The sequence below is a fragment of the Chlamydotis macqueenii genome, chromosome 8, assembly GCF_036417535.1.
Source record: "Chlamydotis macqueenii isolate bChlMac1 chromosome 8, bChlMac1.mat, whole genome shotgun sequence".
NCBI lineage: Eukaryota > Metazoa > Chordata > Aves > Otidiformes > Otididae > Chlamydotis > Chlamydotis macqueenii.
The window spans coordinates 33,969,083-34,456,669 of NC_141563.1; the positions used below are offsets into that span (position 1 = coordinate 33,969,083).

The 487,587-nt window shown below is 41.2% G+C and overlaps 9 protein-coding genes and 1 long non-coding RNA gene across 29 annotated transcripts; 3 read left to right on the forward strand and 7 right to left on the reverse strand.

Annotated features, from left to right (window-relative positions):
- Positions 1 to 67,406: 67,406 nt before the first annotated feature.
- Positions 67,407 to 81,769, reverse strand: OMA1 (OMA1 zinc metallopeptidase). The gene is made up of 9 exons (XM_086753882.1): positions 81,427 to 81,769; positions 80,178 to 80,700; positions 79,522 to 79,750; positions 78,291 to 78,464; positions 78,094 to 78,201; positions 76,665 to 76,793; positions 74,517 to 74,591; positions 72,480 to 72,629; positions 67,407 to 67,724 (listed from the first exon to the last, which is right to left on the reverse strand). Exons 2-9 carry the CDS (start codon positions 80,678 to 80,680, stop codon positions 67,506 to 67,508), a joined length of 1,587 nt encoding a protein of 528 aa, XP_086610008.1. The 5' UTR covers positions 80,681 to 80,700; positions 81,427 to 81,769; the 3' UTR covers positions 67,407 to 67,505.
- Positions 81,770 to 82,941: 1,172 nt separating this feature from the next.
- Positions 82,942 to 95,825, forward strand: LOC147600003 (uncharacterized). Its single transcript, XR_015259147.1, has 7 exons — positions 82,942 to 83,117; positions 84,019 to 84,086; positions 84,605 to 84,713; positions 87,384 to 87,541; positions 88,032 to 88,157; positions 90,040 to 92,196; positions 95,244 to 95,825. It is a non-coding gene; the product is annotated as an uncharacterized LOC147600003 (long non-coding RNA).
- MYSM1 (Myb like, SWIRM and MPN domains 1) lies at positions 86,942 to 111,760 on the reverse strand. 8 transcript variants are annotated; one of them, XM_086752958.1, is made up of 21 exons: positions 111,687 to 111,760; positions 110,000 to 110,075; positions 109,723 to 109,793; positions 108,595 to 108,672; positions 108,432 to 108,458; positions 107,844 to 107,922; positions 107,076 to 107,174; positions 105,729 to 106,492; positions 104,562 to 104,692; positions 103,285 to 103,388; positions 102,286 to 102,363; positions 101,335 to 101,423; positions 100,978 to 101,032; positions 100,843 to 100,893; positions 100,032 to 100,106; positions 99,577 to 99,765; positions 99,212 to 99,344; positions 97,231 to 97,336; positions 97,049 to 97,109; positions 96,019 to 96,202; positions 86,942 to 87,191 (listed from the first exon to the last, which is right to left on the reverse strand). In XM_086752958.1, the coding sequence occupies exons 1-20, from the start codon at positions 111,755 to 111,757 to the stop codon at positions 96,038 to 96,040; spliced, it is 2,502 nt and encodes an 833-aa protein (XP_086609084.1). In that variant the 5' UTR covers positions 111,758 to 111,760; the 3' UTR covers positions 86,942 to 87,191; positions 96,019 to 96,037. The 8 variants fall into 8 exon arrangements, 7 of the variants coding, with proteins under 7 accessions (XP_086609084.1, XP_086609085.1, XP_086609083.1 ...); XR_015259146.1 differs by lacking the exon at positions 86,942 to 87,191 and adding an exon at positions 92,744 to 93,607 and having other exon boundaries at positions 95,678 to 96,202; XM_086752959.1 differs by lacking the exon at positions 86,942 to 87,191 and adding an exon at positions 92,744 to 93,607.
- A 115-nt stretch (positions 111,761 to 111,875) lies between these two features.
- Positions 111,876 to 413,950, forward strand: FGGY (FGGY carbohydrate kinase domain containing). Of its 6 annotated transcripts, none has more exons than XM_086753837.1 (20): positions 111,876 to 111,913; positions 143,185 to 143,320; positions 145,005 to 145,126; positions 194,827 to 194,891; positions 274,119 to 274,200; positions 293,149 to 293,361; positions 294,969 to 295,080; positions 296,873 to 297,024; positions 305,727 to 305,815; positions 329,932 to 330,047; positions 341,755 to 341,883; positions 346,810 to 346,913; positions 368,467 to 368,574; positions 371,973 to 372,034; positions 377,120 to 377,267; positions 379,006 to 379,080; positions 382,738 to 382,858; positions 386,089 to 386,183; positions 412,953 to 413,014; positions 413,707 to 413,950. In XM_086753837.1, the coding sequence occupies exons 6-20, from the start codon at positions 293,161 to 293,163 to the stop codon at positions 413,786 to 413,788; spliced, it is 1,656 nt and encodes a 551-aa protein (XP_086609963.1). In that variant the 5' UTR covers positions 111,876 to 111,913; positions 143,185 to 143,320; positions 145,005 to 145,126; positions 194,827 to 194,891; positions 274,119 to 274,200; positions 293,149 to 293,160; the 3' UTR covers positions 413,789 to 413,950. The 6 variants fall into 6 exon arrangements, with proteins under 6 accessions (XP_086609963.1, XP_086609961.1, XP_086609965.1 ...); XM_086753835.1 differs by lacking the exon at positions 111,876 to 111,913 and adding an exon at positions 137,717 to 137,837; XM_086753839.1 differs by lacking the exons at positions 111,876 to 111,913; positions 143,185 to 143,320; positions 145,005 to 145,126; positions 194,827 to 194,891; positions 274,119 to 274,200 and adding an exon at positions 275,652 to 276,509.
- Positions 113,413 to 115,674, reverse strand: LOC104478879 (CARD- and ANK-domain containing inflammasome adapter protein). Its single transcript, XM_010119371.2, has one exon. The coding sequence runs from the start codon at positions 115,672 to 115,674 to the stop codon at positions 113,413 to 113,415; it is 2,262 nt and encodes a 753-aa protein (XP_010117673.2).
- On the reverse strand, positions 135,322 to 137,402 carry JUN (Jun proto-oncogene, AP-1 transcription factor subunit). Its single transcript, XM_010119370.2, has one exon. The coding sequence runs from the start codon at positions 136,932 to 136,934 to the stop codon at positions 135,990 to 135,992; it is 945 nt and encodes a 314-aa protein (XP_010117672.2). The 5' UTR covers positions 136,935 to 137,402; the 3' UTR covers positions 135,322 to 135,989.
- A 1,819-nt stretch (positions 413,951 to 415,769) lies between the features above and the next one.
- LOC104481208 (E3 ubiquitin-protein ligase RNF170-like) lies at positions 415,770 to 437,019 on the reverse strand (the record flags this gene model as incomplete). Its single annotated transcript, XM_010122329.2, has 5 exons — positions 415,770 to 417,115; positions 418,192 to 418,302; positions 418,790 to 418,863; positions 422,955 to 423,063; positions 436,939 to 437,019. Coding segments are annotated over 5 exons (681 nt in total), but the record flags the coding sequence as incomplete, so codon positions are not given.
- A 1,583-nt stretch (positions 437,020 to 438,602) lies between these two features.
- HOOK1 (hook microtubule tethering protein 1) lies at positions 438,603 to 466,136 on the forward strand. Of its 5 annotated transcripts, XM_086753331.1 has the most exons (23): positions 438,603 to 438,717; positions 444,115 to 444,200; positions 445,826 to 445,898; positions 446,214 to 446,264; positions 447,707 to 447,839; positions 448,754 to 448,821; positions 449,765 to 449,827; positions 450,744 to 450,827; positions 453,020 to 453,064; positions 453,708 to 453,874; positions 454,479 to 454,619; positions 455,768 to 455,969; positions 456,552 to 456,662; positions 456,908 to 456,995; positions 457,080 to 457,140; positions 457,747 to 457,887; positions 458,532 to 458,619; positions 459,412 to 459,446; positions 460,048 to 460,130; positions 460,538 to 460,638; positions 460,990 to 461,091; positions 461,533 to 461,601; positions 462,585 to 466,136. In XM_086753331.1, exons 1-23 carry the CDS (start codon positions 438,667 to 438,669, stop codon positions 462,741 to 462,743), a joined length of 2,202 nt encoding a protein of 733 aa, XP_086609457.1. In that variant the 5' UTR covers positions 438,603 to 438,666; the 3' UTR covers positions 462,744 to 466,136. The 5 variants fall into 5 exon arrangements, with proteins under 5 accessions (XP_086609457.1, XP_086609453.1, XP_086609454.1 ...); XM_086753327.1 differs by lacking the exon at positions 453,020 to 453,064; XM_086753328.1 differs by lacking the exons at positions 438,603 to 438,717; positions 453,020 to 453,064; positions 462,585 to 466,136 and adding exons at positions 441,925 to 442,089; positions 461,702 to 461,893.
- Positions 466,137 to 468,982: 2,846 nt separating this feature from the next.
- LOC104484601 (cytochrome P450 2J2) lies at positions 468,983 to 475,159 on the reverse strand. 4 transcript variants are annotated; one of them, XM_086753119.1, is made up of 11 exons: positions 475,064 to 475,159; positions 474,378 to 474,676; positions 473,618 to 473,777; positions 473,316 to 473,465; positions 472,570 to 472,730; positions 471,985 to 472,161; positions 471,590 to 471,725; positions 471,158 to 471,345; positions 470,522 to 470,660; positions 469,679 to 469,850; positions 468,983 to 469,134 (listed from the first exon to the last, which is right to left on the reverse strand). In XM_086753119.1, the coding sequence occupies exons 2-11, from the start codon at positions 474,567 to 474,569 to the stop codon at positions 469,032 to 469,034; spliced, it is 1,578 nt and encodes a 525-aa protein (XP_086609245.1). In that variant the 5' UTR covers positions 474,570 to 474,676; positions 475,064 to 475,159; the 3' UTR covers positions 468,983 to 469,031. The 4 variants fall into 4 exon arrangements, with proteins under 4 accessions (XP_086609245.1, XP_086609247.1, XP_086609249.1 ...); XM_086753123.1 differs by lacking the exon at positions 468,983 to 469,134 and adding an exon at positions 469,193 to 469,416; XM_086753121.1 differs by lacking the exon at positions 475,064 to 475,159 and having other exon boundaries at positions 474,378 to 474,713.
- A 2,846-nt stretch (positions 475,160 to 478,005) lies between these two features.
- On the reverse strand, positions 478,006 to 486,707 carry LOC104478964 (cytochrome P450 2J2). The gene is made up of 9 exons (XM_086753124.1): positions 486,489 to 486,707; positions 484,713 to 484,875; positions 483,921 to 484,061; positions 482,115 to 482,275; positions 481,128 to 481,304; positions 480,436 to 480,577; positions 480,080 to 480,267; positions 478,670 to 478,808; positions 478,006 to 478,205 (listed from the first exon to the last, which is right to left on the reverse strand). The coding sequence occupies exons 1-9, from the start codon at positions 486,693 to 486,695 to the stop codon at positions 478,027 to 478,029; spliced, it is 1,497 nt and encodes a 498-aa protein (XP_086609250.1). The 5' UTR covers positions 486,696 to 486,707; the 3' UTR covers positions 478,006 to 478,026.
- Between the last annotated feature and the right edge of the window lie 880 nt (positions 486,708 to 487,587).

A 487,587-nucleotide genomic window follows, 5' to 3' on the forward strand; every position in this document is an offset into this window, starting at 1 on the left:
TCAGGTCTGCCAAAACCCTTTGCCTTTCCAGAGATTGTTAAGAAGCCACAGCTGGGAAATAGCTCTTGCCCACACCTGCACATCCTAGACCTTCACCTCCATCCTGCTGCAAGAGGCTGTCCTTGATGCCACACACTACAGGGCGTATAAAAGGATAAAAAATCCCGCTAGCTCCAGCTGTCTGTCTCCCTTCACATCAGCAGTTACCCGTGCTTCCTATTCACCACGTTGATCCTTTCGGTGGCAGAGCCAGAGATCCATCCTATTTCATCACTCAGATTTTCACAGGGAAGGCATGCACCTTGGTGTCTGTTAATTAATTTCTACCTCATCCAAAATCAACCAAATCAGACTCTCAGAATACACCGTGATATTCAGCACAAGGTGCATGTCAAATCACTTTCTCATCTGGAATTCCTGCCCAAACGTAAAGCAGAACACAGATCACCTTATCATATAATTTCTGTGGCTTATCCACTTATCTAACACTTCATGAAATGAAAGCCAAAAAAATTAAAATCAAGGTACACTTTAACAGGAAGTAGTTTGCGCTGATTTCTTCCCGTGAATACATTCTTAACTGGATTTCCCCCTTAATTTTAAATGATAGCTGCTCCACAGCCGGCTCTTACCTTGTGGTGCAACTCTTCTGCATCTTTCCCTGTAGTAACTTGTTCTCATAGCCGTAACCCTGGGAATATGCCGGCATGTTAGCAACAACGCATGGTTATTGAGGAGCGGAGGTTAAGAATACTTTGAAAGGCTGAGAATCCCACCACGCCTGAAAAGGGAAAGGAAATACACTGTTTATCCTTTAGTTAGCAAGATGAGTGCTTGGTCCCCTCTGAAGCCACAGTTGTACCCCCAGCCTCGTTACTGGTGCGCGTGTGTGCCGGAGAACTGAGACCGGAGCTGGGACGCACTGGGGCAGGGAAGCGATGTAGCGACAGAAGGAAACAAATTGTTGGGATCTTGAAGCAATCCTTCACAGAGTGACAAGCGTAGGATCAGACCCTCTGAGATCCACCTCCAGATCTCAGCAGGAAATGTTAAAGGCAGATGGACGGTGCAAGAGATGCCTGCTCTTACAGCAGCATTTACTCCTTCTTCGGGGAAAAGGTAGCAAATTGCATAGCAACATTCCTCAGGCTGGACCTGGCCCACAAGCTACGAGGCAAGCTATGCCATGTGTAACATACCTACGCATCTAGCTGCTCTCCGTAGCAAAACACTCCAAGTGTGGCAAAGTACCAAGCACAAGCACTTACCCTCAAGGAAAACAGAACAAGGGTCTCTGAACAGGAACCAAGATGATGGGTGAGCAAACGTTTCTCCCCTATTGCCTTTCCGTGAGGAAGAGTCAAGCGTCATCTCACTGCAGCACTGTGAGAAGCTAAAGTTCCTAAGATTTCTAAAACTTTTTCAAGACTGAAGGGTGACATACAAGTGCCAATTAGCATAAATCCCACTCATCTAAATACATGTTTTAATTAAAATCATTTTAAAAACCCTTCAAAATAATCTTTTCCTGAGGTCAATCAACATAACAGCTCTTCATCCTGACCCTACCAAGACTGGCACGTTGTTTACGCTCTGTTTGCAGTCCCATTGACTTTAACACTACTACTGCTAGAAGAAATTGCCATTAAGGCAATGAAGCACTGTCGCTTTGCGGCGCTGTAAAAGAGATCGGGTGCATCTTCCTCACTGCGCATTGAATAATAAAGGAATCAGCAAGATGGCAAAACTGATGCCCATCCCTCTGCGCTCATTCCAGCCTCTAAGCCAACTCCTCTCTTGTACCGGTTTCCCCTCCCGTGTTATTTTTCAGCTGCGTGGATCCCCAGAGAGGATCACTGCACAGCTGTGCCACTGTCTGCGCTGAAATACCAAGAGGGGCAAGGTCAAGTGGAAAGGTTAAGGGCTGCTTAACCCTCAGGGGATGCTGAGGGAAAGCTCCCCGTGGCTGTGGCCTGGGTTGCTGTGTTTCAGACGCTGGCCTTGCTCCCTCATGCAGATGAAGTCCAACATTGATCTTCTTTACTTTCAAAAGAAAGAGAAAGAGCCTAACACAAAAATAATACTCTCTCCTTTCAGAGTGAGCTTTGGTAATGAAATTAGCACTTCTAACACAAAGCTATAAAGAGTGACAAATCTCTCTTGCAATTCTTAATTTGTGTTAACCCTGTGACTCTAGCAGGTCTGGGGCTCCTGACATTCAGTGCTAATGCATTTAGCATTAAACATACGCGCTAAGCACATTAGAATTATGCCATGCTAATGGGAGCATCCATGGCCTGTCAGACAGGGCGAGTACCTGCTTCACTTGGGTGTTTACTTTCGGTATTTGACTTCAGAGGTTTAAAAGAAAGAGGAACAGATGTAGAATAAATTAGTATCACAGAGTATCCAGTTGGTAAAATATTACTCCTATAATATATTACAAAGTGCACTGTCAGGCAAAACCACGGTATACTTGTTAACACCCATTGATACAAACATAAGTGTATTGCAGCATGCAACACACTTAGACAAATTTTCTTTGTTATTCCAACGAATAGATCCATACAGTGTCACATATATGATGATATCAAACAAACATCCTAAAATATTCAGGCTAAGTAATTCCAGATCAGATATAAACATACATATACATACCAAACACACACACCCCCCAGAGTTACATACGTTTAGATCATCGCTCACAGGCTGTACTGGAAATGACGCTTGACTGGAAAAGGGACAGGTTATCCATTATCCGCACCAAGATTTCACTGACAGTGGGGGTGGGGAGGTCAGTGCTGCAGGTCCCATCTCCACTGCTGGTTTATTTATCAGCATCACTACGCAAAAACATAATGCTCTAGAGAGTTTGCGTTTGCTTTTTAACTTTATGTAATTAGTCACCTAAATTGTTAAGAATTAAGCAGAAATCATCCTGGTAGCCACAGAAAATGTTCAATATTGTCCTCTGGATTTCAGGTTACAAGGGCAATAGAGATTTCATTCCAGAAAGAAGCTGACACCTGATTTAGAGTTGTCATACAGACAGATTAGGCAAATGTCTGTGGGAGCAAAATACAGGGCACAGCAAACGTTCTGCCCATGACATATTACGAGGTTTGCCCAGGGCAGCAGAAGCTGAGAGCTGACAACGGATGGCATCTGGATTTTCAGAACAAACCCCCAAATGTTCCTTGTTATTCACAGCTGACAAAGCATCACTAAGACATGCTGCTTTTGATTTCTACCTGTCAAGCTACATTCCAGCTCCTGTGATGCATCCACCTGGAAAACTCAGAGAGACAATTTTATGATGGGAGAAATAAGACAGCAACTGAATCTTTGCAAATGAGAAAGCACACAGACCAGTCTGTGCTGTTTCCTCCGAACAGCTTTCCCCACAAGCCGTCCAGCGGCAATGCCTTGCGTAACCTGACTCCTCGCTTTCTTCTCTAAAACGCTCTGTTTATGGTGAAATGCATGTCCAGATTCAAATGCTCAATAATCCAGCATTAAAAGAGCGTGACAAACTTGAAGGGAAAAACACAGAGCTGGACTTGCGTGGTACCTCTCATTGCCTTTGCTTCCCCACCATCCCTCAGCCCACAATCCTGAGGGAAGTCCACGGAGAGCAAACAAAACCACAGCCAGTAGGAGCAGACAAAGGCAAGCAAGCATCACAATATCTGGTGGGAGGACTCTGCCCCACACCACACAAACCCAGAACTATACAGGGGAGAGATATTCTCTTTTCTTCAGACAAACCAGTGTATCAGAAGGAAAAAGTCTTCCTTCTATTTTTTTTAGCAGGAAAGTATCTGCTGTGTGAAATGCCCCTGTTTGTATGCTCTGTCCCTGGCCCCACCCTAAATACATCTTTTTAGACAGACACACACCGGGGCAGAGAGCATCTCACATACAGTGCTTGGTACAACGGGGCTCCGTTCTTGGTGGGCTCTGAAGAACAACCACAAACATGATCAGTAATAAAAATCCCCACTTAAGCTACTGCAGGTATTTTTAGGCTAATGCCCAGCTTAAAAGCATAATTCATTCACAACAATGAATAGAGCCAGCAAAGCATCAGTAATAATCCTCGCACATTACAGCAAGCATACTGAGACGTTAGGATAGCACGGTGACGATAACTCCTCCTCATTACCAACTGCAAGCTGCAATCAGTGTGAGATATCTTTTTCAACTTCAAAAAGCACACAGTTCAGTGCAGGTAGGGATAAAAGACGGAGACGGATGCCTTGTGCTACTGAATTTAAAACTAGGGCATTTACTATAAGCAAAGAAAGGCAGCCTTTGGAAACAGTTGGTTAAAATTAAAAAAAAAAAGGAAAGAAAGGGGAAAAAATCACCTGCTAGTTTCATACCATGGAAAAGAGTAACTCCGCAAACTCCATGAGTCAGCGTATCATCAAGTAATCTGAATATAAAAGCAGGAGCTCGGCAAAGAAGTGTGAATGCTTCAGTAATAATCCCCCTTCACACTCCCTCTCGCTATTTTCCCTTTCATTAGCAGGCACAGTGTTTCCCATTAGCTTCTTGCTTCTGTACCTGCTTTAGTTTCCACCAGGAATTTCCGCTGACTGCCTATCGAGCAGCCCCTCTATTACCCAGTTTCACGGCCTTCGCTTCATTTCTGCGAGTCAACCGCATTAGTAAATACCGGGTGTGCAGGAAATGGAGGCTCCATGTTTAAAGAACCCACTAAAATTGACTCCAAATAGTCAAGCCGTAACCATAACATCCTTCCTCTCCTCAGGCACCTCCCCAGGCACCACACATCACCTTTGCTCTGGCGCTTACCTCAGAGTAACTTTGTGCTGGAAGTGCAACCAAATTATTCACGTGTGCTGGAGAAATATAAAACACTAATTGAAACACTGCAGCTGGAGAAGACTCTTGTTCTCTCCAGTCACAGGTGCTTTCTACCTGCTCCCTCTCAAAATTCTATTTCTAAATAATTCATATTTTTCATGATAGACTCTTCATCCAGCCAGAAAACCCAGAAATTTATAGACTAATGGCTAAATTCAGCCTCCAGTAAGTGGGTTTCAGTAATGGCGTGGCACAGGGAGATAAATTACACCTGATGATGAGGTCCAAGGAGTGGGAGATGTGCTAACGGAGCACCCCGTAACCACGGGAAACACCCTGCGCCCAAAGCAGCCCGTGCAGAAGGAAGACAACAGGATAAAACAAATTGCCCTCCCTGTTTGTAATGCCTAGAAATTGCCACCGCGCTATTCTACCACATACATTAAACTAATTTTTAAAAAGTTAGAAACTGCTAATCTCCATTAATTTGTCTTCTTCCTCACTTACCCTGGGACTCAAAAGGAGGAAAGAAGGAGGAGGTCATTAGAAACTGCGGAGCTCTGAGGATGCTGAGAGGGAAGGGACCAGGAAGAATAATGGGATGCAGGTCTGGTCACCAGCTTGGCAAATGAGGTGGCAACTCCAGCAGCACTCAGACACGCAGCTGAAAATGCCCTGCAGCACTGAGACATTCTGCAGGTACTACGGAGAAAAGGCAGGAGGGATATCCAGCTACAGCAGTACGCTCTGCATCTTTTCCAGCGGCGGGGGGGAGTCTATGCCCTGCCCTTAAAAACTCTCGTCCCACAAGTGAGGCGAATCCCAGCAATTGAGAATACCTGATTTATAACAATTCTGGGCAAGAAGCATTTGTGCGAGGAAGAAACGACAAAAAAATGAAAATGGAAATGCCGCACTGCATAAGAGGGCATTGTGGTTGTTTATGGCAGGTCACTCACGCTGTAGAATAATTGGAAAGCCCTTGTTAATTGATTTGTATCATTTATGTAGGCCAACTTCAGTCATTTTCATATTGGCATCAAACTACTGTATCTGGGACTTCTGTTAATGGCATCTTCTTGGATACGACACATAAATGAGTATCATCCTGTCTGCAGAAGCAGCAACAATAGACAACACCGTCAGCCCTGTCACAGAATCAAGCATTTTCTAAGAGTAATGAACAGCTTTTGAAAAACGTCATGTAAGCGAGTAACTGATTAAACTTCATGCTGAAACGGAACATGGGCTGCTTTGGCTAATCACTGTTCACTGGCTCTGTCCAAACCCCAGTCCTTCATTGGGCCAGTGTAGATAAAGCTGAACGTACACCTGAAATTAAAGTGATCTAATGCATACCAGTAATTGCTTCCCCTCACTTTCAGCAAAAAGCTATAGATTAACTTGTTAATTCAAAATGTGGCACATATTGAACAGCCTTCTCTCTGCAAGGATGGTTTCAGAAAGCTCAGAAATAAACCAGGACAACATTTGTTATTGAATCTTTAAGATTTTCTGAAGTAAATAAGAATCTGTGCAGGTGCTCCACGACTTTCAGCTTTAACTTCCTAAAGGCTGTGGATTGAATTTGATGAGGTCAATTCAACAAAACGTACATTCTCAGCTGTTTCTTTCTCAAAGAACAAAGAGATATGCAGCAGGGAGGGAAAATCTACAAAACACACAATAAACAGCAAATGCAAAAAGATAACAGGCTTAGATGCTATCAGAACTTAATCCTGGATTCTATGCATCTGCATTCCTCCCTCAATACACTACAGACCACTATGAGAAATTTATTTCTTCTAGACCTAAGAAATGGAAGGGGAAGATGATTTATATTCCTGCACTTGGAGGTTCTTGCAGAGCTGTCTCATAGAATAAGGAGCATCTCTGTGCTAAAAAGTTGGTAGCTGGAGAAGAAACACAATTATAGACCATCAATTCCATAGGCAATGACTTGAGTCCATACCACTGTCTGTAACTCAGTTGTGCCATCATACACAAACCAGCCACCCCAGTAGACCAGACACTCCCAGCTGCTGAAGGCAGTTGTCAGGGTAGAGCTGAAGTGAAGAGGCTTTCCTCACATGTTGCTGCAGTTTATCATTCCCATTCTTCGACTCTTCAAGGAGAGATCTAGCCATCTCTAAGTTATGCTTAAAATTTGCTGGAATGTATAGTTTGAAGAGCAGAATAACAGAGATAATTTATTTCTGCTAATAAAGCAAAGTGATCTGATGACTTAAGGCATGTCAGTAATGTAAGAATTAACAAACCCCAGAATTTCAAACTGGCCAACAACTGCTCGGGGAATTTACCCCTCAGCCTGCACACCTGTGCTGAGAGCTCTCCCGGCAGAAATTTCATTCATTTCTGTACTTTGTGCTGGAAAAAGCAAGCAGGAAGAAACAGGCTGCACTTTTTCCGTGCATTATCAAAAAAAAAAAAAAAAAGAGCACTGACATTTTCTGGTTTTGTGTCTAAACTTGCAACTGTTCTACATATGAGATAGGATTGAAATCAGCATTTAAAAAAGAAAATGAAAAAGGTCAAAAGTAGGGCTTTCACCAGGTTATGAGCTGTCTGCTGTTTGTGAAGGAAGAGGCTGTCTGGCTGCTGGTACCTCTGTAAAACTAATCCAGGCAAAATGTAGTCAGGCTTTTGTTGTAGCCTATTTTGCACTTAAAGAATACTCACTGTTTGCTCTACAAATTTGTCCTTTCTCAGAGCATGTAACACTTTTAAGGCATAAACCAGGGTGCATAAAGATGATACTCAAAGGCTCGGTCTTTTCTCATAACTGATTCAAGTGAACAAAACCATCCTCATTTTCTCCTCCCACCTTCAGGTTTCAAGTAAAACCACACCACAGAACGTCACTCCAAGCCCTCCTTTTCTCCTTCTCTGATCAGCTCTTCTGCTGCCCCTAAATACAAAGTCCAGAAATCCCTGCTCAATCTTGGTTTCTTTATTATCTTCTTCATTTCATGTGGGCAGTGGAACTGCCCTTGACTTGGCTGGAACAATAACCCAGCACTTTGCTGTGACCACTCCAGTTTCTATTCACCTTCTCTTTGAATTTACATGCACACAATGGATATTTAAGCCCACCACCATTCATCACATCCCTTCCACCAGAGACACAGAGAGCAAATTATTTTCTTTCTCTCTGCAACAGTGACTTATCATGGCCCTCTTTAAAATTACTTTTTTGAAAATAGCATCATAGTTTCCTTGCGTGTCCACGCCTTTAGGGTTCATGGCTACATCCACTGGTCTCCACAACTGGGCACATCTGCATGGTTTTAGGAAGCACCAGCATTACCTCTGAAGCTTTTGAGACTGCCTCTAACATCTCAGGCTTAGCAAGGTGATCAGCAAATTTCAAAATTCTTCTGTTCAGAATTTAGAAAGCAAAACCTGATCAAATCCAAGTCACATGCCGCAAACATATCTGTTCCACTGGAGACATTAAGACTGTTGCCTCTATTTCCTTTCAGTTAAGAAGATGATTTAAGCCTAACTGTCCACTGATTCTTGTACTCTGAGCTGGATGCTTTAACTATACCAATTTTGGCAGGTTTGTTTTTTTTTTATAAAGATTCTAACGCTTATTTACAGCAAAACAAAATTAAAGTTAACAGAAAGATGATGTTTAGTTAAAGGCAGTGTTTAATTAACCTGCTGAATTGGAAGCCGTGGGATGCTGAGAGCAGAGCACGGTACTTAGAAAAGCTCAGTGAGATGTTTAGCGTCGACTTCATATACAAATACACGAGCTAGAACAGCGTTACAAGAGTGACTGGTTGGTATTTATATTTCAGGGGCGGAAGACAAACACCAGCTGGGAGCAAAATCATCTCCGTCGTTTTAAACTGTTAAATGCATCATCAAGGGTTTCTGCCTTTCTCTCCAGCATTAGCCAGTGACGGAGATTAAATGGATCATTGATCTGTTCCAATATCGAAAATTGGCCCAGGACATGAAGACTGCCCTTTTGCTGAGAGAAACATCTCAACACCTTCTCTGCACAAGAACGTAAGTGAATTTCAAGCCTTGCTTGGTAACCACATACACTGACCAAAACTTAATTCCCCGCCCCTCACTCCTACCTCTTTCATATATCTTGATTTTCTCCCCCATTTGTCTCTGGAAATTTCTGAATTCATCTCTTCAGCTTTATGAATCAGACCTCAGAGGGCAAGAAGATGAAATTTTGATGATCTAAATTAACCCCTTTGATATTGCAGCTGCTGCTAGAAAGTAGAGCAGACCTTATCTCTAGAGTTGCCAGTCATTTTGTGATATTTGCCTAGAACTAAAAAAAAAAAAAAAAAGACTGCTAATAACAGTAGGATCCAATTAAAAATTCATTTATAAATTCATTGCAAACAGGGAGATGACAGGGAAATGGTTAAGCAGATCAGTGTTGGCCACACAAACTGGAACATTCTTACAATTTCTCCATGAATATCTAAAAATGAACATTTTCTCTGCACCTTGTCCCTGAAATACATCCTGAGGGTTTCTAATTGATTGATAAGCCAGTGCCAGCTTTCTTCTCAAACAGGCAAGATCACTTACCTCAAAATTTAGGAAGCATAAAAAAATTTCCACACCATTTAAGTATATACTTCTTTTTCCCTGCTTCTACACCTTTCTCCTCCCATCCTCATCTCTCGCTCTTTTGCAGGGTAATAGCAATCTTATATCCAAAAATCCTGTTCTAAACCCTTTCCTTTGTCTTGTGCATCCCCTCCTCCCCTCCACGGTTTAGCATTCTGCACTTGGAGCAGAATTCTCCCCTAGCTACAAATTTTAATATGCCCTGATTTTTCCATTTCTAAATTTGATCCCAACTGGAAACAAAAGCAATTTTACAAATAATAGGAAAGCCTGAGGTTTGGTATGGAAAAGCTGAAATGGGCAAGGGGAAGATGTGATCTTTCTGTGATGCAAATAATGTTCTGCATTAAATGTGTAACCAAAAATAAAGCTCCCTGGGGTATGTTTGCTAGTTCAGACAAGAAGAAACATCTTTAGCATATAAACACAAAGTGTAGATGGAAATATTTCTCTGTGTGAAAATAACCAAGGATATAATTAGCACAGTGCTCGGGCTCAATCGTATTTTTTTAAATAGTTCAACTTTCTGCTGTTTGCATTGAAAATATTGGCGTATCAGGGTATTTGCACAAGAGTAGCACTGTGTACCATCCACCACAAAATGTAACTGGGAGAAATGTTAAACTTTTTAAATGCCTTAAACATACAAATGTAAGAAAATTATGGTAAAAGATGAAAATCAGGGCCAATTCTCCTGCCATAATGCAGATGTCCACAACTAGCATGAGAGTTCGCTAACTGTGAATTCCAAACAGAAGGCTTGGAGAAAGCTAATACCCAGCCAGATGACTTCCAGCACCTCTCAGATAAGTCAGTCAAGACCTTTGGAATCTCAAACTATAACTTCATTTCTCAGGGCTGGAGAATCAAGGTAACCTCTTACCTACAGACCTTGGACATCTACCAAAGCAATGAGCCCATACTGCTGTATTTTCCTCAGAGGCAATCTGCTTGTATGAGATCTGAGAGAACTTAATCGTCTGCTAGATTTGCTTGAAAATAGTTGAGGGTTTCAAAAGTTTTCCAAGAAAGACCAATAGATCATGGATACAGAGAGAGAGAGCCAACATGTCTCATTTTCTTATAACACTAGACTAAAAATTGAAGTCGCTAGCCTTTCTGATCACAGTCAGCCCTAGAATAGTCAGACCTAGGAAGGAAGCAGAACCCAGAAAAAGTCTACAAAAAGCATCAAAACAGCAGCTCAGAAGTATGACTTGTCACAGTCAACTCCTTTAAAGTCTAATCCAGACAGCTGGAGCTGATCATTTAAATTCCAACACTTCTGAGTGTTTAATTCTTCAAATAATGAAGAAGGATGTGAATCACGGTTCTGTACAATTCCGTCTGAGTCAGTCTGGTGCAAGAATAGCCTGTCAGTCCAAAAGGACAAACACCCAAACCAGCTTCTGACAGTCCCACGCTCACCTCCACCAAGGCAAAATCAGCAGGAGGAGACCAGTGAGTCCCCACTACAACAAAAAATCACCTGTGAGCAGCTGAGCAGTAACTCACCTGGGCAACGGTTAACTGGGGACAGGAAATTTTGCTGATTGACTCAGGGATCTTATGGGGAACCATACACACATGCTCACCTTCAATTTTGCAGAAACTTGATATGTTGGTTTTCTTAAACAAGGTCACTGACTGTACACATAAGTGAGGCGGCATTGCTAGCTCATATATTTATACTGGATGAGAGCGGCGTTCAGCCTGTCGGTGCAGATTGTGCATTCTGCATTATGGTAAGAAAGAGGCTTTTATCTTAATGCTCCTTGTAAAAAAAATCAGTGTCATCAAAGACGACATACAGATCATGAAGGACATCAATGTTATTAAAACTACCTTTTAAAGAAAACTAGAGTGTAAGTAGTGCTGTCTAAATGAAAATCCTTGTTGCTAGGTAAATATAGGTAAATGTAGAGGAGACATCTATCAGTTTTGCCAAAAGAGAGACAGCTATTACAGAACCAATGGAATTTACACCATTTCCAGCTGCCCGGTGCTGGCCGCTGCCAGGGAGAGGATTCTGGCTGAGAATGAACGCTGAGCTGCGCAAGCACTGACAGTTCCTATACTCCAGCGCTCAAGCTTCAGAGCTTAAAAAAAAAAATGTCCTTAAAGCACTTGGTTTTCTTTGATGCACATTTCCCACTCAAAATACCTGTCTTACCATCTGTCTTACACCAAAGGATATCCTGCCATTTCCTCATTAAAATAAAGTAGAATTATGAATGAGTACATTCAGTTAATACATATTCAGCCCATTTGTTCAACAAAACCCCCAGATTCTGACATTACATCAGTTTAATTCAGCTGTGGGTCAGATGCATGGGACTTGGATGCGTATCTTTATTTTAATTCAGACGTAGCGAGCATCCTTTGCTGAAAGAAACTCCTTTTGCAACATGTCAGCGGGAGACAACGTAGCCAGCTCCATAATTATGTACTTCGGGACAATCACATAGCATTATATACAAAATCACCACACTGCTGGGGAAAAAAAAAAAAGCCTGAAATGCTAATTAGTTCACAAATTAACATTGATTTGATTTAGCGTTGAATAAGGGTTTGCAGCTTATACTTAGGAGAGAACTTCACTTTCAGGCATGCTCCGACACTCGTGTTTTGAATAACACGCTGCAGCCTGTACCAGTGCGCGGCGGGTTCATTATCTATGTATAAAGAGCCACGACTCACTCAAAATAAAATCAAGCACAGGGACCAGCGTAATGTCATCCAGCGATACAACGCCCCTCGGGACTGCGCTACCGAGTCAGAGCGGAGTGTAACAATCACCTGTCTTTGTGCTGCATCATGTTGGGGAAAAGCCAGCAGATTGTATTTTCAGTATAGTGCCCTTTCCTGTCACGGGTGTCAGTACTGACAGGTGAAAATCAAAATAATAATATGTATTCTAATAACATTTTGAACTCCTAAGGCATCTTCATGGAAATAACTCAGCTTTCAAAAAGCGCCGATGATTTCAGTCCCAAACCACTCCCATGCAGGCAGGGAAATAACAGCCTCCCCGTTCTGTCCTAATTCTGTTCATTCCAGGGGTGTTTTGACATTTACTGAAACACACTGATGGTTTCACCCAGGCAAAATGAAGCAGAGGAGAGTTCAAAGGAGAAATTTTAACGAGAGCTGTTTGAGCTGGGACAGAGAATATGAACATTAGTACCGGCTGCTCCAGCATCTGAACAGAGGCAATGCTGATGGAGCTCCTGGAGCTCCGAATCCAGCCATGCACACAGGTCACCTCCGCTCAGAACGGGGCTGCGAGGGGAGCGACTGCCGCTGCTCTGGCTGCTTACAAGGCAAATTTTGCAGAAGAAGAAGCTGCGGTTAAAGAAAGTCCCTTCAACTTTGGACATGCCTGCGCTGCCAAAGGGAGCAAGAAGCTGCTTTCTTAAAGGTGGTGGCCTGGGGAGGCCAAGACAACGGATTGTGGAGTAAAGAGTAAAAACAGAGCAGTCCATGGAACTGGTCATTCTGGTGAAGGGTGCGGCAGGAGTAAAAGATGCCAGAGCTAAAGGGAAAGCAGAAGATGGAGACTGACTGACAGAGCTGGGCAAAGCACCATCAACTTGTTTGAAAAGTTCCGACTTCCAATACAAGTGGAGTTAGAGAAAATATTCCTGTGGGACACCTTGGTAGGGGAGTGAGAAACTAAAGTATTTATCTTCTAGACCAAGGAATGGGAACAGCTGTAGAGGAGCAAATGAATATAATCTGAATGATCAGTTTCTAAGATTCCAAGAGCTCCTTATCTTTTTCTCTGCAGGTTTGTGTTGGTATTTGCATTATCTTCTTTTGTGCAGTTTGTAAGCGTGAACACCTATAAGCCTATCTCATAACATTCGGGTCCATTTCTAAAGCTACAACAGTGACCAGAACAGCCTGCAGACAGAAGTCTTGGCAAGCACCAGCATCAGTCTTGGCAAGCACTTGACCTAGAACAAGTCCGTGTCCCAAAGGAATGACCCACAGGGTATGCAGGACACGAAGCCCATTCCAGCAAAGGAACACTGCCTTCCCTTCTCAGCACTACAGAGAGGACCCACAGATCCCAGAGGATGAGTCGCAAGCTTTCCAATAACTGTTGTGACCAAACAAGCCTTAGGGCCATGCTCTCCTGAAGGACAGAAAGGTTTTAGTCTGCATGACGAGTATCATCAGCTGACCAGGAAGCCACATCCCTCCTTCTGTTGCTTATCCACGTAGGTGCTCCCTCCACAACACAAGTAGCACAGTGGAAAACACTAGACGTTCACTTTTACAAGGAAAAGGAAGCAAATATCAGATTTATAAGGATATAAAATGAAATTACTTGGCTTAAATGTGAAAATAAACCTAAACACAAATACTATGGTTTTAAATCCTACTTGAAAACATGCTTCCTTATTTCTTTATGCTAACTTGACACTTATTAAGAAAACATGGACTGGGTATAAAACTGTTCAGTACAACAGAGTAAATGTTAAAATCAGGACAAAAGAATCCAGGGATAAATTTATATTTGCTGGGATGAAAATCTAGATGCAAAATAAGTCTGACATTTTTGCTATTCGCAGCAGAGGATTAATTTTATTAAATAATTTCACAGTTTTCTGGTTCACTGAGTGCATATTTTCTGATAACTCCCCAAGAAGGAAAGTATTTTGTATCTAGCAACTTACACCAATACATTGCTTCACTCAAGCAGCACTTGACCTGCAATACACTTATTCTCTTATAGTTCATTTTTTTCACCCTGTTTGGTTCCATCTCCTCTGCATTTGCTTGACCTAGCAAACTATTCAGTTCAGAAATACCCTACTGCGCATAATTGCTGCGTGTCACAAATGAATGTCTACAAGAGACCACTCCCAAAAATACATAAAAGAGAGGAAGTCATTATTAAAAAGGTTAATATTCTCAACTGCTGCTATCAGTTTGAATATATAAACTCAAGACCTCTTTTTGTTTCTTTTATGCAAAATGTCAGCTCCTGTAGACTGTTGCCCTCTGTGCCCCACACTAAACATGTTACAACTGCATTATCATAAAGCATTATGTAAAATAAAGTGAGATTAACTTTCAATTATTTGGGTCAAAATTTATTCCAAATTGAAATTCATTTCCCTGCAGTGAATCAGGTCAAAGAATAAAAGCTCTGAGAAGCAGGATTTCAGACCTTGCACTAACCCACAGACAGTGTCTCCACCACTTGTGACCAGCACCCATGGCTTACAGATGGCTCGGCTGATATGAGCCTGGCTGTCACCTTAATGCGTGCATAACCTCTCGCTCTGAGATAATTTATATACCCCTCCCATTTTCAACAAAAAGGAGCTCCATACCAATGGCAGGAACTAGAAGGCATCTGATTTTTTCATTCGCTACACATTAAATGTAATTGCTAATGCAGTAGTAGCTGTTGCATTAATAAACCAATTAGAGAAACCTCTTCACTCCCTTCTCCCCTAACCTGCCTGCAATGAGTCATTCTTTCAGCAGTGGTCTACAGTTGTATTTTCTGCCAATAAACTCAGGATTTCAAGAGCTGTTATTTACTGGATGGTCACTGGAGATTTAGAAGTGAAGTAACCTTGGCTCCGATTCTATACATGCAGCACACGGCTAGATTTACACCCAACAAAACAATATACTCACCAACCACTGAGAAGGATTTTCAATACAGAATAACAAATTTGACATCAAAATATACGTACATCTGGCACAGAGCAAACCTGCTCGAGCCCAGTCCCTTTCACCGGCGTGAATCACCACCCCGGCACCAAGCTTGCATCGAGAGAAAGGAGTGGCAATAAGTTGGCAGCAGCATATGCTGGAGCAATCTGTTGAAGCAGCCTTTAGGAGGGGAACGGGCTGGACTCTCTGAACTGTGTTGTCAGTCCAGCTTAGGACCAAACTCCGCTTGGCGGCTCTCAGTAAAGGCAGCGGGTGCCGTACGAAGGCGGCTCACAGGATAGTTCACCCACTGGAAGCCACCTCCCCTGTGATTCTGGAAGAAGGGCAGTACACTAGCGATGCCGTTCCAATTGCTGGCAGACAGTGACCTGCATTAGCACACTCCAGTTATGAGGAGGAGCAGCGGCACGTCCCTGTGCCAGCAGGAAGACAGAACAGCCTGTAATTCCTCCAGAATGGGCTCTCCTCGGAGCAGAAAGGGATCAATCATGGGACAGAGCACAGAGGAGCTTGTATGCACACAGCTGGAACTCTCAGGGGCACCAGGTGCCTTAACCTTCACAGGTGCATTTTCCAGTGAGTCAGAAGTTACACGGTAAACACAATTTTAAAGAAGTAAAACTTAAAGGAGTCCAGTAGTTGTGCAAAGAGCTTGGCTCTGTCAGTGTGGCTGCATCATCCTTCTGTCCTCCGACTGGCATTCCACATACAAAGCCCCAAGAAACTCTTCTTGAACTGAAGAATTAATAAGATTGCTGGCATTTTAAAATGTCAGTCAGTTTTTACACAAGCTCTCTGCCTGTGGAAAAAAAATGGGAGAGTCACAATCCATAAATGTCCAGCAGGAGTGTCTCTTTTTAATGAAAATGTTGAGGATTCATTTAGAGGATCCTCTGGAAGGGACATCTCTTGCTCTGCCGTCTGGGGGTTGCCCCCAGAGCTCCTCTCCAGCGTCAGCAGGGATGTCAGCTGAGACAGATGATAAGATTAAACGCTATCCTCCTCCCAGGGTAGGCATCACCCCTCCCCGCCTCTCTGGGGAGGCTCAGCGACGAGAGTGCAAGGATCTCCAGGGCTGAGGAAACAAGGAGGTCAGCAACTTCTCTTTGGCAAATATCTGCCTTGGAGACAGCACTACATGTCTGCACTGCTGCCCCTTGTTTCCGCGCTGAGCAGGACAGGTCCTGAAGCAAACGTGCTTTTACTGCTTATCCAAATGCTGTGGGAATGGTAAAGAGAAAAGAGCAGAGGAAATCTTGTCTGGCCTTTAAGCCTTCACTTGAAATTTGTGTACCAAAATTCTAGATATGATGCAAGAGGCTCAGATGTACAGCTCCTCTTAACCCCAACCAAATTCATGCCTCTAGACATATTTTTAAAAAAATATTATCTGATAATTGCAGATGCTTACTACTAGTTTTCTTGTAGAATCCTTCTTAAAGTCATACCATCAGCAAAGCTCTCAGAGCAGCCTGTCAGATTATGCCTCTGTCCCGCAGGGAGGCACGTTATCAAAATAATCTCACCTTTTAATTCCTCCTGTTTTCATTTTTTCAAAAGCCAGCAAGAACGAAAACCAGACAAACAGCAAGAAGCAGCAAGCATTGTCCAAGTTCATGGCAAATATGGACACAGATTAACTAATAAAAAAATGTCTCTAACAGAGTCAGGATATTTAAAAGTAAATATGTATTCAAAGTCAGCTCAGACTCCACAGCTAATCCCGCAACCACAGGGGTTCCTACCTGAGTAGGGATCTGCTGATCTTGATTGCTCCTGTGACCTTTCCTGCCTGTGCTCCAGTGCCACATGGTGAGCAGAACAAGCTGCTTTCGCGCTGCATGAAAGCTGCAGGGTTAACTCTGGAGGCAATCAACACATTTCATCCTTGGCATGACTGCGCCGGAGTCTATCACGCTGCCGCTGGTTATCAGGAAACCCGCTCCAGTCCCTAATTTACATATGCACAAATTAATGATCCTTATAATTTTTATTCTGATAAATGGGCGAGCTCCTGTAATACATGAGAATTTAAATTGTCACACTCATTTTAGGCTTAAATCCTATCCAAATGGGCACAGTAAAGCAGTCTGGCTGCATGTGTAAAAAAAACCACAGCTTTCATACCCAGGCTCTCAGAGAAGCCAGGGCAAGGGATGGAGATCAAATGGCTTCCCTCTGAGCCCCAGAGGAACTTTTAGCCAAACCTGCATTTATCAATTAAGTTAACTGCTCTCAATATAAATACTCAATAGGAAAAGGAAATTTGATCAGTGGTTCCTGCAGCCACCTAGGAATGTAACATCACACACCCCTACTCCAGAGGATTCCTTCACGGGATTTGACAAATCACTTCCGTTGCATTCTTAGGCTATAAAAAAAAATCGCTTGTTTGTCTTTAATACAAACTAGTTCTTTGTCTGTAAACTTTGGGCCAACAAAATTTCCTTAGAAATAGAACTAGATGAGGAAAACTTTGCTTAGCGTGGCCATGATAAATCTGCAGCAGATAAATCTGTCTCTCTTGGGATTTTACACCATGAAAGCTGTGTCTGTCTTTGTTTGGTGAAAACGATTATTTTCTTCTCCATTGGCAGGCACCATAAAAACTAAGTGTCTGTGTCTCATTTAATAAAACTAATATTTGTACTCTGTTCCTGTACACATACATAGGAAGAGGCTGTGCAAGGCTTCTACAACAGCAGTGACATTAGCGTTAGCTTTTTCCTATTCACTATCATTTGAGCTTTTTCAATACCCTCAGCAGCATCTCCCTACCTGACAGCCAGCTACAGCATCTAGGGAAAAAGAGGAAACACAAAAAGCCCCACAAGAGGCTGGCCAGAGACAAGCCAAGGCAATAATATTTTATAGAAAATACAAAACATTTCTGAGTTTGGCTTTAGGAATACGTTTGTCCCCATTTACAGCCCACCACTGCAGCAATGATTGCTAATAGACTTCTGTGAAGAGTGAAAAATTACGTTGATTAGTTTCCAGCAGTGCCATTTGCCTTTGCGAAAGAGCCTGAAGTAAAATGAGCGTGAGAGTTTGTCCACGCTGTGCGAAGGGAAGAATTCAAATTCCACAGCACGCTGGGGAACCAGACACAAAACCAGTACCTGTGACACGGGCACCCAGCTGCGTGCATGTGCACCGGGCAGCCTGTTTCCTCTGTGCAAGCTCTTAGCTCTATTTATTGTCCATTTTAACCTGGGAGGGGTTTTTTTATTGATGTTCACCTCTTTTTAAATGATGGCAGCAAAATCTGCTGGTCAAATGGTCAACTGCTTAATGCAAAAACACTTCTTGCCAACAGTGAAATGCTAAATGCAAATAAACCCACTGTTCATGCAATCCTGCCTGGAAAAGGCAGATTGGTATTAATTTCTTCTAAGATACACAGGGAACCGATAAAAAAAAGATCTCCTCTAATTGCCCCAGACATATTTTCACTTCAGTCACATATTTACCGGATGTACTGCTCAGGATGTACAACTTTGAACTTTCCTTCAGAAACCTTAAATTATCAGTTCTCCCACCTCAACGCTTTTGAAGAACCTGCTGTTTGATCTGCCTGTAACAAAAACCTCACCCCAACAGAAAGACTACACGCTGTCTCAGAATAATAGACAAGGATACACTTATCAATGGCTGAAAAGCGCTCAGGCGTGGTGATAAACAGTATTGAAATGATTAGGTAGGCAAGCAGGTACTATATACTAACAGGATTCATAACCATCTCACTAAACATGACCTTTTGGGGCTTGTCTTTGCTTTCATTGCAACCTGCTGCCATGCAGTGATGGCCTCAGCCACTTATTCAGCAAAAAAAAAGCAAAATCAAGACTCGCTTCTCAAACATCAAAAAGTGAAAAATATAAACCTCTTTTAAAACTTGCAGAAATGCTTTATCCACTGTGTGGAAGTGATGTAAAGGGCTTTTTAAAAAGAAAAGCTTCTTAAAAAGATACATTCACCATATCAAACCAACAGCACAAAAGGTCCAACAACTGCCATAAGTGTGAAATATCTGAAGAAATAAAGCTGCGGTGCCAACACTGCCAGCGACTGGAACTACTAACGTCCAACCTCAGCTGTGTAACAGACACCAGAAGGAAGCTTTGCAGTAATGAGCAGCTGAGTGATCTTCATTCCTATCATACAGCTCTCATGCACTGGGAGATGTTAATTCAGCCCATCTCAGCCATATGTAATTTAATGATAAAATGTTTTATTTCTCAGCCCATCCTCAGAGCACAGTGAGACTCTGACAGTCCTGAATTAGCTGTGGGGCCACACATAAACATCAGCAATGCCACCACAGCATCGTTTCCCATCCTGGAGTTTGTGCTTATGGGACAATCTTCCTATGACGTGGGTGCTCTTGTCCTTGTCACCCTGCTCAAGAGGAACATTACTTTGACAGAAAAGAGAAGTGAGATACTCACAAGCATCAGGGAAAAGTGAGTGGTCCCTGTCCAAAAGCTGGTATAGTTGGAGGATTCCCCTTTCCTATCCCTCTCTTGTCCTTTAGCAATGTGAGGGTGGCTGGAAAATAAACGGCATCCTGCTCTAGCTCTCTTCTTCCTTGCTTTTATCTTTGACTTTCAGCTGTCCTGCACCACGAGCACAGAGTGCAGCAAGGAATGGAGCAGGGAGGACATTCCCCTCCATGAACAAGTAAGGCACTCCCATGGAAGGCCATGGAAAGAAATCTCTCAGGACTAGAAGCTCTGGGTTAAGAAGATCTAACTCTTTCCTCTTTGTATTGCCATGTGTATGGTTCTCTACCTTAACCCCGTACATTTAATTTCTGGCACTACCAAGTACTTTTTTGTAATAAGCCCTTTCTAAGAATTGTTGCCTTCACACAGACGTACAAACAGAAGCTAAATATTCATCTATTTTCCGTCCTACTGTCCATGCTTAACAAGGTAGTTTGACAGGCAAACCGACAATAAAAGTAATGCAGGGTTTTTCCTTCATGCCTGCCTACACACCAGTCACTCCACGCCCTGGAAAAAAAAGACATTTGCTACCTGCTGTGCTGGTCTGCCTCCTTCCACAGGGTAACTGCCTTGGAGACAGCTGATGCATTTGGTTTTGCTCTTCCCTTGCCCTTCACGTCGATGGGGTGTGATTTGAGGTGCATTTCTGAGTTATCTCTGGACAGGGCACACACATACGCACGCATGCACTACATACATCAGCACACACGTATTTATGTGCTGTTGTTGAGCTGAATTGTCCTCAACTTTTCAGGATAAATGCGTACTTTGAGTCTGATTTTCAAAGGTAACTCGTCTTTAAACACACATTTGCACGCAGAAACAAACACAACATAATAGTGTTCATGTTTATAGCCACTTCACCAGACTTAGACACTAATGCCGTGGCAGGGAATTGGGTTTGGTCAGGAGTTTGCTAGATGGAAAACCCAACAAAGCAGCAGTTGCACGTGAAATCAGCTAAAAGAAAATACAATCTGAATATACATCACACACTCAATCTAAACTGCACAACCAGGGACAAGAATTTTCAGAAATCTTTAAGGAAAGATTACAACCAAGCTATTCTCGGGGAGATTTATGGCTTAAGGTTCCTGTTTCTAGAGAGAGTGACTTGACTGGTCAGGGGTATGTATGGACACAGAGATCAAAATGGCAGAGAAGTACGTACAAATGGAAAGCTGAGAAACCTACGAGAGGAGAAAGTGGAACGGGGGCTCCGTGCGCTGCCTGGAGCTGCGATTCCTGTTACCATTGCAGATATGTTTGTTCAGCAGATAAGCAACCATCTGAATCTCCATTTAAGAATGCAACTGGTATTTTTTCACATCTGACTGCCTGAACCCAAGCAGCCAGGTCGTAATTTTGAACTTAAATGTGCCTGGCCTCCCTTTTGGATGCCAGAAGCGGTGGGCAAGAAAGATAGCCAGTGCCTTGGGAGGTCAGACCCATACAGCTCACAGAGTTAAACAGAAATGCGACTTAGGTGACCTGTGCTGGAGCCCTGCCACTGAACCATTTTTGCTAAGGTTATGAGTTATTTATTTTTAGAGAGATATGAGGTTTTGGGGAAGGCCTCTGCCACCACCAGTTGTTGGGCAGGCAGATGCCTGCAGCAGAGCAGGGTCTAATAAGCAGTGACCACAATAACCTCTCCTACAGCGCCCACGGGCACACACAGAACTGACACCGGGACATTTGCATTCTAACCCTTGCTCTGCTGTTGTCCTTCCTCATGGCCTCATTCTACTTGTTTAAACTTTGGGTTTTTTAAATAATCTCTGGGATTATTAAAAATCAAGGCCTGATGTGAGAGGTGGCTTTTGCAAATGTTGGTTTTGCTCTCCTGCTTCACTTTTCCTGTCTGTGAAATGGGAACAATACTTATTTCACAGAGAGATGACGCATCCGATGCACAAACACTGCAGTTACCTCACGTACGAGGCCACTCCAAGGGTGAAATGTCTGAGTGTAAACACTACTTTCTGAAAACATTCATTAGCAATGTTTAATCTAGGGGAATCTCTGTGGCCATATGGGCTCCAACAGCCTTATTAATCTGCTTCATTAGTGCCAAGCAGAAAGTTGCATTTATTAGACTTTTTTGAGAAAAGGAGGGGTTTTCCCTTTTCAGTCCGTGCTTCTGTTTGCAGGATTCTCTTCCCCATGCCCCGCGTACCTGCGCCTCTTGCTCTGTACCTTCCCAACCTCACTGATGGTAGCCTGCCACCTCATTTCATTCACCTCTCCTTTCCGAGCGCATATTGTCAAACATGTTTTTCCCTGCAGCAAGGCTTAGTCATAAAATCATCTGGAACTTTTTACAGTGCCATTGCATTTGCATGCTAATCAGCAGAGTCTTCATCTCCGAGCCCAGAAGAACGATCGAGCTGCAGGCTTACAGAAACCCTTTGCTGGCAGGGTTGGGAATCCCTTATTACTCCCCAAGTCTCTCCCTGAGCTTCGTTTAATCTATCAGGATTCAGATCTGGCCTTTAACCTCGTTCACCCCCTCTCCCCCAGTCCTGGCCAGTAGCACAATTTGACCTCGCCAGCTCAATGCCATGGATTTTCTGCCTCCAGATGTTCCTTTCTCTTCCCCTGGCTACTACAAGGATAAGATTGGATTTCTCAACTCATGGGTGAAGCCCTGAAAAGAAATGACCATTTTAACAACTCCTGCTCACTGATGTTAAAGTGATGATATCATTTCACCATCGTTCAGGCCTCTTTTAGATCCTGGCACTTACCAAGCTAAACAAAACCCACTTTGATCACTTCTAACCAGACGATAAATACACATATACACAGGTGATGCAAAATCCATCTCTGCATGAGATCAATAAACACTTTGTTGAAATGTTGTCCAATTTAATCTTTTTGCTGATAGAAATGATTCAAAACATTTAAAGGGAAGGGGAAAATTTCCATGTCCCTAGTATAAACCTTGCCTGATTTCGTTTCAGTAACAAACGTTTGTGCTTCATTTTCTTTAAATATTTTATCTGGTTACATTCAACCACCATTTAGCAGCACTTTGAAAATATATTTGAAGCAGTCATTTCTGGCCTTGAGTTTCGTAACTAATGAGTTCAGATTACAAGATCTGAACAGAGATCTGAATTTTCAAAAGACCTCTGCTTGCAGAATGAGGAGCTTAGGCTCGTCTCCAGCACAACCAAATGTAAAGAAAACCAGTCTCTGATCCCTACAGCCCAGAAAAACTGGCAGAGTGCAAGTTGCAGCTGCTTTGGGCTTCTTTCAGTTTGCAGAACATACGCAGGGTGCTGAGGACTGCCCCGGTGGCTTTTCTGAATGTAACAGCTAAAGGCACCCTGGGTTACGCGTTTTAACACCGTCTGCATTCCTGGGTTCCCCAGACTAATAACGTGCACGGAGCTACTTGCACATCTTTGTTTCATTAATAGATCAGGAATTTAAATGAGGGAAGACAACCTAGCAATCCAGCTGCGGTCTTGGGATTCTTCAGTTTCTGTCTTCTTCAGTTGCTGTGGACTTCCACTTCATCCAGTCTCTCATCTACAAATGAAAGTAATTTTCGGAAATAGCACTGGAGAAAGGTCCAAGCACTGTAAGCACTAATGTAAATTTTCCTTCTTTTCTGCTGGAGGAAAAATCCTTGCTGACAACAAAGCCTCTTGCTCCCCTGGGTGAATGTAGCTCTGGCTCTGTCTGTTCAGACTGACATGAAGATTATTGCTTGAGATCCCGCTCTTTGTGCTGTGGACATCTGGGACGGGGATTAAAGCCACTGAGCTCATCTGACATATAAGAGACCACTACCACCTTGGAAAAGGGTAACAGACACCATCTGATCGCTTGCAAGGCAGCTGCCTTAAGGATGAAAGTTAGTGGAACCAGTTTATGGTTATTTAACAAACAGATCTGTAATTTCAGCAGGACTGAACAGACACATAGCAGTTTCCTGTATACAAAACAAAACCTTTAAAAAGCAACAATTTTACACTGGAAATGTTAAAATTAAAGCAGATCCACCTTAATACACGTTTTCCCTTGGTGCATGTTGAAAATAGCTTTTTCTTTTAATATATTTGTGCAAGACTTTAAAGGTGACTTCCACAGTACCTGTCCTAGATCGTTTCTGCCCCTTTCCTGACTTCTGAGAATTGACCCAGATGCTGTTTCAAGGATTGATAACCAATATTTGTAAACAACAACTGACCACATGAAAGAGTCCAAACTCTGCAAAAACCAGGCACAGGCCCTAAAAAACATTAGCGGCCCAGAAACAGATGAGGAATCCCACCGACCCTGACTTTGAAAGCGGCTATCCCCTTCCTCTCCTCTGGGGTAAAAACTGCTGTCTTCAGCCTTCTCAACAGGCAAATTCATTTGAAAATGGCTACTTGAGGTTTGAAAGCTGGTAACCTTAGGGAAGAAGTATGGTACTTTTAAGTAATTTTAAGTATTTCCTCGTGTATTTTCAATCCCAGCAGCTGACATCCTGAACTGGTGTGTAAAAGCTAATGGACTTCAGTTGGCACCCAGCTGAAATAATAACCATCCCTTGAATATAAAAAGTAGGAACTCAGAGCATCTATAACAAGTGATTTACCTTGAAAATTAGGATTCTTGTAATTAGCATGCTTTTTTTCCCCACACAGCAGACCCCCATCTCTAAACACATTGGGCCCAATTCAGCTTTCACTTACTCTGTGAGGCTCAGTGGTTTTATACAGGTGGAGGCATGGGGAGAATCAGACTTGCTGCATTTAGCTTTAATTTTAAAATAAATGAATTTTCCAGAACAGTGACAGTATTGACCTTACATATTATCCAAATAGAAATTTTAATGAAACAAGTATAACACTGAGTATAGCCATAATAGATATGCAAATATTGGTCTTTTCTTAAAGGTCTCCCTATCTGGTCACATGGATTTTTCTTGCGTATGGGGGGGTGAACGCAGAGAGCATTTATTAGAAGCAGAGAAGGAAAGGATGGCTGCACAGCCATGGAGAATCAGGCCATCAATTAGATTCTCATTCTCATTTCATGAGAGTTCTCCCTTGAACAATGATCACAGGAGAGCTGTAAAATTTGCTCCCTTCTTAATTTCTTCTTGCTGTGTGACAGCATCCACCTTTGCTTTCCATGGGCACTCAAGAGCAAGCCCTGCTCCAAGGTAGGCAAAAAAAAAAAACCCATGCACATTTTATTTTAATTGTGCTTGACTAAACAAGGTATAAGGAACAAATCATATGGATGGTGGCTCATCCAAATGTATAGAAGCCAATTAAAAAAAAAAAAAAAAACAAAACACAAAACCACAACAATGGTGTCTCCCAAGGTTCCCAGCCCCAGCAGACTGAAATTGCATTTTGCTTACTTTAAAGCCTAAAGACACTGGAAAGCGAACAGAAGGTGGTAACTTGGCCTAGATTCATGCATAAGAGCACAAAGGTTATAAAATAGAAGGGTTGAAAAGCAATCAGAGTCACCAGCTGAGAGAGGTTTAAAATATCAGCCTAAAATCACGAGCTTCAAAATAAAAGTCAAAAAAAGAAAAGACCTACTGAAAATAGCGAAAAAATACATTATCTAAAATCACATTGTCTGTCTACTAGCCAAAATCAAATTACCTCCCTGCTACATCTGCCTAACATTTTATTAGACCTTATTGCCTAAGGCAGATGGTTAAAGGTATTTAGGCACCTAAAGATGCGGAGAGGTGCCTACTGAGATTTGTCACTCTTCCTAGACATCTAGCTCCCACTTACATTATTTCCGTGCACTGGCCTGACTGCACGCAGAGCAGTTGCATCACTCAGCATCTCTTAAAATCAGGACCTCTGAATGAGGTTGCCCAAAAGCTCCCTTCCCCAGCTTTCACTTTCCACAAAAAACTTGGTGGAAGCATTTCCTGGTGGAACCTGTGAAGGCTAGAATGCTCCTGAAGTGGTACCTGAGTTGTCTAGAAGACCATCTTCTCCCAGTCACAGAAGTGGGGCACTTAAAATCTTCCTCTTCAAAAGAGGGGTGCTACTTAGTGCTGAAAGATGGGTGTATTAAAACAATCCAGTTTTCGGCCTCTTTGACTCAAGGTACAGATTTCCTCTGGGTTACTCCAGCCTAGACAGCAATCCATGAACTCCAACTGCTACCCAAAGTCTCTCAAACCCGTGTAATATAAAACTAATCAGTAATAACTATAATACTGATTCATTCTCCCAAAATTCACTTCTAAATGCTCATGCTCCCTCCATACACCAAACTCACCGGCCATTTCTTCACTAGGCTGTGAGTCCCTCTGGCTGTTTGCTTCCTGGTGAACACCCTGCTCTCTGGTGACTTCTCTGGTCACGTTGCTCAATTCTCCTCTTTGGAAGTCTCCCAGGGTCCCTCCTGGGCTCAGTCTCATGGCTCTCTCTTGCTGTTCCACTATCACCTCTCTGCTGACAACTCACAAATCTGCTTGTCCAACCCTGTCCCACACACATAAATCTCTTCAGCACATCATCCAGCATAACCCCCTTGCCAGCTCAAGGGCAACTTGGACAAAATTGAGCACCTTATTTCTTATATCCTCCACCCTCCCCCTTCCTGCCTTTCTCCATTATTTTCTTAATTCCTCCTCCCTCTCCGCTTCTCTCCCCTTCTCCCAGGCCAGCAATGTCAGCACTACCTTTTATTCTTCTGCCACCTCTTTCTCACATGCAAGCTGACAAGATTTAGTGAACTCTCCTCTCCATAATATTTGACCCTTTCTTTCAGTCACAGCAACTCCAACTTTGCCTGTGCCCTTTTCATCTTCACAACTTTACTCTTCCACAACTACAGCCTCCTTCCTCCCGCCAGGCTGCTTTAGATCCATGATGTTTCCTCTCCAGCCCGTCAGTCAGAACTTGGAGTTCCTTCTGTATATTGTCTCATTGACTTCTACCGTAACAACTTTCCCGTTGTGTGTCTACAGCTCTGCCTACGCAGAGAGCCTCCCTTCTCCTATTTTCCTTTTTGTTCCTTCAGTTTGCCAGCTGGGGCAATCCTGGCATCCATGCCTCACGCTGTACAGAGCACATTCTCTGTGCTTCACAGGATCCAAACAACAATGTGCCTTTGTCTGTCCAAAATAGAAAAGCCACAACAAAGGAAATTTTGTTTTATTTGGAAGTGTGTGTTAAATGGATCTGTTTAGTCTCTCCAGAAATCCTTTCCTGAAGTATGACAGCCCGTGTTGTTTGGAAGAAAATGTAATGCTGGCAGGTGAGTTTTATTGTAAGAATTGTTCTTCAGTCCTGCAAAATGAAGGTAACAATGCGCTGAGACTTTCCTAGCTGTAGAGCTGCAGGTGCTTGGCATGATTCCATGTGTACCCAGATTTGTGTTTAAACATGAGTGTTCTGTCATGGCATTTTTGTGCGGAAAGGAGAGGGGAAACATTTAAGGTGCATCTGAGTCAAAAGAAGGGCTCCAGCACCGTCCCTGGGAATCTCAGCACTGACAAAAGCCACACTCGGCATCCCTTCCAAGAGCAGACTGCTAGCGTGGGGCAAGGTATACAGAATTTCTTGGAGCAGGGACACAAGAGACTGGGTCTCAAAAATGTAGATGAAAAGGGACATGCCATAGCTCCTCCTGTTTGGTCAATCAAACCTTTCATTTCTTTGGCTATTTTTACAAGATCCTGAAAATAAAACATTTCGTTCCAAGGCCAAAGAGAATGCTTTGTATTGTACTAATTAACTTACTGGGTTTCATTTCAGGATGAAAAACATCAGCTCTGCTTTGGTCTGATCCACACCAAATTTACTTACTCCAAATTTACTCTGTGGTTGCCAAACTGAAAAGCAAATCCTCAGCCCATTAGATGAAAGCTGATGTGTTTTTCTCCCATTCCTCAGTAAGAGTAGTTTCAGTTGGGCCTTTTAATCTCAATGGTATAAAAAATACTTTTTTTCTCAGTTCTGTCTGGATGCCTTCCAAGTGCCTCTCATTTTTCAGACTTTGAGAAATAAAAAAGGACCCTGTGCAGAAAACTATTCTCTAACCTCTCCTTTGAGTCCCTTCCCAACACAGTCAGTTCACTGGATTCTCGGTGCTCTTTGTATTTCCCGGTAGGAAATGGCCTGGAGTCTCACGTTCCCCTCACATGCCCTAGGAATTCCTTCTCCTTGTTCGGGGCATTGAGCTGAGTGCTGTAAATCCTGTGAACCTTCCCATCGATGTCACTGGAGTTGATGGGAACTCATTTCTGTGGAAGGCACAGTGTATACAAATCAACTCTTAATGCAAGTAGGTTTTAGCCCTTTTCAGTGGCCATCCAAGTGTGTACCAGCCTCTCCAGAAACATCAGCAAAGGAAGAAGCCCTCCATTCCCACAAAACAGAAATCAAAGAAGCAGAATTAACAGCAGGGAAGAAAACAAAGCTGGGTGCTCCCACAGCCATTGTTACACGCGTTCCCAGATCCTGCACAGGTCACAAAGCAAAAATGAAGATGTTTTGCACAGACAGGTGCAGGCGCTGCTGTGATTAATCAAGCCATAATTAGGGACCTGTCAGCAGGCGCTAAATATATGTTCTAGGGCTTCAACCCTCTTAGAAATCTATGGACAGAAAACTTGCCAGGCAGGAAATTTATAAAAACAGTGAGTCTTTGGATGATGAATGCATACAAGAAAAGAAACTTTCAGCAGGCTATGATAATGACAAGTCTCTCTATTGCTTCACGTCTATAATTTTTTTTCTTTCTATTTCTCGGCGTTTATTCAAGTATTTTAGTATCAATTGACCACATAGTTTAACAGACAAATCCGACTCTCTTTTCAGTAAAACGGGCAGAATTTCAGCACCTTCAGAGGAGCAGTGGTTTTACTGGTTTGCATGGAGCCGTGTACCTGCAGCAGACTGTGGAAGCATCAGGGGGTTCAAACACACTCTGAGAACAAAATGGGTCCCCTCTTCCACTGCCCTTGCCTTACCTATCTTTGCATCCAGGCAAAGGTGAAGTATCTCTGTTTGACAGTGAGCAGAGGGTAGAAGTTCAGTGTCATTTTATAATCCACACATGAATTAGTGCAAAGTCAACGCTTGAGATATTGTCCTTATTTCTACACAAATGTAAGATACGGGCCTCCCTTCACAGAGTACGGCATCCCCTGGGGCTGAGCTGGGCAGTACCCCTGCTGCAGAAACTCAGGTGGTTGGTGCCCAGGGGGGAAGAAGGGCAACTAAATCCTGATCAGACTTGAGAAGGAACATGAGATAGGTCTAGGGGAAGCCCACTAAATGAAACAAGGTTATCAGGAGAGTTTGTGTCAGCTAACACTGCCCTGCTCAGGATAAAGCACCTGTGGGGCTGATGCCACTGGTTTACAGCCACCCCTCTGACAGATTTTCAGTCTTCACACGGATATTCTCCTCGCTCTGTTCCATACAGCACATTTCTGCCTCTATACGAACTAATTCCTGTTATTGTACGACATTTCTTTCGGACTGCTCTGAGATACATACACATCTCAGTTACAGCAGCTCACAGGTGAGCTGTCAATAGCACAAAGGCGCAAAATTATGAAAGTCAGCGCTTAACAAAATGTCCAACCATCAGCTCCTCAGTGGGGTTTTGTAGCAGGTGCTGACTTTCCCACTAACTCATGTTGCTAATTGGAGAGGACTAGTTAGTTTGAAGCTAGCTCAAGTATGTCTTTGTGAGCTAAAGTCACTTTTGCATAGACCTTTGATATGAAAACATATGCTGTCATGTGTGCTGACACCATGATTTGCAAATACAGAGGCTGTGGGTGATGTGATTAATATTGGGATTGTATTGTACAATGCTACACTATGTAACACTACAACATTAAATAAAAAGGGATTCCAAGAACTAAAATGCTGCTCCGGACAGAAACCTACCTACGGACTGATGGTCTGGAAATTCCATAGTTTGAATCTTTCTGTATTTCTTCCTTGCAGTGATCAACTGCTCTATCAAATTCACAGCATTTTCTTTCAACTGGATATTGGTTACAATTTTTTGAGGAAGGCAAAATGTTAGGTGTCTGACTGAGCTCGGTGTTATTAAATGTGAGGGGAAGTCATCTAACGTCTGTTTAACTGTAGCTGCCTTTGGTGAGTAATATTGATGATTAATCAATTGACCAAAAGGGACAAGCTGAGAAGGGGAATAAGGCTGAATCGATGTGCAGGAGAGGATGTGAAGTAAGATGGACTCTGAATCGATGGTGTTGCTACTTGCTCAGTTAGGCTGGTGATTGGGATGTGCCCTCTGCATGAGCTCACAAGCAATGCAAAGAGGTTGCTTCACAACAAAGACATTTCACTGCTTTTTATTTATATTGATTTCCCAGCGAAGTGTGTCAGCATTTGGGATTCCCACAGAGCTGGGAAGAAAGATCAGCTTCTTTCCTCAGAGGGTCAAGAAATCCTGAGTGATGAATCTTGTCTTCTCAGAAAAAGAGACAGGAGCAGAGGTTTGGCTCCAAGTTGCCTACTAAAAAGGCATTAAAAGGGAGGAAAATATAAAAGTATCTGAAACTGAAAAGCTGTGATTAGGAGGAAGGAGTACGTAAAAACAATCTGAGCAAATGAAAGGCAGATTGATGAGGTCAGTGCTATACGGAGTATTATCTGATATGGTTACATTTTTTTATTTATTTAGGGGTTTTGTAGTTAAGACAGGTGCTTTCTGCAGACACCAAAACATCACAGACATACAAGCTTTCTTCATACCGTGCGCCCAGCTAAGCAGTAAACCCATGAGCACAGCTGGAAGAAGTGCTGTCCTCTGCTAGAAGGAATGCACAGGGCTCAGCTGTGTGGGAGTCCTTGAGTCCTTAATGGTTGAAACATTGAGTCCTTGATGTTTGAAAGAGAAAGTCCTGTACCCTAGTGACCTGTAGTTACGGTGCCAAAGCAGGAGGGAAGGGTGCTCCTTAGGGCAGCACTTCAATTCTGAACCACTATATATTAACTCTGAAAGATGTGAAGCGGTACACGGCTCTGAAGTTGTTTCAAGACTTTTCCCTCTTTCTTACCGATGGGGAAATTGGATTAAACGTAGAATAAACGGCAAAACTAAGAGCAGCCCAGACATCCAGGCTCCTAGACAGTATGCAACCAGCCAGACACTGCCAATCCCTGCAGCACCAAATTGGAAAGAGCATCAGTAATACTGATAAATCCTTTAGATATTGTTAGAAATGAAGACACTGTTAACATTGAACTCTGCCTTGCTGATTTCCTGTACTTACTGTAAGACTTGGTTGATTTAAAGGAAAACGTGTGTTACACTGCAGGTAGAACAGGCTTGTGTGTAAATATGCTTCCCAGAGGAGCTCATGAGAACAAGCAGAAAGGGCTTGGGACTTTTCCCAGATTCTATTGCCAGGTGATTTTCAAACTCTGGATAATCCTGAGGACTCACACATAATTTAAATCTCGCAGAGTTTGTGTGTCCATGCCTCATTAGTATTACATGGAATATTTCCCTGTGTCAGTATGTGGTAATAGACAATAAACTTCACCCTTTAAGCTGCTCCTGAATGTCGTAACATAGCCACCTATCTTACAAATTAGAACAAATGAATATGTATATTTTTCTCTCTTTTCTATTTCCCATCTGCATGAAACATATGCTACGTACAGTGATTCCAAAAGATCAGAACGGGGTCTATAGTCCACATGCTAAATTCATTATAAAATATGCATGATAAAACCTTGCCGAGGAAATCACATCTCAAACCAGGAAAAAAGCCCTCCTTTTTAATGAGGGTTTAATTAATGTCAGATGGGCCCAGTTGGTAACATTCTTGCCTCTGGTGTAGAAGGTCATGGTTTTGAGCCCTACATTAGACTCTGGGCTCATAACCAATGCTGACACTGCAATGTACTTCTGCTACACTGTTAGAGGTTCTGACCTTCAAATGAGGTGTTTAAACGAAGATTCCTCCTGCTAGTCTCTGGTGGTTCTTCCAGCTGGAAGCTAAAGATGTCCTGGCGCTTTTTAAGCAGCACAGGGAATAGCCCTTGCATCCTAACTTACCCTTGCTGAATAAAGCAGGTTAAAATATACAAAGCTGCAACTGTCAGCCGTTACTGACAGTTGACAATACACACTAATGAGACCGCTGTTTATTTATGTGCTGACTCCACTTACCATACAGGAAACGCTCACTGCTTTGTCATAAAACGGTGAAGGACTTTTTCTCAGTGCTTGAACAGGAGAAAGGGAGGGAAGACATTAAAATAACATGAAAAGGGTTGATTTCCAAAATGAGAATGCCCTGAGTATTTTCCAAGAAAAATGGTACCACTTAGAATAAGCTAGTATTTTAGGCAAGGAGAGACAGAGGAAATAGGAAAAATGTGATGCTTATGAAGTAGACAACAGCTGTTTCAAGACTTCTCGTAAACTGTAAGTTGCATTAAAATCAAGACTGACCTTCAGCAGCAATAGGGTTAAAAATCTCAGGGACATTATTAATGAAATAGCAGTCAGACTGGTCTTAATCTATGTGATCCTGTTAATCAGCTGAGTCATCACAAAAGACATCATAGGAGCGCATCTGGAAATTAAGATCTTTATGATCTGTCCATTCAGACCATCACATATGATTTAGAACTAAATACCAGAACTACTCCATTTCCAGCCTTGCCAGTCCTCCTAGCCCCTGCCCTCCTCCCCTCCTCCCACCACACACGTTATTTTAGAACCAAAAAGGTTCTGATTTTAGCTCCAAGGCAAGGCTCTTATCTAAAGTAGAATTAAATTTGCACCCTAAAGGAGAAGGCGCAAATACATTTCTTAAAAATAAAGTCTCTATGCAAAGTATTACACTAGTAAGAGAGAAAAAAACAACAGCAAAGCTCAGAACTTAATGTCGGTGTTTCCCATGTGCCCCACTGAGAACTTCTGCGACGCCCACTTAAAAATATTAGATATCTAAGCTACTGAACATTCAAATCTAATAGCAGTTTCCTAACATGAACCTTATGGTTTGTGCTTCTGAAGTACCTGGTGTCTCCCGAATGGCAGTCACAACGCTGTGCTGTAGGACAAATAATCCTAGCAGAATACCACCCAGCAACATCAAACTTTTTCTACTTACTCTAGCTTGGCTTGGGAGGAAAATGAAATGGGTTACACAATAAGCTTGTGTACACTGTGCCTCCCCCAAAACAACTTGTTGAGAATAACCGAATACACTGCAGCAAGGCAGAGCTTTGCTTATCTACAATCCGGTTTGTGTCTGGGTAAATAAAATACAGTCAGTTCACATACAGAAATTTAATTGGATTTATTTGTAAGACATTCTATCTGCTCCTTTTTGTTCACTCTGCTGGGCCTACTGCCACTTCAGCAGAGAAAAACTGAAATGATGCCATCTACCTTTACGAAATTACATCCGAGATATTTACAGAGGCTCACTTCATGAAGGTGGCCTTTTTTATCCGTCAGTAAATCGTTTCTGGTCTTCAGGTAACAATTTTAAAGTTAGAAAGGCCTGAAAAGTAATTTATGGCTCTGAAAATCAGAGAAACTTGAAAAGAACGTATGTTTTTAAAGAAGGAGGTAAGCTATACTCGTACGCCGAGCTCCCAGCCAGCCTCCCGCGGGTGTTCAGTCGTAACGGGTTTGTATGGTTGTGGTATTCGAGACCCTGAGCAGTGACAGCATTCTGACTTCTCACCTGGCTGATACCATCTGCGGAATTCTAGGTATAGTTGATCTTTTCTTGGAGCTGGAAAAAGGTTGTTTCCAACCATATTTCCTGTGATTTTATGTGCAGTGTAATGTTGAATCAGCTCCTAAAAAGGTACAAGGTTCAAGCACAGAGCTGTACTGCGTGAACAAGGAATTTAAATGTCCATATAAGAAGAAAAATGAATCCTTGACTATTTATGCTAAACTGGTTGAGCGCAAGTGGCATTATTGCTGTCAGAGAAGAAACTAAAAAGCAGGTTGCCAAAGCCACATACTGTCCCTTTGAGCAAGGCATGCACCTCATAGCATGGGGCAGGATTTGGCCCCTGGCGATGAAAATGCTGACTGGGCAGCTAGCACGGGCACCTCGTGTGGGATTTCTCTCACCTATTTTCAGTCTAACCTCAACAGGGCATGAAGTCTAAATTAGTTGTCTAGGCTCTCACTATACTTAGTGAAGAGAGCACAGGTTCCTCCCCAAAACACTCTGCAGTCTTAAAATGAGTGGGATGAATCATTCAGCTGCCTATTTCCACCTCTGACTCCAGAGGGAATTAAAAAAGGTGAACGAAGACTTTAATGACAAGTCTGAAAAGAGCTCATCTCATGTCCTTGGTCTGTATTAAAGAGATGCTATTGAAGATAAGGCAGGAAAATATCAGTAGAAAATGTTGTCCTTTCCTTGTACTCTTTATCGCATAATAAATTAAATGTAAAAATTAAAATTAAATACTAGAAACTTACAGTATTCTCAGATTTGGACACTTTCCCCTTTCAACAGTGACTCTCAGACTAAAGCTGAGGGGATCACTAGGGGCTCACAGATCTACTTTAATCCTTACAATGCAGTCACTTTTAAGTGATGCACATCCTGCTAAACTCCAGCCGGGGTTTCCCAAGGCTTTTTAGACATCGTAGCTATAGCAACAGGAACCCAAACAACTCTGTTCCCTACATGACATGACTTTGTTGGGTGTTTCTTACAGTTGGAATTCAGCTGTGATCAAATGTACAGGTGACAGCTCTGCTGAGGAGGTCTAACACACGCCCAGCGGGACCTAATCAAGCTGCAAAGTACCCTGAAGAGATCAGAGCAGTGGGAGCCGTAGGCAATATAGGCGAATTCAGGAGCGACGCCAGCCCCACACCACACGGTGAGGAAATCAATCGCGCTCTCACAAAATAAAGATTAGAAATAAGAGTTTCTTCCTCCATCAAAGTGAGTAACATTAATCTTTCTTATTGTGTTCTTTTATTGAAATGTGCTCTGGCTTTTAATGTGGGTAGATGCTACGTTTGTTACAGGGACATATGGAAGCGCAAAATAATATTTCTTTGGTGAAAATGTATAAATGGTTCAAGAATCTCTGCTTTGGTGACTTTTTCTGAAGGCCACCCTCCTCACCCTGTTGTCATGGCTCACTGGCACTACTTCCAGCAACGAGCAAGGCAGCGTCTTGTGTTCATCTCTAGGGAAAAGATATTTATACAAGTATTGATTGAGCAGACTGAAGGGCAGGCAGACTGATAGCTGGCCGCAGTAGCAAGACGGCTTTTATAGCATGGCCCACAAGCATGACAGTGGAATCTTTTTTATTCCTTATCATCACCTGTCAGTGTATTTTAAAGTAAAGCTACAAGATTTTGCATTTGATTGCCACAGAGCGTTTAGCGTCTATAAGCCAAAATAAAAATATATTCAAAAGCATTTAGAATAAACGAAACCACAAACAAAATCCGAAGTTACTTAATCATTCAGCCACTCGCTGGTATTCCTCTAACAAACCTCCAGTGCCTTTTGCTTAGAAATTATTCTAAAATGGAAGCCCATTTTGCAGCTGAGCAGCTCTTCCCAGGCTGTGGGAGCATGGCCAAAGGCTGACAAGTTTCCTCTCTGGAAGATATGGTCACCTCTGGAAAGAATATAAGGCAAACAAATGAAAGACAGCATTCCTTTTTTTTTTTTTTTTTGTGAGCAGAAGACTCTGTTTTCCACGGTTTCCATTTAAAGCTCTTTGTTTAGAATCAAATGGTCGCACATTCAAACACCCAGGCCTGACCAGAAGTCTGGAAAAGAGTGATCCTTTTGCCTCTGTTCTTCTCCTCATAATGCAAGGAGATCACAACCAGCAAGGTCCAGGATTAAATCCTAAATTGTACTGAACATCATCATCAAAATGACATTTTTTTAAATTTTCATTTTAAAACTGCATTTTCAAGAACAAATTTATCCATCTTTCAGTTTTAAAAATGTAAATCATTTGGCTAATGTGATAATTGTTTTTAACTCATTTTTCCTTTCTTCTGTTCAGGGGAAACCTGAAAGTTCAATTATTCATCTGGTTCTAGTTTTCAGAGCAATAGCTCCCAAGTAGCAAAAAAGCCCATCACTCAGGGGATTTAATCTAGAGTCTGGTGTGAGAACAGGGACATAATAAAGTTCTAAAAACTCAGCCAAATAATCATATTTTTTAAGCCCTATTTTAGAAATCTGGATCCTGAACAGTAGGTAAAGATGTGTAAAAGCGGTACACAGTACAGCAAAGCAGCTGACATACTACAGGATGTCCTAGAGTATTTCTAGTCCGTCCCAAATTACAAATAAAGATATGGTGGTGTCTGACATCACCGTTGCATAAAAACTACTGACCAAATCTCAATGCATTCAATTACACAGCTTTAATATAATGTCTCAATATAGATTCCACAATACAAGGGCATGAACCCACTCATTAAGCGTAAGCACTACCCAGCCTGACTCTAATGCAGCAAATAATACCAAATTGGTCATAATTACAACATAAAACTCCTGTTATGTTGTGATTAATTTATTCTTCATTCCTATTTGTAGCTAATGGAAATAACTTGCACTGATAAATAATTCCCCAAAAGTTCCCTCCAGTGAAGAACAGAACAGGTGTGGCCCATGTCCCCATTATCTAAATTGTCCTGGAGATGAGTTTTTATTTGCCATAAATGCTTTATGCTGCATCCTTTACTACTGTATTGTTCATTTTCTAGCAAAATGTGAGGCACGTAATCTCACATGGGAAAAGGCTGTAGATGGATATTAGCAAGGATTTTTCTCCTTTTCCAGTCAGCCTTTGGGGTTTTCTGGAAGGCAGGAACGAGTGCAGTTACTGAGACAAAGTGGCAAGACCTCCGAGAAGCAGGTAGGAAATATTTTTCCTCTATTGGGAAATACTTCAAGATTTTTTAGTTTTGTCAATCCAGATAAGAATAGAAAGTCAAAATGTGAATTATATATGAAAATAAAATCCTTTTCAGCCCTGTGAAGCATTTCATTTAGATTTTAAATATTGTCTAAAGTTGCTCCAATAAAAATTTCAAAAGGAGTCATCATTTCACACTAAAAACCCCCAAAGCCTATACATTTTCAAAAGTATTCTATATTAACAGTTTTGGGTTTATCCTCAGAACTTTACCGTAAAACCAACTATGCTCTAATAAACCGCCACTTCATAAACTTTACCTCATGCTACTTTTTGTCATATTATGAAAATATAGAAGTCTTTAGGTAATTTGTTAATGCCAATCATTCCTTAAGGTACCCTCAAACTCAGCAACAATTTGAACTTCTCACTTTAGTCTTCCTCAAATGATTTAACTCTTTAATCTTTAGGCAGCTCACAGTGGAACAGTGCTTCCCAGGGCAAGAAGGTGATTCACTCACTCCAGGAGAAAGTTCTTGACTTAATATTACTTCATTCTGACAAAAAACACATTAGACCTAGCTCAAAGCACACTCAAGTTAGAATGTTTTTCTATCTGATTATCAGGATCTAAATGAACTTTCTGAAAAAATAAAATCGAAAAAAAATAAAATAGAAATCTGATGTTTCCTAACAAACAAGGAACCTTCAGTGATGGGGCTCAGAAAACAGTTTAGACCTTGCAAGGCACTCTCAGATCTCCTGGTCTTTCTCCTATCCAGCTCAGATCCTTTTCCTTCCCCCATCCTGAAAAACATGTGTAAACAACCTTGCCTACCCTTAGCAGTGCATCCCAGAGTCCATCCCTGTAGCTGGCCTGCAAACCTGCGCATCTTAGCCACGCTGCCTTTGGAGGCAGGTAGGAAATAAATAAGTTGCAACAACAAAACTGGAGTCCAGGATCCTGCTCCAGTCCTACTGAAATCTGTTCCTTGTGAGGGTGCAGGTCTCCTGTATGATCTTTTGCAGAATAACTGACAAGAACAAAGCCCACAATTATTAACCTTTCCACTTGTTCACATAGTTTATTGTGACAAGACAATGCAATAAGCTTGAAGGTAATCAAAAAGCAATTTTGTAGTAGTGAACTTAAAATGACAAACCTTTCCTCTTCTAAATAAATCACCATTATTCCCACATGGTCCATGCCTGACAAGTTTGTTTCCTTAGTAACGGAGCACTTAAACAGGGTTTGTGTGCAAAGATTATACCTTTAGCCACAGGAGTGAAAGAGGAGACAATAGGACAAAAAGTGGTCCACCCACCTAAGTCTGTGATTTAAATATTTATCAGCTCGGGGATGACAGAAGACAAGGATGTGCAGAAGCCCAGGCATGTCTACTCGCTGCGCGCCTTTCGTGCGTTTAGCGGAGTCTATGGAGTCTTAGGGATTTTCAGACTACGGTGCCTAAACTGAATTTAACACTCCTTGATGTTTGTTCAATAGCTCACCTAATGTTGAGGTCAGCTGTCTTATAAATTATTGAGCAGATTAACAGTGTTAGGACTACAATATAAATAAAGGGTGTGCACCAGACAGAGAAGACATACAGTGTGTCTGGCTCAAAGACAAAAGAGTGAACAGACAGAAGAAAAGATTAATACGCTCTGGATACATTTAAGAGCTTTCTGCTTTGTTTCATCAGTAATTAAATGACTGATTGCTTTGTAATAGTAACTGTGTTTGACTCTGGCTACGCAAAACCTGATGTTATGCAGTACGGAGCTCAGGCCACTGTTGGAGAAAATCCTTCAGCCCACTGCGTTTGTCGATGCCTAATAAATTCCTGGTTCTCTTACATCAAATGTAGACAAGTCAAGTAAACACTGAGCGGGCATGCCTTTGAAAAATTTAGCTTGCTCTGTAATTAAACAAGGACAGCTTTTTTAGCAACAAGTTAAGTTGGTGCAAAGCAGATTGATTGCAAGTCTTTTAGCAATTTTTAAAATATATTTTCCCTCTTGTCAGCTGATGGGTTTCAAATTCCCCTTGATGAGCAAATGCCATAAAAGGCTCTACACAGCCAGCATATTGCTAACTCTCAATCAGATATTACATAGCCTATCATTTTTACAGTCCTAGATTCAGCTACCAGCCGTGGATACACCAAAACCACAGAGCCATTGTCTATAAAAAATCCCCCGTGTATCCAGAATACAATGCCCACTTCCCTTCTCACCTGACCATTTCAGCAGCCGTCCCGAAGAACCAAATCACAGTAGTTTGTCAAGTGCCAAGTAACTTAATGTGTTGGAAGACAAAGAAAAGAAAATGGAGTGTTTCTACTTCTTGCATCAACATCAACACTTGGAAGGCAGCGTTGCCTGCTAACTGTAAGTAGCAGAGGCCAAGATTCTTTCTGCAGAGAAATTATCTGAATAAGTTTAAGCCCAGATTCAAAACTTAATTTCGAATAAACCTGGTGAGATTGTAATGGTGATGAATTATAGCTGTTGTTTACAAGTAAATTTTCTCAGTATATGAAAAGGGATGTTTATAAATGAGTATCAAAGTTGTGATTTATAAATAAGTAAGGCAGTATATATTCTAGCAGACATAGCTTATTTTACATTTCAATCAACCAACATTCATTATGACTTGAAGTATTATTCATCAACACTTCTAAATCACCAGGAAGAACAGAAGTATTCACTCGTTTCCTCGTGCTTTCCAGCAGCCACACAGGTTGCTCACAGGTCTGAATAGGTTCCTTAAGGTTACGACATATGCTGCTGCTGCCAGAACTATTGCAAAACACTACTGGCCAAGAGGCGACAAGATGGGCGATACTGAAGGTCACCTGCTAGCTGACTGTAATGAACGAGGGGATGAATATTGATAGTTAAGCTGCATTTTAGGAGAGATTTCTTCTCTTCATCAACGTCATCTGAAGTGCAGCGACAGGAAGCATTTATGCAATTCACTTTTGTTCAATCAGGAGGTTTCTCGAAGTGGCCTAGAAAACAAGGCTCACATGACAAAATGTAAGAGCTCTAGATGAAATCCAAAGAGCCGGTGGTTTCATTAGTTACTGAGAATTACCAAGAACAGTTGAGCTGAACCATTTTACTTACTTTGTTACTGGCTTTCAAATAGTGACCGCAACAGTGAGTCAGAGATAACAGTAGCGTAGGAATGTTAGTCCCCCAACCAAAAAGCTCTTTTCATACATCTCCTGCCTCCTGAGCACCCACTCTCCCTCTCGCATCTTTTAGTGTAAACAACATTCAATATTGAGATGTAGGAGGAAAATCAATACAGAGTCTTGCTAGTAAAACAATTTACCTCTATGCATGGGAAATAATGAGCCCTATTCCTTCAACTCTGGAAATTAGCCTGTCTTTTTTAAAATGTACTGAAATATAAGCTTGCTAAATCTAAATTATCGGCTTAATAACATATTTGCCCAAACATTCTTGGATGAAATATCAATTTGGAAGAGGCGCCAGATTAGATTCATCAGAAAACATGTTGCAGGGTAATTTAGAAAATATTAAAATGTCAACTTCTCTCCAGTCCTCCCTCTGAAATGCAAGGGAGGATATTGTTCAGCTCAATAATGCCATAGTGCTGTTTTCTTTTCCCTTCCCCTCCATTATGTTCTCTTCTAATTGTCTCCTGATACAGGAGAGGAGCAAAATGATCCATTATTACATGTTTTTGCTGAGTGCTTTGTATTTACCCTCTCTGACCGGGACTGAAACTTTCCCCCCAAGTACAACTTTCATGTTCCCAAACCATGTACAGAGATTAAATTCTGTTGTTCTACACACTCAGTGAGAAACGAGCAAAATGAAAAATGGTTGCACAATTTTTAAGAACTAACATTTTGATCTTCTACCTGTGACAACCCAATGTGCATCAAGTCTTTCAGTAAGAAGGTAGCATTCTGCATAACAGGACTGAAGTGGATAGATGTATTTGCAAAAAAAAATTTCCTGTTTGCACCAATTTCAAGAACTGCAGTGCGGATTTATGCATTCTCTACTGGCAATCTGCATTAGCAATAATCAGATGAAAAAGCACGAGCCTGCAAGAATGACATTTCCTTCTGCACTTAAGAAATCAGGTGTGTAAAGCTATTTCCTAACATTTAAAAAAGTTTTTTTAATCCTGTCTATGACAGTCAAAGGTACCTGCAAACTACATATTTAACCTGTGGTTTAGAATGCTTTTTCATTAACAGCTAATAAGTTGACTTGGTTTATTTATTTACAAGATTTTAGGGAACAGGATAAAGTGAATCTGACCAAAGAGTCCAGGTTACCATTCTGACTCTTCTATACTTTTCCTGTGTGATCTTTGGTGGATTGCTCACCTTATCTTTAAACATGAATATTTATACCAAGTAACTGTACAGAGTATTCAGTAAGGGGAATGACCAGACCACGGAACTAAATCTTTAAGCATGGGAAGGATAACCCACATTCAAACATCAAGGGCATCAGAAAGCCTAAGAACTATACCGGCAGGATTCAACCTCTGACAGGTAGATCCTGAAACAATTAGGAAAATAATAAACTGGATTAAAATACTAGGCCTGAATCTCTGATCCTTTGACTGCAAACTATTGATGCCAGTAACTTCAGTGTCAGGAGAGATCTCTCATCTACATATTGACTGAGCCTATTCTCACTTCGCTGATAAATCCTGGAAAGATTCTGACTCTGGGATTAAGGTACCTTTCTACCTGGCAGTGGCAGTGCCCCTTCTTAGACTAGACTCCCAAATTTAGTCTGTACTAGACTTGAAACTTGGGTGCCCTGCTCCAGCTCTCATAGGGCCACAGTCAAAGTCTTCTATTTACCCACAGAGACTCTGAGATCTTCTGCAAAGCCGTGCTTTAGATCTCAGCCATCATAACTGTACTTCACAAGAAATAAGAGCTGGGAGAGGAACTGAAGTTTATAGACACATCGGTGGCATCAGGCTATTAATTACTTACTGTCTGTAAGTCTCTTTGAAATGCAATGTGTAAGCTCTAAGCATTATTAATAAATTCTCAGTTACCAAGCTGATGTGCAGTTCAAATGGTTAGAATAAACTGTTATTCTAGTCATTATTCAAATCACTAGAATAAACTGTAAAATCCTAGAATAGCATTACTGAGTGTCTGGCTGGAAACTAATGTTTTACGACTGAAAATAAAATCCTGGTAATATATTCTAAATGCAACTGATATGGTGGTGTCCATCTGAATTTGCAGATACCTTGAGACAGGAATTCTCAGCAATGTGAATATCGCTGGGGCTTCAGCAAGGGCTTCAGCACTTGTTACTTTGAAGGTTCATCAAGAGGACTAGCGTACGCATGGGAGAGCACACTGACGCTGTGCAGCCAGCCCAACCCAAAGGGACAATTTTCAGCTGGTGAGGTAAGTCCTGAGTCTCCCTGCTGCTCCTGAAGTCAGCTCAGCGAGCACAAACCAGAGGAGGATGCTGCAGCACTGCCTCTGTTAGGGAGCACTGCAGCAGGGAAGAATCAGGCAGACTTACGAGGGCTGGATCATTGCAGAGACCTATCATCTGTAGACTTCGTGATGCCCTAAATTGCTTTAGTAATCACTTTAGGTCCAACTGCTTTTAGTGAGTACTTCACTCTTCTGTGCCAGCATTTCTTATGCAGATATACAATTTTAGATGAATTTCTTGATTAGCAGCTCATAGTTATCCAAGTCCTTTGCTCATCAGTAGTGTGACATTCACAATCTGCCAACACACCACTCTGGGAGATTAAGTAGAATAGATTTTAAATGGTATGTTATTGACATTTCAATTATTTAAGCTTCAGTAGAAAGTGACCAGATGAGGTTTAGATTATATGATCCGTCTCACAAAAAAAAAGTTCTGCCAGAAAGGAGGAGATGAAAAGAAGGGGTAAGGGGTGGCTCAGACGATAGATCATAGCTGAGGACAAGAGGTAGACAGGTTGGATAGATTTGCTAGGGGGTTAGGTCCAAAAGCGCTTTACAAAATAGTCAAAGTGATGCAACTGATTTTTCTAAATACCTCAGGAAGACAAAATACCTCAAGGAGGAAGCATGAAGCAAAAGGGCATTAGCAGCAAGTGTGAAATGAAAGGGCGTTATCAGCCAAAAAAGTACCAGCACAAATCAGCCACCAGCAAAATCAGTAACCTCATTAGGTGGTTTCCAACCATGAGAAGACCAAGATTCCAGCAGATTTCCAACCTAACTATTTGTGGATGGGATTATAGCACCTGCTTGCCAAAGCCAGCAACAGGCAGGACTCAGTGACTTCAGAAATCTTTCCTAGCCCTGTTTTCCCAAGGAACACAGCACTCCATTAAAACCAACCATCACATTTCTATTACAAAAGTGTAAGATATAAAAATGTAAGATGTAAGGAATATATTCCTGCTCATAGAAATTAACAGAGGATATCCCAGGGTTACTCAACATTCTGTGTGACGGCACCTGCATCCCGGATGGAAGGCCCTGACCATAAAATGTCAAAACCACTGAAAGTCTGTCATGATATGAACCTCTCATCCAGCAGTCTGCTTCAGTTTGCTTAAATCCTCCTTGTAAAGATTCCGTGTTGCAGAAGGTCAAAACAGCTGGCCAGCAACATTTGTATTTTTATTAATACTTATATTATCACAATACCCAGAAAGAATGAGGTGGACACTCTAAACAGGAATAAAATGTATGAGGTTTTTGATTTTCATCTACTAGGGTAACCTTTCCATTTCCAAATCAATACAGACACACTGAACCTCTTGATAATGACTGCAGAGTGGGGAAGAAGCAGTGAAATATTCTTTTTTTTTTTTTGTATAAATAATTATAATTACCTGATCTAGTTGAAGATGTCCCTGCTCCTTGCAGGGGAGTTGGACTAGATGACCTTTGAAGGTCCCTTCCAAGCCAAACCATTCTATGATTCTATAATTAAAACTGTCACTGGTAAGTACTGAAAACATGACGGCCAAAATGTTCAGCCATGGATGTCTTATACCAGACATCTAAATTAAAATCCAGCCAGATAAGCAGGGTACTATTTTCCTCTGAGCGTCTCTGGCCTCTGAGGAGCTGATCTATTCGAGAACTTTGACAATGACCTCATTTACAAACAACTGCAAAATCACCTGTCTTCAAGAAAACGCTTCAGCACATGCTTAAGTGCTGATGTAAACTGGGACATTATTTGGGAAATTAAGCAGAGTTAGGTGCCTAATTTAAGCACACAAGTTAAAACATTTTGGCATAAATTATGCATTTCTGTAAAGATACCCTCTCGCACATAAACAACAAACCAGGCATTTTTCTTACATTGTAAAACTTCTAGCCAAAGTGTGAAGATGAGGATAATCTCTTCAATTTTTAGAGAACATCTGAGGCACATTTACTGCCAGACTCGAAGAATGCTCTGCCAAGAAAAAGCGAAAGATTTTCCAAATTTATTCCTGGGGAAAAAGTTTGTCATGTTACCTGAAGCCGTGAAAAGAAAACAGTAAATATAATGAAGCATTAACACCCATCAGGCAGCATGTTTATAGGCAATTGTCTGCTTCACACACCTTGAATCGTATAATGAGACCAAGTGAGTTTTACTACCTATGAAGTAGAGTAATCATCCTCAAATGAGCTGCCTGGAAAGTATTATTGTTGTTATGAAATTGAATTTATATGTAAAAATAACAAAACAGATCTGAGTATTAAGTAGGTCCTTATTGACACGACTGGCAACAATGGAAGCCAACCAGAAATTGCCTGTCTGATTTATCACAAAAGAGAGTGGGATCTAGGAAACCACTTTTTTACTCTTCCACAGACCCTGAAACAATTGCTTTTAACTTGAACCTTCCTTGATTCATCACCCTTATGGCACCATGAAGTTTCCATTAGTAGCTATTTGCAAACTTCTCCCTACCTCAAAATTAGTAAATTCCTCTTCACTCTTAGCTCAAACTGAATTCTTAGAAGCCTTAAAACAGGGTTCATGAAGCAGACAGTGAACTGACTGCCAACTAGAGAGGCTCAGTCTCAGAAGAGTGCAGAAAGCTCACCTAATGTCCCCATCTGGAGAGCCAGAAGCAGGCCACAGACAGCAATTCAACACCAATCCAAAAATGACAGCATTACAGGAAAATGAAAGAAGAGTGTAAAACAAGCATCAGACATGAATATAAGACAGATTTTGGCTACAGGATCAGACATCACTTTTACAGCTTTCTCCAGAAGGAGGACTGTGATGCAGGGGTGATTAAATGAAGGGGTCTGTTTTTGACAAACCAGCAGCTCAGATGCTGAAACCGCTCTTCTCCTCCTCCTTTCCCCTTGATCTTTCTCTCCTGAGGCTTAGCCAGTTGACTGTTCAGCCGGTTGGCTCAACAAAACAGATCTCCTTTCCATTTTATGGAGAGCCACAGATTTCTAGGTTTGAAGATTTTCAAAGGTAGTAAAAAAAATCAACCACTATTGCTCACTGTAAAGATGGATGGTTGCAGCTCTGAGAGCAAGTAATGAATGTGGAGCTCAGTGACATACCCCTTACGATCCGTGAGGAAGAAAGCTTTCCAGACCTAGGTCCTTCAATCCTAACACTAGCCCCTTTCCCGTCAGACTCTGGAAGATCTCTGGGCTTGCACTGCTGGAAAAAGACATTGCTAGGTTTACATGAAAAAGTGGGCAAACGACGGTATTTCGCCCCACATGTGGCACTCTGCACAATTACAGATTTTCTTGATAGGAACAGAAAAGGAGGAACCTGAGCGTTTTGCGAGTTAGGCTAGCTGTCATATGTAAAGATCTCATACATGCAGCCCAGAGGATTTCTTTTCCTAAGCAAACTTGCAATCATCTGTCTTTTTAAATAGAACTTCTGTGACACACAGAGAAAAATCAGACAGCGATGCTGAAAGCTTTCCATGCTCTATTAATTTTATTATGTAAATCCACTCCCAAATTGATATTTTCATTCAAAACTAGCACAAGGTCCGTCATTATTCCTTGATGTAAAGGGAAGCAAAACAAGTAGCATTCAAGTACTCTCATTCGGGTTATTATTTTAATATAGCAGTATTGTCTGTAAGTAATTTTTAAAGCATGTTTGCATAGCAATTCTAGGCTGCTCCTTCCCAGAGGCTGTTCAGCTTTGTCAATATTTATTACTATTGCTTTTGTAAATACAACAGAAAGCAGAAATGTTTGACTTTAACCTAATAAGCAGATTTTGAGAAATGGACCACAAAATCGCTTTTCTGCTTTTTGAGCTCTCTGTCTCTACACCCAATAACACAGCAACAAAGGGAAAGCAAAACTCACAAAGACTGAAAACCTATGGCAATATGCGCAAAGCATCCTCAATATTTTAGCATCAGCTCTACTGCCATAGCTAAGTATTAAATAGTTGGTTAAAACCTGCTTTTAAGGCAATTAATGTAACACAAGCTCACCTAGTCCTACGGACTCACAGGCAAACGTACGTATTTCAGCTAACTGCTACGTTCCTTAAGCACTTGGAAGAAGTGTTCCACAATGGCATGGTCTATGAATTGTACTTGATCTAAAGACTAAACACAGGGTTTGATTCCACTGTGAATACTGTAGCTCAATTACTCAGACCTAAACAAAAATACAGAAGACCTTAATTGGAATAGCCAATAAATCAAGTCTTTTTCCCTACAGAAATGTATTAGTCGTGTTTTCTCCAAAATATTATCAAATTATGATTTATAGTACAGAAGCACCATGCATTTTTTGGTAATTTTTTTTTACTGAACACTCCAAATAAATACACAGCAAGAATTAATTCCCAATGCAAATAACTTCCAAGTGAAAAAGACAACAGTGGGGAAATCAAAGCAAAACAGTGGGGATGTGATTTGCTCTAGCCAGGAATAGACCCATGCACCAGTTCTGTGCACTGTTTGTGACAACTTGGGGAATCAAAGTACAGCTTCTGAATCACATTTGGCAGTTTAAAACTCTCACAGATTTATCGAATCATGGTTTGCCACAACACACAGGTTTACCATTTCCTGGTGGAATTTACCACTACCTGGCAGAGATCATATCACCTCTCTGCCAGACTGAGGGCACTAAAACCCTTCATGGCCCTGACCAACCTCACCTGGGGCTTCCCCCCACAACCATGAGACCACAAACTCTATTTAAGCTCCTTCCTGAGGTGCGTTGCAGCAGCACTGGTTTCCAGTGTAACTGCAGCTGATCCCGGCCTTGGTGCTCCTTGATCCGAACACCAACCTGCAGCCCAGCTCCCTGCCTTGACCTCGGCCCTGCTTCATCCCTACGGGCCTGTGTGGCAAGCGCTAATCCAGTCCTGTAGATGGACTTCCTGGCTTGATCACCATGATGTCTCATGGTCCAGACGCCTAACTGGACCTGGCATCTGTCCTATTTGCCTGGCATAGGTACTGTGGGATGTGGCTCTGGCTGGTGAAGCCCCTGCTCTGCTGGTTGTTATTGGTCTTAGCTCCCTATCCCTCAGGCAGCTGCTGCCTTTGCGGTTCCCTGGGAGAGCAGGTAAAGATGCTGTAATAAAGCATTCATTAAGATATTAATGATGTATGTTTAAGTGGCAGTATTTTCTGATAATAGATTGGCTGACACTAAGACAAGAGGGTTCTGTTAACATCCTCACAGGTAAGAGGAGTCTGGAAAATGGAAAACTTGAACCCCAGAGCCAAGCGAACACTGCCTCCAATATTGTCATTGCTATTTAGAGACCTTATAGGTCTCTAAATATTCAGAGCTGCTGAGCCAAACTGGAGTTTTTTTGAGGCCAAACCTGAAAACTTCCTATTGCATGTGGGAAAGGAAAGGTTATTTCTCCATGGAACCTGTCAAGGCTGAATCAAAATGATCAGGAGCGAAAAAAAAAGAGCTAGGATTCATGAAAAAGTCAAAAGCCTGCATCCAACTTGACATTTCACACTTTTGACAGGGTTGTTCACTTTTCAAGGTTCACTACACATTTTCTGACACACAGCAAAATTCCAGTTGGGGATGGAGGAAGATTTTTTTAAAAATCACATGCAAAAATATACGTCTCTATTTGGCACTGGGGAACTCAACACGATCACGTTTTTCACAGTTCTGTTTTCAGCCAGTTTTGAGTAGGGCTTAGTTGCTTATAGTTGCATTTTGCTTATCCTTAAATGCTATGAGCATGTTTTGGGTGTCTGGATTTTATGGCTCAATTATTTTACTATGGAAAAACTACAACAGTGTCCCTGTTTTACCAGAGGAAAAAGGCAAGTAAATTTTCCAATTACCAAGGCAATGTAGCACTTGGTGTATATCATTATGAAGCCGTTAACAAAAATGTTACATTTTCATTAGCTAAAAGGCTATTTATCCCTAATGAGTTGTTAAAGACTAAGGGTAAAATTCTGCTTTCAGTTACACCAGCGTAAATCTGTAATCCATTTGAGTGCCTCTGAATTTATATGGGTGTCACTGAAAGCAGAATTTGGCCTGAATGCTCTTGGATTTGACTTTGTAATCTGTTTCCACTTTAAGAAAGTCATTATTCACCAGTAAGAACCAATCAATAACAGTAATACTGGGGGAAAGGAGAAATCAAAATGATTTTTTTTCCCCCTTATGGTTAGTTTAGAACACAATACATCCATTGAAATACAAACGATAGCCTAAAATATGTAAAGCAAGAACATATTTCAAGACTGCTTTGCAGTCTGGATTCTGCTGCACATCTGAATGACAAACATAAAATAGAAGCTGGCCAATTTCTAGGGCTTCCATTTTAAAATAGCGGCAAGTAACTGGCAAGCGGCAGTCGGCCAGCAGTAGGAATGTGTTCTGGGACCAGTAAGAGCCTTCTGAACTGTAGCCTACCGCAGCAAAGCACCTTTGGCACAATACTCTCTTATTAAACGTTTGAGAGAATTTCTGAATCCTGGCCTTTAAATTGGAGAAAACTTACATTTGGTGAGAGTTTGCCACTGGCTTCAGTGAAGCAGGAATCTTGCCTTACAGGATTTATACTGAACTGATTGTACACGATAGATTTATATAATTCAGCAAATCACAGCTGTGTAAGGGCCTTACAGGCCATAGCACATCCACTGAAGTCTAATATGCTATAACAATGGTGTTTATATGGCTAGTACACTTAAATGTTTCAAGTGTGAAGATTTTGAAAAATGAATGGAAATTATAATTTTGAAAAGTAAATGTACAACAATGGCAGAGAATCTGTACAAATTATCTGAAAGTAGTTAATGTGCTGCCTCCTGTGTGGGAACATGCTTCTGCTAGGGGCTGACTACAGGAACTTTAACAACAAAGTGTTTATTGACAGCTAGTGATATTGTACTGTATGTGGTATGGACTAGTGATCTTCACAGTAAACATTGTGGCTTTATTTTTCGCCAAATTTCTTCATGTTGCTTCATAACTTCATAACATTGTACCTGACTATACAAAAGCTACCTCTGGTCCCCGAGGTGAACTCATACAGCTGAATGGTAACTGAACTTCTATAGCTATTACTTCTGCATCCCATGTTTTTGCTGCAACTCTTCTTTAAAATATTTGAAGTAATAGCTAAGATTCTAGGGCAATGATTCCCTACTGATGCAATACATTTCTCCCTAATTTAGCATTACATAAACAAAGGTACTCTAGCCTTTATAGCCGCAAAGGTAACACGTGAAAAAACAAAATAAGTTAAAATGAAGGACTCAGCAATCATAGAGATGGGCATGAGCTGAGACTGATCACAAGGTAACATTTCTGTAAAGCCTAACAATTAGATTTAAGATGTTAAAGTATTAAAGAGAAGCTGCAATGGCCAAGATTTTCAAAATCTTACAAAGATCAACTTTCTTATGATCTGAACACTGTATTTCACAACAACATTTGTTAGGAGGTCCGTTCACTCTACAGATTACTTAAGCCACAGATATTTGACCGCTCTAGGAATCCAGGTTGCTTTTTTTTTTTTGGTAATCTGTGACTCTTGCAGAGGGCAACATAGCCTTTCCTCTCCCAGTCTGACCTCTTTTCAGCTCAGCTGTTCTTTCTGTAAGTTTTGGAGGCAAAGATAAGTTCTGTTTGCTATACTGTATTCTTGTACAGCAACAGTAGTAAGTGTAACCAGAAAGCATCAAGTTCTTGCTTGCCCCAGTTTTTTAAAAACAGCAGATCATTGCTAATTTTTCCTGTCTTCCATGATTGATTCATCTATTCCTTTTATCTACTTTCATCTGTGAAAGTATTTGCCATCAGTAAACAAATAATATAAATATAATTAAATACAAAAGATAAAGGAGATGCCTTGCATGGTATGAATTATTACCCAGCAAGGTATTATAATAAGCATGAATAAAACAACACTTACTGTAAAAGAAGTAGAAACATGCAGCTGTATAAACATTTCTCAGTATTAGTAAAAGCTCACTCTCCTTTTCTTTACCTAGTTGAATTTGACTCTATAATCCCATAAGCCACTAAAACCTGGAGAGTATAATTCAAAGTAGAGTCACTGAGGGCTAGCATTAACTCACGTTACATGGCAGATAGCTACAGGTGAAACACTGATCTACTGTGAAACACAGCCTTTAGAAAACAGAGTCCAGTCTGCATGGAGCTGATGGGAAAAAAAAAAACTTTTCAAGTATGAATTAAGAGAGGAAGTTCCTGTAGTGACAATGTTGCAAGATGAAGAGCCCCAGCACCTTCCTTCCAAAATATTCTTACCTTCTCTTGTTTTGGTCAACAAGAACAAAAAGTTGCAAGGAAATAGCAAGGGACTGATATCACGATACCACCAAACACACTTTGGTCCTTGTCAACATCAATCAGCTCTGCTGTTCACAACACAGGTATTTTCACATTCTCTGGGGGTAAAGAGGCGATTATATCGCTTTCATACTCCTGGGCTGGAGCACAACTGAAGGAACTGGTTTTCCTGGGTTATACAGGAAGCTGGTGACAAAACAATGAAATTAACCTAGGACTCTTAGGTATAGTCCCTGGCCTCTGAACTATTTATTCTTCCACTCTTTGGGGTTAAAGGGTGGGAAAGCAGATCTATTTCTCTGATAGTCTCTAAAAGAGAAAAAAGGAACCCAGTACGTGGGTTCATGATGCTTCATTTTGTCACTTGTGTTACTGGATGGTTTGTCCCCGGCAGCACACAGGTTAATCTGTCACATTTTCAATCTTTGTTGAAATTCTCTATTTCTTTTGTTTCCACTTGCTTGTTTATCCATTTTTTATCCTCACTACCTCTGTTATCTAGGGTGCATCCTCTTCTGTTTATTAGCTTTTCTCCCTTTTAGCATTTTCATCACATCTTTGTATGGAGTCGCACTGTAGCAGAAGCCAGTTAGAGGAACTGTGCACTTACTGCTGATGTGTAGTCTACACAGAGGATAAGATGAATCCAACTCTTCTTTCTACGTTGGCTGTCTGAGTAAGGGACAAATAAGGACTCCAGTGACCTCCAGCTCTCATGGCTAGCTGGCTAGTACTCGTATGTCGGGGTTTAAAGTCCTAGGAGAGGACTCAGCCACTGTAGAATCTACTTTCAAATTCAAAGTGGAAAAAAAGCAGATTCAGTCTTCTGTCTAAAAGGAGAATGACAATCTCAAAGCCACAGGGCATAAAGCTCAAGCCTTAAGTGTTTCCAGGTTGTGACGAATATGAACATCACAGCAAATCTGCAGATACTCTTTGGAGAGCGCAAGTGAAAAGCCAGTCCACAAAAGTGTTACTGAGGACCTTGTTAGTAAGCAAAAGTCCTTTAAAATCAATACAAAATGTCAATCATAAGAAACACATTTCAGAACTTCACTTGTGCCTGATGTGAAAAGTGAAGCTTGGAATCAAACCACCAAACTAATTGTTATTTAAGACTTAGGAGATTTGGCCCCAGAGCTCTCAAGTCAAAGACTAGTGCAACAAATACTCAGTTCCACATATTGTTTGTCTTCCTTCCCCATTCAGCTTAACTTCCAAGTCTCATCTGACCTTTAAAAAGCATTCATTTCTTCATCTCTAACCTTAAAGAACTTGCATCAGTTCTGCATAGGCTTCCAAATGCCCTCACCACTTCATCAGTCAGAAAGACTCGTTCCAAAGCATCATCCCCATCCCTTTTAGTTTGTGTCTTTTCATACTTACTTTCCCATTAGTCTACCGGGCAGATTAAAAAGCAGGCTCCACTGGCAATATCCCTTGCAGAAGTCCATGAAATGAAACCTACTATTTCCCACAAGGATCCTAGCACATTTACTTTAAAATTTCAGAGGGAAGCTGAATCCCATTATTGATATGCCACCGATTTATATAAGGAAGGCTCAACACCCAGATATCATTTATCTTGGCCTAGTGTTTGGAAAATGAAGCATTCAATATTGTGTCCTTTGACAAATGTATATAGGCCCTGGATCCCAGAGGTAGCTCTAACAAATGGTTTTACTCTTGCATCATTCTAGAAATGCCTAAAACCAGCAGCTTCACGGAATTGCTTTTGTAGGTTCACACTAAGTAGTCTCACTGCTTCTGGGGAGAATTAAAACCAAACCACTAAGCCTCGAGCTCAAAAGCTGCAGAACTCATTTATTTTTAAACAAAATAATTAAAAGAAAAACACTAACAACAAAGACTTCACCTTTAGAGTCAAACAGCCTAATTGAATTTGTCCCTGGAAATGTTATAGCAGTAGGGAAAGAAATACACACTAAAACCAGGGTTTCCCTTCCAAGTAAATGTTCCACCAAGAAATGAGAATCTCTTTATTCGCTTTGGATGCAGTCATGTGTCTAATCTTACCATAAATACTGTATGACTGTGTTAGGCTGATTTAATGGCAGCTCTATAAATAAAAAGCCCCTTGACCTGAAGTACCAGCTCTGCTGCTGCCGTGAAGTCAAGATGCTTGCTGGAGCTGAGGGTGCGGGGCAAAGTCCCAGAGCTGCATCCTGGCTTAGACCTGCTACTAACTGGTGAAACTTGGGTCTCTCCTTCCCCGAGTGGCTCACGTTGAGCTAGAAGAGGGTGGTCTAGCACAAATTCTCATGTGGCAGGGCACAACTTGCGAGTTGGTTATGAAATGCAGGCTGCAGACAGATGTACAGGAATTGCCATTAGGATGTTGACATTTAGAGTTGGAAGTGCTTTGCGTTACCATGGTATTTGGGGTACATGGGGCACTGCAGTAGCTGTGTTTCTCAGAGGATGCTGGGCATCTGCTTGTTAATGTTTAGTTGTTCTTGGCTCCCGAACAGCCAGGTGGTAGGTTAGAGTCACCCATACTCCATGGCACCTGGGGGATGGACCCATCCTTCCTTGCTCTGCCATAGGATTTTCCAGCCCCCAGCTTTAATCATCACTAGACACCACAGAAAATTCTTCACTGGCTACAGCCATGCAGAAACACAGCCATAAGAGAACTACCCCTGCCTGTGTCCTTTCCCACCTACTGCTGACCTGCACTATCAGCTTTCCCAGAGATCTTATTTCCCGTAACACGTGCTTCCTGCCAGTGAGACAGTGAACGAGGGTCAAAGTATACAAAAAATACATTGCATTATCAGTCAGCAGAACAGGACCGGGCTCAGAAATGGAAGCTGAGCTTACTGTGCAGCACACCCATGTGTCTAGCCAACTGGCTAGCTCGGGTAGCGCTGCTTGACTCTGTCTTGACATTATCGCTAAATTCTCCAGGCAGCCTCAGTACACCTCTGTGGAGATGACATCACGGTATCAGAATGAAATGAGACTATTTAAATGCAAGACTGTCGTGGTGCTAGTACAATGCGAAAATGAAACTAACTCAATGTAACCCCACAGGGAGCAAGTTACAGTTTGAGAGAGAAATAAAACAATGTAAATGCATGTTACGCTGGACTTAAAGAGCCCACTGAGGGCAGGGTCTGTTGCTGAATTTGTTTGGGCGTTCAGCTTAATTTGTGCCATATATCTTGAGCCGGATGCATTGTTTTACTGAAGAGCTATTAACTAAAATTAACATGCAGGAAAGTATGTTCTCGTTCAGGTAGGGTTTGACCTAAGCTGTGAAAAGCAAAGACACTCTGGAAGTTTGGCATTTCATTCCTAAGTGGGAAATGTCACCGAAACAACTCAGTGATGCAGAATCACACACACAATTATGAGTACTCTAGCACAGTCAAAGAAAGATTTTGACAAACTCATTGGAAACTAAAATGGAAAAAACATAAATGATAAGGGAATGTGGGGATTCAGTCTGAATCGAGGCTATCAGGGTAGGGAGAGGGAAGTGAAAATGCAGTGTCATCATCAAGTACTTGAAGGGTGTGAGGGTGTGAAAGGGAAAAAAGCTAGTTTTAGTCCTTAGGGGAGCCATGCAGGTGTAACGGCACACAATTGAGAATAAGAATTATCAGTTTGATTACCAGAAACAGTCTTGCATTAGTGAGATCCGCCGAGCTGTGACAGGGTCTCCCCTGGGAACAGGTTTCAGCCGGATAGGTGTGCTGGAATTCCTAGTACACAAATACATGTTCGTGTGCCACTTAGCGTAACAGCAGTGACGTACTCAGGAAGCACACACTGCAGCTGTCCTAAGCCATAGCAACAGAAATAGATTAAAAACTTGGCTTTTTGACAGCCACGCTGGAGACAATGTTATGGACAGTTCAGCAGATATCTTGAGGTCTCAAGGTCTGCCTAGGCAAAATCTTCAGCTGGAAAAAGGACGTAAGCAGGTAGGCCCGGAGGCATGGTTGTCCTCCCACTACGGCACATCCATGGCTCACCTTTTCCATACACTTAATATATGGAAAATTAATATATTTAATAATAAGAAGAATGCAAGTAGATACCAATTTCACAGATGATCACAAACCATAAATCAATTAACGAGCAACAGGTCTACAAGACCTCAAAATATTTTATTATCATTTTTTAAGAGCCTGCAATTTATCAGAAGTCTCATAGGAACAAGAAGGGACACTAAAATTTCCCTGCTACTTCCCAGTGACAAACAGAAGGGATGGAGACATACACGACTGAAATTACTTAGGCCACCCAGCTACCCATTTAATAAAAAGAATAATCTTAAAAAGACAGAAAATAAAACAGAACTCAATTAGTCTAGATTAGGGATCAAAGATATGATACATGTTAGAGCAGTTTTTAGGATACAGAAGAGTAAAATAACATTGAAAATGTGTTTACTGTGCAGAGTCATCATTATGAAACTCCTTGACTCCCCGCAGAGAACGAAGAAAAAAACTACAAGGAAACACAGCAGGAGCTGAAAGCACTAAACTGGGCGGGGGGTGGGGGGGGAATCCCTAAAAACCCAATCAACAACAAATGTACCCTCAACTCACGCAGTTGTTTGGCATATGAAAGAGCTTGATAAAACATTCTGGAACTGGAGCAAGGGGTCAGCTCAGGTAATGTGACTTTGCTTGTTGTGCCTAGACTTTGTCTAGACCTTAGCCCACGTTTGTGATACAATTTCCATGTCTTTCCTGCAGCTCCTTAAAGAAATAGAGTAGACCATGACCCAGGAGAGAGAATTCCAAAAACGGTGAGTTGACGGGATTGCCTGTGTCTTCAGATATCAACGGACAATGAATACAAAAATTTAAAACTACCGTGCTGTATGCTGGTGCCTACCATCTAACTTCAAGAGACTCAAACTTTCCCATTTCACATCTAGATTTCAGGCCTCCCTTCTAACCAGCAAGGCCTGTTATCAGGAATAACTAGTTTATTTCCAAGCCATCAAGGGATCGGGCTCTGAGAAGATCCTGATCTCTGGGTACGTGACAGTTACAAATGATCTGTGCAGGCCCTATGACAGGCTGCTCACTTGGTAACTGATGAGCTGGTGTCCCAGAGAGCAGAGCCCATGTATTTAGCAAATGACAGAACTGCTATGTTGATCGAATCTATGTGGATAGTAAAGAAAAGCAAATACAGGCTTTACACTAAATGCCCATGATGGATAGATTCATCTTGCTGTGTGCTACTCTGATTCCAATGTATTCATTCAAACTACACATGTAATTCAAAATTTTCCTTGAATTTATTCTTGTTTACAGGAACTCTGAAGCTCTGTGCTTCCAAGTGTTTGTAAATGACAAAGTACTACACTCTGCTTCAGGGAAGGCTTCAAGTTCATATCCTGAAATAAGTCTGTAGCAGGCTCTTGCTAGCTGCAATAAACAAAGAGTAGCCTTTGATTTGTCTATGTGATAGCGTAAATCAAAGAAAGTAGAGGGCACTTATGAAATGAGGACGGGTGGAGAAGGTGGCTCTGTTTCTTCCACAAAGAAGGCCAAAATCTAATTGGCTTCGAAAGAGGAAAAAGCTCAGACCTCCCACCTGGAGGGACCCCAGACAGTTCACCTTTGTGTTCCACAAACAGTGTGCAAAACCACACATTTTATTGTCAAAATTTATCAGAATACTGAGGTTTTAAAAATTGTTTATACTAAAGGAGAGAATTCTGCAAGATTTTAAGTTTCCTAGGTGACTAGTTTTGAGTCTTTGAAGCCCACCTGTGGGGGATAAGAGATACAGATTCCCTTTTTTTTTTTAAACTCCTTCCTTTCTACAAATTACACACAACTTTACTAGGCACATGTGCACTAGAATCTCTAAAGCCTCAGGAAGCCTCAGCAAGCTGTAGTTTTGCCAAGGTTTTTCAGGCTGCTGGGCTTGTGTTTTTTTTTTTTTTTTTGTATTCTCTATTTAGGTAATTCTATTAGATAAAAAAAAAAAAAGCCAATTAAATTCTCAGTATCGACAGTTTCTTTGATGCATTTTTTCTATTACCTTCTCACTAGGTTGGTCTGATGGACTGGAGCAGACATGTAAAACATGATCTGAGTCCAATGAGGTCCTGCAGTCGAAACCTATCAGCATACTAATCCCAAAATCTTCTATTCCATATTCAATTTTTTTTTAGAAGATGCAGGATTTCCTATTTAGCCCTTTAACGTAAAAAAAAGATATAGAGTAGCCTTGTCTTACTGAAAATACAAAATCACCCCTATCCGCTTCCAAGATGGGTTTCAGAATTCAGATTTGCACAGGCCAACCTGCCTGTCAGTATCTGTGACCTGGCAAAGGTCGTTCTCTTGGCGGATGAGTTTTCTGACCTTCTAAAGACGGGGGAATCAAGTTCAATAAGCAGCTTCAACAGCAAGCCTTTCATTTCTGACCTCCAGGCTGGATTACTGCAACTCATTAGACTGTTACAGTGAAACATGCTAATAGATTGCACATTAAGAGCCATTGATGTATCAGCACCTGGGGTGAAAGCTTCTATAGGAAGAGTTCAAGATGCCATGCATTACTTGCAGCCCCTGCCATACTCCACAGGTTAAGCCACTTCATCACGCCTAGGCTCTTAACTGCCAAAGCTTTTCTTCTTATTTTAAAACAGAGGCAGGAAAGAGTCATAGCTAGAGAAGCTATCTGGATTTATCCTTACATTTTTCACAAGCAACCAAGGTTAAAAGAGAAAAGCAGGGAATAGGAAAAAAAAACGTTAGATGGAAGAAGCCTTAGAGGAAGACAGAGGTCACAAAGCAGCTCTGTCTGGTGTTAGAGAGGAAGAGCTGTGCTTAGGGCTTCTGCAGCAGAGGCTTCTGCAGCAGAGGCTTGCATGCATGTGCTTTGTTCCTGTTGTTCCAGGAGGCAGAATTGTGTACACAGCCTATAAAAATGACACCAAGTCCCAATGACTGTAAGGAACATTTTACTGATGTAGGGAAACCTGTAAACCAGTATAGCAAAGTGTTTCAATGCAACACTACACATGGCAAAACCACATTTTTATTAGTGTACTAAAATGAAGCAAAGCTAGTACAGATGTTGGAGGGGGGTCCTCTAAACCAGCTATGCTTTTATTATGGTATGTTGGTGTGATCCCTCTGACCATCAGCAGTCTTATCCGTTCACACCCATACCCGACAGCTACACTGGCAGATGCTGGCAATGAGTTACAGCCTGACTCCACAGCAGCGGCAATAACAGGAAAACTTTAAACAAATCTGCTACTGCTTCTCTTTGCTAACGCTGTGCTCATTTTACTAGCTGCCCTTGTTATTCCCATCAAATTCAAGGTCCTCCTTCTTGAAGTCCTAGATGTATCAGCGCATGATAGCCATTAAGAAACATCCTCCAGATGTGATGCCTCTTGACGTATATGTCCCACAGGCACTATGAAACATTGAAACGATAAAAGTGAAAGTCCAGAGTTAAGAGATGGAGATTTCTTCAGGGATAGCCTGACGGATTGGCACCTGCTCACAGAGAAAAACCAATAAGTCCATAGATCTCGATGGCTTCCGCAGCCACACAGAAAAGTCATTTCAGTGGATCCTCTCTCTTGCAATAGCAACAACAAAGATAAGGAGAGGTCAGCTTGTCAAAAGTAAGTTGGTATTAAAAATAGTTTGCCAGAATTATAAAAGAAACCAAAACAGCCATGAGGAATTGAAGCTGAGGCACATTTAAATACTACACCCTGAGACAGCCATGAGAAGTTCTCTAATACCATACAGGGACATGTGTAATATGTACGTGGTGTTAGCTATGCCCACAAACACCTCCAGTCATTAAAGCTGCAGCCGAGGCAGGATGGAGCTGTTACAGAGGTGCGGGAGTAGATGACGATGCAGGCTCGGCAGCATTCATGAGAGCAGTGGCTACTAAAGATGGAGTAGTACTCTCAGTGCAGCCCCAGGACACGCTTCCCCTAGCTTCAGCTAAAATATAAGAATTTGCCTTTCCGTGCCAGAGGTCACAACGCACCATATTGCCCAAGACTCTGTCCATCACTGTTATTCACAATCATGAAGGCTTTACAGAAAGCACTAAAGCCTTCCACAGATTTAGCCAAACTCTGGCTTAAGGGTTAGGGTGTGATCAAATCGGGCCATCACGCATGACACCCTGAATGAGTGTGCAGTATGTAAGGAATACTCAATGTCTACAATTCTGACATACAGCAGCAGCAGTGTGCAGTTACTTCAGCTTGGTTAAAAAATAATACACATCATCTGGGGACAAGCTAGCTTCCTTGTCACCAAATCATCATAATTAATTTAACCACTATCATTACAGCTGAACTTTCCAGCCCAGTCAAATGAAGTAAGTCAATTCCTTCTGTGTACTTTTTTTGGATGTTTTCCTTCCTCTGTGGCTAATTATTGAACATTTTTTCTAAGCCCTAATTCATGCCTCCTTCCTGCTTACTGAAGATAAAATGTCATCTGTGCAGGAGCTCATAATCAGCTGATTCTGACAAGCAGAGGATAAAGCACAAAAGGAAGAATATTGTTTTAAGGAGGGAGAAATCCAGATCAAACTACTGGGACTTTTGCCAGTGATTTAAATGCAAACGGAACAGAAGCCTCATTGCCAACAGTGAAAATTGGACCCTGTTGCTTCTCAAGGGTTTTGTGTCCTTCTAGCTTGTTGGCTGAAAAAAAAACCGGTGAAACACAGACCAGTACAGCCTCATCTGTATAATCAAAGTAACGGGAAGGTGATACAGCTGAGGATACAGCAAATAAGAGGCCAAAAATCCAGCTGACACAGTGCTGAGGTTCTGATTGCTTTGAGAACCATTTGCCATTTTGTTAAAGTGCTTAAAGAAGATACAGAGACCTTCTCCAGGCTCAGAATTTGAAGATACTCTTTGTATCATCGCAGTCTCTAAAATCCAGCTGACACACGTCCAGGTCCTCCAAATCCTCAATTATTTCCCTTCACCATATTAGTTCATTAAATACCTCACATGGAGTCGGGGGGAGAAAGAGAGAGAGAACATGAAGCATTGAGACCACAAACCAAAACCAGAGTGCTCTTATTTCACCCCCTCGTGAACAAGGCTTGGCTGATGTGAAGGAACTGCTATCTCTTCCCCTCTCTGTTATCCCTTATACTCTAAAGCCAGAATTCTAGAGAAGAAAATAAAACCAGCCTATCCTAATATTTCCATTTTCTCCTCCCCTTGCATACATATCCATCCTGATATACACTTTCCATCTCATAACTTTAATGAATTTATTCTCTCACATTCCTGTTTTACAAAAGAGAAACTTACACACTAAAAAGCTATGTGACTCTTGCAAGATGACATAGGAAACTTAAATCTGGAGTCTCCATTCCTTAGCTAAGAACTTTGCCATTAGGCCATTCTTACATTCTATAGTCAAACAGGCTCTCCTATCCCAGGATGGTTGTGCTGGGGCCCGAACGCACCAGCAGGCCTTCACTGCCCTGACCAGCCTCAGCAGAGGGCTCTGCACAGGTACCCACCACCCAGGGCTCCGTTTCAGCTCAGCCCCCAGGCCTTGAAGAGCTTGGCTGACGGTAAGGTTGTACACAGCCCTGTCCCCTGCTGATCCTGGCATATTGGCTGGGCCCCCCCCTCTGATCCTGGACCAGATGTGTCACCTAGAACTTGTCTGATGGTCACTGGACTGTCAATGAGACCCAATTCTACCGCCAAGCCTGTGCTGCTCACCCTGCTTGTGAGAAGACTAGCTGGTACCGTGGTCACCCTCAGCTCCCAGTTCACCTTCCCTCATGGAGCAGCCTGACTCTCTCTGCTCCCTGACAGTCTGTAGGGGGAGGAAAGAAAAAAAAACAAGCCTCAGGACACCAGAAACACAGGCAGAAGTAGATCTCTTATCTCCTTAGAGCAAAGATCCTGCTTTAATCATTAGACAGAGATAAGCATGCCATCAGAACCAAAATAAAATGCTCTGTCTTCATTTGTCACCCTACAGTAGGAAGAAAGCAGACCAAATTTGCGACAGGGGCTTAAAATTGTCTATCACAAATGCAAACCCAATGGTGCATAGTTAATTTTTCATGTATAATTTTTCACTCACTCAGTCACTCCTTTCTGATCACGTCTACTAAAGGAAAGTAAGGCTGGCCAGACAGCACTGTCTGTAGTTATTTGCTATGCAGATAAAGAAGAACCAAAGGCCTTCAACAGAACCACATGAGACTCGCTGGCTCACAAGGATGATATTTCAAGTTTACTCTAGGGAAGAGTCACTGCAGTTAACAATGAAAGGGAAAATCACCTTGATAATCCACCAAAGCCAGACTGAAAACGAAGGTGTTGCAGTGCATCAGTTTCAGGACCAGCTCAGGCAGCCCAGCTGCCATCTTGTGGCTAACAGATCACACTGCTGCAGCTTGGCTACATTATTCCTTCATCGTTTACTCCTTCATTATTTATTCCATACACGGATAGAATATATCTGGCAACAACATATCCCAGGAAGGAATAAGGATTCTCTAGAGTCCAAATATACAATATAGATGAACGTTTCTAGAAGGGAAAATGAGATAAATATAATAAACTCAAGTCTTAGATTGTAGACAGTAGGAGGAGGGGGAGCATCTGGGTTGGGGCAGGTGCCATCTGAATTTGGGTACTATTCTGTACACATTGATCTGACAAAAGAAAACCAACTTCAACATCTACATTAAAAAACATCCTTTAAAATTTTGGGGAAAATATTTCATTTGACAATTGGGTCAAATACCCAATCCTTTATGCAATTTTAGAAATTATGCAGCGAGGGAGTTAAGAAATACTTTTCCAGCAAATTCTTGCCCCTTTTGTGGCCCCTTGGGTTAATCTCAACAGCACAAAAGGAAGAATATTGTTTTAAGGGGGGAGAAATTCAGATCAAGCTACTGGGAATTTTTCCAGGGATTTCAATGTGAACAGAATAGAGGCCTCCTTGTTAACAGTGAAAACTGAACCTGGTTGCTTCTCAATTCTTGCATCTCTTGTGGCCCTTGGGGTTAACCATAAAAGCCATTTGAAAAGGTCAAGACTGGTATTTGAGACTATGAAGAACCTACAATTAAACTTGCACAAGAACTTTGGAGCTTCCTACAAGTTTATCAAGTTTTCAGCCCATTTATCACTTTCAATAGATTCTGTTGCTGATGCATGCCTCGCCTGACACTTTTTTTACATCAACTTGATGTTGAAATGTTGCTTTGCTCATCGTACTTCTATGGCACTTGAAGAATTTTCTACATTGAATTGTGTAGAAAAAGCATGATAAGAACCTGAGAGAAACTGGAGGGCCTTGACCACTATGTCACTCATGAACAGGTAAGAAATACAGCCAACTTTTAATATTTTGGTGGATCTCACCTTGGAAAACAGGAAACACCTGCCATTAGATGGAACAATGAAAAGGCTGTCCGCAGTATGTTCCAATACAGTAATAACAAACACATCTTTCCCGTGAAAATCTACATGTCAGTGAAAGCTGGAGGAAAAAGTAGGCAAGTCCGATTGTACAGCATATGCCACAAGCAAAACTTTGAGTTCCACTAGTTAAACAAACTGTTTTTAAGATGATCTATCAGACCTTCTTTGTATTTGTGCCTCCACTGACTTTCACAGGAAGGGAGCAGCAAAACGACCAGATACCAAAGAGTTACTACCTTTCTCTTTGCCTGTTGCCTGCAGTTCCAGCTGGAGCCGCTGTCCTGAACTGTTACACGGAGCTGAAACAGGTGTCTTCAGCTAAAAGATTTGCAAGCTGAATGCTACAAAATAAATTTGTTTAGCACATACTTCGGGTTCTATCACCAAGAAGTGCTGTCAGCCAGCGGTGTTTTTATCAAGCTAAGATAGAGAAGACAACTGTATCAAATAGAAAGTTATTTTTCAAACATGTATTTTCACATGTTTTGCTGGTCTCCAACAATATGAAAAGACTGTATTAAGGACACCATACAGGTGACTTAAGTTACACACCAGGTTTCTTCCAACTGTTGTCCTACCAAATGTTGGTTATGATTTGCTAACTAAACCAGTATTGTCAGAATCCCATTTTAAATTGAATTTTTTTAGTAAGCCATAACACAAGGTTTAGGAACATCATTTTTAGAAGGTGATGGATAGCAATAAATAGAACACAGCTTGAAAAATGTTTATGCTTAAAATACAATGAATAATGCACATATCCTTTTCAACTTTCATGCTCTAGTCAATGTATTATAATTGAGCTCTACTGAATTACTTTTCTAGTGGATAAATACTGTACACGCTGTAGTGTGAAGAGACATCATGTAATGTATACTAATTAAGCCATTAGATCTGTAGAGAAGATCGTATCTGAAATATCAAATTAGCAGGAATTAAACATCTCAAAGGATTAATGAAATGTTATGGAGCCATTCACTTCCAGGTCAACAGGTTCAATTTCAGCTTAGTTTAATAGTTATAATGAACTCATGTGCTGGAGATAACAATTCTCTGTGTCCATTCACAAATCAGAGTAAGAAGCCCTAGCTCATACCAAGCAGCTTTAACCAGCAACAGCCGGAACAAGGCAGTGAGGAATATTACGCGAGGCCTGTATTTGGCATGTAGCCTTAGGCTTCAGGAGATCAAACAGCACATTTACTGGACGGCTGCAATACATGTAGGCAGCAATGAGGGACACCAGAGACAGTCAGTCAGTTCTCTTTACGCATCTGACAACAATTGCCAACCCCAGCAATAAAGTTATCACAGGCAGAACATTCAACTCCATCTTTTATTTGACTCAGTTAAGGGTCCATTCAGCTTATCCTGACTCCTCTCTCAGCAGCCCCTGCTGCTTGTAGCAGAGACACCTGCAGCACAAGAAGAAGATGGGGTGGGGGCACGGGAAAGGAAGAATTGTAGCCAACTTTTATGCAGAGTTATCTTACAGCTAACGTGACAGTAAATACACGAGCCCTGATTTTTATTTGTGGAACCACAAATTTGAGATTAAACTTTCTTTGAGATTAAATAACCACCACGCCGACTGATTTAGGCATCAGCTCCTTAGTGATGATGGGCAGTAAACAAACAATTAGCAGTTTACACATAAGAGAAAGTAGTTAAGAAATAATTACATGAAGAACAAATAACTGTATCTTAGAGGTACATCCAGCCTCTGCAGATATACACCAAAAGGTGACAAACTGCAGAAATGTAACAATCACCCAAAGCCTATCACTTCAACTTGCTATGAGGACTCTGGTTTTAGACACACAGACATTACGCAGTGGGCCATAGTAAGCTAAGGAATGATTCAGAATGCCAGAGTTCTAGCCACAGAGCTTTTTTGGCTTTGCTAAAATCACTGTCTTACTGAGCTTCCGTATCTCCAATAAAACTGTTACAAAGTTCACCTATGCAGGCATTACGGAAAAACTTAACTAGTATTTATGAAGTGCTTCAAGTGATCTAGAGTTACTAATATCAGTCCTGACTGTGGGTGACTAAACCACACTCTGCAATATGGATTGGAAACCTAAAGAAGCCATAGCGTAGTGCGGACAGAAAAGTCTCATCCTGCTACCTCTATTACCAACCACGCTTTGTCATCATGCTGCTGCCCCTTCAAAAGCTCCTAAGATCTGGAAAAACAACAAGTATTTTCAGCAGAGACAATTCTAATGGCAGTAAAACAACTTTCAACAAAGTATTATATTGGAGATAGTTTTTCAACCCGGAGTATTGAGGTACGAACACCACACTGAGAAAAACAAAAAGCTGTGGCAGCCTACATAATATATGAAAAAAGCATCAAGCTTGCAGGATTGTTCTCTTTTTTTTAATGACTACAAACAGAATTCAAGAACAATGAGTATTCTAACAGCTGTTTGCTTTGCTTTCCTGGCACTTATGTATTTCAAGATGGGTGGTTTTTTTTTGTTTTTTTTTTTTTAAAAAAAGTAAACATGACAACCCAAAAGTTATAAGGAGCCATTTTTACTACAGGACTGCCTTGAATGCACATCCCCTGCTTATCAAATCTCTCAATGCTCCCACTACAGTCAATGCATTAAGAGATTTAGTGACATTTGTACTATCCACAGTCCTTCAACAGGAAGCTGTGAAGTACAGCATGCAGTATTGGTGGTGGAAACGCAGATGCATTTTTACTGATCTACCTTACCTTCTTCACTTTAGCCACTGTTCTCCCTCTTGTACGATATGCATCTTTCAACTACGGAATTCCTCCAACAACATTTCTACATCTATTTTTCCTATGACATACTAAGTTACACAACTGCAATGAAAAGTTTCTACAGATCATCAGGAGCTTGCAACCATAGCATTTTCTTAAGAAATATACTTTGAAATTATAACTATTATTAATAATATTTTATAGTTCATATAATATTATAAATAATAATGCATTATTATACACATACACACAACTTAAAGTTATTATGTGTTCTTTAAAGTGCCATTTTTACTATGACTTCCCAAACCTTTGGAAAGCAACATTTTTGTAATTTTTCTGTTCAAGAAAGAAAAAAGAAAATACTTTGACAATGTAAACAGATGTAATGTATAGTACTCAGTAACAATTTAAGGAAAAAGTGCCCTACAAGAGGCAAATGAGCACAAGGCATTTTCTGTGTTGGACACAAGAGAATCAGAAAGAAGAAACCCCTCCCAAAGCACTTGAGAAAAATATCATGGATAATTCAGGATGCAAAGTAAAAAAATTAAAAAAAAAAAAAATTCAACACCACATTTTGGACTTTGAAACGATAGTGTTTTACCGAAGAAGCCTAACTCTTGTGTTTGTGTGTGTACTTTATATATATATACACACACATACGTTCGTGTGTGTATGCATATGTAAGGTTTGTAGAGAGAGATCTGTTTTATTAGACCAATATAGTTTGCAAAAACATAAGCCCCTGTCAGTCTAATATAAGCTATTACCTCTCCCTTGAAATTTTTTGTCTCACATCATCACGATCACGGTTACAAGACCATTTACGTACAAATGTTTAAAATCTCCTTTCGTGAACTTAAAAATGACATCTCCAGCATTCCACTGCAATACTTACGTCACTTAAAACGGACAGCAGAAACATGAAACTTGTGTAGTTTCATACTTCATCTTGAATGCTCTAAAAACACTTCTGTGTTCTCCTTAGTTCTAACAGACACAAGCATCAAGTTGCACGTCAACCAGGAGCCCTGAATCACAAAACAAGCTTTGACACAGGAGCAAGAGAGAGGCAGCACCGCTGGGGTCTTGGTGTTGCAGTATAAACTAGAAGGTCCACAGGGAAATCTAAATGGTGTATTTTTCTGTTTACCTTCGGGTGACAACGTCCAAATACTTCAACACATCACTGAATGTCTGCTACAAAACCTCCTGTCACTAAGAATAAAAACGGAAGGATGAATAATGGTCAGGCTGGACTTTCTGCCTCTTACCAGGAGTAGAACAGAGATTCAGAAACAGCTTGTAAGCAATATGCAGCCAATCTAGACCTATATAATCAGACCTAGAATCATCAACGTTACAGACACATCAGCTTACCTCTGAATAGAGATAAGTTAGGTAGCTGCTGGTGTTTCTCAAAGGACCCTACTTTGTCGAGTGAAGTCAGTAAAGGAATTACTTGTTTCACAATCTTTTTTTCAAACTATATTCGCTGACAGAACTGAACGGATTATTTTTTCCTTTTTAAAAGCTTGCATTCTGCTTTAATTAAAGAAATATGATAAAGTCTGCCCCTCTCCATATATAAAAATTAACGTTTCAAAATACAATACACTGTAAAATATTTTGAATGTCCCTTTCATGTAAAACCCTACCATATATGAAACAGCTTCTTGTTTTAATACAGGTGAGTAACAAAACAAAACAAAAAAATCTAATAGCAAGTACATCTTAACAGAGAAAGGAACAGGATTTCCTTTTTATTTTCATTCACTAATGCCTCTTTCTATGTCTTCCTGCAAGATCAACATTTCAATATTTTCAAATTGCAAAGCAAGGATAACTCAAACAGCTGCAAGTAAAGATTAACGTGCTGGCTATGCTGGCTAGTCCATCAAGAAAGGCAGAGCTTTCCCTATATTGTGCGTACTGGTGTCCACAGTATAAAACGTGTGGCTTCAGGGGGACTGGGGGGAGGAGCTCAGCATTAGATGCCAGTCTCCTGAAAAGAAGACACCTTTTAGGATAAGGTACAGCTGCAAAAGCTGTGCAGTCAAGAAATCTTGTTGTATCTGTCTACTACATAAAATATCTCCACATCAGCAATTACTTCTATCCAAATGGATATATTCAAATCAAATGCCATCCCAGTAAAACTGGTCTCTGATGAAGCACTCTGACCACTTAAAAAAAGACAACAGTCATCCTGGCAAAGCATTCTAGTGCTACAAACTGTGATTCTTATATAGTGGGTTTTTTTCAGAAAAAGAGTCTTCACAGAAAATTATTTAACTCCTTTTTTTAAATTGAACTTTGTGCAACCCTTTCAGTTTGCTTTGAAGAAAAATGTTGAATCAATCCATATTCTAAAATGCCTTAGAAATAAGAAAAATCCCAGCAGTAAATCCACCTAATTAAATGGGGGTGTATCTAGCCCATAGGCTATTACCGCATCTCAGCTTAATATTTTTAAACATACTATATGTGGCACAGGCGGTAAGCTCTCATTATTTCTCAAATGAAGCTGAACAGCTCTAACTCAAATTAGAGCAAGATAAACCAGACAACTTAAGTGATGAAAATTGTACTTTTTCCTCTGCTTTAGGGATGCTTCTGGCTCATTTGTCCTCTGATCAAGGTGAGTCTGATAAAGCTGAAAATTACACTGTGTGACTGGATTGTATGAGATTATCTTTCCCCTGAGAAGTGATTTATTTTAGCAGCTCTTGATGAATAAGAAACTTTCTGCTCCAACATGCTGCTCTTCTTGTGTGGGCATGGTTCCTTATTGCTTTGAGTGAGAGATCACATAAAAGAAACACAGAATATGAGTGGCTACATCCTCTTTATGGTTAAAAGAAATCTGTGTTGTAAGACAGACCTTCAGGGACCACAAGTTTCATAAAAAGTGGAAAATTATAATAATTAGTTTGTAGGTTTAACTGCAAAAGTTACTGGCATATCTTCTACTTTTTGAGTGTGAGGAAAATCCAGTTTTGGTTTTAAGAGATCTTGCTTTGTAGAATTTGGGGTTTCTTGATCTTTAGACGATTCCAGTAGATGTTGCATGTTAAGTCTGAAAATGAGGCGAGGATCTGGTCCAGAAAGAGATGGGCAATTGCAGTTCTCTCTTATTTTAAGAGCCTGTGAATACATAGGAAAATAAATCAAGCTCATTTAAGTAAGAAAAACAAAAAATGTTTCAGTCAGCGATTGGCTTTCCAGTTAAGGTCTGCATTTGCACATAAAGCTTAGCAAGTATAATACTGAGCCTGAGTTGTTACTGAACAACTTTCCAACAGAAACCAAGAATTCCTGAGAAGAAATGTAGCAATATGGTAAAACAATGGGGAAAAAAAAAAAAGAAAGAAAATAATTTTCTTACAGACAGTCTTTCAAAGAATGAATACTCTAAAAGGTACAGCAAAAATGAATAGGAAGTTCTCCAACTTTTACCTTTTAATTTACATTCACATGTAAAAAAATGACTGCATGAAGAAAAAAGGGCTGTGAACAATTGAACTCATCAGATACGTTCTATTATTGCAGTATAGACGTCTGACCCGAAAAAGGAGGGGAAAATCTCCAGTAACGTAATGGACATTTAACTGTTCTGCACAGAGACCAGATGGTTCACCAGTATAGTTAAGGCCCAATTACATGAGTGATCTCATCTCCAAGAAGCGTTTGAATACACAGCTTTCAAGTGTTCTGAGAAAACAATGCCTCTGGAAGGTAAAAATTTATCTGGATACAAAGATTTGCACTAAGAGACCAAACTTCAAATTACTCCTGGTCACTGAGTAAGAGCCATTGCTTCCATTCTACAGATGAGAAAACAGAGGCACAAAGGAGCCAAAGAATTTCCCAGAGGATCCAAATCCTTCAGCGCAGGCACACTCCCCCCCCGCCCCGCAGTCATTCTGCCTTGTGGGCAATCTGAGAAAGGGATGACAACGGAGGAGTCTCATGTCTCACAGGCACTGTGGAGAAACTGATATTCTGTATTCTTTCCCTGGCTCAGTTGACTGCTGCTGTTTTGTTTTGTGCCAGGAACTCTGTAACATCACTGACATGCCAGTAACAGGCTGAGCAGCTTACAATATAATTTTTCCTGAAAGATAAAACAGCCTAATGTGGTCAGGCATACCGTACTTCCAAAATCACTAGCAACTTCAAATCTGGTAATTTAATATTGCTCAAGTAACTAGGTTTTGACAGTCTAGGTGAGAGGACAAGTAAAAGCATTCTTAATGAAGCACATGTGTATTGATATTATAAGAACATGTTTCATTGACTGTTTTTACCGAAGAGTGTTCTCCATAAAGACGACAGACAGAACTGAGACAAGGTTAGCTAGCCAGACTGAGTACATAGATTCACCTGGGAACCAGAGTATTTTAATGCTGTTCTTTTCAGGTTAACCTTAAGAGAGAAGTACTCCTGTTTAGAATAAAGACCACCTGCACGCTTACTGGTTCAGGAGATCTCAAATAAAATACAAGAACTATTGCTTGCAAGTAACAAAGGTGAAGCTGTTTTTTCTTATCAATATCATTGCAGTCACCCCCTGCAATGTCCTGGGAGGAAAGAAGGCTTAAGAATTAGGGAGGTCCACCTCATCCTACTGCTTTCATATAAAGCCTACCAGCAGAGACAAATACAGAAACAAGTAATTTTTAGCTCTCAGTATTAATCCTTCACCACTGTCACAGATACCAGGCTAACTGCTGCATCTTGAGCCCTTCGAGTCTTTTGGAGAGCATCCTACCTCTCAGGCTGCCAGCTCTCTCAGTACCAACGCCACATCGTTCTCTTGTCCGCAAACCAGGCCAAGGGTTACGGTCTCCTTGTACTAACTGTGATTACCTCGGCAGGGCTGACTTATGCTCTGACCTTGCAGTTCTGACAAAAACTAAGAAATAGCACAAGCACGAAGGGAAAAAATTGAGGGGGGGGGAGGGGGAAAGCCAATCAAAACACTGTGGAGTTGCAAAATGAACTACAATGACCAGGCATAGGGAAGACAACAGGTTCTACAAATAAAGTAGTAGTAAAAAGATGATTAAAAGATAGATAGATTTGTTACATGATGGAGAAGAAAAGCAAATTATACATAATGCTAATACTACAAATCTCCCACTGCTTCTGTTGGCACAGAAAATAAAAATTGTGACAATATATTTAACAACTTTATGGGGAGGACAGAAACACAGGTCAGTGTTTTTTATTCTTATTTTCCTTTAAAGTTTTCGCATTGATAGGACTTAATCAATATATCCTAGTACTAGAATTATGTGAAGTAACCTTCACATCATAAACAAAGGGCAAATATACCAATCCATTTTTGAAAAGGAAGCAAAATAAATGTATCGTCAATATCCAAAAGGCAGCAAACTGTGGAATAAGCAATAACTGCACAAACAATAAGAACAGTAATAAACAGCCAATGTGGATTTGAGAAGAGGTCTTGCCAAACTAAATCAATTAACTTTTTTTTTGACAAGTTAATTGACCTAGCAAACAAAAGAGAAGCAGTACAGGTGACATATCCTAACTTAGTATTACTCTCAAAATGATCTCAACATGGCATTTCCACAATAACAAGTGGGAAACGGGAGTTACAGTGAATAAAAAATGGAATCTAAGCCAACAACATGATGCCAAAAAAAGCAAGTGTCACGTTAAGATGATTTTTTTGTGTCACAGGTAAGGCTCAGTAGATAACCTTCTGCCTTATTCAGTATAGCTGAGGCTTCAGCTGATGTACACTGCTCTATTTGAACAGCATACTAGGAAAAAGGTAGACAAACTGTAGCAAGTCAGAGAACATTAAAATAAAAGGTTCAGAGATGAACTAGAGGATCCTATAGCTTCTCTCTGGCACTGCACTTCCACAATTTTTCTCTGCAGAACAACGGTAAACATCCTTTCTGCTGCTACAAAATTATTTTATTTTTTCTGAAAATAAAATGCATAGGCCTTCATTGAGGATCTCACCACCTTCCATATAGGAATTCTGGAGAATTCAGTTTTCTATTTAACAGTATATTCTGTCTTCCTAGTTTACAATCCAAATCTCTCCCAGGCTGTAGGGGAAATCCTTTAAAAACACGGTAAATCTTTTTACTTTATTTTATTTCCTCTCCAGGACAGTGCCACTTTGTAATTGCTTCTAGTTCTCTTATTTACTAACTCCTCAGTTTGGCTGTAGCTTCCAACTTGTCCAGAAAATCAGATGCAATACCTTTAAAACTCATTTGATTTGCTCCTTGTATTTTAATTACGTGAAAAGAGGATCTCTGTGATACTCTGAATATCTAATGGCTGTTAATATATGGGAAACATACTGTTCTAAAAGGCTTTAAGTATGTGAACAATGAAACAAAAAGGCACTGATCATGAACAACCAAGCCCTGGGATTCCCTTTAAATGCCCGAGATCCAGCTTCAAGAAGGCAGCTCTCAGATGACAGGTAGTCAACACTTCAGACAAGAAGCCTCCAGTAACACCTCTACATAAACCTATCTAGTAAATTTCTGTTAAAAATAGGAAGACTTTGGCCCCTGCTTTCTCATTCTACTCCAAAGAATGTTTAAGGTAAAAGGCAAATGAAAACATCTCCTCCTCAATTATCTTCTGGAAGAAAATTTCCTAGCGTCCACCACTCTGGGAAGTGAGAGTGGCTATAAAAAGATGAAGGTTTCTTCACTTGCTACACTACAAGAGGTAAGATAGAAATAACATGACTGCCAGTTCTACACAGTTGCTCAGTTATTGTAACTTATTTGCTGAGTCCTGTGGTAGAACATAAGAAGTAATTTATTTCATTATCACTTTATCAGCCAGTGAATAACTGTACAAAAATAAAGGATCCTCAACCCTCCATGTTCAATCTAACTAAAATTGGGGTTCCACAATAAGTATAATTTTCGATTCAGCTGCTCTAATGTGTTAAAAAAATCCATCAGAATAGTCTCACAATCTGTTTTTGCAAAGTGCAGAATCTGTGTATATTAATTTAAAATATTCCATCTAGCCAGTCTCCAACCGCCTACACCTAATGTTGAGTTTGATTTATGCCATCATTGAGAATACTTACTGCATTCATTCTCATCAAAGGATTCATGCAAATCTTTTTTTCTCCTTTGAAATCAGCAAACACCTCAACATTTTAGTGCACCCTCTGCCAATCAATCTCCAACTGTCATTACAGTTCAGAACTGAGAAAGACTTAAAGTGACTGAGAGTTTAAAGAAAAAAAAGAGGAAGAAGAAGAAATTACCAATTGCTTGTAAGAAAGGGATTTTTGCAAACACAGTTTAGCTTGCTGAAAAATAGCGCTGTTGTGAAGTGCTTTAACGCTATATTTTAAAAAGAAAAAACTAGGCAAAACCCAATCCATGTTATTTTTCTGTAGTTAAACTCCCTATTTAAAGAAACAGTAAACAAACTAAGATTACTAAACTTGGAACAGTTCTCTTTCTTAAGCTACCAGTGAGTTGCACATCAAATTAAGAGAATCCCCAAGTAGCTATCCACTCGGCGTTCCTCAGAGAGGAACGGCAAAATGGCAAAAAGAGAAAAGAATGGATGAGATCTGTGACAGTGTCACATCTATACCAGGAAGGCCATTCAAAAGCAAAAAATACTGCACTTCGATCAGGAATAGGAAAAGAGAAAAAAAAAACTGGAATATAATTACATTTTTCCTGTGCTATCTTAATTTTTTCTCAATTAATGAAACCTTTCAGGTTGAAAGCCTGGTAACAGAAAGTTTCTGTAAGGATAAAGAGAAAGATAACCACAATGCTAAGAGAACAGATTGTGAATCAATACCAAACTAATTCCAGCAACCTTCCTAAGAGAAAAAGACACATTTCTTTCAATTCTGCTCACCTCTGGGATAAGCCGGTCTAAGTGCTCAGCTCTATTTTCATGAGAGGGGTGTGTGGAGAGCCACTCTGGTAACTTGGGCTGCCCTTGAATGGTTTCTGCTAATTCCATTTGTTGCCAAAATACACTGCTTGCTCTTACATCTACACAAGCCTGAAAACAGGAAGGAAATGTATACACCACTATAGTTTTAAAGTAACAAGATACACATTCTAATGGATATTGAATTACAAAAGACATCTTAAGCTTTAAATCTCTAAAGCCTGTTTCGATGGTCCCCTCCATAGCTGACAGGAAAAGGCTGTTCTAAAATATCTAAATGCAGTAAAAATTCATCCAGATAGACACTGGATTTATTCCTTTTAACACTTCTGTAACTCCACCAATCTTAAAAAAAAAACCTTACATTTCAATTAGACAATTCAGGAGAAAAACAGACTAACAATTTCTGGCATGTACTTGTTCTTTAAAAAAAAAAACCTCATCTGTTTATTCTAAGTTATATTTGCTAGACATAGTACAGTAGAAGAACAAATTAACTATCTCCACAGATTTAGGCAAATTTACAGGAAGTTTAGACTAAAAAATATAAAAGTTATAATAATTCATATTTAAATATCTCTAAAAATGAACTGCAAATATTTTTTCTGTAAGCAATTACACTGCATTTTTCAAAGGTGATCTGTGTAATTCACAACAGATTAAAATAGTAATTCTGCAGAATTACTCTCCATAGAAGTCTATATTTACATGTAGAAAGTCACGGAACACTAACTTGAAGAATGGCATTTGTATATCACCAACAGACTCATTTATATTTGCATTTAGGTGGAGAAGGAAAAAAAGAACAAGATTTCTTACATTAATTTTCATTTTTATAAGAGAAAAAGAGACAAGTACTTGGAAGGTAAGAAAATTACTTTTTTTTTTTCCCCCAGAAATACAGAAGTGGTGCTTTATCCTTTGAATGTATTTCTTAAAATTGTTATTACAAAAACATTATCTGCACAAGCAGAGAAATACTGAGATATCACTTTTGCTCGCTTCTTTCTGGTACGGCCCTACATCTTAGGTGTTACAAAGCAGTGAGCACCCACACAGCAATTACATTTTTTTCATGGATTGCATTATTCCCTTAGATGACTTTAAGCTACAAATGCACCTTCAATCCCAGAATCCAAGTTAATTTAAAAAATTCTTCCATAATAATTATTAAGAAAAGGAAATTTTCCTTAAGAAATACTAACACTAGATGGTGCTGCTCTCATAGTTTTCTAACATTCATCTAGCTCTATTGCACATTGCCAGAAATTATGAAGTTTAGTATCTCTAATTTAGAATTAAAACCCACAGGGACAAAAAAAAAAAGTGACTGAAAAAACAAATTCTGAAAAAAATGCTACATAGCTTCTGAGCAAATTTTTGTTTCACATTACCAAAGCTGTATTATTTTTATGGCTGCATTTAAACTAAATCTTTAAATACTCGAACAATATTTATATGCTTTGTAATTATCAGCAACCACAGAAAATATAATCACAATATTAAAGGGTTCTTAAATTTGACTGAATTGTTACGAGAATAAATATTATAGATCAGTATATTTCAGGTGCACTACAACATAGTAAAGCATTCCCCAGAACTTCTCACAATAGAAGGAAACCAAGTGAAACAAAAATCTAAAGCGTAATTTATATATTTACATACAATTAAATATATCCTACTCATGAAAGCTCACTATTTGGCATTCTCCTCTTTATAAATATGTAGCTTTTCTTCTAATAGTAATAAACTACATAGAAAGTATACTGTGCAGTTAATAATGCACAACTTGTCAAACTTGAATTTTATTACATACAGTTTCACCAGAATGACTTTGTCTTTCCCTACAAACTATTTTATTTCCCACCACTTCATCAATCTGCATTTCTCCCCGCCTCCACAGTTTACCTCTGTATGAAGTGTGAGACTCCGTCTGATTAGAATGGAAACTGAAAAATGTCTGTTAAATTGCTAATAAAACAAACCAGCTGTAGTTACCTTTGCTGCCAACTGAAGTCCCACTTTATCAGCTTCAGCCTCCAATGTTCTGCTGTACGGTCTATCAAACATAAACTGCAAAGAAACACACCAAAGCTCTATTTCTTGGGTTTGAATGTGTACAAAGCTAGAGCATTGTAGTTATTTTTGTAACCTTTTCATAAGAAATGGTGTTTATCTAACATAATCTTTAATTCCATTACATGTAATTCATTGATCCTGTGTCCAGTGGAAATAAATTCAAATTATAGATATTTTCATGGCCCCTCTCATCAGCCAATCTCACAGCATTCTCCTGCAACCAAAGGGTCAATGACAACTTTAAACTAGAATTTTTTTACTTCCCTCTTATTTGCATTAAGATGTTCATTGTAGCAACCGTATGTAAAAAATTCCAGTGGCTCCCTTAAACTTTTACGACGACTGTCTTTAAACCTGGTACGATCCATTTTGTATGGTAAATAGCCCTCAGTATGGAATGTAGCCATGAACATTTTCACGCAGAAATCACTCCTTTCTCTTGATTATTCCCCAGCACAAGTTGCAAATTGCCCTTGAGAAATCAAACTGGAAGATAAAAAGCTGACCAACTCGTCTCCCTTTTTAATAGGGTATGACACTGTATTAACACACACTAAGAGAGAGTGGTAGTTTTCTCAAACAGTTATTTAGCCATATATAGCAGGATCTCCTGGCATATGAAATTCATGTAGATTTGGGTAGCCTTGCCCTAGTGCATCAGGTTACAGTAAATGCAAATCAGGACTCGTAAAAACAGTCTGCTCCTGCAGAGCTCAGGAACATGTCACAACATTCTGGTCTGGGCATCGATTAGGAAATTATCAGCTGAAGAATGGGGATGTCCAAGGTTACTGAAGAGAAAAAGGTTTTATCAGCTTTTTATCTGGTTATAAAAATATGTCCTCCTTATAAGGTCCAGGGGAAGGAAAAAAAAAAAAAAAAAAAAAGACAAAACAAATGATGAGCACCAAAGAAGTGGTCCAATCCCTTGAGTGCATAATGGTTTCTGTAACTTTTTGCTTCTTTCTAAAGTATTACTGGTAGTTTTTCTTTACTAGCTCAAAAGTAAAAGCCAACCAAATCTGATTCTCTACATGTTTTTTAGTTGCAGTTAGCCTAGAAAAGGAGAAAAGGTGCTGACAGGGAGTTAAATCCTGCTGTCTAAATGATAAGCAGTCTCAGCACTGATTCACACTGTGCTTTTTCCAAATTCAGCTCTTCAAAATGCTGGCTAGCATTCATCAATGTATTGGTTTCTTAGCTACTTGTACAAATATCCAAGCTCTTTAGAGATAATTTATGTTCAGAATCCACACATCTACCCATTAGCATAACAACTACCAAAACAGATTGGTTATGTTTAATTTTATGGTTTTGAGGAACTGGAGGAAATCTCAGGAAAAGCACCAGGAGAAGTCAAAAAAACCAAATAGCTCTTTCACTTAAATTCAGATTCAAGTTTTATGATGTAAGCAAAATTTGTTTTAAAAAAAAATCCCACTTTTGTAAAAAGAAATGGATCAGTAACTGTTCGGTGGCAGAGAGTAAATTAGACTGCTAAAAAAAAGACGGCACTACAAAGCCTCTGAATTTTACTGTATTGGAATATATGATGTCTAAAAAAATTATTTCACTAAGTTTTATTATAGCACCGTTTATAAAAGTGTTTAGATTCTCAATTTTCTTATCTTGGAAACCATTCTTACCACTAACAACATATTTAACTAATTCAATATATTTTATATGGCTTAGAAACAATTTAACAACTACTCAAACTAAAAACATTGCGTTTCAGCATATACAAGTTTAAAGGGTGAGCTACATTTCAAAAAGACAATCATCTAACTTAATTGGTAAGCAGGTACTCAGAGCCTGTTCAGCTAAATCCAGTCATTCAGGGAAACCTAAAGTGCTTCAAGATGGCAAATGAAGATCTATCAACTAAAGCAGATGCAGATTTATAAAAACATATTTAATTCAAAAATATAATCAAATATTAATTTCTGCTTATAGTATTTATCCTCTTGCCTTTTTATGCAAACACACTATTTAGTGGTACTCTCTCCCCAAGATTAAAAATGTTTTTCCATGGAGCTCAGGAAGAATAACATGAAACATCAGTCTTACCTCCTGCAACTTGCTCTGAATCCACTGGCCAACAACTGCCAAACTATCACGGGGACAGATGGCCCAAATCATAGTAAGAAAGATGAGTGACAGAAAATCCAAGAAGTGAACCAGGCTGGCTTTCTCTGCCTGAAAACAGAAATTGTCCCACTTTCATTCCTTACTGTCTGAGGTTTCTTTAGAACATAACAGAATTCAGAAACACTGTGAATTTTTTTTTTTCTATGCAGCCACAGGAACAAGGCAAACACAGGCTTGCCCCCTTGCACAAAAAAATCCAGTTGGATACAGGGTACTTTCAGTCTAGAATCCACACCAACTGCAAAAATATGGCTAGAATGAATACATTTTAGCTGTTTCCCAATTTGAGAGATTCAAAGCTTGAGATAAGGTGATGGCGGCATGCAGACAGAGTTCTTTAGTAAGAAGGTCATGAAACAGCTCAGCTGGAATGAAAAATCTATAAAAATACCTAGAAGACTGTTATTTGCATTAATTTGAGAAGAGACAGACATCAGTCAGATAGGAGCACTAATGGGACAAGGGGACACTAGACACAATATATTTTTTTTTTATTTGCTGTTGCATTCCCTTAATTCCACAAACTAAGAGAACTTGAAGAAACAAATTTATATTCTTCTGTTTTTCAGAGCTCTATTTGACATGCAACAAATTGATCAGAGCACTTACAAGTCAGATCATGCAAAACTTTCCTCTGTGCCAGTTGGGTGATACAGGTTCCATACAAACAAGGTAAGTTCTTTTCACTATTAGAAACACTTTTTTTTTTTAGAAGTTTAACAAGTTAGTTGGCTCAATTGAGCCCACGAAACTATGATGCGAACTGTTGCTTATCCAAAATTATACAAGATGCATTAAAGCAATTCTCCCATATTTCCACTGCCTTTAAAACGTATTTACCCCTGCAATTTTAGCAGGATCTTTATATTTACAAGTTTCTCACTATGTCTTCTCAAACTGATCGACAGGCAATTAATACAATTTTTTAAAATCACATGCACAGAAATACATCAATTTGGAAGCAAAGAAGCACTTTTTAGAAAATCACAGCAATCTAGAATAGTATGAGCCATATTTCCATACCATCCCCTTTTTTCACAGTTGTGCCTACAAAGCACAACAAAATTATTACATCCATTCTGTTCAAATGGCAAAGAATGACCTATTTCAACACATCCATGTCAGCACTAGCAGACTTTGTGCTAACACTGACTACTACAGGACTTCTGACAGTTATTAAGTACTACACAAGTAATAAGGATATACTGTATCCAAATGCTCTCATTTCAAACTCAATTTTTCATTAATTAGAGTTACATTGAAGCTTTGGTTGGCAGTGATGATAGCAAAAATCTTCATTAAAGTAATCAGAATTCATTTAAGAATTTTAGCAGCTTTAAGTACTTACTGCATGTTCCAGCACAACGTGAGCTATTTCATGTCCCAAAATGAAAGACAGCTGATGGATATCAGAAACTGCATTTAGCAATCCAGTGAAAACAAACACTTGGCCATTCTGTAAACAAAAAGAAAATGAAAAATAAGACACATATATAAAATGCTCTTTCAATATTACTAATAATTTTTGTATTAGGTTCAACTTACTGGAAGCACAAAAGCATTTACACTGGGTTCGTCTACCACATGGATAACCCACCGGAGCGCCGAGATCTGTGGGATGTCCTTATTGCTTTCAGACAAATGACCAACAACTCTCTCCACAACCTGATAGCACGCATCTGTCTCAGGCAACATTTTACTTTTTAATTCCTCCATCCACTGAAAAAAAAATTAATTGATTGCCATGCAGAACAAATACACAGTAAATGACTAATTGGTAAACTAACTCAGTGGCTACATATAACTTAGTTATATTTAAGTTTTAATACACTTTTATTTCATATAGCCAAAGACAATATATCAAAGTTCAGGCTTTCAGACCCACAAGTTAAGGATTAATAAACTTAAAAGCAAGTAAACTGACCACAGATCAAAAATAAGATACTACAAACTTGGTATTAGAGCCTCCTGTATGTGGGATTTTCATAATACACAGTCAAGCTTGGCATCACAATTTGTCAAACCTTTCTATACCATCCTGAATTTCCATTCAAATTTATAATTCTTCTGTATCTCTGTATGTCTCTTGTAATTTGCAAGGTGAACAAATTTATACAAAAGATGTAATTTGAATATATCCTTGTACTTTTTTTTTCTACGTTCTTATCTCACATTCTCTGTCAGACAGGAATACAGTGACATTTGTATATGGATTATCAGGTTTCACTGGCTTTAGAACAGAAAGTCACAGAACTTAAAGTTACAGAAATCAGTGCAATGGACAGTTTAAAAGAAAGCAATTAAAGAAAAAATGAGCTGTCCAATGAAGTAGAATTGAATGCAGGTGGAGAGTGCTACCTTACAAAGTGACAGCTTAGAAGAGAGGACCTTAAACAAGTGCCAACAACACAGAAAATGAGACAGATCTCAGCATATTAGCTACACTTTTATTCTTTCTAACAGATTTCTGTATTTCTTGTTATATTACAATAACACAGTTAGAAATGTTTGCTACGTACATGTAATGTGCTCTTTAACTATCACGTGCCCTTGAATGTTTGCTGATGGAAAGGGAACTCTTAAAAAGGATGGAGACAAGAGGAGGGGGTAACAGATTAGGCTGCTCTGCAGGGTTCTGAGCATGAAGTTCAAAACTTATCACAGACACCACAACCTTTGTTTGCTCATCTCATCATTAACTGGACTATCTCATTGCTAAAAAAAACCCCAACATTAATAGTTTTACAGTATTTTGACTTTTTCTTCAAAATCTTACCATATCATATTCCAGCTGTGACAGCTCTCTAAAATGCTCTTTTCCAAACACCAACAGTCGAGTGCGCCCAGTGATGGGTGTCTCCTCCAAGTGAGTAAAATAAAATACAACAAATAAAACTCCTAAGCTACTGACACCCAGGAGTATCTTCCACTTATTTTTTCTTGCACTTTCTTTAAAAAGTTCCCGTTTATTAGGAGGAAGTGCCTTCCACCAATTTCTTATGCTCCTGTAAGATACAAGAAGTGTTAATTCAGGACATAGTTTAAAAAGGAATTTGTTAGTGTCCGTCTTTGCTCTATTCTTTATTACAGTCTCACCTCATGTAAGAGGTTATGAAAGGTTATACCGTAATTGGCTTCTACTCCACTCCACTTCTTCCCTCCCACAGGAAAAGAAAGAATGCCCCTTGGTTCATCTCCCCCTACTACAAGTAAATGAGAACGAGAGGAGCAAAAGCTACCTCTAACACCTCTGATAATAGCAACAATTTCATGTTGAGCAAACTGTCAGTCTAAGCCTCAGTCCTACAAAATTTTGCACCAAGATTAAAATGAAAACCACTACAAACACACCTACCATTCTCCACAAACTCATGCACACATCTTTGCATAATAGGGTCTTACACTGAGAGACGAAGTAAGATACTATTTTACCTGCCAAGAATGATAGCAAATAATTTCTGAGCTGGCTTAACAATAATCCAGAAAAGAACCGGTGCAGCCTGAAATGATGGCGATGTATGAAAAGACCTGGTGATCTGAACGTTCCAAGCAGAATGACATGGGAATTGTCCTACAGAACTGATCTGGAGGGATGTGATCTTCTTCCCCAATAGTCGAGAAGACTGGAAGCAAAATCTTCTCGAACTGTGCTGCGCGTTCTTGTACACTTCTGTATTTGGGACATTCAAAAGACACCTCAGTCCTTTACTGATTAAGTTTCTATAGGAGTCAGGGCTTCCAGACAAAAAACAGTTTCTAATATTTCCATTCAAATTCAGCCTTTGGCATCCATCTCGTGTACAACTGACTTGAGTTCGGCAACATCCTGCGTAAGATCTGTAGAGATTATTGCACTTCCTCTGCTTGGTCAAAGAAGCGAAACAAAAGAAAACACAGTTCCTGCCCAGCAACTTTGTACCACAGATGATATTCATAACTTCTTTGGTTGGTTACCCTGAAACAAAGAAAAAAAATAGTAGAGAGGTATTAAAAAACCACCCAAACATGAAACTCTTTACTTCCTTTCACCCGAACAGATCCATGTATTTGCCAACAGTTGCATTGCACAAGAGAAGTCACAGTTACAACTGCCTCCTGTTGCAGTTTTAAGGTACCAATCTACTTTCAACTGCGGAAAAGGCCATGTCTTTGGATAAAGGCCATGTCCTGAGGATAAAACAAAGTGTGGGTTTTTCTATTTCACTTTTATGACCACCAAATCAGAATGACTGTAGGTGTTCCCTGTGGAAGGCGTGTGTGTATGACCACCTTTCCGAGCTGGGCTCCTTGCCATGGGTGCCATACTGAGGAAAAACCAGGATCTACTGAGCATTTTGCTGAGACTCTGCTCTTGAACGCAGGGCGCACATCTGCGGCACTCAGCTTAGAAATAAAACGACTCAACACAGGAAAGCAAGCGTCTCCCAGCTGGTAGCCTCTCACTCCCGGGACGCTGAAACGCCTTTCCGCGGGCAGGCCCCGCCATCCGGCCAACCCCGGCCCGAGGGGCTCCGCGCCGGTTTATTTTCACCCGCTGGCTCCACCAGCGGCCTCCGCTTCCCGCCCCCAGCATCGCCGCTCGGCTCAGAGAGAGGAACCGCACCGCCGCCTCCACCCGCCTCTTCCCTCTCCTCCCTTTCTGGCCGCGGCCTGGCGCCCCGAGCCGCCCTTGCGTGCTGACCTCGGCTGCCGGCCCTCAGCGCCCGGCATCCCGCAGGCGAGCGGTCCTCCCGGGTTCGGTGCTGGCGCGACTATCGTGACACGGGCGGACGCGAGGAGCCGGGGGGGGGAGGGAAGAGGGAGAGGTGTCACTCGGAGGCACCCGCCCGGAGCGGGGCAGCAGCTGCGGCCTTGGGGTCTGCCACGGGAAAGACCTCCTCCCCCGGGCTCCCCTACTCACCCCCCCGGGAGGCGGCGGAGGAGGGGTCAGCGCGGGCCGACGCCGTTGATCCCCGGCCGAGGCGGAGGGCGGGAGGCGAGGCGGGGCCGGGCCGGCGCCGCGCCCCTTTCCCGCCCCTTTCCCGCCCGCGCTGCCAGCCGCCTTTCGCGCCCTCTCGCCGCGGCCCCTGCGGAGGCTCCGCCCCTCGTGCTCGAGGTGAGCGGGGCGGCCGCGGCGCGCGGGGCAGCCATTTTGTGTCGGTCCCTGGAGCTCTCAGAGTTCGTTGGTGTTGTGCGTTGTCCTTGCTTGCTGCTGTTTTTGGAGACCTGAAGTCTCCAAGGGCTTCTTGCTGCCACAGAGGGCTGGTGACACTGCTGTGGAAGGGAGCAGCCAGCTCTACTGTAATGGTGGTATGTTTGGTGATGTTTGGCTTTTCCTGAATCCAGGAAACTGGCAAGCTGCTAACCTAAGATGTAACCTGATATGTAACATTTGGCCTCCTCATCTAGCTGACAGTGATGTGGAAAACAAGTTATTTGCTGAATGAAAGGATGGGACGTGTAGTAATTATGGGGCAGTGCAGGCTTCATACTTGGTATAGTCAAAGGCCCACTCATTGTAAAAGGTAAAGAAACACAGGTCTTTGCCATCAGGAGTCACATATTCTGTGTATGAACACAGTCAAGTATTGTTCAGTGTTCGCTGAGATTACTCAGGCCCTGTCCTGTGACGGTTCTTGGGCACTGATGTCTGCTGCCAAGGAAAATACATACCAGATTTTGGAGTCTAGGCCAAGAAGAACACTTATGTTGTGATAGGTAGAAGTCTATTTTCAGTAGACACAATTCCTTTAAGAGCTGCCTGGCATCCATTATTATAAGAGGCATGAAAAGTAAAATCTGTCAGTCAATTAGCACAGCATTAATTTTTGTGATTGTCAGCTCCAGTCAGAAAAACAGCTGAGCTGTAGCAGGAGAAAAGCACTTCGTCTAACCTAAGGCATGTCCCAGCTGTCAAGAAATACAAACTGAGATGGAAGCTCTCATTAATGTCTCCTGATACTTAATGTCCTTATTTCTTAGAATTTGTATTTGCTTGCTTTTCTTGGCTTCTTTATCTAGAATTCTCCATTCCTAAGCCAAGCATGAAGGCATTCTACCATTTCTTCTGTGGAGCAAATGTCATCCTTCCACCTCACAGAGTCTCCACTGTATTTCAAGTCTGCTGAAAATGCTGGGTTTTTTCCTTTGTGTATTTCTTTTTGCTATTATTTGTTTCTCCAATTGCATTATTTAACTCTATCTGCACAGAGCCTATAGGAGCTATTTCTGCATTCCTGACGTCCCTAAATTCCTTTTAAACTCAACGGATGTTTTGAGTGTGCAAGGACGGGGCTAAAAATTGTACTCTACGTTCTGCACTTCCAAACTCTCCCCAAGTGGTATTCCTTATAATTAAAACTTCAAAGCAGACAAGCAGCAAATACGGCACAGGTAATTATAGGATCTCTCTATCAGATACCAACACTAAATGTCTGTCTGTATGAAAATGTGGTAAACAGTTGAGTAATTGGATAGTTATAAAGTGGTGGTTTTTTTTCTAAATAGATATATATAATTAAAAACATTCTAACTAGTCATTTATACCATGGTTCCTCTTTAATTTAAATGAATATATATACATGTAACTGTTTTTTTCTGAGGAAATACAAGTAAACTTATTTTGTAGCTGAGATTTTGCTTACTAGCTTCCTCTCTTCTTCAAAAAAAAGACTGCAATTCACATTTGTAAAGAAGACCAGAAGGCAGTTTTCATGCCTTAGGACTGCCTAAGACCCACTTAGAGATCGTAAGTGATGTATAGATTTTCTAATGAACCTCAGCATGGCACTGAATTTCATTGCTGAAAAACTGATACGTAAAGTGAGTTCAGATTGTGAATCATTTTTACAACTGTCTTCTTTTTTTTTTCCCCAAAGATGAAATGCATATGAAACGCCTGTGAACTCAGTACATGGTAGGATGGAGCTCACAGAGTCATTTATCATTACTTGTCCCCAAATCTTTGCTTCAGGTTGATGTGGAGGAAACCACTTAACATCAAAACCCCTGGACTGACTAGAGAAGACCATGTTGAAGTTTTTGCTTTTCTTATACACCGTATGAAGACACTATCCAGTAGTCCTTAGCATAATTAATGAATTAACACTTCAACAGGTACAATTTTCCTGTGTAGATATGTCCATTAGTATTTGTGTATCTCTCTGTATAAGAAGTTGCACTGAACTGAATGAGATTTTGTATGTGTATGAAATTATTCACACAAGCAAATGTCAAGTCCAATAGAAGTAATGAAAAAAAAAATTAACTCTGGTTTTTTTTTCCGTATATTCAGGTGGAAACAATTTGGTACTACAGTCTCCCTGCTACCAGATTTGATCATCACAATTAAAAAGTTGTCAGGTAAAAGTTGTCAGTCTTCAGCTGAAAAAAAAAAAAAGAAAAATAAAAAAAAAAATTATAAAAGAATAAAATATTTGGCTTTTATATAAATCTTCTCATATATAATGAGATTTCTCCAAATCTCATTCACTAGAATATCCTCTCTCGATCCACTGAGTGTATTCTATTGTGTACTAACTGTCCCTTGCCCTCCCTTGCCCCACTGACATACCAGTTATATGCTATTTAAGAATTTGTTAATAACTCTTTCTGCTTGTTATCTATGTCGCTGATGTAAAAAAAAAAAAAAAAAGTAGATTCAAAATCCAAAAATGGAGTTACTCAACCACACAGAAGTTTGCTGCAAACCTGTTCCTCTAAAAGTTGTTACACAGTTCAATACAGTCCTTTCTTTCCAAGACACATGTGAAGAGGTTGTAAGTAAGGAATGGTCTTGTCTTTGCTTGCTGTTTTACGATATTTAAATGAAAGACTCTCGGTAAAAGCTATAAAAGATTATTTGATCTCTTCCTACTAAGGAGTCTGTTAGTGCCACTGGCATTCCTGGGAATCACTGCCAATCCGACGTTGACTTGCACTAGTGTTGAGTACCTTGCTGGGCCAGGATGCTCGTCAAGCCAGAGTTAAGTGCATTAGCTGTTTTTCTTCTTCCCTGGGGTAAAATAAATGTAGACAAGATACTGGGAGTGAAAGGAACCACGTGTACGAACATTCAGATTAAATACATTTTAGGAACTTCTAATTTTGAGAGCCTTAAGATGAAGTGATGAAAATGAACTCTAGCATTACATATTGCTTTCAGCTTGCGAGATCTGACAACCATTGCACTTTAGTGGGCAAGTTGGCTGCGTAGTAGTTGCAAAACAGGCTATTCACATAATAGTTTCTATTCTGCTAGCTTCTCATTCTTTCACATAATTTGTAAACTTCTTTTAAAGCAGCTGACTTGCATAAAAACATACATGAAAATAGTAAATTCTTGTGCTAGCTCTTTGAAATTCAAAATTTATTTGGAGAGACTGAAAAAAGGGAGCATTAATTAACTTTCTATACTTCCCTGATTTTGCTTAAGTCCTTCAGCAGAATTGAGACAATTATAAAGCTCTCTTATTTCCAACAACAGAAAAGAGCACATGAAGATAGGAAGAAGAAAGGAGAAGTCCACAGACCTGTGCTAAAAAGTGCTGAAGAGCGCGTCTGCACTGCATAGCCACATCCAATTACTTCCTAGTTGGTCCACTTAGTTTTTTGAGGGTGTAAAAATGCTGAGATTTCTAATTTCAAGCCTTACAAAGCCAGACATTAGCTGAAAAGGGTTGGGTGCATATGCCACATTACTGTTAGGCTCACATGAAAAAATCTCAGTGGAAAATTAGAAATGCATTTTCATTCAGTCTTTCGTTTAGATAATACAAAGTCCTCCTAATTGTTTCTGTGGTGCTTGATTTGTGCTGGAGTAGGAGTGTAAGAGTGTTATCCCTTGGGGAACAGGGATCGTCAGGAAAATGAGATGTGAATCTTGTCAGGCTGCCCGGCGTGTATGAAATTTTAACTAGATAAATCCCGGTACAAGGAGTTTTGTTAGAACTGCTGAATAATAATTGTAAAAGTTCTGGACATTGATTTCTCCTGATCTGATAGCAGTTGTAATGACTTAAGATTAATTTTAGCATTAAAAAAAGAGATAATTGCAGTTCTTAAAACCCTGAGGCAAATCAGTGGAAATGCTTTGGAAAGGATAATTATACCTGCACCAGGAAGACGATCTGTTTGATTGCATTAACTGGCCCAATTAAGGAGAAGCGGAGAAAGGGCCCATTTGTTACTTCTTTAACTGTTCTCTGAAAAAGTGGTTTCAATATGTGAGCAATAGAAATTGATTTGTTTTTTCTGAGGTGATTCCCCGAGATCTAAACATTTTAAAGACTATTGGGGGGATCTTGTCTGTAGTTGTCACTAAATGCGTAACATCACAGACACGCTGGTGTTTTACCATCTAAACAAGAAGATAGAGGCTGGGTGTGTTTATGCGGCAGGCGCTTTGTTTCACATCATTAACCTAATCTGGCAATAATCCCAGTCTAAACATCCATAAAGAGATTATTCCTAATCGGGGGAAGATGAGACCAGAAGAGGATTCTTTTTTGTTCCAAAGCAGCAGGAGTTTTGGGCTATTTTACCACTGATAAGAGCTAGAGCCGGCTGCAGGCTGGCTGAATGCAATGCGGGGTCTGCTGCCACAAAGCTTTCCCCAGGGGTTGCCTGCTCTGCCGTAAATAGTGGTGTGTGTGTCTTTACGTACAGGTGTGCGCACACACACCAGTCATTTGCAAACTACTGCAGGGATTTTGTGTCAGTGCGTTGGAGAATCCATACTTGTGTATGTAAGCAGGCATGGATTTTACCAGGGGGAATAGAGGGAACAGAGTTTAAGAGGGTTTTAATCCTTCCATGAATCCTTATCTTTCATTTCCTTGCTGTAGTGCTGGCAGTGCTTCTGGCACTTTCCTCAGATCTTGAGTGGTTAAAAAAGTTTTAACTAAAAGTTAAAAGAGAAGGCCCAACCCCACTTCATGCAGTTGCACAAAGGTCGTGGTGCTGTATGGAGAGGGCAGCACTATCCCCTTCAGAGCCGTAGCACGGTGTTGGGATTTTTTTATCTGCCAGTGGTTATTTTGAGCTTTCTAAGGCAGCCTTTCAGCAGCTGGAATTTTATTTTCAACAAATATTTTTTTTTGTTATTGTTGTTATTTTCAACAGCAGACGGCTCTACCTTCGTTAAAGGAAGCATGGCCTCTGTTAGATAATACAGGTGGGTAATAGCACAGAGGCACTCTTTCATATCAGCAATGCCTTTATTTCTGTCTCTGCTCACCAACAGATGCATAAATACATATGTATTTATACATACAGAGTATTAAAACAGCATTTCAGAACAAAACAGTCCCCTGAATACATGTATGCCTGAGCAGACCCCACAGAAACCGATCCCAGATTGATGTTAATCACGTTGTTCAGGGCGCTGCTTGAACGCTGTCAGCCGGCGCCGTCGAGCGCATAAAACCACCATCACTGTCAGCATGCTGGCTGTGCCCACAGATCCCACTGCGAGGAGTGGAAAGCCTGCTTACTTAAACACATCAAACACACACACCATTACAACAGGGTGATGTAATCAGGAAAAGAATAACTAGGAATTTCAGAATTAGAAATTTCTAAATTAGAATGAATAATAAAAAGCGTTTTAATTTTGCAAAATTTAAAGCTGACAAGGAGTTTTTTTCCCCTTTCAGTGAGAGAACATCAGTGGACAAGAAGTCAAACAAGCCTAACATCATGGATTGTTACAGTGAAATACTTGATTTAGCATGTGCAAAAACGATATTAATATATAGCCTGAGAGGTGGTCTGACTGGAGCAGCAGGAGAGAAATGAGTGCTTAGCAGGAGCAATGGGTATGTTTGGTTTATTAAAGTCCAGATCCTACAGTAGCTTTACATAGCTTTACTCAAGTAGAATGATCTGATCCAAAGAGAGGTTTTCTGAGCTCTGCACTGCAATTAATCTTCCCATTCTTTTGATTAATTGCAGACACATACCTTATCGCTCCTATTAAATGACCCTAGTGCATTCCCAGTCCCCTAGCAGCATGCAGTCTGCTTGTGCTTGATGACTAGCAAGGAAATAACTGACCACAACCCATGATTTCCTAGAGGCAGTCCTTTAATGAGTTATAAAAATAGGAATGGCACCACAACAGCCTCTCTTCTCAGTCTCAGCTTCTAAAAAGAAAAGCAAGAGCCAAAGAAAGATGCTGAAACTGTTATCTGATTAGATTTTTTCAACAGTTAGTCACTTTTGCCTCTCCTAATCAAAATAATGTCTACATGTTTATATTCTAATACAAAATCTCTTCATTCACTATGATTTTTTTTCTTATGACAGAAATGAGAAAACTGCAGTGAGTTTAAAAGAATGTTGAAAGCCACAGTAGCTCTCCAGAAAAGATGGCACATCTCATGATCTTGGACAGCACCACCCTCTCAAACACATAGCTTTTATCAGCTCTGCGTAAGTTAAGAAAATGGTTAAGCAATGTACTTGGAAAATTTTCGTTCTGATCCTACGTTTCTTCAGCACTGAGGGCTACTCAGCTCCAGATTTTTAATTTAATCCATTTTATAAAAGCCTAATTGCAAAATTGTGTGGAGTTAGGCTAAGTTCTGAATTTTCCTCTGACTTGTGGGAATTCAGCCTAGATATTAAATTCTCACTTCATCTTCCATCACATTGTATATATATCAATGTGTGTATTTGACTGAAAAACAACCAGCTGGGAGGTGTTCCTGTAACACAATAAATTATAGACGCTGCTCCAGAGTTTTTGAGTGTTTTAATATGCCTCATCCTATGTATCCAAAGCCCAAATTGTCCCAGCAGGTAAGTGAACAAGAATGAGGTTCAATGGAGATGGCATATGTTGAGCCAAAACTATTAAACTAACACCCTCCCACTCCCCTCAAAGAGCAAGTCTTTTCCTCTTCTATTATAAACAAAGGCAGAAACAGAATCCAAGCATCTTCACTTTTATCCTTGTATCCTGTTCATTCAGTAGAATGAGAGATGCATATTTAATAGTTTGCCCGAGAAGTAGCGCATTACTGACTGTTATTAGAATTACAAACTAGTAACGTTGAAACTAATTAACAGAATAAAAGAGCTGACCCTGCTGCAGTGCCTGCGCGTAGCGGTCTCATTTTGAACGTAAGCAGATTAGACTGATGGGACTGCAAGACATCCGTATACAGAGCGGAGAATATAACTGCCAGTATTTCAACATGTAGCAACTAGCATTATTTTGTTTAAAATGCCCTTCATGGTGGATGTGACCTCCCAAACAAGGAATGCAGCAGATGAGGAGGTAGCAAAGAAGTCCAGTTCTAGTGTCTTGGCCCAATTCCAACTTCACTAATTACACTCTGCTCTTAAATTCCCCCTGCAGCTCTACGAGAATAAAGCTCTTTTTCAGCTTGTCCCGAAGCATTGTGTAGTATTTCTGTGAAGCTGTACAACACTGAAAAATATCTCTTCCCATTAAAACTGCAAGGGGAATTTAGGTAGACAGAAAGCTATTACCAGAGTTTGAATTTGGGCAGAACACCAAGGTTAGCGTACACTTGCATTGAGATCAAGGGATCTTTGCTGACGAGGAGTGTCAGCCCATTGTTAAAGAGCACAAGTGGGAATAGCTCGCTGTGCTGCCTGAATACAAACTGGGAAACCGGAGGTCTCCACATCTGGAAGTGACTGCAGGAATGTTTCCTAACAAGTGACTCTGTATAAAAGCCTCTGGTGCTGTAGAGTAGCTTACCACAACCTTATTTGGTTATTTAGTAATATTTCTGAAATTATTTGTTGATAAAAAAAAAAGTTCCAACAACTTAACCTCCCCACCCCTGAAAAAAAAAAAGTCTTTACAACGGAAAAGCAGCTATATAACCCAGTTTACTCCAAGGCAAGTATTTGAGTTTCAATAATATACCAAGAACCATTCAAAGAGTATTTCAACAAGCTGAACCTGGCCTGCAGTACTAGTGAAAGCGTTCTACGTTATGCTAAATAGACAGCTGTAACAGTTTTTTTAGCCTCTAAATTGGGACTCATTTAAAATATTTAGGTAACTGACTCTCAAATTAGTTTATACCCCAAACCAAAAAAGTCACTCTTACTAAACTAGAATAATTTAGAACAATCACTGTAGAAATTCCTGTAGAAAGGAAAAAAGACCTCTTCAAATCCTTCCACATACACGGAGTTTTTTTGCTACTCATATTTTGTGCCTTTTTTTTCAGATGCCTTTCTTTTTTTTCTCAGATCAGGGCAGTTGTAAGCTTCGTGTTCTTATTTCACTCATTTCTTTAATCTCAACTTTCTCATATTTTCTTGTTTGCAGCCACCTCAGGAAAACCAGCCCAGCGATTCCAAAGCCAGCGGTCAGTATCACTGCAGCACGAATGCCACCGACCAGTTGTCTCATGCAAAACCCTGGTGGCTCTTCATCAACACAGTAAATCCTTATCTGTTCAATATCCAGAGCATCTCCATTTACAGAGACAGTCGATGTACTGTTAGAATGAAATACAGAGTAATCTTTCAGATCTTTTTCAAAGCGATAGGCTACATCAGCTACATCACACCTAGATTTCTCAGAGTCGTGCTGGTTCAGGCAGATTTGGGTAAGTGGGGAAGCATTCCTAACGGCTGTGATGTACTTGGGGTGCAGTTTGTATCGGCTCTCAGACATGTTTCAGGGCATTTGCTGCATCAGGAACATCGAAGGTGCTGGACTTTTTTTTGTGCTTCAGTTCATAGAACCATAGAACAGTATGGGTAGGAAGGGACCATTAAAGGCCATCCAGTCCAACCCCCCTGCAAGGAGCAGGGACATCTCCAACCAGATCAGGTTGCTCAGAGCCCCGTCCAACCTGGCCTGGAATGTTTCCAGGGATGGGGCCTCCACCACCTCTCTGGCTGACAGTGTTCCACCACCCTCAGCATAAACAGACCCTTACCCCTCATCCTATCACAACAGGCCCTGCTGAAGAGTTTCTCCCCATCTTTCCTGTAGCCCCCTTTAGGCACTGGAAGGCCGCTCTAAGGTCTCCCCAGCACCTTCTCCAGGCTGAACAGCCCCAGCTCTCTCAGCCTGGCCTCACAGGAGAGGTGCTGCAGCCCCTCCACTTCCTGCATGGTTTTTCCTGTGTTTTCCATCACCCAGCTTCTGTATCATTCCACTGTTACGGACTTCCTCCTCTCTACTTTCATATATTTATAAAACAAACCCTTTTGCAGTTTTATGTATACTGCCTGGAGTAGCTGCCAATTCAGGAGGAACGACGGTTCTTAAAAGAGCTCTACTTAAAAGAGCACAGGAGTGCAGTCTCACCTTCCAGCACAGAAAGCTGCTCTCCCCCTTTTCCTTTGGCACACACTCATCCCAAGGCGGCGCTAGGAATGATGATTTTCATGCTTGCGTTACCCTTACAAAGTTGTTAGCTGTTTCTGAAGAAATTTTTCAATCTGAACTTTGAGGAATGCCTTTTGCAGCACACTCCAGAAGCTCCCAAGTGTCCTAATGATCTGCAAAGCACGAGTTACCATTTCCATGTGTTTTGGCAGCAGCTGAAAGATATTTTCTAGTTTGCATTAAGAAGTCCCATTTATCTGATTTGTCAAACACTGTCAGACGCTTTATAAATCATTATTTTGGGACCAGTAATGACCACAGAACATTCTCCTCCAACACAGCTTGCACCCTGCCTTGCAGTCAGCTCCTTTTACCTGTGCTGCTGTGTTCCTGAGGGCCTGCCTGGCTTCACATCAATGCAAGCTGGTCTGCTTGCAGTGACGGCTTGCATCTGTGCGAGCGGCAGGAAGTTACCCTGCCTGCCAGTGAGTATTTATAACACAGTGGAGGTTTAAAATCACAGCTCCAGATGTAAACACCCTCTACCGCCAGAGAAGGGCACAGTCTGGAGTTAAACTTTGCAGCTAGAGCTATTTCTGAATAAGCCACAGAAACACACACTACTTGAGGGAGCAAAGAGGAGGCAAATTCTTCAAAGTAACCCTGACTCAGTCATAGCATATTATCACACCTCTCCACTTCCCCTTCCTTCAGATAAAACCAACAGTAGTTACCTTTCTTAGGAAATAATTGAGATCTTCAGCTAAAATTCTTATTAAAATTGCTAGGTATTTCATGTTGTCTTATTGATGGTTCTTTGACAATAGTTTAGTAGCTCTTTTCCCATTTTTAATTTCTATGATGTCATTCATTTACCTACAATAATCTGCTTTTACAAAAAAATTTCACATCCCTCCTTCAAAGTCAAAATCCACTTAACTGTCACCTACATACTCATATCTCGTCTTTATTTCATTTAACATTATGAACTTTAGAGACAGTTACTTTTGTTTTTCTTCTCTCTGGAGGACAGAGCCTCACGCCCAGCGTCGGTGAAGCGATGGCCCTTTCTGTACGGCTGAGAGCTGTGCTGCCCTCGTGCTCAGAAAGCGCCCCATGGCCAGGCAGGCTCGGGACTTTGTGGTAAGTAGTACTTTGCTTTTATGATTTTCACAGACATTCATGGTTGGTTTCAGCCTCCTATTATCATTTGACAGTTTCCCCTTCTTATAGACACTTAGTGACGTAGAGAAAAATAAAGCGGTTTGTCAGAAGTAATATATGGGAGAAAAACCACAGGTAACTAAACAAGATGGTTTGTTTTCCCTACTGGGGGAAGATTCTCACTGCTGTTACCTTAATTAAAAACTGCAGTCATTGTCTCTTCCCTCAAAGGTGGCCAGAAGCACAATGACGGTTTTACAATACACCCATCACCAAGCAAAAAGCGTAGAATGGTGGCAAGAGAAGGGCAAAGAGGGAATAATTTTACGTTTCCTTGACAGAGCGGCATAAAGTGTCAAAATAAAAGTGCATTTTTCCATTGACTTTGTTTTGTACTGGTGGATTTTCTCCTCTGTAAATAAGGAGAGAACAGACTTACTTTAAAGACAAAAGTATTTCCAAATATCTATATACATATATATATAAATATATATATGTATGTAATGCCTATATGACACAAAAAAAATGAAAAAGTATAATTCCTTTAATCCATGCAAGGCTGTAATGGCACTACAAGAGTTAATTATTTAGAACAGCAGGCTGTAAAAGGAATAACCCTGTAGGAAACATGGAGTGCATTACTTCTTTAGTGATCTCTGCTTCCATGGAAACAATTTCTCAGCACAATTCTAAATCTCATAAAATAGGGCACTAGGTCATGTAAAACAGCAAGGCATTTCCCATTAAACAACCAGAATGCTTTTATCTAGGCCATTAAATACTTTGTTTGGTATCAAATATGATTACAATGTTCACCAAGATGTTAACAGCCAGCTACTTCCCATGCGCTGGCTCTGTGGGGCCGGATGAAGTCACCCTGCGCGCGTCCCGACGTCCTTCGCCTCCTCCGCCGGGTTCGCAGCACCAGCACAGGATGTTTCCTTCCCCTTGCAGTCACCGGCTGCGCTGCTCTGCCCCACGCCGCCTTCCGTGCTGCCCGGTACACCTCCGTGCTGCTTGCTTTCCACCTCCGTGGCCTCTCTTTCCCCTGCACAACACCATGTCCTTGTTGCTCAGTAATACCCAGCAAACCAAATTCTCTGCTAGCACAGCAGGAGTTTATCTGGCTCCTGCTGCTGGCAGAGAGCTAGAACCCACACACTTGAATCAAATTTGGGTAACGAATGTTGTTGTTTGAGAGGTAATGTGATAATCATCTTCAGAATTCCCTGGAGTTGCCCAGGAAAACAAACCCAGTCCATTACTTTAGTGATCCTACAGCCAGGGTTATCTCTGTGAAAGTGTGGAAAATGCCGATCTACCATCTTGGTGTCCCCGCCACAAAGTACCAGTGGAGAATTTTCTGAAGGAGCTTTTTCTGAAGCAGAGCCTTTGTAAGAACAAATGAAAGAAACAAATCCAAGGTACGTGGTTATAAAATTCAATCCCTAGCCAGAAGTTCACATGCACGAGTAAGAACAGTTTTGCTCCTAGTTCCAACTTTTTTTTTTTTTTTGTGACAGAGCTCCCTCTAGTGCTGTCCCACTGAGCTGAATCCCTTTGTTACTGGCGCTGACTTGGAGTAAATAGCGGATGTTTTCATATCAAAAATATGGAAGGCATCTGTCAATACTTCATACACAGTCTTTATTTGTAGGCTCCTGTACACCATCAGTCAGGAATATCAAAGCAGCAAGCAAAAGGAAAAGAGTATTTACTATCACTGGCCCCACTGTTAACTTTTTCTGGGTGGTTGGTTTGGGGTTTGGTTGGTTTGTTTGTTTTCCTCAACTGAGTTGTTCTTGGAAAATTACTTGTTTAAACAAACAAAAAAAAAAGAAGAAAAATAAAAGAAATAGGGGCCTTCCCCTCCTCTCCCCTGGAGAGAGCTGAACCAATTTCAGCTTTTAGTACATACATGTATACTGTGTGATTTTTCTAGAGAGTAACCTATGCCAAACCGCACAAGAATACCTTACACTGCAGGGCACTCCACAACTAAGTAGGGAAGGAATGCTTTCTTACCAAGAGTGTAGCTGAAACTAGAACTAGAGAAAGCCATGCAATATTTTTAATTAGGAAGTCCCAAAGATGACATTTTAGAATACACGCAGACTGAATCACCATGCCTTATGTCGATGGATACACCAAGTTTGTAAGTTAGACAGAGTAGTGGGATCTAAAGCTGCGCACCAGCAGATCAGAACATAGAAGACAGCAGAGAACATTCCCCAATGTTTTTAAGTCCATAGCTCTTGAATCTGCGTTGGGAGAATCACCGAGTATCCAGGGCTCGTATGTTCGTATGATCAAGGCTCTGCACCTTCCACTGAATAACAGAGACTGACATTTTGAGGCATGACAAAAAAAGTGATTTTAACTTCCTGTACAGAAGGTCTCTCCTTGGGATGCAACTCTACAATTTTAAAGCTTTTCAAACTCTCTATACAAATGAAAAGCTGAAGTTAAAAATGTAAACATATAAAATCTTAAAATGCCATTTGTTATGTAGAATTAGATATATACACATATACTTTTTTTTTTAAAAAAAAGAATTAAGTCCATTGTCACCCCTCTAGATATAAATTCAAGGTCTTGCTTGCTTCATGTTTTCAAATATATTTTGGACCTCTCTGAGAGACTTTGCCCAAGATAAATCTCTGTATATCTAATATCTATAATCTAATACCTGTATACAAGTCAAATTTCCTCACAATATAGAAAGCAAAATTTAAAGCACATTTTTTCTATAAAGATTCACAGTGATACATCGCTCATGAAACATTTCCAAGTTGCAATCAAGAAACTTCTCAATCAAGATCTGTTTATGACCAATTTATCTGAATCTATACTGGTATGAAATCATAACCGAAGAACTGATGCAAAACAGTATGTTTTCTTCTTGAACTGCACGTTATAAGAAGACTCTGAATACAAAATTTGGTGGTTTTTTTCTTTAAAAAGACAAATACTTGTCTGCTTGTTGCACTCAGTTTGCCATCAGTCAAGAGCTCTTGTTTCCACAGGAAACAGTGGCAATTAAAAGTGGACAAATCACAATGATCTGGCAGAACAACCTAATATCTCCCCATAGAATGGAAGATCAGAAAGACTGCAACCTGTAGTAAGACAGGAGTCATCATTTCCACTGGAAACAAGCACAACTACTACTGAGAAGTCATAAAAACTTGCCAGCTTTTCCTCCCCAACAGAGAAGCAAAATGGCAAAGAACACGCCAAAAAGCTACCTGGCCGTAGGGATCAAGGCGGGGCGGGAGCGGGAAATCGGATGATGTGTGAAACTACAACTGAATAAAACTTCAGACTGGATACCAGGGAAGTTTGAAACCAGTGAGCTACAGAATTTTCATTTCAGTTACGTTTCTCTTTCGTTGAGTTCATCCAAACTTACAATCCCTAAAGCATTAAGAAACAAATTCATTCAGAGTTGGATGTGTACCTGTAGGAAAAAAGTCAAAGAAAATTCCCAAACTGAAAGACTTGAGAGAGTCTCCTTGAAGACTGAAGCACAGTATTCTTGCCAGGCTGACCTTCTTCCCGACTGGCAGACTGTTGGTCAATCAATCTATTCTGTGGCACTCCTTTTTTACAAAACGTTAGTATTAAGCGTTCGTTGTGTAGGCAGGTCACACACACTTTTTCAAAGTAAGTTCAAACCGTAACAGTTACATGACACTGGATTCTGTAACAGCTCCTATTAAAATGGATAATAATTCTGAAAGAGTTGACATGATAGGGAGGAGGGGAAGAAAGTGAAAAAATAAACCAAAAATTCCATACTTTTGCTTTGTTAAAGCCATCACATTGGCAATTCATTTGAACATTCATTCTCATTTTCTTCAGCATTACATTTTTTCTCACTCTTGTATGTGGAAAGGAATAAGTTTTCTATCTGAGTCAAGAACTCTTCAGCAATGAAGCAGTTCATTACGTTGCCCAAAGTCTTCCTCATGCACTCCAAAAGCTAGTCAAAAGAAAGAGAGATATTTTAAAACTGTCATTTTTCCAGTGTTTATTTTTTTCCCTTCTAGCTGCTAAGTATTCCAAAGGGATTTTTATTTAATTATTTAGGATTAACACTACAGAAAGCGTTCAACTGTACGATACAAATTTTAGGAAGCAACAGTCACACAGGAACACTGGGTGATTTAAAACCAATTATTTAGAACCAATTATAAACAGCTAAATTAAAGAGTATTCTACCAACTCCATTTCAGATTTAAGTTGTTTATAAGCAAAGTCATGTTGAGAGAAAAAAAGAAATAGACGTGGGTAATTATTGTGTGTATGTTGTCTGTTTATCTTTTGCTTTGGGCAAATTTTTTGTCTCGTTTATGCAATTAATGTTTCAGCTGTAGTTATTTCAAACTCCATAGCAAGGACTACACTGCCTGGAAAATTAGAGAACCCCCTTGGCATGACAGACATGTCCCAGCTCTGCTTCACTGACTGAACAAAGGACTAGGAAGCCCAGATCTTCCCTCCAAACATGCAGTTCTCCACACTGAAAGCATGCAACGTGCTGAGACGAGCCATTATTAATTGGACATTCACACTTCTCCACACTCAGGTTCAAACTTGGTATCCGCACGTAACCCTTGTTCCCAGCTCTCTCAAACCAGCATCCTTACTTTCATTCTGTTTGTAAGTAAATAAGCTGCACTACAGAAGAAATTCATTGCCATTTGTTTACATCTCTGATTTGTAAAAATGTAACTCCAGGTGACTTCTGATGATACAAAACAGATTTGTATTTAAAAAAAAAAAATTTCAAGTTTAAAAAGCTAAAAATTAAAAGAAGAAAACTTACTTTCTGCAAACAAGTCAGGTCAGAATCTCTATGGAAAATTTTATTCATGGGGACACTGCTGCTGAAAGAAAAACAAATAGCACTGCTCTAGAAATCCGACACGCGTCTTTATTGAAACATCAATAATAAACATGCAAAAAAACCTAAAGTGGCTACTCTTTATAGTGTAAGTAGACAAATACCTATGGCAGAATCTGTATTTTTCAATTATCCATCTTGTTTTTTCAAATATTAATTCCCACTGAGGTTCCTCCAACATCTGCTGTACTTCAAATTTGTAGGGCAGGCCTGTAATTAATTAAATAGAATTATTCAGCGTTTCTGGTACACTCAACCTTTTTTTTATTTCCACTTCTTATTTTTTTAGTTTTAGGTGCAATCCCTTCCTCCCCTGTAGCTGTTCATAATTTATTACTGACTGCAGACACTTGCAGTTCCATTACTTGCCAACATTAAGGTTTGGATTTGGATTCCAAATGTAATTTTGGTGGGAACAGGGAACAAACCTGTTCTCCTCCCTACCCTCACCGATTCCTCATGCCGTAAGGAAGCACACATAATCTACAACATAACAGAAAACTGGCAAAATAAATTGAGTTTTTATAACCTAGTCCCACTTACAACTTTTTTTATTCACTTAATATTCACATACATCTTAGGGAGACTACGACAGTGTGTTTTCCATGTATGAAGTAGCTGACTTGTTCTAGATTTCAGAGGAATTTTGCTCCTAAAAGAAGAAATTCTTCTAGTTCATTGCAGGTAGAGGAAGAGGAATTTAGGAAGTATTCTAAAGGAACATCAAGATGATAAGAATTTAATGAGATGAAACGCATGCTTTCCAACTAGACCTCACCTCAGAGTAAATGAAACGCAAGCAATAAACACAATTTGCTATTTGAACACATCTCAAATGTGAGAAGTGTCCAGTGCAGAATGCATTTCCAAGAGTAAGAATTAATCTGTAGAAATATTTATGGCTCACATGAAATACTACTTTTTGTTCGTTTGCTCAGTACTAGAGTGCTACCGCCACGGTATAGCATTTCCAAAGAGCCATTTCAGGAGATAAACATAAATATTAAGTCATCTCAGACAGAAAATATATGTGACCAAAACAATGTCTACTTCCAAGGGCAGATAAAGCTTCTCAGCATTTTAACTCCACGCTACAACGGAAAATGAGGATAAAATCTCGGTACTATCAGTACGGCAAACAGGAATTACTGCACAGATGTGGCCGCCACTTCCCTTCCCCTAGGACTACGCAGCAAGTCTGCAGGCAGATGGTCTCCCTTGCTTACTTCCACAGGAAAAAACAAAGCGGGAACAGCGGGGTCACATGGCTGCTGCTATTGCCTTGCCAAGAAAACTGGAAAACCCTGGAGTCTGGATGCAAAAATCCAGACTTAAACAAGGGGAGGGAGGAGGAGAGAGAAGAGGCAGCTACCACTGTTATCAGGGGAATTCTCCTCAAATTAACATCAGGGAACGAGCAGAAGATCTGATCATCACTTGAAATGCCATAAATTTTATATGAGATGTTCTTAACTATTCAAGAAAGGAAAACATCCTGTGTTCATGAAATGCCAATGACATTTTTAATCAAGCACTTGTTCTCTTAAGTTGGGATTCATGCCAGCACAGCATTTCATCTTTGCTATCTTGTCTTTTCCTGGACAGCTGGCAAGTCTGATCCTTGGACCTTCTGCACACCAAGTTACTCAAATAAGGATTTTTGGCCGCTACAGCAGCCAGTCCTGTGCTATTATACTTCTGTCTCCTCGATCTGAGGATCTTTTCAGAATTTTGTAACGCAGAAACGTCTAAGAAATACACGCAAAGCAGTTTCTCAGCTATTCATATGGATAATGGATGTAAACAACAGTGACCTTTGTCCCAGTCTTTAGCTTTCTTTCACCAACTTTGGGAAATACTAATAGAAAAACAATTTTTATCTATTTATACCTGTAAATTATTGTCATGACAGCATGGACTACTTGCAGAATTATTCTCTAAGTGAAATTCCAGGTTCTGTACAGCACAAGTTACTAACAGAAATATATAAATACCTATTTCTCACGTTCAAGAAAAGACATTTTTCCCCTTAGAATCCAAAAGGAAGAGAAAAATTAGGACAATGTATAAAATATCAGTACTTACGATAGGAACCATCAGAACTGATCTCATCGCTAATGACGAGACAAGTCATCTGAGAATACGGGAGAGGATTATTTCGGTTGTAAGGACTTATAATCATCCCGATGAACATGGCACCACCCCTGGAGAAGTAACTCTAAAAAAACCAAACACACACAAAAAACCCCACATAGAATACATACAACCTTTTTCACAACAGCATTCTGAAATTTAAAAAAATATAATTTATGCCTATTCATTAGTGAATTGATTTTGAGATGCATTAGAGCAATAATGTGTATTAACATTATAAATTCCAGGGAGGGTTTAGGGTTGTTGCGGTTTTTTTTTTCTATTTATTTATTTCCAGTGCACAGCCCAGCCAGTACCTGGTATTTAGCCTGAGTGTCGATATCCCGTATGGAGGGGTTGGGGTCGAAGGCCGGGTGGGAATGGTACCACCCAATAACGCTGAATCCTCTGGCAGCCAGCGTTTCCGAGGCCTGCGTTTGAGACACTGGATCCATCTCGCACTGCAGTCCTGTACTGAGACTGTTGCACGGCTCTGCTGCACAAACCTGTTGAAAAAGTCTCCAGATGGATAAATGCAATAAATCTCCATCAGTTAAATAAAATTTAAGAGTCATACAGCAGGTCTTCCCCGTGATAGAGTTGACAGGCCAACACTTGAACATAACTCTATCATTTCAAGACTACAGTCAATAACTTCAACTTAAATATATTTAAGTAGTTGCCCTTCAGAAATAACATTTACATCTATTCAGGTTACATATATTAACATAATAGTTTTATTACTTTAGAGAAAGTATAAAGAGATACTTACTTCTACAATTTTATCAGCTTCAGAGTATCTTCCACCTAGCAGCCCTATTACTTCTGCCATAGACACATGAGAGTGCTAAAATGATATTAAACAGTTATTAAAGTTCAAGTTGTGTAATTTCTCCTAGTTTTGACCTGCACAGGAATGAATACATTGGCTTCACAAGTCAGTAACTTCTTTATGACATTTAGAAGGACAGCCAGAGATTCTCAAACACCCAGAGTTCCAATTTCAAGCAAACAGAGAAGATTATGTTTGCTCATTACGTACACGCATGTAGACAGGGCATTTGTGTAACACTTCCACACACAAAGCAACACTAGCTTCAAAAACCGAAACCGGTGCAATGGTGTGCTGTGCTGAAAAACTCCACCAGTTTTGGTACCACTTGTTGTCTTTGAAAAACCACACACTGCTTTATAAACACAAAATCAGCTCTCAGACTAGTAGAAAATGAACTAGCAGATATTATTTCTACATGGCAGACTAATTTAGAGATTAGCTTTAAGCAAATTATACTTAACGTATGACAGAGAGTAGTAAGCACTAACACTCTTACTAGTGTACAACCATTTACTGTCCAGAAAAACTAGCATAATATAAGACAACATTCATCTTCAGGGGCTTTATTTAATACTACATTCTCAGTTCTAGGTCTGTATGGAAAGAAGTTAATGTATGTACTGTATTTCTCAATCTTCTTGTGTTGCCCAATAAAAAAAAAAAAAAAAAAAAACAAAAAACTATCCACCAAACCAAAACCCACAACACATACATTATAGCTTTCAGAAAGACAAAACTTAATCCTCACCAAATCCATTATTAAAAGTGCTTCGGAAGACACTTTCACCTGAAAAGGTTCCTGAAACAATAAACGCAGTAATGAGTATAAGAAAAGTGACCTAAGTAACAAAGAAGCCTTGATTATTCACTCATAGGGACATACCTGTTTTTCTTCAGTGAATAAACAGCACGGTATCAGCTGAAAGGGATCAAAGGAACTATAAAATGAAAGAAAATTTCTCTAAAGATGTTGGACAGTCAGGAAACTTTTCAAGTTTCCCACTGTCTCCTTGACAGAGGAGGAATAACCTTTTCTTGCTGGATTTCCTCACCCCACACTAGGATGCCTTCCACCAAATACAAAAACTTCATTACTCATGAACTTCAACGGGGAACATTCGAAATGCATACATGTCATTTCAGACTGTAATGATCTGCAGTTTCCAGCCTGACACTACCCAAGACATTTGTTTCACTTCTAGCAGATCCACGTTTGAACATGATGTACATCAACTATTACCTTTTTATTTGTTTTGAACTTTTAGAAGATTTTGCAGGTTTCAGTTTTTCTTCCTCTCTTCTTCTTGCTAATTCTTCAGCAGAGAGATGCTAAAAAATGTAAAAAAAAAAAAAGAAATCTGTCTTGATGTCTTAAATGCTCATTCAGTACTGATTCCAAAACCAGTCCAGAATCAATTCTTGACATCAGTGTCCTCCTGATATGCTATCAATTTGTGTGCGTTACAGGACTACTCACGATATAGCCGAACAGCCGCAGCAGAATCAAGCAATGTGCAATTAGTGACCATCAGAGATATACAAAACTACCAATGAGAGAATTCTTACATTCCCCAAATTGATCCAATTCAGTAAAATCACAGCCCATATCGCACCTATGCGTAAATGCAAGTGTGAAAACTAAGGAGAAATCTGCCGTTCCGATCCATGGCCAGAATATATTATGACCCCTCTTTAGGGATGAGTGTTTTCAAACTTCATTTCAATCCAAATCTGTATTTTGCAGAAAGTGTTAGAATTATTAACCACAGTTCTTGAAAAATAGGTAAGGCATTATAACATCATGGCAGTAATTGTTACAGACACTTATTAGTGAAGGCTGCAAATTTAAGTGGTTTCCTATACAAGAATAGTACTCTACTGTTAGCGTTGCTAAAGCAGTTCATTGAAAACAAAGGGTCATGAAATCTGCAAGAGCTTCATAGGCATAAAACAGCACAGGGTGATACGTGCTCACACCATGAACACCTTTGGAAGCACCAAAGTACAGCTGTATTTATCAGCAGCATAAAAATGTAACAGCTGCTACGTTATTTTCAAATTATTGCTTCCACAAAGAGAGGTTAAGTACCTCTTCCACAACTGTTTCGCTTGTATATCTGATGCAACACCACCTGCTAGCAATTAGCAAGAATTAATTCTGTAAGGAAAGTTTAACCCACAGAAGAGTTACCTCAAACGTCTGCCCTTCCAAATCTTTTGCATCACACCAGTTTCCCCAAGGGTCTCGCACTCGCCGTCTCCTTGTACGCTGCAGCAAGCAAATCAACATGAGAGAAGGATTATGCTCCTGAAAAAAACTGCATTTACTTCATTTAATCATCCAGACGAACGTAGTACAAAAGGTTACTGCCACATGAATGTTACTAACACTGTGACGTATTTCCAGAAAAGAGAAGAATTAAGCAGTTCACAGTCTATCATGAAATATCAGCAGTGAAGTTTGCAGTTTTTAAGGCTGTAAAGCATTAACACCTGGCTGATGCTCCATGAATCATCAACATCTCTGACAGCAACGGTGCGTTATTATCCAGCTCTGAATTATAACTCAGACAACACAAAAAGCTATAAAACCAGTATGTTTACATCTAGTGTATGCTACCGTTCTTTATATGTCAATTTATTTTTTTATTGGGATTGATTTAGTTTTCCTCTTATCAACTGATTTATTTTGCTATGAAGTGTTTAAAAAATGCTACATTAAATGTGGATATGAAAATTAAATCTGGCAAGCCTTGGTAATTCATGTAGTTATCAATGAGTTATAATATAACTCTCAGTAAGACATATCATATACCCAGTATACTTAACGGTTAAAACACAAGCAACTTAACCACACACTACCAAAACACTCTGCTGTTTTCTGGCTAATAAATTGTGGAGGGGTGGGGAGGAAGGGGTTGGGGCTGCAGGGAAAAGACTGAAGCACAATCCCGGTGAAGTACCTGTACATAAATCAGATGTGTAAGATAGAAGAAGTTAGGGCAGATGCCTGCCACATAGCAGAACTTGTACTTAGACTGACAGTTGAACTACACGGCATTCCAATGAAACTGCCATCTGAACAAGCAACGAAATTTCCTGAGATGACCTTGTTTGACAATGAAAATTGAAAAGACGTTCTCCATTCTGAATGTTTTTTGCTGCCCCCACCACCTTCACCAAAACGTACCATGGATTGCAAGCGCTGAGCAAGCTGGTACGCTTCCACTGTGTCTTTGCCTTCTTTGGACCGTGTTTTATCAGCTGGTTGGGGTCGGTTATAGACAGCCTGTTCTACAGGACACAGAAGAGAGATACATTGTACTTCAGTAAAGTAGGAAGCCACTCATTTCTGGTACAGAGCCAAGAATTACACAGATAAGCAGTAACAACAAATGCCATAAAGAAAAAAAGCAACAGAAAACTCCCCCAGTGAAAAGGCATCTCTTGATGGTCATATTACTAATTATATAGCCCTCTCCCACTACGCAGCATTTTTAAGACAGGAAAACCTCCTTCCTTAAATTATTTCAGACAAAATGTATCTGCAGGCCACTCCTCCTCTCCTAGGTGACTTCAGCTTTGGACCACCCACTCCAGAGAGAGGACACCAACAGTAACTTACAGCTGTATACATACTGTTAACATATCACCTAATTTAAACATTTGAATCTTTTAAAAACTAGCCCTGAGGATGAACACTTTTTTTTTTTTTTTTTTAATTTAGGAAATAGTTATAATTCAATATGGGAAAAAAACCCAATAACTTGAATTCTGTCTTAGGTAGGAGGAGTGCAGAATTTCAGATACAGCAGATTATCGGAAAAAAAAAAAGCCAATACACAGAAAAGCACAAAACAAAAAACTGACCCCACCAGCTGGTGTGCAGTAAACGTAAGGGATGGGGGAAAAAAAGAGAAGAAAAAAAAAAAAAGAGAAGGTCTTGTATAAAACCAAAAATTCATAATCCTGTAAGTAGGTTACAAACTCCTCTAAGTTTCAAAGCTCGTGAGAGACAATTGCTCTGAAGGTCCCTCCTAGTAAGGATTAACTCGTATCCTTCCGTGTGGGAGCTGTACACCCAAACATTAAGCAGTGCTTCAATATTGATACCAAAATAGGCTACGGCCATGTAGGTTGTAACAGGACTATCCTAAACATAGTCCAAACAACGATTCTCTTCTACAGAACTCAAAGGTAACAGTTACTATTTAGAACATTAAGAGTACAGAGAAGTCGGAAGATTATCCACACGGATGCTTGATCCCAATTAATTGCAGTCATCCGTGCTTCAAAAAAGTGAACTTAAGGCTCTTCTTTTAAAGACACATATGCTAGTGTTAATGTTTACCCTTCACATGAAAACACTCATTTTAATTAAAAAAGCTGCCAGTCGACAATAGATGTGTTCAGCAAGAACTGATTAGAATTTAAGTTCTGAATTTATTCCAATAAAAATATCTTTACCACAGCCAAAGTTAATTGCTCCTATTAACTCCAAGTACGTGTGGATCCGTCCGATGCAGTTAACATCACCGCAGTTCTTAAGGCCTGGACGTACTGAAGTCTTATTCAGGTATTTGGGTTTACATCTCTCCCTAAAATCAAGTATACCACATTGTATAACACATTAATACTGATGCAGAGTGAAACTTATGTTCCATGCATTAAAACAAACTCTTCAACACAACTGGTACCAGGAAGCAATGAACTGATACTGTCAAACTGATATAAAGATGTCTGCATTAGATTGGTCTAAATAGCTCAGATAATCACAGGCTTCCCTGGTGCAATAAATAAGCCTGTTTTCACTCTCTATGCACTTATTACTCGCTTTTAAACTGTTACTGAATTGTTTCAGTTCAACGCTTCTCTGGTACGGAATTTTAGAGTTTCTTCGCAACTAGAATAAGCTGTCAATACACAGGATAACTCAATGAGAACAGAGTTAAACTCAGAAATTCTTTCTGCTTAAAAGCAAGCTAACCAACGCAACAAGCACATCAAACAAAAGTATTAACAGAACAAACTGTATTTTGAGCCTGCTTCCACAAATCACTAAGGTTCCTTAAACTGGTTCTTTGGAGATGGAATATAAAATATCCAAGTGTACAAGCACGACTCCAAATTGATTCTTAATTGGAAGTATTTTTTTGGTCAGCATTATTTGCACTATTTCTCCTACCTGCCTTTCTGTAACAGCAATAGTACAATACTACGGACTTCATTACGGAATTAATTTCATCAGTTATTTTGAGGAACCATTTATTAAAACCAGATATGCATTCTTACATATAGGATGACAAAAACTGGAAGAAAAGAATGGGACCCAAATGGATGCAGCTTGTTCTGATACAGGGCACCCATTTTCATAATACTTCAGAGACTTTTCATTGCTTAGCTTCCAGAATGCCAGAAAAAAACTCAAAGAAACAAACAACTGGGAAGATGTGAAAGAAGCATTAATAATGAGTGCTGTTCACTGGCAATCTTTATAATGCTACCATAACATTAATTTTACTCTTTTCCGATTAAGAGTAAGCTATTGGTACTACGTAGTATTTTAACTACAACAAAGCAGTACATGAGTCATCTCAATCACTTATTTCAGTAAATGAAATTAATGCATCTTACCATTGATCCAAAATATAATTCCTAATTTTCAAATAACGCTCTGGTGTTTTGGCTTGGCGCCCTTCAAAAAATTCAGGAATAGCTTGCTTTTCTTCTTCCAGAATGATGCTTCTGTCAACCTCCACTTCTTGATCAGGTGGCTTAAGCTCCGCTGCTTCTTCTTGATGATCTTCATCCACTTGGCAGGGAGAAGGAAAAAGCAATCCATTATCGGCCAGGTCTCTCTGTTCCTCATTAAGCTCCTGATCAGTTACTTGTCTAGTACCAGGAGATGTTACTAGTGTGCCTCGGTCAGCTTTCTCAATAAAATTATTGTATTGCTGGTAATTTAAATTCACAGATTTATCACCGTTCAGGTGCTGAGAACATGTTGCTGCAACACCTGGAAATACTAATGCATCCACTGTATCTTGCTTGTTATGTTGAGGATCTTCTTTAGATAACGGAATCGCAGAACTGTGTCCAACAGATGAAAGAATGCGTTCCATTCCTTTCGTTTCTTCAACTGGACTTTTTGAAATAACAGGTAATTCAGATTTTCCAGTTTCTTGATGGAAGGGAGGAGAAAGCAGTTCATCCACGTCATCAGTTATGTCTACTTCTTCATCATCTGACAGCTTTTCAATTTTCACTGCATTTAGATTGGGGTCTGCACGGCCTCTCAAATTTCCAGACGACCATGCTTCTACCCGTATCCCATCTTCAACGGGAAGACTGCTGCCACACTGACTTTGCTCTTCTTTTTCAGAATCACCATTTTTTGCCTTAGGAAAATAAAACAACACTTTTAGGAGGGAAAAACGAAACAATCCCCTCTGCCACCCAAATAGTCAGAACTATTTTCATTGAACAGCAGATATTCTTAAGTTTTTCTTCCTCTTCTTACCCTTTTAGTATGTTTTAATCAATTGCAATTCATGTTTACGCAGCATTATAGGTATACTTCTAGCCCAAGTGTAAATTAACATGTATTTCCATTTAAAAAACAGACAGCAGTTATTTCTTCTTAAATGCCCTGTGAAGTCTCAAATGGCGCTAAAGCTAAAACTAAAATACACAGCTGAAAGAGCTGTATAGTGGAAAACAAGTATTTTCAGGCTAATATCCAACAGCACAAGAGACTATAATTATACTGCATTTATTATTTAGTTATACTAGGAATGAAAATACTGAAGTCATTCTAGGAATTTGAAATCAGGTCTGACTTCATATTTAAATCTGCAAATAAGCGTATTCCGCTTCTCTGAATATGCGAATAAATAGAGCACATACTTTTAATCAAGCTCCATGTACAAGAGCATACTTGTCAAACAGCCGTTTTGCTAACTACAGAGATACTCCATTTACCTTGTTCTTAAAATACTGCCGAGCGTAGCTCTTTACTTGTAGAACAGTACGACTTCCAATCAACTTGGCGATTTTCGTCCACCGGCGGCCAAATTTCAGCTAGTACAACAAAGAACATTTACGTTACCTGAACTCTAACATTCCAAACATTGCACTTTATGTACAAAGAGGCGTTTAAAAACCTCAATTATTTGTTACAAACGCACAAACAGTACAGCAAACTGATGGTAAAGAACCTCGCTACACATATTCTCCCAAGAAGAAAGCTGCATGCAACAGTAAGTTATTGCTATTCTTAACTAGAGGATCATCTTCATCCAATTCAGGCACACTGTAAAATACTAACCCAAGGAATCCTACTGAAATGAATTTGTACTTGGCAAAGCAAACATTCAGCCCTGCATAACCGTGTAATCTCTAAAGACCTTACAACAGCAGCTAAGGGATTTCACATTATTAGCTGATTTGCCTTAAGCACACGCTGCATCTCCTGTACTTAACTACAGCATTATGACTGTACAATTCATAAAGCTGCATATTTGAGCTACGTCGTGATCTCAAATTGTAATCAGCCTCAGATGAACAAAACCATTTTAGGGGATTCATCAATATAAATCTGATTTATCATTAGTAGATGCCAATTATTTTTAACACATCAAAAGCAGAAGCAGATAAATATAACATGCTCATTTATATTTATTGTTGTTTTGTTATTTAAGATAAACTAGTGATTTCCACTCAAAATAGTATATATATAAACAAACTTACCAGTCCTTGTTCAAACAATTCTTTTTCTTCTGATGTCCACTTTAATGAGTAGCTAGCTGATTTCGTAGGTGATCGCACCCTAGGAAAACAGGAAGCAGAAGTCAGTCCTTTCTTAAAAACATGCATTCTCAAATCGCGGTAACTGAAGACAACTTCTGACAGGAGGACTACTCCCCATCTTCTGTAAAACTCAAAGTATTGTTTTAAACATGAATGTGGCCGATAAATAAAATACTGAGAATCACGTCAGCTTCTCCATCACACAGGAAGATTCAAGGCAACACAACATTCATCAGTAACTAACAGTACAGAAATACACAGAAGCAGCAAATAGAAAAGTTCAAGCAAGAAGGACAACTAGAATTAACAGGGTTTTTTTCATAAGGACCATTGCGCCACAAAAAACAAACTAGTTTACTACAGGCCTACTATTACACACGATATTTCTTTGCGTTGAATGGTCTCTAAAATAATTTTGTACAGCCAAACAAAAGGAACTGTAACTTTTTTTTTAAATAGTGTCCAGGAACTTAACAAAAATCAGATGCCACACTTAAAAATGCAACCCGATCATTAAAATGTACGTACATGACTTTTCCAGTTTTCTTATGTGGGCTGCAAATAAAAAACAAAGTGAAAATAAAAATTAGTAATTGTGATGCTGTTGCATATCTCAGCAAATAACCTTATTTTGAAAAGCCTTTTCATTTCTTCTCATCTAACTGAGAATTCTTCCCAGAACATCGCTTACCTTTTCATAGATCTTTTCTCCACTTCCTTTTGATTGAGCCATATTTTTTCAGAAAGTGATTTATTAGATAAATAATATCTGAAATAGTTACTAAGTAAGTTTTCAAAGCATCAGAGTAGATACTTGTACATGTGAGAATACTAATGATCACATAAATTATAGTAGCTCATAATGATTCAGCTGTAGAAACAAGTACTGCACTGCTTTCAAAACTGAAATACACACAATTTCAGACTCCTACTAATTTACTACAGGAGGAAGCGACATTTGACTTCTGAAGCCCATGTTCACTTTACATGCAGCAAACTAGGTAGGTATCCTGTTTCTACTACAGCATTTTTCTTTTTTTTACTTAAAAACATACTAAAGGAATTTTCATTGTACTGATACTTTTTTTCAAAGTAAGCCTCAATAATTAATTCTATTAGAAAAACTTTAATTGCTTTTTTTTCTTGTTCCTCTATTACTGTATATTACTGCAGTCAATTACAAAAAAAATTATGAAAATAAATTAGCCTATGATTACTATTGCTATATCCTACCTAGTCTGTGAGGTCAATTTATGCCAGAAACACTACTACTGGTAAGATTATTTAAGTCAACACTGCTTTAAAAAGCTAAAAAAAAAAAAGAAGGAAGAAAAGCAGCAGCTGTTCCTTCCCCTTTTAATCTCATATGCTGGCAGAAGTATGAACACAGCCAGACAAAATCAGACAGCAAACCAGTCCAAGGGAAGAACAGTTCAGGAGAACGAACTAGCTATTTTTAGCCAGATCAGCTGTTTGATCAGGTTCTCTGTGAAGTCGCACAAATAGCTGCATCAGCACGATGCCGGAGGTGGCACTGAACAAGCAGCTGAAGCAGGGATGAATATTGCTATTTTTGGTGCCAGCGCCAGCCTGAATCCAACAAGCTTTGGAGTAATTTTCTGAAGAATCAGAAGCATCGGAGGAAGCTCCAGGTAGCTACATGATTCATTCAGTGGTCCTCCTTGATTTCTGCAATCTCCCTACAAGATGACAGTACTTCAGTCACCTTAACAAGAAAAGATTTGTCCAGTGCCTTTGGAAACAGGAAGCTTTCTGTTGTCATACAGGAAAACATATAAGCAGATCAGCAAAAGGATACTCTTCTTCCAGCAACATTTTCTCAATGACAGCCCTGTTCTCTTCACTTATGCTGCTGTCCAATGTCCATGGCTGCAAACAATACAAATACATTTTAATATTTGAATTCTGTCACACTGTTACTTGAGTATCAAGATTCAATATACAACAGTTTCTAAAAGTAAGCAAAAAACACTGTTTAAAAACCTAAAAGAGCACGTACATGGAGGGGAGAGAACAGAGAAAAGTGAAGTTCTGACAACCTTGCTAGAAGTATCACACATTTTAAAAATACTTACGAGATTGTTATCAGTTCTCCAAGATGAATCAAGATAGTGATCCTGCAGCAAGCCTGATGCTGTGTTTTCATGATCTCTGAAAAAGATTCCAGTGTTCAAAACAACGCAAACATAATAAAACAAAATGAATACTGTAAGAGTGGAAAATAATGTGCAGTAAATAATAAAAACTTTAACAGATGATCGAATTAAATACTAAAATTAAAAAATATATTGCAGACTATTAGATAATGTTACTTTCTTATAATATTCCATTAGACATAGTATAAATCTCCCTCAGTAAGTCACCTTTTTTAGTAAACTCTGTAGTAACTCCTCATCTATCTCACTGCAGACTGTACGACATATCAGTGCAACCCTGAACAGTAAAAACTCACATCCAGAAAGACAAAGCAAGAGGTACCATGCAAAATACACATAAATGAAAGAAGGCAGTTTTATAGACAATGAAAACCCTCTATTTTTAAATGTAAAAGTGTCACTGAGTTCTATCATCTCCACTTAACATTTCTATATCTTTCCCCCCATAAAGAAAAATCTCTCCCTTCTAAAGAAAAAAATGTTTTCCTCCCAAGGAAAGCTCCTACTTACACAAGGTTGAATAGAACCCTATCATACAGGATCGTTAGTGCTCCTATGGACTTCATCCAGGCTACACTTGATCTTTTCTGTAAGTAACTTATTACTGTTAGAAATCTGTCACTGATCAACATAATTGATCACCTTTCTTCTATTTTAGTGCAGCATAAAATCTCCTTATAAATTAATGTAATTTTTTTTGGTCATTCTTTGATTCCAGAGCATTCGCACTTTTCTAAAGACTAATTAGCCCTATATGCCTTGCAATACTACTAAAACTAAATCCACCTACTATTCCAAACTGCTTTGTGATAGCAGTTCAAACACCTACTTACAGGTAAAGACAAATCCTCGTGTACAGCCGGAAACTAATGTAACTCCTGCTTCTTTTGGAGCCCACCGAGAAACGGGTCGGATCAACAGTCCCTTTGCCCAGCACTCTGCCTCCAACAGTGGCAGCGGCAGATGCCGCTCCCGGCCAGCACACAGGCCCAGCCACGGTCTCCGGCACAATGCTCTCATGCTCTCTCAGTTGCTAGATGTGTAGTGCAAGAATTGCTGCCCATTCGCTTCAGCACCTGTTCACAGATCCCTTACCTGTCAATTTCTTGAGCGAGTTTTCTGACCCTCCCCATGTTCAGTTTTTCAGACCTGTCCGCCCCTACAAGTTCACTACCAGTTACACAACGCAGCACCTTCTGTCTGTGTATTTTAAAGCTGTCTCACCACCAAGTACCCTTAGTTCGCGTGCCGCAGGATCCGATAACAGCAGTTCTGCATTCCCCACGCTTCACTGATTTCATTTTAATGATTTCTCCCCGCGATGATCCTCAACATTGGCGCCCCCCCCCCACCTCTGGGCCCTCAATGAGACTCCAAGGTCTCTCCCCCGAGGCTCCCGGCGGCGGGAAGCACCGGCGGCGGCCGGGGTTCCGGGCGAGTGCGGCCGTGCCCGGGCAGCCCCCTCAGCGAAGGGGACGCTCCCCCGCTCGTCGCCCCCTCACGCAAACCCCGGCCGCCGCGGCCACACAAACCCTGCCCTCAGCGAGGCAGGGACGCGCTCCCCGGAGCGGCAGAGCTGCCAGCCGGCAGTACGGCCCTCGCTCACCCCGCCACCGCCTCTCCAGGCACGGTTGCCGAGTCCCCCTCGATGTCCACTTCCAGCTCCTCGGCCGCCATGACACCGGCCCCGCCGATCTCGCGAGAAAGGGCGGGGAGCGCCGCGCCGGCGACCGAGCATGCGCGGGGGAGGAGCGGCGCGTGCGCAGCAGCCCTCAGTGAAGCGGCTGCGCCCTGAGGCGAAGCCGGGGCGGAGGCGGAGAGATGGCGCCGGGGGTAGGCGGGGCGCGCAGGGGGCGGCCGAGGGCGAGCCGGGCCCTGAGGCGGGGGGCGGCGTCCCAGGGACGAGCTGAAGGGGAAAGGGGCGAGTGTCAGGCGGGGATGGGAGAGCGCGGGGGCTGAGGGGGGGAGAGTGAGAGGCGACAGAGGGAGGCGGAAGCCCGCCCCGGGCCGCCGTGCCCGCTGCTGCCGCGGGCTGCGGGCTGGGAGGGCCCCGAGCGGGGAGCCGCGCCTGAGGGCCGCGGTGAGGCCGGGCCCGTTGGAAGTGTGACCGAAGAGGGATGGGATTTGGGTGCATGGTGCTGCGGGTGTCGGGGTTGTCCCCCTCTGTGCGCTCCCAAGTGTCTTTACCCTCCCCTAGAAGATGACAGCAGCAGGGTGTTGTGTAATGTGGCTATAAAAGTCGCGGTTTTATCCACCCGTGTTCTTAAATCTGTGTTTCATTTCTCAAGAAGTATTTGTCCCTTCGTGGTAACTGGGCGTCTAATTGTACACTGAAAGTGTGAAGAACTGTGAGGGCTGACTGTCATTATATAGAAAATTACCACAAAGAACCTTTCGTCGACTCAAAGAAGTGTTTCTGTTTTAAGAGGTGACAGTACAAATATTTCGAACCAATAAAACTCTGTTGCAACCTTTTTATTCTGAACATTTCATCTTTGTGCTGGAATTTATTTGAAAGTGAAATTAATAAACAACAAATATGATAATTTTCATCATCTATACTTAAAAATGCAAAAGCTGGACAAATAGTATGATGAAAGGTAGAAAGAATAATCATTGTTATAGTCTCGTGGTCTGTCAATGCCGTGTCGTAGGGTATAACACAGAAATCCCTCTAAAGAGGGTCCAGCCCCGTACTGAATGTCAGTGTAGCACATAGCAGTGTCCTGAAAACAACATGGTTGTGTTAGCAAAGTTTTGGGCGCACGCTGCTCCTCTGGTTGGCTTATACCAAGCCTCTTGATAGAATTTATTAGCGTGGGGAGTGGGTCTAGTAAATCTAGATTAGAGCAACCCCACGCTAGTAAATTTGCAGGGAGGTGGCTTCTGCTTTCCAGTTAGCTCAGAAAGCAATAGTGCAATCAGCGTAAATTAAGCTAATACTATATTGCCCTGGCTTTTTAAAAATATGATTTTACCAAACAATGCTTAACTATGTTAATCATACAGGCTAATATTCACAGATATATGAAAAGTTATTTTCTAACTTTTTTTTTTCAAAAGTCTTGATTTATACTAGAGGAGGTCATATACAATGTGTTTAAGACTGGTGCTTTTAAAATAGGTTCCAAGTATGAGATTTGTGAGAGATGCAGAAGACTAGTTGATACTTAGAAGTTTAACCGTGTCTTAAAGACCCTTTTCCATGGCTGCCTTTGATTGCTAACTTAATTCTGCCGGCCCTAACATAATTCTCAATCATACTGGGCAACAGCACTATCCAAACTACATTAAATGAGAATTCTGCATTTAAATTTTTTTGCTTTACATCTTCATTTTGTTATTAACATTTTCTTTTTCAAAAGTGTTACAATTTGAGCCTGATTTTCTGTTTTACAAAATTCTGCTACTTGCAGTGGGGTCTTTTTGAGACTATTAGCAGCTAGTAAATTTGCTTTTTCTCCTTGTGACCAGTTTACGAGAGAATTTGTAGCACTAAAATGACCAGCCTTGCACGCACAATGCAGTGGAGTATCCCTGCTGCTGTCTGAGGCATTAATGGCTGCCCCGGAGCTCAGAAATAGATTTATCACGTCGCTGTGTCCATATTCCGCTGCAATATGCAGTGCAGTCTTTCTCCAAATGTTTCTGTCGTCAATATTTTTATTTTTCCCTGAGGTCAGAAGAATTTTTACGAGATCTGTGTTGCCTTTCATGGCTGCGTAGTGCATCGGAGTACATCCGTCCATGTCCTTAGCTCCAGATCTTCCTTTTTTAGCTAACAGAACTTTCACGACACCGAGATGTCCTCTCACAGCTGCAGTGTGCAGAGGAGTCTTTTTCTCCTTATCTTGTGCGTTGGGGTCAGCATTAGCATTCAGAAGCATCTCTACCATTGTTTTGTCTCCCCTTTCAGCAGCAAAATGTAAAGGTGATTTTGAGTGCTTGTCCTTAACATTAACGTTTGCTTTGTGGTACAACAGCTGTTGGGCAACATCAGTGTTACCTTTTTGACTTGCAATATGCAAGGGAGTAACAAACTCTTTAGTGACAGCGTTAATTTTGGCCCCAGCGTTAACTAAAAGGCCAACTGATGCTCCTTTATTGTGAAGTGCAGCGACATGGAGTGGGGTTTCACCGGCTTGATTCGTAAGGTTAACTTCCATCCCTTTGCGCAGAAGCAGGTTTGCGATGGAAGCAGCCCCAGCTTGAACTGCCAAATGCAAAGCCGTCTCTGAAGCAGGAGTCCGTATTCCAAAGTTTGCTCCCTTTTCGATTAGAACTTCTGCTGATTCAGCTTTGCCTGTTTCACATGCCAGGAGTAAAGGAGTGTACTGCATTTCATTGTAGGTGTTTATATCCGTACCTCTCTCAATTAAAGCTGCTACAATACCGTGCAGATTTTTCTCTACAGCTCTAAAAAGAGCTGACTCCATTATGTCAGACGACAAATCTTTAGAATATTCTAGTAGTATTTTGAAGATGGATGGGTGGTTGCTGTTGAAGGCTCTTTCCGCCACGTTGGAATCAACACTGGCTCCAGCTTCCAGCAGTACTTTTGCAGTATTTTCAGATCCCTGAGAAACAGCATAACTGAGAGCAGTCTGTCCTCTTTCATCCTTTCCATCAATGGAGGCCCCAGCCTTTAAAAGCATTTTTGCCAGATTGCTGTCATCTTTAAGAGCTGCCATGTGCAAAAAGCTGTGCTGGTTCCTGTAGCGTTTTGCCTCTTCTTTCAGGAGCATCTTCACTATGTGGCTGTGGTTACTCTGTGCAGCCAAATGAAGCGGTGTCTTGCCTTCCGTATCCAAACTGTACATATAAGCACCGCATTGGAGAAGCACTTTCACTGCATCACCATGGCCTTTCTCAGCAGCCCTGTGCAGTGGTGTTCTTCCTTTCTTGTCCTTCACATCTATCTTTGCACCTTTGCTGATTAAATATTCCATTATCGTTAGATGCCCGTTAGCGACCGCAACGTGCAGAAGTGTTTCACTAGAAGAGTTCGGTGCATTAATATCATTATCTTCCAATGTCTTCTCTAACTCAGAGAGATAGCCTTTAGCAACTGCATCAAAGATGCCAACATCAGCGTGATCTTTTCTAGGTTTTGCTGCTCTTGAAAGTTGAGTTTCTTCTCCTTTCTTCTTAGCAGCCCATTCTTGCTTTTTTCTTCGAGGACTGTCTTTTTTTCCCTGGTGCCGTTCACTGCTATTTTCAAACCAAACCTTGTCTTTTTCGAGTAAATACCCTACCAATTGTCTTCTAGCATCTCCAATGCTTTCATTTACCTCACTGATGTATTTTCTCATCTTGCTATAAAGTTTTGGTTCCACTTGCTTTAAGCATGGATAAAAAAAGAGCCTGCAGGCTCGTTCACCTTGAGAAATCAGCATGTCTAAAACGCGAGAGTTCTTTTCTGTTCGTGTCCTGTAGAAACTCATGACCATCTTTTTTTCTGGGGTAAAAATACCATTGTCTGTCAGCCAGTTCAGAAGATAATCTGGGTTGTTTATGCCTTCTACTAGCTCTTCTCTTTTAGTCCTTAGGACTTCAATTGCATATGGATTTGTAAACAGGACAGTTGAATGCATTATCGTGTTGATAATCAAAACGTGAATTGAGCTATTTTTTGATGTCTGAAGTGAAATACGAAATAGCAAAGCAGGATCACATCATTTCACACATTCTTTTCACAGAACTATGAACCAGCAGCCGTTGTAGTTCATTGATAAATCTTTAAAGAATGTGAAGGCAATCAAAACTCCCTCACCTTTGGTTTTCTAGTTGTTAGAAGTCCTTTGATCTTCTCTGTTCTTCCTTAGCAACAAGTGAAGTTCAGTAACAAAACAAAAATCTGTGATATATAAAGGTATTCCACTTGGAAGGCTTCTTCCAGGATTTTTCTACGGATAGTTAGGGAGAAAAAAAAATGCTTTTGTGAATCTGATATCTGAATAGAAGATACTGGTTTATCGAGTTCCTCTGTTCCTCTGGCCAGCCTGTTATTTGTAGGTGCCTAAATGACCCGTCTATTAAACATGACGAAAGGAAATTCACGGCATAGTTACTGTTGCCATGATTACATACCTTGTATGATCTTAAATGAAAGAGTACGCACTGCCAGCTACACAGGTGAAAGCCCTATAATGTAATGAAAGGAAAACATGAAGACCTAGATAAAAATGAACTGTATAAGCAGCTAGTTATGAAAAGTGATCCAGCCTTTCTAATATGAGTTACAACTTCGGTCTATGAAGTATATTTCACTTAAAGGCTAATTAGCTTGTCATTCCTGCCGTAACCTGGAGTCTGTCTGGAACTTAATTCTTTTACATGAGGTGGTGGATCAGGGCGTGTGATTCAGTATGCAACATTTAAAGTATAATTAAATAGAGCTTCAAATCTGTGAGTATGTATAAACTTCAGGATGGTTGTAGGACCTTTGAATCTAGCTGTAATTAATTTAACTTACTGGTGTTAAAATTCCTTGTGGAGAGAAGGATATAAAATAATAATCATCTACATGTTTTGAAACCAATTGAGAGAGGAACTGAGATTACAGAGTTCTGTAAGAGCTGGAAGTAAAATGAGCTGAAAAGCTGAAAGCTTCACCTTATTTAAGCAAATGGGAAATTTTGCCATCCGTTTCTTAGCTCAGCGCCCTTCTTGTTGGGTCCTGCTGCCTTTGCATGTATTTTCTTTAAGAGCATGTACAATGCGACTGATAAGATTTTTAATTTTTTTCTGTTGACTTTAGTTTTATATGTAAGATTGCAAAGCTCGTTTTATTAAAAGAAAAAATTATTGAAGAAATATCCAGGAAAGGCAAGACTTTTAATATATATTTTGAAAGGCAGCCAGTTACCAAGTCAGCAAATTTGACAGCCAATTTAAGAGCCCACTAATTCTTCTGAAATGCAAAGAAGGGCACTACACCAAGAATAGCAAAACCTTTGTAATTTAGTTAATGATTGTTAACACATAACATGGAAACCTATGGTTTATTGTAGGGAGTCAGGAGGTCTGAATTGTGTTCCCGGATCTGCCAGTGACTCAGTCTGTGATCTGCACATTATTTAGTCTTCAGATTTGACTTAACAAAGTACTGAAGATCTGTCTGTGTCTTGAGTAAATCAATAGTCCTTACCTAAAGTTGGTGAAATAAGATCATTATGTCATCATTATTATTGTTCCTATGCCACACAGAGATAGCAAGACTTGATTACCCACACAGGAAAGTTTTGAGTTCTAGCAGTGGAAAATGTAACGTGAGTGCCGAGAAGTATCATTAATATAAACAGCACAGGAGTTTTTGGAACTCCTGAAAAATTTAAAAACAGCAATTGTGATGTTCTTTAAGAGTCTGTAAGAATGGCAGCGATTTCCTAGGGTGCAGAATACAGAAATCTTAGTAGTAAACTGTACAAATGAAAGGGTGCAGTACTCCTGACTGGCCTTGAGGAGGAACATTTGAACAATATATGCAGGCAGCATCTCTTTGTGGCACTTTACTTTGGGAAAATAATATTCAGCAAATTACTTGTTACTAGGTGCAAATCAGTCTTCAAAATATAATTATGCATTTTTTATAAGAAGTTCTTCATTACAAGTATGTGACTTATGAGGAAATTCTGTCTTAAAACAAGAATCACAATTGACAATAAAATTGTGGAAGCTAGTTGTATGGATTCATTTTCAGAAATTCTGTTTTAAAAGCCTTCATTTTTTAATTAGCATTTTAACTACTTTTAGAATTAAGCCTTTGTTCCAGCAATGACTTCACAAAAATATTAAAAACCTGAACAGTTGAGAAGAGAGTCAGAATAGGCTATTTGAAGCATGCTTTTTGTTTATGGCTTTTTAACTTAGTAACTCCATTTATTTGACATATAAATGTTTTAGAGAAGGAAAAAATATTTAAGTTCCACACCTCTTCTCCTTTAATTTAGTGCGTGAGACCACAAACGCCGCAAACGCGTGGAATCACCAGGAAGCTCTTCATTAAAAATAAGAATGGCAAAATTTGATGTTACTAAAGATCTAAGAAAAGAAATAAATTGGAGAGAGGAAGAGGCAAATCTTTGGCCTTCTTTGTTGTCTTTTACATTGGTTTGTTGTCTGAGGGGCATAAGGTGATATTTTTTCTGCTGGCTTCTTTAGCTCCATGTATCCAAGAACTGTTCCTTATTAGGTTATTTTGGTAAGAATATGATGGGTTTTGCTTCTGTCTTCTTTGTCAAATATCTTCAATAGTGCCATCAGGGAAACTTCACGCTTTAGTGTGCTGATTGTATTTTAATTCAGTGTGTTGTCAAGAAGCCTGAAGTGAGTAGATTGTGGTGGCATAGAAATACTGAAAATCTTCATGTAGACCACTTAAGCTCTGATATAATTGTTAAACATAGAAGTAAGACTCTGTGTATGTAAGATTCCCTTAACTCTGCTAGCTCTAGGTATACTCAGCACTCACTTTGTGGGAGGATATAAACTGAAAAGAACGGAGATTAGGTAGAGATTAGATCAGGCTTTAAAAGGGCAGGTGATGCTACCGAGAGGACACATCTCGGTTTTGGCCTCTGCTGAGTAAGTGTCCACAGAGGGAGCGTCTGCTCACAGTTTTAACCCAGCTGTAGCTGGACTGAGAAAGGAGGCTTCAGCCAGTTATTTCTGACGTGCAACCTCAGTTTTGCTACTAACTTGTGTCCTTGGGCAAGTCACTTAATCTCTGTGCCCTGTTTACACAAGCATTAAAAAAGGGAATTTTTTTCTACCTCACAGACCTATCCTAAGTGTTTATTAATGTTGGTGCAGTGCTTTGAAGTTATAGAGTGCTTTGAAGTTTTTATCCTTTGAAGTACTGTTTTCTGACTTCTCAAAGATGAACATTTATTTCTTAAATTAACACGTGCCCATATTTTCTAGCTTATTTTATGTTGCCATGTCATCATCAAATATACATTTAATTTTCTCTATTTTAATTTCTCAAAGATGAAAGCAACCCAAACTACACCTTGCACGTTGCTCGATGAATGTGCGAGGCGGTGTGGCCGAGGGAGTGAGGAACCCGTAGATGTCACCATTTCTCCACCCAGGCTTTCCCTCTCTGAGCCCGGAGCCTGCAGCTGTGGTTACTGTCTTCTGCTGAAACGGCATGTAATGCAACTGAAGGACTTCCAGTAACTTCTCATGTTCTCTAGGGCATTTTCTTGATAAAACTGATGGAAAGCCAAACAATAATAACACGATTTCACTCACCGTGATATTTTTATGTTTCCCAATGTGGACTTTAATGTCATTTAAGACAACTGTTTGCAGTAATGCCAACTGTTTATTGGCAACATATCTCACTGTAGAATAAATAGTCTGTAAGAGATAATAAAGCCAACATCATTATCTGAACATCATGAGGGATGGAGAAATAGATCTGGGTTATCAAGGCGTTCCCATTAATAAACATGGCTCAGGAATAAAGCTTTGTTTTGGCTAACCAGATATCTAAGTGTGGCCTAGCTGGTTGAGGTTGAACTATATTTAGGTATAGCTAGATTGAGGAACAGCAGTGTTAGAAGTGTTCGTGATGATGATTAGAGTGTATTTGACTTATTATAACACTGGAAGAGAAGCTGACGAGTCAGCATGTCTGCAAGAGAGACGAAATGTAGTGCTGAGTTTTGCCTAAAGATTAACTGCAGTAAATTAGGGAAGTCGAAAGGGGAGCTTTGGCACTGAGTGATCTTATTTGTGTTAGTCATATTTCTGTAGAGAGTAGGCTTGGGGCCTTCCCGGTGCTGAGAAATCTCTGCCCTGGCTGGTATTTCAATGCGAGGTGCCGTCCCCTGAGCGGTACTGGCACAGGCAGAGCACGCCTAGCGTCAGGGGCCTGAGCGGGGGCTGCTGCAGGGAGGGGAAAGCTGATCTGTCCAGTCCCATGTTTTGCATCTCAGACGAGCGCACTGGGCTCCCATCTTACCGTCTCTGCAGCTCCGGCGTCGGCGGGGTGTAACCGCCCCTGCGGAGTCCTGTGCCAGGCCCGATACTTGAAAGAGGTACCTCACAGAAGGCAGAGCTTCCCTGCTTTGTCCACTCTTCATGGATGCTTTCAAAATCCTAAGCAGTAATACAACAGCTGATAGAATAATTCAGGTATTTTATTCTATTTCCAGTACAAGTCAAGGTGTTATCCCAACACTACAGTACTATTTCCTCAAGTATAAACAAAGATCGTATTAAGCGCTGCACCCATACAGTGCAAAATGTTGTTTCTTGCAAAGATCAGTGTGTATTTTTTGAAGTTCCCAACTTGGAGTAATTGTAAACGGATAACACCCAGCTGCAAAGTGCCACTGATGGCTGATAGAGCAGGCTGGCTGTCTGGATCGAACTGTAGGAATGAGGCTTACCGTACGTAACTCAGCCAAAGTGAGGTTTCAGATTATTTTTCAGTTTACCATGCATGTATTAGTGAAGTTTAAGAAGAGTGACCAGACTACTTAGAATCCATTTTTTGCCATTCAGGTTTTTGAATAATTAGATTTTTCCAATGTTCATCATGGAATTACTTACCAGGTAGTTTTCTGAGAGGCAACATAGTGGAGGTAGAAGGAAAAAAACGTTTCGTATTTGGCTTCACAGAGCTAAGGAAAAGCAGTGTTCTTGTTTCAGAACATCATAAATAAAAGAAAAGTTGATTTGAAACAAACAGAAAAATGTCAGTAATGATATGGTGAAATATCTATTTAGTTACTGTGATTTTCATAGTGCAAATTAAAAAAAACACTCAAATTTATGTGTCTAAGTGATGAGTATTACTAGTTATTTGTTTTCATACATGTTTATTCTGCAGAAGTCTTTACTGTCACAAGCTTAATTTGATTTTAGGAACTAATTTGCCTGTTAATCTATTGACTAAGCTTGTATGGACTTTGATTTTACTAATGAGGAGATACCATTTTCCAACTCATTGGCTTAAAGTTGTATCAGTGTCATTACTTGTATAATAATTATCATTTTAGAAGTTTAAATGTGTCCTTTCAGACCAACGCTAATAGAAAGCAGTTAGGGCAAGATGCTAGCCCTCATATCATTAGCATAAAATATAAATTATGTGTAAGTAAGTATTACGTTACTAAATGCTGAGGCAGCTTCAGGGATCAGCAAAACCAAATGGAGAGAGGGCCAGGGGTTTTCTCCAAAATGAGCAGATTTTTTTTTTCCGTTTTAAACCAAACAAGCCCTTGTGGTTTTGAGTCAGGAACATACACTCTGTCAGTGAAATCTCACAGAAGGAAAGACTTACAGAATCTCATCTTAACTGTTGAAGACCAATGTCCTCCTTACACCCCCTGTACTCACTGGGCTAACCTTACGGGCAGCGTTACTCCCAGAAGGTGACTACTGCCGTGCCACCAGGTCTCCCACAGAAGACTTTTGGCCACATTTGCTTTGTAGACGTAGAGTAATTGGTGAAAAACTATTCTGAATTTACACCAGTACGCCAGCAGAATTTTGTTCTTCCTGATTATAAAATGCTGTAGACGTGAATAGAGACTAATGTGACTTTGAAAGGAAATAATGTTTTCCCACATCATAAACCAGTTTTAACTGCTGTTATTTATTAAGTTATTACAGTTAGATGTCAAGCATCAGAGACAGAAAAGACATTTACCTAAACAATGTCTTGCTAATGAAGTCTCTACACACACACTTTGAAATTTTGCCCTCTCTGAGGAATCAATTTACAGTAAAATGTATATAAATATTATTTATTATGTCAAAAGAATTTTCTAATCTATTTGTTTTAGTACCACAGCTGGTTTTTTTCCTGAACTTGAAGGAATATAAAACTTTTTTCAATTCAGTGTGGAAAACAGTATCAATGTTTTTTGTACCAGTAAGAAAAGTTCTTCAGACAATTCAAATTACTTCAGGGGCTTGCTTGAAACCACTTTATTTAAAAAAAAAAAAAAAAAAAAAAAAAAACTAATAAATTTGTATTTTTTCCTTCCCTTTTTTTTTTTTAAAAAAAAGATACAGAAGCATTTAATTTTTTTCTTCTATTTACCTTTATTATCACTCATTTGTACTCCATCCTGACCAATTATTTAAAATAATCTTGGATTTTTACTTACATTCAGTTTATGCTTGTTGTACAACAAAATGAAATTTAACTTTCCTAGTATAGCAGTGCTGGAAAATCATAGGTGTGTAATTGTGTCTTTCTTATTAATGTTTTAATCTGTTCATAATTCTATAACCTGGTGAGTACCTTTTGTTTAGTTTCACAGTATTTCTCATTGCTAGAGGGTTTCCTGAGGTGTATAGGGTTGATTCTTTCACGTGTTATCTCCTCTTTCCAGTTCTGACAGTTTCTCCTGTCTTCTGTTTGAATCTGTGACTGACTATCTTGGTTCCTCCAGAAAGTACGTGTCTTCTTATACGTCAGGATCTGGATTCCTGCACCCCACATCAGCTCCAATTCAGCAAAGTATATAATTATACCTGTAACTATAGAGAGGTGCCTCAGTAGAGCGTAAGTTTGACTCCCAGAAACTTTAGGTTTTTTTCTGAATTCTGAATTATGCTTTAGCATTGAGAAATTGATTCATTGGAGCACCGAATCAGGACCTCAGCTATTGTCCTGTCTGTCTGACTCCATGAGAAATACCCTTGTTGTTTTGGATAGAGCCCTAAATCACAAAATCCTGACAACTCCTCCAGATTCATGAGGTTTGCTTTCCTTGGCATATCCCAAAACATCCTTCTCTGTTCAGCTGCACCTGTGATATTCCAGCAGCTCTCTTTGTTCCCAAGCCATTATGTCTTCCTACTCAAATTTCCATTCAGAGAGTGATTCATGCGGCAGGGGAAAGGCATGACCTAGCTGCCCCCTCAGTTTCCATCGCTTTGCAAATCATGTGCAGTCTCATCTGAACCGGAGCTTTCATTTCAGACTTCTCTATTCCCATTCCTGGAACTAGTTCTTTTATTCCTTGCTCCTGTAGTCTGCACTGTGAGGAGAGAAATGTTTGCTGCATAAAAAGGCTTGGTTTTTTTTTTTGGTTTTTGTTTTTTTTTTTTTTTTTTTGGTCACAGGAGCAGTGAAAACACAGCAGCATGGATTTTCTTTCCCTTAGGAATGCCTTTTCTCACTGCAGATGAATACATATGGTTGTTACCTGTGCCGTAGCAACTCTGTGGATAAAGCACAAGCTTGACTCATTGTACCAGCATAATTTTGTTTTAATAATAGGTTTTATCCTCTGAATGTTTGGTTCTGATGTCCAGCTGGAGAGAATTGCACACCTCCACCAACAGTCTTTACAAGAGTGCATGCTCTTCCGTCGTTCTTTCTAATGGTTTTGATGTCTTCCATTGTCCCCTGTACTGCTTTCCTCCTCGTCCTTTGAATAACGTTACTAGCTTATGCCTTTGGGAGTCTCCTCTTCCACCACGATTTCTCCATCATCAAACCCACTTATTTACAACTCTGATCTCCCTTACTGTGCAGTAGAAGCATTCCCTATTTGAGAAAGATTTTAAGGTTTGGGGTTTTTTATTTGTTTTTGTGGTTTGTTTTTTTTTTTTGCCTTGCATAAATGGAAGTTCTGGGTTTACAAGACTGTCAGGATTAAATTATATTCTCTGAGACTCCTGGGGACTCCTGCCAGGTGATGTGGAAGATGCTGAAGAGGCATCCAGACCCATTGTAGTGGGTATATTTTCTGCTGTTACGGTTCCCAGTGAAGCAAACTCTTTGGCTCACTATGTATAGCGTAATAGTACACAGAATAGTAATCTGCCTGCTAGGGATTTTAGAAGATCCAGATTAAGGAAAGAATAGTGATTTTTAACAAGTACTTGCATGGTGAATTAGCTACAGTAAGTAAAGAGATGAGCTAGAGAATCAACCTTCTTTTTCGCTTGACATAGGGAAAGCTTAGTTACAACTAAAAGTTAATATAGCGTCCTGAAAATGGGATCAACATGACCGTACAAAATTAAAGAGGGGTATTGTAGTGACAGCTCAAGCTATATTAGTAACTTCATGTTTAATTCAATAAAATATCACTATTTTAAATTTATCAGAAGCAGCCAGAACTTGCAATAGAATTCAGGGCAAACCTGCTAGAGAGTATGCATGGCCACGGTGTACTTGCTAGAAATACGGGCTTAATTGCAGCAGGTTACATCTCAGATTTGCACTTTCTGTAGTGTTTTGGTTTGGTACCTGTATTCCTTTCTTTTTGAATATTTTAAATGAAAAAAATATTAAAGATCTTTTGCACTCTGTAGACTTTTTACTTCCTGTTAGTTTATTTTACAACAAGTTGCATTGATGTTATCTAGGTGTGGCTTTCAGTTTTGCATGGATTGGCACCAAAACCACCAGGATGGTCGTTTGTTCCCCCTTCCCCTCTTTTACTCCCTGGCGTAATTTCCATCCAACAGAGCTTTTCAAAAATAAGGAAGGAAAAGGCCTTCCTGTACAAGCTTCCTGTGAATCCTATCCAGATATAAAAGGCTTGTGTAAAAGCTTGGCAGGCAGTCCCAGCATATGCCACTTAGTGACTTCCTTATTTTCTGCTATCATTCCACATACAGCAAATGAATCTGGAAATCAGAGTAATTTCCATTCATTTTCAAATAAGAAATTTTAAATGGTAAATTTCCTATCTCTGCGTAACACCCACATTTTAAATTAAAAGTTTTGAATGCTGACAGCATTAGTCATAGGAAATCCTGTATGAACATCCAGCACTTAAGCTGGACCTTCCCCTAGATCACGCTGTAGAAGGCGTTTACAGGAAAATGTTTGGTTACTCTTAAATAGTGTTGATTTTTAACCCTTTACATGCCATTTGATCTCGTATGACTGCTTTTTTTCCTACAGCCCATTTCCCATTTTCTTGTGGACAAAATGGTATCGAAAACCTACGTATTTCAATGGTAAAATTGTCTGTATTTTAATAATGTACCAGTAGCATTCTATGGATACATAGGTACATGTGTAGACCCTCCCCCATGAACACTAACAGTCTTCAGTGTATGCTATTCAGAAGAAGAGTAATTTGAAGGAAAAAAAATATTGTTTTAGAATATTATAATCGATATAAGGGAACCAAGTGCTTTTAATAGCAGGATGTAGAATTTCTTTAAAGTTGCATATATATGGGGGGTAGCAGAGACCTGTCACCCATCCTCTTCTGCAGCTCTCGTTAGAAAGGCGGCTGTCACGCAGCATAATAAGCAGTTGGCGGAGGTAAAATTTTAAGTTAGGTGTGTCAGCTGAGATTCATTTTCTGTTCCTGACATACATGCTGTCTTGGATAAAAGTGAGGCAAAATAGCAGGTTACCACAGACAGCAGTTCGCCTGCACCCTAGGCGCTATGGCAGCAGTCTGTGGATGGCAGTGGGACTGCCGCTGCGCGGAGAGCAGGGTTAACTGGGCGTGAACGTCAGTGTCAGCAGTATGTTACCGCCTTAAAGAACAGACTCGTGCCATGATGCTGAGGGCAGATATATTAATATTCACGTGTTAATTATCAGCATGAAACAAACTGGATAGCTCAGTAAAAAAGGAAAGCTAAAAAAAGCCAATACAACTTTGTAAATTAAACTATAACACGGTCAAGGCATGAAAGTAACATATACAGATATGCTGCACAGGATCGTTGTCGTATTACATGGGTGAACCAACTTTGATAGTTTCTTTGTCTTTATTTAAAAGGAACCATCCCACAGCGGACATTATATCTCTTAAAAAAAATAATAAATCCGAGTTATCATTTTCATTTAGTGGGAAAATGCCACACATGTTGAGTTACTGTGGAACAGCTGGCTTAAATTAAGGTTTCAGACTTAAGGAAGGAATCCCAGGGCATAAAGTATCAAACAAAAGCTAAATTCAAGATTAGGATGAGGCTTGTGATGTTAGGCATGGCAAGCGTATATTCAGCAAATGAATTTAAAGAATCATACTTTTTTTTTGTAATGCCATGAATTATAGTGCTCCAATTTTAGATCAAAATACAGCGATGTTTAAATACAGTTTAATATAGTTTAATAAATGAGTCAAAATAAATTTTAATATACAGTTGTTCATAGGTGAGAGGCTTTAGATTATGCAAATACTGATAGATGACAATAAAATAAATAGAAAGCCATTAAAAATTCTCCGTATTGGAGAGCTCTACTTTTATTCTGACTCTTCTCAGAAGAGTCTGCATTTATGTTCTGTCTTCTGAGAAGACTCTTCTCTTGAATTTCAAGAGCCTTTCATGTATTTTTGGAGCTTCATCATTATAAATAATAATTTTTGGTTGTACAGGCAAAAGTGATAATTTTTACTGGTTCTGGCTACATGGAGACTTTATGTTTGTTTTCAACCTATACTTATAAAACTTCTCCTTTTTAACCCATAGACTCGTGGAGTCATAGAGTCCTTTAAATCAGAGTGTAGATCTCCATGAAGTCAGTATTATTCTGAAGATCCAAACCAGAGGGAGGATTTAGGCCAAGACATAATTCTTTGGTTTGGGGCTTTTTGGTTTTGTTTTTTAAGCCAAGGCTTGGACTGCCTGGAAGAAGGAGAATTAAGTTCAGTACTTCTGCTCTGTAGATCTCCCTTGTGCTTCACACAACCAGCAGTTACGGAAAATCATGTGTGGGACTATAAAGTGGTTCCTCATGTAAAGCTGTGGATGGAATTTGAACTCAAATTTGTTCCTTATTGTGCTATTATCTGCTGTAACATAGGCTGAACCCCAGAAACACTGAGGAATCTGGGTTTTGTATGTTAGTTGCTAGGTCTTGCTTGTTCCTGTGTCTATACAGTTGTACAAGACAAGGAGTTTTATTTCTTCCTAATGCCCTTGGATCAGTACTGCCGCCACAGAAGTTAGGCCCTCCTGTGGAAGTCGTTAGTAGTGAGCTTTCGCAGGCTGATGGGCCTGCACACTTTTCCTTCTTAGATCAGACTGTGGACATGTCAAAACACTTAAAACTAAATTTCAGGAGAGAATACCATTAGAAAGGCTACAGAAAATCAGATGGCACTGTTCTTCGACTGAGCTGCTGGTGTTCCTAATTTGCAACAGATTTGGGAATTGAGCTGTTTCTGACAGTAAAGGAATAACTTCATAAGATCTTTCCTTCCCTGAGCTTGTTACTTGGTTGCCCTTATCACCATACTTTGTCAGCGTTACCTTTAAAGTTTGATTGGAAATGTAACTGGCTTTGCTAGTAGCAAACATATTCTAGATACCAACTGTGAGAGCATTTTGTTAACCCAGTTGTCACATTCAACCCACAGGCACATAACCATGGAAGCAACAACAATTAACATTAACATAAAACCCAAGCCTTTCTCTTATTGCCAGTCTGGCATTTCCTGCCCAGTGAAAAACACAGGAGCAATTTCTGCACGTAAGAATGATAACACAGTAAACAGAGGGGACCAAGGAAATAGCTTGAAACTAATTTTGGGTGTGCTGGTGTATTTTGTAAGTAAATTCAAAACAGACGTGGAAGCCAATATCAGGAACATGTGCAAGAAATTCCATTTATAAGGCTTTGAATAATAACTTCACTGCCCTCTTAAATAATTTTAAATATATATGCGTAAAGTTAGTCATCTAACAAAAACAGCTTCATAAGCAGGTATTCCAAGGACTCACAGTTCTTGTTCAAGTAAATGGCTGCATGAAAAATGTTCACTGTGAAATTCAAACCACGTTTTATAGGTTTGTCCATATGGGAAGCTGAGCTTGTTTAACCTAAAGTGTGAATTCAAATTAAGTTAGTAAAACTAGTGCAAAATCTGCCTGGACATTTTTGTAGTGTAATTTAAATTGGGAAGAATGAATTTAAGAGTTCTGACTCAGTCTCTGGTAATTTGAAGATTGCTGGTGAGCATTTCTTCCAGAAGATGCTTGTACCTGCATTTACGTTCCACCTTCCCTGTCGTCCCTCGTCATTTCAGATGTTTGTAGAGCCGTGTGGTTAACAGAATCAGGGAAGCAATGCAAATTAAAACAAGTATCCTGCAATATTCCAAAAAGTGCTACCAGCACAAACGAAGGAGTGGAAAAGAAGAGGCAAAGGAGGAGGGAAAAGGTGGCTGCACAGGCTGGCACCAATGTGAAAAAATGCTTACACACATCAAAGTGGAGCTCCCTGAGGCCAGGAGGCAGATCTGTCAGTGCTCGCCTGGCAGCAGCAGCCCTTGTAGCAGCAGTGGCCAGCTTTTTAGCTCCTGCAGTCCACAAACTGGCATATAAACCTAAACTGCTTTATTAGTAGCTTCTTAAAACACCACAGCTAAAGCTGCTCAAGATCATGCAGCAAGACCCTAAGTTATATCAAAAAAAAAAAAGTAAGACTGTCCATACTTGTGTACTAGCTTGAAACAATGAGTTTGAAAAAGCTAAAGCTATATAACTTTCTTATGAAAATAAAAGTTTAGTCTGAGGCGAAACGAATTCCTGATAGAAAAAAAAGTCTCTTGGGACAAAATATTTTGCCCTTGCTCATTTTCCTTCTTTCTGCTCTGGGAATTCTGATGCCGCTGTTTCCCAACATAAGAAGATACTATGATTTTTAAACATGTTTTCTTTCCAATATTTATCAGTGGCTTGATTTTTTTTTTTTGTCGGGGGCACTTCCCTAAGTATACTAAACTTAGGTGGTTTGGGGAGTGCAGAAGTGAGAAATAAAATTCAGAAGTCTCTAACCAAGCTGATGTATTAAAAGCAGAGATAAATCTGCATAGAGAAGAGAGGCCAGCTTTTTCACGGATCATAGCCCTGAAAAGTGATGTAGTGGGAAATTAGACAAAGATGTGCTGCTACCTGCAATACTGCACTGGAAAGATGCTGCTTAGAAAGCTCTGGTTCAAGGAGAAGGAACTTGGGCAAAGGCCACTAAATTCTGCTTTACATTCCTTAAAGAAGTAAAGTTTGCTGTTAATTTTTCAAGAGTTAGCTTTGGTCAGTAACCTTGTTGCAGACTAACTGTAAACTCTTGCTCTGTCAGTCCTGAGGTCAGCTATGGTCACTGTGTAGCTTTACATAGTTTTTATGTAATTTTGAATATAAAAGCACTTTGTTAACTAATTAGAATTTATGTATTTAGAAATACTTTATCTGGTTCAGTCAGGAAACAGCGAGAGCTAACTATCTGTATGATAGCAAAGCCAAACAAGAAAACTGGAGATGGATTTTGCCTTAAGAATTTGGGTTCTTTTTCTGCCCTTCAGGTATTTGGGTCAGACACTTGGTGATTTTTCAGCATGATAAAGATCATCTCTTGGTTGGGGCCCTGAGACATCACTAGAGGGTTCATAGTCTTGCTTTTAATGACTGCTTCTAAGGGGTTTTGCACAGTTGATGTTTGGGGATACCTTAGTGTTTGCGTAGGGAAAAAAAAGAGTGTACATTATGTATATGATGCAGTAGAGTAAAACTTTGCATACGGAAGTTTGTTCATCACTAACACGTGGTGGATGTTTGCAGAACTTTTATGTTTAGTAAAAGGAAGTGTCTCCTGATTCTAATCAGGTAATCATTACACCCTGGTTTCATCCTATCTGACTCCGGCTCCTAAGTTAAAAAAAAAAAGTAGACTGCTGAAGCATAGGCATTTCCAATTAGCAATTTAGTTTACCCAAATTGCTCTCTGAAGAGGCCTGTGCTTTTCTGTTACCCATAAGGAGAACCTGTAGTGCCTCCTAACCTAGATAACTTACCTAGATGTTAGAAGTTAAACTGAATAAATCCTGAGCTATGTCTTTAAAGTGTTACGGCTTCATTAAAAAAGGAATTTTTGTGTTCGATGTCTCAAAGTGAAAATAAAACAGCCAGAGCTTGCAAGGTGGGTGCAGCAGCTCACAATTTTAATACTGTTAAAAGTTTTAAAACTACTTTTGGACACCAATGAAAATGAAGTTTTCATAGTCGTGGTCACACAGAGGTCAGCAACTTTGAGAATCGCATCACTTGAAATAGGTAGGCTCCAATTTTGGTAGTTTTTTAAACCTAACAGTAATCTCTTCAGTGGAGATTCAAAACTTCTTAAGTGATCTCTTTTGGATATGACTGCTATGTGAATGGCTTTGTGAGTCTGAATGGCAACATTCACTGGGATGTTGCCTGCATCGTGCATATTTTCATGACTTGCTATCTGATACTTAAAAGGCATGATAACAGCGGACGTCTAAAAGTCATGCCCACTAATGCATCATTGTGGGTGAGAATTCAAAAAATAGCCATGGACGCTTGGCTTTGCACCCTTAGTGTCCTCTGAAATAACTGTGGTTATTCCATAATTAACATGATGCAGGATCTCCCTACTCGTTGTGGTGATTATTTTAAGAATTCAGGGAAGCTGTTAAAATTAATCTTTTTTTTTGTTTTTGTTTTGGTACGTTTGCATGACAGCGGGTTTCATCTGAAGGCTTTGCTGGCTACTACCCTGTCTGAGCAAAGGCTCCTGTCGCAGGCATCTGTGCAGCTGCTTCCAGGACTGTTTGCTTTTGAGCTCCATCTGCTGGAAATGTGTCCTCTTTCCCACATCTTTAGTGGTGGTATGCTGCCAGGTTTCACTGGAATTGGTTTTGATTTGAAAGAGAATAAGGAACAAAGTTCACAGCTCAGAGGAATTTCTAGCAAGTCGCTGGTCCTTTTGTTTAAGGAATCAACCTAAAGATTGCTTGGAAATTACAAGGCTCAAAACACAAAAGGATTGTGAGACTGAGGAAAAGAAATAATAGTTCTTCCGCTGTTTACAGAGGTAGTTTCTAGGTATTTTATAGCCATCTGGATGAATCAGGTCAGTCATAACCTATCAAGTTCTGTACGAGATTTCAGAAATAGGTTACTCGCTTTACTTATTTTTCTGAATTAGGTTTTTGTTTTCTTTTCCCCTAATTTCTGTTGTTACTCCATAACTGAGAAAATTAGCAGCGTTTTCAATATTTAATTAACTTTTTAAAAAGCCATTCTTCCCCATTGTAACTGTGTTTCTAGTATTTCAGAATATTTAAGGACAGAAGGGACCGTGATGAATGTCTAATTTGATTTTGGTAGTTCCATTGTTCCTTACAAAAATGTACTGCAAAGAATGATGTGCAAAATTGGAAAAGAGAGCCCTGCTGTGCAAAACCACGCTAAAACTGTTTAAGTAGTGAGAGGCTTTCATGGTAAATTATATGATGACTTTCTACAAGTTTTCTTTGTAAGAAGCACCATTCTCTGTTTGTGTCAACAATAATGTCTATGCGTAGAATTAGGATTGCCACCAGCCCTTGGGTGCAGACGCTGGTGTTGGCAGTGCGCGTAATCCTAAAGAGCAAGCTCTCCTCTGGAAGATTTACCTTCTCAAAAAGCAAACCACCTACATTTTGAATTTTCCTTTTCTTTAGTGGGAAGGCTTCCTCCTCCCTGTCCCTAAGCTAATGCTAGGTGTTACTAAGGAATATTCTGTTTCATAATGGGTTTCTGTATATGGTAATTTCAAATATTATTTCCTTGCTGTCCATCTGCCTGTTAGCAATATTTTGTGTTTGCTTATGATGTTTACAACTTTTTTTTTTTTCTACACAGCAAACTTTGCCTGAACTGGTTTTAGCTTCTTGATGTGGGTAACTCTACGCTGTTCTACCTTGGTCTTGGGAATAGGCGTAGAGAGGAAGAGATGCAGAACAGAGAAAGCGCTAGGCTTGATATTAAAGATAAGTGTTCTTTTTTTTTCAGTTCTACCTTGTACTTCTCATGGACACAGTACACCGCACTCCATGGTGTACTCCACAGATGCCCAAGCTTGTTCCAGCCTGAGCGGGTCCATCTGCCTCCGCAGTCTCTTCAGCAGCGCTGCCCAGGGTAATAACCCCAGAGCCTCCGTCAGGGTTATTTGCTCAGGCAGAGCACTGAGCGCTGTGCTGATCCAATTCTGTAACTTCCAATTTTGCCACTGGTTCAGGCTCCACGCTCCACCGCGCAGCGTCCGTACGTGCTGTGTGATACTGGGTAAACGATGTGAGCCGATGTGAGCAGTAAGCTGGGTGTCTGTAACAGGGGTCTTTGCTTCCTGCAGAGTTGTAGAGATAAGATCATTAATGTACATGCAGCAATGTACTTCTTTGAAAGGCCAATTTACTTTTTCAGAAAGTAATTATTATAATTGATTTCTGAGGCCTCTGCATGGGCCAAAACTGTCAGTCATTTTTCACATAGGTTTGGAGGGATATTGTCTATATTTCTTGGCAGCTTCCTTTAGAATGGAAAGATGGCTAAGGCGTCTCTTGGTCGCGAGACTTCATTGTTAGATGGGTTTGCGCTGCCCTAGGCTGGTGTTTGAAGTGCCGCGTTTTGAGGTCAGTATTTTGTAGACCTACAGACACGTAGGCAATTCAAGGATGGGCACTCTATTAGTAACTATAATACTGTGCTGCTGTGTTGTGAGATTGAAGCTGGCTGATACGTAACTTTCCCACTGCAGAATAAGTTAGATTGTTACTGTTATTTCTGTAGTGACAAGTACTTTGGATTTAAAATTATTCAGTGAATAATCATGGTCAAACCTCCCTTGTAGCTCATTTCTGTCCATGGGAGAGAAGTGTGAGGGTTTTGTTGGTTTTAGTACAGACCCAAATTCTAATTAATATTTCTGTGTCCCAAACATGTTGTTCTGATTAGAGGCTCTTTGCCTAGGCATTTCTGTGTAGCCTGCCCTGTTTGAAACCCTGCCTTTTTCTGACTTCACTTCCTGAATCCGTTGACAACACTCGCAGCCAAACAAAATACATGTTCACAATGCTGTTATTTGCAAAATATTCCCTTGTGAGTACAGCTGGGGCAACAAAAAGAGAGTTTCTCTCTAAGTCTCAAAGAGAACTGACTATTCCTTATAGAAGTAAGGCACATAATGCATTAGGCAATTTTAATCTCGGCAGTTAAGTAAGTGTTAAAGGTTTGCATTTCACCACGTACAAAAGCGTGCACATCTTTCATTACAGTTGTGCGTATTGATCACCGAGTGATCTCGTAATGTACTACGAGTGCTGAATTTTAATCTATGCTGAAGTGAACCAGATAGCAACAGGCTCAGAGCCCACCACACTGTTTACAAAACAGATGGAGGTGGAGGGAATATAAACTTACTTTGCCCTGTCTTAGGCCTGATCCTCAAACGAGATGTGGGACCAAAGAAAGGTTTCATCTAAATCACCCCTTTTCTTGTGAAACTGCATAACTTGCACTAAAAACCAGCTGGCTGGATGGTAGACTCTCTGACTGGGCACCAGTACCTCCCGAGCCGGACCGAGTCAGGTAACTTGTGCCACGGAAACCAGCTCGTCAGGCGATTCCCACTTAACAAGCAGTGCTATTACTCAGTAACTTTTTTGCCTGTGCTGGAGAATGTCGTACTTGCGAGAGAAAACACGTAACTGCAATGCTACACGTCTGTGTGTGCGTATTAGGATAGGGTGGAGCGGACTGTCACTCAGCTGTATTTAATTAACATAGTATTTTATATAATGTATTTATTTTTTACGTAATTAGGTGATTAAGCAAAATGCTTGCTAGTAACATCTATTCCATAACCCAGCACTGTTGAGAGTTAAACATGCACCTTTGCGTGTAATTAATCTCCTTGCCCTGCTTATTTTGCTAGTTGGCACTTGCTAAATCCCTGTAAAACCACACCCAGCAGTGCTGTGTATTATCCCTCTGCTGTCTATTCCTACATATGGTCAAAATCAACTTACCTTCCGGGTTGCTGACATCAGCAAAATGTACTCTTGGCAAACTACAGTATCCTCCTAGTAACCCTTTGTTTGGTTGGTGTTACTACGATTGTATTCCTCTGACAGCAGCAAACACCATCTAAACAGTGCCTACCTTGACACTTGGATTGTCATGTGGAAGGAGATTACCATATGATCATATTTTAAACATTAAAACAACCCCTTCTATGAAAAAAAAAAGCATATAATATGGAGGAAAAAAAAAAAGTTAAGAGGAAAGATGCTTCCATGCTTCCTGTAAAGAACTGACCCAGAGTAGTTGCAAGTTGCAGGGTATCATTTCGATACCAGTAAAGGTATATCTATCCAATTATCTAGTCATCTTGTAAAGTGACCTTAAACATGACTGTCACATCAATTAAGATTATGCTTATTCCTATTTTAAGGAAAAAAAAAAAGACATTTTTAAGACTGCCTGCTCTAAAAAGTTAGTAATCACTAATAATGAATTTTGAGTATTTTCTAGTTGTCTTTTCGTAGCATCTATTTCCTCTTAGATGTTTGGCTCTAAACAGCAAGCAGGAAAACATCTGGTGTCCCTTCAAATATATGCTTATTAAACTAAATTAACTGGGTAAAGTGTTGAAAATCCTGGTATAATAGTTGTGTGTCCCCCCCCCAATGACTTAAGTAGCATGTTTCTAAGGTATATATTTGTATTATTGTACTAAAAACAAATATTATTTTATAAAAAACACATGGGAAGTGCCAGAGAAGTTATTTTCAGCAAGCTGCTCAAAACAAGCAACAGGAGTTGCTGTTTTTCAATAAGCTGCTCTTTTAATTTCCCACTAGGTTCAGTTTTCCCAGTTTTTCTATTGCTAAAAAGTTTAGAGGCCCTAGTAACACCTAAAAGGGAAAGGATTTCAAGATAGGGAAAGGGTTATAAAATTATTTTACTGTTCACAGCAGTATTGTTATAAATATCATAAATAAGGATCACCTGCTACCAGGAGGGGTTCCTACATAGGAATAAAGGGGAACATTTCTATTTTTGACATCTAGAGCATGTTTTGGTTTGTGGTTTTTGGGTTTTTTTTTGTTTTTTTTTTTTAAGTACAATCACTTGCCTTATCTTCTTGAGGGCATTAATTTAATAAAAGGCATGTCAGATCAAGCAGTTGCCCCAATTATGGAGCAATTTCATGTACTGGCTTTCTACCACTGTACGATCTGCTTGAAGTTAGCTGTCTAAACTGAGCCACTAAAATAGAGCAGGCAAGCTAGTCAAGTTACAACTGGGAACTACAACTTCAGAACAACTCAAAAAGTCTATTAGTTTGGTGATCAGGATTTAACATCTCCCTCTCCTCCTCACACATTCTCCAGTACATGCCTGCAGTTACACACTAAGTCTAACATAATCCCTACCCTTTAGAGATCAGCTAAAGGGCATTTTCCAATGCTAGCAAAAAAAAAAGTGTGAGGGGAAAATGCATTTTAATTATTTTATTTTTCTTAAATATAATATAACCTTCTAGAATTTTTCCAGAAACAGAAACATTAAAAAAATTATACTTTATTACAAATGGTAAACTCAGAGTGCTAAAAAAAAGCCTCTTATTTACAAACAATACTGGGCAGTGCCCAAATAAACAACATAAAAATAACTTACAAAGTCATGAAGTAGTTTATTGACATTAATCAACTTTCATAAAATAAAATAAAAAAGATATGTACATACACAATTTACTTGAAGGCAGGCAGAATAGTTCTTTTTTTGTTTATCAGCCTCCCACAAACCTCCCTCCCACTTTTTTTTTTTCTTAAGTAATACTACATAAAGCAATCTACAGTTTCTATTGCAGTTTAACCTTTAATACTGAATGATCATCGAATGTTAGGTCCATGCAGGTCTTGGTCAATGTTAAACGAAGATCTGACGTCTCATCTGAGCAGGAACAGCACTTCTCGGAGCAGTGCTGGCCGCTTCACTACTAACTCAAGCTGAGGGCTTGCCAGTCTTTCCACACATGCGCTTTGCAGAGCACAGGCAGGACTCAGCCTTTCAGCTTTTACCATTAGCTTTACGCATCTGCCACTTTGGGTTGTTTTGTTTTAGTTATACCACAATATCACAGTTCTCACTGAAGACAGTCTCTTCAAAACGTTTGCAACTGTTGTGTTAGCATTAGCTGGCACCCGCTGTTGACATGGTTCATGACCTTCTGCTTAAGCTGTGCAACCTGTTCTCTGAGCATGTTGGCAGTGGATGCCAGCTCTGAGTTCTGGGCTTTCAAAGTTTTCACTTTTTCTTCCAACCTGGCAATCCTTTCCAACTTCCTTTTCCGGCATTTGGATGCCGCAATTCTGTTTCTCATGCGTTTTCTCTCAGCTTTGATTCTCTCCTGTGACTCCATGTCAATAGGAGACAGGGGAGGGGTTTCCCCTGGCATTTCAGGTACAGTCTGAGGCTCTTCTTTCAAAGCCTGAAGCCTGGGATGCTGCACGGGCATCTGGGGGTTTATGTGATGCTGAGGCGCGTAGCCCATGTTGTTTGCGTTGTAGTTAGGTGCGGAGTTGAGTGCGTTGGGGTTGAAGTTGCTGAGATTGGCGTACACCGGGGGCTCGCTGTGCAAATTCGTGTTGAAACTACTGTTGCCGGCCATGGAGGACACAGGTGCCATGCCGCTGTTAACAGGTTGAGCAGCAGAGGTAACGCTGGGCATGGTGTTCTGGTTGTGCAGTTCGGCCAGGGCTCTCACGAAGCCCTCCGCGAACCCCTCTTGCTCGTCGGTAACATTTTTGGGGCAGAGGAACTGCGTGGGGGTCGGCGTGGTGGTGATTAACCCGTTGCTGGACTGGATGATGAGCCGCTCCAGTTCGGGCGAGGCCAGTTTCAGGAGTCCCACGTCGGGGGAGGTGAGGATGTCGGCGTTCTTGTTCCTCAGGTGCGGCTTCAGGTTGCTGGATGGGTCGGACAGGTTCAGCGTCATGTTCTGCTTCAGCACTTTGGCGTTATTATATCCATACCCGCCGCTCTCCGGCGGCACGAAACCAGCGTTCAGGGCATCCTCGTAGAAAGTAGGCTCCATCTTTGCACTCATAGAACAGAGTCCGCGGAGTGGCGCCGGGAGCTTGCGGCAGCGCTGAGAAGCTGCCCGGCCGCCCCTTGCGCCCCGCTCCGCGCGGCCACCCCCAACCCTCCCGGCCGTGCAGGGAAGGGGGGGGGGAAAGGAAAGAGCCGGAGCCTTACTTCTCGCCGAGGCGCGGAAGCTTCGCCGGGGCGCGGAGGCTCCTCCCGGCGCGGGCCGGGCCCGCGGTCCCTGCCGCCGCCGCCGCGCTGAGAGTCCGCCGGGCCTGGCGGGGCGGCGTGGAGTTTCGGCGGGGCGCCTGGCCGCTGCCCTCCTCCTGCTGCTGCTGCTGCTGCTCTCGCCGCCGCTGCGGGGCCGGGACGCTGCTCCGCCGACCACAAGTACTTTCCCCGCCTTCCTGCGCGCCCTCCCCGGCTCCGCGCTGCGCTGCGCTCCGCTCGCCTCCCCCCGCAGTCGCGCTGCTGTGTTGCTGCTGCTACCGCCCGCCCCGCGCTCTGAGCCCGCTCCCGGCGTGCAGCCCTTCACTTATCAGCGAGCGGGAGCCCGCTAAAAATAGCCCATGATGTCACCCCGCGGGCTCCCCATTGGCTGCCGCCGCCTCTCCCGGGGGAGGCGGGACGTTGGCCCGGACCGGTGCATATCAACCGGTCGCCATGGTCACCCCGCCCCTAGAAGCTTCTCAAGCGCCGGCGCGGGGCCTTGTGGGATGAGGTAATGCTGGCGGCGGCTCGGGGCATTGTGGGCTGACGTATTGTTTTTGAATATCTGGTTACCGCGTCCGGAGCGCGAGCGGGGTTGGCCGCCGTCGGCGCCGCCTCCCTAACGGCCGCGTACCAACCGCCCGCCGGAGGGGCGCGCCCGGCCCCTTCGCGCCGCCCGCAAACCGTCGTCTCTCCCTGTCTGTTCTCGCGTCCGGTTGGTTTGGTGTTGTTTTTTGTTTTGTTTTTTTTTTTTTTTTTTTTGTCGGCCGGTGCCTGCGGCGGGCTGGAGGCGGAGCGTTTCGGCCTGTTCCCCCGCCTCCCTCCCCCCTCTCCCCCCGCCCGCCGCCGGTGGTACGGCCCATCGGGTGGCGCTCCGGGGGAGGCCTCACGTGATTTCCCCTCCGCGCCGCTGTCCCCGTCCGCCCGTGCGGCTTCCAGGCAGGGACGGGGGTGGTGCCGCGGCCGCGCGCGGGGCCAGGGCGGGCACCAACCGCCGCGGGGCCGCCCCCGCCCACGCGCCCGCCGCGCTCCCCGCCGAGGGGCCCAGCGCCTCCCCTCCGCTCCCCTCCCCGCCGCGCCGGCCGGGCGTGCCTGGGGCTGGCGGCGGCCGAGGCCTCGCCCGCCTTCCCGCCGGGACTGGCGGCTCTCGGGGGGAACCCCGCCGTCCCGGAGCGCCTCCAGCCGCTCAGCCGCCCTCCTCCAGGCCTGAGGGGCCCCCTGTGGGCCCCCTCCAGCCCGGCGGTAGCCGCGGGGCTGGGTGATGCGGGTTTCGGCCGATACCGCCTGATCGCTGTGGGGGTGAGCGGCTTTGCCTTACAGTGATCGGGGATGTCGATTCCCGGTCTCAAAAACGTTCCAGGATAACAGAGAGGGGGAAAATGAAACCTGTCGGGGAAAAAGCCTGGTGCCAGATTGGGCTTCCCTAAACTCGCCCTCCAAAGGGAGGGGATGGCGCTGGCCTAATTTTCGAAAGAGCGCCCTGGTATTACTGTGGAAGTACAGGTTAGTCGGGAGAGAAAATATAGGCTGGAGCTGAAGGATCCCAGTCGAGGAGAAAAGTCTGTGCTGGCACGTTCGCCTCAGAGCAACAGATGGGTGATCTCTGGTTCGCCATAACCGCTCAGGCCGAACGAGGCGTGCTTCAGTACAGCACATATCCCTAATAAAAGGGTGTGCCTTGCTGCCTGGGTTCGTTTTTCTTACCTTCCCCCTCCTCACCTGGCCCCACACACACCCTTCTCTCAGGGAGGTGTGGGTTTGTGAATGCTGACAGGCAGCTACCTTTGGAATACAGCTATTTAAGGAGAGCCGGCGACAATATGGCTAGGACGGGGACTGGAGGGCTGTCGTGTTGTGTCGTGTTGCCAGCAGTGCAACAAGTGCTCCTCACGCTTGCGACGCGAAGCTGCTACCTGCTGTTGAAGGGTGGTCCAGCTTTTTGTGTCAGTGAAGAACTTGGTCTATCAGGTTCCATCACTTTTTACGATATGTGAAGCTGATAAACTTATGTTTAGGTTGAAAATACACTTTCAAAGTCGCCAGTGCTATTTTTTCCTAGACATAATGACATAATTACCAGTTGCAGTATAGAAAGCAACAATGAAGCAAACAGGAACACAAGTGGCTGTGAAAGAAAAGTGAAGGTCTAGCTCCCCTGTTTGAAATTGTCGCTTTTTTTTTTCCTTCTTCATTTTCCCCAATGTTCCCTCCTGACTTCTGCCCCTGTATTTGTCTGACCACGCAGTGGGCGCTGGAGTTACTTTATATGCTAACTGGAATTGTGCAAATAATACATGCACTTCTCTGTACATTTGTGTTAATAGTCTGTGGCACAAAATACAAAGTTTTGGCCGGGAAGCGGGGACTCCCTCTATGCTGTTGGTATACACACAGCCTTCACATAGGTAGCATCTGTCTGTGTTGCCGGTAACTCGAACTACTCAACTGCTGCTGTAGCTTCAGCTGCAAGCAGTTTAGCCAAACAGCAGTAAATTATTGCATATGCGTAAGAAAATACCTGAAATTCATTAATGCAGTGAATGCTAGAAGCAGTTGTTTAACTTGTTTTTAATCTTTACGTACAAGATAAATAGAGGCCAGTGACTGACTTCTCTGGCATATGAACCAAGGGGCATCAAATGAAACTGGCAGGTTCATAATAAAGCAGAGAAACGTCTTCACAGAATTGCAGTTAAGCTGTGGAACTCCTTGGCAAGAGCGCTGTGTGGACTGAGGGATTTTAAAGTGATTAGATGAGTTCACAGAAGAGAAATCATTTAAGGGCTGTAGAACGCAGTGCATCTCTGGCTCTGGAAATCCCAAAGTTGCAAATGGCTTGTGCCTGGGAGAGCATCCGGAGGCAAAACTGCTGTGTGCGTGCCCTGGTTTTGCGTGCCTCTCCAGGTATCCACTCCTGGCTCCTGTCAGAGATAGGGCGCCTAGTCGGACCTGATGTGGCAGTCCTGGCCGCACTAAAACTCCCCCGAGACGCTCCGTAAATGATCTGTCTCTGTGGTGTCAGCATGGAGTTTTGATGTCTATGCAAGGAAGAAATTCTGGATAAATGTAAGACATTAATTTAAGTAGTTTGCTGTGCGGAGGTTCTTGTTGTGAAATAAGAATTATTTTAAAATTAAGCTAAAAAGTTTTGGGTTTTGTTTTTTTTTTTTCCTGGTTCCTGTTACATAGGAAGCCATGCAAATAATTTGCTTTAGTCAGGTTTCTGTATAAATTAATACTAATTAAGTTTGTTCTGATTAATTATTGACATACTTAATTTGTTTGAGTTTTGTTGTTTTATTTGATCTTTTGGGGTTTTTTTTCTGTGTGTTTCTTTTGTCCTAGAAAGCCAAGTTCAGACCACAAGGAACATGGTCAGCGTAGCTTTAACCACTCGATTTAATACATATTTGTGCCACCTGAAAAAATGTGATTTTATAGTCTGTCAGTTCAGCCCCACTGATATCAACGCAGGTTTTTCATTAGCTTCAGTGAGTGTTGGATCAGGCTGGATTCAGGGATTCATTTAATGTCATTTAATTTTTTTTTTTTTCTTTTTAATCCCTCACCCACTTTAGTTTTCTACTTCCTTCCTTTTACAGAGGTGGAGTTTCAGGACTAGACATTCCAGTTTGCTAGAGACGTGTTGCTACTGAGGCCTGTAGCTATGGGGGACACCCATCAGTCCACTCATTATGTTAATTGCTACTCATTTAGAGGTTATTTGGTGGAGGCTGGCAGTAGGCAGTCAAGTTGGTCATCAAGGTTGTGCGTAGCAGGAGAGCTCTGAAATCAAAGACAAATGCTCTTTACTGCTCCGAGAAGATTTTCTACTGAATTCGGGATCAACTGGTGAGCGGGTGCTTCCGGAGGTCTCGGCTTCGATTTCAGCCGAGCGCCCCACGTTCAGCACCTGGGACTCTGTGAGTGCCGCGGGTCAGAAGTGAACAGAGACAGTGATCCTTTCTGGCCATTCGCCAGGGAGCTGGGAGTTTTGGCGATTATGCCCTGATTTATTAAACAGCTATTACTTTAGGGCTTTCCCCCCCTTTCCTGATGTCCTTAAGGAAATATCCCTTCAGTAGTATGGAAGAACACTTATGGACCCATTTATAAACCATAGCCATTTACACGTCTCAATAAACTAACTTGTGGGTAGGGACTGGAAATGAACTGTGTATCTCTCTTGCTGTGAGAGGCAGATGCTTTGAGCAGCAGTAATGCAGATTTTGATTTATAAAGTTCTCTAATCAATCAATACAAGACTGACTGAGGCAATCAGATAATCTGAGTAATTAAGTGGCTTTTCAGGGACAAATAAAAATTTCTTATGCATGCCACATCTGTCTAAATTATATTTGGTGTCCAGGAATAAATGGGTTCATTGTTTTGTTTCACTCCCATATCACAAATGCTTTTGGCTTATTTCTAGACCATTTGGAAAAAAAAAAAAAAGGATAAATGACAATTTCTGCTCTTTTATATTGGAAACAGTGCTCGCAGAAAGAAAATACTTGTTTCCATATATTTTTTCTTTAAACTTAGATCTATTATACCATCTTGCTTTTTCCCTTAATCAGAGATGTTTACTCGATATTTTTGTTACATAGGCAGTTATTATATAGACTTTTTTTTTTTTTTTAACTCCATGCTTTCAAATGTTATATCCTGCTTCACCTCTGCATGAAGTGAATAACAGTGGGAACTACTGGGTCTTCTCATACTGCTTTTCATAGAGCCCGTTTCCCCAGCTAGGGGAGGCAAGAGTTTGAAAAGTCAGGAGCAAGTGTTTTTCTTTAGTTTAGTACATCAGGGTGTAGTAAAAGAAGCTGGGAGTGAGAGGGCACAAGGAACAGATTTTCCTTTGGCTAAGTGGAAGTAACATAATTCACAGGAGCTGCTGCTCCCAGTTCCTCCTCGGTTCCTCATGGTGTGTTTTCGTAGTCGGTTCAAGTCCACCTAAGTCTGTAGTGCAAAAGAGGTGCCACCTCATCCACCCCCGGCTTCCATGGCCTCTCCTTTTGCTCTTTCCTCCTATTAGGGATCATGTGGCCAGGTAGAGAGCCAGGAAATGAATCTGGCTGAAGGCTGAGCTGAAATTGAAAAAAAAACATATATATATATTCAAGCATGTAAGAGAGGGATGGGAATGCATAGGCTAGGGGAAGAGCAGGACTCACAACTTGAACTGAAGGACCCTGGAACCAGATTTTTACTGCAAGACTGAACGCTAGTCTTGAGCTAGTCTTCAGTTTGTACATGAAAAAGGTTTCTCAGAACTATAGGGACTTGTAAATGAATATCATGTCCATCTCCTCCACCCTCAATTAGTCATCGCATAACCAAGCTATACACATTTCGTCCTTTTCATCTTTCTTCTTGTCGAGCCTTTTAGCTTGTCCCCCTCACCTACTCATCCCACCAATCATTTTAATTAATCTCTGAATTTCTTTGAAACTAATAGTTTGTGGAATGGAGGAAAATGAGTAGGTTAGAGAGACAAGATTGTGAATGATGGAGGTGGGGCAAACTTAGACATTGCAAGACCTGTTGGGTTACCTCTGGGGCAGGACAGCAACACTGACTGTAAACACAGAGAAAGACTGCAGAAGTCAGGGAGGAACCACTAAAACATTTTCCATTTTCTTAAGAATGCTGCCTGAGCAATTCAAACCATGTGCAGCAATATATGAATTAAAGATTTGATATGGTTGTCTCTAAAGTGGACAGGATGATCTCCTCTTTACCCAATAGTTATTTATACTAGATTTCTCACTATTATTTTTCCCATTCCTAGCAAGCTTTATAGAGGACTTCAGTGGTCACTGCAAGTGCTCAGAAATATATTTTCAAATAAGTAATGAACTATATTTTTTTTCATTCAAACAACTATGTATTTTGTAATTTTTGATAAAAAAAACTGACCAAATAGAAGTTGACTACATTGTCTAGGGATGAGTTTGAAAGGAACCCTGGGGCCTTGTTCACCATACTTTTTAGGATGTTACAAATCTGAATGTTACACCATTAATGTCTCTCCGTTCATTATTTCTATACCATAGCATTACCGGTGCTCCAAGAAATCGAGAATTGGGCAGATTTCCTGTCCTGTGGAGTTTACAGTCGGAAAAATCCTCTACACACAAAGAAGGCTGGCAGAATAGCAGTTGATCCGCAGTGGGAGCCCAAAGAGTGAAGGTAAGCAGTAGAGCAGGCACTGGAGGATGTGTGGCATATGGGAAGCAGACGGCTGCGCTCAGCACTGTGAGCTGGCAGCAGGAAAAAATTTACTATACAAATAGAAGCATACTAATGCTGAGTGGTGGGGAGGCAGATGAACACCTTTGAAAAGATATTTACTGCGTTTGGAGACAAAGATCCCGCTGGAAGCGTGCATTTGTTCAGATATTACTGAGGTGCGGGTTCGCTGTGGAGAATTGAAGTTAGCTTTCTGGCATTTTGATATTTCAATAAACACATATTAAAGTAGTGGCAAGAAAATGCAGTGATTTATGGTTGCCAGTTAGGACTGAAAGCCTCAGAATAACTGGATTTAACCATTCAGAGCCCTTGGTAAAATAGCTCAATTTTGATGAGGGTTTCAGAACAGATACAAAATGCTTAGATTTTTAATTAATAAACAATCTGGCATCCTGTCAAAGTTGACACCTCATTCTATCTTAGCAGCTGTTGGAACAGTAGGCTCCTGGCAACCTGGGATAAAGCAGTGCTTGCAAGAGGAGAAGGAAAGGAAGCAAGTCTGTGTGAGACCAAAAATGCCTGGTGTAAGGCGCTGTAGAACTCAGGGATTTCCAGGGAGCGATGGAGCTTTCCTTCTCTGTGCTGTGGGTTCAGGCTTGGACATGGACAGTGAGTTTCTGTTACTGACTGTCACCAGCGGCGAGTGGCTGACAGGTGAAAGGACACCTGTCTGAATTCAAGTTGTATTTCTGACAGTAGTGGCACTAAACAGTGAAAGTAGGTCCTGCAGGTTGCTGCTTCCCAGGGATTATAGCGGCGGAGCCTGTGGGGAAGTTTACAGAGTGCCTGCTCATGTAATGCAAATGGAAACACTCACTCTGGGTGACAGTCATTTGTGTTGGAGTCATGGTGTGGGAGCAGTTAGGGTTGCCAAATAGCCAAGGAGAGCATTGTAGGGAGGAAAGGGCACGGCCTGTGTAGGACAAAACCTGAAAGCACAAGCAGAGTTAGAGAGTTCAGTTTTGGAGAAGATGCTGCTAAACTGCTAGTCTTCCTCAGTCCCATCTGATTAATAATAAACATCCTGATCTCTGATCAAAGCTGATGTATCACAGAGTGACTGCGTAGGTGTTCCCTTCTGATCTGGGCAGCCCTGTCCCCTCACAGGATGGGAATGTCCTGGTCTTCTCCACAGCAGCCCCTGAGGACTTCCACAGGAGAACCAGGATACTCAAACCCCTCAAAATTGCTCTTCTTTTCTGTTTTCTCTGTTTTCTTCAGTAAAAATTGTCTGCAGTTGCTGACACTGCAGTGCCTGTATGTTCCCTTGTTTCGGAAGGAAGCAGAGATGGAAAGCGTAGTCCAGAATCAGTATTGATCCCTACCTGACATCTTGGTTTTCACAACAGGGTCAGGAGCGCTGCTCACACACGTGCTAGCGGAAGTCCTGCATGAACAGCCAGCAGTGCATTTGGCAGACGCGCTGGTCAGCTCACAAGACTGTTTGCACAGTCTGTTGAGAACATATGAAACATATAAAAGGCTATAACATTTGAATATATTGGAAACAAGAGATCAAGGAAAATTTGTGGGATAAAAGGACAATAATAAAGCAAAGGCCTAAGGGCTGTGATGGCTGCTAATAGAAATTCAGATATTTTTTTTAATTTTTTTTTTTCAGGGAGCAGAACTAGAAAGACGTTCCAAAAATGGCTGTATGGTATTTAGAGATCTGGGTACCAGCTGCAGTGTGCACATATTTGCAGAGGCTTCTGTTCAGCTAAGGATGGGCTGTAGACTCAGGTAAGTCATGTGAGAGAGGTTAAGCACGCGTGTTGTAAGAGCTAATGGTACAACGTAGCCTTGTTTTCTCTATAAGCATGTTTTATGCTGATGTTTTCCAGTTATTGCGTTCCTTACAGTCAGTATAGGAAAAGGTGTGTGGCTGGCAAAACTGCAAGCCCGGACAAAGCAGTTCTGGGTGTGGATGCTTACAGCCTATTGCCAGGTGCTTCAAATAGGCATTTATGTCAAAGATCTGAGGTCAATTCAACGATAGCCAATTACAGCCCTACGTTATTACATAAATATTAATAAGAACAGTGGCATATTTCACATTTGTATTATTGGTCTGCAAAATATTTACCTAACCCTGTAGCACTTGTGGTGGGGAATATATATCCCTTCAAGACAACAAAGAGAATTTACAAAGCAAAAATTTGTTCACCTCTTTAATGTAACCTTGTGAGTTTAATAAGTAATCTTTTTTTTTTTTTCTGTATGCCAGTAGAGAAAAACAGAACCAGTAGAGAACAGAATAAACTCAAATGGGATAAAACTACAGTCTTCCCTGGTTTTGCCTCCCTGCTGAATGATCCTTAATCATTTTTTGGATCTCTGTGGCTTGGTTTCCCTGCCTGTAAAATGGGCATAATGAAGTTCTAGTAAAGCATGCAGATCTATGAGGAATAAATGCTATACAAGTGGTATAAACTATTTTTATTTTTTTTAAAAATGCATTAAGGAAAAAAGGTACAGAAAAGGAAAGGAATTTCATCTGGAAGAAGATCTAGGATTAACATATTGTATAAAATATTTGTTACTAGCCCCATTTGCTTTTAGGATATCAACCATTGGCATTTTATTGGTTCATCAGCCTTGTACTGTGTTTTGAATCTGACCCAGGACTGTGTAGAAGAATATACTGGCACTTAGATTTATGCTATTTTCACTTTCTGGTCACTCTTTGACATTTTGACAAAATATCTTCCGGTTGCTTTGGGCTTGCTTTTTTTGGAGATTTTGGGGTGTTGTGTTTTTTTTTTTTTTCTTTGCACTTAGAGTTGGAGTTGTTAATGTAAAAAATGCTGTGTAGGAGGAAGTATTACATGTCAGCTTCCCAAAAGGGGGAAGCTGAGGTACAGCGATCAGCACCTCTCCAGAATCACACAGATAGTTTATTTGAAGAAAAAGCCTTGATACTTAGTCCAAAACTTTGACAAGAAGATAATAATGTGAAACACAGGAACTGTTCTGCATTATACGCCCCTTGGGAAAGCGGGTGAGTGCAACAGCCACTCCCTCCTCACAGCAGGGGGTATTGCTAGTGGGGAGGTGAAGCTTACAGCCCCCTTGAACACTTCCACCCAATAAATCTGCACCTAAGCTTTCTTCCCTGGTTTTACACATATGTTAAGTTTTAAAATGCTGTACATACAGCAGTCATTTTTTTAAGGAAAACTAAGGAGCGCTTTTTAGCAGTCGTAAATCAGCACAATTTACAATGTCTGTTGGTTCCCCAAGTGCTGTCGGCCAGCACTGCTGACAAAAGAGGCAGTCCTGCCCTCTTCCTGCTCCCACGCTGTCCCCTCCCTTGTGCTGACACAGCCATGAGGTGAAGTGCGTTGGGAAATACATCCCGTTCAAATTTATCCCACCAAAAAACCTGAATGGCTGGGAAGAGAGGCATGTGCTTCTTTTCAGGGTACCACCAGCATATCCCAGATTAAAGTCCTTATGGAACTACCGTGTTAGTGCAATTCACTGGTCTCTGTGAAAGCCAGGAGCTTCGCTAGTTTGTCCCAACGGCTTCTGGCTAAAAGAGAATTGCGCTGCAGCTGGAAACTCAATCAGGCGAGTTTCAAAACATTTCATTCATACGTGGTCCTCAGTTGATTCTTAATACACCTTTGCTATAGTCCGTAGTGCTTCATGAGCCTTGTCAACATTGCAGTCGGACAAAGGCTCGTCTCAAGACTTTGTGTTGTGTAAATAAACCTTGTGCCTAGCAGGGTGTCACTGAGTTAATGTAAAGCCTGAAAAGGGGAGGGCGTGGGAGCAGCATGCCAGTGTTAACATTCTGTTTTCTGCGCAGGATTGCAACAGGATTGCAACAGCCCAGCCTATCTGAGCCGCTGCACGTACCGTAAACATGTCTCTGCACTTGAATTTGATATGGGTGGTGATAGAACAATATACCTTTCTGGGAAATGGTAATGGACAGCAAGATTTTGTTTTAAGGAAATTCCGAATAAACAATAGCAGTTTTCTTCTTAGAGTGCTGATTCTTTCCAGGTGGCCCACCAGACAGGCAAACAAAGGAAATATATATGGCAGTATTCACTCAAGGGTTAAAGTTTCAGGGTAAGGAGGAGGAATGTCCAAAATCCCATGAACTTTAACAGTTATGCTTTATATCTTTGTGGTAGCTGTGACTCCTTTTTTTGCTTCTCACAGATCAGTAATCAGGGGACAACTGCCAGGAATAACCCCCCTGGTAAAAATATACAACTATTTCTGAAACAAACAGCATTTCATATGCAAAGCTGTCTGGTAAAGTGCATGCTCAGGGTGCTTTTTCAGGCCTCATGGGAAGTTTTACAAAGAGCAAGCTACCTTTTAGCAAGTGCTTTTCTGTTAGTTTCAAAATCCTCTGTTGCTTTTTTTCTAGAATGTTTTTCCTACAAAATGTGATACAAACCATAAGAAAAGTCTCAGTAGAGCTCACTGCTCCCCCTACCCTCTTCTCTCCCTCCCTCCTCCCCCGAACAGTGGGAGCTCCCAAAAATATGTTAGTATCCTGGAGATTAAAAAGAGTGTCTTTAATTTGTATTTGTCTTGAAATAGCTCTGACTTTCACCGCCTTGTCCTCCCCTTTATTGGGAGTACATGTGTGAGCACTCCCTCTAATGTTGTTTATATGCTCGCTGTCAGGTTCAATAAGCAATTTCTTAGCAGGGCACCTTCCCATGTGAAGGAAATATTTCCAGTTCTTGTCTTAGCTCCTGCTTCTTCCATGCACAGTGTCTTTACAAGGCACAGCAGAGAACAACAGAAATGGTATCAGTAAATCTTACCTGATAAATGGAAATTAACTCTAGAACCTCAGGAATCTACTGGCAGCTTAGATGTAGGGCAGCTGTTTGTGGAGCATTTTATAGGTGTTCCAGTTATGCGAGTTTTGCGGAGTGCCTAATTTAAGTTTAGGCATTTTATGAATAGTGGATCTGGAAAATTTTATAACTGTAGTGCAGCAATGCACTTCTTACGTAACACTGAAAATAATGTTTTAATCCTGTTTAAGGATTCTCTATGTCTGTAGAGATATTGCTAAAGAGAATCAAGATAAAATGTAAATGTGAATATTTGCTCCTAAGGCAAAGAAAAATTAGCAAGCAGACAGATAGAAATTAGAAATTTAACTAGCTTTACACCACGGGTGCTAAATCACGCTGGAGGAGGCTCAGGTCTAGTCAGTGAATGGCACGCCCACTGCTAAGTTGTGGGACCAAGGATTTCCCCTTCATGAATGGGTACAGATAAGTAAAATTTCCCAGAGCAGAGAAACATGTTAAAGTGGACAGATTTTCATCTTTGAAGTAGAAGAGATACTTTCATTTTCAGTATCTCCATTAGAGCTCCTTTTTGCAAGACCAGGAGTGTTAATTCTTGTGTCTGAGCCAAAATTCCAACCTAAGCAGAATGTACTCATCTAAATTTCCCTTTTGGTTTCATTTGGACAAGGTATTCTTTGGTGTAGTGTTGCTGTGTACTGTTACAGCAGTTGCTGTGTTGGGAGCTTGGGAAGGCGCCCGCGTGGAAGAGGTTACATAAAAACTAGACCATTGTAAGCTCCGAGAAACCCCTGAGCGTGATGATTAAAAAGAGAAAACAATTAGGGAAAACACATCAAAGAGTCTCAGTGAGAGTCCTAAAAGGAAAAATACTGATTATATTTGTTTTGATTTTGTCTTACATGAAATAAAAGATGTGTGGTGTGTCCCAGGTCGCCACCCCAAGGGGTGTGTACTTAAAGACAACAAGAATCAGACTCCAAGACTTCGATGTGGTTTATTTTGGTTGCAGGGCTGGGAAGATAAGATATAATTGTACCATATACATAGTGGTGCTGTCAATCTGATAGATTGTACTTCCCATACCCCCCTGACCACCTTGCCTACCCTCTGCCTGCTAATCTGTTTCTAGCAGGATAACTCCTAGCTTTCTGACCTTTTGAGAAACTTTCAACTAGGATTTTTAAAACAGTCACAAAAATGTTTTCTTTTTCCAAATGTGCAATTCTTCTCTCCGATGAAAGCGGTCAGAGGCATGAGATGGGTAACATTGATTACTAAAGCTGGTGTGCAAGTTCAGGTTCAATAAATTCTGAATCTTAGGGGCTGAAAATTATTTAGAATTCCATTCTGGGTCTGGGAATAAGAGTAGACATTTATTGACAGTCCTGTTGTTCACGCTCCACCAGATTCTAATACTGTTATTTTAGAACAACGTTAGATTCAGTTTTTAAAATTTTTTAGACTTGGTCTGCTCTGGGAACCATGTTAGAAAAAGTTTGAACTAATAAAATATGCAAAATGTGGTTTTAGGGCTCTCCTTTAATGTGGAAAGGCGAAGAAAGGTTTTAGTTGGTTATAGCAAATCCAGTAAGGGAACGGTTTACTTAACGCTCTCAGTTATTTTTTTAATGTGCCTTTTCAGAGCTTTTCAGATGGGTTTTGTTCATATGGACTAGCATATTAAATAATGTTTTCTACTGATACATACTTTTCAGTTGTTACTCTGACTTCAGTAGTTGTTTTCTGGCACACTGGTACAGTAGATCCCAAAAAACTAAAGGAAAATAAATGAACAGGACTTTGGAAATGGGAGAATATAAACTATGATCTTTTTAGATTTAGGATTTAGGTAGGAAGATTGCATCTGAGTTTATTTCCCCATGAATTTATCTAGCAGATATAAATTGATGTGGCATTAAGAATATTACAGATTCTTGTTTGATATGGCTGTGTATATTGTGTGACTTTTTAAACTTGAGCAATTCAGCCATCCTAAGAAGATGGAAGCCAACAAAAGGCTTTATGCTGTCCTGTTGAGAACGTCATCTCTCTTCCTGAGTCTGTGTAGTGTTCCTGTGTAACGTAAACACACACCCAGTAGGGGCATGTATCTGACAATGGCAGAAAAGGTGCTTCTCTGGTTGCCATATGTTGATAATAATTTTAGAATTTTTTAATTTTCACATTTGGAAAGGCAGTAGCAATAGTGCATCTTATTCTTATACATCAACATAAATAGATTGTAAAAAATGGAAGATAGAGGCACACACTTTGTGCCAGTTAGGTGATACGTTGACTTTCCTCGTTATGCATATTCAGCTTCAGCCTTTTTAGAGCCCTCATGAGTTTGGGTCCAAGCTGCTGAAGAAAATGTCCTGTACTTTATGCTTTTAAGTAGAAACAAGAGGATGCTCGAAACAAAACATTCTAGATGAGAAAACCTTGCATTTCCCTTGCGTCCTTCTGCCATCTTAATTTGGTGACATGCTGTGAAATCCACCTGTTTTCCTGCCTCGTGAATGAGCCAAACATGAGAAACAGCATGGAGAATGGGTGTAGACAGCAACACTTTCCCTCAGACCTTAAAGATGTTTTTTTTCTGTGTCTGGGATGTCCTGCTCTTGTGCATTAGGTAGATGCACTTTTTGTTCAGATCAGAAGTCTAATATTTTTTTCCCTTCTTAAAGGAAATATTAAAAAGTCACTGTGTTTATATTAACAGTGGGCCTAGATTAATTTAGTTTTGATCTGATCCTCCCAAAACATCAGATCTGTTTGCTAAGCTAATAGAAGTGTAATGACAGGAGCAGCAGTGGCAAAAACCTTTTTTTTTTCCCTCCTTTTTTCTACTTAATATCAAAGCTAAAAATGTGGTCTTGATTTATATGCAATATTACTCATTCGTGTACTGCTATAGCTATATAATAATACATCCAAAGCTTAGCACAGTTCATAAACACAGAAAACTTATGGAACTTAATAGTTATTTCTGCTGAATCTTTTTTCTTCCCTGCGTACTCTGTCCTACCTTTGTTACTCAGGGCACTAATGCTGCATTAATGTGAGCAGCAAACTGCTGCATTTATCTTCATTTTATTCTTCCAAGCCACAGTAACGTGCTGGAACGAAAGCCATTGACTGTAGCAAACCTTCTTAAGTCTTTTAAGGGCATCCATCTGGATGGACTTTGTGGTTATCGAAGGGCTGATGCTGTAAGTATTCATTCCACTAATGGTCTCATTGATTTTTATTTGCACAGAGTCTCAGTTTGAGTAAGAATTTCAGAATATATGCTGAAGTCAAGAATTACAGGCGTATTTTAAACTAAAAAAGAAGTTTCTATATCTGTCTTTAGGGTGCTTAATCAAGGCGCTAGCTTAAGTAGACCGTTCAGTCTCCAGCAAAGCAGATGAGAAGTGCAGTTGGTAAGCACTGTTAAAAACCAGGTGCATAAGTTTGAAAATGTTGATCCAAATCACATTATTATAAGTAGTAGGGAAATGTCATGACTTACTGAGATTAAACAAAGACCTGCTTAGAATCTTGTGACTTCAGCTCATAAATGGATTTCATCACTCATTACAGCTGCATAAACAAATGCATGTGGTATATATGCATGTTTTGTTTTTGGAAGTTGTTGTTTTTAAAATCCCCTCAGAGTTTTTTTAATTGCTTCTAATGAGCCAGTGTTCCCTAGTTCTGGAGCGATGCCTCGTGTACCTGAGCAGCGTAGCACAGTCATTGCTTTTAAGGGAATAGTTTGCCTGCTTTTCTCCCTTTCTGGCAGCTGAACTGCTTTGGCAAGCAAGTTATTTTAAAGGAGAAATTTACAATATGAAACCTGATGTCAAAACTCTTATTCCTTTTATGAAAGTAGTCTTACCCTCGTGCTCCTTTGGAGCTATAGAAATGTAATCCCAGCCCAATCAACAATTGGAGAAAGTCCTACATAGTGCCTGAGCTCACACTGAATAAGTTGTCATGTATCTAGATATTTTTCAGTTGTTTAATATAATTTTTCATGTTGTCTGTGGCCTCATTTCTCCTGACGGGCCTCTCATAAGAAGTCCCAGAAATGGATCTCCTGTGATTGTCCACGGCTAATTAGTACTTCCCCCATGTTTTCTTGCCAATATGTTGCAAGTGGGAGGTAGCAAGATTGATCAAAGTTTTGGTCTTCCTGCTGTGATCGTTACCTGAAGGCACTAATGATGGGAGTAGTTTGTGACGTAGAGCAGACATAGTCCAGGTCAAAACTCTCAAGCCATTCTTGTATCTCTGGGTTAAAAGTTGCTGCTTTCAGATAAACCTGTGCTATTCAGCATTTCAGGGCAGGCAGTTATCAAAGGTTAACCTCAAGAAACTAAGATGGCAAAATGTATGGGTGATTCTTTGAATTTCAAGATGCCATTTCATATTCAGAACTGGGATGCTGTATTATTCCTGGATGGATACTGTCTCATTTTAATTTTACATAGTAATTTTTTTTAACCATGTATAAGGGAAATTTACTTTTTTTTTTTTTTTCCCCACCCAAAGAAAATTATTCAGGGGTACTCCATTTTTGTTCCCATTTTCTGAGAAAGATTTTAAAGTAAAATTTAAAAATTTATATTGTTGGGAAAAAAAGTACTTTTTTCCTATTTTACTCCCAGGCTCCTCTTTTTAGTTCTAAAAACTAGAGTCAGGAAACTAAAAGGAGCAACAATATGGGACAGTTCATGGTCAGGGGTGCTTACATATATATCCTGTGTGGGTGGATATAGGATGAAGTGGTTTAGTTTGTTTTACTTTCTAGAAAAATAAAACGGGTAATAAAAATAAATATAACTTAAACTGATTGAAATTAAAATCTTTCTGATTTTCTTTCAAGTAGCCTTAATTTTTAGGCAACTGAGGAGAAGTCTTAATCATGGGTGTTTCTAAAGCTTGCTTAAACAAATTGCTAAGTGTCTGAGGGTTTGTGTGTCGTGCCCCTTCTGTTAAATTCCTCAGAAAATCCAGTTACTCATCACCTCTGAAAACCTGCCCTCTTATGTAGGTAACTAAAAGATGTCTCCCATTAGAGACCCGCGCTCCAAACTGTTGCCTTGAATGCCTTAAAATGTCACATTAAAATCGAGTACGGTTCACCCACAAACCATCTGGCTTTACAGATCTGAAAACACTCTTTCAATTAATTAAGCTTCTCTGCTTCCTAATAAGGCCTAGTCGAGATGCTGGGAGGCTGGAGATGGCAGGGCTGTAGGTCAGCACCGAGCAGGAGCTTAGCCACGGGCGAGGGTCCCCCGGCCGGTGGCCGGCCAGGCGTCGCCGGGGCGCCCTGCCTCGCCGTACCTTGCCGCACCGGCTGCGCAGCTCTAGGACGGGGCTGGGGAAATACCTGGCTTTCTCCTTATAAGGCCAGCGAGCTGCTGCGGGAGCCCTGTTCCTGCCCCAGCACTTCCCAGCTCTGCTCAGCCACAGTCCTAAAAAGGCAGTTCCTTGCTCCCGCTTCCCACAGCCCCGCTCCCCGGGGAGGACAGCCCTCCCGAGTCAGGCGTTTTACTTACAAGAGGAGCCGGACTTAGGGATTTTGCTGTTGCTTCTCAAGGAAGCTGTTGTGTTTACAAGCACTGCTGGGATTATCCTCTTGTGCAGTGAATAAGCAGTGAATAATGAAAAGTATAATGGAGTGCAGTGTCTGAGCCTGCAAGCCTCTCCGCGCAGGCACATTTCTGCAGAGGTATAGATCCCTGTAGGGTCCTGCGCAGGGAAAAGGAGGTGCACGGTGTCTTGAAAGCATATTAGGTTATAGTTTTAGAATAGAAAGTACTCGGCAGCAACATGAGCTCAAAGCAATTCCCGTCCTTTTTCCTCCCTCCCCTGGCTGCTATTCCTGCGCTGCCTCTTTGCTTGTGCTTGCTCAGTTCTTTGTGGGGGCCATGCTGTGTTCTTGGTTTGATTTGTTCTGAAAGCCAGAAAAAGAGTTTTCTGCTCAGATTTACAGTGTTGCTTCACAAAAAGTTGTGCTAGTGTAACGGAGTGGGTGGTGGATAGGAAAGAGGGGAAAAAAACCTTAGTTATTAATGCTCCATGCTCTTCCTAACATGAAAGCAAAGCTGCTGTACTCTCCTCCTGATTAAAAACTCTTCAAATGCTGAATATTTTATTAGATATTTTACAGGTTTAATTGAAAATTTCTGAAGGATCTGATTATTGGCTTATTTATTTCCCATGCCAAGTTACAAGCTTAGTTACAGTCTGATAGATTTTTAAGGACAAGTTCTTTACTGGAGCCAGGTTTTGGAAAGGCTTGAATATGCTAATTCAGAAGGGTTTTTTTTTTCTTTTTATTAAATCAACAAATCACCCTAGCTTAATCTGAAAAAAATAGAGGAGTGTTTTTCAAATTTAAGATCTGTGAAATTCTGGCATGTGCAGTACACCGACTGGTCACATACTCATTTCAGAGAGGGGCTTAAAATAATTCTTTTTTAAGGGGGCTGTTTGGGAAAAGTCCCTGCATAGCGTGTTCTTTTGAGCGTGCGAGACGTTGGGGTGCAGCTCACCGAGTTTGAACATATTGTACTCGGGCACAGCAGTTTGTCTCTTCACAGCCACATACTTCCTCAGTTTATCGGACTGCTCCTGGCAATTCTGTTCAACCTTTGGACTTTATGGCCTCTCTCAGGATGTAGCGTTAGTTCCCTAATATCTCTTCTCTTGTCTTTTGCCAAGTTTCCAGCAGGCAATGAGGCTGTGACAAGCAGGGTCACAGGTGTTGAAGGAAGTCAGCAGCACAAACAATTATTATTACAAAACTGAATTCCGCAGTTACAAGGATGAAATACTGCTTTTCTTTGAGTCTGTCATACCACCCCCATCTTCTCCTTTTCTGAGATTATAAGGTGTTTTCTAGCTCGTTTTCCTTTTATACCAATGCTAGGTGTGTGCCTGTGGATTTAATAGGTGGAGTTAATAGTACTGATGGTATAGATTAAAAAAATAAAAAAAAAGAGAGAATGCCATGCAGTCATTTAATACACATTGTTCGCTGAGACCTGTTGTGTATTGTCTCATGTCGTTTTTATGCTGCTGGTTCCTTAAATATGTCTGTCACGTAAAACACGTCAAAACAAGCTGTTCATGTGTTGGAATGGTAGCAAAGGAGATACTTCGGAAGAAACAGAGATCAGACAGTAAGGTAGAGGGTGATTAGGGAGAAACGTTGATTGAGCAATAAGGAAGAGGGTGATAGCAGCTCTCGTACAATGAGGCAGGAGATGGTGTGTCTGACCAACAGCTATGGAATTTGATAATTTAGGAGGAAAAACCATTTAGAGCTATAGGTTTTGGACACTAAATATAGCAGGGGAATGCTTAACAAAATCTTGGTTGACAAAGGTGCTCCTGTCTCTGCCAAACAAAGTTGGGGGCAGTCAGAAAGATTGTGTTGGACTGTGGGAAATAACCACTCACTAAAGCAATTCTTCCCCTTAGCTTTTTTGGCCGGCTGCTGGTAGTGGTCCCAATATACACTGTGTGTCATGTTTTGTGACCCAGAGCTTTGGAGGATGTATGCTGTTGGGAAGACACACACATGAGATGATGGTGGGAGAACTGCCAGAAGCACAGTAGTTACTCTGAATTCAGAAAGGGCTCATGTGTAGTTTTTCAAGTGAAAAGCAACTTTTCTGCAAAGTGTCCTGTCTTCCATGCTGTATCATTAAAGCAGGCTAAACGGTCAAGTTCTTTTAGGAATTTTAGAAAAATTTAGAATTTTTTTAACTGTTACAAAAGTTCTCTACGTACACGAAGCACTTGAACGCATGCGAACTGCAGTCGATCTGAGTTAACAACCCCCATTTCATGCTCAGTAGCTCCATTCTCAACCTGTGATGGGGTTGCTTTTCTTAGTCCGAAATGTAGCAGCTCTGCATGGGGCTCTCACTAGTCCTTGTTTATGTACAAATTTATAGCAGAGCAACTCTGGCAGCTTTAGTGATGTTAATATTTTTTTTTTATAGACTATTCCAGCTGCGTTCCTTTGTCTGAACACAGTTACAGTAAAATCAAGGACATGTTCTCCTTCCAGTGCATGAATTAAGTTGAACTGAAGAGTCACACTTCAGAAAATATAAACCTACCTACTTCAGAAGGTTTCACTGCTTTAACCATACTGATAAATCAGTGAAAACTTGTCAATGTTTTGAAGGTGAAATTTAGAAAACCCGAGGCCCTTTCAATCACAGAGGTGGTCTGAAGTCCCACTCTCTAATGGGACCCTCGTGTTAGCCCTACGTGCAGCCTCAGCCCTTTGTTCATTCTCTAATAATCAATCTCCAGTTAATTCAGTGAGACTTGTTGTGGAAAAAGGTGACTAAAGCTATCTGAATTTGCCCTTTAACCACATGAGGAATTCAACTACAATTCTGATAACACAGATTAAAGCACACTTCAGAACAAATGGGTTTAACAACCTAGTGTTGTTAAAACTGTGCGTATTAAATGTAATCTATGCTTTTAAATGGGACCTTTATCAGGAAACGTCACTAAGAATCTAAGGAATCTTTAACAAATAGCTTATTACTTCCGGGGATGGGCTCTGTAGGTAGTTTATATAAAGCTAACATTTCAGTATTAGTGTATTTGGTCAGGAAGCAAGTACACTTTCATAGTAAGTGTATTTCAATGAAAACAGTACAAGCTTGTGTGTTCTAAGCTGTCAATGTCGTGGCCACTTGTGAAAATCAAACTTACAGGATTTAGAGAATCAACCATCACAGCTCAGCTTACTTGTTATTGCTTTAAAATAATGTTGGAAATCAGAGGAGTTAGTACTGGGAAAACATTTATTGTTAATTGAGTCCTGGTAGCCTGTGGATCATATTCTTAGATATTTCTAAAGCTGCTAGAATTTATTTTTCACTAATTGTAATTCCTTCTGTTTTCATACAAAAAATGAACTCTTCAATGTTGCAATAGACATCCTAAGGGCGAATGGACTCGTTAAAGCCCTGAGTAACCTGGTCTGACCTCATAGCTGACTCTGCTTCGAGCAGGAGTTTGAACTAGGTGTCCTTCTGAGATCCTTTTGACATGAATTATCCTATCATCTCACAATTTGTTGAAGTGATTAATGCCATTTTTGTATCTCCTTTTGGAGTATCATACTTTGAACCTTTGTGGGATGGTTGTTTTTCAGAGAAGGCTATAACACTGAGCTCTGTCACCTGCTTAACTCTAATCACGCGGTCAGTCCCACTGAAGTGAAATGGTAAGCAGATGTCATGCTGTCCTTTAAACGTGGTTACTTAACCAAGTATTCCACTTTGCACGCAAGATAGCACTTGCCACAGGTCAGGGTGTTCAGTGTGTCGCGGGAGCTAGACCACGTATGTATTATCCGCTTTTTCAAAAGCTTTCATTAAGAATATTTGATCTGGCCTGCCAAAAACTTAGCAGTGCATGATTAGGCTTTTTAAAAATATCACGACTTCAGAATTCATTTGAGCTGGAAGGGAAAATACAATGTCATCTCCAGGCACGTGAGATATCTTCTCTATATTCTCCAGGTTATACAATTTATATGCCCTTTGCATTGCAGAAGGCAAAGTAGCAAAATATTGTCAGGGTGCATAATACAACTCATGGGGCCTGAGTTTTTTTCGTGGACCCTAAGAGCAACATGTGGTGATACTAAAGGAATTTACCAAAAGGAAGATGGCATTTTCTAGGGCTCTCGTCACAAATGGGTACAGCCCAGCTTTTAAAGGTACTAACCAGAAACACCTTGAAGTGCTGGGCTGTAAACTACAGCAGACAAGCAGCTGTTGTGCAAGCTCTTTGATTCTTGTGGTGAGGATGGGAACCTTAAAAATTGCGTAGGGTAGAGAGCAGGAAATGGGAGCCATTACAGCTGTCCTAAGGGAAGTGGTTCCACTCATGAATCACTGTCCTGGTTTTGACGTACTGTGTGGGAGTGGCGTCCTGTCCCAGGCGGATATTGCCAGCTTCTGGGGCCTGGCAGGTCTAACTGCTGCAGGGGGAAAAAGGGCGGGAGACTTGCAGTTCCACCAGTATCAATGCTCCACAGCCTGCTAACCATCGTTTGGGCAGCTGAAGCAGGGGAGAATCAGGACAAGTCAAGCCCTGTATGTCACATGAATTAAGTGATATGGTCCACCGCTAGTAAGAAGATGACCAGAGAGTGAGAAGGACTGCAGTCCCTTACTGAAGAGATTAACCACATGCCACGTAGGCCTTAGGTTATCCCTTGGAGAACAAAAGCTCCTACTGTGTGAGACAGCCCAGATTGCCAAGTCTTGCCTTTTTTCCTCCCCCTCGCCCTCCCATGAGTCACACGGCTCTGGCAGAAGCTGGAGCCCCTCTCAGTGGCACAGGAACCTCCTGCCCTGGCTCGTTCTCCTTCCTATCCTAGAGGAAACCCTCTCTGTAGGCTCCTGGGCCCTCTCTTGCTGTGCCAAAGAGCGCCACACCCCAGTTTCTTCAGGCCTTCTTGTCAGGGCACTACTCACTTACTCATAACGGATACAGACATGGAAACCAAGCAGTCCCTCCTCTGCCTGGTGGCCATAGAGGCTTTTTCAGTGCTGGAAGGAACATGCCCCTTCACTTTCTTCTGTCTAGTCCAAAGCCTCCTACAGCAGCTGTTTCTATCCATTCTCAGGAAGAGAAGGAGAAAAGGTGAGACAGATCCTGGCAGTTGAATGTTGCTGTTATTTATCCTTCCTAAGCCCTCTAATGAGATAAATCCCCAAACCACTGTTCATCCAAGGCTTGTGTGTCTTTTCCATAGCAGCACTAGCAATGGCTCTACATTGGTAGCACAACTCTGCTCTTTGCATTTTGAGAGACAGTGAGTGTGCATGATGGATGATGTGGAGAAAGGACAGAGCTGCCTCTCCCACTTTGGTGTCTTTCTGCACTGATTAAGTGCATCTTCTTCCATCTCTGCTGCAAAGATGTGCAGAGCTGTACCACAGCTCACTCACTGATGAGCAGATCATTTAGAGGTTTCTATTGTTCATAAACCATGGTGGGGAGAAAGCTAACATCTGAGTCGCCAAGGCTTTGGTAATGGTGTGGCTCACCAAAGATCTTTCATCTGAGCCCTTATATCTTGCTAAGAACTCATCATCTTAATCATGGAGCTAGAGGTGCAGCAGCACAGGTAATTTTGGGAACTTAGGTCTTTGATACAAATTTGAGTTAATTTTATGATATTAGCAAGCTGATGCAATGGAATTTTTGTATCATGAGATGTCTTTGCAGCTACAAAGTCTGTCATTAAATCTTAATGGCAATCCAGGAAAGCGCTTGCAGTTTTGGACAAAAGGTGGCACTTACCAGGTAAAGTTAACAAGGGAGTGAAAGTCTCTCGACCTGATAGGAGTGACCTGGTCTATTGCTCTTTCGTGGATGGACTTCAGCTTTTTCTGCTCGTATGTCAAGATAGCCAGGTGTAAAGTATTTCTATTAGGGAAGTTAAGTGTTCATGTTGAAGTAGCTTGTGGCCTGAAACGATAACCCCTGCTAAGGGCCTGAATTTATTAGGTCAATAATTAGCTTATTAGCCTGTGTAGGCTTTTGAATTTCATATTCCATCTGACTTGCATCTAGTGAGTTCAGTTTAGTTTGTAAAAGACAGTTCATGTATACCACGAAGGGGTTGTAAAAAGATTTGTTGAAGACACAAAGGGAGAAACCTCACATAGGAAGTCTCCAGCCACGTGGGAGGGGAGAAGAAATGGATGTACCTTTTCCACAGAAGTTAGGTTTAGCTGAAGGGCCAATCTAGTTCATAGAAAGCAAGCTGGTCTGAAGGAGCTGTGTGGTTCAGAAGAAAGTCCTTGCATCTGCCTGGGTCCTGTGCCTTCACAGAGGATCTCATATAACCCAGATAATCTGCTAGAGCTGTAAGGAACCTGAGACAAGGTAATCTGCACACAGTTGATTTCTGTATTTTCAAGAGAACCTTTGCACATACTTTTAAACTCAGAGCTAGTCTGCTTTGCTGGGTTTTCACTATCACACAGGCCACCAGGATTACACAGTGAGCTGGGCTCCTTCTCCAGCTGGGGTTACAGGGGACAGTGTGTGCAAGTTGCAGAGGAAACATCAGGGGCAACAGAAGACCCCTGGATGAAACAATTGGACTCTAATTCTCAGGAAGGAGCACTGGGAAGAGGATCCACAGTGTGTGCTTAGAAAAGCCAAACTAGGTTGATGCTTGGATTTTACTCACTCCAGAGGCTCACCACACATTGTACCGTGTGGGTTTGGAAGTCGATTACATGTTCCAATGGGGAAGCACAGTCAGATCTGTTGTCTAGACACAGTGGTCATCTCTACTTTTGGGGGTGGGTGTGCAGTATCTTCTGAAAGGTAGAAGAATACTTGCAAAAATGTGATCTATTCAGATGGAAACAACTTATTTTTACAGACATCTGATAATAATTTCCACAGTCAAATATGATTTTTACTTTGGAAAGTGTAAAGAGATTCTTCTCCTTTAGGGTAGACTGAAAGAAACTCAAACCCCTGACCATCCCTCAGTAACTGCCATTTTCTTAGACAGCTGTAGCATGTTGGAAGTGTGTCCTTCGCAATAAAAGGGAGACACCTTTTAATTTCTGTATAATTAAACAGCCTTCCCAAAGTAATAAAAGGGCTGCACAGTGTGTTGAATCAAACTGTGTACCTGAACACAAACCCCACCAATCCTACAAGTTATTTTGTATTCGTTATGTTTTTGTTAAAGAGAAAATAGTCAGTAAAGTCAGGAGGGGAAGTGAAATTGCTTGCTACCAAGTTTTAGTTGTTATTTTTAATGTAACAGTACCCCTTTCCTGGATGGGAAGTATGCATGAGGTGACAGGTGGGTGCAGAGAGGGCACTAGGAAACTGGGAGGGTAGGTCAGGCCACTGACCCTGGGAATCAAGCAGGAGCTAGGGCTAAGATTCCTAGTAAACCTTCAATTAGATATTCAAGCTAATGAAAGAGAGGCTTAACCTTAAAGATGTCCTCTTCCTGGTGGTTTCTTGGACTCCTGGATGCCATGGCTTGTGGTGTTACAAGCACAGATGTGCAACAGCAGCCTTGATGTATACAGTATATACAGCTCAGCTATCTGTCCAATATCACTGGAGCTTTAGAGTGCACATGGGCTGAATTAGCATTTCTGATTAACCTCTGCTTTTTGTGCAAATGTTCCAAGGTGTTAATCCTTACGGTCATGTAATGAGCTAGAAAAGCTTTAGGTTGAAATCCAAGCAGCGTCTTAAAAAACAGCTAATGTTTTTGTCATTGTCTTGACTGATAGGCTGGATCCAACTTGGTCTGATTATTTTACAAGTGAGAAATGTGCTGAGACAGCTTGTACGTTGTGTTTTATCTTCCTAAAGAATTTTTACAGCCTCTAGTTACAAGCTTCAAAATTCGTATAGGTTTATAACTGAAAGACTGGCAGATGTTTAACTGTTGTGGATACAAGCAAGGTTTAAATACAGCTGTTTATACGTCACATGCTGGTGCTGAAGACCGATGCACTGGAGTTGGCTTTTAAGGATACTAGCACCCTAAGAAATTGTTTATATCTCTCCTGCCTATTCTTTGTAACTCTTTGTAATGCTTCCAGTGAGTGCAATGATACACTTAGATAGAAGAGCTGATCTACTGAAGCCTTACCCTAGAAGTGAACTCCACTAATCAACTGCTCATGACTCCAACAGATGTTTCTGTTTTTCAGACAATTGGAACCTCATGTTCTACTTAATTTTTTAATTTTTTTTTCCTTCTTTTTGTACTAGCAGCAAATGCCCCGTCACACATATGAGCTTCAAAAACTTGTCACATGATACCAGGAACAAATTGTTAAACCAGTCAGCAAAGTTCAGATTTGAAGTGGTGGTCCACTGAAAGCAACTGGATCTTAGAAGCCAGAGGAGTGGTTTATGGAACTACCATGCTGTGGTTTTGTGGAAAATGCCAATACTCTATTTCAGCCTCTCGTATGGAATTTGGAAATGTCAGATGAACTCAGATCACAACTGTTTTTTTCAAAGACTGAATCACTTTAGCATGTGGAGATAGAGTTAAGTGATACTTTTGAGGATATGAGTATTGTACTTTTGAAACGACAGAAACGGGATGAGAATTGTTTACATGATGTTGTTATATAAGGACTTATCTGCTGCAGCAGATCAAAATCGGTGAATTTTCAGACACAGTGGAAATACGGATGTGAAGAATTAACTTTTTACTTTGGTTTGTTTAGTCTGTTGTCTTTAACTTACCATTCCATTTTTTCTAATTGATAAGCAACCAATGAGTCCTTGATTATTCAATATCTTCGTATGATGTGGGCAGAAGGAAAAATAATGTGGGTAAAAGAATGTCACTCCACAAAGATGCAGTGTACTCCACTGTCAACAGAATCAGAACTACTTAGTGGAAAGGAAACACTGGTTAAAAGAGTACAATGGAACCATTACGAATTGTAAGCAGTGGAGACACACTTCTTTGGGATTAAAGCAACTCATTTGCAAACCATTTTTCTGTTAGCAGTGAGCAATTAACCATGACCTTTCCCTTACCCAGGGCTCAGCCATGCTGGACTGATTCAGGAGCCATGGCAGAGCGTGGCTGACAGGCATGACCAGGAAGTTTATCCGTATTCACACTTCACTAGCCAAGCAGGATCCTGACCAAACGTGGGATGCCATAACCAGAACTGGCTCCTTCCACCCTTTCCCAAAGTAAATACATTAACTTGCTGCTGTTGCTGGCCTTGATTGTCATGATAAATGCAAGTACAAAGAGCAGTGGGAGTTGCAAGCTGTTTCATTAAGTGAATGGAAAAAGGTGAGAGTGAAGGAGAGGGACTTAACTGCCTCTGCGGCCACTCATAGGACACTAGGTACTTCTGAAACATTTCTCAGCTGATAAAGATTTAATCAGTTAAGAATATGGCCAGTAATATGCATTGGGCATCTTCAAAGTTGTTTTCAAGCAGTGATATACTCTTCCCTTTGAACATTGCATTCCTTCCTGTTATTTTAAAGCCAACTCCAATGTCCTGGTGCTGTTTGCATGTATTTGCTGGAAATGGAACTTGAGTTGAGGGTCTGGAGCACAGAAGGATTTCTGTCTGCATAGAGATGCTGTATTTTTTTCATGGCTGTGGATGAGATTTCTTCTTTGCTGCTTGTGCTCTCTGGGTAGAGGAGAAGGGAACTGAGAAGCCCATAGAAGACAGGTAACAGAAAGCCAGTGGGTGATCCTCTTTAGAACCTGTGCACAGAGTGATGGCAGTGGGAGGAGGGGAATCATAAGAGGAAAGAGTCCTCTAAGCCAACGGATGACAGGACTTCCAGAAGAGCTTGATTAGAAGTGCTGAAGTTGGCTGGCAGGCCATGATGAGAAAAGATCAAGTATTGATTTCAAACTTTGGCAAGTGCCTTTTGAAACTGAGAGAAGAATGATTTTGGTGGAATTAAGGAGCAGGAGGTGGACTGAGCAGAATCTGGCATGAGGCTGGAGGAGGAGACATCCAGATGTTATTGCAAGTGGTAAGCCCAGTGATCTTAAAGGAGGTGATGGGAAACGAGGGACACAGAGTGGGCAGTACTGAAAAAGGCAAAGCTGGGCAAAGAATGGATTTGGGTTCTTTTCGGTTAGCAGAAATTTGTCAAGCCATGGGGTCTGCCTGAAGTGTGGCTTTGCTGCTGTTTGAATGCTGGGTGCTAACTTGACCAGACCTACTCTCTTGCGCTGTTCTCTCTCTGTTCTGGTAGGTTTAGCCTGCTGAAATCAATGCAAAGAGTCCAACTGATGGCAGTAGTATTGGATCAGTCTATATGATTAAAAATAACTTTTCCTTTTGTGTTGTTCTCTGACATGTTTAGGAGAGGTACACAGTCAAAATGTATCTAAAGGAACAGGTCCAGAGGTAATAGCAGTGAATAGAGTTGAAACTTCCAGTAAGTCTTTTGGACTTAACAGCTTCCACAGTGGTGGTCACGTATCTGGAGACTATGATCAACGTTGTCCCTTTCAAAGTGTCGAGAGAAGATAGCTTGTTACTGTGCTAACCTTATCTTTGAAAAAAGACCTGTGGTATGTAGAGAGATCCAAAATTTGAATGGCCAGTGAGAATAATTCCAAGTGGTTCCTCAGCCTTCAGATAGTTCCCAGACGTACAGAGATGAGAGTGAAGATACATGGTCAGGCTAATAGAAGCATTTCCACCCCCTTCTGGGGCAAGAGGAGTCAGTAAACCAAAGCCAACTTTGCCTGTAACCCTAATTAAGGAACTCCTGTAGATTTTTGGATGGGTGTAAAAAACTCTGTTACGCCCTACCCTGCTTCCAGCCTTGTGGCCAGGGAGATGGAGAGATTCTTCCAGGAAGAATTTCCAAAAGTCTTCAGTCTGCTGTAGGGTTGACTCGTAGTAATCTTGTGTGTGTACGTGTGTGCGTCTAAAGCACGTAACCTGGGTGAACGGGTCCCCTTGAGAGGGCGATGATGGGAGATCTGCTCTGGTAGTAGCTGCTCTGAGCAGTGGTTGTGTGGGCTGTCCGGGAGAGTTCAGTCCCTGGGGGTTTTCGGTCTGGCACCTCTCGCTACCGCGTTCATGCGCTCGCTCACATACACACAGTGCCATCAATGAGGAGTCATCTGCCGGTTGCACGCCCACAGAAGCACATCAGGAAGGAAACGACTGGTCTCTCAAAGTCGGGAGTATTTAAAAAAAAAAAAAAAGCAAGCAGCAGGCAGCCTGCGTATTGTACCGATTCCTCCCAAACTGAAGGAATCCTTTGCTCCGTGATTCATGCTGAGCTGTCCTCTCCATCCGGCAGCAGCCGTGTCAGGCAGCCACCCACTTTTAACTGGGTGCCGGCTCTGCCGCTGCTGGCACCGGAGCCTGCAGCGTTTCAAGATTCTTTTGTTAGTCAGGGCACTGGCACTTCCTTTGGCATTTGTCAGCCTTCAGGAAGGCTTGTGTGCGAGTAGGGGCTTTTTTTTTTTTTTTTTTGTTATTATTTTGTTCATTTACACATTTGGAACCTGAAGGTTTGATTCAGCTGTCTTCCTTGCTCTCCGCTTCCTGTAGGTTGAAGTCTCTGTTTTCTGATGATTAGCCAATACCGGCTGTTCTGGCAACGAAGATGTCTCAAATCAATCCTATCCTGTCTGGCTTTCCAGGAAGAGAGCCGCCTCTCCCCTTGCTCTCGCAGCCCCTGTCATCCAAGATTGAAATTTATCAGAGCTGCTGCGAGCAGGAAGTAAGCTCCTTTACAACTTGTTCTCCACTGCTTCTCATTCGTTTTATTGTCTTAACATTTTCCAGAAAAAAAATGCAGAAAACAAACCTGCTTCCTCTTTAAAAGAGTTGTGCTGTTAACCTGTGAAATGCTTATTTCCCTGGCAGGCTGCTTCTTATCTTTACAGCAGAACCACAAGATTAAAATCAGTTAAAACTGAACTGAGATAATGAATAAAACACTGGAAAACATTTAGTCATCCTTTAGCATCCTGAAGATAAGGATTTCTACATATAGGCATCAAAGCTGTGATGAACACCGAGGGTGGGATAGGCTCAGGAGAAATGGAGTAAAGGGTGCTGCCTACAGACTTAAGAATGTGCCTGTGAGGAACTTCTGTGGGGGCCTAGGTCTTCAACACCTCTGTTAAGGTGCCTTGACTTTCCTGAAGAGCTGAGCAGCTGCTACTTCCATGCATGCAAAACTCACCTTAGAATTGCATTCAGGTAACAGAAAAGTGGTTTTCACTTATTCTATGTCTGAATTTAAATATGGATATATTCATGTTTTCTATATGTCTTTCCAACAGCAACATTGGAATTTTTTTTTTTTTTGGAGACGTGCAGAAGGAAGACACTCTCTTAATTAATATCAGACATTTTTGGTGTTATTCAGCATTAAAAATAAACCTCTGCCTTTGCCAGAAGTAAATTTGGCAATTGTGTGCTCCCTGCTGCAGGAAAACAATGTCTCTCTTTAGAGCTCAGACCCAAGCTTTGGCAACGAAATGAGGCCCAATGTCCATTGATCTCAATGGAAAACCTATTATTAGAAAGATGGCTGTGACCACATCCTGCCATCATTTTGTACTGGGAACCACCACTGAGGTCAGCAGGATTTTTGTGCAAATATTTATGGCAGGATATGGCCCACTTCAGGGCATTCTGAGGGTTGACAAGCCTTCAGCTGAGTTGTTCCTTCTTCATGTTGATCCTATCAGCCCACTAAAATCTGATCCATGAACAATCCAAAATCCCACCATCCAAGCTGGTGTTGACTGAAACCAAGTCAGTCGGTTTGTGCAATTTGAGTGCAGACGTGAGGCAAGACTCTGGCATTGCACAATGTCCTGTCTGATTGTGCTGTGCCTTGAACACCGAATGGGTTGTATCCTTCTGACTTCTCAAGAAAGCAGCGAGGGGTAATCGCTGCTGTGATAGATAGGCCTGTGGTTTCAGCAAGTGAAAACTGCTATTAATTGAATAACTCAAGATTTTTGTTTTCAGCAAATACTTTGTGCATGTGACTAGTGCAGCTAATTTCCTGCTTGCCAAATTCAGTTCTATCAACACTTATTGGAACCATGAGCTGGGATAGCAGAGGGAGCGCTCTCTCCTTCATCCTTTTGATATGGGGAATAAATGAATTCTTTTCAGCTTACTGTACATCCGTGTTTTCACTGGACAGCAGAAAACTGTGTCACTGACTCATTGTTTGATCTTGGGTAAATCATCTAATCCTGTCTATCTCTGTACCTCCGTGTGCATAAATAATGTAATGACTCTCATCTGTCTTTACAAGCTCTTAGAATAACTTTGGTTTTATAGTTTTAGCTTTACTTTAGTCTTTTCCACGATGTTTTATTGGTGAAAGAAGGAGGCTCTTACCCAAGTCAAAGCCAAAATGTTTCTTATCCCTGTCTGGGTGCTAAAATAATCAGTATTCACAGGCTTTTATAATTTACATAAATGATAGCATTTCAGCTAAAGTGTTGCTCATACCTGTGGGGCCAGGCTTTCACTTTATATGAATTTGACACTGCAGAAATTTCTCTGATAAAATGACAATCTGGCATTTTCAGCAACAGCTGTTGGAGCTCAGCTGGGCTTTTGGAAGGTGGGAGCACACCTGTGCTGTGAACCTGAGTGACATACTTCCAAGCTCTGTACACAGATTCCTGTAAAAGGTGAAATAGGCACAACAACGAATTGATGCTCACCTGAAAGAGGAGTTACACTATTGCCTGGTTCATATGAGGAGTGCATTTTAGATTGAAGTCTAAAAACTTACAAAACAAATCAAAAGCTTAATCATTTCCCTGTGTATCAACAGCTACGAAGAGAAAAAAACAAACCGAAACAACAAAAAACCAAATCCAAAATGTGACCTGAAAAGATAAATGGGCCATTCCACAACAGCAAGCCTGCAAGGTATTTTCAACCATCGACTGCGCAAAACGATTCTTTGCGTTATAATCTGCATCTTGAGGCACAGGACTGATGGAGTTTATGGCCTCCTCCTCCTGTAGTTATCTGCCTAAAGAAAATGTCATCCTAATGCTGGGAAAAAAGCCCTGCTAATAACAGAACTTTAGGTTGAAATGTATTTGTTTCAAAGAAACTGGTCTCTTGGAAACCTTGTTCACTCAGACATAAAACTTCTGGAGGGAAGAGACAGCAGGACATGAGGATCTGAGAGCAGAGGGGCTGGGTATTATTCCCAGTAAGAGCACTTCTAAGGGATGAGGGAGAGAACGTTTGTGTCTCTGCTTTTTTTTTTTTTTTTCACCTGACTTTTCTCTCTGGCTTTGGTGAAAAAAAATAAGTCTGTTATCCCAATGGAAGAATAAAACTAAAACCTCAAAAATGGTTGCCAAATAGAATTCTTGTTTTCCAGCCAGTTCTAGGCCAGAACATTTCTATGTTTGTGGAGGGCTGGACAGAGAGGTTTCCTCTTAAACAGGAAAATTGTAATCCTGCTACTGCCCCTCAGTCAGAGGAGATGTCTGGTTCCCCGGCAGAGCCTGCTGTGAAGCAGTTCCCATTCAATCCCACGCAGCAGCCGTGGCACAGGCAGTAGGTGCACTAATGGAGACAGCTTTGTGGTTAATGTGCTGAATCGGGACTCAGACGGGGTTCAGTCCTGGCTTGCCCAGAGATTTCTTATTTCATCTTGAGCAATGCATTTAATCTGTCTGTGCTTCAGTTTCTTATCCATGAGAGTCTGCCTGCATGAGGCATCAGTGAATTGCTTTAAGTACAGATGTGATACTCATTTAGTACAACCTGCTAAGCAAGGTAACCACTTTAAGGTTAGTTTAAGCTTTTTTTTTTTGGAATAGGTTTAAGCTGAATTAATGTAGCTAATTTTCAACTGAGAGTACATATTTTGCACAGGTGCATCTAAAAATCTGATTGAATCAAGATGCTGAAGCTGAAAGCTCCATGTGCTCCATGTCCTTGCAGATAAACCGTATTTTTTTTTCCTCTGAATCTTGTCTGGAGGGACAGAAGCTACTCTTTGTCAGCTACCTACCCAAATGGATCCTGGAGGTGTGAGTCTGCCAATAACTCTACCAGTTGGGACCCTTATCCCATGGGCTCCCCCGCCTGAAAAGGCCCGATACTCATAGATATTTTGGAGGGAGAATGAGATACTTGAACTTCAGGAGGGGCACAAAACCTTCTGATCAAGGTTTCTTACAAGGGTCTAATAGAAAGTGAAGGAAGTAGGGTGAGAGAAGTCTTGACATTGGTCTCTGTTATTACAGAGGATAAAATACTAGGAGGCTCCAAATTCAGTCATTTTATTGCGACCTTTTGAATGAAAATGTGCAGACTCGGTCTGCACAAAGAAGTCGCATCACTGAAATGAAAGGGAATCTTTTAGCTGCTTCCTTCTATTGTCTTGTCTTACTATCTGCTTTGCTACCAATGCTCTTTTTTTTCATGGAATTAACACCGTGTTTTGTGTTCCCAGGAATAATAATAGCAATAATAGAGAATTACTGCTTTGCAAATAATTTTGGAAAGTACCTACGGAAATCTTTAGGAGTGAAAATAGCTGCAATGGATGATAGTTGCTACTAGCAATGAAAATGTTTGGGTTAAGGGATATTAAAAAAAAAGCACGTCAGAGATGCTGAAATTTCATCTGAATAGATATATGCGTAGACTGAGTGCGTTATCTTCTCAGGCACTGGGAGGACAGAGAGGAGATCACGAATACCCTGAAGTCCTGACCTGCCTTTGTAAAATTCTCCTTACCACAGGCACTAAGTGTTCTTTAATGCAAGTCAAGCACTGCAAATGAGGAAAGAGAGAGAAATTAGTCTGAACAGGAAGCTTCAAATATTCTAAGACTAATTGAGTTTAGATAATTAAGGGGTTTTAGAGCAGTAATTCAGAGGAGAATGAGAGGGGAGGACAGTTTAATTGAGATTGCCTGTCCATCTGCGAATTCTCCGTGCAGCCTTCTGTGGCATGTCCCGCTTGTCATTTCGTTCTGACCTAAAGCAGTTTATGTCGTTTGAATTGACCTTATTAGTTGGCGACACTGCAGGCTTCCCCTTGCATTTCATAGCTATTTGCGTAGTGCCTCCGGTGCAGTGCATGTGTGACAGTTGTCTGTGTCCCCGTACTGGAGGAAATGCCCTTTGGAGACCTCGTAGTATGCTCTGGGGTCATGCTGGGAGCTGAAGGGATGAGGAGCAGTGTTTGAACACTGCTTTGTGATTCAGCAGAGGCTGTTCTGCGCGTATTGGAGCTACGTCTTCATCTCTGCTACAGCAAGGCAGCCAGAATTGGAATCAAAACCCAAACCTCTGCTGCGAGGAGCAGGCTGATGGTGATGGTAAGCCTGGTTCAGGGGTGAGAGGAGGTGGCAGCCAAGCCTCATTGCTTACCAAGAGAAAAGGTTCCCAGGAGCTTTGCACTGGCTGCCACTAAGAAAACAACATTTTAAAAAGGATATCATCATATATTCTGCACCTTAGGACCAAACATGACTATGCTAGCTGCAGTGCACACTATGGATGCCCTCCTGCTCTGCCACTCCCCGTGCAGATGCAGCTGGTTGATGTCTCACAGGTCAGCCTTGCCTGGTGCCTTTAATGGGCAGGGAGCATGACGGAGAGAGATCCCAGTGTGGCACCGCGAGATCTGGACACAATGGGCAGGAAGCAGACGGGTGAGACTGTCCTGCGGTGCAGGAGATGTGCTGGTGGTTGAGGACGGTGCCGAACTGCTCACAGTCGTCGACTGAGCTACTGCCTGGCAGCGTGGGCAAACCCAGAGTGCTGCTGGAGCAGTGTTGACATCTGAATTTTGATTTAGTATTGAATAAATGAGAAATATGATGCTAGAGCTGTGTCCTGCTCAACGATCCCTCTCTTAGGCCGTGTCCACCCCGCAGGCAAGTGGCGTGAATTCCGATTTTATGCTGGCAGGTGCCCGTAGACACTCCAGTGATTTAAACGAGGCTCGCCCAGCACCATGCCAAATGTAACTGAGATCAAAATGCTGTTAAAACTGCAGCAGATCATGTTTCTTAATTTAGAAAGAAGCTAGCAGATATTGAGAGGAAAGGCCTTGAAGCCTCTATGAGCACTGACAAATTGTGATGTGCTGCTTCTGCCGTGTTTGTAAATACAAGCAACTTGACTCTGTGCTCTGCAGGCTATTATCTCACTGTAAAGACCTCTGAGGATATCATAATGGCATCTGGAAGTGGATTGTCTGGGGCTTTCTTATTGTCTCCTTCTGCTCTTTTACAACTGTTGCAGGGGAGGAGCTGCAGTGAAGCATGAGAGGCCCTTTTCTGACAGACCGTCCTGCTGGCCCCAGGAGTCTGCTCATCAAAAATGAGGAAACAAACTCTAGGATGTTGTCATGGGGAGAGCTAGGCAAATGCTCAGTACTAACCTGCTATCATCAGGTGTTTTCCTAGTGATTGTTACTGCCCCTCTGGGGCTATTCAGATACGGGAAAGTGGAATAAATAATCAAAGAGGATGCTCCTAGCTGCTAATTTTCAGTCAGATTTGATACTGGTCCAAGATTTAACACTTCCTTTCTCTGCCAACCACATTCTAAAAATAACGTATTTTCAGGATATCGGAGACCACTAGAAACCTGTAGTATTTGGTATTTGAATATTGCCTTTCCTCTGGAGATCTCAAAGCCAAAAGTTGGACCCTCACCGTGTCTACTTGGAATTGGGGGAATTTGAGAGGTTTTTGGAGCTGATTGCGATGTAGGTAAACAGGAGACAAGATCTCAGAATGGCTCAAAAGGTCTGAATTTCCTTGTTGAGTGACATCTCTTTAAAAAAAGAAAAAGCACCTTTACCTTGGCAGTCTCGTGGGTCTTCTGTCTGTGCCTCAGAGCATGGTTAGTCGTTCGTGGGGCCGGGGGAGATGCACACAGTGCATGTGATGGTGATAATTACCTGAGAGGACAGTTCCCTCTGCAGAAAGGTTACAGCTCCCGGTAAATGTTGGGGAGGAGTTAGTTCACATATTATTATCAGGTTTTGGTGTTTGTTTGTTTGTTTGTTTTTCCCCTAGTTAAGCAGAGCTTTAGACTGCCTTCCAGTAGTCAGACTTGTTAACTAATACTTCTGGCACAGGGCATGTTTTTTTTTTGACAGAGGGTTTTCTTTTTTTTTGTTTTTTGTTTTCCTTCTCTGTACTTTATTTTTCTCTTTGGTCGTAGTCATTGGTAATGTAGAGATGGTGGAAGCAACTAAAAAAATAAAAGCACTGTTTGGCTGGAAGAAAAACAGAAGATGAGGTCTGTTTGTGTAGATCAGTTGTAAAGTCACCGAGAGTCAGGGGGTTCCCTGCCTGTTTCATAGGTTGTCTGTTCTGCCTTGAGTACTACAGTGTAACGTGTCAGACATCTTCTCAGGCCCTGGGAAAGCAGCTGCTTTTTCTCTGTTGGGAAAACAACACATAGGTGGTGGGCTTTAGCCAAAAGTGCAGTGAAAGAGCTTGAATAGAGACTGATCTGGAAAGCAAGCTGAGAGCAAGACCTAAGTTCCCCAAGGAAATGGGATTTATTTGGATTCTCTCCCCGAGGAGTCGAGTGCTTTTCTCCCAAGACTCAGAGTAGCTGCGGAGCCTCATCCCTCCTGAGCCAAAGGACAACTAATGATTTTTTGTGTTTGATAGTTTTGATTGCTCTGCTCATTTGGATAGTTTGCTTAAGTCTCTCAACGCATCTGTAATTTAATTGAACTGGCAGCGATAGTCACTTGCCTGGAAAACAGCAAGACCGTTCATCCCACGGTGGTGGTGGACACATTGAGGCCATGTGCTGTCGCTAAGAGCAAAGCAGATTTGGCTGGGAATCACTGTCTCTAGCAGCTCATGCATCAGTCGATGTGCATGTTGTGTCACCTCTCACAAAGGGAGGTGGATCAGACCTTGAATTACCACAGGTACTGGGGTGTTTTCATTACTGGGAAGGGGATGTTCTTACTCTTTGATGTCGGTGATGTGATGGTGTGGAGATAACTACAAGAGCCTCCTTACTGTGAGCAAGCGTTGGATTGTTTATTTGGCATAAAGAATGAAGTCACCTGCCTGATGAGAGATTTAGAAGTTAGGGAGATGTCAAAAGTGCCCACAACTATTTGATCTGCCAAATCTCAGGGAAGTTATCATTTCCACCCTGCTTGGGGAAGCTGTTTTTGTTATGTTTTAACAGGGTGGCTGTGCTGTATTGTCTACCTGACTGCACTGAACCAATTTGTTAGCTTCTGCTTGCCTTATCTCACTCCATCCTGATAGATGTGAACAAGTGCAGGTGGCTTATAGATTTTTGGTTTTTTTTTTTCCTCCAGTATTGATAATAAGGTACAAGTACCAGGTCTGGTTAGAGATATTTCATGCCCGATTGTTGCATCATGCGTAGTGACCTTCAAACTCTTGCTTGTGTGGAGACTGTGAGGACCTTTTGATTTACAGCACAGCTATTTAAGTGGTTGTACACCTTGGCAAGGGCCAAATTACTATTTCAGTTGACGTCTATGGGTGATGAGTGAAGAGACACATTTTGCACTCCTGTTGCACTGCTGAGAGATTTATTTATTTTTGAATGTTACAGATTTCATTTGAAGAAAAAAAAGTACTTTTTTTTTTGCCTAAAGAAGAAAATGCCTTGATAAAACATTTCTGTGTCTTACTTTACTTCTCACTCCTCAGAGGTTGCTTCCTGAAGGAATCTCTGTCCCAGCTTTTCCTCCAACTTCTGATTGTTCAGGGCCTTTCTCTCCATGTTAGTCATTTCTGGCTCTTGCTTGGGTTTCTTCCAGTACCCTTCTCTTCATCTCCACTGGAAAAAAAAAAAAAATCTTTCTTTTGCATCTTGACTCTCTTTTCCCCTGGCAGGAGACAAAAGGGAGGCACTGCTTGTGGAAAAGTAACCACTTTCAGACCTGTGAACACAAAGTGAGACTGAGAGAATCAGCTGCTCTCCAGATCTGGAGATGCTGCGCCTGATGTAGAGATGGAGAGATAGTAGATGTTTGGGGGATTCCTGCATTGCTTCTGGCCTGGAGGAGCAGAAGTGAAAGACAATACAGCTGGGGGGGTGTGCAGAATTCATTCCCCGTCTCTCTGTCTACACTCTCTGGCCTTCTCGGACGACGAGCAAGCAGGTGCCTGTCGGCTGAATTGCAGTGGATATTGCACAAGACACTGTAGGCTGGTGGAAAGACTCCAGGAGCCAGCTTCAGCCTACGGACAGTAGGTTTGACTCCCTTAGTCTAGACACTCTCACAGGGATTACGTCAACAATAATTTGTCAGTCTATTTATTTTCCAGTGGCACGGTTAGTATTTACTGGTGCTGAGATTCTCCTAATACTCTTCCATAGTCCATCATACAGGATTCACTTCTAGCAGAGCTGCTACCTAGCCCACAATTTCCATGGATTTTTTAATAACCTTAATGATACTAATGCTTAGGAGAAGGAAAGGCATCAAATGTACCTAAACATCCACATCCCACTGAGAAGCAAGAGCATCCTTTCCGTGTTTTGAGAATCTCCACTTCCAGCTGATGACCCAAGGCATTTTATAGGAATTGTACATATTCCAGTAGGTACATCTGGTGTGGGAGTAAGGTATGGGCACACATTGCTGTTGCATTAGGAGACAATTCCTTCAGTCTCAAAACCACTGATGAAACGAGTGTCACAATTCCAGTTTTTTACACAGCAAACCACCACTTTCAGGTACAGTAACTTGAGCAAAATTACACACAATCCCTAGGGAATGTAAATGCAGCCCAACTTTAAACATTCCTTTAGGTGCCTGGCATAAGAGGGCACTGTCTCTGGGTACTCCCTGTAGTTAATGAACAGATGACTCTAAGCTGCCTTTTGCAGAAGTTTTTCAAGTAAACTTCTGCTCTGAATCGCCCTCTGGAAGAGTTTTCCTCTTCCTGTGGTCTGGAGAGGAGGTCTGAATTAGGCTGTGTGAATAACTGCCTTTTTACTGCCTCTCTTCTTTTTGCAACTAGGATTAGAAGTTCAAGTGCTGACAACATTTTACACGCTAACTTCTGGACTCCATTCCCTCCAAAGACGTTGCGTCAAGTCTCCATAATACGGAGAGAGAGCGATTGAAGAACTGTGTATGTTAATGATCCGATATGAAATATCCTACATCTACAAAATGTAGGCTTCTTAGAATGTGCTTAATGTCGGGCTTGGGTTAGAATATGCAGCAGAATAATACAAGTTGTGTAAGACTTGTCTTTAATGTTTTGGTTCTGCCCCAAAAAGTACTGAGAGGGCATTAAACTGTGCAACTTGGTTGTTGAGGAGAGGGGAACCCCATGGAAAAATAAATCTTTAACTCAAAACAAAAATCAAGGAACTCTCTCAAGCTCAGAGGATCGATGTTGTTTTATTATTAAACCACTGTGCTGTTATTCCCATGGAAACAAAGAAACAAATATTTTGAGCTGTGTAACACCTTCCACCAAAATTCCAGTTAAGAATGTTTTGGAAAGTGTTCCTGTCAATGAGAGCCCTCCTGTTCTCTGAATGACTGCTTTGTGCAGTCCTGCACAGGCGACAAGGTGAAACTCCGCACTCCACCTCATCAACATTACTTGTCTTTACAGTTCTTTAAAAGGAATTAATTGCATCAGGAGGTCTTTGCCCAGTACAAATGAGAAGTTTGAGGCTGCAGCAGTGACCCAAATGAAATGTGTGACAGCGGCGGCATTTGGTCATTTGCTATTGGTTTGGGTGGGTTTTTTTAAATCCATAATTTTCTACAGATCAATCCTAGCAACATGCCAAGTGATTTCACCTTGAACCCAGCATGATCTGTTCAGAAATGGAAGGAAAAAAAAAAACCATGACATATAACTGACATTTTGGCTAAAAATCATATTTACTTTACCAAGATCATATGATCCATCTACTCATTACCAGTGGGAAGAAATCTTTCCATGCTGCCAGATATTTTTCACCTGAGGCACCCATCTGTTTATATTTGCAGGTTAGGGTAAGAGGAGGAAATCTGATCAAACTTAGCAGGTGCTCCTTTTTTTTTTTTTTTATTAAAATACTGCTATTGTCTTCTCTTTGTCTGCACACTTGCTTTCACTTGCAGGTCACACATTTAAACTATTTTAACCAGAAAGTTTTCTCGTTACCTTGTTTTCCAAACAAGGAGTTCAGTCCAAACAAGGAGGAGTAAAATACATTGACTCTGGTTTTCTGTGTTGGATTTTTTTTAGTGAATATAAGGTCAAAACTGTAATTAAATCTCTCTCCACTGGGAAAAGCATCATACTTCTCATTTCCAGCGTGGAAAATAGTTGGCGATGTCTCATTAAGTGCAAGCCCATTTTGCAACCTTTCCCTTGCTGGAAGCACTAATCACCTTTTTCTTGTCTGCCCACGTACCTATTTTCACACAGTTCACAGAAGTTTAATATCTTTGAAATCTCTTCTGCTCTGTTACGTGTCTTTGAAATCTGCTAGTTGCTTCGAAAGTTATTAAGGATGGGAGGGAGAAAGGACATTTAGATTCTGTTTGTGCAGATTAGGCTAAAATGTAATTTCTGATGTGCAAGGAGACATCACGAGGAATTTGACTGTGCTCCCCTTCTGAACTGGAGTTCATTATACCCATTTACTCTGGGTAATAGCACTGTAGAAGGATGCTAAAGCCCTCCAAATGTGAGGTAAAACAAATGTCTAAAACTCCCTAAATTTTAATGTCATTTTTCTAATATTTCACTCCGTAATAAACATTGACATTGTAATACAAAAACTGCTCAAAGTTGGAAGGCTTAAATTGTAACCAGCCCCAAAAAATCATCCTTTTCAAATTACAGGCAGGCTAAAACATACCAGCATGGGAAACCTTCCTTCGCTGTAGGGCGAGTGAACTGTTGGATGCCTTTGATGGACCACACGCTGTAATACCTTTCCGAATTATCAAATAATAACTCGGAAACCCTTGGCCATATGCTATTTGAACCAAAGTCAGAGGGCATATTTGGCATGTGGTTTGTGGTCCCTGGAATAGATGGTGACGGGTGGAACATACTGAAATGAGGGGCTGGGAAGTAGTGCTTTTTATTTGTAAAATCCTGCTTAAGATAATTAAAGCGGGATAGAGCAAAAGGAAGTTTTTTTGCCTAAGCTAGCAGTTATCTGCATATTGTGGCCTAGCACGTCTCCTGTCTCAAAGGAGGATGTAATTCAAGAAGTGTCCCTAGGAAAGGGAGAAGTAGCTTTTGTTCTCCAAAGCCAGCGTTGTCGTGATTGAGGCCACATGTTCCCTCACGGCCCCTAATCAGTTTGAGGCTGATTCCTATTTAGTTCCTTTCAACCACTGTTATTCCAGCTTTATGCTATTGTGAGTGCGCTCGTTCTCATCAAGTTGTACTGGAGCGACTCTAGCGTGTCAGGCTCTGCGTATATAGATACCGGTATTCTTTCTAACGTACTTTTGTTGCCTTCTGCTGGGTAATATTTTTCTACGTAATGATTCACAGTAACTGTGCCTCAGGCAGTGGCTTGAGCTAGGTTATCCAGCAAAGCGACACTACTTTAAAATATCGATTTTTGGTTTTAAAGAGATGTGTGAAAAGGGAGGGGTGTTCTTGGGCCGGGGAGAGTCTACACGATTTGAACATGTTGCAATACGGTGAAAGATAACCGTTGGAGAGAGACGTTGTGAAAAATCTTACCTTCTCCTAAGTGAAGATCCTGCTGATGGCAAAGGTATTGGTTATGAACGTTGGAGGAGGCACACTCGATTGATTAAAGTGGCTGTACATTAATATTTTATAATTACAGCTTATTTTTCAGACCTGTAATTTTGCTAGGAAATGCAGTTGGTACTGCTCCCAGTTAGTTTAATCTTTAATTTGTCTGATAATGGAGAATATTTTCTTTGTTGTGAATGTATCGCTGTTTTATCAAATACTAGTAATTAGATTTATAGAATTAAAGAATATTGAGTCTAATAAAGAGAATTCTTAACCCAGGCTGGAGGAAAGGTGAGTTCTAGTCCCTTTTCTCCAGAGGGACTTGAACCTTTACCTCAAGCTTCAAGGAATGGTCTTAATCACTACGTTTTAGGACTGGGTTTGCATTCTGAAGAGAGAATATTATATTTTCTGGATCACACACTGGAACTGGTCTCTTGCCCTCGAGGTGTGTGTCAGGTCCATAGGGCTGCTGGTTTACAGCTCATTCTCACTGTCTGGCTTCATGCTTTTTGAGGTTCTTCAAACAAGGGAGGCGTACGTGGGCTATAGCCCAGAATACGCTGAGCTGCCCAGTTGGGAAACTGGTCCAGATGTCCTTTCTGGGTATACTTTGATTAAGGGGCAAGCAGCCAACGTGTCGGTTGTTGGCTCCACAACATTTAAAAGATGGGTTTATTTGCCAAGCAGTTTTTTCCTAAGTCTTCATAATACTGAGATGAACTAAAATAATGCACTCTGCAATTGCTGCTATTAAACCCAGCATGACTGTATTTCAGCCAATGCATTTGTGTTTCAACCAATGAACTAATGATCAAATCCACAACTCCTAATTGCAACCAGTACATGGTGTACACATGATGCAGATGGCCTTGCTACCCTCTTAGCTTCCAATTAAAAAAAAAAAACCAAACAACAAAATAAAATTTACTGGTCACATAACCCTGTATGTGTAAGTCTCACACATGTCAGCCTGACATCATTAATGTGAATTTGTTGACTGGAGGAAGGCACTAGAATTTCCCTTCTTGCACGTTTGCTCTTCCTTCTGTTAGCGTGATCATTTGGAATTTGACACTGGCTGCAGAATTTGCAGAACTTACACATGTAATTTTTAGGAAGAAAACAGAGTTGCTATGGAGTAGTAAAAATGATTATTCCTCCTCTAGCCTAAGTTACTCACTTAGCAACAGTCCTAAACTCTATCTGCTGAGCCTGGATGGATGCTTCTGTGTACTTGTTTGCCTGTTAAAAATTTGAGAATATCTTTATTGTTTCATGGGTGCTAGTAGTAATTTTTGTAGCGATGGTCAACTGCGTACTTTTTGGATGTATTTTTAACATTAAAGATACTTTTGATAAGCTCTGTAGATAGAGGAAGGGGAGACTTTTCTCTTTCTCTTCCTCCTTAGAGGAAGGAGCAAGAGAGCCCTTTTCTGTCCAGTCCTAGGTGTTCAGATGCGCCTGCAGTTTTTACCTGGTTTTCTGTGATTAAATTTTTTTTGCTCAGTGCATATTACTGTGACTTGACCCAACTCTGTTTAGAGTTAGTCAGCGTAGATTCACTGAGCTTTGCTGACTGACTCCAGTTAAGGATCAAGCTTTTCCTTCTGAAATAAATAGTGATTTAAACCCTGTGACCAGTCTGCAGTGAGCTTTGGGAGACAAGATATTTTTTGGCTGGACAAGTCCCCACCTATCTTATTCCAAATATAATCCAGTGGCTTTTTTTTTTTTTTCCCTGAAGCAGATTCGGGAAAAGAAGAAGTAAGCAGTGGCACGTAGGAGGAAAAGCGGTGTTCGGAGTAAGCACAGGGATCTCTGCAGCTCTGAAAAGCAGGCCACCTACGTAGGGGTCAACACTGCTGTCGGAGTGCAGGGAAGAAGATACAGCATAAGCTATAATTACTGTAGTGAAATATCTCCCCATAAAATGTAAAGTGCTTTGAGACCTTGAAAATCTGATTTAGTTCTTCGTTTCTGCAGCACCTGAAACACCAGAGCCCTGATGTCTTGAGTGGGGCTTCTGGGTGCTACTGTGACATAAAAAGTGAAAAATACTGAGAAAAATGCTACTGGGACAAAACACGAGACCCTCTGTATTAATGACATTTCAAGATGCAGGAATCTAAGAACGTGTTTGACAGGCTGTCATTGTAACCACTGAAACCTTAAAGGTCCAATTAAAACCTCATAAAGGGTAATTCAGTGATGTTTGCATATGTAAAATAAAATGCTTTCATAGCTCAGCTTTATGAGCGTGTATGGACTCTAAGAATTCTGAAAACATTTGTGTATTTTTATGAATGTCATGAACTCAAAATTATTTAGCAAATTTTGCCACTTTTTTTTTCTCCACAGACTTTCACCATTGCTTACAGCCCAAACCACAAATAAAGCATTAAAATTATTGATGTGAGCTAAGCAGGAGGGCTGTTGCCAAAAACAGCAGTATTCACTCAGGCTGATTCTATGTAGCTCTGGAAAAATTATTCCCATGCTACAGCAAAGATCACATTTTTTCCTTTCTTCACTAATAGCAAAAATATTACCTTTCAAGTGGTCTGTTATTCCTGCAGCTGGGGGATAAGCAGGTTGGATGAAGTTTAAGGTAGCTAAATGAGCAAGGCTTGCCGATCCAGCCTCCTGCTAATATGGTGAATGATTTATGATGCTTTTCTCTCCTGGTGCCTTCCCACCCCCTATTTTTGCCTTCAAGATGACGGCAAAATGAGGCAAATGGGCAAATGAAACCTCAGATTTGACCTAACTGAGCTCCAGGAGCATTGCTCTTTGTTCTTTCCACTTTAATGAAGTGCCTGAGAGCGGTTTGAGTACTTGGTTGCCCTCTCAGAGGGTATGTTTGGAACGGATGCTCACAGTCCTGCCTTGCTGCGACCAACAAGACACTCTTACACCAGAAAAAACAAGGGCACTCTGAAGTTTGAAAAGAGTACAGGTACGCACACGCGTGAGACTTGTCTTGTATAGTGTGTCAGCATCCTCTCAGAGAGATTCAGTCTGTTTGGCAGTGATGGAAAGATGCTTTATTCCTGGATAAGAATCCCATGTGTGGTGCTCTCTTAAAGCCAGCATCCCCAGTTTGGAAGACCTTCTCCGCCATCCCCAGCAGCAGCATACAGGAGGCCTGGTGATGGTTGGTCCATGAATGTATGGAGGACTCTGCATCATGTGCTGAACAGAATTAAGTTCAAACTAGTAACGTATGCAACAGATACCCTTCTGCCCTTGCTGCATGTAGGGCTTGCCAGATACTTCGAGGTGGCTTTGCACAGGAGCTTATAGGTCTTAACTTCCATGAGGTTTCCCAATGTAGACATTGACGTGTCACATACATTAATATCGTGGCCTTGACAGTGGAGCTCTGGGGTGGAGGCGTATGAGCAGCCAGCCTTGGTGTGTGAAGCACATCTTCCACACCGTATCAGACCTGCTTTTCTGACTGTCTCCTTCAAGAGAGCACGGCACCCTTGCTGACTGGTCCCTTAGTAGTTTGTGATACTCTCATCAGGTGTCTGCAAGGGAGGAGCTGAGCTTGCACTTGGCATATGTGGTCTTTCAAGCCTCCAGAAGTGAAGTAGCTGTTTTATGGGGTTCAAACTGCAGCCCTGGGAGCTGTAGCAAATTGTACGTGGTCCCAGGCTGAGTCAGTACCAGTGGCAGAAAGAGCCCACCAGTGCTTTTTGCGGGGGGAGACAGGAGACTTTGGAAGGCAGGTGGAATTTACAGAGACATATAAGTGATCCAGTAAAGTGCTGAGGAAGAAGGTGAAACGTGTAAGGGAGAATTTTCTAAAAAGAAATATGTTCTATTGTTGAAGAGAATGAGAGGCAAAGAATTGGTATTATCCGTTGCAGTAAGTTCCTTTCGATAGGTACAACTTTTAAGGGCTAGCAAAATGCACTTTTATGCATCCCTCAGTCAGTGAGAGTGCTGCTTTCTGCACTGAGATGAACCACAGCAGATAGACTCAGGGGATTTGTTAGCTGATGCTCCAAGTGATTTAGAAAACGATTTGGGGAGCAAATTTTGGAGCTGGTATCTCTTAGCACCAAAGCCCAGGTTTGTCTTTCGGCAGATCTGTAACTACCTCACTGCCTGTACTGAGATGAGTACAACTACTTCTTATCTTGCCCAGATGATGTGAAAGGCTAAATTTGTTTGTGTGAGAATGTAAGTTTTTGAGATCTTAGCACAGTATCAGTACAGGCAATGATCACTGACAGTTTGAAAATCCATCCTTGAGTCCATGATTCAGAAATAAAATGATCATGAGCAAAAATGAGAAACCTGATATCCCTTTAGAGCTCAAGCACAAAGCGCTCATCCTGTTGATGAACTGTCAGAGATGGGACAGCAGAGAAAATGGACAAGTGCTGCACAGTGTTTTGGTGGTGACCCTGAGGCTCATTCTGCTCTGGGTGAAGCCAGCTAGGCTTTTGTGTCTGACTTCAGAAAATTCTGTGTTATGCTCAAGCTGCGGACAAATAGACAATGACTGAGAATGTGGTAAGCATCGCACATCAGGTTATGTGTGGTGAGATCGAGATAATTCCTACTCTTGCCGTGTGTAAAAGGTTTTCCCTTGGAAAATGGTAGCAGCAGTCTACAGGGAAGGTAGGTAAAGTGGGGGGCTCTGATGGCTGCACTGGGAGAGCAAAAGGAAACAAGGCAGATTTGGGGCTGAGGGGGAGAAAGGCTTACTGAGCTGAGAGATCAGTGCCAGTAAAGGTGGGACCTGCAGGAAAAGTGGGATCCTAGGAGAGATGCGTGCCTCCAAGCCCCGTTGCTAAATAATGTGGAAAGAAACACATGCACATCATTGTTGTAGGAGTTTTTCTCATTAGATCAAAAGGACAACATCACAGCAATCTGTTGCTTCTGCAGAAAACATAGCATCCAAGAGGAGGAGGAGACACATGTGGGCAGCAAGAAAGCTCTTGAAAAACAACTCAGGAGGCAGCATGGAAGAAACAGCTTTCGGGTGGGGTCAGAGCAGTCCCAGTGCAGTCAGAGAGGAATGAGAAGGCAGCTGAGTGGGTGAGGACAGACACCCTACTGAATGTTGATTGTGGCACGGTCTCCATCTGTCCTTCCTTGGTGCACCCACTCCTAATGCTAGGAATAAGCTGTGATACCATGGAATCAGGTTGCTGTTTGTAACGGTAAAACTGCTGCTGAGAAACACAATCTTTGTTTCCTAGTGAATGATAAAGAAACAATAATAAATGGTGTTTACAGGCCCAAGTTATTTATCCTTCTTTGCAGCAGTGCTCTTTTTCTCTACAAACTGTTTTGCTTGTGCCATCACAGCCTGGAGACCTCATGCGCTACATGCATGGGTGACTTACTTTTCTTAAGCTCCAGTGATTCCTGGCTATGAGACCAAGGCATGTAGATACCAAACAACCTCCACGTTAAATAATCACCACAGGAATTGATGCTAATACAAAACTACATCCAAGAATTCAATAACTTGCACTGCTGACAACCCAGTAGATTTTCAGCAATTAACACCTTCCTGTTGTGAAGATTCTCCTTGAGGACTGTGAAGTAAAATGAGTCTAGAGTTGGGTAAATTGTGTACTCCAGCTTAGGCATTAGCTTCAGAATGTAGAATACCTTCAATCTTGTTTAATTCTTGATACATCCATAAAAACTTAGTCTTTGTAACCTAATATATCTTCCCATCAAGAAACTAGACAGAAATACCAGATGAAAAAGAGGAGGTTTTTTTCCTTCCTTAGTTGCCTTTCAGACAGTAGGCAGAGGACAGAACTGTTCGGAATCAGCCATGCTATACTGCCTTAGCTACAGGGCCAGTACTCAGATGTCTGCAATACTAGCACAGTATGAAAAGCAGACAGAAAAATCAGACCAGCTTCCAGAACCCAGGTTTGCTGTTAGATTAGTTCTCTCTTGACTTTTTGTACTCGACACTTTCCTTACAACTGCCTTGATACTGAGGATGGCTCTACATTTCCAGACGTCTGAATTCTGTCCTGCTGGTAGAGTCCTGTTTCATCCTGCCTAAAAACCTCAGGAGCGGTTGCACAAAGGCAAAATGAAATGTTAGAAGTAAGTACAGAGATGTATTTTTATTTCAGCACTGAATTTCCTTTGGAAGTGCTGGCTATCGCCCTTGATATGAAATGACTGACTGCTCTACATGAGGATGCTGTCATGTTCCAACCCTGACTTTTCTGTGGTCCAGATTAAAGCCAGTCACCAGCAAAGGTGGGCTGCGTGTTCTCCCTAAGGTAACAGTATGTGAGCCTGTGGGTTTGTTTTAGCTATATGTAAGGTGAGAAAAAAGAAATTCAGAGAAAAAAAAATCGCTAAATCTTTATGCGTGTTTTCTTTTCGGAGGGAACACCTGTCTGGGGTAATCCTTCACTGCATGCATTCATGAGGAGTGGGAAAGCAGCTCTATTTACTTCAAGTTCATTAGTGGCAGACCAGCTGCTCAAATGAGCACAAAGTTTCTTTTTTTTTTGCCAGCTCCAAACAGATAAAATTACTACTTAGTAAATTCCACATAACCTTTAAGACTTTCAATCACAGCAGTAAATGCTACTGTGCCCCAGCTCCTGCTTTTACTAAATTGTATTATAAGCACCTTAATTATAGCGCGTGCTGTCTGATGGGCCACGGAAAAGGTCATCTTCCAAAGAGCATGTGATAACTGGGGTGGAGGGATACTGGTCATTTTTTTGTCTGTTGGGAAAGAAAGGGCTTTGCAGAGAAGATTAATAGTAAACAATGTTAATCTAAATGTATCTCAGACATAAAATATCACATTCCTTCAGGCTTGCCTTGTCAGGGGGTCCTGGCATTAACCATTGTACTGTGGGGATAGCTACACAAAGACAGAGTAGAGCTAAAACGGAGGTATGTTTTTGTTGTCATTTGACTGCTGAAGCTGCAGCAGTACAATGAGGTCTCTCGCTTGTGCTACTTTTAGCAGTTGAGTTCAGGGCTTCCAGGTTGAGATCTAGTTCAAGGGCAGAGAAGTGAACAGAAACATTTGCAGCGACTTCACGGTGGTTTGAACAAATTCTCCACGCCGCTGCAAAAGAGAAGAGTCAGACTGGGGTCTTACAGATGGATTAGTCCCCCGTTATAGCCCGTGTCTGCCTCTTTACTTATTTAATTATGTTTATAGGTCAGATCAAATATAAGTTGGAGGCAGCTTGCTTTTAAAGTCTCTACTGTACTCAGTATAGCAAAGCATCTGGCAGGACGATTTCATTTCTGACTCCCACTGTTAATGGCATGGCTCTGGGCCTTGGGGTAGGCAGGCTATCCTTATCACCTTGGCAGGCTTCCAGCTCCAAATAATAATCCATTAACGTCTGCTCTGCTGGCATTCTTGCCAAATACAAGGGATATCTTTTAAATAAACATTGGCAGTTCCCAGTCGGAGGAAAGAGAAAGGGAGTAGAGGAAAAACAATCCTTGACATTTCGGTGACTTTGCAGGGCTAGCTGACACCTGGTACCACCCTTATCTGCGGGTGTTTACGCAGAGCTGCAAAACACAGCTTCTTCTGTTGGCTCTTTTGCTTTCTTTAAATAGAACTGGAAAGACTTATAATGATAGGAGTAACTTTCCTGGATAGGCTCTCTTTTCTTTGTGTTTTTTTTTTTTTTTCCAGGCCAGGGAGACCCCTGTGTTAACATCTGTGCTCCTGTTTTCCTCTAAAGTTAGGCAAGAATAGTGTAGAAGGCTTGCGTGCCTCGTACTTTGCCAGCAGTATTTTTTTTCCCACAGTTTTCCTCCCTAGTGAATTCAATACAATGCAGATTTACTTTCATGGGGGCACTTTCCCACCTGACTTCCTATCTCTTCGTCCATCAAACCAAACAGCCACGTTGAGCTGCCAGCAATCAGAGCAAAACTGGGGCTCACCCTGTTCTCCGCGTTCCTTGGAAAGTGCTTTTTCTGTTTGTTTCAACCATTTCTCTTTCTTTCTCTGTAGCTGAACTCTCAATGACAGCTTAAAGTTTATTTTTCCAGCTGTTATGTTTTGCTTAATAGCAATAAAATTACTTGTTTGGATGTTTCACAGTATCAATAAATGAGCTGTCTAGATTTTATTTTTGCAGTCCAGTTAAGATCTGGAGTAGGATTCATTCTTCCAGAATGCGATTGGGAGACAGTAAGATATTTATTGTTCACAGAATAACATGGGGCCACAGCTAGAGTTTGGTACCCATGTCTGGAACTGGATTTCATTCCTGCTTGTTTTGCCTTGATTCACTGATTGCACTGATGCTACCTTAGTGTCTATCAGAGGTAGCTAAGGGCACAAACAAACTCTCTTTTATTCCATCTTTATAACAAGTTAAAGACTGGACAGTAGTTTGAAGGATTTGAAGTCTTGATTGTAAGAATATTTTAGTACTTAATTCTCTCCTGCTAATGACTTGGATTTGATTTGCAACTACTCCCTTGCCAAAATTTCCTCAAATTTTATATTGCACTTGCAGTGTTAGATTTTTCTTGCTCCTTTTCATCTGAGTGGTTGAGGCTATTCCTGTCTTTCCCTCAGTTTCAAAATAAACACCATTCCCACTCACGATTAAACTTCCTATCAGGTTAGCATTGTTCCTGATTTTTCTGATGTGCAGCTAAAAGTTTCCTCTCACCCCATCGCTTGTGTGTGGGATGGGGCAGAGCGAGGCTCCCTAACTGCTAAAGGGCACAGAGACCAAATGGCAAAGTGCAGAATCCATTTTTTGACCAGATCCTCATTTTGGGGCATTAAACATCTATGTCTCAATACTTCCCTTTTTGAAACACGGTGACATTTGATTATGTGAATGTGTTTTCAATGAAGATAACTTAATCACCAGCATTCGGAGCTTGTGTATCTCCTAATTAAAATGGAACCAATCTGAATCTCCCAAAATGAATCTTTGCTGTATTTTTAGTTCAATATTTTGCTCCACCCCTGGCCAGCCTGTATATGGTAAACCTTCTGCTATTTCCTGCTCAATTATTTAATGCTGGAGCCAAGCTAGTTTCAGTTCCTGAAGCAGAACCAAGCAAAGCAAATGTGGTTACAGTGGAGTTAGCTGGAAGCATTCCCAAAAGATAGCAGATTTACTCCCAAGTGCACACTGATCCACCTACGGTGGAAAAGAAACCTCATTTACAAATCATAACCTCTGCACTCTGCGTAGAATCTGTCCGGACACTTACAGGCCTTTGTTAATAGTCTGTACTTAAAAAGAATTATGAAGAAGTGTTCAATTCTTACGCTGTAGGCTCTTCACAAGCAGACTATAATTGAAAATACTGTTAAGCATCTTTGCAGTGAAAGTTATCCCCTCAGCTGTTGAAATATTACAGCTGAAGTGTAAAAAGGGAGCAGACAAGAGAAGAAATGTGTAATTTAGACTTCAGGTTAGTCCGTGAGGGCTTTCTCCTCCCAGGGAAACAGCATTGTTGGCCCCCTGAAGTACGAGGGTGAAGGGTAAATGATTGCAAAATTGCTGCATTCAGTGGAAGCTGTCAGTCTGTGCCAGGTGAGCTCTATATTCTGCTTTCCTGAAAGTAAGCCTAAAAAGCACTTTGTAGAGTACTCCGGTGGAGTTCTGCAAAACTCTCAGCAGTACCTGCTTCCCTTGGATGGTAGAGCTTGTAGGGCAGAGAGAATATTTACCATGGTTTGCCAAAGAAACATCTGCATTTCTCCTCCAGTAACTTTTTCACCTATTGTTCAAATTAGAAAGGTAGAGGCATTGAAAATAAAATCCTATATGTTTAGTGAAAATAAAAAAGTCGAATACAGTGCAGGGGCCCAAGTTGTTTCTCCCGCTGCTGTGTCTCCCCCTCTCCCCAGGGGATGACTGCAGTAGAGGTGAAACACTTACTGCACACTGGGGAATCCGTGTAGGAATTAGTCTCAAGGAACAAAATCAATGGCAAATCTGGCTTCGGCAGCCCTTCTATTCACAGAGCTAATAGCTTAAATAAAAGAATGCAGTAACAGAGGCGCTTTGCTTCAGGCCTCTCTCTTTTAGAGACTCTGTGAGTATTTTCTAACCCAGATTTCAAGAACAAGAATGTGTAGCTGTGCTGGAACAAGTGCTATTTTTAAGTTTCCTGTGGTTTGAGAAATTGTCAGATTTCTCTGTCTGAAGGATTGAGGGATCTAGAAAACCAGTTCTGAGTTTCTGGTATGAATGTTGAATGAATACAAAAATGAATAGACACTGATTTTCTGCATTGTGGCAGATGAAAGAAGATTAAAGATCTCAGCTATGCTAATGTCAATCCAGAGCAGCTCCAGCAACTGCAGGCTTTAGTTAAATAAATATTATTTAACCTAGTTGAGGAAAATCCCTCCACTACTACAAAACAAGTTTTTCCACTCCTACGGGTCATGACCGTATACAGAAGCAACCCACGCTGATAACCTGTTGCACAACTGATACTGAGTAAGAGTTTTCAAAGAGCAAGTCTCTGCACCTGCTGACCTCCGGTCTGTCTAGCAGGCCTGTTCAGGTTTAACTGATGCCAGCTGCCATCTCCTGTGTGTATCTCATCCCAGCCACTTGTCAGTTGTGCACGAGTGATGCCTTTTCTTGGTGCGAGCAGAGACGTATGTATGTGTATCGTAGTCAATGTCCCATTGCACGTGGGAAGATGCTGTCTCCTCACTTCACCGGTGACGCTGTGCCTTACCTCCTGCTCTGTGGGTTTTGTTAAGGCATTTCTGGAGTTCTGCTGGCTCTCACTGGTATGGCTGTTCCTATATTTCTGTGTTATCAGGTCTGGTATAATGTGTGTTAAGACTACACAGTAAAAATACTCTTTTTTTTTTTGTTATTGTAACACCATAGGTGCTATTTATGGGTTTGACATGCTCCCCTGACACAGCCTTTCTTGTTTCACAGCCAGCAGCGCCTGTGAACATCTTTCTTCTTTGTCTCTCCTGCCCATGTATTCCCATGCCCCATAAATATCAATAGCTCTGATTAAATAGAAAAGAGGCGCAGTGCCAGTACGTGTATATTGGCACAGAGGAAGAAGAGGACAGAGAAGAGGTACGAGTTTTGTTTTTATGCAGACTGAAACATTACAGTAGCAGAAACGATGGCACTTACAGTAAAGTCACAGTCTCCTGAATAATGTAATTCCATCATTGCCTGGAAACGTAGCACTTACACAGGGATGTATTTCACTCTTGAGTACAAGTATAGCATCTCAGCAAATGACTATGACTTTGTACATCCAGGAGATCGTGTTGGCTCATGCACCTTCGTTGACCACAAGACTTTTTTCCAGCAATGCTACTTGCACAGGCCTTCCCGGGCACCTTTGAACCAGCTTACCTTCCAGACCACGTGTCGCCTCTGCAGGCGGAGGGACCCCGATGAGGTTGCGATGGGAGTCTGCTGCTTGCTCTTGTGTAGACTAAGAGAAAGCACTGCATTGCTCCTTGCAATTCAGCAAGTTACTGGAGGCATACACCACTCTTTGAGGCTTTTTTTTGACTTTGTTTGATATTCTCCTCTCTGTTTCCTCATCTGAATGAACTTCAAGGCACTGACACCTTTCCCACATCCTCCGAGTTTGGCTGACGTATGACCTTCAGTAGTGGAGCACAGCAGCGGTCTCTTCTGATTCACACAAATTTACAAGAATCCAGAAGCCTTTCCTGGGTGACATTAGATCAAAGAAACCAGGAGGACGGTTCTGCCCATCTGGGGGCATGAGGCAGCAAATATACAACGCTCAGCAGGGACTTCTGTATGAGAAACATCATCTTTTATACCATACCATACACTGATCCTAGAAGCTTTAAAAATCCGATATGGGAATGATACACAAATGAGCAGTTGCATGGCTTATAAAATTCTGGTGTGGCTTTACATTGCAAAATAACACATCTGGCATCTAGCTGAGAGAGCTTTTTCACGTTTTTTCCCTAGTCAAAATGCTTTCTCCAGGGAAAAAATAAAAGTCAAATTGCCTGAAATGACATGCTTTCACTATTAGCTGTGTACAGCTATCTGCCCTATGAATGTGGAGAAAACATCACATACACAATCACCACATTATGCTGTTGACCAAAACAAAACTGGAAAATTTTAAGAACAACCGCTGTATAATGTCAGATTACCACAGTGTCTGGTTTGGGGAGCCTCCTTCTCTTCCTTCAGAGTTATTATGCCAACATATGAAAGAGAAAACTAAATGGAAACCAAGAAAGATATCATTTTCCCTCTTCCCACCCCCCTCCCTCCCTGCTTTCTTTTCCTGTTGGGAGTGTTTCTGTTTGTCGGAATAAAACGTTCCCGTTCCAGTATAACTCCGATTTCAGATTACTTGCCAGCCTGGGAAGCTGTTATGCAGGTTGCCCTTAAATAGCTTGCATTTGACTGCAGAGCACCTGTTAGTTGATTGGGAGACAGTAAAATTCAGGGCAAAGGCTTCCCAAACACAAAGGATTGCTTGTGGAAAAAGACCTTGTTGATCTTGGATGAAGTTATAACCACCGCTTGATGACTTTAGTGAGGCGCTGTATGGTGCACTAAGCCTGTACATGTGTTTCTGTGTGTGAAAAAACAACACCTGAGCTAAACAGAAGAGAACAGACCTAAACCGAGTCTCCTCCTAACGGTCTTTCTTCAGGTGTGTTTTATGGAACACTTTTGAAAGGACTTTTTGTGTAAGCCCCTTGGAAACTCTTTTCAAAGTCCCTGCCCAGAAGCCCTGGAGCCTGTGGGCCACCTTCCTGCTCGGAGCTTGCCTCTTGTCGCTCACATCTTTCCAGTTCAGACCTTGGTCTGTCAGGTCAGGTGTTGCAGATCCTGCAAGAGCCTTTTGCCTTGGTGGGAGGTGGAGGAGCTTTAAATAAATGAGAATTTTTACAGAAAAGTGTTCTCTCTTTATCCCAGTCACTCTTCGTTCAGCTGTTACCGCACACTGCTGCACCCTTAACGTTGCTTCGTGCCTCCTGTGTGCTCTGCTCTCCGGAGGCATTATCCCTTCTGTGAGAGTCAGCTTTGCGTTCTGACTCATTCACTATTGTGTTTGTGGTTAGTTTTATGGGGCGAAGCAACTGGGATAACCTTATGAGGATCAAAACAGAGTACTTTTAAGAGACACATGGTTACAGTATTAATTTTCAAATACGTTTAGGAATAATATTGACATTAATTTGTTCTTTACAGGAGCATGCTTGTTTTGAAAGACAGGAGAGCAAAAACTTTTCATGATAACATAGTTCATGAATGAAATAACTTATTCATTTTCAGAAATTTTGTTTTAAAAGAGCTACTCTAAACTGCCAGGATTCATGAAGCTGTTCCCTAGAAGACATCAGTCTAATCCAGAGCCCACTAGAGTCCATGAACATCTTTTTGGCTTGCTGACTTGGTTTCCAGTAAAGGACTGAGTTACGAAATTTGGTGACACCTCTTGGTCATGCTAACTTGTGTCTGTCGGATCTCCCCGCTCCTCAGGACCTCTCCTTTTGTGGTTCGCTTGTAGTCTTTGACTTTGGTAGCAAGAGTTGTTACTCACTGCGAAGCTTGTCAAAATTTCTGCAATTTAGTGAACTAGCACAATATGAGCAGCATCGCCCAAAATGCTTACGGTGAACAAAGCCATACTGCTATGTTTTTGGCAAACAGCGATATTCTGAATACTTGCAGGATCTCTTCAATAACGGTTGCATCCTCTCCCAGCAGCTCTCTCAGGTGCTGTTGTGCAGGCTGATGCGGAGGCTGCTTTGCGCAGGAGTGAGATTTGCCACTGGACAGGGCAGCCTGCTCCGTCTGTAGTGCCTGCAGGAACCAGGTAGGAGCTGGTAGTTATTCAAGTTACTTCATACCTTTCTTTTAACATTTCAACCAGAAATTAGTTATTTCTTAACCCCTGTGCAAGGCAGCTCTTCTGCAATCTTGCCAAGTTTGGGATTTACCACCTCACCACACACACACAATACCTTCTACCCCACTCCAAATGCCAGGAAGAACACAGTCCATGTATTTGAACGTAAGGCATCCAGGCTCAGGTCGAGGGAAAGCCAAGCAGTACACCGATCACATGCAGCAAGCTGATCTTTTGCTCCGGTTTTTGTTTTAAACCTGATTGTTTGTGCGGGCTGGATTCTGAAACATTTGGTTTGGAGCTGGACAAGCAGAACCGACAAACTGGATGACTGCCCGGTGTGCTACGACAAAGGCAGAGAAAGGAGCCTCTGGTATCATTCAAGTGCTTGACTGGTTTTTTCAGTAGGTATTTTTTCAGTTCACAGCAGGCCATTGACACTAGAAAGTGCAGCCACAGCAACCTCAGTGGTGAAACTGCCGCTGTTACAATCGGAGGGAGATAAAGTAAAGTATTTGTTGGAGTGGCAGTACCAGGAAACGGCTGAGACATCACATGACGGAGGATGTGCACTCTGTAGCAGAGGGATGTATTTACTTACAGGCTAGCCTTCCACCAGACTCGACCAAAGGCACATTTGGCTAGTTAATTTGAATTACCTGACCCACTTGCAGTAGGGAATTGTTATATAGATAGTACAGACCTGCCCCACCCTTAGCAGGCAGGCAGACTCTTTGCCAAAACGGTCTCGCTCAGCTTCGCAGAATATAAAATATTGTACCTTTCTAGTTAAAGCTGTTGTTGCAAAGACATTAGAAGCTGCTGCTGTTCCAGTAAACTGCTCCAGTTCTTGGCATTAGATCATTGTGGAGAAAGCCTTAAGGATTTACCCTCTTACCACCACCTGGAACACAAATCACACACAAAAAAATAAGACTGAAATTTTTCTTAAGGTGCAAATCACTTGCTTCTCCCACTGATGAGAAAAGCTCCCAGGCCTGTAATGAAAGCTGCACTTACTTAGCACGCATAACGTGCTTGGTAATTAATTATTGTTAATTGATGGATGAGTTTAAAATTTTAGGCAAGATGCTTGAAACATTATCTACAAGTTATCATTTTTTTTTTAAATGCTGTTGCTAATATAATAACTCTTAACTGTGAATTCTTTTCCCTACAAATAGATGAGATTTCCCCAAAATCTGTGGCCTGCACCAATGTTGACCTTTAGCATAACCCTGCAAATTATCACCAAAATACGATTTTGATCTTGCTTACAGCAGAATACAGTTGGAGAAAGTCCATGAAAAGACAGCAGATTTATACTGATGCAGCTAAGAGCAGGTCTGGTCCAAAATAGATTTTAAAGAAAGAGGACTTAATTCAAATTAGAATAATGATGGCCTTTGCTTGGGCTGTAGGAATACGTAATGATAGAAAAGGCAGAAGGGAAGAACTGCTTATAGAGGAGTCTTGTCTTCTACTGCACATATATCTCAGTTTAATTTTGCTTATATTTTGTGAGACTTTTATGTTATGTGAGGCTTATCTTATGTGAGACTTCAGATACTGATACTTAAGATGCTGGGCTGGGCTGGAGCAGTTCATTTAGCCGGAACTGAAGTGAAAATTTTATTTCCTTCTAAGATCACTTCTCAGAGTTAAAGGGGTAACTTTTCATTTTATAAAACCTGGGTGCGATCTTACTTGTCCTCCTCTACAAAACCAGTGACCGTTCGCTGAAGCTGACCCGATCGATCTGCATACGTGGGGCTCGTGTATGGCCGCTGACTTCTCTGCCCACCGCGTGCTCACTGCCTGGGTTGGGTAGGCTTAGGAGAGACCACAGCCAAGTTAAAAAGGATTTCTGCTCCTGTTCTTCTGGATCGTTAGCCACCTGTGTATGATTTTAAGGCTTTGGGCTCAATGGGGGATTTTAATGCACTATAGGCAAAGATGCATAAAGGACATAGGCACCCAGCTGGGATTTGGAAGCCTTAATTAGGATGATACTTTGCCTGCACAGTGAGTTGGGAGAATTCGGTGCCTGGTAATGGGATTCACATGTACCAGTACTCTGAGTGGGGGGATTGGGTCAGCGAGCTGGAAAAATGCTGAAGAAAAGGATAGGTTTCTGCACTTCACTTGGCACCTAAGTCCTTTTCTTGGATCTGACTCTGAATGCTGAAGTTTTAGTAATATGTACCAGTCAGCCTGTGTTTACAATTCCACTGAATTTCCTTAGGGAAATAAATCAAATTAAACTTTTTTTTTCATTTGACCCTGTTAGTGAAGTAGAAAGCCTAACACCAAACTGCACTGGAGGCCCAGCGCTATACTGGAGCCACACTTCCCTTGTTTCCATTCTATTTATGAATGCCCCTCATCAACTAATCACTGTTTGGCACAGTATTAAATTTAATCACTGAACTCCAAAACGTTGTAATGTGTCTACCTACTCCATGGTTCCATTTGAATGGAAATTTTCTATCTCGTTTAAAGACTATTAAAGCCCTGCCTTTCTTGTGCTGAACAAAAGGGTATTGTTTACTTTGTTTTTCGTTATTTTTGTATTCAACAAAAGATTATTATTCTGTCTCCTCAGTGCCGAGATTCTTGTGAACATGTAGACCTCCTCTCTACTTGCTTTTCTTTCCCATGGGTGACTACAAAATAGAAAAATTTCCTTCACACAGGAGCTTACGCTTGAAATGCACAAAAGCAAATGTTATTTGTCTAAACTTTCAAGGTTGTCCTAATGAAGGTATTAATTAAAAAGTTGATGTGAGGCAGAACTGAATCAAGAGAGAAAGTTACAAGGTACAGCAGCAGTTGCAATGAGAATAATGCACATTTATGATTAAGAATGAATCTTTCACGATATAAAAACATTTTTTAGTTAAAACTTTTTGACCTTTTAGGAGCAAACCCACAAACATGTAGTTGTTTGTTTGGATCCTATTATTGCCATCGCAATGTAACCTAGGGAGAACAGCTTTTTTGATCCTACAACTAGGCAGCCTGTGGGCAGGAGAGCAGAGTTCTCGCTTTTTGAGAGCTAGCAGCCCATTCACAGTGGGTTGACTTTCAAAAGACCCATTTATTGAATGACGCAAGGTGCAGATTATGACTCACTCCGCATAGGTTAACTTTGTAAAAATCAACCTATATTCATCTTCCTAGCACCTACACAGCTGCATAATGTATTTATTATCTCTAGGGTCCCATTAACCCTTTTAGAGGCTTAAAAGTGCTCTGTAATACAACCCAGACAAACTGATGTTCTTATCTAGTGCATTGAAGTTTTTCCTCTTTATCAGTGGTGACTAGTGAACAGCAGATTCTCTTCCCTCTGGCCAGGATTAGGTCACAGAGTGGCCCAGCAGGCTGATTTTGAACATTTCCTCCTGTTCTAACAGCCCTCATAAAAAATACAGTGATTGCTGCTGTTGTTTGCTGATACGTGACACTGTTTTCCAGATCTCAACCAGATGAACCAGGTACTCCTCGATCTCCGAGTCCTCTAATGCTCTTGCAAAGATACTGTAAGTAATCATTGTTTATTATAAACAGCTTTTTAAGCAGAAGTTTGGTGCTAGCCCAGTGCATTTTAGTAGTCTAAACATCTTGTATTTCCCACTTGTATCGCAACCTACTTTTAATGGTGGATTCAAGGGTATGGGAGCAGTTTTGCCATGTCTGCAAGGCCTTTAAAAGGACAGAACCACCTCTTCACCTTCTCCACCCATCTCCTTCCCCATCTTCCCTCCTTTCAAAGGGAGAACATCAGGAAGTTTGGAGATTCAGATGTGGTTCCTAGACCTGTGTCAATGAGGAAGGTCTACCACGCTGCTGGAAATGGTGCGCAGCCACTTGTTCCTGTATTTCAGCTCTTCTTCCTCTCAGGAAACCTTGACTTGAAGGGAAGGAAAACCCCAAATGACTTTTGTACATGTCATTCATTGCAAAAAATGGTGGTTGCTTAAAAAAGGGTATCAGCTTACGTGCATGGCTTCATTTCTCCACTTACTCCTCTACTGCACATGTTACAAATAATAACAGCTATTACAGGACTGGGTGGATGGGATGCACACTAAGAAATGAAGCATCTCTTTCTTTGAGAGGAGCAGTCCTAACTTAGCAGAATTTTCCTTGTCTGGTAGTATGGCTGGACCAGAGGAGGGACTGCACCTTCTCTTATTTCTGTGGGTGAAAAAATACTGCAAAAAGCCTTTCTCCAATGTTGAATCAAACACTGAAATTAATTTACTTCCTCTCTGTTCATAAATACTACCTGTCAGCTTTCTGCAAGCCACAGTATGCTAACCTATTTGCAGAGATTCCTACAGAAAGGCAATGGCAAAATTGTGTGTAAGATTATTTACAGCAAACTACTGTGAAAAATGAACGTTGGCCAGATACTTGTCTGTGTCTTTGCTCAGGGAACACGTATTACCCTGTGACTTTCATGGTCAATCACATCTAAACATATAATGTGAGTTTCAGAACACAGGTAGGCAGCAGATTGGAATTGAGTCTGAAGATATATATGCTGTTGTTTGTAAACCCGTAATAAAACTTATTGAGTACTGATGAATAATAGATGCATTTAAAGGAAATTATGGTCTGCTCCTGTTTAATCTTTGGGAAGAAAAAAGCAAATTCACTTATGAATTCTCTGAAATGGTTTATTCTTTAAGACAGAACAATGGAGGCTTGGTACGAAACTCACTGGAATCAATAAAAAGACCCCCATTTTATGCCCCAAGTTTGTATCCACACACAAGTCTGTTATGGCAGCTGCCACCTTTACTAACACACCGGCGTTCGGACCAGGTTCCTCCAGGGCTACAGCGGTAACAGCTCTTAAGTCTGTCTGAAAGAGTCTGATATTCCCTGTGGATCAGGCACAGAGGTGGACCTGTAACACCCACTCACCTGTGCGTTACGTCAGTTAGTCTAGTATGTGCTGTTCCAGTTGTAGCTCTTGTAAATTAAACAGAGAAATAAGCTGCTTTTTTTTTGCTTCATGCAACTGCTGAAATATGATCCAAGGCTCAGGTAGGTTCCAGCTGTGATCTTGCTCCTTGGTTATGAACATACATTTATGTTCTCAAGACATTAGAGCTCCTTCTACACAGGCAAAAATTGTAAAAACAAAATGAACAACGTTCTCTGTGTACAGTAGAGTTATTTAAAGTGCCTGAGGGTTTGAACATAAGCAGACACAGTGTTCGCATACAATATAAGCAAGACTTCTGGGTTTTGGCATTTAAAATGACAATTAAAAATACAGCAGGCGTGTTTCGGCAGCTTTATGGGATGCCATAAACATCCAGAAAAGGATTCCAGACAAAAGTAAAGATTCACAATAAGAACTGTTTGCTTCTTTTTGTTTCCTACCTTGATTTTTAGTGTGATGTGTTGTGACCAAACACCAAAAAAACTACTAAAAAAAGTAAAGGGCAGAAGGTGTCTCACTCATTGGAAGCTGTTGTACAACAGAAAATGCTGCTTTGGGAGTGTCAAAGTTTACCATCTGGATGGCTCTGTTTTGGTAGTTGTTTTATCTTCCTACTAAAAAGCCCCAAACAACTCTGGAAGGTGAAAACCAGAGACAGACACAATAGATTCAAAATCTCTCCCTGGCACAAGTTTGCATACCGTGACACAATCTGAATTTTCTTAGATATATCTATCACAGGAACGATGCTACTGCATAGTCACTCAGCTACTCCCCCTGTAGCCTCCTGACAGCCTGCTGTGGATTACAAAATTTTGTATTGTATCGTGCACCTTTAAGCAACGTAGTGTTTACAAATTTCTAAGGCACCTCCTGTTGTGAATGTTTTAGGCATTAAGCTAAGGTGAGAAGAAGAACCTGAATCTCAAGTTAGGGATTTAATTACAAGGCCTTTCTTCCTCAATGCTTTTTTTCCTACCACTTGTAAACCTTTTGACAAAAAGAGTTCCTTGTTTTTGTACCTGAATTTCTCCTTAATCTACTCCTTAATCTCCAAAATTCTTTGAAATGTTGTTACGACATTGGGTGGAATTTCCTCTGAGATGGTCAGCTCTTTCCTAGGCTTAAAACGGGAGACAAATTGCCGTTTGTTTTTAGGTAGTTCTGAAATCCATCTCTTCTCTTTATGACACTTCAGCAATATATTTTGTTCTGTGCATGTGTGGAAACCACATCACCATCAACGGACCCACCTAATGATGCTCAGCCAAAACAAATCCCCCCAGCTCTCCTGGGTTTCTCTCAGTCCCCCTCCTGTGACACCGTAGGAGTCATACATGGCTTCTTTTCTTCTTCCACTCTCACTTTTGCCTTCTGAAAAAAAGGTAAAGTTCTGTACAGTTTTTGAGGTGTTTGCAGGGAATTTACCTTCTTCTATGCAGGGGCCAAGGACAATTTAGTTTCTTCTTTCTTGTCACTGGACACCAGCACTGGAATCAGGGCTAAGTGAGAATGAGGTTCCTGCCAGCCCTGAGTTAAGCAACACTCGGCATTAGCCAACCAGTGTCTCCATCAGGGCAGGAAGTGCACAAACCAGTCCACAGGGACTGGGAAGGAGACCTCTGCCAGAAAAGAGGGAGATAGAGGGTATCTTAGGGTTACACTTGTTTCCTGTGGCTGCGCATTTGCTTTGGCTTGACTTTCCTTTCCCCTCCCCCTTACCACAATTCAAGACTAAATAGGAGCTTTTTTTCCCCCTCTACCTGTATTTCTTTCCTTTAATTAGGTGATAATTTTGCAATCTGAGGGCTTCAGAGGCAATCCCATTCTCTCTTTCTACCTTGCTATTTGTAACCTCTTGTTCCTGACCCTGCCACAGTTGCAATGCCCTGTTGTGAAACAAAGTTCAAAGGTCTTTTTTTTTGTTTGGTTGTTTTTTTACCTTGCATTCCTTCCCTTTCCCTTGCACTTCTGCTCAGTGTAGCCTCAGCAGCTCTTTTCCCCCCCATGAAGCATCAGGCACATCCCTCAGGCCTCCTGCTGAAATCTTCACCTCCCTCAAACACAACCTTGGGCTGGATCTCAGCCCTCATGCAGGTGAGCAGCACAGAACAAAGTTCAGTTCCACTTAAGAGCTGTTTAAGAGGGCGTGAGATAGGGTGCAATTTTAACACTCATCCTCTGTGCAGGATAAATTTGATGGTAATTGCGGTGAACTTTCTGGCTATGAGCAATGTTGTGTGCTTATTCCTTTGCAATATCAGCTATGCGACTTCTGCATTTATACGATCAACCTGAAACCCTCTTGGTGAACTAAGGTTTGCAATTGCTGCTATCACAAAAATCGTAACAGGAAAAGAAGTTGTGGTGTGTTTCCAGAATGCTGTCTCCAACCCATATACCTTGCTGAACGTTGCAGACAGCTTCTCTGGTGATGGAGATGTGGAGCTCATCTGAACACGGAGCAGACTTGAACAATCTCTTCCCACCTGTCCAGCAACACTGACTTGTTCCTTGCCTTTCATTTGTTCCTGCTTTGCCCAGGCTAGTCACGACCAACACGACTTCAGCTGTTTGGACAAGTGTCTCACAAGCCGCTGCACCTCGGTCTTACAAAATTTATCTTACTGTTCAAAACAATTCCTCACACTCCTTGACATTTACTCCTATGGGTATTTGTAGGCTGCTATGTCTGCCCTTACTTGTTGTTTAACTTAGCAATAAACATTTAGCTCTGTCCTCATAAATCATTTCCCCTCTGCTCTTTAGCTGCCTGTGCTCCTAAAACCAAAAATCTCAGACCCAGCCTACCCTTTCAAAGACTGCTCCACACAGGATTTTCTTGGTGGCACAAAATCATTGCTCAAGGCATGATTTCATTCCATGATCTTCTGCTGATTATACTGACCTAAGGATCTATATCAGCTGTTCTCTGGGTTTCTTTCCCATGTCCTCCCACATACTCTTAAGACTTGTTCTACCTTTTCCCCCAGCATTAAAATCACTAATTCAGGCTCCCTGTCCCTTCTCCCCAAGAGCACATCTTCTAGGAGTAACCGAGGCTGCAAGGAGTGTCCCTGCTGCCTCTGTTCCCACTTCCTTCATCCCTCACTCTTCCCTGAAGGACTTCTCTGCAGCCAAAAGCTGGTTCCCAGGGTCAGCTGGAACGTGGGCTTCCACAGCACGTCTCCTGGGATCGGTGTCTGGCGGGTGCAGCTCCCTGGAGCCGGGTAAGGAAGAGTAACTGGCTGGGTTCAAACCTCTTCTGCCCAGATCCGCAGCAGGAGCTGGTGGGCAGGAAGCTGGGGCAGGGAGCTTACTGGCCAGCTGGGAGAGCATGGGGAAATTCTTGCATTTTTGTCTCTCCTGTGTGCACTTGTCTGCATTTTCAGAGTGGCTTGTCTGGACTTAGTGCGTATGAATTTCAGGAGCTTTGTGGTGAGACCAGAATGTGCTATTGATTAAGGCATCTTTGAAGGTATCTGGATCTTAAAACAAATTAATTGCCACAAAATGCCACCACAAAGAATTCAGGAGAACCCTGAAGAAGGTGCATTTATCCAGTTTATGAGGACACTTAGAGTGACTACAGTAAGGATTGAAAATAATTAAGAGTTATGTAAGGCACAGGAATTACTTCAGGGTGAAAGGCTTTGACTTTTAGGGAGAAGAAAGCAACTTCTTGTGGTCAGATTTGCCCATAGCTGTCTATTGCAAACTTGCTTTTACTATTTTGTTAAATTTTTGTTAGTGGTTGCAACCACAGATACCAGAAGGACCAGAGAGATCCCTTATCTGGCTTAGGATATCATCTCATCAGCGTAGGGCATCCTACCATCATGTGGAAAGAAGAGTATTGTTCTCTTTTTTTTAGCTGGTAAAAACTGGGAAATTGCAAAATGGTCATGAAAGCAAGAGACAGGATGTGAAGAAAGACATTTATTTTACTAAGAACTCAAATTTAGACAAGCTTCAAGTCTATGCTGCATTTCTTTTCCACTTGCACGTTCATTTTACCTCCTCCACTCTCATCTCATTTGTTACTGTGTTAAACATGGCCGGTTACTGCAGTGTGTTTTCTTTCAGGACTTTTTGTCTCCAGGTTGGAAGAATGGTCCATTTGCTTTGTAACAGAAGAAGAGTCCGGTTCTAAATTTGGGATGACTTGTTCAAAAACTACTTTTCTTTCACCTCTGATCTACAGACCCACCCTTTAAAACTCGGAGTATTTATTTTGATTTTTCTGAAGACTGAATTGTCTTCTGACATGAGCAAGAGGTCCTATAAGACCATGAAATAAATTAAATTGTATCTGGGAAGTTTAGTCTTGTTTGATGGCTTTGTTCAGTTATTCTGTTCATTATCTTTACATAAACATTAAAATAATACAATCATTACATTTTCTCCTCTAAAATAAAGGAGATTCTTACAAGAAACTTAACTCTGCATATTTTCTTTGTTTTCATATGAGTTTACACATGCACTTTTAAATTTTTGTTGAATAACTTCTTTAACCACATTTTTCTCCTCTGTTTACATCTCTTCAGACACAAGGCAAGCACAGAAGAAGCATTCCAAGTGTAACCAGAAAAAAAGAAAAGTCTGGTTTCTCCTTCAGATCTTTATAATCATGGAAGCATTGTATGTCTGTTTAAGCTGTTGTAGAAAAAGCCACTGTTTTTCAGCAAATTGTATTACGGCTTAGAAAACCACGGCATCATTTTCTGAAATTTGATTTTCTAGATCCCAAAATGCGAAAGAAGAAATGCAATAATCCACTTAGAAGTGAGGGTCTTTCATTTCTGCTTGGTTAGTTGTTTAGTAAAAGTTTAGCTATGTAAACACTTATTCATTAAGAAAGATTAGTCATTGCCATGCTTTCTGATACTCTGTTACCAGCTTTCATATTATTATTCTGGGCCTTTCTCAGCAGATCCGTGAAGTCTGACCTCTCTTACTGGCTTCTCATATTCCTTCATTATATATCAATCAGGCTAGAATGATGATCTGTATAGAAGCTCCTGGAAATACATGCATTAAGTATTGAGACAGCCCTGGCACTTGCTGCACATTTGTCAGACTGAATCAGAAACAAAGCTGAAATCCCTTCCAAAAGTGAGGTTGAACATTTAAAATGAACCAGAGGAGATGCCATTGGAAGCGTCCATGTTATCACTACACTCTCTTCTTTTAAAAGCATGAATACTGAAGCAGTCTGTCTGATAGAAACAGGTTCTGCACTAGTATTGTGCAAACAAAAAGGGAAACACTGCAGTTTAAGAACAGAGTAATATCTGCAAAAATATGCTGTGATCCCTCTGACCTCGTCCCGAGGTGTGAGCATGTTATAGGGAGCAATGTGGCACCAGGCTAACACCCTTTGTGATGGGTGGGTGAAACAGTTTCAGCTTTCTCTGCTGCCAGAACATCGGAATCCTTGGTTGAAGGCAGATCCCATGAATTGCTAACTGGTCTCATGGCCACTGACTCAGGGCAGCGTATATAAATTGGGTAACTAAAAGCTAATGACCTCCCCTAAAACATCTCTCCTCTTGAGTTTGAATGGGCCATTTTGTCCCACGACTAATTGCCCGTCTCTTCACTTGCATTTGATCCAGCCTCCACAGAAGGCAGTAGGAGTTATTTTTTTTTTATTTTCCTGGGAAAGGAATTGGACCCTGGCTTTAGCAAGTTAGTTTCTCTGAGCAGACTGCTGTGCAAGGTGTTGCTTAATGGTGCAGTCAGAGCAGGAATTCTGCAAGAGCCACAGGCTGATGGTGATTCTCTCGGTCCCACTCAGGAGAAGACACTTGGCAGACAGAGCAGAGTGGGCTAATCCATCCTCTAACAAGCAGAAGTGCATATTTCTGTGGCTTGCTCTGCAAACACCATCCCCTCAGAGATGGTGCATTTAGAGCACCACGAGTTGAGGGAAGTGAAGAGTGTTTCTGTCTACTTCCCAGACCATTTCTAAGCAAAAAAACCCCAAACCCAAATCAATTTAGAATTCAACTGACCTGAACATTAAATAGAATACATTTTAAAAGCCATGACTTTTTTCTGAGTGAGGATGCACTTAGAAAATTCCCTTTTTTTTTTTTAAACCATGTTTATACTGTGAGTTGTGGACATAAAATATATTGCTACTTCATACCTGGAGCTGAAAAAGGAACCAAGTACCTCTGGATGTCAAACATGGCTTTAATCTCCTTCGCAGCTTGTTTTGTTTTGTTTTTCTCTGTTTCATTTCCCTTTGCGGTGTTAAGCTCTGACCCTGAAAGGTGAGGAAGTGAAGGAAATGGAAGAGTGAAATTTGGGGAGTCTGATGTTAAAAAGCCAAGGGAACCACGAGGCAGTCTGTCTGGTTGTGAGACTGAAATGTAAGTGGACTCCTCAAATTAATTGCTTTGGAACCCACTTACTTATGTATGTGGACTCCCTTAAGCATAAGCCTTACATTATGTCACTGAGCTGGCATTCGGGCTTGATTTATGTTGGCACAAAACTGGCTATAAATCGCACGTGTGTGCCCGTAGTAGCCCCTTTTCAAACAGAGCATGTTTATAGAAACAGGAAACATGGCTGCCGCAGGAGCGCACCCAGCCTCTGCTGTGTCAACAGCCTCACAAATACAGGTATCCAGGATCTGCACACTGCCTTCATTTTCCATGTATTTCAACTCCATTGGTAACTTGGAACACCATTACCAGAGATTAGTGGTTGGTCGATGGAGCAAAAATGACTTATTAGGTGAAATTCTCTCTGCGAAAGATGTGTATCTGAACAAGAGCCACAATCCACATTTTAATCTTTTTCTTTTGTGCTCTATCTAATCTGTGGCTGGTATTTCATGGTGATAATCTCTATGGTTTTTTTCCCCTTTGGAGAATGAGGACACACTGTATTAATTATATCTGATTCTGCAGTCACATAATTTATCTTTAAAAAGGTACGCGTTTTCCTGTCTGAATAAATGTGAAGCCTTCAGGTCATGTTCAGGGAACTGTAAGCTCTTCACTGTTCTTCATAGCACATTAGACACTGTTAAATATATATAAGCACCATTCAAGATTTCCTTTAGGAGACAGAAAGACAGACATAAATGAAGATCAGAAAGAGCAGAGCATTTCTGGTGACTGAAAAAAACATATTCTTTGGTTCCTCAGGTGCGTTTATTTGCCTGTATTCAACCTGTTTGTCTTCAACCCGTTTGAGTTGTGAGATGCTATAAATAGGCAGAAATAACCTTCTCTGTGATCCATTTGGCTCTGCTGTGCCTGTAGTGAAATAAGAGGGGTTTTATACTTCAGGAATGCAGCACCCTTGACATCTTGTCTGTGACACTGATGAAACCCTTCTGAGAAGGGGAGAGATGAAGGTGATGGAGCCATAAGGTCCCTATCTCCTCCATCTGGGTTGACCTGAAGGCAAACTAAATGAGCTGCACACTGTAGGAGTTCCCTTTCGCAACATCCCTTTCTTCAGACTTTAAAAAAGTCTGCAACAGAGACAGTGGTGTTGTGTACACAAAACAGTCTCCTCTGAGTTTCTAAGGAGAACCGATGATGCAGGAGGAACCCTTTTTTTCATGTGGTATACACCCTCCTCTTTCTCTCCCTCCCTTGGGAGAATCCTTCTGTTGGTATTTAAGCAATCCAGGAGATTTTTTTAGGGCATACCTCATATTGGGGGTTGGAAGAAGAAAGATCTTCTTGTTGTCTTGGAGAGACTGAGGGGAAACGCATGTGAATGCTAAAGCCCAACTTCCAAATAAGAAATGCTGTTTGTCAGTGAAGATTAGATTGAAAGAGGAACTAGTACCAAAGTCTTTTAAATGGAAATACTCTACCTCTGGCACCTTCAGAGCTGACAGAAGGCATAAGCATTGCTCACAGGAGCATGCCCTTAGCACAGTGAGCTGTAGCGTTAACCGAGTAACTGGGAGAGCTTGGTCTGTTAGAATCATAGAATCATAGAATGGTTAGGGTCGGAAGGGACCTTCAAAGGTCATCTAGACCAACCCCCCTGCAAGGAGCAGGGACATCCCCAACTGTTCTCAGACTTTGCTGAAAAATAGCAGCAACTGTGCTGCAGGTCTTGCTTGGTGGATGTCGGTAATCTCAGAGACAATTTGAGTAGGCTATAGGAGTAGGACTTTTGTATTACTCACTAAAGGCTTACACTCCCTTTGGAGATAGTATGGGAATGTGTTTTTATTTGGGAAATACAGTTCCCACATCAAGTGTCTTAGGACTTGTTTATTTACCGATTGCAAGTCAGATAAATTTGTCAAAACATTTGTAACCTACAGCATGAAAACCAGAGCCAAACAACCTGCACTTGCTGTTCTATTGCATGAAATATTTCAGGTCTGATTGCTGAGCGTAGCCCTTGGTGTCCTGGTATGGTCACTGTTGTTAGAGGATCGCAGGCACTAAAGACAGTAGCTGCAATGTTCTGTTGGGTTTGGGCTGGGACATCTTTTTACATCTTGTGTTGGAAAATCTCTTGCAGGTAGGTGCTTGGTTTGAATTGTGCTCCATTGCTGTTTAACTTAGGGTTAAACTTAGGGGCATACTGTCGTGTTTGGGACAATATTAGAACAGAATAACAGGCACACTTATCAGAAGGATTGGGAAACAGATACTGCAGTGCTGAGTGGGTGTCATAGGAGAGGGTTTTTTAACTTCCCTGGATTAGTGCCCAGCACAGGGTAGATGGTAGGAAAAATCATGTCGGCAGGGAATTGCACGTTGGGTCTCTGTGGGTGTGAGCTGAGGACGGCCCACAGAAGCCTGTAATCCCATCTCCGCTTTCAGGAATGGCAGGGACGGGCAGCACAGCCTTCAGGAACTCACGATGGCAAAAAGGGCTGTGTGGTCTGCCTCGTCAGACCAATATCCACGCAGCAGTGTGGCCTTCAGATGCAAAAAGATCTGTTTCTTAGAAATGAAAACATTTCTTTCTAACAGGTAAGTAACGTTTCCAGAGTTCTGCAAGTGCTCCAGCTGTTTGAGGGAAGTGTTTCCCTTCAAATTCATCGAAGTGCTTGTATCTCTCACTGCTCACTGTTCCTGTCTCACAGAGATCCACCGCCTCCGAAGGACTTGTATCAATGCAGTTTATTTGCATGAATAAGAGTTGCTGGCTCTAGCATTCGTTTTGTGATGTTTGTAAGGACTCTGAAAGTTGGGAGGTCTCTGAAGGGGCATGTTAGAAGGTTGCTGGGAACCAAATGACTTATTTTTGCACAAATACAGCTTGTGGTGTTGTATTTGTCGATGTATTTGTGTAGTGGGAGTGTGGTTTTAACGCTAAGCTTTATTACAACCCCTAACAAATTCTCATATGTTATAATCTGTATGCATACCAACTTTATTTTTTTCCCCTGTGTGTACTTGAAATTAATTTACATGATAAATGTAGAGCAATCAGAACAGGATATGAAACAGGAACCTCTGGAGTCAGCATGAGTAGGACACAGATGTAATAGCCTTCAAAAGCAGACGCTGCTTGCTGACGTTTGTCGGAAAGGGAATGGCCTGGAATCCCAGCCCAAGCAGATGTGTTGCAATAGGCAGAGGAAGAGATCAGTCTTAGTGTCCCTTGATGGCTTCTCCTGAAGATTTGAGGTTATGCCAGCTGCTGCCCCGACCACCAGTTTCCCTCTCTTGTTCCAGACTGGGTCTGGAACGAAGCATTTCTTCCCAGCCGTGATGTGTTTTGGTATCTGTGAAGTCAAGACTTGATGTGAAGCTGGACAGGGGAGCAGCAGCTTCTTATAACTGGACCTTGCCTCTATTTGGATAAGAATTAGCCAGAGGAAGAAAAACATTTATGCTCTTTTTGTACATAAAGTGAAGAAACTAAAGAGATTCACACTGAGATTTGCCAGCTGTGTTGATCACAGGGGTTTGCAGGCCACACTGCAAGTCCACCCTGGAGCATCTTACACTACGATTCAGCTCCAGCCTCTGGTCCTGTGCAACCTCCTCCCTTTCCCCATGCCCTCCCCCAGATCCCTCCATCTTCCTTATCTCCAAAACCTCTCATCTGACCTCTCCGTTCCTGGTTTCAGAGTGTCTCCTCCAGAAGCTGGACAAGTCGACAGATCTGTCAAGAGACGCAGGAGGGGAACCGGGGGTCATCTGAGTGTGCGGGTTATCAAAGGGGTTACTCTCAAGAAGCAGTATCTGTAAGCAGTACAAGTTATCCCAAGCTGGAGACAAGTAGAGGCTGGGCCGGTGAGTTCATCAGGGCCAGCTGTCTTGTGGATACGAGTGAAAGATGAGAAGTCTGAAAATAGTGGTAGAGTCGCCCTGAAGCCAGAAAGAGGTGCCTGTGATTGAGAAACATGGAAGGAAAGTTATTTTTTTTTTTTACGTATTTGGAGCCTTTGAATTAGCTTCCTTGGTAAGGAAGGGCTTCCTGGAATTCTTTGACCGGTTTTATACCCAGGAGGGAATTATTTGGCTCTGGATTCAACATATGGGATTTGACTTCGAGTGAGATTGCCCTGTGACAAACCCCCTCCAAAATATAATCAGCAAAGTTTTCCTCGGGTGCAAACTCTGTATCTGCTTCCAAGTTGGACTCCTGCTTGCTTATTCCTCGGCTGGGTTTGTCAAAACTTCACAACATTTAGTCTTGCTTTTCCTTGCAATGCTGAGTCACGCTCTGATTTGAGTGAGAATTAAAATGTTTGTTACTGCAAATTTTGCTAGCCTCTGTCTGAAATCCAAGTGAGAAAACCTGCCATGTCAGTTTGCTCAAAAATGAGTTTTTAAAAGAATTTTTATCCTCAATATTTTTATATGTAACACTTGCACGTATTTTGTTTTCTCTGTCACTTGTGGTCTCTTTAATTACACCATGGCAATCTGAACTGTGGCAGGATCAGACCCAGAAAAAGCATGACCAAAGGAAAACAGAAATTTTATTGGTTTTAAATAGATTTTTCAACATAAGAGGTAACTCCTCCAAAAAGGCAGCACAGCATCCTTCTGTCTGCTAAGTTTTCTCCCAGTACTGCAACAGAGTGTAGGATTTTTATGTCACCTGAGCTCTTTTTGGCTGTTGTATAATGCCCTGTTTGGGGTGTGTAGGGAGCACTGGTCTTTACTAGCTCTTTAGGGACTCGAGGTTTAGCTCTGTAGCTCCTTATTTCTGTCCCTGTCATCCTGATCGGGCAGGAAGCACAGAAAAGCTGCTTGGAGCGGATCTGTACCCATGGAAGCTGGATGGCAGTGCAGATGCATAGTGCACCTTTCCCTGAGAAAAAGACGCTCACTCGGTGCTGGAGGGCTCAAACATTGATCGCAGCTGAGGTAACAAGCTGGGGAACGTCAGCGGTGGCAAAGCTGTAGCTTCGTGGCTGGAGCAGAACGCAGGACACCCTGGCACATATAGCAACTGCTGGGGTACGTACGCACCACAAAGTTTTTGCAGGGTACGGGGTATTGCGCAAATGTAACCAAGGCCATAATTTTAAGGATTATACTCATGCACACAGAGGAAAATTTAGTTTTCAGAATTCTTTACTGGTGATGAAACATAATCCAGAAAGAACACTGTTGGGTTTTCTGATGTCAGTGGGAGCTGACAGAGTTGGCAAGTAGAAAAATTATCCTTCAATTATAGGCTAAACAAGTTTAAAAGAAATCACTGAGACATAGCTAGTATGGAGTCCCATATAGTTATTATTACATTTGCCTCTCAGAAAAAAGTAATGCTTAAAAGTCCAAAAGCTGTTCCCTCTCCTTTTCCCTCCTCTGAAAAATTAGTCTCTTTGTCACATGTAAGAGCTGTACAAGTAAGAGGAACAAAACATGTAGGTGTTCTGAATAAAGTCATTAAACAACATGCTATTTGTTAAGCACATCAAGTTCTGGCCAAATTCCTACTGTAGCTTTTCTGTTTCATGTGCTCAGGTGATAAAGAATGCTGCAGAACTTCCATCAGTGAAAATGTTATTTCTTGCCTTGAATCAAATTGTGACTCAGAATGAAAATGTCACTGCAACATCGCCTATCGTGAGACCATATGACCACTGTTTCCAAGCACCTTCTAATCAGGAGGGATTTTTGTTGGTGATACATGGGCTAAGACAGTCTCTGCAGGGCTAAGACAAGGATTAAACTCCTTTCATTGGAAAAGTCAGAGGTTGATAAACTACAAGTTGACAAATATTACATTCAGTGATTCTTCATAGACAGGGCACTATTAGTGAAACAGAAGCATTTCACGGTAAGAAGTTTATCCCCCCGGATGTTAAAATGGGGTGGAAAGACACTTTTAAAATTTTTACTTTATTTTCTTCTAGATAATCTTTTTAACTAGCTTCTTTCTGAATCTTCTGTGGTCTATGATATGTTAATAAGATCATATAATTCTGTGATATAGTAATGGTAAATTATACATAAATACAAACATTAAATGTTACGTATTCAGATATATAACATGGCACTGATTAGGCTGTGGTAGTTGCCATCAACACATACATCCAGGAGGAAGCATCCAGCCCCTCAGGCACTGCTCATAACACCAGGGAAGTTTGGGAACTTCTGGTCTTGGGGTTGAAGGCACCCACTAACGTTGTACTTTATATGCACTCCCACTCCAGTTTGAGTCTACCTACCTTCCCTGTAGAGCTTTTAAAATGCCATTACTCTGAATGATTCATCGCCCACGTAGGGAGGGAGGAATTCAAATCAGATGGAGAGCAAAGCACTCTCCGCTGGGAACAGGAGGAGATAGGGCTTCTGGCGATGGGAGAAGTGGGGGAGGAAATGAAACCGCTGATGGGGAGAATGGGGTTCTGTGGTATGGAGGGATATTGATGTCATTAAGGGGGACCAGAATGTGAGAGCAACAGAGACATTAGCAGTGGGGAAAAGGGAAATGGGTGTCCATCAAGCCCTAGCCCTAGGAAGAAAATGGAGGACAATACAGTGATGGGAAGAAAAAAAGCCTGGCTTTTTCCATGAGGATATTCAGCGTGCCTATTTGAGATACCACTTGTCTTTCTGGTTCATTTGAACACTGATATCCCTGCCTGGAAGAGATTATGCACTTCTGGCCGTATCCATGCCGGCCACGGCAATGGTATTAGCAGTGCCATCACCCTGGGGGTTGCTGGATGCCCTTGTAGTTCATTGCAGGAAGCGGGAACCACTGGTGGCACCTGGCACACATCCCCCCTCTGTGTGCTCTCTGGTTGCACTGGTTGTACAGCCGGGAAGCCCAAAGCACGAAGTGGGAGAGATCTGCAACAGCAAAGGAAGGAAGAAGGGCAGGTAGCTCTGCTTGCGTAGTTGGTTGAGGGTGTTTCCGTTATAGAGCTATCTGGTTTCAATGGATACTTTGCCATTATCTCTTTTGCTGTGAACTGAGCTGTTGCCTTCTGTTCCTTGCCTTCACTACAACTTGATTACAAGATACAATTTTGACCTCGTTGTGTTCTGGATTTGCTCCTGACCTGCTTATCATTCTAAAGGAGGGTTACTAGAGAGGGAGCGCCAGGAGCCGGCCACCACTGCAATTGCTATCATGACGTGGTCCAAGGCTCCAGGGATAAAATGGCCTATCTTTTATTTCTGTGTGCAAGCGTTACCACACGTGTCTACATCAAGCATCCACAGATCCAAGATAGGCTTTTGTAAGATGTTTCTGAGAGGCTTTTAAAAAAATTAATTTAGTGTACTCCCCATTTGCCTGCTTGTTTGCATGTCTTGAGAATGCAGATGGGTCATGCTTTCAGGCTCCTTCACGCAATCAAGTTTGAGAAAATTTTTTTAGACATAATTATATACCCTCAGGAGCTGGATCCCGTTCAACTTGCAGAATAAATCACAACAGTTAGTTGGGTTGTACTGCATTGAAAAAGTCCAGAGAAGAAATATCACACATTTGTAAAATGCCTCGCTAGCACTTGTTTCTATTGATTTATATATTTACACGTTTGTTTACTGCAAAGGTAGTGCAAAAGCACAGCCTGTTTTGTTGAGATAAAATCAAACCATGTCCATTCCTAGGAGTGAGAGAGTGAAGTCAGATCGATTCTGATTGCTTGATTTAGACAGATTTACCATCTTTGAAATACCACTGCTTTAGGAAGGAGAAGGTTAAAGTGGAAAATACCTGCTCTTCGCTATGCAGCGACACTGGAAGCCAGCCAACACGTCAGGCAACGTATTCTTCTGGTCTGATGTGCATCTCCTTCTGTCTCTGGGGCAGAGGGAGCACAGACTGAGCTCTCCACACTGGTGAGACACCAAGGAACTTTCCATGTCTTTGCCCCTCTTTCTTGATTCCTCTCCTTTCTGAGAAGGTTCAGAACGCTTCTTGAGTATATTCTCAGTGTTTTGAGATAACGTGTGAAAAGGAAACTTCTTGATTATTTTTTTCCCCTGTTAGTTGTCGGGGAAGTCTTTTATTTTTTCCCTTCTCAAATGCACATGACTGTCAGAAGTCGAGGAGCAGATAGGTAAGCACTAAAAACAAACCCAGAAGATCGAGCCATCTGGTGTGTGGAGGAGGGCCAACTCCTACGGCTCTGATCTCAGCACTAACGTACAGCATCTGTGCGGGACCGGGGACAGCGGGAACGGGGATATGCAGCGCAATTAGCCACATGAAGAGCTGGCACCTACACACCCCAGGGGATGAAGTGCCTGACGCCCAGCAGCTTTCCATAGCAGAGTGAGGAGCAGAAACAGCCTCAGGGCAGTGGGAAGAGGTCTGGGGACACACGCCTCTGTTGCAAGTTCCTTACTGGAAAGCATAGTTCATGGGCAAGTGGGGCCTTGTTTTAAATGTTGTTGTGTTTGTTCCCTGTAAAAAAGTGTTGTAACAAAAAAAATCAGAAGTGGTTGCTCAGTCCAGCTGAGTGTCAGCTTCCTTCCTCAACTAACCTCACGGGCACAGCATTCCCCCTACAGCGTTCAGGGCTGAGTGGAGGACAGAAATTCATCACTGTCTCTCTCGTGGGAGCTTCTTCAGGCTGTGTTGATGCCAGGGAAAACGGGCTCCCGGTATTATCTTTCTTGAGAGCTACAGTCCTGTAGAAAAACCAGCCCCAGACCAGTGTTGTTCCATGCTCTGCATTGCTACGCAGCAGCACCGCTAACCCTGAGATGAACTTGCTAACTTCTCACACATCCACTGGGCAAAACCAGTAGAGCTTCTGAAAAATACTCCTGTCTGCTTTGAGGTTGGATTCCATCCTCACTCTACAGCTACTACTGAGAGAGACCTGTTCTTGATGGGTGTGAAATGGATGATTTCTGAGCTTGAGATAAGATGAACTGTCGTAGAACCAGTGATAAAATTGAGAGTGCACATCAGGCTGTTAGAAGTGACACCCTACTCTGTATAAAGTCTTTGAGCTGCTGTTTTACCTCCCCTTCTTAGTGAGACTGATAATGCCTAGGGACACTCCTGAAGGCGTAGCATATTTGCAGCAGACTTCAAAGACAAAAATGGCTCCAGAGATGCAAAGCAGTATTACCTGCTGCTTTGGAAAGATGCTCCAGGTTTCTGTGAGGTTTAAAGCAAAGTAGAAAATTAAGCTGTTTATTCTACAATTCTCTGGAAAAATAAGTTTCTATAGAAACTACCACTTCAGAGGTATTTACATTTCTCTACTATGAAGCATCTTGAGAAAGAGCATTCCCTTAAATAGCAAATAGAAGTTGTTACATTTGGTATAATAAGATAATATTTACAAAAGACTGTGTATGTTCTAAGTATTATTATGGAGCTCCTGTATAAACCATGGATCCATTGAATATATTGTAAGAGACTCAAATCTCATAGGAAAAAAATGAGATGGTGACATGTAAAAAGAATGTGTAAAAATTATTTCATGCCCTCCCTGGTGATGAGTCTGCACTGAAACAGCGGATTGTGTGTGTGTATCCCTACTTCCATCCCGTGTCCATCCTTTTCAATGAACAGATAAACATTGCAAGTGCTTCATTTCTTGTATATGGGCGCACAGTGATAAATGAGATTACAACCCACAGAAAAAACACCACCTGCCAGCATCTGCAAGCTCAAGCTGAAGCTGATGGAGAATTTGGGTCGTCACTGCTGCATCCAATGGAAACTGTCCCTAGGGGAGAAGGTCTGGATCTGGTATCATGTCCTTATTCATCATGTTCTGGCTTCTGCAGACCACAGTGATTAGAATATGAAAGAGGAAAATTTGGTACTGGTTTAGGGGAAGGAGCCACTCTACCCATGTCCTGTCTTGAGGGGATCAGTCATCAGAGGTACTTAGGGAAAGAAAGGAAGAAACTGTGAATGTAGCTTTCCTTCCTGGGATGCCCTCCCAGCGCATGGCAGTCGGCCGTTTTCAGGACTTGCTGTGCTGGAGGTTGCATCCATTTAGTAACCATTGGTAGACCTAGGCTTCAGTGAGGATGATCTTACCCTAAAGTTGTGTCAAAGGAATTACAGTCAGGCTAGAAATGGGAAGGTACTGAGTCCTGAGCACATCCCAGCTCCCTCAGGAAAGCAGATTCCCTTAGGTGTGTTTCTTTGAAAACACATCTGAAAGATTCAGATGCCTGAACATCACTGATGTCTTCTTTGTCAGTTGGATACTTTGAAACATGTTCCCCAAAGCCTTTCATCAGTGCAGCAGCAGTGGAAGTGTATGCTCTGGATGTAAATTAATCACCCCGTTGATAAATAATGGCTGAAGTGGTTCTTGGTACCAAAACATCTTACGATGGCTGCTGCAGGTGCAGAAGTAAAAAACCCCTAGGTACTAGTGTCATCTTTTTAAGGTGGTAGTTTAAGTCAATTAGCTGACAAATGCAACCCCCAAATAACAGCCAATAAAAAAGGACAGGGCAGGCTGCTGCTTCGTAAATCGGATTTGTTCTTTGACAAATGACTGAATTACAGGTCTTAGTAACAATGAATGCAATGTATCAGTGCTGTCTTGACCCATTTACTAGATCATGGTGTCTCTCCCGTGCCTTTGTTTTGTTGTTTTTCTTGCCCAAGACTTCTCAGAAGCCTTGAATGCGAGACATAATAGCACAGATCCTGCCCCAGTAGCAAATTGTGCAGTCTTTTGTTTCAAGCACACAGCATGCACCCAGACTTGCTCATAAAATATCCATAGCAAAATCATGCGATGCCTGTCTCTCTTATACATTTTTAAGAGCTGTGCCCTAAATCCATTAAAAGACTGTGTGGCATGAATAGGAGAATAATCCTTCCACCCATATGGGTGAGAAAGGAGTTGAGATCAAGTGACCACATACAAAACAAACCATGTGAATTTGCTGACTTTCAGATGTCTCCTATGAGAAGCCAGTACCTCTTGCAGTCCAGCTCTTTTGTCTAAATTGCTGAAAAGTGTTTTGCATTATAGAACAGAGGAACTTACTACCAAAGAAGTGGAGCTGGCATAAAGAAAGGTCAGAGAAATAGAACTGTGCAAGAATCAGAAGACGGTGAGGACCATGTGTACCGATAGAGCACATTCGTGCTCAGGACAACTCAATTGAGGGAAAGTCGTCTTCATGATAAAAGTAGTTACTTTTGAACTATGAGGTGGTTGCTCGTACTTCAGAAGTGAGCCTTGGAAATCCAATTCTATGTATTGGAAAAAAATGGCCTTCTTTGTTTTACCCTTAGGAGAGAAGCAGGGAACCTAATGACACCCCACATAACCTACATGGATGTTCAAAGGAGGAGGAGGGAATGAGCCAGTCAGAGTGAAAGAGAATTGAGTGTCTGCTTCCTTCAGGCTCTTTATAAAATGACCTACTGCGCCTCTTACCAGGAGTCCTCTCATCTGATAATTTCTGTAGAACGGTAGTGTCTTTATTTCGGAAAATTTACACTCCACCTAAGTCTAGGTGTCAGATACTTCCTTTTCCTATTCAATATCTTGTGTCTTGGCGTCACTTCCAGGTGCCCTCAGAGGTACATTTCACCCTTTAGCCAGGACCATCTGCAGGATTTTAGGTGTATAAATGGGCCTCCTAAGCAGCTGGTTTTGCTTCTGTGTAGCTGCGGGGGGCTTGGGAAGGGATGGAGACATTGTTCTTACTAAGAGCAGGGTGCTGCGTTCCTGCATACCTCTATCCTGAGGCAAGTTACAGAAATAAATTGTGTTGGTATTTATTGTAAAATTTTACAGTCGTGAGGCTAAATGCAGATTTCCTTAATTCAGTGGGTGTGCGCTCTGACTGAATACAGCCCCACTAAACCAGTACCACACGTTGATTCCTTGGTGGGTTAGAAACTTCCAAGAAAGCAGCCCAGCGTTATCTGGGCAGAGAGTTTGAGAGGAAAAGTGGCTCCAGCATTCAGGAACTAATTTCTATATAATTTACTGCCAAGTGCTTAGGTCTCTTGAATATGAAGTGATGCATACAAGTCCTCTGGTATTTTTGCACACTTGAACCCAAAATCTGTGTGCTCTGTTAGAAGGAAGTAGAAAAACTCAGTAATGCATTCTTGAGAGCCTTGACTGAATGAACTGTGGGACTGCATGGCTTTCCCGTTATTAATTCGTCTTAGCTCGGAAATGGATCGTGTATTGACCTCACTACTCGTTGGCGTCACTCCTCTGAGCTTGGTGGAACTCCTTGAGTGAGCAGAACCTCTGTTTTCTGTTTAGAAACAGGCTAGAGGACAAAACAGCCTCCGTATACTCTAGGACTTCACTCTGAAGAAAATCCCTTTGACAGAATCTTCAGTAACTAACTTATCACACGACTTTACAAGCAAAGTTTACTGTAAATATTAATTTGGGATTTTTCTATCTTGGTCATCTGCCTTTTAAAATGACTTGTTACTAGAACTGCCTTTGCAGATTGTGATTCTCTTTTCTACTTTCAGTTTCCCTTCTGTCCTGCCTTGGTTGTTATTTACAACCAAGGTTGGTTGTGGTTTTCTGAAAATGTAGCTGTGATGTTTCCTGTGTTTTCTTATACAAGACTTATGTTAAAAAAAAAAAAAAACCCAAAGAAATGACCAACCAAAAATAACCTAGCTAAAATCTAATTCTTTCCCCCGTGTGTTTAGGTTGCTACTATTAAAGCATGTTTAACATACACAGTATAATTGCAAGATAATGTGTTCACCCCACACCATACTTGTGCATATTTTGAGATTTTTGGTAAGATTTTTCTCGTTAAGGAGTCCCACTGTATAGAGTGTGTTTGTGCACGGATCGGCTTGAACAGGTGGTCTGTGGATACTTGACCGTAACTGCAGGTGAGGAAGTCTTCGCAGTCATACTCTGCCTCCTTTGTTTGTTTTACAACTAGTAACCTCAGTTTGCATTTATGTTCCTGGATCCCAAGGAATGTCAGGAGGCTTCCATATCAGGTGGGAGCCCACCCTCCTGCTTTGACGGCTGGTGAGGAATTACAATTAGCAAAATACCATGATTTCTGCACTCTTCTCAGAAGAGATGTTATTATTTTAATACCTCATTCTCCATATTTCTACTTTGATGTCTTCTCTTTTTGTGGTTTCACTTTCATGCTAAGTTTGATCCTTTTCTCTTTCCGTTTTAAAATACTTCAGGTTACTTCAGGCACAAGTTTTCTTGGTCAGCAGGTAACTTCAGCTACTGTTGCCATCAGCTTACACTAAAATCAGCATCTGGGGCTCTTAAATGTGCTTAGAGAAGTTAGATTCCCAAATCAAGAGCATGGGATGCCCTAATTGCTTTTTTCTTCTGGGAGCTAACTTCTGTTTCTGTCTGGGTGTGCCTCAGTGCCTCATAGCTCACTGGAGCTGTGGACGCATCTCTGGAGGCCTGAAGCAGCAGCACCAAATCTGCCTTTGGTGCTGCTGCCGCCATCCCAGCAGATGTGATTTCACTGATGTTTCCTGGACCACTCAGTCGTGGGAGAGATGTGGAGTTCAACATCTTGTATGGGATTCATTTGTTTGACCATGTTTAGCCATATAAAAACTGTCTAGTCCAAGGTGGTTCTCTGTGAAGAAGAGCACCTTCAGAAGGTGCTTCTCCCATCCCTTCTAGAAACCTTTCCTTGTGGTGATGTGAGTTGTCATCTGAAGACGTCTGTTTCTCTGACTGTAGAGAAAGCCTGGCCCCTCACTGTCAGACAGGGAAAGGTAGATGAGATAAAGCCTTACTTTTATTTAGAGGAAAAACAAAAAAAGATCTTGTATGCCAGATTTGTACATCCTGTGGTGGAAACAGCAGCTTCTAGAGCTGTGCCCTCCTTCTCTTGGTGGTGTACTTAGCATTTCTGGGAATTTCAGTGAAAGGGCAGGTTCTGCCCCTCTTCCTCAAACGGAGCCATCCCCTGTTCCCTGGGCCAGGTTCCTGTTTTCTGTAAGCAAGTGTGGACCAAGCGGACATAAGTGCGGAGAGCCGTCTGCCCTGCATGCTCTGCACTGCCATTCGTGCTGCAAACCCTCTTGCCTTCACTTTCCTGCAAAGCTGTGCTTGCCGTTTCGGGCCGGCGGCTGCCCAAAACCCACCGTTCCCTTCAGCTCTCCTTTGCCTGTAACAATCTTGAACTTGTTGACCTATGTGCCTATTAATTATTGATGCACTGTTGCATTATTTAGGCTTGTTTCAGCAGATACATTATTACCAGACAGACTTTTGCCAGACAGGCTGATAGATAACATCCTAAAAAAAGTCTCAAGTTGCATTTGTACAATAAAGGACTGTAACTTCATTACTCTTCCCCCCTCCTCTTGCTGGCAAATTGTACTACGCTACCTTGGAACCTTAGTAGAAATCTAAGTCTAATAATGATCTCTTTAGCCAATGGGCTTTGCCTTGACTTTGTTGGAGTTGTGGTCCTGGTGTTGCTCAGTCCTCAAAAATACTGAGGAAATCTTCTTAACCAATCTGCTGAAGCTGTTTTGCTTAAAATACAAGAAATTGTTTTGTTTTTCAAGCCCTTGCTGTGGAAAGGAGAACTGATTTCTCCCCGGTTGCTACGAGCTGTATTGCAACACTGCAGAGACACCGGCATAGCTCGATGCGTATCTCCCAGGGAAACCTGCCTTTGATTTTTTTTCAAACCCCACTGCAGTCATTTTGTCGACGGATCCAAGAAGGCGGCGTATCCAAATGAATTAGCTGTAATTTAAAACACGCATGCTGAGCGTTTCGGAACCTTTGTACTGCAGGGTAGCTTCAGCCAAATCAGGAATAAACACAGTGCTTCACGGCAATCGTATCGAAACGACGAGCGCAGCGTGCAGTCACAGCTGACGAGCAGTGCCGATTACGTGACAAGCTCGTTAGCATCTGCGTACCGCCCTCTTTCCTCTTTCTCCGCTCGTCATGCTTCTCTCTGTCGCAATCAGTTTCTCCTCTGATGTCAAAATCCCGCTGCTTGATGCATCGTCCACACAGAAGCAGGAGACCAAAAAAGAGGAAGGAAGGCAGACGGAGGAGGATGAGGACAAGAAATGCAGTCTCGAATGTTACAAATCTGTCGGCTCGTTTGTTTGCCAGGGGCTTCCTCAGGAGAAGCAGTCAGTTAGCGGCAAACAATTTTGGAAAGACTTGGCTGTTGTTTTCAAAAGTGATCTAGCACCAGCTTCTTAATGTTGTGTGGGTACGTACCGCTGCAGTTAGACACACTGTGGCCTTCACAGAGCTGTGTGGCCTCCCACCGCCTTGGCTGCCCATGGTGGATTTTTTCGTCCTTTCTGAGTCGCTTCTGTCTCATTTCTGATTCACTGCTACAGCAGAGCCGTGTCGGAGCACACGGGGAAGCTCCCTTAGTTCAACCCCGGCTTGACCCATGTGTTCGGCCCCATCGCTCAGGGTCATCTCTCTCTTAGTCTTTCCTTACTACGTGGCCACGCTAGCATTTTCCCAGGCTTTCAGGAACACCAGCCACATGTGCTACCCGTCCATAAAAACAGGACCTCAGCCTCAAAGCCTGTGTTAATCCCTTCATTTCCTCCTGTCCAAGCACACTGTTTCACAGAGGTCCAGCCTTATTCAGCAGGAGGGGGTCTGTTCAAAAGAGATCCTTTAGGTTTCTCAAAAAATGTTAAGAGACCTGGACAAAACAATAAATGAGGAAACCTGTGCTGTTTCCTTACTGCTCCTCGGTGGTTTGTGGGTCTTGGTCAGCACCTTTGAGATGTCCAGGTTTCCACCAGCTCATGGTTTCTCCCCCAGCTGACACAGTCTCTCTTACTCCTGCTGACATTTTGGTGTTCTTTTTCCAGACCAGTTGGTGAGGAACTGTCATCTCTCATCTCCTTTGTCACGTATCTCCTTCGTCCAGCCTGTCCATCAGGCAATCCCAACCTTCCACTGGACAATCAGTTCCCACCTCTTTTAAGTCTGCACTTGAAAAATGGTGTTCCTGGGTGATAAGCATCTCTTTTTTTTTCCCAGTAGTCCTCCATTTGAACAGATGAGCATCAGAGTTTAGCAGCCCTCCCTTCTAGGCCTGGATAAGATGGAAGAATTCATCCTGTCGTGTGGTATGGGCTTTATCTCTGTGTAGGGACAGGGAAGTGAGTAACTCCCACGGTCACATTGAATTTTAAGTCTGCCATGAGTAAATGTAAAAAATGCAAGTCCCTAACACTGAATTCACAAAATCTCTGTAGACTTTCTAAATTATTTCAGGCTAGTTTACTGAAATTGAATTACATAAAAGTCATACAAAACAGCACATTATTATGTAAAACACCACAAAACAAGTGCTGTGATTTTAACTGAGTTGAACAAATAAAACATTAAGTGTCATTTCTGTTCAGGACCATGTGTTAGCTTTTGACAACAAAGAGGAAATAAATGAACCAAGTCACACAAAACATATGTCTGCAGAATAATGATAAAACATGTACTGTAGCTGGACATCTTGAAAGTGTGGTTTTAATTCTTGCTGCTGTTGTGGCTGGAGGCTTTTGCTGCGCAAAAAGGCTACGCTTTGTTCGTATTACAATAGAGAAGGATTTTTATTTGTACTGCATCAGGAATAACGTACTCCTCTTGCAATAACGTGGTGGATTCTGAATCCTTCAGCTGAGACACCTTCCCAAGGAGTGTTGGAAACTTGCAGAAAGACACTGTTCTGTCCTGCTGACTGTGATACGGGTCACCTACCAACCCACCCAGGATATGAAGGAGACTGACTTTGCCTTTGGTGTACAAAACCCTGAACTTTGCAACTGAGAAGTCCAAAGGAAGGGTCAGCATGTGACCAGCTCAATTTGAGTAGTCTGGTACCAGAATTTCTGTCACTATGCTCTTAGCGTTCCTTTGTTGAAAAATTCATGTGAGAACTTGTGTGTTTCTGTTCTCCCTATCGTGTGCAGACTGCATTTTGAGAAGCGAGGTTGTGATGGTGGCTCTTGACCACCATAAGAAGATGACAGTCTTGCTACATATGGGATAGAAAGGCACTTGCTTCTCTTGGCATGTTATGATTCATGCCAGGATTAACCAAAAAGGCATGCTCAAGGTCCCTCTGGTAGCTAAAAACCTGTCTATTCCCCAGATTCATCATTGCCTTACCATTTGCCATCCTACCATCTGCCTGAACTTGTCTTCTACAGCTGCTACCCCAGCCTGAACCCTGGCTCCCGTGAACTCCTCTTGGATCACAAGTACCCGTATCTGACAATTCTGCCGTTGCATCTTTGTCATTCTCCCGGCTGCGCAGTTGTGCTGCTTTTCTGTCGGCGTTCAGGGCATGGGCCAAGAGCGCAACATCTTAATTAGTTTTTTCTTGTTGAGCATGATTTCGTATTGTAGGTACACGTGTTTAGCTGTCAGCTTGATTCTTGCAACAAAAGGGAAAACAAACCAGTAATAAATAGAGAAGTTGCACAAGCCAGTCTTTAAATAATGGCTTTGGGTGGAACACGTGAAACAGGAGCTGTGGCTACAAAGCAGATTACTGCTTTGTATTCCTCCTGTGAACATGATGTAAATCACAGCTGCTTAAACTGATGCAGCAACCAAGGAGAGCATTGAAAGCCCGAAGACACCTCTGTATCCCTCCCGCTACTCCTGTTTCAGGTCTGTAGACTGAGAAGTGAAGAACTGAGCCCCAAGCTTTGTCCTCTTCCACTGAAGACTGGTTCGTTCTGGCGTCCTGAGCAAAAGCATTGCAGTTTCACACTCGTATTTCCTGATGTGACGGTCACTGATGCTGCACAGACTTTGAGGTCCCAAGTCACGAAGAACTGAGCGCTCAGGCCCTGACTTTTCAATACTCTTTTGAATAGCTGTGGGAAGGAATTTCTAAATATTTAAAGAAATCAGGCCTTAAAAATGGAGGCATGGCATTCAAAATATATGGAATGACTTTAAAATGGCTTTTAAATGTCTTCCATAATTTCATTTCTTTAAAGGTCTTAGTTTAGATTTAGAAGGTAATGACTCATTTTTGCAACATTTCATCTTATCACATGAAATTTTTTTTTTGGTGAAGGCAGGTTAATGTGACCAGTAGATGCGTATTCATCTATCAGTACATTTGTATTTAAATCAATGAGTAGTTTAAATGATTAATACCATTCCAGATTTCTTCAAACATCATCATTTAACACTAAGCCACAAATACCTTCTTTTTAAAATAACATTTTTTCAGATGTTTGTTTTTGAAACTGTGGTGGTACCTGAAATATGAACACATTTAGAGTGGCAGAATGTCCTCGTTTTTTTCTCTTAATATAAATGCTTCCAAAAACATATTGTAAATTTTAGATCTTGAAGCACCAAATTCCTCAGGATTCCTACATTCTGTCCAGATTATATCAAAAAAGGAAAAGAAATACTGAATTTTAGTCTTTCTTACAGAAGTCATTGACACAACTTGATCCGACTTCGTTATTTACATGCCAGTATCACAAAATTCTGGAAAGAATGAGAGAAATGGGTTCTTTGTGACAGACGTAAGAGGTCTGAAATACCATGTGCCAGTGCGATTCTCCTAGCCCGCAGCTCACGCTTTGCCGTACTTTTCCCTGAGGACTTCTCTGACTTGGGCAGTCAGTTATCACGATGAATTATTCTGATGCCCCACAGCTGACCCCAAGTTCTCCTCTTTCTGGAGGGCCTCACATGCCCTTCCTTGTCATGAGATCACATGCATTTTTCACCAGAAAAACAAAAACTTGGTGATGATTTTGTCCACAATTGATTGCTTAATCACCATCATCTTTTTTTTTAATGAAATGGTGATGTTTTGTAGGGCGGGGGGAGAATAATTTTCTGGGCAGTTCTTGTCTGAACTCAACCCATCCAACATGGATATAATCAAGATTTTACAACTACTTAAGTGGATCAGTGCAAGAAGAAGTCATTTACACTCCCCTGAAATGGGGAGCAGTGCATATGCACCATCATCAGAGATACTTGATTGAACGTCAAGAAGAGTGCTATTAAGCTTTTTGCATTAATTATGCTTAAAAACATCCCTCTAGTGATACTGGGGCTAATTTTTAATTGATACACTTAAATCAATTCCTTCATGGACAGACATTTGTTCATTATGAACTCGTTTTTACACGCGGCCACTCTCGGAGAAAGCAACCTAATATTGTTCCGTCAGCAGTCAGGTACATTAGAGAAGCAATTGCTATACGTCTCCTCCTGATGTGTTTTGACGGTACTCATTTCTTCTGGCATGCTTTTAGCTCCCAGTGATTCAGATGTGTCAGCTGCTATAGCCGTAAGAAAACATGGGTGATGGATTTATAACATCCAGGCTTCAACTTACTGACCTGAAGAATGGCTAAGTATTTGCTTTTGAAGCAAAATTGGTTTTATCCATACAAAAAAAAACAGTCTTCCTAAGTTCCCCTATCTGTATTTGAATGAAATATGTTATCCTGGTTACAATTCATGAGTCTTGTCAGGTGAAGTTTTCTCAATGAGGCATAGCTGGGGTAGCCACTGAATTTAGGGGAAGGAATCAACTTAATCTCTTTAAGTTGTCTTGTAAGGTGTCAATTGAACTGTATTGTATAGCGGTTCTGAAATGTCTCACTGTCTGTATTTAGGAGGAGTTTCTCTAGGCAGAGAGATGCTAGAGCTCTGTCAGGGCAATGGTTGTCCAAGTAGGGAGGCTCTAGAGATCTCCATCTGGCAGCAAATGAAATTTACTGTTGTTGTTGTTGTTATATTGTTTTTAGAGCAGCTCCCGTCCGAAATCAGGTCTCAGCATGCTACGTGCTGGAGAGGTATGAAGGTGAGCACAGCCTCTGTGAGCTTTATTGAATTTCCTGAGAGAAAAAAAAAAAAATCTGCCCAACAACGATCCCGTTGGATGAGGTCAGGAGATCTCAATTCGCTTTTCAGCCTGACTACAGATTTTTGTGTGTCCTTGGATTAGCTTTCTCAGTTTACCAGTTTGCAGATGCAAAATGGGAATGACAGTGTTTCCCTCACTGACAAGGAACAGTCCTGTACTCAGGTACTATCCTAAACTTCAGGATAGATCTGGGATGTATTCTTGGCCTGTTTTGTCTCAAGTGAGTAGGGTCTCCCATGTGCAAGTTAAATGGAATATCTCTCATACCATCACTTTTTGAGGGCTACCCGCATTAGGGAGGACAAGTAAAAGTGCTAGCATTTTAAAAATTATTCGTATGCTGCAAATCAGTTTAAGTGTTTTGAAGTTATGTAAGATTGTTGATGTTGGACAGGAGGAGTCAGATTATTTGGCTTTGAAGTATATCAGAAAGTAGCTTCTTCCCCTCCCTTCCCCGGCAACTACTGTAATATTTCTTCCATCCTACGGGGAGAATTTAGCTTCTAGGACAGGCTACCCCTGCAGCACCTTGAAGTGCATCTCTAACAGGGCCACGGGGATTTGGCAGTATATAATTCATAACCAGAAACGCTTCCCTTACGGACAGGTTCCTTGACACACCCCAGGCTGAGGGCAGACAGCTGTGGTTTTCCTTCGGCTTCGGGAGACTGGGTTAACCTTCCTTCACAAGTCCTAATGGAGGTATTTAGCTCTTGTCACCCCTGCTGCTGCAACGGGGAATGGAAAATAGATGTTATTGAGCGCAGGACATGCAGAAATCAGGCAGAAGAAGAGCAAGATGCCCCTGTGTGCTGCTGTCCTTGAACCTTCGCTTCAGCATTTAATCTTAAAATGCATTCTGCCCTTGGCCTCTGGAGTGAAGGTGCCTGTTACGAGAGTGGTTTCTGTGGTATTGACCTCTCTGGAAATATGGTGGATGCAAAGGTCACCTAGCCACGCTCAGACAGTCGATGGCTTTTGGTTGTGGCCACACCGGTCTGGATGTTGACCTGTCGCGGTGCAGCAGGAGAGCGAATAAAGGAGCTATTCCTTCCCGGGGCAAAATGAAAACATCTGGGGTCCTCACCCCAGAAGAATGGCCCAACAGAGAAAGCAGAGCTGCATCAAGGTGCTCAGCTTTGTAAGACAGTGCTGTTACTTGTCCGTGGAGGGGACTGGGAGCTGGCAAGGGGAGCGATGAGAGACCGGCGGCTGCAGAGCCGCACAGCCCAGCCCCTTGGCCTGAGGAGACAGCAGAGCCCAAAAAAGGCTGCTGCTGTTTTAGGAGAGCGGTAAGAAGCTGAACCCGCTTGCCTGTCCTTCTCCCAGCCCCCTCCCCAGCCACTGAGCCCTGGCAGCCTCCTTGAAGGGGGCCCCAGACTCTTCCGCGCGGTGCGAGAGCCTGCCCCGGGAGCTCCTACCTGCTCGCCTGTTTACAGTTCCCCAGCTCAGACCTGGTGTCTGCTCTCTCCTTTCAGCTCGCTGGCAGACAGAGGCCTCGAGGGGTTTGGTTTGGTGCCATCAGACTCCTGCTAGCTCTGGCGGTGATGTTCCTCCCCAGACAATGACTTCAGTAGCCTCCGGGCACCCCAGAACCTCCTAACAAAGATCTCTCGTAACTGCCTTATTAACTGATTGCTGTAGTAAGATAATAATTAACACCCTTACTTGTGTCTTAGCTCAGCCAAAAATATTCTCAAGTGGACTTAGAAATGCATAAAATGAATAAATGATTTATGTTTACTATTTTTAATGGAGCTACTTATTAGCAACGCTCTAATCCAGAGCGCTGTGAAAACACTCCTGATTTCGTTACAGATTTAGAAGGTGGTAATGAAAAGCTGTAGGGAATAAAATGGGAAAACACTCCCCGAGCCAAATTCTACTCTCAGTTGTATTTAAAGATCTTGCTGAGTTGAATCCTAGAGAGGATTTTGGCCAGAACAGCATTGAAACAGAGAGAAATCTCTGTCATCTACTCATTCCAGCTCAGCCATTCAGAACGTGGGCCGGCCAAGAGAAGGGTGCCTACCTACCCTGTAAGCACAGACACAGAAAGGCAAGCGCAGGGCGAGTCTGTCTGCAGCGGAGCAGCAGGGCCGTGTTTACGCACGCAGCCTGCCTGGCTGACTGTACACGGCAGGAGACAGCGGGGAATTTTACCACGGCAGCCTGAAGCGGTGCTGGCTTCAGGATGCAGGTCATACAGTGCCAGCATCTCTGACCTCGATGGGAAGCGGGAAGGGCCATGCGGCAAACCTTCACTAATTTATGTTGCCTCTAACAGTGATAAGAACACTAATTAGGAAGGCACAGTGGCCTTTGGAGAGAGCCCTGACAGAGGACTCAGGCGATACGAAAGCTGAGCCTTGAACTATTGCTGAGTGACAAGAAATGCCACCCTTCCTCCGTGTTCTCTCTACAAAAGTGAAGGCTCTGACCTTTGTGTTTGAGCTCCAGGTGCATTTAGGAGCCTTGACGTATGGGAACAGAGCATGTGAACTCTTCACAGTGTGTGGGTTTACTCTAATTGAAATCTTCAGCCACAAATGTTGTTTGCTATATTGTTCCTGAAACAAAGAGTTGGGAGTCCATCACAAGCTGCCGTGACACACAACACACACAATTCCCAGATTCGTTTGACCCACCATCTGAATCGCATTGTTTTATTCCAACTCGGAGAGAAGTCCTAAGCCCTGCCTCCCACTTCTGATCTCTCTTCAGTGAAGATAACGATGCAGGCGCGTATCCAGCTAATGAGTTTATCCTGAGATACCTACTGAGTATTTAGGAGATTTCTTTCTGTATGCGCTCTATCCTGAGAATACAACACATTTGCAAATACCATTAAATACCTGCAAATGTTTTTACTGTCTTTGCTGCAAAGCCATTGGTGAGAATTAACCATGTTCATCAGCTGAAGTTCCCAGAAGAATCTGAAATGCCTGCCTACACTGAAGGCATCTGATTTTTCTTCTAGATGGACGTGATTTCAGCCCTGTCTGAAAAATCCGGCCACTTTAAGGTGCTAGAAGTGCCACATCACTAGTTTTGCTTGAGAATTTTCCAAACTACCATTTTTTTTTTCGCTAATGTGTAAATGAAATATCCTGTGGATATTATCAACATTTCTTAGGCTGTCCTATCAGTCAGTCACATACGAGCTAAAGGCTACAGAACTACACTTGTCATGAAGAAATACGGCATTTTAAGATAACTACCATATCGACCTCTCTGATGTTTCTTAAAATGATGTATTGCTCTATTTTTTTTTTAAATTTCCAGAAATAAAAATGAGTTTGCTTCAGGGCAGAGACAGTCTTAGAGCCCGTGCTAATAAATCTATGCAAGTTTAGTAGCGCTTAATACATATTCTGCTTCAAGTGCTTTTTAAATGCATTATCACCTTTAAGTAAATACAGTGGAAGGCTGCCAACTGCCTGGATGCTGTTCTCCATAAATTTATGCATTTATATCATTAATGCAATGAAATGTTTAAACTTTCATTGAATTCTGCTAACTGATTTGCAGTTTGAATGGGAGTAATTTTATGCATTTGCCAATTACCATTTAAGTAGCTGCTATAATATTTCTGTTTAGGCAGGCAAAGCACACTCACCAAAATACTTTTCATCTAAATTAGATTTGGGATGAAGTATTCGAGTAATAGCAAAACAGAGGACATAGCCAAGCTATAAAAAGCTCAGAGTTGCTCGTTTCTGATATGGAACAATACTGAGCCTTTATTTTGGGGGGGTGTCTCAGGTTCTTGGCCTACTGGGCAAATCCTTCTCTGTGGCACGCTTGCGATGCAAGTGGGTCTTGTCAAAATTAGTGTCAATCTACCACGTGTTGCTGTTATGCTGAGAAACCATGGCTCCATTGCATGGCGTGCTGTGACAAATTCAGAAGAGAACCTTCGCCTCTGTGAGCCGATATCCTGAAGATGCACTGCCACTTTACGCAGCTCTATGTGGCCGTCCAGGGTTCAAGGTAGTGGTTTGGTGTCACGATGCCCCGTGTTGGCTGTAGACACCTCCCGCTCCTTTTGTTCTTCTCGGCTGCTGGCTGCCTCCCCACCCAGCTCCCCACCACGTCCTTGCTGCTGTAGCTGCCGGTCCAGCTTGAGGTACCAGGCATGGCAATAACCATTTTTTTTTTACTAAAAGATTTTGGCAAAAGACTAACATACATGTTAAAAATAGTCTCTAATTTATAAGTGAGCTGATGCATCTTCGTGGATAATAATTCCTCTTGAATTTTTACTATAAGAAAAAAAAAAAGAATATGTAGCAATCCTGTGTATTTTTCTGCCTGCTCTGCTCAAGTTTCAAGTTTAGAAACAAGTGAAGAATGGATCCAGTGCCTTGTTTGAAGATACAGAAAAACATTTTTCAGCTCCCACTTGGGTTTGGTTTTCGAGAGTGACTAATAAGAAGGTGGTGATTGCTTCATTAGCATGCACTGAACTGAATGCACAATATAATTATATATTTCAGTTGTAATTAGGACATCTAATTGATTTGTTTTAACTAAATTAACAGGCATAAGGGAAAAAAAAAAGATTTGTGGCAGATTTTGAAATGTTTTCCACGCAGCCAGCTGGGTTCAGCTGAGCAGAAATATCTGTTTTATTTCTGGATAATGTTATGAAGATCAAAAACCTTGCTGCTGAGAAACTGGTAGGAAATAATATTGCATTTCTTCAGCTCTCTCCTTTATATGATAAAAGTTTACCAGTTGAATTTCGCAGCATTTTTACGAGATGGTTATGGATACCTTTGGGGAGAGAAAAAGTGAGGGATAGAAATGACTCGAACAGGAGATGTTTCCATGCATTGCCAGAAGAGATAGAGTTAAAATGCGGATTTCCTTTTATTAGATGGGTTAATTGGTAACTCTGCTACCCATGTAGGCAAATACAAGCATTATTTAGAAACCATCTTCTTCCTCCTTTTTGGTCACCTACTTCCCTCAGATTTTTTTCCTGGTTTTGCAACCTGGCTCCATACTTCTTCTCGATTCTACGTTAGTCTAACGAGATGGCTTTTCAGTTCCTTTTTTTACCATGGAAGCAGAAATGCTGATACAGCATGAGAGAGGCTCAACATGCAGTATAGCTGCTAGAAATATTACAAGGCCTCTTCCATAATTTTTTACCAGCTTTTTGTCTTGGATCCTAACCCAAAAAGTGTTTACACTATTGAGTTTCTGTGTGAAACTAATTTGGCTTTTCATTTCTGTTTCCACTGCTCATACGCTATTTTGAATTTTCCTGATTTCAGTACAGCCGTGTTGCAAAAAGAAAGAACAGCCCCAGAATCTACCCCGTACGACTTGTCCTGAGAAAAACGCAGCAAATAAGCGTGGAGACAAGACATGCCTTGGAGGCGGCGGTGGTTTGCTGCTCATGCATATCTGTAGTAGCTGACTGTAAGAAATAGTTTAGAAACCTCTGGTGTGAGAATGAGGTGGGGCAGCTGAAAGCGCTGTGGTTCCTAAATTTATTCTGCTCTTACATTTACAAGAATACGTGGAATTGAGTGTGTAGCTAAATGCACACAGAATAGGAGAAAGAAAAACTAAAGGAAAGGCAGTAGCTGGGCACCCTTCTGGTAAAACCTGTTCTAGTTTTTAGGAACAGCTCATAATCCACTGTTTACAAACAGCCGTAACATCAATGTACAGCACAAGTGACTCATATTGAGACAAAACCGCAAAAAAAAAAAAAAAAAAAAAAAAAAAAGAAAGAAAGCAAAATCCCCAAATTGCCACTGAGTTCTGACACAGGGCACTAAAAATAGGCAAATTAAGAATGAAAGTCGCAGCACGGCAAACAGCTCCCCTCCATTAATGAGTGGTGGAGGGACTCTGCACTAAACGGCTGAGACACAGATTTTTCTCTGAAATGTTTTTCTTTGAAAATATGGTTTCATTTGAACTAAAAATTTCTTCAGGAACTTGTCAGAAACAATTTAATTTCCTTTAGATATCTTGAGGCAAAGAGATCCTTTGATAATGTCAATCATTTCATGTCAATATTTTCGGAACATACACTGCGTATTTTTATTTCAAATCATTGTTCATATTTACATATTTTTCAGTTTCTTCAAGAAATCTTTAGAAATATAAGTTTGGAAATCAGGATGAGATGGATTCATTTGATCCAATGGAAATAACTCACTCGACTTCACTTTTCTATTTTTAACGTCTTTAGGTGGGGAATAACAAAATTTACTGCAACCCTGATAACACAGCCTCAAAACCTATGAAAAAATATTTGCTTTAACAGCAATGAATATTACCAGGAAATCTTGAAATGCATAGTTTGTTCTAAAAACCATTTTGTGTTAAGTGTGTTTGCATTGAGAGGGTTGGCTGGATCATTATGGTTCTATTTAGAAACGAAAACAAGTTTTGAAATAACAGCTTCTAATGAAACAGTAATTGAAGTTTTTTTGCGAGCTGCAGGAGAAAGCCGAGTTCCCAAACACCCTTTAAAGCACAGGACGTTCTGAACTCTGCAGTCAAACCAGACACAAGTCGTGGGGGACATGCAGAGAAAACTCCTACATGTGCTGTTGATTTGCACGTGGTCTGCCAGGCTTTATTTTGCTTCGCTGTGAACAGACGGCTCGACATTTCCAACTTGGCAAACTGCGGCGGGAGCAGGGGTGTGCCCCTGCTTGGGCAGGGCCGGCAGCTGCATCTGGGCCCCGGGGGGCGGCAGGGAGATGCTGCGTGGATACGCTTACGGCTCCAGTGAGATCCAGAAAGCTGTTCGTTCCCGAGATGTGGATCCTGGTTCTGTTACGCCTTTCCTATCTCCACATAAAATCCTGGTTTTCAGACATTTGGAATACTTGTTGCTATAGTACGACAACAGGATGCACAGGAGCTTAGCATCTTTGGAAATATGGCCTTATATACCGTGTCGTATTTCCAGTTCCAACAGTAAAACGAGGAGACGGAAACTTCTGTTGTTTCTTGCCCTTCCCCATCCCATCAGGTTAGAGCGTTGACTGTCTCATGCTAGCTGTTATGAATCTAATCTCCATTTACATCTGTAAGGTCAATTATATTTTTTTTATTATTAATATATATTATGCTTTTGCAGAAAAATACAGCAAACAGGGAAGGAATTACATATTTGGATCATCAGGACATCGTGGTGAGTCACAGCAAGGAAAGACTTGGCCCATTTTACTGCCCTTTCTGTCACTTACTAGCCAAAATTCGTAGTTTCTAAAATATTGAAAGTGTTTTATATCTTTAAAGTAACACTGTTGTAAAGAATTTTTCTGAAACAAAATACACGTAGTTAGTCACTTGCTTCTTTGCACTCTAGGAAATCCAAATGTCGCATTTTTGTGCCACATTGCAACAGGAAGTAAAAAGGTCTAAAAACGGAAAGTGAAAGCACATCAGCCCATTTTGCCTTCTGTTTGGGGGGTAGATATGCAAACTTTAAAAGCACAAATAGTAATCAGATCTCAGCTTTTCACTTTTAATGAGTATAGGTTCCACAGCCAAAGAGTAAAATTAAAGAATAGTCCCATGTGCCCTTTTAAAAGTTTGACATTTACAGTCTTTTCTCTTTTTATTGTAGGAAACCAAGAATCTGTTTATTATCTGTTTATTATAAGGCCAAAACACTTTCAAATGAAATAACTTTGAATTAGAAAAGACTAAACCTCAAATTAAATGGGAGAGTTTGAATGCACTAGTGAACTCTTGCTTTCTGTTAGCAGAATACAAGAGTTTCTGAAATCTGAAGAGAAACGGATATAGGAGTAACGGTAGTAGTAGTAAATTGCTTCAGGTTTGGAGCAATATATATGTGGGTGAAGAGTGTTAGAGAAGGCAGTGAAGCTGGCTGAAGTGAGTTTCCTCTTCTGGAAGAAGCTGCAGTCTAAAGACAGAATCCATTAAACATATTAAGAAGTTATATTAAAACATATTTCTGTGCCCATGTGAGTAGACCTGCAGAGCAAACCACAGTATCAATTAGATGTAACTTCAGTGATGGCCTACCAATGTGCATCTAGCTGATGATCAGGTCTCAGTATTTCCCTGGGAAGACAGTAGTTCATCCAAAACATAGAAGGAACAATGCAGATGGCAGGAGCAAAGGGTTTGGAGGGAGTACCAGGGAGCCAGGCTGCGTGCCACGCACGCCGTTGTAGCTTTTCTGCACGTAGCCCTCCAAGCTGGTTTTGTGAGCCACTGAGTCTTTCACTGTTTGCACTTAGATACAACATGTGCAGAGGTATCTGCAACCCCCAGGCCCTCAAAATATACTTAGCCCACAGCTGACATCTATTAAGCCACCACTTTCTGTGGCTTGTCCTGTCTTGTGGCTGCTGAGGTGGGATGGGATGTGCTTTGCCTTTCATTTGCAACTTCTGTTCGGTCATGCACACTTTTTAGGCTGAAAAGAGTATGCTGTGAGATTTGAGCTTCTTGTAACTCGTTAATGGTGTTCTGAGAGAGGAAGGGCCGTAATGAGAACGTCATATGGCTGCTCTACCAAAGAGTACAACCTGGGTGTGGTTTAACAGCTGTGCAGAGGAGGTTCTCCTCATGTTGGCTTTGCTTTTGCAATGTAACCAGGTGGTTGAAGGAAGAGAAACATCCTGGATGTTGTGTTGGATGTAGCTTGTCTCTGTAATGACTGCTTTTCTCACAATTCTCCTTTATTTCACCAAAGTTTGGTGGGTTTTTTTGGTCCATTTTGTCAGAATTTGTCACAGAATTCCTTATGTGGCTTTTCACCACCTGGAACTGGCCTAGGTGGGTGCACATACATCCAATGTAAGTGATACCTTCATCCATCACGTGTGTTACAGTTTTCTAGTTAAAATAATGCAGATTAAGTTTTAATTGAAGGGGATGAATGAAAACTTTTCCTTGTCAGATAATAAAAATGTATAGAAGTAGTTTGGAACGAGAAGTCAACCACAAGAAAACCATAGTCAGAGCGGTCGGGAGAGCAGGAGAGTGTTCTGCAGGGGCATGGCAGGTTGCTGTATCGCTGATTTGTGGCTGCAGAGCGATGTGGCCACCAGACACATCTGAGACCATTTAACCTGCATTAGCTGGCACAAAAGCAGCCTGTTCCTTAGAAGATAACGACATACCTGAACATTGGACTCCACTACTGCTGAAAGCAAACTGTGAGCTGAGTTTTGCAGGCTCTTCGTGGCCAATATGGCCGTGTATTATCGTTCCTGCTAGAGAGATGCTAAGACTAAGACTACTGCCGAGGAACTCTGGGGATTAGAAACCTATCCAAAAGGTAGGATACTCATTAACTGGCTCCTGCAATCTTATCCTTTGCTTCTCTCTGTCCTCCAGGAAAGTTTTATTTGCTTCAAGCCCTTGGGTTTGGTGTTTCAGAAAGGAAAGGTGCTTGTCCACAAGCAAATCTAGTTGAGGTAGCTCATTTTTGGAGGTCTTTGGATAAAGGCTCGATTCATTTTTTTTTTTCAGGAGAACTCTTTAGTGATCATTTCAAAAAGCTTCCAGTAGCACCTGGCACAAGGGTTACTTGAAAATGCTCAAGGTCTTGTTAGCTTTGCTTATTTCCAGGGAAATGTTGAGTCTCCCTGTTATTGTAGCAAAATTTGGTTAAATAATAGTGTCTGCTTTCAAGCCGTTCCTGAAAGTGTTATATGTTGCTTCAGTAGTTAATCACATCAAGTACTTGAAACTGAAAAAAAAAGTCTATTTCTGGAGAATAGTGAGACACTACAGAAAGGAACAAATATTTGCATTGGAAAGAATATTATTAATAACTCATTTTCTTCCAAGAAGTGTAACACTTCAGTGCCTGCTGGTTTCTGTTGTTTAAACCAATGTAATAGTCTGTAAGGGTTAAGCTTCCTAACTCAATTATTAAGTGTAATTAAACTAAGAAATGCATAGCCAAAGACCCCAGTTTGCATTGAGAGATAAATGGGACCTGTAGCAGAGGGAAAACATGCTTTGTGAGGCTGGCTCGTGAAGTATTTTGCATTTAGCATAAAGAGTCTCCTGGCTATTCTGTTCTGTACGTGCCTGATCTCATTTAATTCAATTTACTTTCCTCTTGTGGGTGGCTACAGCACCTTTTGCACCAGCTTTAAGGGTTATAAATCCTGCATTCATATAGTCAGCTACTACTTTCCTGAGGGAAAACTTAGCTCTTCACGCACGCAAAAAGGGGTGCTTTGACCCGAGCTGAAGAGTTAATCTGATGAAAACTTGAGCGCGGCCTCGGCCGAGCCCTGCGCTCAGTTGTGGTATTGAGCCAGGGAAGGACCAAGCCAACGAGCATATTCTGGCATCGGCTCCTGGAGGTTACAAGAACCTTATGTATCATTTTATGTATTTTCTTTTCATGTGTGTATAATCAATTCCAGTGGCGAGGCTTGTGTTTTGGTTCGTACAGCCAAGCCAGGCAATTGACTTGGCTCCATTTTCAAACCTCTTGGCTTGCTAAATGTCAGAGCCTAAGTAGGGCTTCTCTTTGTACTCCAATCTCGTACAATTGGCCCGAGTTATGCGTGTTCCCTGAGAGGACATGCACGGCCGTGAATACAATTCCAACCTAGTCAGGAGCCAAACACGGAGGTCAGCGAAGCAAATATTTTTGTCTCCCCAAACTTACCTTTCTCGCCTCCTGGCACGGCTATGTGAGGCCCAAGCTTGACAAGTCTTCCAAGTCCCACATGCCAAGAATTGAAAATGAAATAAAGTAATAATGCTAATAGTGTAAATGCATTGACAGTCTCCGTTAAAGTTCCCCAGTGACTTACTGGATTCTTGCAGTTCTGCACCTACGAGAAACTGTAAATTCTCTGGAAGAGGGAGGCACTGGAGGAGTTTTTTTGTGATGGTTTCTTCAGAGTGCCGGTTATCTCAGATCTCCTTAAATAAGGTGGTGGAAGGTACAGACTCCTGCAAACAAAAGGGATCAGTTTGCCGTGAGATATTTAAATTTCCAGTAATACCTAGCAAACAGTGATAGTGAACAAAATAATGTTTTGGGAATTCATATTAAATACATTATTTTAGGTGAGTCTTTCAGGCTTTGACTGAAGAGACTGAGAGATGCAGTTCTGCAACAGTTTTACTGGAGCTTGGTCGGAGATGCTATTCCAGTCGCAGCTGAAGCGAGTCAAGAAACTATCACTCTCAAGACGAGCTAGCTCAAAAAAAGCCTAAACAATAAACCTTCTAAAAAGTATTTAAGCTAAGCTGGATCATTCTGACAGAGCCAGATTTGGGAGTGTCCGCACATATGGTTATGCGGCTCATGGAAAAGGGTGGTAACCCCTAATAGGGGGCAGTGGATAAACAGCTGTGGGCAGGCTGGAGGTGGTAACCTCTTAACCTGGTTCAGCTGCTGCTGGAAAAGCACGGCGCGCTGTGCCCTTTCTTACACAATACTGGGATTTCTTAACAGATGAATTCTTAGATCGAAGAGCAAGCTGCTGTCCAAGTTCACAATGGGATGTGCCGCATCCCAAAATGTATGCATAAATATACGTTCCCCAAACGTGTGTCCTAAGTGAACATTCAGTCCTGAAGAGCACCAGCACATAATACTGGCTCCGATTCCTCCCGTAGCCATCGCGGCTGGAGCACACTATGTTCCAAACAGCGCAGTTTGCTGCATGAGTCTCAGCTGTAGATCTCGAGCAGAGAGAGGCTTCTATTAAATGCATCTGTACTTGTGTGTCTTTGGTCTGTATCAGATTCTTCTTAGGTTACTTAAACTGCTTCCAGACTAAGCTCTCTTATGCCCCCACTGCTCCACGATACTCTTAACCCTCTCCTCACCTACCACCCATCAGTCAGGACAAGCCACTTGCCTGAACCCGGTACAGCACCCAGCACTGTCTCGCCTTGCGGGAGGAGACATTAATTGGTTAAACGTGAAGCGCAGGAGCTGAAAATAAGGCACTGCTCCACAAGCCTCTAAACATGAGGAGGAACGAAGGGCTGTGCTTTGCTGAAAGGTCACGGTGAGCTCACGCCAGCAGGAGGACAGCGTTTTGGGCAGGACTCTTGCTGGGTGGAGGGAGCTGCGTGAATCGTTCCAGGGCTGAACTGGCGAGAGGCTGCGCGGAGGGGAAAGCCTGACTGCACCAAAAGAAAAAGAGGTGGGAGGGAGAATTGGATATGAGGGCTCCAAAGTCTTGGGTTGGCTTAGATTTGATGCAAAGAGATAGAAAGATGTGGTTTACCGCTGGTAATACCTTTATTGCATTTCTTGCCCCTGGAGCATCTAAAAAGCTATAGCAGGGTAAGATGAGACCAACCGTAGGCTTCATTATGAGGATTTTCCTCAGGCTTTTTGTCCCACACTCTCTTAATCTCTGCTGCACTGCAGGACCACAACGCCTGTGATGATGTGGATCACAGAGACCCTGTGGCAATCAGTCCCAGCCCAACCTCTGAGAGTCCCGTACAGGCGGAGGCCTTGCTGCCAGGCCCCGGGCTCGCCGCACCCTCTGCTGAGAGAAGCTCCAGCTTTGCTGACTTCTGCTGTGTCTGGAATAGGGAAGGTCCCATGTTACACTGCCCAGCTGTCCTTCAGGCATCTCCCTTTTGTGCTGAGCTGCGTTCAATGCCCTGTCAGGGAAGAAGCTGTGCAGCACTGGGGCGTTACCTTGAGGTGCTGCCACTGGCACCATGTCCGGAGCTCAGCAGGTCTCCAAAATTCACAAGATGTGGAGTCTGTGCAGTCTTAAAAACCTACAGCCCCTCCATGGTGGAGCGGTTCTCTGGTATTGTCCTCCTGTACTCTTCTGTTTAGGAGAGGGCAGTCTGTCCATCAGAGAAAAATCTGTGAGTCCCAAATGTTATTAACGGTATGAGCCTCCCCTCCATGGCATCGTGAATGTTTAACAGTGCTGGGACAGGTCTGAGGAGAAGGGCGAAAATCAGACTTTAAATTTTATATTCACTTAAGGTTTGTAAGGTGAAGCTTGTGGATTTAGGTTTGGTCTGGTATTGCTGAAGAAGGGAGATACCCTGTGGAAGACCTTACTGTTCCCACCTGCGAGTCCCACCCTGGCCCCAGCCTGCGTCTTGTCCAGCACAAAGTGCCAGTGCCAGACCTGGCTTTCACTGGCTGGTATTTTTTTTCTCAATGATAGTTTTGGTGATGCTCAGAAAGATTTGTGTCGTTCAAACCCACTGCGCTACAGGACTTCCCCGGCACTGGTGCTGCTGGGCCCGAAGAGTGAATCGCCCTGGCCTTGTGCAGGAGCTGTGAGACCTGCTGGACCCTTTGTCCAGAGAGGATGGAGGATTGCCTGGAGTATTTTTATGTGACAAGTGGAGGAAGAGGACAGTGAAGCAGCTCTTGAGAAACCACGAGAGGAAGCTAACAACCAAGTGGGAGAGGGAACCAATATGAATGCGTTCAAAGGCCAGAGAGGGAGCAGAGGTTTATATGCGCTGTTTCTGAGTGCTGGCCATGTATTTACATCTGTACAGAGAACAGAAACGACACTGTACAAACCTTGTGTAGTTTTCCAACTTGAAAGGCTGAGGTCCAGCTTAGCTTAATTTGATTTGAATTATTTGATTACAACAGACTTTATACCTTCCAAAAAATGAAGAAAAACGTGGTCTTTAGTTGTGGAGGTACAATTTTATAGGACCAGATAGTCACCAGAGTGGCTTAAGAAGGGCACAGAAACAAATCCTTGGCTTGGTGGGGGGAGCAAACTATCAGGATAAAGCAGAGGCAGTTTCTTTTCTCTGCAGGGTGTCAGATGTATGTAGTTCTTGGCATGTTTTCTGAGTGATCTTAGCCTAGTGATATAAATTTTAATTGCAGCTTTAAATGATGCTGGGACCAGATGCGTGAAGACCTAAGAAACACTGTCAGCTCTGCTCACCTCCTCCCTGTCACAGCGTTGCTTGCAGAGTACAGAGGATGACTCTGGGAGAGGACATGGGTAAGGATCATTTGTTTTAGGGATATCAGCAGAGCAGGAAAGCATTATTCCCATCTGTTTGTTTGTATGTGGATCAGTTCTTAGGAAGAGCTCTTAGGCAGCCGCGTGGACCGTGACGATGCGTTGCGAGGCCTGGGCCTGACCTACCTGAGGCCAGAGGCATTGGTACCTCAGCGTGGCCAGCTGCAGTGCTGGGACCGAAGGACGTGTTTGCAACTCTCCCCAAGTACAAGCTGAGTTGTTCTGCCATCCAGCAACACCATTTTTCAAAGACACAGGAGAACCCCTCTCCGTGCTAGTTAGCTGCTTTTCTATGAGTCGTTGCTTCCAAGGAAAATGAAAGGCTAGAAGCTTTGGGAGAAGTTGTCGAGGGTGACGCTCAATGAAGCCACTGCCCGGCTCTTTCTTTTCCTTGCATTTGCATGACGGTTTCCTATCCAATGTAATGTTTTGGAGAAATTGATAGTTTTATTTCATACCTAAAATTTAATGGTGGTTGCAGCTAATTTCACACAGCAAATTAGACAAAATACTTGAGCTATTCCCACTGTCTGAGCTCGACAACAAATGAAAATAGCTTTTTGGAGGGTAACCTGAGAGTTACTGGAGAGGGTTAAACGTGTCTCACCGGTGCGCTCGGTTTGACAGGCTGATGCACTTTGTCTAGATGATAGATATGAAAAACTAATATCTCAGTTTTCAGAGGGGGTTCTGAAACCTAAAATCGAAACCAGATGTGCAACAAAAAAGAGCAGTGTATATTACAAAGTGTTGTGAAATAGCCCAAGGGAGGCAAGTAAGCAAAACCAGCCCTGTTCCTTAGCAACCTGCAAAACAAAACAAGTAATAGCTTGGTTGGCATCTGACGGGGCAGGTTTTGGTCTTTACAGTGGAAAAGACTGGAGAAAACCTGGAATAATTCTGGAATTTTTGGTGACCCGGAAACACCTTTCTTTTCAGGAGAGCGGTTACTTGATTTCTCTCCTCCCCGCAAATGTACAGCGGGTGACAAATGCCGGTGCTCTCCTCTTGTCTTCCCTGTCCTGCTACAGCCTGATGTGGTGTGGAACACAGACCTCCCTTTTCTCCCTTGCTTTCCCTCTTACTAAAGCCAATCACACCCATGAAAAGCGGGTGTAAAGTGAATGTAAAAGCTACCGAATCAAAATAATTTGGAAGATTTTGCCCAACTCTGAATGGTGAGATAAAGTTTGGTTCTTCAAATGTGGAGGAATATCTGTGTGACTTGGGTGTAGAAATAGAAAGAAGTGTTCAGTGAGTAAAAAATTAAACTTAAATACATAATTCATTATCTCCAAAAGAGCATTTAAATCAGTTTCTGGTAATGGTGCTCCTTTTTCATTTGATTTCATTCAATTTCTTAATTAAAACTAGTGCATTCTCTCAACCTCACAAATGAAAAATTCAAGCTCAGATCCCAAAATGTTATTAGGTAGGTTTAAAATTCAGTCCTGAAAGCCAGAGAAGCCCTTGCTCCTCTGTGATGGACACTGGAAAGCTCTGCTGGCACAGTTGCTGTGATGGGAATGGGCTTCTACATTCACACCTGCTCTACGATACCCATTGTAGCTGTTAGCCAGCATGGATCAACCAGTACTTCTGTCTGAGCAAATTCTTTCTGAGAAAAAGCTTTCTAGCATAGGCAAGCCATGGGGTATTCCTGTAACCAGCCCGACTCCCAGACCTACAGCTTGAAGCAAAACCGCAGCGTGCCCTGAGGTTTGTCACCAAATTGCGCCACGTAGAGTTTGTGATGGAGAGGGAAGGTGGGTGGACTTGACTCGACTTGGTTATTTTTAGAGAGCTTGAGGCTGCCAGGCAGCCAGATAATTTATTGTTTGGGGGTTTTGTTTTGTGTTGGTTTTTTTTTTTTAATTATTAGTTTAACAGAATCAATTTCTTTTGGAAACTGCTGTTTTGGCAGAATTAGAATTTTGGGGGAAGTTAATCTTGATGAAGTTTTCAACAGAAACGTTGATATTACTTGAGACTGAAATAGCGACTTTCATTCTGAGTCATTATTTCAGAGTTTAGCTCTTTTTAGTTTCTAAAAATTACTACAATATTAAAGATTAATTGTAGATAGGAATGGTTTGACATTATCAGATAGAAATTCTTAATTAACTAATTTTGATCCTTTCAGCTATAAATAACTCAGAGTTTCCATTCTGCAAAATATTTGATATTTTGCTTTTCTGTCTGATTAGCAGAAAAGCAAATGTCACTGTCAGAGTCGTCCATGGGGTGAAAGTCCCTTTTTTGTGTCTACCTTCAGTAAAGCCTTTGAGACGCTGCCAAGATGACTGGATCTGAACCGGTATCTTCAGAAGAAGGCATGGTTTTATTAATCTCGGGTGCAAAACTGGAAGGAAACAAGTTTGTGTCACTGACTTATTTCTCACATACTGAACTTGTCGTTTCTCTAGCAGTTCTGTAGGACATGAGGCTTCCTCAGCTTCAAAGTCCTGTTAGAAAGATGCAAACAAAAAATGATGGAAGCAATAGAAAGTGATCCCAACGTGATACCTGGAACAGGGGTCACTATCTAATCTGGCAAGAGAGTCCCTGGCCCAAGCCCCTCAATAGCAGGCATCAAAGTAAGCATGTATTGGGTAGAAGTGTACCAGTAAAACATTTAAGCGCAGTCCAGGTCAAACGTGGCCAGTCAGGTGCAGCTGGTGTTGCTGTGTACACTTCTTTTTTTAACCATGGAGACAAATGTGGGCATGCTTACCATTACTAGTGCCTGGGATCCACGAGGTTTCATAAATTAAAATGGTTCTTTTCAAATTGCAAAGGCTTTTGCCTTTGACGTACATCGGCCAATAAAATCCATTAGTGCCTGAATAAGTGGTAATCAGTGGTAAGAGTCACAGTCATTAGTGTATCTTAGCTCCCTCTTTGTAAATCACAGTTGGCAGCTGTGGGATTCTTCAGCAGCCCTTGACCAGTACCTGGGCCAGGAAGGAGAGGGCTCCATGGGAGCGTTTGGGCAGTGGCCGTTTCTAGTCGTCTTTTTGTAGGGTTGGAATGGGGTGACCCATCTGTGGTGAGCAGCTCATTATAGAGAATGTGCTTCAAGAAACTAGGAAACTTGAATAGAGGGAATACTTTGGGGGAGATGGCAAGGCTAGCAGTCCTAGGATATTCATGTCTCTTCCTTTGGTGTCCAAGATGCATTGAATGCATTTACACTGGTGAACTTCAGTGATACGGTGCTATCATTCACGCTTCCAAGAAAGATGAGCAGGGAGATAGCCAGACCCCGTGACTCTGTGTAAAATGGTTTCTCGGATTTAACGCCCGTGAGTCGGTTTTGGTGCTTCTCATAGGAACCTGTCCCATCCGTGAGAACATGCAGAGATGGACAGATGAGGAACTTGTAGTCACTTTGCAGCTGTGTTGTGTCACAGGATGAAAGTGTGCGAGATACAGATCAGATACAGCTGCTGAAAAACAAAGTGAAACAAAGCGTCTCACAAAGAGAACGGCTGCAGCCAGAGTTCATAAAAGGGCTCTATATGCTTTCTAATGTAATAAGCCTTTATTCTGCCTGGCTAGCCCTTTGAGTAATCGTAAGAGAAAAACTGACATCTCTTTTCAATAGGAAAGAAGAACATTTATTTTATTCCTAACAGTTTTAACAAACCTCCCCGTGATGAATTATATATTCATTGTAACTGCACGCTCCACAGCCACAAATTCTTGCAGTCTCTTTCCAGCTGAAAGCTCCAATAAAAGACTTCCCCAGATAAAGGCCAGAGGATTTAAGCCATGTTTTTTGTGCTTAGATTAATTCAGTTACTCTGATTTCTCTGGACTGGAGATTGCACAGAGCAGATGAGTCAAGAGTACAGTAAATGAAGTTAGAAAATATTTAAAAAATAGTAATTGTGGAGCCATGTGCCTCAGCTTCTACTAGCTTCCTTCCTTGATTTTTATTTTCAAGCATTGGCTTTTCATCTTTTTCAGTCTTCTTTCCTTCATGTAACACTGAATCCGGAGGCGTTGACAACTTTTTTTCATTCAGAACAGATATAAAAAGTCATATTTTTGGGAAAAAAAAGGTAAAAAAGGAGCCATTACCCCCAAAGAAGCAATCGTTTGCCTGTGAGGCTGAAGTTCAGCTGTGTGGGCAGGGAGGATTGTTCAGGGAAGCTGTATGCTCCTGGGAGCAGAAGCACTGGGGAAGAGCCAGAGAGGAGGCAGACAGACAATAAGAACTGGAAATAAGAACTGAAAATGCAGCGCAAGATGCTGAGGATAAAGGTACATGTCCACGGAAGAGGGGAGGAAACCAGGCTTTCAGCTGTGAGCAAAGAGCCTGACTCGAGCTGATCTAGTCCTGTTTTCTTCTGGGAAACCGGACCTCATAAATAAGATTACACTGGAGAAATACCTGACACTGTGCTGCGGCTAATGGAAACATCTTAAAAGGCTCGGAATATAGGCCAAGTATGTGGGTCAGTAGAGAAACTGCTATTTATATTTGGACCTGCCTATGAATGCAGTATAATATCCAGCTGTTGAAAATACTAAGAGAAGTTTCAGGAAAGTTTCTTAGTTACAAAATGCCAAAGATTTTGTTAGGTAATGTTAGAACTGCAACTTTACTTTCATCTGCCATGAATTCAGTGGGCAGCTTCTTAAAAGTTCCCATTTGGCAAGGTTATCTTTAATCTGGTGAGTAAAAAGGATCTGCTCCCTGAGTAAAAACCTCGCTGAATCACAGCAGAAAACCGAAACATGAAATAACATACACTGACAGTGAATTTTGCTGGGGATACCTAAGTATTTCTACTGACTTTCAGATTCTAAAAACGATCTCTCTTTACTTGCTGGCTTGTCAAATCCACTTCTGTCCTGGGAAAGGTCCCGCTCACCGGTTAGAGGATCTCGGGAATTTTCACGGAGTTTGACCGTGCGGGCTGCAGGCGAGCTGTATGCACATGCAAACGCGGGATTTTGAAAAGTACGAGTTCCCTATCCACAAAACACTCGTCGTAAATTATTCTTGCCTTGTAAAGAACATCTGTTATAGAATTTAGGATGTGATGCATCCCTTGTAAAAAGAGAGAGGGGGGAAATGGTCGCAGGAGTCACTGATGCTGTGCAATGGGTGTTCATTATAATTTCTCCACAAGTAAAAGCAGTGAGCGTTTGGGGAGATCTAGGGCTGAGCTCTGTTTTGGAACAGGCCGATAGCATCGGTGGGAACTTTGTGTTGGTGGAGTGGAGGACTTCGATTTTCATCAGAGCTGTGAGGTCTTGTTCCTTATTATAAAAATACATCACGCTCCGTTCTCTACTACATCCATTAATGCAGGACAAAGGCTGTTACTTACGGCCAAGCTGGGATGTAAGTTGTTTTTTTTTTCTCTAAATTCTTTTATGATCCAAATCTATAAGAAAACAGCCAACGTGTAATTCTGCACTCAAAGAAAATGACTTTTTTTCCCCAAAATGCAATTTAGACAGTAATTGGAGTTAGTAAAGCTTTGAAGGTGCAGCTGGAGAGAAAAGCCGAGTGCCATGTAGAAGGGTGTAGTTGAGTAAAAGAAAGCTTTTCCAGAGGACATAGGGGGCCTGGAAGGGGAGAAATTGGCCATGAAACCTTCCAAACAAGGCCAGAGTGCAAGTTTATTGCAGTCTTGAATGGCTTGCATTGCAGTGGTGGCTGGAGCTCATGCTGATGGGGCAAATTTTGCTCCCAACCATCTCTGTTGCTCAGCCTAACGTGTGACTCATCTGGAGCTGTATGGGTGCAACCCTATTTTCTCCTGGTAGTGTGTATGAGAAGAGTGACTGAAAGCAGAGTTAAATTCCTTGTATTTAGATATCAGCTCTCTCTGGAAGCCTTGAAGATCTGCAAATAAACCCTTCCTGGGAAGTTAGAACAAATGGAGAAAATAATGTGCGGGAGAGATCAAGTCACCAGAGCAAGATGACAGGGTGGGAGCAAGGTCTCAGTCAGGAACCTCCGGTTTGCTCCCAACCACAGTGCATGCTGTCTTTCATCCTGCCTGAAGGAAGTGGAAAAAATGATTTCATAATCCTTTGTCATGGGGTTGGGTATGCCGCAGGTCATGCGGACAAAGCCATTTGTTCAAGTAGCTTAAACTGCGGACTCCTCAAAAGCTGTTGAAATCTCACGGCCTCTCCTTCCTCAAAGGAGTAAAGTCCTGCATCCAAACTAAACATGGATGGCTCCTTCCCCACTTAATCTTGAGCACCGACCAAGACCTGCTTCCTTGTTCTCAACAGTGTCTTTTGTATCTGAGAGATGTTGCTGTCCTTTCTGCAGTGTCCTTTAAGCACAGTAGGCCAAGATGAACTAAAAAGCCATCTTTCACTCTGAAAATTTTAAATTATTGCAATTTGTCAAACTTTTTAAAAGCAGCAGCATTAATAATATTTGGCGTTTTGGCGGTTTGGCCGAGTCCCTCGCTGCTGGTGTTGTTGTTGGTGTGTCACTGTCAGAATTTTGTACTGAGCTATGGAACAGCTGTCTTGGCTTCCTTCCCCACTAAAACAACTGCTGCTTCACAAAGAACACAGATAATTTTGTCTTCCTTGATATTAACAGATCAAGAGAGGCCTTTGCCAATACAAACTCATCTTTTATTTTTACAGTCTGAGAGAGACCCTTGGTAGAATTTGTTGTTCCCTTTTATTCTGTATTTGGAGACTAGCTGACTTCTAATCTTTTCATTTCAAGTGGTGCTGAGTGGGTGGGACATGTAGAAGGGGGATAAAAACTCTCACAAAAGAATCAAAGTCCAAAGGAAGCGAGAGGCAAAACAAAAAGCCCTGCAGAAGGCACCAAAATGAAAGGCCTTGTGTAAAGAACAGTAACAGCACTCTTCATCTAGGTTTGAAAAGGCCGTAAGATGAGAGACGCTGCACTGAGATTAACGTTCATCTCCCGCCATGTCCACAAATTCCACGCTTGCGCGTGGGCATAATTCTCCAGATGGGAAAGGCTGCTGGTCTTGCTTTCAAAGCCAGCCCTGGCCGAAGGTCCGCAGTATCCACAGCAGGCCATCTTCCTCCTGCTTCACAAAGCCTCTCTGTGTGGTGACAGCGGTGTTTGCCACGGAGGTGTTCACGGCACAGAGTCTGCAGAGTGGGATACGGGGACGTTAACAGGGACTCCAGCAAGATGAAAATGCAAACCTGTGTATGGATGGTCGTTGGGCTTTGTCACAAGCTTCTGGTCCAGCTGCTGTCAGTGGCAGGCATGCTGGTGCGGGTGGTAGCTTAATACTCAGTGGGAGGCTAGGACTTGGTAATTGGCAGCATATTTTAGTAAATTAGTTAGTAGATCAATTGATTTTGGTTAAAAGTAAGACCATTTAAATTTGAAAATAGTGGAGGATGAGTTAGAGGAAAATTTTACACTTGAGTGAAATTTTGGGATGTGCAATAGGGATAATATTTGGTTTTTAATGTCATTAGCAGCAAAACTGTCAAATGCGTAGTGTTGAAGGGCTCATCCTCCAGATCCTCGGAAACTTTAGATGGTGAATCTCCCAGTGATTCAGAGATGTCTTAGGTTCTCTGAAAAATCTGCTAACCACCTTGAAGACTTAGCTTATGATAGCTGCGTGCTATTAATTTCCAGCAACTTGGTCTTTAAAAAAACCTTAAGTGGCTGTTAGTCTATCAGGCAGAACTAAAGTCCTTTCCAGAGCGCACTTGCGTCTGCAGGTTGTATCGCAGTCATCTCTGGTCACAGAGCAGGCTGCCATTGCTTCCTTCCACCTGTTTCTTCTGGAGTCATCCAGCCAAAAATGTGGTGCTCTTCCCAGATGTTTCCCTAATTTTGCATCTGTGCAATAAAAGATCAGGATCTCTGGGTCGTTGTTATTTGGACTGGTGGAAGGTAACCGTATGCTTCAGTGCCCCTTTGGCTTTATAGTGGTTTTTAATGGACGTTACTGCAATGCGGACAGTTTAGGGGAGCGGGAGTAGCGGAATAAAGAGGTTTTCAGTACCCAGGGTGAAATCTGGGGTTTAAAGTCGGAAAGGTGAGAATTTCATTCAAATTTAGAATTCCAAATTCAGGGCTTGGCCTTGCATATATATACATGCCCTGTTGTGCACCATAGGTGCTGATCTCTCTAACTGTGAAGGCTACCTCTTAGCAGAGCTGGTCACAGAGTATTATTTGCAAGTTATCTTCTTGGAGTGATGATGGAAGAAAAGCAGTACAGCAGCGTGGGGGAAATCTGCTCGTTTCGGCACGGTTAGGCGGGTAAACAGTAATACTTCTCACTCCCTTACTCCCACATGGATAACGAGCTGAACATGTACCATGAGTAATTTTTTTTTTTTTTTTTTTTTTTTAAGAATTGAAATTGACCCCAGATCAGAGCATCTGTACCGTACTTAATGTGTCATTGGAGAAACTGAAGGCTTATCGTTGAATTTGGGAGGTGGCTGCCTTTCTGTGAAATGTAAGAAAATGAAATTTGATGGGGAAAGGATCTAATGTGAAAGATATAAGGGATTCTTTTTAAGGGACTAGAGAGTGCACCTGGACAGTATGGCATGCTATAAAAACCTACAGGGATTGCAATTGAAATCCTTTCTTTACAGGCTGTTCAGCCTGGAGAAGAGGAGGCTCCGGGGAGACCTGATAGCGGTCTTCCAATACCTCAAGGGGGCCTACAAGAAAGATGGGGAGAAGCTGTTCAGTAGGGCCTGTTGTGATAGAACAAGGGGTAATGGGTTTAAATTAGAAGGAGGTAGGTTTAGATTAGATATTAGAAAAAAATTTTTTACAATGAGAGTTGTAGAGCACTGGCACAGGTTGCCCAGAGAGGTGGTGGATGCCCCATCCCTGGAATCGTTCAAGGCCAGGTTGGCCGGGGCTCTGAGCAACCTGATCTAGTCAGGGATGTCCCTGCTTCTTGCAGGGGGGTTGGACTAGATGACCGTTGAAGGTCCCTTCCAACTCTAACCATTCTATGATTCTATGATCTGGTGTTATTTTTGCATGCTTGGTTAAGATGCCCACCTATCAGATTGATATTTATTTAATGACTGGTGTTAGGTAGCAAATCAGCAGCACGTAGATTGTGTGATGTACTCTGTGTAAAGAGCAGTAAATGTTAGCTCAGTGTGGTGGTCACCAGCCAAAGGTCACCTTCTGATTGCAAATACCACACAAAGCTGTGGCAGTTGTTTTTTCCTCCCACTTAGAAAAGAAAGCTCTTGTGACAGCTTGCATACCAGAGTAGTACTGCTGGTGCGTTGTGACCCTTTAATGGCTTTACTATAAATAAAAGCAAAATATCTTCACGATATAATTCCTTCTGGAAATACATTGGTGATGGTTCGTTAAATAGACGTTTCACGGCAAGGTCAGGGTTCTCCACAATATTTGTGTGATACCAACTGCCTGAGTCTTCTCCAAGGGCTGTGCCAAACGGAAGAATTCATGAGGCTGCTCTTCTGCCTCTTCTCTGTGGGCTGGGTCTTGTCCCAACCCAGCTGGTCTCCAGGCAGGGAAACCTGGTAGAAGTGGAGACCTGGCTTCCACACCAGCCCTGTCCTGCAATGAGCTCCAACCACTTTGCTGTGTGAAGCTCAAGCCCGTAGTCAAGCAAGGGAGTTCAGGCATGGCCAAGATGTTTCTGTTTCAGCACGTCATCCCTCAGGACAAAAAAAATATCTAAGGGGAATTACTGTCCTATCCTCCTTGTCAGGACCTGGGGAGGGGCAGTGGAAGAAAGAGAGCCACCATCCATGGTCTTCTCACCCCTTTCCTTACCACTGTAAGTCCTGACCACAGCGTGTTCTCTCCCACGCCAGGTTAACCCTCCTGAAGACTGGTTGGTTGAGCACAGGATGCCAGTAGCTGGTGTACAGGACGTTCCTACCATTTCCCATTTCTCCCAGGCCTCTTCATCCAAGTTTGAAAAATCGAGCTCGAATCACTAACTTCGTATTTCCGATTCCTTGTATGTGCTATACCAGAGCAAGTTGCTTCTGGTACGGCTCTCCACTGAAATGGATATGCCCTTGTGAAAGCTTCTGCTGGGCTTTCAGGTCCATTTATAAACTGTCTTTCAAGTTTACAGTGGAAGCACTGACATGATTTCTGCCATGGTGGTCTGACCCAGGCACAGAAGGCATCACGTTGGATAAGCATCACTTGAGTAGTGTGCCTGAGCACATTTTATTGCCTAGTCTTCCAGTGGTGTCTAATAGCTTGGGTTTGTTCCTTCTATCAAATGCTTAGGCCTGACCCTTCCAAACTGCTTACATGAAATACAAATATTGAGACTTTTTAGAGCCTAGAAAATTATTTCGATGTTGGAAGGAAGCAAATAAAAAATGATAACACTTCAGCTGGAAATAGGAATAAGCAATATAATTGTTTCTCTTACCTTGGTAAATATTCAGGTGAAACAATTAGTTATGATTAGCTATACTTGTTGCCAAGCACTCAGGTTCTGGAGAGTAATTTTTTTTTTTCTTTGCACCTTTCAGGAGTATACGTTCATCCAAAAGCTAGCAAGATCCTCAGCTCCTTAGGTGCATTCAGAAATTGTCCTGCAAGTCTGGAGTTAGAAACATTGACTCATGAGAGACCTTAGGGGCTGAGTGGTTTGAAACAACATAAAGAACTCGAAGATAAGTTAATTAAATATACCGAAACCTCTTTCTTCCAAACCCTGCTAATCCAAATGACTTGGCCAGCAGAATGGTAATATGTTATCCCCTCTGCCACTCCTGCTGCCATGGCTACGTTTTGTCTTAAGTCAAAACTTTGGCTTTAAGGAAAAATAGGGAAAAAAAAAAAAAAAAGCAGCACTCTGGTATGTCTGACTACATACTAATATTAGCAAACATAACCTTGAAATAGCATTGACGTTCATTAATCTGAACACTGCTCCAGTCCAAAAACGCTCACTTTACTGACGTTGACTGCAATTTTCCTCACCACGCCGCTATCAATAGCAGTCTTAATACCAACCTTTGAATGTAGTAATTGCCTCAAACTGCCTTTAGGCAAATAAATAATTCTGTGATGCAAGATGAGGGAAAGGAGTTGGGTTTCTGAGTAGGTTAACTTGGACATTTTCCAGTCAGCAGATACGTATGTGCTCTCATTTAGCTGTGTGCAGATTTTCTGCTACAGGAGTCTGGTGATGCATTTTATGCCTATAGGTGGAAACTTAAGGCAAACTTGGGCACTCTGGGCTGTTCTTCAGCTGGTGAAGTCATCCTAGCTCCTCAGCAATCAAGAGCTCTTCCAGCTGACACCAGCTACTGCTCTGAGAATCTATGAGCTGTCTTTGACCTCAGAGCTTAGCTCCATCTGCAAAGTAGGCTTCATGGTTTCATGAATACATTGAAGGTATGAGGAAGGCTTCCTTGTGAAATTAAAAAGGAGCATCTCTTCAGTCGCTGAGAAAGTGAGAGCACACCCTTGTAAGATGTGCTTGTACATAATGTAGATTTTAAGTAAATGCTAATTGCTAAATTGTGTGTTACTTTGTCTTCAGAGTGTCTTCACTCAGCCCAAGAAAACAATCTCTAACACCTATGAAAGCAAAATTGTTAACTTCTTATGTACAACCATGTTTGTCCTAATTGGTATCTGTAAAGCAATTCTAGACACCCACGTACAGAAAGTTAATTTATTATATTAAGAATTATTATTTTTTCCTAGTGCTCTTTCAGCAGCAGGCTACATAAATAGATCCAGAACATAGCTAGTAAATTTAGAAGGGGCAGGCGAAGGGGACTTGGTTGTGGCTGGGTCAGCTGTGGTTGATGTCCTGGCTTCACCATGATGAATTTCATCAGGACAATGACAAAGCCCTGTACCCACATGCTTCACTGGTCCTTCAGAAACAGGCTGTATTCACTGCTGTCACCTACCACCTCCTCTGAGGAACCTCAGACCTGGGCAGAAGGGACACAAATTGTCATTCATTGCACAGCTTTCTCTTAGGAGCTGTAAGTCACTCAAGGATTACAAACAGGCTGAGCAAGATAAGGCATGCGTGTGGCATTCCTTATAGTTTTACCCAATGCACTCTAAATCAACTTTGTGGTCCCATTTTTTTTTTTTAAACTCTGGAAACTGGAAGACCTGATGGTTTCCTTAAGCTAAGTGCCTTTGTTGACACCATTGACTGGTAGACTGTTTTTAACAAGTACGTTAGGTATTTAAATTGCACTTTAAATAGAAATAGCCAGCTTTTCTCTGCAAAAAGATGCAGCAACTGGAACTTGTCCTCATCTATTGTTTCCTCCCTGCAGTATATAAAAATGATGAGGTGCCTTGTTTGAGCAAATGCCTCTTTCTGATTTCTATAGCTTGCTAATTTTTTTTTTTTTCTGCATTGGCTTTTGAGTCTTGCATCCCTAAACGGAGCATCATAGACGGCCATGAGTCACTGAACAGGAACTAAATGTCAAAGTTGAAATAAAGTTTACTGCCACAGTTGGTGTGAACAGTGTGACTGGCGGTGTGTCATTCTCATAGCATGGATGTCTGGGCAGGGGAAAGCTGGGTTGCCCCCCTCTTAGAGGAGAGCGTAATTTGACAGAGGTGTCACCGAATGCACAGCAGCGTCTGCTTTGATGATCTTTAAAACGCACTATTGAGGGATTCAAGAGGCCTTGAAAACAAATGCAGTGACCTAAAAGGATATGCAGGGCAAGGTGCCCTCCAAGCGAAGAGAGACGCCTCCGTGCCACGGCGTGACTGCGGACATGTTAGCGCCCAGCAGCATGGTGTGTCTTTTCCTGGAACAGCTGCATATGGATAACTGAGGAGATCTCAAACTTGAGGTGCCATGCAGAAGGGAAGGCTCTGCTGGGCTCTCTCCTGCGGCCTTTCGCTGGAACAGTATGTGAAAATTGTCCATCTCGCATCCTCATCTGACCTCCTCTTAACACAAACTGCTATAGCACTCAATGGGGAGAGCTAAAGGATCGTGACAGAAAACTCAACCAACTCTGCTCCTGTGCTAGGAACTAACACTCAAGGCACTTGCTTTGTCTCATTTCCTGCCATATTGTCACCCTTGTCATTATGGGCTCCCCTTCATGCAACTCATAGTGTTGAAGACAGGAGAAGATGGAGGAGCCACTGTGGCCTTGCTCATGACAGCAGAGACTGGGCTCTGCCACTGACTTACCCAGGTAGCTCCAGTAAATTCCTTCGCTCTGCTAAGAGTCTGGTTTGTCTTCTGAAAACTGTGTGGGCCTTTTTCAAGCTATTTTGATATCAATGGCTGAAGCCTGTTCTTTCACTATTAAGTGCTTCAGAACATGAAAAGTGAAAACGTTAACATTCAAAACAAGAAGCAGAAACAAAAAAAAAAAAGGTTGCAAAAATTCTTTGCTATGTAAATTGAGACTTCTTGGGATCAAGAATCACCACTTCTGAACACTGAGCAAGTGTCGAATGACAACTGTAAAGAGTCAACAAAGGTTTAGGACCATGGCTTTAGGTTGTGCCACTGTGGTGGGAACTCAGCACCTTTGATTTCTAGGGGTGTTAAAGGCACACAGCATCTTGCAGTTTGAATACCAGATTTTTCTCTTTTCTTATCTAGCTTTAAAGCTTCGTTCCCATTCAGCAGAACTCCATAAATAAATAAAATAACTTAAAACCCCCCAACAACTGACAAACTGTCCTCTTGGTATTTTTAAGTCTTTTAGGGGATCTTGTTTATAGAACGTTATTTATAGATTTTTGATATGCTCCCAGCTAACTTGCCTTCCTGGCTCTTTGCAGAAGCCTCTGCAGTACTACGGCACATAGCAGCACGCCAGTAAGTGTCAGCATTCCTCTGCAAAGTTGGCACTTCGGCAAGGACGTGCTAGGTACATGACCCAGCTCGGGAGGTACGTATTGTCCTACATAAAGTGCCAGTGCTGAGCCTGTTCCAGTTTTATTAATTCCCATTGCCTACATTGGGCAGATTGAATGTTATTATAGACAAAGATTCATTCTCCTCCTCATTTCTGCCTCCTGGTCATCATCCATAATACTTCCTAAGGACAGGAGAGAAAAACTGGGAGCAGTGTATCATAGAAGTCTGGGTCTGTGGAATGAAATTCAGAGCAAGAAGGAGAGTCATCAGTTGCTGAAGTTCCCCAAATCGAAGTGAATTAACCAAATCTTTTTAAATAGGAATGAGACAGAGTAGGGTTCACGGTTGGGAAGCATCTTGGTAGCATAGACTTGGAGGATGCAAACGGTAGAGATCTGTGATTCTGAAATGTGTCCAAATCTGGTCCTTCCAGTCGCAGTCGCGCTTTGTGTACGGGTTGTTTGCTACTTGCTGAGAGCAGGCTTGTGCCAAATGCCCCCGGTCTCAGAGAGCACGTAAGGTGCCAGGTCGGAGTCTAAGCATTGCTGACTTGCAGCAGCTGCAGCGTGGCTTGGATGCTGTCAGGATATTCTGCTTTGCTGTCAAACTCTGAATGTCACATTGACTCTTTGGGCACTTCTGGCCTAAAAGAGCAAGGGAGCGCTCCTGGGACAGAGTCCTTTCCATAGACTCAGCAGGAATCAGCTGTCACGACACCTAAAAGGCTGGAAGAGCCATGGCTAATGGTAACAGGGGTTGGGTTCAGCTGAAGGAGGCACATGTAAGAAGCAACTTTTCCCCAAACTTGAGAAAAGGTCAAAGCACGTGGAGCTGGCGCTCTGGGCCAGTCCTACTGCTCATAACTCATGTAACTCTAGCTGCATGAAGCCATTCCCAGCTTTCACCTCCTTTCCAGGAGAAAGTGAAACCGTTGCAACTTTGCACAAATACCTGGACATCACCCTTACCTTACTGTAGACCACTTAGACTTTCATCTCTGTCTCATCAGACCCTAAAAATAACTAATTTTTGTCTCCGAAGTCTTGATATCTCTCCAAGCTGTGCTCTTATTGCTTTTGGACCTCCGACTCTTGTGAGTCATATCTGCAAATTGCATGAGTCGGGTTTCAGTGGTGACCATCTCAAATTGGCTGGCCATTTAAGGTGGAAAAATTCACCGTTAGTTCATGCGTTTTTATTTGGTCTGTGGTCTCCGTGTTGACAATCTATGCCATTTCTCTTTTCTCTTATTTTTTAAAGTATGATGACATTCAGTTGTAAGTCTGCATTCAGGGTCACTGTAGGGAAAACCTTGCCCGGCTGATCTTTGAGGCATTATTAACTTAAGATGTCCTTAAAACAGAAAAATGAGTTTGAAGTTGTCTGATTTACCTAAAAGCGGTGGAGTTTGCAGGTAACAAGTAACGCGAGGTGCCTGAGTAGGCCTTGGCAAGCTGAAGGGCACTTGGCCAGCATGGCTGATGAGTATTGACAGGCACAAGCTGTGGGAAGCGCGTAGGTGCCTCCAGCTGCTGCCGGGACAGCGAGACAAGATGCACTCGCCATGCGGAAGGTAACACAGGAAACATGACGTTTCCCGGAGCAGTGGCGGGGAATGGCAAAGAGCGTCCTCTACGAGCTCAGATTTACCAAGAGGAAAGCATTTTGTCAGCTGCAGCTTCTGACAGAATGAGGATTGTGGGTTTTTCTGCATTCAAAACCAAATTTCGTTAAATTGGCAAGCGGCTACTAGTGCTAATGCGAAGAGTTCTTCCAAACTCGGAGAGAGGGAATTTACACCGTGCTGAAAACAGCAATGAAATCACGCTGCTTCCTTCCTCGCGCTGCAGCTCGCCTTTGTACCGCGCTTAATGTGTTCGCTGTTCCAGAGGAGACAGGGGACTGCTAATGCTGCTTGTCTGGAAGATACGGACGTAACATAAGACAGCTATGCAAAGGCTACTGCTGTCTTGCCAGTGATTTATGGTACGCAGGAAAGATTCTGATGTGTCATGCTGCAGGGGGAAAGGAAAGCGGGACCGGGGTCATGAACAAAAAGGAATTTGCTTATCCAATTTCCGTCTCTTTCTGAATTTGATTGGAACTCACAGTTGTCAGGCTGTGTTTAAGTCTTGTCTTTACCAACGCCTCCTTAACTGCGGAAGGTCAAAACCAATTATTGTTTTGCCTCCAGGGACTTTCCTTCTTCAGAGGGACCTTACAGTGGATATTCTTTAAACCCTTTTCCTTCCAATTAAGGCAGCAAATGCCTTTTTTTTAGAGGGTTTTTCAGGGGGTGGGGAGGACAGTAATCGGGAGACTGATAGATTTATCAATAGCCGTGAAAAACAAAGCCCGTATGTCTCAGGAAGCTTGAAGTCTAATTCTTTTCAATGACTTTTCTCACTCTGAACTTTAAATCTGTCATTTCATTACACCGGGAATGGAAAGCCCCTAATTTTCCCAGGCTACAGTTTTCCTCTGTTTTTTAACCCTCAAATACCATGTGGATCTGTGCCTCTGAGTAGCTCACATTTAAGTTTTTGTGTTGATAGAAATGTTTAAGTTCTCTTTTTGGTAGGAATTTACAGCTTTATGGACTGGAGGCAGCTGTGAGAGGCTGTCCCTACATCGGCAGCTGTAGTCTGACAAGTAATTAAGAAATCTTCCAGATCTTCAGTGTGGAAAGGAAGAGAGAGCTTTAGATTTTTTTTTTCTTTTCCTTTCTATTATGGACAGACCTGTTTTCAGTTTTATACACAGTCTCTCCTTCTGTTCCAATCCAGTGATACCCACTAAAGCCTGTGTCAGCAGATGGCTCTTAAAATTCACATATGTATCACAGGCTGCTGTGGTTATTCCTTTATGCATTGGAGGGGTTACACACACCGTTTCCCCTGTACTGTGAATGTACCATTTGTTGTGGGAGAAGTAGCAGCAGAACAGACAGAAGATAATGTCTCTTGAAAGAGAAAATCCAACCAGGTGCTTCTGTATACTGTAATGTTGAGGTGGCTGAGGTTGCACTGACTGCACTGGGTGCTCCTACAAAAATTCTCGATTGTGCACAATATTAAAGGAAGTCTGTTTGTCTGGAGCTGGCAGAATTAAGACCCTTGATTAAATGCATTCACAGCTTCCCTGAAGAATTGCAGAACTATGATTATGTGATTATAGGGCAGCTGTGGTCTTATGGACTGAGAATACGGACAGGAATCAGACGTGAGTCTTCTTGATCTGTCACGGTCTGTTTTGTAAGAGCAGGTCACTTAAAATGCTTTGGCTACCATTTGATAGACCTATTTTAGATGTGTACTTTTGGAGGACTCCACTCACTCCCTTGACCGTGTTACCCACAGAGAGAGTGTGGGGTGATGGGCTGAGCAGCTCAGGTTTCCATCCCAGATTCTTGCATTTAATCAGATAATTCCTACCCGCTGTGCGTAATGGGCCTGATGGGTGCCCTGATACTATGTGCCATTGGTTTATAAAGGGTTAATTTACTATGAATGTCGTAGTCATTACGTACAAAGTTGAATAAGTCTAGGGGCTGCTGATAAACGACTTACAATTTACCGTTCCTGTCTGCAACGTGTGTATAACAGGGGTTAGCCAGGTATTAATCCTCTCTAAAACATTTATAAATAAAACTCGAATACCGCGTGTGGCTGAAACACTCTTCGGTGTGACTCTGAAGGCAGAGGTGCAGAGCACTGGTTGCCTTTGCCAGGGTGCCTGCCTTTCGCCCTGAGATCACATCTGGGCAGGCACCACAGCAGCAGTACTAAGAAATATTTTACTGCTTGAAAAGAACGATTCCCTTCTTACCAGAGTCAAGAAAACCATCCAGATCTAATAATAACTCGCTAATCTCACCCCACCGGACTAGCGCAGATAGAGCAACGGAAATTTCCTTGTCAGCTGCTGGGAGAGCCTGTCCCCAAAGAGGGCTTTTCTTTTGATAAGGTGTCTCTCCCATCCCGCGCTGCTGACCCAGCCTGAATCAGCACGTCACCGGCCCGAGCGCAGGAAGATCCCAGTCTCAGCCGCTGAGTCACATGAATAACTGGAATAGTTCTGCAAAGCAGAATTAATTCCCAGAACCTCTTCAGGCATATACCAGCAGGCACATGCTTTGGCTCCAGCATTACTTTACAGCTCTGTGATGCAGCAGAAAGGACGCTACTGATATTTTCACTTGAGATAAAGCAGTTTACCTGGTGTTAGAGTGTTAAACCTTATAAGTTTATTGTTGACACTCTCCCGCTTCCAAGAAGATTTAAGAATAAGCCACGACATAACAGAGCTATTAGGGTTAAGCTCAAATCAACTGTGCGATGACTCAGAGCTTGTAGTCCTTTCAGACCAAGTGCTGGGGGGAGAAGCCGGTTATTATTAACCATTGAGTAGCTTCTGGTTCATGCAGACTATTTAGCCAGCAAAGATATCTAAGGACACTTTCTGGGTTTTTTGATATCTTCTACTTTGTCAAAAAAGTCAGAGTTACAGGAACAGTAAATCAACAGCGCTGAGATTCTGGTTCAGCACAGTCCTTAGACTGCATGCTTGACGTTTGGGCAGAGATACGAAATTCCCTATAGAACCTTTTAGTCCTAAAACGTGTAAATGCTGTCTGTATGTTAAGGAAATGAATTAGTCTAAAACTGGGAAGTGCGGGAAGAAGGCTCTGCAGCAAATGCAGAATCCAGATATTGCTCCCAAAAGTGGACTGGGGCATGGGGGCTGAAATAGGAAAGCAAGTAGGGAGTTAGTGGTTAAGGAAAATTTTGAGAGCTTTTCCTTTTACGCTGTATTTTGTATTATCTGAATAACAGTGACAGCTAACCAGGGGAATGAAGAAGAAATGCCACTTGTACTTCCACCTGCTGCTCCTGACTATATCATAAATGAATACAGGATAGTCTGCTCTACAGTCCAGTATCACTGATAAGAGGAACTGATTACAAGGCTTTTACTTAATTGTTCTAGAATATTAAAGTCAAAGTTTGTGGCATTTCTCTAGAAAATGCTGTAGTTTTTAATATATGTTAGTCTTTCAGAAAACCTTATGCGGTGTTACTCGTGACCCGTTATTTTCCAGAACCATCACAACACAAAATTTAGAAGTTCAATGTAATTGGGAAATATTACCGGAGAGGAGCTCCAGGGTCAGCGTGTAGAAGTCTGGATGTCTGTGCTTTGTATTTTGCCCACAAATGAAAATGGGCCGCTGGCTTGGGCTCAGAGGCAGTGCCTTTCCCTGTGGTGTACCTGAAACGAGTGCTCACCAAACCCAACCGTTATTTCTGACATCTGTGGCTTGTTTGGATGGCAAAATTTGTGATAACAGTCAGAAGAAAGTATACAGTCCAGTAGCCATGGAAACCTTGTGTTTTTTCCTGTTTCTTTTTCTACTTTTTCTAGTGAAGAATTGCTGCTGAATGCAGCTGGATGGCAGCCCGAGAGGCTGCAGTCCTCAGCTTAGCCACAGCACAGGGCAAAGCAAGTCCAAAGCAAGGAGCTTTCTCTTCGCATGTTCTCACCAAAGTGCTATTTTCAGTCAGCAACTTTTTTTTTTTTTCAGGAAGAGTAGTTCAGTGCCTCAGGAAGAGTGACCATTCATTCCCTAGTCTCTCTGGCTATGGCTAGAAAATAAAATAACCCAAACACAAAGTAGCGTCTCGTGACTCACATCCACATGATTCAACTCTTTCCCCTCATTCCTGCATCCCAAGCAGGTGGCCTCGTCCAGACGGCCTACTGGGAATAGTCCTTGGCCTTCCCTGTCTCCCAAGTGCGCCCAGGGAGATCCACATTGTCTAGGAGAGCACTAGCTAGGACAGGCCAGTGCCGTGTCAAGGAGCGTTCTAACGGCAACACAACCTGAGAGATCATGGTTCAAAGCTGTGCCCTGGTCCTTCTGAGTTTACAGTGTAGATACAACCTCTGTGGAAGCTGTAAGCAGGGAAGGCAGCTAGGGCCAGCGTTGGTTTTGGTTGCATAACACGGACATGAGAACAAGGCCAATGCTGGCAGTCTTCTGCTCCAAATGCTAGTTCACAGAAGGACACCTCTCAACCCAGGGAACCCAGAGGTAGAACAAGGATGTCTGGGATTTTCAGGGACTGTCTGAGGTCACCCGGATGTTTTTGCATCGTTTGTTGCTCTTGCATGTCAAGAGCTGTAGATATTGATCCGTTCTTGCTGCACTGAGATGCCACTCAGCTGCTAACGTTTGATACACCACTGTGAATTAAGGTGGTTTAAGCGTATCTCATACTGTCTAGATGTTGTGCAAGTGTTTGACTTGTCAACGCAATGCATAGGACAGACATACTGTCTGCTGCCAGTAAAATGTTTCTCAAATTTGATTTGCGCTATCATATTTTGCAACAAGAAGCACTTGCATGAGGGCTCAGTCCCAGGATTGTCCGTGCTTACAGCAGCTTTCCTGTTGACTTCAGTTGGTTCAGTATCAGGCCCCCAACATTTTCATTGTGACAGCAGCAGCGATGCTACTGAATGGGCTCAGCTGCTCTTACAATCACTGCTTTCAAAAAACTATTTGTTATTTTGTTGGGCTGGCCCAGTATTGACTTCTGAGAATCCAGTCAGCACCTTCACCCAAGTGAAACCAGTGCGTGGTTTTATTGTTGTCCTCTGAAGGAACTAGATGAGTCCTAAAACTGTACAGCTGTTTTTGTGTGATATTAAAGCGTATATTCTGTAGCTCCATCAAGGAAAGGTTAAACAAATATGTAACACGGTTCTGTTCAGTTTTGCCTTTTATTTATGCTCTCCTCAGGCAAACAGGAGGTTGATAGTAAAATCATGATTTTAGGGCCCCATGGTTCAGACAACAGATCTGGCTGAGCAGTAGAGCTCAGCTCATGTTCCAAAATGGAGCAGGACAGGTATTATAGCAAAGTCTCCAGAGTGCAATAGTTGGTGGAATGCTCTTTCTATAAAATTTTACAACCAGTTTATAGAATTCCACAGAGAAGATTGTCAAGATGCATTCTTTATTGTATTTCAGTCCAAATCTCTTGTGTGGATTCTAAATGTCTGTAATAAGCGTGCCTCTAAATGGACTTGTCCCTGGTCACATGGGAAGTGCGTCATGCCAGAATTGATATCATCATTGGATTATCCTACTTATTAGCACTTTGAATCTTCCTAATGCTCTTTGAAGTCTTCAGAGGAAGAGCTTCACGGGAATATTTGGAGAGCCTGATTCAGTTCTTAATTGGACTGACTCATGTTGAGTCACCAGGCCATCCATTAGCTGCATCCTTAAAATCCAACACTCAGGTTTTCAGAGGACTGTGAGGAAACCGGACACCCCCAGCAGCTGCTGAGGTTCCATACGATTGTGTTATCTACTTCCTTGTGCTCTCTGGAAAGTGCTGATTTCTAGTCCTCCAACACAGGTCTGGCTGCCAAGCCAGCCATTTTCTCTGTTCTTCTGAGACCCGGTTGACCAACTGCTTGCCAGGCAGCTTTTGAAAATTATCTCCTACTCCCAGGCTTCAGCATCACTGGCATCTATTGCGCACAAAGAGTTCACCACACCCACACCTTGCTATGCTGCAGGAAGTACTTGGCTAACAGAAGCAAAGTTAAAAATGCAAGAAGCATTTTCCTTTTCATTTCTAGGAAAGGCTTTTTTTTTCTCCATAAATGAGCTCCTTGAACAAAACAGCAAAAGGCAGTGAGTAAGGCACCTGATGACTAAAATAATTTAGGTTGTGGGAAGCAGCAGAATTTGATGTTGAATAAAAATCTGAGTGGGATTCATTTCACCTAACTGAAGCCATCTGAAGTTAAGCATTCAGCCTAAGCAAGCCATCCAACTGTTGATCTGTTGTCAATGGGGACGAGTAGGTACTCTGAGATGGTGACTCACCCTGTCTGTCTTTGTTCTGCTGGGCTGAAGTTAATTGCCCTTTGAAGTTGCTTCCTAATACCACTTCCTAATACTCAAGAAAATATGTAGGGAATCTGGGGTGAGTAGTTGAGCACTCCCAATTGATGTTAGACAGCTAAAGTTAGGTAAAACAGAGACTAGCGCTAATGCACTGCCATGTGCAAAGGAACACATTTAATAAAAGAGAACACTGCTTATAAGGCCAAAGTCTGGCTTGTATTAAAACAATCATGGAAATTGGCTAAACTGTATATAACCAACCAGATGTAACTGGTCCTGGAAGTACCGGCATGGACAGATACACCGATGTGGGATAGAGCATCTGCTCCTGCTTTGCAGGTGTGCCGTGGATGTGAACAATTTTTCACTTAACCTTGTTCCAGACCCGCCTATGTGCTGAAACTGTATTAGCAACTTTCTTTTCCATTATCAGTGGCATTTGTAGCAGATTTTTGGCTCATTACCACTCTTTTCGGGGTGGAAAAAAAGGAGGTATCTAATCTGTGGACCACCTTGTGAATCTCTGCCCTATGATGCCCTTTCCTGGAGAAAGACATTTGATTAATTCTGTAGCAACAAGACCAGAGAATGGATGAGAGATGAGAGAATGAGTAACTCCAGCTATTAGGATAATGAAGGGAAAAGAATTGCGCCACTCAGGCATAAAACTAAACTTGGCCAAACCAATACGTGTGTTCTGGACCGACTTTATTTTACTTCTTTTTGAGGATCCAGAGAAGGATCTACAAACCCTGCCAGCGTTTTCTGCTGAAATTTTCATCATGTAGATGCAATACGGGCCAAGATTTACAAAAAAAATCCCTACAAGGTGTTTGCAGAATTTGAGCCTCACCTGAGGCGTGATTTTGCTTTTTCATTTTGATAGAGTAAAACTCTAAAACTAAGAAAAATGAGTCATGACTTAGACTCACTAAAAAGACCCCATGAAACAATGTAAGTGATCTGTGACAACTCTCTCTGAGCAGCAGAAGGTTTGACTTGAGACTAACTGTGAGCAATTAAATATTGAATGTAATAAGAAGAATATTTCCTTTGTGTTTCTTACGACATATCATTGGCTAATTATATCATGCATCTATTGAACATGTGAAGCGTGCTGATAAAATGTTCCACTCCTAAAATTAATAAAAATATGCCAGAAAACTAGATGTGTTATGAATAATACTAGAAATGTTACAAATAATGACGACTATGGAGCCAACGGGCCTACTCCCACAAGTAAAAATTATCAGGCATGAATAAGAATCGCAGGATGACAACTGTAGTACTTTAAATCTTTGAAACACTTCACACACTTTCACCCTAGAGACACCTTGCAACAAAGGAAGAGGAGAGACGCGGGACCTGGTCCTGTACTGTTACGTCAAACGGATCTTTGCCGATGACTTCAGTAGGTCTAGGATCAAGCCGTATAATTTGCCTAAGGTTGAACTGGATGTCAGTGGCAGGATGAGCTCAGTCTTCTGGACTCCAGCCCTGCGTACTCTCCATGAGAGCGTACGACCACGTACATAGTGTTATCTCTTAGCGTGGTGGTGACCATGTCAATCACTCTTGCCTTTCAGTCTCATATCATTCTAATGTTAACGTGGCTAGACTTTAGGAACTAGGATTTTTTTATCTGTGTATACCTACACACACATCTACACTTAAGAGCTGGATGTGGAATGACCCCCTTTACCTTGAGGACCATGAAGACTAAGGCTGTTTTAAGGCCATCTTTGTGATGGCCACACTTATCCCTCCTTGGAGTAAGAGTAGTAGAGGTGAAATACGGCTGGGGTAGTCAGGGCTGAAGCAGACCAAAATGGGAAGGCTTAAGGGGAAGTGTAGAAGTTACGGCTTTTTTTTTCAGAAGATTGATAACTGTGTAATTCTGGAGTACAACCCGTGACTTGAAAAGAGAAGGGATTGGCAGAGATGGACTGCAAGGGGAAGGGGCAGATCTGGCCCTGGTTTCAGCTTGCAGTTTGGGCCTCTTCCTGCTGTTGTATCACTCAGTGACGTTTGGCATCCTGGTGCTTGCAGATTGTTATTCAGGAGGAAAATCAGTTGGGCTGACTGACAGTATGTTTAATGTGTTGTCCTAGGCATAACATTTGCTATGTAAGCTGAGGACTCGATGTAGACACCGTCCTTGCGTCTTGCCCACGCCTGCACACGCGTAATTCCCATTGATGTTGCTGATGATTGTTTGTGAAAAGGCCAAGTGAAGCCCCAAGTCATTTCACTTTGCGCGATCAACATTTCGGTCTGAACTAACAGCTGTATTCATGAGGACTGATCAAGTCTGATTGAAGGCTTTCCATAGACATTACAGGGCTTTGGGCTAGGCCCTAACAAAGACCAGATTTTAAAATTTATTACCATATTGCAAAAATGTTCTACATTATTTGCTTATTGTTGAGTAATACTTGATTTCAGAAGCTTTTTTTTCTTTCTATAGTAGAATGAGAAATCTGGAAAATCATCGTTTTATGAACAGGAGTCCTAAAAAATATTTGAGATATACTGTAACTTCTTAAATGAGAAATTAATCTATTAAAACCCCACAACATTGGACAGTCAGACAAAGATGTGCCAGGAAGGAGAACCAAGCTTTTCATGAGTTGTGTCCTTATTTTAGGTAACAGTGCCTTGTTACTGCTTTGTTCTTTGCCAGATTTTCTTTTTATCTTGCTTTATTTACTATGCTCAGCTTTCTCCAGAAAGAATGTATAACATGGAACGATACAGGAATGGTTAGAAAGATAGTTTAACATCATGTCTTTGTTCATGAAAACCATCCTTGAAAAAAGGTACGTGCTGCTAGATTGTTTTAGCCAAGTTTTCTAAGGAAACAAGACTCACGACCAGTATGTATGTGGCAGTCTGTTATTCCCTTTCTAGTAATGCTTAATGGTTTTGGCTGAGATTAACCAAATTTGACTGGGAAGTAGAGGTGCTCTTCAGAGGGCTTTAGAGAAGAAAGTGCCACCCCATACTGGTAAAGGACTTTGCACATGGAAAAAAAGTAGAGGTTTAAATTTTAAGAGATATATCCAAAGGAAAAGGCACAAAGATACAGAGGTAGCAGGAGAAGGGATGAGCGAAGGATGCTGAGAACACTGCCTGGATCAGATGGCTGGGCGGTACCTCCTCGTGCCTGGCTGAGCACTGGGACGCAGAGCTTCACTACTGGTTTCAGAGCACATGAACAAGCAAAGGGATTAAGTAAAAGAGGTGTCGTATGCAGAAGAGGGAGTGAGGAACCTGATCTTATCAGCTACATTTTTCTACGTATGCTGCGTTCTTTTAGAACCACTGCACAACAGAGATGTGATTTAAGAACTCTTATTTTGTTGGCAGAAGTGGGACAGGGGGTACTTCCAGTTAAGGATGGCTGGGTCTGTCCCTCTAGACAAGAACCCTGGATATTTTTTCCCTGAAATAACACAGAGCCTTTCCTTCCTTCTTAGGCTTTATCTGGACCCTGTCCTTACTGAAAGCAAAGGGAGTTTCCGTTGTACTTCAGCTTTTGCTGGTTTTTCACATTTTACTCCAGTTCAGATACCAGAGGAGTTCTTTTTAGGGCTTCATTCTTAGCAAATGTGGAGGGTTATCAGAACTGATTTTTAATGCCAAATTAATGTGCTTGCTCTGTCCCTCTCAGAGTTAGTGAGAAGAGTAAGGTAGGGTGTGAACACACAGCATTTCAGCAAGTCTGTGATAGCTGCTTCTACTCTTGGAAAATGAATTTAGCTTGCTTCTCTTTTCCTGAAGGCAGCTTATTTTACCTTTACCGAAAACAAAAGCAAAGCAATAAAGCCACTTTAAGAAGTTCCTTCTACTGTTGGAAGTTCAGTTCTGCCCCCATGCTGCAGGTTACTGTCTCCTCTGGGTGCCAGTCCAACTGTGTGTGGAGGTGCGCTTTAAAAAAGATGATCTGGGGTGAAGAACACAGACAAGCCCCTTGATTTTTATTTGGATTTTTTTTTTCCTACTTTGGTTATTTTAGTGATCGACGTCTCCATGTAGTTCCACAACAGTTGTCTTGCCACACGAATGGGTGGCAGGCGTAGCACGGGGGCAGAAGCAAAGGTTTGGGAAAGCCTTGCTGCTGCCGTACGGCATCGCTGAACCCTTGCAGCATGTGCTCCCTACCGAGCAGCGGAAAGCTTTGGTTTCACACCGTATCTTACCTTCCTGTAACTTGTTTCTGTATGCACGGCGAGGGCCTACTAGTAGCTACTAGCTGTATCTTTCTTAAGCAAATCACCACAAGTGGGTTCCATGAAATAACTTCAAACCTCACTAAAGCTTTTTTAACTTACTGACTGCAAGACCTGATCCTGCTTCCGCTGTCATAAATGACAGAACTCTCCTGATAGCGAGGCCGGCCACAAAATTGAAAAGTCATTGTAAATGCTTTAATACCAATGGATTTAGGGATTTCCTCAAGCACTTTATAGTTATGTTCCCAGCTTTGTCTCTGCTTCACTGTCGATTGTCTACTGTTCTCCTTAATCCTCCCTGGACTTTCTGGAGCTCTATCTTCCCTTCCCGCTGACAGATAAAAATTTATTGTTGCTAGTTTTCATGTTCTTGACGTATTGAGATCTCATTCCTTTCGTGTAAACGTAGGGATGTTTTGGTGTTTTCTTTTAGTTGTGAACTGTTTAAAGATAATACATTCAATCTATTATTCTGTTCCTTTTAGCAACCTAACATCTGAGCTTTTAACTACTCCAACCTTGCTGTTTAATTAGCTTGCACATCACTTTGAAAATTGAAAGTATTAAATACTTTTGCAACAATATTATTTTATATTTGCTGAACAATTATCATCAGGACGTTTTTAACCTTCTCTTTCTATCCAATGATGGAGTAATATCCCTTGTCACTTCCCTCCAGAAAGGCATAGACCAAAACCATCCGTAGACGAATTTCTTTAACATCATTTGACTTCTGACAGGGAGAGGTGAAGCTCTGTGCTACTTATCATTGTCTTTGTCTCAGCTTTCCCCACATTTATGGTCCTCTTTCTGCTACGGATCCTTTTCAAGCGGTTGCTTAAACGGATCCCAGAAAGATGGATATAGGGCTGCTGATGCATTTGTCTGGAGCAGAACCCACTTGCCCACGCCAGGAATGGATTCATGGTGGACTTTGATTTATGCATTGGGAGATTAAAAATCAGTGCACCCTGGTTGATTATAATGACAGAATTATGTCTTCTCCAGGAACAGTAAATGTGGGAACGGCTGTCCTGTGTTGGTCTTTGTGAGAGAAGGAAGGAGAGCAGGCAGTTAGCTAGATATCACTGAAGCTGTGTGAAACACTGGAAAACTAAACAGATCCCTTCAGAACCTCATCTTTTTTTTTTTAAGGTAATTTACATGCAAAAGAGATGCAGATTTATTATTCAATAGTAGTCAACAAATGATTCTGATATTTAGTCTTATGAATGACTTGCATTCTCCAGGACCATTACTTTTAAATGTTAGCTCTTATAATTACTGCCTGTTATTTGCCACTTAAGCCACCACGTATTCTTCCCTTATCCCTAACGGGATAACTCCCAAACCCACAGGGACTCATCGCTTTAGTCAGGCTTTTTTTCTGAGGCTGATTTATGCAAAGAGAGTCGTATGAATAATTACAACAACGCTCTCTTTGAGCGTACTCCCTCCTGTAAGCCTCTGTGGTGAACAGGTTAAAGACGAGAATATGGTTGAAGCCAATTTAGTTTGTATGCATGGGGACCTTTTGATTTCACTTGACCAAGTTAGACCGTTGTTGCCAGAGATCTCAGTGAGAGAAATATTTGAGTTTCTACTCTACACTAATTGTGAGACGTGGAAAAATTACGATCGTAATAGAAACAGGGAGTTCTTCAGATTCAATTTTCAAGAAGACCATTAGAGACTTTTTTCTGATATAATTTCCAATCTTTTCCTACTCAGCTTTGATAATAAATATCCCTTGAGGACAGCAAACATGAATCTATTGAGAATCTTGGACGAGGAGTTTTAATGATTTCATTTAAAGTGCTGTTCGCTCAACTCTTGCAATCTGTCTGTCTCTTTCTTCAATTCCTTATGGTTTTAGTCAAAGAATTCTCCCTTCCAATTAAGTGAATGAACCTTAGAATTAAGTAAGGCTGTCATAGGAAGTAAAATGAATATGACTGATTTTTATAATATAAATTGGAAGCAATTACCAGTTTTCTATCTTCATGCTTGCTTGGAAAATTTACACTTAACCCAGCAATACACCTTAATTAAAGGCCGATCTATCTATCTATATAACCTTCTCTTTCCAGCAAAAGTCCTTCTGTGAGCTATATTACATTTACTATGGCTTCATCTCTTTATTAATAACCTTTTCGTATATTTTCAATTAAGTTTCTGGTCGCATTATCGCACTGAGGTAAGAGCTCTGTCTGACCTTTAATAGGATATGGATAATAGAACATCTTTGGCTCATGTTCTCCTTTGGTAGCACAAACTCCCATTTTTATTAAAAACATCTATGGAATTTGTAGACAGCTAAACGTGTGTGCTGCATCAAGAAAGACCACACCAGACTGCCGTAAAACTGGATGGACATCCATTTGCAGTCTCTGAGACGAAACAGTGCATAAACAACCTTGCTTTTTCTTGGGTTTATGGCAAACACAAGTGGGAGATGGTGAATGACTCTTAACAGAAGATAAAAATACTTTATTTTGACTGATATTTTCCACATGGCAAGTCATGCTTCTCCCCACATGAATCCAAAGGAGTGTACTGTGGGGTAAGGGGTGTAGTTACTTTCAGATGATTAGGACCGCATCACATTTGAGTTCAGATGTTAATGTTCTGGCATTTGGACACCAAGTAGAGTTGGCAATTAATGATATAGAATAATAAGGGATGTTTATGCTCCTTCAAGCCCGAATTATTGCTGGGTGGGAAGGGTGTATTTGGTAGCCAGCCAGAGTTTTGTCAGTATGAATATCTGAACCAGCTGCTTTTCTTGCTCTTCTCCCACGGCTGGATTAATCTGTTCTTCTTTATGTCTTTGTCTTTTTTCTTGTAACCTGTAGCTCATGATGCTCTTAAGAATTTTACTGCCAGAGCCAACTACCATGTATTTTTCTCTTGATAGGTGATTATCCTTTTACTTCATTGAATATGAAAACTCCAGCTCCTCTTCAGCTCCATTTTTTTTTTTTTGTTCTTGCATCAGCCTTTCCCTAATTTAGTTCAGCAAATCTTACCACTAGCCTCACCTGAAAGTTGCCAAAGCACAAAGGGGACATAGTAAGTTAAATTTCCCGAAGTGACATATCTCTGCATTCATTCCTCTTGATATTTCTGTCTCATGGATGTCCGAGTGTTTAAGAAACCTCATCTGGCATGTCCACATAAAGTGGGGTCTGAAGATCAAAGTAGTAAATTTGTCCCAGATGAGGCAGGGCTTGATATTTCAGATGGAGAACTTGATCTGTGGCAGACCCTCATCAGATGCCAAGGGAGCAGCTCCGGGATGGGCTCAGCTCAGGGCAGGGATGCCACTCCTGCAATGATGTGACTCACAGTTATTCCCACACGGGTTTGTCCTATTGACTTGAATGCACATTTCCGTGAACTACTGGTTGAACCTGCTGGTAAATGGGCCATATCAAAGAGCTGTGGAGCAATTCCCTCAGGCAGGTGCTTTGGAAGTGGCTGAGATCCACGGATAGCACTCACAGAGGCTGTGTTATTTCCAAGGCAGTCCTGCCTTGGTCTAGATGCAGTCCAATGCATCTTGCCCTGCAGCAGCAGAATCTAACAGTCGCTGTCTGGGCTGTTTCATCCTTCGTCAGCAGGACTCATGCTTCATCATTGTTCAAACTGAAAACGTATTCATCATCGTCATCATCGTTTGTACACCTGTCACAATACTGCCTTCAGCTCTACCAGTATTTCCAGCCCAGCCCACCTCTTTGTCAGCTTCTTCCACTATTACTTCCATACTTCCTTCTGTGTCATAGCCCATGTTCCCGGTATGAACTCCCTGACTTTTTTCACCACGCTCTGAATCTTTCCATATTTAGCCTCACTTAAATATGCATTTCAGCTTTTTTTTTTTCCTACAGAATTTAATTTACTTCTACACATATTAGGTTTTGTTCCTGTTCTTCTACCTGCTTCCCACTTCCCTATCTGTCCTGAGATTGTGGGTTGAGGAACAATCCCTATGCAAACACATGCTAAATAATTATGCAAATATTTTTCAATTGCTTTCATTGTGATTTTTATTATCATGGTTTTGGTCTTACGATGGAAAGCGGAAGTCGAGTGAGCCAAAGTACCTGTCCGCGAGCGGAGCTGGGATTCGAGCCTGAGTTTCCTGATTCCTGTTCAGGCTAGAGCACATGACTGTCTCCTCTGTGTGTTCTCCCCTGGAAAATGTTTATTTACAGAAACAGAAGTCCTGGAATTTGCCTAACTTTGTAGCAGCGGTTTCTGCAGTATGCTCAAAAGAGTGTTTTTTTTTTTTTATATTCAGGCCATGCCAGCTACCTTTCTGCTAAATCATAGTGAAGGAGATTGCTGCGTACACTGAATACTTCTCTACTGTTGTATTTCTCACCAAGAATTTGCTGTAGTTGCTACCAGGCTGTTCTGTTATTGGGTATAGGAGGGAGTGGCAGAAGAGAAAGCATTTCTTTTAAAATGTGATGCACATTGGAAAGAGTCTCCAGAGCCATGTGTCTGGGCATTGCATTCAGGTTTGTGTTTTGGGGGCTATTAATGAAGCGTAGTCCTAATTGCAGAGGAGGGAGGGAACTGTGAAGCAGCAGATCCCTTTCTGTAGATGAGGCACAGGAGGGCAAAGCCAAGGAGGGAGCGGTGCTGGTGCTCTGGGACTGATCTCCCATCAACAGCAAAGCAGCAGGCTCGTCCCTAAGGTGCTGTCAGCTTTGTCCCCACACATGCTGTTCATCTCCCTCACTCTGCACAGGAGACATTGGGAGGGGCTGGAATGCCGTGGATCTGTGGAAAGACCTTCTGGAAAAAAGTTGAGCGGGAGCAGAGATATCAGGCAGCCTGGCAGAGGCGATACTAAGGAATTTTGCAAGAGGAAAGCTTGGATTGAGTGAGGTGCCTGGCAAGAGGATGAGTTTGCTGGAAATTCAGGATGTATGCACAAGATTAAGTTTTTATTATTTAATTCAAAATCATTCCATGTTTTCCATTTTCCAGAAAGCCCTACTTCTCCTATTATCTGATTAATTGAGGCTTTCCATCTTCAATTAAAAATAATTCTACTGGTTCTTCAGGTCATAGAGAAATGCTTCACACAGATAATCCTGTTTGAAAGGCTGAAGCCTAGAGCACAAACTGCATTCCTTTGGGATATTGTGTGGCTTTCCCAGTGGCGTTCACTGTATTACTTTTTTAGGAGCCACCGAGAGCCAGTCAGAGCTGCAACATGTATTTGGGTTTTTAGGCCATGCATTCTCCATAAAATGTGGTAGATCTGTGGGAGGAAGATGGAACAGCCCAGAAATGGCATCGTTTTGACACATGGAAGACAGTGATTCAGTTATTTCACAGGTACACGGCCTACTGCAAATATGAGGCTCATAAAAATCTTGACAGCGTTTAAAGAAGCAGTTTGATAGTGTCAGTCCCCTTATCATCGTGCCAACGTTTTGTTTTGCCATATAAGCAGAGGGCTCAAGGAACAGGTGAGCGCTTGGCTGGCCTGAGGAAATATAACTGTCTTCTAAGGGAGAAGCAGTGTGCATGAAGCTTTAATGACATTTCTTGATCTGGACTTGTTCTGTGAATGAGGAGAGGACCTCCGTCTCCGAGGATGCTAAGCCGGCACTTCTTGCTGACCTTAAATTGACCCACGTAATTTAAACCAAGCCGATGTACAAGTGACACGATTTCTGCTGAGAAAGTGCAATATGTGCCAACACTTAATATTACATTTTTTTTCCTGTCTGTTTAATCTAGTATCTGATGTGAATGGAGGGAAAAAATGATGTACAACATATTCCTTGCACCAAAGTCTTAGAAGAGAAAATGAAAATGCATGAGTATGACACAAACTCCCCTTCTGTTAACAGGCACTCACACAAATTTCTTCAAGTTGCCAAAAGCACAGTTAGCCAGCCTACAGCGTGTAAATACGTAATTCACTGAAGGGAGGGGACAGGTCTAATTTATGCACTTGGCCCTCAGACCACAGCTTACCTCAGTACTTTTCAATATGCAAATTCTGTAAATCCTACTGGGAGAAAGAACGTCAGGTCACGCCAGGCTCTGGACATGCTGCAAATGTTGCTTGCACAGACGATGACTTGTGTTTAATTTGCTGTTGTAGATGGGCCTGAAGCAAACTCTCTTGTTCCAAACATCTCTAAATTTAGGAGTTTTTGGCATCCCAGTCCAGATATGAGTCAATAGTTCTCTGTGTTCCAAAGAATAAGTATTAGGTTGCAAAGGTGGGAGTCGTTATGTAAATGGGATAATGTAAAGGAATATCTGTATTAATACTTCTGTTATGCCTTGGAGCTAGAGGTTTGCCAAGGCTTAAGTGGACTCACGATGAGCTGGACACATCCAATTAATGTAAGTAATGTGACTTTTCTTGAACAAATGTGACTCCTTAGTCCAAATTACAGCTGTTGAGTGTTCCAGCTCTGCGGCATCTGGTCCTCCAAGGTTTAGAAATGTGTATTCTAGTGTTGAAGGCCACTCTTATTTCTGATTTTGTTTGGTACTAAATAAATGGGTTCTGATTTTCACTGTTTCTGTCAGGGAAGTAAAAAATATTGGTGTGTGTTATTGATGGATATACAAGTCCTAGAAAAAAAAAGCCCAGAATAAGAAATGAAGAATTATGTCCATATGCAAAGTAAGTGCATTGGACCTCCCATCTCTTTCCTGATGTCGCTGCTGTATTCATAGTTTCTGTATCAGGTAAAAGTCTTTTAAGGCTTCTCTCAGTGTGGTACCTGAATTTCTTCCACTGATGCCATAATTAACATCTAACATGTTCTGCTGCTTCTCTCTCGTGTCCAGAGGAAAACCAGATGTGCAGTTTGTCATGGGGCTCGGGTGCTGGCTCAGACAGGGCAGGTGGGAGATGGATGCCTTGAGCTATGCAGTTGTACTTTGCACTTTGAAGATGGTTTTGGTCAAGCGTGCAGTTCTGCTCGGTTTTAAGGAAAGGAAATAGGACTTAATTCCACAGTCTCCTACAGAACCCTTAATATTATTTTAAAGATTTGTAATTCACCTATCTTCATATACCAGTCTTACTCCAGGATATGTCCCAAGTGACTGGGATTCACCAGTGGCAGATAAAAGGGAAAAAAAACAGTGGCACCGAGGAAGATTATTCCAGTCCTTCTTATGGCTTCCCAAACTGGGAAAGACAAGCAGTTCCCCCTGCTCCTCCACAGCTCTCTCCATGGCTTACCGTGATCTCCACCTCCACTCACTGCACAGGGCCCCTAACTGGAACTGTTCTTTCCCATCCAGTGGTCTCTTGCTGCTGTGAACCATGCTGGTTATACTGTGGTGGAAGAAGCCAGGTTTGTCCCTTTTTCTATGCTGTCTGAAACGCTGTGCATTTTGAATTACCCACACATGGGAGCAGTAGGCAGTACAACGGAGCAAGCACAACATTCTACATGAGGGTCAGCTTAGCATGTTGGAGCAGTGATACTCTGCAGCAGAATACAAACTGCTTATTCTTTTTCACAGCTGTTCTCCCAGGCATTTTAAGCACACATTCGCCCTCAGCCTGCAGGAGGTTTACATATTTCACTTCCATTAACATGGTAGAAGAGACCCTCCTCACTTGCAGATTTGTTCTTTTAATAGGCATCCAGCACAAATGGGAATTAAGTACATATGTGTGTCCAACAGAGAGTAGACCAGAACCAGCTGTAGGCACAAATAACTGCTTAGGAGGCCCATTTTTTTGTGCTGATTTGGTAAATTACAGGACAGTCGAATCTTCCTTTTTAGGAATGGGAAGAACAGGAGAAACAGAGGAGCTCATCTTCAGATTGTATCACCCGTGGAAGAGGAGAGTCAGCAGGGAGAGCTCTCCACATGAGGTTCTCCTCTCCCTGCTGTAGCAGCTGGAGCAAATAAGGTTCATCGTGGGCAAATGTGAGCTCATTTTGCCTCTACTCCAAGCTGGCTGAGAAGTCAGGGTGTTTTGGGCTCCGAGTCAACGCTGTGATAACTTGCTCGCGTGACTTGCTAATTGAAGTTAGAGATCCGTCAAGATACTGAACATCTGTGGCATAGACGTGCTTCTCTCAGTCTTATTTGTCTTATATCAAAACCTTTTCAAATCAGAAATTAAGGACAAATGTGTTGGAAAGGGTAGAAGGACAATGTGGATTCGGGGAGAGACAGGTAAGGCTCTGTACGCGTTCTCACTGTCGGGAGATGCAGAGGTGACTCATCTGCGTTGTATGATGACAACGCAAGCACAAGGAATACAGTCCTCAGCAACGTCCTTTTAGAATTAGCCGCACTAAAAGTTGAATCTTAAAGACAAAATAAAATGGTATTAGGAGGAAAGAAGTGGCAATGACTGGAGCCCTTAATTTGATGCCAATGATATCTCAGAGTAAGCAATTTCCCAGAGGATTGTCAGAGATGTGAAATGAATTGTAAGAGCCGCTTTACAGGCATTTGTGGGCACACACACCTGCTTACAGCGAGGGAAAAGACAGTGCGTAAATGTCTGGAATATTACATAAAAGCTGTCTGGTAGACTAGGCAGAGCAATTAAAATCCATCTCGCTTAAACGAACCCTGAGTGCAGGTCAAACAAATCTAATTTTTATTGTTCCTTAAGGAGATATCTGTATAGGAGACAAAAGGGGGATGCAGCCGTCAGGTTAAAAAATCAAGATGCCTTTAAAAAATTAAATGTTCACAATAGTGCTACAGCAAGCTAGATAAATGATATATTACAGCGATGGTTTAAAACTAATTGATGACTAATGTTGTAATGCATTTGTAGCTACACTGATCTATTATATATCTTGGCCAAGCTGAAGGGACACTTCAAGGAGAAAAATTGCTAACTGTTTTAACCTGATGGAACTTGGGGAAAAAATAGTTACTTTAAGAGATAAATGGAAAGGTTGTGACCTCCTAATGTACATCTGGGTCCTGCAATGCAAAATCAAATTATCATTAAACAGAATGTGATCTGTGATGGAATTAAAACAACTGCAAACCAGCACAGAAATGTCCGTAGAGAAATACAATAGAGCGGTTTGAGCCGGGACCATTAGCTAAAAAGCTGCCTGCCTAAAGAACTGGTGTAACAAGTTGGTATGGAATTGTTTTGCTCTAAAATGAAAGTCCGGTTAATTGGACACTGCAGGAAAAAATGTAAGCATATTTACAGCAATTTACATATGTAAGACATTCTATAAACATTACTTAATTAGCATATAAATAATTAACAATTTACCCTAAGTTCTGAGTAACAGTGTGTGTCTCTGGCTCTTGGAGGGGAGACAGGAAGCTTCATTTTTCCCCCCTTTATTTTTGTTGTGCCTGAGGCTCATGCCCGTTGGGTTTTACCCTTACAGTTGGAATTCAGAGAAGATGTCAGTCAGGCTCTGCTTATTTTCACATCTAATTCATGTGAAAACCAGGTTTCCTCCTGAGGCGGTAAACTGGCCCAGATTTGCGTCAAAGTTTGGCCTAGGTTCAGTGCATGACTCACTTTAACTAAGGTACATCCATCTTCCTGGCTGAAAGACAATACGGGAAGCGTTGTCAAAGAGCAGATACCTCCGTAGAACCAGAGCTCACAGATTCAGGACCTTAGAAACCCAAAGTAATAGCTTCTTTCATCCCTTGGTTTCCTGTTACCCAATATTAAGGACATTGAGTGGGTGTCACAAGAGCATCGTTACTCAGCCCAGAGAACCAGTGTGGGGTTTTGCATGTTAAACAAGCTGCAAATGGCTGGGATGTATTGCTGGAAGCTGGGAGGAGTTGCAGTCAGTAAGCCTCCATGGTCATAGCCTCTGTGCAAAGTTACAGGGAATAAGTATGGCAACAGGTTACAAATGAAGATAACACTTACGGGCCGTGACTAAAATATGGATTACCTTCAACCTTTGTGTTCATTCAGTTTTGGTTTGAAGCCCAATACAGGCAGCAGCTTGGAAAAATAGTTCTCTAGCTCAAGATGGAGCAGCTGAAGCCTTAATTCTAGAGGTCTTTCTTTTAAAGGGGGACATTACTCTTGGGTCAAAATGTTGTTATTCAGATCATGGTATTGGTGTCAGTTTTCAACAGCATTAGAAACTCAGCGACACAAGTACCACTGGGCTGACTCAGAACATATCTTTTCTTAAAGGATGATAAACAGTCACATCCACAGCTCTATCTGGGATTTTTTTCCCTTCACTAGCATGTTAAAATAAACTCTAACAGATATTTTTCCTCCCATAGCCAGGTGACTTTCTAAAGCTCTAAATCCAAAAGTTAGCAACTAGAATGTGATTTTAAAGAATGCTTAAAAGCAGTTTCATTCTGCTGCTTGTGCTTAACACTGGAAGAAACTCTGAACTGCAGCTGTGCCAAAAGTTTTTTTAACTTTTGCACACGTATGTCTATATAAGTTTTAATTTACTGCTAGCATTTGGTCCATTTGATTCGTAGTAAGGCTTTATGATTGTCAGATTAGTGTAAGCATGCAAGTAGTAATTTAAATTATACCTTTGATGGTTCTGTTATGTTTACCATCTTTTCCCAGGTTCTTTCTAATATTGTTTCAGTAGTCTAAAGGAGGTTCTGATGTGATGCACTGAATATTCTCACTCATAAAAGAGCTCAACATTGGGTACATCATTTATCAGTTCACTGCTGTCAAAAGCTATTGCATCCTTCTTCCCTCTTGACCCAAGCTTGATTAATTTTTCCGTAGTTTTGGTTCTGATATGGTTTGGAAACAGTGTTGATTTTCCCAGGAAGCCTTAAGTAAGAACCTAGGCATCTGCTTCATGCTGTTCAGGCAGCACAAACAACTGCAGAGGGAACGGAATAATCTCCCCCAGACCTCTGACAGCATCACGTTTCCACTGTTCGCAACCCCCACTTCACAGTGCCCGGTACGCGCAGCACTGGCAGGAAGAGCTGGGGAAACTCCTGTTTTCTGGGCCATGACCTATGAAGCTGCATGATTTTAGGAAAGACCAAGTTATTTCCAGGAGGAGGGAAGTGTTATAGCTCTTTTTCTCTGATTCTGCACACAAGTCAGAAGTTTTTAACATCAGTGAGAGCATCAGTGAGTACATTCTGATTTACATCTGTCGTGCAAAGCATAAATCCAAAGCACTATGTGAGATCAATCAAACCCAAAATATTTAAAGTTACCTAAAATGTTGGAGAATTATTAATCTTACATTTTTCTCCAGAGTCCTGAGTGGTGCAGACATTCTGTTAATCATATATTACAAGCACAGGCAATACATTAAGTTTGGAAAATAGATTTATATAACAAAGATGAAGCAGAATTAATTGGATCCACAAATGTCTTTCTACTCACAGCCGTCTCTGATTGCTTCATTACATTTCTTTGGGTTTTACCCTCTTTTGCTGTGACCACCTACTGCCAACGTATCTGTAAAGAAAGGAAAAAAAAGCAAGACATTCTAACATGAAAGACGTACAAACTAAATCCTGTGACATTTTCTTGTATGTGAATATTCCTAAATGCCAGACTAAAATATCTCTCCAACGGTTTCTTTTACAGACTTTCCTTGTTCCAGAAACTTGGCCTGAGTCAGGAGGAAACCCCATAACTGTCCCTTAGAAGTTGAATTGCATCAGTGTGGGTAAGATGACGGGCCAAATTCTTTAATGGTGTAAGTCCGTGAAAATCAGGAATACTATACCGGGGCAGAATCTGCCCTGTGGTATAAAATTCTCTCCCTAGAGGCAAGACTTTTGGAAACAGTATCATGTTTTAATTATAAGCAGACAATTTGTGTTGGGTTGTGTACAGAGTATGAAAATCCAACTGCTATAGGAACTAGCTACATATATGGTGATTTTATTCGTGTTTCTAGTGCTGCTCGGTTTATTTCTGTATGATTTGCAGGTGGCTAAACAATCCTACAGACCTATTTTTATGTACTTGAATGAGCCTCTGTTGAATTTAACATTTCAAAAGATTGCATTGCTGGCTTTACAACATCATTTGTACATTTTGCAATGAGTATAGGAGAAAGCTTGCATGCTGTTCATAATCTGGGACATCCAGATTCTAGTTAACAATCTTACCCTTGGAGAAGAGACAATTTTAATTTTTTTTTTTTTTTTGCAAATTAGTAAATGCTGATAGTACTTTGTCTCCCATGACTATGTTCACTAGATTCTGAATTCAAAGGGCAAAATAGGATCTGCCTTCGGTAGAAAGTCCCAGTCATAGAATCATAGAATCATAGAATAGTTAGAGTTGGAAGGGACCTTCAAAGGTCATATAGTCCAACCCCCCTGCCAGGAGCAGGGACATCCCCAACTAGATCAGGTTGCTCAGAGCCTCATCCAGCCTGGCCTGGAATGTTTCCAGGGATGGGGCATCCACCACCTCTCTGGGCAACCTGGGCCAGTGTTCTACAACCATCATTGTAAAAAATTTTTTCCTAATTTCCAATCTAAATCTACCTCCCTCTATTTTAAAACCATTACTCCTTGTCCTATTGCAACAGGCCCTACTGAACAGCCTCTCCCCATCTTTCCTGCAGCCCCCTTGAGGTACTGGAAGACCACTATAAGGTCTCCCCGGAGCCTCCTCTCTCCAGGCTGAATAGCCCCAACTCTCTCAGCCTGTCCTCACAGAAGAGGTGCCTCATGGCAAGAGGACACGCTGCTTGAAGTGTGGTTGAGCCTTCTTCCACCCTTCTCCACCCTGACTAGATTTTGGCATCATTCTATGATATATCACCACTGTAACAAACTGCTTCATGTAAGCTGGTCATATTCTGTGGAAAAAGTCTTGAAAGGATGTTGCAGAAAAATATTTAACCTCTGTTAGTTATTTTTCATGAGATGCAAGGTATTGTGAAATTTAAGGAGCTCGACAGATTTTCACAGCTTGGCTTGTGAAATCCATTTCCAGCTCAACAGATTGTGATTTCATGATTTTGTACATCTGGATTTTGCCACAGAGCTACGACGGAAGATCTCTCTGGCTAATCTGCCTCCCGGACAGAGCAGGGCAGCATGTCTGCTGCTGGTCAGTGAGGAGTCCAGTCCTACCTGTGAGTTGTAACCTCACCTGAGTTGTACCTCACCTAGGTAGCTTCTGTTCTACTAGGCAAAGGCTGCACATGTCTGCTTGGCCCTGACATCAGTGATCTCGGGAATTACTTGAATATAAATGTTAATGATAAAGTCATATTTCTCATATTTAAGGAGTGTAAAGGGAAATGCAAAAGTTGCAGTGGTATCTGCACTGCGTGTTCTCAGACCGAATCTCTTCTGGGGAGCAAAGAGAACATTTCCAATGCTGGCAACACGGATGGGAACAACAACGTGTGCAAAGACTATTGAGCACTCCCTCTGCTACACTGCAGCAGTGAACTAGTTTTCTGGCCGAGCATTTGGAAAGGGGGTTCTTCTCCTTCACCTAATCTGTGGAGACCTGGCAGTTTTCCCAGAGGGGAACCAGTTGATGAAAACATGACTTTAAGACAGAATGTTTTCAGCATTTACACCACAGAAGGAGAGTTTATAAAGGTAACAACAGTCATGTGCATTTCCTCTTTGTGTATTGCTGTATGGCAACAAAAATCATACTATTTTCCCACCATGGTCACAAGGGTGTCACAGAACTTCACTGATTCTTATGGCATCGGCAGAGCAGTTTTGAAAGAAAAATCCCCGGGCTGTCTGGAATGCTCAACTGTTGGGTACCGGAGTCAGAAAACATCCTGCCTGCCGCGAACGTTAGGAAAACAGAGCAGCCCTGACTCAAGTGCCAAGTGGTTTTTTGGAAGGCTGGCTCCCCTGAGAATAAAGGATACTGGTATCCAGCCAAGACGGCAGGCAGCAACAGGCCCTGGGCAAGACACTGGAATTCTGGTGGAGCCTGAAATATTGTATGCTTGTTTGTATCAGCTTCTGACTTTTGTATTAAGAGGTGAGCTACCCAAAACATGAGGAAATGGGTCACAAATTGATAAAATCTGAATTATTTTTCTAAGGTGTATTTAGAGCTGTGTAAAACAGGGATTTCCCTTTTTGGCTACTCTAGTATCTAACGGTTATCTAACGGTAACTTAATATCTCTGTTAAAAACAGAAGTCCCCCAAAGGAAATTTCCTTTTTTTTTCTACCGTAGACTCAAAAATCCCTTCTTGTTGTTGCATGGTATTCAGTTGTTTTTTACTTCCCTACTTCCCTGTTTGGATGAATAGTCCTAGTCTAATGACTCAGTACACATTTCATCCAGAGTATTCCCCAGCTTCAATCTCCCCTACCACTGTTATATTGCTTCTCAAAAATGAGACTGAAAACCTCCCTCGAGTGCTTGTATGAACTCCCTAAGAAAGCACGTGTTTTGTGACCCTTTAAAAATCTTTTCTTCCCTTCAGTTGTTACTAATCCATATCTAAGTAAGCAGAATTTTTGAATGTGCAAAGATCCATTTCTGCTCCTGTAAGTAAAACAATTTGCATATCTGCTTGTTTAGGTTTGGTACATGGATTGGTTTTAGATGAGGTTTTCTGCATCGAAATTCTTGAAAATGCCACACATAAATGGGAAAATTGCAAAAGAGGAGGGGATTGTACATACTAGATAGATTTTATATTATTAATTTCCTCTTTATCTTAAATTTAGAAAAGGTTGAGAGATAATAGATATTTATCTGTGCTGAAGCCTGGCACTGAACCTGCGTTAAGAACTCTTTTTTTTTTGCCCTGTGGTGGTAATTTCAGTTACCAATATCTACCCATGCTTTATGATCTGGGCCCCAAAAGAAAGTCCCAAAGTTGTTTCTGTTCAGCCTTTGGGGTTGAAGTTGCACCTCTACTGGACTGACAGATCTTGTCTGGTAGATTTGAGAATCCTGAATCACTGGATTCAGAAATGCCAACAATTTTTCCACTTACTTATTTTTGCAAAATGCTCTACTGACTGCGAAGCTGGGCCCAGTATTTCCAGCACTGCTATGGCAGGCAATTCAGCAAGACATTCTGCAGGTGATTTTTTACTGGGCCACCTCACTTATGTTCATGTGCACTCCTGAGATGACAGTTCGCACTAAAATTCAACAGCACGCTGGGGTTGCTGGGCCACAGCTTGCGTCCAGGGACGCCGAGAGACATTTTCATGTTGATCTCAGTGAAACGGGACTGGATCTTTATTTCCTCGACAAGGCTGGAAAATGTTCATTCTGTCTCTTTCCCCTTCACACACATATTTTCTTTTCTTTATAGAATAAGTCATTTGTCTTTATCTCACCATTCACCTCTCTCTTTGATTGCAGTTAATGGAATTGTCACCTTTATGTACTCATGGTCCATTTCTCAACCTGTCTGGACTTTGGCCTCCAAAGGTTACCACTGCTAGTGAAGTAATATGATTAAGTGAGTCTTTTCAGACAGATTTATGCCAGATTTCTTCTCCAGCAAGTGTCACATCTAGTCTAGTTCTGCAAAAGAGAATATTTCAAAGATGCCAACTGTCATCTAAAACCACTAAATTGTTCTGCAGTGCTGGTTGAGAGGACTGCAGGCCATCTCGGAGCAGTGCTGATTTACGCTACCTAAAGCTGTATCCCTACAGCTTGAAATACGGGCTTTCGTTAATAATGAAAAAAAGAATGTTCCTGTCTCGCAGAAAGCACCTTTAAAATGGAATTTTCATTTGTTACTCTGTAATGAAAAAGGCAACAGGATCTATTTTAAGGGAATCTGTATAGAATCAGGGAAAAAGGGGAAGGTTGTTTGAAGCAGTAATATATGAAGGAAAACTACAACAGCCATACTCTAAACAGAAAAAAAAGTGGTCTTGTGTTCCATTTAAGCTACGTACGTCTACAATATATATTCAAGTTTATAGAAATATTTTGAAATTATAAAGGATTCACTGCAGACATAGCTACCCTTCCTGCATTTGATATGAAACACAAATTAATCATCATTATTCTGCACTAATATAACACCTCTTAACCCTCAGCTTTCAGAATATTTCAAAGGAGTAATGAATTAAGCCTCATGTGGTCTTGGGAATATGTGATAATCTAAACTTTGAATCTTTCATTTAAAAAAAAAAGAGCATTTTCAGGACTTTGATTTTGGAGGCTGTGGATCTTGTAACTGTTCTTGAAAGTATCTTCATTTGTCATCCCCTTGGAAAGAAGCCACGTGAGCGCTAGAGAAGTGCAATGAAACAGAAAAATGTATTAAGAAAAAGTTAATACATTTGTCTGTACTTACAGACAGATAACTTTTTTTTCTGGGTTTTCTTTGCTGTTTATTGGAGCAAAAAGACATGGATAAATTGAGGTAGTAATGTGATATACGTGGAAAAAAGGCAAAATTGATTTCCGTCTATAACTAAAAGGGTGCAGAGGGAATTATTACTGCCACTGTACAAGTCACTAGCATTATGCGTTATGTTGGGCTGTGATCACTCATGTTCAGAAAAGATTAATTCTGCCTGAAACAAGTGCAGAGAAAGCTTATTAGATAATCCAAAACTTGCTGCTATTGTAAATAGTTAATGTTTAACTTAGCAAAACAAAAGTTAGGAAGGGATTTAAATGCTGTCTACAATACACTGTGGGAGGAGAACAAGTATTATTTATATTAAAAGAAAGTGTCAGCAATCTATGAATGTATGCAGGACAGAAATAATGAAATTTGTTATTAATCAACAGAGGAATAAGCGAAAAGGAAGATGGCTGGGAGGGTGAAGAGCAAGAACTATAAACGGGAGCTCAGCATGTGCATGGAAGGGTTTATAGGATTTGATTGTCAGAGACAGTAGAAGCACACTCAGGTCCATTTCTCTGGGCTTCATTTTACTGCTTTCAGTTGAACAAACCATTTTGGTATATCCACAGTCACAGTGCTTTGTTTTAGGTCACTGAACTAATGTGAAACAGCTTGTTTGTGTCTCTGAACTTTATACTTTCTCTCCACGGCACACTTCCTTGGTCAGAGTGGTCGCCTTACGCTACGAGTTGTTCCCATGGGCCAGGTGCCGGCATGCCTGGGCTGGTCTGACTCAGATCGGGATGTACGCGTCTCAGAAGAGAGAAATCTGCATCCCACTACAGGAGGTGCAGACCTCCCGGGGAGGAAAGCAGAGCGTGAGAGCACACACTCCCACCGTGCAATGAGCTGACTTGGAATTACAGTCAGGAGGGTGGTATGTAAAAAAAAAAAAAAAAAAAATCTATCAGAGCAAAATACTTGGACTAACACAAGAAAACTCCAAATACCTAAGTTTGGGTCTAATGTTCTTTCCTACTCCACCTAAATGCAAGTATTCCCAAAGGAAAGTCGATTTTCACCCAGAAGATTACAGCTCTGTAGAAGTGGTGTTTTCCATCAGAAAATCATTCCAACGGAAAATTACTAACTGATTCTAATACAAAGTGACTAGCGAAGCTCTCAAAATGATTCAGTGGCAAAGCTGGAATGAGAACCCACAGCTCCTGACCACGAACCCTGTGCTCTAACCACGAGACAACACTCATCTTTCCCTGAGCAAGGTTGTTCCTACAGTATTTCTGCCTGGGCCCAAGTGGGAAAACTCTGGAAATGTTGCAAGAGAGCTTTTTGCTGCAATATTTCCTGCTGCAGAATATTAGGGGGAAAACGGGAAAAATCCCCGGTGGCTCCCTGGGGCCTCTTGAGAAGCATTTGGACGTGGTGGGAGCGTGAGGGTTTCCATCTGCTGGGGGTTTCTGTTTCCATCTACGTGGGTCACAGAGGGACCTGGTGGGGCCTGGTCCTGCCCACGGCTGGAGCGCGCAGCCGCCGCCGGCCCCGCTCTCTGTTCCCAAGAGATACATGTGAGCGGATCCGATGGCCTTCTCCTCCATTTTAAGTGAACCTTAAAGTCTGGGTTTATTCCTCCCATCAGGAATTTTCCAGCTTTTCAGGTAAAATGCTCAAATGGAGTAACCCCATGCAGAAAATCTAACTTGTGGCTTGCAGTCCTGTTTTATTTATTTAAGAAGCGATTACGTATTTATGGGTCAAAGTGGGGGATGTTTCAGACTGTCCTTAGTCAGAAATACCCTTCTGCTTATTTCCTTCTATTTATTCTTCCCCTGCCTCTCGGCGTGGCTTCTTGCACCGCTTAAAAGCCAAATGCTTCCACAACCCCCAGTATTCCTGCAGTCTTGTAGGGCAGCAGGCTGAGAAATATGCTTTAGCAGCAACCCCTTTACCAAAAAAGAGCCAAAGCACCTCCTTGTTTCTGTTTTATTAAATAAAGGAGAAATACGATTCCCTTTCCCAGGCAAAAAAATACTCGTCTATCAGCCGAATTCCTGACAGGGCACAGTGCTTCCAGGGCAGTGCAGCCTGACAGCTCTGCCTAACACACAGCAGATCGCTTCAGCCCCGCTCGGGCCGAGCTCCACAGGCGGGCCCCCAAATGCAAACCAGATGCCGGCACCGGTCGCCCTCCGCCTTCAAAGGCGAGCGGGGGAGGCCGGGCCGCTCCCGCCTCCCCCTTCCCCGCCCCGGCCGGGGACAGGCGGCGCAAGCGCGGGCCGGGGTGCGGGGAGCGCGGCGGGGCTTCCCGGCAGCGGCCGGCGTGCAGGAAATTGCCCTGTCAGGAAAAGCGCGGTTTCTGTAACCCGCTCCCTGCGCAGCTAATATAGTGTTTCAGTTTGGACAAGTAAGTGACTGACGCTCGCCAAGCCCCGGTGGCGAGTAGCCGCGGCCGGGCGGGCTCCCCTCTCAGCCAGGCCGGGGGCCCTGGACCGTGGCGGCCCGGCCCTGCTAGGCCACGGCGGGCGCCCAGCTCAGCTTCCACCCCCAGTCCCTGAAAGCGGAACGCGGTGATATTCAGGCAGTTCCTTCCCGGTTCCCGAGGTGCTGCCGGTTGAGGAAGCGTCTCGCGTTTGCGGTGGTGGTTTTTTTTTAATTAAAAAAAAAAAAATGATCCCGTGTGTAACAGCCCTCTCCGGCTCCTTCCCCAGGGAACTCCCGTGGCTGCACCCCCAGGCCGCTCGCCCAGGGCGTGCGTTGGCTGTGCGATTAAATGGCTCCGAATTGGTTTCAGAGCCTGTTTTTTGTTTTTTTTTTTTTTTTTGCGTAGCTGGTGGGGCATTATAGGATTTACATTCTCGTCTGCCTGCCTGTCTTCCCGAAGTTTGCTTTTACTGATGTTTCTCAACAGCGCAGCCCATATATAATGCCTGAATTTAATGAGAACGGGTCTGCCCTTTTTCACGGGCCCTTAGCGCTGACAGGCGCCGGGCAGCTCGGGGGGTGCGCAGCGCCTGGGGAGGCACTGGGGATTTTGCAGGGCTGGGGTAGGCACCTCACCTCCCCCCAATGCCTGGTGCAGGAGTCACCATTTTCCCTGGGCTTTAAATGGCTCAGGTGACGTGACGTTGGCAGATGGGACATGTACATCACTTAAATCCTTCCTTAATCCTCCAGATCCCTGCGAGATTTCCTTAAATGTATTTCTTGCCCTTACTCAAGTTGGTAGTTTCCAGTCTGGTATCTCTGGCACAGGTATTGCTGGCACCAGTGTCCTCTCACTGCTTGCTTTCACCGCTGCCTCCTTCCTCCTCTTGCAGCTCTGCTTTCTCACACCTTTGCAGCACTGTCTCCTTCGCATGGCAGTTGCTCCTGCGTTCTCGTAAAGCTCGTGGGCTGGCCTGGAGCCCACCCCAATAACCCGGTGGAGTTTATTTGTGCTCTGCTGCTGACCTCCACGTAATGGCCGTCTTCCTCGCTAGAGACGTGCTCTGCACCGGTTAGGAACTGGTGATCTTGCGGATTCTTTTGCTACTGAAGTAACTGGGACTTGTTAGTTAGTTTAATAAACTTAGCATCAGTGTCTCTTTTCTGGAGAACGTTTAGAAATAAATGTCAGGGAAGGAGAAGAGGGGGCGCTCTCATCTCTGAGGTTCTTAGAAAGTAACGAACAGGCACGTTACTCTGAAGGGGGTCTCCTTGTTTTTCATCCTCATGCATTCCCTGGAAGACCATTTGCTTAATTTCTTGAAATTACCTTTTTTCTAAATGTACTTAAATATAGTAAAAAACCTGAAATTTTAAAGTGTATTTAAATGTTAATGGACCCCTTTCCTTCAGGCGTATGTACTGGCGTATGGTTAAAAGAAAAAAAAAAGCTTTTTAATTTTTTTTTGTCCTGGGAAGAGTGCCTGGGATAGGAGGATGAAAGAGGAAAAGAGGGGGAACAGGGTTCTTGTAGGTACAGCTGTTCCCAGCTGTAAGAATTAGGGCAGAAATAAATTTATAATGTCAGGAGAGACTAAATAAACTGGTAGTATGCTGGGAAGTTCTAATGTGTATTCTTAGCCACTTTTGTTGCCCTGTCTTGTGTTTCTAACAGTCCTACAGCTAAGTTATCATTCTGAAGTACTGATTCTTTTGAAAAAATTGTCCTCGTCCCAAATAAGGCCTCTTACCCATTTTGATTCTTGTGCTTCCTTAGTAAGTCTGCCTTCTGTAACCGCTCTACCTTCAAGCATTCTTTTGAGTCTCTTAAAGGTTGATCTGTTTCCTAAGAACTAGTAGATTTACAGGAGGGGATCAGAATAGCTCTCCTGTGTGTTCCTGGTTTGTGTCTTGGGCTTTTGTAATGACTCACTTTGAATTTTTTTCCCCTGCTACCTGCCACTGGAATATCAAAGAGCCTGGTGTGCAAAAGCAACAGGACTGGCATGGCCTGGTAGAAGTGTGTTTCTGAGCTTCATTGTCAAAGGGAAATCTCTGATCAGCATTGTCTAGGTTTTTGGCTCTTGTTAATACCTTCTGGTGGGTGTCTTGAGCCACCTTCAGTTTCCCCTCTGCATTTCCACATGTGAAAGGGAAAGTACTCAGAGTGCTCATAAAATAAAGTTTGAAAATTTGTGACCTTCAGCTGTTCCAGGCAAGCAAGCTTACAAGTTCTTGACTGCTGAGGTGTTTTGAGGAAGTCATTGAAGGGAACTTGCAGAGAGGTATTGGCCTGATATCCTTTCAGGCTTGTCTTTGTGGAAGTTTGAAATTACGAGGACCATTAAGAAGGCAGATTTTGCATTTATGAAACCAAAACAACCAACCAACCCCCTCCAGCTGTGTATGTAGGGAGAAGGAAGAGGGCTCACTGAGTTCAGATGAGCAGATGTGATTCTTCTTTTGCTGTAAAAAAGAGATGTAGACATGTTACATATGTACAGTCTCTCTAGATATCCAGTTTTGTGCAGAATTTGTGTTTCTTCTAACCCAAGCTAATGTGCAACCTCGCTTCCTCTTAAATAGTTGTGACAGGAACCTCAGGGCTAGTGTTTTTGGAATTGCAGCCCAAATAAATGTTTCATTTTAGAACAGCCGATTTCTTAGGGCTGTCGTTCTTCTCAGCTCTTAATATGCAAGAGTGAACAAATACGGTATAGTAAACTGTGGATTCGACTTATAGACATGTGTTTGCTTCTGGGCTGAGCATCCTGAAAGAAGTGGTTTACAGCATGTCTTTAAAAATTGATTTTACTGCTGCATCTACTGCTGGCCTAAGTGCTCCAGTATCTGCCAGGAGTAATTATAGACAGTTGGTTCAGATGTTGCTTAAATGTGTAAGCCGTGATGGGAAATGCAGTGGATTCAGCCAGAGTGCTAATTTTGATGTTTTGTCATTTCATAAAACTGTGAACTCAGAAGAAATTATTTTTATACTGATCCACTGATATGTAATCACACAGCTAGTGCCAAATTCAACCTTGATGTAGCACTGGAATCTGCGATTGTGATTAAAGTTAGAGTATCAGCGTTAACCTAAAGTTGGCTAATTTGCTATCCAGAGCAGGATAATGGCTTCGTTTACCCGGTATTCCAGATAAGCCTGTGTACCCTGCGCTGAACCGCGTGGTGCCGAGGCTGGTTTGCTCCAGGAATGCAGGTTAAAGCTAGTGTGTGTATGGTTACATGAACAGTAATTGTGCCTTTTGAGCTGCATTCTACTCCAAGTTATATTTTATAATTTAAATAGATATTTTGTAAATTAACAGTATTGTGCTAGGGACATTTTTACTGTATGCCTCTTGTTTTTTGGAGAGTGTGTTTTGTTTTGTTTTGTTTTTTTAAAATTTGTTTCTCCATTTCTGTTATAGCATAGAAGAGAATGAAAGAATACAAAAGTCACAATATAGGAATCTGCCTCTCTTTTACAGGCAATGAACGGAGATTGTTCTGTCTGTCCAGCATGGGGTAGGTTAAAGTGAGAGAGAGATAGGAATAAGAAAAATCTTCCGTAGCATTAGACTAATAAACTGTTGGATCCAGCCATTTGGATCCATCAGTCATTTTGGAGCCTGTTGCCTCCTTTCAACTAGTCATGAAGCTGTTACAGCCAGAATTTATGTAATAATCAGATGGCGTTTTTTCCCCCTCTCGCAGTCAATGTGAACAAGATAGTGTCTTCTTTCAGAGCTTCAAGCATTCTGCGGTGTCATTTGGGACATGTCTGTCTGCCAGATCATTAGCACAGCCTTTAGGGATGCATGCAGCTGCAGTGTTGCAGGAGGGAATGGATCTAAATAGGTTGGTGTGCGTGGATTGTATTGATTGCAGTTCTCTGGGTGCAGAGCAGAAGGGGTGCTGCTGTTTACCCTCCTAATTCCTTAGGTTTTCCTGCGTGAGAATTGTGTCTTGGCACAAACCGATCAACATTTCCTCTGTTTGACAAATTGTGCGTTATGGCAAGCATTCAAAATCCTGCAGACGTGTGAGCGCACCTGTGATGGTCATGAGTGTCAGGAGTTTAATCCCGATCTACTAATATGGCTGGGAGTTTTGCCACTGTCTTCAGTAGCTGCAGGATCAGACCCTGCTTTTGAAGTGATGGCACAGTCCAAGCAGGGCCAAGAGAGCCCTGGAGGGAACTGGACCTCTTGGGTTTCCCCAGTAGTGGGGGTCTTCTCTCCCCATCTCATTTTGTGTGTTCTTGTGGCTCTTTGTTCAGCCTTCCTTTTTCCTGAGAGCCCCTCTCTGCAGCTGTTTCCTGCTGTTCTGGTGTTAGACAAGCAGTGGAGCAGCGAGAGCTGAGCCTGTTTCTTTTTTGCGGCATGTTTACATGCTGGAGAGCAAATGGGGCAGCCCAGTTTACCACTGTGGTGTTGATAATCTTAAGAGTGAGAGAGCTGGTTTGTCCTTGGTCTGGCAGACTGTCTCCGACGGGGCAGCCTGGCTGCTCTGCAGGATGTGCTGTGGCCTTGGTCTTGTGCCTGTTGCGATGCAGAGCCTATCAGGGCATGCAGCAGCCGCATGGGTGCCTTGATCTTCCTTCCAAAGAAAACTAGGGTGAGCCTTAAGTCTTCTCCAAGCAGATAGCTGGGAGGAGCTCCTACATTCCTCTGTTCAGGCACACTTGTAGGGCTGGTGTAGTGGGAGCTGCCTGAAGTTTGAAATCCCTGGCCTTCCATAGCCACCTCTGTGCTCCAAAGCAGCACCTCTCAGTGGACACCAACACGTTATTTTTCTACTGTGAGCATCTCTGAGCAGTATCTCCACTTGCCCGAAACCGTCTTGGGATCGTTACTTGCTGCTTATTGGTATTTACTGCTGCACTGTGTTATGGTATTTATTATTGCCACCTCCGTGAGCAGTCAGAGGGCAGAAAAATGCCTTTGGACTTACCTGACCACACTGAGGTTGTGAGTTCAGCTCATTACTCATGGTCTGTAGGTAGCTGCAGTGAGCCTTCTGGGGACGATTCAGAAGGCGGTGTCATCGTGACTGCATGGAGAAGGTAAATAGGGATCAATTGCTTAATATCTCATCTAGCTTAGGAACTCGGGCACATCAAACAAAACTAGCGGGTGGCACGCTCAGAACAAATGAAAGGACTTTTTCTTGCATTGTTTACACAGAACTTAATAACTCATTACCACAGTAGTTTGCAGTTGCAAAAGTTTCCCTGGATTCAAAAAGAGCACAAACAAATTCGGAGAGGAAAAAGCCTTCAAGGTCTGCTGAACTAAAGATAAAATTTCTGGCTCAGGAAGTGCCTCTACTATAGATAGCAGGAGGAAGAAGGTGTCCTGGGGAAGTATCGCTGGATGAAAAGGGAAGGCATATGCTTTTCTTATGGCTTCTGCTGCTTGGGGCAGGATGCTGTACTCATTGGACCTTTCATCTGACCCAGTGCAGCCACGCTCTTCTCTTTAATCAGGATCCAGGATGCCGTTGCTCTTATTTGATCGGCGGTACAATGGAGTGTATTTGCCAGTGTGAGCTGAAGAGAGGAACTGGAAGGCGAGCATCATTTTTCTGTTTTAGTACAAATCCCTTCTAGAGCAGGTTATAAAGAAAAACAACTCTGTTGTGCACTTAAGAGCTTGATATTTGTTGACACTGGTCATGCTGACATCTTTCTGCTGTTCGTGGGTGAGAGATCTATGTAGGCAGTAGAAGCTGAAAATAAATAAATTGTGGATCTCATTTCTTAGAATAATTTGCTTAGTCATTTTCATTTCTCCACTACTTAGTTACACCAGGATAAACCAGGATGCGTCTTGCTTTATATCAGAGCCAGTGGAAGTAGTTTGGCCTGATAGTGTTTAAAATACAAAAGATAGACTTAAGGAGCAGAAGGCAGCGATGAAATAATGGCTTTGACTTGGACACCGAGAGAGGAGGGGAGAAAAGATAAGGAGAGTCATTACAGAAGATTAGTACATAGTGAATTATTTATAGAGAGAAAAGGAGATACTAGAAAGTAGTAGAATATTTTCAGTCCTGTGGTGGGATTTATTGAGACTACGTTACAGTGTTGGGGGAGGGGGGCAGTTAGGAAGGTTTTTGTGGAACAATCCAGGTATTACAGGACTGGGAGTTGGGGTCTGGTTCTACTACTAAAATGAGGTCTCTTCCACTACGTACAGCTGTTTTTCCCTGTTCAAAGATGTGAGAAAGCTCTAGAGAACTTACAGAGAATGGATGAAATTATGTAGAAGTGTTTGGTTTTTAGTGAAGAGGCACGCTTTCTCCAGCTTGGTTCTTATTTATTTTGTTATTGTTAACACAGTCCTCACATTCCAAAGACTGGGGGATCTGCTGCATGTACGTGTTTCTGTTTTGGGAAGGGAAAAGGGGAGGTGAGGTGTGCTTTTGTTCCTTGTTTTTCTTTTGTTTTGTTGGCTGTTGAGTAGCTGAAAAATAAATGCTTGTTGATAGTTATAGCATAGTTATAGCATAGCCCCTTGGGCGTTCAAGGGTATTATTCTATATTAGTACTGCCCTTCAGCGCAGCATTAGAATTCCCCATCTGCTCCTGCTCTCCCACACAGGCATGTGCCTTCTTTGTCTCTTCACATGCAAACAGGAATTAAAGATCCTGGCAGAGGAAAGGGAGTTCACTGTCTTGAAGAAGAGATTTGCCAGTCTGCCACCATCACTTCTGTTAGTTTTACTGTAACCTCAGAAAGCCAACAAAATGGTGAATTTGGAGTACAGTGTCAAAATTGCTTCTTTTGTTTTACCTCCTTTCTACAATTGAAAAGCATCTCTTATTTAACATACTTAGATCTTTTCACACTAAGATTATGAAGCCTAGTTTGAGCCTGTTAATATTTTCCTCGGTATTCCATAGAAAAGCACAGCTGCACTACTAAAAACATACTGTTTATTCGTGATCACTGGGTCTGCACAGCCTGCAGCATTCCAAAGACCAAAGTTTAAAACCCATGTGCCAGTCCTTCATAATTCCTTGTATTTAAGCACACGATACCACCAAATCTATACTTGCCGCCGACAAATACTTCTGCTGAGCTTCAGCCTGCATGCGTGTGAGTGTGCTACCTTCCCGTACTGTAGCTCCAACAGAAAGGTACGTCCTGGCAATTTGATAACCATGAGGTAAGGTAGGACAAACTGAGTTTAGTCGTTAGTTGTAATGAAACAGTCATCTGGTTTCTTAGTCATTCCTTTTAAATTAAAGTAAACAATGTAAAGGATTTTCTTTTTTAAAAAGAAATATTTTTGCAAATGACAATTTCACCCCTCCTTTTTTTTTTTCATTCCCTATGTGGGAAAACTAACACATTTGTTTAAGGATAAACTGGGAAGTCTGTGGTTTCCAGCACGCACATTTTGAATAATATTTATACAGACTATTATTTAATGGGCCATATAAATATTTATCATATGCTGCAGCCCTTTGATCATAAATGCTTGTTTGAAAAGCCATTCTGTCCCCGCTGTGATTTGCTGGTTTAGTGCTTGGAGGGAATTTTGGCTTCTTGTCTGTTCTTAGCAGTTATAGTCATGGACTAACATGGTCAAGCTGGACATGTCTTTTAAATATTTTTTTTCCACTGTGCTCTTCTTTCTGTTTGGAAATTCAAGTAATAAGTTGTAAATATGACGCCATAATTCTGCAATGGACAGGCAAAGCTGTACTGAAGTTTTAAAGGTCTTATTTCTTGGCTGCAAGAAGCCAGGCTTCCTGAGGTTGGTACTTCGGGGGTATAAAAGGTAGTGGCAGTATCAGCACTGGTTTCTACCACTTGAGAAGTCCGTAAACATGCATCATCCATGCATCAAATATTTTGGTGTCCTGTTAGGAATATTGCACTCAAGGAACTGACCTATCTGACCGGACCTTTAGGACTTTTTCTTTCAACCATTTTTCTGGTTTGTTGTTTTTCTCATGATCGTCTTGACTGCAGAAGCTGTATGCTAAGAATCCAGTAGATACGGGATCCAAAACAAAGTTTTATTTGCAGAACGAAATTTTATTTGCGTGTGGTAATGGATGTTGGTGTCTGGATTCCAAAGCAGGAAGTTTATGCTGGGACCTTCTTCTACCTGTGAACTCATTAAAGAGTTTCTTCGTTTCTGATTTGGAGCCTCCTCTTGTACCAAAGGAATCTTGTAAACAAAACTGAATGACAGCATTCCTTTTCAAATTCTTAATAAATATTTTCCACCAGCCTCACTGCTAAGTTCTTAGGTTCTCAAGAAATACTTTTAGCCACTAATCGGTGGCTCTTGTGACCTAGAGATGACAGTGCTTTTTGTGGATCCAGTTGACAAGTAGGTGGCATACTGAGTGATTGGTATTCCAGAAAAACCCTTGGCATCAAATGATGTTTTTGCAGCAGATCAGATCCTATTGCAGAGATGCTATACTTTGAACAGCCTCGGTAACTTAGTGCTTGCTGTACTTCAAAAAAGGGTTAATATTTACTTCTAGTCTTTTTTTTGTAAGATATTTAAATATTGCTTTGTAAATCTGGGTGAGGTTTACTCAGAGAAAGACCAGTTAAAACAGGTCTGTGATTCTTGTTTTTGGACTCTGTCACTTAACTCTTTCTCATGTCACTGATTTACAGAAATAAAACCGTGGGTGTGCATAGACTGATACGTCCTGCTTCAGCACATAAACAAACTGCGTCCTGCGCAGTCGCTCACACATGCGCATCCCGGTTGCTTAGTAAGGGAAAAAGGAAAGTAAACATTACATGGGTTGATTTGGGTTTCAGGTTCCAGATGTTTGTGGGCAGAATCCAATGCAAAGCCGTAATTTTAAGTGCTGAGTAGGAGGTACTGTGAGCTTAATTCTCTAACATCTGTTAAGCTTGTTTTCTAAGTAGCAAAAACACATTAATGAGCTAAAATCAAGGCTGCCGTACAAAAAAGGGAAATAAAAATTGAGAGTAATATTGTGTGTGTGTGAGAAGGAGGCAGTGTAAAATACTCCTTTTGCTGTTTGTATTCTGTGAAAAGTAAGAAAGATTTGTGTGTGTTTAAAAAAAAAAATCTGCTTTGCAGCTTGTGGTTTATTCTCTTCTTTTTATGAGTCAGCGGCTAAAGGCAGTGCCGAAATAGGGAAAAACAGGGAAATTAATGAGATGGTATCAGGGACAGTCTTCTGCAATTTCTTTATAGTAAAATTTCTTGCAAGTAGCTAGCAACATCTGCAGCCAGCCTTTTAAGCTTTGAGGAGATGGAGAGCAAAATTAACAAGTGAACATCATCTGTTGAAAAGAATGTCTTAAAACTGCTTTTACAGCCAAGGGCGAAGAGGAAGATGCAGAGTGCTGTAAGTGTCCCCAGCTGACAGATGCAGTATTAATCACTGATATCAGGAGAATTGGCCTCCCTGTGACAGAGGCATTAGCTTTTGTTCGTCTGACCAGGTCATCGAGCCAGGGCCAAGAAAATAAAGCGAGCTTTCTTGCCAATATTCCTAGGTGTTAGACTCATGGCACACCATTATTTTTAGCTGATTGCTCATCACTTGTACAGATGACCTTACTTAACAAGATTAGCATGTATTGCACCTAATCTACTGAGCAGAACCAGCATGCTGGAAGAGAGCAGCTAGTATTTCCATCAGTGCTGCAAAATGCTCTGTAACTTTGAGTTTTTTCTGTTTTCTGATATTGTTAGAAGCTAATGATCTGCACAACTTCCTCCAGTGATCCTGCTATGGTGCATGCGGAACACGGTGTGATAAAAAGATCTCCACAGATGAACTACATGTCCGTGAACCATCTAAGGGGTGGGATGAGGGGATGCTGCGTAGTTTTCTTTAGCCAAGTTGTTGGCTTATGCTGTTTTAAGAGCAAACAAAACTTTGTCCTAATTCAACTGTTACATTGCTTAATTATTATCTGGGGTGACGCTTGGAGTTTTCTGAGGCAGAGGACTGACTTTTTTTCCCCCCTTTTTTCCCTCTTTATTTCACCTGCTACCTCTGACCCTCAGTGATAATAGATTTGTAACAGCCATCAACAGCAGCGGCTACAAGCCAACTGTACGTGTGAACAGCACTTACATTGTACTAATACAATCTCTGAGCTGCCAGCCAAGCATGGATCTTGACCTGTACTCAAGATGTTTCATGGGAGAAAAAAAGGCTTGGTTTTCTGTCTCGTAGGAATAAAACCAGTAGAAAACATTGCTTCCAAAATTAAGAACAATTTACATGTTTGTATGATCGCTCAGCTGTCATTGTCTGGAGGTCAAAAGAGGACTTTCACTGTCTTCTGTTCCACTGCTTTTTCTATCTGGCTTTTGGTATACTTTGCCTCTAAACTCTAGTTATTTTAAAAATAAAAAGGATTCATTTCAAATATGAATAATCCTATTGTTCTACTAAGCAATACTTTCCAAATCTTTCCCTCTTTGCCCATGTCCCTCCCTCTATAAAACCTGTCTTCCATATACAGAAGTTGTCCAGGTCACTTTTTTGGGAGAAATGGGCTGTTTTTAAGTAGGATCATTTTGGTGCTCTGTAAATACTACGTATCCATCAAATTATAACTGATCCATAGATTTTGTGGAAATCAGAAGCTATGTGTCAGCTGAGTTTTGTGGTTTCAGAGGTTCAAGAGATTCACACAAGCACTAATCTTGTACTTGTCTGACGTTTCAAGTACTTTGTATCGGCTCTTACTTAGCATTCTCCCAGCTTGATTAAAATGTAAATGTTAACTGTTAATTAAGGACAAGCTGTCAGAAATTAAGTACAGTGCATTTGTCACTATTATATGTCAAATAGTTAAAGATAATATACTGAAATAAGCAACTCATTGTGAATAATTAAATCAATTAACCTCACTTTGTTCTTGTAGGTGATCAGACAGTAGGCAGAGATTTCCTGGGATGCTCTCGTAACTCAACACATTTTCAGCAAATTGTTTTCTGAATCTTTAAAATTGTGTGGATGGATGGTGGATAGCTCTTAAAAACCTAACCAGTTTGATTTTCAGGTGTGGTTGTTTGGCTTTTTTTTTTTTTTTTTTGGCTTTGGAGGGGTCAAAATTGGGTAATGTACCAGATTGTCACTTTGTTATTTTAATTATCAGTATCACACCACTTTTTTTGTGAGAGGAAACTTTTCAGATTCTGCAGAAATTCAGCGTGACTCGCTGTCTCATTCAGCAGTAATATGCTGCTGGTTGGCTCGATGGGAAGCAGCAGCTCTTGGCTCCTCGTTCCTCTTCAGGAGGGCAGTGGAGCCAGGCACAGCACTGCTTTCACTAACTCAGGAGTACAATTTGTTTGCGTTGAGGCAATGACATATCTGTGGTGGTTCTTGCTGTCTTGTCCAGGGGAGAATCCATCTTACCAGGCATCAGCGTCTTCCCCATCTGCCGGAATTCAGGAAAAACTCAGGGGTGTCTGGATTGAAATTTCCCTTCTGTGAAAAGCACCAGCTCCTGATCACTGCTGTGTTTGGAATGTACCCTTTCCTTCCCTTCCTGTCTCCATCCTTCTTTTTCCTTTTATGTAGGCATGATACTGTATGACAGCAGCTCATTTCCTTGATGGTATGAGTGCATGAACTTTATCATAGCATGCATATTCTTACATGCAAATTTACAGTTTGCTTTTCAGGAGCTTCTGTGCCATGCGACTTGTAGACAAATATCTGAAGAAAAAAAGTACAACTAGTGCAAGATTTGAAAACTCTAATTAATTAAAAAATGCCAAGTGAAGACTTGCTGCAAAAAAGAGTTATCAAGCAAAGTGCCTGCACAACAGGCACCTGTCCTGTTCAGCACAGCTTTCCATCGTCAGTCATTTTATCTGTTTTTAAGTCCTTTTTTTATTTCCCCCCAACAGATTCTATTAAAAATGGACAGTAAGAAGCAGGCTCCAGCAAAGTACTATGTTGGAATTGATGTTGGGTCAGCAAGTGTTCGCGCAGCTTTGGTAGATGAGTTTGGGACAGTAATGGCACACGCAGATCAGCCCATCCAAATTTGGGAGCCCCAGCCGGACCACTACGAGCAATCCTCTGCAGACATATGGGCTGCCTGTTGCTCGGTCACGAAGGTATGCACAGCAACAGAAAATGAAGGAGACAGATGTTGCAGGTAGCTCTTCAAGTGGGTTTTGTATCACCGGTGTATGTTCTAGCACAGGACAGTTCTTTGAGGAGTCAATGTTGCACAGAACCTGGTAATGCGTATATTTAAGGTTGTGCTTTGTGCTGCACTGGGGTCACAAAGGAGCGTTTACTGTAGAGAAGTTGTAATCTGATTTGTGGATGGTGCCTAACATAACGTCTGTCACCTGTGATCCTCATTAAGATGCTTGTCCAGTATTACAAGACCAAAATAAATGGTATGTTTGTGGATCATATCAAGCACAAAACCAGATTGAAATAAACCTTACTGTAAGGGAAAATGTGTACCTTCTGATCCAAGGATCTGTCTGCGCGTGCTGGTGGTAAAGCTAAATTAGTGACCTTGCTTGGCAGTGCACATGTATGCCATTTCATCCTTCTTCATAAAGCCCCAGCCTGCTCCATGTCCTAAGGCTGGCTTTTTAAATATTCATGATCTGCTTGGTAATTTGCAGATGGACAGTTCGCCCACTCTCTTGTTATTGATCAGCCTTTTCAAACATTAATGAGCTTGGCTCTGCAAAAATGTCCTGAGATGAAGGAGACGAGATGAGGGGGAAGGAAGGAAAGGAAGGGAGTGACCGGAGTGATAGGGAAGAACAGCTTGATGTTAAAGCAGAGCAAGTCTTTTATTCTGCTTACTTGATTTTTCTCTTTGTCAGTTGCTTTGTTCTTGCTCTGGACCTGTTTAAGTACCATCTTTTATATGTAAGCAATAAAATATGGTCTCTGAAACTATAGCTTTACAGAGCCAGTAAGAGACTGGCACTGTAGCAAGTCTAGTGAAAGTCTTTCGTTATAGTACTAATTAAAATAATGGTACTTTATTGTTGCTGAGAAGTGGCAATTTATTACTGCGTTACATTTTAGGTGTCTTGCAACCTTACTTGGCACTTAATCCATGTGGGTGTTGTGGGTTTTTTTTCCAGTGCTTCTGGAAGCCATGAAGTTCAGACCTTTTTGGGGTAGTGATTTTTTTTTTTTTTTGGAAAATCTCCCAAAAAGTACTCCTATAGTTTTGACCAACTTTATTTTTGGGACCCTTCACTATTGCAAGACAAAAAGCTGTGGCACAATATTGCTAAAGCAATTCTAGGAGATCATTGCTTCCACAGGTGGGAACTGAGTGAAGTAACTGATGGAAACACTTGGCCCTAATCCTGTGTCCGTGTTTCACATGCAGCTCAACTTAAAGCTTTTAGAGAAGGGAGAAAATGAACATTACTAGTTTTCTGCTAGGTTTATTTTCTGATATTTTTGTGCTTCCTGCTTTCATCCAGGATTATGACTTGTAAGACTAAAAAACTATTAAAGAACTTTTCATGGACCTTTGAAATCAGTTTTAAAAACCAAAGAATTTTTGGTAATTTGGTGTATTTTTGATTAGAGGTGTTAAAGAATACTGAATCTCAAAAAATTTGGAGTTTGAGCTTGCATTTCTAACCTGTAACTCATTTTCTCTATTCATTAGTTCGTATGGTACCTGCATATATATGGATATATTTGTATTAATGTGTGTTTTGCATATTTGCAGAAAGTTGTCAGTGGAGTAGATGCCAGCCAGGTTCGAGGAGTGGGTTTTGATGCTACGTGTTCCCTTGTTGTTGTGGATAAACAGTTCCAACCTTTGGCAGTCAACTGTGAAGGTAGGACTCCAGCATGAAAATTGGTGTTACTGAACGTGTTTTGTCACTGATGTGAGCGAACGTGTAATTTCATCCAAATGCCAAGTTATAAGGTTAACTCTTGGAGATACAGATGTTAGAAGATCTTTTTTTACAAGAGGGTTTTTTTTTCCGATTTTGCTATTTTAATTCTATTGCAAAATTAAATTACTTACTATTTGGCTAAATACTTGGCATCCTAAGGTTAAATTAATTCATCTTGGCTCAGAGAGACTGCTGCTTGGAGAAATCTATGCTCATTTTTCTTTTGTGCAGGTTTTCTCCTCCTTCAGACTTTACTAATCATGACTTTCATAGTATGTATCAATGCCCATCCACACTGGCTAAAGGAATGCTAAAAATGTAGTGTTAGCATAGTCTAACAGCTTACTCTGTCCTGGAGCTGCAGGCCAGAGGTTCACCTTGTGTATTTTATTACGCTGGTGTTCTCTCTGTGTCTAGAACAGTGCTAAAGCTCAGAAACAATCTCTGACCTTTTTCTAAAAAATTTATCTTTTTTTATTAGTGTTTGAGTAGATGATTCAGAAGACTCAGGAAGTCTATGATGCGGTTTTTTTCAGTGATTCCCATCTAAGATTAGGTGTGTGCTAAATCAGTAGTTACAGAGCCATAATCACAATTCTGTTGATGTTCCCTTTCTATTCTCAGATGTATTTGTCATCTCCTCGTATCCGTCTCAAAAAAACCCAGCTTTGCCCCCAAAATGTCCTTTCCTAAATTTAGATGAGATTATTTATTTTTCAGTTTGAGATTCTCTTACAGTCTCTTCAGTGCTTAATGATGTCTAGGGCTATTTTGGTCTATTGAGTCGAATTCAGTTCTCCTTATTTATTCTCTGATATCCCCAAGAACTTTGAGTTCACATAGTGTTGTCGTTAAATGAAAAGACAAGAATGCACTGAGTACTGTCACACTGGTATGGGCATGCAATGGTCTCTTTTCAGGCAGTCTCACGGTTCTAAGTTGTAGTTCAAGCCATATTAGAAATATTGGTGTGGTTATCCTTCTGCCTTGGCTTGGAATATATTTTCAAGATTAAGTATGGGTAAGTGGCAGCATCATGAAGTTGAGTGTGCAGTGTTCTTAGCAAGAGAGGAATCTGAAGTGTCACCTGGATTACTGTTCCACCTGTCTAGAAAATCCTCTGTAGGTTAATTTTGCTAAAGTGTTCTTTGCTTCATGTTCTCATGTGTTAGCAGACTTCCCAAGGCTTTTTCATTCCACATCCAAAATGAAAGCGTTTCAGCAAATTACCCCCCTGAAACTATTTCTGAAAGGAATTAGAGTAGTTCTAGTAAGAACAGAAGAGGAAAGAGTATCCCTTCAACTATCTAGCTATCTGACTGGCTGAGTTAATTTCAATTTATAATGTAATTGCTCAGATTATGTCAGATTTTTAGTTCTTAGTCACTAAAATGCTTCTTTATATTTTTAACTAAGTATGTATACTTTGTCAAGAACTTTGGGTTCTTTGAATGAAATATAGTCTACAAGAGCATGGTGTTTCAAAGTTCTTGGGTGCTTACAAGCCTGATTGGTTTCAGTCAGCATTCTCAGTGCTCAGCATGTCTTAAAGTTGTCTCAGAGGGCTGGAATTTTATCTTTAGATATCTACTGTGGATTCTTAAAGCAAGAATTTGAGTTTCCTATGTAGAAGTGAAACCGTGAAGCAGGTTAGAGTCTAGTAACTTCCAGTTTTGAGGTGGGGTTAAACTAGACCAAAAAGAACATTTTTTTTTTTTTTTTTCCCAAGGGCAAAGCTACAGGAATATTATTATGTGGATGGACCATCGTGCAGTCAGTCAAGTGGAGCGCATCAATGCAACACAACACAAGGTTTTGAGCTATGTAGGGGGAGTGATGTCTGTGGAAATGCAGCCACCTAAATTACTATGGATAAAGGAAGTGAGTATTTTTAAGACTGTGGTGCTTTTTTACTAATGATTAATGCACTTTCATGGTTAATTTTTTGGAATGAAATTTCTAAAACAAAAAGTTCAGCCTTAGTGTTGAACCTAAAGGTGTGTAAAGTAAGGCCAGCCTTAAGTTGTGATGAAAATGTTTTGGGATTCTTTTTTTTCATCTCAATTATTTAGAAATAGCTTTGATTTCATTGAAATGTAGTGTTTCCTGCACATTTCGTATGCATTTCTTATATGATTTTAAGCTTAGATATACATACTAGTTTGTGTATGCGGATGATGAATGAGTCCTGGAAGTATCCTAGGATTTAGTTATGGATGTGTGGGTGCTACTCCTGGGATGGATTTAGAGCAATGTGAAAACAGCACCATCTCAACATTGGGTATCCTGGCCAAAGAATGCCTCTGAGGCATTGCATCCAGCAGTGAGGGGATGCACGATGTCTTTGCTCGTAGATAAACTGTTCAGTCAGCGCTTTGGTTCAGTTCTGTCCCATCTGTATGAAGCAGACCATCTGTAGAGGGAAGGTGCTCTGTTAATAATGTAGAACTTTACCTCTGTCTCTTGTGTTTAGACTTTGTGTGTTACAGAATGAGATATGGCCTTTTAATAATAACTGTCAGATAAAAGGAGAAATGCATGCCACTTGAATTTTTTATAACCTTCTCCAATCTGGCTTTTCCATTTGGTCTCAGTGATGCTTGCTATCATTTTAACAAAGCCCAAATGTAAATTACTTGCTGCCAGTTTCAAGCAGCTGAAATCTCCTGTCCTTACAAACATGAAACATCCTATAGTAACAAGGTGCAGATTGGGGAAAGTCAAGGGAATTAACTGGTAGAAGCAGTACTGACAGATTAATGATAGCAGACGATAATTAATGTTGTTTGTAGATGCTGTACTGAAATATGAATATCCATCTATTAGCTCTTTCCTTCTTGAGCTATGAGTATTATATGTCAGTCATTTCATAAATAATAAAAAGTAAGCTGTAAAAACCTGAGTAAATGGGTAGGAGATAGAATTCACCTTACCCTACGTGCCAGCCAGTAGCCGGGATTGCCTGGCAGAAGGGCATTACGGAACAGGGCTCGTTCATATGTCCCCTTTCAGATCCTGACGTACCAGCTGAAGAGATTATTATCCTTAAGAGAGGGATTTTTTACCTCAGTATCCGCTTGCTGAGCTGCTCACGCGACAGTTCCTGCATCCTGAGCGGGCTAGCAAAGACACACTGTTAAACTGCTTAAGCTTACCCTGCTTAGCTCAGGCACCTTAAGCAACATCTAGAGTAGCACCTCAGCTAGCTCGTGAGAAGGAACAATAACATTTATTGTGGAGTTGATTTTAACCAGTTGAGATGCGGGCATATAATGTTAAACGTTTTAGCTTCTTATTTCTTAAGGTAGTAATAATGCACAAGCTGACAAAAAGGAAGTTTAGTTTTCACATCCCTTGGGAGCGTCACAAGATTAGCAGGTGAAGAATTTTCATCTAAGCGGTTAAAAGTATTACTAAAGAATATGACTTGGCAGATTTACTCTGAATTGATTGGAAGTAATGAAGAGGGAGGAGAATGCAAAGAGGACTGTGGTGACCTAACTGTGCTTTTCCATTTCCATCATCTTGTTACTAGAATTGAAGTTGAAGATGACGTCACTCACAATGAGGAATGAGCTGACACCATTGTATGAGAAGTAGATACTGGTCCTTATCTCTTGTGACTTTTTTGTTACACTTGACTTGTGTTTAGTTGCAGAGGGATGTTGCAGTTTTCCTTCAAAGTCACAAGTTACTCTCATCTGCTTCTTTTTTTACTTTCTTTTCCATATAATGCTTTTCCTTTAACATTTAATCTCCGTACATTCCCGCTGTACACTTAATAGAGATTTAACTAGAGACTAGAGGCTTCAGGGTATGTTCTGTTCTTCCAACTCTTCATCTTTATTCCATTTTGGTTTTGAATTAAGAAACTAAACTATGAAGGCCATAATAGGCCTTTTGAGATCTTTTGTTTGAATTGTATTGGCTTACATTCAGTTTACTTTGATCGCTCAATCATTTTACCCATTTACATGGTCAGTCTACATGAAATTAATTGGGTGGTCTTGATGTTTGTGATTGCAGAAAGGTGTTCATATGACAAAGCAGTCATTGCAAGTGGAGTTGGCGTGTTGGGAGCAGCTGTTTGCAGTAAATTATCAACAGAATGCAGCTACTGTATAGCCTATGGGGTGGTCTTGTTAAAGTCTGCACATCTGTGGTCGTTGTATTTCTCTGGAGCATTGTGTTTCTCTGCCTATGTGGACCATGTGTGGTGATAAAGAGAGAAATCTGTAGTGTAAACTAGAATAAATATATTATTTTTTTAAAAAAGCTAATTTCTGTGGATACAGTCATATTTGACTTTTGAATGCGGTCAGCTGAAGAATGCCAAGATGAAGCTGAAATAAAGAATCATTATCCTTTCACAAATATTTAGAAACTAGCTGAAAGATAATTCTGACAAAGTCTTCCTGAAGTCAGTAAGATAGTTTTAGAATGTAAACTTCACTGAAAAGACAAGTAATCCCTGGTTACTGGATCTTTCAAAATAACCAATTAAATTCACTCCTCACACTCCTGCTGTTATTGCCCTAGATTTCTTCATTGTTTAGAATTATCTTGCAAAACATCATTACAATAGTTCTTTACTTCTGTAGTTGCAGGTACATTCTTTGCAGCTTTGCTAAGGAAGTTGTGCTGTTTTGTTGACTTTGGCTGAAGAAGTTGGATGTTCACCGCCTGACTGAGTGTGTAGGTAGTTCCAGTAGGTAGATGCATGTGTATGAACTGAAAATGTAGGTACGTACTCCTTTGCTTGGAAATTCTTTTGCTGCAAATGTTTGTCGGTACAACATGACTGTATGGATGTCTGTGCTATGGCAGACCAACATGAGAGCAGTGAGAGCACAGCTTAAACAAAGCAATGTAAAAACTGCAGCGAAGGCTTGTCCAGCTCTAGAATTAGCCTGTTAGTCTTTTTTTTTTTTTTTTTTTTTTTTTTTTTTTTTTTTTCCCCAGAGGTAACAGAAGAAAATCTTGTTTGCTAATTTCTGGCTGGAAATTTGGTTGTAGCTTGTGCCAAAACTAAAGGATACTTGTTATGTTTTCCTTGTACAATGACATTACAGATCAGCTATTTATAGATAACATTAGTCCCAGTAAATCAGAGATGCTGTAGCTTATTCTAAATGGGTGGGGGATGCTGTACTGGGAGTAGGTATTTGCTTGGAAAATGTCTCCAAATGAAATACAGTCTTCCTATACTGTGCTTTCACAACTCTTCTTTGCTGTATACACTGTATGAAGAACAGAGCCTCCCTTTAGTAGAAAAATCACTTCACAGAGTGACTGGCTAGGATATCATTCCTCTGCAATTAAAAACTAAGATCAATAGTTTTTGAGTAATTTTTTTTTCTGGCACACTGGACAGTGGTCTTTCTGTATGTTACAGTTCTCCAGTTGCAGCTGCCATTTTATGCATCATTTTTCTTCTTTCTGTACACTTGTAACTTGCAGCTACCAATGCGATAATTTGCAGAGACAATTAAAACATCTCTTTCCCTGGCTGTAGAGGGAAGAAGAATAGTGGATGTACTGGCACTAGCTTGGCAGCAGCTTCTCTGTTGATGCACATCTTCTCCACTGCTTGCTGCCTTTGCAGCTGGCTTTTTGTTTTGTTGAATGTGACTGAATATTTTTCCATTAAAACAAATAATAAATTCCGTGTTAAGTGAGAATGAGCCCAATCTACTGAGTTTGGAACTGAACTCTTGATTAGAATTATAAATGCTTTAACAACTCTTTATTATCAAAATCCATACATAGTGCAGACGTGTGCATAAGTTGTACTTCGGACTGTTGAGTTTGGCTTTTAGCTGTAGTGGCTAATCAAGCAGAAGTACCATTTAATAAAAGGATTAGCAGCTGTGAGACAGCTGTGAAGTTTGAAGCACCTACACCTCTAAATATGCCCTACTTAATCTGTCTCCCAGCCGTATCTCTCCACTCCATTGCAGTATGATGATGCTTACGACATGCATGCAGATTGTCCTTCTTAGAATAATTGTAGAATCATAGAACGGTTTGGGTTGGAAGGGACCTTAAAAAACATCTTGTTCTAATCCTCCTGCCCTGGACAGGGACACCTTCCACCAGACCAGGTCGCTCAAAGCCCCATCCAACCTGGTCTTGAACACTTCCAGGGATGGGGCATCCACAGCTTCTCTGGGCAACCTGTGCCAGTGCCTCACCACCCTCACAGTGAAGAATTTCTTCCTTATGTCTAATGTAAACTTACCCTGTTCCAGTTTAAAGCCATTCTTCCCTTGTTACAGCTTCTGCCAACTCAGCCTTTAATATGCCTAGTCTGTCCCTCTGTAGCCCGTTCTGACCTTGACTCTGATGCTGCCTGACTTGTGGTGCTATGCTTAGGGTGCCTCGGGGATTTGAAAATACCTGCACGTGTCTAAGACAGTGTCTTGGTGGCAGCAAGGCAGGTTTCTCCACCTTCAGCAGCAGCCTTACCCCAAGAGGTTACTTTCCAAGATCCCTCTCTCCTCCCTGCCCCAGTTCCAGCCTCAAGATGTATCTGATCATTCAGTGAGTTAATTTTTTACCAATTAGAGTGCAACTGGTAGTTGCAAAATTGATCAGTTTGCAACCTTGGCTCTGGCAAGGATAGAATTTCAGGGTATTTCAGAATAGCTCTGTCGCATGGCTTGGCATCCGATCTGAAGTGTGAGCGATCCAAGTTCTAAGCCCCTGGTCTGTCTGAATTGGAGTAGGACATGGGACATCGGTTTCTTAAATCTGTATGAGTGTGTGCCTTAAGTCTCCATTTGTTCTCTTTCTTCCTTTCACACAATGTGTGTTTGTTTTCCGTAGTTTAGAAAAAGAGAGACTGATACACTACATAGCCTACTATTACAGATTGCCTGGGAGATTAAGATTCAAATTTGGGGTTGAATTGGGAAAAGGAGATGGTTCTTCAGTGCATGAGTCTCTTTTCTGATTTTCACATGACTTAGATTTTGACCTGATGTGGAGCTTGAATACTCACGCCAGCTTTCTTTTTCACACGAAATGGTAAAACATTTTCCTGCTTCCATCTGTCCCTCCTGGTTTTAATCTAGATTTCTAAGACACCAGTTTGGGATTATTTTTGAATTTGTGGGTTTTGGCTGATAAGTAGCTGTGAAATTCAGACTGTGCTATATCAGACGTCTTGTTTCTAGCCCATCTTTAGTCGATCCTGTGGCCAACAAGGATCTGATACGAAGGCTGTCTATTATTAGCAATAACAAAAGTTGGGACATCTTTGGTATTTATGTAAACATTTTATCTCTGGTGGAAAAAAAAAATGTGTTTTCACAAATGGTAGATGTCTGAAGACCACTTCATCTTACAAGAAAATTATATACTCAGTAAGAGTAGAAATCAGAGGTTTCCTGTACAGAAACAAACTACCTCAGCAAACCAATAAAATATGAACGTGAAAGCTCTTTCAACTTTCCCAAGGACAATGTGCCTTTAGATGTCTTCAAAAAATTGTATTGGATGCTGGAGCTCACGTGAAATTCTGCCTGTGCGTGTATTTTAAGTCCAATTACGACATGAACAAATACATTTAACACAATACAAAATCTTGCAGTATGGCTTTATGATAATCTTTTGACTTGTCAAGGAATAAATGGGCAATGGAGGCCTTTCATGTGCTCTGTATCAGTTCTCTTATCCTCACTCTCCTAGAGCCTTCTTGGCTAGGAAGATTAAAAGACATTGTACTTTATCATTCTTATACCCTTTGCTGCTGATAATTTGGGATTATCTGTAAGGAGCTCAAAAAGTTATTGTTTGAAGGTGTAGTTGTTAAAAAAACCCAGAACAAACAGAGAGAGAGATGAAGAAAGGGGACTCCGTAAGTACCCCCACCCCTGGAAAATAGAAAGACTGAATTAGTTTCCTTGGAAGTGAGTTTGAAGGGTGTTGCAGGATGTGAATATAGCATTGGGAGCGTTCCCGAATCTTTTCCACAATCCTTTTAATGTGGTCGCAGATTCCTGACTGTGAGTGAAAATAAATTAGAACTAACTTCAGTGAGTGTCGAAAACATGGAGACTTTCAAATTTGTTTGGAAAAAGCATCAGGGCATGCTATGGTTTTTTTTTGTGTCTGTACTAATTAGTGATGACAAAGCATCAAGATGGCAAAGAATGAATCATTTGGATGTTCATGAAACAACATATTTTACTGTCACTGACATGTGGCTTTTGGGAATTCTTGAAGTAATAGAATAAGGATCCAAGGAGTATCTTTGAAACAGATCTTGAAGAGGACAGATATTCTCAATCCAATTTTTTTTTTCTAATTAACACTAATGGCCAAACTACTGTTGTTTCTTGAAGACTGTCAGGTATGTTAATAATACGTAATGGCTTTTATTATCAAAATAATCAGGCTGAACGACCTTTGTAATGAACTGTGGAGGATGTTTTCATTCACATATAAAGTTAAATTTAATGTGAGAAGCAGCCACATATGTCTAGGAGGTGAGCTAAACCGAAATGACTAGGAACGCACATCCAAAGCCTGTGCATTTATGTTAAAAAGATGTTATTGCAGCATATCTTTTTTGAACTCAGTAGAAATCCAGTAACCTTTAGAAGCCTTTGAAGAACTAAACTCAAAGAAGACAGATCCTTTGCATGATCCAAAACTAAACAAAATTGGATTATCTTTAATTCAGCATTGGAATTAATTTTTACTCCAGAAAACTGATGGCAGCTTTTAGAATCCAGATAATTTAAATTGTTGCGGTAGTTATTGACAATTTACTGAATAACTTGAAAAAAAAGCTTTGAAAAGAAAAGCAGAGCAGAGCTACTAGAACCTTTGCTAAAATACTTTGGCCTTCTCACCTGTGCACCACAGGTTCTTACAGGGTTTTTTGGGGGGGAGGACTCGGAGTTGCTGTTGACAAAGCTTATGCTATTGAGACTTTCTTAGTGTTTAATACTTTTATTCTCTAAAAAAATCCTCTACTTCTGGAATCTTATATGAGAGTCTTGGCCTGGGCTTATGGAGAGTAGATGAAAAAGGTGAGAACTGAAAGCTAAAAGAGAAAGTGGCAGATAAATCATCCCTCAAATGTCTTGTGTAGAGATGAAGACCCACATAGTTTCCCATCTCATGCACTTCTGAAGTATCTCTCCAGCTCTGCCTTAGATGCTAGATGCAGCTATAGACCTAACTTATGTTCTTGCTGAAGCTGTGCCATCTAGCAGAGCTCCATGCCCAAAAGACCCCAGCTGGGATTTGTGTTTCTAATACAACATCTGCTCTTAAGTGACTTCACACTGTTTCAATGGTTTAAAAAGCTGGTGGAGGTTTTTAAAGCAATCTTATCTTTCTGTGGAATTCTGATTTGTGAACCTTGTGACCTTTGTTTGGTGTTAATATTCTTTAGTTATTTTAACATACCGAGGCCAGGGATCGTATAACTGTACTGCAGGACAGTGATGCTCGCTCTTGATGTCACACTGGAATAAAACATTAGACGTGGGGAAACTTTCTTCCCATTCATCATCATCTGATACCTCTGGCAAGTGTGGAGATTGTTTACGTGGAACAGTAATTGGCTGTCATAAGCTGAAACTAGACTGAGCTTTGGAGGTGGAAACAAAGAATGGAGCCTGGCCCAGGTGATATGACTGACCACGTGCTTTCTGCATGGCATAGTGTTGGAAACTCTCTGTAAATCATCTATCTTGGCAAAACAGGGTTTTTTTAGGAGTTTGGAAATGCCACATGGCTATCTGGAGCTTGCAGGTATGGTTGGAAGTTTATCCTCTGTCTTCAGTTATTCCCTCAGCTGAAGAAATAAGGTTGAACCTCTTTTCAAATGGAAACTTAGGCATTCACGCTGCTTTGTGTACTGTAACACATTTCAAGGAAATTTTGCAGAGGAGTAGAGTTTGCAAAGATAAACTGTTAGTGTGAATTCACGTGCATACTGTGATGGCAACTGTAGGGTTGCAGTGTGAGTTTAAAGCTGATTGTTACTGGTTAATCCAAGCAGTTGAGTGTTCCCAAATGTTCCAGCTGTGGAAAAAAAGCTTCACTGAAAGCTTGCAGGTTCTTATATGCTTCAATCATATTTCAGTCATTTTGAAATGGATTCGAAAGCTTTGTTCTTGTCCTCACAGAGCTCTTTGTTTTCTTCCTCTGCTTATAATTCAAAAATATTAAATGTCAAATGGTTAATTTTAGAAAGTAGGGCTTTCTTCAAGCAAATATTTCTTGAGAAGGTTGTACACTGACTTTGGGACTGCTCTGATATTGAGCAGCTGACGGGGAACTGAGAGAACCCACATTATTGATCTGAAACATGTGCCTCCATGAACTCTTCATGGGAAACTCTTTCCTTATGATCAGTCTGTGGTGAGGGAAAGGCTCAGTTCTGCATGCAATAAATCACAGTAAAGTCTGCTCTGAACAGAGCAGACTGGATGATCAGAATATTGAATTTGGAAAAATTGTCATTTTTACGTAAATGTCGGGTTTTTTTAATTGCATTAAAATAAGGACATAATCATGCCTGTCCTCTAATGTCTGCATTTCTAATTTTCTTTTTTGTTAAGAACTTGCAGGAATCATGTTGGGAGAAGGCAGGCCACTTCTTTGATCTTCCAGATTTCTTATCTTGGAAAGCCACAGGTGTCACTGCAAGGTATGTTAATTATAACGATACGATTTGGTCTTCTTCCTCTGTTTTCTTATGTATGTTTCTGCTTTGGTTCATTTTGACTGGACATGCCGTTATGTACATCTGTCTGTTATTCAGCCCCCTCCAAAACATCTTGAACCTATCTCCTGCTTCCATGGTGCGTTCCTGAGCACAGTTGTTCCTGTGAGCAGTGTAATTCACAGATACAGTATGTTGCTACAACTGTCAGTTAATTGGTCTGGTACTCCATTTTCGAACATAGATAAGATTGCTGTAGTTGCTGTGAAGTATATTTCTAATAATTCTTTGAAATCTGTTTTTGCTGACAAATTTATTGACTTCTTTGAGAATTGGAAGAAATAGATATGACTAAAAGTCACTTTTAGTGGGTTACAGATTCTTGCAATTTGTCTACTAAAAGTGGTAGGGGAATCTAGATTGCTTTTACTTGTTCCTAGAAATTCCCATCTGCCGTGGTTTTCCAAAACCCTTGCTAGAGTTATGCCATGCCTGGTACTTGCTATTCCAGTGTAGTATTGGTCCATCTGGTTGCTGTGTGTACCTTTCAGGGCTTATAATTTCTGTGAGATCTCTGGGGAAGGGCAGATGTTTTCTTGGGTGTGGTGTTAGTGCCCAGCACTGTAGGACCCTAATTCCTCCTAGGAACTTCTGTTGCAATAAATATTACTAATAACAGCGAGAGAGCAAGCAGATCTTAAGAACAAATGATTGTATTCTCTAGTGGTTGTCGAACCTGTACAGCACTACAGTCTGAATTCCTGAGATGAAAATTTTCAGCCTCCTCTGCAACTTTAGTATGCAACGAGAATGTATGGAGGAGGCTTAAAAGGAAGTTAGGAGGGAGTATATAGGAGCTTAGAGTGAAATAACGGGGTTCCTGTCTACTGTCCCTCATGGATGCCTTAATTTAGAGGGCAGTGTTATTGAGAGAAGGGAAAGAGAAGGATGGGGTAAGAGTAATGCTGTGGGTTTAGTGTTGTGGTGCTGTCAGCTGGTGTCAGGCTCTCGTGGCTTGCGGTGGACTTTGGGGCTGTCTAAACTCAGTGAAGCTCAGGTTTTTCTTTGGAAGTACGTCTGAAAGGGGAGGGTACGGTGGTACCTTGGTCCTGTGTGGCTTTGGCTTCGTGTTCTTAGCTGTAACTTTCTGGAGATGAGGTAGATAATCTCTCATTAAAAAAAAAAAACAAAAACAAAACAACAAAACAAACAGCTGGAGATTATACTCAAAAGTAGAGCTGACTATATTTTTACTGGCAAGTTTGTTTCCTTAGGGATGATATATTGCTTATTCAAAAACTTTTCGATTATAATGATGAATGTTGTGAGAGAGAAAGGAATGTTGGGCAAAGACTTTCTGGACAAAGTCTTCCCCCACTCTTTGGTTGTGAGTCTTCTGTTTTGGATAAAATAGTTCCTTGTACATCCTCCTTTGCTGCCTTAATGTGCTCCCCCAAGTTAAGCCCATTGTTTTGGCTCTCGTGGAATGTCTTGTAGGGTAATAAAACAGAAGAAAGACAGGAAAATAAGGACAAGAAATGCTTTGTTGGCATCAAACATATTTTTTTTTTCTTCCTCTACTCTCCCCCATGCACACCTGTTTATTGGGAATTTCCTTCTAGTTTGGTGAAGTAAAGTAATTTGTCCTGCATATGCTCATAACACCAGGGGAGTGTGAATTTGTCAAGTATAAGGTTCTTACCACCTTTTCTCCCTTTGAGCACAAAGAAGCCTATTCACAGGGCAAGACACAGTGTTACTCATTGTGAATCATACATAACTTGGCCCTGATAAAAGAAAGATTTATTTTTTTAAATTTGTTTTGGTGATGGGGATTTTACCAAAATAACTGCAATTCCAAGGGCACTTTTATAGGAAAGACTTGTGCACGCATTGAAACTATTACTCTTACTTTAATTTTGTAAGAGACTCTTTAAAACATTTTATATGCATTTAACATTTAAAAACTATGTGTAGTCTATTTTAGTTCAATAAGATTACTCAGTGCACAAAGTTAAGTAGTGTGTGAGATCAGGATTTGAAGTATTTGAAAAGCAGTTCTTGGTGTGTGTTTCTGAGTATGAAATCGTTTGTCCTTCACCTTTGATTCTGCTGGCTTGAACTGCTTTGTAGCCAAGTTTTTTTTCCAGTGGAGGTATAATAAACAGTAACTATTTCTTACCTGAAAGTGGAGACTCAAAGATATTCTGAGACCGTCTTTGAAATTGCTATATATCTCACTAAACAGCGTCCACCCATCGATTGCAAAGGGTAAGTTCCAAATCACTGGTTCCCATTGCTCTGGGAAGATTGTGGCCTGTAATATTCCGTATTAAAAATAGTTATTTTTTATTATTTCTCTTTTGGGTTGATGAAAGACCATTGAATTGTTCTGAATGATCCACACGGCTGACTATTCTGCATTACAAGTTGTTAGAGACAGCTCTTTAGTTAAAAAATTTAAAACTTTGCAACTTCCCTGCTCCTGTCCCCTAAGGTTGCAGCAATCAATATTGATTTTGCCACTTGAGTACTCAGTTCTCTTATTTCAGAAATGCTGTTGTGGAGAAAGAGAGAGCTGGTTTTTCACAGACATGTTAGCAATGCTTCTCAGAGGCTCAGCACTTTTACTCATGGTGAGTGTGACTCACTACTCTCTTCTACCCACCATCTATAACCTCTGGTAACTTTTCCTTTATATGGTATTTTGGCTAAACCTATCTTAATAAAATATAAATGCCTGTCTGGTTTGGCTACAGGTTACTGATTATGAATGGAGAATTCTTAATCAGAGATGCACATCTGCACTTTTATTGTGTTTCTGAAGTCTCATGAAGGGTTACATTGCAGATAAGAATGTGGCTGAGCTGTTAAATTCGGTAGAATTCGCAGGCAAATTTCTCAAAGGTCACGTGTATTTAGATCCAGTGTTCTGTTTCAGGGCCACTTTCAATCATAAGCAACTCACTGAAAGATTAGCTAGTTGCTACTGGATTTACATGGTTTAAAATGAGCTGTAACCAAAGAGAGATTAAACCTGAAGAAGAGGATTTGGAAACATAGGGAAGAATGTCAGGCTGACATTATTGGGGTAGATAGAGAGTGCCCAACATGATGCTATAAGCCACCTCCAAAAATTACCAAAAAATGTTGGAACAAACTGAATATTTGTGCAGATTTTTTTTCTTATATAATTACACTCTAGATATTTTAATCATTGGAAAAAGTAATGTGTTACCTAGTATAGACTTCGTCTCATATATGAATGTTGACCCAAATAATTTTCCTGTAGAAATACTTGTCCCATCACTCTTGAACTGCTAGCCATCACGACAGAGAAAATGGTGTAATGGAGATGTTTCATATACTTTTGGAGGTCTTCTGTAAATGATGTCCTTTCAACAGGTCTCAGGATTATGAGTTTGTTCAGGTAAAACCAGTTTTTTAAGAAAGAAATTCATACTAATACAAGTGGTAGAGTGAAAGATAAATGTTTATTGTTCATAAAAAACATTTCTGGGAACCACATAACTAATATTAGGCTGTGTCTGTGAGAGAGTGATATCTTTTCAATATACAGTGTTTTTTCAACAGGAAAATACCTTGACAATATTTTTTTTCTTTCATTTATGAGAAAGAGGCTATTCCTTGGCTTGTGCACATTTAAATAGCTGACTCTTTATGTTAAGCCATGATTAAGTCCTTAAAGTTTATTTGTAACCTGTTCCCAGGTGCGTATCTTTAGGGCTAGAAATGGCTCTGTTCCACTGATTTAAATGCAGAGAACTCCTCTGATGTTAGTGGGGTTCAGGCAGAGTACGCTGGGATGAATAGAAGTGGAGTCTGGTCTGTTGCTGAGTTGCAGGGATAGAAGTTTGCAATAAAACATTAAAGCTAGGAAGGTGCTTTTAACTCCAAGAATCTGGATTCAGGTCTCTGCTCTGTTATGTCCTCTGTGTGATTTGGAGACATGAATTAAATTTGCATCTTTGGAGATGTTCAGGCCACTGAATACCTTTGAGGATTTGATTTTTCATCTGTTAAACTGATATGTACATACACGCTTACGAGGTTGCTTACTTTTACCCCTGTGAGGTATTTAATCCCTCTGGTTAGAGGAGTCCTCACCAAATATTTCGTCCAGATAGGCTGGAAACTTTGCAAAGAGAGAGAGTTTGGAAAAGGACCTTATGTTTAGAGTCCCTGTTGAAAAAACAAACTGATGTGAGTGAAATGATTATCTGAAGGATGCCTGTGTCTTTTTACAGGATTGGGCAATCCTGGTTGATGAGATGTGGTAACTGGAGCAGCACAGACACCAGATTCCCGGGGCCAGCTGCCCTGCCCTTCCTTCCTCGCCTTGCCATGACTAATCTATACCCCTTGGCTGGGATTCTGGTGTTTGGCTGCTTCTTGTTTATATTTTGTGCCTGCTTCAAAGGATGGGTGGTCTAAAAATTAGGCTTCTCTCTGGAAAGAAAGGGGCTAGGGAGTATTTCAGAAAGCTTTCGTGATTAGCACTGCAGCCCATGTGGCGGTGACAGTATCCTGAGTTGCACTCGGGTTTTGTGTCTTGTTTGTGAAATGAAACTGAAGACTTCAGACTTGCAGACTTGTTTGGAGAAGTCTCTGGAGAAGGGAGAATTATCTTGAAGGACTGGATGGGAGGAGAGGGATGCTGTTTTTGTGGATTGGACAAACAAAGTACCATGAATTTCTTGTTATGGAGCCAAAAGCAAGTGTCCCTGTGACGCTGTCTCTGCCAAAGGAGAGAATTCCACTTCTATCAGGCCTTTAAATTCAAAACATGTTCTTTGGAGACACACAGACTGATCTAGGGTAAGAAAACAGGGAACATGTAGCTGGAAAAGTTATCAGGATGGTGAAGGGCAGGTGCAATGTGGGCCATTACTGTTAGATTTTTTTTTTTTTTTTTTTAAATTTAAAAACGACCATGTCCTTGAGTCTACAGAGTAATCTGAAAGAGTTCTCTGTGCTAAATAAGAAAATTGTTAGCAGGTCTCATTAATGTTAGCCAGGAAGCACACAGGCAAACAGGAAGCTTTAGCTATTGTTATTGTACAAATGCCCTTTACAGAATATTAGCAAAAGAAGCTTAATGTGTTTTCCACAAGAACAGGAGCCCTTCATAGTGTCTAACTGTATCTGCATAGTGAAGAAAAACTGCATTGTCCCTTTCCAGCAGCTTTGACATACATTGAGACATTGCATTTCAGAGACTGGCATTCAGATCTTCAAATATTTACTACTGTGATTATTTTTTTTTAAGATGTTAGGATTGTTAATTAGCTGTGACAGTATCTAGCCCTTAGTTTTCTATTGTGTTCATTTAATGCCGAAAAAAAAGAAGTCAGCTAGGTCAGTGTAGAAAGGATTGGGGGCAGGCGCGGTAGTAGATGTATTACTGGCAGCCTGCCACGGAGACAGTGAACTCTGCGCCAACCATGAAGTCATTTTGAACTCAGGGAGTCTCACTAATCCAAGTCAATGTGTCTTAATCTGACAAAGCAAAGGCTGCTTGATAAGCAACCCTCGCTAGAAATGCTGTTAAACGGGGGTGTTTGTAAGTTTAGATTGTGGCCGAGAAATGTGGTGATATGAAAGGAATCATCTTGTTTTTGGGTTCTTCCTCCCCCAGGCCCAAAGGCAGGCTTGGCTCCCTTCTCCCCTGCCGTTCGGGCTGTGCGGTGGCTTGATGTGAAATTTGAGAAACATATGTAGTTTTCTATTTCAGGAAAATGATCTCAGGGATTGAATGTGTGTTTTGTTGGCTGTTAAGCTCTGATCTTGCCTAGTGTGGTAGCTTGAGAGTGTGTGTGTGTGTGTGTGATGGTTAAGACATTCTCCAGTGCTTTAAAAAAAAAAGAAAAAAAAATCAGAGTTCATATATTCATACTGTTAAAGGTCTTATTTCTTCAGTCTCAAAATGCAACATCCTACATCATAAGAAGCCTCTTAAATAAATATACTATGTACATCAGAAAATGTTTCTTTTATTTTTCCATAACAGTCATTAACATTTACTTGAGCTGATGAGTGGTGCACACACAAAGTTTCCCATCGAAGCAAAGGAGCTGTGTTTAAACAACCCTTTCATTGTTGATCCTGGGCAGAAGCAATATATATATATATATATATGAACACGGTAATTATTAGCTTCTCTGAGGGTCAGATAATAATCTCCCCTTAATAAAGTTTGTAAAGACATGGCTGGGAGTCTTTGAGATCCGGCTTGCTGACTTGCTAACTCATGGTGGGACTGGGTAACTCTGCTTCACTGAAGCTGGGGCAGAGGCAGGAGGAGTATCGAAGGAGGTTGTGGTGTTATGGCTTCAAATTCTGAGGAAAGACAAGGCAGAAACCACAAAGGAGCTTTTCCGTTCTCATCTCATTTTTTTACAGTCATCTCTTCAGATATGGGCTGGGTGTTCAGGGAGCGTATGTTTCTTTTGCATTAGCTTCTGTGAGCGCCATCAGGGATCAGACCATGAGGGTCTGATGTAAACAGGCATGTTGTAAACAATCTGTCACCTTCTTTGGACTCTTCCTTGTGTGGAACACCATGGAAAGCCCCATGCGAAGCCCTTGTCCCTTTTGAGACTGGGTCTCTGTTCAGCAAGAGCTGGGTAACAATTGCTTTCTTGCATGAATTTGAACCAGATAAGAAAATAGCCACGTTTATGAACTCCTGGGTCATCTACATCCCCAGCAGTGTTTCAGGGTGCACATATATAATGCATGTATTCACAGTAAATTCTTAAAAACCACCCCCTGAAAACAATAACATTCCAGGAGTCTTCTCATGCAGTGCAGGAAAAGAAAGCTATGTAGCATGAAGTCTGTGCGTTGTATGTGTACATACAGTGCTTGAAAGTATTAAAACTCACTTAAATTTATTATTCCATAAGGAGCTCTATCTTTTTTTAAACCTTTATTCTTCTGTAATATCTTGCATATGAAAGAGTCTTAATAAATTTAGCCTTAAAATGCTCTTCCTAAGTAAGAAGGTAGCATTATTATTTTATAGATGGGAAAATAGCTGTATCATTTGAAAGGTAACATTTTCCTAAGTGTTTAGCTGGGCATCCAGCTTTCTGTCTAACTTGCAGTGAGAATGAGGTGTCCTATTCCATAGGCATTTTCACAGGTCACACTATAAATTATTTATTCTGGACCAATTCTTCCTCCAGACTTCCCAAACAAATGCTTTTCACCACTCAAATGTCCTGTCCTTTTCACTGTAATACATGGTTATAACAACAGTCCTGGCCTGGAAGGCAGTTTACTTACACGTTTGCTTTGTTTTTGTTGGCTGGCTATCTAAATCTGTTTAATGTTAGTGACTTGCACTGGAAATTCTCATCGTGCTTTAGGATGACACTGATGGTGGCAGGGTTGATTTACATTATCTCTTTAAAATAGCATTAGCTTGCATAGGACTTTTTCTCTTACTTGTTTTAACACTCATATTACCCAGAGAGGAGCCTTTTAATTGTGAAATGTAAATACCCTGATAACACAGACTTCAAAAGAAAATTATTCTTTGTCCATACCGATTATGCCAACTCTGTAACCTTTAAGAGTGTACTTCTATGCGTGACCTATCGTTAGCCTATAAAAATAATCATAGATCAATGATACAGTGCTTTCAAGAATGTGTCTAAGGAAAGCAGACACTTCTGCGTGTTCTGTTGTTTCTTCATTGTGATAGACCAGCTGCTGCTTGAACTGTAAGAAAAATCTGGTTATTGATTTGGTGTCCTGCCTGGCTGTGCCTTCTACTTACACTGAGACAATGAACGCTTTTACTGTAGCTTGCAAATTGATGTTGCCAGATAGTGAGCCTGGTATTATATAAATATATAATGTGTTATATGAAATCACCAAGGATTTGTTTTTTCCTTCCCCTGTTCTTTATTTCAGTGCCATTCCATTAAGCTGCTCATTAGATGAAAGGTTGTAATTCAGTCTTCACTGGATGAAATGTATATGCGCTTGCGGAATCAAAGGCATTCCATGAAAGGTTGTTTATTTTCTTACTACTTTCTTTAATTAAATTTTGATGGTAGGATACTGACTGTCTGACTTGAGAGGAATGGATGAAGCAATGATGATTGCGGTGTGATAGAGCAAGGATGGCTGAAGTTACGCTTGTTGCTTGTCAGACCCTGTGTGCATAGGAAACATGTAGTACACGTTTTTAGGATGAAGGAAATAACTGTCTTTTATTCACTGTAGTTTGAAACTTACAGTTTTGAAACTTACAAGTTAAAAATATACTCTCCTCTCTCTCTAACCTCATTTTCCATGGTGAGTTCTTTTTTCTGAGGGATGAGCGCAGTAAGGTGTTTTTATATTTAATTAAAATTGATAAGAGGAGGGAGAACATGCCATAAAATACACAGAAAACTATTTTCCTGTACTTTCCGTCTTGTGAGATTCTCTCCATGAAACTGTACTTGGGAGTTTCTGATGCTGGTTTATCATTGTGTATAAAATACCTACTACAGGCTCTTTTGAGAAAAAGCAGTGTTATGATACAATTTTTATTTTAAGAAAAAATTGAATGTGCTTCTTGTCTTAATGGAAAAACGAGGTGTGATGTTGTCCATAGTTCCTTGAACACGGCATCTGTATGCAAAGTCAATGCTCCATAGTGCTTTCATCTCCCTATAAAGAAGGGAAAATCGGGAATGTGTAAGAGCGTGATACGCTATCGACAGCTCTTCATGTTTGTCCCATCCCCTGCCGTTCTTGCCGCCCCTGCTTCCATCCCCCAAGCTCTGTAGGCATAGATGTGCAGTCTGGGTTTGGAAAGAGCAGCTGATGTCTCTTTCATCAACAGTATCTTTCATATGTCTTACTGGGTAATGCTTGCGCATGATATATATAATTTGAATGTGTATCTCTAAGCCAAATTAGAGTTCTTCAGTGTTCACCATTCCTCATGCTGATGCCACACTAGCACCAGGTATGAATATAACAGGGAAGCTCTCTGGAGGGATTCCAGTTGGTTTGAGACTTCCTGGTTTTGTGTACTTTGTCCTGTAGCAAGTCTTCATTTTGTGTGTCAGGACAGTTCATAAACAGATGTTGAATCTCAACGTGGTGCCTGAAACTTCCTGCCATTTCTGACCTGCCTGTAACAACACAGACAATCCTTATTTACACCGGTTAGCTCCACCGGTAATCTATCTAAGTAATTTCCTATTAACTCTTTCAGGTTATGTCTCTTTAAATGTGGATCAAAGGAAAGTTATGCCTACTAAAATGTTAAGAGTCAAGAGATTTCTAATTGCCTGACCCATCAGGAGACTTATTAATTAGTTAAAGTAGATGCTTTGGCACAAGCAGAATAATAGGGAGAGAAAGAAGGAGGGAGAGGACAAAGAATGATGTCTAAAATGACATGGCACGAATTACGCTGTAACTGGGATAGCTGCTGTGCTGATGGAAATTACTTCAGTCTCATCTCTAAGGCTTCATCCTTGGTTTATCTGAAAGGGCCTCTATTTGTGTGTGTGTGTTTCTGTTTATGCACACATATGTGCGTAAAACAGGGAATACAGTTTTACTTTATTAAATATGAAACTCTGCTTGGAGGAATATTGCTCAAGAAAACCACATCAGGCCAAGCTTTTGAAAATGCAAACTGGTTTAGAGAAAGCATTTTAATATATTCAAGCCTCAAGCCATCTACCTCTGCTCCTGAGAGCTCTACCTGAAAACTTCCAGGGCTGAATAATTTAAGGTTTGGGGTTTTTTAATCTTTCTGCAAGAAATACTAGTCTGATGTTTTATTTTCTTAAAGTCTGAACTCCACATAACTTTTTTTCAGAACTGTTTATCCTCACTCCAGACATGAACCTTGGAAAGGTGGCAGAAAAAACAAACAGCTGCTGTGTTTTTGGGCAGTCTGCATTCCTTTAAACACTCTGAGATCAGACTTGTGCTGAGATTTTCAAATTGTTTGTCCTAGGGCTTAACCACTTTCACTCCTGCTTAAAAGTCAGTGAGTTTGCCATACCGGTGCTTGTGAGAGCTGTCATGCAGAGCCTTAATGATTCAAGAACTATGAATATATGATGTGTTCTTAGGGCTTTTTATTATTGTTTCATTCCAGTTTCACCTACCTCCCTAATCATCTTTCCATTTTTTTACTCCAAACTTTTAAAAACTTATTTTGCTTAAGATATTCTAGGGAATTTTGTGTTCATTTTGGTTTGGGGTAAATTTGATGGGTATGAAAATGTTATTAATGGACCAGTGTGGAGGTAATGAAAAAAGACTGTCACATTCCCAAGGCCCAGAGTCAGAAATTATCATCTCCAGGCTTGGGTTTCTTTCCTTCACAAGTGGGAGGTGGGAAGAAGAGCCATCGGTTCTGTGGAAGTGTTGTGTGCCTTCTTTGTGAAGGTCTCCAGAATACGTTCTGGGGAACTTGATGTAAGAGGTGGAAGAGTCAGGACAATGCAGGATGTGTGGTGAACTCCTAAGGAAGTATTTAATGGTTGAGGCCTTCATGTGGGTTTGCCTGTGGGAGAGACATGAAGGTGCTAGCAGCCTAAATACCAAGCATGTCTTGCAGTTCCCTTGCTATCCAATTTGTGGAACTTCCCTGAGTAAAGGGATTGGTTGTGCCAGATCACTATTTTTGTGATATGGCTTAAATATATTGGGCAGGATGCTGAGACCAAATGTGTGTTTACTAGCAACTAGAGTTAATGGAAAAACAAAGCAGTCAATCCGGTTCTGAAGGGCTTTTCAGTTAACCATGCTCGTTCTTTTCTTTGGGCCCTTTTCCAGCAAAGCACTTAGGCACGTGCTTAAAGTTAAAGCGTGTGCTTAAGTGCTTTACTGGTCTGGGTCCTTTATTTGCTATCCAAGCATGTTGGTATGAACAGGCTGTTGGTTGTATGAACTGTTCTTCTTACACTGTTCTTTTTTCTCCTCTGAACTTTTTATCTGTTTACGGCCCAGAAAGATACTTTGTGATTTCACTATGACACAGGTAACAATTTGCAAATAATTTGTAGGTTATTGATTGGGATTAATTGGCACAGATTATGAAGAAATTGTGTATTTGGAAAAATCAAGGTCAGTCCACCCAGAGAAGTTTTCATCTGATGCTCCAGCTGAAGGAGTGGCAGCCCTTGTCATACGCCAGGAGCATCTTCAGACGGTTAAGGTAGTGTGGATCTAGCCCATGGTGTGACATATTAGCCCTTCTTCCAGAAAACTGTCTCTAAGTAACTACTGCCTTTTAGGTGGCGTTTGCTGTTCTTTTTTTGATCTAGATGTAGATGTCTTTGTTTGTTTATTTGGTTTTCGTTACTGCAGGAGAACTCAGTTAAATTGAGACCTTAGGATTTCTGTCTGCGTTTTGCAGCATTGGATGTTGGCCTTTCACCTTTAGAGCCATCTTAGAACATCAGCAAGTAATTTTCTTTGTCGAGGTGCAAACCACTTTACACTAAGGAAAATGGCTTAATTATGCAGAATGTACAGCCTGATATTGCTGACTTAATTGCTGGAGTTAGTAAGGACTATCTATATAGAATAAGTCAAGCACAATCCTGCAGTTGTTTAGGCAAACAAGTGACTTACATAAATGCTTCAGTTGACGTCAAAGACATTATTCGTTCGGGTCGGGTTACTCACGCTTAAGTCTTTGTAGAACCAAGTTCATAGATAGGTAGTAGTTTGCAAAATTGCATTAAGAAAATTGTTCTTAAATTTCTCTTACATAAAAACGTACAGAGTTTCTATGGAGAATGATCTTTTTAATTTCATCACTTAACTTGGTAAAACACACAAATGTGGAAATTCTTTCTTTTTTTTTTTGTTAAAAAAGATACAAATAATTAAAGAGGGAATAAAGCAGTCTATTTTTTTCAGACATGTAACAGGGATTTTGAATTGACTTTTAGTCCATCTTTGTGCTTGCAGCGTTTGCAAGTATATTTTCTGCAAATATTGCATATAATTCAAGAGTCAAGAAAGGGTAAGAAATATTTTAGTGTTTTTACAACTACGTGAAAGGGTTCATTAGAGTTTAGAATAGTGGTAAACTCCACCCTTCTGGTTAAGTCATCACCTTTCACAGTGTTTAGTGTAAGGCAAGCTCGGGCATTACCTGGCTTACCTGGGAGGGTTAGCTCTGTCTCTGAGAGAGCTGCGGATGTTCATTCCCAGGTGAAGTTGTTTTTAAGATTTAAATTAATGTACAAACCATTGATGTCCATCTTCCTTGTGTAACAGGCTAAAGTATCTGAAATTTGAACAGTAACATCTTTCTTTTAGCCACTCTTCCAAGAACCCATGGATTGTTTTGCTTGATAGTCACAAGTCCAAGTGGAGGTTCATTTTGTCCTGTCCCTTCTCTTTTACAATGGCAGCCGTAATTGTTTCAGAGGTAAAAAAGGGGAGAGGAATCCTAGGGTTGACAACCTGTTAACTTCCTTCTGGGAATAGTTCTTTTAAATCATGCTTGGTTATGAGGGTTTATGTTCCCTTATGTTATTTCTCTCTGCTGTTACTAGTGGAAGCAGTCTAGATATCCATGTAATGTACTGTTTTTCTTTTTCCTGCTAAGGCTTTGGTCCCAGCAATGCTCATACCCTTTTTCAGTTTCATGATGATTGCTTGTTTTGTTTGAATGTCTTTCTTGCTGTATTCTGAAGAATAATGACACCTGGTTTATCTACTCTGTAGCCTTCCTTATTTTCTGTATTGATGACCCATTCCTCTCCCTACGGATGTAAATAAGCTGGTTTTTTTCATTCTTACTTTATGTAAATTTATGCATGCTTTTACTCACTTCTGTTATCCATTTCAGAACTCCTTATGGTTCTACTTGGTGGAGTTTTCTTTCTTTGGTTTGTGAAATCACACAGCTATCCAAATAATACCATTGATTGCCTTGCTTTTTGAGATTTGCTCTAAAATCTGCCCTCTCTTTACATGAATACAGTTCCAATGGACTGTAAACTTGAACCATCATCATTATTATTATTATTATTAAATATACTCTAGAAATAGGCACACTGTGATTAAAAAGATTAAAATACAAGCATACAATACAGCATATGATGAGTGTGAAATGAGCCATCTTGCTTTTCCTTTGATTTAAAATCAAGAATCTTTTTAAAACTTGGTACTAATGATTGTAAATTTTGACCAAATATATCTCGTATTTTGGAATGACTTAGAATTTTAAGAGTACATTGACTGAAGTGATTTTTGTGATGGGAGGTAGCAACACACCCGATTGCCTGTGTAGTGAGCTGTAACATGCATCTTTGATTCAGGTGCACACGGCAGCCGGATCCTGTCATCCTGGCTTGAGTAAAGACGTGAAGGTGTTTTGCCTGAGTAAAGAAGGAGGGCTTAATTTTGGAGTTTAGCATGTGAAATGGGATCAGTCTGCATCAAAATGTACTTATTAAAACTTTCTTTTATTGCAGTACTCTTGGCAATTTCCCTGCTTCTGTTCTGGTTTCACTTAGGCTTTGTCTGGCCACAAGTGCATGACAGCGTAGGTTCCAGTTCAGCAGAGTCTGACTAAGCTGGTAAAAACTCCCATTAGCTCTACTGACATTTCTTCAGGACTTCATACTCGTACATATGTTCAAGTACCATGCTAAATTAGCCTTTCAACAGTTTTCACATTAGGAACAGATACATTGTTTACTCACAAATTAGTAAAATATGTTTTTATCGTGAACTTGTGAAGAGATTTCTGGATTAATAGCTCTCTCTCTTAAAGTATCAATATTAGGATTGTAAGGGTGGGTTTTTTTTCCTCGCCACTCTAATTCTACTCAATTATGTAAAACCAGCATAAATCACATAATGAAGTGTAGCATTGCTCATGTGGAGATTTGTTTTACTAGCCAGTGTATAGAGAGTCAGTATCCACGTGGTTGCTGGCCAGGCATTGCCCTCAGCATCATGCCACGCTTTCTAAACCACTGTAAAAGTCCACGGTACTTTGTGCTCCCTAAACATGGATGTTGGTGGTGCATGTGCCCTGTTTACTTTTCCCACAGTAGAAGGATAAATTGTCATGGAGCTACTATATGCAATCTTCCTTTAGCCTGCTGATGCCAATCCTGTGGGATAATGAAGTCTAATACAGCTAGGAGATGTGAGGATACGTGTGGTCGTGTGATGGCCAGTGGCTGAAGCACCAGCTGATGCTGACAGATGTGTTAGGTGATGTGGATGTGAGTAGCGGTGTGCTGCCATTATTGTACTGAGAGACATTTGTGCTGCTTGAAGGGAGTAATCTCACTCTACCAAAAGCCTGTGGTGGTGAGGGAGCTTGCCTGAAGCCTGGCTTCCTTTTTCTCAGTAGCTTGTAGTCTTTGCTTAATGTTTTGACGAACTTCACTGAGTGTTTGGTGAAGCCTTGAACTGTGGTGAATGTGCTCAAGCTTGGACTTCCAGAGCAAAGCTGTGTAGTGGCTCTGTGTACCAATACTTTCCGTTTTAGTTGTGTAACAGGTTTAACTGCCTGAAGAAGGTAACAGGAGAAGGTATATTTTTTAAATACAAGCTCCTAATTGAAATAGGTATTTGACTTCCTATTGCAGAGTGCTTTGCTTGAAATACTGAGCTTGAAAGAGTGTATTTTCTGGATAAATTGAACTGGAACAGTGCTGATGTTGCATAATGGCAGGAGGTATGTCCAGAGGGCAGGCTGCTGGACTGGAGCGCCGAGACACGTGGGCTTTGTTTCCAGTTTTGCTTTTCATTTGCTTTGCAATTTGTGGATAATCTTTATAACCTCTCCTCTGCTTCTTAAGCTTTTGAAACTTAGAGTTGCAAAGCGATTCAATTATATATATGTGCGCGCTTCTTGTTAGTCTCATATTTAAAGACTTAGACTGTAGCTGTGCATAGGAAGATTTTTAATATGTTCAGCACCATGTATCTGAACGGTGTCTTCCTGCCTGGGGCTCTAGACTGAGTCTCTGGAGTTCAAGATTCGATTCAGGGGTCTGGATGAGGTTTACTCCTTGACCCTTGGCCAAGTCACTCATTTTTTTTTTTTGCCTCTGTTTGCCATCTTTTAAGGGAATGGATTAATATTTTCAATCCCACATGCTATGTCTGATTTGTCTAGACAATACATTTTTGTGTCTAGGACTGTGTCTCATTATGTGTTTTTCAACAATGCCGAAGACAATGGGCTTGAATCTTGGTTGGGTGTCTGTAATACAATACAGAATGAAATTAATAAAAAAGCAAGCAGTCTGCTGACTGTTTGCTTCCCGTTGCCTCGTGACATGCTGAGGCGAATGTGGGTGGATAAAATATCCTTATTTTGTACTTTCTGGTCCAACTCCACATGTTTAGCTAAATGCATCCTTGGTATGAATCCACTGAAATTACTGGATGCACACAAGGGATTAATCTGACTTGATACGTTGCACTTGAGATGGGTGTTTCCCTTCAGGTCTGATGACATAACTTCTTCTAGGAATACTGAATTTAAGAGTCTGTCTTTAAATAATTTGATAGTTTGTTCTAAAGAGAAACACACTTTTTTTTTTTTTTTAAATTGGACTATTTTACAAATAGTGAAAGAGACGTAATCTCGTTTTAGTTAGTGTGATTCGCCTTTTGTTGTATGACTTTTTTTTTTACATTTGCAGTGTTTGATGCATTTGTTTTTATTCTTTAAATGACAGGTTTAAATAAATAACAGCAAACAATTACAGACAAGTACATTCTCCCAATCCAAAGTAAATATCTGTGTGTGTATAAATACATGTGTGTACCTGTGTGTATTTATGAAAAAGGAGAACATGCCAGTTTTCTTCCAATACTTATATATCAAATGCATACTTTCACATCTCTGGCAAGATGTACAAAGGTTACTTTTTTAAGGAACTTTATCCCACACAGCATTTTATTTCTGTGGGTTGATCCTTAGAGTCTGAGTGTCACAGAAGTGGTTTTCCCAACAGTCTGTCATTAAGTTCAAGGTATGTCTGTATAATGCACCGCCAGTCTCATACTCTTCTGGAGTACGGGAAACATCTACACTTTCTACTTCTCAAGAGACTTCTGTGCTTGTTGTGGTGGTAATGGGAGGTCACTCCTAGCTCTGCGCGGGGTGGTCAGTAGGTTGATACCAGAGTTGAAAGCATTTTGCTGCTTTGAAACCTTGTGCTGCTATGTGGTCTTTGAAAATGATCCTATTGTTCTTTTTTTTTTTTTTTTTTCAGTTTCAAAGTGGCACCCAGGGTTTAAATATAACATGGAATCTTGTCAGGGAGTGGCTGTAATCAGAGGAGATTAATTATAGATGTGGGTGTAGAAAATTGCAAATGTGAATTGCATTTTTTGTACAATGAAGTCTATCCCTTTAAGTAAGCAGTGCATTTGCTCAGAAGTTCCTATAATGTAAAAAACCCCCCAAACCCCCCTAAGTGTTACAGCATGAACACCAACTACTAAGAGTGAGGTTTGAGTTACTTACTCCTGTTTCCCTTTCCACACTCATAGTAAAGGGAAATCTTTTCTACTAAACTATATTTTGAAACTGAAGAGCTATTTTCTGAGGTTCAGTTTTCTTCATGGTGAATTCAATACTGGGGATGCTTAAAATGGGATAATGAAGACTTCTAAACAGAAAATAAAAGGAAAGTCCAAATAATTTTTTGAACATTAACTCTTGAAGGCTGAGATCTGGAGTTTAATCCTATTTCACCTGTGATATACAACAAAATTGCCATTGACCTTAATTTTAACAAATACTGGCTTTTCATTGCATCATGCAGAGGGAAGAAAATTCAGCCTAGAGTTTTTTATCTATACTTATAGATTTTTTTTCCTATGAAGTTTCAGTGGAGATTTCAAAGTGGAGAGAAAGCGTCGGTTTTGCTGGGATATTTAACTTCTTCAAAAAAATCTAAATGACAGACTACTTTTTATTATTTATGACAAATATAAGTGTTACCCAGAGCACGGAAAGGATGAAGCTAGTAGAATTGCTAACGCTGATTACTGTAATTTCCTTGCTACCTTTATTGACTAGGTTTAAGTCCACAAACCTGCAGCGTCTGGAAGTCGAGGGCTCTGAGTGCGACTGGTGTGTGTCTGCTAGTTGTCCCAAACAGGCTTCCCCACCTGTCTTTTCTGTTTGGCACGTTTAATGTTTTGTTAGAAGAAAAAAAAAACTTTTCAGGCAAGACTCGCATTGCACTGCTGTGCTAAGACAATGGATTTGGGCAGGCAGGAATTTCCTAGGCTTTGGGTCAAAGGCAATAAAAAAGTGTGTGTTGTAAATATTAGGAACTTGGGATTTGCACAGTTGGGTGGATGGAACAGACCCTGACATGTTTCGGTTTGCGTACGGGCAATTAAAGAGCTGTTGAATAGGTGAAATGAGTAAAATGCAGACAGGGTATGTGAAGTAGAGCACACCCAGACTCAGTTGGCCCTGTGGTTTAGAACTGATCTGCCTGAGAGATCGGCTGTAGTGACCCGGTGACAGCAGGTGCAGCTCTTCTTACACCGCCGTCAGCTCAACACGCCCCTTGGATCCTTTTCAGCAAACGCTTAACATGGGCAGCACCTCATGCAGTTTATAAGTTTCAAAACTATATGGCTAGGTGTCACATTTTTTCTCCTATTACCTGAGAAGTATTCCCTTCGGACAAATTGCCACCTTCTTTTCCTGTTTCCCCCAAAGCAGCCGGATAGGCCAGGCAGGCAGAGACATTGGCGCGAGAGGAATAAATAACAGTGGTGTGTGTGGGTGCAGTAATCTGGTTCTGTTTCAAAGGCCATGTATTAATGTATACGGCACGAGCTGTAATGGAGCAGAGAATAATTACATCTTTCCTATTGCTCTGTGATACCCTCTTCTGTATTTCAGGCTCTTGCAGCACCAGTGCCCAGTTCTGTTTAATATAAATCTTGGATGCTGGGAGTATGTGTGCTGTGCCTTAATTTTTTTTGTCTGGAACATTTTTGCGAAAGCCACAGTCAGATCTGTGACTATGTTAGAGTGGTGTATTGCTTGTTTTTGTAAAAAGCCTGGAGACTGTGGGGTGCATAATTTGGGAGGGCATTGACAGCTTGGTCCAGATGTCAGTGTGTGGAGAAGTTCACTTGAGCAGAACCTAAGCCCTGGTTTTCAGTTTGAATTCAAAATCTGTTTTAAATTTGAAGTTTGCAGAACAAAAGGAAAAACATATTTGACGTGACAGCCACACTCCATTGTTTCAGGTCTCCTCCTTGCCTTCAGAGCGTCATAGAGCTTTTTTAGTTCTTGATTCTTTGTAGCTTTAAATAAATGTGGGCAACAGACCACAGAAAGTTACTTTATCCTGCTGCACACAAATTCTTTTGGGACCTGACTATACCCTGTCCTAGCTTCTGCAGGACTTAGCTTTGGTCGAGGCTTCAGCAGGTGCACTTGGTTTTAGTTCATCACCGCCAAGTCCCTCTCAGTATGGCAGCCAGGTTGGAAGGACATTTTTCAGGGAAGCGATCCACTGAATATATTTTGTGATTAAACTGTCACACTGTTAATGATGCCTGCAAAATTAATTATGTTGATGAGTTTTAATTCATTTCTCACCAGGTAGGATGAACTATGCAGATCCTTTTGCTTTGGAATCAAGAGCAAAGCTTCTGTTTGCTTCAGGATGGTCAAGACAGGGTACTTTGCCTTCAAAGCTGGTAGCTGGCTCATTTTCCAGGCTAACTAGTATTGTACCAACCCTCCTGAATGGAAAGTCATGTTTAAATACCTTATAGGGTAATTTTTCAGGGAAAAGCCATTTCTTTTAGTAACTATCTTTGTTAGTAAGGCTTTTATATTAAACTATATTCAAAATTAGGATGACTTCCAGAAGACTACTGCAGTTACAGAATATGCCCTAAGCTGTGTTTCGTTGTCAAAGATAGCAGCTATTCTCCCAGAAAGGACAAAATCTCTGCAGAGCTGGGAGTCGTGTCCTTGCTTGCTTTATCCCTTCTGGAGTGTGGGAGATGGTGTTAGCAAAGAACAGACCAAAGTGTAAAGCTATAGCAACTCTTAAGTAGGTGTGGAGAAGTCTTTTGCGACTTTTATCTTTTAGATACATTTTTATGCAGATAACTAAGACCATACAGTGTTTCCCATTTTTTAATGAGTGTATCTGATTTGCTTCTCTCCGAGAAGTAGGACAGAGTGAGAGAGAATACTCAGAATGGGTAGACAATGCAAGAAGAGCCACATATCAGCTAACTTTGAGCACTTGAGTTGCTTTGGCCACAAGTCTAGTTGCCTTGGATCCTTTTGAAGGTTAGTGGAGGCAAATAGTTGCCTCCAGACAGCATTTTGGGAGTTATCAGTGTAAGTTCAGTCACTACAGACTCCCTGAACCTCATTGTTTTCTTATGAGGACATACTACTGGTTGGTTGTGCAGAATGCTGAGATTCTGGTCATACAGGACTTCAGCACATCGGCAGTCAGTCCTCAGCAAGAGATGTGAAAAACCTCAGAGCTAGACAGTAATAGAAAGGATTGGGTAATATGCTGTGCCCAGCCAAATCTGCTTTGTAATAATTTTTTTTTTTTCTTGAGGCTGTTGGATGCAAGTAGGATCCTATAGTTCTTTGTAGACTAGAATTAGTAAAAAACTCTAAACATAATCATGTTCTTGTTGAAAATCTGGTTTAAATAAAATAAAAATTTTCCATGCAAAAGAGTTGCTTTTTCAGTAGGAGTATTCTAAGCAAAACTTTTTGTTCTGAACAGAGAAAGGAAACCTTTTATTTCATTGTATTGGGAATATGCTTGAGGAAAACAGTCTTCACATTGTGGTATTCCAGCCTAGCTAAATATGGCCTGTGCTACCGCGGGGTTCCACACCGTGTCTTCTCAAGTCTCGCATTGAATTAGGCCGTCGGGAGAGAACTGTGTCCTAGATGATTGCCCATTAACTCAGCGCCTTTGAACCCCGTTGGTCCTGGTAGTGAAGTAAGGGGAATGTTTGCTTCTATCCTTCTGGTTCATCCAGCTTCAGCTAGTGCAGGTCTGGTGTTTATGGCCAAATAATTGAGGCAATGCTGCCAAATAGTTAGGAAAAGGGAATATACCACAGTGAATATCAGTACTGTTTCTGTTTAATGTCTGCCCTTCATCTGATAAAATCTAGGAGTTGCTGTGAAATACAAAATTTTCTAGTAGTTGAGGCTTTCTTTGTAGGTGTAATGATTTGGTTCCTAGGCTTCCTCTTTACCATAATGTCTTTCTGGATGCAGTTCTTCCAAGTTACCAGTCGTGCTCTCACTTTCTCGGGATGATACTGAGGAGGAGAATTTCTGAGCCATTGCCCGTAAAGCTAATACATATCTATGTCATTGGTACTCAAATGTGAAAAAACACAAACAAACTCTCTACATGTGCCTCCAGCTCTCTAGGATACACAAATGGAGCAGCTGTGTGTAGTTACTGGAGCACCTCATCAGGTAAGTGGCAGGGAATTGAATTCCACACATCCAGGTTCTTTTGAAGCATGTAGTCAAGTTGATCTGTCATTATGGGCATCTCAAATCCTTTTTTCTTGAACTATTATCTAAGAGACCAGAGTGCCTTTCTGCAGTATAATACGTTCTCTTAGATATTAAGGATTTGTATAAAGCTATATTGTTTAATCAAACATGTACATTTTACGTGGCAATCGAGTGGCAGCAGGGGTGGAACAAGGAGCTTAAATCCCAGAGAAGTGTAAATGCTCCGACTGTGTTTATAACAAGCATTTTGAGGTTCTTGTTGTGGATATGAAAATAAAAACCTACCAACATAATGGGTTAGTGTTTTAGCTGAGATTTTAGTTTCATATCAGAACCTTCCACTTATAGATCTGCAAGTTAATTAATTTGGGAAGAGGTGTCCTTCATAGTTCATGTTTTCTATATGGTATTAAAAATTCAACCAGAAGTTATCTATTTATCCTTTTTCTATAAGCACTTCGCAGTTATAAATCCACAGAAGTAGGATGAAAATGTTCACAGCCTCATGACCATTTCATACTAGAGTGTGTTCAGTCCGGCCATGTCCAGTAAGAGAGCTCTGACATGCTGGAATTTTTTGGATTGACAAGGGTCAATCTGTCCCCGTTGATGCTCTTTCGGTGGGGCTGTGTATGTCATGTGCTGTTGCTCAGAAAGAAGAATTGGCCCCTGTTTGAAACGTGCTCTTTGGAGTCCAGCAAGGCTGCTCCTGTTTCTCTTTGGATAAGCATGGAGACTCAGAAGGAGTTGCTTTGTGGTCTTTGCAAGGGAGAAGCCATGACATTTAGCTCTCATCCGTAGAGCATTTTTCAGGGTGTGGCAATAGTTCATAGCATTGGTGTAATTAGAAAAATACATGTTCAGTTCTGATGATAATTTGTTATGATTTGGTATTTACCATATTTGGGAGAACTTAATGCATTATTGTTTCACTCTTTATGTCTAAATTTTTCCTAAAGTGATTAAATGATCTTTATTTCAAATACCCTGTCTTTATTTTTCCTTTTAACGAGAGGTTTGAGCTGATTTGGGGAGAATGTTTGGTTTTTCCCAGTATTTTCTTCAGCCTAGAATTTATTTATTCACTCAGTTTTTGTCAAAGGTCCTAATTAGATTTCTATGTCTGGCTTTTTAAATCCTTAGAAATTGGAATTTCTTATATCAACATTGCCATTGCTGTAGTTACAGGTCATGTGCTTTTCTGCTTTCAAACCAGATGCTGAACTGTAATTGTCTCATCTATTCTTAAACTGGTTAAGAAGGAAAATAGGAGGGGATATCAAAACTGTGTGAAGAGTAACCCTGAAATAATTTCCACAGTATTTATAAGGATATAAATAGTTACCTCTATTTCTTTTTTTCCCTAAAATGTGTAATGTTAATAAATTCTCTCATTGCAATGAGCAAACAATGCACCTTTATAAACAGTGGGATTGTAAATGAACGTCGCCCCTCCTCTGGTTGTGAAAACATGGTCACTTCAAAAGAACACAGTGAAATGAAACATGATGCCTTTGAAATACACATTTCTGTCCTGGATGAGAAACGAGGAGTACGAGGAGTCCATGTAACCATCCCATCTTCTGCTCCGTGGCACGCAGGAGGACGTACCCTGAGCACAGTGCCTTCAGCTGTCCCACCTTGAGGAATCCTGCCCTCCCTTGTTCACCTGTGGTTCTCCAGCTGTGTGGAAAGGCTCTTTCTGTTCTTATTTGGCTTTATTTTGCATACAGTGTCAGTGTTTAGACTTGTAGGTAGTAAATAAAAACAGCTTATCTTTTTCTGTTCTGTTTGCTGATTTCTTTGCTAGTTTCTGTACTATATTTTAACGGAGGAGAGACACTCACCGTATGACAAGGATGTATGTCAAGCTTGAAAGTACCAGAAATCATTCCTCTTTTTCGGAAAGACCAGATCCTTTAATATTTACTGCATGCTTTTTGCTAGAACTGTAAAATAAGATGCTCTACTCTGCCTAGATAGGAAAAGTGCAATGGGATCTGTACTAGCAGCAAGTATTTTACATGAAGTTTTCTCTCTCCCTTTCAATACTGAGTATTTTGAGTATCTAGTTGGGTTTGATTGTGTTTTACAGGTACAGGTTGTAGGTGCTGATGTGCGTGACGTTCTTTGGGACACCTCACTGTATCTGACTGTCAGCTGTGTTGCTGTCTTGTTTTTACATTTTCTGAAGTCTTCCTTCTTCATTCAGTAATTGCACCTTGCTGTAGACGGTGGGGTCATTGTCCAGAGCTGGTTTTCCTAGGTATTATGGTAATGTAAGTAACAATACGTAAGAAAATAATAAGACTTCTAGTTTAATTCTTCTTATTTAGGTCCCTAGGTAGTTCATGTGGATGAAAGGGAGGGTTTACTTGAACTCAAAAAATATTTTTTTGTAGACAGGAATTTTGTTTGGATTTTACTTATGCAAAACTGCAAGAAACAGTCAAATGCTTCAGTAAAATTCCATTTACTTCAAAGATAAATGTTCAAATGGTAACATAATAATAAAAAGGATATGAAGCACACTTGGCTAAAAATGAGTCACAGATAAGCTGTCTTGTAAGACATCAAAGAAAATCCATCTCTGAAAGGGGTTTCTTTGAGAACGGTTCTGATGTGTTTCCCTGAGATGAGTCTCGCACTTGACGGTACAGTAGTTGTTATAAGACTACAGGCAGATGAAATTTTCAGTGGTATTTAGCATTTTTCATACCTTTTAGTTTAAGCATTTTTCAAGCATAATTAAATACTAATCTTCTGACATGGTTCTTAGTGTTCAAACAGAAAACAGTTTCTGTAATACTAAATTATTCGTATTTTGGGTGGAATATGAGGTTGAGGATATGGATCATTTCAGGAGAAGAGCATTCCCTTTGCTCTGATAAACATTTCGGCAAGTCTTGTCTTTTGTTTATATTCTGCTCCTGTAGTCTGCCCTTGTGATGCTGTACTGTCACAGAGAATTTCAGCATTAACTTACCAAGAATGAGAGACATGCTATGCAGAAGCTCTGGTAGTTGGATGCGGTTTTGCTTGTACACGTTCACCTGATAAAGGCGTTTAGTACCTGCAGGTATTGAAGCAGTGCTATTTAACCTAATTTTCAGTGCATACGTAATCTCCTGTAAATTGTAATTCAGCTTGAACGTAAGTTATAGAAGGTTTTTCTAAGGACATACTGTGTGCAAAACATTGCTGTTTAGGTACAGCCTGGAAAAGCAGGAGTCTTTCTCTGAGCTGCTTGCTGAAGAGCTGTTATGTTCATACTATGCTGTCTTGCAGGCATATGCCTGGCCTGTTATTGGACTGATTTATGCAATGAAGTGGCCAGATCAGGAGTTGTTTCAGCAGAGAAGAATCTTAAACATAAGGTCCTTTTAAGGTATCTCAAGACGTGCACTCCAAACAGTAACCATTTTTTTTTTTTTTTTAATGTTAGCATTATGCTTGGAACTTTTGACCAGTGAATGAAGAGATCATTTGGCACAAACTTCTTAAAACCAAATGTGTTTGTTTGCCTGATTCCGTGCCTGTGTTGTCTCTTTTCTAGGTCCCTCTGTACAGTAGTGTGCAAGTGGACGTACACTTCAGATGGCGGTTGGGATGACAGTTTCTGGAAAATGATTGGTTTGGAAGATTTGGTGAAGGATAAGTATGAAAAAATAGGTATATCAGAGGGTTGTTTTGTTATACACATGTACATGCACATATACAAGTTATACACATATATAAAAATATGTATATATGAGATACAGACATATAAAAAGATCTTTTGCTGTATTATTGTGAATGCCAGCAGAAATGTAGCAGAACTTGATGAAGCTTCAGATGGGTTGATAACAAGTCTCATGCCCATAGGTAACAGCTTTTCTGAGTGCAGTTTTTACTTGGCATTGTCATTCAAAAATATGTTTAAATTTTATAGCATCTACCCTTCTGAAAGGCCTAGCTAGGCTTTCAGTACTGCTCAGCCTCAACAATAGAGAAGTAAATGAGAGCCTCAGCAATTGATTACATGAAGGAAGCGCCTCATATGGGTATATTGGATGGCAGGCGACGAAAAAAAGCCACAAGTAATAATTTATAGCTGTTACTGGTAGCATGTTTTGCGACCTGTATAGTAATTTAAAAAAAAAAAGTGCTACCTCTGCTTGTTATTATCTTCATAGTATTTTTTTACTCTCTTAGAGCCTAAGTTTAATTAGAATGGTAGCCTTGCTAATAGCGATTCCTACAGCAGATATTCATTAAAAGTCCATAATGTTAATATACCAGAAAATTTCCAGGATAACTTTATTAGACTTTCTCTGTTAAGTTAATGGACTTTTAAATGGATGTCCTAAGCAGACATGTCATTAACAAGAATATTACCAGACATGAATTAAAATATGTTCATTCATCAAAGTTAATTATCTGAAATTTCCTTTGATTTTTTTTTTTTTAATGTCTAGCACTTTGAACAAGTTTGTACAGCGGTTTAAATGCAGCAACATGAAATGGAAATGGCATAGGAAGGACTGTAGTGAAATGAAATGTAATGAAATCTATAAACTTTTCTGATCATCGCTAAATATACTATAAGTCATTTTCAGGTTATCAGAAAATTGTATGTGAAAGCTTCCCTGAATAGATTTCAGCTTTTCCCTCTGCAACTGAAACTGCTTATGCAAAGGTACAGAACAGGAGTGTTAGACTTTTAGCTTCCTGAGGTTTTAGTTTGAATACAGTTCTTACAACCTCTATCACATGTGGCTTTTAGCAAATCTTCAACAAGTTAAAATAAGACTTGCAATAAATACATGTTTTTACCAGAACATTGAACATCTCAGCAGCTGGTAGTCTCACGGATGAGTATTTTTAAAATAAATTATTTATGAAGTGTAACCTAAGGCTTTAATACAATATTTATGCAATGCACTTCAAGGACAGTGCAAAGCCATTTGCCATTTTAAGTAACTAAACATTCATGTTTTAAATGATAAAGTAGCCATTAATAAAAGAGCCTTTTGTTGTGATGGAAGCCTTATAAAACTAATCTCTATATGGCTTAACATTTAGCAAGACAAAAATCATTAATTTCCGATATCAGGCTTACATTTTTGTTAAAGCACGCTGTTTACAAAATAAATCAGTAAATTAACTTCTATTGGTAGGCATTTCTTGCCAGACAGAAATGTTTTCCTGAGTTAATGGGGAAAGTGTCTAGTTCCCTGGGCAGTTGTGGTGATTTCCAAGACGTGAACCATTAAATACCTGGGTACATCTCAGCTCGAATTGGAGAAGCAGAATCCGACCTCCAGAATTGCACCAAATTGTAGGCTAGAACTTGAAGCTTCTGAAGAGCACTTACTTTTACTCACCTTGAGAAATCCTTTGATTTTCAGATTCTCGGGCTGATTACCTTAAGGTATGGTGACATTGTTCCAATTAAAGTTGGGAGTTTTTCTTGTTTTAATGAGTGTTCAGTGTTGTTGAACTTGGGAAGAGTGCTCCAATAAGCTCAACTTTCCCTTACTTAATTTATATTAATCAAGACCCTGTAGATCCTCCTGCCAGGACAATGCCATTCAGTCACTCGAGCAGCACTGGTCAAACTGCAGCTGGAATGGTCTTGCATAGTGGAAGACTCCTTCCAGCCATCTCCCAAGGTGTCAGCATTGGCGGCGAGGCACCATCCCTACATAAACATCCTCCCAGGAGCCCACAAATGCTACACTGAGCACAACGAACACAGGATCACAGCTTGCACAAACTCAACTCAAGCCACGTTCGTAATATTGCTTCAGGGTGCTGTCCCGGGAGTGAGCAGTCTCAGCTGCCATTAACTTCAGCACGTTATACAAGAGGAGGGCAATTTGTTTAAGTAACTCCTATGGACAAACAGGCAGGGGATGTGCTTCCAGGAGGCACATCAATGTTCTATGGCTGACAGAAAAGAATTTGAAGCAGTAGAATTATCTGACTTGCAGATTAAGGAACTCGAAATTGCCAGATAACCTAGGTAGGAGCAGGTTGAAGGGAGATTGTACATGGTCAAAAACTCCTCCTAACATGAAAGCAAGACCAAAAACTTAACAAGTCTGAAGTAATTCTAGTGGAATTTCCTTTTCTGTTCTCAAGCTTGTCCAAGTCCGCTCAAGGTTTGTTTAGCTCAAATACAAAGATGGATTTTAATGCCTGCATGTTCCCCTTGTAAGGACAGATAGTAGTGTTTTTCTCACATATCTTTCCTAAAAGATGAGCAGGCTCCAAATCATCATTTCTTTGTAAATAAAACAAAATATCACAAGATAAAGTGAGGCAAATTTTCTTACTGTAACAAAAGTAAATATGTAGGTGACCAGTGTAAAATAGGCAGAGAAGCTATGTGGGTTTTTTAAATCTCTAGTAAAATCATTATTGTTTCCAATCAGAGGGAACTAGAGATAAATAGTTATGACTTGATTTTTTTTTTAAGTAGCTTTAGCTTTCATGACACTGGAAATATTTGTGGAAATTACCTGAGAACAACTTCTTTAATGTACGTATTTCTTTATTCTGATAAATACACTTTTAAACATCACTTTGAAAATGTCTTGCCCTTTAAAATTATGTTTACTGTAATCAGAGTGGTGCTTGTGGTTCCAGGTAGTACGCTTCTTTTAGTTTCAGTTTAACTTAACGTATGACCTTGTTGATAAGGACGACCCTCACATCTGACCTTTGGGGTCTTCCACAAACCTTTCCCACATCAAGGCGTGGGTTCACGTGTGAAAATTCCCAGGCCTTTGACAGTTGACATTTTTCAGAGCAGACTAACCTTTCAGGGAATCCACATAAGATGTTGTTTGTGGTCCCTTCTGTACATCATGAATTTACTGATCACAGTTGTGAAGGTAAAGAGTGTTGTCTGGAGAAACTACAAAATTTATTGATCCCATTAATTTGCCCACGAAGAGAGCAGAAGATCGCTTGTATTCAAAACCACTGTGAAAGTGTTGTGTACTACAGGCATTAGCATTTATCTGCTGTGGTGAAAGTACATGATGAGTATCTCTTTGTGGTATTATAAAACCTAGAAAGACATTAACAATTCTGTTAAAATTTCATGTGCTGTAGACCTCTTAGGGTACTGAAGCATATATTCCATTTGGAGGAAAATGCCTGATAAATTTTCACCGCAGCCCTCTACTTCAGGGGCTACTTAAGGGACCAAATAATGATTTTTTATTGAATGGTAATATTTTATGCCAGGTCTTTTTTTGGTTGAAGATGGAGCCTTTGTCTGAGAGAGCGTTGCAGGTACTGCAGAATAGGTTTTATTGTTCTTTCAGATTGTGTATCAAAGACTAAAATGCTGCATTTTGTAACATACACCAGTGTCCACTTCTACATACAAAACTAATGAAGATGATGGTGGTGTATACCTCACTGCCTTGCTTGTTACACTTAAATAGAATCTGCTTAGGATTGTGTTTTTGTCAGAATTAGTTGGTTTTAATACTTGGAAGTTCTACTCATTTATTTACATTTAGGTTGAAGATGGAATATCCAGTCCCGGGTGGGAGAATACAGTCAACATGAATTTATGCTACAGCAGCTGTGAGGGGAGTGGTCAGTCCATTAGTTCTGTCCATTTTCTGCCTCTTCCAAGGCCTTTCATGATGCAAGATGCTCCAGAGTTTATGAAGAATTTCCTTGAAGGCTGAGAGAAAGGGATGATAATTTTTTTTTTTTTTTCAGGTCAGCTTGTAGCTGCCAGTTCTTCATAAAGCTTGATAGTAACAATGAGCTTTAAACACCGTACTTTGCGAATGGTAGAGAATAATACGTAAACAGATCCTCCTAGGTATGGGTCCTTTTCTGTCTGTCTGTGGTCTTTTGCTTTCTCCAATAAATGACAACACGGTACAATTTCAAACAAAATTGAAAGGTTGAATCAGAGGATATTTATACTTACATGCTGTCAAAATCCATGGACTTTACAACTGAAGAGTGTTCCAAGTGTGCTAACGTTTTTCTGGCTTCCTGTCATTTCAGTCTATCCAAGAGCTGTAGCAACTGTAAAGGAGCTGAAACTGGCACGGTGCAAAGAGGTTTTAGGGTGTCTCCTTCTTCAAAGCTTGAGGCATTATTTCATAATATATGATTCAGCAGTAAGAAGTTAGAAGGAATTTTTCTCAGAAAAGCTACACGTTCCTGTGATTTCTATTTTATTTTATGTTTTTTTTTTTTTTTCCGTCTTAAGATCACTGAATCACATGAATGGTTGAGGTTAGAAGGGACCTCTGGAAATTATCTAGTACAGCTCCCCCTGCTCAAAGCAGGGTAGCCTACAGCAGGTTGCTCAGGGCTGTGTCCAGTTGAGTTTTGAGTATTTCCACAGATGGAGACTCCAAAATCTGCCCGGGCAACCTGTTCCAGTGTCTTGACCACCTTTCCCCATGAAAAACGTTATTTTTTCTTCTGTTTAAATGTAATTTCCTGTATTTAGTTTGTGTGCATTGCCGCTTGTACTGTCACTGGGTGCCACTGGGAAGAGTCTTACTCCATCATCTTTACTCTCTCCCACCGGATATTTATATACACGTTGATAAGATCCACCCCCCACCCACCTCTGAGCCTTCTCGTTGCTTCAACTCTCAGGTCTCTCAGTCTCTCCTTGTACGATGTGCCTGTCATCTTTGGGGTCCTTCTCTGGACTTACTCCAGTATATCCGTGTTTCTCCTGCACTGGGGAGCCCAGTGTAAAACACAACACACCAGATGTGGCCTCCTGAGCAAGGAGCAAGGATCATCTGCCTTGGCTCGCTGGTGGCATTCGTCCCAATAGATTATTATAGAGAATAATAAAAAAAAATTCACACTGTCCGCTTCTAGAGTTTTGATCCCAGGCTCTTTGTGGGGAATTGATATTTTTTTCTACTCTAGCAACATTGTGGACTTGGGAACTTTCTCTCTAGTATGAAAACTAGGAGCTTTTTCATTGAATTTCTGTTTTTAATAGTCATAGGAAAAGCTTTGAGCAGGCTTTGAGCCTGTTGTGATTTTTTAGTATGTAAATTTCTCAAATATTATCCTTTCTTGTTTTTCCATACAGTTCTTAGAAAAGAAAAAAAAAGCATTTCTCAGAATAGTTCTGGGTCATTTCTTCTTTTCACCTGACTATTCCTCTCCCTAGTGCTGATTTATTCATCACTTCTTTTTTTTTTTTTTTTTTTTTTTTTTCTGAAGCTTCATGCTGACATCGCTTTTAAAACAGAGATGTCTGCTTTATGAGTCAGGATTCACAAAACCAGAAGGGCTACTTCAAACAATTTGCTGACTTCCTCCAAGTCAGAGGCTGTTGGACTCCCTAAAATTAGTGTTTAGGTAGTTTAGAGTGTATCTTAGAACCAATCATGATTTTATAATTTCCTGTGATGGAGAGCCCACTTCAGACTTAAAGGTTGTTGATTGTTAGTTGCTGTCATTTCTCAAAATTAATGAATTAATTACAGAATACACTTTATTTTTCATCTGAATTTTAACTTCCTACTCTTGTCTGGCAGACTGTAGTGACATGCCTGACCTGCACAGACTGAAATTTTCTGTGTTAAAGGAAAACACTGAGTGGCTTAGGGTTTTTCACCAAAACTCTTGTGTGAACTGTCATATTTCTCAATCCTCGTAACTGATTTCCTGACTGATTTCTGAACCCTTTATAGTGCATCACTGTCTTCTCAGTACAGGTATTAGAACTGGATGCTGTGTGAATGTGGTGGAGAGTAAGATTGTGCGGGTGTCAGAAGCTTAGCTGAAAGATTCAGCAGCGTCCTTTCAGTAACTGATAGGTTATTTTTGGTCTGTCTTTTGGTTTTGTAAAAGGGGTCATTATTTCGAGTTGCTATCGTGTGAATTATTAAAAACCGCCCAGTAATAAAAAGCATTCTGTTAAGTGATAATTTGTCATTAATGCAGGCTAAATTGCCTGTACAGTATTAGTGATGTACTGTATCAAACCCAAGTCTTACTGCTTGCAGCTCTGAAAGTATAGCAGTAGTCACATCTGCATCCATGATCTTTGTATTTAGAGAGACTGTTAGGAATATTGTACTGTGAGTGCTGGAAATCTAAATTATCAGCCTATTGAAATTATTGTTTGCAAGAAAAAAACATGAGATCAGGTAGAGTTTGATGCAAATACGTTGCATCTAGTTACCTAGTAAGACATCCAGACAGATGTGTTGTAGACTCACACGCGTGTCAGCGTGGTGAGTAGTGAACCGTGCGTTACAAGAGATGTTCATTCTGCCCTGTTTCACTGAAATCCAGTAATGAAAACTCAGTCACGTCCATCAATGTACAAGCCTAATGATCCAACGATACAGAATACTTTTTTTTCTTTTTCTTATGACCTTTAACCAGGCAAGCTGATTATTTATACATGAGGTAGCTCTCTTGCATTTGGAGAAGAAGGCATTAGGCTTTGTTGAAGAAGGCACCTATGGTCTGCAGACCAATTTACTTTCCAGCTTAATGAATCAGGATCAGCCTGCACACAGGTTGCTTGCTTTTGCCAGTATTTAGCAACCTAATATGTCTGCCTTAAGTAATTACACGTTAGGCAGTTGAGATGCAGTTCAGCCAAAGGCATAAGCTGTATGGGAGAGCGGGATGGAAAGGACCCAAATTAGATTTGCCTCAAGCTACTGTGGCAGCTCACACAGACAGAGATGAATTTTGAACTGAAGAAAGCCAAAGTGATTTTGTTTAACCAACTGTTTTTCTCACTTTTAAATAAGCTGGCCTATAATATCGCAATTTGTTTTGGTTTTCCTGAATGAAAATTCTGGAGTTTTTAACTGCCAACCAGGAAATTTTATGGAGGGTATTTCCAGGTTAAAAAAGCCCCAAATCTGGCTGTTTAACACCTTTTAACCACCATGCTTTCTGTCCTAAGAAAAAATTAATATTATAATTTTATAGTCTGCATTATTATCCTGCTTCTTTCTGATCTTAGCACTGTTCTTGCTAATCAGCTGGGTTAAAAATTATAGAACAATTAGCCATTTGTATCTCAGTTAAATGTGAGTATTGTATGTAATTGAGAGGGATATTTGCTAATGTATTGTATGTGAGATGGCATTGGGACGATGTACCAGAAAAGTTATAATATTTTTTATTCAGATTCCTTGCGTCTCCCAGACTTTTGGCATTGTGAGGATTATTATAAAATGCAAAAATTGGAGATTATCTACAAGCTTTGTAATGAGCAAAGCATTGAGAGGGAAAAATCTCTTGCATTGCTTATTACGAGGTCCATTTGGATGGATGGGGCTTCTTTTTACTACGGTCCTGTTTCCTTTGATGCTTATTTAGCACAGTTTTGTTTATCTAGATAACTTCTTCAATGGATGTCATGTATCACTTATTTAACAGCATATCTGTTTTCTGTATTGTCTTTTAAATTAAAAAGCATTTAGATTGTCCACTTTGGAGGAGACTATAACATGGAGAGAGGTTGTACCCTTTGGCTGGATTTCTTTCTGAGGTTCCTGAGATTTTAGCAAGGGATTGATATATCCAACTTCAGGTTTGCTTGTGTCAAGTTACTGAAGAAAAGGGACGTCTCCTTTTGATTTTCTTCCTTTTGTATTTTTATGCACTTATACAGGCAAATATAAGTGTGTATGAAACGCAGCCACGTCCCTCATGACAGATGAAGAGCTGTTCTCAGTGAGTGTATCGTAGCTGAGTCAGCTGGGCCCCCTGCTGCGCTCTGCTTTTGTTGTTTTTAAAAAGGTCTGTCTCTTAAAGTACCTACTCCTGCTAAATATTAGTAAGCCTGTACAGTGAATTTTGATTACTGAAGTTGACTGAAGCTGCATTGTCTGCCTTCTGTGTTGCGTCTGGTAAATAGCTGGTTGCTGTGGAAACCGCCTAAAAAGGTAGAGGGTCCTTGGTACCAAATAAATCCTTTAGACAAAACCTGATCATAGCAAATTCTAACATTAGGCTTCGAAGAAGGATAAAAGAGGAGGAAGAGATTCAGACAGCTTTTTCCTTTTGTAAACTTGCTGCTTTATAGGGGAAAAAATAGCTAGAAATAGCCTGTCTCGTACGAAATGAAAAGGCTGTGGATCAAGGCACCGCATTAGTGAAACAGCTGGGTGAATGTGAAACAGAAAGTCCTCCAGCTTCAGCCCTTGTGGGTTTGTTTGGTTAGGCCTAATTTTGGAAGTCATTACAGCGAAGGTAAATGACTTGCACAGGAGACGACTGTAAACAAAAGACTGGATACATTTACTTTGGCAGGAGCCTTGAGAAGACTCGGTCCTTTCACTGCCGCTTTCATGCAGCCTCCTGTAACGCTCTCGCTGCGCGCCTCGGCGTGCAGGCGGCTCTCGCTTCCCGGCCTCCCTCCCTGCCAGCCTCTTGCCCCTGACGGGTAGGATTTAAGGGGGGCAGCACCTGCTGCTGAAATGCTGGTGCGTAGCTGCAGAGTACCTTTATTTTATAGCAGCTGTCCCTTGACTGCTAAAGCCACTGTGTTTTATTCAAGTTGGAGTCTCTTCACTCTTCCCAGGCTGGTACCGGAGTATAACCTGTTTCAAAAGTTTTACTTTTTAACTGTGGCTCCTCTTTGGTTGCTTTTTGTGTTTTTTATTTTATTATTTAATAGCTTTCTATCTACAGATTCTAAGTGTACTGATGCTAAACTGACTTTTCCAGTTTTTCAGTGAAGAGTAAAGCACGACAATTATAATTCCCTTTCCAGGTCTCTACCCACATGGTTTGGTCACGGCTCTGCCCGTTCCACACCTGCTTACTCACACTTGTGTGGGTGGGGAGGCTACTTCTGTGCTGACAGAAGGAGTGCCCATGCAGAGCCTGCTTCTTCACTTCTACAGAGCTCCTCGTGAACATCTTGTATGGGTGTAGCAAAGGTTTCATTGATTTGTAAAGCTGGGAGGATGAAGTAGAGGGGCAGAGTCAGTATCCTTGCCTTGCTGCACTCACTTGGTGGCACCTCTTTTCTCCTCTCCCTGACTGTTGGGTGACCTAGGAGACTCTTCACAATCCCTGTCTTGGGTGACTTCTGGCTGCTGTCGCTTCCCAGATTGTCTGGAAGTGCTTTCAGTCAAGGAATAGTTGTTCAGGTTTACTTTGACTCCTAAACCAGATGGGGCATAGTCTACTGTTAATTCCTTTTAAAATTTTTTAATTTTTTTATCATTCTGCATCTTCAAATCACAAGAAACCCATCCCTGCACATTCTCGCAGACTTTATGCCCATGGGGCATGGCAATGCTGCTGGTCATTCTGATATATAACTAGTACAAAAGGAATCTATAGGGTCATTTCCTACTCCTGCCGTAAAAGAGAAGATTATCTTTATCTCTGAAGTTGCTCCCTTAGTGCTCATTAACTAGTGATACAGTAATTGAGAAACTGGTAGGAAAAGATTTTCTCTAATAGTAGTCCTGGTCTCTGAAATGGAGTTTAACCACATAATAATTACACACTAAAATGTTTCACCGGTATGACTGATATAAACAAGCCAGCTGTGGAACTCAGTGCTTGGAAAGAGGTTTTATTTCAGATTAATTTAATCTGGTGCTGTACGTACAAGACACTTGTATGCTTTCAGGTCAGGCAACTGATTCTGAAGAAAAAGATGTGGTTTTAGCTGCATGAACTCTTTTTAACTTCCTTCCACCTGCAGGGTCTTTGATAACTTATTTTTACTGGTGTTGTTCTCTGATGTCTTAAAAACCAGAAAGGTAATACTAAAGTTCTCTTAAAGAGAAATATCCTGCTCTACAACTTACTGGGGAAAAAAATACAAAAGGTACACCTCTGGAAAAAGCCAGCGCAATGTTTTGACTTTACATGAAGAATTAATGAAATATAGACTTTTTTTTTTTCTTTTCTTTTCTATAAGGAGATAGTTCAATGTCATCACTTCCTTCTGTATAAGCTAAATGGTGAGGTTTGCTTATTGCCCCCGATATTTTAATATAAACCCAAAGTAAAGCGGAAAAGTTTCGGCTCTACATACTTATTTTAAATTTCCAGTGTGAGAATAGAAACTCTTGGAGAAATGAACACGGAGAAGTTGTGTGTGCTGTGTAATCACAGAGTGCCCCATACGCTGCGTCTGTCAGGACGTGGGCATCTTCTTTAAAGTGAAGAACCAACATCATTTACAGCAAAGCCAAAGATCTAAGTGATATGTAAGACTGCAAACTCCCTTTCCACTAGTGAATTTAATATCATGACCTTCTTTTCACCTACCAGTAAGGTAGTATAACTGTATTTCTAGAACATTATGCTCATGAGCATTAGTGTATTCCTGAAATTTTATGATATGCTATTCCACTTAATTAATCTGTGTTGCAGAGGATGTTTTACTTCCTTTTTACGCATCAGAACGTGCTTTAGGTGTAACATTCTCAGTAGAATTGACTGTGAAAATAGTCTTGTTTTATTTTAAAAAGGAGTTTTATCAACTCTGCCCAGAAGATTTATTGAGCTGAGTAAATACTACAGATTCGTACTAAACCCAGCAGCCAGATAGGAGGCTGTCAGGGGGGTGTCTTTAAATTCTGCAAGTTTAATGAATCTAGATTTGTTCTTCTAAGCTCTGCACAGTCTCTATCACCATGACATAATTATTGAAACAATCTCTTTTTGCAAGACAAAACTGAATGAGCATTATGATAGTGGAGACCAATGCAGAGAGAACCTGCCACCAGGCTCCTTGGTGGCAGGACTGAGAGTGAAGGGTGGCATTGCTTGCGTTTGGGGTGACCGTAATGTTCTTTGTACTCCATAAGGCCAGTGAAGACTCAAAAAGGGATTATTTAAGTCTGTGAGGAAATACAGCTGCTTAAGCCAGTTTCTTTTTCAGAGTTTCTATTACTATAGCCACCTTATTTCTAGTAGAAACTTCTGGAGAGGATGGAAATGGAAAATTAAAAAATTATCCTTGTGCAGTAGGTGCAGTTTTCAGTTCTTGTTCACATGCACAGAGAACGGCTGCAGGCAGCCTAGTCAGTAACTGCCAGAAGAACCTGGGATGTCTGCGTAAGTATTTCAGGTCTCTTGGAAAGACGCCAAGCAGAATTTAATTGCTTGTGGTGAAATCTTTCTCTGTGGCTGGATAGGACATTGAATACTTTTGAACTTTTAAATTGCTACGGGACAGCCTGATCTAGGTGGTTGTATTTAACGTACAGACAGATAATGAAAGATGCTTCTTAATCAGATAGAGTTCTTTGATGCACTTTTTGTTTTATATATCCCACACTAACTGGAGGGAGAGGAAGGGAGTTCTTGTAATAACATACACATTTGTTTTTCTGTTTAGTAAATTGACAGGTGTTTGGTTTTTCTTGTGTCTGCCCAGGAAACCACGTCTTGTCTCCTGGAGAGTCTGTTGGAAAAGGTCTAACGCCAGAAGCTGCAAAAGATCTCGGTCTCCCTGAAGGGATTGCAGTAGCAGCATCTCTCATCGATGCACACGCTGGAGGACTAGGTACTCAGTTCTTGGAAACAGGAATGTATTGAATTAATTTTAGAAAGCCCATTTCTCACCACCTGTTTTGTATCCAGCAATTTGCTCTGATGCTATTCTTAGGAAGTAGCATAACTAAAATTAAAAAACCCTCACAATAACTGCTAATATTGAATATCTGTTTATAGAAAGGGGCTATCGCTGTTTATTTCTTTTCAGCTGGATTTCCAAATTGTTTGTGAACATCTGCTGGTTCCACTTTGAATTCCTGAACTGACACACCGTTATGTTGGCATGCCAACATGCTGAGAGTTTGCATCTTCTGTAAAACTTTGCGGATAGGCAAGAAAAATAAATAACTGACATTCTAAGGGGGAAGTCTCCTGTCTGAGGCTTGTTCTTAGTTTTAGAAGGGATTCATGCTTTGTTTAAATAATGCAATAGTGACCTTTTCACATACATTTATGCTAGCACAGTGTGGGCTATGTACCAAAAGCCCTGCTTTTGGTCTGAGGGTTTAAAATATGTAAATACTGGGTATCTAAACTAGCAAACAAAAGTAGAGGGGGAACTGGTCACTGCACAGCATTCCCTTTCTGCGACTTGGAACTTTTTATCAGTAACTTGAGTGGGAGACCTGATGCTTAGATTTTTTTTTTTTTTTTTTCCCAGCCCAATATACTGATATGCCCAGTTTCAACTGTGTTGAAATGTATTTGGTGAGGCTCAGTGGCATGATTTTCTTACTATGCTGTTTGGCCACGTCTAAGTACAGTCAATAACAAAATGATCCAGTGTAACTTTTTGAGCAGGAAATTGAGGTTTTTTTAGTTTGGTAGTTTAGAAAACAGTCTTACCTCAGAAAGTTTCAGTGTTATTGACACAGTACTGTTCTATGGAAATCTATTGCTCATCAGAGTATCTTTCTTTAGATCTAAATGAAATATGATTAGCTGCTGAAATACCAGTTTTGTTTCAGATATTTTCTGGGGTTTTAAATCTCATTTGTTCTACTAAAAGTTGTGGCCTGGGAATTTTAAATATTTAAATCCATTTATGTTGCTTCGATAGCTGTTTCTGGTGAGGTTAGGTAATCATGTAGATTGCTTTTCTTATTACCTGAGAAGGAGTAGATACAGGTCCAGCTGCAAAAGGAAGACTGAGTTTCACTGTCATAGTTGTACACATGTCGTGTTCCTGCTATTGTGACTTACTTAAAAAGCTATTTGTGTCAATTTATATCCTAATTGCATTAAAATGTATTTAAAATTATATCCCCTAGCAGCTTTGTGTTCTTGGATGCAATAATAAGCTGACCTGGAATAATGAACTTGCTGAAAAACTAAATTGTCACAGAGCACGTGCAAATGACAGTGGAGGGTCCTCATTTAATTGGCATCGTTATGTGAGTACTGGATTCAGAGCACAAACAATTTGCCCAGTAAATTGAATGTGCTGAAATTAATTAATTGAATTTAAAGAAGAATAGAGAGCAACTGTCTGTTCATTTGCTGTAGAATTCTGTGAAGAAACTGTAACATTAGAAATACATAGCTACTGGCATCCAGCAGAGTAAGACCGCAATGGATAGAGACAGTCTGCTTATGCTAGGCCTGTTTGTCAGAATATGTTTTCCCAGATGGCACCACAAACACTAGCAGACTCCTGAAATCATTGCCAGGAGCAAAAAAAAAAAATGTATAGGTTGTTGTTAGAGAGGAAGAGACACATTACAGATGGAAGAGTCAGTAACGCAATGGGAGAACCTGCATGCTAATCACACAGTAACCGAGTGGAGTCTGGGAAAAGAGGAAGGTTTAAGATGGAACTCATCCTTCTTGAATCTGAGAAGAGTAATAAATAGGTAGGGAAACTAGTAGAAAAGACAGGAAAAAGGAAAATATTTGGATAGCGAAAGAGACAGCAGGGACAAAAGGAGAGCTGGTGAGTGCAAATGTATGTAAAGAAAATGAGTAGTGTGGCTACATCTCGAATACTGAATAGCTCTCCTTCATCCATAGCTATTAATAACAAGAACCTTGACGTTTTTCAAGTCTAGTTTAACCTAAAGTGTGTAGAATACAGAGCTGAAAATCCTAAGGGGAAAAACAGAAAAGCAAAAGGAGAACACAGATAATAGAACTAGGAAGCGAAACTGTGTTCTGATTAAAAGATATTAAGGATGGCAAAGCACTAAAGCATATTTATCTTTTAATAATGATAAAAGAGGCACAGAAGAAAATAAAATAGAGAAGATATATTTGAAACAGTGAATTCAAATTTGAAAATATTGGAAGTAAGCAGCTCTTGTAGTTGGTGTAAAACTTTTGTTTTGAAAAGGAACTGTTGAGTGTTTTAATGCTTACTCTGCTGTGATCTGTATTGAAATATTGAGGTTTACAATTTGTTTGGAGGATATGACTTGTATATTAATAAGCATTAGTTTAGTTTGTGGGACAACAACCAGTGGGTGTCATTATTCTTATTCTTGAACACATTCTGTTGGTTGTTTTAAAAATAGTCTGTAACAGCAGAGTAACAAAAAGGGCTCTTTCGTACCCTGCAGGCTAAACCAAAATGACATGATGGACATCTTGTTTTCAGTGTTAATAACTTTTGACACATTGTTCAGATTTGCTTTTGGCTGGATATAAAGTGTGGTTTTGCTGGACAGGTTCTTGAAGTTTATGAAGGCTTCAAAGTTTTGAGTAAAATAAGGTAAAGATAAAGAATTATGTAATATATATATATATATATCTGTGGAGGTCATCTGTGACTCCTGGATCAGTCCATCTGATAACTATTATGGAAAATTCAAAATCTAAAAGCAGAGGAGTTATGTCGTATATTTTGACCTACTGTAGCAATTTAAAAGAGCCTACAGATGAAAATGTGAGTATGGCAGGCCAGTCTTCTGGGACTAGACTCATAAAAATAGTGTTTACATTGCACCTTTTAAAAAGACATCAGCATTGTTTCAGCAGCAGTAAATGATTTATTGTGCAGTATCTAAAATACTTTGTCACTGTGGAAGAGATCCAAAAATACGCATGCTAAGCATTGCCTGCTTTTCTAAAATCTCTCCTACAGTTTGTGTGATATCCAGACTTCTTGTTCTTAGTCTCTCTTGAGAATCTTCAACAGATTTTGAGTTTGCCTCAGAGTGTGAGAAATTCCAACTAAGTTAAAGGTGAAAGTGACTTATACCAGCAATTAAATTATTTTTAGCAACTAAAATATCTAAGCTTTCATTCTTATGAGAATGTTCCAGACTTACTTGCTGTCTAACTTAAATTAATCACAAATAGAAAGACTCTAGCAACTCTAAATACTGGTAAAGCCACTGAGAAATCTCACTGATTTCAGAAAGGTCCAGAATGCATATTTTGCAGAATGCATGTTTTCTTAGTGATTAAAAATATCTAAACATGAAACTCTTCAATTTTGTATTGTTTATGAAAATACATTTGCAACATATGCTGACAATTCAGTTTAATAGAGTTGTTCCCTCTGAAGTGTGAACAATATTTTAAACTCCTTTAAGAAATTCTGTTACAGTGTTGCCTAGTACAGGAAATTGCCTTTGAGACAACCCTATCCAAAATTCTTTATATGAATTCATGCGTATCTGTGTTTGAGCTGCGAAAAATAAAGCGTAAGCGGTAGAAGCCATACTTTGAGCTTTCTTTTGTTCCTTGCAAATGAACTCTGTGTATGACAGCTATGCTACTACACAGTTACAATCCAGCTAGGATAAAAGGGCATAGGGACAGATTTTTAAAGACTGTACAGTTCTAGACCTTAATTTTCTGATTATTTAGGTAACTTCCAGCGATGGTAATACCATGATAACCATGGCAACCACGATAAGACAAACCCAACAGACTGATTTAATAACAGTATCTTGCAGTAGTGAGCTAAACAAGAAGATGTTAAGGAAATGTAGGATAGTAACCAGCAGTAACACTTGGCATTTTTCACAGTGTCCAGCAAGTGTTTTCATGGTCCTTCTACAGTGAAGAGAAAGGTTTTTATTTTTTTATTTTTTTTCAGCAGAATTGGCAAACTGGTCACCAGACTGCGCATTGCAGATGGAGATGCAGTGCACAGTCTGGTGGCCAGTTCGCTGGTTGAAAAGTAATGCTCAAGAGAAAAAAAAAAAAAAGACAAACAAAAGAATATGACTTGTTGGGCTGGAGAGGGCAGGATTTCCACTCTATCCTCTCCTTAAGTGAATTAAGCGGGATGTGCTGCATGCTGAAGCTTGGCGGTAGGTCTGCCCCATGCTGTAAGCAAGCTCCTGGCTCCTCTCTGGCATCTCCTGGTGTATGTTTCCGTTGCGGGCTCAGTGCTTGCTGAGTTTGTCCTCCTTGCTCTCCTGTCCTGCACGCAGGAGCTCCACAGAGCCAAGCACAGTTCCTCTTAGGGAAGGAGTAATCTTCCTTTAAATGGTTCTGTCTGACATGGACAGAACAGCAGCAGCAGCAGTCAAGACAACAAAACTGGCAGCCTTCCAGTCTCCTGCCAAGTTACCCCTTTCTCCAGCTTATCCCCTGACAAAACACATCATGCAATGTGTGCATGATAAACTGTGAACAAATAAATATCTCCGCAGTCTACCATAGTGCCTTCCACAACAGGACAGTCTTTTATTCTGCGTGTTGGTGTACTACCGGACAGAATAAAGGTCAGGTTGTAGTCAAAATAACATTTACAAGTTATGACGGTAAACATGAACAGAGAAGAAATCATCTTGTGTCCTCATGTATCTGGAATAAAAATACACTGTAATCTGATTTGATAAAATAACTTTGTTTATTGACTAAGTACACTTTTTGATTTGTAGCAGTGTGAGCTACTTGGCAATTATTTGCACCCAGAAAAGCTCTGTTTTGTAAGGGTTGGCTTGCTCTTCTTTAAAGTAGAATTTTAATTTTGTTTTAATAGGAGTAATTGGAGCAGATGTGAAAGGACATAACCTGCCGTGTGAAAACCAGCCAATTACATCCCGAGTTGCTGTGATCTGTGGAACATCTTCCTGTCACATGGGGGTAGGTCGTATGCGTAGTCCTAATTTGTACAGAATATAATAACTATTTTTTTTTTTTAATAGGAAGAATGACCTTTGTGCTTCTCACCCTTTTCCCTGATTTTTTTTCTGGTAACTCTATCTTTACCTTTGGATATTAATTATATATTACCATGCATTTGCTTTTAAGCAAGAACTTTAATAGTAGTAGAAATCAATACTGAAAAATGACATGGAAAGTAAAAACCATGATGCTGGAGTGGCTTAAAGAGCAGCCTGAAATCTGAGCCAAAGTCTCTGAGCTTGAGTTATCCGCGACAAGCTTGTCACTAATGTATTACAGAATAGTGTCTTTGGAGAAGGAGCGCATATCTTCAGTCACAGCCCTTTCCTCCACCTTTTTGCTTAATCTATATAAATCCTTCTACCTCTGGAAGTTGCTGTGATGTATAGAATTATGATACATATCAGAAAGAAAAACCCTGATAAGCAATTTTTACTTTGCTAATTTTTCTCAGTGAATTAATACAAAAGCTTTTTCTGAGATTGCAATTAAAATTTAGTGTCTGCTTTTGAAATTTATACCTTTTTAAAATGTATGAGTCTGAAAGCATTCCATTTAGATAAGTACCCTTTTCTGCCACATTTTTTATTTAAAACTCATTTCGATCTTAAATTTAGACTGAATGTAATTTGGGTTTTTCCTAAACGAGCAAACGGCAATGGGAGTGCTAGAGATTTTTAGAGAGGACTAACATGCTTCGTGGAGAGAGCTCCAGTAGAGAGAAAGAAAGGAAGCTGGTAATAAAATGTCAGGCTTAACAGTAAGTTAAGCTGTCTTCGTAGTAACAGCATGACTTGTGATCTTGTCACATGGATTGTAGTTCAGCAAAGCATGTAAGCACGTGATTGAATTTAAAGATGTGAATAATCTCAGTATTGTGAAGCAGTGCATTTAACAAAAGCTTAAAAAATCCTGTAGACCACTTGAAGTATATGTAGATCCCTTCCTAAACAACAGTTTCAAACCTCAAACTCCACCACTCTTAGCTTACTCTGTCTCTGAAAAATTACGTTGATATCTCTTTCTCTGTCACAGGGCAGGTAGGGCACACTGCAAATACCAGCTCTGTGGTAAGAAGTCACCCTTTAAGCTTGCCACTACTTCTGTTATTTCCGTTCTTTTTTTGATGGAGGTTTCTGCCCTTTCAGAAGAAGCTATTTGTGTGAACTCTTGCTAACCTGTTTCTTTTAGCTGAGGTAGTTTAAATTGTTAAAATGAGTTGGGTTAATAGACCTGATACTGGACCAAAATGAGCTGAGGAGCTCTCAGACAGTTTCCCCAAAGGTCTAAGGGCAATGTTGAGCAGCTGGAAATGGGCCAGCTGGCTCTAACTGATTCCTTTAGTGTAACTAGTGGTGTAGGACGAGGAGATGTGTGTGGTTAATTATTAATTTTTAATATATGTATATTGGTTCTAACATAGACCCAGTTCACTACTATAGTTTGTTTTGCTTCCCAAACTAGAGCATATCAGTATAAACTTTCACAGCACTTTTTTTTTGTGTGTGTACTCCATGACCATGGGAGATGTGGCTCCATTAAATACGGTAATGTAACAAAAGTGACATGATAAAGTCCACGTTGATGTTGTTAATCAATCTTTTGCTCTGTCATTACAGCAACCCCAAAGTCATACACAGACTCTGCTCCATAGACAAGGTAGAACCTTTTAAGGCTCTTAATCACTTGAATGCAAACTCAGGAAGAGATGCTTGTGCAGTTTTTGGCTAGATTGAAGTAGATTTTTATTTAAATGTAACTACTCAGCATTTTATAATAATTTCCTTAACTGCCTTCCTTCACTCATCTGTTCAGAGATATAACAATCTCTAGCCAGCAGACAGTAAATAAATTTTAAACTTCTCTGGATCTAATCTGTGAAAGGACTTTGTTTTACCGTTCTTTTGTCTATTACCTGCATAGACTGCATGAAGAGAGCGTAGAGCACACAGAGCAGTTGTATTTGTGTTTTAATGAGACCTATATGCAGCTGCATTTGGCTGAAATTAGCTGTTCCTTTTTTTAATTAGGGCTATAAAATGAAAGTATATTATACTTGTGTTTTGATAGAAATATATATTTTTCTCTCTCCGTGTGCACCAAGGGACCCTCAGGGCTACAGAGATTAATCATCGAGTTTAATTTAATGCAGTGGGAGAGAGACCTGTGTGGTCAGGCGGGCATCAAAAAGTGCCTTTGATCTGCCTCAGGTGCACCAAGCCCCAGTGAGCCAGCAACAATAATACCTTTGTGAGATGATCAGAGACGAGAGAGAGAGAAAATGGCCTGTGTGGAAACTCAAGGCCGTCCTTTGTTGTGGTTCTGGCAAACGAAAGAGCCAACTGTCAGGAGAAATTCAGAAAACAGAAAGCAGGGTGAAAGTACAGTTGGATTTCTTTCAAGGGATCATAACAGGAAACTGTTCAAAATCATCTGCTATGCCTTTCCCCCCCACCCTGCCTTCCTCCTTTTTTTGGTGAGGGCAGAGGTACTATTGTTGGGGTGTGTGTGTTGGTACAGTATTTCCCTTCTCTAGACCAAATACTCCGTGAGTCACAGAAGCAGGTATTGCTTGAACACAGCATTTACTTTAAACTTTTAAGAGGAACTACTCCATGACCCAGTTTTCATTACCTCAAGGACTCTAGAGATCTTGAACAAAAGCCTTTGCTAATCATGCCTTTGATATTTCAGAAAGTACAAATGTGGAACCTAATTTTACTCACGGCTCTAATAGTTTAATTTGTGGTAGAACTACCGTTTCTAAGTGAGGATACGCTTTTGGAATTAACCACTGAGAGTTTGGGGCAATCAGATGCACACAAAGCATTTTGTGTTTCTGTTGAGATACTTGAATAGCTCATGAAAGAGGCAAAAAGCAGGTTGTAATTAGGTTACTGATCCACGTCCAGGTCTGAGTTGGTAGTTGCTGAAAGTCGCTGCCACCTCAGGGCTCATCCATTATCCATGAGGGAAAAGAGAAGAAAAGATGGTTTTCTGAGTATTTTTGGACAGTTATTCATTTTGCATGATTCTCTGCTGCCTCCTTCGCCCTAGCAGAAGTCATCGGCAGAATTTGCATTCGGAATGGCAAATAAGCTGTCCTTTTACTCGTGAAGGATTGTCCCTTAGTTGAGGGCTGGGATTCATTTGCTGTAGCTTTGATCTGTCTGTGCAGCGTTAGATATTCCTTTCAAGTGACGGCTACTCAGCGGCTGACTTTCCTGAGTGGGCTGCGGCTTGTCATCACGCTTTGTAGACAGGGCCTGTAAGCTCCAGCACCCACATTTCGTTTTGGAACTTTTTGGATACTTTCCTTGTGTAGCCATGGCGACTACACAAAATACATGAGTAGTTTTTCACAGGAAAATAGCAGCAGGTTTGAAATGCTCTTGAAATAAGAGCTTGCATGTTATTTCTAACTAGTAGTTTGCATGGGTCTAGCAGACATGCCCTAACTTCTGGGAATAAGGTAATTGGTTTCCCTAAAAGCCTGTCTTCCTGCCAGTGTATTATGGGGTTTATGAGATATTATGAAGGTTTCAAAAATCCTTTGTTTTCTTCTCAAGCCTTTCTGTGGTTGGAGGGATTTCAGGTACAGATCTCTCTGTTATCTCCTCCTAGTCCTGAACACAGGCACGCTTGCCCCTTTTGCAGATGTGTAAAACCACTAAGAATTGAATTAACTCCCAGTTAGCAAACAGTCGTATGAACAAGCACTGTGACAGGGTACTTGTACACAGAAATTTCCTGGTATTCCTTGGAGCAAGTGATCCAGCAGTACTGCTACTTCTTTCTCGTAGATAAATCTTGCAGTTTCCTATACCTGATACCAGCACTCTTTTTGTGGGTACTAAATTCACATAATAAAACTGTGTTTTTCCTCAAAGTAAAATATTTCATCAGACTGTAAGGTTTTTGTCAAAGAGACTACAGGTTTGACTAAACCTATGTGACGCCTAACAAACTGGGACCAGGCTGGGACTGGTTTTTGGTAGCCAGAGGCTGTGAAAGGAATTTGAAGTAATTTTAAATGGTAAGCAGAAATAAATGATAGTTTGGAGTGGGAAAATTGAGAGTGCTGAGGGTTATGGAGTCACTAGGGCATAGTGCCTCTTCCCCCAGACTGGGACTTTTGTGGAGGACAAGGATGATGTGCATGCGGAGCTGCAAGATTCAGAAATACTGAATCCTGTTGTGAGAGAGAGCAGGGATCTTCTTTTGCAACACCCCTTCTTCTCTTTTGTTGTCTGCAGTATGGGATCCTTACTAATCCTGTCTGTGTACAGGATATGTGCTATTTATGCGTATTGAATAAAATACCCCTGTTCATAAAATGTATATAAACTCCAATTTCTGCCTGTTTAGTGGTGAATTAGGCTCGCTTAGAGATCAGTGTTCTGCTTTGCACTTGTCCCGGTACAATTGTTCCGTTATGAAAATACTTGTCACTCTTGCTCTAACACCTTTTTGGATTCACAGCTGAAGGAAGTAGCCAGGGCAGTTTCTAATGGGAACATTGTTTGGCCTGATTTCAGCTTATCGAGATGGGGGGCGGTGAATTTGCTGGTATTTTGAGTCCCAAATATACAAGGTTTGTGTTGCTTCCTATCCAGGGTCTCAGGTTTAGTTTTTTTTCTGTCTTCATTGGTGATGTGGTCTGCGTACTACTTCAATCATTCCTTCTTTATCAGGTCTCTATACTAAAAATTTCTTTTTTTTTTTTTTTTTTTGAAATTGTCAGGGAATCTTTACAGGTTTAGATGGAGTCTCTTCCTTTGCATCTGTTTTTATTACTTCCATGACTCTTGTCATTGGGAACTGACTCACCTGGCTTGGTGAACCATTCTTTTTCCCTTGGGTGATAATGTGTATGTGGTTTGAAGTTTATAATTTAGTCATATTTTAAATTGGAGAGGCACAAGTAATTTATCTTCTGTCTTTTCAGATTTACTACACGATGTGAAAGACAGAGCTTGAGCAACTACACAAACAGCAAAATGAGCAGATCACTTAGTTGTCCCAGTGTTTATTCTGGATTATTTCAGGAAGAATATCCCATTCTCTCTTTTACCAAGCCTGACTAGTCTTTGCCTGTTTTCTGCTAAAGGAACTTCAGCCCAATTTGCTTATTCTAAATTTGTTCATTTGATTCTCGTGATGACTGGCAAACACAATAGAGCTTCTTTGCTCTACAATATCCGCCCAAGCTGCCAGCTTTGTTCACACAAATAGAGTGTAAAGCACGTTTCCACCCCCAAAGCATTCACAGTACGTGTCCTTTGCAGTACATCCTGGAGTGGAGACTGCAGAGACATGCTGGCTCAAAGTGTTCTCGTAGCCTGATCTCCGTAATCTCGGTGGGAGCCAGACCAGCAAGTGGATTCAGTATATTTTGGCTCTGATACGAGAGTCTCCTCTTCAGAACATGCCACGTTGTTAAAGCAGCAGACTTTTGAGTAATTACTATGCAGGGACTCCTCAGCTGCTTGAAATCATCTGTGACGAGGGGAAAACTTGCAGGGCCTAAATAGGCTGGTACTTGCTTTGCCAGCTGTATTTAATCTGGCGGGATGGCACCAAGCAACGTGTTTCTGGAGGGTGAGTTGGAGGACTGCGTGCAGCACTTCAGCCTCACGCTCCTCAGTCGCTGCTGCACATGCATCCCTGACACGAAACGTGCAGTCTCCGAGGGGACAGGGCCAGAAGCCCAGGGCAACGCGTCTGAGTGCCAACTGGCTGTGACCCAGGGTTTAGCAAAGGCAGCAATTTGTCCTTCTCCTGACCAGGGGAAAGGGGCTGGGTTTGGGAGGGTCAGGCAAGCGGGGAGGAGAGGGAGGAATGCAGTAGGGAAAAAACACAAAACAAAAGCAAAACTATTGAAGCTAGGGCAGCCTAGACAAGTTTTTGAAACTATCTGTGCAAGGTTTATGAAATTGATAAGTGCCTGCCCTCTTGCTTTTTTAATATTCTTCTCTTCTGTCAGGCCTGTTCTGCACATGAGTCACAGTGTTAGTGTCTTTCAAATGGGAGAAATAAATTAGTATCACAGGAACCTCTCCCTTGCTCTGTCCTCATTCACTTCAGTTCTGCTGGCTTATATATTGCATTTGGCAGCAGTCACAGCACTGACTTCCCAGCTAATAAAGACGTTTTGCATTCAGGGAGGGCTGCATGAAATGAAAACCACATTTACTTCATGACTGCTGTTACAGGTTGCCTGTCCTTAGTGTACACAGATTCGGCGTTCCGAGGAAAAGGTCACAGAGCCTATTCAGGTGCCTTTTCAGCCGACGACCTTAGAAGGGTTACATATCCATAAAATTGCCGCTGCCTTCGACTTGTCCCTCAAGGAAGTCCTCCACACCCTTTTTTAAATGAGACTGTCTCGTTCCGTGTTCTAGCATCCTTGGTTTGAAAAAGAAACAAACAAAACTGTAATATCCCCTTTGCCGGCATTAATTTGCCATTGTATGCTTTGTTTGCTTTGTTTTGTTTGTAAAAGGCAAGATGTAAAATATTTCTTCTAGCAAAGATTCTTGCTTTTCTGACCTCCTTATTATATTAATAAAAGCTAGGAAGACTTCAGTAGTGGTGGGAGATCATGTGCAGGCAGCCTCCAAAACCCAAAGCACTTAGTTGCAGGACTAGTAAACCACAAAGCTTAAGATCTTGAAATGTAAATAGGAAGTTGGAGAGTTTACTTTAGAGCCAGCAGTGGTGAGTCTGTATAATGTTTATTTCTGCTCGCCTCCCAGCCTTTCCTAAAGCTTGGCAGAGATGAAAGGGAGGCTCTCTCAGTAAATGAGTTATTAAAAATTTTTGTTATGAGCAAGATGCCTTTGTTCCTGGCTTTACATAATTCAAAGCTCAGGTATGTCTTGGTGGCTGGGAGAATGGGATGTTCCTATTTAGCCTGTGCCTGTCAGAGGCATCCAGGTTTTGCACCCCATCACTTCGCTGGTAATCAACCTGTTCAGGGCAATGCAGCTGAAAGCAGTACATAAACTAGATAATGCTCAGTAACATGGCCAGGAAACTCTGCAGGCAACTCTCCTTCCCATTTGTGAACAGACCATTTGAGTTCAAAGACTCAAAGAATAGATGTGGGCAGAGCGCGTGCTTTGAAAACTGTTCTGCTTGGAGACTGTATGAAGGCTGATGTTCTAGAGACGGTTCACTGGCATCAGTGAAAACACTTGCTCTGAAAATTCCAACAGACGTGGCGGTCTCCATACTGCGGTTAACTGCGCACTGCTGTGTGACACAGAGCCGTGTATTAGGGTGTCGGATTTGTAATACCAAGCCTTTCTGCAGCGTCTTCTCTTTGATGGGCTTGGGGTTCTTTGCAGCAGTGAATGAATGGCCTAACAGAGTAGGAACCGTTATTCCAGTTTGATTAGGTGGGAGACGGAGGCACTGCATAGTTCAGTAGGTTTTTAGTTGTTACGTCTTTTTGACAAGCTGCACCTATCCAGCATTTTGGGAATGTATGATGTCTGACTTGGGAATTTTGCCTCGTATGTTGCGAAGTAACTTCTGTGTTCTGAAATGACAGCATTTACACACTACAGACAATGGGATATTGCACTATATGATAAACAATGTGTAAACCAGAGATCTTGTTTTCTTCCTCCTGTAGGTTTTCTATTCTTTTTGATGTAAGCACAATGGATATAAAGGCTTACGCTGGGCTTCTTCCAGGTCTGACTGCTAATAGGGCTCCTTTTCTGTTCCTCACTTCTTTTCCAACATTTTACCTTAGAAACAGTGAGCAAGAGAGACTAAGCTTCTTACGTACTTGTGTTGACACTAGTAAGATTTATCTGGTCTGGCTGCTGGAAATACTGGGCTGCCTGATTTGGGCCCCTCAGCTTAAAGCGCTGTGGAACTGAAAGTTACCTCTTAGTAGATCCAGGTCTAGAAGCGAGCACCTTGCACCTTTATTTCCTAACTATAACAGTTGTATATTTTTATAGGGTTTTGGGGATTTTGTTTCTTTTTTTTTTTTTTTTTTGTAGGAAGGAGATTGTATTCTGGATTCTGTAGCTAGGAAAGTTGTAAAATTGTCTTCCTTCATTGCTGTTCAGATAGCATAGCATCACTCCATTGTAGGGGACAGGATAAAGCAACCTAATTTTGATTCATTCTTCATGGATCATTATTCTTGTTTCTGTTCACAAAAGTCCAGCAGCAGCAGCAGCAGCCCTTCATTGCAATGGAAGATTTTTGTCTTTCCTTTTCTATGTTCTTCAAAGTGACGGTATCAGATTTGACAGGTACAGCACTCTCATCAACGCTGCAGAATAACCAACTCCGATTGCTCCTCTCTAGACCCAGAAGCATGGATTAGCCTGAAGCCTACAGTCTTGAGCAAACCTGAGGAGAGCTGGCCAGGGAATTTCTCTCAGATCACAAGCATATTTATGTATAATGAATGGCCTTTCCAGATCCCTTGTTTATCTTGTTTTTGTGAGTAGGCATGGATTTATTAAATAGCCTGCTTATCCTATGTGCCTAGATCTCACGATGAACCAAAAGGACTCCTTTTTGTGCTCCTTTTCTTACAAGAACTTAACTGAACTGTAAAAGAATAACGAAAATACAAATGAAATGAGATATGATAAGGGATGTCCTTGGTCATTACTGAGGTCGTCTTTGGGCCCTGAAAAAAATTAAATAGAGTTTTCAAGAGAGTACAATAATTCTATGACAGACAACTTAATAGTTTTCTGTTAGTTTTAAAATTTTTGAATTAGCCGTATTTGCAATAAATACTGTGGAATTTGGGATCAAAATCCCAGATTTTCTTTAGTGTTGCTGGTTTGCTGTATGATTCTGTCAGATTGTTGTCTGTCTTTAGTTTACCCACTTGCAACACGAGCATGAAACTGAAGCTGTGCAGAGCTCTTTCTAATGAAGGGTGTAAGATGTGAGTGCTGGGTATGAAGGACTGTGTCCAAGGTGGCAGAGATGCAGTGGTATTTCTAAGTATCTTTGAACTTTCCGTAATAGCAACCAATCCCCCAGTTGGGCAAACTCCATCGATATTTCAGCAGTAGATCTCTTGCTAAAGCTTTTTTTTTTTCTCCATTTCCAATTTTATTCAGCCTGTCAAGAATCAGTAGTGCTTCATCTAAGTTTCCTCTTGCTGCTCCAGCTGTGGGTGAGGGAAGATCTTAGATGGGGCAAATTTTATTAGGGAGAAAGTAAATCTCTTCTCATATAATCAGTCTGGAAGCAAAATGAGGAGAAGCATAAGCTGCTGCTTTTCTCCCAGTGTCAGCCGGGAATGAGTTTATGCTGAGTTCATTGTTTATAACTGTGGGTGAAGGCCTGAGGTCCTTTCTCAGTGTTTACTCTGTCCTTGGGAGTTTGTCTCAGTAAGTAAAGGCTGAATAAACACCAAGTAAGGTTCTCAGGATTTACCCATTTAGTTATTTAAATGTTTAAAAATATGTTTAAAATAGCATGTGATAGCATATCCCACATAATGTAAATCTACCTCCAGTAACTCAGGGGTCTTGCAGAAGATTTATTTTACCTTTAGGTATGATAATACTGTTGGCAGTGGCCTTCACTAATATAGAGGAATACTTACCTAATAGTGAAAAAGGAAAATAAATATCTAACGGGGGCCTACAAGAAAGCTGGAGAGGGACTTTTGACAAGGCCATGTAGTGATAGGACAAGGAGTAATGGCTTTAAACTGGAAGAGGGCAGATTTAGATGAGATATAAGGAAGAATTCTTCACTGTGAGGGTGGTGAGGCAGCTATGACCTTGAATTTCTGTCCCATCAGCTACTAAGCTCCAAGCTTCTTCAGGATTGTCAATATCTGATTCAATGAGTTGTCTGGATTTGGGTTATCAAGACTTGGATTACTTAGTGTGCATATTAGAGATAACTATGAAAATACTTTTCAAGAGAAAATAAAGATCTTACGATACAAAGCTCCAGGAAAGGGTATGAGACGGGATAGCTCATATCTTCCTACAGTTCACAACTCCACCATCAGCTCTTTGAGAAAAGGTTGGTGCTAGAAACCTCTTATGGAGACCCTCTGTTCCTGTGCTGGCCCAGCATGTCACCCTGCTGCCTTCTAGCCACAGTGGCAAGGACTGGGCCTGCCTTGGACTACCCAGAGGTTGACAGGGAGGCTCGGTGGGATTTTCTTAAGTATCATTTGGAGGTGGAGTTGTTTCTGTATCTGGTGAGTGAGGTGCAGCATCCACCGGTATTTGTGACACAGCTGTTCCATGTGCACAGTTGCTAAACTGTCAGGTTGGGATGAGGTATCACTAGTCTCCTAAAATAAGATAAATCAGTGCTGGAAGTGGTATCTGAGGCTTGTTTGTTTAGGAACCAGAACTGAAGTTGAAGGGCTGTGAGCTAAAGGAATAATTCTGAGACACTTAAAAAACTCCAGTGTTCTTGTAAAAGACTTGCAATGATCTACACATCAGCATTATAGTAAATTTATTTTCTAATGCACAAATGGAGATTGCTAATGTTCATGAAAAATGGGGTATGTTTGTAAACTCAGTCATTTTAGAAGACTTGGTCTATTTTACTGATTGGAAGTAAGAACAGAAATTGGCTTGAACCTCAACTCACTGGACAATTGGAAGAATTATTGTACATTTAGCCTGTTCTGTGCTCTTCCCTAAGCCAACTGTTACTGTCCACTGTAACAACAGGTTAGCAGGCTATATGGATCTTTGGTTTGACTTTTTGGTTTTATTTTTTTGAAACATTGAGAAGAGTTAGTTCATATTCTGATGAGGTTTCAGGAATTCAATTTACCAAATTGAATTGTAGCAGCAAATTGTAGTGTTATAAAGTGCATATTTAAAATGGCCTGCAGTTAGTTGTCTGTGCTAGAAGATTTATAAGCTTCACATAAACTGGCATTTTGTGACAATGAGTATCTATCATTGGAAGAGAAGCAAAAATAAATGGATGGTATAAATTGTTCTAGCCCATTTGAGGCCCCGTATCCCCAGTGAGCTATTGTTATGAGAGGCACAGAAGTAACTGCTGTGAGTCATGGAGCAGCGTTGCTTTAGAAGGGTACATCATAACATTTCAGCAGAGGACACAAGTAGAAGCTATGGTGTAACCAGACAACCTTTCATCCATTTATCAAAACACTTGCAGTCCTCGTTTCAAGGAAGGCGACACACTAAATATGAGAAGGGAAAAAAAAAAAGTTAATCTGTATATCTGTATCCAGATATTTCACTAAATAAAACAATAAAATAAATCAATGCAGAACTGCTAGTGCTTAAGTGCTTAGTAAAAAGCTTCTGAATCCATCATGAATGTGGGGTGGGTTTTTTTTTTCTGTTTTGGATCTTGAAAACAATTTAACAGCTTAAAGGTCTTTTTTTTTTTTGCCAATTTATGTAAGAAACCTTGACCTTTAGGAATACAAAAAGGGATGATATGCTGCTATGTGCCTATTGTATACTTTCCCAAGCCGAAACATAAAATATGCTCAGTGTTAATGGGTACTGATAAAAGGCAGAAGTAAATGTATGTGAACATTCAAGCTTGGAACAGTCAACATTCATCTAGTTTAAAGGCTTTGTTTCAAAGCTGAGCATTCGGCCAGGGTCCCTGATAAGACATTTGAAGTTCTTGCATCTCTGATTTCGGCAGATGGAAATGGTGAACGTTGAATGAGTCTGGAATGATTACCCGTGAATTCATTCTTATTTAACTTCTTCCAGAGCTGAAACTCTGAAGCTCTCCCAGGCTTAGTTCCAAGTTTGCTTCCTGGAATAAACACAGGAGGTTAACCTCACACCCAAGGAATAAAATCTTACAGGGGTGCAAATTTTCCGTTGGGGACACCAGTATTCTTTTCCTGAAAACAGCATCATTCTTCTACAAAGAAAACAAGTACATCCACCCCTCTAACACCTTTTAGTTTATGATATCTTTTTAGAAGATCATCTGGTAGATCACAAGCAGCCTCTCCAGCCCGTTGGTCTCAGGAGTACTTTTCTGCCATCTTGGTCTTTTTGCCCATTGCTCAATTCGAAGGATAGATCTTACTGCTCAGATTTTCTGTTCGTTGGTTTCATTTTTAGCTGAACAGTGTCCAGGACTTGCCTTTTTGTAACAGGACTCTCAGGATCCAACTTCCAAGACGGCAGAGCTGCCTAACCCCAAGCTGCCATTCTCTTCCATTACATGTGAGGTCAGTGACCCTGATTCATATATACGACTCGGGGGTTTTTAGTGCTGATATCATTGCAAGTTTCTTTGACAAAATGAGTATTTAAAAAAAAAAAGAAAAGAAAGAATTTTAAAATCTTTTTGTTTGTCAAGTAACAAGAGTAGGGGCAGATGAAGAAATTAACTGAGTAATCTATAGTGTGTATTTGCACGATGTCAGCAGCTCTGCAGTAGCACTCCTGGCCCTGGTTTCCTGTGGAATGCGCGAGGTCCCTGGGATCTGTCACACAATACGCCACAAAAAGATGATGAGTAGAGGTGGTTTTGCCGGGCAACTGACCTCTTACTTTTGCCCACAATAATTTATTCATGCGGCTGTACCCTAAGACACATGAATACCATACATACCATTGGCTGAAAACTGATGCAGCCTATTGAAAAAAAAGCATGAAGTACCCACAGTCAGCTCAGATGAAGAGGCTGGACCGGGCTGCTGTATAAAAACAGGCCGCCGTGTAGAGGTGTCCGTTGCTCTGTTAAGGAGTCTGGTGAGTTAGTTAGGCCCCACAGCATTCATTGTCAGAAGGTTTTCTCAGAAACACAACTTCAGACTGGATTCTGGTGGCAGACCTCCAGAAAAGCTGCTTGTACAAGTGCAGCCTGTGACCTCTTGCACTCCCTGCTCTTGGCAAGAGCCTAGCCTACTGCATTTTAAAAGGTAAAATAAAATACAGTTGAGTAAAACAGGGAGGCTTTTCGCTAAGTTTCATGGTTTTCTTGTCGTTAGTTTTAAGCAACGTTTTAATTGACATGTTTAACTGTTTTAAGAGTGAAGATCCTCTGATTGATGGGGGAACCCTCAAACTCTGCTGTATAGTTTCTGCTGGTGGATTAGTTTTAAAGCAGTATGTGGTCATCCCCCTCGAGTGAGGAGCACGTCTGATAAAGTCATGTCCAGTTCTCAGTTTTTGAAGAGTGCCTAAGGAGCTAGTTCGATGTTCTTAGAGATAAAGCGCTGACTGCAGGAGCTGTCTTCAAGAACTCTTGTTCCCTACTTTTAGGAAATGAAGAACATGAACATGCAGAAGCACGCGTATTTCCCTTCTTCTTCTCTGTCTAAGTATCTACTGTCCCTCGTCTGAAGAGGGGTGTCTCACTTGTATGGACATTTTCTAGCATTCTTAATTGTAGACACTGAAAAACTAGGGCCAACGTACTTCCTAAGTCCCCATTTGGGTACCTAAAAAGCTAGCTTCATGTTCTATGTTCCTGAGCCAGAAATCAATGGGAAATGGCAATCTTTGGCTTTTTTGAAAATCAGAGTACTTAGCTAAGAGTCTAAATACACGTGTTAGCCCAGATCTTCAGACATTATAAAACAACATATCTCTATGGAGGCTGGTGGTTAATATGCTTGTTTGCACAAGTGGAGACTTTAGCTCCTAAGGCTGGAAGCACTGGTCCAGATGAATTTCTCTTTATACTTATAAATATAAATCAAGTACAAGTTGAATAACTAATATTATTGTGGTTCAACATATTCTTTCATAAAAATAATAAGACTTTTTTTTTTTATTTCAAATACCTTTCCTTATTTATCCTTGAATAAAAATCTCACAGTGGAAATGTTTAATAATCTCAGTGAAGTTTTCCTCTAATTAGTTCTTGTTATCAAGCCAGGTTGTGCCGTATATAGTCCCATTGCATAACTCACCTGAAATATTTTCAGAGATGAGGCAATCAAGTAGCCTTGGGAGTGTGGTTTCTTTACTGGGCATTAATCACATACCTTGTTTGGTCTGTAGTTTGTAGACCAGTTAATGTTTTATGGAGAATTTAGAAAATCAGAAATAGTTCTGCATGCTTGTCATTCACGTTTCACTGCCCTTCTTGTAAGGGTTACTATTTGGAATAAGCGTAACAGTAGTCCCTAAGAATTATTCTGTGTCTCCTGGTTTTAGATTGTACTGAAAGTTTTGTCTGGAAAATAACTAAAGTGGGGATTGAACTGGAATATGAGCTCCAAATCATCATCAGAACTTTCAGATCCCAGTCTGCATTTTGATGCATACTATATACTTCTGGTAATTTTTACTTAAGGGTGTTATTGTGGTTGTGAATGGTTTGGAATATCACAAAATATTTGTGATATTACCAAGTACAGAGTAAGCAGCAAAATCATAAAGGCCTTTGTTTTAATATTTTCATACAGCTCCTTTGTGGGTCTGCCGCACTTGGAACCTTGCTGAGCTGCTGAATTGAAATGTGCAGGGCCTGTGTTCTTAATGTTATCGTGGTGTGTAAATAAGCAATAGCACTGTCTTCTCTCTCAGCCTCTCAGTTACACTTTCCGGGTGTAAAACGTCCTCCGAGACCCCGCAGGCCAATTGCCTCTGACCCTGCCAGCTAAACAGGCACACAGGCCTCTGCCAGAAGCAGAGGTTGCACAAACTCTATAGACGTAGTTGGACAATCTTATTTTGCTTTGATTCATTCTGTTACCATTCTCATAACTAAATGGGAATCTCTAAGGTTTAGTAACTTTCCAGGTCTCTGGGCTTGGTAAACCTATGACACAGCCTTGGCAACAAAAGGTAGAGCACACATTCAGCAAGGCATTTATGAAAGTGGTTTCATCACATAAGCCAGAATTCTTCAGCTGCATGTAAAGAGATCACCAAAATCATCTGTGGGTGGATGTGTTCAGGCAGAATCCCGAAGTTTGCATTCTGTATCTATGTTGTTGTCACTCAGGAGCTTCCATGTTTCCAGTGGGATAAAGTTAGCTCTGCGCAAAATTTTTTGTGGCCTCCTCTTAATATCATCACAGAGCAAGTCTTGTGCTGTGGATGGCCCAAGGGGTGCCAACCTGTCACATGAAAGATTGCTATGTGACTTGCCACCGCAAGCTATGCCGCTGCATAGCAAACCGATGATGGCCAGGGGACATAAGCTTAAAATATAATCAAATAAATTACTGGTGCTATATGACCTATAGGAATCAGAATATTAATAAATTTTAATTTCTTTTGCCTTCTGAAGAACATTTCTTGTGTTCCAAGACCATATTTATGTGTTTAATAGGTAATCACTACTAATAATAAATATATTTTAAGAAGTGGACTGTACTCACCATAGGCTTAACCTAGAGAATTGCCTCCAGAGTTACAGGGATGCTTAGTTTTAAACCCATTTAGTGCTTTAGAAATAATGCCAGGATGGCAATTTTAGAGTAGGCATCAGTTCGCTCACTGAAAATACAATTGCATGCCCCAACTCCACCCAGTTAATATATATGCCACCAGAAAGTGCTGTTATTAAATCACACGTTCAGTAGCTATTACTATGACCTGTGCTTGAACCAGAAACCTAGAAATGAAACATTCTTGGGTTTCCTTTTGAATTCTCTCCTTTTTTTAATGAATCTCTTTCATTCTTTGTCAGAGAGCTGTGGTCGAATAGCTATATAAGACCCGTCTGTCAGCAGAAGCAAAATGATACAGTTTTCTTAATACAGGATTTTATGCATCTGTGTAAAACCCCTGAATTGAATGAATGTCAGTATTCTCAATCCACAGTCAGTCAGAAAGTTTGAAAGTTAAAAGTCAGCAGAGAAGTTAATGAAAGTATTTGACTTGTCAATGATCAAAGTCCAGAACTGTAAAGAGCATTTATTAGCTGGTGACTGATACAGTGCTTTTCCTTGTTTCCTTCCCTGCTCTCCATTAATATCTTTTTTCATACCTGCCTTAGCCTAACAAAAGCAGCTGTTATTCTGAATTTCTGGCTATGGAAGCTGATAAGTGAGGTGATTTTCAAACAAATTTTCTGACCTAGCTTATAATTAGCAAATGGTTACTCTAAAAAAGGTATGACAGTAGAATGAAGGCTTAATTTTACTTTCATGTAAGTGAGTGTAAGTCAAGAATAGTTCCACAGACCTTTGATTTTTCTCTCTCTTACTGCAAGTAAACAGAGAATCTGATAGTGATACTAGAATGCTGCTGGATATCAGAGGCCCGATATTAAGAAGCAGAAATGAAAATGTAAGAAGGTAGATATATAGCAGTATACTCTTTTAATATAAAGATTTGCTTTTCAGGTAGTAGTCAAATTATCTGATAGGTTTTTTTGTAAGGAGTTTGTGTAAGCCTCCACCAGCAACACACGGTGGAAATTCTGCTGAAACTTATGCTTTCATAAAACTGCGCTCAGCAGTGTGGCCTGTTTTATTTTATCTTGTCTCTGATTACTGTAACATTTACATAAAACTGAGGAGGAAACACAAGCATGTGCCTGACCATTATGGCTGGCCTAGCAAAACAAAGCTAAGTACAATAAATCTCACATTGCGACTTGCTCGCTTTATGGGATGGCTGTATGCCTAGGTGATTCTCATCTGTGTTCTGTCCACTCCTTGTACCAAATGACAGTCCTGAAAGCTGAACTTAGTTTGGGTTAAAGGCACTGACTCCTTTGATTCACTTACATAAGCTGTAAGTTAGCCTCAAAGTGGTAATTAGCGCTGTTTTCCACATAGACTTTTACAATAGAGGTGGATTTTTTTTTTTGCCTGTTTTTGTTTTAGAGGGAGAGGCAAGTGGGAAGGGCTAAACTAAATTAAATACACTAGAGATCTCATATTAGTGCCATTTGAGCAGGTCCTTTCATACTTTAGCTTAGTTCTATACGGCATTATGTATTTTAAAGATATTTTTTGTTTCTGAGGGCTGCCAGATGTGCTGCTGATACCTTCTGATCTTAGATAGTTTGACATTGATTTTCCTAGCACACGCCAGGATTGAAATCTGGTCTGTAACTCATCCAAATGATCTATTCATAACAAGAGTGCCTTCTGGCAGTTGCACCACAGCTGAATACTGTTAAACTGAATTCATCATTTCGTTTGTTTCTGATTGCTCTATAATGTTTACATATCTTACATATTAGTATGATCTTTTATAAAGCACACACTGAGGTTAAATCCTCCCAGATAGAACTTTTCTCTCCTTTTTTCTCCCTTTCAGAAGGTTTTGAACTCTTTTTCCCTTCAAATGAGCAGGAATGTTGGAACTACTTAATACTCATCTCATCTGAAATGGTGGGCTGAGCAAGTAGGGACGTGTGTGTTGGGGAGACGTGGAAAGGTGACATTTTCCTGCAGAAAAGAATCCTTCCCCATCCAGAGACAGAAAAACTGTGAGGTGGAATTGCTTGTCTGAGTATAATACTTCTGTAAGTAAGCATCATCAGGGATGAGGGCAGTAGTCTCCGTGTGAATATGTTCAACTGAAACATTTATAGATGCTGCTTATGCCTAAAAGTGTGACTAAGTTCAGATTCTTCTCATCTTCCATCTTCAAATTCCTGCTGCAATGGCTGTTTTGCAGAGATCATTCTAGCAGGGAACATCCTCTCTATGTTTCAGTTTCACTACACATAAAAAGTAATAAACACTAATATACCTCACAATACGAGTGTGTCACAGGATGATGTTAAGATAAATGGAAGGCAGAAAATCTGAGGTTCCCTCTGAATACGTATTTTAACTTTCAAAGAAGGATGACATCTCTTGTTTGCTTTAAAAATAAAAATCAATTGCCCATAAATCTAAAACAGATGTTGTTTTTCTACTAAAAAGATTAAGGATTTTTTTAAGCTCATTAAAAGAAAAAAATAATGACACCACATTGATCCTTCTATATCATCCTAAGAATGTCTGAAGGCAACAGAGAGCTATGAAAAGGACATGGTATTAGCGTAACAAAAATAGCTATGAGTCTGGCAAATTGTGCTTATCTTCTGGGTTCTGCGGCAAACTTTGCACTGTTTCTCTGACATTGCGCTTATGTCTGGTCATGTGTTTTAGTGGGATTGGGTGGTATGTATGCTCAAACAGAATTTGGACTTTTTATTAAGAAAATTCAAATGCCAGCTGCTGCGTGGCTTGAAAAACTTAAGCACGGTCCAAGTTATTTCAAGGAGGGGAAATGGAAACCATTTGCTACATCTTACGCATATATCTGCGGAAGAATATTCACCCTGTTGCTTCCCAACACCCTGTTGTTGTGTGTCTGTTTTGGGGAGTGTGTTATTTCCCAATTTTCTCCCTTTCCATGTGCATCAAAACCCAGAGTTTTCAAAATGTGAATTAAACTCTTGAAGTGGAAGGAGGATATAGGAAATCTGGTGATGCCATATGCGGTACCAGTAAAGCCCAGCATGATAGCCAACGTTTGTTATTCCAGTTAAAAGTTCCCACAGCAGAAAAAAAATGATACCCTAGCTCCCCACTGGCTGTATTCACCAGTGTGGCAATATGCAGCTCCCTCGTTTGCTCTCTTTATATGTTGAAAGTTTGCTGGAGTGTATACAAATGGTATTTCAGGAGGAAGATGATAGGAAAGTCTCACTGTCATTTGAGAAGAGGCAGCACAGAAATATCCTGTGCTGGCAAATTCCTGTGGGTGTCCAGGAATACTAAACCAGAAGTACTGGCTCCAGGAAGAGTTTGGTCTTTTAACCGATCTAAGCCTTTTAGTGTTATCAGACATATAGGATAATTGTAAACTAATGACAGAAGAAATCTTTTTTTTTTTTTTTTAATAATTAAAAAAACCCCATATGTTGTCCTTTTTGATGCTTAGAACTTCCCCTGATTTCACAAAGCATCTTTGTGCCTTTAATATCCTTAGACTGTTTGGTTCCTTCAGACTGCATAGCGGTTGGATTTTAAGCTTGATACATCTTTAGAAATCCCAGTAGAGTGCCGAATACTGCAAAGTTTGCTGCATATTTTGAGATAAGACTTCAAAAACCCAGGCCCTTTCTGCCCTAAATGTTCCTTCCCACCTATAGAGACACGTGTTATGTCCACAGCTGTAGGATGGGAATGAGATGGGACGCTTGGGTTCTCCGCACACTTCCATCACTAGTTGGGAGCAGATGCTAACTGGGAATTTTGACCTTAGCGCTATGTTCTCAGATAGGTCTAAGAATCAGGTTATTTTAGGATTTGCTTTCTGTTGCACTTCATTTTGTTACTGAAATTGTAAAAGAAGGCTTGCCCCATAGAGGTGTTGAAAACTCAAAGCTGTATTAATTTGTAGTTTTAAGAGAAAACAAAACAAAACCAAATGTCTCAGCAATGTTTTTGACGTAGCTTCGTCCACTTGGAGTCATAAATGCTTTTTAAAATTCGGTGCAGCTATTCTTGCTCTTTAATGGGTTTAGTAAGCCAAAATCTTACGCAGACACAGACACATGTGCACGCATCCATCTTTAGTGAAAGTAAGCCAGCATGTTAGAGCTGATAGGGGAGAACGGAACAAGATTCTCGTATCGTTAGCTGCATACCTAACAGAAATAAGGATTGCTTGAAACTATAGTGGTGTGTTTTGAGAAACCAGTTTCTGTTGTTTGGTTTTCCTACTTAACTTCATGACAAGGATCAGCTGCAATGTAAGTTTATGGCTTGAGCAGCCTATTGTTTCTGCAGCAACCTCCCCGCTGGTGTATTTACTAAACATGTGTGATGCGCAACTGCCAGTAAACTGCATCTTGGAGCGTATTCCCTAGTCGCTAGCAAAAACTATCTTTAAACTTTGGCCTGTTTAAATATAGGGAGAATGTGCATCAAGTTTAACAGGAACGGGCCTGAATTTTTAATTACTTCTCCTCAAAACTATTTTGACGTGAAATCTGGGCCTTATTGAAATCAGTGGCAAACCTCAAGTATTCTTTAATAGGTCTAGAATTTTGCTAATGAAGAGCAAGGCCTAAATAAAAAAAAAACCACATTGTCCCATTGACTTAAGACCTTTCTTTTTTGCTGTTCCAGCATTGTAAACATACAGATGTACTTTGTTAGGGAATTCTCATGTTTCCTCCTCTTGGAGCACCTCCTGCCTTCCAGAGAACAGCAGTTGCAGATTCAGCCTTCCCATTAACATGGACCAGTGGGAAGCGTGTCCATGCACCATGTGATGGTGTAGGACTGCACTGCCATCCTCTTTTCCCTGTGAAATCCTGGCTGCGCATACCTTCAATGTATCTACCTCTGTTGGTCCTGGAAGAAAAAATATGAATCGTGCTTCAAAGAGAAGACAGGCAGCCTGCCAGGGGATGGATGAGCTATCTTCTCCAGTCCCCGCTGCAAGAATTATTAATGTCTTCAACCAGTGAAGAATACATAACTGGCCTGTGTAGCAAGTATTAGGACCCACGTTCCACTGCCCCGTTCCTTGCTGTGCGCTGTGCCTTATTGCGAGATGAGATAGCATATCTCCTTACGCTTTCTTTCTGGACCAGAAAGGAAGTCTAGAAAATCTGTCTACTCTACTGAAAGTGGAACAGCTTTGTAAGTGGAAGGAAAATGTCCTCCACCTTTAAAAACTGGTAATTTGCATCTTCTGAAGCAGAGAAAGGAAATGAACCAGTGTCTCCCACATCCTGAGTGGTCTGACCACTAAAATATTGCATAGGAGCGCGATATCACTGTATATGTGGGTGGTATGTTTGTATGCAAGAGACAGAATACAGTCCTGTACAGTTTCTGGATGGTAGTGCTTAGATATCTACCTTGATGAAGAGTTGTGATGGAAGAAGTGGTTTGTGTAAAGCTAAGCCTTAATGAGGCTAACCTAATGTTTACCCAGGCAGGTGTTTCCCGTTGGCTAACACAAGCCCAGGTTTGGGGCTTCCGCCCAAGGCAGCTAACTCTCCTGACAGCGCTGTGAGAGCACAGAAGCTTGGAGTTCCATGGCAAGCCTTGGGAGCTGAAGCCCACTGGCAGATCTCAAGAGACCTCGCTGTCCTCTGTCAGCAGGATTCCCTCTAGACTCTTCACTCTGAAGACACACCGAATGAGTGCTCTCTAAATACTGGTTGTCAATTACATTGGCTGTATTTTGTGATGACAGTCAAGCAGAGTGTTGTATCTAAATGTTCATGCTAAGTAAGATGTTTTTCTGGAGAAAGAGAGCAGCTTCTCTTTCCCAGTAAAATACAGCTCCTGTTCCTGAGTTTTCTGACTTTCTGCATGGCCAGCCCCAGCTGTTCTGTAAATGAGAGCGAGTGGGGGCAGTTGTGCAATCAGCAGCTGCAGTTGTGTCATCTCGTTTAAAAAGGATGCAAATGGGGACGTATTTCTCCACATTTTCCTTAGAGTAAATCTTGAGGTATACATCACCGCTCAAGTTGGTGACTCCAGGGGAGAAGCAGTAATCGTTTCAGTATTGGTCTCTGATGGCTGCCAAACATTACTTGTGAAGTACCTACTTTGACAGGTAGTTTAATTCACTAGAGCTTTCTCTTGCTTTTTCAGGTCAGTGAAACACCCATTTTTGTGCCTGGTGTTTGGGGACCTTATTTTTCTGCAATGGTACCCGGACTGTGGTTGAATGAGGGAGGTCAGAGTGCTACAGGACAACTGGTAAGTGTTTGGAGACACAAATGGACTCCAGGATGGGAGGTCTGCCATAACTGCTGTCATTCAGGGTAACTTCGCTGTTAATTCAGGCAGAGCTCTGCCTGAAACAACTTCTCAAGATCATAGGAGATAGCATGCTGCTGAAAGCAATAACCAATTAGTTGGTTATTATGTCTCTTACAAACTGTTCATTTGCATACTGATAGGGAATTATATAAAGGGCAGAGCACTAGGGCATGTCTCTCTTATATGATGATGATTATTGTTGTTACTGTTTTACAGCCAAATAGGCATTAATTCTTTACTTTAGCGGGAGGCTGAGATAGACTTTGAGATAAAGAAAATGAAACATACTGTGTTATATAGAAGAACTGTGCTTATTGATGGGAATAAATCACAATGTATTGTATGGACAGAATAGTAATCTACTGATGTGTTATCCTGTCTAGATAGATACTGCATATGTCACCTCAAATCTTTTATAGAATCTCCAAGTTTGGAAAAGACCTCTAAGATCATCAAGTCCTTTCCTTGAGTGCAAAGAGTCTAACTATATGAGGTTAATTTATCAATAAAAACTAAAACCAGACTGGATTTTCTAAAAATGAATTTTCTTGTTTTCAGGGAGGCAGTCAGAACTAAAACATTGATCTCAAATTTAACGAAAGGCTAGATGTGTAGAACAGTATTTAGGCTTGAATCCAAAAAGTGTCGGCAAGACGTCAGTGGCTGCTAAACCCTGAAAGCTTCTAAAACTCCCTCTGTGTCTGCCTGCTCAGTCTGTAGCAATACTGACTGCCTTTAGGGTGCCAAGCTCTTCTTGAGAAACTACAGAAGGTGGGCCCAGTGCTGTGAGGATCCTCTGTAAGCTCACCAAACATACAGGTGGGTCTGGCCTTTCACAAGCTGCAGGCGCAATTGCTCTCTTACTCAGGCCTAGCACCACCCAGCTTTTTAAAAGCCCAGTGATTGGAGTAAATGTCCAGGAAGTAGTAGATTTGAGCATCACTGCATTTATGCATTCCATATGGAACAGTCACTGCACGAGAAACAGAAAGAATACTGGATCAGGAAGCCCGGACACACCCTAAGTGCTAAGCTATGAATTGGTGTTCCCTCCTGTGCTCTCTCCTTGGCCGTGAATCTGACATTCCTCTCTGTACTGTGTCATAGCTTCAGTGGGAGAGTCATCCCTCTTCCTCCCCTGCAGCCTCTGCTTCCCATCCCACCTCCAGCCCATCCTTTGTCTCACAACTAAAGCATGTGTGCACTTTAAATTCTTCAGGTCGAGATGGGGCTAGAACCAAAGTGTCCCATTTTACAGGTGACTGCTACAACCAGAAGTAAAGTTAAATTACTGCTCATAACACCACCACTTTAAAAGGAAAATGGCAAATCTTATGCATTTCTTTGTATGGGCACTTTGAAGAGGAGAAGTCTCTCTGCGCTTAATCCAAAGCGGGTGAAGAAATTTAACTAAGCTCTAAAGAGGATATAGGTGGTTCCACGCTTGAAATGTACCGTGAGAGTTCAGGCGTTTCAGAAAGACGATTTTGAAAATCCTTTCCGTTCCAGTACTAGAGAGCAAGATGTTCCTGAGTCATTAAAGAAATTGCTGGAAAAAAATGTATGGTCTTGTTAGGACCCATAGCAAAACTCAGCTGTAAACATTGTGAGGTATATTAGGAAAGCTGTCTTATTAAAACATTCTTAGAATATCTCATGTGGTTTTCTTGAGGTTGTATGTACAGAAAACACACAGGGAGCTGTAGGAGGAAACAGTAGATGTGCACACTGGTGTGGAGGACAGGTTACGTTCATTATCTTTTGAATTTTAAAGCTGTAGGCTTTTTAAGACGCTGCTTTCTCATACTTCAAGCTGTCTGAAAACAAAAAGAACAGACATGTTGTGGGATTCTTTTCATTGCTCAATCTATGCCCAAAGGTGAATTCTTTTCATGAAATTTGAACAGTCTGTTGAACTCCTTAAAAGTAAAACTGATATACTTCCCTTTAAAAATCTCTAATTAATTTTTTATTGATACAGCTGTGAAAAAGTCTGCTGGATTTTGAAAATTGGTTCAGCTAGAGTCCAAATGAAGAATTAAGAACTTGGCTTGTTTGAAAAAGGTTGTTTATTTTTCTGTTAGATGGGCTTTTGCACTGGATTTTCAAAATTTATAGGAAGAAAGATCTTGCACAACGGAGACAAAGGATGGCATGACATCATTACAAACTGTAAAATAAAGAATAGCAGAAAAGGGTTTCTAGATGCAACCCGCATGTGGCCGTGTCGAATTAAGGGCATTCAGATATCTAACTTCATAACTTCTGTAACGTTTTTGTGTAAAGGGCTTTCATATCACACATGTATATGTGATATTTATCTATAGACTTAATTCAGAATTTATGAGCTGATCCTGTGTTCTAAAGAGATTATGCAAGATCGCAAAATTCAGGCCTGAGCTTTGCTTCTAATGCATGCACATGTTTGAGTTCTGCCTTTGATGCAAATTCAGGAAGAACAGGCATGCGTTATTTTTATTGCTGTGTTCAAATGTGGATGCTTCATTATGCCTTTCCTTACACTGATTAAGCACTAGACTCGTGCTGTTAAAAATTAAATACCTACTGGGTTTTGCTGTCAATACATATTGCCAAATATACTCGGTATTCTTGAGCAGCTCTAGTTTTGCCTACTTAGCTTTTACTGTCACCTCTGATGGGATATTATCAAGAGGCCACAAAACCCGCTGAATTATTGTCTTAAAAGCCCATGTTACTCTACCTGGTACTTTGTTTGTGAGTAATGGTAGCCACTCTGGAGTGAAAGGACAAACTGATTTATAAATTTAGTATAAGACAGAGCCTGTATTGATCTTTTTTTATAGCAATAATTGCTTGTCAGCGTATACATTTTGTTTCCTGCAGTGAACATACGGAGCATCTGTCAGGATGACAACACACCTTGTGTTTTTTATAACAGTATGATGTAAAAAGATGTAGGGATTTGGGCCAAGAAGATGGTCCTGGTAGAATTCCAATGAGGGCATGCATGCAAGAGAATGGGAGAGACCAGAGGACACGCTCTCAGGTAGTGTTGGACCGGAAAATAGTCATCCTTTCACCTTCCTCTTCTGACTGAGGAGCTGCGTGCTTAGCATTTTGCCTGGTTTTGGTGCAGCATTGGCTGTTTTTTCTTACTGTTTTTAAGCCAAATCCTAAATCTGCTAATGTCAGTGGGAGTTTGCCATTGGCTTCACTAGGACTGGGACTTAACACCTCATGAGTAATTTAGAAGCTTTCTTGTCTTTTTAAAATTATGACACTGCATTATCTCTTTCCAGAACCGAATCTTTAAGATGTAATCATTCAAAAAATGTTGCTTTCCTCTTTTTCAGATAGATCACGTGGTCCGAGGCCATGTCGCCTTCCCGGAATTACAGTCAAAAGCTGCAGCCAGGTCACTGTTCTTATTCCTTTATTGCATACCTGCCTTACTAATTGACAATACACTGTATTCCCAGAATTGCACAGCTGTATCCTTATTCTGAAACAGGAGAGTGAACAGTCTGATAGTGGAGTGGAAGTATTTACAAAGGCTTGCCAGGTGATTGCTCAAAGATGAAAGCTTTAAACTCCCCTCAGATACCTTTGGCGTAGCTAAGTGGTAATATTAGCTTTCTGCTTTTCAGCTTCTTTTATATCCAGCCCAGGGTATTTCTTGATCCCATAGCATCAGCCCTGTTCAGGAGACCTTTATGCTTTGGGCTAATGATGTGTCTTAATTTGTAGATGACACTGTTAAACCCCAAGGATGATATATAGCTTAATTAGGAATATATTATTCAATGTTTTTCAAACAGTCATCTAAAGGAAGGTATAACCTTCCTTTAGAAAAGTTGAAAAGCTTCTGCATGGCAGCACAATAGAACAGAGAAACCCAGCATGAATTTTCTGACAAAACTTAAGATGTAGGAGTGAATTGGAGGTAATTCCAGGATTCCTTGGGCAGGGGGCTGTGTGCAGTTTGGAATTTTAGTTTGGTCTGCTTTGGAAGTGGATAAAGACAGTCCAGACACTTCTGTCAGATCTGGACTTTCTCAAGCTGTTTTAGCTTGGATTCCTTTTAAGATGGTTCACATCACCGCCAGAGAGATCTTAGCTGAACAGTTAGGGACATTTTTTCTCCTTATATTAAAGGAAAAAAAAAAGCAAACTTGGCATTTTATCTTCAGTTCATCACTCTGATCTAAAAGACAAGGGTCAGTCCTGATAAATGTATTAAGCACATGCAGTTATACAGTTATTTTCAGTCCTCCCTGGGGAATAAAGCTACCTGGCTTCTCTGGATGACCCTTCCACGCTTTGTAGTGCCCAGTGTCTTACTTGTTTGTTAAGAACTTGAGATTCCCAGAAACACATTGGACTTCATTCAATACGAAATAGATTCATGCTTCCTAGAATTCTCTTTGTTGTTCTTTCAAAAAGAAAATCAGGAAATAAATGCATCTGTGTATGTTTGGAATAAGGATTGATCTGGAGTTTTTTTCTGAAATTTTGGCTTCCAGACCATTTTTCCAGTGCCTCCATATGCAGCATAGGCGTAAGACAATTAGTTTAGTCTGTAAGACCAGGATAAGCCTCTTCTTTTTTTTTTTTTTTTTTTTTTGGTTTTTTCCTTTTGGAAAAAGTATACAGTGGCCTTCTTTTCTCTACTAGGTTTGAAGCTGAATTGACTGACCACAACAAATTTCATAGTACAAAAAGCTTGGCTTGTGATGTGAACAGGACACTAAATACAGAATATCGGGAATAGGACTCCATGTTATCTGAGTGTATGGTGTCATAGCTTTGGATTTGAGTCTTCTGCAGTTAGTAAAACTGAGTAGGATAGCACTGATAAAAAGGTTTATAATATTTTATAAAAGGATGATATTATTTTATAGAGTTAATTTGCTCAATGATATTTTCATAATGCTTTCCACATATTACTCTCCTGATGAAATGTTTGGATAGCTATAAATTTAGTAAACAACTCTCTTATTAATTCCTCCTATCCCCTTTCTCCCTGTCTTTCTCAAATATTTCATAAATTAAAGAATTTCATTTGAACAAGCAAAAATCAGGAACTTTGCGATTTGGACTGAATTTTTCTCCTTATTTCTTCTTGCAGCACAAGCTTCAGCCTTCTCAGAGGGACTAGTAGCAGTAGCTAGACAAGTGCAAGGCATTTTTTTTTAGCAAACAGTGTTGGCCTAAATTTGGTTTATGTCTTTACTTACATTAAGTCATATATTTAATAGGAACATAGTGTCTTGTTTTGAGGGATTGTTGGTGATGATGATAAATTATTTGCCTGGAAATCTCAGCAGAATATTTCAGAGAATCTGCTTTATTATATTTAGTATATTCTCTGTGTGGGTGTAGGAATTTATATCTGTTCTGCTGTTGCAAATTGGCATCAAAAGGAACCAAAACGGGAATTCCATACTTAGGTATGCAATTGCCTACTACCTTCACTTCCCACGCTAGGTGCAACACGGTGAAGAGTTCGGCTGGTTTTGTAGTGACAGAAAGCACACGCATGTCTGGATCATTAAAAACCAACATCTGAGGTCACAGATCTGTGTCTCTTACTTGCTGCTTCCTATCACCTACTTCTGCCTTCCTAAGCCTGTCTTGCCTGACTCCCAGGCTCTGAAGGCTGCTGATAAGTAGGTTTGGTAGTGGCAAACTGCCCGCTGGGCAGCTGGTCTCAGAAGCTTCACTGTGCAGGCTTCTGTTCCTTTGCCCGTACCAGGAGCAAGAGTTTGCAGGCTGCATTTATCAGTGCTTCAGTAATTTGTGGTAACTTGTTGGGGCATGAGCGACTTCGACAGACTTGCCAGAAACCAGCTCCTGCTGACCACTTGTGCTGAAGACCAGTCTTGTGCAACCTCCCAGTACTATTCCTATGTTCTCTTTCCCCTTCTTTTACTGGAAGCGGAGAGGGTTGAATTACATGTGGGTTGTCTGGACAGCTGTAAGTTTAGCATTTGGTCTAACTAATTGGCATATTCTGGGAGCAACAAACCCTGGGGTTTTTTTTTGTGCAGTTCAGTGAGTTGCAGAAATTGCTGTGTATATAGCACTTCTGGTCTTCAATCTGTATTGTGTAGGTCTGACATCTAGCCACCACTGATTTGTTAAATTCTGTATAGGTAGGCTAGAGTAGGAAATTAAACAAAAGAAATAATATGAGCATTTGTGCTTTAAAGTTTCCTAGGATCACTTCTGCTTTCACAGAATCAAGTGTCTAACTGTTTGACAGTAAGGATTATATGCCCTTTGGTGCTTTCTGAAGCGCTATGTGTTATGACAGAATTTCCTTTCCTATGCTTCTCGATGCCATTTCTCCATCTAAAGAGATGTCTCCTGAAAAAAAAAGTGTTGAAGTTAAACACATGGTATCTATCATCAATTCTAGGATCTTTCAAGCAGAATGTCATAATCATATTTTGCAGTTGTTTGTACCTCTAGATGTTTTAGAGCTCTATTTTTTTATTAGATTTAGAAATCTAAAATTTTTAGATTTTTTTTTTTTTCCTGAAAGATACCTGCTGGCATCTTCCAAGATTCCTGAACAGGTTAAATATCAACCTCTCGTTGTTTTCTGAAATTATGTCACAAATACGATCATAACCCTGGGCAAATTTGCTTTAATTTCTTATTCTCCATTTTCAACATAGTTCCTTTTTAACAGCAATCGCTTGTGCTCAACTCTGCAAGTCAGACCCAGCTGCTGCTGCTACCTTCTCATAGAACTGAATAGCAAAAGCTCGAGAGCTGGTGGTGTAATACTACGTGTAACACAAACATGGTAGAAACTGGAACTGGCAAGTGTTTGAATGATTTTGCCAGTCACTTAGTCCCAATGTAGTGCCTTGAACCCATATCTAGATGTAGTGGGGGGGGAAGTAAAAGATGTGGAAAAGAAGTGTAATTCCAAGGTTGTGTGGGTCTTAAGCATATCTGGCTGAACTTCAGCCTCCTTTGTAGAGTCCTTGTGTTCTGTCAGAGCTGCATGGATGGCTAATCCTTGCGAGAGTAATCAAGCAGGATGGAGATCAGATAGAAGCTGGGATGTCTGGTAGGTCCATATTTGAGTGAAGCTTTCCTTTCTTTTCCTTCCCAACAGTCAAGCCATGATTTAGACTGGAAATAAAATGACTTTGTCCTTAGCATGTACTGCTTATAGTGCAGTCTTTAGGGATGTAGAAAACAGAGCCACTTTTACAACAAGGGGGGAAAAGGATTGTGACCTAAAAATTATCATAATTCTGGTCCAGGAAGACACATAAAGTACATTTAAAAGTACGTGAATAACGATGTGAATTAGTTATTTTAATGTCTTCCAAGTGTAGTTCATTTTGAATGATATCCTCTGATAGCATACACATGGTAAGGTATAATTGAAAAAACATGCAGCTGAATGGTTGAATGCAAAGTATAAATATACAGCTGCTAGCAGGTCAGAAGTCAAACTAGTAAAGCATATGCCAGATTCCCTTAGGGATCTCATTAGTGCATGATTGAATATACATGTAGAGGCTAAACGAATATCACTGTTTGGGTCTACAGTGGATGAGACAATGACTAATCAATTGTAATTAGGGTTAGATGCTATTATTGACCCACATGTCTAGAATTAAATGCCCCACTTGGAGATTTCTGAGGAGTTGAAAAATATATATGAATCTGTTTATGATAGTATGAGTGTTTGGAAAAATATTCTGAGCATAATTGCAACATTTTTTAAATGGAATGTCACTGGAGTCATCGCAAGCCAAAGCACTGAAGAATTCACCGTTAGTCCTAAGATTACTCTCGGTCCAGGAAAAAGTCTGTTGGATATTGTGGAGTTGGGTGTAGTAGCTGAACTTAGATACCATCATCTTTAGGCCCATGTTCAGCTCCTCCCTAAAATAGCAGCCACTGGCTTTCTCTCCTCCACCCTTAGTGCTGCATTTTAACCATAACAGACACTGAAATAATTATGGTTTAAAAAAGGAAAAACTAAGTCCCGTGCTATTGATTAATCAGAGACATTTTTAAACATTTGTAAAGGAATTTGATTTTCACTTCTGTCTGGAATCCTCCTAATTCCTCTCTCTCAGCTTTCCTTTCTCTGGCTTTCTCTTTCGCAGTGCCAGCCACCTTTCAGTTAGAGACAAGCATCCTCAGCCCCCAAAGTATCAAACGCCTCTGGCTCGTCTAGGGACCAATGTACAAACTCAGCATCGCAAACTGCCGTTATCTCCCCTCACCCTACGACACGGAGGAATTTGGCTGGCCTGTTGAACGGATGTGCGCGTAGACATCCCCGCTGCCCGCTCCCTGCGATGCCATGGGCTTGGCAAGCGGTCGCCTTTACCTTTCTCCCCCTTTGCTTTAAATTAGGGATTTGGCATTCTTTGATGGGTTTTCTGCATTTGATGGTAGTACGAATGTTTTGTGTTTGATGAATAACCTCCACTGCTCTTTTTCCAACTTGTTTTTCTTCTAGTGCTCACAGTATATATACATACTTGAACAGTCACCTGGATCTGATTAAGAAATCTTTGCCTGTGGGTTTCCTCACTGTTGATTTACATGTTTGGCCAGATTTCCATGGTAACAGATCTCCCTTAACAGATCTGACACTGAAGGGCATGGTAAGAAACAGCCTGTCTTTGCAAAAAGGTCAATACAGGGTAAAAAAAAAAAAAAAAAAAAATCAACCCAAAAAAAAAACTTGGAAGGAGCTTTTTTTCAATTTTGAACGTACTCCTCCTTAGCTATTTAAACTATCCCATAGGATTTGGGTTTCTTGCTGCATTTCAAAATGTGGTAATGTTTCAGTAGAAAAGCAAAAAATCATGGTAGTTGAGATATCCCTACAACCACATTTATTTTCTAAAAATATGAGGAGTGCTGTGTGTGTCCCAGTATCTTTCCTAGGAATCACATTTCAGAGCACTGGCTAGCAGCGCTTGCTGTTGTTCACTCACCTGTCTACAGAATTTTGCATCTCTTTTGAAATTAATTTCAACACAAATTTGGGTATGCCCATCTGGGAAAGGAATGAAATATTCTGAGGAGAGATTGGTTGATTTAAAGAGATACATGTCAAGTAAATGTACTGTCTTAGAGTTGCTGGGCAGTAAATTTTAATAGAAAATGAAAAGCTCCTCTGCTTACTGGTAAAAGTGGGCATAGATGCTCTCATGATTGGAACCATAGTGCTTCATACATCTTTGTTCAAAGCTAAACCTGATCTGATTCTGGCTTGTGGTTTTAAAATTGCTACTTTTGGAACTCGAAGGGCTTTGAAATACTGTGTTCTGTACAAAAGAATTTTCAGAGCTTTGCAGTCTGGAACCAGAAAGAGCAGCCTTTGGAAGCTCACCAGAGAACTGGTGAGATTCTCCAAACTGGAGAGATTTTCAGCCCATCTTTAAATGTTTGGATGTTTCTCTTCACTGCACTTCATGGTGGTAGATCAGCTAGGTCACAGCACACCACAGTTACTGTACAGGACCATAACAGAAGAATTTCATAAGGGTATAATTTGATGGTATCGAAATACCTGGTGGTTAATGCAAAAATGCACTACAAAATGGCATATTGTCCTTGAAGTGAGCATCTCAAGCTACTCATCAGCACCAAAACATGCTGTATTTGAGGTTCAGGTTGAGGTAGAAGAGGTTAGGTATAAGCACTGCAAGATGTTTTAAACCACAGTCGAGGGAAACATTTAAAAAAATAGATGGTTTACATATTTTGGGATCTTAATAATACCTGTATTATTTTATTAAAGTATTATATGCTGCAGCAGAATCAAAATTTCCTTGGTATGATGGCTGTGTGCAAATATTTGTAACAGCAACACATTTTTTCAGCCACAGGTATGGCTACCTTCAGGTCTTGCCTACGCCGATATTAATCCAGAGTAACTACAGCGCAGTACTGATTTATGTCAGAGAAAAGGAGGTTAAGATATAGTCTTTATTTATTAATTGTTTTTCAGTGTTAGATTGCTTGGAAGGGAGGGGGAGAAATGCTTTTAAAAAGTTATTTTTATGTAATAGCATTTTCATATTATTACATTAAATACATTCACGAGCAATATCTGAGTCATAACATAAAACTGTCAGAGTTAATCTATCTTTAATCTATCTCTAATCCCATACAATACGCTGTTTGTTCTTTATTTTTTTGCAAGGGCAAGAACAATTTATGTGGTTCTTCCCCAGATCAGGAATAACATGTTTAACATAACATTATGTGTACAGCTCACAAAAGCAGGGCTTAGAGTTAGCAGTTAAAACCTGTTACAACAAGAAACAATCGCAAATAACAGAGTTTTGCTTTGGCTGGATTTGTACGTTTTCTTTTTTGATCTTTGCGCAGGTTGTTGGACTCACGTTGTCTCGGGGTCTGGATGAACTTGCCCTTATCTACTTGGCCACGATTCAAGCCATCGCTGTAAGCCATTTTAAGTGCATAGCAGAATAAATGAATTGTTTCATGTTCTGTGGCAGACTGATCATTCCCTTCTACTAAACAGACGTCTAATAATAGATGAATTCACTTAATGGACTTCTTAAAGGAGCAAGGTGTTTACCCATGTTGGTGACTACTTCCTACTGTAGGATAATCAGCAGAAAATGTTCCCCTAAAAGGTTTTCTCCTTATAGCAGTTCTGTAAATGGAACTTTTGCCTCTAGCGCAGATGTGAGGAAAGCGCCTGATACTGCATGGGACACTGTTAGCAGCGTGGGCTGTCTAGAGGGAAGCTGAGAGAGCAGGGGAAAAAAAGCTTTGGCAAGTGCATGAGGGAACCTGCGTTCCCCTGCAATGCCTCAGCTTCAGATTGTTCCTAAATCCATGGATTTCCCCTGCTTGCCTGTCAGATGAGTCAGAACTCTGTACCGGTGAGATGGAGTGGGTCTGTGATTCAGTTCATAGCGCTACAGGCTGAACAGACCAGATCTCATTCCTCCCTCAGTTTCCCTGCTGCAAGGCAGGCAGTTGCCTCACGCGTGGCGTTTCCAGCCCGTGACTGTGTTTCTGTCACAGAGGGACCATCTTTAGGAAAACGTCCTCGGCGTTTGCTGACATCCAGAGATGGGTAATTTTATCAGAATAGGTTTCTTTCTGCCCTGATTTTCTCTGGAATCCAGGATTTCCAGTTCACAAGAAGTTCTGTTTTGAAGGGAGAACCTGGGTCAAAGAAGTAGTTTTGGAACTCTGGCGCAGGGTATTTTCAATGGGGCGTGCTATCCCCAGGCATTTGGTGACGGAGAGCGACATTCCTTTGACATCCTTTTTGTGATTTTTATTTTTTAAAGTTTGTTGAACTTGAGGTGTTTTCGCAAAACATTAACGATTTGATGAATTGGGGAGTTTTCCTGACAAAATTCTGCTCAGTTGGAAAACTTCCAAGCTCCTCTGCTGGTTAAACAACAACTTTGCTAGGCTGGGTCAGCCATCTGGGATATAGAGGGTGGGCGGCTGCTGAAAATTTACTGTGAATTGTACATCGTATGCGTTAACCCTCCCTCTTCAGCAAATAACGAGAACTTAACCCCGGCTTGGAATTCCTTCTTGTGAGTTTTGATCCTTTTTGAGGTGAATGTAGCCTGGTTATACCTGGTGCTTCGGTATAATCCCACCATTTAAATAAGAATGTCTAGGGGAGTTTAAACAATGTCGGCGACTGATATTGCCCCCCCGAAAGAAACTGTCCAGTATCGAACAGGTGCTCTGTTATTATATCATGCTAACGAAGTGGAAACGTTCTCTGCTGGAAATCCTGGGAAAGTCACCTATTATCTCTATGATTCAATTCAGATTTTCTTGTAAGACACAACTACCGTGTTGAACACTAAATTCAGCAGCTGCATATCTTTTTGATAGCTAATTGTGCCAATTGTGAGATTTAATATAAAAAGGCCATACTGTAGTTTTCTTTTAATTGTAAATGAATGGAAATTAATTTTTCTTAAAACACTATTGAAACAGTAACTAAAAAGTAGACAGAGTAAACTTGGTTTTGACTTGATATATTTACTAACTGCTAATGTGATACCTAGGAAATTTAATTTTCCTCCCGTACTCCATCATTTTAGCTTCACTTTTGTTGAAGGAAGCGGTTCTCGTTCAGGACAGCCCCCATCCTGTACCATTAGCTGTCCTCAATGGGTGCAAGATAGACTTTAAACCTAAGTAAAAATCTTGTAAAAAGTGTAGGCCTGTCCGCAGAATGTTAATCTCTAGTTTTCTTTTCAGCAGGAGACGCTTTTTTCTTTTTATATAAAATTTGCATTTGAAGCCCCTCAATTTGCATTTTCTCCAATCCAGGATTAAATTAGTTCCCCTCGACCCACAATGAAATAAGTCTGGCTTTAATTTAAATTGCTATGTGAATACAATTTTCCAGGCAGGTAAACACAAAATAATTTTCACAGCATGTTCGTTCTCAGGGTCTTTGACATGTGGATGTTGTGAGAGAAGTTGTTAATAAATTTGAATTTCAGAAGTGGTGAAAGAGAATATCCTTTTAACTATTCACTGCAAAATGCGACGCAACAGTTAGACTGATGAGAACATGATCAGAGATATAATTGTGGCCGTCAAGCCCGTTCTGAGGAGACAGGCTCCTTTTCAGAGCAGTTTATTTTTCCATAATTAAAATTGTGGCTGTGTGATTTGGAAATTAGCCCTCTGTGTCAATAGGGAAGCGATGGATTTAGTCAGGGGGTGTTGCGGCTGCTCAGGTTCCTCATAACTGCCTGGAAAACCAAAATACATTTGAAGGCCTATCCAGAGTGGTGCCAGTCATTCATAGAAAATGCCTCCAGTCTGGTGAAACTCCGCTAGCTTAAATTTTCAGTAGTTTTTGTTTGAAGAGGGATTTATTGCAGGCTGCAGACCTCTTAATGAACTTGCAGCACAGCATAAAGAGTACTTAGATGACAGTTTGTGAAAACTTTGACCAGATCGTGGTTTGTGAGGAATCCACCTACAAAGAGTAAGTTTGGGCAAAATTTTGGCTTGAATTTGGCATTGTGACAAGTCTGAGCTTCAAAATTAACTTCCAGGGTATTATAAAGAGCTGGGAGTTAATTTTTGACAAATAGTTTGCCAAAGAAATGGAAAATGTTCTAGCAAAGGAAAGAAGGAGAAGGTTGACTGCAGTGAGTAGTTGGAGGCAAGCAAAGCAAACAAACAGAGAAAAGATTTTTTAAATTTTTTTTTTTATTTTTTTATTTTTTTTAAATGGCAAAGCATTTCCTTTCATCATTTGTGGACTGGAACACTGAGCTGTTCTAATTTGAGTTTCTCTGAATGGAGACCGTAAATGAAAAGTTTAAAAATCTGCCTACATTTTAGATGTTTCAGTTAATCCAGGCTTGAAATGGAACATTTTATTTTGCATAGGGCAAAGGCCAAGAGAAATAGTTAAGCCAATACAAAATTCTTCAGATTTTCAATTTTGCTGAAGAGACAGAAAATACAGTTTTTAATTTGCTCCTTTTTGTTCTGTTTTGCTTTTTGGCTTCAGAATTGAAATCTCTTTGCTGAGAGTGATGGTCAGATGCTGTTATACAGAGTAAATAGAAGGTTTTGGTGGGGACGCCTTTGCCATGTAGGTTTTAGTCCTGGATCTCGAAATGCTTTCCGTACTCTGCTGCCTTTGGTCACAAACAGCTTCTTATCACCATCGTCAATTTTTCCTGGTGCCCTTTTCTGTGTCTTCTCATAATCCCTGTCTTCACCCGTGTCGGTACTTCCCTGTATGTCCCATTTTCATGTGTTATTGTATACTGGTACGTCTTTGCTTCTTCAGCCAGCCTCAAGATGTTTATTGCAATATGCTGTGCCTGTGTAGTTCCCAATTCCTTGTGCCACCTGTTTGAATTTTCTGGTTCTTAATTACAATGCTGATTACTGGCTGGAAGCTAAGCAGAGGCCATACCCCTCAGGTTACTGGTAGGGGCAGTTAGAATCATGCTTTTTAGCACTATCTTTTAATCAAATTTTGCTATAAGATCAGTTCCTGTGGCTGCTCCCCTGTGCTCATCTGTTTTGGTTGTTTTTTTTTTTTGTTTTTTTTTTGTTTTTTCCTCCTTTTTGAAGTTAGGAACAAGACATATTTTGGAAACTATGCAGGCTGCAGGGCATCAAATCAACACGCTGTTTCTGTGCGGCGGGCTGAGCAAGAACCCTCTCTTTGTGCAGATGCATGCTGACATTACTGGTAAGTTAGAGGAAGTGCGGGGAAAGAAGTGTAAACTACTTTATTTTAGGTGGCTAAATACTTTGTCTTTGGAAAAATAAATACTTTCTTTATATAGAACTGTATTTTGCTGGTCAGCCAAAAAGCGTGCAATGAAATGTTACTTCCTGCAAGGCTGGACTTCCTGAAACTTAAAGACATTTGAATAACACAGAGATGTGGTGCTAACAAGGCTCCATACCTCAATCCGTGGATCTTAGACTTACAGGGTTTTTTAAGAAAGTGCAATAGAATAAATGCAAAAACTTTATATGGAATTTTTAAAACCAATATCTATAAATTACGCCAGAGATGTTTCTCACTATCACATTTTAAAAATTATTTGAAATGTTCTATAGAATGACTCCATTCAGTCGGATTACAAGTCAGTCAGATGAGGATAACGCCCAGTACATCTTGTGACAATGGTTTGCCTAAGATGGGTTTTACTAAAACCTCTCTTAGCTCCATCCTGTTTGAGTTCTGTTGGACTTCTGACACTTCCTGCTCATGCTGGGCATTGTGTCCATTATATAAAACAATTATTTTCTGAATGATTTCCATATCTGTATCATTAATATGGTTTAGGGGACCATTGCTGGATCCTTGCTCCTACGTGGTGTTCCATTTGGTTTTGTAGAATTCCTGATGGGTCCAAGGTCCTGGGTTCGTTGTAAGAGGAGGTCCCAGGCTTGCGTGGTATTTTTGGTCTCCCTTTAGCCTGTGCACGTTCGACATCTTAGCACACCTGTGAGTCAGTTGAATATACTTTTAAAAATGTGGAAAAAATAACAACATTTAGTGTAAAGGACTTCAGAGAAGCTTTGAATGATGTCTGTTTTGGGAATATTTCAAATTAAAACCAGTTGAGCTGTCATGAATAAAGTTGAAGGCTCAGATTCAGGACATTTGGTCTGGAGATCTGACTTGACCTAACATCAAACCACACTTCATAACTGTGATGCAGGAGGGAAGATGAAAATATGCTTTATGTACTACCTGAGGTGAAAACAGAAATGGAGAAGCCAAAAGCATAATGCCTGTTGACCTTAAAATTCACCAAATACATTCTAGTCAAAGTGACACTTTCTGTTCATGAAAAATGTTGTCAAGTCTGTGCCTTTCTTTGTATCCCTCAAATGTTTTAGGTGAATTTCAGCTACGTGTCGAGTTGGGATGCTGGTTCATGATGTGTACAATAAAAGATCTGTGAATAGGTATTCTGATTAAAATGTAATCAGAAGTTCTTTGACTGTAACTAATGGCCAAGTACAATGCAGCACAAAAAGGCCTTTTTGCAGTCTGGAGTTCTCCCCCATTTGTAAAATCAGTGACTGACAAGGGATGTCAGAGTTCATCTCACTGAAATGCTCTTGGTTGTGTTGAACTCATTAGAGCCTATCAGATAAAATAACTAACATTCCAGGATCAATCCCCCATTCTTTCCTGAAAAGAAAAAAATCTGAATATATTATTGTTAGCTGCAAATGCCCATGACTCAGCCATGCAGACATCCAATAGATAATTTCACAGGCCACTTAAAAAGTATCTTGATCTTTTTGTTTGCCTGGTAAGAATTCTGTATTCATTCTGATGATGCGGGAAATGTGCAGCAAATTTTAGAGCACGCTGAAAATGGCTCACTGCTTCACACTTGGCAAACAGCCGTGTAGCTGTAAGTTTGCGTTTTGGATTATCTGCATCTGTTCCACGTTGACCCTAGTCCTGAGCGGTGGTCCATCTCAGCCAGAGGAATGCTCAGGTGATGGATCTGACTCTAATGTTTTTAAGGTAGATTTGTTTGGTCAGAGAAATTTAAGAGATGCTGTAGTTACACTCATTCACTGTTAGTCATTCCAGCAATCAAACAAGAGCTCACTGTATTTCTTTCCGTGTCACTCTGCCTGTCCTAACCGTAGGAATAAAATGGCATAAGCACCACTGTGGCACTTTTATGATGTTGAATGTTGACTGTAGGCAGCTTTACGCTGGTGGAACAGTGCAAAGTCAGCAAAATGTAACTGGGTGCCTGGGGCGCAAGGTGAATTTGCTTTGTATCAGTAGCTGTTTCTGATATTAATAATTTTCTTTCTCATTTTGAAAAGTGTGGTTTTGCATTTCCTCTGTAGGAGTTGCTCATGGCTCACTTTAGATCTTCCTCCAGATTCCAGCTCCTTCTCACAGCTGGCTCTCAGGAGCAGCATTTTTGGGGGCATAATATCACCGAGGCTGTTCACAGAAGGAAGCTCTGCCCCCACCTCTGTGTTTGCATCATCGTTTATTGAATGAAGTTAGCTCAGTCATGGAAATCTAGACACATGCCAAACACTGTAGGGATATTAATTTTTTGGCTTAGTGAGGATAAGCATCTAAAGTGCAGCTAGAAAAGTATTTAGACTTACTCTATTGGGTTACATTTTTAAGGTGAATTAAGAAAACAGGCCAATTGTTTATTAGTTTTTTCAGTTTTATATTCCTGCTGTTCTTACACTACTAATACAGGTCTTAGAAAACTTTGTGTGAACTGAGGGAAAGTATGTTCATCATAGTCCCCATGGGTGATGTAACAACAATTTTTAATTCTGCTTCAGAATATATATTGAGTTTGTTTGTTGTTTTTTTTCCAGTGTTTTAATCTTGTTTTTAGTATCTTGCAAAATTTGGAAGACAAGATTTCTCTTCTGATTTCATACATAATTAGTGAATGTTTACTAGTCATATTTTCATGTCTTCCAGCAAAACTAGACTGGCTTTGACTATATATTTAAAAACAAACACAAACAATCTTATTTTCTGTTTGTTGCAAAAGAAACAAAAAAGGATACCACCCTGTTTTTCCCTTGAGGTCAACTTTTAATAGGTATGTGGGTTTGGAGGGTGTGGGTAACAGGTTTCTACCAAGCCCTTTGAGATAAATAGCCAGTGTCAAATATCTGGGGTTTGTTTTTGTATGCTTTATGTTCTGAATTAATATTTTGCTGAAAGTGTTTTATTTAAATTCTGCATTCTTCTTGGAGCCTGGAACCGCAGAGCAGAGAGATTTACATTAATCTGCAGTCAACTGTAGCTCTGAATGGAGTTGTGAACATGGTTTTCAAGTCCTGTTTGATTCCTTTTTTCTTTGTTTTTTTTTTTTGCCTTAATTATTTCTTGTGCCTCTAGTGCAGTACTGTTATATTCTTCTAACAGAGGCATGGCTTTTTCTTGTGTAGGCAAGCCTGTTGTCCTGTCCAAAGAAGTGGAGTCTGTTTTGGTGGGTGCTGCTATTCTTGGAGCTTGTGCTTCTGGGGACTTTGCATCTATACAGGTATGCAGTACCTGATTTTTTTCTTCTTAATTTTTTTCCCCAGTTTTATTGCGTTTTACACTTTGACATTGGCACCATGCACAGACTTTAATTCAAGTGGAAAAGTTTATACCTTCTGCACAGCCGGACAAAAGCCAGCAATGCTTTCTCTCTGCCCTCTTTTTAACTCTGTGTGTTGTTTAGGTTATTGAAGATTCATTTGTCTTTTGACTGTAGGGACATGCAGGTAGAGGCTGCTGTCTGTGAAGTTAGGCCATGTAATTTTACAGACAAAAAAGAGAATTTGGCAAGGCTCTGATCCCGCAATAAGGTCACACTTTCATCTCAGTTATATTTGTCCTACTTTGCTTCCTTCATACTGAGGAATGTTAAACATCAGAACCAACACAGCACTGTTTATGCAGTAAAAAATGACACACCTATACCTCTTGTCTTGCCCACAGTGAATGTAGAGTTAATAATGAGGATGGAATTTCATGTTTATTCATGTTACTTCAATCCATTAACAATTGTAAAAGTAGCAATGAGGCTTTTATGTTCAGAGGATCAGCCAAAGTATGACTTAGCTGCATTTATATAAACAGCAGCAGTATCAAAGAAATCTCAAGAAGGGTCTGTACGCCCAAAATCATATCTGTTTCCCCAAATGGCAATTCCAATAGTATAAGACATGTCCTCTCCTCATGCTGCACAAGGACACTGAACAATATGTTGCATCCAACTGGACAAAATTATTTATCAAAGGTTTTCCTAGATACACTTTTCTGATTGACATCAGGCACAGATATTTGTAGACGAAATTTTACACAAAAACTTACCTGAATGTACTTTCTGAACAGGGAGGTCAGCTTCTCAACCTAGGTAAATTGATGCAGTTCCACTGGAATCAATCATCAGCTCAACATAAGCTGAGGAACTGGGCTCTGTCTGGCATTTTTCCAAATGTGAAATTTCCAAATATGAATATTCTGCAGTGCTATGTAGGTTAGCAGGAAGAGCAGTTTCCTTCCATAACAATTTTTCCATTAAAATTAATCCCATTGCAACAAATATACAGTACAATATATATATCTGTATTTAATAATTCTGGTGCTTGTTTTGAGAAATGTAATCTCACTAGCAACTTTTGGTGACAGGACTTCATATTTAATTCTTACTCTTCTGTTAATCTTCTGCCTTCATACATATAGAGATTTCATTCCAAGTTTAAGATGTTTTCTGCTACTACGCAATAACTGAACATCTCAAAACTGATTTTGTTAAGTCTGTCTTCATAACCATTAGAAAAGTCTAATGCTGTGAAATTTTCTGTGATGTGTTCTTATATAATTTTGGTGTATTCGTTTACCTTTAGTTTTGAACCCTGCCCTCATATATAAAAATATTTCAGAAGCATATCCAATAATGTCAGAACAGATACGTATATTTTATACATACGTAGATATATGTCAGTCTGCATAGCACACTCCTTCAGGAATCTTTCAGTGAAACTAGATCCTTTGAACCAGCCACGTCACAGACTTTTTAATTTTTAAAATGTTTGCTCTTTTACTGTTATGATATGTCAGGAGGTGCCTGACATATCCTGCCTCTATGGGAATGGTTTTTGGCTTGTCGTAAGTACGGTGCAGGTTCTGTGGGTCTTTGTGGAGTAATCTTCTCCTAAGGGCTTACCTGTGACCATCAAGAGCCAGACTTCATGGCTCCTTATACTCCCTTCCCATTTCTGCTTGGATCAAGTCAGTTAATACCAGTACATAAAGAAAAAGAATAAATACAAATTGCAATCCAGTGCCTCAGCGCTGCATAAGGAGTCTGGTTTCCCAAATGCAGCCTCTGCCTTTTTCAGTGCCTCAGCAGCCATTTGTGTAAGCTCTGGCTCCAAGGGTGTTGCTGGTCAGCAGGAGATTGTTTCGCTGATTTACAGGTCAAGCCCATGGGCTTCCCTTGATATCTCTGAAACAGAAAAGGCTGAAGGCAATTTGGAAACTACAGCTATTATACATCCCACTGGGCACCTGTAGCATGTTTCTTTCCATCACGCTGTCCCTGGTGATCACTGGGAGCCAGGTGAGGGCCTGAATCCTATCGAAGATGCCACATCTCTGCAGTGTGAGGAAACCACCTGCTAAGTGTTTTGTCTTTGTGTGTATTCAGAAGACTGTTGTTAAAGAGGTGCTACCTGTGGCAATATCAGTTGTATCATGCAGCAAATACGTTAGATTATGTAACAATATTTTTAAAAGAGTTCAGTGACATGGGGTCAAGAAACAAGAAGCTGAATAAATGACTTTTTGGGGGCAGGGGGGCATAAACGCATATCTAGCATTGCAGTTCAATAGCCTGCTCTTACATTTATTTTTCTAACACATCTTCCAAAACAAACCTTTCTGAGAGGTGCTGCTGCAAACATTCAGCATAATTGTAGTCTTTGCAAATAATAGATGTTATTACCTGTCCTCTAATAGATGGTTTGTGCTTTCCAAAGCTCTGTGTTTGCTCAGTCTAATAGTAAAGGAGAAAATTGTGGGTTTTTTACCAATAACCTCTTTCCTTATGTCTATGGTTGTTTGAAGGGGAATTTTTACTGTGTTTGTTCCAGTGACTGGTCACGTTTCTCTGAATAGTTTTTGGACATTTCCATGCAATGTCAAAATGCTTAAAAGCTATCTGGTTTTCATGGGTTGGCTGTTCGCCATTTTCTAAAATTCAAGCATCTTTAGGACAGCTTGGAAATAGCACCTAAAGCCAAGGTCCCTCAGAATCACTCCTGATAATCTTAAGTTGGCTTCAGCATGCTCTGCTGACAAAAGGACTGGCTGCTGAACAGACAGCTCATCTAGGGAAGACTGAACTCTATGGTAGCTTTATATGGTAATTAGAGTTAGACTTTGTTTAGCTTAACAGTTAAGAAATGCATTGGAACTGGATGGTATTTCCTTAGGGGTAAAGTATGTGGCCGTGGTGGTTGCTGTTACTCTCATGCTCCTGTACTATCCTGATGCTTAGTCCTGTGGCATTCAGTCATTGGGATCTGGAACTGGAGAAGCATCTGCTTCAGAGACACGTTGGAGGATGCTTACCTACCTATCGTGGTGTGGTGAACCCAGTCAGAAGTGTACGTGGGACAACCGGATTCTCACCCTTCACTTGCTTGGGCAGTTGGTCATAGTGGCTGGAACACGGAAGAGCTTTTCCTTTATCCTTTGGTATCCCTAAGTTCCTTCTCACAAAGAAACAAGCACCAACATACCTCCTGTGTCCTTTCCCTTTCTGTACTACAGCAATGACTATTTGCAGGATGCAGCATTTTGTTCTAATTCTTAATTTTCCCATCTTTTTATTTGTATTTTGAGTGATTAGTGCAGTAAAGGTTTTCATGGTTTCTATTGACAACATCTGCATTACTACCAAAATTCTCAGTATGCTGAGCCTTTACAAAGAAGCATTGGAAATGAAGGTTACTGCAAAATTTGTAACCATTCAGGTTAATTTCCTAGATTCTAGTGTGGTTTTAAAAGCTCAAGCCCCTTGAAGGTTCAATTTCATCTTTAGGTAATTCTATCAAGGAAAGATTTATAACCTCCATCTCTCATGCCTGGTCACCATATGTTGTTGCTTCAAAGAATGTTGACTTCCCTATTTTCCTCTTCATTTACTCTTCCTGCATTTTTCTCCTCTGTGGTAAAACTGAATTAAACCAATTGGTCTGTCCAAAAAGAAAAAAGAACATGCAGTGCGGTGAGAATCACAGAAAAGGGAGAAAAATATTTTGAATTTTTTCTTGCAATTTGGATTATCTTTTAATTTGCCCCTACAAATGCTACACTCTTTGTCTTCTAGTGGTTTTGTTGTGTGTTGAGCTGTGTAACGCAGCCTGGCTAGGTCACAGAAGACAGTGCTGTGTAAAATAGTATTTTTGAAATACAGACTGTATTTTTGGGTTTTGGATTTTTGAAATATGTGCTGCATTGAATGAAATAACCTTAACATTGCTGGCTTAGATGGGTCAATTTATTGGTTCTAGCCATTCCTTTCATGCTGAGCAGCAGGATCCTGTTTTTTTTATGTGATTGTTTCTGTAGTAAAAATATAGTTTCCGGTTTAGCAAGCCAGCAATTCCTTCTCAGTGAAAATATTCAATAAATAAATGTCAAAGTTTCCAGTATATCCTTGTTATTCTGCCTCACTTGTACGTAATTGAAAATGGGAAGAAGGTGCTGTTTGATTTGGCAGTCGTCCAGCGCCTTTTTTTTTGGATAGCCTACTCTTTGGGACAAAGCTGTACACCAGGGAACAGGATTATTGCCTTATAAAATCCTTCAGCCCACTGACTTTTCCTTAATTGCATATTAAAGCAATTAATAAAATTACCTGTATGAAACCAGATTACCAGATTTATTTTTAATTTGCTGTCTTAATGTGGGTCATTGTTACTGGCTGATACGGAAGGGAAGATACTTTGTATGATTTACTGTAATACATTTCACTGGTAATTTTCTGTAATCAGCTTTCTGTAATCATTTTTGGTGCAAAACATTGAACTAGAAATTAGAGTCTACGTGACTAAAAGATTTTTCAGGTATAAAATTGACTTTTCAGGGAGATGTAGGCTTTTCTTTGTTAGTTTTGGTTGTTATGCAAGTTGGTGGTACATCCTGCAAAAAGGGAAAAGCTTTTTCATTATTTTTATAAAGTAGATTGAAGGTATATAAAAATTAGCTGGATTTTCTACCGAAAAAGGTGTTAGGTAACTACCTGATGTGGATTAGCTGAATTATTCAGCAGCAGTAACAGTTGAGCAAGTGAAGTACCCCTTAGGTACAATTTGCATTCTTGGAAGCAGCCACAGGAACCACGTGGATCATGGTCACCTGCCTGGCCTTCAGGAGAACAGGCGCAGAGTCCATGACTATGAGGGAGATCTACTGTATACAGCGGCTGGAAGTTATGATGGTGCAGGGGAAATGATTCACTTACAACTCGGTACTAAAGGAACTCAGAAGAGTTTGGTTTGGGCACTGCTTGATTTAATGGACATCTCCTCTCAGTTGTCTAAGGAAGTTGTTGCATGGAATGGCATAAAGGATAAAATTAAATAAAAAACCCCACAGATAACACAAGTTTTATAACCATCAGCCAGGAGGAATACATGATATGCAGTGCATTCGCCTCTTAACAATGAAAATGTTATAGAATCATTGTTGTGGACTATCATGAATGTTCTTCAGTGCAACAGTCAGTCCACAGCCAACTGGCAACTGTGAACAGATATTTCGTAAGGAAAGCCATAAGTAGTACTGGGACATATTCAACATTTCTGCTGACAGAACTGGAGGGGATTAGGCTATTTCCATTTCTGAATCAGGCGGTCTCTGGTGTAATTTTGTTCCACTTATTTCAATGGACGCGTTTCAGTTGATGATCTGATCCTCCATTCATCTTCCAAAGCGTTACCTGTCAGGTCATGGATTGAAATTAATACAAGCGTCTTGTTGATTTCCATCTTTTCAAAAGCAGGAGCAGAGTGAAAGATCAGGGATGGGATAGCTTTTTCCTTAGAAATGGTAATAACTTGGGAAATCAGAAGAGGAAATGAAATTACTTCTCTCTCTTGGGTTAGGGAATGTTGCCTTCCCTCATCTCATTAAAAATGTAAAGCACTCTTGTTTTTGAGCAGGGTGAATTAGTAATTAAGTGCTATAATCAACTTGTGTAAACATAATATTGAAGGAGAGCAGCAAATTAATCATTTAGCTGGCTTGCCTTACCCAATTAATGCACCTTTTAGTAAAGACCTTCCTGCTGTGTTGGGATGGTTTTTTTTCTCCTTTTCTTGAAGCAGAGAGTTTTGGAAAGGCAGAGGGAGGAGATGGTTGTTCTTAGGCACCATGCTGTATACAAGGAGTGTGTTAAGGTGCTGTGATCTTGCCTTCCTTTTCTTCAAAAGCTCTGAATTTGTACATGTAGAGTTTCAGCCCAGGGTTTAGAGGAGACCATCTGTGGGCAAGGCTAGGTGACAACTCTTGCTTTTCTGAGTGGTGTATTGGCTGGGTATGGCCTCTTCATCTAAGGGATTTTTTTAAAAATTCCTTCCTGGATTGTGTATGATCAATCTCAATTACCAGATGTGTGCTCCATTAAAAAATGACTTTAAATTTCAGTGCATAGCTTATGTATCTACTGTTAGAGCCAGTATTGTAGGGGCGAGTAGAGCTGAACCCTTCATTCACAGTCCCTTCATTCATTGTTCTCTCACTTATGACTGGCAGCAAAGTTATCGAGGGATGTCCTGGACAGCTCATGATATGGACTCCGTGCTTGCTGAGAACCAGACTGGTTTCCATGTAAGCAGATAAGATGTTTGATGGGCGTGGAGGTTGTTTGCAGATAACCAGACCTGAACTCAAAGCAGTGACTCGGCAGTAGAACTCTATCCCTTCACCTCTTTCCTTGGTGTTTTGACACTGAAATACATCTTTGCCTAATTGAAAGGGTTTGTTTGTTTTTTTTCTTGTATAATAAAGTTAGATTCAATATGGCATGCATGAAACCACCAAGATACTGGCAATGCCGCTGGCTTTTGTATAGAGTCAAATCCTCCTTACCAGAAATCGTTAGAGAAATATAGATGAGAGAGAAGAATTAAAAGGCAGTGATTTGATGGCCACTGTCCAGTTCCTTGTGGCCTAGTGTTTATGGTACAAAGAGTGCCTTTTTAGTGAGCGTATTTTGGCCTTACTGTCAGAAGCCTTTGCAGTAAGGGTAAAAAGCGGATGAATCACAACTACTCTTTTGCCCTAAGGATGATCCTTCTGTATTAAAGCTGAGAAACATAAATGCTTGTCTGTCTCTGCCAAGCACAGAATGAGCTTTCAATCAGTTTGAGAGTGTGATTTTGATTTTTTTTTTTTTTTTTCACTTTTCAAGACGCAGTAAATATACAGCAGTATTTCTACTTTCTTTCAGCTGAGCTCAGTGGACGGTGTTTCCATATGGCTGGAAATCCTCTCTTGGTGGGAGTTAAATCACACGTCCAAGCACCACCACTTAGAGGGTCAAACAGCTGAGATGTGGCTGCAGCCGATAGCACGATGCTTTCACAAAAGTGCTAAGAAAAGTACCCTCTATCTTGTTGCTGTTTACTGACATGTGATACTGGTTGACATCTGTTGCCTGTTCTCATTTGAGGACTGTTTGCTTTACTAACTTTAACATTTCCACATCGCTATGCTGTTGAAGTGCAGATACGCAAATCTCCTTGGATCCCCAAGGTCCTTTTATGAGAAGCAGAGCTGCCATCATTTGATATCATCCTGCTGGGTGCCTTTTATATTGGAGTTGAGAGAAGTAATTCCGTTGCTGTTAAATGTTCTTGGTGGAGTGCAACGTCTCATGCTATACGTTGTCGTACGGTTGATGTATGATCAGATCAGTACATGCTGTACAACAGTGTTTGGTTCATTGTCACATCAGATGATTTGTTGTCGGTTTGTAACACTTGAAATTATAACAGGTAAAAACTTGTCTAAGAAAATGTCAAAGTTTGTTGTAGCAGGTCGTATAGCTACTGAAATGATGGATGATCTTACTCCATAATCGTAACGCAGAATTCTCAGTTAATGTAAATCCGTATTGTTCCAGGATTTCAGAGGAGCGACACCAGTTTACTCCAGTGCCCTGATCCAATCAAGCACTTAGGTACATCATCTAACTCTCAAGCAGGCAAGAAGCTTAGTTGTAGATAAGCAGGACTGCCCGTGTGCTGAAGTACTTTACTGGCTCAGAGCCCAAACAGGAATCTGACACGCAGTTCACTGGTGGGTGACACATCTTGAAATGATAAAGGCTATTAGAGCACTGCAATTGGTTCATATTATGACCTGTGCAGAAACAAGTTGTGGATGCTACAGGTAATAGGATACAAAGGCGGTGTCTTTTGTTAAGTGCTGTTCTTCTGGGGAAACTTAGCATGCTCCATTTTAAATGTCACCCAGTACACAAAGGTTCAGATTTGGAATTTCTCCGTAACTCTTTGATGACAAGGAAAGGCAGCTGCAGTAAGTCAGTGTAATATATTGGCTATAGCAGAACTACCCATTTATATTAGCTGAGCAGTTGGCACAGAAGTACTAACCCTGCAGAAAGCCATCTCAGAAATCCAGTACTTAAAGATGTGCCCATATTGTTTTTCTAAACGTAGGTGGTTTAATGAAATACCACACTAGTGAAATGAAATGAAACATGGCCTTTTATTTGGGCATCGGTGGAAGAAGATGGGGCACCGTGTGTTGGGATATCGGTGTGACTCACCGATACGTGGTGACAAAGATTTTACTGCTTACCTTTCACATTTATGCGGATGGACTAAAAAAGTAATAAAGACCTCTCAGATGATTAAATAGCCAAAGAAATCTATTTAATCCTCTGTCTTTATGCTGAAGGAGTAGCTGGCTTTACACATTGGCGTTGCTCCATTGACTTCACCTGAGTTCTGCATCTCCTGTGCGCATATGCGATTACTGTATTAGAAGCAACCATATGCATATAAATATAATCTCTTCTGTCCGCAGGCTCAACGTGTATATCGTCATGCCTTTTAGCTTTTAATAAAATCACATCAGCTGATGTTGGCAAAGAATAAGATTGAGTGTTTTGTTAATCTGCAGAAGTTGAGGCTCTCACTAAACCAATGGCATTCTTCTCATCCGTCAGTAAGCCCAAAACCTGGCAAGCAGGAGAAAATCTGCTGCCTAGAATAGTTCAAGTTCTGCTGCTGCATATTTTTGTACCAAACTGAAACCACCATCGTGGAGTTTGTCTAAGGAGATGTACAATTAGTTGATTTTTTGTCAAGCAGACTAAGATCAGCTTGTAGAAGTTTAATAATATCACAACCTTACAGTTTTTTTCGAGCTTACTGGCCCTGTCTTTTCTTGAGAAAAACCATAAATATGAGGAAACCATAAATGTGTCTTTATAGTAGATAGATACTTTCATTAAAATGTACTGTGATCCATCTCCTTTCTATTTTAAGGACAGATTTTACCCACATACTCAGAGACATCGCTGAAGTCATTTGGACCTTGGACTCCCCTTCTGTCCAGGCCACTTAAGTAGGGAAAAGTGTGAAGCAATATTTTATAGGAAGGATGAGTACAAAGGAGGATACCACGGATCCTCTGTAACTGTCAGTAGCCAGTAAGGTCCTTTTCAGAGCGTGTCTTGCTTAAATGGATGTTCGGGATGTCAAACAAGTTAAAGTCTCTCTGCCCTCACCTCTTCAGTAGCTGAGCAAACAACCTTCACGTTACGCACTGGAGAATTGGAAACTCAATCTGGCTACACTGTGAGATTAATTTTCCATCTGGGATTTGCACTCTTGCTATGTCAGCGCAGGGGATCAGACTGTTCTGTGGCAAAGCACAGGCGTGTAGAGTCACAGCTCTAGCTGTCTGAAATGCTTGAGGTTTTTTCACAATAATTTTTTTGAAGGACATTATGATCACTTAATCGTGGGATTTGATGCCACTAGTTCGTATCAATAGACCATACTTTTGCCACCCTGTATTTGAAGAAGTTTTATAACTTACAAGTACTATGTTGTCCTTTCTTCTAAAGATGTCTAGAGTGGTTTCTTTCTCAAAATTTGCCGTCTGTATAGTTCAACAAGATTCTGTTTACTGTCTAGGCATTTCCATTTCATTTTATTGTGATTAACAGTAAAGACATTTTTTCTTTATTTCTTTTCATATAATCATGGATCTGAAGTGGTAGAGATCTCATAATCTTTACTAGTTTTATTAGAAGACATTTTAAAGACTACATTTGCTTTATTAGCATACTGGCTTTCCTCATCCTCAGAATTTGAATCCAATTCTCATTCTTCTTTGTTTCATAGGTTCTTGTTTCCTTGCTGTCTTACATACAGACACATAACCACCATTCCCAACCCTTCCTTGCTTGTTTTGCAGGAACTTTTCACACCCACTGTGCTCGAACATTTCTGAGGCACAGTTTGATACTAGAAATTGGACAGTGACATGTCGAGAGAATCCATATGAAATTACTTCATGGTTCTGTTTTGTTTTTACTGGGACAAGTGTCCACTTTCACAAGTGCACTTTTCAGCTAAGAATAATTTATAGGAGATGTACTCAATGTGTAGTATTCCTAGGGGTAACATTCACTAACCTTCCGTACCTAAATATATTTTGACCCTTGTAGGGGCTGTTTGTGTGAACACCTGCTAGAAGTTGCTCTTTTCTGCGCAGCTTCCAGATAGTCCTTCACCAGGTAGAACTTTTAGGGAGGAGTGTGAGAGTGGAAGTTCTCATGGGAGCCAATTGTTTTGTCAAGGAACAGAGTAAAGTGATGTGGCAATGCACTCCTCGCTAAACAGACTGAGGAGTGGTTAGATCTCACCATGTCATTTCTTTTGGAGCTCTGGAAGCATAGGGGACCCTCCCAGGGCAAAACACTCTGCAATATAAAACAGTTTCTAGTCAATATTTTCTTCTCTGAAGAATCTCGCCACAACAAGCGTACGTGTGGAGGGCTGTACCATCACCAAGCCCAGCCTCTCGCTCCCAGAATTTTGGAGAATGAAAATGTGTCCCTTTGGAAGGTCCCTTTATTGTCCAGCCCTGTAGCTCAGAACTGAGTTAAACACCTTGGATATATTCACCAAAATATTGCTGAGTCTAGCAGCCCTGTGTCAGACTCCTTTTGCTTTCCAAATGTCTGGTTAGACTTGATTTTTGTCTAATTTTTCCAGACTAGTGTCTTCCTATCTGTTGTCCTGAAATCCCTAATTTCTGTTACCTGTAAGTAGTTTAGATACCGAGCCCTGTATCTTAGGCTAGACTGAGGGAAGCGGTGCTCGAGTGTCTTACAGCAGATAAATTGGCTATGTGTTAGCTTCTAGGTTGGAAGCTGGCACTTAGCTTAGGTGAAGGAGATGAGTAATGGCCCTAAAGATGCTAAGCTGTTTGAAGCTCTTCTGATAAATGGGGTCTTTTTGTGATGAGCTATCATCACTTTCTTTGACTGGTCGATCTAAAAGCTTTGTCTATACTAGCGCATTACTCATTATTTACTGGTCGTGGTTGTAAGGTTGTTTAATTTTGCAATAGTCCCATCTAAGGGATGATTCTTGCATTGCATGAAAGGGAGACTAAGCAAGCTTTGCTTTTAATTTTCTTTGTCTAACTTTCCTCCTGTGGAAATATTGGATAACCAGTACATTTGCCATAGGACACAAAATGCCAAACTTGTGGCTTTTTGGACGTGGAGATTCCACTCATCCCTGAGGAGAACCAGAGGACTGGCATGGGAAGAGAATAAATGAAACATGAGGAAGAATTGATAGGTATGGTGGAGAGTAGGGCTTTTCTTTTTCGGTACTGAATAACCGATATCTGCACCATTTTCCTCTCCCTACTCCCGCTCTGATGTTGTTTATTCTTTCCTCTTGTGTTCTTACCTTCTTCTTGTTCGTGCTTTTCTTTTGTTTAATTTTTTTCACTACTTCTCTTCCCTCTACTCTCCTCTTCTCTCCTCTCTCCTCTCCCATTTTAGCCCTCTTCTTTTGTTCTCTCTGTCTTTCCCTACTCTTTCCCTCTCTGTCCCTTTCCTATGTCCTCACGTAATAAAAACCAAAGAGGAAGGCATGGTTTGTGGCTCATTCGGTGCTGATCCCTCAGGTCCACTCTCAAGGCCTGTAGGACTTCATTAAAGCGTTGTGGCGTGTCCTCTGTTTTATGGGTACAGCAGAGCCACGCAGCACTGACTGGGCTGTGCCAGTGTTCTTGGACTGGAAGAGGGAAGATTTATGATGGTGTTGATCACAGTACTAAAATAAACTGCCCTCCCCTCGCCAAAGGGATATGAGTTTGTAAATGCCAGCGTTTTATACACAAAATGAAGGCCACTGGCTAAGGAAGCCAGCTGCCTAGGTTAGCTGTTCAAGATCTGAAAATGGCAAGTCTTTAAAAGCAAAGAGCCAGAAGAAGTCATTTATGTTAAAACAAACTCTGTCATGAGTCATTTGACTTCTTTTTCTCATACACTCATAGTTTATGTCTCAGGCCTTCTAAGGCCCGAGTAACATCTGATATTCTTTAGGCTGAGCTGGCTTTAATAGGAGTAGGATCCTGCTTCCACTTACAGGGTACCACTTAGAACTCTATTTAATTTGAGTCTTGTGTTTACAGGCTGTAACTATTACTTATTTGTTGTATTTATGGTAATAGAAAAGATTGTGTGTGATACAGTTCCTGCCGTGCTGTTGAATAGGTCTACATCCTCAGCAGCAGCAGAGAAAAAGTGGCCTGAGAGGGGCTTTCACTTTTTGCCTCATTTGTTTTTCTCATGCGCTTTCAGTCGTGCAGGTCAGCAGGCGCGAGACGGGATGCCGGTCCCTTGCCATCCCCCCCAACCACAACCTCAGGCTAATGGTACCAGCAGAGCGTTGCTCCACATTGCTCACACAGTCTGCGTATGAGCTGAATGTGATTTTTCTTCCTTTCTACTTCTAAAGAGCCAACACTGAAGTGTACGCTGTCTGAAAAATACAGCTTTGTCTTTTTTGCCATTTTTCTTTTTTTTTTTTTTGTTTTCTGCCTTTCCTTCATCTCCTCCCTTCTGCTCCTAGGTTTTGTTTAAATATTTTCACCTTTAAGGTGCTTTAGGTGCAAAACCAGTTAATTGCAGCTAGAAAACATGAAAGGTGCAGGAATTCTTCAAGTCTTGTCCACTGCTTGTGCCCCTGAAAGGGGAAGGTGAGACACAGACAAAGGTCAGGAAAGCTTTGTCCCACTGGAAAGCTTACAGGGAAAGCGTTCAAAAACCCCAGCCGGCTTCCCTGGGCAAGGGTAACCCTCCGGGCCCCCTGCTAAAAGTGGCAGCACCTTAATTAAGCAGCATGACTCTTGTTCCCCCTAGTGGCTAATTACACAGGGTCTGCTTCACACAGTCAGTCACTGAGCTGCCTTTGAACTTCCCTGCTTCGTTTTCCTCCCAGCCACATTTTTTTTTGCTATGTTTTGTAACTTTCTCGATTTCTCTGAATGATGGCATTTGCCATTCTTTTGATTGTGACTTCAGGAAAACCCACTGTGGATCGATAATGCCTTCTATCTGCAACACAGCAGTAGGATTTAGGCTGGGAGAAGTTTTTGCACATGTTCCACCCATGCATGCTGGATTTTTTCTGTGCCATTAGCAGTAAGAGTTAAGGAAGAAGGGCTTTGCCTTTTTTTATCAGCATCTCTGTTCCTACTGTAACTCCTCAAGTATGAACAGATAGGAATGTCCAGAAATGTTAAACACCTCAAATCAGCAGGCTTGTTTAATGTCCCTGAGATAAGAACTGAATTGCCTGGCTTTACAGATCAAACAAATACCGCGTGAAATGCAGTGTAGTATTTCTTAGTGACAGAGGAAAAAAAAGAAACCTGTCTTTTCCCATGTAGTCCTTATTAGCAGCCCAGTAATGGGAGATAATGCATATATTGGGTGAAACTCATCAGCTGTACTAGTTCAAATCTAAGATAAACTACTGTGGTATCAAGTTCTTCTGCGTTTACCTCGATATAAATAAAAGCAGAATTTTGCAATGCGAAAACAATGTATGTTACCGGAGTCGAGAGTCAGGGTACGTGGGTTTTATTCCCAGCTTTGCCACTGACTCTGTCTGTGACTTGGGGCGAGTTATTTAACTTTGTTCATCATCCAGCTGGTTTGTGAAGCACATCTAGTGATGTTTAAGTACCTCAGAGGCTGGTTTTATAGTTACATTGGAGGTGATGGAATGAAAAGTGCAAAGCAAATCTATGATGATGCTAATGGTGTTGCTCTGGTGGGGTAAAATAAGACTGACAACTCGGTTGTAATTGGAACGTCTTTTGACGTCTGAATGGGAAACAGAATCTTACCTTAGAACTGCAACCAGCTTATTATGTGTGCCAGTTTTCATTGCTGTGTATATAACATGAAAGATGGCCTATGTAGTATGGCATGAATGCAACTCTGAAATTTTTATCAATTTTCAATATTTACAGCATTCGTGACTTTTAAAGGCTGTGTTATACATTTACAATGACAATGAGATGTACTTCATATGGAGAATTCTTGTTTTTAAAAAATATTTGGGCAGGAAGGGGAGACCACATCCTTTAAAGCACAAATTCACTCACGGTTTGTATTGGCAATTCCTTGGGAACAACAAAGGCAAAGTCAAGATCAGCACTGTCATTCACAGCCGTGTAGCTTTCGACATCTAATGCTGTGTCGAACACGTAACTGAGAGACTGGGGTCCTCTTTTTGCTGGAGTATGGAGCCTTCTAAACTGCAGTTGGAGACATTTGCTGGAGACTTCACAAATTGGGCGTTACCCTTTTTTGACTCCAGTGGGATCAGGATTAGCAGAAACAACAGATGCATCTTGCGTTGCTGAACGTTTTTTGATTTGCATCTGAAACTGGTTTGTGACAGGTCAGTAACCCCATGAATGTAATGTAAAACATGAAACAGGATAAGACCTCCTCGTTACAACTGTATCCTTTTTCTTGCATGTCTGGGTTGCATTTTTTAAAATTAAGTTACTGAGTTGTAGAATGGTCTGCATTCCTTCTGTTCCTGTAAAAATGAAATGACTGACAGCTTTTCTGTTGCACATGGTCCTACTGTTTCGTAGAAGAGGAGGGGGCAGGATGGGATCATATCAAATTTTTCACGTATCATATAGAGAGAAAAGATTGTTCAGCATGAGAAAATCTGTTGTTATCAAGAGGTTTAGCTAGATCTGTTACTGATCCAGTCTGATTTTATATAGATCTTCACAAATTATTCTAATACCAATAAGCAAGCCAGAGCAGAACAATGGGTAAGTTCATTTAGAAAAGTTGTGTAGTAAAATTAAGACTTTCATCGGATAAAAGTAATTTAATTTCCCTCCTCCCACTCTAGACTTGTCACAGCCAAAGAAATACCTTTGAATAAAAACTAGAGGTTTTTTAAATTTGCGGTATTAAGCGATTTCCAAAGTACAAAATTGCTGCTAATGGAAAAGCAAAACAGATCTGGGATTTTTGAGCTAGTGCAGTATTCGTGCAAGTAATTAGCCTGTACAAAAGGAGCATTCATCTTGAAATGACAGATAAGCACTAAGGACAGGATTGAAAACCGTAAATATGTTAGCACTTTACGCGAGAGCACAGCTTCAGCACTTGTTAGACTCATCAGCTGCTGTAAACAATATGGATCTTTGAAATGATCTCTGCTGAGATCTCGGCACATTAGATAATGATAGAGTTGTTCATTTTTGCTTCTTCTGCTTTGTTTTTTTTTCTTTCAGAAAGTACTTTCTGCAAAGAATAGGCCTATGATGCTGCCAGCACACACACTTATCTTTCTGCAAGAGCAGACCCAGCGAGGGCTGGAGGGTCGCTGTGGGGAGTAAAGAACAAGCCTGCGGAGCTGGGCTCTGCCTTTCCCGATTTATGCACGAGCGAGGAACAGTATGTGCAGCTGCACAGCTTTCCTCTCGTGGCTGTGCCTCTACCCAAGGCTAGGAAGGGCTCTTTGAGGTCATCCAGGCTGAGTTCACAGTTAGGACGCTTCTTCCAGGATGATTTTAAAAGGCAAGCTGTTCAGGTGGCGGTAGCAGTTTCTCTTGGGTGGCTCTGCAAAGGGTTAACAGTGACCGAGCTGTAACAATGGAGGGTTTCATGTTGTGAAAACTGCATACAGTAGAAATTAATTTGAAACCAAGAAATCCACTTTGCAAAGGACACTATAAAAAGCTGGCATACCACGATAACTCGCAAACACCCAGTGACCTCGCTGAGTTTCTGACTGGTGACCTACAAGTGAAAAGCTCCATGAGCCATTTGGGTCTCTGGTATTCATCTCTTCTCTCAGCTTGCTGACTTTAAATAAAAGGCCAGATCCTCAGCAGCAGGAATTGGCTCAGTTCTTAGGATCAGCTGAATCGTGAAGCACAAAGTGTTTTTTCTTCAGTTGTGTCCCACATTGGCTAGATTTCCCGCCGAAGTTTTTGATATTAATTTAGTGGCATTATTGATTCCCATGGAATACACAAGAAACAAAGACGCAGAAAGCTTGCGTGACTTGTCTGAGATTAAAATTCAGGAGCCGACGTATCAGAGTGCCCTCCTTACAGTCACACAAGTTCTGCTGGAAAGGGCTTTACCCCGTAAGCGCTTCAGGAGCAGTGGGTCAGAAAATTCTCATTAAATGAGTGAAGGGGCAAGGTTTGCTTGGAAATGGGAGGCACAAGGTGCAGCTCACCAGCGGCTTGTTAACGAAACAGGAAATGGGATGGGACTGCAAAGGGCCCAGTAAAAATAGGAGTGGTGACCAGTTGGGTGAGAATGTCCCTCTGGAGGGATTTGGTGCTGTTTGCCTTTCCCGGACAGCGTATAAACAAGCTCACCAAGCCTCCCACCTAGCCAAAATTTGGAGGTGAGAAGGTGGAGACTGTCTAGGGTGCTCTCCTCTGCAAGATCTCAGCTTTAACGATAACCCGTGGGGCAGGAGGGTGCTGCATTAGATCTCAGGCCGTGCGCCAGCCAAACTCTGCCACCACCTGATGACTCCCTCACATGCTAACTGCACTTCTGATTCTCGCTGGTGTGTTTTCAGACAGAACCAGTGATTGTTTGGGGCACGGGCAATTATAAAATGTGCTCTTTTTCTGTTTGCCAAATGAATACAAATGCTTTCTTTAGGAGGTCTCCTAAGGAAAAAAGACACCTCAGATACCTTTAAAAATTCCTGCTGGCCATGCTGGGTGCAGGTTTAGGTTTGCTCATTTAGAGAGGTTATGAGATGTTACTGTAATCAAAGGCTCTTCTATGGCTCTGGGGCAGGTGGGGATCAATAGCCCTTGGTTTTGGTTTGGTGTACAAAAATGTCAGGCCTGACAGCTAGCTAGAGCAGTGATGAGGGTAACTTTTGACATTTACCGACAAGAATAGTTTGTTCCCAATGAATTTGTGTAAGTTGGTGCCTCCAGGTTTCTCTAAGCAATAAATGTAGTTGCAATACACGGAGAGGTTGTGCGCGTAAAGAGATTCCTACTTACAAAGAAGTTTTGAAGAGAACTGTATTTACCATTTCCCAATCATCTCCAAAAGATACAAGCCAAACTTTTTAGGAGCAAGTGGAGCAAAACACCTCTTCTGATGTGACTGTTATAGTTCCCTCATATAAATCTCTCTGAATTCTGTGTCCACAGGAACCCCACGGTTCAGGCTGGGATTCTCCCTTGCTGCTGTTAGAGCACATTTGGCAACAGACTGGCCATCCTGTCTGTCAGACTGGGCTTCCCGGGTTTTTAAGGAATCAAGAGCTTTCTAAAATTTCATAGCAGTATGTATCCAGCATTTAAGGTGCCTCTTAGGACCAGTACTTTTCTTAAAGGACAGTTTTAATGGCAAAGGAGCAAATGAGAGGAGTAGCTGCTCATCCCTGCCTGTCTCTGATTTTCAGACCTAGAGAAGAGAGGGTGGCCTAGTTTTTTTTTTAAAAAGGGGACAATATCCTCAGCTGATTGCTTCAGCTCTCATTCAGTTTAGTCACTTCTAGCCTGTAATTTGGGAAAGAAAAATACTTTCTGGAACACTGTGCTAGAAAAGGTTGCTACCTCCTTACATCTCAACCTTCTGCTGGTTTACAGTAGTGAAAGATCTTTTCTTAAAGGTCTCTATTTTTTTTCTTTTTTTTTTTTTTTAATGAGCCCCTGTCCAGGCTAATTTCCCAAATGCAATCCAGATTGGGTAAAAGATAAGCATATTTCTGAGGTATAGTTCTTTTAATAGTAAACCACACAACAGATTAACTAGATAAAAAATAATCCCAAATCAAAACTCACAGCAGGGATTTCCCTCATTAACCTCAGGTAGACACTGGAGCATGACAGAGAATATGTTTGAAAGATGAGGGGGAAAGGAAATTCTCCTCAGCCAGTGTTGGAAAGAGGGAAAGAGTAATTAGATGAAGAAGAGTGAAATACTGCAAATAGTTTTGTTTTCCTGATGGAGTAACCCTAAAGCAAAGTGTAGGCAGAAGTTATTTTTATGACAAAATCCCAGATACCCCCAAAATGCTAAAACCCACCGAGTGGGGAAATGAACGGAGAGACGTGTGCAGATTAATTAGATTGAAAAAATGTTTTGACAGCATAAGTGAACATATGGAAAGAATTGGGAGAACCCGATCCAGTTCCCCATGTGTAAATGATGCCTTAGCCATAGCTCATAAAACAAATACAGATGCAAAAAAAAAAAAAAAAAGCCCCCTTTCCTATCCCCTCCCCCCAGTAAACCCCAATCCATTGCCAGATGGCAAATAGAAGTTTGAACTCAGTGACTAAATGCAAGGAAAGCTGTATCTTCAGCATGAACTTGAAAAGAAATCAGCTGAATAAATCTGAATTGGGCACCTTAAAGGAAGTGGTGCAGTTCAACCAAATATTGTGTCAAGTACGCAGCCCAGTGTCAGGATATCCTGTGCAGATGCTTGTTCTTCAGCTTCTCCGTTTCACCCTCCCCTGTCCGAACGACTCCCTCTGCTTTCTGTCCGGCTCATTTCTTTTGTTACGCAAGTCAGTGTGGAAGCACACACCTGCCCTGCCTGCCCCAGAGGTTTTACCACCTAAAATTGAGGGTGAAAGGCATAGACACAGCAAGCAGAGGGTGAGAAGGGAGCCAGGGAAGCAGAATAACTTGTTTCAGGTTGTGCAGAAGAGCCGCGCTCCTGGGTGCAGTTTACTTCATCAGCAGCAGCGATGAGTGTGGCGAGGGCTGATTTAGCTCATAGCTGTGGTGCAGTGCATCAGGATCTGGTGTAGGAATCTGCTCTTTTGATTCCCAGGTGAGTTTGCTTTCTGTTAAACAGAGCTGCCTGTCAGCATAACACTTCCAATCCTAAAAAGTGAGTTAAATCAATGTATTTTCATGTGGTTTGTATGGACAAACCTTCATAGTCTATTGTAACGGCGATGCTGTGTGTGGTTAACAAATCTCTTCCACCTCAGAAGGGGGTGTCGTCAAGGAGCCTCTCCTTTGGTAAGGAAGCTGCCAGCCGTGGCATCACCACCCACTGTGGGGTCTGGTGAGGAGGCAGAGTGGGCCCCAGGCTGTGGAAACCATCGTGGTGGGCAGAGCTCTGTGCGACTGTGACTGCATCTCACCGGTGCCTGTGCTAGCTGTGTTACAGCTGTCTTGGACAGACACACAGCATGGTAAAGTGGACACACACGCCATGAATTATCGATACAAGCTCCTGTCAGGGTAAGTGCGGCTAAACCGTGCCCCAGCTCTGGTGCAGACCGCTTAGATGCTCCCCATAGACTGTTGATTTGTGGCACCCGGTGCCAGCAATCTGTGAAACTGAAACGGGAGCTTGGGCTCTTTCCATTGCCCGGGTAAGCTGAAACCCCTGCTAAGCTGACAAGTTTGCGTCCAAGCAGCTTTGGGCACTAAGATGTGCCAGCAGTGGAGCCCTCACAAAGCAAACTGCTTAATTATTTGATAGTCAAAGGCAACTCAGGGGAGCGCAGAGTCAAATCAACAACAAAACAACCTATATTTAGTAGCAGTGTGGCTGGAGCTTAGACCCAAACATAGTTTCCAGCTGATAGATGATGTGCCAGTCATAGCTGACCCTCATCCCATTCTAAATTTGGTCTGCGGAATAAGTAATTAATATCATCGCTAGCACGACAAGCCACCCTTTACAGCAGCTGCATTGACGCTGCTGCTCCTCTTATGGCTTTGTCTGTCGGCTGGCCAGCTGGGCTGAAGCACAAGCTCTGTGTGACACCGAGCTACGGCGGCCACAGCCTGTCTGACATTCACTGGAGTCACTGAAGCAGAGTAGAAGTATGTGCTCCGGAGGCAGAAGTGGTACCATGGCCTTATCTGCACTTGCCTCCACTGTTACGTGATCTCTTTTCTGGCTTTTTTTGTCCCTGATACTAAGGAGTGAAAACCATGCTCCTTCAGTACAGGACAGGTCCAGTGATTCATAATTTAATGAGGGGTGGAGGGCTGCAGTAGGACTGAGAGCTCCGTGTACCATCCAGCTAAAAAATTAGGGACAAACCTACAAACTCTCTATGCAAGCCAAAGCAAACCTGGGGGAAAACAATGGGAGCAGCCTATTTCAGAGAGGTGTAATGAAAACTAAGAGAGTAAATTACCTCTCCCAAATAACTTGGGGAATCGGTTACAAACTTTCTGGATCCTGATTCAGTGCTCAGATCAGAAAACTGCCTTGTCTCGGTACTGAGGATCCATCCAGTTGGCCTCTGTCAACTGAAGTTGGATGTTTTGGGGGTAGAATAATGTTGGGCTTCTTCTAAACTACCTGCCTGATTTCCCTCCACCACAGCAACAGTCATTAATAAACAAATGCGTAAAATATTTCTCTTAGATGGGCCAGCACTGTTACCTCGCAGTTGGATAGTGAGGTTCAAAAGGCCAGTGACTTTTCCTGGCAGACAGACTAGAGTTCAAGTCCTGAGCTGGTATCCTGCTCACTGGACTGCCATCCTTCCATCTTCTTCTCGCTCCTCCTCCTCTGTAGTCTCACTTAAGACAGACACACTCCCAGTCTCTGAGGTTTGATATGAGTACAGAAATCTATGTTGGAACAGAGCAAAAGGAAAATAGAAGCTAGTGTGAAATTTTCCACCTTTTCACTAAATGAATGAAAGCCAAATTTTCACACTTTGGTCTTAGGTGTGAAATTTTTGCTCAGCTCTAATATTTATCCATAATGTGTTTTAAAACTTGGCTCGCTCCATTCAGAATGCCGCAGAGAATTGAGTTACAGATTTTGGGCTTTGTGCATGCTGCCAAGATCGGCCCCTATAACTCAAACAAATTTAAGCGGGGGAAAAAAACCCACTAGAAAAATATTGTATATGGTCCATGGCATGCTTTCTTCATGCAGTCATCTACCACTAAAAAGTAACGTTCTGCTAGGGCTCTGTTACATAAATACGTTCGTGTAACTCCTGTAAGCATAGATAAGATGAATTTTGCATCTCTAGGCTATTGAGTAAGCAATCTCTAAATAAAAGCCTCTAAGAAAATAGCAGCCTTGCTTACGATTCTTAGAAAAGTTTAAAAGTGCATCAGCATTTCAAGAAAAAGAACATCAGCATTTCAAGAAATCTATTTATTCCCCTCAAATCCAAATATATCTGTGACTGGACTTCTTAAAATGATGTTAGTTAGCATCTGTTAGTCTCAGCTTATGTGTGTGGAATGGCAATAAGTGAGGGAGAAGTTTTTCACTGTTGAGGAGCAAGAAAAATGATTCTGTAGGACATTATTTACCGTATTTGTTATGAGGACTTAGAAGTGCAAAGAAAGTCAGTCTGTTAGTTTGAAGGTGCTTACACCTGCTGAATTCTGCAAATCAGAGCAAATCATCTGGTGGGGAAGACTGTTCCTACATTCAGTCTACTGCGAATGGGGCAGCTATTAAATTATTTTCCTCTGATGCTGGATCTCTAACAGTAGATCTGTACAAAAATACCAGAGTTGAGACTGACCTGAGTGGGAGTCTGGGTAATGTTTTCAGAGTAATGAAGGCGAAATTTGTGTTTCCAAGCTCTGTGTGGTTCAGAAGTTGAGACTGACCTTCCATGCGTACACCGGTGTCATTCTGAGGAATATGTGAAGCACGTTTGCTGGTACAGCTTTCTCACCACGTTTGGCTGTAAGAATGGCAGCATTTGGTCACTTGACTTGTATTGCCACAATATAATGATTATAATTTTCTCCTTTTGCATAAGCACTAAGATGAGGTGAATTAACAATTTCAGCTTGGGAAGAAGACAACTAAGCCACGTCTCTCATTCCAGTTTGTTCTGAGACTCTTGAATTAGTTATAACTTATGACCCAAAACTGATTCACAGCAGAGTTATTTTTCATCCTTCCCATCATCAGTTAATAACTACGCTAAGTAAAAGTCCAAACTTTTATTGGAATTATCAAAATGAGTAAGTGGGGGGAACACAACTAGGAAATTGCATTTGTGCTGAATGCCTCAGGTATTTAACTTTGGATACAATCCTAGGGCTGACGTCCCTGTATCTGATTTCTCCTTTGATGTGTGCTTTTAAGGGCCTGCATCCTGTTAATTTTCAGTAATATTCAGCCACATAAATCCTTGAGTTGCTACTGAAAATCAGACTTAGGGACTATTCACCAGTGGGCTAATCTTCCTTGGCTCCCTCTGTCATCCCAAGGGAGATGGGTTCCTCTTGTGGGATGAGCAGGATCACGCTGGCTGCTCTGAGACAGCCCTGGCAGGAGCCCACTGACTAGGGAATTGGAGAAGATTGGTCTCCCAGTCTGAAAATAGCCCCTGCGAGCACCTCCGGTGAGCTCCTGATGCCAGGCTGACAGGCTTTTCCTGGTGTGACAGACTCACTTGCTGCACTGTGGCTGCCACCCAGCATTAAAAACCTTTTCCTTTCCATTAGTGAAGGGATAACGGTTGAAATTTCCAGCTCTTACATGCTGCCTCAGAATAGGGTTTCCCTAGTAGGTAGAGGTTCCTTGGGTTCCAAATGGGGTTTCCCTGGGAGATCTGCTGCTGTTGAGGGAACCCTGGTGTCTTAAACTCATCCCCTGCCCCAGATCATGCTGAAGAGCAGAGTTCAGCTGCCAGCACCCAGTGAATTTCACTGACTACTGACCTTCCCAGCTGGGCCACCCTTCCAGCAGCAAAACGGCACCTTGTTCTGCAGTACTGGTGGGCCTTGGAGAATGCGGTTCCCCAGGCCTGCGTTCCTTCTGTCCCGGGCAGGGCAACCCCATTTGACTAACTCCCTCCGTGGTAAGCAGCGTGTTTACTGGCCTGTATCTGTCTCAGCTTTGACGCTCTAACAAAAGGTTAGAAATCATGAATGCGTCCCTTTATTTCTGCTCCACAGTGCCTCTCTTTTTTTTTTTTTTTTTTCTGTGTAAACCCTTCACTTGCGTCTTGCCCAGCCTTTAGAAATTATGATCAAATGCGAACTTTCAGGGTTTATTTATAGCATAGCCTTTATGGAAAGAGAGAAAAGAAATGATTAAAAAGCAATTTTACAAAATATTTTGTTTTAAGAGAGAATTCATTGTGTTTAAATCACTGTATTCATTGTACTGTCTAGACTGGCAAACAAAGAAGATAGATAGAGCGTCATTCAAATGAAGATTGTGAAATTCTTGGTGACTGGAGTTATGGATTTGGATGTCAACCCTCAAACAAACTATTTCTGAACAGCAGTATTATCACTTTGCTATCTTTATGGCTTTGCTGGAAACAGAACAGTGCACAAGGTTGATCTGATTCAGTAACGCGGCTCTGATGTCCCTTTGTTTCTGATTTCATTATAAATGCATATTTTCAATGTTCTGTTCCTCTTTGTCCCCAGAAAATTGTTGAAAAGACTCTCCTCTGGGAGTAAGGTTTTTGTTCAAACTAACAATGACCAAACTGACTTTAAAAACCAAGAAAACACACAACCAAAGTGCAAATGAAGAGAGGGAATTCATTTGGGATATTTTGAGCAGCCTAGAGACAGTGACTTGTTGGAAGGTGCTGGCTATTTACTTTTTTAACGTGTTATTCCATATTACTGTGGTAGTTGCTGGGAGAGCTTAATGCTGTGGATTCTCAGAGACCTATGTATTTCCAGTAGATTTAAAAATACAAAAGTATTTACCTTATAAGCTGGAAGGACTGCTTTGGCATCTTCCTCCTTGGCTAAGCATGGATAGATGGGTGAACCAGCAGAAGATAAGCAGCAGCCAGGTTTAGATCAAGGCTTGAGGGACCAGTTTTCCTTTAGGGACGTCTCTAGCCTGTCCTGCTGCCAGCGCCATCCTAGAATCGTTTAGTTTGGAAAAGACCCTCAAGATCATCAAGTCCAAGCATAAACTCGGAGCAGTGGCTCCCACCCCAGCTGCCTGACAGCGGATGGGGCCTCTGCGCCAGGGGTTTCAGGTTTGGGGAGGCTTTCATCAGCCTTGTAGAGACCTGGTTTGGCCCTTTGAAGGCCACTGCTGCAAAGTGTTTCATCTGAAAAGTGTCGCAGGTGCCCCGTGTGGTGTTGGGCCCCAGCAGTGCGGCAGGGGCACAGGTGGGGAGCGAGGGGACGTGCCGAGCAAGGCTGCCCTCACACCTTCCGTGCCTGGTGGAGTTGGTCCTCCAGTGAACCAGCCTGAGGAGACCTGGAGTTAGATGAGTAAGAGCGTAAAAATAAAACCTGTCTGAAGATAGGTTTATCTCAAAAGGCTGGCTTATTTCCCAAAGAAGCTGTAATGCGTTTTTCAGCACTGGAAGTCGTAAGAGGCCCCCGAGTAAAGCAGAACATGAGTGTGTAGAGTATTTATGTCCCGGGAGCGGTGCTGTCTGTGTCCTGTTCTCAGCGCTGCCCAGAACACGGCAGCAGCAGGCAGACCCTGCATGTGTGCAGAGGGGGTGGTTGGCAAAGTCCGATCCTCCCTTTCATTTCTGTTACACCTGAGAAAAAAGTGCAGTTGTCTGAGACTTTTAGACCCTTTAGATGTCTTTGTTTTATTTTCATGCGGTGTCTCCAGGGCAATTCAAAAGGAGGTGTAAAGCAGGGAGCAGAAAGCAAGGCGACTTTTTTCATTAGTGAGAGTGTTTGACTTCACCTTACGTTTTCTGCAAGACATGAAACTATCCAGAAAAGCAGTATTGATTAACAGAGGGAATTGTCTTTTACTTTGAGGAGTTTTTTTCTGTGTGTTCATTCATTTTTTTTTTGGGTAGCCTCTAAATCCAGCTGGCCATGTAAGGGAGCTGTAAAAGATAGACTGTTGTAAACAGGAGCAATGCTTGAGCCAGTATCACCTGTTAAAGAACAGGGAAGAATTTCCCTGCCCATTTCTCTTCCTGGGAAAGGTACCAACCTTTCCATGCCAGTATTTTAATCTGGCTGGTGTGCAGAGCCTCTGTGCCAGCAGGCTCACATGCCCCAGAGAAAAGAACACACTATCTCACTGGCAGTGTTATTTCAAGGGTGTTTCTTGGGGAATCAAAGTCCAATCAACTTCTGCACGTATGAAAGAGTATGGGCATATGAATGCACAGAAATACTCCCTGCTGTTTTATGAGGAGCTTTAGCAGGGTGAAACCCTGACTGCACCGTCACTGGCAGTGCTTTTTACTTCGGTAGAGCCACGATTTCATCCAGTATTAACCCCCTGCAGCTGACAAATACAGAAAGTGGGTGTTCCACGTTCTGGTAGTGCACCTGGACTGGCAGTATAGAAGGACGTGTTGATGAAGGATGAAGCAAATGCCCAGAACGTGCCAGGTAATACTGCAGGTTCAGCCAGCCAGGCAGGGCTGGGGGCTGCCTGCTGCTCTGGCACACGGCTGGCATCCCAGGCACTTTGTGCCTAGCTGAGCAAACGCTGCTGGCACAGGAGAAGGAGTATCTGCTGCCTTCACAGGCAGCCCACTTACATCCCGGCATTTTGGTCATGATCGTATTTAACACAAAGGAAATGGGAAACCAGGAGATGTAAGGGCTGCTGGTCATCTTGCTTATCCTCAGAGCCTCCCTGCCTGTCCTGGGCCAAACTGCTTACATTCCTCATCTACACTGTAAAGTTCTAGGAGATCCTCAGCTGTAAAATGCTGGATTAGTGGGAAGCAAAGATTTTACTGCAGCAGATACTACAGCCTATAAAATCATCCAACCCTTTTACAAATCCAGCCGTAGGATTTGACTAGATGGCTCCCAGCAGCAGCGTAGGCTGACTGTTCTCCGGGGTCATTCTGATGCTCTGGCAGTGCTGTGCTTCAGGCACGAACATTAAAACAAGTTTAGGGTCCTGTTTAGAAACTGTGAATGCTGACACAGATTTAGTCTGACACTGATTCTTGAGTCCTCATTTTTTATGTTTAGCACTGTTCGATCTGAAAGCTATTGCTTTAATGCCCCTTGTGAAATAACTTCCACTGGAAATAGCCTGTGCCTGTTGCCTCCACCCTTGCCAGAGAGCTTGATCCTCTATCAATACTGGTGATCAGTGTCTCATTCCAGCGGGATTGCTCAGGGTAACGCACAGAAAATCAAAATCTCACAGAGATCAGGAAAGGAACCAAATTATTCGGTCCTCTCCCTTGCACACGTGACTCTGTCCCAGAGACTCCTTCTGCAGGGGATTCTGCGAGATCCCTTTGTCTGACTTTGCTTTGGCCAAAAGCAGAGTAGGATCAAAGTCTGCCTCTTACACCTTTATACTGGAACGGGAGGGCAGCTGTGGGCTCCCTAACAGAACTCTGCGAGTTACATGTAGCTTCTGCGCGCATTCGAGTTCTCCCTTACTGCAGGGAATGGATGCTGTAAGAATATGATTACGGGATCTCCTGGAAAGTATCATTTTGTTTGAGAAACTTCCCCTCTGGGTATGCAGTGTTCAACATTTCCTTTGGTTAGTGTAAATAATAGAAGGTAAGCCTGTTCCGCTCGGACTCCCAGTAAGAGAGAGGCACAGCTTTTGGTTTACGGAGGGGTCTGCAGTACTTTGTTCTCATGACTACTATATAATGGGATTAAACATGTTTTATGCCATCTGGCCTGTTCAGCCGAAACAAAATACATCAGTAATGTTCCGATTGGTTTTGAAACATCTTGTTCTTGTCAAAAAGTATTTTAAATCACAACAGGCTTTTCCAGTTTGTCTTTGTCTTTTACCAGGAGGCCATGGCGAAAATGGGGAAAATTGGGAGAGTCGTGCAGCCGAACCACGAGCATAAAAGGTAACCCTGACTTTTGTGTGTGCATCTGGGGGAATTTACTGGAGATGAAGTTACGGTCTGTCTCTGTAGAGCTCTGTTTGAATGCAGTAGTGTTTGTCACCCAAATTTTTTAAGGATTATAAGGGTGCCCGGCTCCGTAACCTGGCCGAAGGCAGCCACGGCCTGCGAGCCTCTGCCCCAGCCCGCGGCCTTTCCTCGGCAGGGAAACACCCCCGGCAGCGCGAGGGCTGCCGTGAACGGGTCCGACCCTGCCAGGAGGTGAAAGCAACCGAAGCTGCCGTTTCCAAAGTGACTGCAATTCCCCTTTTTTTTTCCCGTAATTCCACGCCCGCCCCGCCGAGGAGCCGCGCAGGCCCCGAGGGCACCGGCTGCTCCCGCGGCGGCGGGGCGCGGGCTCCCCCTGGCGGCGGCGGGCGGCGCCGCAGCAGCGCGGGGGGGCGGTGGCTGGATGGGGGGCCCTGGGGTCCCCGCACGGGGGCCAGGCTGGCCATAGCGGGAACAAAAGGTACAATTGTCACCTAAAATCACTTGTTTGGGTGGAAACCGTGCTCTGGCGGCACACAGGACTCCGGCCCGAGTAAAAGTTGTGATCAAAGCTGCTTTGATGCTAAGTGAAGGAAATAAACGTGGATATGACAGAGGACGTCAATCTCTAAATCTCAGACTTTGTTGAAATTAACTTTCTTATACAGATTTTATGACAAGAAATATGAAGTATTTTTGAAGCTTGTGGAACATCAGAGAGAGTACCGCTCCATCATGAACAGCTTCTAATCCAGAGTCGCGTAACCTGGGAACAGCAGGGATAACAAATTTCCGGATACTGCGATGAGGTTAACTCTTCTTACTGTACTGTCCATGTTAAAAAAATATATACTTTTATAATTTAAAGTGTACATTTTAATTTTTAATGAGAAATAAAATGCACTCACTTCACTGCGAAGCACTGGGTGTTTTCTGTCAATAATCCCTGCACCCCAGGGACAAGGAGGACTCATTTGCTCAGTTTGAGAAGAGACGACAACCAGCTGCAGGTACCCAGTGCCGGGCTTACACTGGCCACAGGCAGGAACAGCACGAGGAACAACGGATGGACTTGAATCACTGCCCTTTGCCATGTTTCTCACAGGTAGCTACACCTGGCATCACACATGGTCCTTTTAATTTTACTGTCTGCTACAGCTAAGACCCAAACATGATTTCCTTTGGAAGGTTCTGTTTGTTTTTTTTAAACTCTGATTACAGTACTTCTTTGGTGGTTGATATTTGAGAATCACTTTTGCAGCTGTGCAGTCTTTTCCTCTCTGGGTTTTTTTTTTTTTCTGTTTCCTGCTCTCTTTTTTTTCTGTCTCCATTCTTGCAGCGCAATCATTTTGCTATCAATAATTTGTGCCATTTTGTCTTTTGCAAGTAACTTGCCCTCGGAGCTCATTAATCACTGTGCAGATGTGAAACAGCCCACTGTTGATGTTGAAAGACTAGGTTGAACAGACACAGTTCCTGAAAATATGTTCATAATGCAGGTGCATTCCTTCCGTCCTGCCAGCTGCCTCGTGGGGAGTCAGCCCTGAAAGAGCCCGGCTCTCCTCCATGATCATTTTCTCATCGCGGTGCTTCAGCCGGACCCAGCTCAGAGCATGTGCGTCTAGAGAGCCCGCCAGCTGCAGAGCTGACCTCAGCGACAGCAGGTACAGGGAACACGGAGCGAGAGAGGAACGGTTTTCCTTCCTCAGACTTGCGTTTATCAAGGCTTAGAAACCTTCCTGGCTGCCTGCTGGCCAAATCCAGTCAAGGAAAGGCTTTTATTTGCTCCCGGGTGGTTTGGAAGGTTGCCCTGGATAGTACAGGGTACTGCTGGGCTCACAACGACAGGCCGAGGCATAACTGGGCTGTGGAAGGAGAGAGTCTGGACACTCTGGTTGTACACAGCAAAAATGTTTCCCCTCTGACAGTACAAATTGTTTTGATCTTGTGAGATCCAAATGCTGCCAGTGCCTTCAGTGAAATTCTCTCAGAAATTCTTTCCTTCTCTGCCATTTGTCTGTTACTTCTTAACAAAAGATACTATTCTGTTTAAAAAGCAAAACCAGGGTCCCCAGCTGAAGGAGAGGATTAAGAAGCGAGGGCTGACCGAACAGAAGAGCATATTTGGATCAGCTACACCTCTGATACAGGTCACTCATGAGAACTCTTCTCTTCTTCAGCCTGCGAACTGCCACCCTCTTGGTGAGCCTGCGTTATGCAGGAGAAACAACCTACGTCCCTTTCCAGAGTCACTGTTCATGTAACTCCATCTTTATACACTCCGCTTGATAGAAATTCCACTCCGTAGTGTTGGCGTAGGCTGTAATTCCCAGTTAAATGCAAACAGAAGTTACACAATAACAAAATTACACTTACAGAACTTGGAAAATAATAGTTTCTGGGTTTTTTTTATGTTAGTAGTCAGCACTTAAAAACATCTGGTAATTTTTTTAAAGAAACAATGCACTTCCTGCCTTGTAGTTCATGGAAAAGCAATTGTTGCCATTTCCAAAGTACCCATTGTTAAGAGAAACAGCTTTACAAGTTCAGGGACATAATTAAAGACAATGAAAGTTGATGGGAATAAAAAGAAGAAACATCATAACAAAAAGAGTATAACAAGCAAGAAAACAACTGCAACATGATGGTGTATCATAGCTTACAATTCAGGGGCACAATAAAATACGTCAGCTGAAAATGCGTAGCAGGAAAAAGCAGTTGGAGACCAATGTATTGTGAACAATAAATATTCATATATTTTAATGTATCTATTTTAATGTACAATTCATATGTAAAAATGAAGTCCACTGACTCCAAATACATAGTAAATGTACAGATTATACAGGGAGAGATGTGTAGGGGTGTCTGGCACTGCATTTTGCGGCTCAACACAAACAGCCACGCACACACCCCCTCAACTTCTGCAGACTTTCCATAAACTTCCTGCTATTTATATCATCATCATCAATTTGGCCTTGATCTCTCTGGCTGAACTGGTACCGAGACTTCCAAGGAAATCACAAGGAGTGTATGAAGTCTAGAAACAAACAGTCGTGCTGACTTTGTTAAAGCTTGGATGCACAGAGTTCAAGGAAGCGGTGTACCTTGCTTAGGCTATATGACAGAGTTACACAGAGATTTGTTCACATTTCTTGCATGACTTTTTAATGCTTTTCTCCCCTTTATAGTTGCAATTTTTGTACCAAGCCAGTGTTACTGCCAGTTTCATGTTATCCATTTTAAAATCAGGACTGTGCTCACTGCAGAGCTGTAAAATATCTGTATTCCAGTGGATGTGTCATCAGCTGTAATAACATAAAGCACCGATACAAGATTTTGTAGTGATACTAGCTAACATTCCTTGGGTTATACCAGACTTAGCTAATTGTACAGTTTGCTAAGTTCTCAAATTAAAATTTTACTTAAATTGAGCAAAGATGTAAAATGGTAAAGCTCTAGAGTTCTAGAACTCTTCAACTGCAACTTGGTTGGCATCGTAAGTTTAGGCTCTGTTCATAACTTCAGGCATTTTCTGGCACTTTGTGTGAAGATAAGTGACAGAAAAGTGCAGCATGAAAGAGTCTAGCAAATATAAAGTGTAAAACTAGCCACCGAAGCGCTTGCGCACCAGATCACTTGGCCATACCAAGTGTTGCTGAGGCCTGCTTCAGCCTTTGTCAGCGGCAGAATGACAAATCCACCACACGCTGCCCTGAATCAAGCCTGTCATCGCTCGATGAAGTTTGACCAAGGAATCCAAGCTGGAGTCAGTCAGGACTCTGGCAGCATGCTCTGGGCTGCAGACCTTGACATATTTACCCCATTAGATGCAATTTCCTGAAAAATGTTTATCATGCAAATTAAAAGAAGAGAAACAACCACCATGTCATCAGCTGTTCCAAGTGTCCTGCAGAGAGGCCCAGGCTTCGTGTCAAATGGAGAAGACAAGCAGACGATTGTTCCAAAGGAGCAAACAGCAACTCTTAGGAAAAAAATCCACACGAGACCACCCCAGGTGAAGATTCCTCGCAAGGCAAGAGTCAGGAATAACGGCATGTCATAAAGGTAATCTGCAAACTAAACATTCAGATGAATTACGCTATTTTGCATTCTGATGCTTGCAGTTCTTTCAGCTGAATGTGTCTCTTAAGCACTTTTAGATTCACGTCTCTTGAAAGCAGAAACTTTCTGTGCTGTCCAAATCCACCTACGCTTTCAATTATTTTGCACTATCTAGGGGCACACTTGTAAAAGGAATCCCCACTCCCCCAGCACTTTGCTAAGAAAGTATTATGCTTGACATTGAATCCTTTTGGAAACTGGGCCTTAATGGCTGCACTGATGCCTGTCTCTAAAATCTGGCATCAAGTGTAGGCTATGAATGCTTGAAAATCAGGCCTCAAGCCTCAAGTCTTGCCTTGGTGTGGACAGGAACCATAGGACTGAGTGATTATTCCTCTTCATTAATACTAGTTTGTTGGGCTGAAAAATAACATTCCCCTCCACAGTGCTTAGTTTAGTCCATAGGTTGAATCAGACTCCACAGTCCTTTCAGGCCCCCTAGCAGGATGTGACAGGAGAGGTGATATTCTACACCCTGTCAAGAATGGGCCTCGCTCATGCCCTCAGCCCTCGTCTTTCAAATCATTTCCACTGCCTGTCACGTCTCTGTACCAGCTGGGATTCCAGCTTTAAGAAAGTGCAGAGCCACTGTGGACTGTTTGAATTTAGCAATACCTGGGGGAAAAAAAAAAAAAACAAAAAAACCACCAGCTTTTTTCTAAGCTGGAATCTGATTTTAAATTTTAGAGGCAAGTTAAAATCCTGGAGTTCAAATCTGAGTTCATATTTGAAAGTTCCAGCCTGACCATCTCCAGTTCTGCTTTGCTTCCTGTATTTTATCTCACACTGCTTTCTCCTCCCTGCCAGGATGACTGCACAACTCCTCTGAGCTGGGCACTCTGGGAAGCCCCTTTACTAGCAGGTGCTGGACCCAGCAGTGGATGCTAACACTTCCACTATGGTATCACCAGTAAGTGCATGGAAAGGTAATTCACATAATGATACGAACTAGTTTCCATTGCTGGGTCTCTTTCAATCCTCTGTGTGTTATGCACTACTAGGCAGGTAAATGTAGATGAATAAATACTTACGGGTCGAGGTTGCCCTGAGAAACGCTTGTTGTACTCTCTAATATCATGTACGATTTGTTTACTTGGCTTATCCTGTTGCTTTTCACACGAGATGTTATCCAGAAGAACCACCTTCATCAGAAAAGATCGACATTAGCACGGGGTATTATAATCTCCAGTATAAAGGACAGCGTTCTGTAGTATGTGTCTCTCCATAGTCTCTCTTGCAACCGGACCTTTGTCCAGTTCCGACACTTCCACAACAGCAAGAACATTTTCCTTTCATAACCTGCATCCATCCTTCCAGTACAACAGGCAGCCTCTGGCCAGGGTCAGATGAGAATAGGAACCTCCATATTGCTTTTTATGGAATGTTATCCCAGAGATTCAGTAAACGATACAAAAGCCAAATGCTGGAGGCCTGTTTAATATTTCACAGAGTTGCCTGATGTGTCATTTGTCAAATGATAAATGCAAATGGCTGCAGGGTCATTCAAGTCTAAGTGGGTTTTGAAACGCTATGGAAAATTAGAGGATAAATAAAGTTGATCCGAGGAGCTCAGGCTTGTTATTTTGTACGTATCAAAATGCAGATGTGTACATGGGAGGTAAGTCTTACCTTTCGTCTGCAGAGAGGGCAGGTGATCGCTGCTAACCTGGGACTGTGTTTCCAGTATGTGATCAGACAGGAACCTACCAAAAAAAAAAAAAAAAAGAGATTGTATTAAGATACATGAAATATATCTGAGGATATTTAATATTTACAAGGAAGTTACCAGAATTAATAAACCCTCTGTACCCTGATTGTAAAAATGAATATAATTCATGATGCGATGCAGACTTCTGGTGGCACAGCGCCTATCTTGGTGATAAAGTACCATACATTGGGCTGTTTTGTCTGTTTCCTTTTTTTTTTTCTTTCTCTTACTATATTTCAACTTGGTTACCTTTCTGGAACTGCGTAGCCCTGTGAGTTGCTGCATTCTTTTTGTTTCTTCTTACCCAGACACAGCTAACTGATTTCCAAATACAACATCATTTCTTCTTCTACTAAGGTCTCGGGTGTGAAAGAGGGCAGGGTCTGAGGCCAGTAAGATCAGACTGCACATACAACTGACAGCAGCGGTTGATGTACGTGAATGTCAGTGCTGGCACTAACAGCAGGAACAGCGAAGCATAAATAGCATCTAATCAGAAGCAGCACAGCTTGACTTTCAGCTCTCGGGCACAGCGTGCAGTGTGACAGGTCAGTAAAAAAAAAATCTCTCAGCATTTAAACTGATCAAATTTGACAAGGACTCCAGTGAAAACAGCAGCAGAACGCTGTGCTGCCATTTTGAGTGAATTGTTTTATTGAATTGAACAATGCTCTTTGTTCTTAAAAATAACCAGCAAGTAGTTTCTTGTAAGCAGTATTAGAACAAGGAGTCTTCAGGAGCCCTCAGTGCAGTGTGCTTGAAATGAAGTATAAAAATGTTCATGATGCTGTCAGTCACAGCCTGTGGATAGTAAATTTGGCCCACAGATACTTTTGTGAACCTCACTCTGACTTGTAGCTTCTACTTTTGTTTTCACTAGAGTGCAAGGCCTTTCTTTATGACTCTTTTGTTTTGTTTGCATATACAGACGAGTTGGCTGGGCACATGGCTGTGTTTATATCTAAATCCCCGTGCAGTATGTATAAACTCAGTCTGGCAGCCAGTTTCAAGCTTTCGCTTGAACTTTTGCATTTGACAAACATCACGCCTGACTTCAGGAACTGCTTCGACCCTCTAGGTCCAGATCCTGTATTGTGATTCATACGGCTGTATCTCTGCGCCGGTGCTCGCTCCCAGTGCTGACAGTGGGGCGCTAAGGGATCCCATAGTCCTTCAAGGGCTTTCAGAAAAAAAGCCCATGGAAATTAAAATTTGCTGCATGCCCAATCCTTTGTTTAGTAGAACAGGAAAGGAAGGACTCCTCTGAAGTTGACCTATTTGTGCTTCGGTGCATTTTTCATCAAATAGACAAAATCCTGTTTTAATCTAGCCTGCTGCACAACCTTCTGGGGGAGGCTGTAGGGTTCTCTAAAATACCTCTGTGGTTTTTGTTAATTAGAAAAAAATAATATTGCTCAAGGATCGCTTTTCAGTTGAACTTCCTGCACATATGGTTCAAACTGAAGCTGAAAAGGAAAACTTCAGGACAAACTGTATGAATTACTACTAATAATAAAATCAGACATTTTTTATAAGTCCACATTAATCTTCTTTAAAAGCTCTGGGTTGACCACATTTTTTAAATAAAACTTTTACCAGAGCGGAATTTATTAAGAGAGCTCAGCGTTGCCTTAGCTCTGTTCCACGGGGCATCAAGAGAAGTTTTATTACTGATTTCAGTCACAACGGGCTTAGATCTACGCGGAATGGTTTTGATAAGCCCAATGTAGTTTTATTGGTTTAAGACATGAAAACCAGACATGTTACAGAGGCCGCTTCTGCTGTATAAACACAGTCATAACGTGTGTAATGCATTGCACTGGAATCAGTGCTTCAGAGCTAACTGGTGGTGTACTTGAGGAAAGTAAAGCCTAGCTAAATATATACAGCTAACAACAACAATAACGACCAAGCTTGTATGTGGTATTTCTCCTCTGCAGATCTCAAAATAAAATAAAAATAAAGTCTGTATCATTATGTCATATTCACAGATGGGAAAGTGAAAATTAACCAGGCCAGAGAAAGAGGAAAGTTGATGATCTTTGTTGTTATGTCTGCTTTTGTACTTGAAACTGTAACTTCTGTGACATTATTTAAAACACGTTTTGAGGCCATATTCTTACTGTTTGTCCTGGAGTGAGTTATATTCAAAGCATCCTTTTCCTGCATGTTATAGAACAATCTTATAAAAACCTGAAACGACCTAAAGTATTAAGTGGTGTTACTCATGAGGTGGATGAGCCCTACAAAGTGTCCGTAGCTGTTGGTGATCCACTGCTTTGTTGTGGTTTCAGGGGATGGAGATAGTGGCAGCGGTGATGAGGAGTTGTGCTGTGTGACCGTCATTTCAATCTAGAGAAAAATGACACTTCCTAAAGATAAAATGTGCTTTTATTGCACCAGCATTAACAACACAGTCCCTTGTTCTCATTTATGTTTGCGTCTTTTTATAACCCTCCTACATGGTGAAAAAAAGTGTAACTGGCTTGTAAATATAACTTGCACTTCCTTTAAGGTCTCTGTAAAATGCCAGAGCAGTAGAAAGGAGCTTTATGGTTCTGACCAGTGTCTTCTGATGTGTCTTGCTGTTGTAGTATTAGATGTTACTGCCTCCAGCTGCCTGCCTGCCTGCCCCTCTGCCAGAGATTCCTGATCTCATGCTGCACAGTAGCCCTGAAGTACCTTCATGGGCAGTTCCAGCCTCAGCAGGTCATGAAGTCCAGTCCTCTTCTGCCAGCCCTGCTGTGGGGATGACAGCAAGGAACCTGATAAGCAGCTGGGGCAGTGAGGTTGTAAAATTCACCTGTAAATTCACTGGATGATGTATCTCAGAGGTCTGAGAGAAACAATATTCCGTCCAAGTATGCTAGTGGCCTTATCCTGCTGCCTTTCAGAGCAGGTGCAGAGCTTCCACTGGCTCTAGTGGTGCAGAATGTGGGCCTTAAAAATCCTGAAATCCTCTTTATGAATGCAATTATGAATATAAATCTCTCCACTATTCTGTGCTTCATCCATGTATTCCTTTGAAAAATTATTTAAATGTTGTAATCCTAACTATACGGCTTAGCAGCCTCAAAGAAGGCACTCAGCAGACACATTTATCTACCGAATTATGGTTTTACTCAGATTATCCAGTGACTTTAAGTGCACTGGGGGAGGACAGGAGACCACACCATAGGCAGCCTCAACAGAAGGACCATCTAAATCTGGATCTGGCCCTTTCCTGTTGAGACAGAGCATGGACTGGAATAAACAGTTACTGAGCATCCATCACGGTGAGATGTCTTTGAGCATTTTTCCCCTGTATGACCACATGGATTTACTTAAAAAATGATGAGCAGATTAAAAGAAGGTTTATACATGACTAGAAACTCACTGTTTCAGTTGTTTAATATGTAACTTCCAGTTTTTTTTGGTAAGCTTTTACAGGACCACAAGGTAATTATTCCTTCGTGCTCTAGATCACGTGTGCTTTATTTAGGCAGTTGTTTAACATGGGAAGCAAGGTTGTGGACCAGAATACGACCTGAGCCGCATGTCTTACTCCCAGTGTTCACCAATGTAAATACAATCAGAATCAATTTTAGGGGATAGCTGGATTTTTATGCTGTTGAATACATGACATATAAAAAGACAACCTGTCTTCCCAGAAGTGAGTTTGTGCTTGAAGATAAGACTTCATGTTTATTATATCTTGAGCTTTTACAGTTACAAACTGTATAATTAGACTGCTGATTATTACAACAGGAGATTTTTGAACAAAAATTGTGAGGTTTTCTGGTGGATTTTGCCCATTCCATGAGATTGTGTTGGAATTTAGCAGCATTCTATGTGATGATCTGCTACTTCTTGTTGTCTTAAGACTTCTAGGGCATTTCAAAAGCAGCACCTTGTAGATGTGAAAGCAATGAGCAAATAAAAGGGAATACAAACATGGGACTTCTGCTTCTAGTGAGAGTACTTACATTAATTCTAGGGAGAAAGGCTTGGTCTTAGTTTTCTTACATAGGACTTGAGATTTCTGTAAGAGGAGTGCTTTATGTAGTAGCCTGTATAAGCACTGCTCTGTCAATCTAGAAAACTTACCACAGAATAAATGTCCGCAGTTGGTTTCCACTGGCAGAGTGGCTGTCTGGAGACAGATGGGGCAGCTGAAGTCACTGGGATTACTAGGTTGCCAAATTTGGAATGATTCCTGGAAGAGAAGTAGTACGGAATCTTCAATAAATTAGTATTTTGATTGACATATTCAGTTCATTAATAGTAATTTACTACAATTAGCAGAGAGTCACAGAAACTAAGTATAAATGTCATGCATAACTAATTGTTACTCCGCAGATAATGAAAATTAGGCACAAAGAAATTAAGTTCTTTGTGTACTCCTGCAGAAAGGACCAGTGTCACAGATAAGATCATGATGCCACATTTCTGCTTCCAGTGACATATCCACACACCACTGGATAATATTTATGTTCTGAAAACCAGTCGAGTTTGAACCACCGGCTTCCCTAGCTGTCACTATTAGTCAGACAGGACCCAAGGTCTGCCTCGGTAGCTTTTGGATCTTTTTCCTCCTCCTTTGTATGGCTATCCTCCTCCTCCTTTATGGCTATCACCTACATGTACTGAAATAAAGACCAGCGCCTTCTCTGACTTCCTGGGGTGGCAGAATGGTATTCTTAGTGCGTACCATAGGCTACGTAACAAAAATACGCCTTTATTTAGGTAAAAAGATTTATTCCAAACAATCCTTCCCTTTGCTTAGCCAAGTCTATAATTAAAAATAATACTGAGCTTTATTTTCAGAGTGGGAACGTAATAATTTTGTAAGCCTCTGAAACGCTAAAGAGGCATTTTGAAGCACTTTTGTATTAAATATTTCTGTTGGGGAAAGGCTGAAGGATGCTCGTTGGTCTTCCAGCCTTTGCTCCTAAATCATTGCCTGAAAGCAGTAAAAATCTATTTGGCAATATATTCATCTGTGCCAGGACTATTTGATACAGTGAGAGATAAAATAACTGTTCTTACTTGATACTGATTCCTTACCACATGGAAAGTTTTTGCTACCTTTATTATGATGCATTAGCTAGTTTGTAATGGATGACGGACCAGCCTACTTTGTCTTAGCACACCATGGAGATTGCATTGGCCATATGTTCGATTGCCATAACCACAATGAGATCAGTTTTTGAAGAAAATGTAATACTCATGTGGTTAGTGTCCTTTCTTTCTCAAGACAAAGTTATTTTCATGCTTCTAAGAGTCCCAGAAACAGAGGAGCACTTCTGAATTTGGGAGGGAGCTTCCAAGGAAGTTCCCCCACTTTGACTGCCTGCTCATGTTTAGCAAGGTTCAACAGGAGATGGCATCCATTTCAGTTTTATTTTGTATTTTTATCAAAAAATGCTGAACTTCAGCTGATTCTTAATGACCAGAGAGACCCAGCGTTATATGGAATGGGTATTATTTCCCCATTACTGAAGTAAGGCATTCAGATGAGATGATGGCATACTTTGCGATTACCATCACTGTGTGCTTGCTGTCCCTTGTTGCCCAATTTGGATTGCTTATTTGCTTTTCAAATACATGATGGATCAATGAATACACTTCCAAGTATTTGACCTATTTATAGAAGTTTTGATAAGAGAAAATGGAATAGATTCTATATTTTGCATGTCAAATACTGGAAGATCCAGAGTGACTGTGAAGATTCAAGCTCATTTGACAACAGACAAAGATTTTTATTTAAATAATTGATTTTTCTAATGTAATAATTCCAGGAAAGAAGCGAGAGGTGATCATGTAAGTCTGCCAAATGAATGAGCAGGAAACTGGGTCTTCCCCACAGCCATGCCTAAAATAATGAGTTCACCAAATTAATAATTTTAAATTAGCATCTTTAATACCAGTCTTTCCTCCCTATAGTGAGGATCTGTAAATAAAAAGGACTGGAGGTTTTAAAACAACATGCCCTCACTACTGGAAAAAGTCTTACTCCTTTATGGTTTGTGAAGTTATAGATGTATTTGTTTCTGATTCTCAGCAGAAAAATCTCAGATGCTGAAGGCGTTCACATTGTTTTCAGATTTTCCTCTCTGTGCACTGATAAGATTATCTCCTGCTGAGAAAACAGCTACAAAATAGCCCAGGAAAGCTGGGATGACTGGATCTGAACAACTAAAACATAACAACGATCAGGTTCAGGACCAGTACACTGACAGATGAACTCCAGGCAAGCAGGTTTTAACACAGTGCTACCTAAAATCCGTACGGCACATGGCATTCCTGTATTTTGACTTCCCATGCAGCACTGATGGGATATTTGCAGATTTGGAAGATCGTTATTTCAACTGACAGAAGCTGTAATAGTTTTCATCAGCTGAGGAACTGCCCTAGAGCCGTTGTGTTTATAAACACTGCTTACATGACATAAGCCGATTAGGTATCTTTATTTTTGCAAAGTAATAACACACACATTTCTTTAGCTTTGTCTCATACAACAAAGGGAACCAAATGTGTTTCTGATTATGCAACAGATACTGAGTCAAGGGAAACCCAGCATTCCCAGACCGTAACTAACGGAAATTCTGAAAAGCTCTTTTGCCCTCTGCAACCTCAACAAGTTGAAACTGCTTGTGTATTTTCTATTAGACTGTTTTGTACACTAATTAACTTACTATATGACTCCTAGGGGACAAATCATTATAGTTTTTTTTCCAGATGACTCATCTTCTGCTGACTTCATGAGCAAGTCTGCAGAAACAGAGTTTGTGATGTTCAGAAAATAGGAAAATAGAATGTTGCTGTGTTGCTGTATGATACCAGTTCTGGCTGCTGAGGTAAGCTACCACGCGAAGGGGCTGGAAACTCGTCAGCTAAGGGCAAGTTACCGTTGAGACCTTGAAAATGCTCAAGCTCTGCTCTCAGAGTATTTGCGTTAGAGTTAGGACTCCATGAATTAAAGGGAAGAACCAGGCAATGATCCTGTACTAACGACACTATGTGGAGGATATGTGCATGTATACAACGAAGAAAAATCATTCACGCTCTGTACCATGAAGCAGCACTTTTTATCTTCTTGTAACCTCTCCCTTACTGAATGAAGCAAGGTGGGAAACTGGACCAGCTCTGGCAGTATGAGCAACAAGTGGTAGATTCAGAGGTGAAAAAAAACAGGCAGTTCTTTACGTATGCAACTAAGCAGGGGATGTTCTTGTTATGGATGCTAGAAATCTCTGAGTTCAACAGGTACTGGGTATCAAGTACTATTAAATGCAAAGGTAGTACCTCTGACTGAGGAAGTTTCTGAACCATAAATTGCTAAAGAATGAAAGAGTATTCGGGGGAGGCATCATGGAACTGACTCTTTATTCTTCTGTAGGCATCCATTGCTGCAGAGAGGGCGAGATGGCCCTGGCTTGACCTGGTATAGTCATTCTTACATTAATAGAGCATTTTTGGGGAAAAAAACAGACTTGGAGTCACCTGTATCAGATAATTTAAATGAAGTGACTCCCTATGTAAAAAGAACTGAGGGAATATGATCCTCCTCACCTTCACCAACTAACAAGAAGATAGTAAGTTGAATGCACTGTGACATGCATGCTCATATATGACACAAATGGCTTTTGAATACTTACAGTAAGATTATAGGAGTTGCAATGGATAACGAGGTACAGAGCTCACGTCAGATTTTAAATTTTCTGGTTAGCAAAGACCATGGGAAGTTTACATGTTTATTTTTAAATACAGTTTTAAGTTTTTCTAAAATCAGGTCTTTATGTTTATATTCATTCTCAGAAAGCACTACAGGTGTTATTAGCTTTTGGGGTCAGATTTAAAAACAACTCTCCATATAGGTACCTCATCAGGGGCCTGGCTTTGAAACTGTTCAAGCCCGGAAGTTCCCTATGTGCCATATTTTGAGAAAAATGAGATCTTTTCAAATCTGGACACGTCTTTTGGCTTAAAATGAAAGCTGAGCGTTTCAGAAAATAACTTGAGAACTCTGCAAAATCAAGGCTATTGTACTAAAATGCTGCCACTAAATTTGATACATTTTTAATACTTGCATGCAAAAGAAAGGCATGAAGTAGCGATCAGATTGTTGATTGTGAAGCCAGAAGCTCCTGGGTATAAGCCTTTATCTCTGTGACACACCTCTGCTCACAACATCTTTCAGTTTTGCCACAAAGAAATATAGTTTTAAAGCATCAGTGAGTCCATTCTCATCAGCATATTTGAAGGAATTAAAGTTTAAAAAGCACTTGGCAGATTCAAGTGCTAACAAACATTTATTCCTTTTTCCATGAACATATGCCATTATTTAGAGGTAAAATAGACCTTGCTTTGAGGTTTAAACTTGTTAGGAAGGCACGGTACTGTGTGACCTTTTGGTCAGATTCCTTTGATAGCTGAGCAGCTGCTCCGTGTCTCAATTACAAGGCCAATTAAGATTATCATGGAGGATCCACAGAACAGCTCATTATTTGACAATACATATTTAACCTAATCACAAGCAAATTAAAAATATGACATATTTTACAGGGAAGAATTGGTACATGCAAATTTTCCAAAAGTAATCTACTGATTCAATGTACAAATAAATACTTCAATTATTTATTCATAATCATCCTGATGAATACTTCCTACCGTAGTTCAGAAGACCTACATACAGTTGGGCTTACCATTCCTCTGTCCAGAAACGTTTGAGAGGAGCCGAGTAGGTTACACCAGCTGACAGCGTTAGCGTGGAATCATTCATTAAGGTCAGCTGTGCATCTTTGTCAATTATTAACTTAGTTGCCCAATGGCAAGGGTCTGTTGGGTTTTCCAAATTAGGGTTATGAAGGAAATGTGGTGCAGGGATTTTTTTTCCCCCCTCATATAAAGCAAATTGCTTAAAAAAAAAAAAGGCAGCCCTCCCTTTCTAAAACAGCTAAATAAATCTTCTCCCCTCAAATGATGTTTGACATAATTGAAAAGATACCTGAACCTAATAAAAAAAAAATCCATTATATTTTTTAAATATTAACTTGATCAAGGGCACACTACAGGTATTTTAATCATCTGATAGAGTAGCAGCTTATCGCTACTGTTGTGAAACAGGCTTAAAACTTGCCAGACACTCGTGGTACTTTGGAATTGTGTAACTGCAGAATTAGATTGTGACACACAACATTGTCCAATTAATCGAGTGAAGTGTAGAATCAAAGCAGAAGGTCTAACGTGCTATAATAATTTTAATAGATAGGCATATATACCTCATGAGGTATTTATTCTTTGTCATGCTCTACGGTCCTTAAGAAAGGCTTGATTTCTGTAAAGATCTTCTCCAATTTTAAGCAGCAAAATTAATAAGGAAACCTGTTAAGGGCTTGGTTTTGTGCAATGCTAATCATCCTGATCCTGATTCAAGAAGGCATTGAAGCACATGCCTAATTTTCAGCCCTCAGGTAACACATAACCTCTTACGGAGGAGTGCAGTGGGAGTCAGGAATATTGGAACAGAAATACACTTAGAACAAAAATAAAGCCCCTGGCATTCCTGCTGAAGCACTGATAAGCTAAACAAAGCACTTTTCAAAGACTAATAACCGGATGGGATTTGTAGCATAAACAATGCTCCTTGTTAGTCACCAGTCCCCAGGGCATCTTCCTCACTTTGTTAGAGATAAATTGGCAACAAATTAAATACTGTATGCGATTTCCTGCCCTGGGTATGCAGGCGTGCTCGCATGCCAGTGTGATAGCTGTCATGTATTATTTATCCAAGTATGTATACAAATCTACAGTGTGACTTAATTACTTATTAAAGGTGCCAGACTGACAGATGCAGAAGCTGGAGCAGTTTCTTTATGCAGAGAACTGACACAGTGTAAGCAGTGGCATCCTCTCCAGGCTCTCCCCATAAAATCTTTCACCCTGATGGACTCCCCAGATATCTGAGCATAGCTCTTTCTCCCCAGCCTTCTCCCAGCTACTCTGTTCAACATGTTAAATTCAAAAAGGCTGTTAACAAAGATGTGAGTTATCCCTGTGATTTTTAGACAGAAATGTTTAGACACTGGAAAATTAGTTTAAACACGTTAAACCTCTTTTAGCTAGGCTACTTGAGCATTAGATTGGTGCTAACTCAAAAAAGGATTTGAATGGTTTTAATACAGAGGTGAAACCCCCTCCAACTAAATAATAGCAAAAAGATTATAGACGTTTTGTAAAGGTGAAATAAGCCCAGAAGATTTCCTTTCACTTGCGAGGGGCTGTAAGCATAGCGCTATGGCTCTTTTGCAGTCTGTTACGCCCTTACCTGTCAGACACGCTAGTCTTGGAAACTCAATGCTAAATTCTGCATTGTTTCACTAAACAGGATTTTGGTTCCATTCTTTTATGTCACTCAATCTATTATTGCTCGGTTACCATTACAGTTCGGAGCACTTCCCCTGGCCTCCAGGCACAGCTCGATACAGGACAGTGGGGAATCTGCAGTCTTCTTACAATTTCATTCAGCACCCAGTCTTTAACAGGGAAGCTGAGATTTTATTAGGCTTAACTCATTGAATTTGAACATATTTGCCACAGAAAGACTGTTAAAGGTTCCCTTCACATAGCTCCAGAATATTTTGGAAAAGAAAGTTAATGGACATGAGAAAATCTCTTAAATTTCCATGAATCTGTATGTTAAATCAGTAAAAACAGTGCCCATGGTCAGCCATTCCTATCGCCTTGCTGATACTTATGTGTCTGAGTTATTTTCCATAGTCTAATATTCCCATTAAAGCCAATTAATTCCCTATTTTACAAATAAAGTTTCTCACTGTATGCCACAAAGCCTACCTAATCAAAAATTGGGCCTGAGAAGTATAAAAATGGGAATGAGAAGCATAAAGATGTAAAATAACACTTCCTGGCAGTGCTTTGGAGCAGGGGCTATGTAATGGCATTTGACACAAACCAAGAGGTTTTTAGCTGAGATGGAATTTCGCATTATGAACTCTCTGTGTGTCCCAGCTGTGACCTAATTCCATCCTGGGATGTAAGAGAGGTGGCTGCCGGATATGTAGGCAGGCTTTACAGTGTTCTGCTAAAATGAGGAGCTATTGGAACCACCAGTTCCTATCGCAAAAGCAAAACACGTCAGACCAGCTGTCAGTGGAGAGCATCAGGAAAGCAAGAGAGAACTCTCTTTAAATGGAAACATAAGTGAACAGCTAGTAAAATAAGACAAATGGAACTTTTATTGTAAAAAATTATGCAAGTGCAAAATGTAATTTTCTTAGAAATACCAATCAAAATAATTGTAACCTCCTTGGTACCACTTAGAGCGAGCAATCTGTTAAAAAGAGGTTCAACCCCTTGCCATAGGAGTTGGCTTTCACTCTTTGGAATATGCTATATAGAGAGAACCTTAAAATATGAATGAAAATGTGCTCAAAATTTTTAGGCAAATTTAAGCTTATTTTCAAAATGATGGGAAATCTGAACTGAGCAATGCTAACTTGCTCATTAAATATATAAATGTTGCGGTAAGTATCAGAACAGTTCATCTCATGTCTTACGTGCCTCTAGCTATCCTACTGTGTTTAGCTATGGTTGGGTTTTAGACATTTCTGTGTTATTTAATAGCAAGTGATAGCTGTGACATTTTCACCTAGTGTTTCTATTTTCAAACACAGACTTTTCTTATTCAACTAGACAATACTATTTAAATACTCCATTTGAAAACATGCCTTTCAGTAATTTTTCACTTCAACTTATAGATAAGGAATTCCTTATAGAAAGGAATACTTTTTAATAGCTTAGCTGTTAATTTTCAACTTAATGGAAATGAACAAGTTATTAACATTTTATTCTGTGAAAGTTGTATACTGATGATAGTGTTTCTGAATAAGGAGATAATGTATATAATAGGTATAATGGAACATAGAGTTTTGAAAATTATTTTGTGTCTAGAGAGATTAGAGGTATTACCATAACTAGTTTCTCTGTGGAAAACTACATACCAGTCAGTACCCTGGCACAGAATCAATCTAAAGAGATTACTTCTTTTTGGCAATTAAGATTTCCCTGATCTTGAAAAAAACATGCTCATGAGCTTACTCATGGGATAATCCCAGACTGTGGTGAAAACTGGAGGTATTTGGTGCACTATAGTAAATCAGTTCAAGGATATTCACAGGGTCAGAATCTACAAACTAAATGGTCTTGTTGAGACACAAAACCACTGGCCAAACTGTTGCCTTAGTCAAATGAAGTCACAACATTGCACTGCCTTTTCAATGCACCTGTGGGAACAGGATTTGAAAGTGTAAATGTGGATTTGTTTGTGACAAATATGTCTCTGACATAGTTCATATCCCAGTACAGAATTTTTTGTTACTGGCACCAACTGAAATTGTGTCTGCGAAATTTAATACATGTGAACCTGTAAAGCCAGGACCTGCTACCATGACAGTGCAAACATTCCCTGATGTCAATTAATGTCAGTGAGCTGATAATGGAATTGCCAAAGCCCATTTTCACTTGTGACCTTGTTCACTGAAAAAAAAGATAAGAGTATTAAAATAGAAGTGCAGATATCTCTGAGAGAGTAAACAAAAAGCCAGAAATAGAAAAGCATAGATATGAGATTGAGAAATGTTAGAGAAACAACCGAGGCAGTGAGAGAGGAGGGAAGGTTACAGTGACAAAGTGAGGTCTTGTTAAACAGAAATGATGTCGTACAGGTGTAGATATTTTATCCTGCTCAAGTCGCTGTTCAGAAGTCCCTGATTCTGAAAGGCTTCCCTGAGATAATCGAGGTAAATAATTCCTTGAATATGTTAACCATTTGTTCTCCTGCTATATAAAGCAAAAAAGTACAGTTACAAAGATCTTTGCCACAATCTTTTTTTATAAAGGTAGGCAGTTAGTTTTCCATCTCTGACCTATTTTGTTTCCAGTGTAGCTTTTTATGATACTTAATGGGATATTGCAACTTCTTCCTTTGTGGCATTATTTCCACCTTTTCTCTACCTGCCCCACTCCGTGCTCCCCACCATGGAAATTAATTTATACCAAAGTAGATATAATCCATCATTCTCTGTATTCATCTTTTCTAGCTCTTTAAATGTCACCAAGTGACACATTCCTACAGAGCCTGTGGCTCTGAAGAGTACTTAGCAACTGCTTCAAATCTGCCCGTTCAGCTCCTTTCCCCCTCTCATCATTCTCCAGTAAAAGATAAAAAAACCTGTCTGGCTGTTGTTTATTTGTCTTACGCATGAGATAAACAATAGATTCCTACTTTGCAATTTAATATTCTCTGTAGTAAAATGTGATCTACGTAGCTCATATTAGCAATATTGTTAGAAACATCTGTTTCACTTTAGCAATGCCTGCTTCACTGACATGATAAACCTTAATTAGTATTTGTAAAAGTACTTGCTTTTTTTTTTTTTCTGAAACTAATAATAAACAACTAAATGTACTAAAGCAATACCACAATAATTGTGTTACTGTTATTCTGTGTAACAGGTGTAGATGCATTTGCACTGACATACACACTCACTGGATCACATGGGCTAAGATAACTGTACCTGGAAGTTTGTAACCAAGGACCTTAGAAATTACTTCAGTCAAGAGAAAATTCATTGTAAGACAGACTAGAAATGCCATTCTAAGCCTTCATGGTTTTAATGAGATGACTATTTCTTACCACTGTTAAGTCTGCAGGGATCAAAGAAAATGTTCATTGAGTTAAGAGGTGCTAAGAAAAGTGTAAAGAAGAGCGTAAATGGCTCAGGAATTCCAGGAATCCCACTGGCTTAAACAGTCTTTTATTAAAAGCAAGTGTTCTCATAGTTGAATGACTTCCAAGAAGGGCCTCAAGTGATGAAAGTATTTCCATCTAATGTGAAAATACTTGAAAGAAGCTTATTCCATGTGAAAATATTTCCACCTTTCAGAAAAGCCCAAATACAAGACTCCTTTGATTAATATACTCTTGTGCAAGGTATTAATTTTTAGAATTCCTACTCTTTTGATAATGAATAGATTATAGTGACTTTTGTCTCTTACAGCCAGACAAAATATTTCAGAGTATTTTACAAAACATACTTCAGTTCTATAGTGCAAAATTTTACATTCATCATCATGACATTGCTCCCATTTCCCTCAGGGCATAATTGACCTGGAAAGTACCATAGAGCATCTTCAGAGAAAAAGCAATGAGATTGCCTTCAAGCAGCACAGCAGTCAGTCTTGCTGGCTAACTGTGCGATACAGACTACCCTATATACCCCACCTATATCATCCTACTCTCTCCCACCCTTACCTAAACCACCAACAACCTCCTGCCCTCACCAAAAATCAGACGAGGACATAGACCAGAAACACTGTGAAACGGTCAGCTACCCCAGTAGTATTTCAGCCACCAGGACTCTCTCATTTTACTCTTTCTGGTTTTATCCTTTCTTTCCATCTCCCCGAGCTGTTTTTCTCAGACAGAAATAAGGAGGTAAGCCAGTATCGTGCCTGAACAGCTCCTTTTCAGATCACTGTAAAGATTTCCTCTGTACCTCAACCACTCCCTGTTCTGGGAGTTGCTACTCTTGTAAAATGCAATTGGTGGCGAGATTGGAAAGCAATAATGAAAGAAGCTGTCTCCTCGCCATTCTTACACCTGAATGGAGTAAGCAGTGGATTGGTATGACTCTTACAGCTGACACAGGTCTCTTGGGTAACTTTCTAAGGAGCTGTCAGGCTCTGGGGGTACAGCAGTAACCACAATACTCTGAGTGCTGACTGCCAGTGACATGCAGTTTTTGGAAGCCTGTTCTTGTCTCTTGTGCAATCGGGAAACACAAACCTGTGTGAGACCGTAAAGAGCTGATAATCTTCAGCCACTCAAATAATGTAAGTTCACGTTAGAATCATGATGTGTTTTTTTCTTCTTCATATTTTATGATTTTTAAGTGTTCGGTTATGCTAAGTAATCTTTATTTGATTATAATACCTTCTAAAGTGGCCACATTCAGAGAATAAACAGAAAGCCAATTCCTTTTTCATGAAAATATATTAACTTCCCATAGACACAGAGCTTGATTCAAAAGGAAGTGGGAGTGTATATGCCAGGAAGATGTAAGAGATTATGACAGGACATGAAGGGACGTGTGGCCCAGGGAATACAGCAGCTATCAAATCAGTTTGTATTGTGTAATAATTAACTGCACACACTTCGGCAATTGTTTAGTTTCTAATTTCTGCATCTGAAAAATTCAAATATGGCTCAGCATCACAGAATATCATGAGGCTTATTTAATGTTTCTAAAGCTTTTGGGAGCTGCTCAGGAAGTGCAGACTTCCATGAATCATACACTAAATATGACTGAAAAGCTGAGGAGCATTTTTCATCTGATGTATTCTAATGGTGAGAAACATGCAAGTTACATAACTAACCACCAAGTGTCACTGTTCAGTATTTTTACATTCTGATGTCTTTGTTCCTTTTAGAAGGATGCATTTTAGATGCAGTCCTGTAAATTAGGGTTTTCCAACAAGAATATTTTTAAACTACAAGAGACATGCATATCTGCCACACAAGGTATGGGAAAACTCAAGTGTCTGGATATGCAGCTTTCTTGAGCAAGGCACCAAGTAATGTCTGAACTAAATAATTTTTAAGCCTAACAAATGCCATTCTTTTTTGTTAAGAAAAGTAGACAACCCTTACTGAGAGGTTGTCAGATGCTTTGTCAAGAAGACAAGGGATGCACTATCAAAAAGAGTGAACACATTTTAAATAAGTTTCTATTGTGAGAAGTAATTTAACCTGACTTTGAAATGTAGTAACAGTGGACGTTAGACATCAGGAGATTGAACCACAGTCCTGGCATGAGGTGCCAAGCTAGTTTTCCCTGTTTCTAGAATGTGAATATAGGTCATGATCTTTGATTGGCACAAAACCAGAATTTGCTCTCATGTGAGCATGACATTCATGTGAGCTGCAGCTCATGAAGAAATTTCCAACCAGGCTTAAAAATTAAAAACAAATTACCTTACTCTACATAACTTGCACAGCTTCCCTTTGTTACTACTTTTTCTGCCCCCCAGCTGAACTCTAAGCACAGCTTGCCAGTGCTGTGGTGTTCCTGATGTGCCCCTATGCAGCTGAAACTGGAAAGATGTAAAAAACCTGCACAGATTTCCATATACACTTGTATTGTAGTTCTCTGTAGAATTCGGTATGCTGCAAGTGTAACATTCCTTAGAAAGATCCTTGCTGTGTACTAATACTGGTTTATCTGAGTGAGCACTCAATCATTCAGAGTCAGCCATCTGACGTGGATGCAACGGCCAGGACTGCATGGGTGAGCCAATCTCTTCTGACATAAGCCCAGATTACCAAGCCTGTACAGCCTGCCTTTTCTTTCAGATGAGTGCCTCTCCCACAAGTCTCAGCTAAGCTCCCTGCACTATCGACAGTCTATAACACCTTTCCAGCATAGCCATCCCTTATGAATAATTATTTCTGGATGTTTTTGAACAAGGATCAACCTTGAAACGGGGGTGTCAGGCTTTGCCTGCATCTGATTATGCTCCACCCTGCCCTCTTGTCTGCACTCTTTAGCCCTCTAGTGGAAAATTGACCTGTGCAGCAGTTTTTGCTTCTGTGAAAGATGACCCCATTGAAAAAGAGTATGTTGTCAGGGCCCTGAGTGCAAGAATAGACCTTAACGGCCTCACCGGGTGCCTCCATCTGCACCCTTCTTGCCCATGAGCCACTCTAAGCTCAGCCCTAGGCCTTCAGCTGAGTCACTGTCATGCCTGTGCCTGGCCATGGGCTCCACTGATCTGGACTGTGACCTGTGGACTGAATTCCCAGCTTGACCTCACAACTGCCTTGTCACTGTGCACCTGCCCGCTGATCACGGGACTGTGCCTGACTCCGGTTACCCTTGTCGGGCCTGACCCCAACCCGTGGTTTGCCTTCCAGGCTTCACCTTGCACTTGCCTCATCACCGTGAATTTGCCTGATGATCTGAACTCACAGCTGAACATCCCTGGACCTGCCTAGCTTGCCTTCCTGTGGGAAGGGGCCCTGGCTGGTGAAGCTCCTGCTCTGCTGGCTGCGCAAGTTCCCAGGAAAGCCGCTGGCTTTTGCTGCTCCCTGGCTAACGTAGCATAAACCCAGGAAAGAGAAGTTACCTGTAGAACCAGAAAGAAAAGTGTGTGAGAACGTGTAGAGAAAGAGCATGTGAAATCAAGACCTTTAAATGCAGAATTACATGATTCTGTGAAATTGGTCATAGGAAACTCTGTAAAGGTTGGTAGGAAGTGATAGATGCTATGATGTGATACTTCCAGAGACGAGAAAGGACACAAAATAATAGAAATGAGAAACAGTAAGCAAAGGAGGGGGGGGTAAAAGAAAAATTAACAAAAGCTAGCAGAAATTATAAAAGAGGAAAAATACTAAAAAAATAAAATGATCATTCTCAACAGTACAAATCCTAGCACAGAACTCTGTGGGATTTTACTGTAAAAACCTCTTATTCCTAATTCTGTTTTTTAATAAGGATTTCTCATAATCTTCCATGGCAACCAAATCTCTTTAAGAACCTTTGGCGAAGGAAACAGTCACAGGCTTTCCAGAAATCCAAGTCCACTCTTGAGCCTTTATCAATTCTGAACAGCACCATGGGGGGAAATAGTCATGTAAATACTGTCCATGTCATCCACCACAATTTTAATCTCTGTAAGTCAAAGTAGAATCAGTAACTGAAAATTAAAGCATGTATCTTAAAGCAGAATAGCCAAAAAGAAGAGCATATGATGCCTGTAAAACTGTAAGTTACTTAGTCCCCTTTTTGTCTGACCTAAACATTGATGTGTTTAATGCCGCCCTGCGTGTACAGTAACAACAGGCAATGTAAGAATCTTCATAAAACAGAATCAGCTAGCAAAAAATAACAGTTCAAAACAATTAGTAAGAGGCTTTTGGAGAGAAAAGTTACTGAAGTTCTTGTGCTGAAACAGCAGAGGGACAGAATAATCACATCTTCTTAGTGTAAGGTACTTAGACTTTTACCTGGAGTGTCTGAGGCAGGGTATTATAGAAGATAAGATCCTGTATCAGGCATTCCCAAGATCTGATCAAATAAGATGTTTTTCCTATGAAATAAATATAGTAAAGGAAAGCAAGTGAAATAATTTTTGTGTGGGGTTTTTTTTTCTGAAACAAAAAAAAGATCAAACAAAAAAGTACTTGTACGTTTTAGATATCATGCAGTGAAATACATCAGATGAAAAGAAGGTGCTCTGTGCCTGCCTGGTAGTGTTTGACGTACTATGCAGGCAGTCATTACAGGGCAGCCTGCAGAGCTTTGGCAGCATGCCCTGCGCGCTGCCAGGTGGATGAAAGACTTGCTGGGGAGGAGTTCAGCCGTGCCCCTCCAGCTGTCAGGCTTCCTTCACCCGCCTTGCTGCTGGGGTGAAGACTGCCACCCGTGAGACACTGGAGTCTGGTGGGGTTTGGGTAGAATTAACAACAACCTCTGAGGCTGAGGAGAGAAAAAAAAAATGACAGTATACATTAAAAAGAGGTAAAACTCCTGTAGCCCTTCCCAGTCCCACCTGTGCCATTGGATAGGGGCATATTGACTGAGAGGTTTGGGGCTGTTCAGCCTGGAAAAGAAAAGGTGCTTGGGAGACCTTATAGCAGCCTTCCAGTACCTAAAGCGGGCTTAGAAGAAAGATGGGGAGAAACTCTAAAGCAGAGCCTGTTGTGATAGGATAAGGGGTAATGGTTTTAAAATAGAGGGAGGTATATTCAGGCTGGACATAAGGAAAGAAAAAAATTTACACTGAGGGTGGTAGAACACTGGCACAGGTTGCCCGGAGAGGTGGTGGATGCCCCATCCCTGGAAACATTCCAGGCCAGGTTGGCCAGGGCTCTGAGCAACCTGATCTGGTTGGAGATGTCCCTGCTCCTGGCAGGGGGGTTGGACTGGGTGGCCTTTGAAGGTCCATTCCCACCCAAACTGTTCTATGGTTCTGTTGTCCCACCGCCTGGAGAAGGGTTAAAACAGTTGCTCATCAGCCTCGTGCTTAAGCGCTTTCCATCCTTTGCCTCCTCAAAAGAAGGAATTGGTATTTTGGCCTGATTTAATAACGTTATTTTTTAAACAACTCTATCCTGCTCTGAAAGCAACGTTTGTGGGTGGTGCAAGTACGCTGACCTACCTACACGTTAGGCGCAGGTAACTCTGAACCACGCCAGCGGCTTTTCATAGCCTCCTGACCTCTCCGGCCCACAGCAACGGCGGCGACAGCCAAGAAGCGGCGGGAGGCGGGGGGGAAGGCGGCGGCCGCCATGTTGGGACACAGCGGCGCCTCCTGCACGGGCTCGCGGCCGCGGCGCGAAGGAGGGGGCCGTACCCGCTGACTCCCCGGCCCACACTTTCACCGCGGGGGTAGGTGACACATCCCCGCCTCGCCCACGCACCCCGCTCCAGGGCCCGCACGCAGCGGAGGCGCTGGTTGAACGGAGCCGCCTCCAAAAGGCGCAGACCCCCCGCGAACAGCCGCCCCCCGTGATTGGCGCGAACAGCTACACCCCCTCCCTGCCATTGGTCACACCCGCTGCCACTCCCGGCGTTTGAAGGCAGGGGCGGGCGCGCTGACGTGTCCCTGCGGGCGGGTGTGGGCTGCTCTGGTACGTCAGCCGCGCGCCGTGGAGGGCGTAAGCGCGCTCCGTGCATCGGGCGCTGACGCAGCCGCCCTGAGCGGGGGCGGCCGGCGGGAAGAGGCCGTCGCCATGGAGGCGAAGCCGGCCGACCTCCTGCTCTGCGACAGCCTCATCCTCTGGGTGAGTGGGGCGGAGGCTTCTCCTGCCGGACCCCTGGAGCCCGGGCGGGCAGCGGGGCGACGGCTCCCGCGCCGGTGGCGAAGGGACGGAGGGGCAACAGGCCGGGGGTGGCGGCTGCGGCGCTGGGGATGGGGCCTTGCCGGGGCGAGTGGGCGAGCAGGGCTTGGCCCGGGCTCCTGTCAGGCGCTGTGAGGGACACGGGAGGAGAAGCGGGAGGCGGCTGGGGCGCAGGCGTGGCTGCGGTAGTGGGGCCTGCAGGAGGAACAAGTGTTTTCACAACCCGCAAAACGTTCTTGCGAGCAGCCTGAAGTGTCGATGTGGGCTTTTGGATATCCTCCAGGCCCGAGTAGTGGTTCTCCAGCGGTGGCTTCCATGTGGAAACTGCTCAGTAATTAACAATAATAACAAAGGGATGCAATTAATTTGAATTGAGTTGACAGGAGCAGAAACCTCAGAACATTTCATACCAGCTTTCAGCTGGTTGGAGCGTTTATTAGTCAGGCACAGCACACCTACATGTGTGGTGTTGCCTGGGCAAGAAGCACATATTTAGAGTCACAGAATCATTTAGGTTGGGAAAGACCATTAAAGATCATTGAGTCCAATCATATTTGTTCAGTTCATCTGTCAAGCTTGCTTTCTTTTTATCCCTTATTCTTTCCCGAGTTTCTTCTGCTTCCTTGTCTGTAATTCATCTTTCAGATCTAAGATTTTTGGTGAGAGTGAGCTCTACTAAATAGAACTTCTGCGTGCCATCTTGGCAGAGAAGGCTGCAGTTACCTGGTGTGAAGGGTTTCTCCAGAAACAGCAGGTGTTTTGCCTAGATGAAGTGTAAATCAGGGGAAGAAGAGAATGTTTTAGAAGCATTGTGGAGATTCAGGAATGAAACTGGCAAAACTGATAGCAGCAGCTATGAGAGTAGGTGTTTGTTTTACTTTATGCATGACAGTACAGAAGTTTAATGACTTAAATTCTGTAATAAATCACTGAAAACCAATTTCCTCCTTTCTTTTCTTCCCTCTGTTTTCCTTCGGATGACCTTGTATTGTTCCAATGTTTTGTTGGTCTTTAGAAATTCAGTTATCTTATGTTTACCTCTCTGGAGTTGGATATCTTTTGTCATTTAATCCGTGCATGCTTTTCTTTCACTTTTTAACTTTTGACTTTGTATTTTCTTCTTGCTAGTCAATCGTGAATCTTGCTAGGTTCACGAATAAATCCATCGTGAATCAACTGCAAAATAAATCAGTGAAGCAACTTGACCAAATGCATTCCTGAACTCTGTCTCAGCACTGTTCATCAGTGCTGAACTCTTAAAATTTTTAGAATTTCTCCTTAAAGTATTTTAAGCCTAATTCTTATTTTTAGTATTGTCATAGCGCATAGCTGTCAGTACATCATGAATCTTAAAGGGAATGCTAATGGAACTTTAGCTAGCCTTAAACTGAAAGAGCTTTGTGTAGTGTTGTTTCTGTAAATGAACACCCAGCTCAGTGTTTGGGTTTTGTATACAGCACGCAGCAGATGCATTGCCAGATGCATGTTTTTAGATCTAACGCCCTATTTCTCGGACCTAGTTTACAACTTAGTAGAAGGCGATTGTTAATACAAGTGTGTCTCAAACACACTTTCAACTTGAACTTCAGCCTGAGTAATAGGGGGGGAAAAAAAAAATCTGAAGTTGAGCGTGTTTGGGGAGAGGAGAATTGAGTTTTGTGTATCTGAAGAGAAAAGGGTTCTGTAACTCTGTGGTTCTAAAGGTTCCTCACTTTACTCATTGATATAGCAAAGATGTGCTCATGTTCTGCTGCCAGATATTGTACTCTTATTTTAGCAAATTCTGTGTTAGAAAACATGCATTGTCCAGAGAAGAAAGAAAATATGAGTAAAAATGTTATCTATTGGTTCTGCAACCCAGAACTTTGCTTGTTCTATCTGAGGCTGCCTCTGTCTTTGTCTCCAAACTGGGGACTAGATGTATGGTAACAGCTTAAACAGAAAGCTTTTTCCAGAGTAGATGTACCCCTGTTTGGCACTGGCGGCACTGATGATGTTAACTCTGCCCAATGGCTGAGTTATTCTATTAATATTCTGGGATTAAGAATGGGTATAATCTGGGTATGAAATGGAGAACCTCAACCCTGTGTTGTCTGGATCAAATTAAGGGCATACCTTCCCAAGAGCTGGATATGAACACTCTTGTTTCATCTACAGCTGTTTGGTGGTAGAGCCTTCAGCGGATCCACAGAAAAGGCTTTAAGTGTTAAGTGCTGCAAAATTAAATTTTCACATGTATATTGTGAGCGTAACAGCTGTTTGTCTGAGAGAAAAATAGTTGCTTCTCTTGTAGCAGCAAGTGGCAGGGTGCATTTAAGCTAGATTAATTAAATGGTTTTCAGCATGAGTAGCAGCTATATTTAGAAAAACTAATCAAATTTTGGGGAGGGGGAGGGAAAGGACTAGGTGACAGTCCTGAAGTTTGACTGCTTCTATCAACCTCCCCATGCCTACTACTTTCTTTGGTTTTGCAAGTACAGTAAAAATGTGCTTTGAGAAAATAATTGGGCTGGCATAGAGTTTGGAGAAGTCATAATTAATACTTCTACTCTTACATTATTTCTAGGTGCTTATGTAACTTTTAAATATAAGGAAAAACTAAGACTCTCAGTCCTCCTTTTTGCTTAATTTTAATTAGCTGTTTCTATTCTGGGAGATGCTGGCGTACGTAAAGCAATGTTGCATGTCACAGGGCTTTTTAAGGCTTTGTTTACCTGCTCTAACAGGCTTGAGTGAAATGGTAGTACCTGTACTTAGCAATTTCCATGGTTTACAAAGGGGCATATCCAAATGGCAGCATCACAGTATTGTGCCATAAAACTCTGAATTCTGGCATGCTCAGTCTTGACTCATAAGCTTGCGTGCCTGTTCTTGCGTTGGCATTAAGGCTGCTATAGTATTAGAAACCCGTGCTGTCAATCACGGCTGCTGTGGTTTGTGGTGTTCTACTTAATCTTTTATGTAACATGCCAGGGATTACTGACTTCCTACTTGCCGTAATACAGGATTTAAAAAACACTCTTTAAATTGAAAAACAAATTGAAAAACCCTCACTCTGCGTATTTTTCTCTTCTTGGCTTGATTAGACCCTTTTTGAAGGGAGCAAACAAATATTCAGAGTATATAGGTAATCCTTATAAACATAGAATGAGTGACAACTGCCTCAAATTCTCCCGGCTGGAAACTATTCTTTTCCACCATACTGGTCCAAGTAGCTCAGTTTCCCAAACACACCTGACAAGGTCATTCGCCAGTGACCTCAGGAGAAGCTTATCTTTCCAGGATGTTTGGGAGAGCCTTCTCACCGATAGACAGGTAATTTAGGATGTTGTAAACATGTTATTTTTAAGAAGTCAGTTTCCACAGAGGACAGATTGTAAGGATCTGTTCTTGCTTCTATTCTATTCCACATATTCATCTTTTAATAGCACTGACAGAAAACTTTCTCCTTTCTGTTTTATTCATAATCATAAAGAAGACTGAAGTTAAAAGAATTGATGATGAGCTCTTATTTTCCTGTGTAACTATGTGATGAACTGGTATGTGTGGAAATGGCTCTCTCGCCTAGAATAGTTAGTTCCAAGCTGGTTGTTTTTTGGGGAATAGAATATTGCAATTACCATTACTAATTCTGTCAAAATGTTAGATATAAGCTTGGGGATAGTTTTTAAAAAACACACAATATCCAAAATGGAGAAACACTTTTAACATTGAGGTGATACCATCCTACAGATCTTAAATTCAGGAAAAGCCAAAAACTGAGAGAAAAAAAATGACCATATTCTTGGGAAGTATGGAAGAGCTTCCATAAGAGAATTGACTGAATAGATGAGGACTGTTGGTACTGGGAAAGACACAGTGGGAAGAGATGGGTATGGTAAAGGTCAAAACAGACTTGAGCTCCTGGAGAAAGCAGCTGTGGAAGAGTCTGTTCACCATCTGCCCAAAAAATGGGGGAGGTGAGGTGAAGCTAGCAGGTGATGGACTCTGATAGGAGGGGACCTGGATACCTCAGTGTTTTAAGGCTTTATACATGAAGCGGTCTGAATTGCAGGCGGAAATTAGGAGGGCAGCAGCAGAGCTGCCTATGGGTGTGTGATAGACCAGTAGTACACCTCAGGGTGATGATGGGGTTCTTAAGCATACAGCTGTTGGCTGGGTGTTTATTGCAGTGCTCTGTAAGGATGTAGGCATGTTGGAGGTATTCATGTCATTTGAGTTGCTTTTGGAGAAGCTAGCTGCAAAACACTTGAGCTATGATTTTTTTTTTTCTTTTTCTTCAGGATGGGAGTTGCATCTCGTTTGTGTAGCCCTATTACAAAGGGACTTTAATTGTACTTGTGCCTGGAAGCACCAGTTAGAATACAAAGATTGCACAGAACCTTTCATATAGAACGGATCAGGCAACTCATTATAAAATGCTTCCGTCTGTAATCTGGTTTTGTAATAGAGGAGAAGAGTGAAAACTGGGGTTTTGTTACTTAGTCTTTAGACGGAAATATGTAGATGGGGAAAAACTACATCCAGCCCTGTGTCTAAACACTAGGTAGTGTGATGCTTGGAAAATAACAAAAAATGTGTATATATTAAATATAAATACTAGGAATAATATATTACCAGGAAAAGATATGAATTCACGTTGTAGTAATATTTCTTGGGTTTATAGCAGTATTTGGAAGTTGCATGTTTAAATAGGAATATTTTTTGAATAGTTTTGTAATTCCTGAATTGCAAGGAAATGTGTTGTGAGCTCACAGGACTTGAAATGGTTCAGCCTTTTTCAGCTATCTTCATATACTTCAAGTGTGCAGTAGCTCTCAGACAACTGGGGTTTTTTCCCCCACTATTTTTACATCATTTTCTCCCTTCCATTCTTAACCTCCAAATAATTTCAGGGGTCTCTGTTGCTGCAATGACTTCCATTACTAAATGCTTGTAGTAAAAGAGAGAATCTTTTCTTTTCTTTTTTTTTTTTTTTTTTTCTGCCTCAACTTTTGCCCCTTGTTCGGGTGCCATTTTTTGTTTGGGTAGTTACGTGTCCAGAACTAAGCACTGCAACGTAATTTGAGAGATGGGAAAATATGACTTTAGGTTCCCTAGTTAGTATTCCAGCATGAAAAAACTAAGCGTGGTAGTACTAACTTTTTAAGCTACTAGTCATAATCAACAGTCACAAGTATTGAGATAATTGGGTTGGTTTAAAAACCGTATAGTTCAAAAAGAATTTCAGCTGCCTCAAGCAGAAAGATGTTTTGCTAAATGTACCATAAAGAGGAAAAGGAAAATGGTAACTAATTTTCTGTTCCTGAGCAAGAAACACAATGCTTTTCTCTGTTCTAGTTGCAGACATTCAATACTGCTGCACCTTGCAAAGATGTTCAGGACTTGACAAATGGGGTTGCCATGGCGCAGGTGCTTCACCAAATGTAAGTTGATACCTAAGTTCAAAGAAGAGATATTTAATTTCTTGAGATTTTTGTGTTTGACGTACACAGTTGCTTTTAAAATAGACACAAGCTTAGAGTGGACAGTTTATAGCAGAAGATAAAATACACCTTTGTATTCTTATTTTGGATATGATATAGTGTGACAGAATGGAGAAGATGATTGATTTAATACTGCAGTATTAAATTAATACTTAAGGGTAAGTGGGCAAGAATTATATGATCTTTCTTACTTTTCCAATCAACATTTTTTTCTGTGGGTATCCATGCTTCAGGAAATCTGTTATTCTTTGGAATGAGGAACTAAAAGTCCAAAATGGGTATCTTTATGCTCTCTTTCTCTTGGGATTGCTCAACTGATTTAGATTTAAGCTCTGGAATTTAAATGATAACTTAATATTTGTGTGGAAAAAAGAATTGTGAAACTTCAATGGCAAATTTGTTATTAAATGATTTTGCGTTTGATTAGCCCACTATTATCTTTCCTATTTTATTGGTGTGATGACAAACTGTACTGAGTGGAGTGACACACTGGTTTTGAAATCTGCAGTTACTTCAGAGGGTTGTAAAATGAGTCTTATTGAAAGTGTATCATGCTGCAAATCATCACTGCAATTCTTGTCTCAGCTAATAAAAGAGAAGTCTGAATTGCCATCTCCTGCTCAAACTATATTTTTGATTACTAAGAAATTACTTAAATCAAACACCACCAGCCCCTAAAAAAAACACCGAAACACAAAAAGAAAACACAAACAAAAACCCCAAACCCAGAAACACACCTGTCTGCTTGAAAATATTTTAAGTGTGCAGTGTAAAGACAGAGCTCACCCTTTCCTGGGGCATGGAGAAAACTGATTTAGGATTGCTTAGTGCAGATCTCTGAGGGTCACTTCCCGTGTGCTTGTGGTACTAGGCTGCCACAGGCTTTGGGCAAGCTTAGTTGTAAATAAGTTGGCTGATAGGCAAGTTGGGATAATAATTGCCTTTTATTAGGTGCTTTGAGACCAGTGAATAAACAGTACGGTGTAAAAGTCAAGATACTGTTAGACGTGGTGATTGTACTGCTTGGCAGCTCAGTGTATGTAAACACCTCCCTCAGCAACTCATCCGTATTTATCTGGCAAAGTGAATATACTTCTGCCCAGGGGAACCAAAGACATGTGAAAAACATAAAGTACCACTAGTTTAATTTTTTTTCTTCTTCATAAGTGCCTTTGACAAATTGTAGGAAATGTTGGAAAATTGAAATGTACGAGAGTGGGTACCAAACTTAACATCAGCACTAATCAAAAGAGGATGTTCCTTTACATCATTATGATCCCTTTGTGAGGTATAAAAATACAGCTTGACAAAGGTCTTCACATGCTTGTGTTCCCAGCTGTAGCTAAGTGAAGCATGTACAGAAATTCTTCCTGCCCTGGAAGGTAGTGTCTTAGTGCAGGCAGCAGGATGGAAATTTCCTGTGACATAGCTATAACTTGCAATTTCCAGGAATTCATGCCTCATTAGACACTGTAGTCAAACGTCTGATGATTTATGCTGGGAATCTGGTATCTTATTTATTTAAGTGTGTGCTTATTGATGTTTGTAATTTAATTTTGTTTCAGAGATGTTGCTTGGTTTGATGCCTCTTGGCTAAATCGCATTAAAGAAGATGTTGGTGACAACTGGAGGATAAAGGTATTCAAAGCTGAAGTTAGTGAAAGTTTGTGGGGTTCAATATCGTGTCTGTCCTGAGAGTATCTAGCAGTTCAAAAACTACAGAATTAATCCCAGATGTTTTTAGGTTATTTTAAATGAGCTTGAACTGTGTGTTGATAGTTTAAGTACCTTCCAGCATTGTTACATGGGGATTTTCTGTTGCGGTGTCTCTCTTCCCCTGTCCTCTCCTAAAGTTGCTATGTGAACATTTTAATATAAATGATTATTTAATTTCAGTAAAATTAAGAATTTTAATAAAAGCCTGTAACCTTATCTTTCATGTACAACAACTAGTCCAGTAATCTGAAGAAGATACTGCAAGGAATTATGGACTACTATCATGAGGTATGGAAAAAGCAGCAATTTTTTTGTTGTTCTAATCATTAAACATTGTGATTATTATTCTCTCACCTAACTTTTCTTTTTGACAAAGTAATTTATTTTAAGGACTTTCTTGGCAGAAAGTATATTATAATTATCTGGTTAAGTGGGAGGTCTGAGTGAACATAGAATTAATTTGAGCATGTTTATTTTAGCTAAGTCTCTTGGAGTATAGTCTGGAAAGCACGTCTCTGTCATTGCCCAGATGAATGTCAGAAGGACTGAGCTGCAGAATCCTGGGACTTTTGTGTGTGCATTCATATTTGCTCTTGTCTAGTGAAGTCTTAATCCTTTTGTACGCAACAGAATAGATTCGGCGACACTAGGTTTTATGATACTCACTTGGAAGCTGGAAGCTAAGTTACGAATCCTCTTTAACATAGTAAGGGTTGTTGTAGTTTGTTCTCTCTCATGCAGGATGAGTATGGTAGCTATAAAAGGGTGGTGTATTTTGAATTTAAAAATAATTGCTGAATTTTGTATGGAGCTTAATTAGTTATGTAATGGTTATGGTGTAGAAAAACTTGCTAGATCATCTTATGGCTTCCTGGTCTCACTTGGGCTTAGCTGTGATATCGAGAGCCAAGCCCTTCTGTATTGCCAGGACTGAGGCTCTCTGGCAAGCCTAGAAGTAGAACTCCTTTAGGCTTAGGAGGAGCTTTTTGAAGGATTAGGGAGCCAATTAATTTGGAAGCATTTTAAATTCTTTTTTATTATGTTGGTAGAATAAATTAATTCTCTCATATTTGAGATCTAGCGCCACAACTTTTAACTTACTACTGTTGCTTTTTCTTGTAGAAGTGGTCAGTTAACTAAACCCCCAGTTAATAGACTTTCAAAAGTTGTGATTTTTCCAGAACAGTTTTATGGAACTCTTACTAAGGTGCATAACTTCATTGCACTAAAAAATTGCTGGGTGTTTTGCAGATTATGTAATACTGTCTACTTTAGGCCTATTCAGAGAAGAATCTGAGGTGCCAAGTATGGTAAAGGTTGTTGGCTGGCGGTGGATTGAGTACCCCTTCCCCCAGATACACATCCACACTGAGGGATGCAGACAGACATTGGAAACAGTCTTTGCTGGTGCGAGAGAGGCACAGTGTGTGACATCTGAGTTTCATGTATGAAGCCCTGTAACAAATGACTTAAGAACATCTTTATCTAGGCCTCTTCACATTTCCTAATCTGACACTGCTATCTATGTACTCTCTCAGAAGCCAATATTTTTAGTGTGTATCTCCACACTTAATATTTGAAGTCTTTCCCTTTCGTAAGTTTTATGGTAACAAACTTATTAATAGACCGCTTTCTCTGGATGGCTTAGCGAGTCCAGATTTCTTGCATGATACCAGATTTTCATGTTGTACAAAAGTGGGAGTTGACTTTCTCTCTTTGTTTTTTTTCAGTTCTTGGGTCAGCATATTTCAGAAGAGCTTATTCCGGACTTGAACCGAATATCTGAGAACTCGGATCCCACTGAACTGGGCAGGCTGCTGCAGCTTATTCTAGGCTGTGCAGTCAACTGTGAAAGGAAACAAGGTGTGCACTACTTTAATCTGTTCAACAAACAGCAGACTGCCTCAGGTGATAAGATGGGGAGAGATGTAGAAACTATTTCTTATGTATCAAAAAGTCTCTATTGTGAATATCGTTGCATTTCTGTGCTGAAGCTAGAGTTCACTTAAAAGCAGAAAATCTGTGGGAAACTTGTATGAGTAAAACTCAAACTTTGCTTAGGGTAGGTTTAAAAAAGAGTCTGAAGTGTGTGTGGATTATTCATACTTGTTAGAATATGTACCAAGACCTACAACTTGCTATTCAAATGCAAATCAAGCAAAATAAATTAAAAACTCATATTAGAAACTCCCTTTTGTTTGTCTGCAGAGGCTCAAGACTGAATTACTTTGAGTTTTCTCTTCCCTTACCAGAGCTAATGCTTAATACTCTGATGGCTAAGGAATCCTCAGTGTGATTCTGATAGTAGAATAGTGCAATTCCTAGGCAGTCTGAAATGACTGCATCAAAGAGTGTTCAGGAAGCAAGCTGTCAGGCTGTGCTGGAAATGTAGATGCTAGCAATTACTTTTTTCCATTGTTTTATTTATTAACTCAATTGCAAGCTTGTTGACTCTTTGGAAAAGCTTATGCATGTACATACACAGATGTATTTATGAAAAAGATCCATGTAAATACAGATGTCTTAATCTCCTTGCTCTATTATGCATAGTATAAATTTGTTCATTTAAGAGATTATAATCTCTTACGCTTGTCTACTCTATTACTGGATGAGAATGCTGTTGGTTAATGGTAGCGCTCTGTATAAAAAGTCCTACCTGTTTTGAAGAAGCTTTATAGAGAATAGTTTCTTCTAGATCATTCTGCAAACAGGATGTCATGTTACTTAAGCCGTTAAGGTGAACATTGTCATGAGTCACTACAAATTCTTTTCTGCAGAACACATACAAAATATCATGACCCTTGAAGAATCTGTTCAACATGTTGTCATGACTGCCATTCAAGAGGTATGTAATAATTCATAGCCTAATGCTGTCCCAGTCTTGTTAAGCTAATTGTAACTCTTTGTGAGGCTACGTTGTTCTGACAGGCCATTCCAGTATCTGGTTTACAAACTCGCAGCTGCATCTTTTCTATTCTTGTCATGGTGTGCTCCCCCTGCTATCTTAACTTGTTCTTAGTTGGATCATCTCAGTGATCCAGCTCACAGCATAGCTTTACCATTGCTCATATCTGTGAGCTTCAGGATTGTGAAGCAAAGCATGGAGGGTGACAAAAACTAAATGCTGACTTTGAAAAAAATGTAGTGTGTTATTGCACCCTCATCAAGGTAACAGTGGAGACTTTAAAACTTAGATTTAAATTGACTATGTAGTCTTTAAAGCTCTAAGTGTCCTACAGGGAGAAATAAATCTATGAACCTCTTATTTATTGTATTCTGACTAATCAAACTTTATTTCTGGGAAAGGTCTAGAAATAACACTGTAATTTCTGAGTAAGAAGTAAAGCCCTTTAATTGTTGACAAATGTACTGTGTATATCTTTGTCCTGGAGATCAGTGAGACCTATGTTCCCATTGTTTACTTAATGGCAATTAACATGACACAAAGAAGTGTGATAAGTATTAAATTAATTGAGTGAAATCCCGTCCTCTGGTTCACTCCGGTTTAACTTGCCTGGAGGGTAGCAATAACTTCATCAGATCACAGGTTCATCCAATAAGATGTTACTGCTAACTTGATTAGTTTGAGGAGGAGGGAGGTAAAAAAAAGTCATCTTATTCTATATTTGTTTAAATCCTTTACCAATCATGAGGTGTTTTTTGAAATTATTATTATAAATCTGTTTTGATGTATTGAAGGGATGCAAGGACATGGTGCAAAATACAATTGGTACTCAGTACAGTGAGTTTACTGATATTTAACCTTTTCCTGTGGCCTCTTTCTGTAGCTCATGAGCAAGGAAATAACGGGTCCTTCCACAAGTGATGGATCAAATGAAATGGAACAGCAGGTAACCGTCTAATATTTGTTGCTGTTGTAGTTCAGGCCTGAACAATAAGTTGGTATCTTGCCGTCCCTTAAATTCAGAGAAGGGCTGCTCTTCCTCTCCAATTATAAAGTTAAAAAAAAATTAACCTCGTAATAAATTGCACTCTTTTGTCTTCTATCTGCACAGACTGCTTGGTCTGTTCTCCACTTGGAGCTGATCTGGTTAAACCATATGGGTCCACAAAGCACAGAGCAACATACTGATATAGGCAGAGAATATATAATAAAGTAATGCTATTTTTCAGTGCTAATTAAGTGGAAAGTTATATGCTATTTTGTAGGTTCTTTAAAAAAAAAAAAAAATTGCTGTGACTGCAAGTGTCATCTTCCTGGATGGGATAAAACTGGCCAGTGCAAACCTACATTGCAAGATGAGCTAGGGATACATCAAGGCTCAGCCTACATCAATAACACTTCAGGTTATTTTTAAGGGGTTATGAAAATTCTTGATAACCTGAACGCTACAAGGTGTTGCACGTAAAATGAAACTGTCTTTAAAATACCTGCCCGTAAAGAAGCATCAGTTTTTCTATTCTGAGGTGAAGGGCATTTCATTCAGCAGGCAGGGATTTTGAAATTGTGACAACACAGATGTTCTTGTGTTTGGTTTTGTTGTGCTTTTAGCCTGAGTTGTTGTGTTGAATCTGGATGTTACTCTGAGTTTCAATAATTTGCTTGTTACATGTGGTAGTCATTTAAAATGCAAGTGAAATGAACAGAGATCCTGATCTAACAGTGTGTATATGTAGGTTTCTGGGTCACTGTGTGCGCCTAACATCCTTCTTAAACAATTGTTATAAGCAATTGAGACATTTTGGAAGCTAGAACTGTGACTATGGATATGAGCCAGAATGATTTACTATCTTATTTTTTGAAAGTTTAAAAAAGCTTTGGAAGATCTTCAGGAAGCACTAGCAGAAAAAGAAGAGTTGGCACAAAGATGTCAAGAGTTAGATTTACAGGTAAGAAACAGAAAGTCACTTATTTCTTTAATATGTAGTGGTGCTGATATTAAGATGCAGAAATTCTGAAGGGCAAAGTAACTTTTGCATTTATTTTAGTTTCCATGAGAATTCTTAGCTGTTTGTGGGGGGAAAAGCAATCATTCTGTACTCCAAAATGTAATTACTGGAAATAGTTTTCTCATGGAAGTGTAAGCTGAGGTCCTGTGCCAACTGTTAACTAAAGGTTCTTCGGTCTGCTAGCTTTGTTTACCCTTAATAGCAGGTGGCCATCAAAACAATGTTATCAAGGCTTTAAAAATTGCTCGTTTCACTTTTAGTCACTGCTTCCCCTAGTCTTTTGAACTGTATAAAAAAAAATCCAGTTCATGTAATAATCAGTCATTAAATTTAATCATAGGAAAACTATGCTATTTTCAATAGGCGTTGATGAAAGACTAAAACTTGAAATTTATCTAAAATTTATAACCTTTTGTTGTACACAGTTGCAACATGGAAGATATTTCAGGGAATAAAAAGAATGGGGTCTAATAGATCCTTGCTGATGTTTTCAAACCACACTGATAATAGGCCAGCTTTTGTTTTTAATTGGTACAGAAGCTAATCTGATCGCTCTTTAGAAAAAGAAGAGAGGACTTCGTAACAATAAACAGGAACTTCCGTTTCAATCAACTTTTTGAAGAAAAAGGGAAAAAAAAAAAAATCTATCTGTTAGCCCTGAATCTGATTTATCTCAGATTTGAGTCTGTACAAAGAGAACATTTGGGTGGCATCTTCTTACAGTAGCCAGAGAGCTGTACTGGCTGTATGAGCCTCTGGACTGGGGGGGAACAAATCAAAAAACCCCAAACCAAACCAAAAGGCTGTCAAAAAAACAAACCACAAACTCAAAAAAAAAAACTGCACAAAACCAGAGGCCAGGTTTACATTTCTTACAGGTAAAGACAACTGAAAAAATAGAATATATATATAAAATAGCTCATAGCTAATTGCCATACCCAGGAAGTTGTTGTTAAAAGAAATGAAATACCAGTTCAAATTTTTTTTTTTTTCCTTGAGGCAGTAGTAAGGTTTCCTAGGGAAAGCAGAGGTCTAAAAGTGGTTGTGAGCAGAATCTGCAGGAGAAAATGATTTCTTTTAAGTGAGCAAGAGGATTGATTTGACAGCTGAACTTGCAGTTTACAATTGTTAAACTTCAAAAAGTGTGTTTGCTGTTCAAAAGCTCTCACTTCTAGAGGTGCTGGGATAACAATTTACTTGCACTTTCTGCTTCCATTAGGAGACTTAACTAGAGAGGTCCTCGGCTTTCTCCTGTCTCCCACAAACTTGTCTTTTGAGACTTCTCTATAAATTAATGATAGGTTACACAAAGCCAGTTGCTTGTAACGTAGTGTGGGCTGGGTGAACATGAAACCTGTTTGAGGGAAAGGTACTGCTGAGTGTCAACAGATGACTTAATGACACCATAGCTCTTCAATACTGTGATGTGTTTTAAAATACCTCTTCATAGTTTGTGTTGACTCTGACACCACTTCTGTTACGTTGAAATAGTAGAAAAGAAGGGGAAGCTATTGGAAAGGAACTGAAAAAAAAGATTAAAAACTTACTCAGAGTTGTGTGATAGCTTTTTTTTTTTAAGTCTGAGATGAGTGGGGTTTTTTTAATGTAATTCTAAAGGTGTGAATGTTGTACATGTGTAAGGAGTGCCTGCACCTTGAACAGGAAGTATGCTGAGCAAGGCACAGATGTGTGCTGTACTCAGGGGTGCGTGTATGTAGTAAAGTGACATCCTGTATGTAAAAAGGAGTGAACCTAGAAAGCCAGCGCTTAATGAAGTGGTAGATTAATTACTGTTTGTTTCTTACGTCTGTTTGACTGATAGACTTTTAAGTTAAGATCACAGTTTATTCCTATTGCATACTTTAGTTCATATCTGATGTTTCATCTAATAATGTCATCATGATATTTTATTTTATTTTATTTATTTGAAGCCATAATATTGACTGACGCTTCTCATTTAAACTAATTCTTAATAAATTCACTTGTAAGGTCTCAGTCTTCCTTGATATTTTCCAAGAGTATAAGAAAGGTAGGTTTTCTTTATGATTCAGGAAAACATAACCCAAAAAGTATATTGTCCCTGTTTAAATGCCAGTTAACTAACACATGCTACATGCTCTTATGTTTGACAGGATGTTAAAATTAACACAACAGCTTTCACTAGAAAAACTTTAAAGGTTCTATCCTCTTAATCCTTCCCCATTTTATGGCTGTTAATATACTTACTGTTTCAATAAAGTGGTGTGTTCTCATTTGCTTAGCTGTGAACACTTTCAATATCAAACTTGTTTGATTGTTGCAAAAAAATGCATGCTCTATATGAAGCTGTCTAGGTTTTTCTTTTGCGTGTGTGCTTCCTAGCTTATGGCGCCTGAAACCGCTTCTTGCACCGCCATTCACTGCTGAGCGCACGGCAGTACTGTGTTAGTGTGCTAGCCGGTGCCATCCTGCTTTTTATTGTTAAGTACAAGCAAGATGGAGAGTACCTTTACACCAGTCCTTGAAGTTTTTTGTACGGCGTCCATGGTATCCTTTTTAATGAAAGTACCAGTTTCTCTCCATATCCCATTGTCTGCCTTTACCATGGTTTCAGCTCCAAAATTTGTCTTTTTTTTAAGAGAGACTTTTTTTCCTTTAGTGCTTCATGACTGTCATACACTAAAGCATCTGTATGCTCAAGTATGCTATGTAAATTACATTCTAAAATTTCTAAATGCTCGACCTCTTTCATAAACTAATTTGGTGATGTACTGCTGTCTTGCTTTAGTTCTTTCCAGTCGGACAGGTCTTACAATGTTGATGCTGTTTTATCTGCACTAGGTGGCTGCCCTCCAGGATGAAAAAAACAGCTTGGTGTCAGAAAATGAGATTATGAATGACAGGCTAGAGCAATTAGATGACTCTCTTGATGATCCAAATACTGTGGTTGCAAAAAAGTATTTTCATGCACAGTTGCAGCTCGAACAACTGCAAGAGGAAAACTTCAGGTATGAAATGATTTGTCTCAAAGATCCCTACCTTGTCATGTCAAATATCCTGAGAATTTCTGGTACTCTGTCAGAATTTTCCATCTCAATTTCTTTTGCTATAAAAGCTTTCTAGATTTTAAAGACAGACCTTACCTTTAAAAAGAAATGGTTACTTGTAGGAGATATTACTTTGTAATTGCCATATTGTGACCATTTGATGCTTCAAAAAAGGTGATGGAAAGCAGAAAATGAGTGCTAAAGTGATTTGTGTGTAAACAAAACCACCACCCTCCTCCCTGCTCCCCCAAACACCCGAAAAACCCCACCACGTCTCTTTATCGTACTGATTTCTTGTACATATTAGTCTTTCTCCCTGTATCCCTATGGGGAGGGGAGAAATAACTTTTTGTATTATCCCTTGGTATTGATGTGGTAAATTTGCAGTATGCAGTCCATTGTGTTTTAACAGGTAGACAATAAAATGCTCCATGCTTACACTACCATCTTTTTGGCTACTTAAATAGGTTTCTTTTGTCTTACTTATTTTAATAGTTCTAGCACTAAATGAAAAATATGTAATAACTATGAGTTCTTAACAAAGTTCCTGGTTTTGATCTGTTAGGCTTGAAGCTGCAAAAGACGATTATCGTGTCCATTGCGAAGACCTAGAAAAACAATTGATTGAGCTGCAACATAGAAACAATGAACTAACCTCTTTGGCAGAAGAGTCTAGAGCCTTAAAAGATGAAAATGATATTCTTAGGTATGTAATAGAGAATGCTCCCCTCCCACATTAGGAGGATTTAAGGACTAGATCCAAGGCTTTGTATTTAACAAGAATTTTTGAGATTTTACTTCTGCAGATAGATCTTGTCTGAGATGAGATCTAAAAATAAACGTTGGAAAAAGGCCCTTTACAAAGCAGAGATGGAGTGCAAGCTTTCAGGAATAGCCTCTATTGTTTGCATAAGAATAGCAACATGGAATTTTTCTGTGAAGCAGGATTAATGAATACAGAAATTATTATTCTTCATGCTAGATGGAAGATGAAGTTCTGGAAGAATGAAGACTTTTTATGGGGGGAGTGTATGTGCATTTCTATTAAGGAGGCAGTTGTGTTGGCAAGAGACTGCTTTTCTGATGTTGAAAAGCATATATGCAGCTGGAACTCTGATATAATTTTTGGTGTCAACATTCTAGGCTAGATTTAGGCTAGCAACATGATTAAGAAAATGAAGATGAAATAACCAAGAACCTTGATGAGAATTTAACATAAAATTCCAGCTTTTGTAAACTGACTTAAATGCCAGACCACTCAAGAAATATCCGAAGGAAATCATATTGCAAAAGCAGGTCTGCTGTTTTTAAAATAGTATGAATAAAACATGGAAAGAAAAGTGGTTTCAGGTGTTTAACTTCTAGCGGTTCTTAAATCACAAGCTAAACAAATCTTAACTATAGATTTTCTTCCATTAGTTTTCTGTACTAGCTTCTAGTGATGCGAGATGGCAGATATTAAACACAGATATTAAAATCAATTTGTGTATTTATGATCCAAATATTTTTTTACTACTTAAATTTTTGTTAATGATCAGCTGGAGCATTTACATTGCACCCCACAGAATTCCCTAGAGAAGTTTGACATACTAACCCTTGCCTGAACTTCTGGCATATGAATGTCAGTCTTACTCCCACGTAAACCCTGTGGTGATTTTAATTCTTATAAGCAATCTTTGCATTATGCAGGTTTGCATTGATTATGCATTTAAAGAGAAAGCAGTAAGATTTAGCTCTGCTGTTAAGCACATTGCATCTCCCTTTGGAAACAGCCCAAATGTGCATGAAAGCAGAATTTGACTTTTTAAATCTTTTGAAGAAACTCTTTCTTCTAATCCCTGTTTATACTTTAAGGGCTACTGCAGATAAGGCAAGTAAGCTGGAGTCAACTGTTGAAGTGTATCGTAAAAAGCTGCAGGATCTGAATGACTTCCGCAGACAAGTCAAATCTCTGCAAGAAACCAACATGATGTATATGCACAATACAGTCAGTCTGGAGGATGAACTGAAGAAAGCCAACGCAGCACGTGCCCAACTAGAAACCTACAAACGACAGGTAACACTGCATCTATGCTTAAGATGTTACTTTTTCCCCAGATAGTTGTCTTAATTGTCTTACCTAAATAAAATTATTTCAATTCTGTTTCAATGAAAAAAAATTGAACAGTTTATTTTAACAGCCTGTGGACTTAATCTGTATTGTCCCCTTAGAACTTCTTATTCATGAAAGCTCCTTCTGGTTTTCTCTGTTTATTAAACTAGTAAGCTTAACTGTAGTTGCCCTCTCAACTGATAGGTTGCCCATGCTTTGCAGGGTTTTCTTCTTTAACTAAGGTAATTTGTATGTCTAGGAGAGGTTGTTCAGCTATTACAGAGATCACTTGTATGTAATAGTCTTAACTTTTTTCATGGAAATTTCTTTTAAACTTTAGAAGTTGTATTTCAAAACAAAACAAAAACCGAAACCAAACAAAAAAAAAGACAAAAAACCCTCAAGCACACACAGAGCCCTATCCCATCTTCCCTACCCCAAGCTTGGAGGACCAGCTGTTTATTTTAGTTGAACTAGACAGGAGGGAAGGTTTGAAGGTAACATCTTGCAATATTCGTGTGCTGAATATAGTCATTTTATAAAAAGGTCCAGGAGCTTCATAACAAACTGTCCGAAGAATCAAAAAGAGCTGATAAGCTGGCATTTGAAATGAAGCGACTTGAAGAAAAACATGAAGCTTTAATAAAAGAAAAAGAGGTAAGTCTCTTGACTGAGAGCTTATTTGAACACATAATAAATCTCTCTCAGTTGCTCTGCTTGAGGAAAACCTTCCCAGAAGTAGTGCTGTCATAAAAATGCAGTTTAGTGCCTTGTGTGTATACAGACATATAAAACATAAAATATATCTTAAAATGTGTGTGTCAGTGCTATTTCTGATTAATGTTATTTGGTCTTAAAGTGGTGCAGTATGACTTAATTCCACCTCAAATATATCTTCTTAGAGACTGATAGTACAGTGTGATGCTTTAAAAGAGACAAATGAAGAGCTCCGGTACTCACAGATGCAACAGGATCACCTGAGTCAAACAGGTATTGCTTTGTCTTCAGAAGCTCTTTTATGTATGTTGGTGATTTCTTTAATTCTGTTAAATTAAACTTTCTATGCCATTTCAGGTGCATCTCGTGTTAAAAGCCATGAGAATCTTGCTGCTGAAATTCTACCAGTGGAATATAGGTAAGACATAAGGTTGAGTCTGTTTGGAGATTTTTGGGGCACAAACTCTGTGAAAGTTGAATATTTCCAGCAACATGACTCTGTATGCCGTGTCTTGCTTTCCCTCTATGATACTTGTCTGGACCCCCATATAGCTTTTAATAATTATTTCCCCATACTATAATTACTTTGCATTCTTTTTTGAAAGCCTGTCAGATTGCTGTATATAAAGTTTGGCTTGAAACATCCTCTTTAAGGAGCAAAACAATTCTTATCTTGCCAATGGCAGACAGAATAAATAAATAATTCACAGCAACTAAGACAGAACAGCTAAAGGCCAGCTAATATTACTTTAAAAGTCTGTCAGAGTGAAACATTAAGGCACAATAAAATCTGGGTTTGCAGTGATGTAATTTAAAACTGTGTTCATATCTCTTAAAAAATTATTGTGGTGTTTGAAAATTATAAGTTACCTTTTAATAAAAAATATTGTGTTGCTACCCCAATTATACCCATAAGCAGAATTTGTTTCACTCACTTTAAGGTTGAGGGAGCCAACAGGAATATTGCCTCCTACTTTAGTCACCTTTTTTGTAATTAACAATGACTTTTTTGGTTTTGATTCAGAGAAATGTTTATTCGGCTGCAGCATGAAAATAAGATGCTTCTATTGCAACAGGAAGGATCAGAAAATGAACGTATTACAGAGCTCCAGGAACAGCTGGAGCAAAAGCATCGGACAGTGAACGAACTAGAAACTGAGAAAAGGTGATGACTGAAACAGCATCCTAAAATATAGCAAGAAGTGATTTCTGGACCTTCAGAGTAGTCTTGTAGCTTGCATCTATAGGGTAGCGCTGGGCAGGAAGCCAGTTACCTTCTTTCTTTCACCAGTGTAATTGTTAACTGAAGGTTATGAAGCAAGCAAAAAGCAAAGCAGGTTAAATGTGGTATTGTGAAATGTGCTAGATCTGTGTGTAGCGTACTCTGAAGAAAGCGTTGCTTATGGGACGCTCTTCTTAGCTCTGAGTGATTATTGGTAGACCGAGACTGGATGTAAACTATTTCTAGAACTTCAAACTAATCATGTTGTAACACTGGGATATGGTCTGAATTTCTCTATCAGTTAATGAATGCTGAAAGCAGTTTACTAGGATATAAGAATTTTGGGTAGTTAAGTTTTCTGAAAACTTAAACTGGTTCTAGATGTTTGAGTATAAATTGTTCAATAAAGCTGCCATGAGCTTGTTTCAGCAGAAGCTCAAGTCAAACAGAAAGCATTTGAAATCAGTTTTTGTGGCTTAAGTCCTATGAGGAAAACCCTCTGAAAAATTATCATCCAGACATCAAAAAATCTGTGTGCCTGTTGTGATCTGTTTAGATGTGTAATAACTGTCTTTTCTCCCTAAAAGGCTAAATAAAGAACGTATTGGGGAGTTACAGCAGCAGATTGAAGATCTGCAAAAGACTTTACAGGAGCAAGGATCCAAGACTGAAGGAGTAAGTAAAAGTTCAGGCTTCTTGACCTTGAAGACATCTTGGCAGTTTTGTTTAAAATCCTTCAGTGTAACATCAAGTCTTCTGTTTAGACGTGCCTCCTCTTCTTCGCTGTGTCTAGTGCTGATCACTACTAAGAAGGCAGTATCCTGATTTGGTGCTTTTTCTTTTCTTAAGTAAGTTTGAAACTTAGGAGTTTATGCAGCAGTAAGAGTGAGCAAGCTCAGAAGCCCCTTTGGGTCACCCAGCTCCCCTCACAACTGTTACAAATGTACACCTTTCAAAAGACCTTACAAGCAAAGATCTTGTTCAAAGCTGTTAATTGTATTCTAAAAACTCTCTCCTGCCTGAAAACAACCCCTTCAGTTTAGGTAACGCAGATTTGGCTCCACTGTGTTCAGAGCACGTGAGTTTAGTCTCTACAGTATGAAAATCCCCAAGACTTACACACCAACTGCATTTCAGTTGAAAAGTTCATGTTTTTTGCCATCCCCTCACCTCCCCTTCCCATTCATTAAGGAACTATTGTTCTTCTTTTCCTTTTTAAAATCTCCACTTTTATGATTATGTGGTGGCGTAATGAGGAGGATAGCTTTAAAGAAAAAAGATGCTGGAATTGGTATCTGTGCGATGCAAAAAAATATGAATGCAGTTAGAGAAATTAATGGAAAAATGCAATTTAGTTTGATTGACTTAGGTGCGCTAAGTGTTCTTGTCTGATTTGTAAGAGCACTTTAACATGGCATGGTATGAAATGCTGAAATATAACTGAATTTTAACTCTTTTCTTTTGTAGTCTAGCAACTTGAAGCAGAAATTGGAAGCACATATGTAAGTAAGGCACATGCAGCCACAATAGCTTATTTATAATAAATAGTTTGACTGTTGTAGCGCAGGAACTGCCAAAGTCTTTGCAGGGATGTCCTGTTTTTCAGAATCACTGATTTGAGAATCATGCATGTAGTGGGTTAAGTATTAGCATTCTAGTTTTGTCTACTCTGATCATTATAACCTTGTAATACTAGCGTCCACTTAAAATGCTATCGGTGATGAAAAGACAGTTACTTGTTTTGATTCTACAACAGACTATTAAAGCCATCACTCTTACTGGACTCAAAACGTATTTTATTTTTTCTGAAATAATTCAATCCTTTTAGCAGATGTAGTTCCTGCTGAGGAGATGCTGGAAGGTTTTTTTGTTAAACTTTTTTTTTGTTTCTAGTTTTAAAGTAAATGAGACTCAATTAATAAGTCACAACTTTTATGGTTCATCAAAAATATGTACCAATATTTCTATTTAAATTCAGATAAATTGCCAGAGTTTGAAATAGTTGTTTAAACACTTCCACCATCAAGTTTTGGCTTTCAGCTCTTAAAACTATACACGGAATTATTTGTGAGCTTGATCTTTAGCCCAGCCTCTAATTTGTAGGGAAAAGTTGAATGAAGTTCATGATGAGTTACAGAAGAAAGAGGCTGATCTTGCAGAACTCCAGCCTGATGTTAGTCAGAACCGTAAGTTCTTTTGCGTGTGTTTTGTTTTGTTTTTTTTAAATTAGAATATGTTAAGTTTCTTCTGAAATTATTCCCATAGCCACTAGACTGTAGGATACTTGTCTGGATAAGGCTTTCTGCTACAGCTTAGTTTTAAACCTGGAGTGGAAGCAGGGAGAGGACTTTTTGCACATGGTGGTGGGCAGGGAGAGAGGTTCATGGGGGCTTAGTTTAGCGGAACAATACTTTGCAAAATAGGAATTCAAGGTCAGATGGGAACTTATGGTACAACTGGAACAAAAATTAGAACTTAGGAAATGTGTAGTAGCTAAATAGTTTATTTAGGGGGTGGTTAAATCAAACACAGACGCCTTGAAAGTACCATGTCTATTTTTATTTTGTATGTCTTTGATAATTTCTGTAAATAGCCCAGAAGATTGGAGAGCTGGAAGCAGCTTTGCGAAAAAAAGATGAGGATATGAAAGCAATGGAAGAAAGATATAAAATGTACCTTGAGAAAGCAAGAAATGTGAGTGGCATATTTCTGAACATACACGTTCCTGCCTCGTAAATCGTTAAACAGATTTGAGTTCTGCCCCCATCCCAATTAAAATTAGTAGCTACATGGTGCATTTTTACTCAAGTTGCTCAACTGCAGTCAGTTAGGTGTATGGGAGGGTGGGGTTTAGGCCAGAGCATGAGATACGTTGATGATTGCTTTGTACACTTTGATATATTCTGTTGTACAGTGTCACACCCTAGTTTTCATCACAATTGCCTGACTAGTGCTCAGTCTGTGTTCATGTTTCTGTAACAAATGAGATGCAGAGCTGTTGAGAATCAAACCTGACTTGTAATGCTTTTGTTTTGCCTTTTACAGGTGATAAAAACCTTAGACCCCAAGCTAAATCCAGCATCAGCAGAAATTATGTCACTCAGAAAACAGATAATGGACAAAGACAAAAAAATTGAAGCACTAGAGGTAAAAATGTACAATATCTAATAATAATTTCTAGTATGTTCTGCTGTCTGATATTAGACGCTCAAATTACAGTAACGTGATATGAGTATTCAGTCAGACTTTGACTTTCAGGTGGAAAAATTACTAAATTACTTATAGACTTTCTGATACACCCTAGACTTCCATGCATTCTCCCCCTCCCCCCCGTCCCCCCTTAAAGTATGTTTCTAAGTTGAACTGCAACTTGTGTAAATTTGTGTAAGTCTACTTGAAGTAGTCTATAATTTCTCTCATAGTCATTTATGGAAGTATCATTATTTACATTTCTAAGCCTTCTAGTTATTTTGCATATTTCAGCATTTCTGCTGCATCTGTTTTATTTCATTCAATGCACTGCAGTAAACCTATGCAAATTATTTCTGTGTTCTAATTGAGATTGTCTTCTCTCTTGTATCCTAACAGGCTGAATACAAACTTGCTAAGTTACGTGATTACGAGGAAAAGCTAATTGTTACTGCCTGGTATAACAAGGTGGGTCACAAGTTCATTTGTTGGTATCTGAGAAATCAGAAAGCCACATTTTGGTAAATGTGACAGTTAACTCTTACATCACTGTTTGTTTTCTTTTTAGATTCACTATAAGCTGGTGCTTAGGAGAGAAAGCTAGTAGTTTAGCTGCTTGTGGCAGAAAAATCCAGCTTGCAGATTAGCATGGCCTCATGTCTAAAAATGGAGAACTAAGGAAAGGAACGAAGCCTGAGAGTTCCAGTTTAAAATCAGATCACTCTTCTGCTTGCTAATTCGTCTTCAAGCCAGAATGCAACCTTGAGTGAGTTCTAGCTGGAATTCCAATCCTGTTACGATAACTTGGGAAATACCAGCATGAACATTCTTGACAGCAATGTAAAGGGAAAATATTTTAACAATCATCTATTTTGTAAAATTACTGTTATGTGTTTGCTGCTTGCCTTCTGTGCTTCGGAACAGGAGACTTAAAATTATATACTGCCCCTGTTAGTAATGTTTTATTTGCTGCCACAAGCTTCCACCTGGGTTTAGCAGGCTAAATTCCTGACTGTTCAATAGGCATTTGTTCTTGAAGCTTTTGGGCTTGAGACAAAGGGAGGCGGAGGTTCAAAGGGTTTTCAGACTCCTGCTTTAGATGTTCAGTGTCTTTAACACCGTATTTGTGAAATAAAGCTAGAGCCGCCTTCTCATCCTGCAGCAGTGTTGCAGAAGTTGTTGGAACATTTGACATTAGATTTCTGTGAAAAGGACTGGAGAAAGTTGTTCATATTCATATGAAGCAGTGCTCAAATAGAGTTTCATAAAGAAAGACTGGAATAGGAAATCAAAAAAAGGAAAGTTAAATTAAATGGCTTAATAAAGGAACAACTTTACAATAAGCTAAAATTAACGCATTCTGTATGAATGTGAATGAATCTTATGAAAGATGGCCAGTTTTGTTTCTTTTGTTTCTGCTATTGTGTAAATGTTGTATAACTTATTTGCAGAGCCTCACTCTTCAGAAGCTAGGTATGGAAGCAAGACTGGTCGGCAGCAGTGGTGCCTGCAGGGACGGTCCTGGACGTTCCTTCCTGGCCCAGCAGCGCCATGTCACCAATACCAGAAGGAATCTTACCGTTAAAGTACCGGGTGCAACATCTGATTAAACCACAAGGACCATGAGGAAAACTTACATGCTAAAGTGTCCTTAAATGTTTTCTAGCTTCCACTTTAACCGCTCGATGAAAGAGGAGGTTAAAATGGTGAGCAACCGCGGATTCAACATCAGAACTTATCAGGAAGTGATTAAGTCGATCAGTGGTGTATCTAGAAGGTAGCAGCACATAGTTTTCCAAGTAGAAGTAGATTTAATAACTGCAGTATGTATTTCCAAGCATAGCTTAAAAGATTTATATTTGCCTTCAGAATATATTGTAAATATGAAAATTGGCACTATATATTTAAAACTTTATTTAATGGGTTTGGGCCTGAAAGTTGACTTTTGTAATGGCAAGATGTTATGCAAAAATGTACTTCAGGAAACTGGCAATATTGGGCATTTTTGCTGGCCTCTTCTAAGAAGAATTTTAAAAGATTGGTACAATGTTTTTAAAAAGACTTTTTTTTAGAATACAAAGTACAATTTTAAAAGCAAGAAAATACTTGCATTTATAGAAAAAGAAAAGCTGGTTGTACCAGGTGACTTATTATGTAACAGAAGACAGGATTTGTTTTGTCATCTCAAGTGAGAAGCAGAATTAGTCAGTTTATTTTAAAAAGAAAATATTAAGTTTGTGCATATATACAATAAGGAAAACCTGTTTTTAAGATATTGAAAAGCCAAATAAGCTGTCTTTTCCTGTGTAAGAAAAAAGCTATTATAATAATTGTAGAGTCTGGGCTGTGTTTTAAAAGTCTGGCACATTGGTACAGTGCATTCATTTGCAAAAAGACAATTAAGTGGGAAGGAACCCTGTTTATTTCCAGCTATTTATACAACCCTATGCATAGAAATTTATTTTTTCTCTTTTTTTTTTAAATGTAGTTTCACTTTGGTTATTTTGAACTAACTGTCCTAGGCAGATGAATGAAAGATAGCTTTGCTAGTGGCGGCAAAGACTGTGTGTTGGCAGGGAGAAAAGTGCATGAACTGTAATAGTTTTGCAGTATCTGGATCAAAGAAGATGAAATGAGGATTGATACCTAAAATTTGTGTGTGGGAAGTTGCTATCTTTCACAAAGTTTGTGTCACTTTATTTACCAAATGTCTTATTTTTGTGGTAAATTGTATTTTAAGGAAACTTGTTAATGTCCATTTTTCTTTGCAAACGGTCTAGAACAAATTCATTATACCCATGGCTAAATAAAATAAATTACAGCAGCCCTGAAAGTAAAATTAATACACGTAAGCTAAGTATTTGAGGGTGCTGCACCAGTCTGTGATCTAATATAAAATTCAGCCATATGTATGAATGAAAGCATATGTCTGTCTAGGCTCTTAAGGCCATCCTTGCTTTGAGAGCAGGGTTCAGCTTTACAGAACTTAAATTTTGCATTGTGAAGTTGATTACTCTTCCATTTTGCATGCCCCTCAGTATGACTTGTTCTTTGATTTCTTCCTTCCCCAGCATCTTAAATTCTTTACTGGGCATTGCATGCAATGCTAGAGAAAAGGGAAGTATTAATTTTTAATACTTAACATTGCATCTTAGTTGTGGTGATAGTATTACAGTGCTATACTTTTAGGCATTCAAAAGATTTCTCCTCTTTCAAAAGTTTTGTCTACACAAGGCATTGTTGAAAAGCCAGTCTCATGCCAAATGTGGTATGAGCAGAGAATGCACCAGACAAGCTGCCATGGGACAGTTGGTTCTGTCAGGTTGTGTTGTTCAGGACTCTATGCTTCTTTGGACTACCTCTTGGGTTTTGAGGTCTTTTATTGCTGCAGTGATATTTTGGGGGTTTGTATTTTTAAGGTACAATTGCTTATTTAATCTGCTAGTGGTGTGGGAGATGGTGGTGAGCAGTGGAACAGGAGACTAAGTCTTAGCAAAATGTTTATGTTTTTAAAGCCTGGTACTTTGGTGTGTTCTAGTGAAATGTGAAACTGTCACTGATGGTGTTGGATGGGTCTCTTAACCTTTGTTCTTTTACAGCATGGAAACTTTCATGGATGTCTTTCAAATACTCATCTAGTTACTAGGCGTGATGCATTTGTTGTACTTCTCACAGTAGTAGAGCTGTGTCAGTAGTAAATTGGAGCAAATGTCTTTGATGTACACTTCTCAAAACTGCAGACCCTGGGACCCAAAATTACCAAGAACCTTCCTATCACTGAATTAGAAGCTTGTCTTCTGACTGGCAATGGGAGAATTTAAATACAGAACTACAAACAGGGATCAGCGTTTTTTCAGGGCAAGGTTGTTCCCAATAGTCTTATTGGGGTGGCCAAAAATGAATTGGGTTTTCAGGTATTAGATAAAATTTTACTTATTTGGGACTTTTCCAAACTGCTAAAAGATAAGCCTGTGAATATATGAATAAAACTCAAGTGTTTCTTTGGGATTGAGAACCTGTTTAAGAGTGGCTGGTTTATAACTGGTTAAGCTTGGGTTACGTCCTGTGAATGAGGAACCGATCTGTAGAAATAAATATTTGATTATAAGCCATGGTGTTGTATTCACTTCAGCTCATCTGGCTGTGCAGAAAGGATCATTAGAATAAGTACCACTTTAATGTTAACTTCATTCATGTCAAACACAAACAAGCTACCAATAGGACGAAGGAGGCTCCTTGTCTCTGCTGCAAGATGAGTTTGTATCATGCCCAGACAGCACAGTTAGGAACAGATTCAGATTATGGGATGAACTAATTTAATATTGCTGAATTTAATCAGCACTGTGAGTAATTTTGGCCAGTATCCAGTAAAACGGGTAATATAGATCCAAAGAAACAAAAATATGTTCTAATTGACATATCATTTGTTAATATTTTTTTATGTGAGATTAAGAATAAACACTATGGAAGAGAAGTGTTTTGTAGCAATAATAAGAATTTTGGACTAGTAGGTTCTTTTACTCAAGGTGGATCAGGCAGCAGTTTTGAGAAGATTCTTTTGCAACAGCTGTATTATAGTGGATTAAGAAACATTCACTGAAAATAATTTTTCACCTACCTGACTTTTGTTCATTAAAAGAATAAATATGGGTAGTTTATTTTCTACAGTATACACTTACTTGGAAATAAGTAATATAAGCAATACTGATGTTTTATTTAGGTAGCCATAAATAGTTATAGGAATTAGAAAATGAAAACAGTTGTTTAAGAGTTGGTAACGTCTAGTAAAGTAATTTTCTTAACTTCTTTGCTTTTTTCCCTTCCTCCCCCTCCACTAGTCAAGCTAGATTTAAGGTTTTCAGTGTTTGTGTCTACATCTTCTGTTACAAATGTAAGCGCTGTGTTGCATAGAACTTGAAAAATTGCACTACTTTTTAAACTTTTGTTTTTACTTTTCTTTGGGAAGAATTCTTTTATACTCACATAAAGACTTTAAAAATTAATTCTTTGTTGTCTTTATTCTAAGCGATGCATTTAGTGATCCCTAGCTGCTGTAAGCATCTGTATTTCTGGGCAGCGTGTGAACTGGGTCTGCATGTTGCTGTAATTGCACCATCTAACATGTTATGTTACAGGATATGGTATGTGTATGTATAATGTGTCTGTGTATGTTTTGGTGTATCAACAACAAATCAGAGTTGTGCTACCTTCCCCCCTCCTCTTTTCAGTCCGTTCCTGCTTACAGTTCTGCTCCCACCCAAAGCTGGTTACCTCTGCTCAGTTTGCTGACAGTCATCTGAGAACTGGGCAGGGGACCTTGCCCCAGGTCCCACCACAAATGAGCCAGCGTGTGACTTCAATAATTGTTCTCAGCCCTACCTTAGAGGACACAGGACAGGTGCACCCTCCTCACTCACCATGCTGCTTGTTACTTGGAAAAGAAAACTTCCTACCCTCTTCAGGTTGCTCTGCAGGTTATTTATGTGCTCAGTTCTCAGTCTCGCTGATAGCTGTCGTGTTCCCTGAGCACTAACCCAGTGAGCAGCTGTTCAGGAGTAAAGATCAGCACAAAGAAAGTGTCACAAGTTCTGTTCAGGGGCCTCATTTCAGACCTATTTTTGCATAAAGCTTGCTTTTTCCCTTTCTCTGAACCTTAATCCTCGGCATGACTATCCTGCCGTTGGTAAGTAACGATTTTCATTGCCTTGGGCTGCTCTCCCTGTGAGGAGGGGGAGCTGCACGATACCTTGGCACGGAAGAGCAGTGACTGTGAAGTGAATGACCAGTTACAAAAGAACCATTTTTCCTTCTTTCTCGGGCTGGACTCAAAAGTGGTTTTAGACACTGAAGAACAAAACCCTGCAGGTGTGAGGGAGAAGGGAAGGGAAGAGGCTCTCAGCTGTGCAGGAAGCCCAAGTCAAGCTGCAGGATGTTTTCAGCTTGTGTGTGAGCTGTCACAGGACACGCATCGGCAGCCATTGCTGCCTTCCGGAGCGCTGAGGAGTGGTTTGCACAAGGAGGGGGCTCGGTTTCTAAGTGCTTGGTTTCAAGAAGCTATGTTCAAATACAGGCTGCTTGTGCAGAGCCTGGCTCTGCGCCCCTGTTTGCTTACGGCTTTTCTGGTAGCTCCTTACGAGCTGAGCACTGCAGCGGAAGGTTTGTAGGTTTAGGTGAGGGGTGTCCCTGGAAGAGAGGGGCAAGAGTAGAGCCTCAAATGCAAAGAAAGGAAGGAGCTGAGGTCAGCCATGACTGAAGGATGGTTTCAGGGTGTGGGACAAAATATCCAAGGAGCCCTTTGTGCAAAACAGTCCTGTGAAATGTGCTCTCTGCTCAGAGTACAACTCGCCCAGTAGAGACCCAGGGAGGAAGTTTTTGGATATAGCAACAGTCTGGGAAAGGAAATGGGACTCTAAGCCAAGGACTGGGGAAAAAAAAAATCAGATGACACATGCAAACGAAGTGCTTTGGGAGTAATGCTGCACACAACAGAACCCCATCACTGCTGCCCTCTCCTGTTTTCAGACATGCAGCCCACATCCAGCCTTTCCCTTCTGCTGCTCCAAAGGAAGGAAAAGAAAGAACATAAGGTCTAGAAAGTCACATCAACTTCCTTCTGCTGCAAAGGGAAGTTGTGGGAGTCCCTTGCTGGGGGGCAGGAGGGCAGCTGGCATGGGGAGAGGAGGGGCGGTGAGCTGGGGTGGGGGATGTCTCATCCCACTTCTAGGGAGAACCTGGTCAAGTCACCTGCATTTTATAAATAGGTTGGTCTCAGGTTTCCACCTTAAGGCTCCGTTTTTTTTTTTTTTTCAGATCCATAAGTGCCAGAAACAGCATCTTTATCCAGCCTCTTGTCTCCCCCAGCTGCCCCTGGCACAGAAAGCAGAGGGGGCAGAGCCTCTGCACCAAGCCCTGTGCTTGAAGGAACCTTGCCAGAAGCCGTGTTCGCCTGCTATATAAATTTCTCTTTATGGTGTACAGCTGCCCTTGGCCCCCATCTGCAGCTGTGGGGCTGGCCACGGGGCATTTCTGCCCTTTTGGGCAGGTCTGCAGGGCCAGCCCAGCCTTCCAGCCTGCCTTTCCCTCCATGCTCAGAGGAGAAGAAACCACAGGTTAAGACAAAAGGATTTAAAACCCACCTGGGCATTAATGCTTGCGTGAGAAGAGATGGTTTTAACTCCTTCAGGAGATGATGACGTAATTCTTGGAAGAGATGCTGGGAAAAAATAGCTTCCTCTAGGAGCATGCAAAAAATACTGAAGGAAAAATTGAAAATGAGCAGGAAAAGATTGCTTTCTCCTTGCTTCCTCAGCAGGTGAGCAGGAGCTGGAGATGTGTTAGGAGGTATCGGTGCTGTGCTGTGCCAGGGGGTCCTGCCAGGCACCCCCAGTCCCGCAGCTTCTCGCTCATGGGGTCCCAGACCACAGCGGTTACCAAGCTGGGGCATTTACTGGTGTTAACCATCAGTTGCCAATCTTGGAGCTGCTTCACCTTGCATGTGATCATTTAGTTTAAAATAATAATAGTATTTGTTACCAGTGTTTTCTAAGGGACCCTTTTGTTCATTAGACCACTGACTGCAAAAGGTTTTGCTGTGCATTGTGTTGCTGGAGCTCACCCCTCTGCCCCCCCAGGCCCACCAGCGGCTCAATGATGCTGGGCAGGGAAAGAGGGAGCATTTAGCTTATTCTATAGCTACAAGTAGAAATGTTTTTATAGGGATACAGTGAGCACTACCCGTGCTCCGTGTGGGTGTCACACTCTTAATTGCTATGGCAAGCCAGGACCTGGCCACAGCCTTCGATGGTTTTTCCCTGCTCATTTACTTGTACTGTCAGGGGTGGTTTGGTTTCCTCAGTTCTGTAGGAATTGCCTTGGCTGTTACCGTGCCAGCCTCTCCACTAACGGAGTGCGATGCTGTGCGGCTGAAGAGAGAACGGAGGCCGGCTGAAGGCTACAGCCAGCCCTTGAAAGGGCCTGGGTCGGCCTTTGCTCTGCAGGATGCTTCATGTTAAAAAAAAGAAGTTTCAGTAAGCATTCATTGACACACAAGAAGGCGATGTTACAGAGTAACTTGTTTGGTTGTGGTGTTGTTTTTTTTTTTTTTCTTTTAATAGATTGTTTGTCAAGGATAACAACATCAAAAAGTGTTAACAATTTCTACTGGTATCAAAGTTATAAAACAAGGGCTGGTTCTGCTCTTTCACTGTACACAGCCTGCGTGCTGCAATCTCTGAAGTATTGCTCATTCGCCTCCTTCGGTGAACCATGGCCATCATCATTCACCTAGGAAAGCCCCAAGCCCCTCGTTCTTTTACAATGCCGTAGCCCAAGCCTCAAACTACCCCGGCGGAAGCCAGGCCCATCACCTTCCCCGTGTGATTCAGTGAGCAAGGTCCGCTCATATAATAAGTGATTTTGCAATTGCTTTAAAAGAAACAAACAAACCACCCAACCTCTCCCTGGAGCTAGGCCAAGGGCTCGTTTTCAGCATCCCTGGCAAAGGATTTTTTTTTCCCTGCAAGAATGGTGGCCAAGGCTTCCCTACCGTGGCACGGCGCAGATCTTGTAGGGCTGTGGAGAGAGCGTGATGCCCAGCTTGAAATCAAGGTTGAGCGTGGTGTCCGGGGGCACATGGAAGGTGAATTTCTGGAGCAAAGCCGTGAAGAAGAGGAAGAGCTCGGAGCGTGCCAGCGCCTCGCCCAGGCAGGCGCGCTTCCCTGTGGATACAGCCACCCATGGCATCCTCAGCCTGTGCTGCCTGCCTAGCTGCTTTTGCTGCTGAAAAAGCATCTCCCTTCCCTTAAGACCGCAGTCCAGCTGTGTTATACCCTTCCCAGGATGAGTTTTGCAGCCCAAACTGAGCTTGCCCACTAACAGCATTGGTGTTGTACCCTGCCCTTCTTGAATAAGCAAGTGGGGCGGTCTGTGTGTGCCCGTGCTGGGAGAGGTGGTTTGTTTGAGTACACCAAAGAGAGCTACCAGAGGAGGGGTGTGTGATGCTGGTACAGGAAACAGGGGCTCTAAAAGCAACCTCCCCAAGGAAGCTGTGGGCTGGGGTACCTTGTGGTGGCCATGGTGAAGGCCATGGTGGCCTCAACCATGTGGGACCAGAAGCAGAGAGCAATGCTCTTGCTTTGGTGAAGGTATTTCTAAAGTCACTGGCATTTTTGATGGTGTTTTGTTCAACCTCAGCTCTCTCTTCTGTGCATGTGAAGAGAGACAAGAAAGGGCTCAGAGTATGGTTGCGTTGTGTTGGGTTGGCTACGTGAGCACTGCTTGAGCGGCACCTCCCAGGGTGCAGCCAGCATCTGCCCTTCCCATCGCTATTTTCCTCTGTGCCCCATCCCAGTGCCTCGGCATGGAAGAACTAAAATCCGGCAAATCTTACCTAAAGAAAATGGCACAAAAGACTCCCTTTTGCAGAACTGACCGTCCTTCAGGAAATGCTCAGGGTTAAAAGTCTCAGGGGTTTCCCACTCATTCTTGTCAAACATCACGGAGGTTAAATTTGTCAACATAATAGTGCCCTAAGAGGAGAAAAGGAAAAATTATTTGCACCTTCTCTATCACTGACAGCAAGAGGAGTATTTTTATCTTCCAGTCTTCCGGTCCATGAAGAACATCCATACTCAAAGTCTGCTGCAATTATTTGTCCACCACTCCCTGCACAGCTGGTTTTTCCTGCTTCTTGTCTGTTCAGAGGTGCAATGATTATAGACCCACGTTTTTTCCCTCATCAGCATCATTTTTATCTGCTGTAATCTTGGGCCAAAGTTCCTGTAAAAGCTGTGTGAGCTGGCATCTGTGCCTTGATGATATGTGTGTGGGTGGTGTCTCGCAGTGTTCAAACGTGCCGGAAAATGGGCCGTTGTTTGGACGACAAAAATAGCAGTCGACTCTGGACAGGGCAGAGACGCTGTGGCTCTGCCACTCCTGTCTGTGCAGGAAGGACCTGGCCCGGTGAAACATGCCTGGGGAACCGGGAGTCTCTTGCTAAGGTCTCAGTGCTCAGGCGTGGAGTTACCTTTGGTATGAGGAAGCCGTCCACGACCGTGTCCTTCACCGTCTCTCTTGGTGCGTTGAAAGGGATGATGTTGCCTTTCCTCTGCACTTCGTGGATGACTGCGTTGGTGTAGGGCATGTTGTTCCTGTCCTCCAGGACTGGCTGCCGCCCCTGCTTGATGACCGAGTCAATCTCGGCTTGCACGCGGGCTGGTGGGAAAGAACAGAGATCAGCCAAAGCCCAGGAAAAAACAAAAACAAAAAACCCTTTGAAAAACCATGGGGTGGTTGCTGTGAGGGTCCCCCAAGGATGGACCTGGGACACTTGCTACTGTTTGCATGTCTTTTGTATGAGTGCAGGGAGATCCCCTATTCTTCTCTCAAAAAAGAGATTCTTTTACAAAGCTGTGAAGGACAGAAATAAGGAAAACCCCTGACCTTTTTCTAATTGTACCTTGAATTTCTGGATATGCGGCCATATACAGCAGACCCCAGCGGATGGTTGTGGAAGTGGTCTCTGTCCCGGCGAACAGCAGGTCGAGCACGCACGCCACGAGGTTTTCCTCCTGGAAGGTGCCGTTGTCATTGTCCTTCACAAAAAAGACGCGTTAATGCTGCACGAACAGGGAGCGCTGCCCTGACACCAGGCTTAGTCCAAGTCAAGCCCAAGGATTTTTGGCAGAAGCTACTGGCCCCCTGTGCCTCCATCCCATCGAGGAGTGCCCTGAACCTGATGTCCATCCTAAGCTCATAAATGGCCACACAGGCAACTCAGAGAATTTGGGCTCATTTCTCATCCCTCCTAATTTCTAAGCCCTGCTGCAAAAGGGTTTGTTCTGTGCTGCTGACCTTGGCTATCTTCTGCAGGTAGCTGTCGATGAAGTCCCGGCTCTCCGAGGGGTTCCAGTCCTCCTTGTGTTTGTTGATGATCTCTTCCACGAAACTTTTCAACAACCTCAAGTTTTTAAAAATGGTGTGGTGAGGTCCAGGCAAGAACTTTATTATGGATGGGAAGGCGTTGTACAGCTTTGGAGAAAGGCAAATTGAATAAGGACTGAAAGAAACCCACCTTCTGTTATCAAAATTTGCTTACTAAATTGCTGGAGTTGGTGGAAATAGCTCAGCTCCAGAAGAGCATTGCAAGGGATTGGTATTCCTGTTAGCGTGACTGGTGCATTACGCGGTGTTACAGCAGGCAGGTTGGCAATCAATGGGCTGGAAAGGTGTTGTAGGGTGAGGGAGAGCAAGGTGCACATTGCGCAGCTTGAAAATAAGGCAGAAAGAAATTACAGGCAAGTCTACTCTGTGCAAAGAAACGGGGAATGTCAACAAAATTTGGTGATGAAAATGCTACAACTTTCAAGGTTGACTCTAGAGAGGACACTGGCACTGCAAAACTGGACGCCATCCATGTTGGTGGCAAGAGGGCTGTACCTGGCTCATGACTTTCCCCTGAAGTGTAGCCATCTCTTCCATCAGCTGCAGCAATTTTTGAAATTTCTCATCATGGTAGTCAAAGCGATTGCCAAAAGTGACGGAGCAGATGATGTTTGAAACGGCGTTATTGATTTTAAAGTGAGGATTGAAAGGATTCCCTGGAGAAATAAAAGGAAATGATCAAGTCTCTTCCAGTCATCACAGAACAGGAGAAGAAATCACATTTTTCAGAGGTAAAATATTGAACAAATATGAGTTAAATGAGTGGCCCCTGATGAGCACCCTCCTGTGTCACTGCTGTCCCGGGATGCCTCGCTGCCCCCAGGAGCTGGCCAAGCTTGGCTGGGCAGCTCCAGCACGGAGCGGACATCCCACCCTCTGTCCCAGTTCAATAAGATTATGGAGATGTTAATTTACTGTGGGAAAGAAAATTCTGCAGAAAAGCGCATGTCATTTGAGTCCATCGGGAACATCAGCGTTTACACACATGAGATTTTCCAGCCATCTCTGAGAGAGCAGTAAGCTGAAGGTAGGCTATGGATAACGCTTTGGGTGGTACCTAGCTGCATTCACCAGTTGATTTTAGGCAAAACACCTGTAAAAGGGAGCTGGGAAGCTGGCAGGGTGCTAGCATTGCTTCTAAGGGGAGGCATTTTTCAGCATGCAGTGAATCATGGGTGAAATTCTAGTGGGACATACTGGTTCCTGCCTTCAGCAGAGCTTATGAGGGCTGGGGCACTCACCCTGCTCATCCCTAAATACATCCACGAGGTATCGACACTCCTCCTGGATGCGCTCCTCCAGGCTCCGCTTCCCCAAGCCGAAGTTTCGGAGAGTGGTCAAGGTGAACCTCCTCTGCTGTTTCCACAAGTGCCCATTGGAGCAGATCAATCCTGGCAGAAACACGCCAGCATGAGCCAAGGCAGATCCCTCCACCGAGGGGAGAAAGTGCCAGTGCTCTGCCTTATCTCCAGCTGTCTCGCACCCGTGCATGGTCAATGCTTTGACCTCACAGCTGAGCTACATGTCCTGAGGGATAACTCACCTGCTTTGCTGAAGATCTCGGCCAAAGGCATTTGAGGGCGATCTATGAAGTTTTCTCCTTGGGTTACAAGAACTTCCTTAACCAGCCGCAGCCCATTTACGGTCACAAACGTTACATTGCCCATCCGTATGCTGAAGATGTCTCCACATTTTTCATTAATCTGAGACAGGGGAGAAATAACCAAAATGGGTTTCATTTGCAATGAGTGTGTCTGTTGGGAGAGGGACAGCCCTGGCAGGGGACACGGGTGAAAATAAGAGAAGTTGAGAGTGGGAGGGGAGACGGGATGTTTGTACAAGTATCTTCTTGCCTGCATACGGTCTTTTTTCTTTCCTTTTTTTTTTCCCCAAATCACTGGTTAGGATTTGGTGTTAATTGGCCGTAAATCAAGTAAAACTCTCTAGGTTTGATTTTTCAGTCCTGTGTTTTTCTAGCTTTTGGTTCACTCTCTTCCCAAATGCCCTTCCAGGGTCAGTCCCCGGTCACACCTACGGGGCTCCTACAGCGGTGACTGCATCCATGGTGTCACGCCGTGCCATTTGCCCAAAGGACTACTCCACGCTTGTCCTCCTCCTTGTATCCAGGCAAACTTCACTCATGTTGCTGCTGACTGAAGGCAAACCTCCTGCCTGCCCTGGAGTGAGCTCCTCCAAGTCCTCATGAGCCATAGGGTTTGGGTTCGCCCCTCTCCCAGCGCTGCAAAGGCTACACAGCTGCAATCCCCTCCGTCCCTTTCCCTGTGGTGCCCATCACCCCGTACCTTCTGTATTGCATTCTGGGGATTGCTGAAGTTCATCAGGTGGATGTGCCCCAGGAACGGGAAGGCGAAGGGGCTGGGAGGGAAGTGCTTCGGCTTTCTGTGCGTCATGTAGTCAGCAATGACCAGGAGGAAGACAACAAGGAAGATGAGGAGCATCTGGAAGGAGATGCCCTCCCAGAGGAAACGCAACATGGTTGGATGGTGGGGCTCCGAAGGAAGGTGTCCCAAGGCAGGTTGAGCTCACAGGACACCACTGAGTCCCTTGGTGACAGGGGGAGATGGATAATGTGCTGGTGAAGCTGTGGGCACAAACACAAGACAGCATGGAGTGGCTTTTGCTGGCCTGGCCTGGAGGCTACATTTGGACTCCTGCTTTCCCAGGTTTCAGCAAGGACTGTTTGACTAAACCCCTTCTTGATTAAAATCAAGCATTTCCTCTCATCTCATTAAAAAAAAAAAACAAACCCAAAAAAAACACCACCAAACAAAACACCGTTAGCCACCCCATTCCCCTCCCACCTTCCACTGCTGGTTTACAAAACCCCAGTGATTCACGTCCTTGCCTAAAGGACAGAAATGAGCATTGTAGGGCTCAGGTTAAAACCTTCTACGAGTCTTGCCGTGCCATTCCCATGAGTCTATGGCTTGGCTCGAGCCCTGCTCCTTCCTCCCCGTAGTGCCCTCACCGTGCCGCGTTCCAGTGTCAGCTTCCCGGTGCCGGGGAGGCTCCAGCTGCTCTGCGTGCCTCACGCCTTCCTCGTTTGCAGAAGCTTGTTTGCTCGTATGAAGAGTCCCAGGTCAGCGGGGGAGATCTGAGATAAGGTTACATAAACCTTTCGCAAACCATCTGACTCAGGGGTTGAGGTTTCGATACGTCATTGCTCTGTGGGCTGGAAGCAAATCGCCATCCAGGATGTGCAGCGGTTTTAAAGCGTCATTTTCTGATCTCTGCTGGACAAGATTGAGCAGCGCAACCCACTCCGGCCATGAGTTTGGCTCTACCTCAAGCCATCTACCTGTTCCTTCCCACCTGCTTTGGCCTTTCAGCCCGTAGCCCGTGCTGAAGCCATGCCCACAGCCCAACAAAGCTACAGCGGGTGTCGAAAAGCCAAAGCAGATGCCCAGCTCTTCAGGCTGTGCCCCTTCAGTGGTAGCTGGTAACAGGGTTTGCAGAATTTTTCCCATCTAAGAGTGGCTCTGAGACAGGTAGTTGACTGCACACATACACTACATATAATTGTGATCCGTATTGCGTTTTATTGTGAAAGAAGCAGAGGCGTTCACAGCGGCATCTTCCCATTGCACCATGCAGCTCTACCACACCCGCTGGCAGTCATCAGCTCCCACCTCATGCTCCGGGGGACGATCTGAGCTTTTCTGTCTTTCGGGGACATCAGTTGGGTTTGTTGAGGCGGTCCAGTGCCAAAGAGAAGGCACTGAGATGCAACAGTGTTGCTGGAGCAATGCCATACTCGCAACAGTGAAGCTGCAGCATCACCTTTACGCTTGAGAAACTTGAAAAATTTAAATCACTGGTTTATTGTGGACCTTAAAAGGAAAAAAAACCCCTATTTTCAGCGAAAATCTCTCCTTTCACCTGTGGCTTCTAAGCACATTTAGGCATGAGTCTGTGGAGATATGTGTGTTTTCCTTCACTCACGTGAGATGTTTCACTAAAAAAAAAAAACAAACTATTCATACATCCTTCCTTTGTGGTATGGGATCATTACGTTTAGAAATAACAAAGTTTGGGTTTGTTGTTTTTTTTTTTTTACCAATTTATTAAAAAGAAAGGAAGAAAAAGAAAATTTTTATCATTTATTCACTTTACAAATAGGGAAGGAAACCCTAATGTAACAGGGAAAGGCAAGTTTGACATGGAAGAGAGAGGAGATGAACACTTGTTTGCTAAGCCAGTGCAAATAACACAAGCTGTGGCCACATACCAGAGGTCAGACTTACACCAGAGCGAATAAAAAAATGGAGAGAAACTAGTGCCTAGTCCTGAATGGCTTTGAAAACTTCATAGATGAAAAAAGTCCGCAAATCTTTCATGTTTTCTGGTTTAGAAAGAAAAACGTGGGAGCCTGTAACTGCAAAACATTAATGAAAAATGCAATAGGATTAAAATGATCAGTTAAAAGGACAGCTGATCAAAATGCTGCGTGGCAGGGATGTGATGTGTGGAGGACTCTCCCATGTGGCATAAATCTGCCACTGCACAGCCACTGCTCGTAACGCAGCGAGTGCGGGTACTGCCAGAGATGGAGGCGAAGGCTGGTGGGAATGAAACTTGATTTAATCCTGTTTTTCTGGTCACTATTCAGTATCCTACGCGTGCGCAGAAAAGTCACTCATGAAAGGTGAGAAAAAAAAAGAAAATTTATCTCTGCTGTGACTGTATTCAAACAAAAGTACATAGGAGACAACTTTTCTAAATTAACAATTGGTCACATAAATGAAAAAATTCTCTACAAGTTGCATATTTAATTAGCTCTTTTCCAAAGAGACCTCGCTATGGGCAGAAGGAGTCTCTCTGTCACAGAGGGTGCCCTGCCCCGGCTCCTTGGCCCCATGTGATGGACATACCCGTCATGCATGGCGACAAATCTTAGCCAGACGTGGAGAGGAAGCGGGTGAGCTCGTGACTTCCCACCGCAAAGCCTCCGCGCCGCCGTTTCCTTCCTGACGGCCAGCGGCGAGCCACCGCGAGCATGACCCTTCCGAGAATCTCAGCTGCCTCTCATTTTTTTTAGGCTTCGGTTAAACTACTCCTGAGCAAACCCCATGTAATTTTTTATTTTTATTTTTAAAAAAACCCCAACTTTTCTATCCTGTTTTGTATTTTACTGGCACAAACATTTTGGATAAACTTTTCCTGTTCATACTATTGCAATATTTCATTTTTATAACCATTCGCAACCTGGAGGTATGGCTCCTCATTCCATCCCACTTGGGCTAGCCTGTGGTAGAAGCTGCTTCTACCACCCTGTAGCCTCCTAATTAAAACTTCTGTATATGTATGAGATTAAAAATCTGCATGCTCCTGCTGCCAGGATCTCTATTTCCATTGCAAAGCAGCAACATGATGGTGTGGGGAGTGCACACCAAACCTGAGGCCACCTGAGCCTCGGGATCAGCCATGCCCACCTGGAAATCCAAATCGATGCTGAGGCACAAACCCAGAACTTGTACGTCCAAGGCCGGCTACTCCTACTGACAAGGGAAATCTCAGGAAACCCAGCCTGTGGCTTCACGGTGCTGTAGAGTTGGGATTCAGGGGTTGCTAAATGGTGTCTGGGTGGTGGACATAGCCCCTGTGAACCCAACTGTGCCCATGGGTTTGCGGCTGGCAGACCCCCTTCCTGGGAGTTGCTGATGGTGGAAATTAGTAAGGCTTTTAAATTCATGCATTTTGTCAAACTAGTAGAGGCAGGAAGTGAAGGGAAAAGCCCCAAGCATTGTCCTCATTGAGGTGTGCAGGATGCTGTCCTCCTGCCTTTCCTACCACTGCCTGCGTGCTGGTGGGTGCTAGACATCCATGGCCCATCATTTCAGCCCAAAATCTATGGGGTGGATGAGAGAAGGGGCACTTTCCAGCTTGCGGAGGGCTTAAGTGGAGGGGGTGAGGCGTGGCCCCGCGCCAGCCTCAGTCACGAGGCAGCGCGCAGATCTGGAAGGGCTTGGGGCAGCGTGTGAGGCTGAGAGTGAAGGCAAAGGTCAATGCCTTGGCCGCCGGCACCTGGAAGGTGAACTTCTGCAGGAGGGCTGTGAAGAAGATGAAGAGCTCGGTCCTGGCAAGCTGCTCCCCGGGACAAGCCCGCTTACCTGGAAGAGGAGCAAAAATAACCCCACCAAGTCCCAAGCGATCTTCAACCAATGCTCGGGCTCCTCTTGTGCATGCTGCCTTACACAGGCTGCGGGAGCTTTTCTTCCTCGAAAGGTTAGGTGGCAATGTTCACCCACACATTTTACAGAAACCTTCCCCAGAAGTTTACTGCTGAGCAAACTGCGATGGCTGTTCAGATAGATGGAGAGGGGGAACTTGTGGAAAAAAAACCCCAAACATTTACATGGCTCGTGCAAGAGGAAAAAGCCTTATTTTTTTCATCCTGCAACAACAAATTGATTTCCTTCCTGCTCCGAGCAGTCAATATTAACTGTTACTGGGATTTTCACTGCGGGGATGCACTGAAAGATGGACAAGGAGCAGTACCTCCTACTCTGGAGGGGGCGTCTTGGGCGGTGGGGGGGAAATAAAGGAAAAATTATCTCCCCATCCATCATCCTACCTGCAGAGAAGGGCAGGAAAGCCTCCCGCCTCCTGTACTGGCCGTTTTCCAGGAAATGTTCAGGATTAAAGGTGTCTGGAGTCTCCCACACGTTTCTGTCGAACATTATCGAAGTCAGGCTGGTCATCAGGGTGGTGCCCTGCAAGAGGTGGAGAAAAGGGGTGTTTACGTGAAGGAGAACCGCCGACGTGTTGTCAGACTGGTTTATTATTAGCTCTGTTCCACACACAATGTAAACTACATTTTTTTTTTTTAAGTGAAAAATGTTTTTTTTCCTAAGCTACGTGATTAAATGAGGGTGAAACCCTACAGGATTGTTCACTCTGTGCTCCTCTATACATCCCCGTAGTGTTGATCCGTACCTTGTGCTGCTGTCACTGGTGATGTTAATATAAACCATCTTTAAATTGATCACATTGTGTTCCCCTAGGAGTTTGAAGCAATTTAACCAAATAATTTTCAAGCAATCCGCTTCATTGTGCTTTTTTTAAAAAAACCTAATGTGGTTTATTTCCACATCCTCCATCAGAAAAAGAAAAATATTTTAATCAGTGTGGAGCAAAATGCTGAGATTTTTAAATTTTCCTTGATGCAACCTGTCATACACATGGAAGAGACTACATAGATCTAAATCTCATATTTGCTTTCATCATGCCAGAACACTGTTTACACATCGATACTTATTACCTGTTTTTTTTTATCAAGTGCTATTTTCAATAGATGATTGAAATACTCCGTGGAATTAACAAACCCAAACTCTTTGCTTTCCTATGTTTCTTGGCCCTCTATTCCCATAATGCCTGGGGAGCGTCTTGCATAAAATTTAAGGGATAAACCTTGTAAAACTGAAAATTATGATCAACACTGTAGGATCTCACAATTCTCCTGCATAAATGGGTGAGACTCATAAGAGCCCTACAGCATCCATCAGGATGACTTGTACGTTCTGTGTAACTGATATCTCCATAACATCCTGCTGATTGGTTCCCCTGCAGAAGAGATTTGTGACTTGGGCCATGAAGACCTTGCTCTGGCAGGGCAAGTTTCTTCCAGTACCTAAAGGAGGCTCAGAAGAAAGCTGGGGAGAAACTCTTCCGCAGGACCTCTTGTGATAGGATGAGAGGTAACGGTTTTAAAATGGAGGTGGATACAGACTGGACATCAGGAGAAAATTTTTTAACGATAAGGGTGGTGAAGCACTGGCACAGGTTGGCCAGAGAGGTGGTGGATGCCCCATCCCTGGAAATGTTCAAGGCCAGACTGGATGGGGCTCTGAGCAACCTGATCTAGTTGGAGATGTCCCTGCTTCTTGCAGGGGGGTTGCACTGGATGGCCTTTGAAGGTCCCTTCCAACCCTAACCATTCTGTGATCCTATGATTCTAACAAGAGGGCTGGTGGTCTCCATGTACTTTGGGCAGGTGGAATCCGGCCAGAGTGGTGTCGCTGGTGGACATCCTGGGCACTCCCAGTGGCACGACATTGCCCATCCGCAGGACCTCACTCAGCACCGCGCTGGTGTATGGCATGTTCTCCTTGTCGGCCATGGTGGGCTGGCGGGACTGGCCGATCACCGTGTCAATTTCGAGCTGCACATTTTCTATGTTAAAAAAAAAAAAAAAAAAACCAAATCTGTACCCAAAAGGTTCCCAGTAAGAAACCTAGGGCACAGGCATGTCCAGCATCTGGTAAAGATGGAAATAGCTCAATTATCTGAGTTTCACTTATCTGGTTTTGGGCTAAACGAAGGACCCATCAGTGGCCCTACCTTGAATGTGGGGGTATGTGGCCATGTAGAGCAGAGCCCAGCGGATGGCAGTCGCTGTTGTCTCAGTCCCAGTTAAGAAGAGGTCCAGGGTGGAGCACAGGAGGTTTTCCTCATGGAAATATGAACTGGTGTCACCCTTAAACTTGGGGAAAAGCATGGCAATGAAAACTCTTGTTAGGAAGGAGATGCTTTCAAGAACCCAATCCAAAACCGTCCATATGTAAGTCAAGTCCTGCTGCTATTTTAGTACCCACCTCCCTTGTACTTGGAAATTTCTACTCCTTGCTTTCATTGAATTAAAAGCCCTGAGAAGTGCTTTGGAAGACACCCGGTTTGCTGTGGAGTGTCTTTTGAAAGCAGGTAGCAATTTCAAATGTGAAGTTTCACAATAGCAAACACAAGCCTGCGAGCTCTTATAGAAACGTGAACACGTTCCGCGAGAGTCGTCCTACGCTGCATGACAGCATGAAAAATGGAAGAAGACAAAGTGTAAATACTTTCAAATGAAAAAAAAAAATCTGTGTGTTTTCAAAGTAATCAAGCTCCTGCTGTTACTAAAAAGTTTGACGTGGGAGAGGTAAGGAGGAGAAGGCAACGTGAGAGGCACAGGATCCTGGGGCAAAACAGCTTTGAGTCTCATCTGCTCATTTCTTGGGTTAAGCTTTAGGTGGCTTTAGGTATTTCTCTCTTACTTTTTCTATTTCCTTCAGGTAACAGTCAACATAATTTCCTGCCTCGGACTCGTCCAAGTCCTCCTTGTGCTTTGCGATGACTCCCTTCACAAAACATTGAAGTTTCTCCCAGTGCCTGAAGATTTTCCTGAAGGGTCCTGGTAGCCATCTCATGACCAAAGGAAAAGCATTATACAGCTGATGAGAAATCAAACAGAGCAAAAGACAATTTCTTGAGTTAAAAAAAAAGCATGTATCACAGCTGAGATGGTAGCACAATTTATTAGCCCCACTTGCTACCGGGAAAAAAAAATCAGTTTTGCTACAAAGGTCAATTTAGTTACACAGATGTAAATAAGTGCAATCAAGATAAGTATCAGCAGAAAACATCTGGCCAATTAAGTTCTCTAATATTGAGTGGCCAAAGCCGTCACCTAATGTGAGACGGTCACCAGAGTCAGAAACCAGTGTGGATGCAGAGGAGCCCCTTAGTGCTGAGGTCTGAGAAAGGGACAGAGATAGGACCTGGCCCATGGTGTGCAGCCATGAGAAGCTATGTCCCCAAGCCCACCTACTTGGGTTATAAATGTGGACTCTCAGACAGTTTTGTCATAAATAAAAGTTATTTGAGAAACTGATTGGGAAATGAGTGGGAAAAGAAGGGAATTTTCACTGAGAGCTACTAATTGGCTCTTCTTTTTTAGAATAATAAATATTTATAAGATTTTTTTTTCCATTGTGCTTTGGCTATATCAGGCATAAGATTGGTTTTACAATCCTGCAATGTTTTTTCTCCATGTGCCTCAATAATTTTAACTTGCTTCCTTGCTTTCCTGATAGATTTTTGTGTATAAACCCAGTGCAATGTGAACCAATACTTGTGGTCGTTTCCCTTATAACATGGCTCTTTTACTACAGGGAAAAGCAGATTACATCTGTGCCTCGGAAACTCCAGCTTCCGAGCTCTTGCATGCAGCTGAAGTTAGAAAAGCATCTGACCGGCTTTACCTGGCCCCAGAAACTTCCGATGAGCAGCAGCGTTTCAGCCAGTGAGTGCAGCAATTCCTGGAAACAGTTGTCGTGGTAGTCAAAGCGGTTCCCAAAAGTTATGGAGCAGATGATGTTTGAAACAGCGCTATTAATTTTGTAATGAGGGTCAAATGGTTGTCCTGGAGGATACAAAACGAAAGACAGCTTTCTTTTTTTTTTTCCTTTAAAGTCTCAGTCAAAAATCCCATTCTCTGCCAGATCAACAGTTGTGAAGTTGGGTGAGATCTCATCTACTTTTCACCCATGGTGATGCTAAGGCTTCACCCTGTGTCCTGAGGTCTCCACCACTCTCATCACCTCCAGCATCCTGTTAGAGGTTGGACATTGCGTGCCATGACATCCTTTCTCCAAGGACATCCTCTTCTGTCTCTGGCCCAGGCTGCTGGCACACACTGACGTTAGGACAGAGCTGCTGAAGCAGGGTTTGAACAGTTTTCCAGGGAAAACGACTGGGGTCATGCCATGGTATGGCTGTTGGGTTTACATGCTCCAACACCTTTTTGGTGCCAGTTTCAAAGACCAGGACGGGGTCCCTCAAAGCTTAGCCTGGGACAGGGAGCTCAGGATTAACCACATTGCAAAAATGCCATTGTGCTGGGCTTTAACTGTCCACCACAAAGAAATCAAATGGGATGGGAGACAGGGGAGAGGGTGAGGTTTGCAAGTCTCTGTGGCTGCCTACAAGATCCAGCAATAGCTCATCTGGCCCAGAGACGTGATGCAAAAAAGAGCAAAGTGTGGTGCGACGTTCATCACATCTGCATTCCTTGGGAGAGCTACTGAGCAAAGACCATCATCTCCTAGGGCACACGTAGGCAGCTTGGAGAGCTACTTGCCGTGGTATAAAAGACCATTATCAGTAACAAATCCAGTCCAGCCCCGAGCTGCTGTCGCTACACTGGGGAGCATCGCTTTGAAATGCAAGGCACTACGCACAGGACTGCTGATCTCGCGGCTCTTCAAGAAAGTAATTGAACTGGGCTGGTGCTCAGTTATCAGCATGATGGACATGATCACTATTTGTCATTACTAATGGGAAGAAAGGCCCGAACCGGCAGCTTAATTAGGTTATTGATTAGGACTATAAAGGACTATAATCAATTGGCAATGCGAAGTATTTGGCCTGTTCAGTGCAACAGCAATTAAAATGGAGCAAGTTTAGTATATAATTTCACAATTCCTATTTAGATCATTCTTGTTTACTATATATAGCTCCATAGAATTAGCTAAACCCCATCTGCTTCTATTTAAAGCTGAAGTGCAACATCACCCATGCACCAACATACAAATTATTCTTACTAATATCGCTCTGGCAGTTCTTAAAAGCCGGACCATAAAAGAGCAAGGCACAGGCTTCATCTGTGCGTGGTACAAAAGGAAAGCCTGACTAAACAAGTTTTAAAATACTTTGCAAAGCCAAGGACAAGCAGAGGTTAACTCAGCCTCCGAGCAGACGTGCCTGAGAGCAGGAGAGCTGCGTTTGTTCCTTCGCAGAATACGGGAGGGACTTTCTAAGCCATATAATAAACACGCAAGTTTTAATAAACAGTATATATTTGCTTAATATTAATAAGGAAGAAGTGAAATATTGGGCCCGAGGTCTAAAAGAAGCCCTAACAGGCACAGTCTGGCAGTGTAAGATAGAGATTGGAGCTATTGAAGAAATGTTTTGCATGTTAGAAGCTGCGTCGCAGTAGGAGTTTTACGTCTCGTTGTTCATTTAGCTGGAAGCTTTGGGCCCGGCGTTGCACCTTAACTGCCCACCTTTCTCCTCCTCGATCGTCTCCACAAGGTACCGGCTCTCCTCTTGCACCTTTTCCTCAAAATGGACAGAAATGCTTTTCAGAGTTGCTGAAGCGAACTTTCTCTGTTGCCTCCATATGTGCCCGTTTGATGATATGAGCCCTGTGGGTGGAAAAAAAAGAAGCGAACAAACCTCCCTCTGGGTCACACATGAGTGACAGGATTGAGAAATGGCCATTTGTCTTGAACAAAAAACCCAAACCAAAGCAAACAGAACCCGTAGGCATTGAAAAACCATCGCTTTGCCTGGGAATTAAAATTCAAGGGTAATTGGCTTATGCTAAAGATCTAGCTTTATAGATTTGCTTTAATCTGCTACTTTGTCACTTTGTGTGGGAAAAAAAAAAAGGTGTAAGCCAAAATACTATAAGTACTATCACGCTGTTGGCAGAGCTGGAGGCAGGAGCACCATACCCCGTCTCCAGAGCTGTATGCAACCGGGGGAGAAAAAGTAAAGGAGAAATGAAAACCAAGGGGAAAACTCTTTAAGTGTATCGATCGCTGAGCGGCTTGCATTTATTTCTCCTCTTTCATCAAGACCTGGCTTTGATCCCATCATTATCCCTAAATCCCAGAGAGATTAAAACATACACCTGTGGGATTATTAGGCCAAATTCTGCTCTTGCTTCCCTCTGTGCAAGCTGCTATGAGTGCGGTCAGCAAGGGTTGAATTCAGCCTGTTTCTTTCACTCTAATTGTTATCATGGGAAATAGATGAAAAAATTGTCCCAAAATCCTGGTAGCCGTGCTTACCAAAGCCTCTAAATATTTCTTGGAGAAGTGGAATATTTGGCCGATCTGTAAATATTTCCGCCTGGTGGACAAGAGCTTCTCTCACCATCTGGTACCCGTTGACTACCACGAAAGTCAGACTTCCAAACTGCACGCTGAAGATGTTCCCGTACCGACCAGTAAGCTGAAAGAGAGTTTATCGCCCTCTGAGAGCAAGAAGATGGAGATTTTAAAAACCCACCTGGACAAGACCTCAAGCAATGGCACCTAACTTTGTATTTAGTCCTGCTTGAAGCAAGGGGACTTAAGAAAAACCCAAGCCCAAGCCCACAGGTCTGATCCATCATAAACTATTCTATAAAAATTGAACATGGTATAAAAAAAATATATACCGCTGTAGTGTGGGAGAGATGGTTTGCTTACATTTGTTACAAGGTATGACCTGGTTTTCACCATGTGGTTACACCAATTTAACCCATAACAGGGACATTACTTGCTTTATAACCAAAGGACACCTGCTCTGTCCCTTTTCTTCACGGGAAGAGTACAAGAGGTGAAGGCACCACCTGGGTCACAATGCCCAGGCTCTTGCTGCTGAGGGCAAAGCACAACAAATAATCTCTTTCATCAGCTTTGTGTCTAAAGTAGTGTGGTTTCTTGGTCCAGCTATCCCAGTTAGAAAGTGACTCCAACCGCCAATGGCTAGAAACTTGCTTCTGATTTTAAGCCTGAATGTGTTTATGGCCAAGTTATGGACATCTTGCTTGCATGGACTTTGCTAGCATTAGGATCTCCTCCGAAACGTTCGACTTCCTGATATATAAAAGCAAAGGGCAATCATATCGTTTCTCGGGCCCTGCTTTGCTGAGGAGCTCAGGCCATCCTCTTGTTAGTATGAGTCTACATGAAAGGACACACATGGCTACCCTGAACTCCTGTGGTGACTCATGAAACCAGCCTGGGGCCAAACAGGTGTCTCGGTCATTGTGTGTCTGTATATGAATGTGACTAATTTTATTAATAATAATTGTGTGTATTGACAAAATATCCTGGGCATGTTGCCTCAGCCTTCCCCAAAGGTTCCCCTGTGGGATACCCATGCTAGTAGCCTGTGAAGACCCATGGTAGATAGGCTGGCATTAGCCTGCTAAGTAAAAGCAAGAGATAAATGGTCACCAGAAAGGATATTTGCAACTAGCAAGTCAGAACATTTCCTTCTACTTTTTCAGAGAAACACACTCAGCATGTATAAAATATCTCTTTTGTTGGCTTTGGTGGGAGTCAAAGCTCTGGAAACTTCCAGAGCAATCACCATCTCTTTCTGTCACACAGAAGAAGTCACAGGGATAGTTAACTCAGGGTCTTAAATGTTTCTTTCCGATGTAATGGGACAAACCATTGGCCTCTGAGCAAAGACAACGACAAGACAATTCCCAGAAGTGATCTGCACAGTTTGAACAGTTCATTTCTCACGTAGAACTTACCATCTGTTCCCCAGCCTGGGCAAGCCCCTCCAAACCCTTCCTGAGCTCCACCAGAAAATGGCCATGGTCAGATAGGAAGAAAGTGGGGGACCATGTAGGTCTTCCTCCATTATGGGTTTCTTTCCCATTGGACCTTCTTGGTCTCATGTAAGAGGAGGTGATAGTAAGAGATAAAACCAAGAAAGATTGTCTGTCATACATGGTTATTATATAGTTAGTTCTTCTGAGGCTGCCTTGCTTTGCAGATTTGATGACAAAAGTCACCAAAGAGGTAAAATATTATTAGTAGGAGAAATGTCCGTGGAGCTCTTACCTTCTGCAGTGCAAGATGGAGGGGCTGCTTGAAGTCCACAAAGGTTCCCACAAGAGGAAAGAGCTGTGGCCCTGGAGGGAAATTCCTGGGTCGTCTCTTTTTCACAAGGTCAATAATCAAAAGAAATGTGATCAGAACCACTAAGAACATCCAACCATTTAGCTTTTCCAAGAGAGAAACTAAATCAGGCCAAAACTGAAGCTCCATCTTGGCTGATGAACTCAAGGATTTTCATCCCAGGAAGGGACTTGATGCTGGTGTTACATTTGCTCGAACAGGAGTAAGAAAGGACTGGAAAGAAAACAAAACAAGCTAAAATGCTGATAGCTTACTGGGGACAGGACTTGTCATGGGCGAGCTGCTTTCCCATGCACAGCTATTACCAGACCACCAGCTGAATAACCAGGTTTAAACACTAGGATCTCCAAAAATATCCCCAAACCCTCAAATATTTGGCCAAAACCAAGCAATCTTGCAATCCCTTAGCTTTACATCTCTGTCAACTCCTAATTTTCTTATGGAAGAATGTTCCTGCCTTCTGCCCTCGACAAGGAGCTCCTTTATACAGACACCTAGCTGGGATTATAAGCATTACAAACATTTGAGGTTAGGTGAAAGCAGCTTACTTGGCTAATTACATATGGTGGGGGTTGCATAATTTAAAAAACAATAAGGCATCTGAGGTGATGGACACCATACACGTCGCTAAGGGGCTGATCCTGTTAAGTGCTAAGCACCATCTGCAAAGGGTTGGGTGCCTTCAGCACCCGCCAAAGTCTGCCGGGCTTTGCCAGAGTCGTTGGGTGAAGTTTGGACCAGGGACGCACTGCAAGGGCTCTGCCCAGACACTTAAACGAGAGTTAAAGGAGCTTAATTTCAAGAGTGAGAATGTAGGCTCACGCACTTGCCAGCTAAAGGAGAGATTGGAACTTATGCATTTAAATCTCCTGGCTTTCCCGAAAATCTCCTTTGAATAAAGCTTCACGGTGTCCTAGGGGAAGGCTGCAGTGGACTGACAGTGACCTCTGTGACCACGAATCAACCTCGCGTTGCTTGCCAATATTTAATCTACAACTTGTTTACAGACCTTTTTTTTTTT

What these genes read in the sequence shown, in the direction of transcription:
- OMA1 (XM_086753882.1), bottom strand. Translation starts at nt 80,680, where the DNA reads ATGAATATCATCTGTGGTACAAAGTTGCTGGGCAGGAACTGTGTTTTC. An exon ending in TAAATGCTTTTGTGCTTCCA is followed by an intron (nt 78,202 to 78,290) that starts GTAAGTTGAACC and finishes TTTTGTTTACAG; the next exon opens with AATGGCCAAGTGTTTGTTTT. An exon ending in ACGTTGTGCTGGAACATGCA is followed by an intron (nt 76,794 to 78,093) that starts GTAAGTACTTAA and finishes TTCTGTTTTCAG; the next exon opens with GCAGAGAAAGCCAGCCTGGT.
- MYSM1 (XM_086752958.1), bottom strand. Translation starts at nt 111,757, where the DNA reads ATGGCGGCCGAGGAGCTGGAAGTGGACATCGAGGGGGACTCGGCAACC. An exon ending in GAGAAAAGATCTATGAAAAG is followed by an intron (nt 108,459 to 108,594) that starts GTAAGCGATGTT and finishes TTTTATTTGCAG; the next exon opens with CCCACATAAGAAAACTGGAA. An exon ending in CACTTTTAATAATGGATTTG is followed by an intron (nt 100,107 to 100,842) that starts GTGAGGATTAAG and finishes ATATCATTTTAG; the next exon opens with CACTCTCATGTGTCTATGGC.
- LOC104478879 (XM_010119371.2), bottom strand. Translation starts at nt 115,674, where the DNA reads ATGCATTCAACTGTCCTGTTTACAAATCCATATGCAATTGAAGTCCTA.
- JUN (XM_010119370.2), bottom strand. Translation starts at nt 136,934, where the DNA reads ATGAGTGCAAAGATGGAGCCTACTTTCTACGAGGATGCCCTGAACGCT.
- FGGY (XM_086753837.1), top strand. Translation starts at nt 293,161, where the DNA reads ATGGACAGTAAGAAGCAGGCTCCAGCAAAGTACTATGTTGGAATTGAT. An exon ending in TGCACACGCTGGAGGACTAG is followed by an intron (nt 341,884 to 346,809) that starts GTACTCAGTTCT and finishes TTGTTTTAATAG; the next exon opens with GAGTAATTGGAGCAGATGTG. An exon ending in CAGTCAAAAGCTGCAGCCAG is followed by an intron (nt 372,035 to 377,119) that starts GTCACTGTTCTT and finishes TTTTTCTTCTAG; the next exon opens with TGCTCACAGTATATATACAT.
- HOOK1 (XM_086753331.1), top strand. Translation starts at nt 438,667, where the DNA reads ATGGAGGCGAAGCCGGCCGACCTCCTGCTCTGCGACAGCCTCATCCTC. An exon ending in TTATGGACTACTATCATGAG is followed by an intron (nt 446,265 to 447,706) that starts GTATGGAAAAAG and finishes GTTTTTTTTCAG; the next exon opens with TTCTTGGGTCAGCATATTTC. An exon ending in ATTCTACCAGTGGAATATAG is followed by an intron (nt 457,141 to 457,746) that starts GTAAGACATAAG and finishes GTTTTGATTCAG; the next exon opens with AGAAATGTTTATTCGGCTGC.
- LOC104484601 (XM_086753119.1), bottom strand. Translation starts at nt 474,569, where the DNA reads ATGTTGCGTTTCCTCTGGGAGGGCATCTCCTTCCAGATGCTCCTCATC. An exon ending in CGAGATCTTCAGCAAAGCAG is followed by an intron (nt 473,466 to 473,617) that starts GTGAGTTATCCC and finishes TGTTTCTGCCAG; the next exon opens with GATTGATCTGCTCCAATGGG. An exon ending in ACCTGCAGAAGATAGCCAAG is followed by an intron (nt 471,726 to 471,984) that starts GTCAGCAGCACA and finishes TTTTTTGTGAAG; the next exon opens with GACAATGACAACGGCACCTT.
- LOC104478964 (XM_086753124.1), bottom strand. Translation starts at nt 486,695, where the DNA reads ATGGAGCTTCAGTTTTGGCCTGATTTAGTTTCTCTCTTGGAAAAGCTA. An exon ending in GACGATCGAGGAGGAGAAAG is followed by an intron (nt 482,276 to 483,920) that starts GTGGGCAGTTAA and finishes TGTATCCTCCAG; the next exon opens with GACAACCATTTGACCCTCAT. An exon ending in TCGGAAGTTTCTGGGGCCAG is followed by an intron (nt 481,305 to 482,114) that starts GTAAAGCCGGTC and finishes ATTTCTCATCAG; the next exon opens with CTGTATAATGCTTTTCCTTT.